At 42.1% G+C, this 521,280-nt stretch overlaps 1 protein-coding gene and 1 long non-coding RNA gene across 5 annotated transcripts; one reads left to right on the forward strand and one right to left on the reverse strand.

Annotated features, from left to right (window-relative positions):
• Nucleotides 1–398: 398 nt before the first annotated feature.
• Nucleotides 399–287,139, reverse strand: LOC124621814. The gene is made up of 4 exons (XR_006980572.1): nt 287,080–287,139; nt 256,132–256,182; nt 41,648–41,733; nt 399–528 (listed from the first exon to the last, which is right to left on the reverse strand). It is a non-coding gene; the product is annotated as an uncharacterized LOC124621814 (long non-coding RNA).
• Nucleotides 287,140–366,529: 79,390 nt separating this feature from the next.
• LOC124622046 (ADP-ribosylation factor GTPase-activating protein 2) lies at nt 366,530–450,674 on the forward strand. Of its 4 annotated transcripts, XM_047147605.1 has the most exons (13): nt 366,530–366,729; nt 366,943–367,134; nt 379,166–379,297; nt 381,183–381,254; nt 396,260–396,316; nt 416,325–416,450; nt 421,029–421,181; nt 421,266–421,421; nt 421,592–421,722; nt 432,901–433,041; nt 437,096–437,375; nt 437,688–437,909; nt 450,365–450,674. In XM_047147605.1, exons 1-13 carry the CDS (start codon nt 366,655–366,657, stop codon nt 450,380–450,382), a joined length of 1,755 nt encoding a protein of 584 aa, XP_047003561.1. In that variant the 5' UTR covers nt 366,530–366,654; the 3' UTR covers nt 450,383–450,674. The 4 variants fall into 4 exon arrangements, with proteins under 4 accessions (XP_047003561.1, XP_047003562.1, XP_047003563.1 ...); XM_047147606.1 differs by lacking the exon at nt 396,260–396,316 and having other exon boundaries at nt 366,531–366,729; XM_047147607.1 differs by lacking the exon at nt 381,183–381,254 and having other exon boundaries at nt 366,531–366,729.
• Nucleotides 450,675–521,280: the final 70,606 nt, after the last annotated feature.

The following is a 521,280-nucleotide window of genomic DNA, read 5'->3' on the forward strand; positions in this document are numbered from 1 at the left end:
GGGCAGAATAGACTGGAGTGGAAATTCTCTGAGGCAGTGACTAATGATGTAAATAAAATTGTCGGGAACAGCTCAGTTGAAGAAGAGTAGAATATAATAAAATAATTAATGAAGGTAGTATAGAACATCTAGGTATAGCGAAAGTAGGGCCAAAGAAGACATGCTCGACTCAGAAAATACAATATTTGAAATAAGACGATACAAAAATCTCGTGAATGAGGTAGGAACGTAGCAGTACAAGTTGCTAAGGTAAATGAAATTTTGAACTGCTAACAGGTTACATTTGAGTGGATGAGACAAACATGCAGCTATGCTGAGAACGCTGCGCGCAGCATGGCGGCCGTGCTGTGCTGCCGTAACGTACCTGGATGCCGAGCCAGAGCTGGGACGGCTGTTCGCGGGAGTCGACGGCGGGACCGAGGCGCAGGGAGAGCAGGCAGTACTGCTGGCGCAGCCTGTCCACGCAGCCGTGGAAGTCGCCCAGCTGCGAGGGGCCGCCGTGCAGGAGCGCCCGACCCGAGAACCAGCCTGCCGACACCACGGTCCACACTCTTTATCTCCTGTGACACTCGACAGTTGTTACGTAATCTGCATTACAATAACGACTTGTTACTGTCACTAGCGAACAGTGTTGTAGTCTAAGAAAAGCTGTTTCTCCGAAAGGGAGGGTTGGAATAGTCGTGTGAAGTTGGTCCCGACTTTCAGAGTTCTTGACAGATATACTATAGTTATAGAGTTATCTGTTTGAAACTTGAACAGCTCATCAGAATCTCACGTGGAAAACAACAGTTGTGAGCGACGGGTGGGTGCTATTCTGTCATTCTGCGCAACAGATTAATCTGAGATGTACCCTTTACCCTGTGGCTTCTGCAAGATGCAATTTCCACCCCCACACTACTGTAGAAGTCAGACAGACGCTCCTAACGTTCTAAAGAGAAACGCCTGAAAAATAAATATCTTCTGGAGTCGTCCACTGTAAGGAAATGACACAAAAATTCACACAATTTCTTATGTAACTAGTGGGATACTTGAGTACTGGAGTGGTGCTAGTTAGTGAAAGAAAAACATGAAACTAACGAAAATTATTTTTTTTACAAAAATTCTGAGAAATCACAATGGCACTTTTATTTATGAACTGAACAAGTTATTTCCGGGTTCTTTTCGGAATGTGAAGTTACCTCTTAAGGATAGGATTCGCTAATGAAATTTCTATACAAAGTTTAAGATTGTCATTGACTTGGCAGAATGGCTGAGAGCTGCGCCCACTCAACTTGAATAATTATCTGTTAGAATGTTGCTAGGTACGGTCGAGGCTGTCGCATGTGAAATTCAGTGAAGTGTACTGTTGTGAAGGAAATATGAGGCTCGCAAGAGCTGTAGCGCACAATACCGTAAGGTGCGATGACTGCTGTCTGCGCCGCTCGCTGCTGACAAATAAGATAACTCTCGTTCTATCCGGATTGACCTTCGCCAATCAAACTCTCCCTATGCCTTGATGAAGTCAAGGACTCCTATTCGCCCCAAGTCTAACTACTGGCGTGGTACACCAGTCAGATAACCAGTCCACTGCAATGCCACTAAAAAATTCGCTCGCAGGCGTTTAACTATAACTCTGTCCATTCACACCGCACAATAAGTGTGGCGGCCAACACAGTGAAAAACGCTTAATCGTAAGGACTCAATATAGAGTTGCACTCTGATTCACTCTCGACAGAGGTGCTCTCCCAGTGAAGTACTGAGGAGAGACTTGTTCCTTGCTCTTTTGAGAACACATATGAGCGCACATGCTCTCGTTATGTGTTCACGCTCCAAGAGCGACAACGGAATGGCCCCTCTCCACACCAGACATGAAGGGTTATATCTTTCGGTCTCATCCATTACTCCTTCAGCTCAAGGCATCAGGAATATCGTCTGCCAATCAGCATTGCTCTTCTAAAACGGGAGAATGGCGTTTCGTTTAAGGCGACCAATCCGGAAATCTGTAGCATAGGCGTTTGGCGTTTGCTGTCTCCCAGTGAACACCTCTGAAACTGTGTGCTATCTTTGTAAAGAATGCGTAGGATGGGCGCTCCCACACAATGTAGCGGAATTTGATTTTAAGCTGAACATGGAGTCGTTCTCCCTTTCACTTGGGCAAACGCTGTCTTCTCTATGGGCGGTCGCCGGCCGACGTAGATAGGTTGACTCGTCCTCTGAAGGGACCGGCCTCCTGGCGTGCGGTTTGCCTCTCCTGAACTAAAAGCTTTTGTGACCGTTGTGTCTTGAATGTGTGTGTGTACGCCAGCCTCGAGTATTTCAATCGCAGTGCGCACTTGCGATTTACTTGTTATTTGCATACCGTTTACATGAATTCATACATCATTGACTTTATCTTATCGAGTTTGGGTTCGAATGAAGCGTCTTGATGTGTGGAACATGATTGTGAGGGCGGAATATGTAAGCAATGAATGTCAGGAGACCACGATGTCTTACACAGTACTCGAGAAAATTTTAAAGTGCGAAAAAAATTGTTTGGCAATTTGCAAAAAAAATACTATCACATTTCTGAATAGCTCCTCAAGAGTTCTACAAAAGAATCCTAATGACTTTTGTGTGCAGATAATAGTTTATGAGGCAGTTGCAATAATGAGGGACCCACTTTTACTACTGGTGAAGTTACCACCCCACTTTCGAGATTATACATTTTTCAGAATTGTTGATAGATGTGCTTTACTTCTAGAGTTCTCTCTACAAAAGTTGAACAGTTCTGCAGTATTTAACGAAAGAAATTATGATCACAATTCTGAATAGCTCCCCAAGACTTCTGTAGAAAACCCTAATGAAATTTTTTATGCAGATAATAGTTATGGTTCATAGAGCTATGACTGTACAATGGCACCAACGGAACGAGCGTAACCATACCGTTCAAACGAGCGTGTGTGGTATTGCTGCGTATACTTCTTACATCATTATTAGTTAACATGTTCTTTGTTGTCTGGTTGTTCTTATTTCCTTACGAATAAGCTTTAAAGACATGTCATCCAAATCTTCGCCTTTTCTTTTAATATATTTCCATAATATTCTGTTTTATAAATTTTCTGGAGCTGGTGTGTGGTAATTATCGTCTTCCACACGTAAAAGTAAGTTTTCGCTGCCTCCACTAGATAACCGTACCACAGCATGTCCAGAGGATTTCAGATTCTACAATGCTTCCCGTTGCAAATTAAATACGTGTTACCACAATAATTAAAAGTGCTGCAAAATCTACCTCTACCACAATTTCATTTCAGAAGGCTAGCCTAAAGTAGACAACGAAACACTTACTCAACTTGCTAACCAGTTGAGGGTCAGACTGTCTTACTACTTGAGGACCAAGACCAAGTTTTACGAGTTACAAGTTTAGCTGACCACTTTCACTAAAACTTTTGGGGTACTATCCAGAAATATAATCAGAACTGTTGTACGAATTTGTTTACTTATGTAGTAAAAGTAAGTTCCTCATTACTGCAATTATCTCATAAATTATTTTCTGTACAAAAATGTCATTATGATTTACTGTAGAACTCTTGGGAAGCTGTTCAGAAAGATGATCATAACTTTTTCGCAAATTGGCATTTATTTATTTATTTATTTATTTATTTTTTTTTTTTTTGCAGTACATCTACCAAGAACCAAACTGGGGGCAGTGAGTCGCTGTTTTCTGACGGATGAGTGTAAACTGCCCCTGCCAACTATAAATATCTATTATTTAAGTTTAGCATTATCCTTTGTTGTAGTAATAATTGCTTAATTGCATGTGGTTCAATGCCTTGGAGCAAGACTTTCAATTGGACATCTGTTCGGCTGCTTGAGTGTCCATAACATGCCCTAGCATTCCTAGTGGCGAAATGAGACCTACAGTTTAACAAGGAATCCGAAACACATGTCATTTGCTGGCTAATCTTCACATGGTTGAGAGGTAAAAGCTAAATTAAAGCCAGACTGAACTATTACATGGTCCGAAATGGATTAGATGAGACGACCCTTCGGTTTCCAAGCATCCACTTCACAATTAAATCGCCAGGCGTGACACTGACACAGTGTCTGAATGTGTCTTTTTTTTTACTTTATTGGTAATTTCACACCTGATACAAGTAGGTCAGCAGTGGCACATTAGGCAGCTCTTCAGCCACAGAGAAAACTAATGAGACAAAAGAAGACAATTGCAGAACAGACAGGGTGGATATACAAACGTAGACATACAAAAGTAAAACACCCGGAGCCGTTCGGCGCAGAGTCCACAATAAAAATGTTCAGACACGTGGACACGCACAGTGAGGACAGATGGCACACGTGAACGTTGGAGAACAAACGAGTAACACTGGAACACTTGAACACGAACACGGCGACACACACACATGATTTCCGGCGCGCGATAGTTCACTATTCGTGTGCGAGTCCGGGGACCTGCCAAAAAGGGAAAGAAGGGGGGGAGGAGGGAGAGGCGAGTGTGTAGATGCCAGTGGCAGTGGAGAAGGGAGGGGGAGGAGAGAAGGTAGGGGGTTGGGGAAGCCTGGAGGAGGAGGGAGAGAGGAAAGGAGGAGGGAGAGAAGGGAGAGAGGGTGACCTCAGGAGAGAAACACAGGGTACAGGAGAGGAGGATCAAAGTTGGTAGGAGGGGTAGATGGAGGGGATGAGGGCATCATCAGGGAGGGAGAGTTGGTGGAAGCCACCTTGGGCGAGGGTATGGAGAGTGGAGAGACGGAGAGCAGGTGGGATGTGGGAATGCAGGCGCAGCAGCGGACGGGGGTGGGAGAGGATGGGAGAGACAAGCGGGTGAGGGAGACCAAGTTTGCAGAAGATGTAGAGGATCCGTATCCATTCAATGAAAAGAAGGAGGTGCGGGAATGGAATAAGGTCATGGAGGATCCGCATGGTGGAGGAGAGACGGATGTGATAGGCGAGGCAGAGCGCATGGCGTTCTAGGATTTGAAGGGATTTGTAAAAGATAGGAGGGGCGGAGATCCAGGAGGGATGAGCGTAGCAGAGGATAGGTTGGATAAGGGATTTATAGGTGTGGCGGATGGTGGAGGGGTCCAGATGTCATGTGCGGCCAGAAAGGAGCTTGAGGAGACGGAGTCAGAAGCGTGCCTTGGCTTGGATTGTCCAGAGGTGGGGGGTCCAGGAGAGGCGACGGTCAAGGGTGACGCCAAGGTACTTAAGGGTGGGGGTGAGGTCGATAGGACGGCCATAAATGGTGAGATAGAAGTCGAGGAGGCGGAAGGAAGGGGTGGTTTTGCCTACAATGATCGCCTGAGTCTTGGTGAATGTATCAATATCAAAACAATTTAAAAAATCCTCTACACAGAGCTGAAACGGTGTCAGAGTGATGCAGATTAACTCTGCATCTACAACTATTCTCTGAAAACCACTGTGAAGTGCATGAAGGAGGACACTAGCTATTCTACCACTTATTAAGGCTTTTTTTCATTCTATTCGCGAAAGGAGTGCGGTAAGCCTACTGTTCATATATCTGAGAGGCCAAGCCATCGTCTGTAGGATTTTTCTTAAAGTTCAGAAAACTTCTCGATAGATGGCAGCACCAGACAGATATGGGACACAGATTTCCCAGCTGTTCCCAACGAAGGAAGTTAGATTTCTGTTTAGAAATGCCACACACTGATACAGCGTAAAAGGAGAGGTAGGCGTCAGTGACACTTACACGATTCTGTGTTTTCCAGGAACTACTGCTCTGAGCGTCCCTGGCAATGAGTTAAAACTTCATACAGTGGCACATCATCGCTTGCGACTGTGAACACTGTCTTGAACGCAATGTTTTTCGTAGTCAAACGATTAAGAGAAGCTGGTCTGCTGTGTTAGCTATTCTATCATTAGTGAAATATGTAACTCTTCTGGAAGATTTATGTTAGAAAATATAAATTAAACCTGCTTGCAGTGTCTTCAGCATTCAGATGCACAAATCGAAACGATAAAACAACAAGTATTTTTTATTACAAGTAAGAATACTAGTGGGTAGAATTAAAATACGACATCCATTTTTAACGTTTATGAAAGAGCCAATGACTGTATTGGAGTTACAACAATGACTAACATAAACGCAGGAAAGTAATTTGTTTTAAAAGACAAGGAGGTAACAAAAAGATAGTCTGTAAATATGTAACGAGACAATTGTTTTCCGACTACAGCCAGTTACATCTGCTCACTCCCACCTCCATCCTTTTGATAGGTAGGTAGTTCTTACACCCACAGCGATTGTCGCCTGACTGTAAGGTATGTGTGTGCCAAGTTTGGTTAAAACCGGTCCAATGGTTTAGGAAGAGATGTGGAACGAAGAATACATACACACATACACACTTTCATTAAATGGTTCAAATGACTTTAAGCACTATGGGACTTAACATCCGAGGTCATCAGTCCCCTAGAACTTAGAACTACTTAAACCTAACTAACCTAAGGACATCACACACATCCATGCCCGAGGCAGGATTCGAACCTGCGACCGTTGCACCAGCGCGGTTCCGGACTGAAGCGCCTAGAACCACTCGGCCGGGAGAGCGGTGTGCTGACCACATCCCCTCCATATCCGCATCCAGTGACGCCTGTGCGCTGAGGATGACACGGCGGCCGGTCGGTACCTTTGGGCCTTCATGGCCTGTTCGGGAGTAGTTTAGAGTTATATTATGTAAAGAGAGAGAAATACTTCAGGAGTCAGTTTGTTGATTTCTTCAAAGTATATCACAAACTCGTTGATCTGCAAGTCTTGGTTGTCACAAGGCTATTGTAAAGAATCTTCCAGGGATTGAATGGGTTTAAGAAATGCGCAAGAGAAGCATCTGTTAAGACCGAACTTATGACTACCTGAATACTTCCAACTGTGTGTTCACAACGTATGTGTGGTTAAAACCACAGAATTTAGTGACATTATTTTACATCTACATGGTTACTCTGCAATTCACACTTAAGTGCCTGGCAGAGGGTTCTTCGAACCATGTTCATACTACGTCTCTACCATTCCACTCTCGAATGACGCGTAGGAAAAGGGAACACCTATATCTTTCCGTTCGAGCTCTGATTTCTCTTATTTCATTATGATGATCATTTCTCCCTACGTAGGTGGGTGTCAACAAAATATTTTCGCATTCGGAAGAGAAAGTTGGTGATTGAAATTTCGTAAATAGATCTCGCCGCAAAGAAAACCCCCTTTGTTTCAATGACTGACACCCCAACTCGCGGTATCATATCAGTGACACTCTCACCCCTATTGCGCGATAACACGAAACGAGCTGCCCTTCTTTGCACTTTTTCGATGTCCTCCGTCAATCCTACCTGGTAAGGATCCCCCACCGCGCAGCTATATTCCAGCAGAGGACGGACAAGCGTAATGTAGGCTATCTCTTTAGTGGGTTTGTCGAATCTTCTAAGTGTTCTGCCACCAAAGCACAGTCTTTGTTTCGCCTCTCCACAATATTATCTATGTGGTCTTTCCTATTTAAGGTGCTCGTAATTGTGATTCCTAGGTATTTAGTCGAATTGACAGCCATTAGATTTGTGCGATTTATCGTATACCCAAAATTTATCGAATTTCTTTTAGTACCCATGTGGATGACCTTGCACTTTTCTTTGTTTAGTGCCAACTGCCACTTTTCGCACCATACAGAAATTCTCTAGATCATTTTGTAATTGGAATTGATCGTCTGATGATTTTACTAGACGGTAAATTACAGCGTCATCTGCAAACAATCTAAGGGGGCTGCTCAGATTATCATCTAGATCATTTATGTAAATCAGGAACAGCAGAGGGCCTATGACACTACCCTGCGGAACGCCAGATATCACCTTCTGTTCTACTCGATGATTTACAGTCTATCACTACGAAATGTGATCTCTCTGAGAGGAAATCACGAATCCAGTCACACAACTGAGACGATACTCCATATGCACGCAATTTGATTAATAGTCACTTGTGAGGAACAGTACCAAAAGCCTTCTGGAAATCTAGGAATATGGAATCCATCTGAGATCCCCTGTCGACAGCACTCATTACTTCATGGGAATAAAGAGTTAGCTGTGTTGCACAACAACGATATTTTCTAAATCCGTGTTGGTTATGTATGAATGAGTCATTTTCTTCAAGGTGATTCATAATGTTCGAGTACAGTATATGCTCCAAACTCCTACTGCAAATTGAGGTCAGTGATATGGGTTAGGAATTCAATGGGTTACTCCTATTTCCTTTCTTGAATATTGGTGTGACCTGTGCTACTTTCCAGTCTTTAAGTACAGACCTTTCGTCAAGTGAGCGGTTGTATATGATTGCTACGAAAGGCGCTATTGTGTCTGCATACTCTGAAAGGAACCCGATTGGTATACCATATGGACCGGTAGAGTTGCCTTTCTTAAGTGATTTGAGTTGTTTCGCAACACCTAAGATCTCTAATTTTATGTCACTCATGCTAACAGCTGTTCTGGTTTCGAATTCTGGAATATTTACTTCGTCTTCTTTCGTGAAGGAATTACGGAAAACTGTATTTAGTAACTCCAGCTTTAGTGACACCATCATCAGTAACATTTCCATCGCTATCGCACAGTGACGGTATTAACTGCTTTTTGCCACTGGTGTACTTAACACACGACCAGAATCTCTTTAAGTTTTCTACCATATTTTGAGATAATGTTTCATTGTGGAAACTGTTAAAAGCATCTCGCATTGACGTCCGCACTAAATTTTGAGCTTCCGTGAAACTTAGCCAGTCTTGGGGATTTTGCTTTCTTCTGAATTTGGCATGCTTTTTTCGTCTCTTCTGCAACAATGTTCTGACGTGTTTTGTGTACCATGGTGGATCAGTCCAGTCTCTTATTAACTTATGCGGCATGAATCTATCTATTGCTGTCGATACTGTATTTTCGAATTTGAGCCATATCTGGTCTACACTTACATAATTAGCTTGGAAGGAATGGAGATTGTCTCTTAGAAAGGCATCAAACGAATTTTTATCTGCTGTTTTAAGTAGATATATTTTGCGTTTATTTTTAGTAGTTTTGGTTGATATGGTTTTGAGCCTCGCTACAATGGCCTTGTGTTCACTAATCCCTGTATCCGTCATGAGTCATGACGCTCTCTATTAGATTATGATTATTTGTGGCTAAGAGGTCAAGTGTGTTTTCGCAACCATTTACAGTTCGTGTGGGCTCATGAACTAATTGCTCAAAGTAATTCTCAGAGAAAGCATTTAGTACAATTTCGAAAGACGTTTTTTGTCTACCACCGGCTTTGAACATGTATTTTCGCCAACAAATCGAGGGTAGATTGAGGTCTCCACCAATTATAACTGTATGAGTGAGGTACTTATTTGTAACGAGATTCAAATTTTCTTTGAAACGCTCAGCTATTATATCATCTGAGTCGGGGGATCGGTATGTGAAGCCAATTATTATTTTGATACGGCTGTTGAATATAACCTCTACTCATAGTAATTCGCAGGAAGTATCTATTTCCACTTCACTACAAAATAAACTACTACCGACCGACACAAACAAACCACCACCTACTTTATTTAATCTATCCTTTCTGAACACGGTTTGCGTCTCTGTAAAAATTTCGGTAGAATTTATCTCCGGCTTTAGCCAGCTTTCTGTTCCTAGAACGATTTCAGCTTCAGTGCTTTCTATCAGCGCTTGAAGCTCTGGTACTTTTCCAACACAGCTACGACAATTTACAACTAAAATACCGACTGTTGCTTGGTCGATTCTCGTTGTTTCTTTGCCCTGTATCATTTGAGACTGGAGCCCTTTTTGATCTTTCCCGAGACTGTCTAACCTAAAAAACCGCCCAGTCCACGCCACACAGCCCCTGCTACCTGTGTAGCCGTTTGAGGCGAGGGAAGTTATGTTGGGTATTTCGGTCTCAAACATTAGCAGTCTGATGCAAATGCAACAGTGTTACCGAGAAAGTGGGTAGAGGGTACGTATGTATGTAGGTCTGTGACTAATAATCTGGACAGTCCCAACATTTTCATGAAGTGGGTCGTTAAGAAACGCTTAAGGAACAATAGAGAGAGCAACCAATAGCACTGAAAGGAACTACATAAACGGTTCTAAATAGAGTTTAAGGAAATGTGACAGATCGATATAAGTTGTGTATAAAGCTTTATGTCTTAAATCTGTACGTCGAAAGCACTCTCTCAACTTTGAATTGTGATCTGCCGGCTTGCAGTACATACAGCTCTCACTCCGCTTGAAATCCAAACACTGAGCAACATTTCTTTCAGTTTCAGTGTTCAGCGTCAACCATTCTGTTCTTTGTATCGAACGAGGAATATTTCTTTTATTTTGCATTCGTTTGTAATTGGAAACCAAGTCCATGCTGCCACTCAGTTTGTTCACAGATTTCATAACTCGCATAGCTAACACACACACACACACACGTAATCAAGTACCACATGCAAACAAATACACACATATGTTTGATGTTCCATTTTATGCTACATAACATTGCTCTTTTTTCTGTTTGTCTGTCCTGTATTAACTACAATGTTGTAAAAAATAATTCATATGTTGCTCTGCAAGCTTTTACTTCTTTGAAATGGATAGGGTCCTCTAGGAAGTTGGTACTCGTAATTTACAGTTCAAAGTGTAGTGAGACTTTATCAACTTATTAATTTACTGTGACATTTTTTTCACATCCAGGCAAGACGTAATTTATATAGACTTGTTCACCGCAGGAACGACTTGGAGTAGCCGCAGCACCTATTACAAACAAGTGTTTCATGTGTTATCCGTGATTAAATTTCCATCACGAAAAAGCGTAGAAAATTTTCTGTATTGTTGAGCTGTCAGCTGCAGTTTTTCTCGTTGGTTCTCTGGATGTTCGTATGCATCGAGTTATCCTTTGTGTAAATTATGTGTTTGTTCCTATTACAACCACTTTTCTTTAACTTTCTGATTTTGATATAAAGTCAAGTGCCGGGATTTTATCATCATGCTCTTCCCTTCTCACCCTGTAGTTGGTCTGCCTTCTTATCATCTTGAATGCCGGTATGTGTCTTCTCTCATATGACTGAAAAAACTTGTTTTTAAATGCAGTTGTATATGTGTGTTCTTTAATGTTGACACTAACCATGTTTACACACCCACAGTACTTCGATGCAAGAATCGTTCAAATGATCTATGGTACACGTAAATAACTATCTGACAAACTCTCCAAAACCTCTAATTCAACTTTTTTTTTTTTTTTTTTTTTTTTTTTTTTTTTTTTTTTTTTTTTTTTTTTTTTTTAGAAGGAAAAGTCTACTAGTGGCCAACATTATGATGATAGTATCTTCCGACGCTACTTCTGCGTATGTCAATGCTTCTACGTATTTCAATGGCCCCGAAATAGCTACGAGCTCGCTGTATGAACCGACTTGTTTGTTTGTTGAAGCCACGTAAGCACTCCAGATTGTATGCTCAAAGTTTGAGCCGTCAATGTGTTATAATCTTACCAACAATCTCCCCATCCCACATTCTTCGAAGAATCGAATTCGCTTGAACAAAACAGTTTTCGCGCATCTCGGTGTTTATGACTTCTATCTCTTCAGCTGCATGTGGCTTAATTATATAATTCTGTTGGCACATTTAGTGGTATACATGGACAGTGTCTGCAAAATGTATTGCAAATACAATTAGTAGTAAAGAAGTGATAAATTGCTTAAATTGCTACGTCATGTCTGAAGTTGAAGTTTTACTGCATATACAGCAACAGATAAAGCTTCTTCTTCTTGAGGTAAAAGGTTTAAAATCACATGTAAAGCTTGTTGCAAGTCGCCAAGTGCCCTCATTCTCAAATACTGGTTTAATATAGCTACACAGCCCCTGCAAAAAATACACACTGATCAGGCTAAACATTACGACCACTGCTCACCGTTGGATGCCGCCTGGTAGCTATGCGGGTAAGTGACGCGGCAACGAAACTATGTAAGTGGAGCAGACACGGAACGGGGATGACCCTAGCGAAGATATGGGCTGCAGGTGGGGAAACCCATTGAGATAAGCGACTTCGACAAAGGACAGATTATTATTACGCACAGCCTGTAAACGAGTTTCTCGAAAACCGCGAAGCTGGTCGAAAGTAAGAGGTCATCCACATGAGTGCTAAAAGGAATCCGTTAAACTTCGGATACAAGATAAATGTCAAATATAAAAGCCGTAAATCCAACTAAATATCTAGGAATTACAATTACGAACAACTTAAATTGGAAGGAACACACAGAAAATGTTGTGGGGAAGGCTAACCAAAGGCTGCGTTTTATTGGCAGGACGCTTAGAAAATGTAACAGCTCTACTAAGGAGACTGCCTACACTACGCTTGCCATCCTCTTTTAGAATTCTGCTGCGCTGTGTGGGATCCTTACCAGATAGGACTGACGGAGTACATCGAAAAAGTTCAAAGAAGGGTAGCACGATTTGTATTACCGCTAAATATGGGAGAGAGTGTCACTGAAATGATACAGGATTTTGGCTGGACATCATTAAAAGAAAAGCGTTTTTTGTTGCGACGGAATCTTCTCACGAAAATCCAATTACCAACTTTCTCTTCCGAATGCGAAAAAAATTTTGTTGACACCGGCCTACATAGGGAGAAACGATCAGCACAATAAAATAAGGGAAATCAGAGCTCGTACGGAAAGATATAGGTGTTCGTTCTTTCCGCGCACTATACGAGAGTGGAATAATAGAGAATTGTGAAGGTGGTTCGATGAACCCTCTGCCAGGGACATAAATATGATTTGCAGAGTATCCATGTAGATGTATAAGGAGATGAATGCTCACGTGATACTTTGGAGAGCATCTACGCAAAGAGGTAGGACAATGGTTAGACATCCACTACTCTTCACAAAACGTGGGGTTCGGAGGCTTGCCTGCTCCGAAGTAGGGTAGATAGTGATCTATGGCATCTCTGCCGAAAGAGCACAATGCTGGTGTTTCGGAGCACACCGTTCATCGTACATTGTTGAACAGGGAGCTCCGCAGCAGACCAACCCAACGTCTTCACAAGTTGATCCAACAATATTGTCAGTTACGATCGCAGTGGGCGCAGGACAGTGGAAACGTGTCGGCTCTTCGGGTGAATCACATTTTTGCAGGACTAGGTCGATGGTCGTTTCCACAAACGCCGTTATCGAGATGAACGACGGCTCGAAAAGTGCAGCACGTCACGGATACAGGCTGGTGGGAGCAGTATTGTGCTATGGCAGACAGTCTCCTGCGCTTGCATGGGACTTGTGGTAGTAAATGAAGGCACATTGACAGCTGTGAACCGCCTGAATCCCTTTATGCTTGATGTCATCCCCGACGACGATGTCATCTTTCAGCAGTATAATTGTCCGTGTCTCGGAGGCAGAACCGTGCTACCGTGGTTTGAGGAGCATTACAGTGAATTCGCATTGATGTCTCGGCGACCAATTTTTCCTGATGTAAATCCTATGGAATTCTCTGGGTCGCTATCGGGCGCCATTACCGAGTAAGCAAATGAGCGGACCGTTATTTACTCGAATTACAGGTTCCGTGCGTAGACTTCTAATGCCACTTACCTCCACAAACCTACCAACAGACTGTCGGATTCCTGATACGCAAAATCATTGATTAATTTCATTCCAAGTTATTAAGCAGGTGGTCATAATGTTTTGGCTCATCAGTGTACAGTTTCTAACTTTAGTACTTGACTTATTGTGTTAAATATTTAACATAAGATCGTACCTGCTAATTTTTTTAGCAGATTATGTAGCATTTTAAATTTTTAAATTAGTTGGATAATTATATGAAGTGCGGAAAATTAAATTTTTGTTTTCCCTCTAAACCACTGGATTCCATATTTCTATTTCTGGAAAGCGTTAAACACGGTGCCCCATTGCAGGCTATTGAAGAAGGTATGAGCGTATGAAACAGGTTCAGAGATATGTGTGTGCTCGATGTCTTCTTAAGTACTAAAACGCTTACGTTGTTCTCGATGACGAGTGTTCATTAGAGACAAGGGTATCGTCAGTGGTGCCTCGGGGAAGTGGCTTACAGGGTGAGCACCAATCTGTGGTTGTTTGCTGATGATGCTGTGGTGTACGGTAAGCTGTCGAAGTCGTGTGACTGTAGTAGGATACAAGGTGACTCAGACAAAGTTTCCCGTTGGTGTGATGAGTGACAGCTAGCGCTAGTGTGGAAAACAAACCCGTAATATTCGGATATATCATTTGTAGTGTCGTTCTTGACACAGTCACGTCTAATATTTGGGTGTAGCGTTGCAAAGCGATATGAAATGGAACGAGCACGTGCAAACTATGGTAAGGAAGGCGAATGGTTGACTTCGGTTTATTGGGAGAGTTCTAAGAAAATGTAGTTCATCTGTAAGGAGACTGCACATAGGGAGCTAGGGCGACCTATTCTTGAATACTGTTCGAGTGTTAAAGATCCGTACCTGATCGGATTAGACGAAGACATCGAAGCAATTCAAAGTCGAGCTGCTGGTAGATTCGAACAACACACAAGTGCTTCGGGAACTCAAATGGGAATCCCTGAATGGAAGGTGGCATTCTTTTCGAGGAGTGCTACTGTGCTACTGAAAAAAATTAGAGAACCGGCATTGGAAGCTGGCAGCGATTTTACTGCCTCCAATATACACTCATGCTCATAAATTAAGGATAGTGCTGATACATGGTGAAACAACGCTCTGGTGGGCGGTTTGCGGGTTTAAATCATCGCCGGGGATGACCATGCGGTGCATTTGAACTGCGGTCGTCGCACGGTGGCGCTGGCAGCAGTCCACTTACGAAGAGATGTGTTGGTTCATGTCAGAGTACGGTGCAGTGAGTAAGTGCGCAGACATTTTCAGACGTCCTAACGGTGACTGCGGGTTGAAAATGGCCCAAAGAACACATATTGATTACGTTATGAGGGGTAGAATACTAGGGCGACTGGAGGCTACTCAAACACAGCAGACCGTAGCACGGGCCCTCCGTGTGCCACAAAGTGTGATCTCAAGATTATGGCAACGATTCCAGCAGACAGGATACGTGTCCACGAGCTACAGTACGGGACGTCCACAAGACGACCGATATCTCACCATCAGTGCCCGCAGAGTACTGCAGGTAGCCTTGCTCGAGACTTTACCGCAACCACTGGAACAGTTGTCTCCAGACACACTGTGTACAACGACTGAACAGACATGGTTTATTCGCCTGGAGACCTGCAAGGTGCATTCCACTGACCCCTGGTCACAGGAAAGCCCGTAAAGCCTCGTGTCAAGAACACAGTACATGGTCATTGGAACAGTGGTCCCAGGTTATGTTCACGGACGAGACCAAGTATGGTCTAAACAGTAATTCTCGCCGGGTTTTCATCTGGCGTGAACCAGGAACCAGATACCAACCCCTCAATGTCCTTGAAAGGGTCCAGGTCAGGTGTATTGGGACGTCATTTTGCACCAGTATGTCCGCCTTTTCAGAGGTGGGTCCCACCTTCCTCCTGATGGATGGTAACACACGGCCCCACCGAGCTGCTATCGTGGAGGAGTACCTTGAAACTGAAGATATCAGGCGATTGGAGTGGCCTGCCTGTTCTCCAGAGCACGTCTTGGATGCTCTCGGTCAACGTATCACTGCACGTCTTCAAACCCCTAGGACACTTCAGGAGCTCCGACAGGCACTGGTGCAAGAATGATAGGCTATACCCCAGAAGCTGCGCGACCACCTGATCCTGAGTATGCCAACCCGTTGTGCGGTCTGTGTACGTATGCATGGTGATTATATCCCATATTGATGTCAGGGTACACGCGCATGAAACAGTGTCGTTTTGTAGCACATGTGTTTCGGGGCGTTTTTCTCAACTTATCACCAATACCGTGGACTTACAGATCTGTGTCGTGTGTGTTCCCTATGTGCCTATGCTATTAGCGCCAGTTTTGTGTAGTGCCATGTTGTGTGCCATCACATTCTGCAATTATATTTAAGTTATGAGTGTGGTGTCACCGCCAGACACCACACTTGCTAGGTGGTAGCTTCAAATCGGCCGCGGTCCATTAGTACATGTCGGACCCGCGTGTCGCCACTGTCAGGGATCGCAGACCGAGCGCCACCACAAGGCAGGTCTCGAGAGACTGACTAGCACTCGCCCCAGTTGTACGGACGACTTTGCTAGCGACTACATGGACGAAGCATCGCTCCTTTGCCGAGCAGATAGTTAGAATAGCCTTCAGCTAAGTCCATGGCTACGACCTCGCAAGGCGCCATTAGTAACATTGCATGTATCTATGGAGTCTCACTTATATCGTCAATAGCGATGTACCAAGCATGGATTAAAGTTAAGTATTCCAGCAGCTACGTACTTTTCTTTATAGCATTCATTACGTATCCTATTACAGACCTATCTTTTGCCTGCGTGAACTAAACGCGTGCCTTTCGGCTACTTCCGTGGCGTGGCTGTCTTGCTACGCCACAACAATGAGCATGAGTGTAAATTGTGCGTAAGGACCACAAAGATAAGATACGAGAAATTACGGCTCATACGGAGGCATATAGACAGTTGTTTTTCCATCGCTCTGTTTGCTAGTGGAACAGGAAAGGAAATGACTAGTAGTGGTAAGGGGTACGGTCCGCCACGCGCTGTACTGTGGATTGCGAAGTGTCTGTGTAGATGAGGGTGTGGAAGTATATGTGGAGCAGGTAACCTGCATCTGAGACCAAATGACCGTTGTAAACATTTAGTAACGCAGATTGTGATGCAGCTGAGTGGAAGCGTAGGGCTTCTGTAGTCGGCAAAGGCTGCCGCTGTGGACGGAACGTCATTTATTTGAGGCTCACATACGTTATCAACAACCCAGCTCCATAGCACTGCATATTAACAGTAGTAATGCGGTATCGGCGAAGTGGTTAATTTCAGCACGAGGTGTTTCATAATTAATAGCGGAAACTGACCTGGACGAAAGTATACAGCAGAAGCAAACACGTTCCATTAACCGTGGGTCCGCTAACCTACCGATTCCGAGATAACTGCGTATATATGGTTCCGAGCTGCCACTGACTTAATAGCACGCCGACCGGGGTGGCCGAGCGGTTCTAGGCGCTACAGTCTGGAACCACGCGACCGCTAAGATCGCATGTTCGAATCCTGCCTCGGGCATGGATGTGCGTGATGTCCTTAGGTTAGTTAGGTTTAAGTAGTTCTACGTTCTAGGCGACTAATGACCTCAGATGTTAAGTCCCATAGTGCTCAGAGCCATTTTGAACTTAATAACAAAATATTGTCCTAATTGTATATATGTATTTGGCATGTGAACTTTCCGAGTACGGCCCGTCCCTTCCTCAAGCATCTATCCACTGAGTAAAATGTTTCCGCTATAAAGAGACGTCGGTTTTGAATTTTTCTTGATACAGTCGTCTGGCAACTTTCGCTCTTGCGCCTGTGAGCTCATAGATTACGTGCACGTTGGTGCATTCCCCGCTTGTGAAAACTGGCACGGAAGTAACACTCCGACACGTTCGTCAGCAGCGCGGCGCGAACAACTAGACCAGCTAGAGCGGCCGACGTAGAGCCTCTGTGAACAGGACATGCACGTCGCTTTCTTCCTTCAGCCATCGGCTGCTTCTTCTATTCACAGCTCAGACTTCAAGTGATACGTGACTCTCCACTCTCTCATTGTCAGCAACGTGTGCCTCACTAGTTCTTGTATTATTGGTCGTACTAGTCCATGAGATAAGACTTTGACCTTATCTAACGAGCACTGGCTGATATAAATTAGAGCTTTGCTGCGTCTTGTAATGATCTCGAGGCTCTTAGATATCTCATTTAATGATTTCCTTTCTTACTTATTTTCCGAAGTTATGAAAAAAATGACGATTCTTAACTTAACAAATGAAAAGCTCTGGTTTACTTTTGTTCTACAGTATTAATTTAGCGTTGACCGGTTTTCGGCTTATAAGGCACATGATTCTTGACTTTTGAGCGTAGCACCACGCTGCCCTCGAAATATTTTTTCTCATTTATAACCTACCCTGTACGTCTTATACAAGACGTATAAGAACGTGCGCCAGAAACATTACAGATCTATTCTTGACATCAAGACACTGCAAAAAGTTTATATGAAAATGGGCCCGAAGTGCTTTGTTAGTAATGTATGGAAGGTATTCCCTGTAGTGACTCGTGGTTGTGTAATTTACCTTAATGTGTATCTCGACTCATTTTCTGGTTTCCAGTCAGTCATGGCAGTTGTTTTATTTTGTCTGACTATCGTTTGTTCTGTTTTAGCGTAAATTCCATCGCTACACGTCACAACGATGTACAGTATTCAGTGTCTGAAGTGACGGATAGGCACTATATGCAGGGTGTGGTGGATGGAAATGCCGACACAGCGTATCAAACTTTATGCTGAATCTTACCCTGCAAGACAGTTACCTCACGCAAGACTCCACGAACGCTTCCGGGAGACAGATACCGTCGAGAAGAGGGTTTCAGTTGTGGGGAGGGCACCTGATGTGCAGACGCCTGAGCTTGAGGAACAGGTTCTTCGTGCTGTGGATGAAACTCCATCAACTAGTACAAGGAGAACTGCAAGAAGGGAAAGCGTTAATCCCATGACATCCTGGATCATTCTGCGTGAAAATCTTCTTTAGCTGTGTCACTTTCAGCGGATACAAAGGTTAAATGAGACACATTTCAACCAAGAATAACTTTCAGTAAGTATTAAGGCAGTGTGCTGTGTTTCTACAGTTCTTGGCATATGCGTTAATCGCCGATGAGACTAACTTTTCATGTCATAGGATCTTCAGTTGCCATTACAGTCACGTCTGGGCGTATGAAATCCCTCTTAAAGTGTGACATGACAGAGGTCAACAGAACTTGTTTCACCGTGTGAGATGAAATCATTCGTTCCCTTTACGTGGGTCCTTACTACTCTCCGCGTCTTACTGGACAAACGTATCTGCAGTTTGTGAAAAATGAGTTTCTTCAGCTACTTGATGATGGACCAGTAGACGTCATCAAAAAGATGCAGTTTATATACGATTTCTGGAACAAGTCGATTGGTCGAAGAGGGTCCGCTGCCCGATCGCCAGATTTGAATTTTTATTTATATTTATTTATTTATGTTTTGCTTATTCTGCAATTCTGCAGAAAATGACATACTAACATTGGTTGTAAATGTCATCATTTAAACTTATCTTTAGTATGAGCTGAAGTTTACATTTTCACTAATTTTCAAACTAGAATTGGAAAACTACAGAGTGTACAAAATTTTATGTCATTTTTCGACTACATTTGTTAAAGCTTACTACCTTTTACAATGTAAGGTATTGTAAGCATTCAACATCAAAAAGAGGCTATCTGCTATCACGCAAAAAGTTCTGGTATCACATGCTCTATTACATATAAAAGCAAGTCTTGAACTCCGTAGGATTACATTTACTCTAATGTTCCAGGTTTTGCAAATCTGAGGGAGATTCTTCACTTAAAACTTCCGGGCTCACAGGCCGTGGTCGGCATTATGAGGGAGATTATTCAGTAGGATTAAGGGGATTGAACGAATAATGAACATTCTGTTCTGTTCAACTGCTTACTGTATGGTACATTCACGAATTCTAATGATGCACATGATACAAATCAACAAAATGAAGGAAAGTAATGGCTTAAAATTGAATTCAATGGAACTTTTTCTGTTGGGACATTTATTTGCTTGATGTATTCATCTCTGTATCCAATTTCCATGTTCTGAAGGAGGGTATCCAAAATGGATTTGACCAAATACGAACACACCAGGAGTTTTCCACAACGTACGGCAAAGTATGGAAAATGTGTGTTTGGTAAATGTATTATTTTTGTGCCATGAATAATTAATCCTTTCATATCTCTACAAAGAAGGATTTTCGGACCCACGTTCATATGTACTTTTCCCAATGTTTTGATGCCAAGAATAAATCCCTAAAGTTTCTCAGACATGTTTTTATACACGTCGATGCATATTAATCGTCATTTCAAGGCTGCGTATTACAGGGTGTTCGGAGAAATTCTCGTTAGAAACTACGACTTATATAGGGGAGTGGTCACTTAATATTCTGAACACGAACCCATGTCCGGAAATGCACCGTTTCTGTTCTACGACGGTTTCAGTTCAGATGTTTCACTCATCCACTTCTGCTTCAGGAATTGAATTAGGCTTGACGCAGTACAGTTATCAGGTAGCAATTCTAAAGGAACACAATGGAACGTCCATTTACACTTCAGCTTATATGTTTGTATTAACACTTAAACATTAAGTCCTTACATTACTCCAAAACAAAAACGAACCCTCCATCCCACCTGGTGTCTCTTCAATTTCCAGTGCAGTGGGCAGAACTCATGCCAGCATACCTTCCTCTGTCTCTACAGGAGTCTCATACATTAAACTTTGCAAGGCAGACGTTGAGTGACGTCAGGTGACCGTCTAACGCAGTATACGTTATCCTGTCTATCCTATTGCATACCAGGACAGGCAGCTCTGAGACTTTTCTCTTTCCCTCAGAAGACTCGGACCTTTACACATGTGAAGTGTAACCGTCGTAGAATGGAAACGGTACGATCCGGACATGAGTTCCTGTTCAAAATATTATGTACTCACTCCCCTCTACAAGCCCTAGCAGTTTGTAACGGGAATTTCCGAACACACTGTATAATTGGTCATGGCCTGCTATTGTTTCCTGCAAAGGTATGCTACTGGATGCCAAGAGTCGTTCAGTAATTTCCTGCTAAGTTAAAATGTTCAGATGTGTGTGAATCCTAAGGGCCCAAACTGCTGAAGTCATCGGTCCCTAGACTTACACGCTACTTAAACTAACTTAACGCTAAAGACAGCACTCACAGCCATGCCCGAGGGAGGACTCGAACCTCCGGCGTGTGGGGCCGCACGATTAGTGTCATAGCGCCTCCAACCGCGCGGCCACTCCGCGCGGCCCTCGTAAGTTAATACTGTATGCCGCACCAGGACTCGAATAGGGAATCTTACAGTTCACGATCCATGTACTTATCGACGGTGCCATCTCTGTGGACTTCAAAGAGCGTTAGCACATAGTATACACATAGAGCAGAGCTTGCTAAATAAAACGCTTGTCATGTCAATTCCTTGCCCACGTATTTGCCGAAGAGCTACGTCGTCTATAGTGGTAACGTACATTTCGGAGGTAGCTGGAATAATATTTGCTTCTTTCCACACTCTCATTTCAGCTATGCGAAGCAGCCATACGTAGAAAGAGATCTTGAGATTTTGTGTAAGGTCCTCGACGATCGTTTTCTGTAATGAAAATGTGGTTTGTAGCTCATTAGGAAATCCCCATCACCATATCCTTCCTTTTACATTCACCAAATACTTACAAACATAAATAAGTGGCAAGAAAAGAACCCCCTTACCACCGAAGTTCGTTACTATCAAGACATGGCTTGCTTGCAACTACACAGCCTCGTCACAGGGATACTAGTGTTAGGCAAACTACGGCAAAAATGTTAGCAACATAGATTAGTAGCCCGCATCTCGTGGTCGTGCGGTAGCGTTCTCGCTTCCCACGCCCGGGTTCCCGGGTTCGATTCCCGGCGGGGTCAGGGATTTTCTCTGCCTCGTGATGGCTGGGTGTTGTGTGCTGTCCTTCGGTTAGTTAGGTTTAAGTAGTTCTAAGTTCTAGGGGACTGATGACCATAGATGTTAAGTCCCATAGTGCTCAGAGCCATTTGAACCATTTTTTGAACCATAGATTAGTAACAATTTACAATAATTTATCAACAGAAGTGATACACTTCTTAACTTAAGTATGAAGACTGGTTGGCACTACACACAGTCCACTGTCTCTGACCAGTCTTTGACTCTGCTCTAGACCTTAGTCCACTGGACGATGTTCAGTCTAGCTCCTCTCTGCGGCGACTGAAGACACGATCCTGATGCTGCGCTGAAGGACTGTTGATACTGAGTACTTGGTGGATACTGAGTTGATACTAACTGCGTGGAATCTTGCGTCTGTTTCTGTCCGGCTTTTGTCAAATTAAGGTATACTTGGGAACTACAGTTCATGCAGACAGACGTATATATTAATGTAAATATTTCTGAACACTTATATTATATTTCTGAATATAGTATTTCTGAATAATACAGATACAAAAAAGGCTTCAAATAAAAGTTCTAAGGTCTTTAACGTACGTTACAACGGTGTACCCATATTTGACGAAAAAGTCATCTCTTTCGAAATTCCCTCCCCCCCCCCCCCCTCCACCACCACATCGTTAACACCAAATTCAATCATATATGATGAAGTGATAATTCAAGTACGCATTTGGCAGAAATAAGACCGGGCGAGGTGGCGCAGCTGTTAGCATACTGGACTCGCATTCGGGAGGACGACGCTTCAAACCCGCGACCAGCCATCCAGATGGAGATTTTCCATGATTTCCCTAAATCGCTCCAGGCAAATGCTGCGACGATTCCTTTGAAAGGGCACGGGCGATTTCCTTCCCCACACTTGACAGAATCCGAGCTTGTGCTCCGTCTCTAATGACCTCGATGTCGACAGGACGTTAAACGCACTCTTCCTTCCTTCATAAATACGCTATAAATATCGTTACATCGCTATACGCTCGCCTGCGAATTAAATTTGTTTTATCGTAGAGTGTATTAAAATCAGTTTTTTTCAAGGGAGCGTTTCACCCCCTTTACGCCCTTATGGGCACCTATAAAAAAGAAGTGTCTTTTATTTTGCCCTACAATACAACATATTCAAAGCTGATCAAAATCCAAGTGTATCCTTTGGGTGGATTTGGTTGCAAGTACTTAATCACTAATGACCTACATAGACAGCGTACAAATAACACTCCAGAAATATCTGAAACGTACAGTTTGAAATCCACCACATCTCCGTTGTAGAGTGAGCATTTTATTCTAGCAGTTCTGTTCATAAAATGTTATACAGTCATTGCCCGTTTAGCTAAGACAAGAAGACGAGTAACTCTGCTCTCCTCCCCCTCCCCCCCCCCCCTAATCCGATTCCTTAAGGAACTGAACTTCTGTGTACAAAACGGCTTCAAAACTCCGATTACTTTTCAAATTACTCAATGTGTTAAGTATTCGATGGTAAGCATGTAACACCTTCATGGCAGAAGATGTCAAACCTTATTATGTTGCTTTTATTAGTTTCATTTTCGATTTATTCTACCCATAGACTACTGAAGAGATCGAAGCCAAAATTATGTATATATCGCTTGATGACCATAATCCGGGTACTTTGCGCTCGTTTTCAAGTACAGTTAGTTTTTCACGGATCTCAGTATTTCCGATGTCATGTCTCCTGAAATCTGTCGTACAGTGACGTAATTTTGCAGGTAAATTCAGTGGTATCTGTGGACAGTGTCTGCAAAATTATTGCCAATGGATTTAGCAGTAAAAAAGTAATAAATTAAAACCTCGTGTTTGATGCCGAAGTTTCACTGCAAGAACAGCGAAAATGTTTGAACTGGTAAACCTTTCTCCTTACATTATTTTGTTGGAGGTGTTAGTAAGGAAAAATTTCGTAAATGTTTGAAATTATGTCTAAACTTCGTTGGAAGTCGCTAAGTGCTCGCATCGTCAACGTAAATAGTCTGAGTAATTTGCACGCGTCAGTTATGCTACCTTAAGACATATACACAATTTGTGCTTTTATGCACGGCTTATTGTAACGTAAGATCATACCTCTTAATGCACAGATTGTCAGAATTATAAATTCTTAAATTTTGTCAATAATTGTAGGAACTATTGAAAATCAAATTTTTGTTACCTCTGGAAGACGGTGGGTAGGTAAATGCAACTGGAGTATGGTGTTTTTATCACTTTAGTAACGCAGAGTACTAAAATGGAACTTTCGGAAATAGTTAAAATTAAAATTTAATACAGTTTTGATCGCAAAAAATATTTTTTATTGGAGTGAGTGGCCGATTTCGACTCTTTCATAGAGTCATCTTCAGACTGCAGAGCAGTGGTTGGACACTGCCAGACGAGTTCCGTCGACCCTCGACGCTCGTGTAACTGCTCAACTCAACTTGACCAGTTGAAGATGACTCTAGCAGTGAAGATGACTCTATAAAAGAGTCGAAACTGGTCGCTCACTCCAACAAAAAATATTTTTTAATTTCAACAAATTTTAAGATGGCTGACTATGTTTTCAAAAATTTCAGAAATGGATTGTAGGCAGCAGAAACCTTTGATCGGTCTCAAAGCTATACATTGAGGTGATAAAAATAGTGAGGTAGCGGTATGCACATATATAGATGGCGGTGGTATTGCGTATGCTAGGTATAAAAGGCCAGGGCATTGCCGGGGCTGTCATTTGTCCTCGGGTGGTTCGTATGACGCGATTGTGTCCTCACGACGCGAATTAACAGACTTTGAACGCTATGCGCATTGGACATTCAATTTTGGAAATCGTCAGAGAATTCAATACTCCGAGATCCACAGTGTCAAGAGTGTGCTGAGAGTACCAAATTTCAGGCCTTACCTCTCGCCACGGACAACACAGCGGGCGACGGCCTACACTTAACGTCCGAGAGCAGTACCCTTTGCGTAGAGTTGTATACTAACAGACAAGCAACACTGCGCGAAATAAACGCAAAAAACAATGTGGGACTTGCGACGAATGTATCCGCTAGGGCAGAGTGGCGAAATTTGGCGTTATTAGGCTATGGCAGCAGACGACCGACGCGAGTGCCCTTGCTAACAGCACAACGTTGCCTGCAGCGCCTCTCCTGGGCTCGTGGCCAAGTTGGTTGAACTCCAGGCGACTGGAAAACCGTGGCCTGGTCAGATGAGTCCCGATCTCACTTGGTAAGAGCTGACGGTTGGTTTCAAGTGAGGCTCAGACCTCAGGAAGCCATGGACCCAGGGTGTCAACAAGGCCCTATGTAAGTTGGTAATGACTCCAGAAAGGTGTGGGTTGTGTTTACATGGAATAATTGACTGGGAACGGTTATGTTCGGGTACTGGGAGACCATCTGGACTTCATGTTCTCAAACAAAGACGGAATTTTTATGGATGACAGTTCACCACGTCACTGGGTCACAATTATTCGTGATTGGTTTGGAGAACATACTGGACAGTTCGAGCAAATGAGTTGGCGACCCAGATCGCCCTACATGAATCCCATCGAATATTTATGGGGCATAATTGGGAGGTCAGCTCGTGCACAAAACTCAGTACCGGCAACACTTTCGCAATTATGGACGGCTGTAGAGGCAGCATGGCTCAGTATTTCTGCAGGGGACTTCCAACGACTTGAGTGCATGCCATAACGATTTGCTGCACTAAGCCGGCCAAGAGGAGTTCCGACACGATATTAGGAGGTATCCCACGTCCTTTGAAACATCTGTGTTAGTCAGTGTAGACGCATCCATTACCAACGAGAAAATTTGTGCTTCGTATGTTTCTCAGAAGAGTGTCTTGTAGGCTGAGGGCAGCTTAGAAGTCAGTGAAATGCGCTATATCGACGACCTCATGTGGATATGAGGCAATCACCCTACCTGGTCTGTTACACAATGTTTCGAAATTGTCATAGAAATATTTGGGGTAGCTAATAGCTTTTAAACGAGTGATCAGATATGAGAAATACGGCACGAAGCACTGTTTCTCATTCGGTTGCATAACTGTTCTTTCACATCTTCAACCCAGAGACCACAATAAGTAGGCCATATTTCAGTAGTATAAGTTGGCCGGTATCGTTATTTTTATCGGAACTCTGCAGCTACCTGCACACGTTTTATTATACTACAATGCACTACTGACGAAAACTAGCAATTTTTCAAAAACCTTTTTTACAGCTTGAGCAAAATAATGTCATTATTTTGGTCTCAATAGCTACGTGTCTAACAATCATGCAGTAACCACACTCGAATACTTTTACTCTTCCGTCCATTTCCATTTATTTTAGGAAGTTAGCCGGCCGCGGTGGTCTCGCGGTTCTAGGCGCGCAGTCCAGAACCGCGCGACTGCTACGGTCGCAGGTTCGAATCCTGCCTCGGGCATGGATGTGTGTGATGTCCTTAGGTTAGTTAGGTTTAAGTAGTTGTAAGTTCTAGGGGACTGATGACCACAGCTGTTAAGTCCCATAGTGCTCAGAGCCATCTGAACCATTTTTTTTAGGAACTTACTTCTCTTTGTAATTACGGGGTTGTCTGTTCTCGGAAAATTTATTGTGTTTAAAAAAAATCACACGACGTATTTCAGGAACGTCTGCCATATCGAACACATTTTGAACAAGTTTCATTTCGAATGTGGTATCCCGAAAGTCTTAAATGGAGATTATCAATGAACTGTTATGTTTCATGATTTTTTAAAGTATTTTTACTTCGAAATTCTGACTTCTACTAACTTACATACTTTCATAAGAAGTGCCTAGCTGATATTATGATTAGGTTAAGGATTTTTCTAGGTACGAAAAAGATACGGGCAGTCATCAACCGCTACAGAATCAATATCGGGTATCTCCCAGGGAATTATAAAATAATCTGTGATATTTGTTGCCGGCACTAACGACTTGAAATATAGCATTTGTTGAAACCTCAGACTATTCATGGAAGCCACAGATCTCAAACCTTACTGATGTAATGTCAGTTTGGAATATTCCTTGCATACGTGTGCGGTATTATACCGAAACTGTAAAGAAACTTCTAAAGAAACAGAGACTACTGAACAGAAACTGTAAAACTAAGCTTAGGACTACAGACAATGTGATACTGAGTGAAATACGTTTGACTTTTAAAAGGGCAAAGCGTGAAGCCTTCAATGACTACCGTAGCAGAATGTTATCGATAGATCTGTTTCAAAGAAAATCTTGCGGTTTGTAAAGGTTGCTAATGGTACTAAAGTCCTCATGGACGAGATGCGAACTGAAATTCAGGGTAGCAAAGCAAAGCGAAAGAAGAAATGCTGAACTTTGTTCCCAGTGTTCCTTTGAAAAGGGAAACCTAGGAATAATATCCTGCCTCGAATCCCGTACCACTGCTGCAAGTGTGGGTGAGAAACAGTTGAACTTGTTAAATCTAAACAAAGCTCCATGGCCCGATGGAATACGTATCAGATTCAAAATCAAATTAGGGACTGAGTTAGCCTCTCTCTCAACCTCAGAGGGAAAAAATATATAAAAATAAATTAATTAAAAATGGTTGGAAGAAAGCACAAGCCACACCTGTCTGCAAGAAGGGCGGAAAAACTGATCCACACAACCCTCCGTGGCAACTAGCATGGATTCCGAGAATATCGATCATGTTAAATCTATTTCGTGTTTTTCACACATAACATTCTGAAAGTCATGCATCAAGGCAGTCTGGTAGACGCAGTATTTCTTTACTTCCAAAAAGAATTTGACTCAACACCACACATTCGCTTACTATCGAATGTAAGACACTATGGGGTATCAAGTGAAGTTAATAACCTTGCAGGGAAAATAATAAAAATGTCACACATTAGGATATGATGTAGTTATCCACAATGATAGAAACTGCAAAAATATAAAGTCGAATGTTGAAAGATTTCAAAGTGCACAAGTTGGTAATACGCTTTAAATGTTTAGAAATGTCAAATTGTACAGTTCAAAATCTGAAACATCTCAGCATTGTATGTCTAAAACATCAGTGAGTCACAGTTGAAACTGTTACACTTCGGCATTTATATGAAAATGCCGAAGTGTAACAATTTGTAGGGATATGAAGTAGACCAATCACATTGGCTCAGTCATAAGCTACGGCAGGTGGCAGACTTCGGTTCATCGGTAGACTATACAGGGTGTTACAAAAAGGTACGGCCAAACTTTCAGGAAACATTCCTCACACACAAATAAAGAAAAGATGTGGACATGTGTCCGGAAACGCGTAATTTCCATGTTAGAGCTCACTTTAGTTTCGTCAGTATCTACTGTACATCCTCGATTCACCGCCAGTTGGCCCAATTGAAAGAAGGTAATGTTGACTTCGGTGCTTGTGTTGACATGCGACTCATTGCTCTACAGTACTAGCATCAAGCACATCAGTACGTAGCATCAACAGGTTAGTGTTCATCACCATCCACCTACGCTCAATGGAGCACGTTATCATGATTTCATACGGGATACTCTACCTGTGCTGCTAGAACATGTGCCTTTACAAGAACGACACAACATGTGGTTCATGCACGATGCAGCTCCTGCACATTTCAGTCGAAGTGTTCGTACGCTTCTCAACAACAGATTCGGTGACCGATGGATTGGTAGAGGCGGACCAATTCCATGGCCTCCACGCTCTCCTGACCTCAACCCTCTTGATTTTCATTTATGGGGGCATTTGAAAGCTGTTGTCTACGCAACCCCGGTACCAAATGTAGAGACTCATCGTGCTCGTATTGTGGACGGTTGTGATACAATACGCCATTCTCCAGGGCTGCATCAGCGCATCAGGGATTCCATGCGACGGAGGGTGGATGCATGTATCCTCGCTAACGGAGGACATTTTGAACATTTCCTGTAACAAAGTGTTTGAAGCCACGCTGGTACGTTCTGTTGCTGTGTGTTTCCATTCCATGATTAATGTGATTTGAAAAGAAATAATAAATGGGCTCTAACATGGAAAGTAAGCGTTTTCGGACACATGTCCACATAACATATTTTCTTTCTTTGTGTGTGAGGAATGTTTCCTGAAAGTTTGGCCGTACCTTTTTGTAACACCCTGTATATCTTCTCTCTCTCTCTCTCTCTCTCTCTCTCTCTCTCTCTCTCTTTCTTTTATGAAAGTTATCGGTTTGTTACGTTTGGGATCATGGATGAAAATATAAATCGTGACGTCGCGCATATTTTGCACACTCGTAGTAGCGGTTAAATATGTGCTAACAATAATCAATGTTGCCACGTAGGAAAATATTTCTGAGTAAAGGTACTAGGCTGGGTTGTAACAGTTTACTTACACTACTGGCCATTAAAACTGCTACACCAAGGAAAAATGCAGATGATAAACGGGTATTCATTGGACAAATATATTATACTAGAACTGACATGTGATTACATTTTCATACAATTTGGGTGCATAGATGCTGAGAAATCAGTACCCAGAACAACCACCTCTGGCCGTAATAACGGCCTTGATACGCCTGGGCATTGAGTCAAACAGAGCTTGGATGGCGTGTACAGGTACAGAGGCCCAAGTAGCTTCAACACGATACCACAGTTCATCAAGAGTAGTGACTGGCATATTGCGACGAGCCAGTTGCTCGGCCACCATTGAGCAGGCGTTTCCAGTTGGTGAGAGATCTGGAGAATGTGCTGGTCAGGGCAGCAGTCGAACATTTCCTGTATCCAGAAAGGCCCGTACAGGACCTGCAACATGTGGTTGTGCATTATCCTGCTAAAATGTAGGGTTTAGCAGGGATCGAATGAATGGTAGAGCCACGGGTCGTAACACATCTGAAATGTAACGTCCACTGTTCAAAGTGCCGTCAATGCGAACAAGAGGTGACCGAGACGTGTAACCAATGGCACCCCATACCATAACGCCGGGTGATACGCCAGTATGTCGATGACGAATACACGCTTCCAATGTGCGTCCACCGCGATGTCGCCAAACACGGATACGACCATCGTGATGCTGTGAACAGAACCTGGATTCATCCGAAAAAATGACGTTTTGCCATTCGTGCACCCAGGTTCGTCGTTGAGTACACCATCGCAGGCGCTCCTGTCTGTGATGCAGCGTCAAGGGTAACCGCAGCCACGGTCTCCGAGCTGATAATCCATGCTGCTGCAAACGTCGTCGAACTGTTCGTGCTGATAGATGTTGTCTGGCAAACGTCCCCATCTGTTGACTCAGGGATCGAGAAGTGGCACACGATCCGTTACAGCCGTGCGGATAAGATGCCTGTCATCTCGACTGCTAGTGATACGAGGCCGGTTGGATCCAGCACGGCGTTCCGTATTACCCTCCTGAACCTAACGATTCCATATTCTGCTAACAGTCATTGGATCTCGACCAATGCGAGCAGCAATGTCGCGATACGATAAACCGTAATCGCGTTGGGCTACAATCCGACCTTTATCAAAGTCGGAAACGTGATGGTACGCATTTCTCCTCCTTACACGAGGCATCATAACAACGTTTCACCAGGCAACGGGGGTCAATTGCTGTTTGTGTGTGAGAAATCGGTTGGAAAGTTTCCTCACGTCAGCACGTTGTAGGCGTCGCCACCGGCGCCAACCTTGTGTGAATGCTCTGAAAAGCTAATTATTTGCATATCACAGCATCTTCTTCCTGTCGGTTAAATTTCGCGTCTGTAGCACGTCATCTTCGTGGTGTAGCAATTTTAATGGCCAGTAGTGTATGTTAAAATTCACTCGGCTAGCTCGAAAATATCCTTGGTTTGTTCAATACTGTAGTAGTTAATGCCCGATAAATAAATATTGTTGCAGAGAGAGACACGGTAAAATCACCCAGGTAGCTGCACTATTATTCTCAATGTTAGGTAAATTCTTTGTTACACACAGACACTTTATATTGTCAATCATGATTTGAATAATATTAACGGCAGTGAAAACAAGATTTTTATCTGTCAGTGATTTCCTCTTAAGAAAGCCTGTGCCTCAGATTCTTGTCTTTGTGTTTGTTGTGTATGTTTAGTGAAAACTTTTCTGCAAAAAAATATTTTCTTTTCCTGATAGCAAAATATTTAAAGTATTTTTTTTCTTGTTATCTTGCGGATGAAACCGGAAAATGACGTGATTAATTATATTTAACATAATGACTGCCAATGTGCCATTACGAGGAAAGAATGGCAGATGGCGAATGATATAACTTAAATTCTAGCGATAGTTAATTATTTCCACTTAATTATCACATGAGGGGAGGTATGAAATGAGATTAAAGGAGGTATTTTATAGTAATATTTTCAAAACTTACATAAAATTAGAATTGAGAAGCAACCTCGCAGAAATGAGTCTAATAGGTTCGAGAGCTTAACCGAAATGGAGCGTAATGACTACAAGTGATGTCCATTTCTCAACAACATGTGAAGACTGCGCGGTGGCCTCATGCTGATCAGCCGCTACACCGTGCGCACTAGCAATGCTAGTCAAAAGGTCAAATAACGCTTAACCGTGGACAATTCTTTAACTCACTCTTTTGATACAATAATATGCATTCATCAGCCAAACGTAATGACCATCTGTTTAACAGCACCTTGGTCAGAATTTGGAAAGGACTACATACTAATGGTACCGCACAGTCTGTTATTCTGAATGGATCTATGTTCTTTCGTGGTTGTCGGATAAATTTCTCATTTAACGTCGCCATGGGAGCAGCTGGCAGTGGGTGGTTTACACTTGCTGTAGTCCGCTGTGAAAATGCTTCTCTTCCTGGACTCGAATCCTTCGCCGATCGAGATGTCATCGCCTACGAGACTTGGCATTGTGGAATAGATTCTAAGAACTCAAGTAAACCTAGTTTTGTGTATAGTAATATGCCTTTTACTTTGTATACCCGATCCTGTAGAAAAGTGTCTAATGATGAAAAAATACATGTATGGATTAAAGGACTTGGTGTACTTGCAGAAGCCTGCCGAAGTGGCCGTGGGGTTCTAGGCGCTGCAATCTGGAACCGCGAGACCGCTACGGTCGCAGTTTCGAATCTTTCCTCGGGCATGGATGTGTGTGATGTCTTTAGGTTAGTTAGGTTTAAATAGTTCTATGTTCTAGGGGACTAATGACCTCAGAAGTTGAGTCCCATAGTGCTCAGAGCCATTTGAACCATTCTTTTGTACTTGCAGAAAATGTGACTCTAACTGGAGATGTTGCTAACTTTCTGGATATATGAGGTGTGACTGGAAAGTTTTAACACTGGTTGAGTGTGGGTCTGTTAGGGCTTGTTGCCGGATTCTGTTTACGTGAAAATTGACGTAAAAATGGAGCAACGAGTTTGTATGAAATTTTGTTTTAAAACCGGGAAACCAGCTTCTGAGGTTTACGAACTATTAAAAACATCTTTCGGAGATAATTGTATGAGCCAGTCAAATGTTTTTAACTGGTTTCACAGATTTAAAAATGGCCACGAATCATTTGAAGATGAACCACAGTCCGGCCGTCCTTCCACCTCAAAAACGAATGAAAATGTGAAAGTTCGCGACTTAGTGCGCTCTGATTGTAGACTTACAATTAGGGAGGTGGCTGATGAACTTAATTTAAGTTTCTATGCAGTTCAGTCAATTTTAACTGAAGATCTGAACATGTGCCGAGTGTCCGCAAAATTCATTCCAAAAGTGTTGTCAAGTGACCAGAGACAATACCGACTTGAAGTGTGCCAAGATCTCATTAATCGGACTAAAAATGACCCAGATTTGTTAAATAGGGTAATTACAGGTGACGAATTGTGGGTATATGGATATGATCCTGATCAAAAGTGCAGTCTTCGCAGTAGAAGACTCCAGGTTCACCACGAATGCAAAAAGCACAGCAAAATCGGTCGGAGGTAAAGACAATGTTGATGGATTTTTTCGATTCTACCGGTATTCTGCATCATGAATTTACCCCTGGAGCACAGAAAATTAACCAGGAATACTACAAATGTCTCCTTGAGCGCTTGTGCCAAAAGGTGTGGAACAAAATGCCTGCATTTTGTTAAGACAGGAGTTCGGTGCTACACTGTGACAATGCTCCGTATCGTGCCTCCTCCATCGTTGAATTTTTGACCAAATTCAAAGTTCCTGTGCTTCCACAAACGCCATATTCCCCTGATTTGGTCCCTGCAGACTTCTACCTGTTCCCTAAACTGAAATTTTCACTGAAAGGGCAGGCCAGTGTGGCCGAGCTGTTCTAGGCGCTTCAGTCTGGAACCGCGCGGCCGCTACGGTAGCAGGTTCGAATCCTGCCTCGGACATGGATGTGTGTGATGTCCTTAGGTTAGTTAGATTTAAGTAGTTCTAAGTTCTAGGGGACTGGTGACCTCAGATGTTAAGTCCCATAGTGCTCAGAGCCATTTGAACCATTTCACTGAAAGGGAAGCGATTTGATTCGATTGAAGACATCCAGGCAAATACAGAGAGCGTCTCTAACACACTTCAGGAAAAAAAATCCAGGAATGTTTCCAAAAGTGGACACACCGTTGGAGTCGGTGTGTTCAGTCAGAAGATGTCTACTTTGAAGGAGATGCATCACAGTAGCATGTAAGTACCACCATTGTACAATTACAAGCCCATTGTTAATATTTTCTAATCACACCTCGTATTTTGCACCAGGTGTCTAGCCACAGATCACGCAATTCTTGTAAATTACGGGTCAACGGTTTGTGGGCTCGGAGTTCACGCCCTATAATGTTCTACATGTACTCCATCGGGTTCAAATCAGGCGAGTATGGTGGCCAAGGCATCAAGACATCAATGTGGGTTCACTCTCATATCCCTCAAACCATTGGAGTGTGATTCTGGGCTTGTGACATGGGCTGCTATCCTGTTGGAAGATGCTATCAATGTTGGGGGAGACATCAAGCATGAAGCTTGCAAGTTATCCGTAATAACGTTTACTACCAAATTTTTATACGCAAGTGACGGCATCTGGATGGATTGCATCATGATCGAACCGAAATTTGCGGTCATCAAGTGCCATATAAAAACTGCTGTAGAAAATGTAGCCCGACCGTGAGTGCAACTGGCTCCCCTACAGACAAGGTGGCGAAACATTTATCTAAATTGTTGGAAGCTATAGTCGAGCACTGCAGACACTACATTAAAAATTCTCATGTGGACTCCATTCGGCATATGAGGATAGGTCCAAGTGAAATCATGTTCAGCCTTGGCGTAGTCTCCATATTTACGAATGTACCGATAAAAGAAACATTAAGACTACTGATTGCCTTTTCTGTCCTGAAATAATGAAATTATTCTGACACACCATGACGACCACGTGTTTTTCGCATGGTGGAAATTACTATCAAATGGCTAATGGACAACACGTAGGTTCGATACTCCCGCCGGCCACAGCTAATTTTTTCATGGTGAATTTCGAAGAACGAGCCTTGAGTAGTGCCCCTCTCCGTCCAGCCTGTTGTTTCAGATAAGTTGATACATTTTTAATATGGCCACATGGTAGTGAGGCCCTGCAGCAGTTCATTGACCTTATCAAGTGGTTCAAATGGCTCTGAGCACTATGGGACTTAACATCTATGGTCATCAGTCCCCTAGAACTTAGAACTACTTAAACCTAACTAACCTAAGGACAGCACACAACACCCAGCCATCACGAGGCAGAGAAAATCCCTGACCCCGCCGGGAATCGAACCCGGGAACCCGGGTGTGGGAAGCGAGAACGCTACCGCACGACCACGAGATGCGGGGCCCTTATCAATAGTACAACAAAAAAATTAGATTTGCGGCGGAGATTGAGAAGGACGGAAAGTTGCCTATTTTAGATGCGACGGTGGAAAGGAAATCAGGTGAATGGTTCGGCCGTTCTGTGTGCCGAGAACTGACGCATACAAACACGTATGTCAAGGGACGCAACTTTCACGATCGAGCTCAGAAGGGAGCTATGCTGAACACCCTAATTCACAGAGCCAGGACTATTTTGGACAGTGAGCACCTGGGGACCAAGATGAATCAAAATGTTCAAATGTCTGCGAATTTCTAAGGGACCAAACTGCTGACGTCATCGGTCCCTAAACTTACACACTACTTAAAATAACCTAAACTATCGTATGCTAAGAACAACACACACACCCATGCCCGACGGAGGACTCGAACCTTCGGCGGGAGAGGCCGCGCAATCCGTGACATGGCGCCTCAAACCGGGCAGTCACTCTGCGCGTTTCAAGATGAATCATCTTATGACAGCGTTCAGAAGGAACGGATATTCAGTTGCTGATATTAGTCCAACGCTCTCAAAACACCAAGATGTGAATCCGTTGAACAAACCCAGAAGGGCCAGTACATAACGAAGTTTCCCGTCTGCAGTGCAACAACTAGTGAGGAAAGTAGGATCCGAAACAAGCGAGGCATCAGACCAATGTTTATTCCACTATGGAAAATGAAGGAAATGTTCCGACCTGTTAGATGGCCTCGGCCCGAGAGTCCAAGGGAATTATAATATTTCTTGCAAGTGCAGCAGCAGTTACATCAGTCAGTCAGTCAGTCAGTCAGTCAGTCTGTACGGACTGTTGTTGATGATCTCTGTGTTGAATATCTGTACAGGAATTTTAAAAAATCAGTGGTTCTTTTTTGTCTTTCTTTACCGTTATTGCATCGTCCTTGCCCCGTATGGCTGGGAGGTTGGCTGCCAGCGCTACAATACTCTGCTTTTGAGCCGAGACTATTTTTAAAAATATGAAGAAGACCGAAAAAAAGATGAGGACCGTTTTTCTTTTTGAAACTAAAAAGATTGAAAATGGAAAGCTAAAAGAACAAAAGTATATACAATTTAAAAAAAGCTATTGCAACGTCGTGAGGTTGTTCTAGGAAAAAGCACTGAAGCACTGCACTCCCCTTAAGATTTGAAGGACCTGCACTGGGTGAAAAGAGTTATGGGAGAAGAGAATATGGTCGATAACGCTGAGGGGTGTGGCTAAAAATATAGGGATGCTTTAGGTAGATAAACTATGGAGATGATAGGTAGAAGTGGTGGACAGTGGGAATATAGATGGTGGGAATGGCATAATGTGAGGAGTAGTGTGGTATAGGGGTAGAGTAGTGGTTACAAGAGGAAAGAGATAGCGATAGATGGACAGGGACAAGGAAAGAGTAGCCCTTATGTGGAGTGGGATAGGTGAGGAAGAGTTAAAGTTGGCAGAACGAATAAATATCGAGGCATATCTCATTGTCTGGGAGAGGGAGTTGGTTGAAGTTGGTTTTGGGATAGGATATGAAATGTATATAGGTGTAGCGCCTGAGGGATGTGTTTGTAAAGGTGTGGTAGCACACCAGGGTTGTTGATCAGAGGGGAGGCTGTGGGATTATTGGAATCTAGTTTGCGGATAGTATAGGAGATGCAGAGGTGTTTGATGCAAGTGAGGATGGATGACCATTTGATCAAATGGTAGAGGGTGCATGTGGATGAAGGCGAAAGGATGCAGAAAGGGAGAAAGAGAGCATGGCGTTTGAGGATTTGGAGGGACTTATAGAACTTTAGTGAGGCGGAAATCCATGCAACATTTGTGTAGCAGAGGACAGGTCAGGTTATGGTTTTGTAGGTGTGGAGGATAAAGTGGGCATGTAATCCCCAAGTCAATTTTAGTTTATTCTGTTGTGCTTGAGCACAGCCTGTTATATAAACTCAAGATATGTTTGAACACAGGAGAATTCTGGCCCACGCTTCGAACTACTCAGACTCTGTAATTATAGAAGCACTAGAAATCATAATCTGCGATAAAAACTTCAATAGACATCGGTTATGCACTTAGCAATGCACAGAAGCGTGCACTTGATAAAGAAAGAACATAGAGAAAGATTTCTTGTATCTTACCGCCAGGTGCGAGAGATGGTGCTGGTAGGGACTCTGGACAGAGTCTGCAGACATGGTCTAAGAGCATATAGGACGCTACCTCTGTATGTGCCATTTCCGTGATATCACCATAATGCAATCCAGAGGATCAGATGCTGTCGCTTGGTTATAAAAGAGCGAGCCACGCCACTTTCAGGACAGTCAAACTTTGACCCTGGTGATGATAATGATAACAAAGGCAATAATCATCGAAAGCAAGTTTACCAGGACAGCCACAACATTATGTTTTATTTTTAGAAGAGCATCATCAGAAACTCTGGAATTTCATACAAGAAACTGTGACAACATGGAACCTTACATTGACATCAAAGTACATATTTCGTTTACGCTATGGTAACTCACATTTAAAATACAGTAGTTGGCTCATCACGTTGCTGGTACCAGAGATTAAGTTGACTGAACAATGTACATCAGTAGCTGAAACTTCTATAGGAATAATTATCCAAAGCTAATGTACAAGGATTGCCCATAAAGTAATGCACCACATTTTTTTCTTCAACAAATCTCTATTGAACATAATGAGCATTACACAAGCGAAAGAATGGGTTTTTATCTACACACCCTATGTTTCAATGTAATCTCCATCCCATTCTATGGCCTTCCTCCAACGCGAAACAAGCGTGCTTATGCCCTGTCGGTACCAATCCTAACATAACAGGTGGTACTGAAACATTTTTCCCAAGAGAAAAAGTTAGAGGCGCATTTAAGACAAACAATTCCCTTAAACACGCATTAAAACACAAAGAGAAAGTGTATAAGAGCAACTGCGGGTATTCAGGAGTGTATAAAATACTCACAGTTGTCAGAACATGTACTTTGGCCAAATTGGAAGAGTGTTTAAAATACACTTTAAAGAACATTGTAATTTAAATCCCAACCATACAGAAATGGGTTAGCATTTGAAAAAAAGTAACCATACTTTAGGTAAGATTCAAGATAGTAGCATGAAAATTATCCATACCTTAGGTAAAGGCCCTTTAGTAAACTTCTTGGAATAATTAGAAAATTTCGTGAAAAAGAAGAAAAACCTGTGGAAAAGATGAAAACCTGCAAAATTTATTAAATGAACAAAACGACTTTAACTTGGATGGATTCTTCCAGTTCTTCGAGTAGATGCTACAGATAAGAATTCTAGACACAATACCAACAAACTGTTGTCTTATCCTAACAGAAATACTTTTAAAAAACTGTTGCTACGAATGTATATTTTTGGCGACATATTTGTAAATATATTTTGACAGACATCGCAGCACAATGAAATTTCGTCCAGTGCAGAAATGACAGGTCTATACATACACCCATAAAAGAGTTGATTGAAATATAAATTTCTGTCTTCGGTAGCAGCATGAATTTCCTAACAAATGACAGTAGTTTGCTACGTACCAATGTTAGAGTAGTAGCTGATTCAAATGGTTCAAATGGCTCCGAGCACTATGGGACTTAACATCTGTGGTCATCAGTCCCCTAGAATTTAGAACTAGTTAAACCTAACTAACCTAAGGACATCACACACATCCATGCCCGAGGCAGGATTCGAACCTGCCACCGTAGCGGTCACGCGGTTCCGGACTGAGCGCCTAGAACCGCTAGACCACCGCGGCCGGCAGTAGTAGCTGAAATGCGTTGGTTATCCGAGAAGTAGATTCTAATCAATGAATGTATATATGAGGTGTGTGAGAAAGTAATGAGACTTATATTTTATCTACCCAAGTTATTAGTTTCTTCAAACAATGCAATTGTGGTCTTCAAAGCAGTTCTGTTCGGCAGCTATGCAACGGCGGAGTCATTGATCCCAGTATTGATAGCAGCGCTTAAGGACTTCAGCTGTTAGGGCCTGTAACACGTCAGTCACTTTCTTTTGAATGTGCTCCATAGTCCGAAAATGACGCCCTTTTAAAACACTTTTCAATTTAAAGGAAAGAAAAAAGTCACAAGGACTCAGATCAAGTAAAGTGGATGATTATGAAACAAGAGGATTGCCTTTTGAAGTATAAAATTCCGTGATGGAAGTGGTTGTGTGACACGGGGCGTTGTCATGATGTAGCAACCACTTGTCTGCAGTATCCGGCCTCACTCGATTCACCGTTTTCCTGAGCATTCGAGGGACATCTTTGTAAAACACTTGGTTGTTAGTTTGTGCTAGAGGAACAGTCTCACAAGAGCACCAGACGTTCGACGCTTTCGTCAGTTTTTGAAGTTGAAGGTCTCCCTGAGCGACGTTCATCTTAAATGTGTCCTTGGCCTTCCAAAAATGATTTGTGGCAGCAAAAAACGTGTAGTCTTGATAAGGAATGTTCCCCCATAGGTCTGCTTCAACTTTTCATACTCGTGAGGTCGCGAAGTTTAAACAAAATTTGATAGCATATCGTTGTCTAAATTCCGCTGTTCCATTTTCGTCACACACACACACACACACACAAGAGGACACAAATACACTGATGTCGCTCCACACACACACACACACACACACACATACACAAAAGGACACAAATACACTGATGTCGCTCTTAGAAATCACGTGATGGCTGTACGAAACTGAAACTCGGACTGAGCGTATAGGAAGAACACACCGGTCTACACAAGCAGAACAACACAACATTGCCAGATCGCTCGCAATGTTGTCAGTCTACTACTTTTCGCACACACCTGGTAACATGACCTTATCCGCATGCTTATCTCGCTCAATAAGAATACTGCAGAATGCATATTGCCATAGACATCGCAACAGACGTTGCGTCCTCTACTGTGCACATTGTACAGCCAGCTTAGTCTCTGGTGCCGGCAGTTTAATCAGCCAACTACTGTACTTTACACGTTTGGTTACCGTATTGTAAATGAAATACGTTCTGTAATGTCAGTGTAAGATTCCATATCGTCACGCTTTGTTGTATTATACTCCAGAGTTTCTGATGACGCTCTTGTAAAATCATAGAGCGAAACCGGTAAAAATAAAACATACTTTGGTTGTACTGATAAACTGAATTTCAACAGTCGCCGTTTCCTCTGCAGTCTCGATAAATTATCGAATACTGGGGATTTTATCCATTATAAACGCTGTAAGCTTACCGAGAACTTTTTATGCGTGAACAATGTAAATGTACCCTTTGTGTTCACTACCAGGCGGAACTGACGTCACGTCCGGAGCATTGAAACCTAACAGGAGCACGTGTGTCCGTGGCCACGCCTCTCTGCACAGCGACGTCGACAGCCACCCGTCCTAGCTACACTCGCCTGGTCCCTACGCAGACCAGATGCTGCGCCCACCCAGAACGAAAAAGCAATACTCAGATGCAGTATCTCATGTCACAAGTACATAGTAGTGGGCTAGGAAGGCGTCATCGGCACACTGGACGAGATGTAAAAGAGGAGGTGGCTTAGGCATATTAGCAGTATATGTAGGACGTACAGGAGTGGAAAGAGCGCAGATACATATTTCAAGTACAGGGTGTTTCAAAAATGACCGGTATATTTGAAATGGCAATAAAAACTAAACGAGCAGCGATAGAAATACACCGTTTGTTGCAATATGCTTGGGACAACAGTACATTTTCAGGCGGACAAACTTTCGAAATTACAGTAGTTACAATTTTCAACAACAGATGGCGCTGCAAGTGATGTGAAAGATATAGAAGACAACGCAGTCAGTGGGTGCGCCATTCTGTACGTCGTCTTTCTGCTGTAAGCGTGTGCTGTTCACAACGTGCAAGTGTGCTGTGGACAACATGGTTTATTCCTTAGAACAGAGAATTTTTCTGGTGTTGGAATTCCACCGCCTAGAACACAGTGTTGTTGCAACAAGACGAAGTTTTCAACGGAGGTTTAATGTAACCAAAGGACCGAAAAGCGATACAATAAAGGATCTGTTTGAAAAATTTCAACGGACTGGGAACGTGACGGATGAACGTGCTGGAAAGGTAGGGCGACCGCGTACGGCAACCACAGAGGGCAACGCGCAGCTAGTGCAGCAGGTGATCCAACAGCGGCCTCGGGTTTCCATTCGCCGTGTTGCAGCTGCGGTCCAAATGACGCCAACGTCCACGTATCGTCTCATGCGCCAGAGTTTACACCTCTATCCATACAAAATTCAAACGCGGCAACCCCTCAGCGCTGCTACCATTGCTGCACGAGAGACATTCGCTAACGATATAGTGCACAGGATTGATGACGGCGATATGCATGTGGGCAGCATTTGGTTTACTGACGAAGCTTATTTTTACCTGGACGGCTTCGTCAATAAACAGAACTGGCGCATATGGGGAACCGAAAAGCCCCATGTTGCAGTCCCATCGTCCCTGCATCCTCAAAAAGTACTGGCCTGGGCCGCCATTTCTTCCAAAGGAATCATTGGCCCATTTTTCAGATCCGAAACGATTACTGCATCTCGCTATCTGGACATTCTTCGTGAATTTGTGGCGGTACAAACTGCCTTAGACGACACTGCGAACACCTCGTGGTTTATGCAAGATGGTGCCCGGCCACATCGCACGGCCGACGTCTTTAATTTCCTGAATGAATATTTCGATGATCGTGTGATTGCTTTGGGCTATCCGAAACATACAGGAGGCGGCGTGGATTGGCCTCCCTATTCGCCAGACATGAACCCCTGTGACTTCTTTCTGTGGGGACACGTGAAAGACCAGGTGTACCGCCAGAATCCAGAAACAATTGAACAGCTGAAGCAGTACATCTCATCTGCATGTGAAGCCATTCCGCCAGACACGTTGTCAAAGGTTTCGGGTAATTTCATTCAGAGACTACGCCATATTATTGCTACGCATGGTGGATATGTGGAAAATATCGTACTATAGAGTTTCCCAGACCGCAGCGCCATCTGTTGTTGACAATTGTAACTACTGTAATTTCGAAAGTTTGTCTGCCTGAAAATGTACTGTTGTCCCAAGCATATTGCAACAAACGGTGTATTTCTATCGCTGCTCGTTCAGTCTGTATTGCCGTTTCAAATATACCGGTCATTTTTGAAACACCCTGTAGACACCACAGATATAAGAAATACATCACCGTTGGTGATAAAGTGAAGTGTGTTATGTACATTAAGATAAATAAGTTTTCCTCTACTGCATAACTTAACAAAAATGTTGGAACTACTGAACATCTGCTTGTCTGCATTGACTTCCAAGAGTAACGTATGGTTTTCCAGCGCTGAGTGCTCCACTTACATTCTGGGTGGGTCAGGTTCCAGCAGGGCCCAGCGTGCACCACAGCGCTCCAGGCGGCCGCCACCGCTACTACAGCCGCAAGCATTCTGCAACATACACAACAGAGAAGTAATGCCAAGTTTCAATCACTTCCTTTAATTTTACTAAGGTTACCTGCCAAATGTGTTGTGATCCTATGAAAACAAGCCCCCCCCCCCCCCCCACACACACACACATAACAATGCGATTTCCGTCTGCCTAACTACACCTATGCTAATAATAAATCTGTAAGCCTGTCATGATTATTTCAACACGCTTCTCCAAAACTACTAGATGAATATTCATGGCATTTTTGGAGGTAAATTGAACACAGACTAGGACGGTATAAATGCTTTTTATTGCATCAAAACCGGATCACGGGAAAAAGATATCGTAATTGAAAATTTTAACCATATTAATATCATATACGCGAAAGTAACTCTGTATGTTACGTTTTCACGATTAATCTACTGAACCGATTTCAATGAAGTTTGGTATGAAGATAGCTTGAATCCTGAGGAAGAACTTAGGCTACTTTAGGTTACGTACTGATTTGAGGAATAGTAGGCGAATTAGGAAAAATATTCAGTCTCTGAAAAATCTATTCACTCTATGACCTTTCATCTTTATCACATTTGTGAAAATACTTTTATTGATTGATGTGCCGTACATGATACGATTCAAAGTGATGAAAACATTGTTTGTAAACTCTTCAGTGTAGTTAACCCATACCTCCACACTATTTACTGCGTAACATACACATTGCATAATGTGAAACTACTTTAATACCACAATGCATACATGCGCACTCTTACCCATGCCCCTTTGCATACATTGCTCGACAGCAAAATTGTGCATGCCGATACATTGGGTGTTGGGACAGCTTGGGAGGGGGAGAGTGGGGAGCACATCACGAGCTGTGCTTCCTCAAACAGGCAGATACGTGACGGCAGCTGACGTCACCGCGCGTGTAGTAGCTTACTTACTCACCATCAGTCATCATAACAAAACTACTGATATGTGAGTGCAGCCTCAGTTAACAGATAGATCATATAATGAAACAGAAAGGAACTAATTGTTCTGTACCTATAAGACTGGGCCCCTGGTGATAGCTTCTATCTGTTTATCTCAGTCATGAAAAGTTTCTCCAGCGAAGAAACAAGTCACTTGTAGGTAGATGAGGCCAGCTGTGTAACTGGTCATCCTGTTTGATCTTCATTGTTAATATCTCTGTGTCACACACTGAACATTTGCGCACATTAACGATTCATGACCGTAAATTTCACGTATTTAACGGTGGCTGTCTATCGCTGTTACATATTGTACATTCAGAAAACCTTTCTCTAAATATATGTCACTTCACAAACCATAGCAAAAGTCTGAATTATTAGTTTCTCCATTATCAGAGGGTGCTGATTCTGCAACTGCATTTGCTAACAGAAACTTCATTAAATCCACAATTGGTATCATCCTTTACATCAGACCGTACTCAAACGGATCTGAAATTGCTACTGTTAAGGCATAATGGGATGGCTATATAAATAATTAACATTATAGGTGATAAAAAAAAATTAGGTATGCACACTACAAATAAAGGAGGTATATATAATTTAGATTGAACTGCAGAAAACCAACGTCGCATGATAAAGTAAGAGCGGATTTACAAAGTTAATTTCACAGATAAAAATAAACTACTTATAGGAGAAATAACTCAAAGAAACTACTGAGAGTTTCAATAGAATTACTCTGTAAAAAACAGTTACGAACTTGTGGAAGCGATTAGATATCCCTTACCCATGCTAACGCCAGGTTCGCTACGCTTCAGACAGCAAATATGTACACTTACTTCCGTATAACCGAAACGATAGCAGTAATTTTAAAAAAAATTGCTAATACACAAGACACTTCCCCTGGGACAAGTATTGAAATAATCGAATTACTGGAAATTATGCTAAAGAACAGCTACCTTTCTTTTCAAACCAAGGTCTATATTCAAAAAGTTGGATTAGCTATTGGATCTCCCTTGGCAGGTACACTGGCAGTTTTATTCATCAATCGTTTGAAAAATGAATTGTTCAAATCTCATCCTGTAATTAACGCTTATATAGCGTATTACAATCTTCATGTTAGTGATATTCTCGTCTTATTTGGTGGCTTACTACAAATTCGCAAAGGCATTTAGTAAAATGCATAATAATAGTACTTTTATGGTATTGCACCAGCTGGATTACAGTACTAATTTCTTAGACCTTTTCATTCCCATGGACCAACACAGACAATAGGAAGAAACCTAGGAAACAAATCCAGCTTCACGGCCCACCTTATGCAAGATAGTCACACGGTGCACAATATCAAAAACAACCTCGTAATTCTTCACACAATGAAGAATCAATGCTTTATGAACATATATGAAGAAGTACAAATTTACCGTCACCTAAAAAAATCCAAAGAAAAGATACTCACCGAGCTACGCACACCAAGGAACACCAGTTTGTTGGACATCTGCCGTCCCATGTTACTAACAAAGTCCTTTAAATGTACTCCGCAAGTTCACAGCTGTATCTAGGTATTTGTAAACACGCTTTTGTAAGCAGTCCATCATGCGTCCAAGCTACGCTAGTACCGTCTAAAGTTCCTGTATTTCAACTTTCGCAGGCTGGAAGACGCGACTTGACACTCGACTCGGATGCCTCGACTAACGCAACTGCTCCACACTTTCGTAAAACCCAAGAAAATTATTTGAACCTTTTATTGATAAAGCACACAATTTGTAATTTCGAACATGCCAGAAGCTAACTCTTCTTAAAACTAGGTATGCCAGTACTTTTTAATACAACGAGTTGTACAGCTCAGCAAGCCCATACGTTTTATGCATCGAATTGTACAGTAAACATTGGTTCACTTAATAAAACTGTTATTAGCAACTGGAGTGGCTTTTCATTAAATGTCTGAATGTTAAAACCAACCGTAGGTTGCCAAATATTTTTATACAGATGATCTTTAATATTGGCCAATCCCGGCCTATGGTCACTTTCAAATACTATCAATATCAAATATCAACGAGCTAATACAAGGTAAAAAGGTAAAACATTGTTTTTAACATCGCTACACTTTGCAAAATTACAACTGCTTATGCAGTACTCACAGTTGCACCGGTGAAATGTGTGTCGTTATATTCAAAACTATTTTGTGCTAAATGGGTATGGAGAATTTTTCCCACACATGCGTCGAAAATTTACATATATTTCCTTGAACAAAACGTACTGCATACTTGAACGCATTGTGTAGCGGTATGTGATGTTCCAGAAGATATGTGCAATTTTCGACGTGTGTTTGGGTACATGCAGCTGTCCCCAAGAAGCATTACATAGCAGTTTAATTATACGACACACATTTCACCACCTCAGCAGTAAATAATATAACAACAGTTACAATTTTGCAAAGTGTGACGACGTTAGAAAAAAGAGTTTTACCTTTTTTAAACTGTGTTTGCTCATTGCTATTTGGAGTCGTTTGGAAACGAGTACAGCCCGAATGTACTACTTTATGTAATAGATTTCACTGTACAAAAATTTCTTATAGCCTGCGGTGGACAAGCACTGTCCGCCCAAAAAGTTTCACGATTGATTTTATTCCTGGCGTGCAAGCGTCATCAGCACAGTGCCTGTGGTAGCAGTCTGAAATACCAAGTGTAGACAACAGACGGACATTCGACCAGTCAGTTGTGAGCCCGCAGTGTTTTTTAAATAATTGACTGCTGACGTAATATGTCATCATTGTTATGTCACAAGTCACAATGGGGCAACATCTCTAAATCAAGTGTTCAGGACATCGCTAGAATGTTCTAAAGAAGACAAAAGTATGTGAAAAGTTTGCCTCCGACCCTCCCCCCACCTTGACTTCCAAATAAAACAGCAAAGCGTGGAATCCTGCAACGACTTGAGTGAAATGAAAAGCTCCGACAGTTTGTTTCTGGAAAACGTCATCACTGGTGGCGCAACTTCGTATTATCAATACGAAACTACCACGAAGCGACAAAATGCAGAAATTCTCACGAATACTCAACGCCATTCAAGGTGTGGTGCGTGAGTTGAAGAACATACCAAAATAGGACGTTCTGACAGTTTACGTCGAGGCTGTGGAGCCATGCGCAAAGGAACGAATAATAAAATATAGCTGCTCATTTTATTCGTACCAAACGAAGCAAAAGTACTGAAGTAATGTTAGCCCGCCCAGCTAGCCGCGTGGTCTAGCGCGCTTCTCCCCGAGCGGGAAGGCGTGCCGGCCCCCAGGACGAATCCGCCCGGCGGATTAGTGTCGAGGTTCGGTGTGCCGGCCGACCTGTGGATGGTTTTTAAGGCGGTTTTACATCTGTCTCGGCAAATGCGGGCTGGTTCCCCTTATTCCGCCTCAGCTACACTCTGTCCTTGATTGCTGCGCATACACTGTCTCCACGTACGCGTATACCATAATTACTCTACCATGCAAACATTTGGGGTTACACTCATCTGGAATGAGACGTTGCCTGTTGGGTCCACTGAGGACCGAACCGCACAGTAACGCTGGATTCGGTGTGGGCCGGCAATAGGGTGGGTGGACCGCTGTAGCCTGTTGTGGGGTTGTGAACCACTGTGGGCCACGGCGGGACAAAGCCTCTCCGTCCTTTCTAGTCCCCGGTTCAATACCCAATACACACAAATTAAAGTAATGTTACTCGTCTATTTCATTATTGGACCAAATGGCATTGGACCACACCAATACTCAACGCCGTGTTTCGGAGTTACGTCGGGAATCTCTTAGTTTCCATGGAAAATTCTTAGTCGATTTCTGGGATCCTACCAAATCGTTTTAATAAGTAGGGGTCCTAGCGTAAAGCTGTACTAAATGGGACGAACATTTCAAATCACTGGCAGAGGAGAGGAAGCAAGTAGAAGACTTACATTTAGTGGTAGATTTATAGGAAAATGCAGTTTACCTGTAAAGGAAGGCTAGTCCAATTTGCTGATGCAGCCTGTTGCAGAATATTGTTGTAGTGTTTGGTATCCTTATCGAGTAGACACTAAGGACTTCTTCTTCTTTACCTCATCTTCCCTCGCCCTTTCCCGTGTCTCCCATAGGGTCGGCATTTTCATATAGGTTAAGGTACAAAGTTAGTGGTAGCTGATAGTCGGATGCCCTTATCGACTCCACCACGTCCCTGGGTCCCTGGCACGAAAACTGTGTAGAGTCCGCACAGAATACCATGGTTAGCAGATGCGCAGACGGCAGCGCATGCGTGGGGAGAACAGTAGTGGAGGCGGTTTTAGGCAGGCATTTTAGGGGAAATGCGGAGCACTGGGAAATGACGTTCTAAACTGAAGCCTGTTTAGTGGCGCCCCTCCACAACCACACTTGCATGGTGACAATTCAAAAAGATCTATCGCCTCTATTTTGGTAGCATCTAAAAAGAATTCCGCCAAAAATGCATATATTTGTTTTCGCCCAGCTTGTTAATCTTTTGTAACTTTCAGAGAAGCGTTATAAGTGGCGAGTTCTGAGTAAAATCTACACATTCTCTGGTTGCCATGTTAAAATTTGCTTCTTTTGCTAAAACGCAGCGGAGTTTACGCAGCCTCACCTCGCTAAAATGTTTTGTAGACGCAATTGCAAGAGAATTCTGAAGCAGTGGTTTATTAAGTGAGAAACTGAGGAAAAGAAAGGGCAGTAGCTTATGAAAAAGTACATCCTAGGCACAAGAAAAGTGTAATAGCTTCACGTATGTTGTTCCAAAATCCATAGCATTTCTCGTTTCACCAGCTATTGATGGTCCTTAAAAATTACATTCTTTCATCGAAGAAGTCTGTTGTTAGTAGAATAACACGGTAGATATTGATGTTTTGCACAACAACGACATGGAAAAATACTGTCCTCTTTGCATGCTATCATTTTCCAAAATCTCGTTTCTATATCGGAAACCGTTTATTAAATATGAAGAATATTGTGGATATTTCACTCTGGCTTTATCACTGGCGTGGCGCAGTCGCAAATGAGTCTGCTACGTCAGATCAATTTTCTCGACATTGGTGACAGATGGGCACCTCTACTCAAGGCGAAATAAAAATTCAAGATGTTTGCTAAATTTCATACTCAGCAACATATTATGTAATACCCATCAAATGCCGAATCATGGCAACCATTATTTTTCATAGAAAACTTATCCGAATTTCGTGCAATGTCTTACTTCCACGTAAATATCACAGTAACTATGACCATTAATGAAACAATGGGCACGATATCATGAACCTGACATATAAAGCTATATAAAATACAACAATGAATTTTTTTTACCGAATAATTTCTGCAAAACCGTTTGAGAAATTGTGCAGCGCGTGCGCCTCGATTCTGTAATTGCCGACCGGCTCCCCTTCCGAAGAACAAACGAACGAACACGCCCAGCGCTTTGTATGAGAACTGGTCACTGCTCATCGTCCACCGTACCGTGCGCGGACTCTCTGCCCCGCATGCCTCGCTCCAGGGTAAATCTCACATTCAAATGTGAGAACGTTTTCTCACTGTTTACGTAGCGTGTATCTGAGGCGGGACGAGGGTACCAGCCTGGTATTTAGTTGCTTTCGGAGTGAAAGGCATTAATGTATGGTTTTTTTTCTTTCATTAAATTAATGTCGGCCGGCCGAAGTGGCCGTGCGGTTAAAGGCGCTGCAGTCTGGAACCGCAAGACCGCTACGGTCGCAGGTTCGAATCCTGCCTCGGGCATGGATGTTTGTGATGTCCTTAGGTTAGTTAGGTTTAACTAGTTCTAAGTTCTAGGGGACTAATGACCTCAGTAGTTGAGTCCCATAGTGCTCAGAGCCATTTGAACCATTTTTGAAATTAATGTCGCAGTAAGGAGTAACAAATGTAAAACATTATTTCCTGCCCTTTTGTTTTCCTACGCAGCTAGGGGTGTGACATTTAGGGTTATTGACAAGTACCTCCGGGGAAGACGACTGCACAAAATCTACAATACACATTGAAAACAGACACACGTCAGTGGACAGAGCATTGCTCCAAGTTTTTAAACTCACGTTGCAGGCGGTCAGTATCGACACCGTTTGCGAAGTGGCAAACGTTAGTACGTGCGTAGAGTTCATTGACACTCATTGTCCAGGAAGATACAACAGCAGTCTCCTTTGCAAATCTGTTCATTACTGCAGGCGCACAATTATTCAATGCGACAATACTAAGCAGAGTGCAGCAGAGGGTTAACAATGAAAGTTGAAGGCAGCACAGTCAACAAGTACAAGCTGTAATTACAAGAACTACGCTTCCCCTTACCAGTGGGAAACTGATACTTAGTAGTAACAAGAAGCAAATTCTCACTGGTTCTATGATAATCTATTGTGACATAGATACGTCCCAATAGTAGTGAAAGAGTTAATCCGCGAGACGGTTTTTCTCTGATAATCTAATGTGGAACAGACACGTCCTCTCAGTAGTAAAAGAGTTAATCCGCGAGACGGATTTGATCCGGGGCAGGTTCACAACCCCGTATCCCAGAAGTGGCGCTTTAATATGCTTGGCTATCCGAGTGGATGAGTGGTCACACAGGACAGTACAGATGAAATTAGGAGACGCGCTAGGCCGATCAAGGCAGGTCATTAGGGCTCACATGAAACTGTAATACAGATTTTGAGTATCTTATATGGGAATCTCTGGAAGAAATGCGGCATTGTTGTCTGTTGAGTGCATTTGAAGAATCAGTATTCGAGGAAGACTGCACCACAACTGGACCGTCTCCATCGTGTATCTTACACAGGGGCCAAGAGAGTAAAATGAGAGATGTTAGTGAAAGTGCTGAGGCTTAGCGGCAGACATTTTCACATAAGTACTAGAACAAATGATGAAATGAAATGAAGTCCCATGCTTCTTTACAGAGCGTAGGGGAACGATGTGGGAGACCCGCACCGCTTTACTAGGCAAGGTCCTAGTGGAGGTGGTTTGCCACTGCCTTCCTCCGACCGTCCCGATGATGAAGATGAGGACGACACAACAACACCCAGTCATCTCGAGGCAGGAAAAATCCCTGACCCCGCCGGGAATCGAACCCGGCTACCCGTGCTCGGGAAGCGAGAACGCTACCGTGAGACCACGAGCAGCGGACGCTACAACAAATACATTAAGACAAGAAGTTACTAACATTGATACGAACTACCTTCCTCCACGTGCCATACTCCGGGTTATGGTCATCATAAGTACTGGTCCTCTAATGAGTATTTATGTAATTCACGAGTGTCATTGTCGTTTATGTGGTGTCACCGCCAGACACCACACTTGCTAGGTGGTAGCCTTTAAATCGGCCGCGGTCCGTTAGTATACGTCGGACCCGCGTGTCGCCACTGTCAGTGATTGCAGACCGAGCGCCGCCACACGGCAGGTCTAGAGAGACTTACTAGCACTCACCCCAGTTGTACAGCCGACGTTCATAGCAATGGTTCACTGACAAATACGCTCTCATTTGCCGAGACGATAGTTAGCATAGCCTTCAGCTACGTCTTTTACTACGACCTAGCAAGGCGCCATTACCAGTGTATATCGAAATGGAAATTATGTACAGTCAAGAGAGATGTACACCGATTGTGGATTAAAGATAAGTATTCTACCAGTACCTCCGAGTCGCTTGGCTGTCTTGCCACGCCACTACAGTTTATGAGTTCGTGAGTGGCTGAGGAGACCAACCCTGAACTATATTTTCTACTACAGTGAGGACAAGTCCAGCTCATGTCAAACGCGGATTGCTACCGATAGTCTGTCGTGAGTTTTTCTCGCTCTTTCCTACAGTTTAGCTTGTCTAATCTTTGCCTACGGCACTGTTTTCCGAAGTATTGTGAGCCAACACAAATAGTCCAGCCCCACGCTGGACGACTGGAGGGAGGTGGTTTCTCAGTTTCCGCTGCCGATTTGCCATTTTCTTAAAGATGTAACTTCAGAGCGTCTCTTTACCATTTCAGTAGTTATTGTTTTTGTTGTCCGTGACTGAGTGGGGCTGGTGGTTAAAGTGACCAGCGCATGATGATGCCCTCTATGCTGGTAGCATTATTTTCCTCACGGATACTGATACTGGTGTGCCGGTCTTGCCATTTTACTTTCAGATTTCTCCTGAGGCAGCGCTGATGACAGTTCTCGAGAGACTTGAGATGTGTGGGTAATATGAGCACCACATCGAAGTTGACGGTTGATGATGATGGCCTCCATGATAGTAACGTTTGTTTCCTCTAGGACTGTGATACTGTTATCTATGTACACTCATGCTCATAAATTAAGGATAATGCTGATACATGGTGAAAAAACTATCTGGTGGGCAGTTTGCGGGTTTCAATCACCTGCGGTCGTCGCACGGTGGTGCTGACAGCAGTCCACATACGCAGAGGTGTGTTGGTGCATGTCAGAGTAGGGTGCAGCGAATAAGTGTGCAGACGTTTTCAGACGTGCTAATGGTGACTGTGTGTTGAAAATGGCTCAAATATTCATGTTATGAGAGGTAGAATACTAGGGCGACTGTAGGCTGGTCAAACACAGCAGGTCGTAGCATAGGCCCTTCATGTGCCACAAAGTGTGATCTCAAGATTATGGCAACGATTCCAGCAGACAGGAAACGTGTCCAGGCGCTACAGTACGGGACATCCACAGTGTGCAACACCACAAGAAGACCGATATCTCACCATCAGTGCCCGCTGACGGCCACGGAGTACTGCAGGTAGCCTTGCTCGGGACCTTACCGCAGCCACTGGTACAGTAGTCTCCAGACACAGAGTCTACAGACGACTGAAAAAACACGGTTTATTCGCCCAGAGACCTGCGAGGTGCATTCCACTGACCCCTGGTCACAGGAGAGCCCGTAAAGCCTGGTATCAAGAACACAGTACACGGTCATTGGAACAGTGGTCCTAGGTTATGTTCACGGACGAGTCCACGTATAGTCTGAACAGTGATTCTCGCCGGGTTTTCATCTGGCATGAACCAGGAACCATATACCAACCCCTTAATGTCCTTGAAAGGGAGCTGTGTGGAGGTCGTGGTTGGATGGTGCGGGGTAGCATTATGATTGGTGCACGTACATCCCTGCATGTCTTTGACAGAGGAACTGTAACAGGTCTGGTGTATCGGGACGTCATTTTGCACCAGTATGTCCGCCTTTCAGGGAAGCAATGGGTCCCACCTTCCTCCTGATGGATATAATGTACGACCCCACCGAGGTGCCATCGTGGAGGAGTACCTTGAAACAGAAGATATCAGGTGAATGGAGTGGCCTGCCTGTTCTCCAGACCTTAACCCCTATCGAGCACCTCTGGGATGCTCTCGGTCGACGTATCGCTGCACGTCTTCGAACCGCTATGATACTTCAGGAGCTCCGACAGGCACTGGTGCAAGAATGGGAGGCTATACCCCAGCAGCTGCTCGACCACCTGATCCAGAGTATGCTAACCCATTGTGCGGCCTGTGTACGTGTGCTTGGTGATCATATCCCATATTGATATCGGGGTACATGCGCAGGAAACAGTGGCATTTTGTAGCACGTGTGTTTCGGGACGGTTTTTTCAACTTATAACCAATACCGTGGATTTACAGATCTGTGTCCTGTGTGTTCCCTATGTGCCTATGCTATTAGCGCCTGTTTTATGTAGTGTCACGTTGTGTGGCACCACATTCTGCAATTATCTTTGATTTATGAACATGAGTGTAGTTTCTGTTTAGTGAAAGCTGAAATAAAATTTGAGGTTTTCTGATACTGACATCTATGCTGATGCTTATGTATACCTCATTAAACATATTCAAAATTATTTAAAGGGCTTACTCTAATTTAGCCATTACAACATCATCATCTGTGTTCTCGAGTTCGATGACAGAGGTTGTGACTGTAGTGTCGGCAGACTTGCCAACACTACGTACACTAAAAGAAAGAGGCGGCCAAGATGCACGCGCTAACTCACGCAGGGTGGCGTGAGGTCTGAAACAGGATACGTAATGGATGCTATAAAGAAAAGTACGTAGCTGCCGGAATACTTAACTTTAATCCATCATTTGTATACAGCGTTCTTGATGATACAAGTGAGACTCTCTCTAGATAAATGCAATGTAATGCTAATGGCGCCTTGCTAGGTCGTAGCCATTGACTTAGCTGAACGCTATGCTAACTAGCTGCTCGGCTAATGAGCGATGCTTCGTCCGTGTAGTCGCTAGCAAAGTCGTCCGTACAACTGGGGCGAGTGCTAGTAAGTCTCTCGAGACCTGTCGTGTGGTGGCGCTCGGTCTGCGATCACTGACAGTGGCGACACGCGGGTCCGACATGTACTAATGGACCGCGGCCGATTTAAAGCTACCACCTAGCAAGTATGGTATCTGGCGGTGACACCACAGTGACTGTCTTGTTCATAGGTCTCATAGCTCTTAATCTACTATGGTTGAAAGTCCTGCTACCCATTCAGATCACTATTGCAACTCCCGATGTTAGTTTTCCTGTAGCAAGGTGTAGTCCATTCGGAATAGGGCATATGTCCATATGAAGTTATTTGCTTGAAATGATCGTTCCTGTCGTACCCCTGAGTATTCACCATTCCTCCTGGGACATCCAGTATAGATTCTAAAGAAAAAAAGACGCACCACGGAACAGTTATCCAAATGCGACGGAAATCCGTAGATGTGATTTGCATGCACAGACAGTCAAATGACTACAGTTTCAGAAAAATTGAATGATTTATTCGAGACAAAGAGCTTCACAAGTTGAGCAAGTCAGTAATTCGTTGGTCCACTTTCGGCCCTTATGAACGCTATTATTCGGGTTGGCACTGATATACAGAGTTGTTAGATGTCCTGAGCGATATCGTCCAAAATTCTGTGCAGTTTTCGAGGTAGATCGTCAAAATTCCGACATCGTTGGAGGGTCCTGTTTACAATGCTGCAAAATGTCCTCAATTGTGGGGATATCCGACGACCTTGTTAGTCAGTGTTGGTTTTGGCAAGCACGAAAACAAGCAGTAGGATCTCTAGCCGTGTGCGTGCGGGCATTATCTTGCTGAAATGTAATGGCTTGCCATGAGGGGCAATAAAAAGAGGCTTACCATTGTAAGACGTGTATATGTCCATTGTCTATTGTCAAACCACAATTTATGAAAGAAGTTTATATTCTATTAATAGTATTAAATAGGAATAATTAATATTTGTCATGTTGGAAATAATTGTGGTAGCAGGGAATGTCTGCACCAAAGTGTTGTTGGCAGGAGAGACCGCACATTGACATAATTTTAAAAAGTGCGGAAGAGACAGCGTATGGATTCATTTAAAGAAAAGAGCGGGAAAGACCGCGCATTGATACATTTTGAAATGGTAGCAGGGATTATCTGCACCACAAAGCGTTGTTGGCAGGAAGACCGCACTTTAGCGTTCGTAGGAAGTCAGTAGTAAGCGAGATGTGAAGCGAGTCGGTAGCAGGTCTGAAGCGAGAGGTTTAGAGGAGCAGTGTGCCTGCCACCCACTAGCTATGATTTACAAGAGATTATAAACGGATGTACAGAGACATCAGCTAGCTATTATCATAAGAGGAACTAATATTATTGAATTAATTTTTTGAGAAACTCAAGACTACTGAAGATATGTTTGCGCATTGCTAGTTGTAAGATTATTGTAAAAAGTAAGTCCTATTTGAACGTTTGTGAAATCATTTCATTCAGAATATAATTAATTTTTACCAGCAATATTGCATTACTGATTATAATCCATCCCAAAAACCATCAACGCAAAACTTTACAAAATTTTATTGTTGTCAAGAGAAACTTTAACTATGAATTACGTAACTTCAGTCTAGTTAGCCCACATCTCGTGGTCGTGCGGTAGCGTTCTCGCTTCCCACGCCCGGGTTCCCGGGTTCGATTCCCGGCGGGGTCAGGGATTTTCTCTGCCTCATGATGGCTGGGTGTTGTGTGATGTCCTTAGGTTAGTTAGGTTTAAGTAGTTCTAAGTTCTAGGGGACTGATGACCATAGATGTTAAGTCCCATAGTACTCAGAGCCATTTCATTTTCAGTCAAGTTAATTAAAGAATATCGTCAGCTTTGGTAATAAATACAGCCACTTATTATGACAGCCCACCAGCAGCTAATAGCGTATAGTAATAGAGAGTAAGTATATTCATGTCGCAGTTCGATGTAGCGGTCAGATGGTCCAGTAACAGTAAAAAAGGTAAGGAAAAGTTTTGGGTTATTGCAGGTAACGACTGAGGGCCACGACGACGACACATTCTATGTTCCGTCGAAATAATCAGAAAATCACTTTTAATAAGCAGCAATTAAATTTGTGTGCGAAGATTGAGAAAGAGAATAAATTTCAAAGGGAAGATTTCATTTGTTATTATTAAGCAAGAGATAGAAATCCTAAGGGAAGGTTTCATAGATTATTGTAAAAGGGAAGGTTGCGTAACAAAAGAGATATAGAGGAGACGGGAAGGTTCCAACAAAAGAGATATAGAGGAGAGGGGAAGGTTTCACCATATCGTCGACGAACCGCTACCCGCTGTAACGGTGCCGCAGATGACAACCAGAGGGGCCCCGTTATAAAAAAGAAATGGCACCTCGAACCATCACTTCTGGTTGTCGATCCGTGTGGCGGGCGACAGTCAATTTGTATCCCACCACTGTCCGGGGCGTCTCCAGATACGCTGTCGGGTTTCGATACAAAGCGACACTCATCACTGAAGACAATTATACTCCAGTCAGAGAGATTCCAGGTCGAAGACGTGTGTGGAGACGCCTCCGACAGTGGTGGATTGCCAACCTGATTGTCGCCCGCCATCCAGCCCGACACCAGGAGTTGATGGTCTGGTGTGCCATAGCAGGTCTCTTTGGCTGCCATCTGCGGCATCGGTACAGCACAGCGATGAGTCGACGACGTTCTACGCCCCGTTTTGTTGACCTTCAAGCCAAATCATCCTGGGCTTACATTTCAGCAAGACAATTCCTGCCGGCACACGGCGAAAGTTTCTACTACTTGGCTCCGTGCTTGCCAAACCCTGCCTTGGCCAGAAAGGTCGCTGGATCTCTCCACGAGTGAGAACATTTGGAGCATTATGGGTAGGGCTCTCTAACCAGCTTGAGATTATGACAATGTAGCGCACCGATGGGACAGAATGGGGCATGACATGCCTCAGGAGAACATCCAACATCTCTTTCAATCTCTACTGCTTGCATAATAGCCAGAGGTGAACCAACGCATTGTTGACTGGTTCAATTTGTGAAGCTTTTTCTCTTGAATAAAATATCCTACGTTTATGAAACTATAGTGATTTGTTCTTCTGTACATTTCCATCTATTCAATTGATTTCCTTCCCATTCGGATAACTGCTTCCTGGTGTACTGTTTTTTTAGAGCCTCTCAATCAACAAGGTCGAATGCCTTGTCGAGATCTATGAAGGCCATACAGAAGGGGGGATTTTATACCCTCGATTTCTGCAGCATTTGTCACAAGATAAATCTCTAGTGACCAGTAATCAATAGTTACAGTACTAAATTCGTACAGAGCACTTATCTCAGTCGTTTAGTTGTGTTTTTCTTAGGAGCGGAAACGAATATACGGGGGTTGGAGCTTCAGTAGTGGCAACTATTTATTTACAGCTCGTACAAAATAGGTACCTGTTTCAAAGTTTTACTGACCTTCAAAGTAGTCACCAGCATTGCGTATAACCCGTTGCCAGCGATATGGAAGTCGTAGGATACTCTTAGCAGTGCCAATTGTGTTGACAGTTCGAGCGGCGCGTTCTATTCCCCGATGAATTTTTGGCAGTTCTGAAGCGATTGCGGTGAAGTGTTTCCTTCAGTTTGGAAATCGAGTTGAACTTACGAGGGCTTAAGTCAGGGGAGTGCCAGTAGGTGGTATAGCACTTAGCAGCCCCATCAGCCAAACAAATCAGTAACAGCTTGCACTGTACGTGCTTGAGCATTGTCCTGTAAAATGATGGGCAGGTCCTGCAGAAAGTGTCATCACTTCTGTCTCTATGCTGTTCATTTTTTGAACACAACCTACGACCAGGGTTATACACAATGATGGTGACTACTTTGAAGGTCAGTAAAACTTTGAAACACGTATATATTTTGTACGAGGTGTATATAAATAGTTGCCACTATCAAAGTTCCAACACTCGTAAAACCAATTATTTTCCGTCTATGTTCAGAATTACTCTCTTTAATTTCCTTACTTTCACGCCTATTTGAATAGCATTAGGTTGCGCGTCATGTCTGTATCTACATTTGCATCGACATGCATACTCTGGAAACCACTGTGAAGTGCATGGCAGAAACCATTTCCTGTTGTATTTAACAGCTTCTTCCCGTTAGATTCACGTATGGAGCGCTAGCAGAATATTTAAATTCCTCTATGCTCGTTGCAGTTAGTCTAATATTGTCTCCGCGATCTCTACGGGAGCGACAGTAGCGGGTTTCGATGTATTTCCAGATTCTCCACTTTATACGGTTCTTGTAACTTTATAAATTGGATTTCGCGGGATAATTTGCACCTATCTTCCAGCGTGAGTCAAATGAACCTAAGACCACTGGTTCTACCCATCTCTTTTACATACTGTACGTCCAATTACTCCCATTAGTCCTACGTGCTATGGTTCCACATACTTGAGCAATATTTTAGAATAGGTTGCAAGAGTGTTTTGTAGCAATCCTCTTTGCATAGTGATAGCATTTTCCCAGAATTCTACCAATATCTAACTCTGTATTAGCTTCGAAGTTTCCATAGAGCTGTTAAGAATTTCATTAGGCGTTCGTAAGTTGCATAAAGTAATTTAAAGAAAAACAGTTGCATTAAATTTTAAAGCGCATGTAAATCAAGCCACTTGCTGTTACTTTGATTTAAGTTTAACATTATGAATAGAAATTAAGAAAACTGAACCACAATTGGTCCAGTAAGTACGCGGATAATTCATGAAACAGCCCACATCATTCTTTCAGAGGAATGACAAGAGCTAAAAATATAAGACAGCAACCACCCAATCAGCATTCAGCCTCTCCAAACACACTAATTTTCTTTTTTCTCAATTTGTGTGTATCTTGAAATGAAATAAATTTATTCTTGCGGTCTGTTACAGGGCACGGAAATTAGGCTCCCTCCAGAACTACAGTCTAATAATTTGTAACACTGTCACTGCAGACTTCGTACGTGAAACAATAATAACAATTTCTGTGCCTACACTATTTTCTTTGCATACATATTTGCATCTTACTTAGCATATTCGAGATTAAACGAAAACATTATAGATCAGGCCTAACTGTGACTGTTACGAATGTCAGTTGAAACGCACAAATGACTGTAAGACGGAACATATCTACATAATTTTTTTTTACTGATGACCTCGGACGTTAAGTCGCATAGTGCTCAGAGCCATTTGAACCATTTTGAACAGCCGAAAATATATTAGGATGCTCAATTCAGTTTTACGGAGAAGGAATGTGACGAACAGTACTAAAAGAATTGTATTCAAGTCGATATTAGAGAGTACAGTATTCTATGGAGCGGAGACCTAGACAGCTAATCAGAAACTTATTATTAAGCTGAAAGTTTCGTAGATGGACCTTTAGAGAAGATCAACTATAATTTCAAGAAGAGAAAAAGTTAGGAACGAAGAAGTATTCAGTCTACAATCAGTCTACAAAGGAGATTGCCTACTAATCACTCGTGTGTCCCATTCTAGAATATTGCTCAAGTGTGTGGGTTCGTACGAAACTGGACTAGATGGTGATATTGAACGTATACAGAGAAGAGCAGTACGAATAATCACAGGTTTGCTTGACTCTCAGGACAGTGCCACAAACATGTTGAAAGACCTGAACTGGCTGACTCATGAAGACGAAAACTATCCCGAGAAAGTCTACTACCAAAGTTTCAAAAACCGGCTTTAAATGAAGACTCTAAGAATATCCTACAACCCCCTGCATATCGCTCCACGGCGATCTAGAGGACGACATTAGGTTAATTACGGCACGCACAGAGGCCTTTAAACAATCATTCTTCCCGCGCTCCATACATAAATAGAACGTGAAAAACCATAATGTCTGGTACAATGGGACGTGCCCTCTCCTATACACTTCACAATGGTTGGCGAAGCATAGATGTAGATGTTGATATCAGTTTTATTATTCATGAATGCAAAAAAATGACACGAATTATTTACAGGAGAAAGGAAAAACTTGTAGAAGCCGCCCTCGGGGAAGACCAGTTTAGATTCCTGAGAAGTATAGGAACACGCGAGGCAATATTGACCCGACGACTTCTCTGAGAAGATAGGTTAGGGAAAGACAAACCTACGTTTAACGAATTTGCAAACTTAGAGAAATCTTTTCATAGTGATGACTGGTATACGTTCTTTGAAATTCTGAAGGTATCAGGGACAAATTACAGGAGTAAAAGGGTATTTACAATTTGTACAGAAACCAAACGACAGTTATAACAGTCAAGGGGCATGAAATGGAAGAAATACTTGAGAATGGAGTGAGACAGGGTAGTAAGCTATCCCCGACGTTATTCGGTCTGTGCATTGAGCATGCAGCAAAGAAAATCAAAGAAAAATTTGGAGGAGTTAAAGTCCAGGAAAAAAAAAATGCCGCGCGGGATTAGCCGAGTGGTCTAGGGCGCTGCAGTCATGGACTGTGCGGCTGGTCCCGGCGGAGGTTCGAGTCCTCCCTCGGGCATGGGTATGTGTGTTTGTCCTTAAAATCATTTAGGTTAAGTAGTGTGTAAGCGTAGGGACTGATGACCTTTGCAGTTAAGTCCCATAAGATTTCACACACATTTGAACATTTGAACAAAAAATAAAAACCTTGAAGTTTGCCGATGGCATTGCAATTCTGTCTGAGAAAGCAAAGTACTTGGAAGAGTACTGAATGAAATGAGCACTGTCTTGAAAGCAGAATACAAGAGGAACATAAAAAAAAACAAAAAAGCCTTGATGTCTCAGGACTTATCCTAAAATAACAAATAAAAGCTGCTGATGGTCAAATGTGGATTTTATACATTAATTATTTCAACCTGTATACCGACGATCTCAGAGTGGGGTCAAAATAGAAAATAAAAAAAGCGTTCCTGCTTCACAGTATTTTTCAAACTACGCTGTATCAATGTCTTCAGTTAGAAACACTCGTATTCAATAAAAGTAATTCTATTCATATTGATGACTGCGTAAGGAAGTGGTCGTTCAAATACGGGAACCACAGGCTACGAAGCAGCGATGACTCACTCTTGCTTCAACTCACACCCTAAAGTAAAGAAAGATCGAGTTCTTCTTCGTTAATGAATTTCGTACCTTATATATAGCAAGAAACGCAGTTACCGCAGTATCATTAGATAATGGCAATGATGAGTGCGCATAGCCTCGATCTGATCTGCGTTATGTAAATTTTATGTGGCAACACGAGTTAAACTGCATTTCCAACAGCCTTGACCCTCACACTACCAAGACAATAAAAACCATTATCACTGCACGCGCTTTTGAAGAGCTATCGATAAACTTCAGAAAATTTAAGCGTCCGTCAAGAAAGCACAGTTAGCGCAATGTCTTGACGAATCAAAACATTACCAGTAAAAACGATTCAACACAAGTCGTTAACGGTACTAGTTAAAGGCGCTCGTTAACTTGCCGAAGTCTGGCTTCGATACCTTGATGCATTTAGTTCCAAGGCTCAGAGAACCAAAGACTATTCGCCGTAGTATCTGTGGGATGGAATTGTTCGTGTGTTCATGACCTCGCTATTAGAGCCTGCAGTCTTCGAAATTTATCGTGAATATTTTCACCTTTCAAAATCAAAATACAATAAACACATCGCTGGCCATTAGCACGCTGACGTGTCGTACATTGCATGACACACAATACTTCTGCAACCACAGAAGCGCTTAGACGCTGTCTTATGCGACTGCAAATAGTTCAGTTTTTTCTGTGTAAGTGACAGTATACCTAGCCCATAGTGGATTAAATGTCATGTCGTTTTTGGCTAAGCATGGGATCCCTGTATTGGAACATCAACCTTACTCACAATATCTTGCTCCGCGTCGCATTTTTTCTTTTCTCCAAAGCGAAATCTGCAGTTAATGGAAAGAAATTTGAGAGAGCTGAAACCGCGAAAGAAAAAGCGACGGAGACCACGAACATTCTTTCAGAAAATAACTTCAAATATTGCTTTGAGCAGCGGAAATCTCCCACGGAACTGTGTAAGTATAACCGAGGGGAGTATTTTGAAGGAGATAATGAACGAAAGATTTCAAAAATGTTATGTGTGGAGTGGAGTGTTACAAAGCAGTGAATCATGGACAGTTAAAACAAAAAAAGATATTTAGCAAGTTTGAGAATGTGGGTATGAAGAAAAATGCTTCAAGTGAAGTTGGGGGGTTGGGGTTGTTTGGGGAAGGAGACCAGACAGCGAGGTCATCGGTCTCATCGGATTAGGCAAGGATGGGGAAGGAAGGCGGCCGTGCCCTTTCAAAGGAACCATTCCGGCATTTGCCTGGAGCGATTTAGGGAAATAACGGAAAACCTAAAACAGGATGGCCGGACGCGGGATTGAACCGTTGTCCTCCCAAATGCGAGTCCAGTGTCTAACCACTGCGCCACCTCGCTCGGTTCAGGTGAAGTTGTTCGAGACTTAAGAATGAAGAAGTAATGAAGATAATAGGAGAAGGAAGAAAACTATTGGAAGTGATCAGAAAGAGGAAAAAATATAGGGTTGGACATGCACTAACTAGGAATTACCTGCAACAAAGAATAGTAGAGAGTAAAGTGAAAGGTATGAAAGGAAGAGAAACAAAGAGAATTGGAATGATGGGTTGCATTAGTTGAGGATGAATATACAAAGAGCTGCAGGAAGATGATCAGAAAAGGACGCGATGGAGAACCTCTAGTGGAAACCTGTCATAGAGAAGATACACAAAAGAGGAAAATGCAACGGTTGTGAAGAAGTAATAATAAAGACCGACATAATTCTAATCCCGTTATTTTTTTTAGCCAGATCTCTTGTAATCGTTAACACGGTGCGCTACATACCGTGGGCCCTGTATCGCGGTGTTCGCCGTCTCGGGCAGTGCAGTAGCGCTCGGGTGTACGGCTGTGCGGGGAAGTCGGGAGGCGCAGCCAGCATGGCGCCGCGTCCAGATGAGCACTACTCGCAGGCTGCCGCCGCCACTGGTCCTAATGTCCCCAGATTACGCATATTCAAACAGCCGACGGCCTCCCGAGAAAAGCACCGCACTTTAGGGTCGCGCCGCGCAGCGTGCGTCACGCAAATACTCCGCTCGTCAGCGCCGGTCAAGCGTGTCCGCTCAGATATCGCTCGCGCCTGTGTCCGCGCTGACGTCGAGCGGCGTCGTGCGAATCCTGCGCTCGTCACCAGCTGTCAAGTCTGCGCTGAGATATCAGTCGCGGGGCCTGCTCCTCTCCGGACCTCGTTACACAGCTCAGTTACTCACTTTTATTTCTTCCGTGCTTCAGACTGTAAGACGATACTGGGCGACTTAGGGCTGTATTCGATGTATAAGCCGCGTGGGATTAGCCGAGCGGTCTAGGCGCTGCAGTCATGGACTGTGTGGCTGGTCCTGGCGGAGGTTCGCATCCTTCCTCGGGCATGGGTGTTTGTGTGTGTTCTTAGGATAATTTAGGTTAAGTAGTGTGTAAGCTTAGGGACTGATGACCTTAGCAGTTAAGTCCCATAAGATTTCACACACATTTGAACATTCGATGTATAAGGGGCATTCAAATGAAAATGAACCAAATAAGAAAGAAAAAAAAAGCCAAGTGCGAGTAGTACACGCGGACTGAGGGTTCCTCGCAAACTTGCTTCATATACACTGATTAGTCAAAACATCATGCCTTCCTGAATGAGATTTTCACTCTGCAGCGGAGTGTGCGCTGATATGAAACTTCCTGCCAGATTAAAACTGTGTGCCGGACCGAGACTCGAGCTCGGGACCTTTGCTTTTCCCGGGCAAGTGCTCTACCAACTGAGCTACCCAAGCACGACTCACGCCCCGTCCTCACAGCTTTACTTCCGTCAGTACCTCGCCTCCTACGTTCCAAACTTTACAGCAGCTCTCCTGCGAAACTTGCAGAACTAGCAGTCCTGAAAGAAAGGATATTGCGGAGACATGACTTAGCCACAGCCTGGGGGATGTTTCCAGAATGAGATTTTCACTCTGCAGTGGAGTGTGCGCTGATATGAAACTTCCTGGCAGATTAAATCTGTGTGCCGAACCGAGACTCGAACTCCGGACCTTTGCCTTTCGCGGGCAAGTGCTACTGTAAAGTTTGGAAGGTAGGAGACGAGGTACTGACAGTTGTAAAGCTGTGAGGACGGGGCGTGAGTCGTGCTTGGGTAGCTCAGTTGGTAGAGCACTTGCCCGCGAAAGGCAAAGGTCCCGAGTTCGAGTATCGGTCCGGCACACAGTTTTAATTTGCCAGGAAGTTTCATCGTGACCTCCTGCTTAATATCTTGTTTAACCGTCTTTGGAACGAAACACATCGCTGATTCTGCGTGTAAGATATCCGATAGTTTGTCGGTAGGTTTGTGGAGCTATGCGGCATTAGAAAATCTGTTTGTTGGTGATATAAGTAAAACCTTCTGAGTATATCCTCCTCATAGCTGCCCGATAGACAGGTTCCAAATCAGTCAAGTACAATCATCAACGACGCTAAACATGAAGATTAACTGGTACCCAAACACTGACGAAGTATTACTGCGTCATGACGGTATGAGGCGGACATTAAAATCAACAGTCGAATTTACGATAACTTGAGTTTTTTATCTGCGTGGCTACCCTTCGAATAAGTATTTATGACAGATAGTATTCTTCTCATTGCTGTATGATTTGCATCCATTGATCTTTAAAAGGAGACCATCGTCTTGTTCCTAATGCGTGATTATCAAAGGCATCTTGGAAAAGCAACTGCACCAATAGCAGTAGTGGACAAAAACCTCCCTTGTTTGTATTAAAAAGAATTGATGTTTACGTATTAATTTATGTACATTTGCCACATAATCATAATTATATTTGCAGGTTTCAGCCTACTCGTATGTAATCATCGCATATTAAAGTCATACACGGTCCAGTAACATTAATGTGACCCACCTATGTTCGACCTCACGCATAATAACCACTCACACACTCACAGACGGCAAGTGGAAGCAGTAGCAGTGGAAGGTATATAAAGCGTGTCGGGGGGGGGGGGGGGGGGGGGGAGTGGGAGGAAGGGGCGGAAAACGTGTAGTCGTTGTCCTAATACGAAAACGGAGTGATTTATCTGACGTCCAAAAGGGCACGCTGATTGCCTTTTAGGCCAAGGGTGGAAACATTTCCGAAACGGCTAAATTGGTAAACTGTTCACGAGGAGCCGTGATTAAAGTATACCGTATATGGCAAAATGGTGCTATCCAAAACCAGCACTGAGGCTACTGTGGTGTACCACGAGTTATCGATGACAGGGGTGAACCACGGCTGCCGAGATGTGGACGTGCATCTGTTGAGTAATTGCTCGCCCAGGTCTACCAACATTGTCTCCTGCCGTTCACCAAACGTTGCTGCCTATGGGCCTCGACTGCCACTGCAGGTACCTAGTTCCTGCACCCGGGCTGACCGCTGTTCGGCTGCTACGAAGTCTGGAATTCGCACGCAGTGCTGCAACCGAGCATCCACTGAATGGCGACAGGTGGCCTTTTCAGATGAATCACGTTTTATGTTCCATTTCAGAGATCGCCGTTGGTGTGCTCTCGCAGACAGGGAATCTTACGTCATCATTTGTGTGGGCCATCAGAGTAACGTAAAATTTTAAGAAAAAGTGATGGTGACTCCTTATTCACAATTAATAAAATGTCCCGGGCTATTATGGCATGGTCGAATGGATTCCACATGTAAGCACAAGGTTTCGTTCCCATCTGCGGAGAACATTATCAAGGGAGATCGTAGCTTCTTTGAGTGTTCGATCGATACCCTGGCTCACTACTGACTGCAGAAAAATTTCATTTACGTGTGGTTCCACGCAGTGACGTAACGTCACGTGGTTTGAACACCCGAGCGCAACTGGCCATTGTCGATTGCCGTCGTTCGCTGCCGCCATCACCCAAGACTGGTCCACATTTTTTCAGCACCGGAATGCAAATATCACGCAGTTTCACGAGCTCTTCCTTCTTACTGAAATTCCTGGGGTGTTTCAAAATCTCCAGGGCCTCTCTGTACAGCCTTTCGCGTATCCGTTTGTGGCTGTCAGTACTTGAGTCGTATCAAAATAAATGTGGTTGTGTCCTGGCTCTAGGGTATGTTTCTTTATCATCAAAAAGCTGGTAAAGGTTGGAATTTCATACTTTTCAAACGAACCAGCAAGAAAACTAAAAATACACAAAAAAAGTTTCAGAGCTAATTTTGATTTAAAAAATAAACACTTCCTCTTATCATGTGCGATAATATTTGTTAATTCATTGTTCCAGCTTTGAGGAAGTGCACTGTGGTAGAGTACTTACTTACTTAACTGATCAGAACTTCTCAGACACCTCTCAATTAGTTAGTCTGTTTCATGTTCCCTGGATCATTTGCGTGATATGTAGTAATGATATGGAACGAGTCATTGTAGATTCACATCAAATTATTTGAACATTTTAGTGCTTTTTCCAGTATGCCTTCAATATGGATACCTAAAAATTTTGAATTTTCCACCCTATTTATTATTTGCTTACCATGTATTACATGTATCATTCGTGTAGTACATCTATATGTGCACAACTGAATATGTTGTGTCTTTTTAAAATTGAGGGATAGAGCATTTGCAAAAAAACAGTCAACGACAATTTTAAGAACATTGTTTGCCGTTTCTTCTATTTCTGTATGTACGCTTAGATTGATTACAATACTAGTGTCATCCGCAAAAAGAACCAATTCTGCTTGTCATACATTAAACGGAAAAAAAGCTAAAATTAAACTCCTTCGGAACAAGCCATGCAGTCCCAACTTTACCGACCGACCGCCGTGTCATCCTCAGACCACAGGCGTCACTAAATGCGGATACAGAGGGGCATGTGGTCAGCACACTGTTCTCCCAGCCGTATGTCAGTTTACGAGACCGGAGCCGCTACTTCTCCATCTAGAAGCTCCTCAGTTTGCCTCAAAAGGGCTGAGTGCACCCCGACTACCAGTAGCGCTCGGTACACCGGATGGTCACCCATCCAAGTACTGTCCTAGCCAGACAGCCTTAACTTCGGTTATCTGACGGGAACTAGTGTTACCACTGCGGCAAGGCTATTGGCATATTAAACGGAAGATCGTTTAAATATATGAGGAGCAATGGTGGGTCTAAGACTGAGCCATGGGAACCCCATACGTGGTCTGTCCGAGTTAGAAGAAGCTCCCCTGATTACATTGGTTGAATTTCTAAGTACAACTTCCTGCATTCTTTTGGTTGGGCGTGGAATTATCCACTCGTTGGCTATACCATCTATTCTGTAAAACCTTAGTTTATCTAGAAGAATACTGTGATTCAGACTGTCAAATGCGTTAGATAGGCCACAGAAAATACCAACCAGTGGTACTTTGTTATTTAATGCTTGTGAAATTTGATGACTGAGCGTCTAAATGGCATTCACAGTAGAGCATCTCCTCTGCAATCAAAATCGTGATTTACTATTGCTCGAGTGAGACACTATTCTAGACTATATCACCTTCTCAAAAATTTTGGAATGTGATGTCAATAGTGAAACAAGTAGGTAGTTATTGATACCTCTCCTACCCCGTTTCTTTCAGAGGGTTTAACAACGACATATTTCAATCTCTCTGGAAAAATGCATCGAGTTAGTGATGCATTACATATTTCAGATAAGACAGGGCTTATTGTGTTGGAACAAATGTTTAGTACTCTGTTGGATGCACCATCAAATTCAAATGAGCTTCTGTTTTCGAGAACGTTTGGCTTTCTTCGAGGATTCTTCAAACGGAATGAATGAATGAAATAACGCAGTTCACCCATCAGGGTGCAACCCTTTCATACGTTTCGCACATTTACTTGCATACTACGCTCCTCTTACAAAGAGTGAGAGGAAGCTGCAGACAGGTTTACGGATTCCACCCGCTGGTCATATTACACACACTGGAATTTCTCCACCTGTTTGTGTACGCGAGCTGCAGTCTCTTCGTTGACTGATGGAGGTGACCTGACTGAGGAGCATCTTTTATCCTAACACCATCGTTCAAACAATATTATGATGTCGCGTGAGTACAAGCCTAGTGGCAGCCTTTCAATCTTAAGCCACTTCTATTGCTTGCGTGTTAGTTTTGCTGCTTTATTACTCAACGCAGTGTCTCATTTGGCCTCATAATGCTGTGTGGATCCCGCGCAAACCTATCCACCATAGAAAATCTGGAGTGCTCATCGGGATTCGGACCCAGCGCCTCCACATCGCTGGACAATAAAGCTAACCACCAGGCCACAGAGGAGTTCTGATACCTTCGAAGCCATCTGCATGGCGTAAACCCGCATGCACAGTCTGTTATATAGCTAGAGAAGGCCGAAATGCACGCTATAAGCTCACGCAGTATGGCGTGAGGTCTGAAACAGGATACGTAATGAATGCTATAAAGAAAAGTACGTAGCTTCTGGAATACTTAACTTTAATCCATCATTTGTATACATCGTTCTTGACGAGACATGCCTCTTACGATAACTATCAATTGCTATGGCGCCTTGGTAGGTCGTAGCCATTGATTTAGCTGAAGGCTATTCTAACTATCTTCTCTGCAAATAAGCGAGGCTTCGTCAGTGTTGCATCGCTAGCTAAGTCGTCCGTACAACTGGGGCGTGTGCTAGTAAGTCTCTCGAGACCTACCGTGTGGTGCCGCTCGGTCTGCGATTACTGACAGTGGCGACACGCAGGTCCGACGTATACTAGCGGACCGCGGCTGATTTAAAAGCTACCACCTAGCAAGTGTGGTGTCTGGCGGTGACACCACACAGTCCTCTTCAGATGCTGCCGACATTTCTTCGTGACGCGCTATCAGATCAGCCAACAACAAAGGCAACGCCGCGAAACTGCTAGCCATTTTGCTTTCGTTCACAGCCAATTCCGGAAATGTGCTTCCATTATGACGCTTATTTTTGTCCTTCACCCGAGTGCGACAAAGATATCTGTGCGCTCATGGACCAATTACGGTGCTTAGCTCTGCATCTTGTTACCATAACTAGTCTGTAATCCCCCCAGGCTTCGCAGAGTATCAATCAGTAAGATTCCACACGGGAGGAGCAGTATTTAAGACACGTGTCCGTACATGCACCCATTGACGACATTTGTGATATCCACAGTGACGTAATTACACGAAAAGAACTGTTTCATCAATACAGTACAATACTCTTGCATGATACAGGTTACTTCTTAGAATAAAGAAACAAACGACAACTAGTGATAGTCAACAACGGGTAGTTTCTGTATTGTCATAAAACCACTGCCCTGCCACGTCAATTTTCAACAAAATAGCATACCTCATATGAATCGAGGAAGGAGATTATACGTACTAAAACGAAAGGTGCAACCCTCCAGTACAACTCAGGAAAAAAGGTCTTGTCCGCATTTCAGTGACTGAATAAGTGATGTCTCAATCATAGTACTCCTTGTGAAGTATGTGATATACAGAAGGACGGAAAGGAAAATTAAGGATATGTTGGATGACGATCAGTTATTGCTTTTTGAAAGGAAAAGATACCACAGCGGCAGTTCTGACGTTGTGCTTGATAATGGAAGCAAGACTTAAGAAAAATCAAGATACAATCATTGGGTTTTCCAACCTAAAAAAAACGTTCTACAACACAAAGTGCAGTAAAATGTTCGAAACTCTCATGAAAATATGGGAAAGCTATTGGGAAGGACAGGACGGGTGATGTACAGCATGTATAATGACCGTTAGGGAAAAATAGGAATGGAAGACCAAGAACTAAGTACTCAGTTTAGAAAGAGTATGAGACAGGAATATAGTCTTATGGTTGGTTCAAATGGCTCTGAGCACTATGGGACTTAACTTCTGTGGTCATCAGTCCCCTAGAACTTAGAACTACTTAAACCTAACTAACCTAAGGACATCACACACATCCATGCCCGAGGCAGGATTCGAACCTGCGACCGTAGCAGTCCCGCGGTTCCGGACTGTATAGTCTTATGTTCAATATACACATAGAAAAGCAATGACGGAAGTTAAAGAAAAGTTTAGGAGTGGAATTAAAATTCAAGGTGGAAGAATATCAATGACAAGATTCGCTGAAGGCACTGCTGTTACCACTGAAAGTGAGAAGGAATTGCAGGACACTTCGGGTGAACTTGAGGATGGACCCCCTTACCTCTCGTTGTTCTCGAGTGACACCTGTCCTTTAAAATGTTTAAGCCATTTAAACTGTCGTATACGATTTAAACAATTATCGTCGTAAGGCTTTTTCAACGAGTAAGATGTCTCCGTAGCCGTTTTAGCGAGCAAAACATGAAATACAATCACTGCTCGTCGTTCCAAAGCGGTTTGTGTAACAACGACGTTGATACGCTACGGCCACACGTCCACCATACCTAACACTGTCTTCTGACAACCGATTGGTCGAGAGCAAGTCTTTTGTTCAGAGTTGTTAGTTCAAGCTGCCGACTCCGTTGACGTCTCCTAGAGGCCAGGAATAAAGTCAGGACGGATGGTGTATCTCATGGAGACTTCGCTCTGTTTGTTTTACTGAACACTCAGACCCATAACTTGTCGAATTTCACTCCTTCTTCGCGATTAAAGGTGTTTTTGTGCTTTGGGGTTTCTGCGTTTGGGTCTTGACAAAACTATAGTATCAGAAAAACGAATTTCATGGTTCTCTGGTTACAGAGTGTGATGTGCCACTACCGAATTATCCTTGTTGCCCAGACGAAAATTGTTCTTTAAGAAGGTTGGAAAGAGATTTTGTATGCTACCGCCGTGACAAGCAGGGGGCGTAGGTCCTTTCCAGAGCCCACTGGCAGTCGCTGCAAGAGAGGCGTTCCGCATCGCGGTATGGTCGAGCCTACCATTAAAGTTCCTAGAGCGTATGTTCATAGAAGAGTCAACCATTATTTTGTTTCCCGTATACGTATGTCTCGCGAAAAGAACATCAAGATAAAATCAGAGAGATTCGAGCCCATACGAGACTTACCGGCAATCATTCTTCACGCGAACCATTCGCTATTGTAACAGGAAAGGAAGATTGAGACACTAGTTCACAAAGTACCCTCCGCCACACACGGTAAGGCGATTTGTGGAGAACAGATGTAGACGTAGATGTTTCACCCCTTCCCTACTATTGTCTTCACACGTTCGTTACATTTCGTATCGGTCATAGAATTACCTCCTGTTATTTAAACGATGTTGCCAATCGCTTTGCCGCTGTGGCAATACCGGTTGCCTCCAGATCACCGAAGTTAAGCGCTGTCACGTTTGGCTAGAACTTGGATGGGTGATCGTCTGGGTCTGTCTAGAGGGGTGCACTCAGCCCTTGTGTGGCCAATTGAAGAGCTACTTGACTGGGAAGCAGTGCTCCGGTCACCGAAACCGTCAGCGGCTGGGAGAGCAGTGTGCTGACCACGTGCCCCTCCATATCTGCATCCAGTGACGCCTATCGGATGAGGATGACACGGCGCTCGGTCGGTACCGTTGAGCCTTCGGAGCCCTGTTTGAACTGAGAGAGAGAGAGAGAGAGAGAGTATTTAAATGCTGTTACTAGCTCTATAAGATTATCACTCTATAAGCCTATCATCAATTTTGTAATCCAACGCTATAGGGTCCGTCCTCTTTTTGTGGATATTATCTTCTGTATATTCACATTTAAAGAGAGCTGTCACTCAATGATCCAAGTGGAAATAACGTTCAGCTCTAAATCTTCCTGCAAGTCTTTGCAAAAAAATTAGCAAAGATATATTGTCTCTGACAACAGCATCACCAGTGGACAACCTTTTTGTGTGCTGCTGACGCCATCTGAGAAATCGTTTCCGTTTGCTGAGGACATCAGCCATCTTGTTGCAAGTTCATAGGGCGTCCAGCGATTTAACTTTCGTTTCTGTTGAAAAATCGCCTTCCAGTGTAATATTCTGGGTTGTTTCAGTCAAACATTATTCTAAATAGTCACATATCTGTGAAGGTACTCTGGACAGCTTTACATAGGGAATTAGTTTACTACGTGATTAAGGGGGGTAGGACGTCAAACTGGCCGACTTGGAGCAGGAGAGGCACCACAGGACACTTTAATTTCCACTGTCCATACTTTTAAAAATAAATTCATAAAACTTTGTCAGCATAGCCAGGAAGGGTTCAGGATTCACGCTCATAGCAGCGGAAGTTCAAAAATATAACAAAATATTTTTTTTTTTTACATGTGAAATGTCATCATTTTTTCGCTTACTATTGGCTGCATTCGTTGCTATAGGTACACTTTTCTTCATAAGTAAGGGAGATTCTTCGTTGAATTTTGCACAGCATACAAACCATACTTACAGGTGTATGAAACTCTAGAATTTTCCAAATCTATTAAAAACTGTGTTAAAAATTGAGATAATTAACCATAAAATTTGAGTTTTTTTTCCAAACATGAAGCTTATAATGTAACAGCTCATTCATTTTTCATTAATTAAATAGATTCTAGCGTTTCATACACCTGTAAGTATGGTTTGTATGCTGTGCAAAATTCATCGAAGAATCTCTCTTACTTGTGAAGAAAAGTGTACCTATAGCAACAAATGCAGCCAATAGTAAGTGAAAAAATGATGATATTTCACACGTAAAAAAATTATTTTGTTATGTTTTTGAACTTCCACTGCTATGAGTGTGAATCCTGAATCCTTCCTGGTCATGCTGACAACGTTTTATGAATTTATTTGTAAAAGTATAGACAGTGGAAATTAAAATGTAGTGTGGTGCCTCCCCTGCTCCAAGTCGGCCCGTTTGACATCCTACCCCCCTTAAGTGACCAACACATTGTGAAATATAAAGAGGGGTATCTACCTGTTCTACTACGCCTACTATTCGCAAGGTAATTCGCATTAGCTGTTTCAGGTGACGCCTCTGAACCTGTGCTGGTTCTCAATAGCACCTTCGCTTTCGCCACAAAGCGGGTAATGCTCAGTCTTTGAATACGCTTTATATCCTACAGCAGACAGACTTTAGTGACATTCGTCTGTAATTCTGTGCATCCGTTTTTTACGTTTCTTATAAACTGGAGGTGTCTCTGGTATCTTCCCGTCGAATCGGACTTTTGGCTGCGCAAAAGATTTTTGATAAACATGATTTTGGAAAGGAGCTAATTTCACATCGTATTCAATGTTTCCCCCTTGACTAGTTTCAATAGTTTTTTAATATCATCCTTTTGTGAGATGGTTAAACTGTGGTACGGTAGTAGCACCCTAATGAATGAATGAATTTTTAGTTTAGAATGAAACATGTCGGCTTTCTGCCTCTAGTCTTCGTTTTTATCAGCGGACCACCTGAGAGAGACAAGATGCAACCTCACGTAGTACGAGAATTTACCAGAATATACTGGAATATTTTCAAGCTCTGTCTGTGGAATTTGCAGTAGGCACGACACAAAACTATTTCTACAGAAGGACGACTTGTGATTAAGTTTTCTCTATCAATTTCACACACTATCTTTCTGAAGTTAAGGTCAGGTACCTTGATTATTATAACATCCTCTGAACTGTATCACTAAACCAACGTTGTCTTTGGCGTCTTTCGTCAATTGTCTTGGTGTGCATTTGCTTAGATCTAGACTAAGCTGTGACCACAGCTCTTCGACGTTCGTCAATTCTGAATTAATAGTTATTAATTAGTCTTTTAAGTGTGAATTCACTGGTTGTCATTCAGTTCTGTCAAACAAAAATATCCTCCTAGCATGCTTGATAACTATTTTTCTATTGATGACCGAAAGAATATGATGGTTTTTAAGTGCTTATATGGAAAACAGATAACACTGTACTAAACAAAAAGGACATCATCAAAATGATTAACGTCATTGATTTAATGGATGGAAATCAAACAAGTCTAAGACACGATGGATGCGCCACGTCCTTAGTCAATCATAATGAGAATCACAAGCATGCGAGAAGTATTGCTGCATAAGTTTTACGAGAGTTTTATCAGTAAACTCTTTCAGAAGGATAGTGATGTTTTCCAGTGATAAATCGTAGGCGCTCAGAAATATCGATCCCTCGAACTCATAAATGAATAGAGTGACACATACTCAGCTTTTTCATGGATTATGCCGCCATATGGAATTGCGCAGAATTCATCGTTCCTGTGTCACTGCATGTATCGAAATGTTCTTCTTCTTTACGAGACCGAAGACGTCTCTACGTGGACGCATTGTGCGTGTGTGTCCTTCGCCGAACCTAACATGAAAACGGAGGAAAATCCCATATGTGAGGGATGTCCCAAGCCAGGGATGTTGGCTGAGAGAAACCGGACAGTGCTTCATATGAACACAGCTGCTTTGGTGGAGGCGAAGTTGAGTATGCGAGAATGAAGCCATTCTAAAATAATATCAGCTCTTCAGCAATGACGCACGCGCGCCACCTCACAAGTGGCGTTCAAGTTTTACTCGCTTCACAAAACATGCTGCTTCCATACAATATTGTGCGATGTACTAATACACAATGTGTAATACTATACGCCTATAATGTGCTGCAAGCAACAATCCTCAACACACTCGGTGTTTGACGCAAGGTGTCGTGCATCGAGGAGGGCATTACTCTGCGTCTCAACATAGGTCGCGAAAAATATTGATTAGTTGTTCGTGCATACGTTTCTCGTTACGTTTACGAGCTAAAAATTAGAGAAATTCGGTGGCTTACAGAGGCGTACCGGCAATATTTTGTCCCGCAACTCACCTTCGAATCGACGAAGAAGTAAGGGGGAAATTATTTTGACACATCATATAGTTCTCACCTCACACCGTACATTGTGTTGCTAAGATCCTGTATGTCGTTGAGCGTGACTCTCCTAAATCCATATAAGGAGCGTTCAAAAAGAGACGAGCTGGAGGCATAATTACAGAAAACAGTACCAGTATGTTAGAAGTATTGACACTGGCTGTTGAGACACTTGTCCTACTGTGACACAAGGCGGTGAATGGCTGTTTCATAAAATTTCCGAGGCTGCGATGTTAGCCAGTTCGGCACGTACAGCTAGACTTCTTCGTCCAAGGTGAATCGTTTGCCCCTCAGAGCCTTTTTAAGGGGACCAAAGATGACCCCCTTCTAATTCACTTCCTGCAGCACGGGACAACAGTGAATGCCCAGCGTTACTCGCAAACCTTGACCACCCTTCGCCAAGCGATCAAATCAAAACGACCAGGCAATCTCACCCTTGGGGTCATTCAGTTCCACAATGCAAAGACTCATACGGCCAACACAGTAGCGGCACTCCTGCAGAAATTCAAGTGGGAGGTTCTTGGCCACCATCCACACAGTCCAGACCTCTCTCCCTGTGATTACGCCATTTTTGGTCCTCTTAAAGAAGGTCTGAGGGGCAAACGATTCACCTCGTACGACGACGTCCAGCTGTACATCCGGAACTGGTTAACATCGCAGTCCCGCTAATTTTACGAGACAGCCATTCACCGCCGTATGTCACAGTGGGACAATTGTCCCAACAGCCAGGGTCAATACTTGTAACAGACAGGTACTGGTTTCTGTAATTATGCCTCCAGCTCGTCTCTTTTTGAACGCCTCTTATGTATTCCATATCTCCGTGACAGTCGTGCGTTACCAACGAACGCGAGGAGCAATCTGGCGGAACGCCAAGACGTTGTCTCGATGGCTGTACTTTGCTTACTATTGTTCCACATTTCATGTGGCGCGGTATCATACACAGTCTGATCAAAAGTATCCAGACACCCGTCAGTGAACACTAATATGGGATGTGTGAACCCTTCGCCTTTGTGGCGGCCTGAAATATGCTGGCGACACGTCCAAAGAGGTCTCTGTATGTCTGCTGAGGAATCGCAGCCCGTTCTTCTACAGGAATGGAAACCAGAGAATTATGTGATATTGGACAATGGGGTTTGGAGCACTATCGATGTTCTAACTCATCCCAAAGGTGTTCCATGGCGTTCAAGTCAGCTCTCCGGGCAGATCGGTCCATTTAAGACATATTGTTGTCCAGAAACCATTGCCTCACAGATGCTGTTTTGTGACAGAATGTACTATCATGCTGATGCAATTTGTCAGCATCTCCATAATTTTTTTCTACCTTCCACAACACACGATACTGTAAAATGAGTTCATATCCTTCCGCATCTAGCGCTTTCTTAAGCGCAGTAAGAGGACCACTCCCTAATCAAGGCCGGCCGATGTGGCCGAGCGGTTCTAGGCGCTTCAGCATGGAACCGCGCGACCGTTACGATCGCAGGTTCGAACATCGATGTGTTGATGTCCTTAGGTTAGTTAGATTTAAGTAGTTCTAATTTCTATGGGACTGATGACCTCAGATGTTAAGTCCGATAGTGCTCAGAGCCATTTGAATCATTTGAACCCCAATCAAGAAAAACACGCCCATGTAACAGCACCATTTCCATACTTTACTACACATGAAGACACGTAACGTTCTTCAAGAATTCGGCCGAAATCAAACCCTTATTCTCAGGGGGTATGGCGTGATTCATCATTAGAAATCACTCGTTTCCAGTCATCCATTGTCCATTGGCGTCGCTCTTTACTCCACCTCAAGCGCCGTTTAGCACTGAGTACAGAAATTTTTGGCTTATGAGAAGCAGCTCGACCATTACACCGCATCCTTTTTAATTCCCTACCCACGGTCGTTGGTTCAGCTGGATTGCTGGTAGCACTTTGTAGATCTAAAGTGATTCCTTCCTCTGATTTACGCGGATTTTTACTCCAGAACGCTCGACGGTCCCCACCTGTCAGTACATGAGGTCTGTCTGGTTAAGTCGCACGGTCTAGGACTCCTCGCCACGACGGTACGCGCGGCTGCCCCCGTGGGAGGTTCGAGTCCTCGGGAATGGCTGTGTGTGTTGTCCTTAGCGTAAGTTAGTTTAAGTCAGATTAAGTAATGTGTAAGCCTAGGCACCGATGATCTAAGCAGTTTGGTCCCATAGGAACTTATCACCACGCAAGATGGCACGCCATCACATTGTTGTTGTTGTGGTCTTCTGTCCAGACACTGGTTGATGCAGCTCTCCATGCTACTCTATGCTGTGCGAGCTTCTTCAACTCCCAGTACCTATTGCAACCTACATCTTTCTAAATCTGTTTAGTGTATTCATCTCTTGGTCTCCCTCTACGATCTTTACCCAGCACGCTGCCCTCCAATACTAAATTGGTGATCCCTTGATATCTCAGAATATGCTCTACCAACCGATCCCTTCTTCTAGTCAAGTTGTGCCACAAATTTCTCTTCTCCCCAAATCTATTCAATACCTCCTCATTAGTTATGTGATCTACCCATCTAATCTTCAGCATTCTTCTGTAGCACCACATTTCGAAAGCTTCGATTCTCTTCTTGGCTAAACTATTTATCATCCACGTTTCACTTCCGTACATGGCTACACTCCATACAAATACTTTCAGAAAAGACTTCTGACACTTAAATCTATACTCGATGTTAACAAATTTCTCTTCTTCAGAAACGCTTACATTGCCATTGCCAGTCTACATCTTATATCCTCTCTACTTCGACCAGCAGCAGTTATTTTGCTCCCTAAATAGCAAACCTCCTTTACTACTTTAAGCGTCTCATTTCCTAATCTAATTCCCTCAGCATCACCCGATTTAATTCGACTACATTCCATTATCCTCGATTTGCTTTTGTTGATGTTCATCTTATATCCTCCTTTCAAGACACTGTCCACTCCGTTCAGCTGCTCTTCCAGGTCCTTTGCTGTCTCTGACAGAATTACAATGTCATCGGCGAACCTCGAAGTTTTTATTTCTTCGCCTTGGATTTTAATTCTCACTCCAAATGTTTCTTTTGTTTCCTTTACTGCTTGCTCAATATACAGATTGAATAACATGGGAATAGATTACAACCCTGTCTCACTCCCTTCCCAACCACTGCTTCCCTTTCATGCCCCTCGACTCTTATAACTGCCATCTGGTTTCTATACAAATTGTAAATAGCCTTTCGCTCCCTGTATTTTACCCCTGCCACCTTCAGAATTTGAAAGAGAGTATTCCAGTCCACATTGTCAAAAGCTTTCTACGAGTCTACAAATGCTAGAAACGTAGGTTTGCCTTTCCTTAATCTATTTTCTAAGATAAGTCGTAGGGTCAGTATTGCTTCACGTGTTGCAACATTTGTACGGAATCCCCGAGGTCGACTTCTCCCAGTTCTTCCATTCGTCTGTAAAGAATTCGTGTTAGTATTTTGCAGCCGTGGCTTATTAAACTAACAGTTCGGTAATTTTCACATCTGTCAACACCTGCTTTCTTTGGGATTATAACATTATCGTCGTGGAAGTGTCACATATCTCTGCCGACTTGGACTGGGGATGATGGAGCAATATCCTGGCTACAACTGTCACCTAATTTCACCCCAATGGATTTCTGTGTATGGGGCTTACATTAAAAAGAGTGTTTGTCCGTCCGCTTCCGGAGAACGTCAACGAGGTGCGACAACGGATAACACTAGCAATTGGCACCTTAGATCATAACTTGATTCATAGGATTTGGCAGGAAACTGATTACAGATGGGACATTTCTCGTGTTACAAAAGCTTGTAAATAAAAAAATTGAACATTTACTGCATTCAGTGCTGTATCAAACATTTTTGTAAGTCATTTACCTTTTCCACAATTAAAGGTTGCACTTGTATAACAAATTTATAAACACTCTGTGTTATATTGACACTCGTCTCCTTATCTATCCGTACGTTGGGAGCTCTCTATCAACTTTTACAACTTGAAACTTCGGAAAATGAAGTTTTCATCTGGGGCTAGCAATGGCACACAATTCAGTGTCATTACTTTGCACCAGGTTTAGAAGAATCGTTGCATAGCTTCTTACGGACCTTAGCTTTCATTGGGGCTAGCAGTGGCACACAATTCAATGTCATTACTTTGCACCAGGTTTAGAAGAACCGTTACATCGCTTCTTATGGACCTTGAGTTCACCTGAAATACATTCACTGCGTATTTATTCGATCGTAACTGTTCGATTATTCAGCGTCAAAACTTTCTCTTCCTCAAGTAGTTTTCGGATGCGCATTGTATCTGTGTAGTCACTTATTAATTGCTGCACTATTTGAGTTAGAAGTTCTACTATTGCCTTTACAAAGTTATTTGTTCTCCTGTAGGGATTGCTTATAGTTTGCTGAGGACGGTACGGCTTGATTCCAACTGCGACCCCGGGCAGTCCTCTGTGGTTATGCAGGATTTCGAATAGTGCGTCAGAATCCATTGAGATGTGACGCAGGATAGGTTTGTATCTGTTTCCCGTGTCCTGCCCCCACGAGGTACCTGTACAGCGTTTATGCGGTACTTCTCCGTCTGCGTGAATGAGGCGGTGCGTTTATTGCCATCCGACCTAATGACTCGTTCAGTGTGTTATTTCCCTGTGGTAGGGGAGGAAAATCTGTTAGGGTTACAGCCAGTACTACATACGACTTGGTTGTCAATGAAGTTGTGCAGTTCTGCTGACGTGTAAATACTTCGGTGTAGTATGTGTTTTTCAGCGGTTCTTTAATTGAAATGTTACTTCGAGCAGAAAGTTAATAGGTTTGTCTCCTTTCGATATATTTAGGGCACGCCCTGTTTATCGCATGGTGATCATCGTTACAGTTGGCGCAAGTGACCGTGTCTGACTCACCGTTTGAAGTTCTGGAATGTGCACCACATGTGTCGAAACTGAGTTTACTACGGCGTTGCCTTCCCACGAAACCGAAACGTAAACAGTTATAGCACATGCGCACAGACAGTGTGGAGGGGTCCACTGAATATCGCGACTGTAAATATCCACATACTAGGGTAGTGTCTCACCATCAAAATTGACAACACGTGTCTCATGTTTCATTACTTTTTTATTATTACTCTGTACGATCATGTTACTCATTCGCCTATCTCTAGTGCTAGCAATGAGGACTTTGTTTCTCACATTATCTCGTCTCTGCAAGGATCTACATCCAGTCCACCTATCACTCACTGTTTATAGAGTAGTTGATCTGGTACATGCGGTTGTAGCTGACGACTGACCAATGTCTGAGACTTCATTATTCTTGTTGCCACTTTGGCCGTTTCCACTTCCACCTTTAATCTGTTTCTTCCGGCTGGTGTAATATTCCAAATGTGCCCACTTACTGCCGGAATATGTTGGTGAAATAATTTCCAGTGGCGATAGGATGTATATTTCCTACGTTGATGTTTTCCCTTCGATGAGTAAAACGTAAGGACCTAAATCTGTTATTATGTACAGCCGGCTTTTTTTTATTTACTCAGTAGGATTCTACACCATCGCTGCGCGGGATTATCCGAGCAGTCTAAGGCGCTGCAGTCATGGACTGTGCGGCTGGTCCCTGCGGAGGTTCGAGTCTTCCCTCGGGCACGGGTGTGTGTGTTTGTCCTTAGGATACTTTAGGTTAAGTAGTGTGTAAGCTTAGGGACTGATGACCTTAACAGTTAAGTCCTATAAGATTTCACACACATTTGAACATTTTGATTCTACACCATCATTCTACGTTCCACGGCGCAGCCTACAAGTATGTCTACTTGAGTTATGTCTGACTGATTCACGTACGTCATGTCTTGCATTTCCTGACCTACTACATCGTCATTTAATGTCATTCGTTTATCAGCTAGACATTTTCCTGCAGGTCTATCGCACGTTCCGACCGCTAGCGTTCAAATGGTTCAAACGGCTCTGAACACTATGAGACTTAACTTCTGAGGTCATCAGTCCCCTAGAACTTAGAACTACTTAAACCTAACTAACCTAAGGACATCACTCATACCCATGCCCAAGGCAGGATTCGAACATGCGACCGTAGCGGTCGCGCGGTTCCAGACTGTAGCGCCTAGAACCGCTTGGTCATCCCGGCAGGCCCGCTACCGTAAAAGACGGTGAAACAATGAGAAGAACATAAACAAAACTTCCCCAAACTTTCTATGCTCTCGTGTCAGAAGGCAAATAGCAACATCATTCTAAAATTCATTTGTCTAGGAAATCACAAATTTCAGAGTTGATGACACAGTAGATGTTTTGTTTACTCCATGACAGAAATCTGATACGGTGTTAAATTTGCTTACTTCCAACTTTATCTGTAAGTACCAATCTAAATTGTGTTGTTTTAATTTAAGCATGCGGTAAGCATATTTGCAATTCCATTTTATTAACCAAGGGTTCAGTTATAAAGTATACTTTAATTTGACTTGTGTTTCTGTCAACTGAAAATGTAGTGCTGTGTTTTCGGAATTAGGGGGTTGAACAACAGAAATAGTAATCAAGACCAGGAATTGATGGAAATGCAGAATCGTTTGGCAGTGTTCTCAACCTAGAAAACTATGCAACGATTAAATTATATGTAAACATTAAGCAATCATTTAAATTGTATGCATGTAAAATGTGTATTTTCGGTAAAACTTCCGTCGACTTTCTTTTTTAAATGCCGTTTAAACAGATTTGTTTTTAACACATGAGGAGTCAATTTTAGTCAAAGAAATGTTCGAAAGCTCTTTGTTACTTCTGGAGTGCAACTTGTAGATACAAAGACATTTTTGCCGTTGATGTCAATGCTTTTATGTAGTAACAAACAACCCAAGGTCATCCGTTTACTACTACAACAAAGCAATTTTTGATATAATAACTTTTATTAGGAAAACAAAATAAAAAGTCACAATTCAGGCAACATTTTTAGCTTTTGAATCAAATAAAACTTTTTTGAAGCAGATAAATTTTGTTTCTTACTCTCCTGCCTCCAAAAAAGATTTTTACATGTCGCCATTCTTCTTCCAAAATATTAAGAATACTCCAAACCGCCAGGTCAAGCCTCCCCCCCCCCCCCCCCCCCCCGCCCCGTCCCCGTCCTACAAATTATCGTATGGGTGTCCTTGGTTCCTAATGTATGAAAATTTACTGCTACGGGTGATGTAAGGCACTTCAACATCTGCTGAAACGTTGCTCAAAACGGTAGCCACGAGCTTAAGCTTTGACGATCAGCCAACCAGGTGCTAAGTATCTGGTCCAGTCATTCTGACTGCTGTCATGCAAACTTCACGCACTGCATGCTGTGTCACGAACATAATGTGACAGCCACCAAGTTTTCTGACGTTAATACACCGGACCTATAATGCACTAATGTACCCAATCAAAAGTCATCTTGCCAATGATTGCATGTTTCAGGTTTCATAACAACCATGAAAGTGACTGAGATTCATTAAATTAGGTCTGCCATTGTATATGATGAAAAGTGTTAGCTGTTTAGATATGAACATTTTAATGCAGGTTATTAATTAATTTTGTAAAGGGTGATTATCAGCAATATGGCTCGAATATGAAATAGATCAATTTTGTGGAAATAAAAATAAATATGATGTACTGTAATTACATTACAGTAGCTGACATACCTATTTCCTATCTTTTATTTATTGAAAGTGCTGCAATGAAAACTATTACATTAACCACTTTGATTGCAGTTTGCTACAGTGAAGTACGTTACCTGTGAAAAATGTGAATTACTTCCCAAGTTGGATAATATACTGAATCTACTGTCACATAAATAGATAATCAACGTGGAGCTATCAAATTGTTCACTACAATCTGTTCCACTCCATGATAACCGCTCACCTAAACAGTAGTAATGTATGGTTTTGTGTGTGTGTGTGCGTGTGCGTGTATGTGTCTGTGTGTGTTTGTGTGTATGAGTGTGTGTGATAGCATTCTGCGATATTACGTATGTTGTGTATGGGCGTGTTTACAGTTGCTATTAGTTATCGACTGCACGCTACCTACAGTTCTGTTTATACACTGCTGCATTCAAACAAGAAAAAAATGCTTCATACATCTGCATTATGACCTATTCATCTATAGCCGAAATGAAAAGCGCTTTATGAAACAACATTCTATGTGGCAATAGTACAAACTTCAGCTTATGCACACGATTATTTTGTACGGGTGAAAGTGCATTACTGTACTAAGTATACGCTTTAGGAACAATTTTATGACCTTAATGTTCAGAAGGTGACAACCTAACAACAACTGCTCACCTCACCACCATCGTTTCTCTGCTTCCGTACACTTTATGGTAGACCAGATGACACACTTATCACTTTCCTATGACTCAGAACGTATCGATATTATTATTGAAACACTGTACCATTTTTGACACTATAAAAAACTTCATAAAAATGGAAATTTGGAAATAAATACTTAACAAAAGGACTATATTGGGCTACGTGATGTCCAACAGTGCTACTACTGAAACACTTGCCGGCCGGTGTTGCCGAGCGGTTCTAGGTGCTTCATCTGGAACCGCGCGACCGCTACGGTCGCAGGTTCGAATCCTGCCTCGGGCATGGATGTGTGTGATGTACTTAGGTTAGTTCGGTTTAAGTAGTTCTAAGTTCTAGGGGACTGATGACCTCAGATGTTAAGTCCCATAGTGCTCAGAGCCATTTTCAACTGAGACACTTAACTACTTGAAAAAAAGTTTGGGCTTGCAACTGAATAGGTATTTAGTTGACCCAATATTAGCTGGAATCTCAAATAACATGCCAAAGAAATATTGTCCAGAAAAATGAGTGGTGAATACGGTATCCTACCATAGTAATCCTGTGTTAAGTGAGCTAGACTGTCACTAATCCCAAATGAAACGAATAGCTACCAGATTGCGGGAGTACGTAATCTGGTTGTCGAGCTGTTTCGCTGAGTGGTTTATGCTGACAAACAATGTAAAGCGCATATAACCTCTGTCGGCAATATTGTGGCCAAAGTGGATTTAATATAATATTACGTCTAATGCATTCTTGAAACGTTAGAAATTACACAAATTTTTATGTCAGTGGTCTTCTATACACTGTCCTTTGAAAGTACTACACACTAATGTGTGCATAATCCTAAAAGTGTTGTTATTTTCAACTCAAAACTGATAAAGGTTAATTTTCTCCTCAAAAATAGGCAGTGCAGGTTACGACCATACGTTTTTGTAGAAAAAGCTTTAAATACGGTGTCTTATTTGAAGTGACGTCCTCTGAAAGTCTATTTAGCTGTATGCGTCTTATTGCTGACACTCGCAAATAATGTGATATGTATAACGTTCTGAAGAACGGCACTATGTTCGCGAAACCGTTAAAAAAATTAAATTTCTTTTATGTAACTTGTTGCTTATTATTTCGTTATCTATTTTGTGACCATCAACACGCTGTAAAGGTCACACATCACTTGCGTCGGCAACATGTAATGTCCACATTATGGGCTGTTGCGTCATGGTCGTCGGCTTTCACCACACGGATCTGGACCGTGTTTACGTTCGTTGCCTACCGCTACAGGTGTTGAACTCGCTCGTTACTTTCAGTCCATGAAGTGCAGGTATTAAATCAAGTGAAATACGTTGTAAACAATGAAGTTAATCCTCCTCCATTTTCAGTAACGGAGATCGGTCGACAAATTTCTACGAATCACTTCCCTCTACAGTATAAGCTTCAGTACCGTGAAGTAAAGTCGTATGGTACGAATGGCTGGGAAAACCCGAAGGATGGGTTCAACCACTAATTGGAAAAAATTTCCCGTTTCCTTCGTGCACATTGGTGCCCTTTCCTTCGCCATGTGTGAGAGTTGTGTATTTTGTGCCTGATTAGTGTAGGTGACGGCAATGGGTGTGTGCGTAGTGAAATGTTTTGTTTCGTTTGAGTAATGATGAGAGAAGAGGGAGGATTAACCCCGTCGCCAGCACATTACCTACTCCTCTCGAAGAGCACCAGTGGGGCGGCCGGTCTTAACGTTCCCATCCGATGGCCGGACCATCTACAGCAGTGTCAGATGCCCCCACTTCATGAGACACTGCAGAGAGGTTTGGAATTTAATCCAGGACAATGGCGCAAGGTCTGGTGACCAAGAACTACATGCCATCATCCGTCCTATACTTTGCCGTAAAGACAAAGGAAAAGCAGGCAACAGGTGTGGCGTACCCAGTTGCTCACCCAGGTATCGGCCACGCCCGACGTTGCTTAACTTCGGTGATCTCACGGCGACCTGCGTACTCAGAGAAGCACTGCCGTTGGCACTTCACTACTGTTTGTGGTAAGTCCTAAACCACAAACTTTAATTTGCCTTTATTGTTTCTGCAGTTGTTATGGCGTAACAACAATCTCAATGCAGATACACTTGACACAGTGTCATTGTAAGTCACCAGTAAACACTTGTTTTTCAGTTTCACAGCGTTCATTCCTCCTTATGGGTCACATCCGTCGTTGTTTACGGATGCAGAGTCTTCGGGATCATTTTCTTATTTGGAAGGGACTCCATCCAGCCCTGTGGAACGCATCCGAAACTGATTGATTCAATAAGCAGAGAAACTGGCGCGCAAGCCGACGCAGTGACGTCAGATTCATAAGCTCGCATTAAGTTGAGAGTCAAACTACTTTTATTGCTGAAAATTATGGGAAAAAATTATCAACCGGGACGATACTTTGGATACTTTACCGTGAGGACGAAAGTGATGCTGAAGGAGGAGGTGAATATGGGGAAATTGAAACAGACGAACATGAGTGCAGTGACGATAATCATGTTGAAGGGAATGTGATGGTTGCCGATGGAACGATATTTTGAGAAAAGAACCTTGAGCTACATCCTTCAAACCACCCCCCCCCCCCCCCCAAAAAAAAGAATACTAACAGAGGAGGAAGCTGTTGTGTTCGTCCCAGGAAGAACGACAGAAAGACAACTGTTAATTGTGAGAAATGTAACAGATTTATTTGCAACACACATAACGTGTCTTTATGCCAAGATCGTATGTAAATTATGATGTGAAAACTGACTTCACTATTCACTGGACTGTTAGCAATAGTTTCATAGCAATAAATCATGATTTTCCTCCATTGGAATAGCGATTTTAATCATTTAGATAATTGGGGATATACATTTCCCTACTATAATGTTCACGGGCAGTCCGTCCAGAAAGTTCCGAGGCTGATTTATTCTTGCTGAATACGCAATGTCAGCGCAGTAATTGCTGAAATGGTTAGGTTCAGCTACTTATACTATTAGTGTTATTGCAAATTTTGGTGGTAAACAGATCAGTAAATTAGCCTACTTTGCCTGTTTTCATTCACTGCTGTCATATGGCATCATATTTTGGAGTAATCCGTCATTAAGAGAGAAAGTATTCATTGCACAAAATGGTGTAAGCAGAATAATAGATGGAGCCCACCCAAGATCATCTTGTAGACATTTGTTCAAGGAACTCGGGATATTTACATTACCTTCGCAATACACATATTCACTTATGAAATTTGTCATGAATAACCCATCCCAGTTAAAAAAACAGCGAAGTGCATAGCTACAACACTAGAAGAAAGGATGATATTCACTAATCTGGATTAAACCTCATTTTGGCACAGAAAGGGGTGAATTATGCTGTCACAAAAATCTTTGATCATTTTCCAAATAGTGTTAAAAGTCTGACAGATAGCCAACCAACATTTAAAAGCAAATTAAAAGAATTTTTGAATGACAACTCCTTCTACTCAACAGATAAATTCTTAGATATGAAGTAATAACTGTAAAAAAATTAATTAATTAATTATTTTGTGCAAAGAAAATTTATGTTAAAGTGACACGTTCCACATAATCACGAAATGTCGTATTCATGATCTATGGAACAAGGATTAATGTATGTATGTACAGCTTGTACTAACAACTGTAAACAAGATGTTCATCCGACCAGCCAGTTGTGAGCAGACAGTGTGTACGTGCGGCCGAGGTGTGTCAGTGTTATTGTGTCACAAATCGCAGTGGAGCAACAAAATGAACATATCTATATCAAGTGTTCAAGACATTCTCCAGAATGTTTTGAAAAAGAGAAAAGTGTGCTCAAAGTGTGTCAAGCATACCTTGACTCCCAAATAAAAGCAGCCATGGGTGGACGCTTGCTGCGACTTGATTGAAATACAAAACGCGGACCATTCTTATCTGTAAAAAATCGTCACGGGTGACGAGATGACGACACTTAGTGTTATCATTGCGAACCTATTACAAAGCGACAAAGTGCAGAATTACCGCTCGCCAAGACTGAAGAAGGCGCAAATGTGACACGCGAGCATAAGAACGTCCAAGAGAATGAATTTTCTGACTGTTTCACATGGTTGTACGAATGTTCGGTGCGCTGTACTCTAGCGGAGGGAGACTATGTAGAACACCTGAAAATTATGATCACTATTTTAATTTTTCTCTATTATTTATTAATCCAGTCTCGAAACTTTCTGGACTGGTGGGATACGATAGCCATTTTTACGATTCGCATTCATGTTTTGCGTTCAAGTAGAGTGTGTCTTTGAGCAAGTTTCTGCCACGTTTCAACGCTTTTCTGTAACGTTTTCACGCATCAGATGATGTTTAACCCCTTCAAATACCCCAGTATGCTAATTTCCTCCCCACGAAAGACAGAATGCTACTTAGGTTTTCAGCTTCGTCAGTGTCACGGGCACCGCGCGATTTTCATCCGGCCTTAGACTAGCTTTTGTTTAATGTGATTTTGTTGAAACGTTTTCAGCTACATACTAACGGTATCTGGTTCACCCGAGAACGTTTATGGATGTTTGTTTCCCTTTGGTTTGTTGTAGTTTGAGGCATCATGCATTTGAAACGCCGTATAGCTGTTTTTCTTTGATAAGAAATGTGGAAGGGTGCCTGGGAATGAATTACTCAGAAGGAAGGACCCGAAGTTTTTATATCACACTTTCCCTGCCTACAACACAACTCATTCCGTTTATAAATATTTTAAGGAGGTGGTGTTGTACAGCTTTAATGGGTGTTAAGAACTGCTTTATGCAATAAGTAGCTGTGGCGGTATTTTTTATTAGAGACGATCGATTTCGGTCTAGGATCAGACCATCATCGGGTCCAAAAAGCACCTCAGCTATCCACTTGCGTAATCTGTTATTCCAGTTGTGTTGTAGACAGGGAAAGTGTGATATGTCTTTCCTTCTGAGTAATTCATTCCCAGACAGCATTCCACATTTCTTATCAAAGAAAAACAACTAATACGATATTTCAAACGCATGAATCCTCAAACCACCTTCGGGAACACAATGGCAAACTACTTTCCGTGGATGACTTGGCTATGATTAGCTTTGCAGAGAAAATCACATTATTTTATGTTTGTAAAAATAATAACCCGTATAACTGCCGAGTATAGGGAAACTGAAATCCTCATGCCAGGTCATGCCACTAGTGAATACGAACGCGATAGTCTGAAAGTGAATTTGTGATACTACCTGAAGAGGCACTTTTTTTATATATATAGAAACCCACAGTGCTCTTCCTAAGTATTGAATCTTTACTGGATGAGGCAGTTCCTAATAGGCGGATCGGCAGAGAGAATCCTACTTCATGGGTACCACCAGAACTTGACGAGACCTGAAAAGATAACTTTCTGGGGGCCGAAGAGGGTGGGTCGGTGGTTGTTAAATAACAAGTAACCTGCACTGGAGAAGCCGGTGTTACAGATCTGCGCTGTCGACGATAGGTCTGGTAATACTTGCAATGTGACATGAAATGGAATATTTCCTGAACGTGGTCCGTAACACAAATGGCGATCACATAGGCATCTACTGCAAACTCTTGCGAGTACCTCTCTCCTCCCATACAACACTCAACGCTCAGAGGTTCCATAAGTGACTGACGTGTAAGATGGAGAAAATTGAGCCTCGTAGAGTGATAAAGATCCTGCGTTTGAAGCGTAAACGTGTCCGTGAAATCAGTGATGAAATGTCTGGTGTTTATGGAAATAATAGCCAATCTTATAACGTTAGTGTGAGGCGGGAAAGAAATTTCCAAATGGTCATATGTCCCTGACAGACGAGCCAAGTTCAAAAGTCAGATGGAAAGGTCATGCTTTCAGTTTTTCGGCTCTGTCGTGGACTCATACTCACAGGTTACCTTGATTACCTTGCCTAGGGTCAAACTGTCACGGGCAGGCACTACAGGGGTCTTCTGGACAAATAACGCGAAGTTCTTATTAAGAAACGCTCTCCAGAGGCCTCTGTCTTCTCGTTGACGCTGCACCGGCTCATTCACCTCAAGTTGCAGCTGACAAAACGAGGGAATGAGGCTTTGAGATCTTGCAGCATCCGACTTATACTCCAGGCCTCTCACCAAGTGAATTTCCTTGCTCCCAGAAATGAATCATTATTTGCATGGTCGCCGAGTTTTGAACGTAGGTGACTTCATTAATGAGGTGAAGAGTGGTTTAAGGCAAAATCTGCAGATTTCTACGATCAAGGCATTTGGAATATTAAAAAAAGGTGGGAAAAAAGTATAAAGCTGACCAGCAACAACAAATCAACACATGCACTCTATCACAAATTTTTACAGATAATATTTAGAGCTTTACAATACCTCTTTGAATTGCTCACACTACGAAATGAATGACATCAGAAAAGTATCGTTATGAATTTAAACACAGGAGAACATTCTATACAAACAATTAAGAGCTGAAGACACACTAAAAAGACAAAACAGGTCTAGTTTAATATATAACAGAGGCAGGTGTTCAGCCTAGGTAAAGCACGACCTCGGTAAAAGTACAGAATTCTCAGCAAGTAAGCAGTGAAGATTTAGTATTGGTTCTTTGAAACCGTGGCGTGAATTTTGTAGGGATCTTGAATGCGCAACTGCAAAAAAAGTATTTTAGTTCCCTGACTAAATAGGCATTGTTTTGTAAGCAACGCAGCTAACTCTATGCAAAAATAAGTGAACAGATTTTTGGGATAATCGAAGCGTATTTATGTCAATATCTTGCAACCCGTAGAAAATACTTTCTGGAAACTACAAAATCACCGGAATATTGCAAGCCTGAAGTAAGTGAGTTAACGGAAGAATGCAGGTATTCACTTGCTGCACGACAAGACTTGGTCGTAAAAGAACTTAATGAGAAACCTGTGTATTGTGAAATAGATCTGGATTCTTGCCATAATCATGTTGTAGTCAATATTTAGAAACTCCGAAAATTTCATTCCTCATAGTGTATAACACGGACTACACGAGTAACCGTATAACAAGCCAGCGTTAATTTTCCACTGCGCTACTAAGTTCGGGAAGAAGATAATTTCCCTAGAAAATTAGAACAGTATGCCGTATAGACATTAGAACACTGACACTAGACCTTCACAGACGACTTTATTGGTTTGACGAAATGCAAGTGAAACACATGGTCTTAACACGAATGTCTGTGTCACGCGTTGCTTGACGTAAATGCACCAGTGCAAACGGCAAGAATCAGTGGGATTGTCGGTCAGTAGTAACTAATCCCTGCAGATAATGAACACGTATAACAAACGAAGTATAATGTTTCGTATCGCATCCAGTACATACAGCACGTAAGGACACTGCTGGACCGCAGGCCAATCGATACAACTTTTTGCACCATCAGAGGCTATCATCAAGTGCAATAGAACAGTACTTCGTGTAGAGAGGGAGCGCGCAACATTTTGGGCCTGAACGGTATGTTACATTATGAATGTGGCAGCATTGCGAAAATTAATTGTTTCTTAATGGATGCCAAGTAGCATGAAATGATATTCAAAATTTGTTGCATATGCACCCGTTACGCTGTATATGAATGGTAATTTCCATAATTCACAACGTAAATCGAAAACAAATACACTGAAGAACCAAGGAAACTGGGACACCTGCTTAATATCGTGTAGGGCTCCCGCGAGCACGCAGAAGTGCCGCAACACGACGTGCCATGGACTCAACTAATGTCTGAAATAGTGTTGGACGGCACTGACACCATGAATCCTGCAGGATTATCCGTAAATTCGTAAGACTACAAGGGGGTGGAGATCTCTTCTGAACAGCACGTTGCAAGGCATCCCAGATATGCTCAATAATGTTCATGTCTGGGGAGTTTGGTAGCCAGCGGAAGTGTTTAAACTCAGGAGAGTGTTACTGGAGCCACTCTGTAGCAATTCTGAACGTATGCGGCGTCGCATTGTCCTACTGGAATTGTCCAAGTCCGTCGGAATGCACAAGGGACATGAATGGAGGCAGGTGATCAGACAGGATGCTTACGTTCGTGTCACCTGTCAGGGTCGTATCTAGACGAATCACGGGTCCCATATCACTCCAACTGCATACACACCACGCCGTTACAGAGCCTCCACCAGCTTGAACAGTCCCCTATTGAAACTTCCTGGCATATTAAAACTGTGTGCCCGACCGAGACTCGAACTCGGGACCTTTGCCTTTCGCGGGCAAGTGCTCTACCAACTGAGCTACCGAAGCACGACTCACGCCCGGTACTCACAGCTTTACTTCAGCCAGTACCTCGTCCAGGGTCCGCGGATTACTCTGCGAGATCACATTACTTCCAAGGATTATGTCACCATTTTGGCTGATCAGGTCCAATAGGTTTTGTGGGCACAAACATGAATTGTCGCATCTCCCCTGGGCACCACGGTGAAATGAAATGAAGTGTGGCGAGGGCGTCCAGGCGGGTAGACTTGGTCGCCTAGTGCAAGTCTTTTCAGGACGACCGACTTGCTCGTCCTTGAGGATGAAAGTGGAGAAAATCTCCAACCCAGCCGGGAGTCGAACCCGGGCCCCCCAGCACGATAAGCAGGCGCGCTGTCCACTCAGCTACCGTTGCGGAGACCACAGTGACATGATATTAACATAGTTGAGCCTTTGTGGTCTAACTTGAAGAGAACGCTGCGTGATCGCAATCAATCTCCTTCATTATTACATGAACTTACCACTATTTTTAAGGTTCAAATGGTTCAAATAGCTCTAAGCACCATGGGACTTAACATCTGAGGTCATCAGTCCCCTAGACTATTTAAACCTAACTAACCTAAGGACATCACACACATCCATGACCGAGGAAGGATTCGAACTTGCGACCGTAGCAGCAGCGCGGTTCCGGACTGAAGCGCCTAGAACCGCTCTGCCACAGCGGCTGGCTATTTTTAAGGAAGGATGGTATAAGATTCCCTTGAAAACAATTCAGGACGTGTATTTATCCATTCTGGGACGACTGGAAGCTCTTTCGAATGCCAGCGGTTTTCCTACACCGTATTAGGCACAGTAAGGTGTCGTGTTAGTGGCGTTTCTATTTTTTTGCCCACTCCTGTAAATATTCATTTCAATACGATTCCTTATTATACTTAGATTATGCCTTGCCACGGATGTACCACGGTGGTTATAATTATTATTATTCTTCCTTTCCAAAGAAACGTGGTTGGTTGTAGCGATGAAAGTGTGTCGTGGAAGATCAGAACTGAATGCCGTATGGCAGACTTGCAGACTGGCGCCTTAGCCGGTTGCTCTTACATCGCCGCTCGATTGCTGGCGCTTTCGGATGATACTCAACAGGCTTGTAAATCTTTAACATGCTACTTCTCAAAAACTACAGTACAAGAGCAGCACTTCAAATAAATATGTACTACAATCGTGCGAAAGATAGCCAAAACGGTGTTTCGTGTCTGTGTATGTTTCTGTTGTTAGTTTCCATCTTTTTTTGTCAATTTGTATAGGTACCTAACATATCGGCGACATTTCAGAGAAAAAGAAAACTTGTATTCACTTTTGCGAAACTGTCTGGTTTTCACAAGGGCATACTGATACCGAAAGAATGGGGGAATCCGGTTCTCTGGAAAAAATGTGCACGAATCTAGTTCTACAAGCCGTTGCATAACCAGGTAGCATGTTGCGAATTTAACATCGGGTTTCGCGGTAATGACCAGGACGTCGGAATTACTTTGGAAACTAGTTTCGTTATCCTTCACTTGAGCCGAAACTATAATCGAAGCTGCTTATCTCCAAAAGCTTGTCTCGATTTCTCAGTGACTCGTGTGTATGTAGTTAAGCGAATGTAACTGTAAGAAACTCTAGTGATGATACAGTGGAAAATGCCTTCTGCCATCTACTTTGCAGTGATTTGCAGATTTGATAGATCGTCTTCGATATATTTTTACGTCTCAATATATGAAATGAAGCGAACATATTTTTGTTTTGTTTATGCTTTCTCTAAATGTACACTCCTGGAAATGGAAAAAAGAACACATTGACACCGGTGTGTCAGACCCACCATACTTGCTCCGGACACTGCGAGAGGGCTGTACAAGCAATGATCACACGCACGGCACAGCGGACACACCAGGAACCGCGGTGTTGGCCGTCGAATGGCGCTAGCTGCGCAGCATTTGTGCACCGCCGCCGTCAGTGTCAGCCAGTTTGCCGTGGCATACGGAGCTCCATCGCAGTCTTTAACACTGGTAGCATGCCGCGACAGCATGGACGTGAACCGTACGTGCAGTTGACGGACTTTGAGCGAGGGCGTATAGTGGGCATGCGGGAGGCCGGGTGGACATACCGCCGAATTGCTCAACACGTGGGGCGTGATGTCTCCACAGTACATCGATGTTGTCGCCAGTGGTCGGCGGAAGGTGCACGTGCCCGTCGACCTGGGACCGGACCGCAGCGACGCACGGATGCACGCCAAGACCGTAGGATCCTACGCAGTGCCGTAGGGGACCGCACCGCCACTTCCCAGCAAATTAGGGACACTGTTGCTCCTGGGGTATCGGCGAGGACCATTCGCAACCGTCTCCATGAAGCTGGGCTATGGTCCCGCACACCGTTAAGGCCGTCTTCCGCTCACGCCCCAACATCGTGCAGCCCGCCTCCAGTGGTGTCGCGACAGGCGTGAATGGAGGGACGAATGGAGACGTGTCGTCTTCAGCGATGAGAGTCGCTTCTGCCTTGGTGCCAATGATGGTCGTTTGCGTGTTTGGCGCCGTGCAGGTGAGCGCCACAATCAGGACTGCATACGACCGAGGCACACAGGGCCAACACCCGGCATCATGGTGTGGGGAGCGATCTCCTACGCTGGCCGTACACCACTGGTGATCGTCGAGGGGACACTGAATAGTGCACGGTACATCCAAACCGTCATCGAACCCATCGTTCTACCATTCCTAGACCGGCAAGGGAACTTGCTGTTCCAACAGGACAATGCACGTCCGCATGTATCCCGTGCCACCCAACGTGCTCTAGAAGGTGTAAGTCAACTACCCTGGCCAGCAAGATCTCCGGATCTGTCCCCCATTGAGCATGTTTGGGACTGGATGAAGCGTCGTCTCACGCGGTCTGCACGTCCAGCACGAACGCTGGTCCAACTGAGGCGCCAGGTGGAAATGGCATGGCAAGCCGTTCCACAGGACTACATCCAGCATCTCTACGATCGTCTCCATGGGAGAATAGCAGCCTGCATTGCTGCGAAAGGTGGATATACACTGTACTAGTGCCGCCATTGTGCATGCTCTGTTGCCTGTGTCTATGTGCCTGTGGTTCTGTCAGTGTGATCATGTGATGTATCTGACCCCAGGAATGTGTCAATAAAGTTTCCCCTTCCTGGGACAATGAATTCACGGTGTTCTTATTTCAGTTTCCAGGAGTGTATTTTCGCATTCGGAGGAGAAAGTTGGTGATTGGAATTTCGTGAGAAGATTCCGTAGAAACGAAAAACGCCTTTCTTTTAATGATTTCCAGCCCAAATCCTGTATCATTTCTATACACTCTCTCTCATATTTCGCGATAATACAAAACGTGCTGCCTTTCTTTGAACTTTTTCGATGTACTCAGTCAGCCCTACCTGGTTAGGAACCCCCACACCACGCAGCAGTATTCTAAAAGAGGACGGACAAGCGTAGTGTAGGCAGTCTCCTTAGTAGGTCTGTTACATCTTCTAAATGTTCTGACAATAAAACGCAGCCTTTGGTTAGCCTTCCCCACAACATTTTCTATGTGTTCTTTCCAATTTAAGTTGTTCGTAATTGTAATACCTAGGTATTTAGTTGAATTTACGCATTTAGGTTACACTGATTTATCGTGTAATCGAAGTTTAACGAGTTCCTTTTAGCACTCATGTAGATGATCTCACACTTTTCGTTATTTAGGGTCAACTGCCACTTTTCGCGCCATTCAGATATTTTTTCTAAATCGTTTTGCAATTTGTTTTGATCTTCTGATGACTTTATTAGTCGATAAACGACAGTGTCATCTGCAAACAACCGAAGACGGCTGCTCAGATTGCCTCCCAAATCGTTTATATAGATAAGGAAAGATTCTAAGGCAAAATTGGGCTCTAATTGATACGTTAGAGGTACGAATGAAGCCATTGTCTACCTACGTTATCTAAAGTAGGGTTACATAAATGTACCTTATTACTTCAGGGTGATTCGTAGTCGGCCGCTGTGGCCGAGCGGTTCTAGGCGCTTCAGTCTGGAACCGCGGTGCTGCTGCGATCGCAGGTTCGAATCCTGCCTCGGGCATGGGTGTGTGATGTCCTTAGGTTAGTTAGGTTTAAGTAGTGCTAATTCTAGGGGACTGATGACCTCAGATGTTAAGTTCCATAGTGCATAGAGCCATTTGAACCATTTGTTATCAGTAACGCGTCCTGACAATTTGTCTTTGCTACTTTGTTAGATACTGTACGAGGACTGCCTAGAGCCCTTTGAACCATTTTTGATGATTCGTAACTGAACTAGAAAATGATAATCAGAATGGCAGCACTTTACCATTCGCTCAGTAATCTAACAATACCAGTGACCAGCTTTTACATGACAATGAATTTCAAATTTATATATTTTAGAAGAGTTAATAGTTTCCAAATACAATGTGAACAACAGTACGAATGGAGGCGCATCAAAAGCTTATGTTTCCGATAATAAGCATACTGCTGTTAACATGAATCTTGTTCATTTTAATCATGTTCCGGTCCTTGGAAATGCTCTGCACTCAATAATTAAATGTGGCGCTTTTTGTTATAGAATGAGTACAACAGCGAAAATTGACGTGGATGAACGTACACGACAACAGTTTTTATAAACATGGGTCCGTAACCGACACATACTCACTCATACGATAGTAAGAGCTTGATTGATACAGAAGAAGACTTTACCAAGAACAATACCCCCAATTTTTACATAACCTTCAGAGGAAGTTTCAATACCCCCAATTTTTACATAACCTTCAGAGGAAGTTTAGCTGGCTACCAGCCTCTTAGCTAATGCTTCCAACGACCTGATGGATCCGTGGAGACTAATACAAAGATTATATGCAAAATTCTAGCCAAATATTTCAGTACACTCCTCAACTGTGAAGAGCCATCTGAACAACTCCAATTTGTAAAACCAGCACAAAATCGTGAATCGCTTTCACCTTCATATGAAGAAATAGTGAAAATAATCAAATCATAAAAAACAACAGAGCACCTGGCGAAGATGGGATTATTGCACAGTTGTGGAAATTGGACCACAAAAACGTAACTCCAGAAATTCACAGCAGAATACTAGAAATCTGGAAATCAGAGAAAATACAAAAAAGAGTGGAAGAGCGCCTTGTTACATTTGCACCACAAGAACGGAGACGAAACAGATCCGAACAATTACAGAGGAATCTCACTTCGTCCAGTAACTTATAAAATTTTCTCCAGTGCTTTGCTGACCGACTTGGGCCGCAACCGGACCCACAGATTGGCGAGTATCAGGCGGGATGCAGGAACGAGAGATCCTGTACTAAACAGTTCTGGAACCTCAAAACCATATTGCACTTCAGACGATGCCAGAACACTTCAGCCACATATGTGGACTTCGTAAAAGCTTACAACTCTGTTGACAGACAAACCCAATCTGTGGACACCAAATCAATTGGAAAACATCCGCTGAAAACATATTATGGAAAAATCTCACAGGTCACTCACTTCAGATTCTTAGGAGAAACAATCCAGCCTACAGCACAGAAAGAATATTCACACTGCAAAAGGTGTACAAACTGAAATGGAATCGCTGTAGCCAAAGAGAAATATCTCGTAATGCAAAACCACAGCACAACACAGCTGTTTTGACAGAAACCTTGAATGCGGCACAAACCACCGTTGTTAGACGAATGACAAAAATTCATGACACAGAGAAACAAGAACGAAAAATTGTTAGAAAAATCTATGGTGCTGTATTCCGAGACTGAGTCGGACGACTTACAAAAGGAACTCTGTGAACACACAGACATCATCACAGATAAATTTTTGAAAAGACGCCTACATTTCTAGAGGTACCTATGTAGGATGGATGAAAACAGGCTAAAAAAGAAAATTTCTAACACCGTTAATGCAAGGAAATTATAGACCAATTGTGCAAAAGAAACACAAGAAGAACTGCAACAATTGAACATTTCAGAAGAAGAAATTGAAGAGAGAGAACAATTCAGAAGTAAAATCAAAAACAAAAAAATTGAAAAAGAAACAGCATGGAGAAAAATGGACAGACGAAAGGAAGAAAATACACAGCGAGTTAATGAAGAGGTTTTGGGAAGACAAGAAAAAAAAGGAACTGAAGCTGAGATTGAAGCGAGCTCACACGCTCTCCTAAAGTGGAATAATCGAGAAAAGTTATTACTCATGCCCTATTTTTTTAAAAAATACGGTATTAGTTACATCAACATGTTACATGTTGAATTTACTCCGCACTCGTACCTTCAATGCAGTGCTCGTGTGAATTATACAGGGTGATCAGAAACAGTCTGAGAAACTTGTAACGGCTTTGCAGGGTGGACTGTGCTGAAAAACATCTGTTAAGAAAAAAAATCGATGGCTTGCACCGTTTTCAGTTTCATCAACATTGACGTTAGCCAACCAGGTCGTTGCGCACTCAAATCTCAGCACCTAAACCGCTAAAACACAGTAATGCGCAGACATTTGTGGGTCCGTGTGGTACCAGTTGTTGAATTGCTCATTACTAGTTAAAATATGCCTTTTTCGGATGTGGTAAATATCCCAACCTGTATTGCAGGGTCTTTAAAAGCTTTTTAAACCATTTCTTGTCACCCTATATATGCAGTCCATTTGTGGAAATCGAAAATAAATTGGAAGTTAGGTGACGACAACGTTTCGAGCCTCTGTGGATTTTAACCCTTTCGGTCATGGCGTCCTCATATAAGGACATACTAAATAAATGCTTAGTATATTAAGCTTCGTTAATTTTTACCATTTGTGACTGTTGTCTTTGTTGCTGTGCTCTACAGTCCGGAGACTGATTTAATGCAGTTCTCCACGCTACTCTATCCTACGCAAGCCTTTTCATCTCAGAATCACTACTACAACATCCACCCATTTGAACCTCTTTACTCTATTCATTTCTTGATCTCTCCCTCCCCCATACTCTCCCTGTTGTTATTGTTATGGTCTTCAGTCCAGAGACTGGTTTGATGCAGCTCTTCATGCTTCTCTATCCTGTCGAAGCTTCTTCATCGCCCAGTACCCACTGCAACCTACATCCTTCTCAATGTGCTTAGTGTATTCATCTCTTGGTCTCCCTCTAGATTTTTACCCTCCACGCCGCATTCCAATACTAAATTGGTGATCCCTTGATGCCGCAGATCATGTTCTACCAACCGATCCCTTCTTCTACTCAAGTTGAGCCACAAACTCCTCTTCTCCCAAATTCTACTCAATACCTCCTCATTAGTTATGTGATCTACCCATCCAATCTTCAGCATTCTTCTGTAGGACCACATTTCGAAAACTTCTATTCCCTTCTTGTCGAAATTATTTATCGTCCATGTTTCACTTCCATACATGGCTACACTCCATACAAATACTTTCAGAAACGACTTCCTGACACTTAAATCTATACTCAATGTTAACAAATTGCTCCTCTTCAGAAACGCTTACCTCGCCATTGCCAGTCTACATTTTATATCCTCTCTACTTCGACCATCACAAGTTATTTTGCTCCCCAAATAGCAAAACTCATTTACTACTTCAAGTGTCTCATTTCCTAATCTAATTCCATCAGCATCACCCGACTTAATTCGACTACATTCCATTATCCTCGTTTTGCTTTTGTTGATGTTCATCTTATATCCTCCTTTCAAGACACTGTCCATTCCGTTCAACTGCTCTTCCAAGTCCTTTGCTGTCTCTGACAGAATTACAATGTCATCGGCGATTCTCAAACTTTTTATTTATTCTCCATGTATTTTAATTCCTACTCCAAATTTTGTTTTGTTTCCTTTACTGCTTGCTCAATATACAGATTGAAAAACATCGGGGATAGGCTACAACCCTGTCTCACTCCCGTCCCAACCACTGCTTCCCTTTCATGCCCTTTTCGCTCCCTCTATTTTACCCGTGCCACCTTTAGAATTTGAAAGGGAGTCTTTATATTGTTACAACCAGAGAGTTTATATGAGAACAGTGTCGACATATCCTGCCAATCTGTGGTACCACGAAACAAAATTGAATGTGCACAATCACATGGACGTTTCCCAGTAATCTTTGTTCTTCCCATCATCCGGTTAATATATTCTGAGTTTAGGTAAAAAAAAAAAAATATTTGTGCCTAGGAGGGTGCATTCTTGAAGGTGAAAACTAAAGATGTCTTTCGGAACAAAAGGTAAGTGACATTTTTATAATTATATACATATCTCTAGATGAGGACATTGTGATTGAAAGGTTGTAATGGGATAGAAATTTAGGACATTATTTCGCTTTCTTTTTAGTCATCTTACGGTGATTTCACAATGCCCTGAGTCCAAGATAGACGAAGGCCGCTTACAGAGATCCTTACTTCATCTGAAATTGACTATCTATCCGATGATCCTTGCGATAATTTTGAACAAGAGGACAATGATGGAGGTAATATTAGACGTTTCATATCATACGGTATCTTGTAAGTTGAGTAGCCTAGAGGCAAAGCTCGCTAACTGCACGATAAGTGACATTGACATAATCACGAAACGCTCGCCCCATCCAAACGACAATGCATTGGGAGCGAGAATGTTATTCTTGCGTACGAATTGGTTACAGTGCTTCAAATGTTTCAAATGGCTCTGAGCACTATGGGACTTAACATCTGAGGTCATCAGTCCTCTTGAAATTATAACTACTTAAACCTAACTAGCCTAAGGAAATCACACGCATTCATGCCCGAGGCAGGATTCGAACCTGCGACTGTAGCAGTCGCGCGGTTCCGGACTGAAGCGCATAGAACCGCTCGGCCACCGCGGCCAGCTTGTTACAGTGCAGCCAACCTAAAGCTGAAGAAGGAAAATATCCATTCTAATCGTAACAGACTGAAAGATAGCTTTGAATGTCCAGATTGTTAAGTCTGATGTCTGTTCACGTGCATTGCATCCGGGCATGGCAGGGCGACAGCCACGCCTGTTGGGCATTTAGCGGGCTTTTCACCCGAAGACAACATGCAGTTTATACCCGGTTTTGAAACTTAGAACATATTTCATCATTTAAGCGCTGAAAAATAGACATAGAATGAATTTAGCGGCATTTTCATCTGGACTACTCAGATGTGCGTTTTTTACGACTTTTTCTTTTTGTAATAGCATTTTTATTATTGGTTCTGGAGATCCCCGTACCATCAAATTAGGTATCCTGAAAATAAGACCCTTCATTTTCATCACTTTACGGCAAGTGTGGTGAAAGTACTGACAAAAATAGATAACCCAGCTGTCAGGAAAAGGGGGCGTTACAATAGTGAGAATCCAATGCCATCTCCAAGTACTCCAAAACGAGCCAATGCGGAAGTTCGTCCAGAAGCTGATGTTCGTTTGAACAACTTTGGGCATCTTACAGTGGTCAGCGACAAAAAATCATTTGACAGGTGCAAGAAACCGGGTTGCAAAGGCAAAACCAAATTTGATTGTGTAAAATGTAATATTCACTTACGTTTGGAAAGAAAAAAAATTGTGTCTTTGATTATCATTCTTCACAAATGTAAAACCATAGTTTATTTATATAATCATTAAGTAAGCTTTGCGTAATTCATGTATTTTGGTGAAATAAAATAAAATAAAATACTTTGACTTTTCGACTTATATTGCACCCACTGGAACACAATGTCCTCATTTGGGGACGCGTTGTATCCTACCTTGGGGGGACACCTCGGAATATTTTATACATCTGAAAATCCTAATTTAATTCGAAGACTGGACAGCAAAGCCATGATTTTTTTTTTTTCGGGAAAAAAAATTCGTCACCGAAAGGGTTACGATGGCGTACTGCTGTAATCACTCAGTTTTGGGCGAGCGCCGGTCGCGTGTGGTTCTGACGCAGGAGTCGCGCTAAGTTGGCCTTTTTTTTCTTTATTTTGGCTTTGGGTTACAAGGGCCATACAGCCAACAACGGTTATAAACTGGCAAAGAAACATAATCGCAAAAAAGTAGAATAATACAAAATTACGAAATTAGCGTACAAGCACCCAGCAACATTATGAGAGACATGCATATGCCTTTAAACCAAAAGTCAGAACATCAAAAGACAAAAACCGTACATCATACAATAAGTTCAACAATAGCTGAAGAACAAAATTGCAAATAACATCATATAATAATACGAGAAATGTAGCATGCAGACAGAAATATTTAAAGTAAAGAAAAACCCAAAACGAAAAATACAATATAATCAACAGTACCAGCAGAACAGTGGCATAAAACGCGCAAGAGAGCAATAATGAAAATTTAATGTACAAATAGAGGCCTGTACGCAAATTAAAACACAAAATTACACACCTGATTACGGGCGGATACCACGTGAAAATGTGGAACTCGGCATCTCATAAACTAAATTTGGATGCGGGTGGCTTTGAAATACTCTGTGAGCAAGTTATATTTATCAAAACGGTGTAGTGAAACAGGAACACTGTTGAGCAGGTGGTAACCTCTCGCAACCATTTTCTCATACAAGACTGATTGTGCAGTCGTGTATTTGGAACATGCCAATATGATGTGGTTACGATCCGATACTGCCGTTGAATCCTTTTCGCAATATCCGGAATTGAGAATCTTCAACCGATATATACACATCAAAAAAAGTTTTGCATCACCGCGGTTCGCAGAACTCCTGAAGATAGACGTTGACTGTGGATATTGTAGCACAGACGCAGTTCCTTTGACTGTTCAGAGATGTCACTAAACCCGCCCAAAGATGTAAACAACCATGCATGAGCAGCGCCTATTAGACCGAGGGGGTCCGACAGCTGATCAGTTCCAGTCATTCCACCAGGAAGGAGGTACACGGCTCGTGTTGTCTGTAGTTCAACCATGCCTAGACGGTCAATACCGCGGTTCGATGGCGTCCGCATTGTTACTTTGTGCCAGGAAGGGCTCTCAACAAGGGAAGTGTCCAGGCTTCTCGGAGTGAACCAAAGCGATGTTGTTCAATCATGGAGGAGATATAGAGGGACAGGAATTGTCGATGACATGTCTCGCGCAGGCCGCCCAAGGGCCCCTATTGCAGTGGATGACCGCTACCTACGGATTATGGCTCGGATGAACCCTGACAGCAACGCCACCATGTTGAATAATGCTTTCAGTGTAGCCACAGGACGTCGTGTTACGACTCAAACTGTTCACAATAGGCTGCATGCTGTGCAACTTCACTTGGGACGTCCATGGCAAGGTCATCTTTGCAACCACGACACCATGCAGCGCGGTACAGATGGGTCCAACAACATGACGAATGGAGCACTCCCGATTGGCATCAAGTTCTCTTCACCGATGAGTGTCGCATATGCCTTCAACCAGACAATCGTTGGAGACGTGTTTGGAGGCAACGCCTTAGACACACTGTTCAGCGAGTGCAACAAGGTGGAGGTTCACTGTTGTTTTGGGGTGGCATTATGTGGGGCCGGCGTACGCCGCTGGTGATCATGGAAGGCGCCGTAACGGCTGTACGACACGTGAGTACTATTCTCCGACCGATAGTGCAACCATATTGACAGCATATTGGTGAGTCATTAGTCATCATGGACGACAATTCGCGCCCCCATCGTACACATCCTTTGAATGACGTCCTTCAGGATAACGATATCGCTCGACTAGAGTGGCCAGCATGATCTCCAGACATGAACCCTATCGAACATGCCTGGGATAGATTGAAAAGGGCTGTTTATGGACGATGTGATTCACCAACCACTCTGAAGAATCTACGCCGTTGAGGAGTGGGACAATCTGGACCAACAGTGCCTTGATGAACTTGTGGATGGTATGCCACGACGATTACAGGCATACATCAATGCAAAAGGACGTGCTACTGGGTATTTGAGGTACCGGTGTGTACAGCAATCTGGACCTCGGAAGGTCTCGCTGTATGGTGGTACAACATGCAGTCAGTGGTTTTCGTGAGCGATAAAAAGGGCGGAAATGATGTTTACGTTGATCTCTGTTCCAATTTTCTGTACAGGTTCCGGAACTCTCGGAACTGTGGTGATGCAAACTTTTTTTGATGTGTGTAGATGCGCGGGGTAACACCCGTCTCCCAGCCTCATGCGAGAGATAGAAGTCACAGGACGTCTACGAAGCTGCACCGAAGCGAACCATGGTCGAGAAGAATCTTCGGTTGCATGGCTGACAGGTGACCGCCCTCAGAGTCCTGAGAGACATTCTATTCATAGTTCCAAGCGTGATAAGCAGCCTTCCGTATATGTCGGCAATGTACCATTGTAAGCCAAGCGATCAATGAAGTAAGTTTGTATGAAACACAGTTTTTCTTTCCTTAGTGCTTTTACGCACCTTGATTATTAGAACACGTTTATTATACTGAATAATTATTGTTTTAGAAAGTATAAACGTGTGAAATAATCGTGTAATTCCATTAAAATTTAGAAAGATCATTGGTCACAGGCAAGTCGAATAATAGCGTCGCTGGAAGAGACTGAACGAGCAAGATGTTCCTGGCTAGAGTTATAGCGGTGAATGAGATATTCGGGAAGAACAGGAGCATCAGTCTGACGAGAGGACGAAGTCCCAGAGAAGGTATCTGAAAACAGTTCTGAATTTACATTTGATGAACCATTCCGGGTAAGATGGCGTGTTCATTTTTACACTGGCGTGGATGATACTGTCTGGCCGAAGATTTCTCCTTTGAGTATAGGAAACAGAGCGAGGTGACGCAGTGGTTAGCAAACTTGACTCGCATTCAGGGGGGACTACGGTTTAAATCTGCGTCCGGTCATCCAGGGTTGGGTTTTCCTTGATTTATCTAAATCGCTACAAGCAAATGCCGAGTTAGTTCCTTTGAAGGGACACGGTCGATTTCCTTCCCCAACTTTCAAAAAAGCAATCCGAACTTGTGCTCCGTCTCTAATAACCTAGTTGTCGACGGAACGTTAAAAATTAATCTTCCTTCCTTTCTTTAAATATAGGAAGTACTTGTAGCCCCACCATTGTATCTTTGCCTATTGGTCCTAAAGGAAAGGCACAGCAGAAAACTACTATTGAAGATTTCACATCCCTTTCTTGGACGATAATATCATTTATTCCATAACCAGTATACTAACATAAAAACAGGCCATATCAAGAATAGGTACTGTAGAGAGAGCGATGTTTAATACAGTGATGCAACTGAAATAAAGGGATTTATTGGGATTCTGTTGACGACTGTTGTTCCAAGAGCTGAAATGACATTGGGCGAACAGTATTTGACACTCAGAGGACGCTGTCGATGCAGGCACGATATTCCCAGCAAAGCCACAAAACACGTATCTGCATTCGTAGATGCTCACCATCCACACACTTTCAGCTTGGAAATACATGCAGATTAACAACCAGAAGTGTCATATCGTTTGAGTAATGAAAGAAATGACGTAATGAGTGTGGTACATCCTGTTCTCGGCAGAAACGTCATTTTAACCCTGGACAACTTTTCCTCTTCACTTCGTGTTTCAAACAGTTGACTGAAAACAGTACGACCGTGATTGCCTCGATACGGAAGGACAAAATAAAATATCCAGCTAATTTCGTAGGGCAAGAAGAAATCCAGTAAGTTATTCAATATTTGGCTGCCAACCCCCACGCTCGTTGGTCTCTGACGTCCGAAGCCTAACAGAGTGGTGAGTTTGATGTCGACAAAGCACAATGACACAGAAGTTGACGTCAATGCAGGAACTGAACAGAAATAGGAAATGATAACATTATAAGCGTACGAAGAACGGTGTGTATCCAGTTGCTAGGGTCTGCTCTTTATACGACGCGTCCAGAAATTCAAGAAGACGGCTTAGTGTATTTTCTGTTGGACCTTAGCGAACCAAAACTACAGTGCTGCTCGACGTCGAGATTTTGTTACTGACCTGTCTGTGACTTGGTTGAAACTTCTGGCTGACCGAAGATTAGAAAAAAAAGAAGATTCCCAAGACGCCTGTCTTTCAAAATGTAAGTCTTTCTTGGCATTCGTCTGTTGGAAAGTCGCCATCAACTTCAGGAACGCGCAAATATGGGTGGCTGCTATGACTGCGGAAGAACAGGAAATGGAAGTAGGCTAGAGTCTTATACCTTGGAAGACTTTCCAAATTTTCGCCCCAAGCCAGCCTTGTAATACAAGCTTATTTTTTAATTCCATTTTTAAATGTTGGATTTAACTTTCTGGAAATTAACGTTTTTCTAAAGGTAAAAGCATGGTCCAAAGTACAATATGACACTGTACATGGGAACAAATATGCTACTGAAATTTAAAAGCGATTCAGTAGAGAAAATATTGTCAATACTGTTTCATTATTACTCAACTACAGACTAATAATCTGTAAGTGTGATCAAATTAAACAGAAGTGTTATCAAAAATCAGTTACATACATTTTGATATTGATGCTATAGGAAACTAACAAAAATTTCCATTTTTGAGACATTAATGAAACTTACTTAATTTGCGGACATCTCATGTTCTGTAGTCTTCTTCTGTTTCAATATACAAGATGGTGCGCGATGGTTGAAGTATGGCTTAGTCATCCACACGTTAAGTAACTAGTGATTATAAAATTAGACGCTATACTGAAGTACCTACCAAAAAACACTGTGTGTTCCACGGTGCATTATCGTCTACGTACGACACTCTCACCTACTCCAATGACTGTAATAAATTTATTTGTCCTGATCATTCCAAAATGGTCTTTATGTCTCACTCTGAAAACCACGGTTGTATTAATATTTTTTAGAATATGTTTTTTTTAACTCAGTCAAAGCTAATAACGCCATTTTGGTTAAAATTTCGACATTCTATTAAAATTGTGTTGATCTTTCAAATATGAGAACGCGTAATTATTTTTTGTTGACTATTTTAATAAACACTGGATGTACCCAGTTATGTGCTATGTAGCTCTGTATGGTTAAGTGAAAAAGAAAGGAAATAGAAAGCTCACGTTTCTAATATGTACACGTATTGGAAATATGTCCTAATCTCCCCCTCCCCCCTTGTCACTGTAAATCTCCTTCTCCCCCACTCTTTCTCCATCTCCTCTGCTCATCTTGTCCTCCCCCTCCATCTGTCTATCTACTCCTTCTCCTGTCCCTCTGTCAGACCATCTCCTCCTCTCTGCTCCCTACGTCCATTTCCTCTCACCCCTCTGTCCATCTCTCCTTCCACCCCCCCTCCCCCCCCGCCCTCCCTCTCACCTTGAAACTTGTTTATTCTTATTGCAAATTCGGATTCTGTAGTACTATACTAATCATAAATCGATAGCCAAAAATAAAACTTCCTTGTGTTTTGTGAAAAACGTAAGTGATGAAGAAATAAATCAGCACGTTGTTGTGTATACACCAACGAGTTAATTCTCCGACCATTCTGCTCATTCCAGCTACTATCTCCCTGTGAATTCCTTTGATTTCTCACACGATTATTATTTTGGCGATAATTATCTGGATTCCCATTTTGATTATTACCACCTGATTTGCTCTGAGGTTTGGATTTCAAAGCCCTCTCTAATTTTCCTACAAATTCTAGAAATTCTTCCACGGAATAATATGGACTATGGACAAGATCCCACCGTAAATCTTCGGGTAATCGCCTTTATAACGCGGTGATTTCCGTTAAAACCCCCAACGGATATTTCACATGCATAAGTTTGCCAAGTTCGCATATGCAAAAATTCCTCATCGTTCCATTACCGTACCTGTAACTCGGCCCATTTAAAAATTCATTTTGGATCGGTGTTTGCTTTGCCTCGCTCCAAAATTTATTCAAAAACACTTTTCGAACTCTTCGTACGTTTCGCACGAACTACATTTAACATTTGCCCAAGACTGTAGGTCTCCCTCGAAATGCCGTTTAACGTACTTTATTTTTGCTTCGTCCGAGATGCCATGAACAAAAGCGTCGCTCGACGCAGCCAAGAAATGTACTGAGTGATATCTACCGTCATCTGTGTAATACGAGGGCTGTCCAGAAAGTAAGTTACGATTGATCCCGAAATGAAAATCACAGTGAAAATCAGAAATGTTTCAATTGTAACAGTTAGCTACATCTTTCCGCTACTTCTCTACGTAGTCGCCGTTCTGACTCAGACATTCGTCGTAGCGTTGTAGCAACTTTCCAATACCCTCATCATAGAAGGCAGCCGCCAGTGCTTTCCGCCAATTCTCTACGCTGGCCTAAAGCTCGTCGTCTGTGCCAAAATGTTGTCTTCATAGCCAGCTGTTCGTTTGAGCAGAGATGAAACTCAGTGGGAGACAATTACGGCCTGTATTGTGGGTAACCAAACATTTCCAATTGAAACGATGCAGGAACATCTTCATTGCCCCTGCAGAATGAGGTTGAGAATTGTCTTGAAGAAGAAACCGCACGACAGTTATGTATTGTTGGTTGCATAGCTCCAGGGGAAAATTCTCACCAGGCCCTCGTACTTGGCGGGAGACACTATTTTCTATAACATCTTTACGCGCTCACTAAGAGCTCAGGAATGAAAAGAGCGACATAATTCTACCTAGAGTCATACTAGAGACACTGCCCAACACATCTTTGCAAAGCTTTATCGGATTTTCATAGTCGTTTCCATTTCGCGACCGATCGTAACCTACTTTCTGGACAGCCCTCGTATTTCACACATCCGGTATTTGCCCAAGGAATATTTATGACCGCCGTGGCCTGTTGGGAGGCTAATGAATTTAAATCAGTTTTTATCTGTTGCATTTGTTTTTTAAATTCATTGTCACTAGTAGTACTGGACTCTGTTTTATCTTTAATTTTACCCTCTCTTTCTCCCCCACACCTACACGATTGGCAATGTCATTAATTGCTAATTTATATCGCTTTTATGAGCATCTTGCACTTTTATACATTCGCGTACCTTTCCCCCAAGTTCTCTCTGTATCTTATCCATTTTTTTCCCCAAGATCTTTTTCCACTGATTCGATTTTAGATTTTACTATAACAACTTCGTCTGCAATTTTGCCCATATCCACTCGGACACATTTTAATTTGTCATCAATTGCTTATTCAAGGTTACCCGTAATTTTTTCAACTTCCTCTTTCATAGTGGAAACTGTTTCAGTTCGCATTGTACCCATATCAGTCGGAATTGTAGTGATATTATTTGCCATTGTATTCATATTATTTCCCAATCCCTGGATCATTTGTATTAACTGATACATCATATGTATCCCACATTCGTTCCCCTTGCCTGAATTCCTACTAGTTATACTTTCGCGCTCTGATTTTGGACTAACCGGCTCAATTCCGTTTTCAGAATCACACATACTAGGTGACTGTTTTATATTCACAAGATCTATAAGTGGATTTTTAACTTCAGAGTCAAACACTATCTCACTATTTGTGCAGGCACTTATCTGATCTGAAATGTTTCCCTCTGCCACGGTGATGCCGTCGGTTGTAATGGAAGAAGATACTGAAGACTGCCCTGGCGTAGTCGAAGACGCTGATGGTACTGCTGTTGAACTGCGTCCGCCACCAGAGAAAATCGCCTGATGTAACTGTAGCTGCTGGCGATGACCACATGTTCCAACCGTCTTCAATACTGCTGTCCGTTAAACACACTAACCACTACTGTTCCCTGCACTCAACTTCTTTAGACTCTGAGCCCCCACGCAAATTCCCTTTAACGTGATAGATTAGGACCTCTATCGATAGCATGTGTTAGTTGTGAAAATTACTGCGTAATCTCACTATTTCCAGAATTCTACTTGCGGAAAAAACCGACCTCACACTGTGTTTTGTGAGGGGTTCACTCAACAGAAATCTTTGCTGGTTTGCTAAGGTTTTTTACACTTCACACAGTACGCTGAATAACAGAGAACAACCACTTTGCAGGACCCAAATCCTGGACGAGCCCCCAATTGCGGACTTTTTAATAAAAATGAGGTGATGGTTTGGTGACCCTCAACTGTGTACCCTCAGACTCAGAGTTGAAATATTCTTCATACTTCACTGTAGAAACCTCGGAAATCTCACAAATTAACAAGTTCGCACTCCGAAGTATTTCTATCTCTCGCGACCACACGCAAACCGCTCCAGTTTCCATTCACTTCGGTAGTCGCCTCCCTTAATAACGAGTGCTGTGATTGGCGATAGCGCTTCCATCATGTCTCCAAGCCAATGCACACTCACAAACATTTTGAAACACATTCGAAATACTGGATTTACATTTAAATAACTTGAAATTAAATAAATATTACTATGGATGGACCATAAACACGCTCTAACTCACGTTATTAAATACATTAACAAATTAAAGAAACATATATCAAAGGGATAGAACGGAAGGTAGGCCAGTAGCCTAATGTCTCTGTGCTTTCTAAAAAACAGTAAGTATTTAACCAATTTCTTCGTGAATAGTTTATATCGGATACAAACAAAGACATAGATCACTAAATATATTTATAAGCATGCTGCTACCATTTTTTCGTGTAACTGTGGAGTACTTATGGCCTGACGCGATCGATAGTAATTGGCCACTTTGACCTCCAATAACTCATGTACTATTCAAGTTAAATTCCTGTAATTTATACCATCTTAGTTCTACACTAATAGCTTTCTAAAGACACGTCGATCGACAAAATCTGATGGGCCGTTTACATTTTGTAAATTCGTTGCTGGGTGTTACTTGCATAATTTACTGTCAGATACTAAACTTTAAACTAATAAAAATATTGAAAATATGATTACACCATCAGAATCTTCATGCAAATAATAGGAATGTACATGTTTCTTTTTGAGGTATCGTGATTCATCTGGCTACTATTAATTTCTATACGAACTGTGAAATGTCTGCGATTAAGGTTTCACAAAGTCCGCCATCTTTGGCACTCCCGGCATGTCTCCTTCATCGACACAGCGTCACCATGGAATTACCAGCCACACAGCTGATGGACCACGTGGTTCGGCCGCTGTGCCGTCGCTCACGAGCCACGGCGCGCCGAGAGGCACCAGTGCAGCCACACCAACTCCGAACTTAGAATATTTCCAGGGCGCCGCAACTCGTCCGTTACCTCACATACTGCAGAAAAACTTGGCAGGTACGTAGCCACTGTACATCACTGCTTGCATCGGTGGTCTTGAGAATGTACAGTCGCAAGAAGACCGGGCTCCGTATGATCACTTGGTACTACCGAGAGGGAGGACCATCGTGTTCAGCATATTACTGCATTTGTAGCGGTAATTTGAGCAGCAGTTGGCACCATGGTGACACAACGAACTGTTGCACATCGATTACTTCAAGAACAGCTAGACACCTTATAACGTGCATTTTACTGACCCGAAACTGCTGTGACTTCATTGGTTTCAAGCAAGACCTCATTGGAACGCAGGCTGGAGGCCTTTTGTGTTTTCTGATAAAAGCTAGTTCTGCCTCGGTGCCAGTTGTAGTCATGTGATGGTCACAAGGAGGCCAGTTGAGGGCCTGCAACCTTCCTGTCTGCGCACTGGAAACCTTGGACCTACATCTGGGGGGGGGGGGGGGGGGGGCGGCTTTTGTATGACAGTAGGAGCACTCTTGTAGTTATCCAAAGACACTGACTGCGAATTTTTGCATCTTTCTGTTAGGTTGCCACTCATGAACAGCATTCCATATGATGTTTTCGAACAGGATAATGTCTGCCCACATACCACTGAACATTGTCGCACAAACTGACATTCGGAGCCTGTACAACTCAATGAATACTCGTTTGAGTGATTGCATTCAACGTTCTGGCGTTTACATTTGTTATTAATGCACCAGAATTTCACAATTGTAATGGCTTGTCTCATGCTTACATTAAATTGTGGTCTTGTAATGGTAATCACTTAAATACTCGTATGTTACATACATAAAAGTATTCCCGAAATTTCATTAGTCTACAATAACTCAAACCTGAATTTTTTTGTGGACAAAGAAAATTTTTCTTTAGGTGGTAATGGTCTTATGTGATTTTTTAGTGATTTTAGATGTAAGATTTATACAAACATATTTAATCGTTTTCAAAACATACTTCGCGCATTTTGCTTCATTTTATGGTCTAAAATAACTGATTACGAAATACTCTATCGTAATAAATAGTAAAATGATCATTCAATAATTATGACGCAAAATAACAATAACAACATTCAATTATTCAATGGAATGTAGCGAACCAATCACATCCGTCTATTCTGGTGGTCATGAGCCGCTGTGCGCTGTTACACTGACTTGCTGATGTTTTCAAATTGAAGCCCAACAGTTGGCAGCACTTGCCCATGATGAAAAGGATGCAAGTTCACAAATGTGTACCTCTGATTTCCATTGGGAAAAAATACTGTTGTTGCAGCTAAGAAACAATAAAAATTAATGTACATAGTTGTAGCCCGGGGGTCAGAATGGGTTAATTATCTTTATGGTGTTGCAAATGAAAGACGGGAACACCTTGTAGAATTTCACACACAATCTAGTTTAATTATACCCAATAATTGGTTCAAGAATGGTGAAAGAAGGTTACATGAAAGTGACCTAGAGACACCGAAAGGTTTCAAAATTGATTAGATAATGATAAAAAAGAGATTTGGAAACAGATTTTAAATTATAAGATATTTCCAGATGCAGATGTAGACTCGTACCAATGTATTTGGTAAGAACTGTAGATTAAAGCTGAAGAACTAGTAAAAAAGGAAGGATATTAAGCAGATGGGACCTGGATAGGTTGAAAGAATCAGAGGTTGTTAAGAGTTTCAGAGAAAGATTTAGGAAACGAATGAGAAGAACAGGGGAAAGCAACGCAGTAGAAGACGAATAGTTAGAGAGATGAAATAGTGAAGAAAGCAGAAGATCAAACAGGTAAAAAGGCAAAGCCTAGTATAAATCCTTGGATAACACAAAAGATATTGGATTTAATTGATGAAAGGAAAAGTATAAAAGTACAGCAAATAAATTAGGCGAAAGGGAACGCAAACATCTAAAAAATGACATTGACAGGAAATGGCTAAGTAGGAACTGCTAGAGGACAAATATAAGGATCTAGAAGCTTATATCTTAAGGGAAAAGGTAGATACCATCTACAGGATAATTAAAAAATGGTTCAAATGGCTCTGAGCACTATGGGACTCATCACCTGAGGTCGTCAGTCCCCTATACTTAGAACTACTTAAACATACCTAAACTAAGGACATCACACACACCCATGCCCAAGGCAGGATTCGAACCTGCGACCGTAGCAGCAGCGCGGTTCCGGACTGAAGCGCCTCGAACACTCGGTCACAGCGGCCGGCGGAAAATTAAAGATGCTTTTAGAGGAAAGAGAAGTAGCTGTACGAATGTCAACAGCTCAGATGGAAAACCAGTCCTACGCAGAGAATGGAAAGCAGAAAGGTGGAAGAAGTACATAGAGGGTCTATTCAAGGGAGATGTACTTGACGGCAATATTATGAAAATGGAAGTGGACGTAGATGAATAAGAGATGGGAGATGTGATGCTGTATGAAGAATTTGACAGAGCACTGAAAGACCTAAGTCGAAACAAAGCCCTGGGAGTAGACAACATTCCGTTAGAACAACTGATAGCCTTGTGAGAGCCAGCCATGACAAATCTCTTCCATCTGGTGAGCAAGATGTATGAGACAGTTGAAATACCCTCAGACTTCAAGAAGAAAATAATAATTCCAGTTCCAAAGAAAGCAGGTGCTGATAGGTGTGAATATTTCGAACTATCAGTTTAATAAGACATAGCTGCAAAATGCTGACACGAATTCTTTACAGAAGAAGAATGGAAAAACTGGTAGAAGGCGATCTCGTGCAAGATCAGTTTGAATTCCGAAGAAATGTTGGAACACGCAAAACAGTACTGACCCTATGACTTATCTTACAAGATAGGTTAAGGAAAGGCAAACCTACGTTTATAGCATTTGCAGACTTAGAAAAAGCTTTTGACAGTGTTGATTGTAATACTCTCTTCAAAATTCTGAAGGCAGCAGGGGTAAAATGCAGGGACCAAAAGGCTATTTACAAATTGTGCAGAAAGCAGACGGTAGCTATAAGAGTCGAGGAGCATGGAAGAAAAACAGTGGTTGAGAAACGAGTGAGACAGGGTTATAGTTTGCCCCGATGATAATATGTACATCGATCAAGCAGTAAAGTAAACCAAAGAAAAGTTAGAAGTAGAAATTGAAGTCCAGGGACAAGAAGTAAAAACTTCTAGGTTTGCCGATAACATAGTAATTCTGTCAGAGGCAGCAAAGGACTTGAATGAGCAGTTGAACTAATTGGAGAGTGTCTTAAAAGGAGGATATAAGATGAACACCAACAAATGCAAAACAAGGCTAATGGAATGTAGTCGCATTAAATTAAGTGATATTGAGGGAATTAGATTAGGAAAGTAGTAGATGAGTTTTACAATTTGGCCAGCAAAATAATTGATGATGGCTGGAGTAGAGAGAATATAAAACGTAGATTGGCAAAGGCAAGAAAAGGTTTTCTGAAGAAGAGAAATTTGTTAACATCGAATATAGACTGAAGGGTTAGCAAGTCTTTTCTGAAAATGTTTGTGTGGAGTGTAGCCATTTACAGAAGTGAAACATGGTCAACAAACAGTTTAGACAAGAAAAGAATAGAAAGTTTTGAAATATAATGCTACAGAAGAATCCTGAAGATTAGATGGTTAGCTCACGTAACTAATGAGAAGGTACTGCATAGAATCGGGGAGAAAATAAATTTGTGGTACAACCTGACTAGAAGAGGAATCAGTTAGTAGGATACATTCTGAGACCATGCTAGTTTAGTATTAGAGAGAAGTGGAGGAGGCGGGGTGGTTAAAAATCGTAGGGAGAGGTCAAGAGATGAATACAGAAAGCAGATACGGAAAGATGTAGGTTGCAATAGTTATCCGGAGTTGAAGAGGCTTGCGCAGGATAGAGTAGCATGGAGAGTTGCATCAAACCAGTCTTTAGAGTGAAGACCACAACAACAAGTAAAACTACTTGTTTTTATAATTATGTTTCCTACACGAAATATATTTTTAGTCGAATGCGTTAAGGAATAAAACGTCGAACCGCGATAAGAAATGAAGCCAAATCTGACCGTTTGCTCTGTCCCTGAGGTATTACTTTTCGTAACAGGAGTTAGGTAACGGACGATAATAATCACCTAAGAATCCTTCATCGAAACTGCTACTGTTTGCCACATTGTGGCGTAACAAGCTGTATTGGAAGTGATGGAATGCTGTGTAACTGGTTTTCTCGTAGCCCGGTGGCCTCATAAGCGTAGCTTGTCTCCCAAGGAAGTTTACTTGACACTGGCAGCCAGCAATTTAAAATCAGATCTCTGACTCATTGTGGAAGAGCGTCGTGTCCGCAGGCAGCCAAGTCCCCGGCAAACGCTGGCTATATTTACGAGGAGCGTTCAATAAGTAATGCTATATTTTTTTTTCTCGGCCAATTTTGATTAAAAAAGGCGGAATTCGTTTTGGACATCACAGAATATTCCCACTTCAGCCCCTATAGTTCCGACAGGTGGTGGCGCTATACGTAACCTTAAAAATGGCATCTGTAACGGAGGTGCCTCGCAAGTAGAGAGCTGTCATTGAGTTTCTTTTGGCGAAAAACCTGAGCATCGCAGATATTCATAGTCAGTTGCAGAATGCCTGCGGAGGCCTGGCAATGAACAAAAGCACGGTGAGCAGTTGGGCGAGGCTTCTGTCACCATCGCAACAAGTTCGTGCAAACCTTTCCGATCTCCCGCTTGGCGACCGGCCGCACAAGCTGTGACTCCTGCAATGTTGGAACGTGCAGACACTCTCATTCGAGATGATCGACGGATCACAATCAAACACCTCACTGCACTACTAGGTGCCTCTGTTGGCAGTCTAACAGCTTAGAGGGGATAACAAAACTTCATTGGACTGTTCTTCCTTATCGACCCCACAGCCCGGATCTCGTACATTCCGACTTGCATCCGTTTGGCGCAATGAAAAATGCACTCCGTGGGAAACAGTACGTGAATGATAGGGAGGTTATTGATGCAACAAAATGTTGGTTCCGACGTCGACCAGTAGAGTGGCCCTCCCAGCAAGATGCCGTGAGTCCGTCATATTTAACGGAGATTATGTTGAAAAATAGGATTTTGTGGCCAAAGGAATCGGAAACACTGTGATGTATTGGATTCCAGAATAAAACCACCCTGCTTCCAGTAAAAGTGTTGCATTACTTACTAAACGCCCCTCGTACTTATCCTGCTATATCGCACTTCCCTTCTGTTTATTTATATTAGAAACGATTCAGGAACTGTTACCAGAAGATATCACACCAGATTATAACGATAAGTTCGTACAAAATGGTGTAGATGTCAACTAGACGTTAAATTCCAATATTTCTCTTTCTCTCACGTAACAGAGATTAGTGAATGAGCACAACGAAACATGCCATTTGACACGGTGAATATCACATACTATTGGTCAATATGTCTAATAATGTCGTTACTACCCATAAGAAAACTTTGCCAAAGATCTTATAAGATTTCTATAAATCATTCTATCGTTGGTCATATGAAACGCAGTGCAAATACAGATTGCAATAGGCAGTTCAACCTTGATACATGTACAGTGGAAGTCCATAAAATCGATCCACGCATAGAAAAAGGCAAAACATGAAAATTGGTGAATCATTGTATTGTTTGTTGTAGGGTTTAGTCCGAAGACAAGTTTGATGAAGTTCACCACGCTAGTCTATCATGTGCAAGTCCCATCATTGCAAGGTATGTCCACTGGAACCTGCTAACTGCAGTATGGTGTCCAGATTCTTTGATGCTTCAGGTTGGCTTTCAACACAACTCTTCTTTTAGTCAATTTGTACTATAGATGTATTTTATGCCCAAATCGATTTAGTAATTCCTCATTAGTTATCTGATCTACGCATCTAATCGTCAGGATTCTTCTGTGGTACTACATTTCAAAAACTCCTATACTCTTCAATCTATATTGCTTATTGTCTTCATCTAGCTCCCAATGAGGGCACAGTCTATGCGAACACTTTGAGAAAGGAATTGCTAGCACTTAAATTAGGTCTTAAAATATTTCTCTTTTCCAGAAACGCTTTTCTTGTTGGTACCAGTCTGTATTTTATTATCTAACTGCTTCGGCCATCATCAGTTATTTTGCTGGCCAAAGAAGAAAGCTCATCTACTCCGTTCAACGCTTCATTTCCTAATGTAATTCCATCACCGCCTGATTTAATTCTAGTACATTGCAAGACACGAGTTTTACTTTTGTTGATCTTCATCTTAAGTTTCCTTTCAAGTCACAAGCTAGTTCATTCAACTGTACTTCTAAGACCTATGCGAGCCCCGACGTAAATGCAGTGTCATCTGGAAACATTATTTCTTCTTCGTTACAGATTTTCTTTCATGTTTTATTGCTTGCTCAATGTACAGACTGAATAAAAGTGGAAATAGGCTACAACAGTGTCTCATTCTATTCTCAATTCCTTGCCATTCATGTCCTTCGACTCATAACTGCGGTCTGGTTCAGTACGAGTTGCAGAAATCACTCACCCGCTGTATTTTATTCCAGATATTTCAGATTGTCACACTGTATTCTAGTTAACAATGTCAAAATGCTGTAATGATGTTTTTGCTTCTATTCGGGCTATCTTATAACAAGGGAGGCCACGACATTCGGATCACGGATTTACTTCAGAAATTGTACGCTTTAAATAGTCCGTTAACAGAACGTAACATGAAAGTAGTAAGGCGTAATAACTTAGGCGATTCGAGAAAATCGGAAGAGAAGCTTCACGCGTCACTAAAGTAAGGGTGATTTGCGACCCCGAGCATGAACTGGCGGCAGTCATGTGGTTAGCGTTCAAGCCCCGTAATCGGTAGATCGCTGTGTGTGTCCCATTTCATCTTATTTCGTACTTATTGCATTTGAAAGGTAATATGATAAAAAGATAGGTGTATTTGCATGAACTTCCAATGTTATTTCGCTGTTTACTAATTTTTATATTACAACAAATAATATGCGACTTTTATTTCTACAGGCAAGTTAAAAACTTTATCAAGCGCCTTCAAACTTGTTCGTATTTGATTGACAACGAACGAGAAATTGCTTCTCGTGATGATGCTGTTAAAATACATTCAATTGTACGTCGCCAGTTTTCGGTACTGGTATTTACGAAACTGTTGCGTTACTCATGGTTTGCATCCCAAAAGTCGGAAGAAAGAGAAATTTTCCAAAATGTCAACGAACCTTATTTTTTCCTAGAAACTCTGAAGATGCTTCGTGCATGCGGGAAAGCTGCATTCAATCGACATAGCAGATGTCGTTTTAATATGTGTTTTCCGTGTCTGTACGAAACATACCTGCAACTTGTTATGTCGAAATCGTATCCTATGATTAATCGTACATTAACCTCATATTCTGGCATATTGTAACTCATTGCATTATCGAATAATGTTAATTAATTTATGTGCGAATTCGTATCGGACCAAACTGACGAGCTCATCGGTCCCTAGTCTTACGAACTGCTTAAACTAACGTATGCTAAGAACAGCACACACACCCATGCCCGAGGGAGGACTCGAAACTCCAGCGGGAGGGGCCGCGCAGTCCCTGACATGGCGCCCCAAACCGTGCGGCCACGCCGCGCGGCGAAAAATGTTATTTACACCTTCATTTATCAATGTTTCACTTGGGTTCCTCAGCAGACACACTTCTCCTTGAGAAGTGTGTCTGCTGAAGAGTTCAGGTGCAAAGCAGTTCTCGGTAACTAACGCAATTGCAGGTATAAGGAACTTCAGGAATCACGACAAGCATCAATTTTCAGGAAAACTTTATGCGTTTGGTTGTTTGCTTGTCGGTAGTTGTAAATATAATATTTGTTGTGGTAGTAAAATTGGCAAACAAGCATATAACATGGGAATTTCAATAAAAGTTTGTGCGAACACACGTGTCTTTTCATCATATTACCCATAACATATATGAAATAATATGACTAATGTTGCAAAAATATAAGTAAAAAAACATGAGTGGGACTCGATCCAGCGATCCACCGGTTACGTGGTTTGAACGCTAACCGTTAATCGCCGATCGACTGCGCCGGGTCGCAAAGCACCGGTACATCAATGACGCGTAAAACTTCTCTTCTGTTTTCTCGAAATTCCTAAGTAGTACGCCTTACTACTTGCACATTACATTATCCTAATGGACTAATAAAAGTGTACAAAGTTTGAAGTAAATCCGTGATCCGGAGGGCGTGGGCTCCCCTTGTAAAATAAATCGTAAGATCAGTGTTGCTTCGCGTATTACTATAGTTCTCCAGAATCCAAATTCATCTTACCCACGTTTCCTCTATCCGTTTCCCCTTTCTTCCGCAAATAATTCGTGGCGGTATTCAGCAACCATGACGAGTTAAAGTTATGGTTCAGCAATATTCCCCAGAGCATAATAGAGCCGCCGCCAGCTTGTCTCCGTTCCGCATTACAGGTGTCAAGGAGCTGTTCCTCTGGAAGACGACAGATTCGCGCCATGCCATAGGCATGATGAAGAACTTATCGGGATTCATCAGATCATGCAACGCTCTGCCACTGCGCCAACGTCCAGTGCCGATGGTCACGTGCCAGTTTCAGTCGTAGTTGCCGATCTCACTGTGGTAACTTTGGCGCATGCATGTATTGGCGGCTGCAGAGGCCCATCGTTAGGAGCGTTTGGTGCACTGTGTGTTCAGACACACTTGTATCTGGTCGGCATTAAAGGCTGATGTTAGTTCCGCCACAGTTCGCCGCCTGTCCTGTCTTACCAGACTGCCCAGCTTACAATGTCCGACACCCGTAATGATGGGTGGCCGCACAAACCCACGGCGTCTGCACGTGGTTTCACCTTGGTTTCGCCACGTGTTGAAGACGTTCTGGCAGATCAATGTATGCCTTCTATGTGTTCCTCCCACCTCTCTGCCTTTCTGTCTTTGGTTGGTCTGGCTGTCCTACACAAACCAACACCGTGCTTTTCAATGATTAAATACATGTGTAATCACAACTACATACATTTTGTACATCGTTGATCTCCTTATTTCTTTTTTATTTTTGTTTAAGTATGAACGAAATTTAACGTATCCTATAAATTTGTTGTAATTTTTCATGAAACTATAATCGTATGCAATTATGTAAAGAATGCGCTTTGGTCTGGTAGGAAAAGTTTTGTTTATTGAGAATGTGATAAGTGAAAGGTGTTAGTCAGTCCGAGGACTCAGTAATGTAATGGCGGCCGTATCATTAAATCAGTGAAAAGAGTGATAATTTCGCGGAAAAAGAAGAAGTTTTTCTCAAGGCAGCGAATGACAATAATGAGCCAGAGGAAGCAGTTTCAATTCATAGAAACAAGCATAACGCAGAAGTTTTCAGAAAAATATCGTAGCGGCATTGCTGCAGTAAAACACGAAGTTTCAAGATGAAACGTGACTGACATTTAGGACGAAAAAGAGGATTCGCAAGAAGGGAAGGTTAGAAGGAAATAAGACGCAAGAAGCAATATTTCAACACCGTGCAATTTGGCACAGGATCAACGCAAGAACAGTCAGTCCTCATCACAAGGCGCGAGTATACGATAAACTGTTATTGTATTAGCAACGATTCTCTACATCTCCCTACACAGTATATTCAGTCTGTTTTGAGAGGATTAGTCAATAAGTATGTATTTTACGAGGTGGTAGTATAAACTAATGCGAATAAAGCATTCTTGTAAAAAAGTATCTAAATTTTATTGCAATATATAAGAAACTATCAGCCTCGATTGCGGTAATGAAACCAACCCTTACCTGTGTTTCAGTCCAAGTAACTGAGCCTTCTTCAGAAGATACACCTGAATCTATAATATGTCTAGCAGGGCATGGTCTAGAAATAAAACTAAAACAGCCTGAATAGGCGTAGTCACATTTTTAAAAATGCGGTACATTAGTACTAAGTCAACATCAAGACTTAACTTAAGCTCTGGCGTGCGCCTCGTCTCCATGGACGCCGAACGGTGGGTTCAAATGGTTCAAATGGCTCTGAGCACTATGGGACTCAACTGCTGTGGTCATTAGTCCCCTAGAACTTAGAACTAGTTAAACCTAACTAACCTAAGGACATCACACACATCCATGCCCGAGGCAGGATTCGAACCTGCGACCGTAGCGGTCTCGCGGTTCCAGACTGCAGCGCCAGAACCGCGCGGCCACTTCGGCCGGCCCGTACGGTGGGCCTCGGGAGCTCATGTGAAACTAAGTACGACTAGATAACGCCGCATTTTTAAAATGTGATTATGCCTATTCATGCTGTTTTAGTTTTATATCTAGACCATGCCCTCTCAGACATATTATAGATCCAGGTATATCTTCTGAAGAAGGCTCAATTACTTGGCCTGAAACCTAGGTAAATGTTGGTTTCATTACCGCAATCGAGGCTGATAGTTTCTAATATATTACATTATCACGATTGCTGACCGTGCTGCAATGTTGAAAACACAAAAATTTTTATTGCTTCCAGAAAGTCAGAGATAAGTTTTGATTTCGTGTATTGATACTCCAGTTGCTATTCGTTTACTTATCCATTGCCATGCTTGCATTGAAGCTCAACTAGTGAAGTTGTGCCTTTTACATTATTAAATTTCTCAACTGTGATTATACTGTCTAAGCGATCTGCACTTATTTACAAAACGTAAGAATAGCTGATATGGTATATATGTACGGTTTTTTTATTGGAAACGCTGCTGCTGCTTTTAGAAAATACGGTAGCCGATTTCCTAACCGCAGAGGACCAGATCAAGGAGTGTTTACTCGGGTTTTCACAAAACTGCGTGCCGCTGCTGCTGTGCCCAGCAGTCGTATTTCATCTGAAAGTGCAAATTAACGGAGTGTAGATGAAGTAGAAGACATTACTCATTAGTAGAACGTACTTCTTCAACAAGAACGTTGAGAATCTCTACACGAATCCGTATACACGGCGGCCTAGGGCTGGGAAAAACCGACCGGTTAAACCGATACCGGCATTTTAGTTGTGAATAAGCGTTAATTTTCCGTATTTGTTTGGTCTCGGTTATAACAGGTTTTTTTCGTTTTCTACCGATAATCAGATAAAAACCGGCGTATCAATTTGCCGTAGCAGCAGTGTTCTTTTTTTTTAAAATAAAACTTTTTTCAAGAAGCAACTAATGTTTATTCGTAAAGTTTCCATTGCTTGTTATAATGAGTTATTAAAGAAAATGGAAAGAGCGATCGGCGCTCTTTCAATAACAATGCTGACATTTGGAAACTGACAACAAGCACATGACATAAGAATTGGTACGGCTAAGCTGAGTCAATAATGTACCTGATAATGACACGATTATTAGAAGGATGCAACAAAATAGCTGCTTACAATAACTAATCTTTATTCACGACAGACCGTTTCAGCATTTATCCCCATTGTCAAGTACGTCTAGACTGGTGTGTCGTCCATATTACGTCGTTAGTTAACTATCTTATAACTATTTTTTTATAAGACAGTAAATGACGTAAGTATATTGAAAATAACGTTTTATTTTCAATATATTTACTCACTACTTGTTGACAATAAACGTCAGCTGTGATGGTTACACCTCGGAGAACCAATTTGTAGTACACCACACAGTCGATGTTCCACCAGATGCATAACATTTCTGAGGGGTCCACTTGTACGTGGAGCCCGATTTTGTAATATAATTCATGAAAAATGACCTGAAAAGATTGACATATATAGAAGAGATTGTATTTTTGACACCACTGAACCAAAGATGTTGCCCGAGTGGCAGAATCGATTGTTAAGTAGGGGCTCGCGGAGAGCAGTAGCAGTTGCCGTTGCACTCTGTTACAGGTAGGATGTAAGACTTGCTAGCTGTCAGAATTTAGTTGTTGGTCTATGGACGCAGCATAAGACAGTTTTTATAAAATGAAGTTATGAACTGATACTGTAACTCAAAGGTAATGCAACTGGAACAAATTTGTAAGGTAATGAAATTTTGTATGTTTAGTTTTAAGTATGCAGCATAGCAATATGACTTTTGCTAAATTTTATAGTGCTGACCCTTCAATTTAGGAACCAAGTGTTTTCCATCAGATTTAATGTATAGTTGGTTAGGTATACACGATTTGTAATATTTTGTGTGTTTTGTAATCCTGATCCAGAGAAGTTAAATTTTGGAATCTATTTTGTCAAACGATGTCAGACTTTTCGCCATGTTAATCCAAGTGTTTGTCATTACGACAGTAAGTGAGAGCTGTAGAACAGTTGAGAAGTTCACTGATTTTGAAGTTAATGTAAAACGTTTCATATCAGATTTTGTGAAGGAGAAACTTTGCTGTGAATACAATTTTCAAACTGAAGCCTTTGGCTTTAGGCTATCTCCTTATCAGTGCCTCATCCTCTTGCATGTCGTGTTTATTTGAACCCAATGAATATTTTTTTAAAGAAATCTCTTGTCAATCAGAGCCAGAAAAATATTAATGTGCCAAAATCTGAAAAATGTTAATGTTTATAACAGCTTCAATGCGGTCAGCATTGCAAGGCGCTGAGTCAGTATCCAGTATTTTCACTGAACACTTGCAAGGTTATTTATTTATCAACCAGTCTACTGATATTATTTCTAAGAAGCTATTTTACGGCCGGCATTGCACTTCACTGTGCCAAGATTGAATATTTTCTTTGCTTACTATGGAGAGAACAGAATACCAAGATTATATCCGTTGCGACTCTAGAGCTAAGGAAAATTTATTTCATTGTGTATTTGCATAGGGAATTTTATCAGTTTATTGCACAGAGCCATAGAACTAGATGCTACCGAGACTGGGTAAATTTCAGAGGGATTGATTTCATTTATGAAAATTGCGTATTGGTTTTGCGGATTAAGTCATTTGCTCAACATCACATCAAACAATAAATTTGCATGACACAAACATTATGCATTTCATATTCGTTGGGAAGCAAAAACACAACAAAATTTGTATGAAGAACGTTACACGTTATGTTTTTTGGATGCTCGCAAGTCTTTGTACAGGGAGTGGCTGCTTTGTTTGGGCTCCGCCATTCCTTTCCTTCCCTTATGTTAGCATAAAGACACCATTTCTCTTCACCAGTAACGTTACAGGATAGGAATGATCAGTGTTGTTCACGAGCAAATTTATGACGAGCAAGCAGAGATGCACACAAGGTCAAGAGCAGATTTTTATGATTTTGTCTTCAAGCATGCGGTTCCCACACACTCGATTTCTTAACCATACCCATTGCATGCATACGTCGCACAATAGTGGAATGGTCGCAGTTCATCACATTTGTCTGTTCTCGAGTACAGTGACGTGGGTCATTGTGGTTTAATTCGCTTAAACAATATTCATCAAATCCCAAAGGTCTTCCTCAACGTGGAGAGTCACTTACGTCAAAACGATCTAGCTTAAGAAGAGAAAACTATTTTTTTTTTTTGCCATGCTCTGTCCAATGGCACTATCCCCATACATGGCGCAAATATTTCTGGCTGCTTCCGCTGCTGTCACCCCCCTTTTGAACTCAGAGAGAAGAATAAGTCAGAAATGTTCCGATTTCTCCACCTGATTCTCCATTTTCTAGCGTCCACAGCTCCAGTCACTATCTCAAAATGACAAAATGACAGTATGTAAACTCAAACAGCAACAGTGAACTACAAATAAAATCGACAACTGATAAATATGATAAATAAGCCCATATCAATCGCAATATCAAAACGCATAACAAGAACACTACGAACTTATGCACCAACCTGCAAAGGGCATTCAAAAAGTTTTGCACAGTCGTCTCTAATTTTTTTATTTTTTGTAGGAGGAGAATGAAATTTTTGTGAATGTACTTGGAACATTTAGCTATAAGTTGGTATAATGGACCGTGAAGTAGATGTCAGGATGCGACAACGGTCGGTGATGGAGTTCCTCTTCAAGACCGGCGATGACTCTGCCACATCGATTCACAGGAAGTTGTTCCATGTTTATAGGGAGCACACAGTGGATCGCAGCAGTATCCAGTGGTAGTTGCAAAGGTTTAAAGAAGGTGATTTCTCTCTACTGGACCATCCACGATGCGGTGGACCATCGACGGCAGTGTGTAATGTGAGTAAGGAGACCATTGATCAAATCATCCAAAATGAAAGATGTGTGACGACACGACAGCTTGCTGAAATGACTCGTTTGTCATTGGGTAGTGTGGTATCACTGGTTCAGTGACTAGGGTACAGAAAAATCTGTGCACGTTGCGTGCCTAGATTATTGACAAGAGAAATGAAAACCATGTGGAAGAATGTGTGCGAGGGTCTCATGAAGCCTTTACCGAAGAGTGGAAACAGCGTTTTGGCGGCTTCATTACCCAAGATGAAACATGGTTGTTTTTGTGCGAACCTGAGAGCAAAACGCAATCCGTGGAGTGGCGTCATCCGGGTTCCCCTCGGAAAAAGAAACCAAGACTTTCACGAACAGCAGGCCGAAAGGTGATGGCCTCCTTCTTCTGCGATCAGTGTGGTGTCATTTTCATTGACTTTTTGGAACCAGGCTCCACAGTTACACGGGACTGTCACTGTTTGTCATTGGACAAGCTGCGACGTGCCATCAAGACCCACAGACCACAGCTTCAGCGTCAGCTCATCAGCCTACACCACAACAATGCCAAACCCCATACAGCCCTTATGACGCAGGAGAAAATCAGGAAAATGGGTTGGAAAATTGTTTCTCATCCTCCCTATAGTCCGGACTTGACTCAGTCTGATTTTTTTACCTCTTTGGTCGTCTGAAGGCCCACCTGAGCGGTGAAACATTTGATAGTGGGAAAGACCTTATTTCCTGCGTCAAGTGATGATGTAAAAGTCAATCCCCAGAATTTTACCAAAGTGCATTTATACCATGGAAAGAACGTTGGACCAGATGCATCACAGCTGATGGAGGCTACATTGAGTAAGCTCAATGTATAGCTAGATGTTCTAAGTATGTTCACAAACAATTTCATCCTCCTCCTGAAAAAAATAAAAAAATTAGAGACGACTGTGCAAAACTTTTTGAACGCCCTTTGTAATATTCTGTGAAAAACAACAGACCTGTAATACTCCCTTATCGTACGCCCGAAGTTACTTTTACATCCCAAGATTTCTCTCAATTGAGAATGACATGCTGTTTCCTGTTTCCTAGAAACTCTTGAATCCATTCACACTGACGGCATTGCGGAAATGTATCAAATGCCTTCCGGAAGCCAAGGAACATGGCATCTACCTTGGCGCTGCTATCCACCGCCATCTTGACCTCGTGGGCGAACAAAGCGAGTTGAGCTTCACACGATCGTTGTTTTCGGAATCCACGTTGATTCCTACACAGGAATTTTCCGTCTGCAGAAATGTCATAATACGCGAGCATAAAACATGTTCCAAAATTCAACAACACACTGACACGAGAGATACAGGTCTACAGTTTTTGTTCGTCTGTTCGATGGCCGTTTATGAAAACGGGAATCCCCAATACCTTTTACCAACAATTAAGAACGCTTCGCGCCTCCAGAGAGCTCGAAGAGGGGCAAGTTCTTTCGCGTATTGTACGTAGATCGTTTTTTGGCTTTGCTTTAGAAGGCGTGATCCATTGATGTTTAGGGGAACAGAATTTATTTGTATCACTTGGTAAATATGAATGAATTAACCAAAAACAGAAAATTCCCTGGCCGAAGTCTGTCATCAACCTCAGAATTTCCTTTGTTAGTCTATGTCACCTAAAATACTGGACAACAATTTTTGGGCAATAAAATTTTTATCGGAGTTAAGGAAAGGTTCTCACTATAAACGGACGAAAATTCGATGTTTTATTGCATTTTTGAAAGGTAAATACACAATGTAATCAAAAGTATCCGGACACCCCCAAAAACATACGTTTTTCATATTAGGTGCATTGTACTGCCACCTACTGCCAGGTACTCCACATCAGCGACCTCAGTAGTCGTTAAACATCGTGAGAGAGGAGAATGGGGCGCTCCGCGGAATTCACGGACTTCGAACGTTGTCAGGTGACTGGTGTCATTTGTGTCATACGTCTGTACGCGAGATTTTCGCACTCCTAAACATCCAGAGGTCCACTGTTTCCGATGTGACAGTGAAGTGGAAACGTGAAGGGACACGTACAGCACAAAACCGTGCAGGTCGATCTCGTCTGTTGACTGACAGAGACCGACAACGGTTGAAGAGGGTCGTAATCTGTAATAGGCAGACATCTATCCAGACCATCACAAAGGAATTTCAAACTGCATCAGGATCCACTGCAAGTACTATGACAGTTAGAAGGGGGGTTAGAAAACTTGGACTTCATGGTTGAGCGGCTTCTCATAAGCCACACATCACGGCAGTAAATGCTAAACGACGCCTCGCTTTGTGTAAGAGAGCGTAAACGTAGAACGAATGATCAGTGGCAAAACGTTGTGTGGAGTGACGAATCACGGTACACAATGTGGCGATCCGATGGCAGGGTGTGGGTATGGCGAATTCCTGGTGAACGTCATATGCCAGCGTGTGTGGCGCAAACAGTAATACTAGGCGGCGGTGATGTTATGTTGTGGTCGTGTTTTCCATGGAGGGGGCTTGCACCCCTTGTTTTACGTGGCACTATCACAGCACAGACCTACATTGATGTTTTAAGCACCTTCTTGCTTCCCACTGTTGAAGAAAAATTCGGGGATGGCGAATGCATCTTTCAACACGATCGAGCACTTGTTCATAATGTGCAGCCTGCGGTGGAGTGGTTACACGATAAAAACATCCCTGTAATGGACTGGCCTGCACAGAGTGCTAACCTGAATCCTATAGAACACCTTTGGGATGTTTCGGAACGTCGACTTCGTGCTAGGCCTCACCGACCGACTTCGATACCTCTCCTAAGTGCAGCACTCCGTGAAGAATGGGCCGCCGTTCCCCAAGAAACCTTCCACCACCTGATTGAACGTTTGCCTGTGAGAGTGGAAGCTGTCACCAAGGTTAATAGTGGGCCAACACCATACTATGTTCCAGCATTCCCGATGGAGGGCGCCAGGAACTTCTAAGTCATTTTCAGCCAAGTGTCCGGATACTTTTTATCACATAGTGTACGTCTGGAATGTTGGTAGGAAAAGGTTTTTTAATCCGTGCTTTACGAAAGTTTTCACAGCCCATTGTTCGAAGCAGTGTGACGGCCGCCGTGGGACGCTCTCAGCCGGAGACGCCGGACTCATGTGGAAACCTGTGCCGTGACACACGTTCACAAAATGATTTATGTTGCAGTATACATGCAAACATGTTTGCCAGAAAGCTGAGGAACGACGTATGCAGGCTGCCGAACTCAGAATATCCATCTCAGCCAGATCGGCTTTTCTCGCCAAGAAGAACGAGGTTACTGCTCTCCAGGAACAACTCGAGTTAGAGGCAGGCTTGATATACGGCCGTGGAACTGTAGACTAAACGTAAGTAGCAAAATATTTTTTGGAAAATTTTGGTCAACGCTGGTCAAAACACAATTCTTCATCCGCCATATTGGATGAACTATTTCGAACTTTGAAAATCTAACTCAGATTTGTGTTCAGCGTCATCAAAAATTTACAACAACTTGTAATTTTTATGCAAATTGAACTATAATACATATAAAAGTTTTCCCTAAACTTTAAACAGGTTTTCTCGAGAAATTATTTTTCAAAACTGCGTGCAGCATAAAATAAAAATGGTTCAACCTAGTAACTTTTTCCTTTGATCCCCGAAAAGTAAACAGTTCTCTTGGGAGCTTATGCCTATAATATACGAAAGTTCTTGATATCAACTATTTTTTGTAAAGCCACACAACCCAAAAATCGAACTGAAAGTTCGAGTTAGCACCATATCGTTAAATTTAGGTTATTCATTGCGGTTAGGTACAGCCTCCCATAAATTTAATGTAGTATCCACTGATGTTATCCATTTTTTATTTCAGGTAATTCCTGAGGGGCTACACTACAAGCAGTCTACGTACTTCAAATTCACAGACTCTTGATGAAACCATAATTACAGGTGTCATTTTGTTTTTTATGAAAATCTAAAATAAAGTTCAAAGAATGATCAATCACAATCCACAAACAGATCCTTTGTATGTCTTTTCATTGTCGAAAAAAAAAACAACAGCCTCAGGGTTTCGTAGCTTTTCGTTGTACTTTTAGCAGACAAGCGATGTCTCCTCATGCATTAGAGGATTCAGTGCGACCAGAACAGTGAAACCACTTAACTGAATCAAAACGTCAATTTCGTAAAAAGTAATAACTTTTTCTTCTTAAATGACGATATCACATAGCTCTCCAGTAAGAGTCAGTTCCTACAGCAAAAATCCCCGGAAACTCTGTTGCAGACTAAACAGCGTTAAAACGAAGTATCTGAAAGGTCTCAGAAGTTTCTCAAATCCAGAAGTTAATATGCAGCAGGCGGACGTCATCTGAAAACTGCCTAGAGACGGCGATACACGAGGGATATGTGTTAATACATAATTCCAGAAGCAAATCTTCATTCCGTGGCGACGGACACTTTTCATACAATTGATTTTACCTGTCCCATTAAGACCATGGGCTCGTTTCTTCTGAAATAGTAGTAAGGAAACCACTGACTGCATAGATAACCACCAGGTTCGTGTTCCAGTCAGTGGCACGACATTCACCAGAGCTACAACAGACAATGTCTGAAGCTCCCTCGCTTTCACAGTTTTATAACCAAAAATAACCAGAAACGTGAACACTCTTTGTAAATGTAAGTAGCTGATCATCAGGACAACTGACTGAATATTCTCGTTCATTAAGAAACACTGTGATAATGCGGGACACCCCATATTCGTCCACGTGACTCAGAGGGCCATAGACACGAGTTCCCAGGTAGATGCCGTGTTTCTTGACTTGCGCAAGGCGTTTGATACAGTTCCCCACAGTCGTTTAATGAACAAAGTAAGAACATATGGACTATCAGACCAATTGTGTAATTGGATTGAAGAGATCCTAGATAACAGAACGCAGCATTTCATTCTCAATGGAGAAAGGCTTCCGAAGTAAGAGCGATTTCAGGTGTGCCGCAGGGAAGTGACGTAGGACCGTTGCTATTCACAATATATATAAATGACCTTGTGGATAACATCGGAAGTTCACTGAGGCTTTTTGCGGATGACGCTGTAGTATATCGAGAGGTTGTAACAATGGAAAATTGTACTGAAATGCAGGAGGATCTGCAACGAATTGACGCATGGTGCAGGGAATGGCAATTGAATCTGAATGTAGACAAGTGTAATGTGCTGCGAATACGTAGAAAGAAAGATCCTTTATCATTTAGCTACAGTATATAGCAGGTCAGCAACTGGAAGCAGTTAATTCCATAAATTATCTGGGAGTATGCATTAGCAGTGATTTAAAATTGAATGATCATATAAAATTGATCGTCGGTAAAGCAGATGCCAGACTGAGATTCATTGGAAGAATCCTAAGGAAATGCAGTCCGATAACAAAGGAAGTAGGTTACGGTACATTTGTTCGCCCACTGCTTGAATACTGCTCATCGGTGTGGGATCCGTACCAGATAGGTTTGATAGAAGAGATAGAGAAGATCCAACGGAGAGCAGCGCGCTTCGTTACAGGATCATTTAGTAATCGCGAATGCGTTACGAAGATGATAGATAAACTCCAGTGGAAGACTCTGCAGGAGAGAGGCTCAGTAGCTCGGTACGGGCTTTTGTTGAAGTTTCGAGAATATACCTTCACCGAGGAGTCAATTGTCAATTAGTATATTGCTCCCTCCTATGTATATCTCGCAAAGAGATCATGAGGATAAAATCAGAGAGATTAGGGCCCACACATGAGGCATACCGACAATCTTTCTTTCCACGAACACTACGAGACTGGAGTAGAAGGGAGAACAGATAGAGGTACTCAAGGTACCCTCCGCCACACACCGACAGGTGGCTGGCGGAGTACTCACTTAACAGGGTGATCTGGAGTTTCATCCGACCAATTTTTATCTTAAGAAATGGTCGTCTTAAAGTTAAGTGAATAAATGGATCAAGTCACTGATATAATAGCTCAATAATTTTGGTTTCCGAAATGGAAGATGACACGTAGAGGGGTTGAAATACTAAACTGAGCGCTCCAAAATTGTTTTACTGCTAAAGATCGTAATACTTTTCCTCCATTTGGTCATCCTACGAACGCCGAAACGACGCGACTTGGCGACGCTTCAAACAGCCAGATGTCGACATATGCGAGAAAAGGCCAGAGCTCGGAGGCTCAGGTGTGGTGTAAGGTGGACTAATGATGTCACATTGTCACTAAGTTCTCAACAAGTACTCCCAACGTGTCACACGATGCGAAGGTCGTCACCCCTCTTGAGTCCAGTGCGACCACAATTCACAATTTTTGCTCTGGCGTTTGGTGTGTACGCTTTAGGGGCCATTCAAAACTATTCGACGAAATCCGAACGTGATCCGAAGCAGCAAATAGTACTTATGCTTCTCCTCTTTCGCGCTCTCCTGTAGTGTGATCACGGGGACGGTGGTGAGGGGTGACTTGGGCACATGCGTGAGAAAAAGGGCAAAAAATTCCTGAAGACCACCCAGATCGGCAACACCCTTGGTCCCAACTACCCACATTTGTTGAGCGCTTTAAAAATGTACATATACGCAGACAATCCGACATTGAGTCCTAGGCACCTGCAGACAGGCTAAGCTGCTGCTCTACTTCCTTCTAGCGGGCATGTGGCATTGGAGGGTGATGTCAGGGGTTTGCCTGCTTGGAGGCGCCTAGGACTCCATCACGGATTGTCTCTGTATGGGTACATATTTAAAGTGCTCAACAAATATAGCTGGGTAGCTCCGCTCCGAGGATGTTGCCAATCTGGGTGGTCTTTTAGGGATCCTTCGCCATTCACTCGCACACATGTCAGTGTCACAGTTCTCTGTGATCAGGCCACAGGGGGAAGAAAAGAGGACGCTGAAAAAGGGTAAGCTGCCTTTGCTGCTTAGGATTACGTTCAAATTTCGTCGAATTGTTTAGAATGGTCCGTAGTGATTTTCTAACATTCTGCGTGGTGTCTGTTTGTTCTATATCGTGTCTCCCTACCACTTTCGCGCAATGACGGTCTGAGCGTGTTTTTTAGGGAATTGACTAGTTTGAACCTGGGACCTGTTGCTGGTAAGGAGACGCCAGACCACACATGACATGTAGAATTCAGAAGAGTTCAGTGAGACTAGCCATTATATAACCAAATACTTAATGATTTCAGCGTCAGCTCCACTGCACTCCCTGTAAAAGAATCTTAATACTAACTAAATTTAGTGGAAGGGGGTCAAGGCTTTCCCATTTTTAGTTAGCTGGTAAAATAACGTCGAAAAAGCAGTTAAGTTTACCATTGGAAATTTTATTCTACTCACAAAACATTGTTTATAAATTGCACTATTGATAAAAGGAAATATTTTAATACAGGATGATAAAAACCAACTGCGTTCAACAAAAATATGAACGAATATTCCCTGAGTGGATTTCCAAGTTCCTCAATGGATCGAAGGATGACGTATGCAATATCACATCTATAATCTAGGTTTAAATTAAGTTTCACAAGAGAGAAAACTATCAAAATGGTCTACAGTGATCCTCAATTATCTTTAATTACTTATTTAACTTCACGTAAATTACAGTGGCTGATGTGGCTTCTCAGTAACTATATAACAGAAAAATCATCGCGTGTCAGATTTTTACTTCAAGTGGCAAATGTGAGCACCATGAGCTTTAATTGACGATCGACACTAGTTTACGCAAAAAGGGGGTGTAACAGATGAGACTTCTGCAGTTCTGAGAGAAGCTTTATGCGATGTTATGCGGCATCGCGTGCGATCATTACCTTGTCGGTGTTCGTCAGGGGGCGTCGGGCAGCACAGCTCCGCTCACCTCGCCGTCTCGGAAGCAACTCTTTCCTAACTTCTCCTTACTACAATTTACCGAAGTTGGTTTAAAAAAACTATCTGGCTGTGTTTTCATCTGACCAATCAGGGTCTCAATGTTAACCTTAAGCTCCGCCTACAAAAATTCTGTCTATCCAATGAGAAACGTTATACTTTTCGTGATGGGGCAATGTTTTTAAAGTTTGCAACGTAACAGAGACGCGAAAAAGTCTCACCCTTAAACTTGCGGGTGGTGTGGCCCTTTTTGTGTTATCGTAAGATCTATACTGTTCTTCTGGAGGGCTCTATCTTTTAACATGGGCTGGGGGGTGGTCCTGACGTAACAGAGACGCGAAAAAGTCTCACGCTAAAACTTGCGGCTGGGGTGTGGTCCTAGCGGTTAGCTGGCGACGTGGGTGTCCGTCCCTTATCGTAGGGCCTTCCAGCTTAACACGGTTCTGCTCTCGGCTTCTGTTCTCGTTTCTCCCCTCGGAACTGCGTCTGTCTCGCGGTGGGAAGGTATGACATGCATTTAGGCATTCTTGTGTTAGTCTGTGGTATTCCATTTGCTCACTCGTTACTCGTATTACTTTGGTTCATTTAATGTCACGATTTATTCGGAGCTATGTGACATACTACTGGATTTGCTTATCATGTCAGGGTTTTCATGGAAGGTGTTGGATTTGCCTGACACCTTACAATTTCATTCTGTACGTAAGAGCAAAAATTGCGGTCGCACTGCCGTCCAAAAATAAGCATTCACATTTAATGGGGATTGCTGGTCCACGACATCCTTATCGATGGTTGAATAGTCTGGGAGAGGGCTGGAGGAGCATCATTGTCAAAAGTTGTCAAGAACGTCGTTTTGTTGCTCGTCGCACCAAACTGTCGTTTTCGATCGTGAGATGTGTGGGAATCAATGCCCGAAGAAAAGGGGAGTGTTCATTCACGCTCTTTGTGCCGCCCCCTGAGGCCTTTTCGTATCGATTCTGAACGGCGGTGGCAGGCCACTCGTAATAAAAACCGCGTGATTTCAAAGCTAGGTATCGCGGTTCTGGCCTCCGTCGCAGTGGCACCAAAAGAAGGGGTAAAATGTGGGTGACGGAGGGGGGGAGGGAGGGGATTACAACCTTCCCATCGTGTGACACGTTCACGGTGGCGTTGTGAATATTTGTGGTGAAAGCTGGTGCCAGTGTGACATCATTAACCCCCCGTCCACCATACGTGAACTTCCGAGCTCTAACTTTCTTTCGCATCTGTTGACACCTTTCTGTCTGAAGTGACGCCGAGCCCAAGGGTGACATCGCAGGCCGCTTTTGCATGATTTCAGAGTAACGTTGTAGCCACCTTTGAGGCAAATTTCAAACTTCTACCTCCCAGTGGAAGACAATTAGGAGGTTTCGAAAAAATGATATTTTAATTATGTTGCGCAGTGTAACATAACTCAGTAGATGATAGAATATCAATTCTGTATAGATAATATGAAAGAATTTCATCCCTTTCTAGTGGCCGCTGATGAACAGAAGCGTTATTACAGATTCCTGCGTGTATTATAATCTCTGCCTCTCTACTTTTTTTTTGTTAAAACTGCCCATAAAACAATAAATGTCTGTAGTTTCAGTGGCTTATGCTTCTATATTCTTTCGACACATCAAATTCCAAACAACGCATAGTTTTACGTTTAAAGGACTTACATAGGTAATAGGACAGCCACATCTCCATATTTAAAAGCGTTACTTCCTTTTTAATAGTATTTTGCTCCAGCCTATATACAAACAATGTAAATTCCACAATAGTAAAGTCAGAGACATTATAACAATTGCAGAAACATACAGAAAATACTTCTTCTCATATATCCATACTAATATTATAAATACAAAAGTAACACTACCTGTTACACTTTCAAGACTAAACCGTTGAACCGATTTTGATAAAATATAGTATGGAGACAGCTTGAACGCTGAAGAAGAACATAGGAAACTTTAGACAGTGCGTAGTACAACATATTTATTGATTTGAAGAAAATAACGCGAAATTTGGAACAATAATTACTCTTTGCAGAAAGGTATTTACTCTTTGACCTTACAAGTTAACCATATCTGTGAAGATGCTTTTATTGCGTGATATATTCTACATAATACGATTCAACATAATGAATACAATGTTTATACACTACTCTATGTGTTTAACACACACTCAGATACTAAAATCAGTCACAAACCCGTCACATTTTAACCGCTGACCGTTGTGAGTTCCTTACAACTTCTTTGGTGCTTTTCATACTGCCCAAAAAGCTCGTGGTTAGCGTTGCTGTTCCCAAAACTGGGGTTCCCTCATTTTTCCGCCCAAGTCGATTTCTTTTCTGCTCGCGTCTGGATGCTGAATTGTCCTCATCATCATTTTATCATCATCGAAGTGCCGCCAAATAGAGAGACTTGCAGCAAGCTCCCAAACATTTCAACCAGGAGGCCCGGCCAATAAAGCCAGAAGCATATTTCATTTAACTGATGAACGAGTGCAGCCGTGGGTAACAGCTAGAATACAGTGCTTATGCAATTCTCAACGTGTTTAATCCATGCCAATGCAGACTTACGTACTAACATTACTAACATTATAAATGAGAAAGGAGCTCTATCTGTTACGTTTTTACGGCTACATCGCTGAACCAGTATTCATGAAATTTGGCGAGAGATAACTTGAATCCTGATGAAGAGGATAAGCTATTTTACAAAGTGTGTAGTGCAAGATACTTATTGATTTGAAGAATATTACTCAAATTAAGTGAAAATATTTGGTCTTTTAAAAAAGTTATTCACACTTTCACTTTTGAACTTTATCATATCTGTGAAAAATGCTTTTACTGGTTGCTATGTTCTACGTAATATGATTCAACGTAGTCAATTCAATACTTATTCAATTCTCAATGTGTGTAATCCATACTTCCATACTAATATCACTATTAAGAATTGTGAAAGTGACTCATTCTGTTACATTTTCACGAGTCTGCCTCTGAACCGATTCCGATGGTATTTGGTATGGAGATAACGTGAACCCTGAGGAAGATCGAGGGCTACTATATCTTGTGGGGTATTATTAACATTTTAAAATATGGTGTACACGAGTGGCCTGCAAACAACTCTGGCGCGATGGCCGGCAAATCTTAATGTCTATTGACTATTTTGTGACAGAGCAAATCCATTGTTATTGTGCGTGTGGTTTATGATATTGGGTTCCTACACCACCTGGCATAGTTGAAGATCCAACAATAAAATCGGACGGTAATCCGGAGAACCATATTTAAAATTATTGCTATAAAACTCGCAAACGTAAGTATGATTTAGCACATACTTCTAAGAGAGCTCAAGCTGCGAATATTACTCGAATCCAACAAACCTTAGAGTAATCTCATGTACGCCCGAACTTGTATCGTAACGTCAGGCGACTTACGAGCTGCAGAGACACTGGAGCAGACACAAGCCTGTCGCATTTTAGACGCTGCGTCACGCGTCCCTTACCGCTTCAAAGAGGCTTGAAAACTCACAAGGACAGCACCATTTAAAGGCTGTATGAAAACCGGGACGTACCTTTACATATGGAACATGGGAGGTTTTTGGTGAGTCAGCATTTGATTACGGCCTATTAACTGACCGCATTAACCATAAATTAGTCATACAGAGGCATGGATCAAAAATGTAGGCATCATAAAGCATTAAAATGAAAGCGAGAAACTGCTGCTATCTGTTGCTGCGGTGGCAAAATCTCACATCCAGTAGTAGTAGTAGTAGTAGTATCTTTATTCATCCGTAGATCTCTTTTTACAAAGATATGTCAAAGTATTTACAAATTTAGATCAATTTGGTTGGCTCTGAGCACTATGGGACTTAACATCTGAGGTCATCAGTCCCCTAGAACTTAGAACTACTTAAACCTAACTAATCTAAGGACATCACACACATCCATGCCCGAGGCAGGATTCGAACCTGTGACCGTAGCAGTCACGCGGTTCCGGACTGACGCGCCTAGAACCGCACGGCCACCGCGGCCGGCTCAATCAATTTAAAATAAGCTAATTCGTATACACATATATTTACAGACTTCTAGTTAGAGACAATCATTAGATTTACTCCTCACTGCACACATTATACACACATTGTTTCATAATACTTCACTCACTACACACAGGCACACACACACACACACACACACACACACACGCACACACTGGTGATCTCTGGGCCATTTTCTGTACTAGATTGAGCCAGAGAAACCGCTAAAAACCCTACTTCTGCACAAATGTGATGAATCGAGGCATGTTTCGAATACACCCAGAAAATACATAAGGCATGCTTTCAGATTGGAGATACAGCAAAGTGATAGAAACACATTCATTATGCACCTACATACTGGCACTGCATATATTTTTATACGCACGTCTCTACACCACTATACACACAGACATCTCGCGGAATTACTAGCTTCCTTACTCACCATCACCCGTCATAACAAAACTACTGATATGCGAGCGAAGCAGCGGGTAACAACTAGTTATCCGTAAATAGTACAAGAATGGTGATGACTGAGATAATACACCTGTCACGCTCCTTCACTCTGCGACGATTTTCACGGTGCAAAATAATGGGGATGTTAACCAAGACAACAATGATCATCAAGACTATATAGGATATCAACAGAAAGTAACATTTGTACCAGTTGATGCTATTCGAAGCGGTCTAAGGCGCTGCAGTCATGGACTGTGCGGCTGGTCCCGGCGGAGGTTCGAGTCATCCCTCGGGCATGGGTGTGTGTGTTTGTCCTTAAGATAATTTAGGTTAAGTAGTGTGTAAGCTTAGGGACTGATGACCTTAGCAGTTGAGTCCCATAGGATTTCACACACATTTGAACATTTTTGATGCTATTCGAAAATAAGATTAGAATGTATAAGGTACGATATTGACTACGGTTTATTGAAACCATCCACTGAATGTTTAATTTAATGAGGAAAATATGTTGGTTCATAAATTTTAAGACCGTGCCAGATTGTGCGAGTTGTGCGAGGTAAAAGGTATATAAATTGTATTAAATAATCTAAAAGAAGACATTTCAACGATTTTAACATTGCACCCTCTAAATATTACATGAGAACTTTTTCACTATTGATTTACAAGATTATCTCACAAGCGCCTGTTCCCATGGTTTTCTCGTACAGACTTTGCATAGTGGGCCTTGAAGTAAGCATTTGGGAATTCCAGACAAGGGAGCCACGCTCTTACTGAGTAGGAATAGGTAATGCTTTACAGACAGTAGACGTCCTTCGGCGGTTCTGCGTAACCTGTTGGCTTGGACCAGAAGCTCGTTCCTCGGGCGACTCAATTTTGTCCGAGTGGAGGAGGTCGGTTCGGAATGTTCCGAATCGGCCCCCTTTCAGTATTAACGAAGTAACTTTCCCGTATTTCCATGAATACTTCGTGCAATGCCGGAGATGTGTGGTGGAGAGGACAGCTATTATTGCATCAAATGCACGATCTTCATCAAGTAAATATCCCACAGCATTGTGTAACAGTCAAGATTAGTTTTAATAGAATCCAAGAGCACTATATCCGAGCTCCCTTTCCTAGCTACATCTCGTGGTACTGCGTCTGCTATTTTCGTGATATGGCAAATTAATTTTGTTTCAACTTACAAGCGTAAGTCATATCGTTGCCTGCCCCTCGCATTCATACCGTTTGCGGGCAAGAGTTATGTTTAATTACTTGTTAAGGGCTTAAAATCAAAACTGTGAAACACCAAGTGGACGGATTCATCAGAGACAAGTGTACCGCCGGGAGTGTCCAGAGAAGTGTGATAGGGTCACTCTTGTTCTATGTAACACTGATAAAACAAAAATAGCAACACCGAGAAGGAATTGTGGGACATAAACGAAAGTTGGTAGGCGTGTTTCTGCATCTGGAAGATTGCGTCTATTCAAATTTCGTGCCAGTCCTATAAAAGTGGCCCCAGTAGCGCCACTACGAGGATGTAAATCTGGTTTGCTTTATACATACGCTGTAACGATTGTGAGCGTTAGTTACCTTTGAAGTTGGTCGTGGTGAGTTAATGTTAGTCAAGAATGCGTTTGAGGCCACAAAGACGCCAGTAACAACACTTCACTCAACTTGAACGAGGTCGTTTGATAGGGCTATGAGGAGCTGGAGGTTCCTTTTTCGATACCTCAGAATGATTTGGCAGAAATGTAGCCACAGCAGTGATCACATTTGGTCGCAAGAAGACCGTGCTCCGGACGACCACTTGGCTTTACCGAGAGGGAAGACCATCGTGCTCGGTGTATGGCTCCGGCACATCGTACTGCATCTGCAGCAGCAATTTGAGCAGCAGTTGACACCACAGTGGCACAACGAACTGTTACAAATCGGTTACTTCAAGGACAGCTCCGAACCAGACGGCCTGTAGCGTGCATTTCACTGACCCCTGACCACCGGCATTTGGGACTTAAGTGGTGTCAAACGAGAATTCACTGGAGGGCAGGTGGAGGTCTGTTGTGTTTTCTGATGAAAGCTGGTGCGTCCTCAGTGCTAATGATGGTCTTGAGTTAGGAGGACGTGCGTTACGAAGAGACCAGTTGAAGACGTCTGCATACTAGACACACTGGACTATACCTGGAGTTATGGTCTGGGGTGCGATTTCGTATGACGGCAGGAGCACTCTCGTGGTTATCCCACGCACCCTGACTGCAGATTTGTACGCCAACCAGGTGATTCGAACTGTTGTGCTGCCATGCACGAAAATCACTCAAGGGGGTGTTTCGAACAGGATAACGCTTGCCCACATGCCGCTGTTGAAGAGTTGAACATTTCAAGTACCTGGACTAGACAGTTACGCCTCTAAATGATACCTCCTATGAAATTAACCAGAGATTAATACTAGCCAATAGAGCCTATTTTGCCCTAACAAGACTCCTATCCTTAAGGCTCCTGACTCGTACCACTAAATTAGCTACGTATAAATCACTTATACGACCAGTGCTTACATATGCCTCTGAAGCCTGGACATTAACAACTAAAGATATTGAAACACTGGATGCATTTGAAAGAAAGGTACTTAGACGAATTATCGGCCCAATCTGTGAAAGAGCAAGATGGAGGAGGAGATATAACCATGAGTTGTATACCATATAAAAAGACCAACCCATCAGAAGGATAGTGAAATCATCCAGACTGAGGTGGGCGGGACATGTCGCTCGCATGAACGATACAGAAGTACTCCACGAGTGGCCTACCGGCTGCCATCCGACCGCCGTGTCATCCTCATTGGAGGATGTGGATAGGAGGGGCGCGGGGTCAGCTCACCCCTCTCCCGGTCGTTATGATGGTTTCTTGACCGAAGCCACTAATATTCGGTCGAGTAGCTCCTCAATTGGCATCACGAGGCTGAGTGCACCCTGAAAAATGGCAACAGGGCATGGTGGCTGGATGGTCACCCATCCAAGTGCCGGCCACGCCCAACAGCGCTTAACTTCGGTGATCTCACGGGAACCGGTGTATAATACAGAAGTACCAAAGAGAATATTATAAGGAAAGTCAGGAGGGCAGAGAGGACGTGGTCGACAAAGAGCCAGATGGGAAGATGGAAGAATCGAAGATTTTTAGGAAGATGGGCTACAGAAACTGGACCGAGAGAAATCGAAGGAAATTGTAGAAGAGGCCGAGGCTCACCATGAGCTGTAGAGCCAAGAAAGAAGAAGAAGACATACCGCTGTTGTAACGCAACAAGCTCTACAGAGTGTCGACATGTTGCCTTGTCCTGCTCGATCACCAGATCTGTCTCCAATCTATCGTTTGTGGAACGTCATCGGACGACAACTTGAGCGTTACCCGACTCTGTATTGACCAACCAAGTGCAACTCCAGCCCACAAACTGACATCCGGCACCTATACAACTCAATGCAAGCACGTTTGTATGCTTACATTCAACATTCAGGCAGGTTACATCAGTTATTAATGTACCAGCATTTCACATTTGCAATGGGTTATCTCGCGCTTACATTAACCTGTGATGATACAACGTTAATCATTTAAAATGTTACTTAGACAAGTAGATTCCCAAAATTTTCATTACATTACATTAATTATCTTCTGGTGTTCAGATTTTTTTTCGGTCACTGTATTTCGCGTAAGAGCCATGATGACTAGATAAGAGAAATTAGGACTTTTACGGAGGTGTACCGATAGTCGTTTTTCCCTCGTTCCATGTGCGAATGGAACAGGACAGAGAATGACAAGCAGTGGTATAACGCGCCCGTCGCCATTCACCGCATGGTGATCTGAGGAGAACCTATGTAGCTCATGATGTAAGAGTGAAGTAATTCTGCTAAAGAAAAATAATACGTGACGGACGAAGCAAATGCAGAGTAGCACAGATATTCCTGGCCAATAGAAGTCTATTAATGTCAAACAGAGGCATTAATTTGAGGCAGAAATTTCTGAAAATCTTCTTTCGAACACAGTATTGTGTGGAAGTGAATCAAGTACTGCGAGAAAACTGGAAAAGAACAGAATCGAAGAATTTGAAATGTAGTGCTGTAGAAGGAAGTTAAAATTCTTTTGCACTGGCAATATGAGAAATGAGGAGGTTCTCCGCAGTATTAGCGAGGAGAGGAATATGTGGGAAAGATTGACAAGAAAAAGAGACAGGTTGTAAGGACGTGAGTTAAGAAAAAAAAAATGGCTCTGAGCACTATGAGACTTAACTTCGGAGGTCATCAGTCCCCTAGAACGTAGAACTACTTAAACCTAACTAACCTAAGGACATCACACACATCCATGCCCGAAGCAGGATTCGAACCTGCGACCGTAGCTGTCGCGCGGTTCCAGACTGTAGCGCCTAGAACCGCTCGGCCATCCTGGCCGGCCATGAGTTACGACCTAGGAAATAAATTCAGTGTTACTTCAAGGGTGTGTCGAGAGTAGGAACGGCAGGGTTGCAGCAAAATGACATTTGTGCAAGACGCGTCCATTAGCACAGGGCGTCGGCCAAGTAAGCACACGAATTTACGAAATTTTGGAATTTGAATTTAGTTGTAAAGATTTTTGTTCTTTTAAAATTTAGAGTGTTCATCACTCTAATGCTTTCCATCTGATATATCGTCAGTCAGGCAAAAGACTAAAAAGGGTGCTAAACATAGGTAATCCGAAGCATTACCGGAGTAGAAATGACTTAGGTTTGCACTGCAAATGAATGAGTAAAAAATGAATATAAGTAACTACATAATTAAACTTTCCTTGAGACATTTGAGTCTCATCTTTATCTACTTTAATGATAGAAGCTGAAGAAAATGAATTAAAATTTGTGCTATGTCCATGCTTGAACCCAGGTCTCCTTGCTTACTTTTTTTTCGTTGATCGTATTTTGTTCTGTATTGTTCGTTGATATTGGTCGTGGGGGACGTCCGATGACACTCGTTCAGGTTGTTCGTTGATCCGTTCACTCAGTTTTTTTATTACAGACGGTAGCTAAACCCTCCGACCGAACACGCTGAGCTACCGTAGGCAGGTGTGTTAACCATTACACCACCACAGCAGTAGAGCTATCGGACCTGCATGTACTACCCTAGTGCAATGCCCTCCCCCAACATAAACTTTAATTGATATCTTCGACTTATTTCCCCCTTATTAGATCGTCACTATAACCGAGGCTCTCCACAGTTGTCAGTGCCTAACTGACAGTGTGGGACGAACGACGAAAGTATCCGTTAGGACAGTGCGGCGAAATTTGGCATTAATGGGCTGTGGCAGCAGAGAGTGCCTTTGCTAACAGTACGGCAACGCCTTCTGCTCCCCTCCTGGGCTCGTGACCATACCCTTGGACCGTGGCCTTGTCAGATTTCAGTTGGAAAGAGCTGATGGTAGGATTCGAGTGTGGCGCGGACTCTTCGAAGCCATGGACCCAAATTGTCAACAAGGCATTGTGCAAGCTGGTTGTGTCTACATAATGTTGTGGATTGTGTTTAGATGGAGTGGACCGGGTCCTCTCGTTCAACTGAAACCGGTCGCTCACTGGAAACGGGTGTGTTCGGCTACCTTGAGACAATTTGCAGCTATTCATGGGTTTCATGTTCACAAACGATGATGCGGTGTTTGTGGATGACAGTGCATCATGCCACTGGACCACAATTGTTCGCGATCTGTTTGGAGAACATTCCAGCGAATGATTTTCCGTCGAGGTCGCCCGACACGAATCTCATATAACATTTATGGGACACAGCGTGGCTCAATACTTCTGCAGGGGATTTCCAACGTTTTGTCTAGTCCATGCCACGTCCAGATGCTGGTCTACGGGTGGCAAAAGGAGATCCGACAGTATTAGGATGTATCCCATGACTTTTGTTACCTGCTGCGGACAATCAGCTCAAACTAAAAGTGATTTAAATGCAGTTCATATTTCTATGACAAAAGCTGGCTTTCTTGTAGTGAAAGTCATTTTGTGATTTTGTGGTGTGTTCCGTAAATAATATTATGTACATATGTCTACGCAAGATAAGTACTGACAAATAGTTGTTGCCACGAAAGAAAGTTTTTATGACATCATTTGAAAAGTAATCAGTAAAGAACAGTTATTAAATTTTGGTTACGATTATGCAAACATTCGGATATTTAACATGAGTTTTGTAACACAGTAATGCGGTATGATGTGCAGCCAGTCGTCGCATATTGTTAGTTTCCATAATTGCAATTAACTTCACTGCGTTCCAAATTAGCGTCTATAGTGTTCATGTTTTTCACGTCCAAGCTCTCGCGAGTGTATTTTGCTCTGTTGCTGAATTACCATTCTTGCCCAGTAATTGCTTGATTTCAAAATCGTTACAGTTATTTACCAAATTTAACTTTCTCTCGTTTTGGAGCTGCGGTCAGCTTTATTCTGAAATCTAAATTCATTCAACAATTTTTGGTATACAAAATTACGGGCATCTTTATTTTATTACTTTTTTTTAATCGTTGGTGTAAACAACAAACACTGGTGCGGTAACTACCAATATCCTACCGGTAAGCATTGGTCTTCGGATTCGATGCCTTGTTTCCATCAATTACGGAACATTAGGTTCACGAACCATGGGCCATCAACCATGGACCATGGACCTTGCCGTTGGTGGGGAGGCTTGCGTGCCTCAGCGATACAGATTACCCGTACCGCAGGTGCAACCACAGCGGAGGAGTATCTGTTGAGAGGCCAGACAAACGTGTAGTTCCTGAAGAGGGGCAGCAGCTTTTTCAGTAGTTGCAGGGGCAACAGTCTGGATGATTGACTGATCTGGCCTTGTAACACTAACCAAAACGGTCTTGATGTGCTGGTACTGCGAACTGCTGAACGGTTAAATGAAGATGGCGTCCTCTTGGGTAAAATATCTCGGTGGTAAAATAGTCCCCCATTCGGATCTCCGGGCGGGGACTACTAAGAGGACGTCGTTGTCAGAAGAAAGAAAACTGGCGTTCTACGTATCGGAGAGTGGAATGTTCGATCCCTTAATAGGGCTGGTAGGTTAGAAAATGTAAAAAGGGAAATGGATAGGTTAAAGTTAGATATAGTGGGAATTAGTGAAGTTTGGTGGCAAGAGGAACAAGACTTTTGGTCAGGTGAATACAGGGCTATAAATACAAAATCAAATAGGGATAATGCAGGAGTACGTTTAATAATGAATAGGAAAATAGGAGTGCGGGTAAGCTACTACAAACAGCATAGTGAACGCATTATTGTGGCCAAAATAGACACGAAGCCCACGCCTACTACAGTAGTACAAGTTTATATGCCAACTAGCTCTGCAGATGATGAAGAAATTGATGAAATGTATGATGAGATAAAAGAAATTATTCAGGTAGTCAAGGGAGACGAAAATTTAATAGTCATGGGTGACTGGAATTCGACAGTAGGAAAAGGAAGAGAAGGAAATGTAGTAGGTGAATATGGATTGGGGCTAAGAAATGAAAGAGGATGCCGCCTGGTAGAATTTTCCACAGAGCATAACTTAATCATAGCCAACACTTGGTTCAAGAATCATGAAAGAAGGTTGTATACATGGAAGAACCCTGGAGATACTAGGTTTCAGATCGATTATATAATGGTAAGACAAAGATTTAGGAACCAGATTTTAAATTGTAAGACATTTCCAGGGGCAGATGTGGACTCTGACCACAATCTATTGGTTATGAACTGTAGATTAAAACTGAAGAAACTGCAAAAAGGTGGGAATTTAAGGAGATGGGACCTGGATAAACTGAAAGAACCAGAGGTTGTACAGAGTTTCAGGGAGAGCATAAGGGAACAACTGACAGGAGTGGGGGAAAGAATTACGGTAGAAGAAGAATGGGTAGCTTTGAGGGATGAAATAGTGAAGGCAGCAGAGGGCTACTAGAAATCCTTGGGTAACAGAAGAGATACTGAATTTAATTGATGAAAGGAGAAATTACAAAAATGCAGTAAATGAAGCAGGCAAAAAGGAACACAAACGTCTCAAAAATGAGATCGACAGGAAATGCAAAATGGCTAAGCAGGGATGGCTAGAGGACAAATGTGCTGATGTAGAGGCTTATCTCACGAGGGGTAAGATAGATACTGCCTACAAGAAAATTAAAGAGACCTTTGGAGAAAAGAGAACCACTTGCATGAATATCAAGAGCTCAGATGGAAACCCAGTTCTAAGCAAAGAAGGGAAAGCAGAAAGGTGGAAGGAGTATATAGAGGGTCTATACAGGGGCGATGTTCTTGAGGACAATATTATGGAAATGGAAGAGCATGTAGATGAAGATGAAATGGGAGATACGATACTGCGTGAAAAGTTTGACAGAGCCCGGGGAGTAGACAACATTCCATTAGAACTACTGACAGCCTTGGGAGAGCCAGCCCTGGTGAGAAAGATGTATGAGACAGGCGAAATACCCTCAGACTTCAAGAAGAATATAATAGTTCCAATCCCAAAGGAAGCAGGTGTTGACAGATGTGAAAATTACCGAACTATCAGTTTAATAAGTCACGGCTGCAAAATATTAACGCGAATTCTTTACAGACGAATGGAAAAACTGGTAGAAGCCGACCTCGGGGAAGATTAGTTTGGACACGTGAGGCAATACTGACCCTACGACTTATCTTAGAAGATAGATTAAGGAAAGGCAAACCCACGTTTCTAGCATTTGTAGACTTAGAGAAAGCTTTTGACAATGCTGACTGGATTACTCTCTTTCAAATTCTGAAGGTGGCAGGGGTAAAATACAGGGGACGAAAGGCTATGTACAATTTGTACAGAAACCAGATGGCAGTTATGAGTCGAGGGGCATGAAAAGCAGTGGTTGGGAAGGGAGTGAGACAGGGTTGTAGCCTCTCCCCGATGTTATTCAATCTGTATATTGAGCAAGCAGTGAAGGAAACAAAAGAAAAATTCGAGTAGGTATTAAAATCCATGAGGTTTGACATTGTAATTCTGTTAGAGACAGCAAAGGACTTGGGAGAGCAGTTGAACGGAATGGACAGTGTCTTGAAAGGAGGATATAAGATGAACATCAACAAAAGCAAAACGAGGATAATGGAAGCTAGTCGAATTAAGTCGGATGATGCTGAGGGAATTAGATTAGGAAGTGGGACACTTAAAGTAGTAAAGGAGTTTTGCTATTTGGGGAGCAAAATAACTGATGATGGTCGAAGTAGAGAGGATATAAAATGTAGACTGGCAATGGCAAGTAAAACGTTTCTGAAGAAGAGAAATTTGTTGACATCGAGTATAGATTTAAGTGTCAGGAAGTCGTTTCTGAAATTATTTGTATGGGGAGTAGCCATGTATGGAAGTGAAACATTGATGATAAATAGTTTGGACAAGAAGAGAATAGAAGCTTTCGAAATGTGGTGCTACAGAAGAATGTTGAAGATTAGATGAGTAGATCACATTACTAATGGCGAGGTATTGAATAGAATTGGGGAGAAGAGAAATTTGTGGCACAACTTGACTAGAAGAAGGGATCGGTTGATAGGACATGTTCTGAGGCATCAAGGGATCAGCAATTTAGTATTGGAGGGAAAAATCGTAGAGGGAGACCAAGAGATGAATCACTAAACAAATTCAGAAGGATGTAGGTTGCAGTAGGTACTAAGCTGTGCCTGATGTTTTACAGCTGAGAGCCACAATAAAGAAGTTAATTAAACAAATCTACTGTCGTCCTGATGTTTCATTTCAATTTCCATGGGTGAAAATCCATAGATCATCTAACACTGGTATCAAATCATTGACATCGCTTTCTTAAAGCAGCGTCTGAACCTACAGCCTAAGGTATGGTGAGTCCAAAATTTTTGATTATATTTTGGTCATGGAGAAAATGTTTGACTGTTGAATACTTTCTAAAGTAGATTTCATTGCGAGAAGACAACCAGTGCATTTGTCTAGTTTCAGAGGTAATGTAAGCCTCGATTGGTTAGTGCCTGTTAGATGTGGTCAGTGTAACCTTTAGGGTCGCTCAGCACCATGTACGAAATCAGTTCCAGTAAAATGCTATACGTATAATCGTTAGGGGTACACAGCTAGGTAATGACAAAAGTCGACATAGCTCTCGGTTACACATAAGAATTAAGTTAACATACTTTGTTTCCTTGTCCTGCGAGTATTATTTCTCAAAATGAGTCTCACCAAAGAACGAAGCTTCTACAGAACCAGAGAGGCAAGGTGTGTTAGACCCAGAAGCAGCACACTTATTGTTAGAAAAGGCAGCATAGTTAACAGCGGATAATACAGAACTGCGTGGATTCGTAGAATCGCGATTGGCACAATGGGGTGTAGATTTTTCAGTCGCAAGTTTAACTGCTCCTTTTTCTGTTAAGGCAACGATGTGCAGGCCTTTGTGTGAGATCTTGGAAATTTGGTTGATATGGAAGGTTGGTCTGATAAAGAATTATTGAGTGTTGCAAAACTGAGACTAACAGGGGAAGCTAAAGTTTATGTAGGGTATATAGAAGCTCTTAAGGGAGCCACAACATTTGATGAATTTAAAGACGGGTTAATTCAGAGATATATGAAACGAAATAGTGCCAGACAGTGTACTGAACAGTTAGGAGTAATAATTACGAGGGCAGTTCAATAAGTAATGCAACACATTTTTTTTCTCGACCAATTATGGTTGAAAAAAACCGGAAATTTCTTGTGGAATATTTTCAAACATTCCCGCTTCGTCTCGTATAGTTTCATTGACTTCCGGCAGGTGGCAGCGCTGTACAGAGCTGTTAAAATGGCGTCTGTAACGGATGTGCGTTGCAAACAACGGGCAGTGATCGAGTTTCTTTTGGCGGAAAACCAGGGCATCTCAGATATTCATAGGCGCTTGCAGAATGTCTACGGTGATCTGGCAGTGGACAAAAGCATGGTGAGTCGTTGAGCAAAGCGTGTGTCATCATCGCCGCAAGGTCAAGCAAGACTGTCTGATCTCCCGCGTGCGGGCCGGCCGTGCACAGCTGTGACTCCTGCAATGGCGGAGCGTGCGAACACACTCGTTCGAGATGATCGACGGATCACCAACAAACAACTCAGTGCTCAACTTGACATCTCTGTTGGTAGTGCTGTCACAATTGTTCACCAGTTGGGATATTCAAAGGTTTGTTCCCGCTGGGTCCCTCGTTGTCTAACCGAACACCATAAAGAGCAAAGGAGAACCATCTGTGCGGAATTGCTTGCTCGTCATGTGGCTGAGGGTGACAATTTATTGTCAAAGATTGTTACAGGCGATGAAACATGGGTTCATCACTTCGAACCTGAAACAAAACGGCAATCAATGGAGTGGCGCCACACCCACTCCCCTACCAAGAAAAAGTTTAAAGCCATACCCTCAGCTGGTAAAGTCATGGTTACAGTCTTCTGGGACGCTGAAGGGGTTATTCTGTTCGATGTCCTTCCCCATGGTCAAACGATCAACTCTGAAGTGCATTGTGCTACTCTTCAGAAATTGAAGAAACGACTTCAGCGTGTTCGTAGGCACAAAAATCTGAACGAACTTCTCCTTCTTCATGACAACGCAAGACCTCACACAAGTCTTCGCACCCGAGAGGAGCTCACAAAACTTCAGTGGACTGTTCTTCCTCATGCACCCTACAGCCCCGATCTCGCACCGTCGGATTTCCATATGTTTGGCCCAATGAAGGACGCAATCCATGGGAGGCACTACGCGGATGATGAAGAAGTGATTGATGCAGTACGACGTTGGCTCCGACATCGACCAGTGGAATGGTACCGTGCAGGCATACAGGCCCTCATTTCAAGGTGGCGTAAGGCCGTAGCATTGAATGGAGATTACGTTGAAAAATAGTGTTGTGTAGCTAAAAGATTGGGGAATAACCTGGTGTATTTCAATGCTGAATAAAACAACCCCTGTTTCAGAAAAAAAAGTGTTGCATTACTTATTGAGCTGCCCTCGTAAAATAATACGGAAACTGTGGAACAGTTTACGAATGGGATAAGAAAAATTAATGGATGTACCTATGAATTAAGACAGGATTCTGCAGTCAATGAAATTACTTTGCAAGAAGCTGTGCAGAGGGTGTTCGAACGCTTTTTTAAGAGGGCTGCATGTGGACATGTCACTACGTGTACGGTCCGGGCTCCGACGGATTTGTGCACAGCAGTGCAGTTAGGTATAGAGTGTGAGGAGATGGATCTGTCGACTGGAATGTAGGGTAAATGGGCAGCTAGTATAAAATGTTTCAGGTGTGGACGGACAGGGCATGAAAGGGGGTGTCGCCAGTATCAGGAAAATGTGAATAAAATAAGAAGAATTAATTGTTTTTGAAGTAGATCACCGGTGCAGAATAATGTGTTAAACGCTAATGGGAACCCCAGGTCCGCTTACGGTCATTCCCGGAAGATTGGATGCTAGGAAATCGTATGCAGAAGTGAATAGTGCGATACGAGGAATAGTAGGAAAAAAGGGTTGCGGGACATTATTGGACACAGGGGCGCATGTGTCGATCGCCGATAGTGATCTGGTGAAACGTAAGCAATGGGACTCAGCACGGGACAGATTGCGTGGACTGGGGGACAAAGATGTCAAACTATTAGGCTCAGTGGACACAGATTTTTGCCTGGATACTGTTCAATGAAAATGTGTTAAGATTGTGCCACACATGAGTGAGGGCTAAGACCCGATTCTAGGATTAGATTTCTTATGTCAGCTTTGTGTCATAATAGATCATCGGCAACAAAGGGTGGAACTTGACAGAAAAATGTTTCAGTTAGGTAAAGTCATTACCACTGTAGCAATATCGTGAGGGGCGTCTTTCGCAAAAGACTAACCAATTAAACCGTGAAGGACCACACTAAGACTTGATCAGCAAGACTGTGAACCTAAAGGTGCTGGGAAATTATTTTGGATCAGCGTCGACACCAGCTTTCTGCCACGAATTTTGTGTGTGTTGGAACTGTTGCAAGAGAATTAAGTATTAGACCAGGCCAGTTACTTAATTAATAGAGTTATGTAGACATATAAGAAATAAAAGGTGAAAAGAGGACACCTATATTTTAGATAATATTAGCGCAGAGGACGTACGAATAACAAATGAATTGCAAATCGCTAACGTGGGTATCCTGGAGGAAGAAGAATGGGACACGAGAGGCATCAGCCACAGGTAATCGCCGAACACCATTGAAACTGCATTACGAGAAAAAGTGAAGCACCTAGAGGGAAGCAATAGGGAACACTTAGAAAATAAATTTTTGGAATTTAAGTATTTGTTTTTTTTCCAAAAGGGCCATTACTAGCTACACATATGACACAGTACCGTATACTAACAGAAATGAACCATCAGTCTACGGCAGACCATAGAGAATATCTAGGTACTTACAACCTTTTTGGAAGAATTTATCGATCAACAGCTCAAAGCTGTAACAATTGAAGAAAGTAATAGTGCGTGGGGGGCCAGGAATAGCCTCTTTGCCAAAGAAATCAACGGATGGAATACGAAATTATAGGTTTTGTTGTGATTACAGCCATCTAAATATGAAAACCACAACGGACATCTACCATTTGCCAAACATCACAGAGCGCTTGGATCATTTAGGACAAAACAAATATTTTTCAACGATGAATCTGAAGAATGGTTATCACTAGATAGAGGTTGCACCACCGGATCAACACAAAACAGTGTTTTCAGTACAATGGTGACACCACAAATTCAGAAGAATACTGTTCGTATTAAAAAAATGCATCTGCAGCGTTTCAGAGATTTTGGACGAAGTACTCAGAGGTTTAAAACCATGGCAATGGTTTGTGTATCTCGATGACATAATCGTCTGTGGGAGTGACATAAAACAACATGAGCAGCGATTAAGTGAAGTATTCCTAAGGTTAAAAGCAGCAAAGTTGGCTCTGAGTATAGAAAATAGTGATTTTGTCTTGGAAGAGGCCGCATACCTAGGTAATATGACAAGTAAAGATGTGCTAAGACAGACCCAAGATTAATTAGAGCTGTACACGAATTTCCCGTACCGGAATCCGTAATTCTGTAGAAAGAAGTTATTCCACGACGGAGAAAGGGTTGTTAACCCTTGCTTATAGAATCACATACTTCAAATGTTATCTGTTCGGAAAAAATTTAGAGTAATAACAGGTCATGCAACATTAAAATAGTTTTTGGCGTTAAACTATCCTTTCAGTAGGGGGATACAGTGAGCAGTAAGACAAAGTGGATTTGATTTTGAAGTCACGCATAACATATAAGGGGTCATGGGGGTTGCAGATATACTAACAGGAAAGTAGCAAAAACGTACTGATAGAGGAACAGGTAGACAGACGTAAATCACTATGTGCGGAATTGCATACAGTGCGCACAGAGAGCGGATTTGTGTCAAACAAGAGTACCATTGCAGAGGCTACCTGTAACATTAGCAACTTTCGAATTTCTGGGGATTGGTGTTTTAGATTTATTCAGTAAAACATCTGCAGGGAATAGGTATGTACTTACAATCACAGATAATTTTTCAAGGTACGCAGAAATGGTCGCGATGTAAAGCTAATAGGCAGTAACAGTAGCACAAGCACTTGTGAATAACTGAATGCTCAGGTTTGGAGTGCCTGAAAGAATAGTAACAGACTAGAGAACGAACTTCATGTGAGATCTATTCAAGGAATTGTGTAAGTTATTAAATGTGAAGCAATTAAAGACCAGTCTTATCCGTCCACAAGCCAACGGAAGAACTCAAAGAGTGCGTAGGACAATCGGGAAGATTCTTTCATTCGTCGACTCGCATCACACCAACTGGAATGTCTATTTGAAGTACATCGTTTCCACCTGCAACTCAAAACGGCGTATGAATACAGGATTATCGCCATATGAAGAGGTACACGGTTGTAAAATGCATCACCTTTCGAAATATTGAAAACGAAGAAAGTGAAGACCGGAGAGTCTGTTAAGGAATTTGCCAGAGTGATTAGAGAAATTTTGAATAAAAATACAGAGGGCAAATACACGGGCGCTCGAGGAACAAGAAGAGGCAGTGGGCTGTATGGCAAGAATGCCACAGTATGAAGCTGAAGGGAAAGGCACAAAAACTTTTTGCAAAATATCAGGGGCTATACCAAATGGTAGAGACTACTTCGCTAGTAAATGTTAAGATTCAATTGCCAACGAGAACGACAATTGTGCATGTAGGTCTGTTGAAACCTTTTCAAGGGAGTCCGGAAGTTATTTCAGGGATAGGAGATGCGGACCGGAATGGGAGAGTGAGGAGAAAGGTATTGGAAGGTAAACAAGAGGCTGTGAATGAAACAGTAATGAAGAACCCGTACGGATTAAGGCTTGACTGGCTGTCAATTGTTTCGCTTCAATTTCGTGGAAATCTTATAACTTGTTTTACCCACTTTGAGTTTGTACTAAGTTCGGACTACAGATGGTTCTTTTTAATGGTGATAGAACTCAAAAATTAGCTTTGGCATCTTTCGGTGCCACAGCCCCTTACGCAATACTTATTTCAAACACTTCTGAGACGTACTTGTGACTGCAATACAGTTAAATCGTTTTGGGATCTAATAGTAAACATTCCAAAGATTTCAAATACCCATCAAATTTTTTTTGAAAAAATGGAAGTTTTAGGGAGGAATCTCCCTTGAAATGGAGAGTGGCTGTTTTTAAAGGGATAAAAAGTAGCTTGATGGTCGGGTTAGAAACACTCAAAGTGGGCAGACACGTCAACATCAAAATATCAGCGCAGGATGCCTAGTTTATATGCTTATTATATGCGATGGTGTCTTTATACGCTTCGTGTTCTATGAACGTGCTTCAGAATTTTGAATACAGCAAAAAATTCGGTTTACAACAACGTTACAACAGATTCCACGCAAAAGTTTATGGACACTTCGAATGTGAAGAGCGAGAAGCCGATGTGAAAACATTAAAAAGAACGAAAGAAAGAAAATACTTTTAAGCGATATGACTTAAGAAAATGTTCATCATATGGGAGCGGAGAAATAAACGTCTCAATAATTTTCCCAACATTTTCACTATGAAAATACATTTTTGTTTTCGAGAGAAGCACTCAACGAATGAATCTGCAGTTAGATCAACTTAGCATACTGCTTTCCAGCTTGCGAAGTGTTGCGCAATTTAACTGATTTTCGGGTTATGTTGACTGTGTGTAAACTCGGCTGCAGGCAGAACTTAACATCTACAGTGAGACGTTCGCGTGCTTATTTTCATAGTAAAATTAATCTCGTAGGCTTCTTTTTCCTCAATGTAGTAAATTTTCACGACTTTGACACAATGAAGAGAACAAAATTCATCGACAGAACCTCACTGGCAAGCTTCAGCTTAAGAAGTTATCTTCGAATTAGCTTTACTCGAAAAGTGGTACCAGACATTGATTCTTTAGTGAAAACCAAAATGAAATATTCATTGACATTCTGTGATTTTATGTTTAACGTTTAAATAAAATAGTAACGAAATCTAAGTCTGTCAATTTGAATTTCGTCCGCCGGCCGTTATGGCCGAGCGGTTCTAGGCGCTTAAGTCCGGAACCGCGCTGCTGCTACGGTCGCAGGTACGAATCCTGCCTCGGGCATGGATGTGTGTGATGTCTTTATGTTAGCTAGGTTTAAGTAGTTCTAAGTCTAGGGGACTGATGACCTCAGATGTTAAGTCTCGTAGTGTCCAGAAATATCTGGACCATTTATTGAATTTCGTCCTAAAATAGCAGTCATCAAAAGGCTGCAATAGTCGTCAGAAATATCGTTTCCTTACATAGCTGCCCCATGTGTCCCTTGAGACATCAAAATATTCAGAGAGATGTTGAATTTCATTGTCAGTTCTCACTATGTTGAATTTCATTGTTAGTTTTCATTAGTATAACTGTGTTAAATTTGCCACGAAACGCGTTAATGGATTACCCTGAAGCGATACGTGGTTGCTCAGTGCTGTGGTGTGAACGCGAACCAGTTCGCACGAGCAGCTGTGCTGATAATGATGATGTTTGGTTTGTGAGGCACACAACTGCACAGTCATCAGCGCCCGTACAAAGTCCCAATTTTTACACAGTCCAATTTTTTTTCGCAGTCCAGTCTAGCCACTGTCACGAATGATGATGATGACGGTGAAATGATGAAGACAACACAAACACCCAGTCCCCGGGCAGCATCATTGGATTATGTTTCCGGACACGTGCCCGACGCTTGTAGGGAATCACAGTAAGATGGGTTGACTTGTAGACGTGAAATAATGGGAAAAAAGAGCTATGGTGTTTGAACGTGCCCATGACAACACCGAGAAAGATGTTGAAGAACCAAAGTGTCTGCAAGGTATGGTGCACCTCTCGCAGCCATCCAACACAGTATAAGAACAGTGTCATAACAATTGTTTTAATAAATATAAATTTTACTATAGCACATTTTCATATTGGTCCAAAAACTATAAATGAATTTATCCTAGCTGCGTATAGATTCCTAACCCCAAACATATAGTTCTGAAAATTTGTTTGCAAATTTTTAATAGCTATGGCAGTAACAGCAAGATTTGTATCGAAAAACGCGGGGCGCATGCAATGGATAATACACTCATGTTCAGAAGAAACGTAATGCCTTGATGACTAGAGACAGGACGTTCATATTCGTAGGACAAGTATATTAGTATGTTCTGCAGAAATGATTATCATTTGAACCATGTCGACCCTCGGGTTCAAGGGCAACTTCGACATCGCGGCGTAACACCACCTACCGATGACATGTACCTGTGGCTCTCGTCGCTATAAACCGAAGTTAATGGACCAGTGTGACTTGAAGAGACGTATAGGATGCCTCGCAAATGTATGCGCGAACCGTACCGTCAAATCAGTGAGTATGAAAGTAGGTGCCTTTTTGGCATGAGAGAATGTGATGCATTCATCCGCGAAATTGTTGCTCGTTTGGGACGAAGTGTTGTGGCAGTGCAAAGAGTGTGTGCAGCATGAGCCACGGAAGGCTGTAGAACACGACCCATTACGCAGACCATCCCCCGAGAAGATCGACACCTCATCCGAGTGGCATTACAGGACAGATCTGCGTCCTCTTCAGCTCAGGCGCAACAGTGGAACAGCGTAACACATCGTACACTGTCAGGGCTGACAATCTGTCGCCATTTACTATGGAATGGGTTACGTGCACGTCATCCACTTTTCCGCCTACTTCTGACGACTGTGCAGAAACATACTAGACGGCGATGGTGTATGGAAAGACATCACTAGGGACAGGAATAGCATCACATTGTTTTCGGACGAATCCAAGTTCTGTTTGTTTGAAAATGATGGCCGCATTTTGGTTCGCCCGAAACAGGGGGAGCGGCGTCACAGTGAATTCTGCACAACACCCCAGACGCCAGTTTTCAGCAAGACAATGCACGACCACATGTTGCTGCTCAAACGCGTGCCTTCTTGGTGTCACAGGATGTCAGCCTTTTGCCCTGGCCCGCCAGTTCACCAGACTTGTCGCCAATCGAAAATATGTGGGACATTGTAAACGACAGGTGCAGCGTTATGACCCAGTGCCAACTTCGGAACCAGGAGCATGCAGCATGGACGCCTACAAACACAGGACGCCAATTGCGCCTTATACGCGTCCATGCCATCATGAATGGAATAAGTTATCAGGTCCCACCATGAGTTAGAAGGTGAATTGTTCATGCATCAATTATGTATTGCATACGTCTCATGTTTTAGGTTACAAATCTTACAATTATTTTCATAGCTATTAAAAATTCTCAATCACAAATTTTCAGGGATATCTTTATGCGCTTAGGAATCTGTAAGGAGCTAGGGGAAATTATTTTATATTTTCTAGTATAAAACAAATACGTCTTACATTAAAAATTTATTTTTATTTACATAATTACTTTCTGCTTTTTAGTCGTATATGTGCAAAATTTTTCAATCGATTTCAAACATCTTGATGAAATTGCAACAGAGACATGTGGGAAATTTCATGTTTATTTCAGTTTCTCTTCAACTGAGTCAATCAATGTATTGCTTCCTCCTAACTGTGTCTCGTGGAAAGACAGTGAATGTAAAAAATACAGTGATTCGAGATCATGTGGATGCTTAACAACAACTGTTCTTCCCATGAACCATTGGCAACTGGAACAGGGAAAGGCAGTTATATACAAAGTACCCTCCGCAACACACCAGACAAAAAAGCGAGTTGATATTGAATTGTCATCCGGTTCTGAACTATGTTGAAAGTTTCAAGTCTCTAGCTCATTGGGAAGTTAGTTTAAAATCAACTATAACATTTCTACCAAACAGGTAAACACACAGGCAAATGAGTCGCGTATACACCAAATTTGGTTCAAATTGCACCAGGCAACACTGAGTTACGCTTTTTTACATCACCACTTTTCACCCCCCCCCCCCCCACCCCCACCCACCCTACCCTCAGCTAGATGGATGTTACGGGGATCTTCCTGTCACAGTAATCTTTTTCCAAGTTGCAAGTGATACACGTTCGTAATTTGGTAGAAATTGATCAGGCGTTAGGTGCGCTTATAAATTGAATATGTTGTCGCAGACTCATTACTCTTGTAGAGGTAATGACGCAAACTGTCTGGCACAGTCATCATGCAAAAGCTCCAATAGGACAGGCGGCATTCAGGACTATACTTTTATGACACCCCGTTTTCACTTCCGCTCACTCCCCTACAGCAGGTAAGTAGTTCCTATCCCTACACCAACGCACTGTTATCCTGTTATGCGCTATGTTTACAATTTGAGGTCGCTAGATAATCGGTAAATTAGTTTAAAATCAGTTGCAAAATTTGTACTGGACAGACGGACAGACAACAAAGCTACCTAATAAAAACCATTGTGAAGGGAACTGTATGCAATGATGCCATAGGCACTCGGGGCCATGTATCTTGCGAAATGTAACTGCTCATAACTGCACGTCTTCGCTGGCCAATCAACAAAGAAGGCAGTGATCGGAGGCGAGTAGTGTGACCCCTCTTTTCAAACGGTTCAAATGGCTCTGAGAATTATGGGACTTAACTTCTGGGATCATCAGTCCCCTAGAACTTAGAGCTACTTAAACCTAACTAACCTAAGGACATCACACACATCCATGCCCGAGGCATGTCTCTTTCAAATGACATAAGGCGTCCAGTGCACCGACGATCCGAAGTGGCGTTTAACCATAGCCTGTAGACCTCGGTTTAACCTGCAGTATTTTGAGCATGTACCTTAGTCTGGAGACAGTTACGGCGTATTTTGGGGGCGTTTTTCGTGCATTGATTTAGTCGCCCCCATTCAGCTTTCTGTGGACGAGAACCGTGATGTCTCATTGCTCTAGACCGTCGCAGATTTCCTACAAGTTGCGTAAATCCTGACAGTTTGTGAGCCAATTAAGACACGATATTTCTCCTAAAAGGTCCTGGAGTAATTCAGCTACACTTTTGGCAGCGTAGACGTGAAATTCGTCGTGGAGAAGAATGAGATGGTAATCTTCAGGTGAAGTGCAGCAAAGTTTAAAACAATATTTACGCTACAGAAGCGTGCCGTAAGAATTTTGTGTAATGTTGATAGCTAAAAATTTTGCAGAAGCCTCTTCAGAGCCCTCGCAATTCCTGAACTACATACCAAAGTATTCATTCTTGAATGGCATTTTTGACTGATGAGAGTGGTTTAGGAAAAACTGAGAAATTCACCACCAATATGCTACAAGTAAGCCGGCCGCGGTGGTCTAGCGGTTCTAGGCGCGCAGTCCGGAACCGCGCGACTGCTACGGTCGCAGGTTCGAATCCTGCCTCGGGCATGGATGTGTGTGATGTCCTTAGGTTAGTTAGGTTTAAGTAGTTCTAAGTTCTAGGGGACTGATGACCTCAGAAGTTACGTCCCATAGTGCTCAGAGCCATTTGGACCATTTGAACCTTACAATAGAATGGTCTAATCCGACATGTCGAAACAGCCCTGAAATTTTTTATACGGGAAGAATACAGCTCAATAAATATAGTGTCAAAATTTTTGCTGCTAAGATGCACTGTAAGTATTGAAAATTAGAAAACTTGTAGCCCACAAAAGGGATAGAGAAGCTGGGGCATACTGCGCATGTGCAACATGGCAGGCACATAACTTGATTGACGGCTCATCGGTAAACAAATAACACCATGATCTTAAAAGCAAAGCTAATTTCGATAAGTCTTGACGATGGAGATAAAACGGAATTAATATTCATGTGTTTTCTTCTATGCTCGTAAGCCTGCTAATAACATCTCTCTGTACATTTTCCACAGTTTCACAGCAATGCGGAATTCAATTAACACCGTCACACTTGCAAACATGAAATATGAAGAACGTAATATGCAGTCGAATTATCTTCTTCTCCTGAATGCCTACGTATAGGCTCTTTGTTAGTTAATTTCTTCGACATTAACAAGAATGAAGCCGACCTTTCGTTAGAAGTTGTGGAAACATTAGAAGAAGTAGGTAACAACTCTAACAATTCCGTGAACTGTGCTTCGATGATTGTTGTTCCAATAAGAGCCCAGATCAGGAATGCCTTCCTGGCCCTAGCATTTTGTTTAAGGAGCGAGAAAAAGACTAAAATTAAGCAGTACTCAAAGACTGCACCGTTTCGTAAAATCTGAGAGGGAATTGTATAAACGGAAGAAAGACTGACACCAAGTAAGAGATATCACCAAAGTAAAAGAAAAACTATTTGAAAGATTTAGAATTACACGTGAGAGATTCTGCACCGGTAGCAATGGAGGTCTAGGAGACTGCGCCCTCCGCATTGTAAGTGAGAATAAAATTGTTAGTTTACAAGCTCCTTCGACCTCATTAAGCAGTTTCAAGAAATCATACAGAATAGGATGTCGCATAATTACGAAGTTCACTTCAGGTCAGCTTGTAGAGGAGATGTCTTTAATAGGCATTACTGTAGAGAAATTCGTAACGTACATGAAGACGATACTTACTTTTATCCCCGCATTTTCTAGGCATAAAGCCGATCAGTCGAATTTCGCGAAAGATTTTGATGCAAATCGCACTTAATCATTTCGGGGCGGAAAAAAAGTAAAGTCGGTCGTGCAACCGGTGAATGCTATGACACATTCTTATACAATAATGCACTTATGAGTGATTACTGTTTCTATAGCTTCATGTCCATCGTTAGCAACTTCCAGGGTAAATGAAGGGAAAGGTGTTGTGTCTAGGCAAGACAGCCTAGACACAGTGAGAGGAAGCCGAAAGGCACGCGTTAAGCTCACGCAGATAGTTAAGTCCCATAGTGCTCAGAGCCATTTGAACCATTTGCTACAAGTAAAAACAATTTCCGAGAAGACAATACATCTCTGTCTAGGGTTCAGAACATAATTTTTATGACAGTGTGTAACAAACTGCTAATAGACGCCAGGAAGAAAATTGGAAATCCCTAATACTCTAAAAAAATGTGAAAGAGTAATTATTAGCCTCTGCTACTGCAATTTGTCTCGATGTTTGGCTTAGATTTGTAATTTACGGATTGTAATATTCCGAGTAATCGTAGCTGGCTTGCGAAACGTGAGCTAGCAGCAGGTAAGGAGAGTGACTGGTGGGTTCACGCAGGCTTGGCTGAGGTGATTGGATAAGACGCAAAGCGACTATAATACGGCATTTTAAGGGAATCTATTTACAGACCTTACAAAAATGAAAAAATAAAACCAAATGCAGCATAAAAATTTTGTTGAAGAGACGAGAGCATTGCAATTTAAAGCATTGTCCTACTGAAGGAAAAAAAAAAAAAAAACACGTACCACGAAGGAATTATCCGAATGGGTCGTAAATCTTTAGATATGATGTACATGTACAACAAAGAAATGAATACAATTTCAAACAAACTGGATGATTTCTTCAGGAGAAAGAGCTACACAAAGTGAGCAACTCAATGACGCTTTGGTCCATCTCTAGCCTTATACAGGGTGGAGCAGAGGAAACGCATGTGTTTCACTATTCAATGACTGGGACAAGGTTTGATCAAAATAATAAAAACGAGAATTAAGTGATTTTAATTCAGTCTTGAAATATACACTACTGGCCATTAGAATTGCTACATCAGGAAGAAATGCAGATGATACACGGCTATTCATTGGACAAATATATTATACTAGAACTGACATGTGATTACATTTTCACGCAATTTGGGTGCATAGATCCTGAGAAATCAGTACCCAGAAAAACCACCTCTGGCCGTAATAACGGCCTTGATACATCTACATCTACATCTATACTCCGCGAGCCACCTTACGGTGTGTGGCGGAGGGTACTTATTGTACCACTATCTGATCCCCCCTTCCCTGTTCCATTCACGAATTGTGCGTGGGAAGAACGACTGCTTGTAAGTCTCCGTATTTGCTCTAATTTCTCGGATCTTTTCGTTGTGATCATTACGCGAGATATATGTGGGCGGTAGTAATATGTTGCCCATCTCTTCCCGGAATGTGCTCTCTCGTAATTTCGATAATAAACCTCTCCGTATTGCGTAACGCCTTTCTTGAAGTGTCCGCCACTGGAGCTTGTTCAGCATCTCCGTAACGCTCTCGCGCTGACTAAATGTCCCCATGACGAATCGCGCTGCTTTTCGCTGGATCATGTCTATCTCTTCTATTAATCCAACCTGGTAAGGGTCCCATACTGATGAGCAATACTCAAGAATCGGACGAACAAGCGTTTTGTAAGCTACTTCTTTCGTCGATGAGTCACATTTTCTTAGAATTCTTCCTATGAATACGCCTGGCCATTGAGTCAAACAGAGCTTGGATGGCTTGTACAGGTACAGCTGCCCATGCAGCTTCAACACGATTACACAGTTCATCAAGAGTAGTGACAGGCGCATTGTGACGAGCCAGTTGTTCGGCCACCATTGACCAGACGTTTTCAATTGGTGAGAGATCTGGAGAATGTGCTGGCCAGGGCAGCAGTCGAACATTTTCTGTATCCAGAAAGGCCCGTACAGGACCTACAACATACGGTCGTGCCTTATCCTGCTGAAATGTAGGGTTTCGCAGGGATCGAATGAAGGGTAGAACCACGGATCGTAACACATCTGAAATGTAACGTCCTCTGTTCAAAGTGCCGCCAATGCGAACAAGAGGTGACCGAGACGTGTAAACAATGGCACCCCATACCATCAGGCCGGGTGATACGCGATGACGAATACACGCTTCCAATGTGCCTTCACCGCGACGTTGCTAAACACGGATGCGACCATCATGATGCTGTAAACAGAATTTGGATTCATCCGAATAAATGACGTTTTGCCATTCGTGCACCCAGATTCGTCGTCGAGTACAACATCGCAGGCGCTCCTGTCTCTGATGCAGCGTCAAGGGTAACCGCAGCCATGGTCTCCGAGCTGATAGTCCATGCTGCTGCAAACGTCGTCGAACTGTTCGTGCAGATAGTTATTGTCTTGCAAACGTCCCCATCTGTTGACTCAGGGATCGAGACGTAGCTGCACGATCCGTTACAGCCACCCGGATAAGATGCCTGTCAACTCGACTGCTAGTGATACAAGGCCGTTGGGATCCAGCTGGCGTTTCGTATTACCCTCCTGAACCCACCGATTCCATGTTCTGCTAACAGTCATTGGATCTCGACCAACGCGAGCAGCAATGTCGCGATACTATAAACCGCAATCGCGATAGTCTACAATCCGACCTTTGTCAAAGTCGGAAATGTGATGGTACGCATTTCTCCTCCTTACACGAGGCATCACAACAACGTTTCACCAAGCAACGCCGGTCAACTGCTGTTTGTGTATGAGAAATCGGTTGGAAACTTTCCTCATGTCAGCGCGTTGTAGGTGTCGCCACCGGCGCCAACCTTGTGTGAATGCTCCGAAAAGCTAATCATTTGCATATCACAGCATCTTCTTCCTGTCGGTTAAATTTCGCGTCTGTAGCACGTCATCTTCGTGGCGTAGCAATTTTAATGGCCAGTAGTGTACATACTTTAATTAGGTTCGAAAAATAATGTCTTACGAATGACGTCTTAAGTTACGCATTGCTCTCTCCAACATTTCATTCAGCACAGCTTCAATTTCCTGACGAATGGAATTCTCCAGGTCATCGATTGTGCGAGGCTTGTTCATGTAGACTTTTTATTTTAAATATCCCCACAAAAAGAAGTCGCATATCGACAAATCGGGTGAGCGGGGGGGGGGGGGGGGGGGGGGAAAGGGGGGGGGAAGCAGTAAACATCGCCATATCTCGGAATAACATGTCCTGGGAACATTTGTCGAACCACTCCCATGGATGCTCTCACTGTGTGAGCTGTGGCACCGTCCTGCTGAAACCATATTTCTCTAGTGTTCACTTGACGTCTTTCAAGTTCTGGACGAAGAAAGTTGTTTAACATTTTAACGTAGCGCGCTGTCACAGTGACTGCAGTTCCTTCCTCTTAAAAAAAAATAGGGTCCAACAATCCCCATCTTTGAAATGCAGCACCACACTGTTACTTTAAAACTGTGGAGAGGTCTTTGGTGTAATTCATGTAGGTTCTCCGGCGCCCGTTGCCGACAATTTTGAACATTGACGTAACCGTTTGCATGAAAATGTGCTTCATCACTCATGAAGACTGTAGCATCTGCATCTTCCGTAAAAATTTCGTCCATTACGCGACAAAACTCTCTGCGCTGCACAAAATCCCCTTCACTAAGCTGCTGGAGGATCATTATCTTGTACGTGTGAAACTTAAGATGCAGTGAAGTGAACGACGTGACATACCCAGCGCTACAGCCTGTCGTCTAGCCGATCATTTCGGACTAGCAACAACTGCCGTTCTCACTCGGTCTACATTTTTCGGAGTACGAACTGAACGGGGAAGACCAGGTGGTTTCTTTTTCATCACAGATCAAGTACTTCTAAACGCTGCAACCCATCGGAATACAGTATTTCGATCATGGACTGCACCTTGACGTCCAGCTCTAAAATTTTGACGGAAAAGACGTTGCACTGTGACTACAGAATCATTGTTTCTAAAGTACTGCTCGACAACGAACACATGATGCTGTAAGCTCCACCGCTCCATAGCGACTGAAACTGCATTGTATGGGCAATCTGTCAACATTCATTCAAGGTCAATACCCCCTCTCGTCGCTGCATACTAGCAGTTCAAAAAACGTGTTTCCTCTGCTCCATCCTGTACAAGCAGTTATTGTGCTTCTCATTGATTGATAGAGTTGTTGGATGTCCTCCTGGGGGATATCGCGCCAAATTCTATCCAATTAGCGCGTTAGACCTTCAAAATCCCTAGTTGGTATGAGGGCTGTGACCATAATGCCCCGTGCACTCTCCATTTGGGAGAGAACTGACGACCTTTTTGGCAAAGGTAGGGTTTGGCAAGCACGGAGACAGGCGGCAGAAACTTCCGTCCCGTGCCGCCGGGCATTATCTTGCTGAAATGTAAATCCAGGCTTGCCATAAGGGTAACAAAAATGACGGTAGAATATCGTTCACGTGCCGCTGTGCTGTAAGGATGAGGTTGGTATCCGGAGCATCTCCCGACATGTTTTCGGCATTGAATATCATTGACTGGAGTAGAACTGTCTTCTGTGGTTAGTTCCGATTTGAAATGAGCCTCGATAACTATGGAAGACGTGGTTGGTAATGCCCTGGGCAGCAGTGGGATACCAAACTGATTGTCGCCCGCCCTACAGCCCGTCAACCAAGAGCCATCTTCTGGGGTGTCATTTCATTTCATAGCAGGAGCCCTTTCGATGTCATCCGCGGCGCCTTTACAGCTCCGTAGCACGGCGACCTTCTACGACCCCTTTTGTTGCCCTTCATGGCAAGCACTCCAGGGCAAGCTAATGCCCTCCTCCACACAGAGGGGGTTTCTACTGCTCGTGTTCGTGCTTTCCACAATCTATCTCGGTCAGTAAGGTCGCCAGATCTCGCCCTGTTAAGAACGTTTGGAGCATTGTGCGCGGGGCCCTCCAACCAGCTCGGAATTTTGACAGTATAATGCGCTAATTGGACAGAATTTGGCACAGTATACCTCAGAGGACATCCAACAACTAAATCAATCAATGCCAAGCCGAATAACTGCATGTATCAGGGCCAGAGGCGGATCAACTCGCTATTGACTTGTCCGGCTTGTGAAGCTTTTTCTCTTGAATCAATCATCCAAGTTTTTGTGAAATTGTAGTCATTTGTTTGCACATTGTGCCGTCTCCTGGGGTATTTCTCCCTGTGAATATACTACTTGAAGAAAAGACTTTTTCTGTAATGCGTAAAAAACATTGACCTTTTTTCATGTGAAGTGCATCAATTAAAAAGCACAAATACGATAAGCACGATTTATTACGTATGTGGAAAATAATTAAAAAAGACACTCTGTTAATTTTCATTCGTCTCATAAAAGAGAAGATATTGTACCTCTTCGAGTAGTACCGCTGACCCAGCAAGACGGACTCTTCTATGTTCCGTACTAAGAGGTCTGCAACAAGTGTAATAATAGTTAATTTATCAAAAGCGTTTACAGAATACTAAATGTTATGTGATACTATTGAAACCATCTTTTATTTATAGAAGAATTATGTCCTTTCCTGCATTTATTAAAAGTTTTATTAGTTAAGATCTTCCCCTACTGTCGTCCGCCACTACGGTCGGTACAACTATTTTTAGTAGTTACGGTTCTTCTAGGCCACATATTATTCAGACAACTTACTCAGTTTATGCATTTGTGAAAGTATTAAAGTATCTCAGTCATTATTTTCATATTCTGATGCAAATTTTGTCGTACTGGGCCACAAATATCGAGTACGGTACGTTATTTTTCACGTAGGCGCCATTACAGAGAAAGCTATAACTATATAATGCTTCATGCAACTAAAATTACAAACTAGTGTGCTGCTAATAAATATGTACAGATGCGAACCGTGAAGTTTCAACCTCTGATACCAAAAGAGATCATGTTCATACGTTGTTTTCGTTTTTTTTTTTTTACTTTATTGTTATTTTGACACCTGAACAATCAGGTAGGCTGGCAGCAGCACAATACGCCGCTCTTCAGCCGAAGAGAGTACAATGAGATAAACAGAGAAGAGACATCACGTACAAAATCGGCGGGAAAAAACAGTAGAGACATGAACATAAAAACACAAGAAGCCGTTCACACTCGATGACAATCCACACGACGAACGGTTGACACGATGCACAAACACTGAAGAAGACGACGGCACTGGTGAACGATGGAGGGTGACGGTGAAACACTGAACACGAAACATGACAGCACACACGATACACTGACGGCGATGATCTCCGGCGCGCGAATGTCCACTGAGCGTGTGCGAGTCCGGGGACCTGCCAATAGAGGAGGAGGAGGAGGAAGGGGAGTGGGAGAGCGAGATGGGAGAGCAGAGATGCCACGGGCAGGGGAGAAAGGGGGGGAGGGAGGAAGGGGGAAAGGAAGCCCGGGGGAAGAGGGGTGGAGGGAGGGGACAGGGGAAAAGGGAAGAGAAGGGAAGGGAAGAGAAGGGAGGGAGGGCGCCGAAAGGAAAGGACACCGGGAGAGGGGGGCGGGGTTGTTTTCGTTTTGGTGTGTAATAAAATATCTGTACAATAACGTAACTTCAGTAAAAGGAAGTAATTATAATCAATTATTTAGTACACCGTAGCGATGGGTGCAATAAATCTGTTTTAAAATTTTTACAGTACAAAAGATTGTAAGAAGTTCGGTGATAAAAATAATTAACCGTAATCTGTTTAAAAGACAATTTCATAAAACCCGTTAAAATTACACTACACACAGATCATTCATTCACATTTACACGCACACACATTCCCGGACTTTATGTACACCCTGTATGATATCTGTTACGGTACCACTGGGGGTACACCAATAATACCACGTCAACCATTTCCTAATTTGTAAATATGTGTCCAATGCCTCGGACGGATGGACAGGTAAATTAATATCACGATTATAGCAGTGACATCACTTACAGTGTTCAGTACGTCAGTGCCATGTACTTGTACGGACTTCCACACGGAATAGCCTTATTTGTTGTGAGCTGTTTCCATACACAGCGCCGATTGCGGCCCGTTCCTGTATACAACTGCAGAAGCGGTGTAACGGGACTGCGTACATCGGCCAGAACGGTTCTCACTGTACGAAGATATGTACAACACACACGAGGGACACCGTTATGTACTTATCAATAATTGTGGCAGGAATCCCTGTTATTACTTTCAGCCCTCGTGATAACACTAAAAGTAAGAATACGTCAATCACATCGCGATTACGTGCAGGTCAAGCTTGCATCACGGGAAGTACAATGTACGCGTTTCGTTCATTTCACGCGTCAATTCGCGTTCCAATTTCTCGGGATGTAATTGACGTGTTGCGATGCAACCAACGCCATTACTAAGATGATTTCTCATGTATCTGATTGCATATTGAATAATATGGGGTGACCATTAAAAAAAACATGAGTTTGTGTTGAAACAATATTTTCTCACTGTTTAGAATGTCCCGTAGTATTTGCTTTCGTGAGTCCCTGCCGTACATTCATACCGTGAAAGGCAAATCGACAAAAAGCTATCGTGAAGAATAATAAGGAGGATCTAGATAGTATTCGCGAAAACATCAAAGACTTGCCGGATGAAGCGAAAAAACTGACGGCAGGTCTGAAGGGAATGAAAGTATCTCATGAACTTCAGAAGGTCAAGTAAAAGGTCATTTCAAATATGGACGAAATGAGTACATAGATGTGAGAGGCTATCAAGGGAGAGGTAAAGAATGAGGTAGAAAATGCCACAACAGAGGTAGCTTTTGGCAAAGGTAGCTTTTGGCAAAAGTGAAACTTGCCAAGGCTTACGTGAGGAGTTAACTAGTATTAGAGAAATCATACAGTCTACCTTCCCCATGCGGCAAGGCAACCAATAAACGCTTGGATGAACTGATCTCTCATAGAGACGTTTTTAGAATGTTAAACTCTCATCTTCTCATAAATATAGAAGAGAAATTAGTCAATGTTCTTGATACTGACCTGGAGAATTTCCTGTTAATAGTCGATTCCTTGGACCTCACACAGGTGGACGCCAATAAATCGAACGACAATAACTAAACAGTAACAATCACCGTAATGATGATCAGCAGAAACGGCGGTTTCAGGAAAATAACACCGGAAACAATGGTCAGAACAATAACGGTAGGCTACATTATAATGGCGATGGTAATAACCACCGAGCTGCTCATAACAACAACGGAAACAACCAGAACGGTAGACACAACAACTATAATGGAAAAAGACGAAATAATAACGGTTTTGATAAAAACAACCGCAATAAAAATATGAGGACCGCAAATGAGTCATGGCAGAATCGCGGAACCGTGGTTAGATGCAAAATAACAGCGCCGCCACCATAGCAGCCACGAAACATGCGCATTAATCAGATATCGGCGATACCGATGCCAGACAGTAGTCAACAGCAACATTTACAGTCGCCGCAAACATGTGCTCACCGAATCAGACGCAATCACACAGCGCACGCATTGTGGGTGTGACGGAAGCTGAGCAAAGTTCATATTCGCAGGCGTCAAGCTGTGGGTGACGCCTGTAAGCCTTCGACCGTCGGTTGCGGCACGGAAGGAAGGTACAACACAACGACACTTTGTCATGTTGCGATTCAATGACGGAGATGAACTGAGGCAGAAGTTGTGTCAGGAAACCCATAATTGTACGAAAGACCAAGAGGAAGTGGTACAAGCCGCTGTCAACGGTTCCATCAACGGTGTCGCTGTGCATTAGTTGTAGACACGGGAGGGTCTATTTCAGTTATGGGTTGCAGCTTCTTCATACGCATCACTCAGGTCAAGCGTTTGCCTATATTCACTGTACAAAATTGTAAGGTTGTGGGGGCTATTAGTGCTGAAAGTTAATTGATTAAACAGCAGGCCAAGGCTGACGTCATTGTCCGAATACGAGGCATTTGTTGCACTTTTCTGTTAGTAAAATATTTGTCAGTTCCTGTGATCCTGGGATGGAACTTTATGTGCGAGAGGGACACAGAGATCGACCTCTCACGAGGGCTTATTGCTTATCACAGAGAGAAGATTGTACTGTATCTTGTAATGACAATTGACATGCACGTTAAGTACTGCCAGGGGTCAAGGTGAAATACGTGTGACCAAATCTTTTGTTTCACACAACAACCGACCAGAGGAAGGTAACTGTGATATAAATGTTGCCCATAACGAAGAAGCACGTAATGTGGACAATTTAGCGCAGGCTAAAGTAGCAGAATCGATTATTTAAGCCCCGAGCAACAGTGTGAGCTAGTAAGCTTGCTCCACAATTACAAAGAAGTATTCTCGGAAAAACCAGGGATGTTATGAGGCTACACGTACGACCTGCATGTGTACGAACATCAACTTACTGTCGTGCCGCGTATTCTGAGCCGTGGCCTCGGAAAGAGATAGTGATTAAAGAGTTACGAAAAATGATAGACTGGGGTGTGATCTAAACTTCTACCTCACCCTACTGCAGCCCGCTGTTAGCTGTAGCTAAGGCTGATGGTAGCATTCACTTGACGCTGGATGCACGCGACATCAATAAAATCATTGTGCCCGTCAGGACAAGATCTGAGAATCTGGAATAACAGATCCAGAAATTCTTCGGAACCAGGTACCTTATCTCGATCTACTTACGATTAACATTCTTGCAAATCGAGCTGTTCGAACGATCGAAGAAATACACTACGTTGTTCACTGGTAGAAGTTGCCAGTTTAGAGTTCTGGCTTTTGGTTTCACCGTAAGCGCAGGTCTGTTTATCGTCGCGCTTGATATAGTGTTCGGACCTGTTAGGTCATGTGACAGTTTATGTCGACGATCTGCTTATGGCGACTGCCTCTTGGGAGGAACACCTAGAACTCATTCCCAAAGTGTTGGCTAAGTTTGTGGACACAGGTGTCATCACCAAGTTAAAGAAATCTAAGTTTTGACGGCACGAAATAAAGTACCTCGGCCATACAATTTCGCCTCAAGGTATAGTACCTAAACAGGGAAAAATGGACGCAATAGAACAGTTCCCATACCCAAGAAATAGGACGCAACTCAAAGCTTTTATGGGACTTGCTTTCTTCTTTAGGCGTTCCATCCCCATCCAGTTACTCAATAGTGAAGGACTATTGAGTCTTCTAAAGAAAAATGTGCATCGGTGTTGGACGAATGCATGTAAAGATGACTTTGATAAAATCAGTCACTTCTAGATTCTGACTTCCTACAACACCCAGACTTTTGTTTTGCAACGGATGCTTCGTCTTACGGTTTAGGTGCTTGCCTTTTCCAGACCGACGAATCCTTGGGAAAGAGGCAATTGTTAATTATCGGATTTGGAAGCAGAGTACTGTCAAGATGTGAAAGGGCCTATACAGTAACAGAGTTGTAGGCACTGGCGATTGTGTGGGCCTTCAAAAAGTACCAATATTATGTATATGGAAAGCATGTGGACGTCTTTTGTGACCACCAAGCTTTGGTGCATCTGTATACCAACAGGCAATTTAGACGATTTTATCTGGTATACACACCACTCCTGGGGGCATTTCGGTATTAACAAATGTGCAAGCAAAATAGCCAGCTATTGTTATTATCCTAATTTAGAGAACGAGTCCAACAACTAATCAGAACCTGTGTCATTTGTCCGAAAACCAAGCCCAACAATGTACGCTCTAAAACTGAATTCATCCCATTCTACCCACGATACCCTTATAATTAACTGCCATTGATTTTATAGGCTCCCTATCAACAGCAAGAGGAGGGGTTCTAAGGTGGCCATGTCATTTTGATTTTGTATGTGCACGTCAGAGAGAGAGCAAGTTACGTTACTATTAAACAATCTTTGGTCTTATTGTGGCACAATCTTTGCCTCTGCGCAGTCTCATACAGTCTTAGTTGACGTGGGCGTGTTCGGTAGTGCTGTGTTGACTTGTGATCGTATCTGGTGGATAAAGGAAGGACAGCAAGGATGAGGATGATGTGTACAATGAAAAGTAAAAGGAATACCGTGTGTGACTATTTCGGGTTTGCCGAGAAGTGTGTTACGTGGTAGTGACAAATGCCAGTGTGTCAACTGGTGGACCGAATAAAATAGTAGAAGTAGACGAATCTCATATTGCTAGACGAAAGAACCTGAGAGGACGAACTTCTAAAAGTGAAGTAGATCATATCTGGGTATCTGGTGGGATAGAAAGAGAGTCCCGCACGTGTTTCGTTGTGAGAGTATTATTCCGAGACAAGGTGACTTTAGTGGGTCTCATAAAACACTTCATAGCGCCTGGAACAAAAGTCATGACAGACAAAATGGTTCAAATGACTCTGAGCACTATGGGACTCAACTTCTGAGGCCATTAGTCCCCTAGAGCTTAGAACTAGTTAAACCTAACTAACCTAAGGACAGCACACACATCCATGCCCGAGGGAGGATTCGAACCTGCGACCGTAGCGGTCTTGCGGTTCCAGACTGCAGCGCCTAGAACCGCACGGCCACTTCGGCCGGCCATGACAGACAGGTTTCAGTCGTACCAGACTCTGAAAGCTGAAGAGTTCGACCACGAATTCGTGAACCACTCTGTGGAGTTCGTGTCTTCGGATGACGCCAGTGTCCACACCCAGAATGAAGAACGGCTGTGGAAGTCTGTCAAGTCTACCATAAAAAGAGAAGGGCGTCCAGGACAGAGGGACGAACTGTACTTCTTCCAGTACCTGTACTTCCACAACTTGCGTTTGCAGGGGAAAGTCGACGCATGCGACACTCTACCGATATTCCTGCGCGACATTGGCAGAGTTTACCCTGGCTACGGGAAAAAAGGAATTGCCCCTGCACCTTATACATCACACCGGCGACGAGTAATGTAAGTCGTCTCCTTTGAATTGACAAGTACTTCTCTAAAGGTTTTCTTTTGTCGTTGCTGTAGTGACAACTTGAAACATACTCATAATGCGCGCCACGAGACTTCCGTAATCGATTTACTATCGCACGTTCGATATGTATCGTTTGGACCCGTCCAAATCCGATAGGCAATCATTCTTGGAAATTACCTAAATTTTAAATAACTTAGCTATTTTCGAAGAGAAGAAGTTTGAGGTAAGGCTATGTACACATGATGGCGTTGCATCGCGCGTCAGAGAAAGTGGCGTGTACACACGTACGGCGTTGACGCCGCATTAAACTCCAGTTTAGCCATGGAAGTTGAAGAGGCAGCATGTCCTTGGATTATGCACCGCAGGCTTAAAGAACAGAGACGAAGGCAAAGACAGTACTGGGTACATCCGATTTTACGTGACAAATTAACTCACGGATCTTTTGTAACTCTGCACCCAAATCTAAGAAAATATGGGCCAAAGTTTTTTAATTACTTAAGAAAGTCGATTGCGTCCTTTCACGAGTTATTGAACATAGTTCGTGATGACCTGTCACCTAGTGGGGACTACGTTAGGGATAGTATATCACCAGAAGAGAAACTCGTAATCACTTTGAGGTAGCCTAAGTTTATTTATAAACTGATATTACATGTACGGTATAAATTATTGTATATAAAATAACAAATTGGCAAGACATCAATTTAAAATTTTTATTCTTTCTTAAAGTAAAGAAAGTCCTCTTCAGCAAACAAATCAACCAATTGCTGCCACGCTGATCTTTTTAATACTCTGTTCTTGTAGTCCGCACTTCCCATATCACAGGACGACTTTTCACTTCTTCAATGAAGATCTCAGTGTCAAACGTACGTTCCTCCATGATGAGAGCACCAAAGCGCGCGCATGTGTACACCCAAACCCACTTTAGGAACTCGAGGCGCGCGGTGGACGCGCGATCCTGGAGGAACCTTCGAGACGCGCGTTACGACGCGGAGTCATTTCGAAGGGCGCGTTGCATGTGTACGCAGTCAACGGGTTATTGTTTTTCAACAGCGCGCGTTGTAACGCGCTGCCTATAAAGCGCGTTGCAACGCTATCATGTGTACAAGGCCTAAGACTGCAGTACTGCGCACCTTATTTATCGGAATGATTATTGTCAACTATTTAACTCGCTAAGAGCTGGGAGATAGACCACCCCACTTTCCTGAATCATGGAATTAGCATATTAATTGATTAAGCTGTTCGATTTATATAGAAATTCTCTGTTAACTTTGTACCCATTTCAAATCATTATTCACTTTGTTAAGCATAGTATTGTCCAAGCCAATGTTACGTGTGAAGATCACGCGAAGTTGTACTTTGTCTTCTGAATATATTACTTCGTTCTAAAATCGTCATCTTGGAATATCGTTTCATAGGAATAGTTATTCTCCCCGCGCCACTGTTTATCATTGCGCAATACCACATGCAGCAGTTCGAATAAGTATTTAGAAATAGAAATCTAGCTTAGGCGCTGCCAGCATGCTGTTTGCTGTTGTGCTTTCGAGAAATCTGCAACAATGTTGTCAAGACGCGAAGTAAGTGGAAATTTAGATTAGGGCCAGGTAACTGTTTTACTTCCATTGCGCATTTAATACAAAGTCAAGTAGCATTCAGATCAGTTATAGTTCAGTTCAAATTAGGTTTTGTTTAGTGAAAGGTTATTGTTAGCTTGATAACAGTTTGTGAAGACACAGTTTTGACTGCTACGGTCGCAGGTTCGAATCCTGCCTCGGGCTTGGATGTGTGTGGTGTCCTTAGGTTAGTTGGGTTTAAGTAGTTCTAAGTTCTAGGGGACTGATGACCACAGATGTTAAGTCCCATAGTGCTCAGAGCCATTTGAACCATTTTTGAAGACACAGTTTTTTGTAATCCCGTAAGATTTTATGCAGTGGGAGGTAAAGTGGGCAGAATTTCGTAAAGAAACAAAATATAGAGAGCAACTGACAGGGTAAAGTATCTTGTGGAAATGTACGGCATTTTCAGTAATCATATTAAATTATAGCCTGTCAAGTCCACAACTTCCACTTCTGTTCTGAACGGGAACATCTGTGATTGCTTTCTGCCCGTCCTTAAACCCGACTCATTAAGCCGGCCGGGGTGGCCAAGCGGTTCTAGGCGCTACAGTCTGGAACTGCGCGACCGCTACGGTCGCAGGTTCGAATCCTGCCTCGGGCGTAGATGTGTGTGATGTCCATAGGTTAGTTAGGTTTAACTAGTTCTAAGTTCTAGGGGACTGATGACCTCAGAAGTTAAGTCCCAAAGTGCTCAGAGCCATTTGAACCATCTGACTCATTAATTTCCGATAATGCATCCTACTTCACCAGCAAGAAATGTAAGACTTCCCTGCAGTTTCATGACATCAAACACAGGTTAATTTCACTTAATCCCGTTGAAAGAATCTTTAAGGATTTCAATCGTTTCATTAGAACCTTTGCCCCTTCTAAATAAACTAAGTAGACAGATTATGTCGGCTCTTTTTAAACCATGTATGCTCATATGCCGCACATTTCGACATGACTCTCACCTTCCGAACTGATGTTCGTAGACAATGTGGCAAATGATGGATAGATCACTTACATTTGATGCCGAGAGACCCTGTAACACAGGATACTAAGGTAGAGTAAGCTCTCAGTATCCTTGCGAAACAAGCCATTATCAGGAAAAGCAAGTAAGGCAAAAATATTTCTAAACCCTAATCCTACCAGATAAGAGATTTAGTCTTATTGAAATCGCACCCTAAAGCCTCACTTCTCAAGAGGAAGAATACAAAGTGGCACGTTCTGTAAACAGGGCCACATAAAATGGTTCAAATGGCTCTGAGCACTATGGGACTTAACTTCTGAGGTCATCAGTCCCCTAGAACTTAGAACTACTTAAACCTAACTAACCTAAGGACATCACACACATCCATGCCCGAGGCAGGATTCGAACCTGCGACCGTTGCGGTCGCGCGTTTCCAGACTGTAGCGCCTAGAACCGCTCCGCCACTCCGGCCGGCAGGGCCACATAAAACAGTAAACATGCCACATGAAGGATGTTGTGTCCTCGTAAATCCAGCGACGTTAAAGGTAAAAGGACTTGACTCTCGCCGGCCGCGGTGGTCTCGCGGTTCTAGGCGCTCAGTCCGGAACTGCGCGACTGCTACGGTCGCAGGTTCGAATCCTGCCTCGGGCATGGATGTGTGTGCTGTCCTTAGGTTAGTTAGGTTTAAGTAGTTCTAAGTTCTAGGGGACTAATGACCACAGATGTTAAGTCCCATAGTGCTCAGAGCCATTTTTGAACTTGACTCTCACGCTGACATTAAGCGATTTGTAGTTCAATAATCAACTTTTCACTGTGATCCATGGAAACAGTAGTTATTCTCTTGTTGCTAAGTAAGTTTTATATTTATTCTGTACATAGTAGGCGTAAGCTCAAGTGCAACTGAATACTCTTCAAGTGTGCAAAACTTTGCTCAGTTGCAAAGAACACTCTTGAAGTGTGCAAAATATTGTGTACTTGAAACATTCGAGCCCATCAGGCTTCTTAAAGAACCTTGATTACATGAATATTTTTGCTTGCGATAAAACCACAATCATTCACCACATGACTTTAACATCCAGTTTGTTTTTGTATGTAATTATGTCACTCTTTTATTTTTTGTGCATGTAAGTGATGATTTGAATGTGATATCAAACCCGTTAACTCATACTTGACGAAAATATACTGAAGTCGTACTATGGCTGTGAATATGTGTACCACGTAGACTAGGCGCATGTGCCGCAGACTTTCGGGTACCGATCGATGCTTACCGAGTTGTAGAGACACATTCCGAGACGATTATAGTCCGCTTTCTGCTTTGAGTCCTGTTTGGACTCGTTTAATGTTGTGTGTTTTTCACTTTTTACTCGCGTGTACGCTTCCTGTTAGGAAACAAATACCTGCTTATGGTCCGCAGCTCGTGGTCGTGCGGTAGCGTTCTCGCTTCCCGCGCTCGGGTTCCCAGGTTCGATTCCCGGCGGGGTCAGGGATTTTCTCTGCCTCGTGATGACTGGGTGTCTTGTGCTGTCCTTAGGTTAGTTAGGTTTAAGTAGTTCTAAGTTCTATGGGACTGATGACCATAGCTGTTAAATCCCATAGTGCTCAGAGCCATTTGAACCATTTGAACATGCTTATGGGTTCACTTTTTATCATGTCAAATGTAGAAGCCGATGGTATGAATCTGTACGAATGAAAACAATATTGTACGACATACTCGGCTGGCAGTCCAGCGCGATCAAGTGGTCTTACTTCCTACAGAGGACACTTTTCTGTGACGCAAAAAATGGTTCAAATGGCTCTGAGCACTATGGGACTAAACTTCTGAGGTCATCAGTCCCCTAGAACTTAGAACTACTTAAACTTAATTAACCTAAGGACGTCACACACATCCATGCCCGAGGCAGGATTCGAACCTGCGACCGTAGCGGTCGTGCGGTTCCAGACTGTAGCGCCTAGAACCGCTCGGCCACCCTGGCCGGCTCTGTGACGCAAATTAGAATTGTAATTGGCAGTAATGTAAGAATGCATCAACTGTAAATTTTGACAAGATGTATTCCAGTCGCAAACTAACTGTGACTAATGAAATCGTACAAAGCGTTAATGCGATGTTTACTGTCTTCGGCTTGAAAACAGCATGTTCTTTGAGAATTTTTTTCTCGAGATAAGTTATAGATATCAATGTCAAATATGGTCAAAATGTTTATTGATATTTCCTCTACAAACTTGAATTTTTTCGACCGGAAATGTCGGAGAGCAAAGGCGGAGGTGCCGTCGGAACGAAACAAAATTTAGATGTAGACTTCCACGCGCGGTATGTCACAGGTCAGCCGGCTCGTCTTAAATCAAAATTGAGTTGAACGTTAGCGGAGTATGTAAGATTCTTTACGAATTGTACCTCGCTTAAGTTATTTAGACCATAGGGAACAAAATGGCGGCCATTTGAAAAAAATAGGGTTTTTGTCATCGATTTTTCGACTTCGTCGGCCAAGTAAAAATATTTATAGTTCATGAATCGGAATAAAAGTGGTACAACTCCTAGACAGTTTAGTTATTTTCGTCGGAAACAACGAATCATGTCAATCGGTTCAGTAGATTTGAAGTTACCATACCGCGCCATAAAAAAACGTCATTTCGAGAAAAAAGCGTTTGAAGTTTTACTACATATAAACGCAATATTATGCAACGTACGTTCAATCTGCTATTCCGGGTCCATAAACTAGTCCTTCCTCTTCCTCACTGAGAGCGTTCTGCTCGATCTGGGCCGTCCTGCGCTGCTCCAGAGCCGCTCGTACGGCCGGTGACAAACGGTTTTCAGCCGCTTGAATCCGGTGGTCGCCCGAATGCTTGGCGAACTGCGTCGAATAGAGTCCCAGGGTGACGTCCATCGTTGTCATGGTCTTCAGAATTGCTGAATACCCTTCGATGAAGCTGCTCACTGCTAGGAAAGTCGCAATCTCCACAGTCTTCGCACCAGAAAGCAAATGCTTGGGGGCTAACTTCCAAACACAAGCGTTCAAACTTTCATTTGAATTTTGTGTGTTTCCTCCCAAGCACCGCCACAATAAATCGTCCTCCGAAAGAAAAAAACTGATTCGTGAAAAAGGCCGATTTCAGGCAGAGGCATTTTTTTGTTCAACTGCGAATAACCAACATTTTCGTTCCGTATTCAGAAAAACCGTTTTAGGGGTGGATTCTAAACACTTTTATGGATTCAAAAATGCAATTTTAAAAAATCGATTGTTTGAACCAAAAGATAGTAAACCTCCCCTTAAGAAGTGCAACAGCACGTGGACAGTACAGCGAACAGGTAGGCGCAAGCTCGGTAGAAGCGAATAGTGGCGTTCTGGGTCACCCACAAGGACGTTCCAGTGATGACGACGGCTACACGTCACAGAGGCTGTACTATAGTTCGATACACGAACTATAGCGGTTCGCGCTTTCGAGTCACGGACGAACATTTGATTGTTGACGATTTCAACCGATAGTTGCGGTACGCGCATGCGCGTGCTTTCCGCTGGAAGAAAGTGTATGTCCTGCAAATTATGACTCTGTCTTGCTTATGCGGAGCGTATCACTTGCCACCTCCATCAGTGACGACAACTCGCAACAAATGGAATAAAAATTCACCAAACAACTCATTACAGCCGGCCGTTGTGACCGAGCAGTTCTAGGCGCTTCAACCCGGAACCGCGCTGCTGCTACGATCGAAGGTTCAAATCGTGCCTCGGGCATGGATGTGCGTGGTGTCCTTAGGTTTGTTAGGTTTAAGTAGTTCTAACTCTACTGGACTGATGACCTCAGATGTTAAGTCCCATAGTTCTCAGAGCCATTTGAACCATTTTCGAACTCACTACAATCACGTTAAACGCTCACATTAGCTACAGTATTCAGAGCAGAGCGCTCAAAATACTGCTGAACGCTCATTGGCTGTCGGAGAATGCGCGACGTAGGTGCTCAGAACAAGCCTAAACTCGACCGCCATCTTTCGTGACTCCAATTATAAGCAGCGTCGACATGTTGCACGGTGCATAAGCACCACTAAGGCAGAACACAACGGCATCGCATTACAGTGGGTGCAGAACATGAGAGACGATGTACGAAGGATGCAATTCAAGTTAAATGTGAGCAGCTGGCGCAATTGTACTCGTGTACTGTTATCTGATTCTTTAGGCATAATGGAAGGGTTTAACAAGCCTGAGACTGTAATTGGGACAGGCTGGCGAGCGAACGTGCAAGTCCGGAGTCAACTGGGACAGTGGAACCTGAGAATCCGTGAGCTGTCGTATGGAATTTCTCAACACTGTTTGGGACAGATCTGAAACACGTAAAAAGTGGTATGGAAAGCTTTGACGTGAAAATTTGAGAACATGGAAAGTAAGGTGGGTGCTGATATAAATAATAGCAAGAGCATTTTAACTCGGTATAGGAACGTTCGTTTTACCGAAGAAAAGGATTTATTAGCGGAGATTAGTGGCAGGATTACTGGTGTAGAAACCAGATCTGAAGGAAAACTGGAAGCAATGAAAGAAAGTTCAGGAGGGCGGATTGAGCCGCATGAACCTGTGTGCAAACACTGTGATAAAAGCATAAGCTCAGCAGGGGAGCCATTGGCGACAGAGTGGCTGCTTGCGAAAGAAACATTCAACTGAGAACAGATAACGCGAAAGCAGATACGGGTAATAAATAAGAAAGAGAGAAATAAAACTTCGGAGATAAGAGATATCTAAGAGAAATCATAAGTAATGTGGTAGGAACTGGTCAGGGTAATGTGTTGCAGGTTTATTTAATGGGCCAAAGATCAAGAATAAAAAATTTTCTGAAGCTTGAAGACAATATGTGGTAGATTACATTTTCTGTGGGTAAAGATAATTTTGGTAACATGTATGACGTTGTTAAAATTAAATAATTTAGAGGGAATGGCGCTTATGTAGGCAAATCATAGCGCGCATGTAGTTTCGGATTTCGCCACATCCGAAGCCATGCTGTTATCAAAATACTGAGGCCAGACGAAACAACAGAGACTTCAAAACGAATTCTTGACTGGTACGCTACAACAGAGGAAAAGGTAGCACGCGGGAGTTCTGCGAGAGTGAACAAGATGGTGCGCCCGTAAAGGCCTCTGGACATAGCAACTGAAATTACAATTCTAAAGAGAATATTGCCGGGTAATTTGCAGTAGGAATTAGTACGTTTCCCCACCGAGTAGATAGAAATATTTTTAGATTCAATCCAAAAAATTGACAATGCTTTGCGCTACAGGTCAAGAGCGGTAGGGAACAGGCACAATCACAACAGTAATAGAAATTGGAGAGAAAATAGACAATAATATGGCAATAGGTTTCATGGGGGTATAATAATAATAATAATACGGCGAATTTTTAACCTAGGAAGAATGTGGATAGAAACTGGCAGTATAATGGGAGGCAGCACAGTGTCAACGTCCAAGGAAACCAGTCGGAGAACGGAGATTTACCTCGACGAGGTCCACGGAGAGACTGGTAATGTTAAGCCATGGAACAGAAACAGTGTGATAAAGTACAGAATTTGAAGCCAGTAATCGAAGTAAACATTGGGTACAAGACATATGAAACCTTAGTCAACATAGGACTGGCACAGTCATTTCTTTACACATTTAATGACATCAAATTGGTGGCGATTTCTGAACGTGATGCAAAAATTAAAACGGCCACTTGCGGTCACAGTAAGCCGCTAAAAAAGGAGATGAAAGAGGAGTTTAACGGTACAGACTTTACAACCAATTCTCTGGTTATTTGTGAGTTATCCGAAAAAATGGTTCTGGGCACGAATTTCCACAGCAGTTACTTGTGTAACATAGATTGTAAGAACCGTGTATTTGGAGCGACAAGGGAATGTATACGATTTTTTATATTGCCATTAAATGATCTTGTTTTTCTTGCTGCCGTTTATTGTCGTATGTGTCATTTTAGTGCATATATAAGTAATCTTTTCTCGTCTACAGTTATTCATTTTTCATGTTTTTGTATTGCATGTTTCTTTTGGAAGGGGATAAATATTTTTATTTATTTTTTGTCAGAATGTGTGAGGCGATGTTTTGTTTACCTTTTTGAAGATCTATTCGCCTGTGTATATTGAGGGTGGTTACCGAATGGAAAACAGTATTAACAGAATGTAACTTCTGATCGGATCGAATTACAAGTTTACGGGTATTCTGGGGAAAGTTTTGTGTGTGACAAGCGTTTGTTAGTCAGATCATTATTGTGGAAAAACTGTGTGGAAGCCAGGAATTGTGGAACGCTGAATATCGGCAAATAGAAGTGTTGCATTGCAGCTGGAGCCGAGAATGATTTGTGGGAACAGAGCACGGGAGGAAAGTGTTGTTTCTTTATATCTTGGCTTCAAATGGCTCTGAGTACTATGGGACTTAATTTCTGAGGTCATCAGTCCCCTAGAACGTAGAACTACTTAAACCTAACTAACCTAAGGACACCACATACATCCATGCCCGAGGAAGGATTCGAACCTGCGACCGTAGCGGTCGCGCGGTTCCAGACTGTAGCGCCTAGAACTTCTCGGCCACCCCAGCCGGCTTTATATCTTGAATTTGGGGAATAATTATAATTTTAGTTAAGGGATTTCTATATTTTTGGGTTTGTCTCTATAATGTCGGAAGAAAATTATAACCCCAAAAAATAATTAATGTAGAGTAATGAAATTTCGTGTATACATTTGCCTAGGTAACATATTTGTCATTAACATCGCAAGATCACTGGTTAATGTAAGCGCGGGACAAGCTTTTGAAAATGTGAAACGGTGGTACATTAATAACCGGTGTAGCCATCAGAATGTTGAATACAAGCATATAAACATACACGCATTGTATTGTACACATGCCAGATGTCCGTTTGTGGGATGCAGTTCTATGCCTGTTGCATTAGGTTGGTCAATACAGGGACAGATGACAGTTGATGCTGCCTGTCAATGACGCTAGAGTTGTTGTTCGATGATGTACCATATGTGCTCGATTAGAGACCTACTCCCCCCCCCCCCCTCCTTGGAAAAATGCGTTACTTAAAAGTGCGTTGGTATTTCTGAGAGTGTGCTAAAAGATATTTTCAAGTTCTGTACCCAAGAGGATGTAGATGAAGATGAAATGGGAGATATGATATTGCGTGAAGAGTTTGACAGAACACTGAAAGACCTAAGTCGAAACAAGGCCCCTGGAGTAGACAACATTCCATTAGAACTACTGACAACCTTGGGAGAGCCAGTCCTGACAAAACTCTATCATCTGGTGAGCAAGATGTATGAGACAGGCGAAATACCCTCAGACTTCAATAAGAATATAATAATCCCAATCCCAAAGAAAGCAGGTGTTGACAGATGTGAAAATTACCGAACTATCAGGTTAATAAGTCACAGCTTGAAAATACTAACGCGAATTCTTTACAGGCGAATGGAAAAAATGATAGAAGCCGACCTTGGGGAAGATCAGTTTGGATTCCGTAGAAATGTTGGAACACGTGAGGCAATACTGACCCTACGACTTATCTTAGAAGAAAGATTAAGGAAAGGCAAACCTATGTTTCTAGCATTTGTAGACTTAGAGAAAGCTTTTGACAGTGTTGACTGGAATACTCTCTTTCAAATTCTGAAGGTGGCAGGGGTAAAATACAGGGAGCGAAAGGCTATTTACAATTTGTACAGAAACCAGGTGGCAGTTATAAGAGTCGAGGGGCATGAAAGGGAAGCAGTGGTTGGGAAGGGAGTGAGACAGGGTTGTAGCCTCTCCCCAATGTTATTCAATATGTATATTGAGCAAGCAGTAAAGGAAACGAAAGAAAAATTCTGAGTAGGTATTAAAATCCATGGAGAAGAAATAAAAACTTTGAGGTTCGCCGATGACATTGTAATTCTGTCAGAGACAGCATAGGACTTGGAAGAGCAGTTGAACGGAATGGACAGTGTCTTGAAAGGAGGATATAAGATGAACATCAACAAAGGCAAAACGAGGATAATGGAATGTAGTCGAATTAAGTCGGGTGATGTTGAGGGTATTAGATTAGGAAATGAGACACTTAAAGTAGTTTTGCTATTTGGGGAGCAAAATAACTGATGATGGTCGAAGTAGAGAGGATATAAAATGTAGACTGGCAATGGCAAGGAAAGCGTTTCTGAAGAAGAGAAATTTGTTAACATCGAGTATAGATTTAAGTGTGAGGAAGTCATTTCTGAAAGTATTTGTATGGAGTGTAGCCATGTATGGAAGTGAAACATGGACGGTAAATAGTTTGGACAAGAAGAGAATAGAAGCTTTCGAAATGTGGTGCTACAGAAGAATGCTGAAGATTAGATGGGTAGATCACATAACTAATGAGGAGGTACTGAATAGGATTGGGGAGAAGAGGAGTTTGTGGCACAACTTGACCAGAAGAAGGGATCAGTTGGTAGGACATGTTCTGAGGCATCAAGGGATCACCAATTTAGTATTGGAGGGTAGCGTGGAGGGTAAAAATCGTAGGGGGAGACCAAGAGATGAATACACTAAGCAGATTCAGAAGGATGTAGGTTGCAGTAAGTACTGGGAGATGAAGAAGCTTGCACAGGATAGAATAGCATGGAGAGCTGCATCAAACCAGTCTCAGGACTGAAGACCACAACAACAACAACCTTTCCTGGGATCCTGACCATATCGGTTGAATCCTAGACGACGGGAAAACCGTGATCTGGTCAAATGCGTCCCGATTTCAGATGGTAAGAGCTGATGGTAGGGTTCGAGTGTGGCGTAGACTCCACGAAGCTATGGACCCAAGTTGTCAACAAGGCACTGTCCAAGCTTGTGGTGGCTCCATAATTATGTGGGCTGTGTTTGCATCAAATGGCTTGAGCCTCAGGTGCAGATGAAACGATCATTGACTGGAAACAGTTATTTTCAGAGACTTGGATACCATTTGCATCCGTTCAAGGACTTCCTGCTCCTAAAAAGTGATGGAATTTTGATTGATGGCAGTGCGCCATGTCACCGGCATACAAGGGCTCGCCATTGGTTTGGAGAACACTCTGGACAATTCGAGCGAATAATTGGGCCAGCCGGCCGCGGTGGTCTCGCGGTTCTAGGCGCGCAGTCCGGAACCGTGCGACTGCTACGGTCGCAGGTTCGAATCCTGCCTCGGGCATGGTTGTGTGTGATGTCCTTAGGTTAGTTAGGTTTAAGTAGTTCTAAGTTCTAGGGGACTAATGACCACAGCAGTTGAGTCCCATAGTGCTCAGAGCCATTTGAACCATTTTTTTAATTGGGCCACCCGGATCGTCCGACGTGAGACGTAATCCAGAGGTCAGTTTGTGCACAAAATGCTGCGGCGACAACACTTTCGCAATTATGGACTGCTTTAGAAGCAGCGTGGCTCGTTATTCCTGCAGGGGGCTTCAGACGACTTGTTGAGTCCATGCAACGTCGAGATGCTGCACTACACCGGGCAAAAGGAGATCCGTCACGATATTAGGAGGTATCCCATGACTTTTGTCACTTCAGTGTCAATGTGACATAAATCGCGTAAATAGAAGTAAAGATTGGATACCATATAAACGTAGGCTTCCGCGGCCATTGTCACATTCAATAAAATTTTCTGGGTTTGTGACCGCATTATCAGTACACAGGGTGTAAATTTTAAGTTGACAAACCAGAATAACTCGAAAAATACACTTCACACGAAAACATGTGTAGAATCCAAAGTTGATTATTTTCAAGGGGGACATCTGCTGGTGCTAAAGTTAGCCCGCCACCCCAGGCCCCTGGGGGTGGGGCGGGAGGCAGCTTTAAAATTTCAAATAGGAACCCCCCTTTTTTATTGCAGAATCAGATTCTACATAAAAACTACGGACATTTTGTCTTAAGCATTTGTTTTGTTTCTTGGTAGTTTGCGCTGTATTTCAAGAAAATCCATGTTCTCATTTTTGCGTGGAAAAAGGTTACGAATAAATAAAAAAAACTTATTTACTTCGTAAATTTTGATTTGCTGAAAGTAAAACTCTCCCTCTCTCCCCATAGGGCGGGACTTGAGAGAGAGGAATTAGAGTTTTACAAATGTTGAGCCTCATATTAATTTTTTCCGCAGATTCGAATAAGTTTTGTTTCTTTCGTGGGTCAATATTTGTAAAACTCTAATCCGTCTCTCTCAAACCCCACCCTTGGGAAGAGAGAGAGAGTTTTAGTGTTAGCGAATCAAAATTTACGAAGTAAATAAGTATTTTTCATTTACCCGTAACCATTCTGCACGCAAAAACGAGAACATGGATTTTCTTGAATTACAGCGCCAACTACCAAGAATCGAAACAAATGTTTAAGACAAAATGTACGTAGTTTTTTATGTAGAATCTGATTCTCCAAAAAAAAAAAGACATGGGGGTTCCCATTTGAAATTTTGAAGTTGCCTCCCGCCCCACGCCAAGGGGGCAGGGGTGGCGTGCTAATTTTAGCACCAGCAGATGTCCCCCTTGGAAATAGTCAACTTTGGATTCTACACATTTTTTCGTGTGAAGCTTATTTTTCGAGTTATTGTGGTTTGTCAACTTAAAATTTACACCCTGTATATAAAACTACCGACTTTTCAGTCCCTGTTACAAGCGACCTTCTTCAGTGTGTTTTTGTTTACTGTTGAATGAGTAAACTTTGTTTCTTATATACCTGCAGACGTGGTTGTTACCTAATTCTGATAGGCTGTTTAGGACGAAGAGGAGGGATGTCAGAAGTCTTTATTGGTGTTTTTTTTATTGAAACCGATAGCATGATACCTCACGAATTTCATTGTATCAACAAGTTGGCTCAGTATTGGAAAGCACTCTATTAAGATTCGATACGCGACTGCCGTTCACTCGCTGGAATCTTTCCGCGTATTTAAGAACCGGTCTAGATCTGTTTAAGGTGAAACGAGCACAATAATCTGTCCGTGAGTACCGGAATGAAATTCACTGAAGGAACGATAATAAACTTAACTCCACACATAAGAGATCGCTCAGGAAACCCTAGTTTGACTAATTCTTGAGTATTTCTCTCCGGTATGGGGCTCTTATCACTTTGTGTTAGCGGAATAAAGAGAAACATATTTACAAAAGAGCAGCACTATTAGTCAGCCTGATAATGTCACAGAAGTGTTCAACAAACTACAGTGAGAGAGATAACAAAAAGACACTACGTTTCGCCGTGAGCAGTACTCACTAAATTAAGAGATACAGCTTTCAAGATTGAGTCAAGAACCATACTACTTCAACATGCATCTCACGTAATGACACGACCAGGAGTACCATGCAGACAGGTACTCCTGGTCTTCATTCCTGGAGTACGAAGAGGGAAAATACGCAGAATACTTTTCGGCACACGCTGCATGGGACTTGTGCAGTGCTGGTGTACGCGATCCTGATCGAATGTTGTTGTTGTCTTCAGTACGAAGACAACTTTAATGCAACTCTGCACGCATATTTAACCTGTCCAATTCTCTTCATTCCTGCATAATTACTGCTAACAATATCTATTTAAAGCTGCATCTGTAGTCAAGCCTTGGACTCCCTCTTCAAGTTTTAGGCCCTCCCCCTTCCCTGACACCCACGCACACACACACAACACACACACACACACACGTACACACCCACTCTTTCCTCCATTACAAAACTGACGATTTCTTCATGACTCAGGATATTTCCTAACAGCCACCCCCTTCTTTAGTCATGTTGTACCATAAAGCTCTTTTCTCCCCAATTCCATTCAGTACCTCCTCATTGGTTATTCGATCTATCGATCTAATTTTCAACATTCTTCTGTAACATAGCATTCCAAAAGCTAATATTCTCTTCTTGTCTCAACTGTTTATTCTCCACATTTTATTTTATTTTATTTTATTCAGTTAACTTGATCTGACTAGAGCTATCAGTTCCTGCCTTACATCGAAACAGGGATTCATGTATACAGTATCTATTACATATTGTTATTAAGTAAAGGATCCTGTTACCAAATAAATAACAGTTTTACTATGAGAAATAGTATTAAAATGTTTTCTGTGTGTGAAACGGCAGTGTGAGTAAGTTATACTGACCATGAACTAACAAAGTTAATACAGAAATTACTTACACTTCTGCAACTGCAACTACTAATAGTGATAATAGTAATAATAATAATCGTCATGATAATAGTTGTGACGTTGTTAACTATAATGATAATGGCAGACATAAGAAGTATTTATAGGTCTACAAAATATATGTTTCCTGATAAAGCGATTTTAGTGAAAAGGAAATTTAAGAAGACTACTGTGACTAAGAATACTGGGATGTGAGGAAGATCAGGTTGCAAAGAGCGTAATACAAGGGTAACGAGTGCGTACAGGGAAAAAGATAATCTTATTGCTGCTTTAGTACACAGATGTAGATACGTCATTTAGGAGATATATCATTACCTGACTTCTAAAGCTGAAGATGTTATTTAGTTATCTAATTTAACGAGGAAGGTTATTCCAGAGTCGGGTTCCTGCTACTGAGAAGGACATCTAGAACGTGACTGAACGATGTTGTGGGACAGAAAGGATTTTGCTCTGATAGGAACGAGTAATCCTGCCATGCTCCTCAGACAAGAGCGTTAAGGTCGAGGAGATATATCTACAGCTACATCCATACTCCGCAAGCCACCTGACGGTGTGTGGCGGAGGGTACCTTGAGTACCTCTATCGGTTCTCCCTTCTATTCCAGTCTCGTATTGTTCGTGGAAAGAAGGATTGTCGGTATGCCTCTGTGTGGGCACTAATCTCTCTGATTTTATCCTCATGGTCTCTTCGGGAGATATACGTAGGAGGGAGCAATATACTGCTTGATTCCTCGGTGAATTTATGTTCTCGAAACTTCAACAAAAGCCCGTACCGAGCTACTGAGCGTCTCTCCTGCAGAGTCTTCCACTGAAGTTTATCTATCATCTCCGTAACTCTTTCGCGATTACTAAATGATCATGTAACGAAGCGCGCTGCTCTCCGTTGGATCTTCTCTATCTCTTCTATCAACCCTGTCTGCTACGGATCACACACTGCTGAGCAGTATTCAAGCAGTGGGCGAACAAGCGCACTGTAACCTACTTCCTTTGTTTTCGTATTGGATTTCCTTAGGATTCTTCCAATGAATCTCAGTCTGGTATCTGCTTTACCGACGATCAACTTTATATGATCATCCCATTTTAAATCACTCCTAATGCCTACTCACAGATAATTTATAGAATTAACTGCTTCCAGTTGCTGACCTGCTATATTGTAGCTAAATGATAAGGGATCTTTGTTTCTATGTATTCGCAGCACATTCCACTTGTCTACATTAAGATTGAATTGCCATTCCCTGCACCATGCGTCAAATCGCTGCAGATCCTTCTGTATCTCAGTACAATTTTCCATTGTTACAACCTCTCGATATACCACAGCAACATCCGCAAAATGCCTCAGTGAACTTCCGATGTCATCCACAAGGTCATTTATGTATATTGTGAATAGCAACGGTCCTACGACACTCCCCTGCGGCACACCTGAAATCACTCTTACTTCGGAAGACTTCTCTCCATTGAGAATGACATGCTGCGTTCTGTTATCTAGGAACTCTTCAATCCAATCACACAATTGGTCTGATAGTCTATAGGCTCTTACTTCGTTCATTAAACGACTGTGGGGAACTGTATCGAACGCCTTGCAAAAGTAAAGAAACACGGCATTTACCTGGGAACCCGTGTCTCTGGCCCTCTGAGTCTCGTGGACGAATAGCGCGAGTTGGGTTTCACACGATCGTCTTTTTCGAAACCCATGCTGATTCCTACAGAGTAGATTTCTAGTCTCCAGAAAAGTCATTATACTCGAACATAATACGTGTTCCAAAATTCCACAACTGTTCGACGTTAGAGATACAGGTCTATAGTTCTGCACATCTGTTAGACCGTTTTATGATCGCTGCTTCCCTGTTCTGCGTTAACTGTTTCAAATAGTTCGGGTCTGTTTGTCACCAGAAGGTCTAATATGTTATCGCCACGAGTCGGTTCTCTGTTTAACTGCTCAAGGTAGTTTTCACTTAAAGCACTTAAAAAAATTTCACTGGATTCTTTGTCCCTGCCACCCGTTATGAACGTTTGAGTCTCCCAGTCTATATCCGGCAAATTAAAATCTCCATCCAGAACTATAATATGGTGGGGAAATCTACTCGAAATATTTTTCAAATTATCCTTCTGGTGCTCAGCCCCAACAGCTGCTGGGCCAGGGGGCCTATAGAGACATCCAATTACCATGTCTGAGCCTGCTTTAACCGTGACCTTCACCCAAATTATTTCAAATTTCGGATTTCTGTCAATTTCCTTCGATATTATTGCACTTCTTATCGCTATAAACAAGCCTTCCCCTGCACTGTCCAGCCTGTCTCTGCGGTATACATATGAGGGACAATGTTCACTGATAAGACAGTAGAGAAGACAGAGGGTAGGGAAATCTCTGTATTTATCTGCACGCATCCAGGATAGCGGTGCATATGATGCTGAAGTGTGATCAAAGAGTCGAACATCTCAGATATAACGAAAACAAGCATTCACAACCAGTTGGAGGCGCTGTGAGCGTTTCTGAGAAAGGCTTTGCAGGACAACATCTCTGTAATCAATAAATGGAAGTACATATGTTTCTAGAAGTTTCTTTTATCGGGTCAAGAGGGAAGAGCATTTAGTATTTTTGTAAGGTATGGAGAGATGCTGACGCCTTCTTATACAGTACAGCCATGTCCTAAGTCCAATTTAGATTTTCATCTACTAATATTCATAGACTCTTTGTTAAAGGAGACAAGTTGATATTTGTCCCATTTGAGTTTAAAGATGGTGGGATTCCGAATATTTCGCGGTAAAGAGACTAGAACAACCAACCAGTACCGCTTGGATTTTGAATGGGCTGAGCTTTAATCCAATATCTTCCGCCCATTTTGACAGTGCACACAGATCGATATTGAGATTCTCGATAGATTTCTCAGGTTTATAGGTTTTGCACTAAGATACAACTGGAGGTCGTCAGCGTGCGTATGGTACTTACTGTAGGACAAAGCTGACATCATTTACGTACAATGAAACCGTGCGGGACGCCTGATACTACCTGCCTCCATTGCGACTTTATGGGTACACAAACCTTCTTCGTGAATCAGTCCATCCGCTAGTGGAAACCACATGAAAATCCCTACAGTAATTCATCCATTTCGCCTTCACATTCAGACAGATTAACGCGGTGAGCGACTTTTGTATATACTGGTCAAGTTTCGCTACACTCTGGAGTTGCGGCGACTGTTTACTGCTTTTTCCACCAGATACCGCCTAGCTGACCAGCTCGTAGCTCCCGTCATTGCCACGAGGTGTCACTCAATCTATCGAATATGTACCAAATAACAATACATATCTTACACATTCATCTTTACCATAAACAGTAAAGTATGAGGAGCGCGCAATAAATAATGCAACACATTCTTTTTACGAAAGCAGGTTGGTTTATTCAGGATTCCAATAGACCATGTTATTCTCCATTCTTTTGGCTACAAAACCATATTTTTCCACAAAATCTCCTTACAATGCGACGGCTTTGCGCCACCTTACTGGGAGGGCCGCATGGTACCACTCTAATAATCGACATCGAAGCCAACGTCTTGTTGCACCAATAACTTCCCCATCAATGTACTGCTTTCTGAAGAGTACGCCCTTCATTGGGCCAAACAGATGGAAGTCTGAAGATGCGAGATTGTGGCTGTAGGATGGATTAGGAATAACAGTGCAATGAAATTTTGTAGTTCCTCTCGGGTGTGCAGACTTGTGTGAGGTCTTGTGTTGTCACGGAAAATTTCGTCGGCATTTCTGTGTGGACGAACATGCTGAGGTTGTTTCAAAAAATGGTTCAAATGGCTCTAAGCACTATGGGACTTAACATCTGAGGTCATCAGTCCCCTAGACTTAGAACTACTTAAACCTAACTAACCTAAGGACATCACACACATCCATGCCAGAGGCAGGATCCGAACCTGCGACCGTAGCAGCAGCGAGCAGAGTGGTTCCGGACTGAAGCGCCTAGAACCGCTCGGCTACAGCGGCCGGCTTGAGGTTGCTTCTTCAGTTTCCTGAGGGTAACACAATACACTTTAAGAGCTAATCGTTTTACCACGAGGGAGGACATCAAACAGAGTAAGTCCCGCAGAATCCCAGAAGACCAAGTCTGCGGTTTTGAACTTTTTCTTCAGAGGAGTGTGTGTGTGGCACCACCACATCGATTGCCGTTTTGTTTTCGGTTCGAAGTGATGAACCCATGTTTCATCGCCTGTGCCGACGTTCAACAAAAGTTGCCACGATCAGCCTCGTACGTGCAAGCAAACTCCGCGCAGATAGCCCTTCGTTGCTGCGGCGAGGAACTCTTTGGGCACATACCCCAACTGGTGAACGAGTGCATCAGCACTACATAGTCTGTAACGTAGCTAGGCATTGCGAAATAACATTCATTGCAGTAAAGCATGCAGCCGTGTAGCCCAGTGGCCGCAGGATTGTGTCTTCACTATGACTCATAGCGCAGCTGACGCTTCTAGCTGTGAGAAGGTTCTCCAGTACCATCTAGTAGGAATGTAAGGTCATACCCCCTACGAATCTAAATAAACCATAGTAATTATCACCAGATTTTGCCCAAACTTGGTATACCATCGTTTGTTTTTAAGTAAAGGATCCTGTAAAATTTTCTGACTTTTATCTCTTATAGTTCCGGAGATTGAGAAAATTACTTAAACGTCCAAAAACCGACACTTATGTTTCAAAACTCAGTTAGGAACAATAGCAGCTTGTCTTTTATTATCATCTAAAGTCATGAACAGAGTTCTCAGTGTATAAAATCACTTAATTGGAATTGTCTTTTCAAAACTTTAATTACTCTACATTATGTAATAGAAAAAAAATCATTCAAAATTATTATTTGATTATTATTTTGTTGTGTGAATATATTGGAATGAATGAGAGAGTGTCTGTGAGACATACTTTAAAACTTAATATTGTTATGTGTAAAACCTGAAAAAATTGAATCGTGGGAAAATTGTGGAGCAACAACGAAGCTAATGACGTATGTCGATGTGTGCCTGCTTTTGTAAGAAAGCACTCAGAATAGAAGTTAGAAGTGGACTAAGTTTCTAAATTAATTTAAGATTATTTTGTATTTCGGTCTATTTTATTAAATAGTATAATAGAAATTGGCATTGGAATGACGTAAATGATTTTCTGATTAGTGATTGGCTCAGGCAAGTTTTGCCGTGAGAATGATCTAGAAGGATCATTCTGATTGTTCATTCAGACAATTAGTCAATCAGAATTAAGCTGTAACCACGCGTTGAAAGTTAGATAGGCATAGAGTGGGGTGGCATCGAGAGTCGCTCGCTAGCTGCCGTACGTGTAAGACCATGTTGGATGTCACTATGCAAATTGCATGTAAAATGAAGAACTATTGAGTTCATTGTGTTTAGAACTAGTAAAAGAGGTTTGAGTTACGAACATTTTGAGGAAAGTTTGAGGTTTCTGAGTTCATTTGTTGAAAAGTTAGTGATATTTCGGCCTTAGTGAAAGTTCTGAGTGTCGTATCCCATATTCTTTATGGGATACTTGAGCGAGCACTTCAGACACTGAAGACCACTGATTCGACGGAATGTACAACTCGCTATAGTAGTGGGTCAGTGACTGTCAGAGCGAACATTAATCGGGTCGGATTGGTCGATATTTTGGCTGCTTTTCCGTGTGAACTTTTGGTATATTGACTGTGAACTTGGAATGATAGAGCAGTTAAAATAGTAAATTCGGACTCAATAGCAAATTTACGTGCTTCCTTACGAATAAAAACCAGTTTACTAAAATTTCCGAAGGCTTGCTGCAGGTAAACTGCAATTTCCCACCACCTGAAATTTGTTAAAATGAACTTACAGGAACTGATTCGCAACTTGAGTTACACGGCCTCTGTGTGGTAGGTATTGGGTCGTGGTTTCATGAACGCTGCTTTACACGGGCTAGTGATTATCTACTACTGCAGAGTCAAGGGACGTCATAAGGAAGCCGTACTGAGGTAGGTGGACAATGAATGAGAGAGGGTGTACGATCGATTAACGACGACAGAAACCCGCCCCGCCGTAAGACGTCCAGTTGAGCAGCGAGGTGTTTGATAGCAAACCGTCGGTCACCTCGAATGAGAGCGTCCACACGTTCCAATATTACACGCTACGGTCGCAGGTTCGAATCCTGCCTCGGGCGGTTAGACGCGCTCCTGCCGTCGCAGCGGAAGGAGCTCTCAGCCGGTGATGGCCGGTGCAACGGTAGCTATTGGGGTTTAGGCCTCGCTGACCGCTCTGCTCTACAGAGAGTCTCCTTTCGAAGCGTCAGTAGCGCTCGGTGGATAGGCGGAAGGTTGAGCTTCGTTCGCTTTCGTCGAAAAGCCGCGTAGCTCGCGGAGAAGCTTAATTGTCACAAGGGTCACTGACTCGCAGCAACCCGTAACTTCGGTTACAAACTCCCTTAGCGAGACTATCTCGTTCTGTGTTAGGGTTGACCAGTGCCAGGGGCCCGTTCACGTCGGACCACCCCGCGTACTGTAGGCCACTTGTCTTCCTCCGCACCTCCTTTAGGTGCCGCGCCACTGCACCAACGGCGCACGATAGGCCGTAGGGCATACCCCCTCTTCCGTAGGACCTATTTGTTAGCTCTTTCTTTTCAGAAAAAGCAGAATTGTCGTGCCCATCCACACCTAATAAAGCTTCTGACAACTCCAAGATGGCAGATTCCACCGGTGTTTCCCTCGCCCTAACCCGCAGCAAGGCTGCAGCGAAAGAGGCGCGTGAGTCGGCTGTTTCCGTCGACGTCAACGTCCCGCTTGCCGCCGTTGAGGAGGTGTTGGCCGACAAGGATCGGCAGATCGCTGCGCAAGCGCAGGAACTGCTGAACCAGAGTCGATTAATAACCGACCTCTGCGGCCCAAGTGATTCCCCCACGCGGACAAGTACCCTCCACATCACACTACACTCACCTCAACTGGTGACTCACGTACTACCGTCCCACTGCGGCAGCTGACTCCAGCGGCGGAACCAGCGGCTGCAGATGCGGACACAGAACAACACTACACTGGGCCCTGGCAGGTGGAGGGCCCACGACGCAAACCCAAAAACAGTACGCAAACAAGCGAGCAACCACACTCGCTAGGTAGCCGAAAGGCGCTGCTGCCTACACCGAAACCCACACATCCGGTTAGGAACACTACCACAACAACAAACACGACCCGACCTGCGGTCAGCAACACTACAGAAACACCAACCGCAGCTACGCCCGCACAACAGAAGACTGGTTTTCCCCCAGTCGTAATACAAAACTACGGGGACCTTAGTGTCCTCAACACAACATTCGCGGAAAAGCACACACCTTGCACGCTCCACACGAAGTACTCTGGGGATAGGGCCTCACTGTACGTGTCAACTAACAACGAATACAAAGATCTCCTTATCTTCCTCAAAGAGAAGGGGATCAAACATTATACGTACAGAACTGCTGAAGAACGAACACAGCAGTACGTGGTAAAGGGAGTGGACCCCAATACCGCAAACACTACAGTACAAGCGGCGCTCAACTTCCTGGGATTCGACTGTAAAAGTGCTTCCAGGATGACGGGCTTCCTCTACCACCATGGTCTACCACACTATCTGGTCGAGATGGGCGACACGGCCGCCTCCCGCGGCCTTCTGCAGATAAAGAGCCTTCTGCGGATGGACGTAAGGGTAGAGATATACGAACCACCACAAGTCCCCCAACAATGTAACAACTGCCAGCGGTTCGGTCATTCGGCCCTCCGCTGCGGCCTGGCACCCCGTTGCCGCGGATGCGCTGGCAAACACGCATCCAACACCTGCACACACATCCACCAAAACATACGCCGTTGCGCCAACTGTGGCCAAGGCCATGCGGCCAACTACAGGGGCTGCGACGTGTACAAAGAGGCGCAGAGGCGCAAAAATAAAAAGTCGAAGCCACCCAACGCCATAACACGTCCAAGGCGTGCCGCAAACCATGTTAGGAACGGAGTATAGTTCGCCATGGCTACACGCCCTGGAGGAGCGGAGCAGGCCGCGGAACCTCTGCGCCCAGCACACGCGCTAATACAACCGCTGCGACAACACCACAACCGTCTCAGCCAACATGCAACACTACAACCACACCGGTACCAACACCAGTCCCCAAAAACAACACAACCCCACCCCCTGAAGCCACTGTCTGCGAATCTACACGCGACACACAGGAAGACACACCTACACAAGGACCCCCAGAACCAAGAACGCGGAGTGGCCGAGCGGTTAAAGGCGCTACAGTCTGGAACCGCACGACCGCTACGTTCGCAGGTTCGAATCCTGCCTCGGGCATGGACGTGTGTGATGTCCTTAGGTTAGTTAGGTTTAAGTAGTTCTAAGTTCTAGGGGACTGATGACCACAGCAGTTGAGTCCCATAGTGCTCAGAGCCATTTTTTTTAACCAAGAACGCAGAGAAGGCGTAGGCGACCACGAGGCAACAGGAGTGGGAACACACGTACACCACAACAAAGTACCCAACAACAGAACACTGAAACGCAGGCACACAGTCAGCAAGCCAGTGATACCAGCACACACGCTACTCCACCCCTCACCACAAATGAAACACAGGCACTTCAAAATGCTCCACACAACAACAACACAAGCGCCAGCCCACACATAACGCCAACACCCGCACCAGCGGCCGCCAACACTACAACCGAGCCGCAGGCCTACACAAACACAACACCAACATAACACTTGAGGGTTTATTGGCAAAATATTCCCCCATCACACGACCGCTCAGATCTTTAACAAGTTCGCGGCGGCCGTCACCACAGTCATCACACGGCTCATGACTGCTCAACCTGGACAGTACTGGGCCGCCTTACAAACAGCGCTCACCACACTGTTTGCATCCATACATGGATAACACGCCACACCCGGCCCCCATCGCAAACAACCAGACACTGACACAGATCCTGTTCTGGAATGCAGACGGGATCAACAACAAAAGGGCGGAATTTGCCGCGCTCACTGAGCGTAAGGGTATCCTTATCGCACTACTGAGCGAAACTAAGCTCAAACCACGCAACCAACTAAACTTCACCGGCTACTGCGTCTATCGTACCGACCGACCGGACGGCTCCGGTCACGGCGGAACAGCCATCATCATACACAAAGACACAGAACACACAAACATAGTGCTCCCTGAACTTGAAAAACTAGAGGCAACCGCCGTCAGGGTCATGTTCAACGGAGCCTACACTACACTGGCGTCAGTATACAACAGCCCTAAAAACATCAAAACATGCGACATCAGCACAATACTCAACATATAACCGCGCGTAATCGCCGCTGGAGATCTTAACGCAAAACACCCGGACTGGAACTCACGAATACGAAACTCCAACGGCAAGAAACTATACGAACACGCACTAGGACGAAACTACATCACACTAGCGCCGACCGAACCGACGCACATTCCCTACCGGAAGGGACACAAGCCAGACGTGTTAGACATGGCCCTCATCAAGGGCATAACAACGACACTCAACGTTGCCGTTGAAAACGATCTGCCATCAAACGACCAACCCGTTATACTGTACATTGAAGAAACACTGCAGCACGTGGAACAACGCAGGATGTTAGACTACAGGCGTGCGAATTGGACGCAGTTCAAGGAAACGCTTGACAGTCGCATCCCACCCACCCACGCGATTAACGAGACAGCTCAAATTAATGAGGCAGTTGATACCCTCACGAGAGCCGTCCAAGACGCAATAACCAACACCATACCGATCCGCACACCACAACAATACAGTGCTGCCCTGCCCCAGGAGATCCTGGGCCATATCTCAGTGAGGAACCGCCTCAGGAGACATTGGTAGCGTACCAGGAGCCAGCACTTCAAACAGCACATGAACAGGCTCCAGGGTATAATCCGGGACAAAATACAAACATTTAAGACACAACAGTGGGACCAGAAACTCGAAGGGCTGGACACCACGCGACCTGGCGTGTGGTAGCTGGCCCGACACTTAACCAGGGAGAAACTGTATACCCCCACGCTACAAGGGCCCGACGGACCAGCATATTCTGCGGAAGAAAAAGCAGAACTGATGGCCCTCACACTCGCAGCGTCATTCACACCGAACCTGGATCCCTCAGACCCAGCGTTCGCACTTGCTACCGACCAGGAGGTCATACGCATCTTGGCCCAACCAGCGCGCAACAACATCCGACCAGCTAGTGCAGCAGAAATCAAATGGGCCATCATGCATGCCACCGCTAGGAAGGCCCCTCGTCACGATGGCATTCAAAACCGTGTCCTCCAGGAGTTCACGGACAAAGCAGTAGACCACCTAACACACATCACGAATGCCATACTTAAACACCAGCACTTCCCTGCCTTTTGGAAGACGGCCAAGGTCCTGATGTTCAGCAAGCCGGGGAAAGACCACTCCCTCCCACAAAATTACCGACCCATCAGTCTGCTGAGCGCGCTCAGCAAGACAGTTGAGAAGGTAATATTAAAACTAGTCACCAGGCACTGTATCACAAACGACACCCTGAGTTCGGAGCAATTCGGTTTCAGGAATCACCACTCAACAACAAAACAACTCCTCCGCGTCGTTGAATATATAACACACTGATACAACACAAACATAGCAACTGGGGCGGTGTCCCTGGACATCGGGAAGGCTTTCGATCGTCTATGGCACAACGGCCTAATACGCAAACTTAGCGACGCAGGGTTCCCCGACGGGCTCGTACGTCTCATACACTCATATCTCACGGACAGGAGTTTCAACACTGACGTGCAGGGCAAACAATCGACACGACATGGTATACAGGCAGGAGTACCCCAAGGAAGCACCCTAGGCCCCTTACTGTTTAACCTCTACATTAACGACCTCCCAGCTACACACACCACGACGGTGGCAATCTACGCGGATAACACCGCCATCCTTGCACAAGATTGGAAGCCGTCTAACATTAACTCACGATTACAGACTGCACTCAGAACGGCGGAGCCTTGGCTGGAGAAATGGCGTGTTAGAGTAAACGTCGACAAGTGCGAAGCCGTTCTGTTCACTAGAAGACCGAAGCAACTGCGCAAACATCAGTACTGCAACCCAATAACACTACACTCACGCCCAATACGTTTCCGCGAGAAGGTCAAATACATCGGTGTCTGGCTGGACAGGAAACTACTCTGGGGGGACCATATTCAACACGTGACAACAAAACAAACGCGAGGCTCAAATAACTCTACCCTATGCTTAACAGGCGTAGCACACTGAATAGAAGGGTGCCTAGGTCCATGTACATGACACTTATTCGACCCCTGATGACGTACGCAGCCCCTGTCTGGAGATACGCTGCGCCCACTCGCCTGCGCCGTCTGCAGCTCATACAGAACAAATTACTCAAAATCATAAGCAACGCTCCGCGCTACACACGCATCGCGGACCTTCACCGGTGATACCGGCTAGATACCATCTTGCAGGTATTCCAAAAACTCTCCACACGACTGTACAATAACACGAGACACTAGCGCAACCCGTTTATCCTTTCTTTGGGTAACTACGACCACAACCATAAATGGAAGCATAACAGACCAAAGACACTATTGGCTAGGAACTAAACATCTATGGTCCATAGCAAGCGAACTCGACAGTACTGGCGAGCCCCTGCAACACAGCTACTACTGGTAATCCCAGATGCTCGACCAGCCGAAAAACAGGCAACCGCAGGGAAACCGTACTGTACACAGCACACAAACCAACCACACACATCCCCCTACACTGTCTGTGAGCCGATCTACGACCGATCGCCCACTAATACACAACGACTTTGAACTGTTGCAGGGACGCAGCAAGTGCAGCAAGCCCCGCAACGAGCTCCAGCAACGACAAAGATAACGATGCACGATACCTCGCACTAACATAACCACACCTTGCATGCACTGTCGCAGATAGCAAGCCGCTACTGCCCTTACTACCCGTCCTACTGTCGCAGAGGTTTTTTTTCCCTTGGCGCTTGCCTTGGCACTTTTTTTTCCTCTGCCCTTACAACCGCTACCCTTCGATCGCTTTCGTCCACTTTCTATCTCCTGATGGACTGTGTTAATGAGTAATCTTACCCAGACGCATGCATAACATCACAGCCTGCATCCTGTGACTCCTGATTCAAAAACTAACATGTTATACGGAGGTGACAGTAGAACTTTTGGTTTGGTCACCACGTTAGTGTGGGCGTGGAGGGGCCCTACCCTTGCCTGCCTCGGTCATGGATGTGTGTGATGTCCTTAGGTTAGTTTGGTTTCAGTAGTGCTAAGTTCTAGGGGATTGAAGGCCTCAGATGTTAAGTCCCATAGTGCTCAGAACCATTTGAACAATTTTCCAATATTACAGGACTCACACCTTTACGCGGACGTACCGCAAGCGAGAGATCGGAAAGATTTGCGGGACATTGTTGCCATGGTGACAGAGGCCTCGTCCAACGACTCACTGTGCTTTTGTTCGCTGCCAATTTTATCAGAGCATATGAATATCTGCGATGGTTTGGTTTTCTGCCAAAAGAAACACAATAACAGCTGTCTGCGTGAAACGCACCTCCGTCACGGACACCATTCTGAAGGCTACATATGGCACTGCGACCTTTTGGAACTTCATAAAAATATAGAACTTGAAGTGGGAATATACCACGATGTCCTACAACAAATTCCATATTTTCTCTACCGAAATTTGCCAAGAAATAATTTGTGGGCCTTTCATTTACAGTATGTTTAAATGTTAACAAAATCCCATCAACCCTACACCTGCCCACCCCTACATCCTCTGCCAACGAAATTTCAACCGTCTCACTGTCCCCAACCATGAACTCCGTTCCGACACATACCCGTCCTACCAACTATAAATACACCTCACCGATTCCACATCATCAGGGCTCTCTTTTCCTTCCCTCCCCATATTTCCCTGTCCCCTTCGCCGGCCGGGGTGGCCGAGCGGTTCTAGGCGCTACAGTCTGGAACCGCGTGACCGCTACGGTCGCAGGTACGAATTCTGCCCCGGGCATGGATGTGTGTGATGTCCTTAGGTTAGTTAGGTTTAAGTAGTTCTAAGTTCTAGAGGACTGATGACCTCAGCAGTTAAGTTCCATAGTGCTCAGAGCCATTTGAACCTGTCCTCTTTTCTCGCTTCCCCCTTTTTCCTCTTCGAGTTGTGGCCTTACCGATACCCCACCAACTCCTCCCTTCTTGTCACTAAACATCCACTCCTGCTTCATCGATACTACTCATCAGTCCTCCCACCCTCCTCAGTGCCCAATCTTCTTCCCTTAAACAACAAATCACCTCTCTCAGGGCAGGTCCTTCCAGTTTTAGTGACAATGAAGTGCTTCTTTTAAGATCATTGTTTTACATCGTGTTTTAAATATTTTAAGTGTATTCTTATTGCTTTTCGTTTTACCTTTTTATTATTACTCTTTAAATTAAAAACAAAGAAAGCCTTGTTTCGTATGTACAAAAGCGCCCATTGATTTCACCTTCAAATTTTTTTTTTAATTCACTTGTAAGTATCTCACTTTTATGTTTGTGTTTTTTTATCATGTCAAATACTTTCACCTGGCTGAAGAGTGGGTTGATGTAGGGGAAGGTGGGGTAACGTGGCCACTCTAAGGGCAATCGAATTTTCACCAAATTATGGTTATCGATAGAAGCTTACTGCCTACACTTTTTGAATATACGATATTTGTAAGCGAAAACGAAGATAATATGTAGAAGCTACATATGTTTTTTGAAGGCTTACAAATTGGCTACTTTTTCCTCCCTTGGGGGTAATGTGGTCAGTTCCATTGCAATAGGATCCCATGTTTGTTGTTCTGATTTTCGGACATACGTTCTGGCCATCTTGATGTCCTAGTATGTAAAACAATACCAAGTGCCTTGGCCAGATCGTTTTCAATCGTATTTTTGTATTAGGCCACATGTAATAGAACGGAGATTGTTCAACATAATATAAATTAATCCAGGAGATAGGATAGGCGATAGCTTTTTATATGAAAGGGGTTGGAAGTAGATTTGACCTGAAGTATTATGCGTGATATATGGAAGTAACTAACCCTTACCAGGGTAAAAAATTTGGACACTTATCCCGATGCGTAATGTGGCCACTTCCCCGATCGGACACCATGCCGGCATTGGTGGCTCACAGATCAAACTACCAAACAGTAACAAACAAAAAGGAACTACATTTGTAGGCCAAAAGGCTTTGTTGAACCATTGATGTGGCAAAACAGTATTATTCTAAGTATAAGTGAGATAACAAGACTAATAGAACTTACTTACATCAGACGAGTGAAAATCACAGAAGCTTTTACTAAAATATAACGGAACAAACTTCCTGTGTCAAACTGACAGACAACAGTGATGGTGCACATTAGAACTAATCTGACCAGTTCTCGGCAGGCAGCAGCACTATTCAGTGCAAAAAATATGAATTGGCCACTTTTAATGTCCTGGCCACTTTACCCCTCAATCCCCCACCACTGATAGCCCATCCCCTCGCCCATATGGGAAAATGGGGTATGAAATAACAATAAAGAAAGAAAACAGAAGAATGAAACGTTAACAATTTTTTGAGAGTTTCGTTCCTAATTTAACAAGGGAATGATCCAGTCCGATATGTCGAAACCAACCCTCGAATTTTGTACACAGGAACAATACAACGGATGGCTATGTCAAAATTTTAGTTGCTAAGACGCACTACAAGTACTTCACAAAATGTTGAAAATACTCATTTTTGTCTCGTGAAGAACCGCTAATAAAAGCAGTCCGTATAGCCCTTCCTTCCTAGAGTGCAATTCGGCGAAGAACCGAAGCAGCTTTGACAAGAGAGCGCAGCGTACCACGAATCTTCGGTGCACACCTGCGAATTTTGAACACCTAAACCACGCCAAAAAGTCACGCATCACAAATTTCTGGAATGACTGGCAGGCTATACCGATAGCTAAACTGTTTCAGGTGTAATGCTTACGAAGATGACTGGCAGAGGAAATAAAAATTTATATTGTGTTTGATGCTACGTTACAGAAGATTTCCATCAGTCGAGACTTGAAATACACTCCTGGAAATGGAAAAAAGAACACATTGACACCGGTGTGTCAGACCCACCATACTTGCTCCGGACACTGCGAGAGGGCTGTACAAGCAATGATCACATGCACGGCACAGCGGACACACCAGGAACCGCGGTGTTGGCCGTCGAATGGCGCTAGCTGCGCAGCATTTGTGCACCGCCGCCGTCAGTGTCAGCCAGTTTGCCGTGGCATACGGAGCTCCATCGCAGTCTTTAACACTGGTAGCATGCCGCGACAGCGTGGACGTGAACCGTATGTGCAGTTGACGGACTTTGAGCGAGGGCGTATAGTGGGCATGCGGGAGGCCGGGTGGACGTACCGCCGAATTGCTCAACACGTGGGGCGTGAGGTCTCCACAGTACATCGATGTTGTCGCCAGTGGTCGGCGGAAGGTACACGTGCCCGTCGACCTGGGACCGGACCGCAGCGACGCACGGATGCACGCCAAGACCGTAGGATCCTACGCAGTGCCGTAGGGGACCGCACCGCCACTTCCCAGCAAATTAGGGACACTGTTGCTCCTGGGGTATCGGCGAGAACCATTCGCAACCGTCTCCATGAAGCTGGGTTACGGTCCCGCACACCGTTAGGCCGTCTTCCGCTCACGCCCCAACATCGTGCAGCCCGCCTCCAGTGGTGTCGCGACAGGCGTGAATGGAGGGACGAATGGAGACGTGTCGTCTTCAGCGATGAGAGTCGCTTCTGCCTTGGTGCCAATGATGGTCGTATGCGTGTTTGGCGCCGTGCAGGTGTGCGCCACAATCAGGACTGCATACGACCGAGGCACACAGGGCCAACACCCGGCATCATGGTGTGGGGAGCGATCTCCTACACTGGCCGTACACCACTGGTGATCGTCGAGGGGAGACTGAATAGTGCACGGTACATCCAAACCGTCATCGAACCCATCGTTCTACCATTCCTAGACCGGCAAGGGAACTTGCTGTTCCAACAGAACAATGCACGTCCGCATGTATCCCGTGCCACCCAACGTGCTCTAGAAGGTGTAAGTCAACTACCCTGGCCAGCAAGATCTCCGGATCTGTCCCCCATTGAGCATGTTTGGGACTGGATGAAGCGTCGTCTCATGCGGTCTGCACGTCCAGCACGAATGCTGGTCCAACTGAGGCGCCAGGTGGAAATGGCATGGCAAGCCGTTCCACAGGACTACATCCAGCATCTCTACGATCGTCTCCATGGGAGAATAGCAGCCTGCATTGGTGCGAAAGGTGGATATACACTGTACTAGTGCCGACATTGTGCATGCTCTGTTGCCTGTGTCTATGGTCCTGTGGTTCTGTCAGTGTGATCATGTGGTGTATCTGACCCCAGGAATGTGTCATTAAAGTTTCCCCTTCCTGGGACAATGAATTCACGGTGTTCTTATTTCAATTTCCAGGAGTGTATTTCTTAGACATATGTCATTTTATAGCAATTCCTGAAGCACAGCTCTGATGATAATTTTTGAATAATTCCCAATGGTCGTTACAGAAATGCAGAGTGTCTATTGAATAATGAAAACAAAAGTTTTCCTTGCACAAGTCACATCTGATAAAAGAAAAATCAATGTATTCAGGCACTTCGCAGTAATTACTCGTTTTATTTGGGCAGACTGGGGATAGATGCCGTTGTTCTTCATATTGCGCTGCGTACAAGGGACAGTTGATCACATGTGCAAATCACCAAAGGCTAAGAATACTATTCCGATGAAAAACCTGAAATGTCAAAGAGATATCGGATATTATATTGCCCAACAGTTTTCCATTGCTGAAAAAAATATTTATCGAAACGTTCAGTCACATTAGTTGTTCCAGTTGGAATCTGAATTATATCAACAGACTTTTCGTAGTCCTTCCGACCTACCAGGTTAGCCGAGAGCACTAATGCGCTGCTTCCTGGGACTCGGTTCGGCGCGCCGGCCCCGTATCGAATCCGCCCGGCGCGTTAACGACGAGGGCCGGTGTGTCGGCCAGGCTGGATGTGGTTTTTAGGCGGTTTTCCACCTGCTAGGTGAATACCGGGCTGGTTCCCATGTCCCGCCATACACGACTCTTAGACATTTGCAGCACATTCGCACTATTTCATGATTTACACTAGACAGCTGGAGTACACTCACTCCCTCCCAGTGGGTATGGGGTGGCGCCGGGATAGGCATCCGGCCACCCGTTAAAAATTAACCATGCCAAATCCGAACTTAACCCTGCCGACCGTGCGCACGATGCGGGACAAAGGCAGTAGCTACAGACAGACTTTTCGTAGTCCTTCTCAGAAACAGAGTCAAAATGTTCAACAAAATAAATGAATTATTTTCTGCAGCTGGTAGGAAGATGATCGAATTAAATGTTTTAAATTATTGTTACCCGTTTTCCCGCATTTGGAACTGAACACTCCTTTTGTGGTGTCACCGCCAGACACCCAACTTGCTAGGTGGTAGCCTTTAAATCGGCCGCGGTCCATTAGTATACGCCGGACCCGCGTGTCGCCACTGTCAGTAATTGCAGACCGAGCGCCACCACACGGCAGGTCTAGAGAGACGTACTGGCACTCGCCCCAGTTGTACAGCCGACGTAGCTAGCTACAGTTCACTGACCAATACGCTCTCATTTGCCGAGACGATAGTTAGCATAGCCTTCAGTTAAGTCATTGCCTACGACCTAGCAAGGCGCCGTATTCAATTCATATTGAGATTGTATTAATGTATCATCAAGAGCGATGTTCTACAAATGTGGATTAAAGTTAAGTATTCCAGAAGCTACGTACTTTTCTTTATAGCATTCATTACGTATCCTGTTCCAGACCTCACGCCAATCTGCGTGAGCTTAACGCGTGCCTTTCGGCTTCCTCTCACTGTGTCTAGGCTGTCTTGCCTAGACACAACACCTTTCCCTTCATTTACCCTGGAAGTTGCTAACGATGGACATGAAGCTATAGAAACAGTAATCACTCATAAGTGCATTATTGTATAAGAATGTGTCATAGCATTCACCGGTTGCACGACCGACTTTACTTTTTTTCCGCCCCGAAATGATTAAGTGCGATTTGCATCAAAATCTTTCGCGAAATTCGACTGATCGGCTTTATGCCTAGAAAATGCGGGGATAAAAGTAAGTATCGTCTTCATGTACGTTACGAATTTCTCTACAGTAATGCCTATTAAAGACATCTCCTCTACAAGCTGACCTGAAGTGAACTTCGTAATTATGCGACATCCTATTCTGTATGATTTCTTGAAACTGCTTAATGAGGTCGAAGGAGCTTGTAAACTAACAATTTTATTCTCACTTACAATGCGGAGGGCGCAGTCTCCTAGACCTCCATTGCTACCGGTGCAGAATCTCTCACGTGTAATTCTAAATCTTTCAAATAGTTTTTTCTTTTACTTTGGTGATATCTCTTACTTGGTGTCAGTCTTTCTTCCGTTTATACAATTCCCTCTCAGATTTTACGAAACGGTGCAGTCTTTGAGTACTGCTTAATTGTAGTCTTTTTCTCGCTCCTTAAACAAAATGCTAGGGCCAGGAAGGCATTCCTGATCTGGGCTCTTATTGGAACAACAATCATTCAAGCACAGTTCACGGAATTGTTAGAGTTGTTACCTACTTCTTCTAATGTTTCCACAACTTCTAACGAAAGGTCGGCTTCATTCTTGTTAATGTCGAAGAAATTAACTAACAAAGAGCCTATACGTAGGCATTCAGGAGAAGAAGATAATTCGACTGCATATTACGTTCTTCATATTTCATGTTTGCAAGTGTGACGGTGTTAATTGAATTCCGCATTGCTGTGAAACTGTGGAAAATGTACAGAGAGATGTTATTAGCAGGCTTACGAGCATATAAGAAAACACATGAATATTAATTCCGTTTTATCTACATCGTCAAGACTTATCGAAATTAGCTTTGCTTTTAAGATCATGGTGTTACTTGTTTACCGATGAGCCGTCAATCAAGTTATGTGCCTGCCATGTTGCACATGCGCAGTATGCCCCAGCTTCTCTATCCCTCTTGTGGGCTACAAATTTTCTAATTTTCAATACTTACAGTGCACCTTAGCAGCAAAAATTTTGACACTATATTTATTGAGCTGTATTCTTCCCGTATAAAAAATTTCAGGGCTGTTTCGACATGTCGGATTAGACCATTCTATTGTAAGGTTCAAATGGTCCAAATGGCTCTGAGCACTATGGGACGTAACTTCTGAGGTCATCAGTCCCCTAGAACTTAGAACTACTTAAACCTAACTAACCTAAGGACATCACACACATCCATGCCCGAGGCAGGATTCGAACCTGCGACCGTAGCGGTCGCGCGGTTCCAGACTGTAGCGCCTAGAACCGCTCGGCCACCTCGGCCGGCTATTCTATTGTAAGAAATGAAATTATAAACGATGTATTGATAAGATCGCTTTATACCGGCTTTTGAAACCGTCGAAGTCAAAGCGTCCCAAAAAAGAACGCAGATTGCCAAACAGAGGAATGAGTTACATCTGACGAGCACACAGGTGATCGAAGTGGAAGGAACTAGAACGTTCTCAGCTGTCATTTGTCATCCACTGGCAGCAATTAGCCTTGCAATTCCCGGAAAGCGTTAGCCAACTGACGTGGCTCAGCACTGCAAGAGTCGTGCATGCCTTCACGTAATACTGGCGTTTGTGGTCTGTGCGCGTACGCAGGTGTCGCCTTAGCTGGAGTAGCTGTGTGTTTCCAGAGGCTGGAGCAAGTTGCTTACATTCCAGGGAGGCAACTTTTTCGTGCCATTGCGGATAGAGGCGGAAGCTTTGTGTGCCGTTTGCAGTGTCCTAAGCTCTTTTCCGCTATACCGGAGCTGACATTCCGTCCCTGCTTACCCTTGCTTTCATCTTTTCCAGTCGTTCAAGGATAGGAAAGACTGTTCTACATTTATATGTCGTAGCTAGGATAGGAAAGACGGCATTGCGTGCAAATTCTCGTGGCTATTTAGTCACACGATTAACATCAGAAACAGTTTGTCTCCAAGGATAACTCTTTAAATTATCGTTTTAGTCTTGTCTTGGCTCTTCTTTATTACCTATAAGTGTCTTCCGGTAGCTGATTATGGGTTGACAGGCCTCGTTGATTCAGTAAGCAGCCATTCTTTTCTGCATGACCTCTGGAGTGTCCACATTATGACGTCCCGAAGACTCGGAGTAGCATGTAGGGGTCCACTATTGCGTCTATTTGGGAGAGCATCACCAAGCAAGAGAAACCTCACGAAACCTCGGTCAGAACAGGGGGAATGGAGCTACAGTATATCCACTTTCTTGAGAAATATGTTACAGATAAAAAGTTGATGGCCCTGCGGATGCCAGAATGAGATTCATTGGAAGAATCCTAAGGAAATGCAATCCGAAAACAAAGGGAGTAGGTTACAGTACACTTGTTCGCCCACTGCTTGAATATTGCTCACCAGTGTGGGATCCGTACCAGATAGGATTGATAGAGAAGATCCAACGGAAAGCAGCGCGCTTCGTTACAGGATCATTTGGTAATCGCGAAAGGGTTACGGAGATGATAGATAAACTCCAGTGGAAGACTCTGCAGGAGAGACGCTCAGTAGCTCGGTACGGGCTTTTGTTGAAGTTTCGAGAACATACCTTCACCGAGGAGTCAAGCAGTATATTGCTCCCTCCTACGTATATCTCCCGAAGAGACCATGAGGATAAAATCAGAGAGATTAGTGCCCACACAGAGGCATACCGACAATCTTTCTTTCCACGAACAATACGAGACTGGAACAGAAGGAAGAACCGATATAGGTACTCAAAGTACCCTCCGCCACACACCGTCAGGTGGCTTGCGGAGTATGGATGTAGATGTAGATGTAGAAGGTCTTCGGAGGGCTGATTGAGATTCAGTCCGTTATGAAGTCCCAATCTTTTCAAATGGGTCGTATGGCTCTGAGCATTATGGGACTTAACAACTGAGGTCATCAGTCCCCTCCCAGTCTTTTCAGCTAGTTGTCAGACAGTAATGAGGCAGAGGGTTTCCCAGTTGGGAATACGTAGGAGTGTATTGCTACACTACTGGCCATTAAAATTGCTACACCAAGAAGAAATGCAGATGATAAACGGGAATTCATTGGAAAAATATATTATACTAGAACTGAGATGTGATTACATTTTCACGCAATTAGCGTGCATAGATCCTGAGAAATAAGCACCCAGAACAACCACCTCTGGCCGTAATAACGGCCTTGATACGCGTGGGCAATGAGTCACAGAGCTTGGATGGCTTGTACAGGTACAGCTGTCCATGCAGGTACAACACGATGCCAAAGTTTATCAAGAGTAGTGACTGGCGCATTGTAACGAGCCAGTTGCTCGGCCACCATTGACCAGACGTTTTCAATTGGTGAGAGATCTGGAGAATGTGCTGGCCAGGGCAGCAGTCCAACATTTTCTGTATCCAGAAAGGCCCGTACAGGACTTGCAACATGCAGACATGCATTATCCTGCTGAAATGTAGGGTTTCGCAGGGATTGAATGAAGGGTAGAGCCACGGGTCGTAACACATCAGAAATGTAACTGTTCAAAGTGCCGTCAATGCGAGCAAGAGGTGACCTAGACGTGTAACCAATGGCACCCCATACCATCACGCCGGGTGATACGCCAGTATGGCGATGTCGAATACACGCTTCCAATGTGCGTTCACCACGATGTCGACAAACACGGATGCGACCATCATGCTGCTGTAAACAGAACCTGGATTCATCCCTAAAACGACGTTTTGCCATTCGTGCACCCAGGTTCGTCGTTGAGTACACCATCGCAGGCGCTCCTGTCTGTGACGCAGCGTCAAGGGTAACCACAGCCATGGTCTCCGAGCTGATAGTCCATGCTGCTGCAAACGTCGTCGGACTGTTCGTGCAGATGGTTGTTGTCTTACAAACGTCCCCATCTGTTGACTCAGGAATCGAGACGTGGCTGCACGATCCGTTACGGCCATGCGGATAAGATGCCTGTCATGTCGACTTCTAGTGATACGAGGCCGTTGGGATCCAGCACGTCGTTCCGTATTACCCTCTTGAACCAATCGATTCCATATTCTGCTAACAGTCATTGGATCTCGACATGCGCGAGCAGCAATGTCGCGATACGATAAACGCTATCACGATAGTCTACAGTCCGACCTTTATCATAGTCGGAAACGTGATGGTATGCAATTCTCCTCCTTACACGAGGCATCGCAACAACGTTTCACAAGGCAACGCCGGTCAACTGCTGTTTGCGTATGAGAAATCGGTTGGAAACTTTCCTCATGTCAGCACGTTGTACGTGTCGCCATCGGCGCCAACCTTGTGTGAATGCTCTGAAAAGCTAATCATTTGCATATCACAGCATCTTCTTCCTGTCGATTAATTTTGCGTCTGTAGCACGTCATCTTCATGGTATATCAATTTTAATGGCCAGTAGTGTAGTTGCAGCATCTCCTTACGACCAAGAGAACCTCCCGAATATCCCGTTCAGAAACGAAGACTTCAAAAAGTAAGTTACACATCATTGTGAAAGGTCCAGAGACTTTGATTGAATCCTGCGCTAACTTTAAAGTGACACGAATGCGTGACACTACTTTTAGCAGTCACCACGTAGTCCGAAAACAACAATGGAACGTTCTATCAGCCGTTGGATTCCTCGACGACAGCCGTCCGCTACTTGGTCACGCAACCATTCGAGAAACGTTATGTGAACGTCCTAGTCGTCGCAAAGTATACTACCGTTGCGGATTAATTCCGCGAATGCCTGTACACTGCCGTCTGTTGTTGTCAGTGGCCTTCCTTCCCGATCAGCATCACCCACATCTGAGCGGCCGTGATCAAATTCTAACGTCCTGCTGATTCAAACTGTGTGCCCGAGGGAGACTCGATCTCGGGACCTTTGTCTTTCGCTGGCAAGTGCTCTACCGACTGAGCTATATAAGCATGACTCGTCCTCACAGATCTCCTACCCTCCAGAAATCACAGAAATTCTTCTGCAAGAAAGGAAAACTGCGTGGGGTAGCCGTGCGGTCTAGGGCGCCTTCCATGGTTCGCGTGGCTACCCCCGTCGGAGGTACGAGTCCTCCCTCGGGCATGGGTGTGTGTGTTGCCCTTAGCCTAAGTTAATTTAAGTTAGATTAAGTAGTGTGGAAGCCTAGGGACCGATGGCCTTAGTAGTTTGGTCCCACAGGAACTTACCACAAATTTTAAAAAGAAAGGATATTGCGGAGACATGGCTTAGACACAGCTCGGGGGGGGGGGGGGGGGGGGGGGGGGGTTCCAGAATGAAATTTTCACTCTGCAGCGGAGTGTGCGTTAACACGAAACTTTCTGTCGGGCTAGAACTGTGTGCTGGATCGAGACTCGGATCCGGAACTTTTCCCTTTGCGGAGAAGTGATCTACCGACTGAGCTACCCAAGCTCGACTCACGAGCCGCCCTCACCGGTTTACTCCACGAGTACCTCATCTCCTTGGATTGTAGGAGTCTTCCTTGGATAATTCAGTTGGTAGAGAACTTTCTGCGAAACGCATAAAGTCCCGAGTTCGAGTCTCGGTCCAGCTAACAGTTTGAGCCTACCGGGAAGTTTCATATCAGCGCACACTCGCTTCAGAGTAAGAATTTTATTCCTTGATCAAATCACTATGGCTGGACTCGATACTGCATTTGGTTCATATAACGTCAGAATTTCACGGTGAGTCTGTTTGCAATTTGGACATTTGGTCCACAAGAATTTGGAGTACTTTTCCAGTTGCCGCGCCATTTAACTCCCACATTGTGGTGCATCTGTTACCCGTACAGTACAGGAAACGCAGAAAAGTACACTCTTCTGACAACGTGTCACTCTCTTTGTGCAGTTGTATTACCGTGGGACGATATGTGTAACTTGTATGTATTGTACTGTGTAGTAACCGGGGGTCCTAGAAACGACGGAGATGCTCCATCCCCGCCGCAGCCGCAGTGGTCCACAACCCTACGACGACTACCGCAGTCCACTTCACCCCTCCGCCGCCCCACACTGAACCACTCTTTCAGGGTTATTGTGCGGTTCGGCCCCCAGTGGACCCTCCCTCCCTTCCCCCCCCCCCCCCCACACACCCCACCCCATCCCTCTTGGGACGTATCTCACCAGACGAGTGTAGCCCCTATGTTTGCGCGGTAGAGTAATGGTGGTGTACGCGTACGTGGAGAACTTGTTTGCGCAGCAATCGCCGACATAGTGTAACTGAGGTGGAATAAGGGGAACCAGTCCGCATTCGCCGAGGCAGATGGAAAACCGCCTAAACGCCATCCACAGACTGGCCGGCTCACCGGACCTCGACACAAGTCCGCCGGGCGGATTCGTGTCCGGGACCAGGCGCTCCCTGACAACCCGGAAAGCCGTGCGTTAGACCGCACGGCTAACCGGGTGGGCTATGTGTAACTTACTTCTTGCAGCCCTCTCGTAACTTATTTCTGAGAAAACAGACCGCATGTGCCGGCAGGTGCAGAGGGCAAACTTTACTACCATATCAAGAACACGAAAAACGGAATGTTGGACCGATGGACTGTTGAATGCTCGAATTGATTTTTATCTTCGAGATAATTTCTTTCGAACTGGAATTTGTAAATCCAACGAAGTCTGTGGTCGTAGAAGGGAGAGAATCCAAAATGGAATCGTTCTAGGGAATGATGCTTTTGGAAATCATGAAAATTCATCGCACTGGAGGCATTTCCTTTCCAAACATCAAACATTGCTGAATTTTGTGAAAACATATCAAAAGTATGATTCTATTTAATATCTGTCATGCTGTATGACACTAAACGCAAACGATTCATTCTAAAAACTATCATCAAAACCTTTTAGGTGACCTATTAGCAAGTATGTCTTAAAAGTTGTTTGAGAAGTATATTAGTAGCAACCACTGTGGTGTCTAGGAAGCCTGCATTCTCGGTTCACTAGACAAACATTCAAAGAAATCGTATTAATGAGTTTTATTCAAATGGCTCTAAGCTCTATGGGACATAATATCTGAGGTCATCAGTCCCCTAGACTTAGAACTACTTAAACCTAACTAACTTAAGGACATTACACACATCCATGCGCGAGGCAGGATTCGAACCTGTGACCATAGCAGCCACGTGGTTCCGGACTGAAGAGCCTAGAACCGCTAGGCCACCGCGGCCGGCCTGAGTTTTATTACAGAATGAGCAATTACAACACTTAACTTCTGCAATTACACAGATGTGTCGCAAGCAAAGGGCGACATACAAAATAATCTTCTTCAGTATAAACAATCCTAAGTCTATGCTACATAGAGAATACAAGCGAAGTGACTAGAGTTGACTATACTATACAAGTGCCTGATCTTGAAGCTGCTATTCAACTGGGTCGTCACCAGTCGGTCGCGCCGCTTATGTCCTCTTCACATAATGGCCTCTGCTGTCGCGTTGTCGTCCTGGAGATGGGTCTGTCAGTGTGCGATTGGCTGACGTCTTCTCACAGCCACCTCTTCTCTATCGTTCCCGACCAACGTGCCGGCGTTTGACTTTACGCCGTAAAAACCACCAAAAACGTCGAAATACCGTAAGGTTCGAGTGGTTCAGAAACTGCGCTCGCGTTCGGAAGCTCAGTGCTTTAGATCCCCACCCGGCAGTCTGGATTTGGGTTTTCCGTGGTTTCCCTCCCTCACTTCAGGAATATGGCGAGATGGTTTAGGGTAGAAGGACACATTCGATTTCCCCTTTTCATCCCTCTAAGACTTATCTTCCCTTAGGGCAGAACTATCAAGGGTAAACTATGTGGCAACTACTTGAAGAAGTCAGTGAGCTGTTGTAGGGATCCCATGTAACGGTACTGAATAGCGTGTAACGCTTCGTCACCTAATCCCAAACGGTGAAGCCACCGCTATATACGAGTACAATGTAGACATGAGTACTAACTAAACGCAGCTGGATGTTATTCTTGGGAATTTGCTCAACGTTTAGTTGACAGACTGCTTCCTAGTAGCCGGCCTTGGTGGCCGAGCGGTTCTAGGTGCTTCAGTCCGGAACCGCGCGACTCCTACTGTCGCAGGTTCGAATCCTGCTTCGGGCATGGATGTGTGTGATATCCTTAGGTTAGTTAGGCTTAAGTAGTTCTAAGTTATAGGGGACTGATGATCTCCGATGGTTAAGTCCCATAGTGCTCAGAGCCATTTGAACCATTTTTGAGCTTCCTAGTATGAATTGGTTGAAGTCGGTAAACGTCGAAAGCCTTCAGCCGGGAGTCATTTGTTCCCGGCTCCTGGCAACATTAGGTACGGTAGTTGAGGTATTGTCGTCCGCTTTGGTACTGTTTTGCGCTACACTGTTCTGAGTGCTATTTATTTTGCAATACATTATCAAAATGAGTGATAAGGCAGTTCCTGGCATTTCTCGGAAGTTGGCTACAACGCCCACAGGTAGGCTTTCTGTTAAAACAAAATAAGGACTACGTAGCGGTGCCTGGAAAATTATATTTCGTGAGATTTAATGCTGTGTAACGAAAAGGGAACGAAAAGAATTACTCAACCCCATCTACAAATCTTCCGTGAGAGCTGATGCATACACAGGACAAATCATGCATAGCACTGTTGGGTTCAAACAGTTTCCAAGAATCATCTTAGTAAATCACCGAAAGCGGCTGAGAACAACAGATGGGTTTCCATTTCAAATACTACTTTACAAAAACATTTATAGTGAATTTTACTTCCATGCGTGACCCTCTGAACTCTGTCATCTTGAAGTTAACACATTCTATTGTAGGGTACCTATTTTTACCAGTGGCTCATCATCGATTATATGCGTTACGCTCGAGTTGTTACTTCAACTGTCTGAAAAACAGATCATATGACATTTACTGTCACACTTCCTGGAAGATGTGCCGTTGATAATTTATGAGCTTTAACTCGACAGGGCATCATGCCATTTATGCGCATTGTCAGGTAAGTACTTCAAGTAGAGATTGGCACTGTTCAATTTGCAAATTCGCGTTTCTTTTGGGTTCGTGTGCAGAGGCTGGTTCACGAGGCTCATCTGAAGTCTTTTATGTCGGTAAAAATCACGGTGCTGAAGTTCAGTTATTGTATGATGTCTTGCGACAAACTTATGAATTAATTATCAGTCTGATACTGACTCTGGTCTATAACACTAATCTGAATATATTGCTGTTGTTGTTGTTGTTATTCCACCATATTGTAACATACGAATTTTCCACTTCTACGATATTATCAATAATTATGTACATGTGTTAAATAATATGTGTGGTATGGACATTGTTTGGCGAGTTCATAATCAAGAACGACAGAGGCTGCAATATTTGGAGAAAATATTTCAATTACAACTTTAAAAAAAGTTAATAACAGTTGCCGTCAGCTCGGCAAACGCGTATGAGCATTGGAATCTGCATGATACTTCACCGACCACACAGACAATAAAAGAAAAATTTACATAGTTGTCTCATGCATGAAAAAGAGAAAGAAAGTAATTTCATTAAAGAAATATTTCAGTTCAGTGCCACACAGAGTTATTTTATAGTTATCTAACCATGACAGGCTTATTGTAAGTCGTGAAAGTAGTCTTGATATTATTGTACACCTTGTACTTACAAAGTTTACGTTTTTCTGTTTCACACTTTTGAATTATAATGTGGAGGAAGGAAGTGTAAAATAATAAGAGGATGATTTCCACAGTCAAAAACGTCTTTGATGGATCTACAACCAAGTCGAGTAATACATTTTTTGCTTGTCTCTGTGAGCTATCTTACTTTAACCAATTCCAGTTTCAAAACTGCAAAAAATTCAGATTTTAGTTGTAGGTAATTTCATTGTTATTGAAGTACTAGGATGTTTTCTGATTTTTAGGTAGAAACATTACGTCTCACGAAAATGTCACGGGGATTTCTGCTAGATTTTTTTAGTGAAGTAGATAAAGATATTAATTCTTTAAGTAAGAAGTATGTATACTTGTATTAGGATTAGTTAATTACTGTTTGATTAGTTGAGTAGTGATTTTGGGAATTTTTATTATTGTGAAGTACCAAAACATATGAACATGAAAGTACATGAGAAGAGTTATATTCAGAAAAATACTGACAGAATTGAGCCAGATACTACAAGCACTCAACAAAAGGACCTATTAATGGAATTATTCTGAAGCATAGAATATTATCCGTAACAATGTCCACTGCGCTTAATCAGACTGGCGCTATGCTAACGAAACAGACAATATCCGAAAACCAAGCTTCACTGGCGAAAGTAGGTACCTGTTACTATACAAGAGCTAACTGATGAAGTAGGAGAGATTAAACAGCGTCAGTATTTATTGCCTGAAGCCGTTCACTAGGTATGAGAATCAATCGTCAATATATTCATTGAGCAAAAGAACAAAATCAACATTCCGAGTTGCAAAGACAACAATCTGCAGCCGATTGTGGGAACTGGACGTCTGTAAAGAATGTACAAATTGCAAAGGAAACTGATACCAAAGTTCTGGCTACAATTAACCGCATACCTAACTAACGTGATGATTCAGCTAACCCAGTAAGAAATAAGTTGCATGGAATTAAATAACAAATAGGAAGAGATTTCCAGCAATTGTGCGATACCGTTAGCGAGGGAACAGACTTGATCAAAAAAGAATTATCTGAGGTTAAGTGGGTTGGGCATCACACAATCAAAGGTGGACAAACCTAAAATGGTGCAAGAGTGTGAACCAGTGTCTAGTCGGAAGCAGCATGAGCAATATGAGCCAAGCCCTCAATTGTTGCAACAACCTCAATATGGCAGTGTGTGGTGGGGGCTGCATGAGCTATACGTCAGTGCTTATGGAACATGATTAAGCACCTGCAGTTCCAAACAGGGAGTCTCACCAAGCAAAAAAAAAAGTATTCACGTATTCTTCTGTGTCTTAAGATGTATGGGAATGGTATCCAGAAAATGGGTGTCATCAGCAGATACATACACAGTGATGCTGCACTCTGTACCAGTGTGGCAGCAGAGTACTGTTATACAGGTTATGAATTTGAAAGAATGTTCCTGGCCAAATATTGGACAAATGGGATACAAGAAAGACTCAACAAGGGGGTATTCAATCCGGAAACATTCAACTTTGGTAGGGAAGCCTCAGACCTTAATTTGAGAAATATATTAAAAAGACATGATACTGGAATGAGCAGACATCACATGATATTTTGCGAATCCTTAAGGCAAAATTGCCTGTTGATATTAAAGAGAAGTTGATCCATGTATCTGACAAAAACATAGAGGAATTTATCTTGGTCGTCAGTTCCAAACGTCTAAAACATGAGGATGCTAAGTCTAGATAGGTCAAGCAATAAATCAACTGGCTATTGCTAGCACTAGCAATAATCGCAGGCATAAAACAGCATGAGGGTATCATGTGTGCTGACACGAACATCAGCAGAATCCTCAGGGTGAGCAACACAACAAAATGTATCATAACATAATAAAAATCATCTGGATGACAACGCTCTGAATTCTTGGCTATGTTACTTAAGTACATAGATGTGTTTGAGGAGAAGCCTGGAGCAATCTGTGGCTACAATCTAAAAGCAAATGAAGCAAGAATGCAGATGCTATCTCGGTTATATGCTGATAAACAAAACAACGACTGGCACAACAGCCTGCAAGAAAGGTAGGATAATCAGGACTGGCGGAATCAACCACTAGTGATTACTGAAGTCATTGACGATAATAATCGACCATAACAATAGACAGGAAAATTCCACATGACCGCGTCCAGAACAGATATGTTGGTCATGGTATGGGGAAGGGGCTGTGACAGAAGGATAAAGCTTCTTTGGTACAATGACAGTGCAGACATTAGGAAGGAGCTATGCCACAATATCAGAGCAGTAACGATTATTCGACAGTTTGATAGTCCGCAGTCAGCGTGCAGATAGCAAATTCACATTGACAGTAACATTGGACACTTACAAAAAAGAGGGGCAGTTGTTATATCTTTACTGGTGAGTAATTGTAGAAGCCTGGGAACTGTTCACACCAGATCCATAAATGTGCAGGCCCACCTTGACGTAATTCTAGGTAACGTAGCAATGGAATGTACTTTTATATTCCTATGGGTGCATCGTCTTGTAGCAGACTGCATTATCGGAGCTGAATTCCTGAGGGAAAACGGCGTAAGCTCGATTTTTCTTTCTGAAAGTGCTACCTTATGGTAGACGGTGTCAGATTTCGATTACTAAAAACTAATGCTACCCAGGGGCAATATTGCCAGGGCTTCATGGTAAAGAAGATTAGTAGTGGCGCACACGAAATAGACAACAGCCTGAAGCTACTGCCATTCCTTCCACAGGGGAAAGCAAACAATCGGAAGTTGCACAGTCAAGTTCCTTAACTGGATGACAACGCTTGGATATGTTGCTTAGGTACACAGATGTGTTTGAGGAGAAGCCTGAAGCAATCTGTGGCTTCAGTCTAAAAGTCATGCTGTACAAAACATCCTGCAACAGTTCCTGTTCCATTCTGCTGTAAACCGACAGATCAGGAAAATGGTGGAATGGAGCTTCATAGAACCATCAGACAGTCAATACTGTAGTCTGCTTCTTGCAGTGGCAAAACCTGGTTAAAATTATAGATTACCTTCTGATGCAAGAGCTATAAATTAGATTATTGTGCCTGTCTGAATGAGACCAGAAAAGACAGACGTGTTAATCCAGACATTCCATTGAGTTAAAAGTATTGACCTATGTCATTCATATTGGAGGATTCCCCTGGCGATAGAACCGCATAAATACGCAGTATTTATACACCCTGAGAGGAACTAACAAGTTAAAATATTGCCTTTTGATCTTAATGTGAGTTCCAGTGTATTCGTAGCACCACTTGACTTCATCCTGGCACCTGAGGTCCTAGACTAGGTAGCATTGTTTCTGGATTATTTCTTAACAGTACCATAAACATGGTCAGTTCATATCAGCCTGACAGATCAGGTGGCATGTTTGTCTATGATTTGCTAATGGCAACACAAACTTGGTCAGACCATATCGACATGATAGAAAACGATGTTAAGCGAATTCTTGCAGATTGGAGTAGCTGCCAACCTGCAAAAATCAAAATTCGGACATGAGCAAATTAAGTTCCTGGGTCACGTAATTACTTCCTATGTTATACTGCCTAACAGTGCAAAACTAAGTTCAACAGCCAATTTTCCCACTCCTTGTGTGAGAAAGTCTTTTGACCAAAGGTTCGTTCCAGACCACTTGTTAAATTCAAAACCACTTTCAAATTTGTTATGATAAAAAGAACAGTGGCACTAGTCACAGTTGACTCCACTATGCTATACCAGTCCGAGATACCAGCTGCGCTCTGTTGCTGACTGATACATCCTGTATGGGCTTGGGGGGGGGGGGGGGGGGTTGTCTCTTCTAAATCAGGAATACTGATGCAGTTCCTACCTTCTCAATTATCACTTTCGTGAGCTGTATCCTATGTGATTGTGAAAGGGTATATTTAGCTACTCAGTCTGGGGCACTTGTAGTCATGTGGGCATTCAAAACGTACCGCTATTACCTTGCTGGAACCCATAAAAAGTGTACGGTTATCACCAGCCACCAAGCGTTCTACAAAGTGGCAAACTATTACATGCACGACTTGCCACACGGCCTCTAGCACTCCAGAAGGGTAGCTTTGACATTATTCATCTCAAGGCAAAGACAATATACTGGTTAATGCCTTACCTCACCTCCCTGAAGGGTTGCATGAAAACCTGGGCACGAATGAACAATCTTCAGATTTTAGGGTGTTACTAATAAAAAAATGAGGTCCATAGAAAACATTATGTAGGATTATGTAGAAATCTGTCAAGTTTGCAAAGTGTAGTTCCTAGGTGGACTCATGGTAAACAAAACTTGCAGAAAACCCTAAATCAAAGCCTTACTGAGCGGTATACTACAATTGATTAAGTTTTATTCTATCGCTGTACCCCAGAATTTAATCAGTGATGCGCTTGCATCCCTAGAGTTTATGAAAATAAATTAATTTGGTATATCCATTATGCATGGGGACATTTGGTATCATAAAATGTGCCAAGAAATCCGCCCTTATTGCCATATTTTGAATAAGTGTGGGAAAGGACCAAAGTTACTGAGAACTTTGCACTATCTACCAAAAGACAAAAGCATCAAACAGATGCTGTAAAGACGAATTGCAAGCCCTCTGCCTGTAAAACCATTGTAAGCAGCATCAGTGGACATCTCTGGCCTTTCTTATGAGCATGTTCAGGTGCCAAGTACTTGTAGTTCTCTATGATTTGTACGCCAGATATACACACATCAAAAAACGTTCTGCATCACCCCGGTTCCCAGAACTCCTGAAGATAGACGTTGACTGTGGATATTGCATCACAGACACAGTCCCTTTGACTGTTCAGAGATGTCACTAAACCCGCCCAAAGATGTAAACAACCACGTATGAGCAGCGCCTATTAGACGGAGGGGGTCCGACAGCCGATCAGTTCCAGTCATTCCAGCAGGAAGGAGGTACACGGGTCGTGTTGTCTATGGTTCAACCATGTCTATACGGTCAATCCTAAGGATTATGGCTCGGAAGAACCCTGACAGCAATGCCACCATGTTGAATAATGCTTTTCGTGTAGCCACAGGGTGTCGTGTTACGACTCAGACTGTGCTCAATAGGTTGTATGATCCGCAACTTCACTCCCGACGTCCAAGGCGAGATCCATCTTTGCAACCACGACACCATGCAGCACGGTAAAGATGGGCCCAACAACATGCCGAATGGACTGCTCAGGACTGGCATCACTTTCTCTCGTCGGAGACGTGTTTGGAGGAAACCCGATCAGGTTGAACGGCTTACACACACAGTCCAGCGAGTGCAGCAAGGTGGAGGTTTCCTGCTGTTTTGTGATGGCATTACGTGGGGCCGACATACGCCGCTAGTGGTCATGCAAGGCGCCGTAACGGCCATACGATATGTGCATGCCATCCTCCGAGACCGATAGTGCAACCATATCGGCAGCATATTGGCGAGGCATTCGTGTTCATGGATGGCAATTCGCGCCCCCATCGTGCACGTCTTGTGAATGACTTCCTTCAGGATAACGACATCGCTCGACTAGAGTGGCCAGAAAGTTCTCCAGACATGAACCCTATGGAACATGTCTGAGATAGATTGAAAAGGACTGTTTATGGACGACGTGACCCACCAACCACTGAGGGATGTGCGCCGAATCGCCGTTGAGGAGTGAGACAATCTGGACAACAGTGCCTTGATGAACTTGTGGATAGTATGCAACGACGAATACGGGCATGCAGCAATGCAAGAGAAAGTGCGACTGGGTATTAGAGGTATCGGTGTGTACAGCAATTTGGACCACCACCTCTGAAGGTCTCGCTGTATGGAGGTACAATATGTAATGCGTGGTTTTCATGAGCAATAAAAATGGTGGTATGATGTTTATGTTGATCTCTGTTTCAATTTTCTGTACACGTGCCGGAACTATCGGAATCGAAGTGATGCAAAATTTTTTTGATGTGTGCATAAGTGCTACAAGTTCACCTATAATCAAGAAGATAGTGACAAAGTGGACGACTGTATCCATAAAGCAGAAAAGCCATTTATTTTGCTCTCTGACAACTTCACTCATTTCACTGGCTACAAGTGGTGAGATTTTTTGCCACATCGACAGATTAAGCAGATACTCACATCAAAGAACCACCCTGAAGCAAAGCCCATTGCATGGAAATTCAGGGAGTTACATAGATTCATGAGCAGATGCTGCCATATCAAGCAGACATCCTGGATCACTTATGTGAAAGCACTTGAAGAGATTATAAATGACCTTTAGTGCATGTCCACTAACTGTACTCCAGTCAGGTCAATGGTAGGGAAAAAAGATAAAAACGTGTTCTGAGAAGACGTTATCCACAATACAAATGTTTGCTTTTGGTGACAGAGTTCTGAGTAACAACTATCCTAAATCATGTCTGTTATGTAAAAAAAAAAAAAAATCGGAAATGGCAACTACTGTGTGTAGGTCCATTTGTGACCACAAGGATCCCAGACGCAAGCACTTACTTAGTTTGTTATCCTGGGACTCTGTCCTCACCATGAGTATATGCAGTAATAGTTGTAGTTGACATATAAAGAGACTTACACTGTTGTGCATGTATATTAATGAAAACTACCCTCCAAAGTAAGAATAGCATCTATATAGGCATTGATTGAATACTGTGATGGACTATGATTATGATGTAAAATATGTGTGTGATCTTTAATTGATAAATGTAGTATTTAATCTGTAAATGTATTAATAGTATATATGTGTTAATGAAATAATTTCTTCAAAGTTAAGGGTCCCAAACACATACCTTCGAGGACGTAGCGCAGAATATTATTTATGTTTCTGTGTATATATTAGTAGTTTATATTTTTCTGTATGTAATCAGAAAGATTAGAAGGCAAATCTTACTTATTCAGCACAATGACATAAATCAAGAGTTGTAAATATTTAGTTTAGAAACTGTTAATGCTATAAAGATAATGGGGTAGGATTATGTTATAAACAATAATTAATTTTCTGCGTTTTGTAGATGTTAATAAGACAATAATTAACTTAAATTTATATGAACTACCTTGCAGATGAACTGCTTTGTGTTATTTCTGTATATGCAAGGTCAAGATACTAACAGTGTGCATTAACTGAAATATTAAGTTAGAATTTTTATAAAAACAATTCTCACAAATATTACCTAAAACTAATGTAGAATTTGTCTGGATTTCTAGGCTGGCCTGATTATGTTGTATTAGGTACATTCATTTTCCTAAGAGTTATGAGTTCCTTTTGGTGACTTTCTTTTGTGATTTTTAGTTTGATGTACTATAACTGTCAGATACTAAATGTGGTGCAAGTACAATTGTGGAGATTAGTAATAATATGGTGTTTTCTGTCAATGCCTAAATCACTTGAAAAAGTAATGTGCATTTGTATAGGTACGAGGCATGGATGTGGCTATAGTTTCGTAAGCAGAGGTCTTTTGTCTATTATTTGAGAGTAAACTATTATTGAATGTTATACTGGTTATATTTACTATCACACATTCATACATATGGACTGAATTCATGTGTGATATGGGAGCAGTCTGAACTGTTGTATGCTGAGGACTTGATCTAGATTGTATGGACCTATATGTTCAGAAGAAACAGTAATGGTATGAATCAGTTGTGGATTAGCTGAATGAAAAAGTTAGCCTAGTTTCACAGGCTTAATTATTTCTAATGTAGTTGTATAAATGTTACAGTAATCCTGTCATCAGTTTTTCTAGATGGTACTTTTTGACAACTGTCTCCTGTAACTTTCCTGAAGGGCACTGCTGGTCCCAAAAGACCACACACCTCACAGATTGCAAGAAAACTCCACCGACAATGTATGCCTATGTCATTCTGATGTTACACCAACAATGAAGTAAAGAATGAAGATTGTAAAACAAAACATTACCAAAAATAAAATCTATTGTCCCTTGTTAACATTATAAATAGCAAATTCGCCTCCTCCATTTGCCTCAACTGAAGAAAATTATTCAAGCGTGTTTAATGTTCATATCGAAAATTACATTTTTGTACACATAAATCTTACCATCACATGAACTATACATATACCAATCTGTAAAACACATGATTAAAAAAGCCGTTCCAAACGGACAATTCTCAAATGTACTTTCACTTCGAACCGTGTAAAGTCAATAGCTCAAGGATAAAAGCTCCACATAAGGTTTTCCCTGGAAACAAATTCGTAATTATACACTTAATGAATCAATGTAGTGAATGAAAAATAATGAATTTTGTGGTATGAACTTATTTCAAAAACGATAACTTAACATTATTTACATCAACAAAAAATATTAATTTTAATACAAACTGAAAATTAAGAAATATACGCAGAGCATGCAGCTGTTTTATGTATCTGCATCGAGAATTTGAACCATATTTCTATGGAAAAGTAATGCCGAAACCTGCTAATCCGTGTCCTCTCCCATTAAAAGGAAAAGACTATCTTACGTAAATCAGTTTCACAAAATTAAATAAAGATATTGGCCTTCAGTCAAACAATCTTTTGGAAGTTGAACAGAAACTGCCATATTAAATAATTATAGATGTCGGCCCCCACTGAGGGCTTTGTACTATCTAGAAAATATTAGTCACTGCATATTGGTAAAAGTCAGAGACAGCAAGTGCGTGTGTATTATCGCTGCCAAAATCCAATTATTTCTCGGCTTCTTGTAAAGAAATACATTAATTAATTATCACTCTGATACTTACGCTGTTCTAAATTCGGATCTAATAACCTGAGGAAAAAGGATTTATTGTTGTCCCACCATATTGTAATATACAGAGTGAACGAAATAAATATACCGAACACCGTGGTGAGAATTGTGCAAAAAATATTGTTCTTGCGGATATAATTTGCCCCTTTTACAGTATTATGAATAATTATGTTTTGTGTATTACATTGTCAAATAATGCATCTGGAATGTTCTTGGTTTGGCGAGTTGACAGTCAAGTGCGATAGTGCCTGCAATATTTGGAGAAAATATTTCAGTTATACATCTACAAAAAAATTGATAACAGTCGCTAACTATCATCTCGGCAAACTTGTACAAGCTTTGGAAGGCATGGCAGTGGAAGACGTACCCCAAAGTTGAGTATGTGGGATACTGGTTCTTAATTTCTGAGCCATGCATGAGGTCATATCAGTGCCTTTGCCAAACACAAAGACAGTAAAAGAATAATATTACAAATTTGTCACATATGTAAAAAAAATTAAAACATTTCATTAAAGGAATATTTCAGTTGACATACACGTATAGTTAGAACCCAGTCGCTATGTTGTCTCTGTCTCTGACTTCCTGGCTTGTTGGAACCGCGCGTGATGCATCGTTCTACAACCTGTCGCAATTATGGCGAATGACATTTTGAAAAAGGACAGTGTCTTTACGTACATAATGCAATGATAGAAACAGAAAGTGTTAGGCCACCAACACCTCAACCGAACGGTACCAAACTAATATTCCAGTATTTCCAGTGCAGTTATTGGCATCTTTCGGTCTTTGAGACAGATCGAAACATTGGCATGAGGGACACCGGAGCAACATGACAATCACGTAGACAGTTTTCTGTAATGCCATGACTGCAGAACGAGTGATGAAGAGAACGACTTACAAGAATAGTGTGGCAAGAAATACAGGCACATGTCTTTCTAGAAGGACTACACCACGAGAAGATCGTAGGACTATTCGCCTACCTCTGACGAAAATGTGGATAGAAACAGCTGAAATCTGGGCTGACGTTACAAGCAGAATGTTACCAAGAACTGTCGTGAACAGACTGCATGAAGTTAGGTTGAGATCTCGCGTTATTATGCGCCGTTTACAGCTGACACCATACCAGAAACAACAAAGACTTGCATTGTTTAGATCCAGAGGCAACACGGATTTTGATTGGCATTCTGTGGTGTTCAGCGATGAGTTCCTTTTGTGCTTCGAACGGCTATTTCGACACCAATGTGTCTGTAAGTCTGTAAAAACCCTGGTGGATGGTCACAGGAGCTCCGCCTCCTAAGAGCCGTCTTTCATCCTTTTAAAAATAAAAATGTGCCAAGAAAAGTGACTCTTGGACTAACGATGTTGGAAGCTATTGGATTTGGCAACTGTACTGATTCAGTAAATTTTGAAGGGAGCCTGAATGCTCATCAGTACATGGTAAGAACGGTAAACCCGTTTGTCATATCCTTCAAGACCACGGTAATAGATGGCACTTTCCAACAGGATAATGCAGGGTCCCATACTGCAGGTCACACCTCAAATCCTCTGAGGTATGTACAGATCCTTAAATAGGCTTCTCGGTCCCCTAATCTTTTACCCATGCAGCAGGTCTGGGAAGCGATAAGAAGATGTTTACTTTCATACCAACATGCAGCCAATAATCTTCACAGAATGTGTTTCAGGCTTAGAAATAAATTCCTCAAGATGACATTCGGAACTTGTTCGCTTCCATGTCACAACGAATATTAGACTACAAGAAATTTATTTGCATTTGTATATGATCAGACTCCAGCTGCGCGGTGTGTAGGTGACAATGAAAATTTCTGTCAGATCAGGATTCGAACCCGGACTTCCCGTTTTACGCGACCGGAAGCCTTAGCCGACCCATGCATCAGATAACGCCTCCAGGACTGACCCAGACTTTCATATTTCTCAGTTTCTTTATGTCCTGTACTCGCACAATTGCTGTGACTCCCGCATGGGGAGAGATATGATTAATGTTTCGGACTCCTCGTCGCGTGAAATACCATATTGCAGTATCTGTGTTTTTATAATGTACTCTGCAATGTCCTTTACTCGTGCATTATTTAGAGGGAATCACAGCAATAATATGAGTGCAAGACGCAGACTCAAAGTAATTATAGAAGTTCGGGTCAGTCCAGGAGGCGTGTTAGGGTGGCCGAGGGGGACTGCTCGCGAAAAATGGGAAATTCGGGTTCAAGTTCTGGTCTGACACAGATTTTCATTATCACCAGTGCATTGTGCAGCTATAATCTGATCATATTCGCAACTGCGAATACATTTCTTGTATTTCATACAGCTGTCGATGGCAGCAGTGGGTGTTCCTTCAGAGACATGCATTCATGTCTGAAGGACATTTCAGAACGTATCGAAAACACAGGCACTGCAGCATAGCAAAGAATACAAGAGTGTTTCCGTACCCTTGGGGTTATTGATTTTCACTATGGATGTCACTTCCGAATGGAATGAAAGTATAATCACTTAATAGCGAATCTGTGATGAAACAATTCCATAGAGTTCGATAAATGTCGGACTAGAGTTCGTAGTGTAACACTTTCCATTTTTTTCAATATATATAGGTATCCACAAGAAATAATTCAGTACGAAACCACCCAGGGTTGCTTATATGAAAATACTAGCAAAAAATTCGACATGTCCTACAGTTTGTAGATAGAGTCCATGTCAGTCCCACACATGTAGTTTTTGTTGTTGTTATTGTATTTTTCAGTCCGAAGACTTGTTTCTGTACGCTAGTCTAACCTGGGCAAGCCTCTTCATCTCCGAATAATTGCTGTAACCTACATCAACTTGCTTACTGTACTCATCCCTTGATGTCTCCTACAATCAGTCCCGCTTCCACAGACCTCCACACTTCCCCCAGTACCATATTCACAATTCAGAATGTGTCCTATAGAAGAATTACTCATTTCAGTGAAGTTCTGACACAAATTTCTTTCCTCCCACATTTGCTCACTACCTCTTCGTCAGTTACGCGATCTATCCATCAAATCTTCACGGTGATTCAGCCGCCCCTACCTATGGGTTTCATGCAACCTGCAACACCTTCAAAAACCACATGCGAAATTTTCATATTCTCTCGCTCGCTATGCGCGAACTGTTAGCCCTATAAAAAATAGACAGGACCTTTTTGTAGGAAATTTAATATAATTAAATTTTGTATGGGGGAAACGTTTTCACTGGAGGGCACAATTTTCAAGTTATTCAAGAAAAACGCGTTTGAAGGTCACTTTTGCACGTTTTTGTTGAATAAATTGAGACTCACGGCCTCTAGCGAAAACGTATCTCAGTATAAAGTTTAACTACTTTAAATTTTCTTCAAAAGGGCTTTTCATTTTTTCTGTAGCCGTAATAGTTTGTGCATAGCGAACGAGAGAACATGAGAATTTCGCACATGGTTTTTGAAGGCATTGCATAAAACACATACAATACTGGCCATTAAAAATGCTACACCAAGAAGAAATGCAGATCATAAACGGGTATTCATTGGAAAAATATATTATACTAGAACTGACATGTGATTTCATTTTCACGCAGTTTGGGTGCATAGATCCTGAGAAATCAGTACCGAGAACAACCACCTCTGGCCATAATAACAGCCTTGATACGCCTGGGAATTGAGTAAAAAGAGCTTGGACGGCGCGTACAGGTACAGCTGCCCATGCAGCTTCAACACGATACCACAGTTCATCAAGAGTAGTGACTGGCGTATTTGACGAGCCAGTTGCTCGGCCACCATTGACCAGACGTTTTCAATTGGTGAGAGACCTGGAGAATGTGCTGGCCAGGGCAGCAGTCGAAAATTCTCTGTATCCAGAAAGGCCCGTACAGGAACTGCAACATGCGGTCGGGTATTATCCTGCTGAAATGTAGGGTTTTCCAGGGATCGAATGAAGGGTAGAGCCACGGGTCGTAACACATCTGAAATGTAACGTCCACTGTTCAACGTGCGGTCAATACGAACAAGAGGTGACCGAGACGTGTAACTAATGGCACCCCATACCACCGCGCCGGGTGATACGCCAGTATGGCGATGACGAATACACGCTTCCAATGTGCGTTCACCACGATGTCGCCAAACACGGATGCGACCATCATGCTGCTGTAATCAGAACCTGGATTCATCCGAAAAAATGACGTTTTGCCATTCGTGCACCCAGGTTCGTCGTTGAGTACACCATCGCAGGCGCTCCTGTCTGTGATGCAGCGTCAAGGGCAAACGCAGCCGTGGTCTCCGAGCTGATAGTCCAACCTGCTGCAAACGTCGTCGGACTGTTCGTGCAGATGGTTGTTGTCTTGCAAACGCCCCCATCTGTTGACTCAGAAATCGAGACTTGGCTGCACGATCCTTTACAGCCATGGGGATAAGATGCCTGTCATCTCGACTGCTAGTGATACGAGGCCGTTGGGATCCAGCAAGGTGTTTAGTATTACCCTCCTGAACCCACTGATTCCATATTCTGCTAACAGTCATTGGATCTCGACCAACGCGAGCAGCAATGTCGCGATACGATAAGCCGCAATCGCGATAGGCTACAATCCGACCTTTATCAAAGTCGGAAACGTGATGGTACGCATTTCTCCTCCTTACACGAGGCATCACAACAACGTTTCACCAGGCAACGCCGGTCAACTGCTGTTTGTGTATGAGAAATCAGTTGGAAACTCTCCTCATGTCAGTACGTTGTAGGTGTCGCCACCGGCGCCAGCCTTGTGTTAATGCTCTGAAAAACTAATTATTTGCACATCACAGCATCTTCTTCCTGTCAGTTAAATTTCGCGTCTGTAGCAAAATGCAGCTGAGTCACCCTTCATAGCACCACGCTGCTTATCGTCCGTGTTTCACTTCCATACAAGGCTACACTCCAAACATTGTAACAACGTAAGCTCTCATAGTACATTTGTGGTAAACTGGAAGTTACTTTTATTTCTAATGAACTTTGCCATGTACAATATGCAACGCATGCTATCCGATAGATACATCATACCTGTAGCAAGGCTGTAGTTTCCTGATCTTCAGAAGCCGATGAAACAAAACTAAAGAGAAGTGAAACCACGCAAGTAGTGCAGTGTTGACATTGCTCTCTTCCCAAGCGCAGCTGGCTTCCCAAACAGGGCAGCCGCGGTGCAATACAGGCTAACGAGCCTCGTACGTCATACGTGCAGGTGCAGAACGGCAGCAGCCGCAACGTGTGTCACCGAGAGCTAGTAATTATCCCAGCAGGCTTACGAATTCATTTTTTCCTTCCCTTTTAGTCATCAGACTTCTGACTGGTCTGATGCGGCTCGCAACGAATTCCTCTCCTGTGCCAACTTTTACGTCTCCGAGTAGCACTTGCAACCTACATCTTCAATTACACAGGCCAACGATCTTTATGGATTTTTATGAGCTGAATCCAAATCTAGCAGTTTTTTTGTATCAACCATAGTTTTCGAGCAATATGCTTATATAATACAAAAATCCTATGCTATACGGTAAAGGGGGAAATTAATGAAACGCTTTGTTACAACATAAGCATGGTTCGCATTTACAGTAAGCTACTTAAAACAATGATATGTGTTAATAGAGGTTTCACTTGTCAGCTGGAATAGGTTTGTATTTTCTTATTCTTTTTTCTTTGAACCTTCTTGTGCTTTTTCTACGGTGAGTCGCTTGCTGAACTTTTCGGTGAAGTGACCAACACTAGTCCCCCATCATGTTGGTGTTCCAGCGGCATTGGTAGCGTTTTTCATCAGTTTAATGTCCTGGTGAAAACGCTCTCCTTGCTCCTCACCAACATTTCCCATGTTATCCGGGAAGTAATTAAGGTGACTGTTCAAAAAGTGAACTTTCAGGCTCATTAAACATCCTAAAGTTTTAAACTTCTTTAACATTGTAGCTATAACAGAAACATATACAGGGTCTTTTTCATGTCCTAAGAACTTTGTAACGACTTGCTTGAATGATACCCATGCTTATTTCTCATTTAAGGTCATTGTGGATTCAAAGTTAACACCAAACATCAATTTTCTAATATCAGGTCCGACAAAGACGTTTTCTTTTAGTTTAGTTTCTGAAAGGTGTGGGAACTTTTGGCAGAGATACTTAAAACATGGTCCATCTTTAGGCAAAGCCTTTACAAACTGTTTCATTAGGCCTAACTTTACATGTAGAGGTGTTAGGAGTATGTTTTTTGGAGCTACAAGGTTTTTGCGGAGAATGTTCTTCTCACCAGGTTTTAAAGACTCCCTCACAGGCCAGTTCTTTCTGCACCAGTGTTGATCCCTAGCCCTTCTGTCCCATTCACACAAGAAAGATGGAAATTTGGTAAAGCCACCTTGCTGACCAAGGAGCATGCATGTTACTTTTAGATCGCCACACATCATCCAACCATTAGCAGAATAGCCTATTTTATTTAGCACTATTTCTAGGTTTTATAGCTTTCTTTCATATGTACAGAATGTCCAACAGGTATAGATGCATACATGTTACCATTGTGTAATAAAACAGCCTTTAAACTAGTTTTAGATGAATCAATAAACAGCCTCCAGTGTTCCTTTTTGTATTCAATAACAAACTCATTCATCAGACAGGGAATGTCTCAGCAGTACACTAAATCACCTTCTTGTTGAAAAATCTAGGAAAATTGCTGCTCTCTCTTTCTATAAATGTATATGCTGGTTCCAACTGCCAATGAGGTATTTTCTTTTAATTTAGAGCCAAGCAATTCAGCTTTTTCTTTCGTTAAGCCCAGACCCCTAACCAAATCGTTTAGCTCGGTCTCAGTAAACAATTTGGACTCTAGACTCTCTGTATTACAATAAAATTCATCATCACCTGGTTCAAGTAAATCAGATTGTACACCAGAAAATATTTCTGTTGGAATAGAATTTAAATCATCTGGTTGTTCAGGAACCGGAAACTCTACATCATGCCCTATTGGTTGGATGGCGGACAGGTTAGGGTAGCTTATTACCTTCCTGTTTTTCGAATTATGACCAGTAATATCAACACTGCGAAAGTAGCAATGATTGGAGTGATTTCTTGGCTCCCTCCATACCATAGGAACAGTAAATCTAAAGACTTTTTCCTTCTTTTTGGACCATTTTATCAGATATTCAGTACACACATAACATACCTTACGCGGCGCACAAGATTTATCTTGATCAAGTTTAGATCCAAAGTATGATAGATAAACCTTTTTCACAAAGTCTGTAATGTTTCTTTGCTCTTTTTAATCACAAATTCACCACAGATATTACAAAAACTGTCAGCAGAGTTTTTACAACCACAATTAGACATTGTACTGAGCACATGTACAGGAAACAGGAAAGTGAGGTTAGGTTGACAGTAAATAAAACACCATCTGCTAACACAAAAATAGTATAGGCCTTTTTTGTCAGAAAATGTTTTTCAGCAGTGCTACCAACGTCATCTTCATTCATAACACCTGCTTTTTAAATTATATTAACTATATAAAAGCTGTTAAATTCTTTAAAAATGGATTATTTTAATAAATTTAACTGTAAAATGTGAAGAAATGATGGGTGATACAGTTTCTTAATTATCATATTTGGTTTTCCCACCCTAAAAAACATAGGAATAGGGTACTCTCAACAAAAAGTTTTTCCGTCGTTGGCCTGTGTTATTTGCTGGGCGTATTCCAATCACTGTTCCTCTCTACAGTTTTTACACTCTACTGTTCCCTCTAGTATCATGGAAGTTATTCCCTCGTGTCTTAACAGGTGTCCTATCATCCTGTCCCTTCTTCTTATCAGTGTTTTATATAGGTTCCGGTCTTCACTGAATCTGTGGAGAACCTCCTCATTTTTTTTCCTTATCAGGCCACCTATTTTCAACATTCCACTGTAGCACCACATCTCAAATTCTTCGATTCTTTTCTGTTCTGATTTTCCCACAGTCTATTTTCACTACAATACAACATTAAGCTCGAAAAGTACAGTCTCGGAGATTTCTTCCTCAAAGTAAGACCTCTGTTCGTTACTAGCAGACTTCTCTTGGACAGGCTGGCTCTGAGCACTATGGACTTAACATCTATGGTCATCAGTCCCCTAGAACTTAGAACTACTTAAACCTAACTAACCTAAGGACATCACAGAACACCCAGTCATCACGAGGCAGAGAAAATCCCTGACCCCGCCGGGAATCGAACCCGGGAACCCGGGTCTCTTGGACAGGAATGTCATTTTAGGCAGTGCTAATCTGCTGTTTTTGTCCTCTTCGCTTCGTCAGTCAGGGGTTATTTTGCTGCCTAGGTAGTGAAATTCCTTAACTTCATCTACTTCATGGCCTTCAATTCTGTTAAGTTTATCGCTGTTCTCATTTCTACTACGACTCAATACTTTCGCCGTTCTTCGATTTATTCTCAGACCATATTCTTTTCTCATTAGACTGTTCATTCCATTCAGCAGATCCTGTAATTCTTCTTCACTTTCACCGAGGATGGCAATGTCATGAGCGAATCCCGCTCTTGAATTTTCTTTTATTTGCGTCATTACTTCTTCGATGTAAAGACTGAGCAGTAGGACCGAAAGACTACATCCTTGTCTTACACACGTTGTAATCCGAGCACTTAGTTATCAGTCTTCCAGTCTTATTGTTCCTTGATTCTTGTACGTATTGTGTATTACCCATCTTTCCCTACAGCTTACCCCTATTTTTCTCAGAATTCCGACCATCTTGCACAATTTTACATTGTCGAACACTTTTCCAGGTCGACAAATCCTATGAGAGTGTCTTGATTTTTCTTCAGTCTTGCTTCCATTATCAGCCACAACGTTAGAACTGCCTCTCTTGTGCCTTTATCTTTCGTAAAGCAAAACTGATCGTCATCTAACAGATCCTCACTTTTCTTTTCCATTCTCCTGTATGCTCTTCTTTTCAGCAACTTGGATGAATGAGCAGTTAGTCTGATTATGTGATAATTCCGGCACTTCTCGGCTCTTGACATGTATGGAATTGTGTGGCTAACGTTTTCCCGAAAGTCTGATGGTGTATCGCCAGTCTCATTTATTCTACACACAAATGTGGATAATCTTTTTTGTTTCCAATTCCCCCAGTGATTTTTAGGAATTCCGAAGGAGGTTATCTACAGCTTCTGCTTTGTTTGATCTTAAGTATAGAATTCGTTATCTAACACGAAAGTTAGATATTGTCATTTCCTGTTCGCCTTCACGCAATATTTGCGTTTGCGGTATATACAAGTATGCTCAAATGGTTCAAATGGCTCTGAGCACTATGCGACTTAACTTCTGAGGTTATCAGTCGCCTAGAACTTAGAACTAATTAAAACTAACTAATCTATGGACATCACACACATCCATGCCCGAGGCAGGATTCGAACCTGCGACCGTAGCGGTCGCGCGGTTCCAGACTGAAGGGCCTAGAACCGCTCGGCTACAACGGCCGGCCGGTCGTTGAGAAGACACTGTCAGTAGACAGTCCTGAGACTGATTTAATGCAGCTCTCCATGCTACTCTATCCTGTGCAAGCTTCTTCATCTCCCAGTACCTACTGCAACCTACATCCTTCTGAATCTGTTTACTGTATTCATCTCTTGGTCTCCCTCTACGATTTTTACCCTCCGCGCTGCCCTCCAATACTAAATTGGTGATCCCTTGATGCCTCAGAGTATGCACTACCAACCGATCCCTTCTTCTAGTCAAGTTGTGCCACAAATTTCTCTTCTCCCCAATTCTATTCAATACCTCCTCATTAGTTATGTGATCTATCCATCTAATCTTCAGCATTCTTCTGTAGCACCACATTTCGAAAGCTTCTATTCTCTTCTTGTCCAAACTATTTATCGTCCATGTGTCACTTCCATACATGGCTACACTCTATACTAATACTTTGGAAACGACTTCCTGACACTTAAATCTATACTCGATGTTAACAAATTTCTCTTCTTCAGAAACGCTTTGCTTGCCATTGCCAGCCTACATTTTATATCCTCTCTACTTCGACCATCATCAGTTATTTTGCTCCCCAAATAGCAAAACTCATTTACTACTTTAAGCGTCTCATTTCCTAATCTAATTCCCTCAGCATCATCCGATTTAATGCGACTACATTCCATTATCCTCGTTTTGCTTTTGTTGATGTTCATTTTATATCCTCCTTTCAAGACACTGTCCATTCCGTTCAACTGCTCTTCTGTCTCTGACAGAATTACGATGTCATCGGCGAACCTCAAAGTTTTTATTTCTTCTCCATGAATTTTAATACCTACTCCGCATTTTTCTTTTGTTTCCTTCACTGCTTGCTCAATACACAGATTGAATGACATCGGGGATAGGCTACAACGCTCTCTCACTCCCTTCCCAACCACTGGTTCCCTTTCATGCCCCTCGACTCTTATAACTGCCATCTGGTTTCTGTACAAATTGTAAATAGCCTTTCGCTCCATGTATTTTATCCCTGACACCTTTAGAATTTGAAAGAGAGTATTCCAGTCAACATTGTCAAAAGCTTTCTGTAAGTCTACAAGTGCTAGAAACGTAGGTTTGCCTTTCCTTAATCTAGTAATTAATTTGACTAGACTTTGCATAAACTCTAAGAACTATTATTGACTGGGATTTTCTCCCATAAGCACATTGTCAGTTAAGAGAGTTTCCTGCAGACGCGGCTTACCTAATTGATAAAACTTTATCTGTGGTGATTCCGTAAGGCTTGAGATCGTGTTTACAGAGCATGTACAATGTAGGGCGACTCCCATGCGGGTATATAAGCAATGATATGTAGGCATTCGTGCCTTTCTGACAAGCGTGCGGTGAATGTCGAAGCTTGAACTATGGGGACGTTATTACCGAATGCGTTCAAACAGTACCAACAGGCTGTTATTCTTTTCTTGGCTGTCGAAGGAACAACACCGGTAAACATCCATCAGAGAATGAAGAATGCGTATGGGTCAGCATCCTGTGGAATGGTTCGCCAAGTTCTGTGCTGGTAGTGATTCTACACAAGGCGCCGGTCAATATGGGAAGCCAGCCTCCTCCCTTACGGACAAGTGAGAGACAATCGAGCATCTGCCCTATACCCTGATCTCCCCCCAGAAGATTATCACCCCTTCGATCTCCCCATGACGTTATCACGCCTTCGGTCTCTTAAAAATGCCTGGATGGGTCGACGATTCCTGGCGGACGAGGACGTGTACCAGGCAGTTAAGGAGTTCTTCGTGCAGCAGGGCACGGTGTTTTGCAAAACACGTATCTTCAACCTGGTGCGTCGGTGGAATGATTGCCTCAATGCTCGCAGCGATTTCGCCTGATGGGCATACCGATTTGAGACAGAAAGTCCTTCGAGCAGAAATTTTTTATCGCTCCTTACAAAACACTTTTATATTTGGATTCCTGTAGAATTAAAAACAGTTTACATTACGAATACAATATTTTGAAGACAACTGGTTCCTCCTTCCGATAGTACGTTAGTACACTTAAGGCGCAAGAAACAGATAATAATTTTTATATGACAGGTGCTGCGGAAGACGGCCATCAAAAACACTTGTCTAAAGTCTATTCTTCAAATTTCAATCTCTATTTAGAAATTGTTTACATTGATAATGAACGCTAAACCTTTAGTCGAGGCTTAATTTTATCCATCATGAATGATGCTGTTAATTTTGCAGCTGTGTAATACAGATTTCAAAGGAAAAATCATTTCACCGGTAACAGAGTTCGTGGAACACTATTTTCTAAGCTTCGCGGAAACAACGGAATTGTGCAGTGATTTCGTTCCCTTAATTCTTTCGCTTAGAGCTATTGTTATCTTTAGCACGCTACTGCAGAAGGTTTCACGCTATCATTTAAGTGAAAATGCGGACATTTCGCGCATTTAATTACACATTCGAGCTGACCTCCGGTATTTCCCTCTTGTGCGAGTGACAGCGTGTGTGTCAGGCAAATTTGATTTGAAAATCTAGGCCCAACCTTTTACATACATTTTATCGTTGTTCCCCAATTATCTTTCATTTGTTTATCTAACTTGTGGGCGGTTTCTGATAGATTGTGTATGTTCTCACGTTAGGTGCCGCGAAAAACATATTTCGTGTTACATCCTCTGCTGTAGTCTATATTTTGCACATTTTTTTTTCAGAGCTATCCTTTTCAGAAAACCGTTCCTCCTAATATCTGTGTATGTCTACTTGTATTCCACCATGATCCATAGACTTTGCTGAGGTTGGGAGGCGTGCGTGCCTCATCTCTACATATACGGTAGTCGTATGGTAGGAGCAACCACAACGGCGTGGTATCTGTGGAGAGACCAGACTAACCTGAAGAGGGGCAGCAGCCTTAGAGGCAACATCTGGGTGAGTTATCTGATCAACATGGCTTTGCCGTTTTACTGTAACGTTAAATAACGACATCCTCTTAGGAAATGTACTTAGGAGATAAGGTAGTCCCCCATTCGGATCTCCAGGAGGGGAATACTCAGGAGGATGACGCTACTAGGAAAACTAAACTGACATTCTACAGGTCGGAACGTGAAATGTTACATCCCTTAATCGGGTAGGTAGAACAGAGAATTTAAAAAGGGGAACGAAAGTTAGAAGTTAGTAATCCAATACGAGACATGTGAGGTGAATGGTAAGCTGCTGAACACATTAAATTTAAAAACAAAATTTAACAACCTTTATTGAAACCTTTATCAAAGTACACTTGACCCAAAACAATACAGCATTAATCAAGATGGAAAATTTAAAACAATTACTATACAGAAATTATTGCAACCCATTAGGCAGAAGATTAATTACAACGTTAAGGTACGCGTTCAAGTACGCAATTTTTCTCCAACACTCACGGTCATACTCCTCTAGACTGATTGACCTTAAACAAGTCCTAAGTACAACACCATGACAATTAATCATGTTCAGATAGAAGCTAGTACAAAGAACAAGTCGGCATAACGCAGATACACCGCTGATCCCACGGCCCGCAACAGATGTATCACAGTAATAAAATAGAAATAATTTAAGTAATTCAGTTAAGAGGTGGTCAAGTTTAGACCAGTCTCACAAGTAATGGTTAACTGTTATGACGACCAGCGGCACATTTCAGAACCGTAAAAAAACCTTCCAGGACAAATGAAAATCTTCAATTTACTTCCACAATGCAAACTTAAACAGGCCAGGGCTTTAAAGGTGAAGAAAATCGCTTAAACTAATCTGTGCAATTGACGGTGCAATATAATAGTCACTTACAATAATGGCCTAACGGCCTTTTATATAATGTGATAAACAATCAGTCAATAAGCTATATATATTTATAGTGCTGAAGGGAAACAGAACGGAATTCCGATTTTTAGAGGATCAAAAAACTGGTTACCTCAAGTAGTGAGATGTCACAGGCAATTTTAGCCATGTAACCCCTTTTTCACCATAATGGCCAACGGCCAGTTAATATTGTCTCTCTTTTGTTTCAGACGTTGTGGAAAATGTGCCTCGGTTCAGGCAAATACTGGAGCTTAAAGCAAACACATTTAACAATATTAATAATGTGTGCTTGCATATGAAAACAAAGCTCCTGAGGATCACACGTTTAGTCATGTAAATCAGCTAGCGATTTACCTTAAAACCTACCTAAGAATTACCCTAAACATACAAGATTAAATGATATTAAATGGTACAAAATCATTCCCCATTTGAGATAGCGTTAGCCACAATAGATAAATAATCACAAGCGTACAATCAGTGTGATCTCTCATTTAAGATATGCACAGCAAATGCTAAAGTCTGTGGTCTAAGTATAAATTTTGCCAATCGAGGTTATGATAGTTTAGAAACTTAATGCTGTGGCTGGCAGCAGCGTATGACGTGAATTACACACAAAAAGGAAGCAGCACTAAAACATTGGGAACTGACTGTCCCACGCGGTATTATCGTGTGTGTGTGTGTGTGTGTGTGTTTATACATTCGGCTGAGGAGTGTCGATGACGGCAACCCGAACTGGGTACTCCGCGGTCTGTTGTGGCTTTCAAATCTGAATTAAGGTCCGTTTGATGGGACGCACCACGGATTAGTTCACGATTCCAATTCCTGATGAACGACGGGCCTGTGTATTTAGTCAGCCGAATAATTCAGAATTATGCTTGCCAGGTGTTATTGTTGTGTACATTAAATACAGAAGGTGCTTTGCTCTTATTGGCATTTCAAGATTCATTAAACTGTTTTACTGTTATTAAATGCTCCTAATTGTAGCGAACGGTTGTATATATACACTCCTGGAAATTGAAATAAGAACACCATGAATTCATTGTCCCAGGAAGGGGAAACTTTATTGACACATTCCTGGGGTCAGATACATCACATGATCACACTGACAGAACCACAGGCACATAGACACAGGCAACAGAGCATGCACAATGTCGGCACTAGTACAGTGTATATCCACCTTTCGCAGCAATGCAGGCTGCTATTCTCCCATGGAGACGATCGTAGAGATGCTGGATGTAGTCCTGTGGAACGGCTTGCCATGCCATTTCCACCTGGCGCCTCAGTTGGACCAGCGTTCGTGCTGGACGTGCAGACCGCGTGAGACGACGCTTCATCCAGTCCCAAACATGCTCAATGGGGGACAGATCCGGAGATCTTGCTGGCCAGGGTAGTTGACTTACACCTTCTAGAGCACGTTGGGTGGCACGGGATACATGCGGACGTGCATTGTCCTGTTGGAACAGCAAGTTCCCTTGCCGGTCTAGGAATGGTAGAACGATGGGTTCGATGACGGTTTGGATGTACCGTGCACTACTCAGTGTCCCCTCGACGATCACCAGTGGTGTACGGCCAGTGTAGGAGATCGCTCCCCACACCATGATGCCGGGTGTTGGCCCTGTGTGCCTTGGTCGTATGCAGTCCTGATTGTGGCGCTCACCTGCACGGCGCCAAACACGCATACGACCATCATTGGCACCAAGGCAGAAGCGACTCTCATCGCTGAAGACGACACGTCTCCATTCGTCCCTCCATTCACGCCTGTCGCGACACCACTGGAGGCGGGCTGCACGATGTTGGGGCGTGAGCGGAAGACGGCCTAACGGTGTGCGGGACCGTAGCCCAGCTTCATGGAGACGGTTGCGAATGGTCCTCGCCGATACCCCAGGAGCAACAGTGTCCCTAATTTGCTGGGAAGTGGCGGTGCGGTCCCCTACGGCACTGCGTAGGATCCTACGGTCTTGGCGTGCATCCGTGCGTCGCTGCGGTCCGGTCCCAGGTCGACGGGCACGTGCACCTTCCGCCGACCACTGGCGACAACATCGATGTACTGTGGAGACCTCACGTCCCACGTGTTGAGCAATTCGGCGGTACGTCCACCCGGCCTCCCGCATGCCCACTATACGTCCTCGCTCAAAGTCCGTCAACTGCACATACAGTTCACGTCCACGCTGTCGCGGCATGCTACCAGTGTTAAAGACTGCGATGGAGCTCCGTATGCCACGGCAAACTGGCTGACACTGACGGCGGCGGTGCACAAATGCTGCGCAGCTAGCGCCATTCGACGGCCAACACCGCGGTTCCTGGTGTGTCCGCTGTGCCGTGCGTGTGATCATTGCTTGTACAGCCCTCTCGCAGTGTCCGGAGCAAGTATGGTGGGTCTGACACACCGGTGTCAATATGTTCTTTTTTCCATTTCCAGGAGTGTATATATATATATATATATATACTGGAACAGTCAATTCCCTATAGTTACGGTGGTCCATTGATCGTGACCGGGCCAAATATCTCACGAAATAAGCATCAAAGTAAAGAAGTTCAAAGAACGAAACTCGTCTAACATCGAGGGGGAAAACAGATGGCGCTATAGTTGGCCCGCTAGATGGCGCTGCCATAGGTCAAACGGATATCAACTGCGTTTTTTTAAAATAGGAACCCCCATTTTTTATTACATATCTTCGATAGATGGCGCTGTAATAGTCACAAACGTATAAGTACGTGGTACCACGTAACATTCCGCCAGTGCGGACGGTATTTGCTTCATTATACATTACCCGTGTTAAAATGGACCGTTTACCAATTGCGGAAAAGGTCGATACCGTGTTGATGTATGCCTATTGTGATCAAAATGCCCAATGGGCGTGTGCTATGTATTCTGCTCGGTATCCTGGACGACATCATCCAAGTGTCCGGACCGTTCGCCGGATAGTCACGTTATTTAAGGAAACAGGAAGTGTTCAGCCACATGCGAAACGTCAACCACGACCTGCAACAAATGATGATGCCCACGTAGGTGTTTCAGCTGCTGTCGCGGCTAAAGCGCACATCAGTAGCAGACAAATTGCGCGAGGAGCGGGAATCTCGAAAATGTCGGTGTTGAGAATGCTACATCAACATCGATTGCACCCGTACCATATTTCTATGCACCAGGAACTGCATGGCGACAACTTTGAACGTCGTGTACAGTTCTCCCACTGGGCACAAGAGAAATTACGTGACGATGACAGATTTTTTGCACGCGTTCTATTTAGCGACGAAGCGTCATTCACCAACAGCGGTAACGTAAACCGGCATAATATGCACTATTGGGCAACGGAAAATCCACGATGGCTGCGACAAGTGGAACATCAGCGACCTTAAAGTATGGTGCGGCATTATGGGAGGCAGGATAATTGGCCCCCATTTTATCGATGGCAGTCGAAATGGTGCAATGTATGCTGATTTCCTACATAATGTTCTACCGATGTTACTACAAGATGTTTCACTGCATGACAGAATGGCGATGTACTTCCAACATGATGGATGTCCGGCACATAGCTCGCGTGTGGTTGAAGCGGTATTGAATAGCATATTTCATGACAGGTGGATTGGTCGTCGAAGCACCATACCATGGCCCGCACGTTCACGGGATCTGACGTCCCCGGATTTCTTTCTGTGGGGAAAGTTAAAGGATATTTGCTATCGTGATCCACCGACAACGCCTGACGACATACGGCATCGCATTGTCAATGCATGTGCGAACATTACGGAAGGCGAACTACTCGCTGTTGAGAGGAATGTAGTTACACGTATTGCCAAATGCACTGAGGTTAACGGACATCATTTTGAGCATTTAATGTATTAATGTGGCATTTACAGATAATCACGCTGTAACAGCGTGCGTTCTCAGAAATGATAAGGTCACAAAGGTACATGTATCACATTGGAACAACCGAAATAAAATGTTCAAACGTACCTACGTTCTGTATTTTAATTTAAAAAAACCTACCTGTTACCAACTGTTCGTCTAAAATAGTGAGCCATATGTATTTGACTATTACAGAGCCATCTATCACAAAGCGAAAAAAGTGGTCCAACTAAAACATTCATATTTCTTTACGTACTACACGAATATGTAATAAAAATGGGTGTTCCTATTTTAAAAAAACGCAGTTGATATCCGTTTGACCTATGGCAGCGCCATCTGGCGGGCCAACCATAGCGCCATCTGATTTCCCCCTTCAAGCTACACAAGTTTCGTTCTCTGTAGTTTTTTCGTTTGACGCTTATTTCGTGAGATATTTGGCCCGGTCAAGATCAGTGGACCACCCTGTATATATAAATTTCCAAACCACACACACACACACACACACACACACACACACACACACACACACAATAATTGGCCCACGTAGCCAAACTTAAAATCTTTTCTTTTTCCGCCAACTGTTCTGACCTCTCGCGGCCGGTCGGCGGTCACAGATATTCCATACTGCCGCTACATCGATATTCCGGCACATACTATCAAATGATTTTTTTTTTTAAATAAACGAAGTTTAGCGCAGTGAGCAGGTGAATTCTAAACGTCGTTCTGTTACATTTTTTTGGTGCTGGATCTCCCACTTCGAAAGCCAGTTGTTCTTCTCGTAGTTGACAATCTGTTTCTCCCTGTACTCTTTTTAGAATAACGAGGAAAAAGACTAAGCCAGGCAGAGAGAGAGTCGCGTTACGTCTCCAATTTGTACATTCCATTAAATTTCCTTTCTTTTGTAGTTTAACAATGGTGCTACGTCTCCTGTCTTCCAGAACTTGCGTTTTTTGCAACAGATATTGCACAGTTTAGGAAGGTGATATCAAATGAAATTTGTAAACGTATTGTGAATTTCGTGTTCAGATAGATGCAGCAAGACATCTTGTATGGGGAGACGTCGACAGGTGGAGATATAACCTCACAAGTAGTCCAGGGTAGTGTGTTGGGTCTCTTGTTGTTCACTTGTGTATTAGTGACCTGGTAGACAATATTAGTAGCGCAGGTGATGTAATTATTTATAATGAAGAGCTTGATAAGACCTCGAAGTGGACCGAGCGAGTTAGCGCAGTGGCTAGCACACTGGACTCGTATTCGGGAGGACGACGGTTCAATCCCGCATCCGGCCATCCTGATTTAGGTTTTCCGTGATTTCACTAAATCCCTCAAGGCAAATGCCGGGATGGTTCCTTTGAAAGGGGACGGCCGACTTCCTTCCCCGTCCTTCCCTAATCCGATCAGACTGATGACCTCGCTGTCTGGTCTTCTCCCCGAAACAACCCAACCTCAAAGTAGTGCAAAGACTGACAAAGCACTTCGAATGTTCAGAAATGTAAAATTATGCACTTCTCACAGTACAAAACGTAGTTTCCTATGACCCCAGTATCAATGACGCACATTAAACTATTCAGCTCAAACAGACAGCTGGGTGTAACAGGTTGTGGGGATGTTATATGAAATGATTATATAGACTTCATCTGTAGAAAACTGGAAAAATGCAGTCAGTCTACAAATGAGATTGCTTACAACACACTAGTGCACCCCTTCTGGGATACTGCTAAAGTATATGAGACCCACACAAAGCAGGATTAACATAGGACATTGCACGTGTACAAAGGAGAGCAACACAAGTGGTCACAGATTTGTTTGACGCACGGGAGACCATCATGGAGATGCTGAAGAACCAGAATTGGCAAACGCTTGAATAGACAATGGTGTGCAAAACTTAAGGGGAAAGTAACTTCACGTTTTATGTCACTGCCAAGTAAGATAGCTCGGTGAAATTTGGACTATATACAGGGTGTTACAAAAAGGTACGGCCAAACTTTCAGGAAACATTCCTCACACACAAATGAAGAAAAAATGTTATGTGGACATGTGTCCGGAAACGCTTAATTTCCATGTTAGAGCTCATTTTAGTTTCGTCAGTATGTACTGTACTTCCTCGATTCATCGCGAGTTGGCCCAATTGAAGGAAGGTAATGTTGACTTCGGTGCTTGTGTTGACATGCGACTCATTGCTCTACAGTACTAGCATCAAGCACATCAGTACGTAGCATCAATAGGTTAGTGTTCATCACGAACGTGGTTTTGCAGTCAGTGCAATGTTTACAAATGCGGAGTTGGCAGATGCCCATTTGATGTATGGATTAGCACGGGGCAATAGCCGTGGCGCGGTACGTTTGTATCGAGACAGATTTCCAGAACGAAGGTGTCCCGACAGGAGGACGTTCGAAGCAATTGATGATCGGCGTCTTAGGGAGCACGGAACATTCCAGCCTATGACTCGCGACTGGGGAAAACCTAGAACGAAGAGGACACCTGCAATGGACGAGGCAGTTCTTCGTGCAGTTGACGATAACCCTAATGTCTGCGTCAGAGAAGTTGCTGCTGTACAAGGTAATGTTGACCACGTCACTGTATGGAGAGTGCTACGGGAGAACCAGTTGTTTCCGTACCATTTACAGCGTGTGCAGGCACTATGAGCAGCTAATTGGCCTCCACGGGTAGACTTCTGCGAATGGTTCATCCACAATGTGTCAATCCTCATTTAAGTGCAAATGTTCTCTTTACGGATGAGGCTTCATTCCAACGTGATCAAACTGTAAATTTTCACAATCAACATGTGTGGGCTGACGAGAATCCGCACGCAATTGTGCAATCACGTCATCAACACAGATTTTCTGTGAACGTTTGGGCAGGCATTGTTGGTGATGTCTTGATTGGGCCCCATGTTCTTCCACCTACGCTCAATGGAGCACGTTATCATGATTTCATACGGGATACTCTACCTGTGCTGCTAGAACATGTGCCTTTACAAGTACGACACAACATGTGGTTCATGAACAATGGAGCTCCTGCACATTTCAGTAGAAGTGTTCGTACGCTTCTCAACAACAAATTCGGTGACCGATGGATTGATGGAGGTGGACCAATTCCATGGCCTCCACGCTCTCCTGACCTCAACCCTCTTGACTTTCATTTATGGGGGCATTTGAAAGCTCTTGTCTACGCAACCCCGGTACCAAATGGAGAGACTCTTCGTGCTCGTATTGTGGACGGCTGTGATACAATACGCCATTGTCCAGGGCTGCATCAGCGCATCAGGGACTCCATGCGACGGAGGGTGGATGCATGTATCGTCGCTAACGAAGGGCATTTTGAACATTTCCTGTAACAAAGTGAAGTCACGCTGGTACGTTCTGTTGCTGTGTGTTTCCATTCCATCATTAATGTGATTTGAAGAGAAGTAATAACATGAGCTCTAACATGGAAAGTAAGCGTTTCCGGACACATGTCCACATAACATATTTTCTTTCTTTGTGTGTGAGGAAAGTTTCCTGAAAGTTTGACCGTACGTTTTTGTAACACCCTGTATACAAAGAACTGATACAGTGTGGTAAAGAAGGTAATTGAAAAAGAAGGTGCAATGAGAAGAACAGAAATGACACTTTTATTCAAAGACAATAATTACACCGAAGTCATTTCGATTCATGATGGGTCCGTGGACATTACAAACGGCCGGACATGGTTCTCAACAGGGTTTGTGACCACCACGGACGGCAACCTACGCTATGTAAAGCGTTCCCATGATGGCCACAAGGTCGGTAAGGGGTTCTTTGGTAGGACGTTCCTCTCCTTCACGTTGGCGACTGCCGGAAGGTCGCTGATGCATGTGGGCGGGCAGCAATACGCCTCCGCAATGTACGGAACACCCTACCACAAGAATACCTTACCAATCTTTCGGACAGATTGGAAGCACCTTGCAGAGCATACAGTACCGTCCGTAGTGATCACATACCGTATACCGAATCATGTCCCGCCCTTTTATTAATGTCCAGGGGACCAACATAAATCGCGCTGAGTTCGGTGTAATTATCTTTGAATAAAAGCGTCACCTCTGTTCGTCTCACTGCGAATTTCTTTCACTTGCCGTCTGTACTACACTATGGGGGTTCTTTCTATCTATGATCCAAGTTTAATCGTGTTATGCTATTTGGCAGTTACGGATCAAGCAAAAGTTACTTCAACCTTTAAGCTTTTCACACCAGTGTAGAACCCACGAAATCCACTTACAAAGTTTGAACAAGCTTTAAGCGAGCAATCTAGGAACATACTACGTTTTGTTGCGGTAGCGCCTACAAAGACTAGATTAGGCTAATTACTGTGAATACAGAGGTATTTAAGGAATCACTCTTCCCACACTTCACACGCGGATGGAAAAGAAAGAAAGCATGGGAATTATTACAAAGGGAAATAACCACTGCCATGCACTTTACAGTGGGTTGCTGGGTGTTAACTTCGATGTACACCAGTAGCTTTTTAACGACACGTCTTGTATTCACGGTGTTCTTCTTGATGAATGGAGCACTATTGCGCTTGCTAAGGCGAGGAGACCCTAGAGATTTCCCAAACACAAGCTGGAGAAATAACAGTGTTTTACAAGAGCGTGCTACAGAATTCTGTGCTCGCCGTCACATTGTAATTCTTATGCCACAAAGGTAGATGCGGCCTGTTCTCGGTCACGTCCAGCGTGCACGTGATGGACAAACATATTCAGAGGTCCAAGGTCGGTAGTTTAGAACGCCAGCATTTCAACAACGCAAACAATTTACTGCTTCGTTGTCTACCCTCAAACCTTTGACATTATTAACTCTGCGCACGTCGTACGCAGCTCGGAAGGACGGAAGGTTACAATTAAATGTCAACCACGAGGTCAACAGAGGCGGGACACTGGCGTGGAGAAATAGGTCAACAGAGGCGGGACACTGGCGTGGAGAAATGAAATGGGACAAAGATATCGCTCTTGGCCTTATCAACAGAGACATTGACTTGAGTGATTTGGGGAAATCACAGGTAGCCCTATTACGAGCCCTGCTCCTGAAATGGTGCGTCACATCGTGCGAAAACCTAGCTTGCCTACACACTGGGAGAAAAAGTATTTCGAAGCGCTCTTATTTCATGCACTTGCTAGGAATGTTACCGACATGAATTTTTGAGCTTGAACAGTAGCACGAGGCGCCAGCTTTATGATAGAATGCGACAAAAAAATGGTTCAGATGGCTCTGAGCACTATGGGACTCATCAGAGGTCATCAGTCCCCTAGAACTTAGAACTACTTAAACCTAACTAACCTAAGGACATCACACACATCCATGCCCGAGGCAGGATTCGAACGTGCGACCGTAGCGGTCGCGCGGTTCCGGACTGTAGCGCCTAGAACCACTCGGTCACCCCGGCCGGCTCGAATGCGACCACTGGATTAAAAAACCATGCATCTAAGGTACCGTAAAACCTGGATGTGATCTTTAAGCGAATTTTGCCTCTTTCGTAAACAAAAGTTAAAATTAAAGATGACAGCGTTGTTGGGAAATGCTAATTGGTAGGGGAGAGTGCTGAACCCTGAAACGCCTTTAGAACTTTCGCCTCTAGCCAGCTTTTTAAGAGATTTTTTTTTCATTTTTCTTACTAATGTTAAATGACAGCACTATCATTTAATGTGCTGTAACGTTGTTCCGAAATTACAAAAAGTAATCCGGAAATGTATGATTTTTTTCAAATGTCAAAAAGTGTTCCAAGCTACAACATGGTCATGCAACTAGGAACAAATAACCTACTGCAATTCAAAAGTGTTGCAATCTTGCTAATATTGTATTCACTAGTCTATCCGCTTCGTTATTACTCTACGGTATCCAATCAATCGCAAGTGAAATCAAATTACGTACAAATATTTTCAAAACCAGCTACAAGCTAAATACGAGGGACGTTTAATAAGTACTGCAACACATCTTTTTTCTCAGTCAGGCTCAGTTGAAAAACACGGAATTTGCTGTGGAACACGGTTGGCAATTCCCGCTAGAGCCCCTTTCGTAAAGTTCTGATTGGTGTCGACCCTATACTTAGCCTTCAAAATGGCGTCCGTAACGGAAATGCGTTCCAAGCAGAGAAATGTCTTTGAGTTTCTTTCCGCGGGAAACCAGAGCATCGCAGATATTCATAGGCGTTTGCAGAATGTCTACAGAGACGTGGCAGTGAACAAAAGCACGGTGAGTTATCGGGCGAGGCGTCTGTTATCACAGCAACGAAGTCGCACAAATATGTCCTCCTCCCACGTGCCAGCAGGCTGCACATAGCTGTGAGAATGGGAAGAGGGTGGGGAGGGGGAGAGAAAGGGACAATTAGAGAGAGGAAAGAGGGGGGAGAAGGGAGCAGGGAGGAGGGAGCAGGGAGGAGGGAGGATATTGGACACTCTCATTCGAGGTAAACGAATAGTGACAGACTCCTCGCTGTTCCGCTAGATATCTCTGCTGGTAGTGCTGACACACTCGTCCACCAGATGAGGTACTCAGAGGCGTGTGCCTGCGGGATTCCTCGCTGCCTAACAGGAGACCATAAACAGCAACGAAGCAAAATCTGTGCGAAATTCCTTGCGCATTGCGAGCCTGATCTCGATAATTTTTTGTCCAACATCATCACAAATGATGAAACATGACGTGGGTTCATCACTTCGAACGGGAAACCACGGAGTGTCAACACACCACTTCTTCTCCAAAGAAAAAGTTTAAACCTGCATCCTCCTCCAGTAAAATCATAGCGACAGTCTCCTGAGAGGGTTATTCTGTTGGATGACCTTCCTCATTTGGCAAGGATCAACTCTGCAGTGCGAAGAAATGACTTCAGCATGTTCGTCGCTACAAAAATGCAAACGAACGTCTCTTTCATGACTAAGCAGGGTCTCACACAAGCCTACGCACACGAGAGAAGCTGACAAAACTTCATTGAAATGTCCTTCCTCATCCACCTACAGCCTGGACCTCGCACCTTCCGACTTCTATCTGTTCCCCCTGTGAGTTAACGAGCATTTCGCTCTCATATGAGTATATGGCCGAAAGAGTCAGCCTTCAGGAATTGTGAAACGAACCCTGTCGTCTAGGACCGGATGGCACAAAATGCTCAGATTCACTACGAGGTGCGGAAACTCACAGGCCTCTATTGTCTATTGAGGCCTAAGCGCTATAGTGTGCGAGTGAGACAGAAGAGAACCTACATCATAGGGAAAGCCAGTAGAAGGCTTTTGTGGCCAAGAAGACGCAGCGATGTTAAATATGGCGGACCCAAGATCGGCCATTAACGGAAACATTTATGAAAACTATTTAATTCTGTAGTAGTGCAGGGAATGAAGCCACAGTAACTTTAATCTGCCATCCTCTATAAATTTTCATGGTGATCCCAATAAAACTTGAATATTGATCATATCTATAATAGTTTAGGCTGTATTGCTAAAGTGGAATGAACAAGCTTTGTAACAAAGATCTGAATGCTAAAATCTCAACACTTTGGCCGATCTTAACGATCGAATTTTCATATAGAAGCGGATCATTAAAATGACAAACGTTGTAAATATCAACTCTGTAACTTTATTTCTTTAAAAGATATAGTAAATTTAAACTATCAGTATTTTCAGTTAAGCATCAGATCATCTTTTCCTCCACACAAAACACGTTGACCGATGACATTATGACACTTTACTAAATCATTAGGTAATAGAATATTTGCTGTAAAGTTTAGTTTAGTGCATAATAGTTAATTGTGTTCTTTATTTATTTATCAGAAAGCACATTGGTGCAAGGCTACTGGCCGTCACATTCAAAGCTAAGAAGGAAATTGTATTGGTTTTATGTCAAAGAATTTAACTTCTATTATGTAAAGGATATTATTGTTGCTTTATTTAGAACATGAAAGTGATTATTTAGATATGTTGAAATGTAAAGTAATGTAGGATAAGCTGTAAGCAATCAGATGGATGGGTTCAGGTTAGGGAACTGCGCTAGTCAGTTGAGCGAAGATGATCGGCGTGCGGGAAACGCGGTCGGAGATGCGCAGAGGGCAGTTCTGGTCTAGACACCAAAAGTACAGCTTGGATTGAGACGCGAAAGCGGATAGTAGGTCTTTAGGCAGCCAGGAAGTGAATCGACTTTGAAAATTTCGCGTTGTGTGGTATCGCGGGACTTAGTCTCTGAGTGGTGAGCAGCCGCGCGCCTGGTGTGAACTCAAATTTTTCGCATAGTTAACGAGGTGGAGCAGAGAATTTGTATTTCGCGATGAGATTGTGAATGATCGAACTGTTTCAAATGGATATGCGCTCGAGTGTAACAGTAACTCTAAATACGTCCATTTTCGTAATTAGTTTGCTTTGTGAGTAAACATTATTGGAACCAAATCGCAAATGTGTGATCTACATCATTTATGGGTCGTTAATTTAGTTCCCAATATTACTATTACTGTTTTTATATGTCATATTAACTTTATATAATTTCGCATACTTGCCATCAGCCAGACAATTTAACCAAAGAGTCACAAGTGTCTAATTTAGGGTGTGTAATGCGACACGTGCGATTCAGCCCCTACATGAGTTTGAGCCAAGACATTTCGACGAAGAGGAACCGCCTGTGAGCCCGAACACCTTTGCGATGTTAGCTCGCACCCCAATGACAGATGCACTCCGCGAGGGAAACGGTACAAGGATGATAGGGAGTTTACTGTTGTAGCAAGACGTGGCTCAGACGTCGACCCGTAGAGTGGTATAATGCGGGCATTCACGAGCTCCCAGTAATGTCGTAAGACTGTCGCATTCAACGGAGATTATGTTGAAAAATAAGGTTTTGTAGCCAAAGGAGTAGAGAAAAACAGGGCGTATTGGAAACCCGAATAAAATCGACCTGCTTTCAGGAGAAATAATGTATTGCGTTACTTACTGGACGCCCCTCGCTCATTTTGAAATAGAAGCTATTGAAAAATAAAACAAATTTCCGTGCTCAAAAAAAAAGTTAAAATTGTGGAGACATAAATGAAACTCAGTTCGTTTGGAAATACCGCAAATGGTTAAGTAGTGTGTAAGCTTAGGGACTGATGACCTTAGCAGTTAAGTCACATAAGATTTCACACACATTTAATAACAAATGTTTCAAATGGCTCTGAGCACTGTGGGACTTAATATCTGAGGTAATCAGTCCCCTAGATTTAGAACTACTTAAACCTAACTAACCTAAGGACATCACACACATGCATGCCCGAGACAGAATTCGAACCTGCGACCGTAGAGGCCGCGCGGTTCCGGACTGAAGCGCCTAGAACCGCTCTGCCACAGTGGCCGATGTTAATAACATGTAGAATTTTACTCACCATGCAATTCTATATCTGAAGAAGTAACAATATATTCCAAAGAGCTTTACTGTATTATGCAGCGCTTAAAGGTGTAGAACTAAATATATTTACAAGTGCGGCACAAAACACAACCTCACGTCTCACAACAACAAAACCAGCAGAAAATGAGGGAACTGCTTACGGCTGTCTCTAACGTGCATACCTTCAAGTGATCTTAAAATCGGCCACTACCACTGAGACACTGACCAAGAAACATCAAGTATTCCTAATGTCCTTCAGGTACAACGCTCTTGCCTACTGTTATCAGCACTATCAGTAGCATCTATCTTCTGTACTACACAGCTTGCTTAGTGTCTTGTTGACAACTTGGGTCCATGGCATCGTGGGATCTGCGCCACACTCTAACCCTACCATTGACTCTTACCGACTGAAATCGGGACTCATCTGACAAGGCCACTGTTTTCCAGTCGTCCTGAGTCCAACTGACATGGTCACGAACCCAGGAGAGACGCTGCAGGCGATGTCGTGCTGTTAGCAAAGGCACTCGCGTCGATCGTCTCCCGCCGTAGCCCACTAACGCCACATTTCGTCGCTCTGTGCTAACGAATTCGTTTGTCGTACTTCCCACTTTGCTTCCTGCGGTTATTTCGAGCAGTGTTGCTGGTCTGTTACCACTGACAACTCTACGCAAACGCCGCTGCTCTCGGCCGTTAAGTGAAGGCTGTCGACCACTGAGTTGTCCGCGGTGAGAGCTAATGCTTGAAACGTGGTACTCTTAGTGCTCACATGACACTGTGAATCTCAGAAAATTGAATTCTCTAACGATTTCCGAAATGGAATGTCCCATGCATCCAACTCCAACTCCCATTCCGCGTTCAGACTCGGTTAATTCCCATCGTGCGGCCATAATCATGGCGGAAACCTTTCCACACGAACCACCTGAGTACCAATGACACTCGGCCAATGCGCTGCCCTTTCATACCTTGCGTGCGCGATATTTCCGCCATCTGTATAGGTACATATCATGTGTCACCTCACTGTAAGTAGACTTTCGTGAGATATTTGCCGTCTGTTTTCAAATGTCTTCCAATTCAGGTTTTTCAGCATTTCCGTGACTCTTCCCGTGAATCAAATAAACCTGCGAACATTCGCGCCACCCTTCTTTGCATACATTCTAAATCCACTGTTAGTACTACTAAACAGGCTCCCATACAAATGAATCATATTCTAACAGGAGTCGCTCAGTCGATTTACAAGCAGTCTCCTTTGCAGAATGGTTGTATTTTCGCAGTATCTTGCCACTAAATCGAATCTGCCACTTTTCTTCTCTAAAATGTCACCTGTGTGGCCATTCCATTTTACATCCCTACACACAGTTATACCCAGGTATTTGTAGAACTGACTACCTCCAATTACGACTCATTTATTATATAGTCATGGAATACAAATTTTCTTCCTTTTTGTGAAGTGCGTAAGATTATATTTCTGAAAATTTTAAACAATTTGCCAATCTTTGCACCTTTTCGATATCATATCAAGATGGGACTGAGTTCAACTTTTGTAGTCCTGTCTTCCTCAGTTGCGTGTAATATTACGGTATGTTGATAATTTTTACTTATGGACCGTCTGACAGCAACTGAATAAAACACAATTTTAGTGCCATACGCGTTTCGCCTTTATTTTCTGCAAGGCATCATCAGTGGCAGGATGCGTGGACAATTTCTTACATATTACGCTCCTGTTGCATTTTTGGTGTTGTTCTTCTTCTTATGAACGCCAATTTGCAGTTTTTTCCACATTCCACAGCACTATGCGCTGAACGCTTGTTTTAATGCAATGTTTTGGTTTCTGTTGCCGACTGTCAAAATGGCACTAAAATTGTGTTTTATTCAGTTGCTGTCAGACGGTCCATAAGTAAAAATTATCAATATACCGTAATGCGACTGAGTGTTTGAGAAATTTTTCCAATACTTCATCATAGAGTGTGGCCAGAAACAGTGAAAAGCTTGTAAGGGTGTTTTCAGGGTAGGATGTGCAGAGAAATAATTGTTAAGAAAAAATTCGATATGTTTTCACCGTTTCCGAGTTAATTAGCATTCAGGTTAGCCGACCAGGCCGTTGCGTGGGCAAATTCAAGCGATTCGTCAGAGACGGAGTTGCCAAACGTGTTTTCGCTCGTTTTCCTAAAACCGAAAAAGAGAGCAACACAAAAGTTGGGCATGGGACGGTAGTAAGTATCGAGCTCGAGCCAGAGGCTGAGGAGTCTCCTGCGCTCTCATCTACGCTGCGATAACAACCGACACTAACTGCATCTGGCGGGCTGCTTGAATTTGCGTGAACAGCGGTCCGAGTTGCTATCTGCAATGCTAATTAACTCGGAAACAGGGAAATGTATCGATTATTTCTTAATAATTATTTCTCAGGTCAATATGCCCTGCAACATCCTTAGAGTGTTTCTGACCACCCTGTAGACAGCTGCATCATTAGAAAATAACCTCATATCACCTTTGTTTATTGTCTGCTAGGTCAAAAATATTCGTAATACATCAAGAAGGATCCCAAAAACTTCCTAGGGGTGCGCGTGAGGTTATTTCTACTAATGTTCCTAACAAGAACTCCTCAACCAGTGACAAATTGCGTTTGATCCCCCATGTAAGCGTTGGTGTCATACCGAGACAAATGCTTTTCGTTTTTCAATGAATAGTGCAGCCATCTGATTGCCTTTTCGGTATGCCATGAGATAAAAGCACGTCGCTCAGATTGGACGGCAATTTTGTTGATCACTTGCGATACCCTTCTTGTAGACGAGTCCAGCCCATGCTTTCACCCAATCTTGTTCAAGGGTATTATGGTACAAAGGGGTGCTTTCGCAGCTGTAAATTATGTACAGAATATGACAGCGATTCCATGGATCTTGTTGAATTTTCACTGAAGTAATTAGATGTATTTAAAGAGGAGGTCTAGATCAGTAATAACTGGACCTATTCAGTGGGGAACGTAGCTAGACAAAGTGACAAAATTGGAACATTATGTGTTGTAAATACTGACTGTTCTTTCAGACATACATTCAAGTATTACAAGTCTAGTGTGGGACATAAGACGATGATAACAATGGTCTCCATTCCTCATTGTCTCTTTCTGTCCATTGTGGGAATCCAAGTATCGTTGCGAGCATTAGGCTATGAATGGGTGGCCTACAGTCAAAAGGTTGTGGACAGTGTGATACGTTCGAGTTTGGGTCGATCCAAGGAGAGTGCATGGATAGCCCAAGTGGTAAGCGGGCAAGAGCAGTATCCTTTTGTTTGTTTATAAGTTATAAAAATCTACAGTTTTATTCCAGTCTTAATGAAATTTTGCACACTTTACTTTCAAGACAAGAGTAAGATCACTGTCTACATAAGAGTACCTTTTGATAAATGCTGCTGCAAAGCATCTCAAAAGGTACTTGACTGATTTACTTCTAAGTTCTTGGCCGATTTACTTCAAATTTCTACATTCAGATAAAACAATGACGGACATTAATTCGATTTAAAGCGATTTCAGTTTCCCATGCAGCTTGCATTCGCTATGAGTATCAATCAGGCACAGGGCCGATGACTTTGTGTGGTAGGTATTAAATATCCCAGGCAATGCTGGGCATTGCAGCCAGTATTCTATATGTATGGCATATGGACACCTAGGGAAAGGTAATGGAAAGTTATGCTGCGTTCATATTCCTTGTAGGTGTGGAGAACACGATGATCTGGCACATTTACATGATTAAAAAGATATGAAACACGCAATAACACAGTAAATAAAGTATGTACTGCTGTGTAGCTTTTATTGATGATAGCTTAAGTCCTACACTATCATTTAACACCTTATTTGTCAAATCAGGCATTCAACTGTTACTAATTTTAACTATTTTTGTAAGATTATATATCTAAATGGCTCTGAGCACTATGGGACTCAACTGCTGTGGTCATAAGTCCCCTAGAACTTAGAACTACTTAAACCTAACTAGCCTAAGGACATCATACACATCCATGCCCGAGGCAGGATTCGAACCTGCGACCGGAGTGGTCGTGCAGTTCCAGACTGTAGCGCCTTTAACCGCTCGGCCACTCCGGCCGGCGATTATATATCTGTGACGTAACTTCTGTAATTTTATGACATAATTGATGTCAAAGTCTCAAAACATGTATCTCAGTGCTTTGATTACTCTTACATGAATGGTTATGCTATACGTCGAAACTGTGCATTGTTGTTTGATTTCAAAGTGCTTCTAAGTAGCCTGAGTCTGCCATATTGCAAGTGCCGCCATCTTTAGAGCCAAATCTTTCATTTACGTTCTATCCAAATGGCCAGCCGCTCGCTCCTCCTCCCCCCCCCCTCCCCCAACTCCAGAGGCCTGTGAAGACCACCAATTACCTGTCGCTGGCCGCCCACTCGCTGGCGATCGCGTAACTACAGAAACTGACCCAATCACCTGCCCTTGCCTCGGCCCCTCAGCCAAATCAAAATTTTCAGCCTCAAAATTCCAACAATTTTAGGTGGCTGGATAACCTGCCTGCATATGTGTACAAGTACCAACATCAGGGTATAGCTCTGATGTTGGTACTTGTACATGATACCCTGCAGCATGTATGAAACACCTTGTCTCCTCTGATATTCAGAAGATGAATTTAGTCGAAACGTGTCAACAAAGTTGAGTTGGTGAACATCAAGTGATTAAATTTTTCTCCAGCGACCATAACAGCAGTATATAAAAAAAGAAGCTCAAAATCTGGGGATCTTGATGGCCATGAGCATACCCCAACATCACACAGACAGTTCACAGAGACATATACCATGTATGATCGACGATTGTCCTGTTGAGAAAGGGTTCAACGATTCTGTCGCAGAAGAGATAATGCATCAGGATGCACATTCCCACAGTGTACCATTTTTCCATCAGAGATCCCTCAATCTCTACCACATGATCTGAAATCATACCCGGTGGCTCTCAACATCATGATGCTGCTGTGCTGGTCAAAAAATTGTAAGAATGGTTCCTCCCCCAGGTCACCGCCATACTCGCCATTGATGGTCATCCGGAATAGTGCAGAGCCGCGATCCCTTTCATTAGCAATGATGCTCCTAAATAGTGGCACCACTCGAAACTCAGCTGTTTGTTTTGTTGTCTTTACGAAAGCCTATTCATGAGATGGCAATTTCCCAGCCCAGCTACTGCTAGTCTCTGACAAATAGCCTGGGATGACACAGAATGTTGCTAGGAGTCCACTACTCGTTCTTGTATGGCAAGTGCGGATATATATAGGAGATATTGTATGCTTGGTGCACGATACGACGATCTTCCCTCGTGGTGAACAGATGGAGTCGATCGAAACATTGACGATGAGTATGCCTGCCCTTACGTTCCCATGCAGTGCAACATCGGGGCTCTGTCCCATTTGAATGCCGCACAATTGTGGATATTGCAAAATTTGACCAGCCAGACAATGAAGCTCTATCAAACTCCCCAAGTGCTGATATCACGGACTCATTAGAGTACGCGCTCTCTCCATGCCCAACACAATCATCACAACGTCTGACGCTGTTAATGCCCACTTACAGACCCTACCAGGCCTGATAACAACACTAAGCACAAAGAATACTAACGCACTCTGGTGGACCGTCCAGCAGTCACTGAGGATTGCAACTATGACCATTCACAATCTCGTCTATTGTGTGTATGTGTACAAAGTTACAACGAAATCTGATGATATCTTTGTATGCATTACTTTTTTTTGTCAAGCAGTGTAGATGTGGGTGATATACAATGGTAGTCCTGTGTATCAGTTCTAGTGTCTGTTTCAGATGTGTGTAACCTTGAACCATGACACACAATGTCGAGTGCGGCAGAGTCGGTGTTACCAGCTGCCGTCTGGCCGTTGTTGTTATATATAACACCTGTCAGTATGGGGTGAACAGATGCCGAAGTGGTACCAGCAGACTGTTAGGTCTGTAAAGGTAAAGAGGTAGTGAGTAGGGGATTGTAGCAGAAAGTGTCTCATGTCGTTCTGAAAATGATGAAGAATGGCAATATCTAGAATGTGAATGATTTTTCACTTCCAATATCAGGTCTGCTCAAGAAAATTATGTACAGTATTAGGAAGGTTTTTTGATGAAAAGGGCTAATTAATGCTACAAAACCCATGCGAGATATTTATACATTTCGGTTCCTCTTTTTTTAAAAAAAAAAAATTAGAATCTGTCAAACAAAAACTGGTCTACTGGCCACTTGAGTCTCAATGTATAGCACTTAACAAGTACTATCGAATGGTGTAAAGATATCTGCGATACAGTAACTTAAAAAAGGGTCAGATGTGGCACACTGTTAACAAACTTCGATCATTAAATTATTAATAACTAAAAATAGAATAAATATCTAAAATTAGACTTCGATAGAGACGCTGGCTATGAACTTAGCAATACATGGATGCACGACATGGTAAAGAAAGAGCACAGAGGAAGACTTCCTGAAGTTCACCGTCCAATGCGAGTGATGGCGCCGCAAGCGACGCAGGATACAGAGTGCAAACATCATCTATAGGCGCAGAGGGCACCACCTCATTACGCGCCATTTCTGTGACGTCATCATGACATAATCCAGCCAATCAGATGCCGTCCTCTAGGCAATAACGCACTCAAAATGTTAAATATATATTGATGATAATAGGGCTTCACGTTCATAAATTTATGTGTTTGACACATTTACTAACCCCAAAGGTTTCATGACTGTACTTGATTACAATCAAACTGTGTGATGTAGGTAAGGCATGAACACAGCTTCAAAATGTTTATGAGAAATCCCTTCACAATATCACACTGTAAACATGTCTACTGTTAATTATAAATATCTTTCTTTTGTGGAATAAAAATCACACGAAATGAGAGCCTGTAACTAAGAGTTAGTATGGTAAGAATTATGAAGTTGACATCGATTCGATCATATCATTGTGCTCATTATAGCGTATTTAAATGTAATGTACCTTGCACAGTTTGCCTTTCCTAAAAGAACTGCTAATTGATGCTGCCAGAGGGCTCAGTATCAAGATGTATGGTGAGGGCAGCGTGTATATAAGGGATGCGTGGGGGCAGACAATACCCACCAGTGTCGCAAGTGTAACAAAGATGTACCTGTACCAGTCCGAGAGCAATAAAGCAGCATGAGTCAGCTGTACACCACCTGAATTCTCATGGTAAATCATAAAGATCTGTATTGAGTACATTTATGGGCGAAAGTTAGAGGAATGATTCAATTTGACACAGGTTACAGTTTGTGCACTTAGAGTTTGCAGCAGCATGGGCTATCATGTATAGTACTTGAATTATTTTTAGATGCCCCCTCTGATCATATAACATGTTTCTTGCAGTGGGTCTGAACTTACAGTGCGCATAAGGTGAAGTTTCGCTATGCATTTACCAGCGTTAACCCCAATTTCAAATTTCCCAGGTTCAACATTAAATTGGAATTTGTCAAATCAAGTTTCAGAATCGTGCTGCTGAACTTCCACACTAACAAATTTATAGTTATTAATCGTTATGGCCACAGTTAAACACGCAAGTCTTTGTGAACACATTTTGGTGAAGTAAGTCACACTGAAAAGTAATTCATCCCATGTTGCTGAAAGTCAGTTCATCCACGATTCTATACACACTTAAGTGCAATTAGAGCTTAGGCAGCTGTATATAACAAATTTAAGAGCTTATTGTGGTAAGACCAAGTCCAGGGAATTGTGTATTAAATTCGTTAGAAGAAATAACTTTGTTTTACCAATGTAAATTAAATTCACATCACACCTCACTATCAGCCTGAGCGTAACTCATATCAGCAAGAAAAATTAATTCATGCCTCTGTAACTCCATTGAAATGTGTGATTATTGTTGGTCAAAAAATGGTTCAAATGGCTCTTAGAACTACTTAAACCTAACTAACCTAAGGACATCACACACATCCATGCCCGATGCAGGATTCGAACCTGCGACTGTAGCGGTCACGCGGTTCCAGACTGAAGCGCCTAGAACCGCACGGCCACACCGGCCGGCTGATTATTGTTAGTCAAACAACACAGAAAAGTTTCTTTTATGATGACCTTCAAATAAATTTATGCTTCTTTTTTGGATTCGGTAAGGTGCCATGGAATTGTGTTCTTGATAATGGAGCTGTAGTTTCAAAATATTGATTCTTCAAAAGTGAGTAATATTATTTGGCAAAGAAAATAATCAAATATTTTTCACTCACAATTTCTCCCTAGTACTTTTGGTCTTTACTAGTGTTTCTGACTTTGAAAATTTTAAATATGTGAATAATTCATACATATGTAAATAATTTATATGTAAGCTTTGATTCAGATTATATGTTTCACAGTGGAGTTCTACATGCAAATTAAAGGCGTTAGCAACCCATCCACCGACGTAACAAATTACTGTTATACTTATTAACAGATCATTCTACAAATTGGGAAGCTATATGCATTATAAATCTCTTTTTGCACTATACCCATTGGGAACAGGCCTCTGTTTGTATATCAAATACGAAACTTTATCTTTAGATGAAAATCAGTGTATTCAGGTAACTGTAAGCACCTTGTATTTGAGAAATGGCAATTAAATTGTGTAACTCGAAAAGAAAAAAAAAATTCACAGCAGAACTTTCCTGTCAGTTATGTATGATGTTCATCCACAGTCTTTGAACTGAGATAAAGCAGATATAATTAACTGTAGTTAATTCCTAATATGTCTTTTACAAATGGTTTGTGACAGAAAAGTTTCCCTAGTAATGTACACCTTAACTTATTCCATACAAGAATAAGTCTTCCTTTGTGATGTATGAATAAGAGCATCGATTGACTTCGTTGTGAAAGGTAGGTGTTTACACTATTTGATAATTATTTGCATTTCAGATGAATTACCAGAAGAAATATAGGCCCTCAGCAGTCAACCACTGATCTCTATGATTAAATTTATTTTGACACTTTGCTAATATCTGAGACTACCTCACAACACACTCTCGTTTTTAAGTATGCAAAGATCAAAAGGAAAAATGCATGGTGTAACTGATATATATTTTCTTATATGCATAAGAAACCACATTTTAAGCCATTACCGTGATACATGACTGTTCACTTGTATTAGTAGTTGATCTGCTTAGTGATCACAAACGTTATAATTTAAGGATTGTTTAGAATGTCAAATATCTATAGAAGCAAATAGCATTGAATTACTTACCCAAACCAATTTCTAGAAGAATAAACAATAGAGCTGATCTCTGAATCTCAGCTGAAAAAAGACATCAAACAGTTATCATACACACACTAAATACATGGAATAAAAAATGCTACAAATACAAAAAATTTTTTTGAATATACAAAGAAATTCTAAAACAAAAATACAGTAAATTTCTGTAGCAGATAATATAATCAGCGGGATTATCATACCTATATCCGTCAATAAATCTAGGCTGAAAACTTTATGGTAAGTACAGAAGGTAAACACTACATTACAGTGATTATATAAGGGGCGTTCAAAAAGAAATGAACCGGAGGCAGAATTATAGAAACCAGTGCCTGTATGTTAGAAGTATTGCCCCTGACTGTTGAGACACTTGTCCCACTGTGACACAAGGTGGTGAGTGGCTGTCTCATAAAATTCCCACAGCTGCGATGTTAACCAGTTTGGCACGTGCAGCTGGACGTCGTCGTCCGAGGTGAATCGTTTGCCTCTATTCTGACCTTCTTCTTTGACCAAGATGGCCCCCTTCTGATTCACTTCCTGCAGCGCGGGACAACAGTGAATACCCAATGTTACTCGCAAATCTTGACAACCCTTTGCCAAGCGATCAAATCAAAGCGACCAGGCAATCTCACCCATTGGGGTCATTCTGCTCCACAATGCGAAACCTCATACGGCCAACACAGTCGCACCACTCCTGCAGAAATTCAAATGGCATGTTCTCGGTCACCCTCCGTACAGTCCGGACCTCTCTCCCTGTGATTACGCCATTTTTGGTCCTCTTTAAGAAGCTCTGAGGGGCAAACGATTCACCTCGGACGACGACGTCCAGCTATACATCCGGAATTGGTCAACATCGCAGTCCCGTGAATTTTATGAGACAGCCATTCACCGCCTTATGTCACAGTGGGACAATTGTCCCAACAGCCAGAGTCAATACTTGTAACATACAGGTACTGGTTTCTGTAATTATGCCTCGGGCTCGTTTCTTTTTGAACGCCCCTTATATTAGAAAGAGATTTGTATGGTTGTGCATATTTAACAATATGTTGTTAGATTAAAGGCATTATAAATAATAGTTAACAGAAAAAATAATAGACTGCATACAACTTAAGGCGTGTACTATAAATGGGAAATGCTTTTCATCTTAACTGTAGCGTACATCGACACTCTTTTGATGCAGGAGTTTTTACTTCATCAGAAAGTCTTCAACATGTACGTGGAAAGTTAACTTGTTAACACAGAAAATACACCTCACGTCAACATTTACTTATATATGTACAGTCAAAATGTGTAAATAATGTATAATATTTGAATACGTTTTACTGTACTTGCGTGATGTATTAAATATGTAATTTAACAAATAAATTAACGAAAATTAAAATATGACTAGTACAAATATTTGTCATAATGTAGTGAACATATCATATACAATTCGAAACTAAAAATTTTAATTTTTCGATGTCTTTGCAGAATTAAAAAATGATTAATAAAAGGGATATTACATTTGTGCGGAAAGAAAACATTAATAACTTATAAATATCAGATTTTAAATGGAACAACAATATAAGGAAAATCTGTGAGGAAACAAACAAAACGTTTTTAAGGATTTATACAGTAAAATTAAGGATAACATGGTCAAAAAATTGTGCCGTAATCTCTGTAAAATGTTTATGATAGGACTGGTCTTGAGGTGTTATGTTACTGATTCTGTTTTCTTTGATCTAAGGTGAAAGGAAACATAATAGCGTATATGCCTGGGTGCAAGCAGCAATTGTCCTTCAGAGTGTTCTGGGAAGCAGCGTGTATCGTGTTGCTCCTAGCTTCGTCGCTGCAAACATGTTCTTCGAGTTTTCAAAGTAGGTTGTCCTGAGGTAATACTCCGTACTGGAGCGTACGACAGCAGGGTCATTAGCGATGACATAAGAAGCGACTTTCCGGTAGCGTGTGCAGTTAACATTTTCTGCAAGTCTATGTTCTCTACAGGCGTCGCCGAGGGAAGGAAACAGCTGTTCAAATCTCTGTTTAGTCATGAGGATACAGCCGACTTCCTTTTCTACCTTTGCCCAATCGGAGCACATAAACCGCCTCTAATGACCTCTTTTTGTAGCATGATAGCCATTGTGAATCCCACCTGACAAGGAGGCATCGCGTTTAACCAATTAAACGGTACCTGTCAAGCTGTCTTCTCTCGAAGACAATGCTGCCTATGAAGTACCTGCCGGTGTGTTCAAATGGTTCAAATGGCTCTGAGCACTATGGGACTTAACATCTATGGTCATCAGTCCCCTAGAACTTAGAACTACTTAAACCTAACTAACCTAAGGACATCACACAACACCCAGTCATCACGAGGCAGAGAAAATCCCTGACCCCGCCGGGAATCGAACCCGGGAACCCGGGCGCGGGAAGCGAGAACGCTACCGCACGACCACGAGCTGCGGACTGCCGGTGTGAGGCGGAGGGTGATCCACCGCGTTTCCTTTTCGAATTCCGAATGGCAACGTGTCGGTGAGCCTTTCTATGTGCTCAAATTTCTCTAATTCTCCCATACTGATCGTTTTGTAAGACGTACTTGGAAGGAAGTAATGTATTGCTTGTCTCTTGTTGGAACGTACGCTCTCGGAAATTTAACAGTAAACCATGGTGATTCACAACTATCTCGTGTGGCGTCTGAAACTGGAGTTTGATTAGCATCACCGTGACGCTCTCACCCTTAATAAAAAAACACGACACGAAACGTGCCGCTTTTCTTTGGATCGTTTTCATCTCTTCTATCAGTCCTACCTAATAAGAGATGCAATCGGGCGAGAGACACTCAAGGATCTATCGAACCATGGTTTTGTAAGATATGTCCTTCGTGGGTGAATTACTTTTCCTTGTGGTTCTTTCTATTCATATCAGCTTGGCATCTGCTTCTCCTACAGCTACAAGGGGCATTCGTACTGATTTATACTTTATTTATTCTCATGATTCATGGTGCGCCATTTAACTCATCATTACAGTTGCAAGCATGCAGTACTTTGGTCTAACCACAGGTGGCAGCACGATCACTAGAAGTGTAACCCCAGCTGCTGTCATTGCGTGAACAGACAACATGGAGCGTGATCAAGGATGGCGCAAGAGGGTACAAAGACAGCGGACATTCATAAGCGATTGGTGACATTGAGTGGAGGATGTACACCGCCCCGAAAAGTGCTCTTGCAACACAACAACGCTCGTCCCCACACCAGTCGGGAAAGCACGGCTGCCATCGCTGAAATAGGGTTCCAGGTACTGCTAGACCTCCCGTATTCTGCTGACTTGGCCCTTCTGACTTCTGTACGTCTCTCCCAAACCACTTTTCTGGAGTCCGCCGCACCCACTAGGGGACAGTTGCTAGCAGTTCCCGGACGTCTGTGGAATGTCCGCACAGAGGTTTCTTCATAGCCTCGAGTAGCCGGTAATCAGAAGGGGCCAAGTCAGGAGAATACGGTGGATGCGTCAGTACGTGGAACTCCGTTTCTGCGATGGCGGCCGTAGTTTACCGATTCGAGTGTGTCGAGCGTCGTCGTGTTGTAAGAGCACTCCACTCACTGTCACCAAAGCAGATGTGATTATCCGCAGTATTTTTATCATATTCTTACACGTCGGCCAGAGCTATTTTTTATCTTTACACACCATCTTCTCTGCACATGTAACGACAGCCTTTGGGGAATTGGGCTGTACTGTACAGGAATTACACTTCTAATGATTTTCCTGTAACCTATAGTTAGACCAAAGTACTACATTACTTGCAACTATAATGCTGGGTCAAAAATGGCGCACCATGAATGATGGGTGATGCTGAGGGAATCAGATTAGGAAATGAGACAAAGTAGTAGAGGAGTTTTGCTACTTAGGGAGCAAAATAACTGATCATAGTCGAAGTAGAGAGGATACAAAATGCAGAGTGGCAATGGTAAGGAAAGCGTTTCTGAAGAAGAGAAATTTGTTAACATCGAGTGTAGATTTAAGTGTCAGGAAGTCGTTTCTGAAAGTATTAGTATGGAGTTTAGCCATTTATGGAAGTGAAACATGGACAATAAATAGTTTGGACAAGAAGAGAATAGAAGCTTTCGAAGTAGGGTGCTACAGAAGAATGCTGAAGATTAGATGGGTAGATCACATAACTAATGAGGTGGTATTGAATAGAACTGGCGAGAAGAGGAGTTTGTGGCACAACTTGACAAGAAGAAGGGACCGGTTGGTAGGACATGTTCTAAGGCATAAGGGGATCACAAATTTAGCATTGGAGGGCAGCGTGGAGGATAAAAATCGTAGAGGGAGACCAAGAGATGAATACACGAAGCAGATTCAGAAGAATGTAGGTTGCAGTAAGTACTGAGAGATGAAGAGGCTTGCACAGGATAGAGTAGCATGGAGAGTTGCATCAAATCAGTCTCAGGACTGAAGACCACAACAACAACAATGAATGACGGGAAAGAAAATGAAATGTACATCAATATGAAACGCCGCTCGTAGTATTACGTGATCATTGGACTTTACGCCGTTCCGAACGGTAACTCCCAGATATTTTGAGGTTACCATTGTTGCCGGTGATTTATCCCCAACTATGGAATCAACCACTAACGGCTTTTTCGGCACACTCATGCTCATTATGTCATCTTTAATTTTGTTGAAGCTCCACTGCCACTCCCTGCACCACCAGTCGATTTTCTGTAGGTCTTCCTGTATTTCGTTACAACTGTCTAGCGTGCGACTTTCCGACATAAAACAGCATCATCAGCAAAACACACTACGGAGTTTCGCACTGTATCCATCAAAGTATCGGCTCTACAACATTCCTTTGGGACACTTGCAAAATTTCTTTCATATCCTACGATTTCACTATATTAACAACGACGCGTTGCGTTCTGTCTGCTTGGAAGCCTTGAATCTGGTCGCAAATTTGTTCCGGTCGTCTGTTTAGGGGAGCCGGATCGATCCATCTCCTCCATGTTAATTTTACCAACGAGAAGGATCATTTTTTCTAAAACCATTAAACATATTGCTCTGAAATTTTGACTACATGTTCAATGAATATTTCTCTACAAAGTTATAATGCCATGTTAAGAAATATTTGTTGGTTTTTGTTTTACAATTTTTTTAAATAGATGCTTATTTTCTTCTCTAAAATTTTGCAATTTTTATTTATATAACTCTTGAATTACACAATACTTTTTTACAATTTGTTATAAAAATTATGGAAAAGAAGTAAACAATATTGTGTGTAAATTTCATTGATATACTGTTAGCAGTTTTTGAGAAAATATTCCTCAAAGATGAAAATTTTAAAGTTACGGGAAATGGTTTCCAAAGTTTTTTAATACATTCCTGCCCCGTATGATTGATTACCAGCATCCTCTTCTTTTTCGAGTGTTAGTTTCCTTTTCACTGGTCTCTTCTTCCCTTTTGCTGCATGTTGTAGGCTTTTGTCTCTTCTTCCTGCACCTCTTATTCTTTCTTCATCAATTAGGCCCATTGTGGAAATGGTGTTGTGTCGCATTTGATAATGTTTCCTTCATTGTATGTTACCATTGCATCATACACTCCAAAATGCAATGTTTTTATTTGTACAAACACTCTTTTGGGAATCCTAATCCAAATTAAATTATTTACACTTTCATTTGGATTTTGTGTTTTCCCATGTAAACACTTTTCCAATAAACTTGGCTGTGATAAATCTCTGAATATGGGCTTAATTACATAAATTACAGCATTTGGCAAACTGTTTTTATGGGCATATTCCTTTCCTGGTTGGTACTTAGACCATGAGTCATCACCTGTGGGGCACAGTGCATGTTGTGGGTGCTCATTTGTTGATGCAGTGTGAAAAATAATTGCCCATACTGCTCTCCTCATATGTTCAATGCTTCTTGTATTTTCCTAATTGCACACCCACAATACCTCTGCAATATTTCAATTGCTTCATCTGTCAATCTTCCTCTTCCTCCAAGTGTCTTACCATCACTAAGCTTCTGGGATCCTAATGTCTGCTTTAGTTTGCACAAGCGAGCCCCCATGCGCTTCTGCACATGTCCAATGCACTCCTGTTTTTTAATGTGAATTTCGTTGCCATGAGGTTTGAGTTTCTCTACAGGTTTATATACCTTAGAATCACCATTTCCTAGATAGTTAGTGTATCATAGATTATGCCACTCCTGTTATCTGGAAAAAACTGCTTTCACTCCCTCTACTTCCATCGCTCCACTCGTGCCGTGAAAATTTGCTTCACAACTTTCACTATGTTCGTCCTTGGTATTGCCCTTACATCTACAATGTTTTGACAGAATAACAACATCAATTACTTTGCAACTATCTCCACTGGTAGCTGTCACAACTTCATTTAGAGATTTATGACCTCTACGTTGCTATGATCCATCTAAAGCAACAGTTAAATCTCTACAATTCCGATCATCTGTCACGACTTCTTCAACGGCTTTCTTCATTGTTGCTTGAGCAATATCTTCAGCAGAAGATCCCACCAATTCATTATAAAATCCAAACTTGGCTGGTGGTTTTGGCAAAGTTCATAATTCCACATAACATTGTCCCTGCAGCACTGCCCTTGCCAATGCAACGCAAGACATACACTAGCCTAACATTTATATCATACACCTTCTTTCCACTATTACTACTACGAGGAATACTGTTAGAATTAGAAAACGAAACTTCTGCAACGTATTTGTTACACTTCAATAACTTTTAACTTCCAAACCAATGTGTGAAGTTATTTTCAATTCCAGTCCCCTTTCTTTGCAAACTTGGCATAATACGTTATGTTTCAAAATATTAGAGAGGAAGTAAATGTTAAGTCATTCACATCATTACTGTCACTTTCATAGTTTTCAAATTTTTCTTTGCTGTCACAAAGTTTCGTGCTGGAAGAAGTTCTATCACATTCATTTGGAGTAGTCGATGAAGCAGTCTGAGCAGCATCTCACTTCGAAACAACAAAAGATTTCTTCTTCCACTCATTGTGCCTTTTCTTAAGCACTCGATTTCTGAAACGGGGCATATTGATATCCACAAATCAAATACGTAAAACAGGTACGAGCAAAATACGTCAAATACGCAAAATTGAACAGCTAAACAACACAAAGCAAACTCCACAAGTCAACACACACAGTACAGCGTTTATGTTTACCGATAGGAACAATCACTTGTCACAGATATAAAGCCATACAAAATTGGAAAACAAAACAGTGTCTAATTCCGCAAAGATACCCTGCTTGCAGCCAGCGAGCGGCGCCGTCAGAGGTGACACACCAAGTCGCTACAACCGTTTACGCGGCACGTCAACTTTGCAGCGATAAAAAACACACTTAGAATTCACTTAGAGGGGTGAAACTTGATCTGTTTTATTCAGAAAACTCCAAATAATTTTATAATGAGAAAAACGAAAAACCGTTAATTTTGTCATTTTCATCGTTCCGGCTCCCCTTAAGGTAGGCTACAGTACGGGACTCTTTCGAACGCCTCCCGGAGGTCAAGGGACATGGCAGCGATATTTACTGCGCCCGATCCTTCAGATGATTATCGGAACGATCCGCTCAATAGAGTACATGTAATTGCTGTCTTCTTTCTTTACTGGATGCATAGCGCCTCTGACTGGCAAACGGTGTGGCCCTTGCCCTCCAGCCGCACTGTGTCGATTTAGCATTTTCGTCGCGCCCGATAATACACGCGGCGACAACGAACCGTGTACAATGACGCCTGTCCTGCATCAGTACCTACGGCCATCACCCGGCTGGCACCGGTCCACTGCAATTCCTGACAACCGCGTCCACTGCAGCCAGTTTTGGCTCACGACCGGTGGACCGGTTTGCTCTGCAACCGGATCACGTGCAGGATTCACGTGCAAGAATCGAGCAAAAATACCGGTTGCACGAAAACAGGCTTCCCATTCGACGTAATCGGCGAGTCGGTAGCCTTGAATGGCAGTTTCCGAAAGTCAGCCACTTGTCGTTATGTCACCTGAAGAACGCTGCTGGAAAACATGTCATTCCGATAGACCACGCTCTCTTTGTAAGCGTTGTTAATATTACTTACACATTTTACGGTTTTTTTTAGCTCCTGTGGTTCCGTACCTTTCTTGCTCGTCTGACTAACCCAATGGCAACACCCTTTCCTTTGATGTCGTCGTTGTTGGTTTTCTTGCTTAAGCAGAGACTGTGGAGTTACAGATGTAATAGCCCAGCGTATGAGAATTAATTTGTATCAACCCAGCGTTTAATAAGAGGAATAAGTGTATACGTATTTTTTCCCTAAAACAATACAGAAGAGAGTCGTACACACACATTAGTCTAGTTCTTATAAATATGCACTGAGACTGCAGAGATGTTCAAATTATCTATACTACAGCCGTGCTCCATATTAAACTTATTCTCAGTGCACACTGTTGTGCAAAACTTACGGACGAAAGCAACTTCCGCATGGTGTGCCACTGCCAGTAACATAGCTGGATGAATCTAGGACCGTACGTACGGTTAAAGGCGCTGCAGTCTGGAACCGCAAGACCGCTACGGTCGCAGGTTCGAATCCTGCCTCGGGCATGGATGTTTGTAATGTCCTTAGGTTAGTTAGGTTTAACTAGTTCTAAGTTCTAGGGGACTAATGACCTCAGCAGTTGAGTCCCATAGTGCTCAGAGCCATTTTTTTAGGACCATACGTAGGAAGAACTGCCGTAGTACAGTACAGTACAGTACAGAGGGTAACTCAAAGGAATGAGTAATGAAACAAACATAAATGAATGTACGTTGATTCTTACAAAGAAGAAGACAGCAACCAGCCACAATTAATAATGCTATTTATTTAAGTAAATAGCGCTGTAACCGGTTTCGAACTAACAAGTTCATTATCAGACGGCTGTTCACAAGATTCACAAGATGCAGTTTAAATAATCGTTAGTTTTCAATTTTTATTCTCCCACTGTAGCGAAATAATCTTGGTGTGTTGGTGCCACCGAAAAGTCCGCGAAATTTCGTTGCAAAGTTGCAGTATTGTATGTTTGAAATATTGCAAAGTATATGCAGCACTTATGTGATTTGCATATACAGGGTGGTCCATTGATCGTGACCAGCCCAAATATCTCAGCCGGCCGAAGTGGCCGTGCGGTTAAAGGCGCTGCAGTCTGGAACCGCAAGACCGCTACGGTCGCAGGTTCGAATCCTGCCTCGGGCATGGATGTTTGTGATGTTCTTAGGTTAGTTAGGTTTAACTAGTTCTAAGTTCTAGGGGACTAATGACCTCGGCAGTTGAGTCCCATAGTGCTCAGAGCCATTTGAACCATTTGAACCAAATATCTCACGAAATAAGCGTCAAACGAAAAAACTAAAAAGAACGAAACTTGTCTAGCTTGAAGGGGGAAACCAGATGGCGCTACGGTTGGCCCGCTAGATGGCGCTACCATAGGTCAAACGGATATTAACTACGATTTTTTAAAAGTAGGAGCCCCCATTTTTTATTACATATTCGTGTAGTACGTAATTAAATATGAATGTTTTAGTTGGACCACTTTTTTCGCTTTGTGATAGATGGCTCTGTAATAGTCAAATACATATGGCTCACTATTTTAGACGAACAGTTGGTAACGGTAGGTTTTTTAAATTAAAATACAGAACGTAGGTACGTTTGAACATTTCATTTCGGTTGTTCCAATGCGATACATGTACTTTTGTGAACTTATCATTTCTGAGAACGCATGCTGTTACAGCGTGATTACCTGTAAATACCACATTAATGCAATAAATGCTCAAAATGATGTCCGTCCACCTCAATGCATTTGGCAAAACGTGTAACGACATTCCTCTCAACAGCGGGTAGTTCGCCTTCCGTAATGTTCGCACATGCATTGACAATGCGCTGACGCATGTTGTCAGGCGTTGTCGGTGGATCACTACAGGAAATATCCTTCAACTTTCCCCACAGAAAGAAATCCGGGGACTTCAGATCCCGTGAACGTGAGGGCCATGGTATGGTGCTTCGACGACCAATCCACCTGTCATGAAATATGCTATTCAAGACCGCTTCAACCGCACGCGAGCTATGTGCCGGACATCCATCATGTTGGAAGTACATCGCCATTCTGTCATGCAGTGAAACATCTTGTAGTAACATCGGTAGAACATTACATAGGAAATCAGCATACATTGCACCATTTAGATTTCCATCGATAAAATGGGGGCCAATTATCCTTTCTCTCATAATGCCGCACCATACATTAACCCGCCAAGGTCGCTGATGTTCCACTTGTCGCAGCCATTGTGGATTTTCCGTTACCCAATAGTGCATATTATGTCGGTTTACGTTACCACTGTTGTTGAATGACGCCTCGTCGCTAAATAGAACGCGTGCAAAAAATCTGTCATCGTCCCGTAATTTCTCTTGCGCCCAGTGGCAGAACTGTACACGACGGTCAAAGTTGTCGCTATGCAATTCCTGGTGCATAGAAATATGGTACGGGTCCAATCGATGTTGATGTAGCATTCTCAACACCGACATTTTTGAGATTACAGATTCTCGTGCAGTTTGTCTGCTACTGATGTGCGGATTAGCCGCGACAGCAGCTAAAACACCTACTTGGGCATCATCATTTGTTGCAGGTCGTGGTTGACGTTTCACATGTGGCTGAACACTTCCTGTTTCCTTGAATAACGTAATTATCCGGCGAACGGTTCGGACACTTGAATGATGTCGTCCAGGATACCGAGCAGCATACATAGCAGACGCCCGTTGGGCATTTTGATCAGAACAGCCATACATCAACACGATATCGACCTTTTCCGCAGTTGGTAAACGGTCCATTTTAACACGGGTAATGTATCACGAAGCAAATACCGTCAGCACTTGCGGAATGTTACGTGATACCACGTACTTATACGTTTGTGACTATTACAGCGCCATCTATCACAAAGCGAAAAAAGTGGTCCAATTAAAACATTCATATTTCTTTACGTACTACACGAATACGTAATAAAAATGGGGGCTCCTTTTAAAAAAAGACGCAGTTGATATCCGTTAGAACTATGTCAGAGCCATCTGGCGGGCCAACCTTAGCACCATCTGGTTTCCCCCTTCAAGCTAGACGAGTTTCGTTCTTTGTAGTTTTTTCGTTTGATGCTTATTTCTTGAGATATTTGGCCCGATCACTATCAATGGACCACCCTATATACATATAGCGCTGCATATACTTTGCAGTATTTCAAAATTACAATCCTGCAACTTCGCAACAAAATTTCGCTGAATTTTCGATGGCACCAACACACCAAAAATATTTCGCTACATTGGGAGAATAAAAATCGAAAACCGACGATTATGTAAACTGCATCTTGTGGACAGCCGTCTGATGATGAACTTGTCAGTTCGAAACCGGTTACGGCGATATTTACTTAAATAAATAGAATTATTAATCCTGGCTGGTTGCTGTCTTCTTCTTTGTAAGAATCAACCTACATTAATTGTACACAGCCACGGTCTCACCATGTCAGTATCAGACAAAATAACATTAAACACAAATGATGATAATTACACTGGACTCACCGCAGTTGGTGGTGATCCTCTGCACATCACAGAAGGTGGGGAATGATTCTCAATAGGTTGTGTGATCACCATGCGGCATTGCATGCTGTGCGACATGGCCCCGTGCCGGCCACAAGGTTCGGTTTTGTTGTAGGGAGTTCCATTCATCCACCAGCGCACTTGATAACTGCTGGATGCTCCTAGGCGCATGCAGACCGGGTGCAATATGTCTCACCAACGCATTCGACACGTGCTCCTTGCGATTTAAGTCGGGGGAGCGGGTAGGCCAGACCATTCGCCGAATATCCTCTCGTTCCAAGACTCCTCAACCTGCGCTGTTCGATGCGGTCTCGCGTTGTCTTCGATAAAAACGAAGTTAAGGCAGAATGCATCCCTGAAAAAATGCTAATGGGGAAGTGGTGCAGTGTCACAATAGCAGTGAGCGGTGAGTGAACCGTGTTCAGAGATCTGTAATTCAGTATGCCTGTGTAAATAGCTTTCCACACTATAACACATGGGCCACCAAAAAGATCATATCCGACAGCGTTTCTGAACATATTATGTGTTTCCACCTCTCGAAATATGAGGGTACGTTCAGCATAGTCGAAAACGATCTTTTCGGTGGTCTAGATGTTATGGTTTGGGGAAGCATAATGTTGCATAGACATATTGACCTCCACATCTTTGAACACGCTATGCTCACTGGTCAACGTTATTGCGACACTGTACACCTTTCCACGTACGGCTGCATTCGGCCCTGACATCATTTATATGGATGACAATGCGTTGCAGTCCTTGGTGTTCTGTTCAAGTTCCATCGAGCTATGTCACATGGCAGTATCATCATCCGAAAGTTAGTTTCGCCCTTACGTTTAGCACACTAGTGTATAATTTCAGGTGTGTGGTTGAGTAAATTACTCAGTAGTGAAGGTTCGTATCTAACTACTGACGTGTGTGGGCCAGTTCATGTACTCTCTAAGGATAACATACTTGTTCCCGTATAAAAGCTTTATTCAAATTATGTATATTTCAGGTTCTACAAGTGCCTCTCCATGTTAGGTTGACAAATTTTTACACTTACAGCGTTAAGTTTGCTTTACGTCCTTATAATGAAGCTGGAGTTAATATATCCAAGAGATATGCTCACAATATATTTCGTTACAAATGGGGTTTTCGAAAACAATAATCTTTAAAGAAGGACTGACCTTATACTAACTAACTCAAGACATTCCTCATTTCCGACGTCATGAATGTCTACCAAGAGGGATGCTAAGAAGTTTTGGATCGAAAGTGCTAAATATATAAATGGATTCACCCCATCAGACGTCGGTGTTTTCAATATGAGTTTCCTTAAAAAAAGAAAAAAGAAAAGCCTCTACTATATTAAAAACAGCGACTGCGACAATACAAGAAGACTAAATAAAGATTTACTATCGAAGAATAAAAAATTTCTGTAAATGTATAAGCAAAACTAGTTTTTTTTTTTTTTTCAGACGAAACTAACATATGAAAAATTGACAACGATGACTTAACTGCTGTTTTATTTCCTTTCATATAATCACCAATCCCTACGTCTGCTTTTAAATCTGTGTTGCATATTTTCAGACGAAACTAACATATGAAAAATTGACAACGATGACTTAACTGCTGTTTTATTTCCTTTCATATAATCACCAATCCCTACGTCTGCTTTTAAATCTGTGTTGCATAAGTCAGCTTACTACGTGTGACGAAGGATAATTCTTGTACCACTGTCGCTTCACTCATTTACTCTTTCAGTCGCGAAGCGTGTGGGAGAATAGGGATTGTTGGTAGGCCCTCGCGTTACTTCCAGTCTCTTTGCCGCGCGGTCTTAGCGCCTTGCCACGGTTGGCGCGGCTCCCCCCGTCGGAGGTTCGAGTCCTCCCTCGGGCATGGGTGTATGTGTGTTGTCCTTAGCGTAAGCTAGTTTAAGTTAGATTAAGTAGTGCGTAAGCCTAGGGACCGATGACCTCAGCAGTTTGGTCCCATAGGAACTTACCACAAATTTCCAACTTTTTCCAGTCTCTCTATTTTGCTTTCTTGGTCTTCCCGCGAGATGTATGTATGAAGAAGCAATATCGTGGTTGACTCTTCCAGGAAGTACTCTCTCTGAATGTTAAAAGGAAGCCACACTGTGGTGCACAGTAGCTCTCTTGCAGCATCTGCCACTGAAGATGGACGAGCATTTTCGAGACGCTTTCGCGATTCCTAAATGAACCTGTTGCGAAATCTGCGGATACTATTTGTATCTTCTCCATTTCTTCTATCAATCCTACCTGATGAGGGGTCCAGCTTGAACAGCAGTACTCAGGTATCGGCCGAACGAGTGGTTTTGTAAATTACCTCTTTCATGTGTTGAGCACACTTCTTGCAGATTTTTCCACTCATCTTCGGTCTGGAATTTGCCTTTCCTATGACTCGTTTTATGTCGTCATTCCGCTTAAAATTCACTCTCCTATCTTTAATCGATGTGTTTCTATTAAATTTCTAGGATCACGGGTAAGGAGCGGATTCTGGTGGAGAAATACGGTGAATAGGGCTCTTGGACGCAACACAGCACCACTACTGTTTGTATATATAACACTCGATAAACGTGTCTCGATGTGTTTTGAATATTTCGTCCCTAAGGGACGGCATTATGAAGGCTGCGACTGTTCACCAAAACAAATGAAACTATTTCTGCACCAGTCACTTGTTTATTTTGCCACTATGCGTTTCATCTTCAGATGGGGAATTGTTTATTTACATGGCTGATGTTGGTGAAGAGTATAGACGGCATTTCACAATTAGTGGACCAATGGCAGTGTAGGTTCTTTTATGTCTTTTGTTTATGATAAAAAATCGTTGATTTTAGAAAAAGCACATTAGAGGTTAAAAAACATGAATTTCTGACAGTGAATTGAATTTACAGGGACGGTAGAGCTGTAAAAGGTCTGCATGCTGTTACCCGATGTATGTCCTCTTTACTGCACATTGTATTTATACTGTTGTTTCAAAGAAGTTGTACATGTTACAGATTTGTTTGTTTACATTAGATACATATATACAAAATTAAATGGTTTCAACAAAAATATGTTCTTCTTTTTTAAATAAATGCATGGGCTGCATCAGAATGCTGACGTGTGCACAACTCAGTTATTATACTAATGTATGTACATTTTTTTATTTTTAATGTAAATGTGGTGCAGCACTGGATACAAAAATGATGATTGAATAGAGATGTACATTAATATGTTTTCCTTTTGTTTTAAAAAAATGTCAATGGGCTGCTCTTGAGTAGAGACATGTGCACACTTCAGTTATTAAATTAATTCCTTATATATAAAATATTACAACAGATTATACATATATATTGAGGGTTGAACTTATTGAGGGACGAATGGGAGTGATTACATTAATTACTGTGCATTAAAACTGCAAATTATGAGAATGCTTTTAGTACTTTGTCAAAGCTTTTAAAAATGGTGTTTGAGCCTGTTTCACTATTGTCATCGAGTAGATGTTCCCTAAGGTTTTTTCTGTTTATACAGATTTCTGTTTCTTCATATAGCAAGTAGTATTTCAAGGTTGCTTTCTACATCGTCAAATGGATGCCCTGTATTTTTATATGGGAGACTGTTGCAGGTATGTGTGGTGTATTGTATCGGAAGGCGTTGATGTATTCTTTGAATCTCGTGAGGAATTTACGGCCTGTTAACCCATATACTTACTACATATACTTTTATATGTGCCAGAGGATGAAAATTTATCTTGACTGCAACAGTGTGCAGACCTTTTAAAACTCTACGCCGCCGTAAGTACAATTCACTGTCAGAAAATCATGTCTTTTAATCTCTAAAGTGCCTTTTCTAAGTCAACAATTTTTGTCATTAGGAAAAGACGCAAAATAATCTACACTGCCCTTGGTCTGCGACTGTCAAAGGACATCGGTACCCTTCACCAACACCAGGCAAGTAAGTAAGCAGTTCTCCACCTGAAGACGATGATGTGAACCATCGAAACGCGTAGTGGCAAAATAAACAAGTGACTGACGCAGAAACTGTTTCATCTGTATGTTTTTGTGTGATTAATGTTGCCTCCTTAACCGTTAGTTTTGATTTTTGCTAGATCTAAAAATCGTCTCTCCCTCTGAGACACGTCGGACGTGTATTACGTTGTTCAATTATGTTAGTAGGGACTTCAGTAAATAAGTTACACATAACGTTCCACGTTAAGAACATTGTGCTATAGCAGCGCATTATCGGTAGGTAGTACATGCTGTAGGCTTCCCGCAGCAGACACAGTTCTGCTGCGATATGAATAACAGGTGTTAAACGTACTCCAAAACTGGAGTACGTGGGACATTACCATTCTTGTGGGCAAAAGTCTAAATTGTATATAGATGCACTGCAAAATTCTGGCGGTATATGGATCAAAAGCATGCATTGCATTCAGCCGCAATGAAATGATGCCAAGAATTTGACCGAGGTCGGATATGCTTACGGCTGTCTCTAATGCGCATACCTTCATGTGATCTTAAAATCGGCCACTATCACTGAGACACTGAACCAGGAAACACCAAGTATTGCTACTGTCTTTCAGGTACAAAGCTCTTGCCTACTGTTATCAGCACTATTAGTAGCATATATCTTCTGCACTACACAGCTTTCCCAGTGTCTTGTTGACAACTTGGATCCATGGCATCGTGGGGTCTGCGCCACACTCTAATACTACCATTGACTCTTACCGACTGAAATCGGGGCTCATCTGACAAGGTCACTGTTTTCCAGTCGTCCTGAGTCCAACTGACATGATCACGAACCCAGGAGAGATGCTGCAGGCGATGTCGTGCTGCTAGCAAAGGCACTCGCGTCGATCGTCTCCCGCCGTAGCCCACTAACGCCACATTTCGTCGCTCTGTGCTAACGAATTCGTTTCTCATACTTCCCACTTTGCTTCCTGCGGTTATTTCGAGCAGTGTTTCTGGTCTGTTACCACTGACAACTCTACGCAAACGCCGCTGCTCTCGGTCGTTAAGTGAAGGCTGTCGACCACTGAGTTGTCCGTGGTGAGAGCTAATGCTTGAAATTTGGTACTCTTAGTGCACTCATGACACTGTGGATCTCAGAAAATTGAATTCTCTAACGATTTCCGAAATGGAATGTCCCATGCATCCAACTCCAACTACCATTCCGCGTTCAGACTCTCTTAATTCCCGTCGTGCGGCCATAATCATGGTGGAAACCTTTTCACACGAGTCAGCTGAGTACCAGTGGCAATTTCGCCTATGCACTGCTCTTTTATACCTAGTGTGCGCGATCCTACCGCATCTCTATACTTGTATATCTCTCCCAATCCACGTTACCTCAGTGTATCTTCTCACTGAACAACTGTTTATTGTGTGTTAGTGATTAGTGTATGTTTCCAATAATACACTCTCCAATCTCATTGATCCCGTGTCCCCTCAGTCGTATTCACAATGTCTCTGGGTCAACATCAGAACACGTAGGATCGTCTACTACGGGGAAACTGTAATCCCTGAAAGAAGTTCTCCCGTAGCCCTATTGGGTAAATTTGGAGAACTGTTATCCGACGAATATTGTGTGAATATTCTTCCGTCACCAGCGTATCGATCGATTTGAGACGATGAGAATAAGGTAAGACAGACATGAAAGTAGAGAGGACTACAGTCATTCATTTTTCACTCGCTTAATATGCGAATTGAATATGACAGATAACGGCTAAAGTTGGTACGAAGCGCCACGCACTGCACAGTGACTTGTGACGTGTACAGTGCGAATCCCCTGAAGTTCCACACCTTTTGTTGCTCAAACTTTTCAAGATATCGAAACGAGTTTTCCGGCATATGATAAAGGGCACTGGGGTAGATGATACTGTTGCGCATGTAATTCACCTAACACTCGTATCAACCTAGATTCTGAGATAAGTATGCATTTTTGTAAAAGAAATGACATACGTTTTACCGGCTATCGAAAACTCTTGGCAAGGCAAATACGTGATATAACCCTTGTTCAGGCTCGCGTTGAAACTTTTCTCGCAAAAATATCCAAGAAATAGGCTGAAGTTCGAAGTAAACGCAGCCTGTCCGCCTCGGTATCTGCGCTGCTAGCATGATGGATTGCTAAGCAAAGGGGCCAGGGTTCGATTTCCGATCGGGTCGGAGATTATCTGCGCTTGGTGACAGGGTGTTGTACTGACCTTACGATCGTATCACCGTAACTGACATCCCACAACTGAAGATAGCTGAAGAAGCACGGCTCGAAAGCGAATAAATAGGTAAAAAATAATAACAAATACATAAACGTAGCCGGGAGAGGCTGGTGCTAACCTCCATTGTTGTTTAGCCTGTCAACTATTTAAGGATGGAGATAAAGTAGCAAATGATCCATATCACATAGTAAACTAAACGAATGAGCATATTTCAAGTAATGCAGACAAATTCTAAAAAAAAATCCCAAAAACCAATGTATTACATCTAAATAAGCATGCACTAAGTACAAATATTTTATTACCAGTCACAGAGCATGAAGTCAATACAGCTGTACCAAACCTAAACAATAAAACGTCAGTATGCTTACATGAAGTACCGATGTGTGTTCTGAGAAAATGCACACAGAGCATGCAAGCGCCTTTAACGAACATAATAAATGAATCATTCACATCAGCCAAATTTCCAGACTACTTAAAACGGAAGCAGATTTACCTCTGCTAAATAATGGTAATGCAGTAACGTAGAAAACTACCAGCCCATTTCCTTGTTGTCACCATTCTAAAAAATAATAGAATCAATTATGAAATACAGATTAATTAATTACTTGAATGAATACCACCTTCTAAGCGAGTCACAATTTGGTTTCCGAAATAGTAGAAGCACAGAATCAGCTATAGTAGAATCCGCAAAAGTGGTAATTGATGCTCTTGACAAAAATGAGTGTGTTACAGGTATATATTTAGATCTTTCCAAGCTTTTGATGATGTTGACCGCAAGGTTCTACTAAATAAGCTACAAGCGTTGGAAATAGGAGACATAGCTGATAACTTGATCCTAGCAAATTGGGTACAAAGAGTATAGATAACACATACATCAAATAAGTCTAAACTTTTAGCAAAACACTTTCCAGAAACAAAATATATTAATATAAAAGTTCCTGAGTATAGTATATTAGGGCCAGTAATGTTCCTAATATACATCAACGAGATTCTCAATACTGTTAGTCATGGAGAAAAAATTCTCTTTACTGACTGATGAAACAAGAGAACTTCTTGCACAGAAAGCGAATGAAATCCTCAAGGAAATTTGAAATTGGGCAATATGCAATAAAGTGACATCAAACATAAAAAAGCCATAACATTCGACCAGAGATGACGGAATGAAAATGACACTGTTGTATGTATATGGTGCCTTTACAGAATGCCTAACAAACACAAATTTGAGGGAATGAATATTGAGTCTCAGTTGAAGTGATGTGAACACACAAAGATACTTGCAAACAAAATGTGATCAGCAAGTTATGCCCTTAGAGCACTTTCATCGATGTGTAACAGCATTTGTCTTTCAGTTACTTGCTATTTACAAGTACAATCAATTCTGAGCTATGGATTTCTTTTCTGGGGAACAAATGCACACAGTGTGAACACACTTTTCAAACTACAGAAAATGATCATATGAATAATAACCAAAAATATTAGTAGAGCTCACTGTAAAGATCGGTTCAAAACACTGGGAATTTTAACATTGACAATTCCTGCACAAAGATCTCTGTCCGGGACTGTGGAACAAGAGCTAGGCTGAGCGCACATTTACCAAGAAAGGACAAGAACTCAAGCGGAAGATTACTTGCAGGAGGACATGCCACGAAGATACCCAACCATCGGGCGACCATAAAACTTGCAAGTAATCACACCTGATTGATGATTTTCGATGCTATGACAATTTATTTTATTATAGTTAATTCGCACTGGGCGGCGTTCTCGTATCTACTAGTGCCATTAAACTTTGTACCAATTTTTCGCGTGGCTACTTGTCGTAAGTATTATGTTTGCCCACTGTATGCTGGTGGGTAGACAGATTGGTGGCTTGTCCTCATCAACATAAACTCCAGCTTGACGATGGCGTAACACCCGAAATTGGCCAATAGTGGAAAATTAACAATAACCCGAAGGTAATTTACAGGTGAGGAATTTCGTTTGATCTTAGTAACACAGGTATTTCTTCCTACTGCAAGTTGCGCTACTGTACAATTACACAATTGGTGACATATTGCTGGAAACAGTAGCTACCGTAACGTCCTCAAGTGGGAAGACCAAATACAGCTAATTTTAGAAAAAAAAGATGCCAGACAGATTCATTGGAAGAACCTTAAGGAAATTTAATTCATCCGCAAAACTAGTGGCTTACAAAACACTTGTTCGACTAATTCTTCAGTACTGCTCATCAGTTTGGGATCCTTGCCATGTTGTACTAATGGAAGAGATAGCACCATATTTAACAATCATATACAACCGTTCGCTCGACGAAACGTCCGTACTCAAAGACTGAAAATATGCACAGATCACACCAATATTCAGAAAAGGTAGTAGGAGTAATCCACTAAATTACAGGCCCATATCATTAACGTCGATAGCCAGCAGGATTTTGGAACATGTATTGCGTTCGAACATTATGAATTACCTCGAAGAAAACGGTCTATTGACGCACAGTCAACACGGATTTTGAATACATTGTTCTTGTGAAACACAACTAGCTCTTTACTCGCACGAAGTTTTGAGTGCTATCGACAAGGGATTTCAAACTGATTCCGTTTTTCTGGATTCCCAGAAGGCTTTTGACACTGTACCACACAAATGGCTTGTAGTGAAATTGCGTACCTATGGAATACCGTCTCAGTTATGTGATTTGATTCGTGATTTCCTGTCAGAGAGGTCACAGTTCGAAGTAACTGACGGAAAATCATCGAGTAAAACAAAAGTGATTTCTAGCGTTCGCCAAGTTAGTGTTATCTTCCTTATCTATGTAAACTATTTGGGAGACAATCTGAGGAGCCGTTAGGTTGTTTGCAGATGACGCTATCGCTTATCGACTAGTAAAGCCATCAGAAAATCAAACAAATTGGAAAACGATTTAGAAAATGGTGCGAAAAATGGAAATTGACCCTAAATAATGAAACGTGTGAGGTCATCCACACGAGTGCTGAAAGGAATCCGTTAAACTTCGGTTACACCTAAATGTCAAATCTAATGGCCGTAAATTCAACTAAATACCTAGGAATTACAATTACGAACAACTTAAATTGGAAGGAACATATAGAAAATGTTGTGGGGAAGCCTAACCAAAGACTGCGTTTTATTGGCAGGACACTTAAGAAATGAAAGAGAGACTGCCTACACTAAGCTTGTCCGTCCTCTTTTAGAATGCTGCTGCGAGGTGTACATCGGACGGAGTACATCGAAAAAGTTCAAAGAAGGGCAGCACGTTTTGTATTATCGCGAAATGGTGGAGATAGTATCACTGAAATGATACATGATTTGGGATGGACATCATTAAAACAAAGGCGTTTTTCTTTGCGTCAGAATCCTCTCATGACATTCCAATCACCAGATTTCTCCTCTGAATGCATTAATATTTGGCTGACGCCGCCCTACATAGGGAGAAACGATCATCGTGATAAAATAAGGGACATTAGAGTCCGTACGGAAAGATATAGGTGTTATTTCTTTCAGTGCGCTGTACGACATTGGAATAATAGATAATTGTGAAGGTGGTTCGATGAACCCTCTGCCAGGCACTTAAATGTAATTTGCAGAGTATCCATGTAGATGTAGACGTAGATGTAGAAGGTCCAAGGAAGAGCGACGGGTTTCGTCAGGAGATCGTTTAGTAAGCGCGACAGCGTTACGGAGATGTTTAACAAACTCCAGTGGCAACGTTACAAGAGAGACGTTGTGCATCACGGAGAGCTTTACTGTCGAAATTCCGAGAGAGTACGTTCCGCGAGGAGTTGGATAACTTATTACTTCATCCCGCATACAGCACGGGAAATTCGAGACGTTAGAGCTAATATAGACATTTCCCGAAAATCATTCTTCCCACGCACCATTCGCTGATGGAACAGGGAAGGGGTGATAGGATAATGGTAGCAAAAGTACCCTCCGACAGACACTGTCAGGTGGTTGCTTAGTATAGATGTAGATGCAGATGAAGATACAGGGGGAGATGCCTAACTTTTTCTCCTCAAATTACTTTTGACGCGTTAAAGGCATCTGTAATCTTCTCTCACCTAGACAACCGTTTCAGACATTTGTGATCTGTTTACATCTAGCCGAACCGTGACTAGAGGTTCGTGAAACAAACAGCAATGGGATGTCGCAACTTCAGTGATAAAAACCGATACAGGCATCAGCTTAGGTTTTTTTTAACGGGAGCATGTTATTTTTTACTATCAGAATAGCAGATTTCGACGAGACAAATTAATAGTACAACTGATCTGCAGGAGCAGTAGAAGACATATAAAATAGGAATTTTATGCCGCACATGCGACCTCTGAATGGCGGTCCATCCACAAGTTTAAGCCGATTTCATAGGAAACTTGCGCCACCGAGCCAATAGCAATGTGATATTTGCGCTACTCTCGACGGAAACATTACAAAACCCCCATGTCAGCTGCACTGTATTTTGATTGAGTGATATTTTGTTAGATGTACAAAATAACTGTAGTACTTAACTTCTCTCATAGAGATCTGGTATTCTGGCAGCAAAGATAGAGTAGTTCCATTTTTAAAAAGTTGATGCCTGCTTCTCAGTCCTAAATGAAATTTCGAGAACCCGTCTAGGTGAGAACAGATTACAAAATAGTAAACAACGATTCTATAAAGAATCGACCTCCCATATACAGAACAGCTTCAAACTCCTGACTGCTTTGGAAATGAGCTAGTGTGTTAAATATTTGACGTTAAGCACGTAACTGAGATAAAGTTTAGAAAACGTTTGAAATTATGTTCAAAGTTCGGTGGAAGTCGTTAAGTGATCTTACTATGAAATAGTGGAAGAATGTAATCTGGATAATTTGCGCTTCGTTTTAAGCAAAAGCTAATTTTCCATGCATCTCAATGTTTATGACATCATACTTCCTGAACTATGTGTCATAGAACGATATAACTATGCAGGTGCATGCATTGGAATATGTGGATACGCCCGGAAAATGTGTTATATATACACTACTGGATATTAAAATGGCTACACCAAGAAGAAATGCAGATGATAAACGGGTATTCATTGGACAAATATATTATACTAGAACTGACATGTGATTACATTTTCACGCAATTTGGCTGCATAGATCCTGAGAAATCAGTGCCCAGAACAACCACCTCTGGCCGTAATAACGGCCTTGATGCGCCTGGGCATTGAGTCAAACAGAGCTTGGATGGCGTGTACAGGTACAGCTGCCCATGCAGCTTCAACACGATGCCACAGTTCATCAAGAGTAGTGACTGGCGTATTGTGACGAGCCAGTTGCTCGGCCACCATTGACCAGACGTTTTCAGCTGGTCAGAGATCTGGATAATGTGCTGGCCAGAGCGGCAGTCGAACATTTTCTGTATCCACAAAGGCCCGTACAGGACCTACAACATGCGGTCGTGCATTATCCTGCTGAAATGTAGGGTTTCGCAGGGATCGAATGAACGGTAGAGCCACGGGTCGTAACACATCTGAAATGTAACGTACACTGTTCAAAGTGCCGTCAATGCGAACAAGAGGGGACCGAGACGTGTAACCAATGGCACCCCATACCATCACGCCCGGTGATACGCCAGTATGGCAATGACGAATGCACGCTTCCAAGGTGCGTTCACCACGATGTCGCCAAACACGGATACGACCATCATGATGCTGTAAAGAGAACCTGGATTCATACGAAAAAAATGACGCTATGCCATTCGTGCTCCCAGGTTCGTCGTTGAGTACACCATCGCAGGCGCTCCTGTCTGTGATGCAGCGTCAAGGGTAACCGCAGCCATGGTCTCCGAGCTGATAGTCCATGCTGCTGCAAACGTCGTCGAATTGTTCGTACAGATGGTTGTTGTCTTGCCAACGTCCCCATCTGCTGACTCAGGGGTCGAGACGTGGCTGCACGATCCGTTACAGCCATGCGGATAAGGTGTCTGTCATCTCGACTGCTAGTGATACGAGGCCTTTGGGGTCCAGCACGGCGTTCCGTATTACCCTCCTGAACCCACCGATTCCATATTCTGCTAACAGTCATTGGATCTCGATCAACGCGAGCAGCAATGTCGCGATACGATAAGCCGCAATCGCGATAGGCTACAATCCGACCTTTATGAAAGTCGGAAACGTGATAGTACGCATTTCTCCTCCTTACACGGGGCATCACAACAACTTTTCACCAGGCAACGCCAGTCAACTGCTGTTTGTGTATGAGAAATCGGTTGGAAACTTTCCTTATGTCAGCACGTTGTAGGTATCGCCACCGGCGCCAACCTTATGTGAATGCTCTGAAAAGCTAATCATTAGCATATCACAGCATCGTCTTCCTGTTTGTTAAATTTCGCGTCTGTACCACGTCATCTTCGTGGTGTAGCAATTTTATGCCCAGTAGTGTAGAATCAGTAGTAAAGATGTAATAAATTGAAACGTCACACATGATGGTGAAATTTTACTGCACGAGCTGCAAAAATGTAGTAAATGATAAACTTTTTTCCTTTCCTCGTATTGTGGAGGGCGTGGCGAGACTAAGTTTCGGAAAGGTTTGAAATTGTGTGTAAAGTATATTGGAAGTCGCTAAGCGCACTCTTTCTCAAATACTGGATGAATACAGTCTGGGTAATTTCCGCATCGTGAACTTCGATGACACAAATCATATACACTGTTTCTAACTGTACTACTCTTCCTATACTATTAAACATTTAACATAAGGTTGTACTTTTCAACCTGTAGGTTATGACTGCATTTTAATATTTTAATTTGGTCAATAATTATATGAAATATTGAAATCAAATTTCATAACGTTTGGAAGCCGTTAGGTAGGAAATTTGCTACTATGACTGGCGATCGTGTTCCCAGTTACCCATACAGTAATATAAATTTGGACTTTCCATTGCTGTGGAAGGTGGGAACGCAGCCGTGTGATGATTTGCAGTTACAAAAAAAAGTAGTTTTCAATTTCTTTGTTGCACAATCGACTTCGCGACTACCAACGACATCTTCAGATGCACCTTGTAATATACGTACATGTAATCGATGTTAGGTATTATTTTTTCAGGATCTCACCTAACTGTCATCATCGTTCAGCAATAGGTGCAACACTCGCATCCACAACACCACACAGGTGGGGTTTTCTGTGTGGTGCTGTGGACTTTAGTCTTGCACCTATTGCTGATCGGTGTTGAAGCTAGCTGTCATCCCGAAAACATAAACCTAAAGTCGATTACATGTACGTATATTATAACTTGCATCTGAAGATGATAGTACCGAAACCGATTATACAGTTAAACTATCTTTGCAGGCAGAAGCTAGTTTATACAGGGTGTTACAAAAAGGTACGGCCAAACTTTCAGCAAACATTCCTCACACACAAATACAGAAAAGATGTTATGTGGACATGTGTCCGGAAACACTTAATTTCCATGTTAGAACTCATTTTAGTTTCGTCAGTATGTACTGTACTTCCTCGATTCATCGCCAGTTGGCCCAATTGAAGGAAGGTAATGTTGACTTCGGTGCTTGTGTTGACATGCGACTCATTGCTCTACAGTACTAGCATCAAGCACGTCAGTACGTAGCATCAACAGGTTAGTGTTCATCACGAACGAGGTTTTGCAGTCAGTGCAATGTTTACAAATGCGGAGTTGGCAGATGCCCATTTGATGTATGGATTAGCACGGGTCAATAGCCGTGGCGCGGTACGTTTGTATCGAGACAGAGATTTCCAGAACGAAGGTGTCCCGACAGGAAGACGTACGAAGCAATTGATCGGCGACTTAGGGAGCACGGAACATTCCAGCCTATGACTCGCGACTGGAGAACACCTAGAACGACGAGGACACCTGCAATGGACGAGGCAATTCTTCGTGCAGTTGACGATAACCCTAATGTCTGCGTCAGAGAAGTTGCTGCTGTACAAGGTAACGTTGACCACGTCAATGTGTGGAGAGTGCTACGGGAGAACCAGTTGTTTCCGTACCATGTACAGCGTGTGCAGGCACTATCAGCAGCTGATTGGCCTCCACGGGTACACTTCTGCGAATGGTTCATCCAACAATGTGTCAATCCTCATTTCAGTGCAAATGTTCTCTTTACGGATGAGGCTTCATTCCAACGTGATCAAATTGTAAATTTTCACAATCAACATGTGTGGGCTGACGAGAATGCGCACGCAATTGTGCAATCACGTCATCAACACAGATTTTCTGTGAACGTTTGGGCAGGCATTGTTGGTTATGCCTTGATTGGGCCCCATGTTCTTCCACCTACGCTCAATGGAGCACTTTATCATGATTTCATACGGGATACTCTACCTGTGCTGCTAGAACATGTGCCTTTACAAGTACGACACAACATGTGATTCATGCACGATGGAGCTCCTGCACATTTCAGTCGAAGTGTTCGTACGCTTCTCAACAACAGATTCGGTGACCGATGGATTGGTAGAGGCGGACCAATTCCATGGCCTGCACGCTCTCCTGACCTCAACCCTCTTGACTTTCATTTATGGGGGCATTTGAAAGCTCTTGTCTACGCAACCCCGGTACCAAATGTAGAGACTCTTCGTGCTCGTATTCTCCAGGGCTGCATCAGCGCATCAGGGATTCCATGCGACGGAGGGTGGGTGCATGTATCCTCGCTAACGGAGGACATTTTGAACATTTCCTGCAACAAAGTGTTTGAAGTCACGCTGGTACGTTCTGTTGCTGTGTGTTTCCATTCCATGATTAATGTGATTTGAAGAGAAGTAATAAAATGAGCTCTAACATGGAAAGTAAGCGTTTCCGGACATTTGTCCACATAACATATTTTCTTTCTTTGTGTGTGAGGAATGTTTCCTGAAAGTTTGGCCGTACCTTTTTGTAACACCCTGTATACAACTGCAGATTACAAACATATCTTTGACAAGTCAAAAGCAATGTGAGACTCGCCCCTTGTAACTATAAAGCCTGGCGCTTCGTAGTGGTCTTGGCTTTCAGTTTTGGCACATTTCTCGCATAGTTCTGCGGAATGTTTCAGCGCTAACAATGAAAAACTGTAAATATCTGTGCCCTTCTTTTCAATAGCTTTGGAATGCTGTCAAAAAATATATCGTTCCATAAAAAAAAAAATACTTGCTTCACTGGAGCTAACAGGAGGAACCTTCCACAGGCCGCTCTCTGATTCAGACGAAATTTCACAAGGTGAAAGAAGGGTTAAAAAAGTAAAGGGACACCTATTTTATTCCGAGTGCCAACAATCAATAGTTTCCGATTAAATGACAGCCAAGGTTTCAGCGCCAAGTTATCAGTCTGTAGTTGGGGTGTAAGACTGAGTGACCCTGTAGCGTAGTGTTCAACAGTATGGTTTCGAAATTTTGCTCCCCGTGTTCAAATCCAATTTTACGTCTTTTTCTTTATTTTTTGTTATTGTTCCGAAAGTAGGTAATATCAGTGTTTTTTTGTGACCTCGTGAAATGTAATGGAAATATCGACAAAAGAAATAAGTATTTTATCATCAGAAAACTTATAACATCCAGTAAGATTAACAGTAAATAAAAATGAGAAACATGTAAATTCTGATATTTCCATTTTTATTTTCATTTTTACTTGATACTTAAAGAGAAATTGTGCATTCCCAATGGTGAAATCTACCGCAAAAAAATTGAAGCATAAAAATATGGAGCACCACACAACTTGCGAAGGTACATATGCCACGATCACATTATATTTAGTGTGAATATCATAAAACATCCTCGTTAACGTTGCAGACTACGTCGCGGTCTGGTGACAATTTCGCGTCAAACCACCATGCGCAACGAAACATTTTCTCGAAATTTGGAGCCTGCAGCTGATGATGGATCAAAGCGAGTATTTTAACGGTACCGATTTTACTTGTGATTGCCATTTGCTGTGCGGTGAGAATAGGACACTTCTGTAATCAGCGAATGTAATTTTTCCAATTTCGCCGGCCGGAGTGGCCGAGCGGTTCTAGGCGCTACAGTCTGGAACCGCGTGACGGCTACGGTCGCAGGTTCGAATCCTGCCTCGGGCATGGATGTGTGTGATGTCCTTAGGTTAATTAGGTTTCAGTAGTTCTAAGTTCTAGGGGGCTGATGACCTCAGAAGTTGAGTCCCATAGTGCTCAGAGCCATTTGAACCATTTTTCAAATTTCGATAAAAATATAGGTTGCAGGTTTGACAGAACGGCGTACACTTTAGCGGAATTATTCTTAATGAACATTTCAGCATTCTGATTTCACCGACCAACAACCCGTCGTATGAGGAAATTAAAATACTAGAATACATATGATTTTCATTTTCAGCTACTGTTAATAATATAAAGCTATACAAAATTTGTGATGATGAAATCTATTTTTAATGAGATTTGACTGCCTGCACTACGCTTGTCCGATCTCTTTCGGAGTACTGCTGCGCAATGGGAGATCCTTACACAGATAGGATTAACGGAGTACATCGACAAAGTTCAAACAAGGCTGCATGTTTTGTACTATCGAAAAATAGGGCAGAGACTTTCGCGGTCATGATTAAGGATTTGGAGTGGAAATCTTTAAAACAAACGTCACCCTACATAGGGGGAACGACGGTTATAATAAGATAAGGGGAATCAGAGCTCGCAATGAAAGATATACGTGTTCGTTTCTTCCCACGAGCTGTTCGAGAGTGGAATAATGGAGAATTAGCGTGAAGGTGGTTCGATGAGCCCTCTGCCAGACACTTAAATGTGATTTGCAGAGTAGCCACGTAGATGTAGATGAAATACTTAATTCTTTTGTCAATAATCCCGTGGTATTTCACAATGTCACCACAAATACTGACGTCACATACAAAAGAGAAAGAAAAAACAGCAACGTAAGGTCTGATCTGAACACGAAGCGAAAAATTCGAAACAGACCTTTTTAACCATGTAAATAAACACTCACTCACGTCTACTATCCGCGAGGAGACTCATAAACCCGTGTCGGAATTTTAATCGTCATTTTCTCGGAAACTATTGGGTGTTGGCTCCTAAGCCAAAATTTGTGTCTAATTTCACCTTTCTTTCAGATTACGAAGTTTCGTTCGTGTCAGAGAGAGACTTAAGCCCGTTTTACACGAGCGACTTCGTGGTCAAAATCGACCACTCGAAGTGCGTGCACCTACCGTGTCTGCGTGTAAATCAGCAGCCAACCACTACGTGAGTGTGTCTACGACGTCAGTGGTCTATAGACAGCGCCCTGAGTGGAGTTCTAAATTTGAGAGTACGCTGCACACTGTCGCATGCTAGAGGAAAGGGGACCCTGGAGGCGTCTGCTAACATCGGAAATTAATAACCCATTCTGGTCGAGCTCACCCCTGTTATACAACTTCATTTTGTGCTTCCGTGTCTTCTTAATCGTTATTATGTCATTTTCTTTTTTTTTTTTTTTTCTTGGTTACTGAAAAGTTACCTAAGGTCCTGGTATTTTGTCCTACTAGTGTTCTACAAGAGACACGATATATCTGAAAGCAAAAAAAAAAATTGTTTTTACAGAGAGATAACCTATACTGTACAAAAATATGATTGTGTTTTAATGAAAATTGTTTCAACACTGAAAAATTCAGATTTATCGAATCCATAAAAATAATTTTGATTGTTATTTGGCACTTAGCAAGGAAACAAGAGACAAAGGATAAGGAAAAAAACACTATTTACTGCGTTCTACATATTGCGTGATGTGTTTGCAAATGCATATTTCTCGAGAAAATACGTGCATATATTCTGAAATATTTTAATGACGCTTTTCCCATTCTTTCAGTTCTCAGGAGCGTAGAGAATTTACTGCACGACCGTTGACAAGAACGCCTGCTTTGGTCATTGCTTGTTCCTACATTTTGTTACTATATTTCGATTTTCCATAGAAAGGATATCTCCCCATAACCTCACTTTCACCATTCAGATGCCAAATTGCATAGCAGACAGCTTTCACAACACCGGAAATTTTGGCGCTCGCGCTTAAACGAAAATGACCACTCAAAATAGATAAGATAGCACGGTAATAGCACGCCAGGGCGCTACAGTAGACCCACTTGTCTCGAGTAGCCAATTGAGAGAAGAAAGTCGATCGTGTAAAACGGGTTTTACAGAGCGTCCCACCTGTAAACGGAACAACCATGCAACAAAATTACGTATCACTCTTCTATCATATGCCGAAAACAACATATCTATATCTTGAACGATTGACGAAATAAAGGTAGTGTTGTAGGCCCTTTGCTGTTTCTTATCTACATAAACGATTTGGGAGACAATCTGAGCAGCCGTCTTCGGTTGTTTGCAGATGACGCTGTCGTTTATCGACTAATAAAATCATCAGAAGATCAAAACAAACTGCAAAACGATTTAGAAAAGACATCTGAATGGTACGAAAAGTGGCAGTTGACCCTAAGTAACGAAAAGTGTGAGGTCATCCACATGAGTGCTAAAAAGAACGCGTTAAACTTCGGTTACACGATAAATCAGTCTAATCTAAAAGCCGTAAATTCAACTAAATACCTAGGAATTACAATTACGAACAATTTAAATTAGAAGTAACACATAGAAAATGTTGTGGGGAAGGCTGACGAGAGACTGCGTTTTGTTGGCAGGACACTTAGAAAATGTAATATACTTACTAAGGACACTGCCTACACTACGCTTGTCTGTCCTCTTTTAGAATACTGCTGCGCGGTGTGGGATCCTTACCAGATAGGACTGACTGAGTACATCGAAAAAGTTCAAAGAAAGGCAGCACGTTTTGTATCATCGCGAAATATGGGAGAGAGTGTCACAGAAATGATACAGGATTTGGGATGGACATCATTAAAAGAAAGGCGTTTTTCGTTGCGACGGAATCTTCTCACGAAATTCCAATCACCAAATTTCTTCTCCAAATGCGAAAATATTTTGTTGACACCGACTTACATAGGGAGGAACGATCACAAAGATAAAATAAGGGAAAACAGAGCTCGTACGGAAAGATACAGGTGTTCATTCTTCGCACGCGCTATACGAGATTGGAATAATAGAAAATTGTGAAGGTGGTTCGATGAACCCTCTGCCAGGCATTTAAATGTGATTTGCAGAGTATCCATGTAGATGTAGCTGTAGATGAGATTATTTTGGTCCGCAGAGCGCCAGCCTCTGGCGCGCCCGGCCGAGCTTACCTGGTCTGCTCTCCCTGGTCTGGGACTGGAGTGGCCGCTGCGCTATTGTCGAGGCTACGGTGGCGGACGGTCGGCTAATGTCTGTCCGTCCGTCCGTCTGCAGCTGCAGCTGGAGGCCACCACCGCCTCCACCCTGGAGAGGGGCGCAGCGCAGCTCGAGGTCTGGTTCCGCCAGTTCCGCAGGCTGCGGCCGCGGCGACAACAACCAGCCTCTCAGGGTTGACCTCGAGACTTACTCGCCGGAGAGAAAAATGTGGCGCTCCTCCCGCGGTCCTTTCTGGCCGACGCACGCGGAATGTTGACGTTTTTCCGAGTCTCGCCACCGCATCGCAAGTGTGCGCCGCGGAAGGAGAGAGTGTTTCCTAATGCACAGCGGATTTCGTCACAGGGGCAGCACCTGAAACAAACCGTATATGAAGTTTGCCTTTCGCAGGGCTAACTGCTCAATATGAACGGGTATGCGGGGACTTTGAAATGTAGACTGAGGTGACAAAAACCATGAGATACCTCCCAATACTTGTCGGAACTCCTTCTCTCCGACGTAGTGCGAAGGCTCGACGTGGCATGGGCTCAACAAGTTGTTCGAAATCCCATGCAGAAATAATGAGCCATGCTGCCTGTGTAGTCGTCCATACTTGCGGAAGTGCTACTGGTGCGGGGTTTTGTGTGTCCCATAAATGTTAGATGGGTGTAAGAGGTCCGTGACTAAGGAATTTATTGCTAGGGCACTCGAGCAGTAGTAATTTCGATGGATTGCTCACGCACTGTCTGCGATATGTAAGCTATAAGAGCATCTCAGACCAGAGAGCAGTGTGGGCTGCAGTAAGAGCAGTGTCAGTAGTAGGAGTAAGTAGTAGCTAGCAGTCGGGTGTATGGAGTTGGCTGGGCCGGTCGTGGGGAGCGATGGCGGTGCCTGAGCGATGTAATACAGGGTGTCCGAAAAGTCTTTCCCTGATCACATAAATTGATAACTCAGGCTAGAAGTAAGATACAAATATGAAACTGGTGTCTAATTGTTTACAAACTATCAAAGTTTTTTTTTCACACATCAGTAAACTTCCACTGCCATTGTTGCCCAATGACAGTACACGTCGATATGACTTTGCGGTCAAAATGCTATCACGTATTGAGAATGATGATGGTTATCTCAGACGAATTGCCTTTTCCAACGAAGCGACCTTTTTTGTCAGTGGAGTAGTGAATCGCCATAATGTGCGCATTTGGAGTTCACAAACCCCTGGGGAGGTCATAGAGTGCACCAGAGGCAGTCCAAAGGTGAATGTTTGGTGCGCGCTATTGCACGATCAAATTATCGGGCCATTCTTCTTCGCTGAGGCTACCATCACATCTGCAGTGTATCTGGACATGTTGCAACTGTATGCTGTTCCTCAGCTGCTTCAGTATCATCCCGATGTCTTGTTTCAGCAAGACGGTGCACCGCCTCATTGGGGTTTGGACGCCTGTGCCTATCTCGATATGACCTTTCCCAGGCGGTGGATTGGTTGTGATGGGCCAACGGTTTGGCCTCCACGCTCTGCTGACATAACCCCGTTAGACTTCTTTTTGTGGGGTTATGTCAAGGACGAGGTCTACCGAACACGTGTACCAGTTCTTGAAACACTGTGGCAACGGATAACCACAGTCGTTGAATCGATGCCTCCAGTGATGTTGGCTAATGCGTGGACGGAAATTGAATATCGCCTAGATGTGCTACGTGCTACCAGGGGTGCTGATGTGGAAGTTTACTGATGTGTGAAAAAAAACTTTGATAGTTTGTAAACAATTAGACACCAGTTTCGTATTTGTATCTTACTTCTAGCCTGAGTTATCAATTTGCGTAATCAGGGAAAGACTATTCGGACACCCCGTATAAGGTAAAAGCAACTGCGCGCATATATAGTTTTTTACAACTAAATTTGTGCTATTGTTATATCAAGTCCCGTGTAAATTTTTCAAAAAAAATCTTTTAATAATAATCTTTTTTATAAAATTAACTTTTTGACAATCATTCATCTGAATTTAAAGAATTTACTGATTTCTGCAATCCATGGTCATCCCGATTGCCGTAAAGAAAAATCAGTTGTTTCTTTCTATACATGACAAATCTAGCGGCCAGCATTACACTGGGCTGTGCCAGAAAAAATTCTTATAGGAGCAGATATATACGCGTTATCTGGCGACTTCATTGAGGTAAAAATTTTCAATTTATTCAGTATGATCTTTCAGGGCCATGACGCAGCACTGCTACTGCTGACGTCCAAATTTACCAGTTTAGATTCACAGTCAGTTAATTATTGAAAGGCTACATATGAGTCACATTTTTTATTGGGAGGTTAGTCACGTTATTATTGCGAGGTTACGGAATAATAAACTGTTGGGAGGTTACACTGAATGTGAATGTTATATATAATTATTTTTACTGTTGGGAGGTTACATTGGATTCATGTCGAACGATCTGAGTGGCCAGATCATTCGATCGAATTGTTCAGAATGTTCTTCAAACCTATTGCAAGCAATGATGGGCCGGTGACATGACACCGTTGTTTGGGAACATGATATCAATGAATGGCTGCAAATGGTCTCAAAGTAGCGGAACGTAACCAAATTCCAGTCAATAATCGGTTCAGTTGGACCAGAGGACCCAATCCATTCCATGTAAACACAGTCCACCATCAACTTGCACTGTGTGTCGTTGACAGTTTGGTTCTGTGTCTTCGTGGGGCCTGCGCCACGCTAGAAACCTACCATCAGCTCTTGCCAGCTGAAATCGGGACTCATCTGACCAGTGTAATGGTTCTTTATTTACGTGACCATTACGGCACTCCAACCCCAGTTCTCGATACCAGTAATATCGTGTTACTTTTCTGCGAAGTAACAGACATATTTTTGTGACAATATTTACATTTGGTTTTATTAATGTATAGGTACTCCGATGTATCGATATATTACAGTGATATGGTTCTCGTGTGTATTCATTGCTGTGAGACTGTCATAATCTTTGACTTACTTGTAATCGTTTTGGTGTGAATGCGCACAGAGCAGTCTTTCTTTCACTTTGCAGATGTTATGTTGTTATTTCGCTTTGTAAAAGAACAGTCAAGTCTTTTGTTTGGTTGAAGTGGAAATTAAATATGTAAAGATTGATACAAAACTGTTTTCTTGATGATGTGACAATTAAGAAGAAGTATATGTGAATTTACAAGAAATTTATTAAAAATGTGGATCGTGAACACCAAGTCAAAAATTATTTCTACCATGCCATTGTTCCGATCTGGGATTGTTTGATCATTAAGAATTTCCTGAAAAACGCATTTGTTAGGTCTTCAAATATTGCTAAACTACAGATCCGGACCTTCTAGCAGCCAAAGTGGAATCACCCTAGAATCAACAAGATGAGCCATAACGACTTCGACGAAATCTACGTGGGAATCCATTCAAGATATGTGCCAAAATTAATGACATTTTTACAGTGACTTCATTATTTCCATTATGACGATACCATCCACAGTCAATAGTTTTGTTGTTGCCCGATAAAGCGAACATATGCTGCGTGAGCAACATTATTAATCTGATTTCTAATCTACTTTGCAAGTGGTGGCATTGTTAGACACGATTTTCACTCGTCTGGGGTCTAACCGATATGACCACGAATCCTAGAGAGACGCTATAGACGATGTCCTGCTGTTAGCAAAGGTATTCGCATCGGTCGTCTGCTGCCATAGCCCATTAACACCAAATTTCGCCGCACTCTCCTAACGGATACGTTCATCGCCGGCCGTTGTGGCCGAGCGCTTCTAGGCGCTTCAGTCTGGAACCGCCCGACCGCTACGGTCCCAGGTTCGAATCCTGCCTCGGGTATGGATGTGTGTGATGTCCTTAGGTTAGTTAGGTTTAAGTAGTTCTAAGTTCTAGGGGACTGATGACCTCAGATGTAAGTCCCATAGTGCTCATACCCATTTGAACCATTTTTTTTATACGTTCATCGTACGTCCTACATTGATTTCTGTGGTTATTTCACGCAGTGTTGCGTATCTGTTAGCACTAACAACTCTACGCAAACGTCGCTGTTCTCGGTCATTAAGTGAGGGCCGTCGGACACTGTGCTGGACGCGGTGAGATCTAATACGTGAAATTCGCTATGCTCGGCACACTCTTTACACTGTGGATCTCTGAATATTAAATTCCCTAACGATTTCCGAAATGGTATGACCCATGCGTCTAGCTCCAACTATCATTCCGCGTTCGAAGTCTGCCACATCCTGCCGTGTGGCCAATGATCACATCGAGAACCTTTGCACATGAATCACCTGAGTGCAAATGACAACTCTGCCAATCCACTGCCCTTTTATACCTTGTGAACGCGAACATACCTCCATCTGTATATGTCCATAAGAACCAATGACGTCTTAGTTTACTTATATATATTAATGTCTTTATTTTCGAGTCATAGATAATAAATGGGTTATCCTCCGTGGCGATGCGTCAACATTGTAAATTGAAATAAATGAATGTGTTTATAAAAGACAGGGCAAGACATTGTGTAAGGTTTTTATCGCTTGTATTAATTTAAATCGTTTCTTCGTTCCAATCCACTCGGCGCTTATTTTCATTCTTAGTGAGTCTGAGATATTTTGGAAAGAATTATTTTTCATTCTCGACAGTTTTTACTTTTTGATTTTCGTTTGTAGGTATGGATTTATCTTTCTTAACTGCAGTACGGGACACAAATTTCGCCTTCGCTAGCATTAGTACCACTACGATATTTTACAGTCGATACTACTATTATTAGAGAGGATATAAAATGTAGAGTGGCAATGGCAAGGAAAGCGTTTCTGAAGAAGAGAAATTTGTTAACATCGAGTATAGATTTAAGTGTCAGGAAGTCGTTTCTGAAAGTATTTGTAAGGAGTGTAGCCATGTATGGAAGTGAAACATGGACGATAATAGTTTGGACAAGAAGAGAATAGAAGCTTTTGAAATGTGGTGCTACAGAAGAATGCTGAAGATTAGATGGGTAGATCACATAACTAATGAGGAAGTACTGAATAGGGCTAGGGAGACGAGAAGTTTGTGGCTCAAATTGACTAGAAGAAGGGATCGGTTGGTAGGACATGTTCTGAGGCATCAAGGGATCACCAATTTGGTATTGGAGGGCAACGTGGAGGGTAAAAATCGTAGCGGGAGACCAAGAGATGAATACACCAAACAGATACAGAAGGATGTAGGTTGCAGTAGGTACTGGGAGATGAAGAAGCTGGCACAGGGTAGAGTAGCATGGAGAGCTGCATCAAACCAGTCTCAGGACTGAAGACCACAACAACAACAACTACTACTTTTATCGCAAGCGTAACGACAGCCACACTAAAACTTTGTATCCCATACTTCTGTTGACCTGTATAGGTCAACTGAAGAATAGGATACCAGTGCTAGCAAAAACCAAAAAAGCGACGTACATAACATCGGCATCCTCTACCTCACTTGAACTACGAAGATAGTATCATGTACATCAGTTGACCTATATAGGTCAACTGAAGTACGGGATACAAATGTTACGTATGTCGCTATTTTTTGCCTTCGCTATCACTAGAATTCTATTCTTCTGTCGGCTTATATAGCTCAACTAAAGAACAGGATACTTACCTTCGCAGTTCAACTGAGGTACAGGACGCCAATGTTAAGTGTGTTGGTTTTTTCGTCTTCGCTGTCAGTAGTATCTTATTCTTCAGTTGACCTACATAGGTCAACTGAAGTATTGTATACAAATTTTACTGTTGTCGGTTTTTTCGCCGTCTCTAGTACTACTATGGTACTTTTCAGTCAACACTATTACTATCGCAGGCGGAAAAAAAGATAGTATCCCATACTTCAGTTGGCCTACGTAGGCCAACTGAAGTATTGGATACCAATTTTATGTATGTTGCTTTTTTTCGCCTTTGTGTAGCTCAACTGAAGTACAGGATGGCCAATGTTACGCAAATTGATTTTTTTTTTTTCGCTGGCATTACTATTCTATTTTTTCAGTTGATCTATACAGGTCAACTGAAGTACGGGATACAAATTTTACGTATGTAGGTCTTTTCGCCTTCGCTAGTACTAGTATCAAGTGAAGAATGGGATAGTAGTAGTAGCAGAGGCTAAAAAAGCTACAAGTGTAAAATTTCTATCCCGTAATTCAGTTGACCTACATAGGTCAGCAGAAGAATAGAATATTAGTGCTAGCGAGGGCGAAATAGTCGACATACGTTGAATTTGTATCCCGTACTGCAGTTGTTGTTGTTGTTGTTGTTGTTGTGGTCTTCAGTCCTGAGACTGGTTTGATGCAGCTCTCCATGCTACTCTATCCTGTGCAAGCTTCTTCATCTCCCAGTACCTACTGCAACCTACATCCTTCTGAATCTGCTTAGTGTATTCATCTCTTGGTCTCCCTCTACGATTTTTACCCTCCACGCTGCCCTCCAATGCTAAATTTGTGATCCCTTGATGCCTCAAAGCATGTCCTACCAACCGATCCCTTCTTCTAGTCAAGTTGTGCCACAAACTTCTCTTCTCCCCAATCCTATTCAATACCTCCTCATTAGTTACGTGATCTACCCACCTTATCTTCAGCATTCTTCTGTAGCACCACATTTCGAAAGCTTCTATTCTCTTCTTGTCCAAACTTAACTACTGATAACGACGTCCTCTTGAGTAGTCCCCGCCCGGAGATCCGAATGGGGGACTATTTTACCTCCACAATATTTTACGCAAGAGGACGCCATCATCATTTAATCATACAGTAAAGCTGCATGTCCTCGGGAAAAACTGCAGTTAACCTATACATATCAACTCAAGTTCGGGATCCAACTGATATATGTCTACTGAGGTAGTTCATGGTAACGTTACTTCTGTCCATTGTTTTTTTTTCATTTTTTGCACTAGTATCCCAGTTTTCAGTTGAGCTATGTAGGTCAACTGAAGAATAGAATATTAGGACTCAAAGAAGCGATATACCCAACATTAGATTCAAAATATAGATTGTCGTGATATGTGTCTACCACGTGTTTTCTCTGTTGCATTTCTTTGTTTCTCAACATTCGTCTCTGTGGTTAAATCTGTGCAATACAGCACCTCTGGTAACTTCTGACGTCAATGGTTAAAGCGACGGGTTGCGTAGCAACCTTGACGGGCTGCATCCTATTCTTCAGTAATCCCATTTGTTACCGCTCGTAGCAAAACGCCGCCTGAGATTAGATGCCGATCTTTTTATTGTCTTGCGCTTATTACGTGCAAGAAATACGTCTCAGCTTAATGACGCTGTCGGGATTCGATTCCATCAGATATAGGCCCCACTAAATAATATTGACAGATGGTGGTTGATAACAACTAGCTCAGGTATTTGTTAGTAACTTAGCTACACCTTTTACCGAGCATACTACGTACCCATGTTCATGTTATGCACAACAGCGATGCTTTATTGAGCTCATATTCCTGCCATCTAAATGATCTGTTGCTCTCTCTGGAGATGGTCGTGTTTCTTCGCTAAAGCAGTTCAATTATTCATTCACCATTCAATTAAACTGATTACTACACTTGAGAACCTTACTCTGAAGCAAAATTATAATTAAATTACTTCTAGAGACTAACCTAGCGTCCAGTGCTTCGATCGCATTGAATGTATCGCCTGCAATTTTTTTCTTGTTTCCCTTAATCGAATTTTTATGTTCACAAATTACAGCCTGTAAACTTTGCACGCTAATTAAGGCCATAGAAATCATGGTGTTCTCCGAATCTATTTCTTGCCAAAAAGCAATTCTTATAGCTAGAGTAGGAGATCTTTGTTAATCCTGCATTTTGAGTTCTTGTGGGGATATTTCCACAGGAACTTTCATCCTCTAACACATATTTATTTAGAAGTCAAATACAGATTTTCACAGTTTTAGCTTTAAAAATGTTTTAATATAACGAAGTATTTTGATAAAAATCTTCATCCCTTATTTCTCCCCGTTAGTGCTTGAATTTCCAAAAACACTTGTAATCATCCCACTATATTGTTTCCGTATGAGATGTAGCATAACTTTACCTCCCACTCTATAAACCAAAACTATGTTCCCAAAAACTGATATCCAACTTAAACTCATATGCTAACCTTTGACTAAACAGAATCTAATTTGTACTGAACAGTAACTGACCTGAAAGCTGAAGTGAAACAGTTATCTGGCCCTATTTTAAATAATATTTTTAAAAAATATTTAAGGTTTTCATTTGACTCACCCTCGTAGTTAGCTTATAATCAGTGTGAACAAGTCCGTTTTACGGTGTTTTTTAAATAAAGATACCACAATGGCATCCCGTGTAAAAATTATTTGCACAAAAAACTTTTCCCACTTTATTACGTAAAACATAGACAGTAGTATTGCACTTTTAGAATCCGACGGAGCTGATACGGCTCTGCAAGGGGACGTAAAACTGCGAGAGTACCTCCACATAAGAGGTAGAAAGGATTACTACATGACTGCTTACTAAGTCAGTTCAGTGACGGACTGGCTTAATTATCGCAAAACTCGGGTGGGAAAGCGTGGCCAGATATACTGTACTCCACTTATACCACCATCTACGAATTCACATTCACTGAGACATTTCTGGAGGCTTAGTACAAGTGGGGGGGGGGGGGTTCTTGCATCCAACAGCGTTGCAGTACACAGTTTAATGTTGCATTTCTGGTTAACTGTAGCGTTGTTGGTCACTTTTAAGTCATACATTTCTGTAGGCAATGCTAAGCGACTCCTGATGTGACACAAAGAGAGACGCGACTGGGCAGTGAATGACTGAAAGCGAGACATGCGAAGTGGTGAATCACGCTGCAACCTGTGTCAAGCCGATAAGGTTCGGATTTGGCGAATGCCTGGAGAACCTTATCTGCCATCATGGGTTGCGCCAACAGTGAGGTGGGGGGCGGGGGGGGGGGGGAGGTTGTGTTGCAGTGTGTGGCTAGTTTTCGTAGTTAGGATGTGGTCCCCACATTGAGCTCAAGAAAAAGCTAAAAAGGGGGAGGATATAAACACATTCTACAGCATTGTGTACTGCGTACAGTAGATGAACAGTTCGGAGACGATCATTGTATCAGCATGCCGATGCACCCTCTTACAAAGCAGCTTCTGTGGGGGCAATGGTTTGCGGACAATAAAATTCCTGAAATGGATTAGCTTGTCCAGAGCCCCGACCTGAACTCAACGGAACGCCTTTGGGATGAGTTAGAATGACGACACTGCTCCAGACCCCAGAGTCCAACGGCACTACCTTCTCTGGTTTGTGTTCTTTGGAAGTATGGGCTATCATTACTCCACAGACACTCAGACACCTCACTGAAAGTGTCCCGAGCAGAGTTCAAGGCGTCATAAGGGCGAATGTTGGACACACCTGTGATATTCCTGGTTGTGGCCGCCAGTATTTTATCTTACTAGAATCTTGATGCAGCTTGATATACGTGAAGTAGCATAGGGTACAAAAGTGAAGTGAGTTACAAGCAGCAGACAGTGCAGTATGTACTATTCCCGTGGGAGAGTCCGCCAATTGTACTGAACTTGCTTCTGATTGGTCGGCACATTCGGGTGTTAGGCGCCAAAACGCCTAACTTCTGTTATTAATTATTTATGTACTTTTGATTGTATTTAACCCAGTTTTCAGTATGACAATCTCTCATGGCAACCCGACGAGTTTATCATTTTTGTTTATTAAATTTCACCAGTTATGAGAAACATAAGAATAATGATATTGCAACCGAAGTGCTTCGGACACCTTCAGGTCGCTTTGGCGCTCCTGGGAGACGAAATACGTACAAGGGGAGGACACAACATTTGGAACGCGGATTTACTGCAAACTTCGTACACTCGTAGTACTCCATGAGGGCAGCAAAATGTGTAAGCAGTAGCGCGTAGGGGAGAGCGGGGGAAATACACGCATCCAAGGAAAAATCGATGTGAACCATTCGTTACGTCATTAAAACCTATGAAAATAAGTACATACCACACAATGGACATTTCTCCACATATTCCAATCGTCTGTAAATAGTTATAAACAATACCTTAATTTTGAACATTAAAATTAAAAAACAGTGCAAATGCGTGGTATTCCCCACCCCTGAGGGTAATGGCACGCAAAGTACTGGGTAATAACACGCAAAACAAACAAACCATAAAAATGTACAATACTTGCTATTTTTATTTTCTTATTAGTTACTACAAATAGTAAACAGTATATTTAAGAACGATATAATGTAATTCTACAAACATCTCTTATAATTTTCGTTTTTTACATTTTTATTGATTTGAAAAGAGTTCATTTTCTCATACAGCAAAGATCGCACTTGTAACCTTTTGGAGTGTTCCAGCCACTGCATTCTTCATGACTCAATCTGCTACAAGAAATACATCGATACTATAGTTCAACATCATTCCCAAACTCTCCACATACTAAACAGACATCTTCTGAAATCGCCAATGGATCAATATCGTCCATTACATCGTTATCACAAATGTTCTGCAAGTCCAGATTTAGGTCATCCTCGCTGCTACTTTCACTTTCTTGGTGGTGTTTCTTCTTATATAATGTCTGTTTCTTCTTCGAGACTTTTTTAAGTTGCAGATTTCTGCTCTTATCTGCTTTATCCTTAATATTTCTTTTCTCGTTTCCTTCAGCTTCCTTTTTCATGGCTTCTTTTTGTTTCTTTATTGATAACTCTGTTTGCAGTTTATTCTTCTCTGGATTTGCTGTAAGGATCACTGACTTCCCCTTAGGCTTTCCCTTGGCTTGTTTCGTCTTAGGAAGAAGTTGTTTTTGTTCAGGAACAGGAGATATGTCAAATACACTAACGTGCTTAACGCATGCCCTCTTAGTTGATGTTGTGACCTCTTCTAGGCCTACTAGAAGTGGAACATCTTCTGCTGGAGGTCCATGAATCTGTTCTTGACTCCTTTTTGGGATATGTGGCTCGTTTGTAGACGCAACCACTTCATTTCCATTTGTTCCATTCGGAACCTCTTCATCTTCAAGGACAACATCTCTGAAGATCACATTGTTGTAAGTCGTCATGCTGAAATTTGTTTGGATTGAAAGAGCAAATCCCACCTGCCTTAAACCCTGACTCCCCTTTGTCCATGATAGCGACCTTAATATATGCCTTATTAAAAAGTTCTCCTAACTCATTTGGTGTAATTTTTTGATACACATGTGACTTCATATACATGTCACATTCACGATTGAAGGCTGATTTCAAAGAAGAAAAGAATGTAACATCTATTGGTTGAAGCTTGTGAGAAGTGTGTGGAGGTATGGTTACCATGACAATAGAATGTTTTTTTTACAAAATTCAAAAATTTCAAGTGAAATGTGGCTGCTGTGATTATCTAAAATCAGCAACACAGGGTCATCAATAGTTGATTTTACATTGTTCTGAAAATGTTGGATCCATTTGAAAAATAATGACTCATTGGACCAGCCACTGACAGAACAACCATACTCCAAGATTTGACATCCCCTTCCTGGGGAAGATAAACATAGGGGACGTAGGTACCAGCAACACTGAAACAACATAACACAGTCAGTTTTTCCCCCTTTCACAAGACGTGGCCCCACCTATTTGTTTAACGCCTTTAGGAGCCAAAATTCTCTCGGACTTTTGTACAGTATTTATGCCCCTTTCATCGACGTTGAACACTCGCCCCTTTTTAAATTTATATTTTTCAAAGACATGTTCTAAGTTATTAAAATATGCATCAACCTCTTCTTCATTAAATGCCTGTATTCTATTACTGCTAATTGCTTCAGGTTTTCTCATGCTAATACTTGGGTTTCTTTTTAAAAATAGAGCTAGCCAATCCTTTCCAGCTAACCTACATGACTTATCAAAATGTTTGCAATGCTGTTAGCCTCTGCATATTCAAATGCAATCTTTCGGAGCTGGATGCATGTAATGCCATAGAACAGCTTGGACATTGTAATAACATGATCCCTAATCTCATTTTCCTGTTCTGTCGAAAATGTTGGGTGTCTTTCAAGTTTTGGACCCTCGGTATTTTTAACGTTTATTTTCGTTCGCAGAGTAGCTTCATGAATCCCGAAAGCTCTTGATACTTCTCTTATTTTTCTTCCAGAATTGATGGCATCAAGAGCCTTACAAAGTTCTTCTTGCGCCCATTTTGCTTTCTGGGTTTTTCTTTTATAATATCTGCCCATCTGAAATTTAAAAAAAACCTCGTTATTATCGAAAATATAACCTGCAAGGGGGAATACCATGCACAACAACAGCTGCGTGGCATTACCCCACTGTAAGTTCGATGACTAACCTAAGCATAACTCGGCACCTAATTCAAATAGCGGGACAAATCTACAATTAAATTAAAGGTTTCATCTAGGGTTAGTAGTTCATGTGTAAGAATTACATTAAAGCAACTTATAGTAGCACTTGCCTTGCAAAATACAGCTGACCAAAATTAAATGAGACACGCCGAAAATAAACAATACTTCACTGCTCCAACAATGCCACTGTAAAATGGCTGGCGTAAGCTGCATACTATTTGTTACTCCTGCCGGCAGGGTGTAGCAGCAACTGGGAACAGCTTGCGCCATTCAAACTGCGTAAATCAGCCTGCGTGGGATTACCCACATGCGTGTAATTCCCCCACCTTCCCCTACTTCTCAAGCGTTATTGACAAAATCGCAGGAGAATTTCGGTCAGCCGGCACAGTAGCTCAGCGTGTTCGGTTAGAGGGTATGTAGAACAAAAATGAGATTTAAAAGAAAATGGTTAGCGCTCAAGCTCCGTAATCGCTGGATCGAGTCCCCTTCGTCAGTTTTTTTTTTTTTTATTTTCAATACAGTCATTTTCTTTACAGTTTGTATTACAATTGATATAATGAGAAAAATTCGTGTAATCGGATGAAGTTTTATTAAATTTACAATGTTATTTGGCAATCTACAAATTTTTGCTATCGCAAATAATATAATATTCATAACTATCGACTAGTAAAGGACCAAACGCATAAAGTGATACCGAAAATGTATGCTTCTCCGTGTCTTCAAAATTGTTCGTGTTTAATCGAAAGAGAACGAGAAATTCCTTCTCGTGAAGATGCTGTTAAAATACACTCGATACTGCATGACCAATCATCTGCGGCGATATTTAAGGAAATACTGCGTTATGCACGATTTTCTTCCAAATTATTGGCTGAAAGATGGGTTTTTGAAATGTTGACGAGGTTTGTTTTTCCACGGAAAAGCTCAAAAGATCAGACATATGCGGAAACATAGTATTTATTCAATACAGCTAGTGCCGTTTAACTGTATGTTTTCCATGTTTTTACGAAAAATAGCATCCTGCAACTTATAATGTCGAAAGCGACGAGTAATTGTACATCTTTCGAAAGCCGTCTGTGCCGGTCAAAACTTGGAGGTAACAAGTCGTTTCGGGCTCCTTCCAGGTATAAGGGATTTCTCAAATCACGGAAAGCATACATTTTCACTTTCACTTTATGCGTTTGGTCGTAAATTTAATAAACGTTCATCCGATTACATCTATTTTTCCATTATATAAATTGTAATATAAATAGCAAAGGAAATGAATCTGTTGAAAAATAAAAAATAACTCACGAACGGGTCTCGATCAAACGAACTGCAACTGCTGTGTTTGGATGCAGGCTGAGTTGGCATCCCTTCGCTCCCAGCTTCAGGCAGTGTTGGCTTCGGTCACACAGCTTGAGGCTGTTGCCAATGGGCATCACTGTGGGGTTCCGGATGGGGGTTTGTCGGGGACGGCCAGCTCGTCCCACGCATCCCCCGATCAGACTATGACTGTGGTTGCCTGGGATACTGCCCGCATTGAGGCTGATCCCTCACCTGTGGTAGAGTGGGAGGTCGTCTCAAGGTGTGGCAGGGGGCGAAAGACATTCCGGAGGGCTGAACGGAAGGCCTCTCCAGTTTGTCTGACGAACCGGTTTCAGGCTCTGTCTCAGGCTGATACTGATCTTCGGCCTGACATGCCTGCTTGTCCTGTTCCAGAGGTTGCCCCTCAGTCTGCAAGATCCGGGCGGTTGCAGAGGGTGGGCTTACTGGTAGTTGGGAGCTCCAACGTCAGGCGCGTAATGGGGCCCCTTCGGGATATGGCAGCAAGAGAGGGGAAGAAAACCAATGTGCACTCCGTGTGCATACCGGGGGAAGTCATTCCAGATGTGGAAAGGGTCCTTCTGGATGCCATGAAGGGTACAGGGTGTACCCATCTGCAGGTGGACGCTCATGTCGGCACCAATGATGTGTGTCGCTATGGATCCGAGGAAATCCTCTCTGGCTTCCGGCGGCTATCTGATTTGGTGAAGACTGCCAGTCTCGCTAGCGGGATGAAAGCAGAGCTCACCATCTACAGCATCGTTGACAGGACTGACAGCGAACCTTTGGTACAGAGCCGAGTGGAGGGTCTGAATCAGAGGCCGAGACGGTTCTGCGACCGTGTGGGCTGCAGATTCCTCGACTTGCGCCATAGGGTGGTGGGGTTTCGGGTTCCACTGGATAGGTCAGGAGTCCACTACACGCAACAAGCGGCTACACGGGTAGCAGGGGTTGTGTGGCGTGGGCTGGGCGGTTTTTTAGGTTAGATGGCCTTGGGCAAGTACAGAAAGGGCAACAGCCTCAACGGGCGCGGGGCAAAGTCAGGACATGCGGGGACCAAGCAGCAATCGGTATTGTAATTGTAAACTGTCGAAGCTGCGTTGGTAAAGTACCGGAACTTCAAGCGCTGATAGAAATGACCGAAGCTGAAATCGTTATAGGTACAGAAAGCTGGCTGAAGCCAGAGATAAATTCTGCCGAAATTTTTACAGAGGTACAGACGGTGTTTAGAAAGGATAGATTGCATGCAACCGGTGGTGGAGTGTTCGTCGCTGTTAGTAGTAGCTTATCCTGTAGTGAAGTAGAAGTGGATAGTTCCTGTGAATTATTATGGGTGGAGGGTACACTCAACAACCGAGCTAGGTTAATAATTGGCTCCTTTTACCGACCTCCCGACTCAGCAGCATTAGTGGCAGAACAACTGAGAGAAAATTTGGAATACATTTCACATAAATTTTCTCAGCATGTTATAGTCTTAGGTGGAGATTTCAATTTACCAGATATAGACTGGGACACTCAGATGTTTAGGACGGGTGGTAGGGACAGAGCATCGAGTGACATTATACTGAGTGCACTATCCGAAAATTACCTCGAGCAATTAAACAGAGAACCGACTCGTGGAGATAACATCTTGGACCTACTGATAACAAACAGACCCGAACTTCTCGACTCTGTATGTACAGAACAGGGAATCAGTGATCATAAGGCCGTTGCAGCATCCCTGAATATGGAAGTTAGTAGGAATATAAAAAAAGGGAGGAAGGTTTATCTGTTTAGCAAGAGTAATAGAAGGCAGATTTCAGACTACCTAACAGATCAAAACGAAAATTTCTGTTCCAACACTGACAATGTTGAGTGTTTATGGAAAAAGTTCAAGGCAATCGTAAAGTGCGTTTTAGACAGGTACGTGCCGAGTAAAACTGTGAGGGACGGGAAAAACCCACCGTGGTACAACAACAAAGTTAGGAAACTACTGCGAAAGCAAAGAGAGCTCCACTCCAAGTTTAAACGCAGCCAAAACCTCTCAGACAGACAGAAGCTGAACGATGTCAAAGTTAGCGTAAGGAGGGCTATGCGTGAAGCGTTCAGTGAATTCGAAAGTAAAATTCTATGTACCGACTTGACAGAAAATCCTAGGAAGTTCTGGTCTTACGTTAAATCAGTAAGTGGCTCGAAACAGCATATCCAGACACTCCGGGATGATGATGGCATTGAAACAGAGGATGACACGCGTAAAGCTGAAATACTAAACACCTTTTTCCAAAGCTATTTCACAGAGGAAGACCGCACTGCAGTTCCTTCTCTAAATCCTTGCACAAACGAAAAAATGGCTGACATCGGAGTAAGTGTCCTAGGAATAGAAAAGCAACTGGAATCACTCAACAGAGGAAAGTCCACTGGACCTGACGGGATACCAATTCGATTCTACACAGAGTACCCGAAACAACTTGCCCCCCTTCTATCAGCCGTGTACCGCAAGTCTCTAGAGGAACGGAAGGTTCCAAATGATTGGAAAAGTGCACAGGTAGCCCCAGTCTTCAAGAAGGGTCGTCGAGCAGATGCGCAAAACTATAGACCTATATCTCTGACGTCGATCTGTTGTAGAATTTTAGAACATGTTTTTTGCTCGAGTATCATGTGAAAGGTGGCTACACTGTGCCACTGCGCCAGAGAGTGCGCCAAAGAGTACTATTAAGCCGCCTCCACAGTGCGTGTTAAGAGCTCATGGCAGTCAGTGCTAGTTATGTGATCGTAGCAGTCAGTGGTTGTTAAGAGATCGGAGAGGAGAGTGTGTGTTGAGAGCTCGCAGAGGACAGTGCTTGTTGTGACTTCGGAGAGGACAGTGGTTGTTGAGAGTTCATAGCAGTCAGTGCTTGTTATGAGATCGGACTGGACAGTGCTAGTAGAGAGCTCGTGGAGGTCAGTGCTTGTGAAGAGATCGTAGAGGACAGTTTTGTCGAGAGCTCGTGGTTGTTGTGAAGTTGGAGCAAGATGTTGTAGTAAAGAGTATAGTTCCATGTCTTATGCAGTTATTTGATGGGAGAGATAGCAGATGTTATTGTAATGAGTGCATTTCGTCAATATATATGAAGGTAAAATTTATAATGTTCCTTTATTAGTTGTGTATCTGAAATAATGTGTCACTACAGGTTCAGTCAACAAAGCATCTGGCTCGTGTTCTTGTATTAGAGTGAATTTTGGTTTTCTTGCGTAACTATAGTTTTTCTAAATTTCTTTTGTCACGTCGGTATAATTGGTATTTAAGAATTCTTGTCTTGTTTGAGAAGAACCGTGCCAGATGTGGACGTTGAGTCACACTCCCACATACAGAACAGTTACTTTTGTGCTTATTGGTTTTGTTGGTTTTTTTTTTAGTTGCTGGGGACTTAATTAATTAACTGTGTTTACTGAAATTTTCTTACATTGTTTTTTGCAGTCAGATAGCGTAACAATTCTAGTCAGGGCCAACCGATTACGAGACTTACCTAAGCGGACAGACAGCTACTAAAATCATTTTCAATTATATATATTAAATAAGCCCCCATGCACGTGGCGACCGCTGCTTCGGATCGTCCCTTGGAATTTTTCTGATTGTGAAAATTGTAGACTGTAGTATTGTTGTAGTAATTTTGAGTTTAGTGATTGTAGTCTGTATTGAGTGTGTAGATTGGTAATTGGCATTCTTCTAATGGTATTTTTTAAAATTTAATTTTTATTGCCTTGTATACGCGTTTGACAATTTTGTGCAATTATTTCAATTGTTCGTTAATCGTGTTTGAGGGAGACATCTAGTGTGAATAGTATTGTTGGAGATAAAGAGTCACCGTGTGTAATTTTCGTACAGTGACGAATTTTTTTGTATGTTTTGCAAATGATTACGCGATCGATGAAAAAGGGAAAAATGATGAATAGTGAGAATAACGAAATTGTTGACATGGCGAACTCGCCAACACAGGACAACAGTATGGTGGATAATGGAGTTGAAAACAATGTAATAAGTCGGGAAAATAGTCCGGAACCATTTCAAAATTTTTCTCAATCAGAAAATTCACAGAATCCGAGATTAACGATAGAAGATTCTGAAATAGTATCGAACACAGATAGCTTTACAGCCATGCAGAAGGAAGCTGGTTTTGCGGGAAATGTTAGGGGCGAAAAGAATTCTGAACAATTTAATATGGAGCAGTTGATGAGTGCTATATTAAATTTGGGAGCACGTATGGAAACACAGATGGGAACTTTGCGATCTGAAATTAAAACTGATATGGGAACAATGGAAACACGGATGGGAACAATGGAAACACGGTTTGGATCTGAATTAAAAACAGAGATTGGAACAATTAAAACAGAGATGGGAACTTTGGAAACACGGTTAGATTCAAGAATAGGGACATGTTTCAAAAATATGAAAGATGAATTAAAGAAAGAAATCAGGGAAGAAGTACAACCGATTCTGAATTCTCACAATAATAGATTAATTGCAGTAGAAATCAGACAAAGGGAACAGGATAGAGAACAGGAAGAAAGAGATCGCGTGATAGTACAAAAATTTTCAGAGTTAAACTTACAACGTGCAAAGGATAAGGAAGAAATATTTGAAAGGATCGAGGAATCCGTACCAAATGACAGAATAAATAATCTAACACGACAATATGAACAGTTAACTACCAAATGTGTCAATACTGAAACGCGAGTCGCGACACTTACGGAAGATGTAAACAAACAGAAAGAAAAAATAGGCGACTTATCGGAATGAGTTGAGGAAATTTCAGATAAATTGACAAATCTTAGTTTACATGGGGACAGAGATTCGGATGATACAGCTCCATTACCATTTGCAGAAACCGAAGAATACCAGAACATAAATAAGCATGTTGAAAATCAGGGAAAATTTAATGAACGCGTGAAAAGGGAATTTGAGGCATTACGAAAGCAAGTCAAGCTGATCGAAGGGGAAATTGTAGGAAAAGATAGCAGAAGAAATTTAGAATCACAGGTAGCAGAGGGGTTTGAAGAAAATAATTTGTTTCATTTACGGGATGCAACAAGAGAGCGCCAGGCGCGCGAACTTTACAATAATCGACATTCGGACTGGGACAGACGCCGTAGGTCTTTGTCGCCACGAGGCGAAAACTTTGATTATAAACACTTTTTGACTGTCCGGAAATTTAAGATCTTCCGCAATTCTAAGAATGACATACATCCATGTGCATGGCTAGATCAATTTATGTACGCACTTCCACCAAATTGGCCACTAAGTCACAAACTGGAATTCATGTGTGGATATTTAGAAAACGAACCGGCGACGCGGATGCGTGCACTCATTAGAGATTGCAATAATTTAAATGATTTTTATCATGCATTTCTATCGGCATATTGGTCCGAAAACACACAAGACAGAGTCAAACATAGTCTGATTATGCAGCGTAATTTTAAACAGTCTGAGTTCCGCACGCCGGCAGAGTACTTTGAAGACATGATTCGAAAGAATCAGTTCCTGTCCAACCCTTATAGCCCGACTGAATTAATTCGCATTTGTTTAACTAAGCTGCCACAATCCATAAGACAAATTGCTTTGGCCGGAAGATGTAAAGACGACATTGAGACTTTTAAGACTTTGTTGCAAGAACTTGAGTATGACAACGACGACGGGACCTCTTGTAACCTTTTCAGTAACAGTAATTACAATAGATTTTCAGAGAAAATTGATAGTGGTCGGAACGGACGTTATAGCGGTAATTTTGAGAATGACAGACGTAACAGACAGGACAATAGATACCAGCCCTATGACAATAATAGACGTTCTAACAGAAATTACACAGACAACTATAACAACGGTAATTCGTATCGGAATGATCAATCATACGGAAACAGTAATCGGTATCATCAGGACAGAAATCATTCATACAGTAATAGAAATTCTTACTACAGAAATAGTCAGGGTAGTAGATACAACAATAATTTCGGAAATGACAGTCGAAATTACACAAGAAGTAGTTATGCTGACAGACAGGAAAACAGAAATTTTAATAACAGACACAACCCAGAATTTGCATCTAACAGACAGGAGGGACCTAATTGGCATCCTCCACGTGACAGAACTTCTGAGAGACAAGTGCAAATCGTTGAAATCGATCCGCGAAATAACGCGAATAATCAAAGACGTGACGCAAACAATCGACAATGACTTGTAGCTTCGGCTTCTGGCACAAATATAGACGGTTCAGAAAGTAATGACACTACGACTTTACACTACGTACGCCTGGAAGACATGAGAGACATTTTGTTAGATGAAAAGGAAAATAATGTAGACGCATTTTTACATCCTGTTATTGAAGTATGTGTGGGTAAGAATAAGTTCACTGCAGTTTTAGATTCTGGGAGCCCATTGAATGTCATTAGTGAATCAGTTTTTCGTATATGTGAAAGAACTATTGCCTGTCCTGTGTTACCTATTTCTAAAACTACAATTCGAGGTGCTATTTCTGGAAAAAGTGTGGAGGTCAAACAACAGACCAATTTAAATTTCATTTGTCAAGGATACGAATTTTCTGCTAATTTTATTATTGTCCCATTACTCAATACACAAATTATATTAGGTATGGAGTTTCTTAACGCACATAAGGCAATTTTGAACTTTAAAGAAGGAAGTGTAAATTTGACTGTTGCTGGAATGCCGAAATGTTTAAAATTTTTCGAGTGTTTAACAAGATCTGAGTCAGATACAAAATGTTTAAGGTTTCTTACTTCTGATGTTTTCGTTGAGCATTATGACGACAATGTGTTTATTCATGATAATGACAACAGATACAGAGACGCGATGGATGATATAATTAATAGCGAAGAACTAATTAACGAAAAGGTTAAGAAAGCTGAAGTGCCAGATGACGTTGCAAGAGAAGAGCTGCACCACATTTTGACTTCACATGCTACAGTGTTTAGTCATCACACAGGAACTATACAAGGCTTACAATATTTATTTAAAGTGAAAGAACACACACCATTTCGCGGGAAAACGTACGCTATTCCTTTGGCTTACAGAGACAAGGTTAAGAATGAACTTCAGTACATGTTAGATCAGGGCATTATTGAGCCTGCAGTCAGTCCTTATACTAGCCCATTACACGTTGTTCTTAAAAAGGATGGATCAATTCGTCTGGTTCTGGATTCCAGACAAATAAATAACATCATCATTCCTGAAACTGACCGCCCACAAAATTTAGATGAACTTCTTCAACATTTCCATGGAATTAAAGTTTTATCCACGATTGATATGCGCGCAAGTTTTTGGCAAATAGAACTCCACCCTGACTGTAGAAAATATACTGCTTTTTTAGCTTTTGGTAACTGTTACCAATTTCGGAAATTACCGTTTGGACTTACTGTATCTTCAGCAGCATTCATTCGTAGCTTAAATGAAATTTTACCTGTTTATCTTCGTGACAATATTTCTTCTTATGTTGACGACATTCTTATTGCTAAACGTTCTTGGAGTGAGCACAACAAAATTTTGGACTCATTATTACGTATCTTTGCAAAAGTTGGCATGACAGTGAACTTGGAAAAATCTGAATTTGGTCGTTCTCAGGTGAAATTTCTCGGCCACATTATTTCTACAGAAGGTATTCTCCCTGATCCAGAGAAATTAGATGCTATTCGTAATTATGCTGTTCCTACTACAAAACGTGATGTTCGTAGTTTCCTTGGTGTCTGTAATTTTCTTCGACGCTTTGTTAAATTGGACGATTTGGCCACACCTCGTTTATGTGAACTATCCGGAAAGAAATCTAATTGGTGTTGGGATGAGGAAGCTCAGTCAGAATTTGAACAGCTTCGTGATGCTTTAGTTGCTGCTCCACTTCTTTCACATCCGGATTTATCTAAAGAATTTTGTTTGGCGACGGACTCATCATACAAGGGCCTAGGGGCACACTTATTTCAAGAGATAGAAGAAAACGGCCTTGTAGTACAGAAGACTATTGCATTTGGAAGTCGTGTTCTCTCTAAATCAGAAAAGAATTATTCGATTACGGAACTTGAAGCTTTGGCTGTTGTTTGGGCTTTTACAAAATTTCGCACATTTTTGTTTGGCAGACATACTAAGGTTTACACCGATCATCGAGCTCTGGAATTTCTTATGTCAACAAAATTAACTCATGGCAGATTGTCACGATGGGCGTTGTACCTACAGGAATTTGACTTTAGTATTGTTTACATACAGGGTTCTTCAAATATTGTTGCCGATGCTTTATCACGTGCACCTATGGGTTTGAAACAAAGTGCTGAAGAGGACTGCAAGGAAAACAATTTTTGTTTGATGTATATTCAAGGTGTTGCGTTTGAGAACTTTATTTCGTCTTCGCTCCAGGACATCGCTAAGGAGCAAAATAAGGATCCAATCTGGAAGGACATTAAGGAGAAGTGGAGGAGAAAGGAAAGCGTGGCGATTAGACAGCATTATTTAGTCCGCAATGACATTCTTTTTAAACGAAGATCGGTCGACAACTCCGTTTGGTTAGTTTGTATTCCTGATGAGTGGGTCAATAAATTGATTTGGTATACGCATCTCAGTTATGCACACTTTGGTCCCCGAAAATGCTTTCACAAATTACGAGAAAATTGTTACTTCAGTAATATGGAAAAACGTATTCGATCTGTTCTTGCCAAATGTAAATTATGTCAAATGGCTAAGCCTCCAACGATTTCTCACAGAGCACCGTTGTTTCCCATCATTCCAGCGAAATTAAAGGAGATGGCTGCAGTCGATTTGTTCGGTCCAGTGGTTCGTTCTACTAATGGTTTTGCGTACATTTTCGTAGCAGTGGAATTGACATCAAAATATGTGTGTTTTACACCTTTACGCAAAGCAACAGCTCGTTCAGTATCTAACGCTTTTATCAAACATTTTCTTAAAGAAGTCGGTCACGTTGATAATTTTATATCAGATAATGGATCACAGTTTCGTTCTAAAATTTGGCTTCGTACTTTACAGCGTCGTAAAATTAAACCAATTTTCATTTCACTTTTTCACCCTCAATCTAACGCTTCAGAGAGATGGATGAAGGAAATCAATAAATTGTGTCGTCTCTATTGTCATCAGAATCACAGAACGTGGGATCAGTATCTTCATATTTTTCAAAACATTCTGAATGCTCTCCCTAATGACTCAACTTCTTTAGCGCCTCTATTGATATTAAAAAATAAAGTACCAACAAATCGCATTTCTGAAATCGTTCCTTTTCCGCCTTCACGGAAACTGCGGCATTCTGAGGTTGTCAACCTGGCTCTGCGAAATATTGCATCTGCGGCTGCTAGAAGAGAGAAATCAGCTAGACGTCCTGGTCGTTCAAAAATCTTGTCAGTTGGTCAAAAGGTATTAATTAAGTCCCACCGTTTGTCTCATAAAGGAAAAGGCTTGTGTCGCAAATTTTTTCTGCTTTATAACGGTCCATATAGAATTCGCAAAATTATACATGATAACACTGTTGAAGTAGAAACTCTTAAATCTCGACGCTCTAAAGGAATACATCATATATCAAACGTTAAAATTTTGGTGGAATGACATACTTGTGAGAAACTAACAGCTACATGTAAACACGCGGAGAGTACAAGGATACCGCGCTGTGTTTTGGCGGCGGCACATACTCAAAGCAACAGTGAAGTCTGCGCGCCGCACAAGGCAGTCGTTGACCGCAAACAATTGCTTCCTACGTCACGCGCCTACAGCTGATCGAGCGCTCAGTGCGAATGCACTGACAGCCGTAAACAAACACACAGTCTAATTTCTCCGACTAAATTCAGTATAAAGCTATAGTGACTTGATGAATTCTGTTATTAACATTTAGTATTTTTCAGGATACGGTTCTATAAAATATTTAACACCTTCAGGTAAATTCTGTGTGTCTCCGACGTTAAGAGGACTTGCTATCGAGAAATTTTCAGGAAGAATGTAATTTCGATGAAGAAACTAATAAACTAAAAAGGGTAACTATTAATTGAGTTCATTTTTCAGGTAACATATTTCCACTTAGGTACGTACTTTAGACGTAATTTGCTGCTCGCGATTACGTGATTCATACTTTGTGCTAATTTTATGTTCTATGAATTTACGTGTGAAGCGACGCGCTTGCGCACAATTACTGATTTTGACAATTATTGATTAATGAACAGGGTTGTGACTTGTATATGATTATGCATCGCTTGGCTGCACTGCTATTTCACTGATGTCATATTTTTTTATTATGTGCCTGCTGTGCTTATTTATTTAAATTATAATTGTCACCTGATTAATTGTGCTGACTGTGATTAGGTATGTAAGTTATACTTTGTGATTTATCTGCTTGCGCCTTCATGTTTACTTATTAAGATGACATATGAACATTTATTTGCTTATGCTGATATGATGCTAATGACATGTTTGCTGCTTTTTGTATGGATTGCATATTTACACATTTCTGTTTTGTTGCCATAACTGCTCTTTAATTTGGTGTATAGAAATGCTGATATACTGTGTATAAACATAGAGTTTAGGTCACACTATTGGATTAATTATAGATTGTTCGCTTGGCAGAGCCTCGTTGTAGGAATTGTGCTGCATCCACTTGTTGACATTCTGTTCTTTACTGGTATATTTACTCGCTATTGCAAGTTTTGCTTACGCTCAGTGTCTTACATTTTTAAGATAAAAAAATTAACTGCTATCATTCGACGAACGACATTAGTACAAGAAAGTCATAGAAGTCACATGAGCTGAGGTTTTATGGAAGCTGTATAGATTTATGCTAATAGGAAGGAAGCTAACGACATGACATACCAATACTAGGTTTAGACCATTGACAATTATTACACTGCATTTTTCGTGAGCAATTGAAATAGGAAGTGACACTTGACACAAAAAATACTCCACATGTTTGCTTCTGCTATGATTCTTGAAGTGGTGTACACACTGTGAAATATTATGATCATTCACACTCCGTAATCGTACTTAATTACTGAGAGTTATTCGAACTAAGTCTGTTAGTTTCAGGTATGCATTTCTTTTATTTAATGATGGACAAGGAACCAAGATGTATCTTATAATTTATAATGAGTAGAAAATTTGGGTCAGATGGATTACACAGAGGTTGTGTGTTGGCAATGTGTCTTCGGATTGTATGGGATGCTGAATTGAAGTTGCATTAGGATTTTATCTGTACTTGTTCGAGGAGACTGACGAGAGGAAAGAGTTGTTATGGAAGTGAAATGATATTGGTGCTGAGGTTTATATTTATCGATGTATTATTATAGGTATTGAGAGTATATGAAGTTGTTTGTGGACAAGAGGTAAGGTGATATTGGTGCTGAGGTTTACATTTATCGACGTATTATTGAGGTATTATTGAGATTATGTGATGCTGATAATTATTGGAGTTTTGGTGGATAAGAGGTAAAGTAAGTGAGGAGCATATTTTTTTGTTGGTCTTATGGAACAAGGAGGATGAAGAGAGCAGACTAGAACACTAAAATAGAAGGAAGATAGTCTATACACACACTTTGTTAAATAACTAAGCAGTATATACTTTTTTTTTGGAGAGAGGAAGTAATTGCATATCTTGGCTCACTGACAGTTGTTCAACAACAGTACATTTTGATCTGGCTTGGCAAACATTGGTCTTGACATGATGACTATGACGTTGACTAACTATTATTGACTGTTATACATTGCTGCCAGTACTACTTGATACACATGATGAACATCAGATTTTAACAGAATTACATTTACACAGTTAACACTATTCAATTACACAGTAGTACTTAATGTGAATGAAAGATGAGTGAGTGTGTTCTGTGTGTTTTCCTTTCCTAATCCTAACCACCTATCTCCTAAATATTATTTTATTTGTTGGTAGTGGCTTGCACTGACACCCATAAATATTATAGGTTTTCTGATATTTGAGTATTTGTAATAGTTAATATGAAAATTATCTGATATCATTTGTGTGTTTGTTATGATTTGTATGTTACTGTAAAAGCATTTGTATGTGCATTCAAACTATTGTTCATGCCTGAACTGTCTGATTAGTGAAGATAAATATTCTGAACTGTTACCTGCACTTTTCAACATGATGTGTGACATTAGGACATGTTTAATTTCTGCTCATAAACTCTGATGAACAGTGTGATCAGTGTTAGTGAATTTTGTGGAACTGCTTCTGCTGAGAAATGTGACTTTTTGGTGTCTGCACCTGCTCAACATTGCTGGGTGCAACTGATGGACTACTCCTACTGAAATGATGTTACTTTTTGCTGTCTGCACCTGCACTCAACATTGCTGGGTGCAACTGATGAACTGTTTTTACTGAAATGAAGTCACTAGTTGCTGTGTGCACCTGATCAACATTGCTGATGCCACTAAGGGACTGCTTCTACTGAAATGGTATCACTTGTTGGTGTCTGCACCTGCACTCAACATTGCTGGGTGCAACTGATGGACTACTTCTACTGAAATGGTGTCACTTGTTGCTGTCTGCACCTGCTCAACATTGCTGGGTGCAACTGATGGACTACTCATACTGAAATGGTGTCACTTGTTGCTGTCTGCACCTGCTCAACATTGCTGGGTGCAACTGATGGACTACTCCTACTGAAATGGTGTCACTTGTTGGTGTCTGCACCTGCACTCAACATTGCTGGGTGCAACTGATGAACTGTTTCTACTGAAATGAAGTCACTTGTTGGTGTCTGCACCTACTCAACATTGCTGGGTGCAACTGATGAACTGTTTTTACTGAAATGAAGTCACTTGTTGCTGTCTGCACCTACTCAACATTGCTGGGTGCCTCTGATGGACTGCTTCTACTGAAATGATGTCACTTGTTGGTGTCTGCACCTGCTCTCAACTTTACTGGGTGCCACTGATGAACTGCTTCTACTGAATTAATGTGACTTGTTGCTGTGTGTACCTCTTGAACTTTACTGGGGCCACTGATGGTCTGCTTCTACTGAATTAATGTGACTTGTTGCCGGGTGTACCTGCTAAACTTTATTGGGTGCAACTGATGGACTGCTTCTACGGAAAACATGTAACCTGTTGGTGTCTTTTTTTGTATAAACTAATCATTGAAAACATTTTATGTGAACATTTGTATAAACTGATTTTTTTTTGTATATTGTGTAAACTATTATGTAAAGCCAAATGCATGAAAAGAAGTTGTATTGCTTACTGTATTTCATATATTAGGTTAGTAAAAGGTCAGTGCAAAGCCAAAATTTTTAACTAATTATGTGATATTTAGGTATTAATATTATCTTTATTTTTGTCTGTATTTTTGTGGACGAATTTGGTGGTATTTTCACCACCAATGCTGGCAAAAATACCATCAAATTCTGGCCTGTGGAGGAGGGGCATATGAAAGGTGGCTACACTGTGCCACTGCGCCAGAGAGTGCGCCAAAGAGTACTATTAAGCCGCCTCCACAGTGCGTGTTAAGAGCTCATGGCAGTCAGTGCTAGTTATGTGATCGTAGCAGTCAGTGGTTGTTAAGAGATCGGAGAGGAGAGTGTGTGTTGAGAGCTCGCAGAGGACAGTGCTTGTTGTGACTTCGGAGAGGACAGTGGTTGTTGAGAGTTCATAGCAGTCAGTGCTTGTTATGAGATCGGACTGGACAGTGCTAGTAGAGAGCTCGTGGAGGTCAGTGCTTGTGAAGAGATCGTAGAGGACAGTTTTGTCGAGAGCTCGTGGTTGTTGTGAAGTTGGAGCAAGATGTTGTAGTAAAGAGTATAGTTCCATGTCTTATGCAGTTATTTGATGGGAGAGATAGCAGATGTTATTGTAATGAGTGCATTTCGTCAATATATATGAAGGTAAAATTTATAATGTTCCTTTATTAGTTGTGTATCTGAAATAATGTGTCACTACAGGTTCAGTCAACAAAGCATCTGGCTCGTGTTCTTGTATTAGAGTGAATTTTGGTTTTCTTGCGTAACTATAGTTTTTCTAAATTTCTTTTGTCACGTCGGTATAATTGGTATTTAAGAATTCTTGTCTTGTTTGAGAAGAACCGTGCCAGATGTGGACGTTGAGTCACACTCCCACATACAGAACAGTTACTTTTGTGCTTATTGGTTTTGTTGGTTTTTTTTTTAGTTGCTGGGGACTTAATTAATTAACTGTGTTTACTGAAATTTTCTTACATTGTTTTTTGCAGTCAGATAGCGTAACAATTCTAGTCAGGGCCAACCGATTACGAGACTTACGTAATCGGACATACTAAAATTAAAAGTACAATCAAATTTATTTAATTAAGCCCCCATGCACATGTCGTTTTTGGAAACCCAGAATCTACCATGTAGGAATCAACATGGATTCCGGAAACAGCGATCGTGTGAGACCCAACTCGCTTTATTTGTTCATGAGACCCAGAAAATATTAGATACAGGCTCCCAGGTAGATGCTATTTTTCTTGACTTCCGGATGGCGTTCGATACAGTTCCGCACTGTCACCTGATAAACAAAGTAAGAACCTACGGAATATCAGACCAGCTGTGTGACTGGATTGAAGAGTTTTTAGCAAACAGAACACAGCATGTTGTTATCAATGGAGAGACGTCTACAGACGTTAAAGTAACCTCTGGCGTGCCACAGGTGAGTGTTATGGGACCATTGCTTTTCACAATATATATAAATGACCTAGTAGATAGTGTCGGAAGTCCCATGCGGCTTTTCGCGGATGATGCTGTAGTATACAGAGAAGTTGCAGCATTAGAAAATTGTAGCGAAATGCAGGAAGATCAGCAGCGGATAGGCACTTGGTGCAGGGAGTGGCAACTGACCCTTAACATAGACAAATGTAATGTATTGCGAATACATAGAAAGAAGGATCCTTTTTGTATTATTATATGATAGCGGAACAAACACTGGTAGCAGTTACTTCTGTAAAATATCTGGGAGTATGCATGCGGAACGATTTGAAGTGGAATGATCATATAAAATTAATTGTTGGTAAGGCGGGTACCAGGTTGAGATTCATTGGGAGAGTCCTTAGAAAATGTAGTCCATCAACAAAGGAGGTGGCTTACAAAACACTCGTTCGACCTATACTTGAGTATTGCTCATCAGTGTGGGATCCGTACCAGATCGGGTTGACGGAGGAGATAGAGAAGATCCAAAGAAGAGCGGCGCGTTTCGTCACAGGGTTATTTGGTAACCGTGATAGCGTTACGGAGATGTTTAACAAACTCAAGTGGCAGACTCTGCAAGAGAGGCGCTCTGCATCGCGGTGTAGCTTGCTGTCCAGGTTTCGAGAGGGTGCGTTTCTGGATGAGGTATCGAATATATTGCATACCCCTACTTATACCTCCCGAGGAGATCACGAATGTAAAATTAGAGAGATTAGAGCGCGCACGGAGGCTTTCAGACAGTCGTTCTTCCCGCGAACCATACGCGACTGGAACAGGAAAGGGAGGTAATGACAGTGGCACGTAAAGTGCCCTCCGCCACACACCGTTGGGTGGCTTGCGGAGTATAAATGTAGGTGTAGATGTAGATGTAGAATACGGGGCTTGAACGCTAACAACGTTTTTTTTTAATTGTTCTCATTTTGTTCAATTTTGTTCGTTGCATTTGTCCGGTACGGATGTCCCATGACTCCCGTTCAAGTTCAGTGTTGAGCCGTTGAATCATATTTTTTATTACAGAGGGCATTTAACCCTCTTACCGAACACGCTCTTTTTTTTTCTTTCTTTTTTTTAATTCCTATTTTGTTCTTTATTGTTCGTCGACTTTCTTCGTGGTGGACGTCCGATGACACTTTTTCAGGTTGTTCGTTGATCTGTTAACTCAGTTTTTTTTTTTCTATTACAGAGGGTAGCTAAACCCTCTGACCGAACACGCTGAGCTACCGTGCCGGCTCCACTCGGCTGCTGCCGCTTCAAGCTGAAAGTGGCCAAGCACAGGAGAATATATATATATATATATATATATATATATATATATATATATATATATATTTGACGACCGAAATTATCTTGCTATTTTCTCAATAACGTTTGAGAAGTACGTGCCACTGCTTACACATTTTGGTGTCCTAATGAAGTACTACGATTGTACGAAATTTGCAGTAGATCCGCGTTCCCCAAACGTCGTGGTCTCCCCTTGTTAGTCTGCTCTAGTCAGACTGTTTCGGGCGTTCTGTAGATCCTGTCACGCAACTCTGTTTCGGGTGTTCTTCTGAGCCGGACGTGTATCTCTGTTTCGGATGGACATGTCGTACTCTACATCGGAAGTTGTCAGAAAAGTTACCGTTGTTGTTGTTGTTGTGGTCTTCAGTCCTGAGACTGGTTTGATGCAGCTCTCCATGCTACTCTATCCTGTGCTAGCTTCTTCATCTCCCAGTACCTACTGCAACCTACATCCTTCTGCATCTGCTTAGTGTATTCATCTCTTGGTCTCCCTCTACGATTTTTACCCTCCACGCTGCCCTCCAATGCTAAATTTGTGATACCCTGATGCCTCAGAACATGTCCTACCAACCGGTCCCTTCTTCTTGTCAAGTTGTGCCACAAACTCCTGCCCAATTCCATTCAATACCTCCTCATTAGTTATGTGATCTACCCATCTAATCTTCAGCATTCATCTGCAGCATCACATTTCGAAAGCTTCTATTCTCTTCTTGTCCAGACTACTTATCGTCCATGTTTCACTTCCATACATGGCTACACTCCATACAAATACTTTCAGAAACGACTTCCTGGTACTTAAATCTATACTCGATGTCAACAAATTTCTCTTCTGCAGAAACGCTTTCCTTGCCATTGTCAGTCTACATTTTATATCCTCCCTTCTTCGGCCATCATCAGTTATTTTGCTCCCCAAATAGCATAACTCCTTTACTTCTTTAAGTGTCTCATTTCCTAATCTAGTTCCTCCGGCATCACCCGACTTAATTCGATTACATTCCATTATCCTCGTTTTGCTTTTGTCGATGTTCATCTTATATCCTCCTTTCAAGACACTGTCCATTCCGTTCACCTGCTCTTCCAAGTCCTTTGCTGTCTCTAACAGAATTACAATGTCAAACCTCATGGATTTTAATACCTACTCTGAATTTTTCTTTTGTTTCCGTTACTGCTTGCTCAATATACAGATTGAATAACATCGGGGAGAGGCTACAACCCTGTCCCACTCCCTTCCCAACCACTGCTTCCCTTTCATGTCCCTCGACTCTTACAACTGCCATTTGGTTTCTGTACGAATTGTAAATAGCCTTTCGCTCCCTGTATCTTACTCCTACCACCTTTAGAATTTGAAAGAGAATATTCCAGTCAACATTGTCAAAAGCTTTCTCTAAGTCCACAAATGCTAGAAATGTAGGTTTGCCTTTCCTTAATCTTTCTTCTAAGATAAGTCGTAAGGTCAATATTGCCTCACGTGTTCCAACATTTCTACGGAATCCAAACTGATCTTCCCAGAGGGCGGATTCTACCAGTTTTTCCATTCGTCTGTAAAGAATTCGCGTTAGTATTTTGCAGCTGTGACTTATTAAACTGATAGTTCGGTAATTTTCACATCTGTCAACACCTGCTTTCTTTGGGATTGGAATTACTATATTCTTCTTGAAGTCTGAGGGTATTTCGCCTGTCTCATACATCTTGCTCACCAGTTGGTAGAGTTTTGTCAGGACTGGCTCTCCCAAGGCCGTCAGTAGTTCTAATGGAATGTTGTCTACTCCCGGGGCCTTGTTTCGACTCAGGTCTTTCAGTGCTCTGTCAAACTCTATACGCAGTATCGTATCTCCCATTTCATCTTCATCTACCTCCTCTTCCATTTCCATAATATTGTCCTCAAGTACATCGCCCTTGTATAGACCCTCTATATATTCCTTTCACCTTTCTGCTTTCTCTTCTTTGCTTAGAACTGGGTCTCTGTCTGAGCTCTTGATATTCATACAAGTGGCTCTCTTTTCTCCAAAGGTTTCTTTAATTTTCCTGTAGGCAGTATCTATCTTGCCCCTAGTGAGATAAGCCTCTACATCCTTACACCTGTCCGCTAGCCATCCCTGCTTAGCCATTTTGCACTTCCTGTCGATCTCATTTTTGAGACGTTTGTATTCCGTTTTGCCTGCTTCTTTTACTGCATTTTTATATTTTCTCCTTTCATCAATTAAATTCAATATTTCTTCTGTTACCCAAGGATTTCTACCGGCCCTCGTCCTTTTATCTACTTGATTCTCTGTTGCCTTCACTACTTCATCCCTCAGAGCTACCCATTCTTCTTCTACTGTATTTCTTTCCTCCATTCCTGTCAATCGTTCCCTTATGCTCTCCCTGAAACTCTGTACAACCTCTGGTTTAGTCAGTTTATCCAGATCCCATCTCCTTAAATTCCCACCTTTTTGCAGTTTCTTCAGTTTTAATCTACAGTTCATAACCAATAGATTGCGGTCAGAGTCCACATCTGCCCCTGGAAATGTCTTACAATTTAAAACCTGGTTCCTAAATCTCTGTCTTACCATTATATAATCTATCTGATATCTTCTAGTATCTCCAGGATTCTTTCATGTGTACAACCTTCTATCATGATTCTTGAACCATGTGTTAGCTATGATTAAGTTATGCTCTGTGCAAAATTCTACCAGACGGCTTCCTCTTTCATTTCTTTCTCCCAATCCATATTCACCTACTATGTTTCCTTCTCTCCCTTTTCCTACTCTCGAATTCCAGTCACCCATGATTATTTAATTTTCATCGCCCATCACTACCTGAATAATTTCTTTTATCTCATAATACATTTCATCAATTTCTTCATCATCTGCAGAGCTAGTTGGCATATAGACTTGTACTACTGTAGTAGGTGTGGGCTTCGTATCTATCTTGGCCACAATAATGCGTTCACTATGCTGTTTGTAGTAGCTTACCCGCACTCCTATTTTTTATTAATTATTAAACCTACTCCTGCATTACCCCTATTTGATTTTGTATTTATAGCCCTGTATTCACCTGACCAAAAGTCTTGTTCTTCCTGCCACCGAACTTCACTAATTCCCACTATATCTAACATTAACCTATCCATTTCCCTTTTTAAATTTTCTAACCTACCTGCCCGATTAAGGGATCTGACATTCCACGCTCCGATCCGTAGAACGCCAGGTTTCTTTCTCCTGGTAACGACGTCCTCTTCAGTAGTCCCCGCCCGGAGATCCGAATGGGGGACTATTTTATCTCCGGAATATTTTACCCAAGAGGACCATAATCATTTAACCATACAGTAAAGCTGCATGTCCTCGGGAAAAATTACGGCCGTAGTTTCCCCTTGCTTTCAGCCGTTCGCAGTACCAGCACAGTAAGGCCGTTTTGGTTAGTGTTACAAGGCTAGATCAGTCAGTCATCCAGACTGTTGCCCCTGCAACTACTGAAAAGCCTGCTGCCCCTCTTCAGGAACCACTTGTTTGTCTGGCCTCTCAACAGATACCCCACCGTTGTGGTTGCACCTGCGGTATGGCTATCTGTATCGCTGAGGCACGCAAGCCTCCCCACCAACTACAAGGTCCATGGTTCATGGGGGGGAAAGTTACCGTACTATTAAGAAACCTACGTCGAGTGTTGTGGGAGACAGTGTAAAAAGTGTTATTTTAAAATATAAACACACAGGATACATTAACGACAGGTGCTGCCTACCATCATTGTCAGTACTACAGACTGTAAATACAGAGACTAACCTGGGCGAGTGGCATCCCACAAAAAAAGCACAAACACAGGATCAAATTCGAGATGACAGCATAGCAGCCTCCGCCGAAGAAGATACCACGACCGACGAGCTATCTTCTGTGCTGGGAACACAACTTTACAAGACGACAGGTTGGTGGAAAGAACTGTTAGGGACTCTTATTCAATCTCTACATATCTCTCCAATTTCCAGATCTGACTTCCAACACGACAACGTATAATTTATACATCCTACGTTAACGTCGACCAATAGGTGTCCGCACACTTTTGATCAAATAGCATATGTTATTTTTAAATTTGAAATGCTGATTTTTGCATGGATATGAATGTACATTTTTTCTTACTTTAAAAAATACAGTTCGTAACGATGTTAATAAATCGTGTTGAATAACTTAATGAGCTTAATTCCTTCATTTTTAATCTCGTTAGTCCGTTAAAACATAAACAATATAGCACGATTTTAGACAGTTAAATAATAAACCTGAAATGCTGCCTTATAGGATGTAATTCGAAAATTTCTCTGAAATTATATTTTTGTTTGTTACCACAAAAGTTCCGCTGGTAGCTCCCGCACAACACTTAAGCCAATGAGTCTGCAGCAGATCCTAAATCTAGACCTCAGTTTTACGGGTTCGTGATTATCCCGATTATCAACCGCGCGCGAATATCTTTGTAGTCTAGTCCGTGTGTGTGTGGACATACGGCGCTGGACTACCAGCCCGCATCCCGTAAGGTCTCTGCCCCGTTCGTTTCATTATTATCCAAGTTGTGCATTTCATTATTGTTTGAATTAAGACAGTTGTCAATCGCCACGCCGCTGCACTGTGTCGCGTCTGTGCTTCAGAATGCCAAAGCGTTCAAAGATAAAATAAACATTATTGGTTCGTTACAAAAAGGAGAAACTGGTAGTAAGATAAGCGTGGTGTAGGTACTTCTATGATAAGAGAAATTTTGGAAGAAGCTTTCTATTGTTGGTTTTACAAAAACAATCAATCAACCGATAACTCCTTCTTTGCTGTGTGAAAAGGCATTACAATTTAATAAAAAAATAGGTGGCAAGTACGGATGATTGTACATATGCAGTCTCGTCATGGAATTCGCGAATTGGAAATACAGGTGAAAAAAAATGTCAGCTGGTGTAGATGCAGCACATTGTTTCAAGGATTGTTTCAAGGATGAGTCGTGAGTGTTAATTTCACTAAATGCAGGTGAGGCAGAACTTGTTCTTTACTCAGTTACGATTCACCTCATGATTCATTGTAGTAATGAACATGCTATTAAATTAGGGCAGCTAAAGCGTAATTTCTTTCGATGGCAAAAATTGTCAGTAGCCTGGACGTCCGTGAAATCTGCCAGTCGAAACTATGGTGCGGGGGCTCATAAGAAGTTTACAGACGGTGGCTTATATGCCGTCCTCGACGTAGATATGTTACATGATTCCTATTCCTCCACGTTTTCTATTTCGTTTCGATTGTCTTTCGCGTGGAACGCAAAATAATTAAGCCTTACAGTCAAGCGGGCTAGTTCATGCCAGCGATGCGAACAATAAGGCTGCAGCATTAAACGTTTCTTCATTGTTATACTCGAGTGTTGCGTTCAAAGCGCAATGTCTGACGCGCACCTCCACAAGTACTACGCTACCCCGCCATTGTGATATTTACGCTTCTATGTTCTTTCAAGTATAAAAGTGCGTATGTCAGTCTGTGTGCGTGTGGTTATTTATGTGTACATAAAAATGCCGAAGGATAAGCAACCGTTGTGTTTCAAACTGCAACAATATATTGAAGTTTTTCCAAACCAGTCTTTGAGTACAGATGGTAAAGTACTGTTTTGCATTGCATGTGAAAAATCCGTGTGGATTGAGCAACGGTTTCTACTACCACATCACATATCTATCACAAAACTAGGTAAATATTACAAGGAAGAATTAATCCAAACAACAATTTTTTTCTGATGTAATAGCCAGTGGCTTCCGAAGTTCTATATCCTTGAAATATTTGTGTTATGCCATGATTTCTGTAGATGTACCTTAATGGGAACTAAATAACCCAGTATTTAAAAGCTTCCCAGAGAAGTATTCAGGCAGACGTATTCCAGACGAATCTACGCTTTGATAAAACCATGTCAGAAGCATTTATGAGGACTGTTTGGTGCCGATTCGAGACGTAGTTCAGGATGGTCCTACATGAGTCGCAATCGACGACACTGCGGACACCCAAGGACGGTGCGTTGGAAATGTGGTAATTGGACGACTATTTGAAGGTAAATCGAGAAAGTCCTTTCTGTTGGCGTGTGAAGAATTTCCTAAAGTGACCACAAAAATCAGCGAAGTTCTTTAATGATGTTATGTGTGTTTTATGGTCTAATGACGTAAAACACGAACAAGTTTTCTTGTTAGTTGCCGGTGTGCTCCTTATATGGTTAAAGCTGCAGAAATCCTGAATGTTTTATATCCTAAAACGATCCCAGTAACGTGCTTGTCACACGGAATAAATGAATTAACTGGCTGCATAAGGATAAATTACAAAAAATGTCGATAGTTTAATATCAAACGCAAAAAAAATATTTTTGAAATCTCCCAGTAGGATCTAGAAATTTAAAGATATCCATCCCGATATTATTTGACCACCAGATCCAGTAACGACACGTTGGGGTACTGGCTAGAAGCAGTAGAATGCTACGTTGACCATTTCAGTAACAATAAAAGAATTATTTTTCAATTTGAAAACGAGTCTGCTTGTATTTTGAATGCAAAAGAACTTTTTGAAAATGATGCTCTACAGAGTGATTCAGTGTACATCAAAAGCAATTATTGTTTTTTATCGCGTCAGATTAAGGCACTAGCAAATGTAATGTCTCTTGCAGCGGTCTCTCCGCGATTTTCAGAAATTTCTTATAAATTATGTAACTCAGTACATATCTCGAAATATCTCTTCTCATCTTACCGATTCCTAAACTTTAATATACGATGATTATCAATACAAAGTAGTTTCAAGCCCTATTATTCCTTGGAGCGTGCATTTACTCCATGGAATAGCTTCTGTGCTATCTATGTTTTCTCTTATGAAAAGAATGATTGAGAACTTGCGGATTAGCCAGGAAAGAACGAAGATGTATATGTACGTATTGTTGAGCTAGTCGCCATCTTGATGAGATTCTGTATGAGAAGGAATTTAATACATGAACTAAACTAAAGTAAGTTTGTCCGCGTATTATTTAACTGATTACTGTTTACAGTGTCTGCTTACTACGCTGTGTTGCACGGGATCAGTGGCGAACGTCTGATTTACACTGGACGAACCTGCCGTTTTGTATGCTCAAGATATCCAGCTTATTACTTTCAATAAACAGGCTAGCACGGTCTTACCAGCAGATCTCCGGTCTTCCCATGTGATCACCGAAAGTTAATAATTATTACAAATGTTTTCAGGAGATCGACTGACAATTTTCGTCGCACCGAGACTTCGAAAATGCTTCACTGCCTTATGGAATTTAAGTTAAGCTCAATTTAATCAGGATAGAACAGTATTGACTGTGTGAATGTTATAAGCCTGCTTTGTGAATGAAAATTCCCTTAATATACGCATGTTTTTTACTCTCCTGATCAGTGAAGCTAAATCAGGCCGTTGTGAGAGAGGTTTTTAAATTTTAGATCCCACAAAAAATATTAAACAAACATCATTGAGATACAATGTAAACATTATCGAAGGCATAAAAATGAAAAGCGGAAGGACCCGTTGCTAAGTTGTTACAGCAAAAACTGGACTATTTACTTGAGGAAAATAAAGGTTTTAATCTGTTGACAAAAATTAACAAAATGCTGTGAGGAAGAATAGATGACAAACTTGACGTCCCATACTCACTTCCAGAATTCTGCAAATTTAAATTTGCTCCAGCCACATCCTGCGACATTAAAAGTTTATTCAGTCAGTACAAAGCGTTGTTCCGTTCAAACAGAAGAAGTTGTAATATTGAAATTTAAAAAAAAACATGTAATTGTATATTGCAACAATACAAATAATGCCAGTGAGACTGAAGAATAATAAAATTGTTTGTTTTACATACAATAAAGTGTTGTTTATTTGAAAAAAGTAGTTTTTTTGTCTCCATATTTTTTCCATATTTTATATTTTAAGCCCATATAATATATACATATTTTATCATTTTTAATACATATTTGTCGGAACTCTACTGATTATGTTCGTGTTTTCTTTCCGCTGTGAAGCATGAGCTAGTTTTGATGACTTAGCTTTGGCTAGAAAATGTTGTATATTATCTTCAGTAATTCTGTGAATGTCTGAGACTGCGCGTGAGTGTTTATGCGTCTATGTTACGCCCCTGACCCGCCCGAATACGTGCTGAATGATTACGATGAATACAATTTGTATTTTAAATGAAAGTTTGAACGCGTGTGTTTGGAAGTTAGCCCCCATGCATTTGCATTCTGGTGCGAAGACTGTGGAGATTGCGACTTTCCTGGCAGTGAGCAGCTTCAGCGAAGGGTATTCAGCAATTCTGAAGACCATGACAACGATGGACAACACCCTAGGACTCTATTCGACGCAGTTCGACAAGCATTCGGACGACCACGAACTAGAAGATTGAACGTACGTTGCGTAATATTGCATTTATATGTGGTCAAAACTTCAAACGCGTTTTTCTAGAAATAACTTTTTTTATCGAGCGGTATGGTAACTTCAGATCTACTGAACTGACCGATTGGCATGATTCTTTGTTTCCGACGAAGCTAACTAAATTTTCTAGGAGTTGTACCACTTTTATTCCGATCCATCAACTATAAATATTTTTACTTGGCCGACGAAGTCGAAAAATCGATTAAAAAACCCTATTTTTTCAAATGGTCGCCATTTTGTTTCCTATGGTCCAAATAACTTAAGCGAGGTACAACTCCTAAAGAATCTTATCTACTTCGCTAACGTCAACTCAATTTTGATTTCAGACGAGCTGGCTGACCTGTGACATACCGCGCGTGGAGGTCTACACCGAAATTTTGTTTCGTTCCGACGGCACTTCCGCCTTTGCTCTTCGACATTTCCGGTCGAAAAAATTCCAGTTTGTAGAGGAAATATCGATAAACATTTTGATCAAATTTGACATTGATATCTGGAACACATCCCGAGAATAAAATTCTCGAAAGAACATGCTTTTTCGTGCAAAAGATAGTAAGCCTCCCCTTAATAAACACAACAAATACACATAACATAGATTTTAGGTGTGGTGTGCGTACTGTAAGACCTTCGGTACACACACCATCAGATTATTTGACTTGTCGCTCTAACGAAGTAGGCGAGTGTCAGCAATATGTCTCGTGGTCTTATCGTGGCGTGTTTATCTTCTGCCATTAGGTCAGACTATAGAAATGCCACTTGCACGCTTAGAGTAGCAGATTGACGGCGACCAAAATTGACAATCTGAAGTTCCTTTGGGCTTGGTACGTCAATCTTATTCTCACATATCTCTGATACTTGACAAAGTGTCTATACATTTATCTTCATGGCTATGTACAGGAATATGGTAATCTTATTAGGTGCAGACTGAAACTTGACTATAGACTGGTACAGACTAATGCAGACTGGTACAGACTGGTGCAGACTAGTGCAGACAAATGCAGACTGACTAATCGGAGTTCTGTACACTCCTTTTAATTCCTCGCGCGTTCATGTATCACTGCGCGAGTGTGATCCGTGAGGAGAAAAGGTTCTACGTTAGCAGCAATCTCATTGACTGAGTTACATATTAATACGCGGATCGGCGGTAGCAGAATTTGGTCCGGCTCTAAGGCAGCGCCATCTCGTAGTGCGGAGACGGACGAGCGCTGCGCCTGCGCTGTTGTGCTTAGCGGGGCGCGCTCTAGTGGGAAAGTTGTGTACGTGCTGACTACGCGGAACTATGTACACAACATTAGGCATCAATAATATAGTCTCCTTCGCTATTTACAACAGTCTGCCAACGCTGACATAACTTGTCAATTCCGCGACTGCAGAAATCACGTAGTTTTGAGCCAAAGAACTCGTTGAGCCTTGTTCGGAGCACAATTTCTTCCGGAAAGGAAGTTCTTTTGACGGCTGTTCGATAGCAAGCAGAAAAGGTGACAATCTGATGGCGCAAGATCAGCTGAATACGGTGGGTGCAGAATGCCCTCCTAGCTTAACGCCTGTATTGTGTTTTTGTCAGCCTAGTAGAATGCGGGCGGCTATATCGTGGAGTAGCATCACTTCACGTAGTTTTCTGGGTCATTGTTCTCCGATTGCGTCTGCAAGGCGTCCCAGTTGTTGGTAATAAAAGTGGGCAGTGATGGTTACACCTCACGGAAGCAATCGTAGTACACCACACCGTCGCTGTTCCACCAGATGCATAACATTTTCTCTTGTGAATGGGTGCAGGCTTTTGTACGGAGAGTTGCTGCTTTGCTTGGGCTCAACCATTCCTTTTTTTCCCTTATGTTAGCATAAAGACACCGTTTCTCATCACCAGCAACGGTACAGGGTAGGAATGGTAGGTGGTGTTCAAGAGCCAACAGATGACGAGCAAGCAGAGGTGCACATACAAGGAACGTTCCATAAGTAATGCGACCAAATTCATAATAAATCATTTATTGAATATAGTCGTACAAATAATCAAAAATTTTCAAAATAGCACCCTCTTGCGTCGATATACTTCTGGAGGCGGTGATTCCATGCCTGGAAGGCATCCTGGAAAGCCTTTTCCGGAATGTCCTTTAGAGCTGATGTAACATGCGCCTGAATGCTTTCAATCGTGTCCCAATGTTTTCCTTTCATGACTCCTTTTAATTGGGGAAACAAAAAAAGTCAGCGGGAGCCAGGTCAGGACTGTAGGGTGGCTGGGGAACCAATGGGGTCTTGGTTCTGGCCAGGAAATCGATGACAATGAAGGCGCTGTGACTCGGCGCGTTGTCGTGGTGAACTGTCCACGTGTCCTTGATGTCGCACCGGCAGCCCGAGACTCTCCCTTTGTCTTTTGAGCACCTCCAAGTAAAAAGCTGAGTTCACTGTAGTGCAGGTAGGTACGAATTCGTGGTGGACAATGGCTCTGACGTCAAAGAAGACAATGAGGATGGTTTTGATCCTTGACTTGCTCGTGTGTGCCTTTTTGGGGCGGGGCGACGATGGGGTGTGCCACTCCGAACTCTGCCTTTTTGTCCCAGGGTCGTACTCAAAAATCACCAGTGATAACTGAGTTTAAAAAATGAGGATCATTTTCACAGATTTCCAACATTTATCGACACCGAAGCACTCGCATGTGCTTGTGTTCGTCGGTCAACACTTTCGGGACTTTTGCGTTAGCTGAAGAGCCAACACCATGTTACGAGTGGAGGCCGAAATGCACGCGTTTTAACTCACGCAGGCGGACGTGAGGAGGGAACAACTATACTGACGTTAGGTCTGGAACATGACAAGGAATGAGAATTCAGAAAGCGGATGTAATTAGTTTGATACTTAACTTTAATCCATTAATGATGAACGTCGCTCTTGACGGTACACGATTCACAATATTATCTGTTCAGAATACATTCTTGAAGTAATTATAGTAACTGAATATGGCGCCTTGCTAGGTCGTAGCAAATGACGTAGCTGAAGGCTATACTAAACTGTCGTCTCTGCAAATGAGAGCGTATGTAGACAGTGAACCATCGCTAGCAAAGTCGGCTGTACAACTGGGGCGAGTGCTAGGGAGTCTCTCTAGACCTGCCGTTTGGCGGCGCTCGGTCTGCAATCACTGATAGTGGCGACACGCGGGTCCGACGTATACTAACGGACCGCGGCCGATTTAAAGGCTACCACCTAGGAAGAGTGGTGTCTGGCGGTGACACCACAGGGACGAGTTTGGCACACACCTTTTTCATGTCCAAATCTTCGGTCACAATGTGGAAAACGGTTGTTTTTGACATGTTTTAAGTTTGTGCTATCAATTGAAGGCTCAGCCGTCTATCAGAGTTCAAACAATCGCGAACACGCATTTTCGTCTACTCGTGCGGTTGATGGCCGTCCACTGCGAGGTTCGTCGGTGATCTCCTTTCGGCCCTCCATGAATGACTTGTGCCATCGGAAAACTTGTGATTTGGACAAGCAATCATTCCCTAAGGCATGCTGAAGTAATGGAAACGTTTCGGTGGCGGACTTCCCAAGTTGAGCGCAAAATTTGATAGTGTAGCGTTGCTCTACAGAATGATCCGTCGTGCCGTGTTACATAAACTCAAAACGGTATTGAGGGAAACGCACGTCCTGACTCTCCGGCAGCTCGCAGCCGAAGAGCGTTTTGAAGTTAACACCCCCCCCCCCCCCCTCCACTTAGGCCAGCCGGTTACAACACGCTGTGATGCACCGTTACGTCAGAAAAAAACTGGTGTCATTACTTATACAACGCAATCTGTATGTCCACCTGCTGATTATTGTGATTTTGGATTAGAGCGTGTGGCACCCATACACCCGATTTTTAAACCTTCCCGATTTCAAGGAAACGTCGCACGATGGCGGAATGATCACACTCCATCACGTTTGCCACTTCTCGAGTACACTGACGTGGATCCTTGTGGATCAATACGTTTAAACCCGAAGGGCTTCCTGAACATGGAGAGTCATTAACGTCAAAAGATTCTCCTTGAAACGAGAAAACCATTTTCTGGCCGAGCTCCGTCCAGTGGCATTATCCCCGCATACGTTGCAAATATTTCTGACTGCCTCTGCTGCCACCCCTCTACTGAACCCAAACAGAAGAAAATGGCCTGAACGTTCCGAATTCTCCACTTGGCACTCACTATCTCCACTCACTATCTCCAAACGACAAAATGACGATATGTAAACTCAAATAATAACAGTGAACTACAAATAAAAAATGGCAATCGATAAATAAACCCATACCAACCAGGATACCAACATGCAAAACAAAAACGCTACGAACATCTGCACCAACCTCATACATAAACAATTAAGCAGTTAAGATGAGCATCACAATAATATAGTTTGCTGAAAGTGCTGTTTCGTACAGGAAAGTATTGTAGTGGGACGATCGTACAGAATTCCAAAAGACTAGGACAAAATTCCCACTTAGTATAAGGAATGGTAGCTTTCGTTAGATATGGATAAAAGTAAGGTAATACCTATAATAAAGAGAAAGAAGCGTATGGGATCCGATTACGAGATTAGTGGTGAACATCTTGAGTGCGCCACGTCGTGTAAGTATTAAGGGCTAATACTAAGAAGAGTTATGAAATGGGATGATCGCGTGATATCAGTATTATGAAAAGCGAACTGTAGACTGATATTAGCTTGAAGAGTTCTGGGAAAGTACACTGCATCTATAAAGGAAGTAGCATTCAAAACGCTAGTGCCACCAGTTCTAGATTACAATTCCAGGAATGACAACAGAAATCGAACGAATTCAGGGGCTTACTGCTAAGATCTTAAGAGATTGGTACCGCCTATATGAAAGCATTACAGAAGTGCTCGAGTAACCTAAATGGAAATCCTTCGCAGAAGGCCGAAATAATTTTCGCGGAATCCTGTCAGGCCAATGAAGAGAACCTGTGTTGGAAGATGAGTGTGCGATCGTTTTGCTCCCACCACCAAGTATCTCGCCAAAGGATCATGAGAAAAAGATAAGAGAGATTAGGAGAAGTGCAGAGGCATATAGATATCATTTGTCCCTCTCTAAATTACGAATGTAAAAGGAACCAAAACCGGTAATACCGGTAGGATGCATCCTGCGACACGCTCTGTTCACTAGCTGGCCGAGTATTTATATAGATGTAGACGTATTCCTCCATTTTCTCGTCCAGTAACAAGATCTATAAATCATGCGAAGTATCTTCGAAAGCATATGACTGGCACAACAAATTTTGGGTTGATAAAACCCGGTAATATTCGAAGAGATTTCGCGATTGCGACCAGTCGTCGTAAACTTCGTTCCACAGTATTTCAACTGTACACCTGCCAATCATATTCAGTTGAGCCATCGAAGACTGACGAAGACGTTTTTTTTCTGCAGCCTACAGTAGAGTTTAAAAACATAGTGAGTAGAGAATAAACAATAAAAACGGTGACTGGTTAAAACTGAAACAGAGCGAAAAGATGTGGTAGTTAAAATATAAAACAAAGGGTTGGTGATGCTAATTAAAACACATAGTAATTAGGCAGGCACAATTAAAAAAACATGGCTACAGTCTTGCTTCTGTTCGCAAGAGTTAAAAAAACACACCTAGTGACAGGATGGTGTCTGTTCACAACGTGTAAAAAAACGGGACACACAACACTGACACATCATTTAAACACTGCACTATAAATGAGGCACGAAGGCAGATGTGTGTGTGGGGGGGGGGGGGAGGGGGGGGGTAGAGGGGGACCCGGACTGGATGGGGGGAAAGGGGGAGACGAAGACATTTTTTCCTTTGTTGTATTTCGATTCCCCCACCCAAAAGAGAGGTGGGGTGGCAGCAGCGTAATACGCCGCTCTGCAGCCTACAGATAAAGTTAAAAAACATGATGAGGAGATATAACAGTAAAAAGAGGTGATAAAAAAACTGTTACATGTTGAAAAAGTCTGAAGAAAACATAAAAACAAAGAGGTCAGTCATGCTGATTAAAAACACTTAGGAAATAGACAGGCACGATGAAAAAACACGGCATCAGTCTGGTTTCTGTTCTAACACTTTAAAAAGTGGACGCGCAACACTGAACACTCAAGGAAAGCACTGCACTATAGAGTACGAAGGCATATGGGTATGAGGATGAGGGGGGGGGGGGGCGGACCCGGACAGATTGGGTGGGGGGAGAAGGGAGGAGCCGATAAAGGGAGAGGGCACAGGAAAGGATGAAGACATTTTTTTTCCCTTTATTGTGTTTCAATGCCCCATCTGGGGCAGGCTGGCAGCAGCATATGCGGTGCTCTTCAGCCGAAAGACAGTAATTATACAAAGAAGACATTTAAAATAACAGAATGAAGAAAATATGGTGTACATAGATGTAAAAAATGGGGAATGGTATGGAAACGAACAGAAAAAAAGGGGGTGACTGTAAACTGGAGGTAAAAACAGTAAAAAAAGTAGTGCACACAAAAAACGACACACTGGGACCATTAAAGAACACAAAGCGGAGTATAAAAGTATCAACAGATGGCATAGCACATAACAATCACTGATAGTAACACTATGTAGAAGACCAGCACACAATTAAAATCACAGCTCTTGATGCACAGGAGAACAGCACCAAACACAACACTGATATAGCACACTGGCTACAACGAGCATACTGAGAGAATCTGCCAAGGGCATAGAGACAAGGGAGGAGGGAAGAAGGGTAGGGAGGGGTGGAGAGGGGGGAGAAGGGAAGAAGGTAGGGGGGAAGGAGAGGGGGGGAGACGGGTGGGAGGGCACTCCAAAGAGGCCCAGGAAGGAAAGCACGTGAGAGGGAAGCAGTCGAGGAGAGTGTGCAGGGAGTAAGGAGGGAAGGAGGAAAATACGCTCTCGGAGAAGTAGGGGAGAGGAAACAGGGGGCCTGGGGGACGGGGGGGGGGGGGGGGGAACAAGGCCAGGTTACAGTTGGAAGGAAGGGTAGATATCATGGTGAAGTTCAACATCTGGGAGGGGGAGGAGCTAGAAATTGCCCTGATGAAGGAGATGGAGGGTGGAGGTGGAGAGAGGGAGGTATACAGTGATAGAGGTGTGGCAATGGGCAGGGGGTGGAGACAAAGGAGGAAACCAGGGTTGGGGGGGAATTGAGGCTGCGGACAGTGCAAAGGAGGCGGAGTTGTGAGAGGTAAAGAAGGAGGTGGGGGAAAGGGATGAGGTCATACAGGAGTCATGTGGGGGAAGGAAGGCAGATACAGAAGGCAAGGTGCAGCACATGGTGATCGAGGATTTGGAGGGCCTTGTAAAAGCGGGGAGGCGGGGGGAGAGTGGACGGAGATCCAGGCAATGCTGGAGGATAGGATGGATGAGGAATTTGTAGGAGTGGAGGATGGTGGAAGGATGCAATCCCCTTGTCTGGCCAGACAGGAGTTTCAGGAGGCAGAGGTGGGAAAGGGCTTTCTGCTGGATGGTCAGGAAGTGAGGGGTCCAGGTGAGGTGACGGTCGAAGGTGAGGCCAAGGTATCTCAGGGTGGGGGTGGGCCGGATGGGACGACTATAAATGGTGAGGCAGAAATCGTGGAGGTGGAAGGAGCGGGTGGTGCGGCCTATGACGACTGCCTGGGTTTTGGAGGCGTTAAGACAAAGGAACCACTGGTTACACCAACGAAGACGTTCTCCTCGCCATCTTATAGAGAACGCTGATAGTATTGCTACGCATGTGTCAGAGTCACGGTGACAGAATGACCAAACCGCCTGGCGGCAGCACTCTCGCTGGTGGAACTGCAAGGGTCAGCCTTCTTCGGTGTCGCCACTCACCGCAGTTATCAGAGTATTCTGCCGTCTTCGTCTGGAGCAGATCTCGGAGATAACGGGATTCCACGCATTATGCACCTGGGAGCCGCTGTTGCGGTTCATTATATTTTCCGCGATGCGTATTTCAACGGATTCTTTTATAACGGTGTCCCAAAAAGATGTTGCTGTGGCTAAAACTAATGGTTCAAATGGCTTTGAGCACTATGGGACTTAACTTCTCAGGTCATCAGTCCCCTAGAACTTACAACTACTTAAACCTAACTAACCTAAGGACATCACACACATCCATGTCCGTGGCAGGATTCGAACCTGCGACCGTAGCGATTGCGCGGTTCCAGGCTGTAGGGGTTAGAACCGCTCTGCCACCCCAGCCGCCCTAAAACTAATGTTTTGTCATACTTCATTGAATGTCCGTTGGAGATACAATGTTCTGCAACTGCAGACTTGATGGGTTGCAGAAGGTGAGTGCAACGTTTATGTTCTGTGCAAAGTTCTTTCACTGTGCATGTTGTTTGTTCTGTATAGGTCATACCACACATGCAAGGTATTCTGTAAGTTCCTGTCTTCCGCAATATCAAATTATCCTTCGCTGATCCCAGCAGGTCCGAAATCTTAGATGGTGGTCGGAAAATCACTTTCACCTGAAAACTATTAAGGATTCTTGCTATTTTGAAGGAAATATTTCCAACGAAGGGAAGAAAAGTTAGGGACTTTGCTGGCATGTTCTCCTATTTTTCAACTTCCTGGTTCTTGGTTTTAGCTGAGAATGTCCTGTTAATTTTTCAGATTTCAAAAAGTCCAATAAGCTATTTTGGACAGAGAGCGTTCAACAAAAGAAGCAAACATTTCTGAAGAGGCGAGTTTTTAATCACAACCAGGGTGTCTACGACCCGAGACAACCGGAAGATCCGGGAAAAACCCGGGAATTTTTTCATCTGGGAGAAAACCTGGAAAAACCCGGGAATCTTTTTGTGTTACGGGAATTTTTCATTGTTTTAGTTTTCAGTTAAATATTTGTGATTTTGACTGGTAAGAACCAATATTCTAACAAAAAAATTTACTGTATCCCGCTTCTGCAGAATAATACTGCAGCAACAAAACATGAACGAGAGAAAAAAAACTAAAGTAAAACTTAAGTCGCAAAGAAAATGCGATATATACAACAACAAAACACAGTGCTCATACAAGCGTCTGCCAGCAGCAAAGTGTGTCAAAGGCTCCAATGAGCGTGAAGTGACAGTTTTTTACATTAGATTCGTTTTAATGCAAGATCTTTTAATGTTTCACACGTACGAACATGCGGGCTTCCTGCGTCATCGTAGCTGCGCAAGTGCAGTGTCGCCTGTTATCTGGCGCTCTCTGGCTACTGCTGAAACGTACCTTTCTAATAGGTCACGGAAAAATATTGCGAATATTGCTTTGAAAAGCGTTACTTTCAAAGTAAATTTCCTTTTATGTAAGATAAACTATGTGAGAGAGTGTACGACGAATTTCTTAAACCACAGAGCGTTTGACTCTCATTTAAAAATCAACTCTTTGGGGACGACCATATGAAGAAGTTCGAGCCCAGAAGATCAGATATTTACGTCGTTATTAAAAAATTTTACTGGCACATTTATGTGATGTATGATGCGTAAAAAAGATCAACAATATATGTGGAAGCTTAGCTTCTCTTGCAGCTTATTAATCTTAGAGACCAATATTATATGTGATAGCTTTTCTGTTCTTGTAGCAACAATTGTACATTAATTTAAGCTATTAATGTTTCTTATTTCTGTGTTCGCGCTACTTAAGAGTGGTCTTGCTACTGGCTGACTACATCACGTGTCAAATGCTGTCATCAGCTGGCGAGATCAGGTAACATGAGCTGTGACTGGCTTACAAAAGCGCGTCACAATCTCGATTTTAATACTTCGGAAAGTAACATGCGGTGTTTGGTGGAATTCGAATTTATACCTTCGTAACACGGAAATATGCAGTGTATATGTTGCTGCACATCAAAGATCTTTCCAAAACGTGTTTTTTCCCCTGAGTTTCATCTTCTGAAGTGCCGGGAAATTCTACGCCTGTGTATAAAACCATAAGCCATAAAAGGATTGATAAGTGCCGAGAAAAAGTATACTGTCACTTAACGCAGAAACAGTGTATTTTCACCTGGGAGAAAGTGTATTTTCAATCGGGAAATCCGGGAAAAATCCGGGAATTATTTTTCCTTGTCCATGTAGACACCCTGCACTTTAAATAATGATCATGCCAAATATCAGGGGCTGAATTACGAATATATGGCTACTTTTCGTACTAGAAATACAGGGGTTGGACAAAAATGTGGAAACACCATAAATGCTAGCCAAGCCTGCAGGTTGCGCCGTTATTTGACCACTAACGGCACCTGTGCAGTGTCCTCAATGTGATAACCAAGACAAATAAAGTGTTTGGTGTTTCAAAAAGCACCGTAACGAAGATTTACTCCGCGTACAGGAAAAGCGGAAAAACACCATCCACTAAATCACAACGTGGACGAAAGTGTGTGTTCAGTGATCGTGACGGACGTTATTGAAGAGGACTGTGACGAAAAATAAGAGGACGACAGCTGCAAAAGTCGCTGCAGAACTGGATGTGATTACTAAAACGACATGAAGGTAGCTCCATAAATTGGGAATTGCAGGGCAAGCTGGAATTCCAAAACCACTCATAGTGCTGCTAATGCCCGTAACAGGAAAATGTGGTGCCGAAGCCATAAAACCTCGACTATGGAACAATTGAAGAAAGCCATTTGGTTGGATGAGTCTTGTTTCAGCTGTTTCCAACTACTACCAGAGTTTAGGTCCCAAGATTGAAACATGCCAGGGGTTGGGTAATAATGTTTGGTGGCCATATCGTCGTATTCCATGGGTCACATTAATGCCAGGGATTATATGACCATTTCGGCTGATCAAGTCCATCTCAATGTACAATATTTGTTCTACAATGGTGAAACTGTGTTCCAAGACGATAGGACCTTTGTCCTCACAGCTCGCATCGTTCCGGTCTGGGTTTGCAAGCACAAGGATGACTTGTCGCAAGTCCCCTGACCACCATTCACAAGCTCTCAATATTATTTAGCCTTTGTGGTCTACTTTGGGATGGTGCGCTATCCACCTCCATCATTATTACTGGACTTGCAGTATTTTGCAGGAGGAATGGTGTAAGATTCCGTTGCAAACCATATACGACCCGTATTTACAAAGTGAGAGGAATGCCAATGCTTTCCTACACCATGTTAGGCACAGTGATGTTGTAACCTCCCCACAAAAAATCGTATATATATAATAATATGATTATGATTCTAACTTTAGTGTAACCTCAGAACAAAATTGGTTCCCATTTATAACCTCCCTAAAGAAATTCATTCACATTTAACCTCCACACAAAATTTGTTTCCCATTTAATGTAAGCTCGAAACAGAAAAATTCCTAAACCTCATAATAAAAAATAAACTCAGTAACCTGGTAAATTTTGGATGACAGCAGTGCTGCGTCACGACCCTGTAAGATCATTCAGAATAAAAAAAGCAAAAATTCTTACCTCAATAAAGTCGCCAACTATCTGCTCTTACAATAACTTTTTCCAGCACAGCTCTGTGCAATGCTGGCCGATAGATTGGTCATTTATGAAAGGAAGCAACTGATTTTTCTTTTGCAACAATCGGAATGATCATGGATTGGAGAAATTAGTAAATTCTTTAAATTGAAATGAATGCTTGTTAGAAATTACTTTATATGACAAAGATTATTATTAGGACATTTTTAAAACATTTACATCGGAGTTCAGGTAACATTACTAGATATGCGTGGGGCTGCTTTTTACCTTATACAATAATACTCAGGCTCCAGCATCGCTGCACCGCGACCGGCCCAGCCAACACGATACACTATACCAGACACAGACTAGCAACAACTTACTGCTACAGCTACACAGTTCCTACTGAGTCAACACTGCTCTCAGGTCAGCGATTCTCTTATACCTTGCATATCGCAGGCAGCGCATGAGCAATACATCGAAATTACATCTGCTTGGACCTCTTACATAAAATTACATCTGTATTACATCTGCTCGGACCTCTTACATAACCCTCCACTGGCGGGGGGGGGGGGGGGGGGTCAAAAATTTGGCAGCGATGGTGAGTCAATTGGACTTGCCATGAGCAACAAATTTTTCTTAATTAACTAAGTTTACAGTCACAGAGTATATACATATATATAAGTGCAGAACATGAAATGAAACAGAGTGCACATGCACTGAGTACAGAACATATCAGGAAATGAAAAAATGTATACACAATGAGTACAAAACATATTAGTAAGTGACATAAAGTGCACACGCACTGTATATATTTTTTTTAGCATTTTACAAGAACCAGGAAAGGAAAGGGAAGGATTGCATCATGGTTGTAGCACAGTAGGTTGCACGTAGCTGCACTGAAAGTCCATATCTTTCTACAGAAGCACAACACCAAGTGAGACAATCTGAAGTTCTCTTCCCTGAAGTATTAATCAGTGTAGCCAAGACACTGGAATGTCGTATTAATATTCAATGTTATCATTTGATAGTACATTAGGTACACCAAACAGTGGGACCTTAATAACATCTCCATCGTTCAAGGTGGTGGACAGCATGATGTGTCAACACTACACTCTTTCACCAACGTAGAATTAGTGCAAAAACCAAATATGGTGCTCCATGATCATAGGGATGGACAGGACAAACGGATATTGCAGTAATTTCTGGTAATTAGCTGAGAAGGTGAAGGACATTAAGTCTTATGCTAGTCATCATTGAGAATTACACTAGTCTACCAAGCGATTTGAGTAATTGGTGGCACTCATTGCCTAGTTACTAACATTTCTGTACTATGTATGAAGTATTACAGAATATTATTCATAAGTCATCCGATTACAGTGAACATTGGCACTCATTGGCCAGTTACAAACCATTTTTATGCATTATTCAAAAGTGATCAGTCAAAACAAGAGTTAATTAATGGCATACCAGTTACATAATTCATCTAGTTATAGTAATCATTGGCACTCATTGGCCAATTACAAACCATCACAAGTCATCATTCAAAACAGGAGCTAATGAGTGTAGCATCAAGCTACTGGTATTCATATATAATAGCATGTAAGTGACATAATACAAATTTAAAATATAAGAAACAGTGGCATTCATTGGCCAGTTACTAAACATAAGCAAGAATTGAATATTACAAAACATTTTTCATCATTCAAGTGACATATGACATATTTAAAATAATTATTAGCACTCATTGGCCAGTTACAAAGTATTCTTATATTTTTATAAAACATTATTCAGTATTATTCAGAAGTCACCGTTCAAAATGAGAGTTAATTATTGGCACAGCATTTATAGAGTATAACAAAAATATTATTTACAGAAATTATTGGCATAGCATTTATGCATTACTACAAAATATCATTCGCTATTACTCAGAACTCATCATTCAAGTGACATAGGACACATTATAACTGTTACTCAAGGTCTGTGGTTAGAAAACATTACTCAGAACTCATCATTCAAGTGACATAGGACATATTGAAAACTGTAACTATTACTCAAGGTCCATGATTAGAAAACATCATTCAGTATTACTCAGATCTCTCTTAAACTGGTAGCATTATTTGGGACTGGTAATACTTTTTTTTTTGTCCTAGCAATGCATTGCGTTGGGATCGATAATTAGCTGCTGGGGCATAACAATATTTGCTTTTGACTTATTGCTGCAAATGAGGATAGGTAACGTAATTCGTCATGAGTCAGCTGTAGCAATGTTATGAAACAAGTAGAGTATATGTGATCACATTCACGAATGACACACACAAATGGGTAAAAAAAATGCAAGTACTAGAACAGGTTTAATGACTAACTGCTTATAGCACATTAATTTCATGAATAGCTTCTCCTGGAAAAAATACAAACTGGATTATTAAGCTGAAAGAAGAAATGCATATTATGCTGAAAACTACTAAACTTCGAATTAACAGGTAATGAAATGTGTACTCAATATGTATGTACTCTAACTGTCCTTTCCAAAACATTCAGTCATTATACCATGCAACATAAGACATACTGTCAAAACGAACTGCAACAAATACTTAAACAACTACATAGCATTTCTTAACTAACAGTAAATATATAAACTTCATCATTATTCTCATCTGCAAAGAAAAACTTCATTATTCATATTACCATAACTTAATTACTATCATCACCTGCAAAGAAAAACTTCATTATTCATATTAGCATATTCTTCATATAACTATTCATCATCATTCATTATCATCTGCAAAAAAGATACTTCATTATTCATTACTCATATTACCATTTACTTCATACAACTATTCATAGTATAGAGTTTCTTATTTCTAGCATATTTCATCACTAATACTAAGATGTGTAGTTCTGTCTGACAGTCTGCATCAATCGCCTCGTATTCTGAAAGAAAAATAATTAGTTAAGACTGCTATCATACGATGTGTATAGTATATTCTTGTTGATGCTTGTTAATTCAGATCCGTTTACTCTTCATGACGAGGTATTGCATCTTCTTTCGTTCATCCCAAAGGTAAAATTCCCATTTCATAGTAATCCACTGTGGTTTGTTTAATTTATTTCTTTTACACATTATTGCTTTCTGAAAATGATGAATAAGGATTAATATCTTGCATTTCAATCATATACCCATCAAATAAAAACTGGTTTCTAGTGATATAATTAAGCATACAGCATAGCATGACAGAAAACGTAGTATGTCAAAAACATAGACAGTGTTCAGGTGCAAAAATGTACACAGAGTATCATAATGTAGTAGCAAAAAAAAATGTAAAATAGTCATGATGTTGAGATATCATAAGGCAAAATGTCAAAGTCAACTGGTGTTTGTTATATCTTAAAGATTTTGTAGTGCATACAAACAAAACAGGAAAACAATCATACATACATGAAAAATGGAAAATGTGCACGGTATGATAAAACGACAAGAAATGACTTTCTTTGGGTTCAGCTTGTATGTTGTGTAGTTGATAGAGGCGAGAGTTGAAGACTTTAATGGAGAAAGAATTTGATAAAATTAATATGTCACTAGATAGAATTGCATAATTGGTCATAAAATATGTAAGTTTATCTGGAAAAATGTGCATGGTCTTATGTGTAACGACAAGAAAAGCGACCTGCTAACCTTACCTTGCCGGGCACTTGTCAAGAAAAAATATGATCATCATCAGTAAGTAGTCACATAAATATATTTGCATCATTGGTCATATAAAAATCAGGAAATGGCATTACAGTGTGATAAATCATAAAGTATGTTCATTCAGTAAAAGGTTTAATATTGGAGACATGGTGATTGCCTTTGCTTTTTCTGGTTCTCAAAGTTTCGACGTGTACTACATTGGGGCGAGGAATGCTACGAATTCGATATGGACCTGCGTATAGAAACTCAAATTTACTACATCTATTCTTTCCTCTATTGGATAGATAGTGTGTATGTACTAATATCTTCTGTCCAATGTGAAAGTCACGGCGTGTACAAACCTGTTTTTGCTGTCTTCTCCGGCGCTCTGCGGCACGTTTGATGTTGTTCAGCGCAATGTCTATTTCATGGCGTCGTAGTCGACGAGATGTAGGAAAGGGTACTAATTCTTTAATTTTGTTAGGTGGTTCAACATTTTGCAGTATAACAGTCAGAGATAGCATAGTAGATTCATTTGGTATGGGATTAATTACATCCTGGAATGAGAGTATGTGTGTGTGCCAATCAATATGTTTTTATGGCAGTATATTCTACATAGTTTACCAATTTCTTTCATTAGTCGTTCACAAGGGTTCGAAGAAGCATGGTACCTGGATATAAAGATCGGAAATGTTTCTAGCTCGTAACATACATGTCCATATAGCAGATCGAAACTGTGATCCATTGTCGGAAATTACTTTCAATACATGCCCTACATAGAATAAAAAATGTTTTACAAATGCATTCGAAACAAATTTAGCAGTAGCTTTGCGTAACAGAGTGAAGGTAACAAATTTCGAAGTGAGTTCAACTGCGACAAAGATGTAGCAAAAACCTCTATTAGTTCTGGGAATCGGACCAAAAATGTCTACAACGGCCATGTGTCTCAATTTAACAGGTACAATGGGATGTAATGGAGGAATATGTGAAGTCGTACCTGACTTAGCTTTCTGGCGGATTTTACATGACGCTAAAACTCGTCGAATTCGTTTCTCCATATTGGCAAAATAATAGTTCTGTCTAAGTATAAGAAAACATTTTCTGGCTCCGTAATGTGCGTAACTTAAATGAGTGTACCAAATTAATTTGTTAACAAGCTCGTCAGGAATGCATAATAACCAATTGTTGCTGTCATGGCGAGAGCGGCGAAACAGAATGTTATTGCGTACAGTGTAATGGTTTCTGATGGTAACATTATTCCTATCTTGCCAAAGGTGTTTAATTTCTTTCCATACGTTGTCTTTACTCTGCTCTTGTGCTATGTCTCGTAATGACGACGAAATGAAATTTTCAAATGCAACTTGTTGAATATACATGACGCTGAAATTTGCTTGGCAGAAGTTGGTTGCGATGTCTTGCTGAGTGTTGCTGAGAGAACGGGATAGTGCGTCTGCTACAATATTTTGCGTACCGGGAACGTGAACAATTGTAAAATTAAATTCCTGTAAATAGAGTTTCCATCTGCTTAACCTGTCGTGGGTAAATTTTGCGGAAAGTAAAAACTGTATAGCTCTATGATCTGTGTAAACGGTCGTATGTCTTCCATAAAGAAAATGCCGAAATCTCGTAAATGCCCATACAACACATAATGTTTCAAGTTCTGTGACAGAATAATTGCGTTCAGCAGGTGACAGAATGCGACTCGCAAAGGCGATGTTTTTAATTACTGTAGTACCATCTTCTTCAATTTCCTGAAAAATGTGTACGCCTAAAGCCGTGTTAGAACTGTCGGTGGCAATGGAAAAATTTCTAGTAAGATCTGGATGTGATAAAAGTGGTGCATTCAACAAAGCTTCTTTCAGATTCACAAATTCAGAATATGCTTGGCTATCCCAGGACCAAATAGTGTTTTTACCCGTCAATTGACATAATCTGGGGGTGTCTAAAGCAGAGTAATGAATAAATTTACGAAAAAAGTTAATTAAACCCAAAAAGCATCGTAGCTGTTTCTTCGTCGTAGGAACAGTAATGTCACGTATAGCTTGAAGTTTTTCCGGGTCAGGCGCAATGCCTTCTGCTGAAATTACATGTCCGAGAAATTTTATAGAAGTTTTGCCAAAGTGTGATTTGCTAAGATTAACTGTGAGTCCTTGTGCACGAAAAGTTTGTAACAGTTGTTCAAGAATCAAATTGTGTTCAGGCCAGTTAGCTTCTGCAATAAGAATGTCGTCTACATACGTTGTGATTCTGTCTTTTAATTCTGTCGGAAGTATAGTATTCAATCCGCGAATAAATGTTGCTGAAGAAATAGTTAAACCGAACGGTAATTTACAAAATTGATAACAGTCACCAAAACAGAGAAAAGCCGTGTACTTTTTGCAGTCCGGATGGAGCTGAATTTGCCAAAATCCCGAATTCAAATCTAATGTGGAATAAAAAGCAATACCATGAAATTTCTGTAGAAGTTCTTCTAGTGTCTGTGAGCGATCTGTTTCATTAATAATAATGTCATTGATGTGACGCGAATCAAGTACGAGGCGAAGTGAACCATCCTTTTTCTTAACAATATGGAGTGGGTTTATGTACGGACTAACTGCCGGTTCAATAATTCCTTGGTCAAGCATAGCTTGCAATTCTTTCTTAACTTGTTCACTGTGAATATACGGAATGGGATAATGTTTGGCTTTAAATGTGTCGTGCTGTTTAACTTGAAATTCATACATAAAACCGGACATAGTACCAGGGACGTTGTCAAAAACTGGAGCTTGCGTAGTTGCGTGCGTTCGTCGTCTGTATTTGCACTGCTCTGTTTAGCTTTATCAGAAATCATTTGTATAACGTCATAGTCGGCTTCGACTGGAGTATTATAGTTGTGTACGTACGTATCTGTGAACAATGTGGAATGACAGTCTATGTTACATGATGCGGAAATGACCTCTGTCCGATTAATTGTTTGTTCTTCTGCAGATAAAGAGTGCTGAAATTCTAGTGTCAGTTGTACATTTTCATCCTTTAACATTAAATAGGAATTTTGAAAGTCAATAATTGCGTCGTGTTGTACTAGAAAATTCGTACCTAAAATAACGTCTGTTGTCAATAAGGGCACAATCCAAAAATTTGAATGGATCGTATGACCTGCAATACAAAATGATAAGTGTGTCTGTAATTTTACATCTACTCCTTTACCAGATACTGCTCCTTTTACTTTAGTTTTGCCTAGTGGTAACGTAGGATAGGTATTCTTTTTGTTACATTCGTTGAAAGTTTCCTCATTTATAACTGACATAGGTGATCCAGAATCTATTACTGCTGAAAATTTGGATGATCCAATCTTTACTTCAATGACAGGGTGTGAAATGGTTTTTTGAATAACTGGTTTTTCATGCAAAAGTGTGTCTCGGATGTCGTCAAAAGTAATAACATTTTCGTGAACAAAATTCTCTGTGTCAAAAGTATTGCTTGCGTTGCTGGAAGATGCAACCTGTAATGTATCTAGTCAAATTCTATCTGACGTGCTATTATTTGCGGGAGGATGCTGTGGCATTTCAACTATTTGTACTGTTCTGTTATTTCTTCCTGACGTATTACGTTCGGGATGATATCTACTGTCTGGTTCATTCATGATAATCTGTTGTTGCGGATGATTTTGTTGCTGGTAAGACCGACTGTTATTAAACGTACGCTGAAAATTGCGCTCATTACTTTTACGTCTGTCATGATAGTCATTACTATACTGTGCGTTGCGATAGGAATTGAAATGATGTGTTTTCTGTACGTAGTTATTTCCTTGTTGCTGTGCGTTACTATTTGGTGTAGCCGACGCTATACGTGTAGGCGGCGAAACATTAAAGCTTGGTTGATCTTGCAGACTGCATTGTTGGTTAGGTATGCTAACCGGCTGGTTTTGTTGCTGTTGTTGGGAAAAACCTCTATTGTTACCAAAATGTGGCTACTGTTGCTGACAATTTTGACGATACTGATAATTAAAATTTTGTCTGTTATTAAAGTTCTGTTGGTTGTCATTCCTGAAGCGTCTATTACCTTTGCTATTGAAATAGCGTGGCTGATCGTAATTACTATATGTTTGTTGGCCTTGGTTATGATGTGAAAAATTTTTGTTTATGAAAGAATAGTGTGATTGCTGAACTTCCAAAAGCTGTAACAGATCTCTGAATGCCGAAATATTTTCTTTCTGATGACCTGTTAAAAGTGATACTCTTAATGATCGTGGTAATTTAGAAATACGTAATTGGATAAGTGCAGATTCACTGTATGGCTCACTTAAGTACTGGTTTTGTTGGACCATGTGTTCAAAAAATTGCGTGACAGTGGAAAAATTTGAGTTCTCATAATTCGGTAAGCTAATTAAGTGATCCTTGATTCCGCGCTGTGTCGTCTTCGACCAATATGCTGACAGAAAAGCATTCTGAAATTATTCTACCGAATAGCATTGTATCGTGATCGGTCTCATACGAATTGCCGGTTCGCCTTCCAAAAAACTACAAATAAATTCAAGTTTGTGTGTTACGGGCCAAGTCGGTGGAAAAGCAAAGCTAAATTGTTGTATCCAATCCAAGGGGTGAATCTGTGATCTGTCATTTTTAAATACTTTAAATTTTCTCACGGATAGAAAGTGCTTGTAATCAAAATTATCGTCTCTGTATGTCTGAACAGGTTCAGGATTGTATGATAATCTGTTTGTCTGTGACTGTTCGGAATCTAACTCACGTACTCTCTGTAAATTACCTAAATTATACTGGCTGTGTGAGTCTGACAAACGTTCGCAAAGTGGCGTATGCTGTGATGTGTTAAAGGCGGAAACATTTTTCATCTCTGTCACTTCTTGCTGTATTATTGGACGAACCTATCTCACTGATGGTCTGCTGTATATTTTGGAATTCGGGAGTTTGATTAAACGAAACTGGTCAAGTATCGCCTGATTTGGTGTCATTATAACTTTCGATAACGTCAATACGACTGGCCAATTCATCATATTTTTCAGTCAGTGCTTTTACCTGATCATCGTTTTTAGTATCACAAGCATTAATTTTTTTTTTTTTATTTCACGTGTGGTTTTGTTCAATTTATTAACGTCTGCTTTGATGGCATCCGGATCCTGTAATAGTTCCAACTTTTCAAGTCTGTTGGTCATTGTCTGAAAGTCTAATGTGTGTGTGTCTGTTTTTGTTTTAAGATCGGAGATTTCATCATGCAATTCGGTGTTCAGCTGTTTGATAGTATTAATTTCGTCTGATACTGTAGCAATATTGTTGTCTACGTATGTTTTTGCTTTCGTAAACAATTTACGCTTATCTTCCTGTCTCTGTGCAGTAATTGTTTTCATGACTTGTTGCTTTACTTTATTCTGTTCCTGTATAAATTTACGGTAACGCGTTTCATAGTTTTGTAGGTGGTGATTAAAACGTTCCTCAATTTGGCTGTTCTGTTGGTCAAATTTCGCGTCTACTTTCGCATCCAGTGTGCGTGAAAGTTCTGCTGACATTAATTTAAACTCGTCGCATAACTGTGTTGCATTCTCAGAACATTGTTTAGCGACTCCACTAATTTCGTCTCTAAGTAATTAAGTTGTAGCTGCATGTGTATTATTTAATTCTTGTGCCACAGATCTAATTTCTTCACTACTGCTCCTAGCACAAGCCTTAATTTCCTCGCGTAATTGTTCTTTAGTATCATGACATTGCACGGCAACGGCTGTAATCTGTTCACTAAGTTGTTTGAAATTGTTGTCTTGTTTATCATTCGACTGTTTGGAATTGCTGTCTAGTTTTTCATTTAGTTGTTTGACATTTTCATTATTTTAATTAATTTGTTGTTTGAGATTTTCATTAAGTTGTAGCATTAATGCTATAACTCAATCCATGCCAAAATTAGCTACTGTATTCTTTGTGCTGTGTGATGGTGTATCTGCTTTTGTCGCGTTTTGTGTAACCATTTGGTCATTCTCTGATTCTTGAACTTGTTCGCCAATTGGATGTGCATTATTAGTCACTGCCTCGGAATCAAATATATCTGACGTATTTTGACTACTTTGTTCATCTTCGTGAAAAAAATTTATTTGTTCACAATTCAAATTTTCCAAACCGGGTGTGTCAAACTGGGCAACGTTCATTGTACCGGAACGTGCCGCGTCATCAATTGTTACATTTACTGCGGACATAATTGAATATGTTTGTTCATCATTAGGATCAAAATCATTACTAGTGATCGGCAGGCACTGATTATCTGTAATTAGGGGATCACCATTATCACACTGAGTGTCGCAAGTATTATCGGTCAAATTATTCGAGTCGACAGTTTCACTCATTGCACATCGCGATGTACTGTTAACAGTTTTTCGCGGCATTTTTCACAAATCAAAATTAATCACAAAATGAAACAAAGACAAAGCGAAATGGAACAAACAATTACAACAAAGAGCAATAAATCGCCGATGATCTGTGAAAGAAAGAGTGACAAATTAGTAAATGCTTTGCGCCAGATGCAAACTACATTTAAGTAAATAAGAGCAGATATATGACCACTTCTCAGAGATTCACAAAGAAATACGATCCTGGCTGGTTGTCGCCAAGTGTAACCTCCCCACAAAAAATCGTATATATATAATAATATGATTATGATTCTAATTTTAGTGTCACCTCAGGACAAACTTGGTTCCCATTTATAACCTCCCTACAGAAATTCATTCACATTTAACCTCCACACAAAATTTGTTTCCCATTTAATGTAAGCTCGAAACAGAAAAATTCCTAAACCTCATAATAAAAAATAAATTCAGTAACCTGGTAAATTTCGGATGACAGCAGTGCTGCGTCATGACCCTGTAAGATCATTCAGAATAAAACAGCAAAAATTCTTACCTCAATAAAGTAGCCAACTATCTGCTCTTACAATAACTTTTTCCGACACAGCTCTGTGCAATGCTGGCCGATAGATTGGTCATTTATGAAAGGAAGCAACTGATTTTTCTTTTGCAACAATCGGAATGATCATGGATTGGAGAAATTAGTAAATTCTTTAAATTGAAATGAATGCTTGTTAGAAATTACTTTATATGACAAAGATTATTATTAGGACATTTTTAAAACATTTACATCGGAGTTCAGGTAACATTACTAGATATGCGCGGGGCTGCTTTTTACCTTATACAATAATACTCAGGCTCCGGCATCGCTGCACCGCGACCGGCCCAGCCAACACGATACACTATACCAGACCAGAGCAGACTCCAGACCAGACACAGACTAGCAACAACTTACTGCTATAGCTACACAGTTCCTACTGAGTCAACACTGCTCTCTGGTCAGCGATTCTCTTATACCTTGCATATCGCAGGCAGCGCATGAGCAATACATCGAAATTACATCTGCTCGGACCTCTTACATAAAATTACATCTGTATTACATCTGCTCGGACCTCTTACAATGTGTTATGTTTTTGGTGTTTCCGTATTTCGTCCACCCGCTGTACCGTTTTTAGTCCTTAAATATAACAGATATAAACATACCGATGAAATAGTTTGTCACACTAATGCCGTGTGATGTCAGCCCTAGCCTTGATAATGGCCTCAGTTCGGCGAAGAAGAGAGACTGCAAGTATCTTCATGTAAGCCATACCCAGCTGGATCACTCATTGACGATTAGATCACGAAGTGTTCTCACGTTGATAGCTGTGTTTCACCACTGTTCCAAACATTCGCATGCAACTTTTGTGGGATTAAAATCGGATGATTAACTGGAACATCCATAGTGTGATAGGGAGCCTGAGTGTTTGTTAACTCAGGATCATAGGAGTACAGGCTACCGAGCAGGGCTGTTGCCATCTTGGAAGACGGGAGAGTCCACAGGATACTCATCATGAAGGTGTAGAAGAAAGGGCAGCACTCAGTCTCCGAGAACACAGTTACCAACATCCTGGTTCATATTCAGGGCAATCTGAATGAGTCGACCCTGGTTCTCGTACGACAAACAGCCTCAAAACATTACAGAAATACCTCTGGCCTGATGTACACCCTCTACACACTGCGGGCACAACACCTCATTGGGTTGTCTGTACACTCGACGCCTTGCATCATTAAAAAAAAGGAGAAATATCGACTCGTCGAGCGACACTACACTCCTCTCAGCTGATGTCCAGTTACTGTGTTGTTGACCCACTGAAGACGTGCAGTTTTATTGGCTGCTGTGCGATCAATGCCCTTCTGCGAGGTACCAGACTCCAAATCAATATTGCATGTGTTTCCATATTTCGTCCACCCGCTGTACCACTTTCAGTCCTTAAAAATAACATATATAAACATACCGATTAAGGGAAGGTTTACTATCTTTGGCCCGAAAAAAGCATGTTCTTTGAGAATTTTTTTCTCGGGATGTGTTCTAGATATCAATGTCAAATTTGGTCAAAATGTTTATTGATATTTTCTCTACAAACTGGAATTTTTTCGACCAGAAATGTCGAAGAGCAAAGGCAAAAGTGCCGTCGGAACGAAACAAAATTTCGATGTAGACTTCCACGTGCGGTATGTCACAGGTCAGCCGGCTCGTCTGAAATCGAAATTGAGTTGACGTTACCGAAGTATATAAGATTCTTTAGGAGCTGTACCTCGCTTAAATTATTTGGACCATATGAAACAAAATGACGGCCATTTGAAAAAAAATAGGGTTTTTTCATCGATTTTTCGACTCCGTCGGCCGAGTAAAAATATTTATAGTTGATGGATCGAAATAAAAGAGGTCCAACTCCTAGGCAATTTAGTTAGCCTCGTCGGAAACAAAGAATCATACCAATCGATTCAGTAGCTTTGAAGTTACCATATCGCGCCATAAAAAAAAGTCATTTCGAGAAAAATTCGTTTAAAGTTTTGACTACATATAAATGCAATATTATGCAACTTACGTTCAATCTGCTATTCCGGGTCCATAAACTAGTCCTTCGTTCTGCTCGATCTGGGCCATACTGAGCTGCTCCAGAGCCGCTCGTACGGCCGGTGACAAGCGGTCTTCGGCCGCTTGAATCCGGTGGTCGTCAGAATGCTTGGCGAACTGCGTCAAACAAAGTCCCAGGGTGACGTCCATCGTTGTCATGGTCTTCAGAACTGCTGAATACCTTTCGTTGAAGCTGCTCACTGCCAGGAAAGTCGCAATCTCCACAGTATTCACACCAGAATGCAAATGCTTGGGGCTAACTTCCAAACACACGCGTTCAAACTTTCATTTGAATTTTGTGCGTTTCCTCCGAAGCACCGGAGCAATAACTCGTCCTCCTAAAGAAAAAAAACTGGTGCGTGAAAAAGGCCGATTTCAGGCAGGTGCCTTTTTTTGTTCAACCGCGAATAACAAATATTTCTGTTCCGTATTCGGAAAAACCGTTTCAGGGGTGGATTCTAAACACTTTTATGGATCCAAAAATTCAATTTAAAAAAATCGATTTCTTTAACCAAAAGATAGTAAACCTCCCCTTAAATAGTTTGTCGCCTCTCAGGAGACATCACACTAATATTGTTCAAAATGTTCTCTCGGCAACTGATTGGGACGGACTTGCTTTCACTGACAGCAGCAATTCCTGACTGTTTTGAAGCCGATAGTCATTCATAGACGTGACACTTGTCTCCGCTCCGTGTCGGTTAGGATCTTTTTACGACTATCACTGTTCTTGCGCTAGTCTACAACGCTACGAGCGGTACACCATTCCTTGTTGAGACAGTGGGTAATCTGCGTTGATAAACCAACAAATCGGGGGACGTCATTCACTGTATGGTCAAGGAGATGCCGGAACACTAAGAACACTATATCTCCTCTCCGCCATTATGTCACGTCGACCCGTTTTACCACTCTGATTTCTTAAAGGCGACTGGCCTTACTCACCATTTCACTGCTATGAGTTTTGTATAAGAGACAGTCGAATGAAAACCGAACACGCGCCACAAATGGACCATCGAAGGGTTCCATTCAAAAGTAACTACCAGACGAGTTAAGACATTTATCCCACGGGGTGGTGAGACGATCACTTCCTGTTTCACAGACCGCGGTTGGACACTGACGGATCCATAACTCCAACCTTCAGTTTACATAATACGTTTCACAGCTGCGGATTCTGCATGGCCGCGCGGGATTAGCCGAGCGGTCTAGGCGCTGCAGTCATAGACTGTGCGGCTGGTCCCGGCGGAGGTTCGAGTCCTCCCTCGGGCATGGGTGTGTGTGTTTGTCCGTAGGATAATTTAGTTTAAGTAGTGTGTAAGCTTAGGGACTGATGACCTTAGCAGTTAAGTCCCATAAGATTTCACACACATTTGAACATTTGATTCCGCATGATGTCTGATCTTTCAGACATGTCTGAAAGAACAGACACCAAGCACTCACATAACTGATTCACCTCGATGAGCAATGAATCCATATGCTCGATCTCTATGGGAATCTAAATTAGCGAGATGGTGGAAATGGACGGGAACTGTGGATAGTTGATGCCAGGTTGGAGTGTCGGTCAGCTGGAGAGAGTGCCGATATAGTTGATGCATCTACGATAAACACTGTGTCAGGGTGACGCAGCGGTTAACGTAACTGTCTAGTAAGCAGGAGGTCCCGGATTCGAGTCCTGGTCCGGCATACATTTTCAATTGTAGCCTCCAATTCAACATAAAATCTCCATGCAGCTGATAGTAGTTCCTCCCCTTTCCTTTCCAATCTTTCCCCTCCATCTTCAATTTAAATAGGACATTGAGGTGTACAGAGTGGTCCATTGATAGTGACCGGGCCAAATATCTCACGAAATAAGCATCAAACGAAAAAACTACAAAGAACGGACCTCAGCTAGCTTGAAGGAGGAAACCAGATGGCGCTGTGGTTGGCTCGCTAGATGGCGCTGCCATAGATCAAACGGATATCAACTGCGTTTTTTTTAAATAGGAACTCCCATTTTTATTACATATTCGTGTAGTACGTTAAGAAATTTGAATGTTTTAGTTGAACCACTTTTTTCGCTTTGTGACAGATGGCGCTGTAATAGTCACAAACGTATAAGTACGTGGTATCACGTAACATTCCGCCAGTGCGGACGGTATTTGCTTCGTGATACATTACCCGTGTTAGAATGGACCGTTTACAAATTGCGGAAAAGGTCGATATTGTGTTGATGTATGGCTATTGTGATCAAATTCCCCAACGGGCGTGTGCTATGTATGTTGCTCGGTATCCCGGGCGACATCATCCAAGTGTCCGGACCGTTCGCCGGATAGTTACGTTATTTAAGGAAACACGAAGCGTTCAGCCACATGTGAAACGTCAACCACGACCTGCAACAAATGATGATGCCCAAGTAGATGTGTCAGACGCTGTCGCGGCTAATCCGCACATCAGTAGCAGACAAATTGCGCAAGAATCGGGAATCTCTAAAACGTCGTTGTTGAGAATGCTACATCAACATCGATTGCACCCGTACCATATTTCTATGCACCAGGAATTGCATGGCGACGACTTTGAACGTCGTGTACAGTTCTGCCACGGGGCACAAGAGAAATCACGGGACGATGACAGATTTTTTGCACGCGTTCTATTTAGCGTCGAAGCGCCATTCAACAACAGTGGTAACGTAAACTGGCATAATATGCACTATTGGGCAACGGAAAATCCATGATGGCTGCGACAAGTGGAACATCAGCGACCTTGGCGGGTTAATGTATGGAGCGGCATTATGGGAGAAAGGATAATTGGCCCCCATTTTATCGATGGCAATCTAAATGGTGCAATGTATGCTGATTTCCGACGTTATGTTCTACCGATGTTACTACAAGATGTTTCACTGCATGACAGAATGGTGATGTACTTCCAACATGATGGATGTCCAGCACATAGCTCGCGTGCGGTTGAAGCGGTCTTGAATAGCATATTTCATGACAGGTGGATTGGTCGTCCAAGCATCGTACCATGGCCCGCACGTTCACCGGATCTGACGTCCCCGGATTTCTTTCTGTGGGGAAAATTGAAGGATATTTGCTATCGTGATCCACCGACAATACCTGAAAACATGCGTCAGCGCATTGTCAATGCATGTGCGAACATTACAGAAGGCGAACTACTCGCTGTTGAGAGGAATGTCGTTATACGTATTGGCAAATGCATTGAGGTTGACGGACATCATTTTGAGCATTTATTGCATTAATGTGGAATTTACAGGTAATCACGCTGTAACAGCGTGCGTTCTCAGAAATGATAAGTTCACAAAGGTACATGTATCATTGTATCACATTGGAACAACCGACAGAAAATGTTCAAACGTACCTACGTTCTGTATTTTAATTTAAAAAACCTACCGTTACCAACTGTTCGTCTAAAATTGTGAGCCATATGTTTGTGACTATTACAGCGCCATCTATCACAAAGCGAAAAAAGTGGTCCAACTAAAACAATCATATTTCTTTACGTACTACACGAAAGTGTAATAATAATGGGGGTTCCTATTTAAAAAAACGCAGTTGAGAACCGTTTGACCTATAACAGCGCCATCTAGCGGGCCAACCATAGCACCATCTGGTTTCCCTCTTCAAGATAGACAAGTTTCGTTCTTTGTAGTTTTTTCGTTTGACGCTTATTTCGTGAGATTTTTGGCCCGGTCACGATCGATGGACCACCCTGTATATGTTTCACCGCCAGAATTCAAACTGCCTGCCTCCGGAATCTAGGGCCACCGCACATGTGCGCATTAGCGACCTCAGCTACGAATGCATGTGCACGTACTACTCCACCATACTGAAACGAAATTTAATCTGTTGTCGAACAAGATGTGCAGAGTTCGGCACGTTATTAGGACAAATACAAGTAAAGAATCCCACATTTGCCTAACCATTTTGCATAATGTCTGCAGTGCTGATTCTAGTATTTTGTACATTTTTCTTGCATTTATTTGGTAGTATAGCCAATCCTGAAGAAACAACTTACGCAGATGCAGCCGGGCCACGTCTTCGACAATCACCGATATTTCTGCAGGGCCACACCCTGTTATTTTCAAGATACAAATTCTACGTCAGAGCACTGTGCAATGACATTTAAACTCTCTGTATGTGGGGCCATACCAATCAAGAACCATAATATGGCATACAGTATGTGGAGGTGAAGCCCTGAAATTTTTAGTTTTTCTAATATTGTGGAAGGTGTAGATAAAATCCCCACGATTTCAAACTGAAGTCATAGGTTGGGTTGTTACCTATAACCCATACAGTTTATAGCTCTGCATTGTGGGAATTGGCCCCATTTGAGATAAACATGAATTAAAATAGAGAGTGCATCACAAAAACGCTTAAAATAGCCCTCTGTAACATTGTCTTATTATTGCCAAGTTACCCAAAACAATATTGAACAGAAATGTCCCTTAAAACTGGACATAATGCTTAAAAAAACTTCTACAAAAACAATACTTTCCACGAAAGGATGGTAACCTGAAAGAGTTCATTTGCTGAGGCTAAGCTGTCTAGATGCTAAGTAAATAGTATACCGGGTAATAAAAAAATCAGTATAAATTTGAAAACTTAATAAACCACCGAATAATGTAGATAGAGAGGTAAAAATTGACACACATGTTTGCAATGACATGGGGTTTTATTAGAACAAAAAAAAATCAAAGTTCACAAAATGTCAGACAGATGGCGCTGGACAGCAAAACGTCAGTGAGAGTGAGAGAGAATTAGATGCGCCAGCAGTCGCAGCATTTTGATGTTACCTGAAAAAGCGCTTTTAGTGAAGCTGTATTGTCAGAATGGGGAATGTGCTAGTTCACCGTTACGATCCTATCGCCATAGGACGGGGATGCGAACGGGTAAAGGTCCGTTGACAAATGCAGCTGTGGCGAGAATGATTTCGAAGTTCGAAGCCACGGGTTGTTTAGACAATAGACCCCGTAGTGGCCGACCGAGCACAAGGCGTAATGCTGCTGAGACAGTTCAGGAAGAAATGGAGACTAGCGGGTTCGTCTATGCACGGGGAAGTCAGCGCTCGTGCAGTCGCACGTCGCACCGGCATTCCATACACTACTGTTTGGTTGGCACTGAGGCGTACCCTCCGATGCTATCCGTACAAAATTCATCGGCATCATGAACTGTTACCTGGCGATTTAGTGAGGCGGAGGGCATTTGCGGTGTGGGCGTTTCAAAACATGGCGGAAGATGACGATTGGTTGAGTAACGTGTTGTGGACCGACGAAGCTCATTTCACGCTCCGAGGGTCTGTCAACGCCCACAACTGCAGAATTTGGGCTACCGAAAATCCTAGAACTGTCGTGGAAACTCCATTGCACTACGAGAAAGTCACGGTATGGGTTGGATTTACCACATCTACTGTTATCGGGCCTTTTTTCTTCGAGGAAATGCGTGATTCTGGTTTTGTAACTGCTACCGTGACAGGTGAGAGGTACGCCGATATGTTACAGAATCGCATCATCCCCAGCCTGACTGATAAACACCTGCTGGAACGTACGATGTTTATGCAGGATGGTGCTCCACCCCATGTTGCTAGACGCGTGAAAGATCTCTTGCGCGCGTCGTTTGGTGATTATCGTGTGCTCAGCCGCCACTTTCGTCATGTTTGACCTCCCAGGTCCCCAGGCCTCAGTCCGTGCGATTATTGGCTTTGGGGTTACCTGAAGTCGCAAGTGTATCGTGATCGACCGACATCTCTAGGGATGCTGAAAAACAACATCCGACGACAATGCCTCACCATAACTCCGGACATGCTTTACAGTGCTGTTCACAACGTTATTCCTCGACTACAGCTATTGTTGAGGAACGATGGTGGACATAATGAGCATTTCCTGTAAAGAACATCATCTTTGCTTTGTCTTACTTTGTTATGCTGATTATTGCTATTCTGATCAGATGAAGCGCCATCTGTCGGACATGTGTGTCAATTTGTACCTCTCTATCTACATTATTGCGTGATTTATTCAGTTCTCCAATTTATACTGACTTTTTGATCACCTGTTACTTGGTTAGGTCCTCTGATTCTTCCACGAAATCCCATGCTCTTCTTCTTCAGATGTACCTTCGCCAAAAAGTAAGTCCATATCCATATCCGAGCTCCTGTCATGATGTTAAAAATCCAAATCTGACTATGAAGGATAATCAGATGGCTGCCTGATCTGTTTTATTCCTTTTTTGGCATTGATTTAATTATGTCTAGCTTACGTCGTTCAGTTTCTTTCTTTGGCACGTCTTTCCTTCTCAGGAGCAAGCGTTTGTTTTCCCATGTTTTTTTCTTCCATTTGTTCTTTATTGAGTTCCAGAAATGCTTTGTCAAAAGGCTTCCCCTAAATTTTATTTTAGACAGCGATATCACTTTTATCTTCAGGGGGGATAGTCTCTGCAGTGCGTGTTGAGTGCCATCTTCTGGCAGTGTGAGTTGAATGCCATCTTTTGCGTGAGTTATCATTGATGCATTATCGTCAAATTGTTGGAGCTGCGGGGATTTACCCTGACACACCTACGGAGATTTGCCCCATTTCATTTTCCGACAAATGCGCCATTGTTGATTTTGAAGATCAACTAGAACAATTATTTCCACGAAAAAGTGAAGCATAAATGCAGACGGTTAAAGGCGCTGCAGTCTGGAACCGCAAGACCGCTGCGGTCGCAGGTTCGAATCCTGCCTCGGGCATGGATGTTTGTGATGTCCTTAGGTTAGTTGGGTTTAACTAGTTCTAAGTTCTAGGGGACTAATGACCTCAGCAGTTGAGTCCCATAGTGCTCAGAGCCATTTGAACCATAAATGCAGAAGTGTCAACGAGTAGTGCTTTTATTTTTCATTTCCGTCCCTACATTATACAATGCTCATCAGAAAAGTTACATGTAAGTAGTAAGAAATAGACATACCTCATTTTCTCACCACTGCAGCGACCTGCCGCGACAAAATTTCACGGAACAAAAAGTTACCTAAGACAGACCTGCCACCAGGTGGTCAACTCCTAAATCGATGGTAGGCAACACAAAAACTCGATGCGGATTTTCACGCCACGTGGGGTTTTATCCCAGTCTACCCTGTGCAGAAAGGCAGCACACACACTGTAATCAACAAGCGCCACCATACAACGTAAGATGACTAATGTCAAAAGTACTGATACCAAATATTAGTTACCAAAGGGTGATCAGTTAGCGCTAATTCTGTCTCTCTTTTGCTTGACCAGGGAAAGAGCAGGATTCCAAGCAGAATTTAAGTAAAAATCTCCATCTCTGTTTATAATGCCACTTGCCAATTTAGTCTCGACGGCTTCCTTAATTATAGTATCCCAATAGCTGGAAGCGCACGTCTGGTTCTCTGTGTTGTTATACACTCCAATAAAATAAAAAAAATTGCAGCCGCGCGGGATTAGCCGAACGGTCTAGGCGCTGGAGTCATGGACTGTGCGGCTGGTCCCGGTGGAGGTTCGAGTCCTCCCTCTGGCATGGGTGTGCGTGTTTGTCCTTAGGATAATTTAGGTTAAGTAGTATGTAAGCTTAGGGACTGATGACCTTAGCTGTTAAGTCCCATAAGATTTCACACACACACACACACACACACACACACAAAATGCACCACGAAGCAATTGGGTGGAAGTCGGTATATGTGATGTACATGTACACACAAACAAATTATTACAACTTCAGAAAAAATTCGATGATTTATTCAAGAGAAAGAGATTCACAAATTGAGCAAGCCAATAACGCATTAGTCCACCTCTGGCCCTTATGCAAGCTGTTATTCGGCTTGGCATTGACTGATAGAATTGTTGCAGGTCCTCCTGAGGGATATCGTGCCAAATTCTGTCCAATTGGCGCGGTAGGTTGTCAAAATCTCGAGCTTATTGGAGGGCCCTGCCAATAATGTTCCAAACGTGTTCAGTTGGGGACAGATCGAGCGACCTTGTTAGCCATCTTGCTGAAATGTAAGCCCAGTATGGTTTGGCATAAAGTGCAACAAAACAGGACATCGAATATTGCAAACCGCGGTACTACAAAAGCGCTGCCCACCACAGAATTAGTTTGGTTTCTTTTGGGTATCCCCTCGTACAAGAACAGCACGTGAGATGCTGGACAAGTTCCTCAAGACTCACTTCCCTCAGTGCACTCTGGTAGATAACACAGACCAAGATTCAGTCTCTGGAAGGTACTGGTTTACAGATAATCAAAGATAGTATTGGAAATCTGCCAAAGAATGTATAAAATTTCTAGGCAAAACCGTTCTCAAAGTAGCTTAAGACTATGTTACAGAATACATTATAACTTTCAGTTACAGTAATGGTATAGCGCAAATCTTTCCAGACTGTATTTCGGAAATTCATTTTGAATTCTTTAGTTCCTTTCCATTCACGACGCTACTACCCAGTTGTATTTATTTATGTCAAGCATTCTGATACTGAATGTCAGCAGTTGACCATTGCGGACTGAAAGTCCAATAAAACGAAACCCTTTCCGAACAGGCCGTGAAGGCCCAACGGTCCGACCGACCGCCATGTCATTCTCAGCCCATAGGCGTCACTGGATGCAGATGTGGCAGGGGCATGTGGTCAGCACACAGCTCTCCCGAACGTTGTCAGTTTTCGTGAGCGGAGCCACTACTTCCCAATCAAGCGGCTCCTCAAATGGCCCCACAAGGGCTGAGTGAACCCCGTCTGCAACAGCGATCGGCAGACCGGACGGTCACAATCCAAGCCTGACAGCGCTTAACTTCGGTGATCTGACGGAAACCGGTGTTACAACCGCGGCAAGGCCGTTGGTCTGAAAGGCAAATAACTATGTGAGTTGTACTACGGTACGACATTATATCTCTGTAAAAATATTGTCAGATGGAGCCTGTACATAGTGACTAGTGTTACTAACTTTCCACAAAAATCTACTTCTGCAGCACAAGCTTCAAAATGCTGATCGTTGCAAAAGAACTCCTGGACTGCTGTTCGCACAAGGTACGCAGGAGAATTTCTATGAAGTTCGGAAGTTGGGAGAAGAGGTGGCCTACTGGCAGAAATGAAGCTGTGGAGGCAGGTCTTGAGTCGTTCTTGGATACCTCAGAGTCAGGAAGTTTCATCTTCATATTTTTCTGTAACACTCCTGAAAAAAAAGTAAGAAACTACTTACAAATCGTCTGGCTTCAGCTGCCAGAGACTATGGTCATGTGTGTGTGATTTGCGTTTGCGTGAATGTGTGTATGCGTTTGTTGTGTATTTTCGAGAAAGGCCTTATTGGCCGAGAGCTAAGTTTCCGACAGTCTTTTTGTTGTGCCTATTTGCGACTCAGAATCTCGGCTATACGGTGCATAACAACCATCCTTTTAAAAATATTGTTACAAACTAGTTACACTGCAACATCCGATTTTTCTTTGTACAAGATATGTAGGGATCACTAGAATTTTCAAACAATAATGTTCATTGTACTGAAGTCGGTGATTTCTTTGTGTGGAGAGTAGGTTTAACCAAGAGTGAGATAGCATACTGCACAGGTTGCCAACATCAAGTGGAAATTGCCTCATGACTTCAGCATCGTGCTACTTTTTTATATTTTGCATTAAGATCGAAAATTTAATATTAGACGTGTTGTTTTTACATACGTATTTATTAGTAACTGAAACTACTTGATTTGGTTGTTATGATTTGAAATTTTATTTGGTCCTGTTGATTACATGTTGTATAAGTGGTATACTAATAACACAGGACAAGTCACAAAAAAATACAGTATTACATGAACATTTTATATATCACATACGTACTATTTGACTTATTTTCTAAGAACCCACTGGTTTCTCAAAACATTAAAGCCAGCAGTTTACTGCCATAAGCTTAAGTAAATGGTTGAAACAGTAAAAATAAATGAAAGAACATATTTCTACCCTCTAATGACATACATAAAGAAATACATTTACATTTGTGAATAAATATTGATTTACATGTGACGGAATGGGACGTCAAAACATATGTTATCACACAACCTGAACACATAAAAAGCTGCAACTGTATGTCAATAGGAACGTAAACTGATGAAGCAGTTTTTATTAATTAACTTTTTTAACTCTTTTGAAGGAGAAAAAAATAGTTGTTTTGACGTTATTTGATACCTACAAATAAGGAAGCGTAATGGAAAACGTAAACATGCTCAATGTATTGCCATGTAAATTTTGTTTTATACGATTTTATGTATATATTTCTGCTATAAAATAAATGTCGATGTTTGGATGACACTTTTCTTGTTTCTGTATTTCCATCTTTGTGATCGATGTTCCGTGGGGCTTTTGTTGTTCCGCTTCTCAGCAGTTTGCCACACAGAATTTATCAAGAATAAGCGTGATGAGGTTTACTTTGGCTATTAGTAAACTTTTTCATTTCCTTAATTCTGATTCTACGTTGCGCTAGTTATATCGCTTATGTTATCTTGTAACTTCGCCTTCACTTCAGTACGGCGCTACGCGAAATGACGTCGTGTTGCGAAAAGACGTTGTGTTCACGTACTGTCAGGTGTGAAAATAGCACCCTTTCATTCTTTTCCGTTAACCTCTTGTGCATCAGCCTAAATAAGTGGTACAGATACGAAGCCAAGTACATCGCAGGATAAGAAGTAAGTAAGTGTAGTACGTGGAGGTAGTGTATGTTGGTGACAAAAATATCCTTTTCAGCGGAATGCTCATAGATATTCCTGTTCTAATCCCCGTGGTTAGCGCAGTGTGAGCGTTACTGCTCTCTTCGTTGTCCTAATTATTATAATAGAGCAACGCAAATATAACATGTGCTTGTAACTTCTCTTCTGTTACACAAGAGACCCATCTAAAGAAAATGTAGTTACAGCTTGCAACAATTGTGTCGTGTAGAAAAGCAGATGAATTTACCCTAGAGTGCATGCTTTTATACACCATTTTGTCACATAAGGTTATTCATGTCAATTATTAGGTTGTAAAACAGGCGTGTTGTTTTCTGAAATTCATCAGTGATGGTTATTTTTTATTTTTATTTTTTTTTTATCCAGCGTGACCAGCTCGTACTTAATGTTCCGCTTTTCTCTGAGCCGGAAGGTATCGCGCTCATTGGTTCGGAAAAAAAAAAACACGTTCGGATGACACCAGTAGGCAAGAGAAAAGCGGTTGGCCCTCCGCAGGTCGATAGAGGCACAACATAGTGACAAAGAAACAAATAAAGAATAACATTTTCTCTGCGAAATGGCGTAATAAGCACAGTAGCCCCGCAAAGTAATACATCGCACAGATCGACAGCAGTAAGTGCATAGGAGCTTAATTAAAATGCAATAATTTTAGTAGCTGTGTGTCCGGTTACGAAGTCTCGTAACCAGTTGGCCCTGACTAGTATCAGTACGCAATGTGACTGCATAAAATAACAATAAAGAATGAAAGGAAATTTTCGTTAACACGATTGATTAATTAAGTCCCCTGCAACTATAAAAGCTACGAAACAACAAAGCACAAGTGTAACTGTTCTGTGTGTGGAAGTGTGATTCAACGTACATGTATCTGGCACGGTTCTTCCTCAATACGACAAGATATTTTAAACACCATTTACAATGAACTAATTGAAAAACCAGAAATACTATAATTGCACTTAGAAACCAGAATTACAAGTCTAATACATGAACACGAGTCAGATGCTTTGTTGACTGAACCTGTGACCAAGAGGCATTGTCATTAAGGAAATGTGAAATAATTTATTTTTTTTACCTCCATATATATTGACGAAAAATACACTGTGATCATTGCAACATCTTCCATCTATACATTACACCAACCGAACAGCATCTACTCTCTCGCCCAACAGAACAACAACTGCACACGACATCCTCTGAACTAGTACTGCTCTCGACATCCTCTCAACAAGCACTGCCCACAGCAACCTCTGAACTACTACTGCACCAGTGGAGGCGGCGGAATAATAATCTTTGGCGCAATCTCTGGCGCTGTGACTCAGTGTAGCCACCTTTCATAAGATACGATCAAAATTCTGTCATTCTGTTCAGCGGAGAAATAGGGCGAGGGGGGTCGGGATCAAGAATAAGAAACTAAACTATCAGTCTCGTCGACTACATTTCCTCATAACGAATACAACACAGACATAAAGAAATAAGCAAAGAACACATGCTTTTTTTATTTGTTTGACGTCTATTAACTTAATAATGTAAACTTAAGGAAAACTGTCACGTTCGGGGCTGGTGTGCTACTGACGAAAAAGAAAGATATATCTGTTGTCATCACTCTGCAATTGGATTTGAATGTTTTTTTACTAACATCTCGAAGTTTCGAGTGCTATTACTGGTCATCAAGCGCATTGCTCCAGTCAGATAACGTTAGTAAGTCTACCGCTAATCTTTGATTTTGTTAATAATAATGGCGTGTGACGAGGGTCTTCCGTCGGGTAGACCGCTCGCCTGGTGCAAGTCTTTCGATTTGACGCCACTTCGGCGGCTTGGGCGTCGATGGGGATGAAATGATGATGATTAGGACAACACAACACCCAGTCCCTGAGCGGAGAAAATCTCCGACCCAGCCGGGAATGGACCCCGGGCCCTTAGGATTGACAGTCTGTCACGCTGACCACTCAGCTACCGGGTGCGGACTTTGATTTTGTTAATTTCATTGTTTAGAAAACACTTTTACACATGTGTACTGAAGAGCCAAAGAAAGTGGTACACCTGCCTAATATCGTGTAGGGCCCCCGCGAGCACGCAAAAGTGCCGCAAAAGGACGTGGCATGGACTCGACTTCTGCTGAAATAGTGCTGGAGGGCATTGACACCATGAATCCTGCAGGGCTGTTCGTAAGTCCGTAAGAGTACGAGGGAGTGGCGATCTCTTCTGAACAGCACGTTGCAAGGCATCCCAGATATGCTCAATAGTGTTCGTGTCTGGGGAGTTTGGTGGCCAGCGGAAGTCTTTAAACTCAGAAAAGTGTTCCTGGAGCCACTCTGTAGCAACTGTAGATGTTGGGGTGTCGCATTGCCCTGCTGGAATTGCCCAAGTCCGTCCAAATGCACAATGGACGTGAGTGAATGCAGGTGACCAGACAGGATGCTTACGTACGTGTCACCTGTCAGAGTCGTATCGAGACGTATCAGGGGTCCTGTATCACCCCAACTGCACACACCCCACACCATTACAGAGTCTCCACCAGCTTGAACAGTCCCCTCCTGACATTCATGAGGTTGTCTCCTTACCCGTGGAAGTCCATCCGCTCGATACAATTTGAAACGAGACTCGTCCGACCAGGCAACATGTTTCCAGTCATCAACAGTCCAATATCGGTGTTGACGGGTCCAGGCGAGGAGTAAAGCTTTGTGTCGTACAGTCATCAAGGGCACACGAGTTGGCCTTCGGCTCCGGAAGCCCATATCGATTATGTTTCGTTGAATGGTTCGCACGCTGACACTTGTTGATGGCTCAGCATTGAAATCTACAGCAATTCGCGGAAAGGTTGCATTTCTGTCACGCTGAACGATTCTATTCAGTGGTCGTTGATCCCGTTCTAGCAGGATCTTTTTCTGGCCCCAGCGATGTCGGAGATTTGTAGTTTTACCGGATTCCTGATATTCGGGTTACATTCGTGAAATGGTCGTACAGGAAAATCCCCACTTCATCGCTACCTCGGAGATGCTGTGTCCCATCGCACGTGCGCTGACTATAACACCAAGTTCAAACTCACCCTTGATAACCTGCCATTGCAGCAGCAGTAAACGATCTAACAACTGCGCAGACACTTATTGTCTTGTAGAGGCGTTGCCGACTGCAGTGCCGTTTCTGCCAGTTTACATTATCTCTGATTTGAATATGTCGGCCTATACCAGTTTCTTTGGTGCTTCGTTGCATGTGGTCCCGAATATACCTCAGACTCCATCAGCTACTCGAAACATCTGCAGGATTTGTGCTCATGGTAGTTCCTGTGAACTGTATCTATATTTTCTCCTGTGTGAAACTTCTCCCTGAGCACAGGACTACACTGAAAGTCAGTGAGCTCCATCCGAAATTCAGGAGGCGCACTTTCAACGTTTACTGCAAAAGGAGTTGCAAAAATATTAAAATCAGTTTCAGGTCGATTTGAGTCATTAAACCTACTATCATAGTTTAACAGAGCCTCTAGCACAGCCCCAAATTCATCAAAATGTTCTCTTAATGTCTCCTTTTCAAGACTTATGTCTCATTTTCAAGACTTATTTCATTTATAACTAGTGAAACATTCAAAAAGTGCACAAATGGCCCTTCTGAAAGTTACTTTATCAACCGTAGCAATTTGCTTTTAAAACTCAAAGCAGCACGACACAGTGACAAAGAAACAGATTGAGAATAATGTTTGCTCTGAGTAACGCCGTAATAAGCACATAGTTGGTTTCTATCCTGCGGAGTTGTATCTCAAGGTTTTTAAGAGTTTCGTAAGGTGATATCAGTGGTACCACTCATTTTATTAAAATGGTTTTTTGGTTGCATTTGTCTCTTTCATACAGTTAGAGTAGCTACTATAGGATCATTACAGTATTTGCATTTTGCCTTATAGTAATAATTAGGGTCATTTGCCATCTATGAACGAAATGCTTGATCCGCCTCTCGTGCAGTGTGATTTTGTTCAAGCCTGTGCTGAGGTTTCTCACTTTTTGGCAAATCATCTCTTTTCATCTTCTTTTTCTTTGGCGTAGAAACCTCACACATATCATTGATTATCATTGCGCCCACTTAACAAATTACGCAAATTAACGCAAAATGTTAATGTTATATGCTGTTTGACAAACGTGCTGAGTACCGAACTAGAGCACGAAGAACTGAGAATGATTGTTAAACAGAACACAGCTCAGCTGCCGGTATAGCCTCATGTAATGACAAATCATACACCACAGGAAGGACCTAGCCGAAATCCGTCGTTAGTTAAATACTGAAGCATTAAGCCGAACTGTAATACACACACGCGAGCGCGCGCGCGCGCGCGCTCATACAGAGCTATTATGAACTCACTGCACAGCAACGTCCCTGCGAAGCGCGTGAATCGGAAGACGTTCTTACACTCAACTAAATAATCCTCAACGTGAGAGTAGTTCATTGTTGTGCAAGTACTTTGTAATCCCTTGATAGTAACTTAGTAATGTATGCATAGTTGATTTGTTACGCATTGGTTTCTCCCTCAGAAAGTAAAAATCCCAGAATTATCATATTTTCACTCAGGATCATACATCATAGTGGGCCTGGAGTTATGGTATGCGTATTATCTTTATGGTACAGCTAACAACCCTAATGTTAACTGCCGATGACCCAAACCTTACGAGCTCAGTTTATTAACGGTTTTTACAACAATGCCCATGACATCACTTATTTTAGCACATTTTTGCCAGCAAATTAATGTAGAACGCTGTGTACCACTGATATTTCCGGGTGGATGCCAACTGCTCTCAACATCTTTCTTACCAAAGGAACGACACCAGACTTTTTGCTATTCATTGGTGGAACTCCGTCTATTGCAACCAATGGAAGTTTTTCCCAACAAAGATCATATTTGTCAATTAAGTTGTCTTAGCAAGACAATGTGTTGTCGGCCGTAGCTGTATCGAGCACTGGCGCTAAGTCAAGAAGTTCCTCCATGACCTGGAACTCAGCCTCAACATTTCTCTCAAATTCAGCAATCTGAGCAACATCTGCTACATCTATGATTTCATCCGAAGCCAAAGAGAGAGAGACAGAGAAAACTAACTTTGGTCTTAACTTTCAGTTGAATTTCCATGTCGTTTGCCATTTCTTTGATGCGTCTGGAAAGTGTTCTCCGTGAACGAGAAAATATTTCAAAAACAGAGTCCCTGGACACAAGATTGTTCCGACAGCAGCAAAACAGTTTTGCCTATTTTAAGAGCTATGTGATAGTTCGTTCTCATTTCACTATCAATATGAAAGATATGGTTTTCTTCCTGTAAAGACGTTACGAGGAAGAGGTAAAAACAAGAGCAAAACCACATAATGCTTTATAAATAATAATAATAATATTTACAAGGAATGATCTACATCTATATGAACTTATTTCTGTCTCTCTCCTCCGTTTTAATTCAAGAAGTTAGGCCTTCTTTTCCTCTCTATCCGAAACGATCAAGAATTTCTCGTGAAGGAGTTGAAAATGCCTCTTCACGTTGTACTTCTTCCATGCCGAAAGAATAGCATTACAAAAGAGACTTTAAGTAAAAAAGTAACCTTCTTCCCACTGAGTTTCGGAGCGTAGGGATTCGACCTATTTTTGTTTTGAGGATCTTTATTGCTCTTCAACCATTTTCCTATCGCTAAATTTGTCCTGCCACGAACGCAAAAGAGGCTTGTGACATCCACAACACTAACGACACGAAGTAAACGGGATCGTCTTGCAGCGCGTGCGGTAACAATGGAGCGACGTTAACAGAGAGATGGAGTGGGAACTGCTTGTCGATAGCGCCCAGGGGCCAGCAATGCGAGCGCACACGAGCGCCCGCATTTGCTCTCCCCTGGTGTGACGTGTGTTCTGTGGTGCTATATTTCAAGAGTAATTAAAATTCGGTAGTGCGTCTAGCATTCGGCTGAAATCGAAAAAGCGGTCACGTGACATCCCTCTGTTCACCTGAAATCGGTCACGTGACGTTCCTCGCCTTCTGTGTGGCGCGATACTTGCGTTGACCGACAAATTTACGAAAGCTTTATTGAGGATTCGATCGCAGCTGAATATTTGTGATATGCGCGACAGTAAATATGATTGTTGATCCTCTCATTCGCAGTAATGTAAGCTGTGCTGTTAGGTTCCTATCCAAACAGATCCTCGAAAATCCTGACATATTTCGAATAAACAGCGAAGTACTAGTGATAAGCGAGACAGTAAATGAGATTGCTACTCGCTTCATTCGCAGGCTGTGCTCTTACGTTGCTGTCTAATCACACCTTCGCAAATCCCAACGTACTCGGTAAAAAAAAGGTCAAATACGTGTGACGAGAAAGAATGAAATGTCACTGCTGGTTACTCCACTCGCACCAATTTCAAATTTTCGATTCTTGATCGACACGAAATGGAATAAACTCACTACCGAGAGAAGAGCACGCTCAACACCGAATATCGCAGAACACACTCCTTATTACACGAAGCTGCTACCTTCTGCTCTACAACAACAGGACCACAGCGACTGTACATAGTCTGAAATTATAACACTATGTTAAAATCTCCTTAGGACCTTCATAGCTGTATAACATTGTATATCAAATCGTATCTAGAGTGACGTGTTTGTGACAAATTTTCATTGTGCCGTTTAAAACGGGATGCTTTCACAAATCGCAAGTTATAATACGGAAACAACCCAAATACAACGGACCCAACGTGGCATCTCAAAAGTAGTGAGATGGGACGTCACGTGATCGCTTTCCGATTTCAGCCGTCAGCACAATGTCAGACGAACTCCCGAAATTTAGACACTCCTATGTTTCTGTTGGAGCGCATGCCATCTATACGGTACGCGCCTGAACTAAGTGACAAGTGCATTGTGGGTATGCTGACGTCTGACATTAAATGTATCTGTTACGTACGTACAGCTCACTTCACTTTTTACACTGTGTAAAGGAACTGGAATTTTCTAAAATTCGGTAACACACGGTACAATGTCAGATCAGTGCCCAAGTAAAAATGACATCCAGCTGGTTTTTAAAAGATTACGCTCAATACCAACAAACAAGGTGCAGTATGTGAAGTAACAAAAAGTGCTCTGTATTTTTTATTCGCATCTGTTTCTGTTCGAGCGTTTGCTTTGAATTTAATTCAATTATTTATTATATTAGAAGTCTTACTTAAACTCCTCCCGATTGTTGGTGCTATATGTTAAGTCACCAAGTTAGACCTAAAGCACTATTTACCAAAGTTAACATTGTTGATTTTGTTTTCTTGCACAGTCTTGCTTCGATTGTGATGCGAAGAATCCAACGTGGGCAAGTGTTACATACGGCGTCTTCATATGCATTGATTGTTCAGCAGTTCATAGAAGCCTTGGCGTTCATTTGACATTTGTTCGATCGACACAGTTGGATACGAATTGGACATGGCTTCAGTTACGACAGATGCAGTTAGGAGGAAATGCAAATGCTGTATGTATTCAAGATCCTAAAGCTCATAGCCGATAGTATCTCTTAGTTTGTTAGACATCTCAATCACAAAATGTATCGTACGTCCCTCTTCTTTGTAGTGAGAGCCACTAATATACCTTTCAAATGTGATTAACGAAAATTTAGAGACGCTTGCTGGAGTGTCAGACCATGTGTGAAAGTTGTTGGGCTATGTAGGCATGAGACAAATTAGACACTGTGATTTCTAACTTTCCAATGCTTATTGCTACTTCAGTTATGGCCTTTATATATGCTACTTCGAAAGTTTCTAGGTACCAAAGAACTTACTACGTCCAGAAAATACATTATTTTAAGCTCGTATACTGTTGTAAGGCATTATTTTGTGTGCATGTAGAATGTAATTTGCTTTCATTTGGAGGAGTGTAGAATAAAATGTATTAAGAAACAAGCATATATGCCAGTGTTATTAAATTGTTGGGCACTGTTACTACATACATCCCCTAAAGAGTGTACAGCAATGACATTTCTTCATCTACATCCATACTCTGCAACCACTATGAAGCACATGGTAGAGGATACTCATATGGAGTGTAAGAAGAGAGATTGATCAAGTGCCTCTGTGCATGCTCTAGTAAGTCTAATCTTACCATCACGGGTAAGATCACTATGAGAGACGTGTAGGGGTTTATACTCATGTTAAACTATTGTTATATTAGCCAAAAATTTATTTTTCACTAATAGGCCCTGGTGTAGATTGCTGTAGAAGTACAGCTGGAAGTCTGACTTCTGAATGAAGTCCACTGGGTTGGCAGTGAACTAAAATGAAATAGTTGCCTTTGCACTTAAAATTACGTATCAGTCTATGATGTTTGGAGGTCAGGAGAATGGTAATAATTTCTAAATCTATTGTCAAATATCATTGCCATACCTAAAACTGTGTGATATATTTACACTTAGTTCGTACAACATTCACTCCTTAATATATTTGTTACTTGTATTTGAATGAATTTGCCATAGATTTAAAATTTACATGGTATAGCAGTTTTCAGGAAAGAAGTATCAAACTGATCATTGTCCGGAGTGGAGTTCTGTGTTGGTAAAAGTCTCAGAATAATTTAAAATATACCTGTTTCTCTAAAGATCAGTTACACTTGTTCGCTTCAGTTAATAATTCAATATACATGTGTGAAAGATATACTACTGTGCAGCACTTGTGTGAATGTTATTGACAGGTATTAAAATTAAGAATGAACAAGAGCAAGGGGAAACACATTAGAATAAATCTCCAGTCTTTAATCCAAGGTGTTACTCTTCAATGGACCCAGCTTCTGTTTAATTTTATCTTCTATTGTTTAATGGGAAAGCAAGACAACAAAAAAATGCAAAATATGCTTAAGCAAGAGTTAAATTTTCCAGCTGTACTGCCTGCTTTATAAATCTCTTCACAGTGTTAATCCTGTAATTTTTCTGTAAAATCCATGATTGAGCTGTTGTTATGATCTGAACGTAATTGGTCAGCATATTTCATTGTTAATATGTGACCATCACTGTCTATTGCTTTTGCATCTAAATCACAAGGTTGATCGGCCTAAAAAGAAACTGACCTTTACTGTTACAAACCCTACAACGCTGGATATCAGTTACTCTAGTTGCCCTCAGTTAGCATTGTCTAACAATAATCCTCCAGTTAAGTGTGTATAACTTTGTGCAAAGTGTCTCTATAATCGTATCACTTTATGGAGGTCCCTGACATTGCAGTGGGCTGGGCACAGCAGTTCTTCATGTGCACTGCAACCAGTCACGTTACACGATTTTGTAAATGTCTCTAAGGCAACACCTCAGTGTTGCCAGAGCTCCATAGATGGCTATTGTTCTCACTTGCAACCATTTGCAATGTTGCCAGCTGTCAGGGATCAAATTATGCCGCTACGGTTATGGTGCTCGAGGTATTTTCTACCATCATTGCTGTTAGCTTGTATGTTTTTCGATTCAGTGTTGTGGTACAGCAGTAAGAGAACTGTTTAGCACATTAATTGTATTGGTCTTGTTGCTATTCTGGTCTTCAGTCAGAAGACTGTAACTCTCCTTGATAGTCCATTCTGTACAAGCCTCTTCTTCTCTGCTTGTCTAAGACAACCTACATCTGTATGTGACCTACTTACTATATTCAAGCCTCAGTCTTACTCTGAAATTTTTACTGCCCACATTACCATTCATTACCAAACTGACAATTTCTTTATTGCTTCAGGATGTGTCGTACGAACAAATCCCATCTTTTAGTCAAGTAGTGCCATAAATTTCTTTTCTCTCAATTCGATTCAGGCACCTCTTCATTAATTATTTGATCTACCCGTCTAACTTTGGACATTCATTGCTAGTCGCACATTTCAAAAGCTTCTATTCTCTTACTACCCAAACTTCTTGTCAGTCATGTTTCACTTCCGTATAAGGCTACACTCCTGACAAATACCTTCAGAAAAGACTTCAGGGAGTCCATTAAGTCCACAAAGAAGGGGTGCCATTATGCCCAATTGTCAGCAACATTAGGGCACCTACATATTTGCTGGCCATATACCTGGCAGAACTACTTAGCCATTACGTGGGTAAATGCCCTCATCACGTTCGGAAATCTATGGATTTCGTAAAACGTCTCGAGAACTTCAAGCTGAAAGACTTGGATATCCTGGTGAGTTTTGACATTGTCTCATTATTCACCAGGGTGCCTCTTTGAGAGTCAGTTGAGCTCATTGCACAGGAATTTGACGAGAAGACGACCGACCTTTTCAGGCACATTCTGACCTCCACGTATTTTCTGTTTAATGGAGAATACTGTGAGCAAACAGGAGTCGCAGTGGGGAGCCCACTTTCGTCTGTGGTCGCGAATTTCTATATGGAGTATTTCGAGGAGGAAGCTTTGGCGTCATCCAAATAGAAACTTGCTTGTTTTCTACGTTATGTTGATGACACATTCGTGATATGGCCCCATGGAAGGGACAAGCTCCTAGACTTCCTTACACACCTTAACTCCATACATCCAAACATCAAATTCACTATGGAGACCGAAGCAGAAGGAAGTTTACCATTCCTGGACGTCATGGTCAAAAGAAGAGCGGATGGCACTTTGGGCCATGGGGTATACAGGAATAAAACGCACGCTGACCTGCATTTGCATGCAAATAGCTGCCACCACACTTTGCAGAGGAATGGGGTACTAAAAACACTGGTGCACAGGGCGATCACCATCTCGGACACAGAGAGTCTGCCCCATGAGCAGGAACACCTCAAAACTGTATTTCGAAAAAACAGGTTCTCGGAATGGCAGATCAGACGCGCTCTCCGCCCCACCTCTACAGTACAGCGTGTGGAGATGGACGAAGTCACGTAGGAAGAGATAGCCACCGCCTATATACCGTGTTCTGGCGCACTATTGGGGAAAATAGGACGAATATTGAGGAAGCACCGAGTAGGATCTGTCTTTTGCCCGCCCAATAAAACACGAACATTATTGGGAAGTGTCAAAGACGATCTCGGTTTGCGGAAGGCTGGCATATACCAGATTCCCTGTGAGTGTGGGAAGACTTACATTGGACAGACAGTGCGCACCATCGAAGATTGTTGCTGAGAACATCAGAGGCACACTCGACTTTTGTACCCCAACAAGTTGGCAGTCACAGAGCACTGTTTGTCCGAAAATCACGAAATGGGCTACCAAAATACCAGGGTCTGGGCACAGACATCTAAATCCTGGGACAGCGTCATTAGAGAGGCTATCGAAATTCGTACCAGGGACGGACTCATCAACAGAGATTGTGGCTGTAACCTCAGCAAGGCATGGGGACCAGCACTGAGTCTAATTAAAAAGAGGCTCAGCAAAGAAAACGAACGGGCGGCTAGGCAGTTACACCAAAGCCACCACAGACGCCGACGCCAGACTCTCAGCGACCGCCGACATGCGGGCGCAGACTGCGGAGAGATGGGGGAAGGGGATTTAGGACGGCCACCTGCCCTCAGGAGCTCAGTTCGTCAGCGCGCCTGATGATGGCGACATGTCTGATCGCTGAATTATTGTGCCTGTTGGACACTATGGACCGGCAGTACACCTGTGGACTGTTCGAGCAAGAAATACACCGGGAGAAGTTTAAGAATCACCTCCAAGTATTGTTTACTTCTTGAGTATGAATTACATATATATTTTAACAGCATTTGTAAACAGATTCATTATAATAATCTTTCTCATCACCTTGGCCAGTTCATTGTAAGATTTTATTCCTTGATTGAAAATGATGTTTTGAGATTTTTGTTTTTATTTCCTTGGTAAATGAAAGTTCATATTGACTCTTGTTCCATAATTATGTGTAGAAATACACTGCTTAAAAGAATTCGAGGAATGTGACTTTGGGTACCTGCCATACTCTACTGAGCATCAATTGAGTACTTGGTATGTTACTAAATTAAACCTTTATCTCTCTCAAATTGAGTCCACAACAAAACATCATTACATCCTTGATTGTTTGCGTAAAAAGAACTGACATGTCTAACAGGTGTCGAAAACAGAGTGGAAACAGCCATTCATCCCATCATCCTGGGAGCTTTCCACTGGACTTTGAGCTCCAGTAATGCATATGCTCTTGGTGAGCGTTTATCACTGTCCTGACACTTATGTGGCTTGCCCCTTATAAGTCTGCAGAGGTCACCCTGTGGTATCCGTTCCCATTCTTCAGAGAGCCCATGAGGTTCTTGGAGAATCTCTGGTTGAACAGGACAACCACAAACACGTATGTCAAGCATGTCCCACATATACAGGATGGGGTTTATGTCAGGACTCACTCCTCAATGTCCAGGCTTCACGAGACATCCCTGCTGACGCTAACCTCATGGGCCCTGGCATTAGAAGGAATTCTGGGCCACTGTCGTATGCAGCAGCCGCCACATGGTCCAGCAGGATCTGTTTGATGTACTGTCTAGTGGTAAGGCGACCATGGACAATGACAGGGTGTTTATGGCTGTCAACACTGCAGCCTCCTCACATCATCACAGTGGCGCAGTGGTTAGCACACTGGACTCGCATTCGGGAGGACGACGGTTCAATCCCGTCTCCAGCCATCCTGATTTAGGTTTTCTGTGATTTCCCTAAATCGCTTCAGGCAAATGCCGGGATGGTTCCTTTGAAAGGGCACGGCCGATTTCCTTCCCAATCCTTCCCTAACCCGAGCATGAGCTCCGTCTCTAATGACCTCGTTGTCGACGGGACGTTAAACACTAACCACCACCACCATCACATCATCACAGAACTGTGGAAATCTGTCAATTACTTACAACATTCGGCAGGCACTGACCTCCATGGGTCTCTGCAACATGGGCATGCCCATCATCTTGCATCAGAGTATATCTGGACACTTTTGCCAGTGATTAAGTTGCTGGTTGACGTGGAATGGCAGAACTGAAGGTGAGCTGCAAGGTCTTATTATTTCAGGAGGTGTATTCAAGGAGGAAGTCCAGGTCATGATCCTTTCTTGTAACATTGCATTCCAATTGGAACAGCGGCTGCAGTGCCCCTTCTGAGTTAGTCTTGCAGTGCTCTGAATTATCCGTACGACAATACAATGCAGAGATGCCTAGATATCGGTCTTCACGTGGGGTTATAATGTGTCTGTGATCTTGCCCAACTCACCTTGTGTACTGACTTGGCTCCCTATAGCGTGTTCACCACCTACAGATGACACATGGAGAGGCATTGACATCTGCACTAACACGTCTGAAGGCCTAACCTTTAGGGTCAAACGGACTGCCCTTGTAACTTGTATTACGTTAAGATGATGCATTGCATGTGCTTTATTGAATACAACGTCCACAAATGACAACTGCCATCAATGTACTGTACTTCACTAGAAAACACTGGGACACTGATATTCACTTCTTTCTGAGGGTCATCTGACTGTAATTGTTGCTTACTTTGAAAGCAAAGATCTCAACCAATGCATTAAGGTCAAGTTATCACATGTGTTCCCCTAATTCTTGTGAACAGTGTATTAGTGAAATACTTAGTAATGTTTTCTATTATAAGCACAACAGATTGGTATAGATGAACTCACTTGTGGTAAGGATACTCCGTTTTTTTTAAAAAAAAATATTTCTGTACAAGTAGCCCTACTACTGTTTCTAGTTATTATTTGTACTGCCTGTGGTGTCACTGCCAGACACCACACTTGCTAGGTGGTAGTTTAAATCGGCCGCGGTCCATTTAGTACATGTCGGACCCGCGTGTCGCCACTGTGTGATCGCAGACCGAGCGCCACCACAAGGCAGGTCTCGAGATACGGACTAGCACTCGCCCCAGTTGTACGACGACTTTGCTAGTGACTACACTGACGAAGCCTTTCTCTCATTTGCCGAGAGACAGTTAGAATAGCCTTCAGCTAAGTCAATGGCTACGACCTAGCAAGGCGCCATTAACCATTTTAAGATAGAGTCTCACTTGTATCATCAAGGAATGCTGTACACAAATAATGGATTAAAAGTTAAGTATTATAGCAGCTACGTACTTTTCTTGTTACCATTTATTACGTATCCTGTTTCAGACCTTTCTCTAGCCTAAGTGAGATTACGCGTGCCTTTCGGCTACTTCAGTGTGGCGTAGCTGTCTTGTTACGCCACAACACTGCCATTTTCTGCAGTTGGAAAATTTTCTCCATGTTTTGTGCCCTTAAGAAACCCACAGCCAAAAGCTGTGTAGATGTAGGAATAGTATCTCACCACAAGACATTGGCTGTTATGAACTGATAGTAACACTAAGAGCATAACATTCTGATGATGACATCTTCGTATGTTCATTCATTGTTAATTGACATTGTTTGCTCCCTAAAAACTCTGTGTTTGTTTCGTAATCTATAGAGTTATCATCTGTGCTCAGTGGGACTGAGTTGTTTTCCCTCTTTCGCTGAACTGTTGTAAACATCCTTTATGATTTCATTTGCTTTCTCTAATAGGAGTTCTTTTGTTTTATCAGTGACTATGACATTGCTGTAATGAGCAAAGAGAACTTTTCCTCCTTGTCTTTCTGACTGTCAGAGACGCCGTTAATATATACTAAGAACAGAATTTGATGTAATATACTGCCCTGAGGCAACACCTATGGTGATGTGTTTGTCCAACAAGTGTTTTCCTAAAAATTTATCATCAGCAGACATTGAATTACCTTTACCTTTTGCACCCTGTTTTCCAGGTTATACTGGAATCGCTTATCTACTATTCGTGTTACACCTAGTGCTTATAGCTTGTTTAGTAGTATTTTATGTTCAACAAACGTCAAAAACCTTTACACAGCTAAGAATATGCCTGCAATACTGTCGTCCATGTCAAGAGCTTAAGGAACCGCTTTTGTGAACCCTGCAGTAGCTGATATTGTACTTCTGCCTCTTTAGAAACCAAAGTGCACTGTTCAAAAAGAATCTGACCTTATATTTTATTGTTGAAACCAACGATAGTGTCAGGGCATGCACACTCTATGTCTCTGTGTTTATAGACGTGTCTAGGCTGCATGCCTGATATCTTTTTATGTGGAACGCATCGGCCAGCTGTTGACAAGTGAACACACGCACATGGTATTCATCATATTTTGTGTTATGGGCAAAATGACAGTAAAAGTGGAACAGCGTTATTGCATCACATTTTGTTTTAAACTTGGCACTTCTCAAGTTGAAACAATGTGCAAGGTTTGACAAGGGTTTGGGGATGAAGCAAAGCGTACCACAGAAATAAGAGTGGTACAACTGCTTCAAAGATGACCACTCATCATCAAAGAATGAATCATGTTCAGGTAGGCCCTCAATGCCACAAATGTGGTTGTTCTTGATCACATAAGGCCATCTTGTGATGCAGGATAGACAAATAATGATCAGAAAACTTGGCAGATGAGGTTAAAATTAGTACTGTATCCATTCATTCCACTTTAATTGAACGTTTGGACCTCAGGAGGATCTCAGCAAAATTTGTGCCAAAGTTGCTAACAACTGAGCAGAAACGACTCGATTCAGATATCGATCAGGACATGCTGAATACTGTGAACATTAGTACTACGTTTCATATCACAGTGATCACTGGTGTGATTCATAGGTTACAGCTACAACCCAGAAATATAGTTCCCGCATCCCTGAGACCCAAAAAAGTGAGGCAGGTCTGCAGCAATGTGAAGGTGATGCTGGTCGTCATTTTTTTACTCTAGCGGCTTGATCCATCACGAGTATGCCCAGAAGGAACTAATGTCAGTAAAGGCCCCCACACACGCTACTGCATGCTTGACAATCACGCTTGTGCAAGCGTGCTTGCGAGCACAGACGACGATGCGCTTGCTGTTGTAGACTTTTTGCTTGTTTTACAGAAAAAACAAAAGAGGAAACACGATATGTGGAGTAAAGAGTGGCTTAAAAAACGAAAATCGTATTCTCATACAAATTTACGGAGTGAATTGAAGATATATCCTCGTGATTGGCATAATTACCTCAGGATGAATGAGGAAACGTATTTTAATCTTTTTCCCTCATGACGTCTTATGGCTTAACAACAGAGGATTCTAATATGCTATCATTGCAAAGGTCTACTGCAGGAAACATTCCAATTGATGCTAAACATGTGAGAGAGGAATTTATGAACTACTTTGTGAATGAAGGACAAGTTCCTTGGCAACATAATTTTGTGCATTAGCAGTAAAACAATGTGTATTGCAGTATAGTATAAGCAAATAAAAGCATAGGCATATATCTTAATTGTAACAATGCTACTGTAATTAAATACCACTACCAATCTATCTCACTTACCTGTATTCCTTGTAAATTGCTCGAAGAGCATCTTGGTGTCTCATGTTCATTTAAAAAGCTGAAAAGATCAAAGTACCACAGAACAGGTCTGTCAACTTCGTCTGCTGCAGCCATTGATTTGTAAGTCTGTCACATTTCCTTTTTCCTTGTCTATAGTTTGTTCGTAATGTATTAATTTTCTTAATAACAGTATCTTTAGTTGCTGGTGGTTCTATTTCTTTGTACTTGGTGAGAAGCAGCTCATATGCCGCGTCTTTTCATTTTATCGTGATATTCTTTACTTTTAATATTCCATAAACATGGGTGTCTTTCGTAGCACCTAATAAATTCCTCCAACACCTCCCGGTCTGACATCAGAACGAAGAAGGAAACGACACAAAATCTAAATAAACGAGACCTCTCCATAGTCTGTGTTCGAATGACAGATGTGTGCTTGTTCAAGCCTCCCTACTCCAGGCACACGGGAGCAAGCTTGGACATGCTTGGAGGCTTGTACAAGCAAGCATAATCGAAATTTGGTCAAGCATCAAGCTGCTTGTGCAAGCCTGATGCCTGCACTAATTTACCCTACACACGGTCAAGCAAGCTTGCACAAGCACGCTTGTGCAAGCGTGATTGTCAAGCATGCAGTAGCGTGTGTGGGGGCCTTAAGGTGTACTACCGAAAGGTTCTTCATCGCCTTCGTCAAGCAGTGAGATGCAGATGGTTGGACTAGGAGGCAGCTGGCAGACAGCACTTTTTCCACGATAACACTCCCACTCATCATTCTCAATTAATTCAGAGTTTTTTGGCCAGCCCCTCTGTTCCGCTGAACTGGCACTGAGTGACTTCTGGCTTTTCCCGGAACGGAAAAGGACTCTGAAAGGGCAATATTTCAGAACGCGGTGCAAAATTTGACAGAGCAACTGTACACCATACCAAAAAAGGCTTTCCAGCGATGCTTCCAGTAGTGGGAGCAGTGTTGGCAAAGGCGTGTAGAAGCTGAAGGGCACTGTTTTGAAGGTGACTAATGTCAAACAGTCTGTCATGATAGCTGAGTGGTCAGCGCGGCAGTCTGTCACGCCAAGGGGCCCGGGTTCGATTCCCGGCTGGGTCGGAGATTTTCTCTGCTCAGGGACAGGGTGTTGTGTTGTCCTCATTATCATTTCATTATCATCTGTGAAATGCAATGGGAAACCACCACTGGAATCACTTCCCTAGATGCTCATGCGGTGGAGCTCTCTGACAGGCTTCCCCCATAAGGCAGAACACAAACTGAGTGAGTGTCAAACAGCTGTATCTGAATAAAGATTGATTTTATAAATAAAAGTCAGATACTTTTTGAACAGCCCTTGTATTTATACATGTTACTCATTAGTCTTATCTTTTGTAATTTTTTAGATCCTTTCTGAGAACATTGGCAATAGTAAAACAGGCCTGTAGTTTTCTTTGTTTTCTGCGTAGTAACAGCATTACTAGTGTATGCTGTTAGGTACCCTTGAAAAGTAAGTGAACTGAAGACTCATTTACTATGTTTGTTTGTGGCACTTATATTGTGTGTGTGCACATCTTCAGGACAGAGACTGGAACCTCATAATTTCCTGCTGGCTTCTTATTTCCTTCATGACTTCAGGTTTTGTTGTAAGAAACACCATTTTGCTGTGTAATTCATTGTGGGGGCTACATATGTTTTAGAAAGATTTTGTTGCAATTTCTCCACATTATCAAAGTAGTAGTAATTCACAACATTTACCAATCCCTGGGAATTTTCTATTATTCTACCACCATCTTTGACTTGTACGTTAATCAACTTGTGCCTATCTTCCCCAGTTTCATGTTTTATCACATACTACTTTGCTTTTAATTTTTTTCTGCATTGTGTATTATTTTATCATCATGTGGTGTCCCCCACCACCACCACCACCACCACCACCACCACCACTACTTACTTTTCTACTGTGAGTCCCACAGTTATCACTGACTGTCAAATAAAATATCAGTAGCAAAGAAAAAAAATCTAAACTAAAAGAATGTTCTTAATTGAATTATGTTTGTTCCACTTTGAAAGACTTTGTAACGTCAGATGTTCGCACATAAACAAAATGTAGTACCGAAGCCTCACCTAACAGAAATCAAAACAGTAAGAGATATTTTCTAATGCAACAAAGAGATGTCAAATCTTCAGATGCGTAACGAGAAAAAGGTATACAGCAAAATATATATGTAAAATACATGCGGATGTTAACAGTTTGGTGCAAAGCATAAGTAGTTCGGTATGTAAACAAGTCATACTTAGATTATAACTATCAAAAATTCAGTGAACAAGTAAACTTCCTTTATAATAACCACCAAATATACTAAAAAGTATTATTCCAAAAGTGAAACAGGTAAGAAAAGAACAAGCATATAATTGAAACTTATGTTTTGACCTGCACTAAAATCACATTTCTCTCTTAGCAGCAAACTTGCTGTTTTGATCAATGTACTTTGGAACTCACTAATTCAAAAGAGAGTGAGTGAGAGAGAGAGAGAGAGAGAGAACTTGTATGCGCATGCATGCTCATTCTTAAATTACCTCTAGCTCCAGAGGCGCTTGACATTTTTAATCTGGTTTGTGTGCCTGTCGACTATTAAGTGTCTCAGCTGTGTGCAGATAGGTTACTTTTGCTTCTTGCTGTGCTTGTGTTCCACCCAGGACTTTCCAGTATCATATTAATGCATACAAAGAGATAATTAAGTAATATGCTTATCAAACATAGGGGAGTGAAAAAACATTTTTGTACCTTCAGCACTAGCCACTATGGAGGGCACTTCCTGTCTACTTACTTCAAACTTCAGATAATAAATTCATAATTTACATCATCATTACTTCCATCTTTTGGAGGCATAATTTGGCAGTGTAGTATATAACAGATCGAGATGTTCACTAGGTCTTAGTAAACGCCAGTATGTTAACTTCCTATCTTCTTCATCCTCTGTTTTGTCTCATTCTTCTTCCTTATTATTTTTTTATATCCAGTATCATTGAAACTATTGATAGATCTTTCTAGCCTATCTTTTCTCCCAGTTGTCGCTCCAGTCTCTTTCTTCCCCCCATTCTTGTCTTAATGTGATGTGTAACAAGCACTGCACAATCTGGAGCCCCAGATGTTCCTGTTTAGTCATTTAGTAAATAGACATTCATCCTCTTTCTTAACTACTTTGTGTATACTGAATCAGGTTCCCATTCAGCTGTGATATTTAAAAAATTGTTTTTTCAGATGACATTTTTTCGCCAGCATAATTGTACTTCAACAGATGCACAACAGAAATACAATTCACGTGCTGCCCAACTGTACAGAGAGAAGTTGCACCACTTAGCTATTCAGGCCATGCGACTTCATGGAACAAAGGTAACACAGTTTCAGGCCATCATTAATCATTTCAAATTGTGCTTCACATATAGTGCTGTTACATTAATAATAACTTTTATTAACTGTGCTAAAAATTATTCCAGGTATTACCCAGTACATAACCCTTAATCACCTTCTCTCATTAGCAATATGAGAAAATGTCTCAAAGAGCTTGTAATATATCTCGAATTTTTCTAATGTGTGAAGTTTTTAATAGGTTATTCATTCCAAACTGATGTGGATAAGTACATTATGCAGTTATTCAAGATATACTTCATTCTGTCTAAGGAAAAGTATGTTTCTGGTCAGCAGTAAGGATAGTTTCCCTGGAGATTTCATTTCTCTCAAGGGGTTTGACAGTCTGAGGATCTTTCATTGTGTCAGTCATGTCTACAGAAATCAGCAGATAGCATTAAAAGATTGATTGCACTTTGCTTCTTCTTAGTTTTCCCCTCATAGTGCTGCTGCTATCTTATTCGGGTTTTTCTTCTAGTGAAAAAAAGTATCTGCATAAGATAAAGAAATGCTATAGAGGAATTGAGTCCACTTTAAAAACACTCACTCAGAATGTTGTTGTTTTCAATTGATCCTGTAAACTGAAAGCTTCTTCATAAGATAAAGTTAGCAACAGTTCTATTTTTAATTGTTCAAAACGCCTTTTCTTTTATACTGTGCAAGACTAAAATATGATATGGCAGTGCCTGTGGTGTTACGAATAACAATGCAGTGTTCCTTTGGGCATGCACACATGTCTGAAGGAACAGGCACTACAGTGACTTCAGCTGTTATGAAATACATGAAATGTGTTCGCTGTTGCAAATACAAACAACCATCTGGGGAGACAACAGTGAAAATTTGTGCCGGATCGGGACTTTAACCCTAATTTCCCTCTTTACGTGAGTGGTTGCCTTAACTACGGTGGCTGTCCATGCACGACTCGTGGCTGGACCCAAACTTCCATGCTGGACCCAAACTTCCATAATCAACGTTTGTGCATAACAACTTGTACTCGTATACACATCAGGTAATCCTGTACAGGGGAGGACATTGTAATTGAAAGTTGCTGCCTAGTATGAATGCATATGGAGGGTTGTATCTGACCGTGAGTCATGCACAGATTGCCACAATGGTTGAGGTGACCACTTGTGTAAAGCAGGGAAACTGGGTTCAAGTCTCAGTTGGCACAAATTTTCATTGTCATCACTCCCTTATATAGCTAATGAGTGTTCATATTCGCAAATGCAAATACATTTAATATAACACTTTAATAATGAGCATACAAGCTCCAGTCCCTGTCTTTATTTCGGTATTTGAAGTATTAAAGTGCATGCCTATACAAAATAATTACGTATTCGCTCAATAGTATGATAATAACTGGTTGGTGTGGAACGTCTTTTATTCTAAGGCAGTTTAATCTTAATAGTGTTCTAAGTCAGTGTTTCACTTGTGAGGCATTTGAAGTATATTTAAAATATATGGATTGCGCATGGAATGTAATATACTCTTCATATTGTAAATTCTTGAGGAACCAGTAGATATAGAAGTTGCACTTGACTGAGCAGCTTAACATTTTCTGAAAATTTCAGGATGAGTAAAAACACAACTCACTGCAAATATAGACAGACATGGCAGGTATTAACACATGTTCATGGGAGGTAGCTTCTAGTTCTGGAAAGCAAAATACTAAGTGAACATAAATATTGTGCACTCACCAGAGAAAGTAGGATTGTGATTTCAAATACACTGTTAACAATTAGTGCTAATCTTCCTGTAAAATTTGTGTTCATATCAGTGTGAAAACAATGAACTCAAAAAGGATGTGAAAAAATGATTTTGTTAGCTCTCTGATCAACATTTATTGAATCTGTAATTCTCAATGCATTAGGATGATGAAAAATGGCGTCTCTGTGTTCCACAAAAACCTTTGTCTCCAACAGGAAAATCTACTGAAGCTACAGTAAGCAGAACAAATAATTGGTTTTATTCACTCACTCACTAACTGAATAGTGTGTGAACCTAAAAGCAGAATTGTTTGTGCATTATAAACAATTAACTCTTTCTGTGTGTATTCAGTAGCTGAGAATGAGAAATTTTCTTGTCACCATTATCTCATTATTCACTCTTCTCCCTATCCTGTTGCTTTTCTAGCTATGACTCAATATACCTGCCCCTCCCCAGCCCCTTTCCCCTTCTTGCATGTTCCCCTCAGTAGACTTAAGACTCTTCTGTTAGTGTGTGCATGGCCCCAAGCTATTGAGGCACCACCTTCCTTTCTTGTGCTACAGTCTCTTATCTCCAACTGTCCTTTCTCTTAAGTGCTTTCTCATGATAGCAGCCTTTGACATTGACCTGACTATCACCTAGGTTCTGGTTTCCTTTGCTTTACATTACCTATCGGCTTAATTTTTGCCCCCTTCTGGGCTTGACCTTCATTCTGAAAATTTTTCAGTAGTTTGGACCAACAGGGGAAGGACACCATCACCGTACTTAGCATGTACTGCACAAAATGTTACAATTTATCTGAGCACACTAGCTGCATAGACTCAAATACACACTTAAAAGCCAATGCGGTAGTCAAAACGAGCTGGTTGGGTTGTGACGTGCCTTTTGAGTAGAGGCCACTGACAACACAGGGATCACATAACTGATGCCTGAGCTGCTAGCTCCCCATACGTTCTGAGGAGTAGCTAACGCATCTTCTTAGGGCTTCAGAACTCTGGCAACAGCCCTCAAGCCAGATGCCTTAGCTTCGGCTAGATGGTGCCCGTGGATAGAGCCCTCAATGGGAGTGGATTATATCGGGGGATGTTTTGCATATGAAACATATCGTATTTAACCAGAAGAATGGTACAGCTGTTCAGACATGTGAATGACTGGGGACATACCATGACCATTGCGCCACATAACACTGAATATGGTCCAAGAAGTTATCTTCCACAGTGACCCTACTCTCTGGACTGATGAGAAGCTATGGGTGAATGTCGAACAGCTATGCGTACAGTTTGTCCAGCACATACAGAAAGGTCCCAAGGATAATCAGATACAGGTGCTTTCATTTTAGCCTTTGAAGGAAATGTCCTCCCAGGAAAAGTTAGTCATTTTTATGTCAGTTGTATGGAACACCATCCTCCACTTTTACTAGTGTGTCCAGGCAATAAGCAAGAAAAGAAGCTACAAGAATGTAACTCTATTGACTGCCAATCATAAACTGAGATGGGGGGGGGGGGGGGGAATAAATAAAAAAATTTAATGCCTACATCCTATTGACATAATTACCTATTACGTGAAAGTCATAACCATCAACCCCCACCCTCTTCCACAGTTTTTTCCATACCAGATCTCCCACCATCTCTTGTGGCTCTCACGGCTCCATCTTTGGAAACACTTCCACAGCCAGCTAGGGAAGCAGCTTCTTCCTTCTGCGTCTACAGGTGCAGGGTGCATATGCCCCAGAACAACTGGGAAATCCAGGAAAAACCTGAGAATTTTTTCATCTGGGAGAAAGCGGAGGAAAAACCTAGGGAATTTTTAGAATTTGGGGTATTTTTCATTGTTTTAATTTTCAGTTAAGTTTTTGTAATTTTGATGGTAAGAACTGATACTCTTGTGCAAAGAATTTTAGTTTAGCCCACTGCTGCAGAATATTCTGCAGCGATAAAACATAAACGAGAGAAAAACACCAAAATAAAACTTTAAGTTGCAAAGGAAACATACCATTTTCAACAACAAAACACAATGCGCACACAAGCATCTGCTGACAGCAAAGTTTGTCAAAGGCCTTAGGACAAAGCTATTCGATATTTCATATCAACAAACTACTTTCAAGTGAGCATGACATTGCAACTGTTTACGTTAGGTTTGTTAGAGTAGTTGCCAGCAGACTCATCGACATGCACAGAGCTGAAGTTACATATGAGCGGCACATTCTCCGGCTTCTGGTTACTTAAAGCAAGCAGCCAGATGCTACCCAGAAAAATTTTTCTGTCACATCCAAGCTGTCAGATTCGCACATGTTCAGAGCAGTCCAAAGTGTAGTGGGGGATGATATACAGACACTGTATCGTGGCAGTTTTAGGTGAGGACCAATTTGAACTGTAATTGCGTAAGATAACCAGTAGAGGTCAAAAACTCCGAACTACCATTGCCAGCTGCAGCAAACAACTGCACTGTAGGCACTACCAAATGCTTTGTGTACTCCAGTCTGCTTAGTGTCATGGATTTCTTGCTTGCTTGCTTATTTATTTTTTTTTAGGGGGGAGGGGAGGGGGGGGGGGGAGAGAGAGAGAGAGAGAGAGAGAGAGAGAGAGAGAGAGAGAGAGAGAGACACTAATCCTGGTGCATAAAGGGATTGAATGCAATTCTCGCCACAACAACAGGAATGAACTGTCGCTATGACTGTTATGTCAGTTCGGCTTTCATGGAAGCACAGAACGCAGACATAGGATGGCAGCCCTCTGAGAAGGAGGTGGGGCTTATTCCCCCGCACTGCTGCTCTCCCCTCAGACAGTTGAAAGTTCTCACCTGTTTACAGTCATGACCCACTGCCATGATACACTATCCACATAATAGTCTTCAAGTGACCCATGTTTACATTTTGCGATTTTGCTGTTTTCTCTTTGTTTAAAGCTCTTATGTCAAATAAAAACAAAAACGTATATCTGTGTCTGTGAGCTATCAAGTGAATTATAATGCATTCACATAGTAACATATGACTAAAATATGTTATTAGTTCCAGTTTTCTGATTTTATTTTATTTTGACATTATTGGCAATCAAGCATTAATCGTCTTGCAGAACAATGTTGTTATTTTTGTCAGTTTGCTAAAAAAATTTGGCTTTCATTAATCTGCTCCACAATGACATTCTACTTGTTTAAAGTGAAATGCTTCACTCCACATTACTGGCTAGTTTCAACTGTTTGATGAATTTCAAGTGCACATTTTCAGCTTCTGGCACATATGACATAATGCCATAATAAAGAACGAAACATGAGATCATACAGTACTGGTATTCCAAGAAAATTGACATTCCGAAAACCTCACTGAAAAGCTTAACCAGGTTGGGGCTTACTTCAGTGTGAATCGGGACATACAAATATGCGTTTTAATCCTAATCACACAGTTTAGTATGGTTTCTGAATTTCTGATGCTGTTTGTGTATTCTGATTTCCTCTTCCTTTTATGACATAATGTAAGAACTATTAATGCTGTATACATACATAAATGTTAAAATGGAAACTCCAGATAGGAATATCAGCAACACAGAAAAAGATAAATTACTACTTACCATAAAGAAAACATGTTAAGTTGCAGATAGACTCAATTAAAAGACACTTACATAAAGCTTAAGGTCACAGCCTTCATCAGCAAAAGAGAAACACACATCATTCACACAAGCACACCACATGCACACATAACTGTCAACTTCAGCATCTCAGGCCAGAATGGAATAAATCTTCACTTGAAGATGACGAGGCAGGGAAATTTAGTCAATAGTATTGAATAAAATATTTTGTTTCAAAAATATTGACAGCTTTAGCAAAATTTTACAAATGTGCATTCTGTGAAACACAATGTTTTTCGATCACAAGACATGTTTCAACACTTGTTTGGTACCTCCTCTAAATGTGATGTTATTTCTTAATTTGTGTTGTTTACATATTAAATTTACAGAATGCCACTCTTTGCTAAATTATAGACTGGCAGCACACTGTGTTTTATCATTGTAACTCCAGACAACACCTTCTATTTACTGCTGGAATAGAATATAAACTGTCAGTTATTCTTTTTCTTGGCTCTGCAGATAACCTTGTTAATTTTTTGTATGATTTGCAAAAGTCATGGAAAACTTATTGTCCTCAGTCCTGGGTATACACGTAACTATTTTTTATTTTTTTATTTTTGCAAGAAATATGTATGCATTCTTACTAACGATTTACAGTGCTGTGTGGTTGTAAACCTGATTGGAAATGCTACATAACAGTATAGCAGAGTACGAATAAAAAAAAATCTATGTTAAAGTCACCACATAGCAAAATATTAGGATGCTGTGAGTTGTATAATCCAGTTTTTAAATGAATATTATGCCTAGGACTGCTTTCTTATTTTGCTTTCCTTGTCTGGATAGGATATGAAAAAGCATTTGCCACAAGTACAGTATCTCCATATGTCCCATCAAAACAACATGCTGCAGTGCTGCACATGGTCACTTGATGCTCCACTAACCAAACTAATACCAAACAGCAGTGTGACGAAGGGTGTATGAGCAGAGCAAACACCAATCATGGGCTACCTACATCATCGTAGCTGTACATGCGCCATAACAACTGCTTTCTGGTGCTATCTGGCAACTGTTCAAATGAACCTACTTCTAACATCTTGCAGGAAAATATTTTGAATGGTGGTTTGAGAAGTGTTCCTTTCAAAGTAAATTTCCTTATACGTGAAATTAATTATGTTACATTTGAGAATGTGCAATAGATATCTTACATCAAAGAGCTTATGATTCTCATTCCAAACTTAAATGAGCCTGCACACTTCCAATATTTATTGACAATACTAGTTTGTCAAACCTTCAATATATTGAAGTGAAGTCACACGATCAATAACATTGACAAAAATTGTCAGTTGACAGTGGGATTTTACAAAGTCAAGGTGTCGAACATTCAAAAGAAAGCATGTGCTGCAATTTTATGACCTGTAGATTGCAAGCAACAGAAAACAACAAATAAGGGGAAATGGGTGTGAGATTGGTTGAAAATAGAAGCAAGTGTGGTCACTTGTTAATTTACTGACTAAAATCGAAATCACAGATGTGAATAATTTCATATGTTATTTTCCGATGAGTTCTGGATTGTACGGCAAGTTATTAGTATCAATACAAGATAAAATAGAAAAGTAAAGTACGTTAATGAGAGAGGCAGTTGCATTCAACAAGGGATTAGGAGTATCTTTGAGACATCTAGTGACAGAGTTTAGTTCATCGGCAGGCACAATTAATAACATACTATGGAAACTTGTTAAGCTGTTATATCTGCTTAGCAGGGCACCTTTCTTCCCCACCCCCCATCCCCACACCCACCCACCCACCCACCCACCCACCCACCCACCCACCCACCCACCCACCACTACCCCTTTGTGATAATTGGTGAAATTGACAGGCATTTCGCAGACTGAGTAGTCATTGCAGAGATATGATGTATTTTTCAAAACTTCTATGTAACACAACAATCTGTACTATATTTTCAAATTAATGAAGTAAACAATGTCATCATAGAGAATCTTCAGTCAACCATTTTAAAGTGGCATGTACAGTGATTACCCTTGCACAGAACTGTTGAAATTCTTTTGTGTTAAAATAGTCCTTAAAATAGAATCCGAGGTATAAAATACATAACAGCAAATGGAAAAAGAAACAGTGCACACTAACACTGCATGGCTGGTTCATGAAGCTTGGTCAACATCTGAATGAATGGAGAATAGCATCAAATCGTCAATATTTGATCTCACACGTTCAGTATATCTTGACAATACTGAGAATATTTTGAAGTCCATCAATACAGCTCATCAATGTTTCTAGGATTGACAATACGTAATATGTGCCCTCAGACAGACTGTATATTGACAGTTTGACATTATTATTGATTATGTGAGGGACCCGTTAACACTTAGAAAAATTTTGGGTCCAGGAAAGCCAGCCATTTACTTCATTATTTAAATTTTTACTGGTACATTTGTGTCTAATATATATTAAAAGATAATAAACACAAAACAAAGACCAAAATTATATGTGAAAACTTAGCTTTTCTTGTAGTTATACTGTATATGTTAATTTAAACCATTAATTTATCCTGTTTGTGTGGCCATGCTACCTAACAGTGATGTTGCTATTGGCTGACTACATCATGTGTTCTGTGCTCTGAATCTCCACTTACATTGATTTGGAAGATTACTTGACGTGAGCTATGATTGACAAAAGTGCACCGCAATCTCAATTTCAGTGCTTCAGAAACTTAACATACTATATTTAGTGCAATTTGTATTTAGATTTTAATAATAGGAAAATATGCATTGTACATCTTGCTGTGCATCAAAGATATTTCCAAAAAGTATTGTTTAACACAGAAAAAGTGTATTTTCACCCAATAAAGTTTCATTTTTAACTGGGAAATTCTGAGAATTGTTTTTCTTATCCACATATACACCATGTGATTGACAGTACTTCCTCTCAGAACCCATCTCCCTGGAAACCTATGTATCAGAGGCTTGATACCAGACAGTAACTGAAGGGTTCTGTGCGTCCCGGGGCTGCTTGCTCTTCATCCGTCCACATTCCTACAACATACAGACCTTCGCACGAATCTCGGCCAGCAAAAGTTGTGAAAAACAGGGATGAGCAACCCCGAGGTGTGCCACTTCCCTCCGTGCAGTAGGATTCTGAATGAACATTCATTGATGTGGTTCCACTCCCATCAGTGACAGGCATTATCCTGGTACTTGACTGAGCCCCTGGCCCTTTCACACATAACTTGGACACCTATAACATGTTCATTCATTAGAACTATATCAGATATTATTGTCACCTGCCAGAATTATACCACCTTACTTCCCACTCTTATGAAATTTGCGTTGCTCTACAACAAACACGCTTTACTTGGACCATTCCCAATTGCTCCAGTGTTATTAAGCATTTTTCTGAATCGTGCTGGCCCTGGGTATCTGGATGCGTCTGTGCGTTAGTCTGCACAGGTGTCATCAGTGAATGAATGGATACCTCTTCATACCACATCGGAAGCAATATAGGTGCGAGTTTAAACAACCCCAGTGTTCACCATTTGTAACATCTATTTACTTCCAGGAGGGCCACTTTCTTATGTAGAATTGACCAATTTAATCCCACAAATGTTGCCTCTCCCCTCCTTTTTCTTCAGTTTGAGGACTTCAATGTGGACCACGCTTAGGGAGTACCACTTCATCTGGTAGGGGCATTTTGTTTGAACAGGTTTTTACTTACTATAATCTGTCTCTCCTCGATGATGGGACTCGTACCCACTTCAGAGATGCCAGTGGCACCTTCTCATCTGTTAACATTAATAATCTCATCCCCTAATCTTGTGGCTTTACTGCTTTCGTCACTATATGGCTGTTTTTGTGACAGTGACCACTTTCCACTGATCCTTTCAGTTCCTTGCCACTGCCTGATGGACCAGTTACCTCACTGAGTGCTTTGAAGAGCCAAGTGACAGTTGTATGCCTCTGCTGTTACCGTGGTAGTCTCTCTGTCAGATTGCATTAAAAAGGTTGTGCAAGACTTTTCCATCATGATCACCCTTGTGCTGGAACTGTTATTCCCCTTTCTACAGGTCCCTTCTATCACCGTCTGGTGCCCTGGTGGACAGAGGACATTGCTGTAGCAGTTCAGGATTGCCAAAGAGCCCTGCAACATTTTAAGTGACGTCCTTCACACACCAGTCTTGTCACTTTTGAATGACTTCGTGCTGAGGCTCACTATTTCATAAATGCAGTTAGAAGGAATGCAGGAGTGCTGCATCTCTTCCCTGGTAATGGATGTCTCTTCATCCCAGGTGGGGGCCGAGCTTCAAAATCTTCTGAGCTGCCAAAGATCAACAACTGTAGAGGACCTCTTCTTACATGGTGTTATTTATACAGACATATCACCTAGCTGAACAGCCTGTGACCCACTTTACAATGGCATTGGCATTGGCATCCTCTTCTTATGCACATAAGCGAGAAATTGAAGATATCCCACTATCCTTCAACCCTCACTGTGCTGAGTTATATAATGAATTTTTCACTGAGTGGAAACTGCTACAGGCTTTTTCCCCATCCCACAAAATGGCCTCAGGACCTGATTTCATTCAGTCAGATGATACATCTGAATGTTATGTTCAAATGTGTGTAGACTCCTAAGGGACCAAACTGCTGAGGTCATCGGCCCCTAGACTAACACTTTACTTTAACTTATGCTAAGAATGACACACACACCGATGCCCAAGGGAGGACTCGAACCTCCGGCGGGAATCTGAATGTTACCCAAATGCTCCAGCTCCTCAGGGTCTACAACTGTATTTGGCTGGACGGTCTCTCCTTTGCAACAGTGAAGCAGTATCATCACCATTCCTATTCTTAAGCCAGTCAAAAATGCAACATCCATCAACAGTTACCAGCTGATTAGCCTCATCAACATATGCTGCAAACTGCTTGAAAGGATAGTTGCCCATCAATTATGCTGAATCCTTGAGTTTTGGGTCCTTTTGTCCCCCTATCAGTGTGGCTACTAGGAGGGACATTCAACAACTAACCATCTGGTTGGATTGGAAACAGCAATCCAATAGAGTTTTTCTAAATGTCGTCACCTTGTTGCACTTTCTCTCTCTCTCTCTCTCTCTCTTTTAATCTACATAAGGCGTACAGCACTGCCTGGCACCATCAGATTTAACTTGTCATCTATGTTGGGCTTTCAAAACTCCCTACCATTTTTTATTTGTCAGTTTTTATCCCACCAGTTGTTCCAGGTTAGCGTTTATACTACACTGAACTCTCCACGGTCCTTCATTGCCATCAATGAGCTACTGACATCTGATGGGCCACTGGTCACCCTGCACTGTATCTAGATGACTTTTCCATTTGGTACAGATCTCACTCTGTAGCTCTGGCTGAACGCCAACTCCCAGGAGTCATCTGACAGGCCTCACTTGGTGCCTTTACAGTGGTTTCCAGTTCACTGCCGCATTAACGCGGGTGATGCATTTTCTGTTAACCATACGACAAGGTCCATCATGATCCTGAATTCTACTTGGGTACATGGCACATGGACGTTGTTGTGCAGTCCTGGTTTTTGGGATTCTTCTTTGATAGAAGGCGGTCTTGGCTGTGCCGTATTTGTCAACTAAAGGCAAGCTGCATGTGGAAGCTTGACACTCCCTGCTTTCTCATCTGTATCTCTTGAGGTGCCAATGTCGCTCTTCTTCTCCATATCTACCGGGCTCTGGTCCAGTATTGCTTGGACTGTGGTTGATGGGCTTAAAGCTTGGCAACACCTTCAGTTTTTGAATTACTAGAACCTGTCCATCATGGGGTTCAAGGGGCCACTGATGCCTTTTGAACTAGTCCCATAGACAGTCACCTTGCCAAAGTGGGATCTTCCCTCTTCAATTGCAATGGTGCCAACTCTTGGTCTCATGTGCAATTGCCATTTGACTATTTCCTGCTCATCCAACATATCCTATTGTATTCTATTTGCATGTGTAGTGCATAAATCCCCTGACAGCTGCCAATGGGTGATATTACCAGTTAGCATGTGCCTTTCAGCTTTCTGCTAGAACCCCCACCCCCCTCCTCAGAATATATTCCCGTTTTCCCATGTCTCCCCCTCCTCTGCCCCATTGATTGGTGCCCAGGCCATGAATTAGGACCAATCTGTGTCAAGATCCTGAAGCAGGGGCGGTCGAGAACTCAGCTCGTGAGCTATTCCCTGCCGTGAGTGACGTAAGCGCTCAGCACAGCTGCACGGTTCTCCCATCGCCGCAGTAGCACTCCATCTGAGCATGGGGAGAGGTAAACTGCGAACACACTGCATATGACTTGGTTTTATATTTCATATTTCACATAGATCACAGACAAAATGTATTTTCAGTATTTAATTAGTTTTGGCACAGTGAAGAAATAATTTTTATCAAGTACAAATTGTTGGCATGCAGACAGATGTGGACAATTTCACAGATTTTTGCACTCAAGTTGCCATGTAATCATGACTTCTTTAGTTTCATAATCAAAAAATGTCTTTCACACGTTCATGTTAATCGAAATACTGTAGCAACTTTGCGGCCTAATTATGCAGACAAGGAAACTGTACCTGAGGAAAACAATGTAGACCTCATTTATATTTTTAACATAAAAGTATTTGTCTTCAAAATGGGCCTTACATAGTAGGCCAATCAGTTACATCTGCCCAAACGTAGGGGCACTTTCAACTGAAATGGGAAACAGTCTCGAAAACAGATATAAGATTGGCAGTGTCCTCAAAACCTTTGGAAAACTATCCTTGTAGTTCTTTCAAGGCCCCAACGAATTCTTGAAATCTTGCACATTATTGTAATGTTATTTCACAACAGATTTGCAGCACACTTTGATTATGCGACTGTATAATAGGTATTGAGAATTTTCATCCCTCTCCTCTGTCATTCTCATTATTTTTTAAAGCTTGTGATGATAGATCACTAGACTGCCTCTTTTTGTGCAAACATCCACGGGACCTGTGAATGTTCCAGCATGCTAGAAATAAGTAAATTGAGGAAAGTATTGCCACATCGACTATGCCGCACTGTACCAGGTACATCAGAGAAGAACCAAGTAAAGACAAGACAGGCCAAGCATCAGCCCGCATACCTGTTATGCTTGCAGTTTGGCACATGGTGGCCAGTTCTATGCCGAAGGCTGTTGTCTCCATGACATTTTAGTGTCAGTTCCTTTTAGTTCAAATGGTTCAAATGGCTCTGAGCACTATGGGACTCAACTGCTGAGGTCATTAGTCCCCTAGAACTTAGAACTAGTTAAACCTAACTAACCTAAGGACATCACAAACATCCATGCCCGAGGCAGGATTCGAACCTGCGACCGTAGCGGTCTTGCGGTTCCAGACTGCAGCGCCTTTAACCGCACGGCCACTTCGGCCGGCTCCTTTTAGTTCTTCAGGAGTTTCAGGGTGCTACCATCTTTTACACTGATGGCTCTTAAACTATGGATAACACAGGATTTGCTTTTACATCTGCTGGTTGGGAACACAATTTGTTGCTAGAAGTATGTACTGTTTTTACAGCAGAGCTGATAGCCATTAACTGAGCCCTCCATTTTATTAAATGGGCCTTCCTTGACTGCATGTCCATTCAAAAAGTTCCAGAACTTTGTCCACAAAATTTTTCTACACTTACCTTTTACTTATTGCACATTGTCTTCTCTGAAGTATGCTCCTCCACAATTGATACACTGCTCCCAATGCTGTTTCCACTTCCAGAAGCAGTCTTGGTACGCCTCTCGCTGGATCGTGCGAAGTGTTGTCTGCAAATTTTCTTTTATCTCATCTATTGTTACAAATCTTCATCCTTTCAATGGGGCTTTCAACTTTGGAAATAAAGAAAAGTGGATAGTACAGTGGATGAACAGCACAGTGATTTAGTCTTGTGTGCAATGGTCACGCACCAGCAGGAATGAATGTGCTGGTGCATTATTTTGATGCAAGAGCTATGAATTATCTCGCCACATTTCAGGCCATTTTCTTCTCACATTTTCTCGCAGACATCGCAACATGTTCCCGCAGTACCATCGATTAACAGTTTGTCCCTGTAGCATGAATTCATGATGAACTAATCCTTCAAAGTCAAAGAAAACTATAAGCTTGGCTTTGACATTTGACCTGACCTAATGAGCTTTTTTTGGTCTTGGAGATCGTTTCCTGACCCATTCTGAAGATTGAACCTTGGTCTCAACATCATAACCACAGATCCACATCTCATCACCGGTTGTGAGTCTCTTAAGGAACATCTCGTTCTCATTTGCACGATCCAAAAGCTCTTGACAGATTGCAAGGCAAAGGTCTTTCCGGTCTTGACTCATAAGCCGTGGGATGAACTTGGTGGCAACACAATGCATTTCAAGATGCTGTGTTAGGATTTCATGACACAAGCCAGCTGAAATGTTACATTCTTCTGCAATCTATCAGACAGTCATTCTTTGATTGGCACACACAATTTTATTGTCGTTCCTGATATGAGTATCATTGGTAGATGTCGAAGGGAGTCCTGAATGAACATCATCTTTAACATATGTCCGGCCATTTTTAAACCGTGTGAACCGTTCATAACACAGAGTACAGCTTAAGCACTCATCACTGTAGGCTTCCTGCAGAATTTGGTGTGTGTCTGTAAAGGTTTTCTTGAGTTCCACACAAAATTTAATACAGATGCGTTGCTCCTCTGGCTCTGCCATATCGAAATTCGCAAACTTTGCCACACAACGTTGTAATCAATGCAGCACTGAACAATACCTAACAGACATCCAACGATGAAACTTCTGGCAGTTACACATTAAACACAGACGTGTACAGGGATGCCAACCGCATTTTGCGCCAACACACTATTGGCCCGAAATTATGAATGTTCCGGAATACAGACCTCTTATAGTGACTCAGTGAGCAGTCTTCAGACCATTGACCTATGTCACTGTCATCACCCCCTGATCTCTGCTATTCACAACCTTCTCACCGAACTTAGTCATATTGTCTGCTTGGTTGTCTTCCTCTGGGGCTCAAGTCATATGGGTGTCCCAGCAAATGAACTGGCTGACCATTTGACTAGAGAAGTGATTATTCATCCTCCACTCACTTTTATGAACCCAATTGCAGATTTGCGGGTGCCAGTAAGAGCTATGCCCACTCAGAGATGGAAAGTGTCAGAGTAATGTCCCCTGTATTAAACTCTGCACTGTCAAGGAGACTAATGTTGCATGGCCCCCTCATCCATTCCTCCTGGAAAGAATTCACCATCAAATGTCATCTCTACATTCGTTGTACCACACTGACCCAAAGTTTCATTTTACTCCTAGCCCCACATTTTGATTGTGGACATAACGCAGTTAACTGCTCGTATCCTGGTGGAATGCCCCCTGTTCAGACGTCTTTGCTTCTCATTTTGGTGGACGGACAGACAGATGGTTGTACTGGCTCTCCATTTTCTCTATGACTGTGGTTTTAATTTTCAGATATAATGTTTTAAACTACGTAAGGGGATGGGCTGGGTGGCTGGTTGGGATTGGGGTGTCTCCTGCCACATAACAGGACGAGGACCACCTTGACCATGCCTTCTTTGCCTATTGCCTCTGTCATCCTACCTTTTCTGTGTTTTAATTGTTTGTAGGTGTGGTTTGCTTCTTTTCCTGTCACACCGTTTTCCATTTCAGGAGTAGCACTCCAGTGAATAGTGGCTCCAATCCATATACTTTTACGTCTCCAGAAATCTTTTTTTTAGTTCTGGCATCAGTGTTGCCTTTGATGCCTCACTTTTACCACTTGTACATCCTTTCCTCATGTGATCAATTCTTGTTGAAAGTCACTATCTCCAGATAAATTACCCATAGTGCTAAGAGCCAAGCCAGATGAATTAACTCTTGATTGAGGGACTGATGAGGTTGCTGTTTAGTGTTACGCTCTAACCGACCTCCCAGTCTTTTTGCATGTTGTATAATTCTGCTGCATCAGATTACCTTTTTTGTTTCAATAATTACTAATATCGTTGCAATTTAGTTCAAAGCATGGGGTAAGTGCAGATCTTAACATTGATTATACTTTACTTACCAATGTCATTATTGACAAGGTGTTCACTAACATCACTGTACTTCACATGAAAGATATTGTTGTGAACATATACTGTGGCACCATAACCAAATAAAATTGGTATTTTCAGGTTGTGAAGAACCAAATTGTTTTGTGTTGCAGTTTCTAAATACATGTTTTTGGTGATGGTGAAAACCTTCTTAAAAGAACATATGCTGTTTTTGTGATAAAACGTTAAATTTTCTTAACTAGAACATTACATTCTTGATGCTCACTATACTTTTGTTTTAATGGGTGACTTGTATAAGATGAAGAGCTGACAGTGTCTGTGTTTGTTTTCTTCATTTGTAAACACAGGTAAAATTGTACTGATTTTTCAATGACATCATAATGTTTTACATCAAACCCAATGATTTTTAAATATCTCCAAGTAAAGCATGCCCTTTTATAGCTGAAAATAGTCATTATATGTCTTGTGTCAATTCATCAGTGAGGTTTATCTGTAAACCATTGCCTCAAGACATGCATTAGTATAGGATGTGGTTGGAATTTGTGGAGAACCACTGTGGTCCTTCAGTTGTGCCACATGTCAATCCCACTTGTGTGAGTGCCCTTATCTTCTCCCACACAATGGAGTGCCAAATCCAGATCTATATCTACTTACTAAATAAAACTATATTGTCCTGTTGGGCTTTGTTGAAGAAATATGTTGAATTGAAAACAGACTTGTAAGAAAAATGGTTTCATGTAAGGAATACATTGTGGCTTTGAACTGAGGCATTGAGAAAAGTGCTTCTTGCTTAGTTCATGTGTCTGTTAGCACAAAAGGACCATTTACCATATCTCTAAGAAACTGTAATGTTTTGAATATAATAGAGGGAAACATTCCACGTGGGAAAATTATATCTAAAAACACAGATGATGCGACTTACCGAACGAAAGTGCTGGCAGGTCGATAGACACACAAACATACACATGAAATTCAAGCTTTCGCAACAAACTGTTGCCTCATCAGGAAAGAGGGAAGGAGAGGGAAAGACGAAAGGATGTGGGTTTTAAGGGAGAGGGTAAGGAGTCATTCCAATCCCGGGAGTGGAAAGGCTTACCTTAGGGGGGAAAGAAGGGGTATATACACGCACACACACACACACACACTTGTAATTTCATGAAACCATTCCTTTTTGAGAGGGATTGGACTCTTTTTAAGTCCCACATTTCAGTGTAAAATAGTTTTCAGCATTTTATAGAATTTGCAGTATCATTGTGTTGTTAGTAATAGTACTGCATTTGAAGACATTTATAACTGCTTCACACTAATTTAAATCCCTCGCATACCTGTTAGCTCATGATATTGAATTAATCCCATTAGGGATAAACAGACTCATAACTTAGTGAAGCTTACCATACTAAAATTGACTAGTTGTTGTTTAGTTAATATTGAAAGGTCTTATAGATAATGAACGAAGACTAGTTTATTTTACTAATTACCTTTTTAAGAATTTCCCATTATTTAGCTAAATTCGTGATATTTTTTGTGTTACTATTCTTAAGTTAATTTCTTGCTTCAGTATAATATTGTACTCATGAGAGAATATTTGTTTCAATCTTGTCGTGGCAGCTAGACATTGGTTCTACGCAAGAGGCCGCAGGAGTTTTATCTCCCAGCAGCCAAGCGGTGAGCCGCTTTAAAATTTTTTCCTTGTTTATAATTTTTAAGTGTGTAAAAAGTTTAATTTGATTTCATTGGTATGTGCACACACTTACTCCAACCTCTCACTCTGTTCAGCTCCATCTCATAGCATTTTATGTCCTATGTCTCTTTCCATCAGCTTGTTGTTTTCATTTCATATTCATTCTGCCTTTGTTTCTTCCAAGTACTGCAGACTTACTGAAGAGTACTTTATCAATCATTTTATGTCCCATTGAGAAAAATATTTAAAACTACAGTTATTTAGGACATAGTGTGTTAGCAGGGTATCTTCCTGCACAATATTCACCTGTTTAATTTTTTTTAACATTGTTGCTGTTATTATTATTATTATTATTATTATTATTATTTATGTGCACCATCTAAGATGCCTCAACAAAGAGGCAATTTCTTCTATGACAGGCACAGATTTAGGCCTGCAAGAATTGAGAAACATTTAAGAAAATGTGATTACTCTTATCACAAATCGCTACACTTCTGCTTATGTACCGTTACTGTCTGGTGCATTGCTGAAGTGAGTAAAAAATGCAGGTTTTTAGCAATATTTTGTTTTTAAACTTATTTTGAGAGCAGCTAGCTATTATGAAAGGAGTCACAAGATTAATTCACTTGTACTCGTATCTATTGTCTCTTCCGGGAATTGCTCAGTTATGATCATTGTGGCAAGTATTTCAAGACAAATTGCTAGTATGGTGTTTTTTAAGTAGTTATTGTTGTTAAAAGTTCTAAAATGTGGATAAAGCATTAAGTAAATTTCATTTGCACAAAGGTTCATTGTGCTCATTCTCTGTCTCCTTCAAATGTCAAAATGATTTCCATGTACAGAAGTGATCATTGCAATCATCCAGACCACCACAAAAATTAAACACATAGGTAAAAAAAGCAATAAATGCACTTGGTAAACTTTTTCTGGGTTGCTTTTTCTAATTGTGAATCTGTGATAACAAAAAGACCTAGGATTGGCGCAATTTTCTGTCAGGTCACTGCCAAATTAAAAAGAAATCTGTCTATGCAGTAGCACCATAGTGGTCACTCTAGATTGCTAGTATCATTTGACTGGGCTGTTTACACTAGAAATGAGTGATGCACCATGGGCACTACTTAAGTCCAAGGAAAGAAGGTGTATTATCCACAGTGACAAAAGACATTTTGTACAAAGTATTTATTTATTTATTTATTTACATACATATTCCATTTATTGATTTTTATGTGCATGACTCTAGGATTTGGAATGAATCAAGATACAAATTTTATAGAAAAATGTAACCTAAAGAAACCTTGTGGCAGATTAAAACTGTGTGCTGGACTGAACCTCGAACTCGGGACCTTTCCCTTTCGCAGGTAATTGCTCTACCAACTGAGCTACCCAAGCACGACTCAAGCCCCGTCCTCACAGCTTTACTTCTGTCAGTACCTCGTCTCCTACCTTCCAAACTTAACAGAAGCTCTCCTGCGAACCTTGCAGAACTAGCACTCTTGAAAGAAAGGTATTGTGGAGACATGGCTTAGGAAAGGCAAGGGTCCCGCGTTCGGGTCTCGGTCCGGCACACAGTTTTAATCTGCCAGGAAGTTTCATATCAGCCCACACTCCGCTGCAGAGTGAAAATCTCATTCTACAAAGAAACCATGTTTTAAACATGGAAGGTTTACAGGGGCAGTGCAGTTAAATTAAGAAAGTAGTTGAAGAGAATAACAATGTGAAATTTGAACAATATACAGATGAAAAAAGTGTAAAAATGTCAACAGTTAAAGATTATTTAAGAATTCAAACTCGTAAAACAGAAGTATTCAAAAGGGATGCATAAAAGTCTTTGCTGTCTGAGTGTTTATATATAGTGTGTTGCATTGTGTTGTGTAAGCCTGTAAAGTTGTTTAGCACTAACACAAAGAATTTTATACTGTTGTGTAGTACGTCATTCTGTACCACTAAATTCTTTGTATAACAATGGAATTTGTGGTTTATTCATCTCATGATGTACATTTGCAATGTGTTTGGTTTGCATACACGTCAAAAATTTATGATACATTCACAGTGATTTGTTACACTAATAAAAAATAATACAACACCAAAAAGAAATTTTTTGGGGGATATTTAATCTGTCATATTCAGCTCAAATTTCCAGTTCGTCCTACATGAAATCATCCACAGAGTAATATTTCAGTGTCAGTGCCTCATATATTTTTCTTTTAAGTGGACTTTAATTCATCTGCATTAACTTCTTTACTATTAATTTATTATAAATTTTCATTCTCATGAATTGAAGTCTCGGTGTGTACAGTTTGAGGTGGTGTTTGGGAAGCATAAAGTTTTGTTTGTTTCTTGTATCATGCGAGTGAACAGAAGAGTTTAAAAGATAATTCAGCTCTGGTATTCTTAATAACATTCAAAGCAGCTTGTGTATGCTACTTTTAGTGGGTCCTTATCAGTGGCAGTTGATAATATTTGCATTGCAAATGCAAAGCTATTCAGTTTATTTGCTAGGTACTCAGTGTGTGCATACTACCTCAAGTTCTTACTTACATTTAACCCTAAGCATCTGACTGAGTCAACTTCTTCTACATCTTGTTTGTTGTGAATAATCTTAGTCTGCTCACACTTTTGAGTATTTGATTTTGAATTGCGCCATGTGAGTCTTATATATATTTAGACTCAATCCATTTAGCTGAAACCAAGTTTCTAAGATACTGAGGGTACTGATCAAGGAGTCGGGATGATTTTTTTTTTATTATTATTTTCTCTCTCTCTCTCTCTCTCTCTCTCTCTCTCTCTCTCTCTCTCTCTGAATCTTGATCAACTCAGACGTATCATCTACAAGCAGAACTGTGGAGGAAGTGTTCCTACAATACGTTGATAATGAAGCATCTGATTACTTTCGAAGTGCACAAGTTTGTCAACTGTTAAACTCGTGTAGGAATAAACGAACTGATGGCCTTTAAAACTGCCAGTAAGGATAGAAATAGTGAAAGTTACTTATTTTACTTCATAGGAATAAGAATAGTGCATATTACATTTGTAAGTCATTTGATGGTACACAGAACGCAAAAAGTTTTTTACAGAGTTGCCACATCTAGCAGCAGTACCAGTATCTGACTAGGCAGTGAGTCAAACTGAACTTGGTTGACTGATAGGGGGCACGTCATACCTTCCTGTTTCAAGTCTATACCTGAGTCCACTTGAGGTGACCATGGCAATCTCTCCATAAGCCATGACCAGATGTGCACATTGGCTGAGAGGCTTGGCGATCATTACGGGAACAGCTGAACACCAGTTGTATCAAGATAGGTCTGGACAGCACAGGCAACATTCAATCTTGCATTAGTTTTTGAAAGATATTATCACAGAGGATTTTAAGATAGAGTTGCTTTCCAAATTATTGGTTATACAAACCATAAGTGATGGTGTTGGGCACTCAGTGGCATCTCATACAATCACACCAGGTGCCAAGGCCATGTAATGACGATGAGTGCTATCTGGCAACATTCTTTTATATATATAAAAATAGAGGGAAACATTCCACGTAGGAGATAAATATCTATAAAACAAAGATGATTTGACTTACCAAATGAAAGTGCTGGCAGGTCGACAGACACACGAACAACCACAAACATACACACAAAATTCAAGCTTTCGCAACAAACTGTTGCCTCATCAGGAAAGAGGGAAGGAGAGGGAAAGACGAAAGGAAGTGGGTTTTAAGGGAGAGGGTAAGGAGTCATTCCAATCCCGGGAGCGGAAAGACTTACCTTAGGGGGAAAAAAGGACGGGTATACGCGCGCGCGCGCGCGCACGCGCACACACACACAGACACACACACACACACACACACACACACACACCCATCCACACATATACAGACACTGCTTGTGTCTGGATATATGTGTGTGTGTGTGTGTGTGTGTGTGTGTGTGTGTGTGTGTGTGTGTGGGCGCGCGCGCGCGAGTGTATACTCGTCCTTTTTTCCCCCTAAGGTAAGTTTTTCCGCTCCCGGGATTGGAATGACTCCTTACCCTCTCCCTTAAAACCCACTTCCTTTCATCTTTCCCTCTCCTTCCCTCTTTCCTGATGAGGCAACAGTTTGTTGCGAAAGCTTGAATTTTGTGTGTATGTTTGTGGTTGTTCGTGTGTCTGTCGACCTGCCAGCACTTTCATTTGGTAAGTCAAATCATCTTTGTTTTTATATATATATATATATATATATATATATATATATATATATATATATATATATATATATATATAAAGAAAGATGATGAAACTTACCAAACAAAAGCGCTGGCAGGTCGATAGACACACAAAGATACACACAAAATTCTAGCTTTCGCAACCAATGGTTGCCTCGTCAGGAAAGAGGGAAGGAGAAGGAAAGACAAAAGGATATGGGTTTTAAGGGAGAGGGTAAGGAGTCATTCCAATCCCGGGAGCGGAAAGACTTACCTTAGGGGGAAAAAAGGACAGGTATACACTCGCACACACACACATATCCATCCACACATACACAGACACAAGCAGACATTTGTAAAGGCAAAGAGTTTCGATGTCAGAAAGTCCGTGTCGTCTGCATAGAGGCTCAGGGTTACGTGCGGTAAAGTAGGTAAAACGTTGATGTAAAAATTGAAGACTATGGGTGATATGACTGATCCTTGGGGGATTCCGGCTTCGGGCATACTACAGGCGTTCAACGCCTGTAGTATGCCCGAAGCCGGAATCCCCCAAGGATCAGTCATATCACCCATAGTCTTCAATTTTTACATCAACGTTTTACCTACTTTACCGCACGTAACCCTGAGCCTCTATGCAGACGACACGGACTTTCTGACATTGAAACTCTTTGCCTTTACAAATGTCTGCTTGTGTCTGTGTATGTGTGGATGGATATGTGTGTGTGTGCGAGTGTATACCTGTCCTTTTTTCCCCCTAAGGTAAGTCTTTCCGCTCCCGGGATTGGAATGACTCCTTACCCTCTCCCTTAAAACCCATATCCTTTTGTCTTTCCTTCTCCTTCCCTCTTTCCTGACGAGGCAACCACTGGTTGCGAAAGCTAGAATTTTGTGTGTATGTTTGTGTTTGTTTGTGTGTCTATCGACCTGCCAGCGCTTTTGTTTGGTAAGTTTCATCATCTTTCTTTTTAGATATATTTTTCCCACGTGGAATGTTTCCCTCTATTATATATATATATAAAAGTGGCCTGGAGAACATAGTTCCAGGGTACAAGAAAACATATCAGAGGAAAGGAAATACAGTACTAACCTGATTATAGCAGATGCTGAAAGTGACCAGGGCCTGGTCAGCAAGTTGCTGAAGGCAGATTGAAGTTGGACTGCTGTAATTGCTGCAGTCTCATCTGAACTGTTGTGCTGCAGGTCTTGAAGATGAGGGTTGTTACGATACACCTTAGACTTGATGGCTCCCCAAAGTAATTGCCCATGGACAGATTAAGTGATCTGGGTGCCGCCCTAAGACCATGACCAGACTGACCTCTGCTAACAACTCTGTAGGTGTGAAGATTTTGTATATGTGCACGAAGGTTCGGCCAGCTGTTTGAACAGTTGCTCCATCCTATTGGGTGCAACTGTGTAGGTCTCTCTCTCCCCGCCATTAATGCTGCCACAAATCATGCGGACACTGCACACCAAATTCCAATTTCTGATCATCCAGTGGTATTTCTTGGTAGGTACGCTGATTCTTCTCTGCCCGGAACCTGTGAATGATTTAACCACTCTGATGAAACCAGGCTTCATCAGACATAAGAAAAAGATCTGTGTCTCGGCCATTCATAGTTATCTCAGTGAACCACTGAAAACTCGGGATGCTGAGGAGCATCTATTAGTTTTAATGCATGAACAGCAGACACTTCGTAGGGATGCATGTGCAAGTCCCTGTGGAGTATTCGTCCGCAAGATTGATGTGATATGCTGGTTTCTCGTGACAGGCGTCTGGTTGATTTGGGAGGACTTTGAAGCATTCTCTGGTGAACTGAAGACACATTTTCTTGTGTGCAGACTCGTTTTGGAAAGTTTTTTGGCTTGTTCATAGTAGATCCTGTCGTGACACCATTTTTGGACTAAGCTTTTGCTTCCGTGAGGATTTACAGCCTCTCAAGTGTTTAACAAAAAAAAATACATTTTTCATTGTAGGCTGTATTTAGGTTTTATGTATGTGACATAAAAGAATGTTAGGAGAACGATATGTAGTACATGCCATTGCAAGAGCATGATATGTAGTACACGACATTGCAGATGTGCTTGATAATGCACCCCCTGCGGGTTCGGGGGTAAGAATAGGCCCGCGGTATTCCTGCCTGTCGTAAGAGGCGACTAAAAGGAGTCTCAAACGTTTTGGCCTTAATGTGCTGGTCCCCTATGGGGTTTGACCTCCATATCTCAAAATTTTTCCGAAGAGCGAGCTGATTGGGGAAGGGCGCCTTACTTAGTGCATTGTGTCCATCTTGCGTTGAGAACTTTCGCCAGCTTATTCGTCATTGCGTTGCAGTCCTGCCCGCTCTACATCTCTTGGGCATGGATCGCTCCTGCGTGCACTTTCTGCCAATCAATGTGCAGGGCCATTTTCTGCACTGACGGCGACCATGGACCACATGTCACCTAACATCCAGCACGGTAGCCAGTCCGTTGTGGTGGGGCCGCCATGTACCCTGTTGGTTCTAGCCCCCTGACAACACAGGGATCGCTCTACTGATGCCTGCTCCGTTAACTCCCCACTTATGCCAAGGAGTAGATACCCATCTCCCTGGGGCATCGGGACTCCTGGCAATGGCCATCCTGCCAGGTGGCCTTTGCTGTGGCTGGGTGGCGCCCTTGGTCGGAGTAGGTGGCATCAGGGTGGATGACACGCAATGAAGCGTGGCACATCTTCTCTTGCTGGTGGCCAGCCACCAGCAGTCTCTAAGCGTTCGAGGGCCCATTTTAAAGGTATCGTTTATGACCCCAAATCGTTCCCCTCCCTCGACACACCATGGGAGGAACGAAAGGCTATGAATGAGAGCGACAGGTATTCGACCCGGTATCTCGTCTGTACCAGAGCTGACGGGGAATCGTTTGTGTCTGTGAAGCCTCAGTTCTTTGTAGAACATTTAGAGGACAAGTTCGGGGAGGTGGAGGGCTTGTCCAAGATGCGGTCAGGGTCAGACGAGCTGCGCGCCAACTTAGAGCGACGAGGTGTACATTTCGTCCGGCGTGTTCATCGGGGTCCGAGGGACAATCAGGTAGCTACCGGTGCCTTCATCTTGGCCTTCGAAGGTGATACATTACCAGAGAAGGTCAAGGTGATGGTCTACCGATGTGACGTCAAACCCTATATTCCTCCCCCGATGCGGTGCTTTAAGTGCTGGAAGTTCGGTCACATGTCCTATCGCTGTACTTCTAGCCTCACATGTCGAGATTGTGGACGCCCATCTCATCCCGATACTCCATGTGCTCCGCCTCCCGTCTGTGTCAACTGTGGAGAGCCTCATTCCCCTTGCTCGCCGGACTGCAGTATCTTACAGAAAGAACGCAAGATCATGGAATATAAGACCCTGGACCAACTGACTTACACTGAGGCTAAGCGGAAATTTGAACGGCTACATCCCGTGCGCGTGATGTCATCTTATGCCTCCAGTGTCACTCCTGCTCCAGCTCCTTCAGCTGCAAGGTATACAGTCAGCTCTCAAGAGTCAGAGGACCTCACCTGCCCCCTTGACAATGGGGGCCCCTTCTCTCGCTGTTGCTCCCACACCATCTACCTCGGGAGCAGCACCCACTAAACCATCGGGGACACCAGTCCCCACTTCTAAGCCGGAGAAGCGTAAGTCTTCTTCGGCTTCTCTCGCTCGGAAGGGATCCCTTGGGTCACTCCCTTCCCAGGTTCCTACCAGCGGCACAGCAGACACCAACCAGTGGCTGAAGAAGCCACAGGTCGCTGGTCGACGGGCTTCGTGATCCTCTTCGGCCCCAGGGACTGACTCCAATAAGCCCTCTCACCAACGGCAACCAAAGGAACAGCGAGAGAAAACGACTTTGAAGACTCGTAAGTCCAAGACACCTGCGGTGGCACCTACTCCACCACTACCTAAAAGCTCTGCGTCTGAGGATGAGGTGGAGATCCTTGCGTCCGCTGAGGACCTTGATCTCGCCGATCCCTCAGACGCAATGGATAGCACTTGCACGGGTGCTCCATCAGAGGCGGCAGGTGACCCAGCGGCGTAATCTGCCTTCCCAGTCCCGTCACGCCTTTCTCCGCAATGGACAATACCATCCTCCAGTGGAACTGCAGCAGTTTCTTCCACCATCTAGCTGAGCTCCGCCAACTTATCAGCCTTCACCCTTTCTTCTGCATTGCTCTTCAGGAAACTTGGTTTCCAGCAATGCGTACCCCCGCCCTCCATGGCTATCGGGGTTATTATAAGAACCGGGCAGCATATGAAAGGTCTGGTGGCGTCTGCCTCTATCTCCTTCACACTCTGCACAGCGAGTCTGTCCCTCTCCAAACACCTTTAGAGGCTGTCGCTGTTCGGGTGTGGACGCCACAGGCTGTTACCGTCTGCAGTCTTTAACTTCCACCGGATGGTGATGTCTCGCAGCATGTCCTGGCTGCGCTGATAGCCCAATTGCCGCCACCTTTCTTGCTATTGGGCGACTTCAACGCCCATAACCCTCTGTGGGGTGGGTCAGTGGCAACAGGTCGAGGCGCCACCGTTTAGCATTTATTGTCGCAGCTCGATCTCTCGATTTTAAATGATGGTGCCTTCACACACTTCAGTGAGGCGCATGGCACATACTCCGCCATTGACCTTTCAATCTGTAGCCCTAGCCTCTTACCGTCTGTCCAATGGAGTGTGCATGACGACCTGTGTGGTAGTGACCACTTTCCGATCTTTCTGTCACTACCACAGCGTCACTCTTCTGGGCGCCCTAGCAGATGGGCTATGAATAAGGCTGACTGGGACTTGTTCTCCTCCACTGCCACTATTGAGCCTCTCTCTAAAGATGACATTGATGCGGTGGTTCAGTCGGTCACCACCGGCATCGTTACTGCCGCCGAGTCTGCCATTCCCCGTTCCTCTGGGTCCCCTTGGCGGCGGACTGTGCCTTGGTGGTCGCCTGAGATCGCTGCAGCGATTAAAGATCGCCGGCGGGCGCTACAGCGTCACAAGCGACATCCCTGCATTGAACACCGCATCACCTTCAAACGGGTGCGTGCGCGGGCCTGCCGCCTTATCCGCCAAAGCAAGCAGGAGTGCTGGGAGCTGTATGTGTCCACCATTGGCCTCCATGTCTCTCCATCGCAGGTCTGGGCCAAGATCCGACGCCTCTATGGCTATCGGACCCCTGTCAGTGTCCCTGCGCTCTCACTGAATGGAGCAGTTTGTACAGATTCCGGCGAAATTGCCAACAGCTTGGCAGAGCATTTTGCTCTTAGTTCCGCTTCTTCCAATTACCCACTGGCCTTCCGCTCCATTAAAGAGCGGCTGGAACGTCGGAGCCTTTCGTTTCACACCCACCACCCAGAATCTTACAATGCTCCATTCAGTGAGTGGGAATTTCGCAGTGCCCTAGCCGCTTGCCCTGATACCGCTCCTGGGCCAGATGGCATCGACTGTCAGATGCTGAAACACCATTCAGTGGACTGCCAGCGGCGCCTCCTCGATCTTTACAACCGTCTTTGGGTTGAGGGGGAGTTTCCGTCGCAATGGCGGGACGGCATTGTCATCCCCGTTTTGAAACCTGGAAAGAACCCTCTGGAGGTGGACAGCTACCGTCCCATTAGCCTCACCGACGTTCTTTGCAAGTTGCTTGAACGGATGGTGAGCCGGCGCTTGAATTGGGTACTGGAGTCTCGGGGCCTTCTGGCTCCGTCTCAGGGTGGGTTCCGTAAAGGCCGCTCCGCCACCGACAATCTGGTGAGCCTGGAGTGGGCCATCCGTACGGCCTTTGCCCGCCGTCAGCACCTGGTCGCTGTCTTTTTTGACATGCAGAAGGCGTACGATACGACATGGCGTCATCACATCCTTTCTACGCTTCATGGATGGGGTCTTCGGGGTCCTCTACCGATTTTTATCCGCAATTTTCTGTCGTGCAAGGCGCGGCCTCGTATAGTTCCTCCAACGTCCAAGAGAACGGTGTGCCACAGGGTTCTGTTTTAAGTGTCTGCCTGTTTTTAATAGCCATTAACGAGCTCGCTGCGGCAGTGGGAAATTCTGTCTCCACTTCCCTGTATTCTGACGACTTCTGCCTTTACTACAGCTCTACTGGCATTGCAGCTGTTGAACGTCGGCTACAGGGCACTATCCGCAAGGCGCACTCTTGGGCTGTAGCGCGTGGTTTTCAGTTTTCGGCTGCCAAGACCCGCGTTATGCATTTCTGCCGGCGCCGAACAGTCCATCCTGATCCGCGGCTTTATCTTGCCGACGAACTCCTTGCTGTAGTGGAGACCCACAGGTTTTTGGGGATGGTTTTCGATGCCCGGCTGACTTAGCTGCCTCAGATTCGGCAGCTTAAACAGGCGTGTTGGCGGCATCTAAATGCTTCGAGATGCTTGAGCCACACCCGCTGGGGCGCCGACCGATCTACCCTGATACGGCTCTACCAGGCGTTAATTCAGTCTCGTCTGGATTATGGGAGCCTGGCTTATGGCTCAGCATCCCCATCTGCGCTGCAGGTACTGGACCCGATCCTACACAGTGGCATATGGCTTGCCACTGGTGCTTTCCGCACCAGCCCTGTGGACAGCATACTAGTGGAGGCAGGTGTCCCTCCCCTGCGGTTACGGCGCCAAAGTTTGCTGGCCGCTTATGCTGCGCATGTTTTAAGCTTGCCTAAGCATCCAAACTATCGTCTCCTGTTCCCGCAATCGGTCGTCCATCTGCCAGAACGTCGGCCCCGGTCTGGTTGTACGATCGCGGTCCGCGTCAAAGAGCTTCTCTCCGGGCTTCGGGTTTTCACTGTTCCACCTCCTTTCCGGGCCACGTTGCGTACACCCCCATGGTGTGTTCCTCGCCCTTACCTTCGGCTCGACTTGGTACAGGGCCCAAAGGACTCAGTCCCTCCAGAGGCCTTCCGCCGCCACTTTTATTCCATCCTGGTCATGTATCAGGGCTCTGGCATTGTTTATACTGACGGTTCGATGGTTGCTGGCCGTGTCGGGTATGCGCTCACTCTAGGGGACCATTCCGAACAACGTTCCTTGCAGGATGGCTGCAGCATTTACACTGCTGAGCTGGTCGCCATCTTTCGTGCCCTAGAGTATATCCGCTCCTGCTCAGGTGAGTCCTTCGTTATCTGTAGCGATTCCCTGAGCGGTTTACGAGCTCTCGACCAGTGTTTCCCTCGTTCTCGTCTGGTGATGGCTATCCAAGAGTCCCTGCATACTCTTGCCCGTTGCGGCCGTTCTGTGGTCTTTGTGTGGACCCCCGGTCATGTCGGTATCCCGGGCAATGAACATGTTGACCGCCTGGCGAAAGAGGCCACGAGTAAACCATCTCCGGATGTTGGCCTCCCAGAGACTGATTTGCGGGCAGTCCTCCGCCGAAAAGTTTTTGCGCTTTGGGATGCTGAATGGCGCGATCGGATCACGCCTAATAAACTCCGTGCCATTAAGGAGACGACGAATGTGTGGCGGTCATCCATGCGAGCCAGCCGCAGGGACTCAGTCGTCCTTTGTCGGCTCCGCATTGGCCACTCCCGGCTGACACACGGTTATTTACTGCACCGGGAGGACCCTCCTCTATGTCGCTGCGGGGCGGCTTTGACAGTGGCGCACATTTTGTTGGCCTGGCCCCTTTTAGCTGTGGTCCGGCAGACATTTGCGCTGCCTGATTCGCTCCCTGCCCTTTTATCTGATGACCCTGTTATGGCTGGCTTAGTTTTACGTTTTATTCGGGCAGGGGGTTTTTATCGTTTACTCTGAGTGTTTGTTCTGTTCTTTTGTGTTGATTCTGGCCATTGGCCTACGATTTTACGTTGAGTTTTTAATGTGTTCTCGGTGCTTGGCTTTTCCTTTTTATCTCTATGGTCGGCCAACCACCGTCACACACTGTGTGATTTTAATTTGTTTTGTCTGATCTCTGTAGGAGTATTTCTTGTCCTGTGTTGTCTGACGTCTTTCCTGCTGTTCTTTTTTATTCTCTTTGGGTGGTTTTAATTTTTTTGGAAAAAGGGACTGATGACCGTCGCAGTCTGGTCCCTTTAATCCCCCAAACCAAACCAAAACCTTGATAATGCCTCATGGCCAAAATTAGCTTAATAGCATGATTTTAATAAAGCTCAGTACGGCCTACAATGGGCAAAGTGTCACATGTCACTCTTTGCTGGCACTTTGACACCATTAAATTGCTCATCAAAAACAGACCACACTGTTTCCATGATTTTTTTGTCACACAACTTACAGCAATGAACACCTGATGCTCCAGGGTGGGTACCGTTGCCCCTTTTGCACTGCTGCAGTGCCAATGACACTGACACTGCCCACACTACACTCTGAACCAGTGTGGATCACGTGGCGGACGTACATGTGATGTGCATGTCACAGGGTGTGGTTATATGCATACATTCACCCCAATTGTATCTGCTTGTGTGGGCCACCCGTATTTGCCCCATCCTGTATGATACTGTGTGCAGAACTGGGATTCGTCTGTGTTATTTCAAGGGAAGCAGCAATGACGATTGCTATGCAGATGGACCTTGTTGCACCATGTGTCATCGCACTGTCTGCGTGTAGACTTGTCTTGCTGGAAACATGCCCATTTCATGGCACAAGATATGTGATGTTGCTGTATGCTCTTGCACAGCTAAGCAAACAATGCTCCTGTTGCCTGTGTCTCTATATGTGGGGCAGCTAAGATTGTGTGTGGCATTGATTGTGGCCTTCCTGAATCCAACTGTTCTATATTCACATGTGAGTTGGAAACTCCCAACCAATTCAAGCACCAGTATTGCGGAACAGTAAGCTGCCATCTCGATACATCACATTTCCGGTGCTGCCGGAAATGTGATGATTCTCTTTGTTACACAAGGCATAACACAATCATATCACAACCAAACAAAATTAATGTGCGAACTATGATGAGAAACCCACTTTATTTTTTTCTTATGTACAGAATATTGGTGGCAGTATTCTTACTAACTTTTATGGTTGCACTGAAATACTAATCATTAGCATATCTAGGTATGTAGTAGTACACTTGTACAGTTCATGTCTGATTGATGTTTGTTGCGTGCTGTCTTCATGCTGCTAGTTTTAATCGCTGTCAGTATACATTTGGAAGTAGTGATATGTATACTAACTTCCTTAAAAGGCTGTAAAAGAAGGTTCTTTGTGGAAGGGGGGGGGGGCGGGCATGTGCACATATTTTGGACACCTTTGTTAGTGCAGTGGTTGCATTGTAAGAGATGAGGGGTCCCTGATGCATGCAAATCATTTCACTCTTAGAGGCACATTTTATGTTGCATAAACTTCATGTAATCTGCTTACCTCACTGTCCTGTATTAGCATTCAAGGAAAAAACTACACATCATACAAGTAAAGAAGTTACTACATAGATTCTATTTTTATTGTTGCTGTACAAAATGCAGTATTGAGGTTCTACATGTAATCTTACTGTACAGAATGCAATGTTGCCTCTCTAAAATCTTCAAAAGTTTCGGTGCTACATATTCTTTATTTCTGGTTATTTCTTGTTCAGTGTATGTCTGTTTATTTTTCAGAACTGTTCTTTAAGTGCAGTATTTGTAATTTTACTCCTTCTTCATGTAAAAATATTTTACAGAAGTATTGTTGGAAACACCTATTTTGACAACTTTCAGTATAAATAATGAATATGATACAAACATAATCTGTTCACCAGCATTGTGATACCACTGGTAACTGTGATGAGTTTTGCTATTTTTTTCATGAAAACAGATGAAATTATTCAATCCTCTCTCTGTTACAACCTACTTCTCCTCCTTTTTTTATGAAGTAAGATACAGTCTGCAAGTGCAAGTGCTGTAAATAACAGAATGAGAGTTCCGAAAATACCGGAGGAATGGCGGGGAAATAGGAATACTATATAAAACAGGTGGCACAAAAAAAGGAAAGATTTTTTTCCAGTGAAGATGATGATGATAGGTGTGTTCATTTAGAACAAGGGATTCAGGTTGCAGCTGGCCCATAAACAGAGTAAATGAGAATCAGAGATATGTGTGAGATAAAGAACATTCCTGAATTTATCATTAATAAGTGAATTCATTGTTCATTGGGGGAAAAGACCCACTGGTGACAAGGCCGATAGTAGTTATGATTCAGTTTGAACATTGTGACAGTTATCATTATTTTTTTGTGTAAATTTTAATAGTTCATTAACTATGTAAGTAAGGTCCTTGTGATCCAGATTTTAGGTGGATGTTTCAGCTGCCAGTAATATGAACATACAACCTTGTCGTGGCGGGTCAAAATAACTGGACAGTGTGAGAAGGCGATTGTGGATGCAGAGAAAAATGTTTATCTCCTCCAGTTTGTGTCAAACGACTGGGAGCTTATCTGATGTGAAGTAATAAGTGAGACTTCTGCTAATGGAAGAAAGAAAATTCTTAAAAGTGAAAATTATGACAGATGTATCTTATGTAAAAATAGCACAAAGTGTGAAAAAGAAATCTTTTAAGATTGGGGGTTAGCATTATTACTTTTGATTGCTTAAAAGAAAGAATCACTTGAACAGATCATGAAGGCCCAACAGTACTGACCAGGGGCATGCGGTGAGCACACTGCTCTCCTGGCCATATGTCAGCTTACAAGACCTTTAATTGCTTTATTTTCCTGTAATATCTCTTTTGTGGATCAATTTATCATCACAAATATTGTAGTAAAAGGAAAATGTTATTGTATTTTGTCATTTTATTACTGGTTGTTGCATGTCTTGTGAATAAACCATCGTAAATGAAACTCTGTTGGTTGAAATTAATAAATTTACAGTAGTTTATGGAACTGGCCATATTAAAGTAAACAACAATCAATACTGATAAACTTGAAGGGCCCGATGATTGGATAAAGTGGAAATGGGACATATCTATTGTGCTTTGTTCATGTGAACTCTGTGATTATTAATGATATCCACAAACTTGTGGTGTTGCCACAGGAACTGACAACTGAACGAAAAGCAACATATGCAAAATGGTGAAAGAATGTTGCAATAGCAATAAATCTGATAGCAGCTGCGCTAAGTAAACTAGTTGCTGAACTTGTATTGACGTGCAGTAATGGTAGAAATAGGGGACAACTACATGCGCCATTTGAATGTAGCAGCTCATCCCATTTAAACACGTTAATGGAGACCTTTTCTTTTAGGGTGATGTGCAATGAAACCAAAATATATATTAGCTCTCATGTAGCTAAGCTACAAAAGTCATTTGTAAATCTAAATGAGGAATTAACAAACCATAAAGGGAGTACGTTGTCTGATAGAATGTTAAATAGGTGAATCTTATCTACAGCAGGAAAGGAATATGGTAGTTATAAATGTCTCTGTGACACAATAACTTCAGAAAACCAGGATTTTAATTTACTCACTAAAACTGTGAACTATTGAATTGCATGAACAAAGTACAACAGAATCAGGTGCATCTTTAATTTCTAATGCATCAAAAGGGAACAAAGTAAGTCATAAGAAAATAGCAAAAGAGTGAGCATAGCAAAAATTTGTGTGTGGTAAATGGAAACAACTAGGCCATTGGGACTACAGAATGTCTATGAAACACTCGTGACAGCACTAACACGTGGGAAGAGGAGAAGGTGAGCAGAAACACTGCGTTTATTTAATGCACATGGTGTGTGTACAGGAAACTACATTAACGCAAATAAATGGTATGTGACAGTGGTGCAACAAAGCATATCACTGTGAATAAAAAGTACTTTGTTTCATACAGTGAATTTGATCATGATGATGATTTCCTTGGGAAAATAATGTGCTTTATGTATGTGTTTGGTCAAGGAAAAGTTTATAGCAAAATTAGAAAAAAACAGTGACTGGTACAGTGCTAGAACGGAAAATGTTTTCTCTCTGCCTGATGCATGTGCTCATAATGTTATCAGTCAGAGCATCTACATGCAGTGAATGCAGTATAATGTTTTACTGTAAAACCTTTCAGATTTGGGAAAAAGCCAACAAGGACATTGTGATGGCAGGCTATTTGGAAACAACTGAGTGTGTATTGAATATGCACGTTATCGGATCAGAAAAGAGCAATCGGTTGGATCTTGTGACACCTTGTGAAACACTGCAAGCACATAAAATATCCTTCAAATAATGAATGCAGTTACTGGTGACTTAATCCATGCAAATGTTAGTGGACCAAATAGCACAGAATCATTCAAAGATGCTCAATGGAAAGCGTTTCTGAAGAAGAGAAATTTGTTAACATCGAGTATAGATTTAAGTGTCAGGAAGTCGTTTCTGAAAGTATTTGTATGGAGTGTAGCCATGTATGGAAGTGAAACACGGACGATAAATAGTTTAGACAAGAAGAGAATAGAAGCTTTCGAAATGTGGTGCTACAGAAGAATGCTGAAGATTAGAGGGGTAGATCACATAACTAATGAGGAGGTGTTGAATAGGATTGGGGAGAAGAGGAGTTTGTGGCACAACTTGACGAGAAGAAGGGACCGGTTGGTAGGACATGTTCTGAGACATCGAGGGATCACAAATTTAGTGTTGGGGGGGCAGTGTGGAGGATAAAAATCATAGAGGGAGGCCAAGAGATGAATACACTAAACAGATTCAGAAGGATGTAGGTTGCAGTAGGTACTGGGAGATGAAGAAGCTTGCACAGGATAGAGTAGCATGGAGAGCTGCATCAAACCAGTCTCAGGACTGAAGACCACAACAACAACAACAACAACAACAGTCAGAATTTTCTTTCTGAAACATAAAAATTAAGCATACAATTGCTTAAATAATTTCTAAATGAAACCCAAACTAATGGTCATACCATTAAACAATGGAGACAGAGAACTTAATAACAAGTATGCCAAGGAATTGCTCAGAGATAAGGGAACAGAATTACTGATTCCCCCACACACTACACCTGAACAAAATGATTTGGCCAAATATGGAAACAAAACACTGACTGAGGCTGCAAGTGTGATGCAGGGTGCAAGTGAACTACTGAAAGGATTGGGGGGTTATAATGCAGCAGTCTCTATCTTAAATCATGCTGCGAGGTCTTCAGTTGTAGACACAGCCCCTTATGAGCTTTGGTAAAATCAGCAGTAGGAAAACTTGAGCACCTCAGAATTTTTGGCACAGATTACTATGTTCACATAAAAAAATATTTCCATTCCAAGTTTGTTGACAAGGCTGTCTGTGGATAATTTGTTGGGCATGTCAGTGACAAAAATTATTAGATAACTTGTGTATATCAACGACAAAGACGGTTTAGAGTCTGGATTCCTTCAAAAATGAGGGTAGGATTGAGTCATGATGTAAAATTTAAGCCAGGAGCAGTTGGTACTCGCCATAGTGATAATGTTGAATGTGATATTTCTTGGCATGAATTCGTAAACCTGAAACAGCCAGGTGTGCTACCTGTAGTAAAAGGAGGTAAATGTCATAGGCAGTCAGCTTACTGAGGAAACCAAAAAAGTGTCAGGTGACTGTAACAGCCAACAGACTTCCTAAAAGCAAAATTTGTAAATCTGAAGATGATAAACTGAAAAACATAAAACACAAAAGAAGTTAGCCTGGGTGGAAAGTCGTAAATTCTTGATATAAACAGAAGCTGGTGCTGATGAACAGAAAGATCTAAACTGTTTCTCTGAAGCATTGCAGTCAAATGAGACAGAAAAATGGCAAGGTATTAATGAAGATAGCAGTTGCTTGAGAGAAACAGTCTGTGGGTGTTAGTTGAACGTCCTAAAAATGCCAAAATATTGCAGAATCACTGAGTTCTACTTAAAAAAATTGAAAGTGTTGGAAGTCATGAAGAAAGCAGGCTTTCAATACATTGAGCAGGTCCTTGTGTGTTTTATCACAAAAATTATGAAAATATACTTTATATAATGATGATGTCGTAATTGTTGGCAGTGACTATGAAGAAACTGCTGCTTTCCTGAATACTTTACAATGTGAATCTGATATAACAATCAGTACCCTTAACAGCTTCCTTAGCATAAAAATAAACCAAAATGAAGATTGAGCAATTATGATAAGTCAAGAAAAAATACACAAAACAAATACTGAAAAGGTTTACAATGTCTTAATCTAGTATGATCTCAACTCCAAATGTATTATTTGTTAGAGAAGATTTGATTGATTTTTTTTCCCTTTTGGGGGAAGAAAATAAAAAAATGTAAATTGTTATTCCATGGTATTTTGAAATATCCTTGATATTTTATGGAAAATCTTTATAATTTGTTTTGTTATTGAATAGTTCATATCATGTGAATAAAATGTTCTTAAATGAAACTGTGTTAGTTGAACGTACTAATTTTGCAACAACAACAACAACACCACACACACACACACACACACACACACACACACACACACACACTCACACACACGAAGTTACTTGTATCAAACCCATCCTGTGCTAATGAATGTAAATACAGAAGTGGAGTTCTTATGAATCCCAGTGAGTACCGCCAACTGGAGGGAATAAGTTCCTGTTGAGATGTTACCAAGCCCACCGTATGATCTCAGCAGGCATGCTAATAAATAAAATGGGCATATAAAATTAGTTACGGTATATTTGTCAAAATAAGTGAAAAGATTATGCAAAAAGCCCCAAAAACATTTACAAAGTAATATGGAATACATTGCCAAAACTTACAGAGTCAGTTGCTGTTTAAAAGTACAATTAGTATCTTATTGAAATGAAGACAGTTGTATAGGTTCATGAGTCCTAAAATCTGTAGAGTTGAGTCATTTCTTGTATGGGTTTGGGGAATGTCATTCGCTGTATCAACTTTGCTCTGCTTAAAACCTTGGAATATTTCCTGTGTGAACATTAAAGAAATAAATTGTACTTGATGTGCTCTACCACTGAGTTTCATGTTAAAGAATCAGGTGCTAAACCTGTAACTAAGTTCATGATTGTTAAGAGGTGTTACAGCTGTGACTCCTCCTGGGTATATGAGGCCACCTTGAGCTTTGCTTTACTTCATCCGAAATTCCTTTGATGATTCACTCATGTCACACTGGAATAATAAAGTGTGTGAAATTCATTCATCAGAGTATGTTGTGAGTGTACAGTGCTTTGCTGTTCCTTTTTTATGGCTTGATCATGTTGATATTGGATTTCAAATACCCTGCACACTGACATCCAGCTGATTTTGCTGTGCTGAAGTTGCTGACCTTTCAAATTTCAGCAGAAATTTCTTATTCCATATCGTATTCATAATTTCTACATTTACTTTCAAGTTTATAGTTCGAGGGTGGTTCCCTATTTGGAAAACTGCCATTCAAATGACCTTTTGAAATGTAAATAAGTTCCATAAACATGCCTTATATATTCTTACTTTCCTATATTGTTATTTTGTAAGTATTAACTCATTCTTCTCAGGTGCTGGCATTTCATTTTATGTTGTTGTTGTAACTGTTCATGTCTCAGTTGCCACTGAAATTGAATGAATATTTGCACCCTTCTGAAACCACAATCGGAGATGCCATTGCATTTTATTGCTGAATGACTTTAAATGATTTTTTTAAGACTGTGTGCTATAGCCATCCCATCAAGTATCTTGCCTGAAACATCTGGCAATTTTTGCATGTTTATGGCTGCATGTAGAAACTAATCTTATATGCTAGTTCTTGTAATGTAGCCTGTGTGTCACCTTACATATAACAGTAATGTTGCACAAGTAGGAGATCAGTGCTTGTTAATAAATGATGTTCTGTGAACAATTTGCTGAGAACTAAACCAATAAAAATATAAAGTTCCTTGCAGTTTTATTGTACTTACATTAGCTATAAAACAGTATTTGCATCTAATTACCCCCATTTTTTAGTTGCATATAGATGCTACATCGGAATCATCATGTGGAGATGAAAAGAGAGAGGAAGATTTCTTTGCAGAACATACCAATATGGAGTCTGTTCAATATGGTGATCTAGAAGAGGAGCAGCCACGTGAAGTGAGTTGAAGTTACCAAATACTCATCAGTTGTGTTAATATGTATGTGTTCCTCTGAGACTGAGTTCCTGTAAGTTGTATAAGCTCTTGTAAATTTCATGTGATTAACAGACTGCGCCAGGACAAAGAGTTTTAACAGTATAAAATCCAAGAAAGAAAGGAACAAAGAGGAAAAAATGACTAGGCCGGGAAGAAACTTGTACTTACGAAGTGGCAGCAGACTAATTGCAAACTAATAAAAAGCTTTACAACCAAAACAATAAATTTTGAGCTTCCTATTACACTTTCTAAGTAACTAACCTGACCTGGGTACCTTTTCTACTTATGTATTACGCATATCCCATTAATCCTTTTTGCCTGTATTAAGGAATATGGCATTTCTGACAGCGTTTGTGTGTAGTAAGTCCTTTGGTGCTACCTGTTAAGTAGAGCTGTTTCCACGATCTTCATTTAGTTGTAATTTCATCATTTAAATGTTGCAAATTTTGTTATTGTAAAAGTGTCTTCAGCAATATCCAGATGTGCTGTTCCATGTGTTGTGACTTTTTCATATTACATCCAGTATGTAATATGGATGTGAAACAATATAACAGCACTTTGTTATCTAAGCTGTAACGACAATGATTACTTTAAAGGTTATTTTTAGGGTAACGATGTAGGAGGTGAACTAATTCCTGCCATTCGATTTCGCTGCTGATAATTCAGGTCTTTGATCAATGCTACTAGTGCTCAAGCTTGTAAAATATTTTTTTTAAATAATTTTATAAATCTTTAGCTGCACCTTTCTGTTAATGAGTGTGGACTTAGATTTAAGGTTAGCAGGGTGTTTAAGAATAAGCTTTATCAGGCTATGAAAAAGTAACTGATTGTGAAATAAAAATAAGCAATGAAGGTAATCTGTTTCAAAGTACACATCATTGCACCTCTGTAATATTAAAACCTGCTGCTGGGTAAGATCCAATACCAAGTTTCTCTACCCTGCCCATTCTAATACGTGTGGATCCCTCTTGGCCTGCTGTCCATGAGGCACTCGAGACATTGCTGCTGATGCCTGTCCTATTTTTCAATGGCAGTTGTCATGAGGTTACCCAATGTGTGAGGAGGGTTCCTGTGATGTCACACTGTTAAGTTTCAACTGATTGCAAGCATGCTCGGTGGGGTTCATGGTCAGCAGACACCACAGGCCATTCCATTAAGTTGATGCTTGCCCCCTGGAGGAATGGATTCATGGAGGATCCTGAGCCAATACTGCACAGACCTCAAATTATACTGGAAAGTGATGAGCTATTTGATATACACACCTGATACTGGTCCAAAAACTAGCTGCCCATCTCCATGCATAACCTGAAACTGCATGCATGAGCTACACATTGGTACCTGGTTATCCTCATACTATTCTGTGGCAGTCATCAATCGTCAGCAAATTCTGTCTTAGGGCACCATGTCGCTGGAGAGGGAGGAGTGGGGGGGGGGGGGATCATGTAGAAGTGGTAGCATACTGTCTGAGTCAACACAGCCATCTCAAATGCTTCCAAAAAAAAAAGGCAGAGCGGTGTTCTGTTACTTTTCCCATGGGCTACTTAAAGGACATAATGAGGCATAATTTACAGGTATATGTCGGCAGCTGGTGGTATTACATAGATAACCATTACTAGATCTTTAATGTTTTGTGTGTCACAATAGTGATTGAAAGTCAGAATGCCATCACTGTTGTGTATGCCAAATTACTGTGCACATGGTTTAACCCTTAACTGCTCTAGTGGGGCCCCGGAGAACCCCAGATGATAGAATACAATACATAGTACGTGAACAGAACAACAGATGGCACCTGTGTTCTTGGTAATCTTCAATGAAGTGCTGCCTTTTAACTCAGAGTGTTGAATGCCGTGTTTCCAGTATTAATGTGTGAGACAAAGAAAAAGAGGTCTCAGAATACCCCACCAGAGTATTAACGTAAGTTGTTTTTGACTATCTCAATTAGTGTTTTACCCGACTGAAATCTTAGAGTACTTCAAAAACAGCACACTTTCCATGATGATGTTAATTGTTAAGGTTATGTGAGTATGAATGCATTATTTTTCAGAATGGCATCATCGAGGTCATTAACAGATGACAAGTTGGAAAGAATAGTGAATGATCCTACGTTTTTGCAATCTGATGAGGATACCACAGCAGATGAGGATGAATTTATACTAAGTGATAATGATTCCACCTCTGAAGCTACATCAGAAAGTAGTTGTGAAGAATCAGATGAAGAGGCATGTATTAGACCTTCCGCTGACAAATATTTTTTCAGAAAAAAGCATTGCTACAAGTGGTCAAAAGAAGCTCCTCCTACAACTCGTACCCGTGCTCACAATATAGTTATTCATCTTCCAGGTGGTAAACGTGAAGCAAACACGATTGATTCAACTGACATATTATCTGCTTGGGAACTGTTCATTAATGAAGATTTATTGCAACTAATACTCACCAATACAAATGTCTAGATACATGACATGTCAAACAAATACAGAGCTCCTAAGCCAGCGTTCATAAAGCCGCTAGATATAATAGAACTGAGAGCATTTCTGGGTCTGCTTTACTTATCTGGAGTAATGAAATCCAATCACAAAAATGTTGTTGGGCTTTTTGCTAATGATGGAACTGGTCGTGACGTGTTTCGAGCCACTATGAGAGTTCAGAGATTTTTATTCATTTTGTCTTGTTTGCGATTTGATTGTGCTGCTACAAGAGATGCTAGGAAGGCTGATGACAGACTTGCAGCTATTAGAGATGTGTGGGAACTCTTTATAGACAAATGTCAAAAGTATTATACTCCAGGAGCGTACGTGACAATCAATGAAATGTTAGTACCCTTTCGTGGTAGGTGCAAATTTCGCATGTATATGCCCAAGAAGCCAGCCAAATACGGCCTCAAAGTTATGTGCCTTTGTGACTCATGAACATTTTATTTATGCAATGCATTTGTTTACACAGGAAAAGGGACAAATAAAAGTACATTATCAATCCCAACACAGGATGTTTTGAAATTAATAACACAAATTGAGGGAAGCAATAGACATGTGACAGTAGACAATTGGTTCATGTCACTTGAACTCTGTGATCAGCTAGAAGCCAAAAAGTTGACTGTCTTAGGCACTCTAAAGCAAAATAAACCGCAGATCCCAGAAGAATTCAAACCAAACAGGAAGCGCGCAGTAGAATCTGCATTATTTGAGCATAATGAAGGAAAGACAATTTGTTCTTACGTTCCTCGGAAAGGTAGAGCTGTTGTGTTGCTTTCATCTATGCATCACGATCAGAAAATTAGTACTCAACAGAAAAAACCTGAAATGATCATTGATTACAATGCCACAAAAGGAGGAGTGGACACACTGGACCAAATGTGCGCCAACTATTCGTTATCACGGCGAACATGCAGATGGCCAATGTCTGTATTTTATGCCATTCTAAACATAGTAGGAGTCAATGCTCCTGTCTTGCTTCAATGCACCAAACAACTTGACGAAACAAATTATTTAAAAAGAAGAGAATTGCTACAAATGCTTGGAATGGATTTAGTAAAGCCCCATATACAACGTCGAGATGTCCGACCCCTTTCTCGTGAACTGCGAGACGTTGTTGTTAAACTTGGTGGTACTCCTCTTACCTCAACATCTTCAGAGCCAGAACCCATGAGGAAAGCAAGATGCTACATGTGTGCAAGAAATGTGGACAAGAAAACTAAAATGGTGTGTGAAAAATGCTCAAAACATGTTTGCCCCCAACCACAGATTTTCAGTGTGCCAAAATTGTTTGTAATCATATCTCAAATACGTAAAAATGTTTATAATATTCAGTGATAAAAGTGCAATTCAAAATAAAATTTCCTTAAATTACAGTTTCGTTTTTCTTATTGGGGTACTCCGAGACCCCACTAGAGTATTAGTGTATGAGCATTTCACTAGAGTAGTTAAGGGTTAAGCTTTAAAAGACTCATTGAAGTATGTTAACACACTGACAGTATACACAAGCTACAATGCCCCATTCATGATTTGCACCCCTTTGAGAATGCAGATTTACTTTTCTCACTGTTATACAGATACTGCTCACGACGACTTCCTGCAGTCAAAGAAATATTGAGAAAGAGATTTCTGACAACAATATTTGTGAGGATGGTACAAAGTTTTTTCAGTAGTATATCTACCAGTCTCTTTTTCTCACGAACACTACTGCAAACTAGCTGACTTGAACTGCAGGGTTGTGATCAGTCATCCCTCTTGAGACTGTCACCATCATTTCACTGTGTTTTGTGGTGTTGGACTTCATGTGTTATCATTAACACTTCATTCCATGGTTAAGTCATCATAGTATATCTGTTTTTATCATTAGCTAAGCTGCTACATACCAAATAGAATCTTAAGATTTTAATATACAGATCACTCTTTAAGAGTGTTTGCAAAACAATGGATGATACTTGACAGACAGTTTCAAAACAGGTTAAGTCAATAAGTGGTGTCATTTTCTATTCATAAATTTAGTTTTTCGAGCCTGTGACTGTCTTTGACATTTTGCTGTTATTTCTGTTGGTCATTAGACTGCTAGAAGAAATGGCAGTGCCTCTGGAGCTGCAAATGTTAATCGTGGTGAACCAAACGTCAATGCCATTCTCGCACCTGAGGGCAATGAGAAACTCCAAGAAAGGAAATCAACCATTGGCACACGTAAGCCTCAGGCTAAACGAAGCACTGTAAGTCAGAGGATAAATTAAGTCACAGAAATTAGTATTTATGGTCAAAATACATTTTCCTAATAGCTCTTATGTTTGGTGTAGCTTGGTGGAAAGAAAGGTGGTCTGGGAGCACAGAAAGTAAACGCAAATTTTGCTGAAATTGAAAAGGAAGCAACAATGGCAGATCAGCTAAAATTGCAAGCAGCCGAAGAAGCAAAACTAAATGCTGAGAAAGCTGCAGAAGAGGAGGAGAAGCGGGTATATAAACATTCCTTTTTGTGATTCATGTTCTTTGTCCTGCAAAGCTAATTACTTACATTATACTGAGTTCCATTTCTGTATCAGAATTGTGTTTCATGAGAATAAATTACGGAACTTGATATAAAAAGTCAATACATTTATTATTTGGTAATCTTCTGTTTCTGTAGATGTTGTCAATGCGGTTGGCGTACAAGGATCTGAGTCTACAACAGAAGAAACAGGAGGAAAAGTTGAAACAAGTTGACCCAAAGAAGGCAGAACAGGTTGAACGTCTTGGAATGGGCTTCACTTCACGAATGTAATTTACAGAAATATTCTATTATTTTTAGAATTTAATATTGCCTTTCTTATGTTCTCTGACTCAGCAATGATTTTGTATTTTGTAATGTAATATGAAGTAAGGAAGATCAGAGTTCAGTGTCCTATCAGCAGTTAGGTCAGTAGAGATGGAACACAAGCTCGGTTTAAAAAAGGATGGGAAAGGAAATGAGCCATGCCTTTTCAATGGACTCGTCCCTGCATTTGCATGGATTGATTTAGGAAAATCACAGAAAACGTAAATCTGGATGGCTGGGAAGGGATTTGAACAGTTGCTCTCCCAATTGCAAGTCATGTGTGCTAATCACTGTCTCGCCTCCCTTGGTGTAATGTGATATGAAATTCAATATCTAGATACTGGCATTTCCTGAAATAAGATTCTGTATCAAACAATGAAAAGTCCAGGATGGAATAGCAACAGTATGGAAAGGATAGATTGAAACTCGCCACATGGAGGTAGCAGTGTTATGAAAAACACTCTGCAACTCAGTGCATCTCCTATATCATAAGATTCTGTATCAAATACTTCTGACATCTGTCTGGATATCATGAGTTGTTAATGGTATTTACTTTTACCAGAAATGGTGAAGCAATTTTTAGATTTTACAACAAATGGTTCTAGATACACTGGCAACTATTTGATATCCATTACATGTTCTACCTGTCTTCAAACTATACTGAATTGATACATCTCTCTGTGTGGCAGGTGCAGAATTATAGGTTGGCTTGTGAAGATTTTTTTTGGGGGGGGGGGGGGGGGGGGCTGCACCCATACCCGCATCGTCCCTATTCCTTGCTCCTGCTTGGTATACCCATGCATTGCTGTATGTCAAATTGTAACTTTTTCAGACATACAGATAGCTTGTTTTTGAAAATGTATTTTGTCCTTCAAAACCTCTATTTTACTCTTCTATTTATATCATTTGCTAACCATTTAGTCAGTCTTGTAATGGCTCTAAATACAAAACCTGTCTCTGGTTTTATGACTTCATTGTTAACTTGTACCATTTTGTATTTAGTGATTACACGTTAAGTGTATCTATTTTCAGACTTGCTCTATTAAGTTCACTGTGTACCCTCTACAGAAAACATTGTATTTGCTGCAGACTGGAGATGTACATGTAAAAAATTAGAAAGAGCATAGAGATTATTACCTATATCTGCATCTGTATAACCACTCTGCAATTTGTACTTGGGGGAGGATTCATCAAACCACTTTCAGACTATTTCTCGATTGTTCCACTCTCTAATAGCGTGTAGGAAAACCAAACACCTAAATCTTCTGTGTGAGGCCTGATTTCTTTCATTTATTATGAGTCATTTCTCCGTTTGTAGTAGTAGTCAACAAAATATCTTTGCATTCGGAGGAGGAAAGTTGGCAGTTGAAACTTCATGAAAAGATCTCATTGTAATGAAAAACCCTTTGTTTTAATGATTGCCACAACAATTTTGATATCATATACTTGACACCCATTCCCCTATTTCATGATATTAATCTTATCGGGTAAGGATCCTGTGCTGCACTGCAATACTTCAGGAGGAGATGGACAAGTGCAGCATAGGCAGTCACATTAGTAGATTTGTTGCATTTTGTGAGTGTTCTGCAAATTAAACACAGGCTTTGGTTTGGCTTCCCCACAATATTTTCTTTTTGATGGTTCCAGTTTGTTTGTGAGTGTAATCCCTCGGTATTTAGCTGAATCAACAACCTTTAAATTAGTGTGCTGTATCGTGTAACCAAAATTTAATGGATTCTTTTAAGTTCTTTTTTGGAGGACCTCACACGTTTTTATTGTGTGGAATTAATTGCCTCGTTTTGTGCCATACAGGTAACTTGGCTAAATCATTTAGTACTAATTTCTTTTGATCTTCTGATGATTTTACTAGATAGTAAATGATACATGCGAGCAGTTTCAAAGGTCTGCTCAGATTGTCTCCCAAAGGGTGTGAGATTAGAATCAACTGAAGACTTACAACACTTCATTGTGGAATACTTGATATGACTTCTGTCATAAATTACAATTAACTGTGACCTTTCTAACAGGAAATACAGAATACAGATGTACAACTAAAACAATGCTCCATAGGCATTGAATTATAATTATCACTTCACCACTTGTTTGTATGCAAAATAATGAAAAAGTAGTGAAATGAGGAAAAACATAGGAATTAATAGAAACCAATAAACAATATTTTTAACCAGATAAAAGTATAAATTTATTTCTGTTGTTGGGGTAGGGGGGTTGCAGGTGCACACACTTCTCGCTTCATTCAAGAAAATGAATGCTGGAGCATCTATTTTTGGCAAAATTCATGCCTATTTGTGTCAAAATTCACATCTATTGTCTTGTTTGTAAATGATTAGGCGCACAAATTTAAAATGTTGTCACGCTACATGAGTGAAAACAAACAAAACCTTACTTCTGTGAGACTAATGGTTGAAAAAGCGGCTGATTGGGAACTTTTAGAGTGCAATGTTTGCTTTTGCAAAAACTTCAACAGCTTTTTCTTTTTATTTCCGAAATGGCCTTTATTTTCTTTGTTTAACTGTATTTAAGCTTTCAGAATATGATTGTTCTGTGAAATAGCAACACGTGTAATTTATGCTGTTTCTGGACATTACTTGTTTTTTCCCACCCTTTTCCATGATTACAAAATCTGTAGAACATTAATTTCGACCTTTTGTAGGTGTTTATAGCACTGTGACCCATGCTTGCTAATGCTACAGATAGAACTGACAAGACGCTTAGCATAGGAGTAGTGTTAGCATAGGAGTGGAACCGAAAGTACTGGTAAATCTATTATAATGTTAGGGAAACAATTTTGACGCAGTCAAGAAACGTGACGGATTTTGTTTTCTAATTTCTGTAGTGCAGAGTGCGGGCACTGTACAGCGATTAGTGTTAACAAACTATAATTTTGACTGTCGTAGGTGTGAGGATAGGTGCGGGGAAACAAGCCCTGTGTTTCTTTGTGGGGCAACAGCCTAAACCCGTGTTCTGCAAAAGCGGAACTGACACATTTCCACAGGGATTTCCAATCTTATCTGGGGTTGTAAGGATCATAATCGAAATCCATGACGGACCAGGATTATTTGCTTCACTCATGTCAGTATAAGAAAACAACAAGCAAAGCACAACACGAAGCATTTGGGAACAGCTACCGTACAATTGCTTATTGAGGTTGGTATTGTATTGTTAACAACATAGTTCAAGCCCAACCTCTAGTGCTATTTGATGCAGGCACAGTTCGAAACATCCACCACCTAATTTTCCATATTAAAAGTGTCTGTATTATTCCAACTTTTGAACTTTAGCTATGAAACAAACATATGTGTTTCTTTGTTATAAAATAATGCGTTGCATGGCTGAGTACTACGTTGCATTACCTGGCTTGTTTCTTCATTCAACCACAATTGACATGGCACTAGAGCGTTGTGCGTGTTGGTACAGTGTTGCATTCGTGCACTTTTTATTGTGCAAATAGGTTGTAATGCACATTATCTTTCCAAACAGGGCTTTGCCAGATGATGTACGCTTTGCCAGATGATGTACAATACCAGCAGTTGCAAACAGGTTATATTTTCGATATTTATGTGCAGAAAATAAAGCTATTTCAAACCATCTCTGATATAGTTCATCTGGATACAATTCGCTATGAAGAAGCTTCTATTAAATAATTTCACATTTTGAGGCAAAATTTGCACCTATTTTGCATTTATTGCAAAATGCGAATTTTACCAGCCCCCAATAATGAAAAAGGTGTAAATGTTCTGAGACTGACTGTTCATTGTTCTGAATTACACACCTCAGTAAACAGCTCAGATGTGTGCTCTCCTCAAGCCAGTTATAGTGCCAGCTACTTGTACAGTGGCTGTGACAGTGAAATGATTGAAATGCAGAACAATTAATAGGAAGTACCAGTTCTGAAGCACCCTACTTCCTTTAATATCATATTGGTCTTGTCCGGGTGGTGAAGTCTTCCAGGATAACATTGTTCTAGCATCCACACTGTGAGACTTGCACAGCCTTGTGATGACAGTTATGTTGTAGGTGCATTCCTGGGAGAAGACACCTCAAAGGTTCTGCAGTATGTCAGTATAATGTTGTATCTATATCGTCATAGGTCAGGTTGTTTTCCAACTGGAACTATGCCCATTCCATTAGGTCAGGTTTGTGCTGTATGCTTTTAAGAAATTGACGGATATCTGTTAATATCTTGCCCACCAAACTTGAGATATACTAATCAGATATCAGTAGAAATGATTTCACAGTAGTTTTTAGGTGAGTAGTCACAATTTTGTGACTTATAACTGTAATTGCTGTGATGAAACATCAGTCAGTCATTTTGTACTTTCTATTGCTGTCCAGTGGCATGTAATGAACTTTCCATTAAGGTAAGCAGTTACAAAAGAATAAAATGTCATTTTTTAAACATGAAATTGCTTTTCTGGCAAATTTGTTGATTACCTGAACTCAGACCTCAGTTGCCACACGTGATTCCTTTCACTTGATAATAAAGTTTAATTTTGTAAACCATTTTTTAGTTTGTAAAGTACATACAGGGTGGGCAAGAAGTCTGCATACCCCCTAGTACTGAATGCTGATTGATTTGATTTGTTTTAGCACAAGTACTTACATACATACTAAGTGTTGAGTATATTGGTATGTTCCTGATCATGCTGTAAATACATTTCTACGTGGCGCCATGTTGTTCTTGACATATCTTTGAGCATATGTGGTGTTATAGTGTGAAATGGATCGCCAGCAGCATTGTGCAGGTCTTCATTTGTAGCATAACCTAATGACTCCCGATAATAAGTTGTTACTGGGTGACATCAGGATGTCTTAGTGGCCGTTTCAAGGGAGCTGGTGTTGCAGATGAACCACTAACCTACCTACTGTCCTGAAAAGTGATCATTTAGGAACCCTCTCATTACAAGAGCGTAGTAAGTGTTGCTACAACCAAATGTGTTCTCTGAGGCCCCTTTCCTCAAGCTAAGGCATTAACCATGTTTGTAACATGTATAAATAATTTGCGCCATTCATAGTCCTTTCAAAAAAGTACGGCCCAAGCAGTTGTTGCGATGTGATTGCTGCCAATATCATTATATGAGGTGGATTCCTTTTCTAACTTGACTGTGTAATGAGGATTTTCTTTGGCCCAAACGACAATATGTCTAGCATGTGAGCTGCAATAAATGGCACATTCATCTGAAAACATAACCTTGGCACGGTTCACTGCATTCAGAAATTGAGGTAAGAAAGCACAGTGTGCTAAAACATGCTCCTTTCAGTCTGTATCCAATAACTCATTTACAAACCTCGGTCGGAAAGGTCTGACCTTAAGGTCTTTTTTCGTGTGATCTCACATTATTGTCCTGGTATACTGAGTACCGAAGCACATTTACATGTCACCGTCGTAGGAGATTATTCAGTCAAATCAGAGACTGTGGCACATGTTTCTCTCTCATGTTCTTCCTTCCAAATATTACCTGTCTTTAACACTGCAAAAAGGAAAAGCACATCTTTCCCAATCCAGAAGTGTTGCCTTTTGTGGTGGAGCTTTATTAAACAATTCCTGAAATGCTCTAATACTCATATCTCATTGTCTCCCCGGTCTGTTGTCACTTATGCATCCACATACTTGTCACTAGTGCACTCCTCAGTAGTGAAACTATGATTGGTAACATCTGCCATGGCTACAAATTACAACTTGACAAGGACTGCAAAAAACATATAAATGCCATTTTCAATCATTGATTCCAATAATTGTTAAGAAATAACATAGCTACCAACCTGCATGACAACATTTGATACTAAACAGGGATACAGAGACTTCTCGTGCTCACTGTACATTGTTTTTTATTCTTGTTTTGGCTGGAAAGCTGCTCCAAACATAGGAACTGGGTACAGGAATAGTCAAAAAAGTTCAAAGAGTTTTACAATTTCATTGTATGTAGTCAGCAGTGTTGGTTCGAGTCATAAGCTTAGCAGTTAAGCTTTACCAGGTAGCCATTGCTATGCGTCAGGCGGTCTGTCCGTATTTATACGGGTACCCTTCCTTTTTCACGTGCTTCGTCAGGTTTAAATCGATTGCTTATTTTTCTTTGATCTGATAAGTGCTGTTCTCTTTGTTATAGGTGTTTACGTCACTATAAGCTGAAATTGCATTACTGTACTGTGTCATGCATTGTTTGTCGCATTCTGATAATGAGTGTTTATGGCCTGTTGCCGCTCGCGGCATGGCTTGCTTTTGTGCACGCTACCGCCACTTACAATAAAAAAATGAGAGGAATTGTCTCATTAGTGAAACATTGGCAAGAGACTGCTATTTGTTGTTACTTACACTGCTGCTTTCTTTGATAATGATCAACAAGAACCAAATAATAGACTGCGTATGATAGATGATGTTCCGAGTGAGAGTTTAGCTAAAATTGTTCTCTGTGTGAAAATCTTTGCAGATGCCTCTTTTGTACATTACATTCTGCACAGAAATTAGAGTCATCTTAGATTTAAAAATCTAGTCAATTGCCGTGCTTCATTTCTGACTGTATCACTATTAGGCATAAGAATAATACGAATATAAACGTGACATGATATGTATATTCTTCCGCGTTTGCTGTTGTCTCACTCTAGTTTTGTAGTTTATTAGGCAGACAGGATTTAAATGAGATAGCAGCAAACATGAAAGAATACATGGCAAAATGTTTATATTCGTACTATTCTTATGGTGAAGAGAATACTGCATGTGATTCACAATTCATAAAAATTCCTATTAACAACCATCTCTTCTCACAGGTACGAAAAAATTCAGAACGAAGAGTTGGCCATATTGACAAACATACCAAACAGTCCTGCCAGTCGAATTTTCGTAGTACATTGAAATGCTGGTACATTCGAAGATGAACAGTACGGAATTTGTATTTACTTCGTTGGATAATGTGTGAAAATGCAGTGGGCAAAACTCGGGACGGAGAAAAAAAACTCGTCTTCCACCCTTTTTTTTTTCCGGCGCAGAGTTTTTGGCGCCAGTATTTATCTTTGTGCCTGCAAGGCATACCTGTGTAGCGCTACATATATTCGCGGCTGAAGTTAGTCCTGGGGGCACCTACCAACATTTTTCAAAACTTCCGCTTACTTTGCACTCGATTCTAGGCCGCAGGAGGTTTTTTGGATTACAAAAACCGGAAAAAAAGTGCGGCTTAGATTCGAGTAAATACGGTATTCAGCTTTTGCGTGTTAGCGTGTCCTGACAGCGTGTTGTTGCTATTGTAGAGATGTGTATTGAAGCAATGTAAGCAAGATGAGAGTTAAAACATATTTCTCCAAAATAAAGCCAACGCTGGAAAATCTCCCACCTAACAACATAATCAGCTATCACAAAACTAACATGTCAGATGATTTGGGCAAGCAGCAGATAATTACAAAACAAAGGAGGAAGAACGCTGAAAAAGTTATGGATTCATCGAAATCTAGTGTTTCGATAATGATGGCAGCAAGTGCTGACAGTAAACTGTTACCTCCATATATCCTTCATAAATCTGAGCATTTGTGGAACACGTGGCAAGAAGGTGGCCCATGGAGAACCCACTTAATTAGGAATGATAGTGGATGGTTTGATTTACCGATATTTAAAGGCTGGCTTTTTACAACCACTTTGCCCTGTTATTTGAAGGAACAAAATAGGCCATCAATGATGATTGAGGACAATTTGTCCAGTCATGTCTGTATGCATTATCGAAGACGGTGAGTGGAACAATAATTCATTCATCCTCCTTCCCTCTAATAGCACCCACCTTCTCCAGCCATTCGATGTAAGCTTCTTCAAACCAGTGAAAGCAGCGTGGTGAGCCATATCAACTGAATGGAAGTAGTACAGTCATGGGACTATTTCCGAGGATGCTTATCCATATCTTCTGAAGCAGCCACAGACTAAGATTTCAACAAACTCTACAGAAAACAAAGAGTGGACTTTGTGCCTCAGGCCTAATACCATTTGATCCAGATCATGTCTTACGGAAATTGCCTGATAATGAGGAGAGCCAGCAAAGTAACAAAGAAACATGGACTTCCAGTTTTGAGGAAGTGTTCAAAGTAGTTCGTTATCCTCCAGATAAGCCTGGTAGTCATGCTGCCGCAAACTAAATGTTCCTTCGGAGAAATCAGTTATAAGCCATTACTTCCAGGAAAACAAAAACATTGCGGAAACAAGTGATAGTTCAAATTTTTGTTTGTGGGACACCCACAGCTGTTCAGCAACATGTTCATGGTAAACAAATCCACCACAGTTGTAAAGTACTCTATTGACTGAAGTCCTGCATGACCAAAGTCGCTATGCACCAACATGGTTTTGGGGTCTTCGCCCCATCATCAGGTGCATCGGAAATTGGGCAGTATTAGGATGTCATGTCCATGCTCTATCAACTAATAGACAAACATCTACTGTTGCTGCATCTTCAAATAACATTCCAAATTATGGTTGTGAAGAACTCCAACTTTCAGTTGCGGCCTGGGAAACTTGTCCCAAAACTGCCTCCAGGAATGTACAGTCACATGCTGATACAGCACGCCTGTGTGATCCATGCGATCATGCGATTAAGACAAGCAGATATGCGGCTATGAACACCCCAACATTTCTGTAACAAACAATACAATGAAACATAACCTGTGCAAGTATCAGTGAAAATAACTTCAAAACTGTCCAAAATCATCCTGTTTGATGGTATTCAAAGTGTCAGTACAAACAGTTTCACAAGCTTCTTTTTGTTCGATTGCGGCAATTTTTGGCATCAGTTTCCCACAGACTTTTCTCATTATAATTGGTTCTGTAAAATTTGCCTTATGCATTCTTTGTCAATTACTATAGTCCTGTCCATAAAAGATGGTGGTTCGCACTTGTCGAGGCATGGATGGGGATTGCATTGTTGACAATTTCAAACAACAGTCGCAGTACAAGTGTGCTTACTGCTTGAAGAAAGTGTATATCCTGCAAGTTACGCCTCTCACTTGCTTCTGCAAAATTTATCACTTACCACCACCGTCACCGATTAAAACTCGCAACAAATGGAATAGAAATTCATTAAACAACTCGCCACAGTCACATTTAATGTTTGCATTGGCTACTGCATTCCCAGCAAGGTGCCCAGGGAACTACTGAACGCTCATTGGCTGTCGGAGGATGCGTGATGTAGGTGCACAGAACAAGCCTAACTCGACCACCATCGTTTGTGGCTTCAACGGTACTGTTTCAGCAATCGATCAAAACTCAACTGATGGTCAACTTTTTCATCCATTTTTTTGCGTTGAAGGGTGTTCTGGGGATGAGTCATCTACAGTGTCTTCATGGCCATCTTAGAAACACTTGAGCCACTCAGAAACGTGTACGTGATTCATCGGTCTTTGCCGTACACTTCTTTTAGTAGAAGATAAATTTCAGAAGCTTTTTTTCCACATTTCGTGCTTAGTGACATTTTACTGCTCTATTATTACATTATCATTTTTCCAGCAAAACAAAATAACAGTTCTTACACAAACAAAACTGATTTGTCCGCAGACACCAGAGATGCTGTGTTAGACTGAGAAGGCTTCATGCTTCACAGCTATTGGTCATTCGTCTTTGGTGGATGTGTACTTACTCTGTGACAGCGCCAATTCCATTACTCTGTAGCCATGGCTCATAGGTCTCTCCAGTTGTATTACATTCTGCTTCTATTGGAAACTGCAGGTAGCAGAGTTGTGCCTCAAGGTGAACATTCACACTTGCACTGCCATGCTTGGATTTTCATGATTTTGTTGCTCACCGGTTTGATATGCACTGAACATGCTGTCTTACCTTCCCACAACACCAACATTCCTGTGCAATGATTATTGTAAACCCTCACACAATTAGCTCTCGACCAACAAGGACTTTGTCAAAATTAGACAACACACAGATGGCTCCAGCTGCCAGAGATTGTGGTCATGTGTGTGTGAGTTGCGTTTGCAGAGTGTGTGCATGTATGTATGTTGTCTAATGTTGACAAAGGCCTTTGTTGGCCAAAAGCTAATTGTGTGACAGTCTTTCTGTTCCGCCTTTCTGCAATTCAGCCTCTCCATTGTATGGTGAGTAGCAACTATCCTTTTCATTATATTGTTACATCCCATCCTGCATTTTCCATTGTTTGATTATTATAAACTGATCTACATCCATATCTATACTCTGGACATAAGTGCATGGCAGACGGTATGCTATTTATAGCTTAGAGATAATATAAACCTATGTACCATGTGTGTAAGTACTCGTTTACCTTAACCCTGTGTTTTCTGTAGCACTAGAGGAGGAATTATAACTTTTAATCCTGCTAATCTCACACAAAGGCCAGCAGTTGCCCAATAGTGGGACTTGCGGGATAAGAGTTGGCAGGTAGACATGCTTCATGGATCTCTAGCCACCAGTTCTACTGCCCATTCAGAGAACATCCCTTCTAATGTGAATTGCAACTTATCGCGAATGTGAACTTATGAATTTAGCTGATAATTAATGAAAACTTGGCGGTGTTGATCTGAAAATATCATATAATATCACTATTGTCAACCGGTGTAAGGAATGAGCTTTGTCTCCATTAGTTTCACTTTTGTTCCCAGTTTGTGCTGGGTAGGAAGAGCTTACCTTGCATCCATTGAATACACACCAATGGTGCTGTCAGTACAGAAATCCTTTTATAATTTGAGTGTCTGTAGAATATTGAATACCTCCTTTTCCCAGAGGAAAAAATGTACGTTGGTCTAATGACAGACAGGCACACTCAGTCCTTTGCTTAATTCAGTTGGCCTCACAGTTGTTCATTTGTTACTAATAATAAACAGACAAAAACTGTGTACTATTCCAAAATTTGTATTTACTCACCTCATAGAAGTATCCACTTGGCACAGTTTATTGGTGCTGTTTTTCTATACAGTATGGTAACAGTTATTTCATCTCATGGAAAGTCAGAATCTTTTTGACTGTTACTCATACAAAGAAGTGCTGCAAAAAAATTATCTATTATTTTTGCTGTTTGTGTGTGTTTAATGTATTATTAATTTTATTATAATAATATCATCCTACACAATAACATGTAGTTTTGTTATCCAGTTTTGCTGTTTCTTTTTTTAATGTGCTTAATTTTACTTCATAGGGGGATAAGCCATTCTGCTGTCAGTGACATGAAGACAATTGAACAAGAAAATCCGAACATTAACTCTAGCACCACAAGCAACAAGTCTGTATTTGACAAGGAAAGTGATGGTTTTTTTGACGATTTTGTTGTATATGGCATGTAAGTTAAATTATAATATTTTAAAATACTGTAGAGCTGTTAAGTTGTAGTTTCAGTATTTATTAAATAAGATTAACTCCTTTGTTTTATCAAGTTCAGTGATATATAAATAACTCAGATTAGTTGCGTCTAGCTTTAGAGTAAAACTTTGATGCACTGGGCCCTTTCCGTTTGTTGTATAAGTGTCATGTGGCTTATTCTTCAATCTGTGAAGATTATACTGAAAGAAAGAGGAATAATACTATTTAACATTAATGTTTATAAATATAATCTACAAAGACCAATTGCCTGCTGCTTATTTAGCATCATAATACACTGGCTTTTGGTCAGTGAAATGAAAAAATAAATATTTCAAAGATAAGAATCTCATTCCTTCCAGATATAAAGTGTATTAAGTAGTAACCAAGAAACAAAATAAAATTAGTTGAACTGTAAGTTTATCTCTACCTTCCCCACTCTACCTACTTTCCTCCCTCCCCCTTACACACCCCACCTCAGTCAAACACACCACCCACATCTCACTCCTCTCCCTTCTATCACACTGCTACCCCCTGCCGATCCCGTCCACCTTCCCTCTCAAACTCCCCACTCCTTTCTCGCACCTCTCCCCCCCACTCTTGATCCCCACCTGACCCCTCAGTCTTGATCCCCTTCCCCCACTCTCGATCCCCTCCCCACCCCTCTCTGGCACCCCACCCCTCTCTGGCACCCCACCCCTCTCTGGCACCCCTCCCATCCCTTCTCTCACTCCCCTACCCCCCTCTCACTACCCTCCCCTCCCCAGACTGCCTGACCATCCCCCTTGCTTACCTCACCTCCTACCACTCCCCTCCCACCACACACGTCCGCTACCACCCCACCCCTCCACTCCCCACCCCTCCACTCACTCACCTTCTCGCCCTCCTCCCACTCCTCCCCCTCTTGCCACTCTCTTTCACCCCTACACCTCCCCCTCTCACCCCCTATACCTTCCGTCTACCCCTCCCCTCTCTACCCCTCCCCTCCCCTCCCCTCTCTACCCCTCCCCTCCCCTCTCTACCCCTCCCCTCCCCTCTCTACCCCTCCCCTCTCTACCCCTCCCCTCCCCTCTCTATCCTCCCCTCCCCTCTCTATCCTCCCCTCCCCTCTCTATCCTCCCCTCCCCTCTCTATCCTCCCCTCCCCTCCCTACCCCTCCCCTCTCTACCCCTACCCACCCCTCTCTACCTCTCCCCTTCCCCCTCTACCCCTACTTCCTCTCCTGACCCTTCCCTCTCTCCTACTGTGCCCATCCCCTCTTGCTATCCTCCACCTTTCACTCCCCTCTGCCTCTCGCTCCCCTCCCCTCTCATTACCCCCTCTTCTGCTCGGGCCCATTTTGCTCTGCCCCTGGGTACCTCTCCACCGGTCGGCCTGCTCTCTGCCTTAGAGGAAGCCGCCTTCTATCGTCATTCACTCAAAATTCCCACATAGAATATCTATGTTTATTCCACCATGAAAGGAACAAATGTCTCATTGTTTTAGAAGCCAGAATTTGATGGAGTAATCTTTAAGAGAAAGGAATGACTTTCTGCTGTTTAAATTGAATACATACATCAGACTGTAAATCAAAGCTTGCTGTCTGCTGACACTCTTGATGCAATGAGTATTACTGCAGTTTGTTGAAATAGTACTCCTGTACAGAATAGAAGGGTTGTGTGATTTCATTCCTTTTTAAGTTTGGTTGTTAGTCAAATCTTTTCTTTGTACTCTCTTCTGATTTTTCTCACTTCAGAAGATATTTGAAGCAATTAAATTTGAATCTGTGCCCAGTATGTATATAAAAATATGAAATCTGAAAAAATCTAATAAGTTTCCCCTGCGTCCGTACAATGAATGTGTAATTTTCTTAAAAGAAAGTGGAGCAGGCCTATGAATCTCATAACATTGGTATGTGTCCTAAGAAAAAAAAAAAGACAAAGTGTTTACTTAAACTTCCATTGTTGATTTTTAAGGCTCTCAAACACTTAAGTCAGCTGTATTTCAAACTAGTAAAACACACATTCATTGTGTTGGGCTAAATATGATCCCAAATCTATTGAAACCGAATTTGCATCCTCCACCATCACTACCTGCAGCAGCCATTTGACATCCACCATTGGGTAAAGGCCTCCTTAAGTTTTCCATGAATTATGTTCTTAAGCTGTATGCATTGATGTTGCCCCTGCACATCTTCAGATTCCATCTTCCCAGCTCCTGTAAGGGTGTCCTCTGTCATCGTTTCTTTATCCTGCAGCTGAACAAGGAACCTTACATTCTCCAGGGTACGTGCTGCCCATCTTGATTTCGTTTTCATTACAGTTAATTCTCTTCTAGGAATTGTCAACATTTATCTCTCTATTGCTGACTGAGGTGTTCTCAGATTTTGCATTAAGAGTCTGTCTGTCTCTTCCATAAGTCAAAATTGTTAATGCATTGTCTCTCTTCTCTTGAAATACATTAAAAATTCGGTTTTTAAAACCCTATTTAATCTATCAAAAGCATGCTGGGTCAGTTTTTGCTGTTATATTTTTGTATTTCTTTTTCTGTACACCCAGTCAACTTCAGCAGCCATAAATACAAAAATCAACAGCTTTTATGACTTTTCTGAACCTTATTGTACTCTTGTTGTAATTGATTTTTGATCCCCCCTCCTCCTTCTTCCCCTCCGTCCCTCCCTTCATAGTGGAAGACAAACAGTACAATGTCATCAGCACAAACAAATGTGATTCATGTATGTTCCATAGACACATACTTCTTCTTTTTCTTCTTTTTCTTCTTCTTCATCTCCTCCTCTTTCTTCTTTTCCCAATTTAGAGATCTAAAAAGCTTCCTCTAAGGCAACTGACAATTATTTTGGTGGCATAAAAGTACAACCCCTCTATCAATTGTGAATATCCTCCTGTGTTCATGAAGTCTAATGGAAGCCATAGCATTGATCCATTATTCTACAATATATTAACATGGTTGACTGAAGACTTTGTTTCTCAAGTTAGTCAAAATAATCCTTAAACTTTCTGAATCTGAGACAATGTGGTAATTCATACTCGTTGCACTGTTACATAATTTTATTGACAGGTTGCGTGATGCATTGAGATATATTCACTTAAAGAGGACATTGGGTAGCATAGAAAATCAAATGTTTGTTCTATGCGATTGATGATAATATCTTCTACATTAAAGATACGAGGCTATCAAGTCTGTAGTTCCTTGTGTGTCATCTACCTTGTTTGTTGTGTAAAATATTTACAGTGTTCCAGTTTCAGAGAGTTGTCTACCTCTGCAGACATTCTGTAAACAATTTTGCATGTCTTTTTTGCACTACTTTGCCTCTAGATTTATTTCTGTTGAAACCATCCTCCACAGCTTAGGTTGTTAACATCTGTTGCACAGCGTTACTGTATTGCAGATGCTGTTCTTTAAACACAAATGTGACAATAAACTTGACATGCACTTCATCAGCCACCTGCACTGGACAGATATGCTCAAGACATACCACTTGCTCTTTCATAAAAGATGCCATTGCGAACAAGGTAGGGAATCTCTTTCCAGTTAGGTGGCTGAATAACCAATCACAAGTCTCCCATCCAACAATTCCACATGACTTTACCTTTTTAAAATGGTCTTCCTACCTTTAGTGGCTTTGTACTTCTCAACTTACTTAATTCCAGATTGTCATTATTAATTACTTGTGTTTCTGATTCATCTCTTGAACTGTAGAAACACTTAAAGAACTTGCACAATTTTCTGTGTTCCTAGATATTGCACTCTCCATCCTGTAACCGACTGATAAAATATGTCTACCTAGCAAAATTATCTATTTTATTTTCGTCTTACGCTCATAAACTTTCCAGTGTTTTTTCACAGATCCTCTTAAAGACAATTCCGACTAGTTTTAAAAATTCATTGTGTGTTTGTATACTTCTTTTATTTGATTGAAATTTTATCCTTCTCTTTTGCAGCTGTACCATTTCAGATTTTGTATTCTTTTGCTTTCTGTCATAAACTTTTTAAAATACCTTTTGATCAAGTGTGATAAATATTTTTTCTGACCCTAGGTATAAGCCATCTAGCTCAAGTGAGAGCAGAAGTTTGGAGTCTATGTTCCTTGATGGGAGCTCAAGCCGTGACAGATACAGCAACTCAAGTAGATCTTGGCAGCCAGAAAGTAGGCAGCCGTCTTCGTCATTTTCAGTAGTCAGTACAGATGAGAAACCTGCTCACAGAAAGGATCCCATCCCAGCACCAGCCTCTACAGGAGATGAAGCTCAGAAGAAATTTGGAAGTGCGAAAGCTATTTCATCAGACCAATTTTTTGGAGACAGTCATGACAATAACGTAAGTTAATAACCATGTGATCAATACCATTGTATATCTATCAGTGACTTGAACAAACCCCCCCCCCCCCCCTCTCTCTCTCTCTCTCTCTCTCTCTCTCTCTCTCTCTCTCTCTATCTCTCTCTCTTATCTCTCTGTCTCCAACTATTACGAGAATTCACATAAACAGGGTATAAAAATAGTGAAAAGTATAGAGCAATATTTTACATGTACCTTTATGATTTTGCTTTAATTTAAATTTTATATGTGTAGGAGAGTTCCTCATAAAATATTCTATTAATCTTACATTTTTTTAAAATTGTTTTATTTCAGTGGGAGCGTAAGGTAAATCTATCACGCTTTGAAGGTTCTTCTAGCATTTCATCTGCAGACTTCTTCGGTAATGGTAATGCAGCAAGCAATCGCCCTTCAAGTTTCGCAGCACAATTGCAAACACCAGATCTAGAAGATGTCAAAGAGAGTGTGAGACAAGGAGTAACAAAGGTTGCTGGGAAGTTGAGCTCAATTGCAAATGGAGTTATGTCATCTATCCAGGTACAGTTGATACTGACATGCTGTAAAATGATACTTCCTGTTTATTTGAAGCAGGCTGTATGTTGAGAGGGACAGGAGGAGGAGGAGGGGAGAAGCATTTGGCGTACCGCTGTAGAAGTACGAACTTTCTAATGATAGAGATGTGGTGAATAATGTTTCATCATGACCAGTTCTTCTATTATGAATTTTTAAAGTAATTCTAATTATGAAATAGGCCACGAGAATCAGTGTAGACCTACAATAGAATCCCATAATCTGCACCAATGTAGCAGTGAAAATGGGATAAAACTGTTTAAGTTTGCTACTTCCAAGAACGTGCATAACAAATCACCTATGTTGCGCACAATGATCTACATAAACAGACATGTACTAGAAGCAATGTCACTACTGAGACTCAGATATCGTGTAATAAATTAAGATAAAAGTCTTAGCTACATGCACATCAGAAGTCACAATGTAGCAGATTATTTACTTATAAATGTTTGTCTTGTCCACACATGTTATACGACTTACATTATCGGTTTTATCATACTGCCACTGTCAGATCATTAAAAGTATTCAGATATTAATATTGTCATCAAATAATCTGCACATATATAGAGGGTCTATACAAGGGTGATGTACTTGAGGACAATATTATGGAAATGGAAGAGGATGTAGATGAAGATGAATTGGGAAATATGATACTGCATGAAGAGGTTGACAGAGCACTGAAAGACCTGAGTCGAAACAAGGCCCCGGGAGTAGACAACATTCCATTGGAACTACTGACGGCCTTGGGAGAGCCAGTCCTGACAAAACTCTACCATCTGGTGAGCAAGATGTATGAGACAGGCGAAATACCCTCAGACTTCAAGAAGAATAGAATAATTCAAATCCCAAAGAAAGCAGGAGTTGACAGATGTGAAAATTACCGAACTATCAGTTTAATAAGTCGCAGCTGCAAAATACTAATGCGAATTCTTTACAGACGAATGGTAAAACCAGTAGAAGCCGACCTCGGGGAAGATCAGTTTGGATTCCGTAGAAATGTTGGAACACGTGAGGCAATACTGACCCTACGACTTATCTTAGAAGCTAGATTAAGGAAAGGCAAACCTACGTTTCTAGCATTTGTAGACTTAGAGAAAGCTTTTGACAATGTTGACTGGAATACTCTCTTTCAAATTCTGAAGGTGGCAGGGGTAAAATACAGGAAGTGAAAAGCTATTTACAATTTGTACAGAAACCAGATGGCAGTTATAAGAGTCGAGGGGCATGAAAGGGAAGCAGTGGTTGGGAAGGGAGTGAGACAGGGTTGTAGCCTCTCCTCGATGTTATTCAATCTCTATATTGAGGAAGTAGTGAAGGAAACAAAAGAAAAATTCGGAGTAGGTATTAAAATCCATGAAGGAGAAATAAAAACTTTGAGGTTCGCCGATGACATTGTAATTCTGTCAGGGACAGCAAAGGACCTGGAGGAGCAGCTGAACAGAGTAGACACTCTCTTGAATGGAGGATATAAGATGAACATCAACAAAAGCAAAACGAGGATAATGGAATGTAGTCAAATTAAGTCGGGTGACACTGAAGGAATTAGATTAGAAAATGAGACACTTAAAGTAGTAAAGGAGTTTTGCTATTTGGGGAGCACAATAACTGATGATGGTCGAAGTAGAGAGGATATAAAATGTAGACTGGCAATGGCAAGGAAAGCATTTCTGAAGAAGAGAAATTTGTTAACATCGAGTATAGATTTAAGTGTCAGGAAGTCGTTTCTGAAAGTATTTGTATGGAGTGTAGCCATGTATGGAAGTGAAACATGGACGATAAATAGTTTGGACAAGAAGAGAATAGAAGCTTTCGAAATGTGGTGATACAGAAGAATGCTTAAGATTAGATGGGTAGATCACGTAACTAATAAGGAAGTACTGAATAGAATTGGGGAGAAGAGAAGTTTGTGGTACAACTTGACTAGAAGAAGGGATCGGTTGGTAGGACATGTTCTGAGGCATCAAGGGATCACCAATTTAGTATTGGAAGGCAGTGTGGAGGGTAAAAATCGTAGAGGGAGACCAAGAGATGAATACACTAAGCAGATTCAGATGGATGTAGGTTGCAGTAGGTACTGGGAGATGAAGAAGCTTGCACGGGATGGAGTAGCATGGATGGCTGCATCAAACCAGTCTCAGGACTGAAGACCACAACAACAACAACAACAACAACATGAGTACAGCACCTTTTATGTACCCATGTGTACACATTATCTGATGATCAAACAATGGGAAATCCAGGATGGAATGTAACAATACCAGAGAAGGAAAGTTGCTACTCACCATATAGCAGAGATGCTGAGTCGCGATAAGCACAACATACCTCTCGTGCCTTTGATGGCAGGGCTACCTGTGAAACCAGTCATGTGATTTACAAACTAAGCAGCAACCACTGTGCTGCATTCTAAGTAGGCATGACAACCAACAAGCTGTCTGTCTGTATGAATGGCCACCGACAAACTGTGGCCAAAAACAAGTGGACCATCCTGTTGCTGAACACGCTGCCAAACATCATACCCCTCATCTCAGTGACTGCTTCACAGTCTGTGCCATATGGGTCCTTCCTACCAACATCAGCTTTTCTGAATTGCACCGGTGGGAACTTTCCCTGCAATACATCTTACGTTCCCGTAACCCTCCTGGCCTCACTCAACCTTCATTAGTCACTGTCCTCACCCATCCAGCCCCCCTCCTTGTTCCCATTCCAGCACTACACAGCCGTCATTTCACCACCACATCGAGTCTTTTAATTTCTTTTTATTTCTCTCCTTTCTGCTACTTACCCCTTACCCTCCCCCCTCTGCACCTTCTCTCCTGCCCTCCATCTAAACTGCAACACTTCACTGTCCGCCACTCCCACCATACTATCCCTCCCCCTCTCCGCCCCAGCCTCCTCCTTACCCCTACCCAGTTGCCACTCCCATCATGCACTGGTGCTGCTGCTCTCTGTGTAGTTTCAGCTCTCTGAGACTGCAGACGTGTATGCAACTTGCGTTTGAGTGTGTGTGTGTGTGTGTGTGTGTGTGTGTGTGTGTGTGTGTGTGTGTACTGCTGACAAAGGCCTTTATGGCCGAAAGCTATAATTGTGTGGATCTTTTTGTTGTGCCTATCACGAGTCAGCATCTCCACTATGTGATTATCTGATGATTTTATTTGTATCTATATCCTTTGAATGATCTGATGATACAATAAGCTGAACCCAGTAATGTGAGTTGTATAACATATGTAATCAAGATGGACATTTATTAATAAAATGTCAAACACTTTTTTTTTTCCCCCCCCATGTCGTCAGTGGAGCAGACTGTTATTCATATCATTTTCTAGTCAAAGCCAAATTCAGAATTTCACTCTCAAGATGAGACTGACAAAATTAAATAGTATTTCCAAACTTAATACAATGAACTTGTGAAAGACTCAACATTCTCAACCAATACATTAGAGTTTGAACCTACAAATCTGAAGTAGAATAGCACTCACTCATTCCATTGGGTTCTTTGGGATGATTCTGCACCAGTCTCTCTATCTGCCTCAAGTTCTTCCTGTCTTGTGCTGCTTCCTCCCCTTCAGTGATACCCAGCACTGTGCAGTTGTGAAGTCACCTCGTTGTGCCATCTGCTCCTTGGACTTCCTAGGGTCTTCATTCTTCCATTTTCTTGTCACATATCTGACAGACTATTCTGCCATAGTCCATTCTGACAACCTGGCCTACCCTTTGGTCGGCTAACTTAACTAGTTATTTGTTGGATCTTCAAACTCGTGTGTGTGTTGCTTGGTCAGATACTAGCCCAGAGATTTTCCTGTACACTTTATATTCGAAGACTGAAATTTGGTACTCTTCTGTTTTGGTCATGCTCCATGCTTCAGCATCATATTGCAATACTGGCCTTATGATTGTTTTTTAGAGTTCTGCTTGGTTTTCCTGGTCAAGAGTTTGGAGGCTAGAAGTTTCTGTAGGGTAAAGTAAACTTTATTTGCATTCCATAGTCTGGTATTCAACTTGTCTTCAATTGCAGTCATATATATTTACACTAAGTAGAATATAAACTGAAAAATCGAGATGGTTATCGAGCCTTGGACAACTTTAAAAGAATGTATCACACAAGCAAGTAATTCAGTTTTGGACATATTAGACCAACTAGAAAGAGAGATAATAATTAAACACATCCACTAAAGACTTTTCACAGCTATCATATTTCCCCAAAACAGCAACAGTTATTGTTAAGATCCATGCTGTGTTTGGTTGGCACTGTTTTAAGACTACTTCAGAGAGGTTACTATAAGCATGTCCAGCACCACCAAAGTTTTCACCAATGGGAGTAGTCCTTTTGCATGAATCCATAAACACATAAGTTGATCTATTGAAGAATTCATGTCAGTCTTGGTATGATAATGAGAAAATCAGAACAGCTTAGCACAAGATGATCGGCAAAAAGTATAATTTTCATTCAAATAAAAGTGTGAGGTAGGTGCTTGAGCAGTTTCACACGTAATTGGCTTTTCTATGGAAAAGTCTAAGTGCTTGGTGGAACATTTATTCAACTGGGTATCCCATGAAATGCATGGTGCACAGCAGTGTAAGTTTTACTCATGCTTGCCACAAATATTCAGCTGCTGCAATTTAAACTGTGCTCTTAGGATCCTGCCTAACCACATCCTCAGAAAAAACGGCAAATAATTTTTGATGATCAATATTACAGGGTGGCGCACGAAATGTGTTACTATTTTGTGTTTGAATATAAACTTTATTGACAATACAATCTGAAAGGAACATATACTACAATGAAGAGCCATCCATGGAGATTTGTTCTAACTCAGCACATGCTCAATATGTTCACCATTTCGTTTCCTAACTTCCTTCAAACAAACACTGAAGTTGGTGATTACCCTATGGCACATGTCTTCCGTAATTTCACTGCAAGGTTGAAGAATAAGTCTTCTGAGCTCCATTAAATCACGTGGACATTTCGGGAAAATTTTTTCCTTTAGGTACCCCCAAAGAAAAAGCGGTACCCCCAAAGGAAAATTCACATTGATTGAGGTCTGGACTATTGGGGGGGGGGGGGGGGGGGCAATTTTGTCTGTCATTCAAGCGACCTGGAAACCTGAGTGAAATGATCCGCATGTTGAAATGCTCGTGTAAAAACTCCAACACAGTGTTTGCTGTATGTGGCCTTGCTCCATCTTGCATGAACCACTGCGTGTTGAAGGGCAACGCAGTAGCAAGAAGCTGTGGAATGAAGCTATTGTGAAGCATGCTCAAATAACTCTCGCTGTTCACAGTTTCTTCAAAGAAAAAGGGTCCAATAAGTCCGTGACTGGAAATTGCTGCCCACACTGTAATCCTCGGAGCATAATGTTGTCGTTCCTGAAGCACTTGTGGGTTTCCAGTGGCCCAAGGCGTACATTTTGTTTGTTAACCACACCGTCTAAATGAAAACGCACCTCGTCTGAAAACCAAACATTGTTAAGGGTTTCTTCCCTATCCTCCGCCCTCTGAGCAAACAGTAGTCTCTGCTGCTTGTGTTCTTCAGTGAGCTTCTGTGCACAGGTCATCTTGTATGGGTACATATGGAGGTCACTTTTAAGAATGCGCTGAATGGAACGTCTGGATATTCCCAGTTGCACTGCTGCCTTTCTACACGATTTCCCACAACTTCTCTGTACAGCAACTCGTACCGCTTCAATATTCTCCGGCGAACAAACAGGCTTAGGCCAAGGTCGCTTCGCTTCCAATACAGCCTTCCTGAACAAACTTGCTTTTCAAGTGAAACCAGGCTTTAGTTATTTTGTCAGTAGAAGCTTGTATTCATTCGTTCATTCAACTAACTGAGCATAGTAGTTCTTAAGGGGTATGTGAAGAAGAAGGGAACACTGAGTTAACTAGTTATGTTTTTGTATGAAACAAATCTCTAGTAAAGCAATGGTACACAATACAAACCAAGGTGCACATACCCTAAGATATACATGAAAACAAGCAATAAGCACCTTCATTTCATCATATACTGGAAAACTGGTGCTTTTTTTCACCATTTAAAACTGATAAATAGGTTGCTGTGCATTAAATTGTTCTAGGTGCAATTTACATGTAACTAATAACGCTTCATTGGGAGTAAAATGTCGAGGAAGCATAGTAGTTTGTAAGGGGTGTGTGAAGAAGAAAGAAACACTGGCACATTTTTTGCAATGTTTTGCATTACATTTTACTGAGAAAAAGTGATGTTCATTGGTTAAAATTAAAAGTTGAAATTGCACCTGTGTCACGCATTTTTCACGTCACCATTCTGTGGCTGCCAGATCCAGTGTCACAGCTGGTGCAGCGGCCAATCACCACTAGCACAGCTCCCAGCAACGGTGCGCTCGCACTGGCTACCACACCACCTCCTCGTGCCAGCTTTGACCCTGGTCCTGGCATCTGCAGGAGGAGGCTAAGGCAGCAGTGCCACATGCTCATTTCAATGACCCCACAGAAAAAGGTGAAAAAGTATTTATCTGAAAATCACTCAAACACAGAGACTGAGTGAAAACTTTCATATATCTGAAGTAACCAACAGGGACTTATGTCAGTCAATTCTCTCGCTTTGAATTAAACCAGGTGAATGAGTGAAAACATTCATATTAAGGTTGCATCTGACAGAGACTTGTTTCAATCAGTTGTCACACACTGAATGAAACCACTTATACTGAGCGAGTGAGTGAAAACTAACTGACATGGCTGCAGACTGGTTTCATTCGACTGAAAAAAAAGACGGGGATGAAAAAACAATTGACTAGCCTATCAGTTGTTGAAAACAGTTGGTTGTCCCATCACTATTTGAGAGTGGAACGGCTCATTTTTAACTTCCAGAAATGCAGTACACAGCGTAGCTCTTTCATACTTCTTGAAATGGAGTTTGCGCCGTGAGGCACTACTAAGGTATCACGCACTCCAGACTTCAGTATCCAACTCTTTAACTAGTGCTTGTGCTACAGTAGTGGCCTGTTGGTCTGGAATTGCTATCATCACCAGAAACAGTGAAAAGTGGTAGATTATCGTAAGCATGTTCCTAATCCCTGCAGGTGTTTTGTTGAAAGGTCCACCTGTCTAAAGCCTTAGCATTTGAAAACCTTTGATGCCTTTGGTAGCGTCTGCAAAGTGATTTTCTGATGTGAAATATCTGCTCTTTTTGTCGTGGCACACTGTCTCTGACATACTACTCCACATTGCTCTTCTTATTTCTCCAACGAAACTGGTCTAAAATACTTCTGTTTGTTGCATGCCGGCCAGCATGACTTGACAACGCACTGTAATGAGCTTTTTGTAACAATTCCTTTTGGACATGTGGTCTGCATTTTGTGATCCCCGCACGACAATTCCTCATATATGATAAAGTGTGGCTGTGACTTAAAAAACCTGACAGTCTTTATCCTCTGTCTGTGCTTGTTGTCATTCCTACAAACTCTTGCCCACTGTACACAGCAGAGCTACTTTGCAACTCAGTGTGTCGGCATTTTTTACTTGGCTTATGGATGACCTCATAATCGAACTCTGTGGCCTTGAGAACCTAACATGTTGGGTATTTCTCACAGACAAAGCAACTATTTCGAGGACACATGATCAGCCACAATCAAACTTTCTACCATACAAGTAACACCATAATGTAACACTGTATAAGACTGCTAACATTTCCTTTCCAATTGTCTTGTAGCTACATTCCACTTTATTTAATTGCCACGAAGCATACGCTGCTGGACATTCAGGTGCGCTAACCACGTGACCCAAAATACAAACAACTGCTTCATTACAACCATTGCATGTGAGGATGGATTTTTCAGAATTGGGGTAAACCAATTCCAGATCCAAAATCAGTGCCTCCTGTAATTTCTCAGATGCTAGCAGACACTCGTGTGTCCACTGAAACCTTGCACCCTTTTTGAGTAACCTGTTCAAAGTTTCAGCTATTTTCGCAAAATCCTTCAATGAATTGACAGTAGCAGTTATGCAAACCAGTGAACAGCAACATTTGTTTTGTTCCTTGTGGTGATGGAAAATTTTGATTTGCTTCCATAAGAACGATCAGTCTGCAGACCATGTTTACTAATTACTCGTCCCAGAATGTTAACGCAGGTTCGGGCGAAATGGCACTTTTCCACACGCACTGTCAGAACTGCTGACTATAACCTACTAAACACATCCATCATTCATGTCACATGTTTTATTATTATGTCATCTATATAAACTATAGTGTTCCTAGGCTTTAACCCTCTTAAAACTTCATCCAATAACTGATGAAAAGTAGCAAATGCATTTTTGAAACTGAGTAGCATCCAATTATACTGGTAATATCTGCATGGTGCTGTAAATGCTGTCTTTGGTATATCCTCAGGTGCTTCTTCTAACTGATGGTAACCACTGTTATAGAGATCCATTGTGGTAACATGACACTGACCCAAATTATCCAAGGTCTCCATAATATTAGGGATTGGATTAGCATCTCCAACAGTTTTGCATTCAGAAACTCATAATCACAGCAGAACCTAAACCCTGTATATCTTCATTCCATTTAATGATTTTTTTAAGCACAATAACTATATTCGTGTTCCATGGGCTGTCACTGGGTTCTTTGATCCAATCTTGCAGTTGCTTTTCAGTTAACTCCTCCATTAATGGCTGTAAATGTCTCACCATATGATATAGTTTCCTATAAATATTTGTACTATGCCCTGTAGGTATAAGGTGCTGAGTTACCAGAGTCGCTGGTGACCACAGAACAAGTCGCTAAACTTCAACATTTCTTCTTCCACAGCTGTGTCCCACCTTCTTGTGTGCCACTACAGAGTCGATGGTTTGCACATGGCTGATATCCAGATTCAACCTACCAAAGTCTTCTTCCTCTAATATTTCCATAATGGTTATCACTGTACTCTTTTACAGGCTAACTTCACCTCTGCAAAAGGTATCTTTGCTAACTAGAACTATATATTCTCCATTTACTTGCAAGTGTTACACAAAAATGTGAACCATCCAGCTCAGCCCGTCTTGTCAGCTTTTCCTAGCTCACACTACACCAAGCACAGGTTGCTAGCCCTTTTAAATTTGCACTGTGAGAGTTTCTCGATAGCATGCAAGTGGTCCGTGTTACAAAATGTTACTTTCGTTGTAGTCATACTGCGTTGGTAGCATTAGCTATTCCATGCTCCTCAGCCGTGTACAGTCTTGCAAATGCCATCCAACAGGAGTGTTTGGACGTAATGTCAACAGTACTGCTCAGTGGCTTACTTGATCAGCACATCGCCGAGCTTGCCTCCCTTACCTAGCTGAGGCTGGAATAAACCTTTAAAAATTTACGATTCTCTCACACACAGGTTGTTTAAATAGTCTCTCTGTTTAGTCTCTTGCACTATATTGTCAAAATAATTAATGTGATTTGGTACAGACAGTACGAAAATTTCGGGATATTGCTGCAAGATAACGTGTCTTTGAGGCACTAAATAGTAATAATTAATAGTATGACACTATAGACTGTTGACAGCATGAGATATCAGGTACAGTGAAATTTTGATCATTTCCTTGATATGGAGTGGTACCCCAGCCATATATTTTTTTTTTAAATGTTTTAAAGGTTGCCACCTTGGCTGTTGTGGACAAGTATTCCCTTTATTGCATCTTGCATGAGGTGTAGTTGCAATTTTGTAATGTAATTTTAGAGTGTATTGACACCTACTACACTTGGAGATGGCGTGTAAGGCCAGAATTGGAAATTCGTGCAAGACTTAATAAAGTGAAAACTGATTGTCAACAGTAGCCATGTTGCAAATTTTTAAAATGTTGTTCAACAGTGGGATGTGTTGGTAGGCATCTGCAACATGTAAACATTTCTCCTCTGCCAATTTTAGTAGTATCTCTGCTAGTTTGGTATTGGTTAAATGTCTGTTTCTGATGGTGCATTTACTGTTGCCTTGAAATTACTGTATATATGTAACATGCCATTCCTGTGCTTGGTAAATTGCAAGTGTCCGTGAACTAGAAACTACTGCTTGCAAAATACTTTGTTTGTGGAGTTAGTTCAGTTATTATTTTACATGATCTTTCAGAGTAAATGAAATTGATTGTGATTTAAAAAAACATTATTAGCTGTGTAATAATAAGTTGTGTGTGCCATAAAACCCGAGGATTTGCTGACAATTGTAATGGCTGATACAGTATAGTTTCTTAAATCAGATTCACCAAATCTGTATGTTGTGAACATCTGCTTTATACATTACTATGATAAGCATTAGTTTTGTGACTTATTTGTTGAATGTGCAAGCCAAGAATGTCCGTAGGTATCTGATTGTCCACATAACCCCAGACTAAATGCATAAATTTATTAGCACTATGGATGACCCCATGTCCAGCTCGGGAGATTAATTAAATTTCATTTATCTAATTGGGTACAAATTGACTTTGTGATCCAATATTATGACCCGATGACCTTTGTGCCATTCCTGTAGGGCTGTTTACTCCTCCGCGTGCTGTGCTTACCATTGCTTCTACACGCAATCAGATTTCATATTGCATGTTGATACTTTATGTGCACTCACTCACTTTTTGCATGAATTTGGAAATATTGAAGGCAGGCAGTATTAATAGTTTCTGCTATCCATGCCAAGATGATTTCTTGAGCTGCGCTGGTTATCGTTGCGAGAGCCATGCTGTGCCTGCGTGGCTACAGTTCATGCTTTGGTGATTCTGCAGACTTGTGTAGATTATGAATCCCTGTGAGTTTTTGTCTACAGTATCCTCTGTTATGGAAAACTCCCTATGTTCTACTTTTCAGATAGTTTCTGTTGCATATTGATCTCCGCCTCTTGAGATTTTGAAGTTGGGCAGTTTCAGTGCTACTTGGCAGACTTGTCTGATAAGCATCACATTATGACACCACGTGATTGGTTAAGGCTGTGCGTCCTAGTTACATCTGAGTGCTTCAGTGATTGTTGGCAACACTACGACTATGCTGAAGAGGATACCAGAAAGTCTATACACCACAGCCGCAGTCATCACCAATGTGAGCAGTCAGTCTTGAAAGAATGCAAACATGTACTGGTAGATGTAACAAAGAATTCCAGTTGATAGTGGCACAGCAGAAAGAAAATTACTGTAGCTCAACACTAGACAAAGTAGTGGCACAGCAGAAAGAAAATTGCTGTAGCTCAACAGTAGACAAAGAACTCTGATGAGCATTTGTGCATTCACTTAAATGCTGGTATGATGGCTAAAATTCAGCAAAGAGGGCAGATGGCTATAATACTATGTGACATGAATTTGTTGTTTGCTGAAAGTATGGCTACTGTGCATAGCAGTGGACACTTGCAATGAGGGCTTTTGATTTCATTGTGGTCAAGTGAAGGAGATTCTTGTGTGAACCAAAATGTTTTCCACCGACGGGAATGCCAAATCTCTCTTGTTTATAACAGGAGAGCTTCAAATTATTAATTTCTGAAATAGCAATGTGTAAGGCAGATATGGCAGTTGCCTGGTTTGTAATTTTAACCCTTTGATTTTGAAACTAAAAGATCTTTAGGAAAAGGGGAAAATATAAGAAATCAGAGAAAAGAAAATGGTAAGATGAACAAGTGCTGGAGGGAGGAATGCCAAATTCTGGATAAGAGAGAGAGAAATTTCAGGAATACATTAGAGCAGCGAAACTTTCGAAGACTGTTTCAGCAGTAGGTGAACAATCATCAGGTGCCCTCTTTCTATCCTTATTCTAACTTTGTAGTCAATAGCGTCAGGTTAAATTCATTAGATTTGTTACTCATTATGCAAATAGGGCTTCTTACAGTTTGTCATAAAGCATAATATAATTTATATCAAGGGAAACAATCAATTATTGATAAAATTATTTAATTGGATAGATAAAAAATGTACTCACCAAGCGGCGACAGCACACATACATTAGACTGTTGTGATTGGCAAGCTTTCAGAATCAGTGGCTCATTCTTTAGGCAGAAGGGTTGAAAAGGAAGGAAGAAGGGTGAAGGAATGGGACTGAAGAGGCCTTGGAAGGGGTAGATTTTGGGAAAGTCAACCAGAATTGTGGGTCAGGGGAGACTGATTCAGTCTTTCCTTCTCATCCCAAATGGTAAGTCTCCTCTTACCTGCGGTTCTGGGTCACTTTCCCTAAATCTAACCCTTTTCCAAGACCTCTCCAGTCCTTTCCCTTCACCCTTCTTCCTTCCCTTTCAAACCATCCGCCTGAAGGAGCCACTGACTCCGAAAGCTTGTCAATCACAACAGCCTTTTTTGTGTGTGCGCTTTGCCACCGCTTGGGGAGTAGATTTTTTTATCTAACCAATTAAATAATAATATAATTTATGTTATGCCCCGCACTACTACTTATTGAGTAGTTTTTTTGTGTTTACCTGAAGGATTGGAGCTAATATAACAATACCTTTTCTTTTCAGGATCGATACGGGTATTGATGGATTGTACCATTTTAAACAAGCACCATGAAAGAGGCATGGCAAACTTTAGTCTATGCCCCTGGAAGAGTTCATACAAAGTGTGCCTTGATATTTTTACAGCCGAATTTATTTGAATAAATTTGTGTCATTCCATTTTGTTTTCAGATCATATTTGAAAGATAAAAACTGGTGAATGTGCAAAGATATTTTATTCTTTTTCTTCTTTTTTTTTTAATTTTGTTTACAATTAAAATGTCAAATATTGTACAGATTCAGTATGTAAATATTAAAATAAAGTAGATACTGTAGACATTGTTCTTATGTACTTGCATTCATTAACTACCAGTTACTCAGTTTGATATGTAAAGCTTATCAAATTGTCCCCCAACCCCCCCCCCCCCCCCCTCTCTCTCTCTCTCTCTCTCTCTCTCTTTCTCTCTCTCTCTCCATGCCTTTGTTCCATCATTGTATTATTTAGTTGCAGCCCATTCAGGTGTTTCAAGGTAAATTTAATGTATTTTTTTACGTGATTGTTCATTTTTTTTTCTTGTTCTCTTCTTCTTTTTCTCTTCCCAAGACCTCTTCATTCTTTAGCTGTTTTCCTATTTCATTATCTGTGTTCATATTTTCCTGGTTTTCTTCCTTTCTTTTACTTCAGATTACATGTTCATAATTTTGTGTCTTTCATTTATCAGGTCTTCTTCTGTTGCTTGAAAACAATTTTTTTTTTAATTTATCTGTTTATTATACCACAAATCCTTTTTGTGAGTGTTCTTGTTCATTCTTTGTATGTATCCATAGAATGTTAGCCAGTATTTATGATCGTGTCTGTTAGTCTGTGCGTTCATATAATTCTTTTTTTCTTCGTACATCCATAGCTGAAATGGAGGACAGTGGGACGTCAGCTGGTATAAATTTTAATTAAAAATTAAGGAATTCCTCCAGCTGTATTTAAGGTGTCGATTTTATTTTGGCAACTAGTTTCAACGTTGTAACAATGTCATCTTCAGACCCATACATTCATTGATGCCACCTTCCACTCGGAGCACATCCATATCTCACCACTGACTTCTAATATCTGCCGCATGCAGTTGACGTCAACAACTGTATGGGCCTGAAGTTGACGTTGTTAAAACATTGAAACTAGTTGCCAAAATAAAATCGACACCTTAAATACAGCTGGAGGAATTTCTTCATTTTTAATATAAATATAATTCTTTGGTTGGTCTCGTCATCCATTTACCATCTCTGTGTGCTGCTTCAAAAATTTTTCCAAGGTTTTTACATTACAGAGAAACCCTGCATTTACACTTTTCAAGGGATTTAAAAAAAAATGGTGTTAAACACAGGAAAATGTAAAATGTAAGAAATAACATTTTAAGCTGTAAAAGTTACATGTAGGATACCACCTTGTACTTTATGTATGATATATGTACATAACAGGCATCAAAAGACTTCTCAGGGACTTGTTTATTATCTAATAAAAACAGCTGATTTAACTGGAACTGATAACTGCCTGGGAAGTAGGGACATTTGACTCAATTTCATATGTCATAATCAATGTATTTGAAAGCCTGCAGCTATCATTCATTATTTAAATAATGAAATACTGCACTAATTACATATTTTTTCATGCTTAGCATGATGCATTTTGAGAATTTTTTTCTCACTGTCAAGTGCAAATATGTAAACAAGTATTTTGTGTGGTGTTGAATATGTGTTATTCTGTGTCTCTTGCACTGTAGTCGTCTTTTTGAGGTTATTGGGTACTGTGCCTCATCAGTTATGTAGAAAACCACACACACATGCAAACTATCACTCACATTGTTTGTGTAACATCACAAAAAATACATACATAAATATTGCACTTGACAATGAGAATAAATTCTCAAAACACGTTTTGCTCAGCATGAATAAAATGTGTAACCGGTGCTGTGTTTAAACTAAAAACAGTTGAGCAATGCAAAGTGAATGATGGTGTCAACTAGCGCTCCAAGTGGCCATACACCAAAACACACTAAATATGGTTCGACAAAGGTGTCACGATGATCACAACAATCACTAAACTGCGTTTGCGTGGTAGAGACAGTTTGGAAATGCTTGTGATTGGTCATGATATCTTCATTCGAACGAACGTAGTTACTCCCATGAGCTACGGTGCCAAGTAGAGCCTGGCAGCGGTGGGAGATACGACACAAATTGTTCCAACTTTTACACGTTTACTGGTTCAAATCCATTGAGTTGAATGCCCTGGTGTCAAGAAACGTAACCATTAATATTTGTAAACACCGCTGGGTGGCCAACATTATGCCAGTATCATTTTTTCGTAATGCGTAAATTGCGGGACAATTATAAATATGTTGACACAAAATCAGATGCCATTTAAGGTTGTGGGCATAGGAAATTTGATGAAACTGATTAAAAAAAATGTCTTAAATGGCGGTAAAACATTAATTCAAGGAACGAGGTGTGAGGAAGTATTTCTGTGTGCTCTAGTACTTTTGTGAAAATGTACAAATTCAATTCCTGCTGAGCAGTTGAGAAATTGATGAGATCCTTGAAAAATGATGTTTCAAGAGGTTTTCACGTTTACAGTAAAAATTATTACTTTCTTCTACTGGGCTAAAATTTAGCGTGGCCAACTATGAAGTTGTATTTCAGACTACTGAGTAGTGATGAAATGTATAGTACTGGTCAAGCATACTAAAGTGTTGAATAAATTGTGGATTTTCAATTGTTTATTGCCTGGTTAAAGTTGTGGTTCTTTGGACAGCAGGTTAAAGGTTCTGTGCTTACATTTACTACTTGTGAATAAATGGACTAGTATGAACTGTAATTCAGTTGTCACTTTATGTCAGAAACTGTGTTTTAGGGAGATTTGGTAGCATGTGTGTTACCAAAGTGATAATGCAGGTTAGACATTTTAGCCAAGAACTTTTTTCGAGTAATAGCTTAATAGCTTCAGTCAGATCTGATACAGCGAACCTTTTTATATACATATTTTCCACGTGGGAAAAATATATCTAAAAACACAGATGATGTGACTTACCGAACGAAAGTGCTGGCAGGTCGATAGACACACAAACATACACATGAAATTCCAGCTTTCGCAACAAACTGTTGCCTCATCAGGAAAGAGGGAAGGAGAGGGAAAGATGAAAGGATGTGGGTTTTAAGGGAGAGGGTAAGGAGTCATTCCAATCCCGGGAGAGGAAAGACTTACCTTAGGGGGAAAAAAGGGGTATACACTCTCGCGCGCGCACACACACACACACACACACACACACACACACACACACACACACACACACACACATACACAGGCAGACATTTGTAAAGGCCTGTAATGTTTGTAATTTCATGAAACCATTCTTTCCGCCGTCCACCTAACCTTCATAACCTCTTAGTTCATCCCTATGAAATCCCCAAACCACCTTCCTTACCCTCTGGCTCCTACCCTTGTAACCACCCCCGGTGTAAAACCTGTCCAATGCACCCTCCCACCACCACCTACTCCAGTCCTGTAACCCGGAAGGTGTACACGATCAAAGGCAGAGCCACATGTGAAAGCACCCACGTGATTTACCAACTGACCTGCCTACACTGTGAAGCTTTCTGTGTGGGAATGACCAGCAACAAACTGTCCATTCGCATGAATGGACACGGGCAGACAGTGTTTGTTGGTAATGAGGATCACCCTGTGGCTAAACATGCCTTGGTGCACGGCCAGCACATCTTGGCACAGTGTTACACCGTCCGGGTTATCTGGATACTTCCCATTAACACCAACCTGTCAGAACTCCGGAGATGGGAACTTGCCCTTCAGTATATCCTCTCCTCTCGTTATCCGCCAGGCCTCAACCTCCGCTAATTTCAAGTTGCCGCCGCTCATACCTCACCTGTCTTTCACCAACATCTTTGCCTCTGTACTTCCGCCTCGACTGACATCTCTGCCCAAACTCTTTGCCTTTACAAATGTCTACTTGTGTCTGTGTATGTGCGGATGGATATATGTGTGTGTGTGTGTGTGTGTGTGTGTGTGTGTGTGCGTGTGCGCGAGTGTATACCTGTCCTTTTTTCCCCCTAAGGTAAGTCTTTCCACTCCCGGGATTGAAATGACTCCTTACCCTCTCCCTTAAAACCCACATCCTTTCGTCTTTCCCTCTCCTTCCCTCTTTCCTGACGAAGCAACCATTGGTTGCGAAAGCTAGAATTTTGTGTGTTTGTTTGTGTTTCTATCGATCTGCCAGCGCTTTCGTATGGTAAGTCACATCATCTTAGTTTTTAAATATATTATTCCCGCGTGGAATGTTTCCCTCTATTATATTCATATCATTAATTTGAACCCAACAATCACGTTTGTTATTGTCACTGTTGCATTTCGAAATCTTTTCTGTCGTCTTATTTTCTCTTTCTGTTTTTGCCAGTAGGTTCACTTTGTATTCACCTTCTCCTTTTTACCGTAATCTACTATACAATTTTATCCCGCCTATATATATATATTCAGTAATATGTAACCAACTTCCAAACCATAACCAAAAAAAAAAATTTTTTTTTTCCGCTTTCAACACTACCGCCGCTATAAAATCCACCGTTTCTAGTTCACAAACAGTTCCTTTCAACTATTAAACAACCATTTTGGCTAGTTCTAATAACTTTCGCTTTATTTCCATTTCCGTTTTTTTTTTTACACATCATTGATCATTTTTAGCTGCTTCCCACAGGTTTTAACGTCATTATTTCTTCGTCAGACAATTGTTAGCCTCATTCTCATAATCTGCCACCACAAAACCACTCCTTTTAATACATTTACACGTAGTTTTTTCGAAATTTTCCCAAATTTCTCCACCCTTTAACGTGTTTTGGCGGCAACACAACCACCTAACCTTTATGCACATCGTTGTCTACCAACCCAAGTTCACCACAGGATCAACACAGCCCAGCTTTAACCAACACTTTTTCGCCTTTTTTCACACCAGATCTCCAGTTGCTTTCTAGTTCACCTTTATCTCGCCCCATTTTTCATTTTCATTTCAGCCTCATGTTACACTTTCCAACTTCTAATACCATGTCACCCTCACAACACCCCCACAACGACCCCATTAAGTTTTATTTACAATTCCTCCGCAAACATGCCTTCGCCCTAGCCAGATTACGCTCCCATATTTTATTTTCTCAGACTTGTCTGACATTTGGCATTACCCCCAAAGGCCTCACACTTAAAAGTTCCCATCTCTGGCTGCAACCCTTCTTTCCATCAGTCCCTATACCAGTTCCAAACTGAACAATCCATTGCCCCACCCACCTAATCCTTCACCTACACATCAACTTAGCCAATGAACACACCCGTCAACTCCTATCCTTAATAAAAGTCCTTAATCTTTCCTCTCCCACATCCACACCGGCTGTTCAGAGCATCCTCCTACAGGCCAACCGCAAATTAGAACAGCATGCCACCCTCCACCTCAAAAAACTATCCAATCTCCTGGTTTCCCACCTCCGGAAAGGCAACTCACTCACCCTTCACAACCTTTCCAGCAAACCTCAACCTCCTCTCATTGCACACAAACCCAGTCTCTCCCATCTACTCAATCTCCCACTTCCAGCTCCACTCCCTCCAAAACCTCAAAATTCCAATCAACACAATCTGGAACCACAACACCCTAATTCAGTAGTCAACCTTTCCTCCAAACCTCTCTCCCAATCCGAAACCTCTGTCCTATCCAAAGGCCTCACCTTCAGCCCCACTCCCAGATTCAACCAGTACTCTCTGCTGGAAATATCACTTTGCCATGAAGAAAAATGATCCTAATCCTACTCCTAATGATCCAACTCCCCAAGACACTATCCAAATTGAACCCTGCCTGGAACAGTTCCATCCTCCGTCACAGCGGGACCCACCTCCTCTTCCTCAAAATCACCCTCTCCACACCTTCCAGAAATTTCTGACTTCCAGCCTTGCTTCTCAATCCTTCTTAAAAAACCTTAATCCTACTCCCAACATCACCACTGCTGAAGCCCAAGCTATCCATGATCTGAAGGCTGACCGATCCATCGTCATTCTTCCGGCAGACAAGGGTTCCACGACCGTGGTACTTGATCGTCGGGAGCATGTGGCTGAGGGACTGCATCAGCTTTCAGACAACACCACATACAAAGTTTGCCAAGGTAATCCCATTCCTGATGTCCAGGCGGAGCTTCAAGGAATCCTCAGAACCTTAGGCCCCCTACAAAACCTTTCACCTGACTCCATCAACCTCCTGACCCCACCGACACCCCGCACCCCTACCTTCTACCTTCTTCCTAAAATTCACAAACCCAATCATCCCGGCCGCCCCATTGTAGCTGGTTACCAAGTTACCAAGCCCCCACAGAACGTATCTCTGCCTACGTAGATCAACACCTTCAACCCATTACATGCAGTCTCCCATCCTTCATCAAAGACACCAACCACTTTCTCGAACGCCTGGAATCCTTACCCAATCTATTAGCCCCAGAAATCATCCTTTTAACCATTGTTGCCACTTCCTTATACACAAATATTCCGCATGTCCAGGGCCTCGCTGCGATGGAGCACTTCCTTTCACGCCGATCACCTGCCGCCCTACCTAAAACCTCTTTCCTCATTACCTTAGCCAGCTTCATCCTGACCCACAACTTCTTCACTTTTGAAGGCCAGACATATCAACAATTAAAGGGAACAGCCATGGGTACCAGGATGGCCCCCTCGTACACCAACCTATTCATGGGTCGCTTAGAGGAAGCCTTCATGGTTACCCAGGCCTGCCAGCCCAACGTTTGGTACAGATTTATTGATGATATCTTCATGATCTGGACTCACAGTGAAGAAGAACTCCAGAATTTCCTCTCCAACCTCAACTCCTTTGGTTCCATCAGATTCACCTGGTCCTACTCCAAATTCCATGCCACTTTCCTTGACGTTGACCTCCATCTGTCCAATGGCCAGCTTCACACGTCCGTCCACATCAAACCCACCAACAAGCAACAGTACCTCCATTATGACAGCTGCCACCCATTCCACATCAAACGGTCCCTTCCCTACAGCCTAGGTCTTCGTGGCAAACGAATCTGCTCCAGTCCGGAATCCCTAAACCATTACACCAACAACCTGAAAACAGCTTTCACATCCCGCAACTACCCTCCCAACCTGGTACAGAAGCAGATAACCAGAGCCACTTCCTCGTCCCCTCAAACCCAGAACCTCCCACAGAAGAACCACAAAAGTGCCCCACTTGTGACAGGATACTTTCCGGGACTGGATCAGACTCTGAATGTGGCTCTCCAGCAGGGATACGACTTCCTCAAATCCTGCCCTGAAATGAGATCCATCCTTCATGAAATCCTTCCCACTCCACCAAGAGTGTCTTTCCGCCGACCACCTAACCTTCATAACCTCTTAGTTCATCCCTATGAAATCCCCAGACCACCATCCTTACCCTCTGCCTCATACCCTTGTAACTGCCCCCGGTGTAAAACCTGTCCAATGCACCCTCCCACCACCACCTACTCCAGTCCTGTAACCCGGAAGGTGTACACGATCAACGGCAGAGCCACGTGTGAAAGCACCCACGTGATTTACCAACTGACCTGCCTACACTGTGAAGCTTTCTATGTGGGAATGACCAGCAACAAACTGTCCATTCGCATGAATGGACACAGGCAGACAGTGTTTGTTGGTAATGAGGATCACCCTGTGGCTAAACATGCCTTGGCGCGCGGCCAGCACATCTTGGCACAGTGTTACACCGTCCGGGTTATCTGGATACTTCCCATTAACACCAACCTGTCAGAACTCCGGAGATGGGAACTTGCCCTTCAGTATATCCTCTCCTCTCGTTATCCGCCAGGCCTCAACCTCCGCTAATTTCAAGTTGCCGCCGCTCATACCTCACCTGTCTTTCAACAACATCTTTGCCTCTGTACTTCCGCCTCGACTGACATCTCTGCCCAAACTCTTTGTCTTTACAAATGTCTGCTTGTGTCTGTGTATGTGCAGATGGACATGTGCGTGCGTGCGTGCGTGCGTGCGTGCGCGCGCGCGCGAGTGTGTACCTGTCCTTTTTTCCCCCTAAGGTAAGTCTTTCCGCTCCCGGGATTGAAATGACTCCTTACCCTCTCCCTTAAAACCCACATCCTTTCGTCTTTCCCTCTCCTTCCCTCTTTCCTGACGAAGCGACCATTGGTTGCGAAAGCTAGAATTTTGTGTGTATGTATGTGTTTGTGTTTATATCGACCTGCCAGCGCTTTCGTATGGTAAGTTACATCATCTTTGTTTTTAAATATATTTTTCCTGCGTGGAATGTTTCCCTCAGATATATATATATATATATATATTCAGTTACAAGAAAGCAAAGTTTACAAACCTTGCTGACACCTGTAGTGCAGCCTGTCTTTTAAACAGCTTTTCTGGGTTGAACCACATTATATGTCACTCCAGGCAAGCAGCTGTTGTGAGAAGCTCACTGAGGTGAGCGAGTAAGCTCAAGAAAGTGAATGAGACCATGCTGCAGCACCACCACTTTGCTGCCTCATGGACTAACAAAATCTCAGCTTTTAGTAATTACAGCATTTTGTGCTTGGACTGTTATTAAATTTATTTATGATCATGATCTCAGCTGGTGTGCCACTCTGAAGTAACTGCTGTATAAATGAGAACTGCTAAAAGAGCAATTCAATTCGAGGAATACTTAATGCTCTCAAAATTCGTAAGGCAAATTACTTTTAAAGTTACATGTGTTGTGCACATAACTGTGAAGCATGTCAATTCATATTCATTCCTCTTAGGAAGAGATCATTCTCATGAAAAATGTATGTCTGGAACTACAGGTATGATCATTGGTTAGTAGCACCCAACACATTCATAGAGCTTTTGTTACAACAATAAGTAAGGGTGCCATACAACATGAATTCAAGAGAAATTATTATGTAGTGTCCGCCCCAGTAGCTGAGTGGTCAGCGTGACGGATTGCCGTCCTCTGGGCCCGGGTTCGATTCCCGGCTGGGTCGGAGATTTTCTCCGCTCAGGGACTGGGTGTTGTGTTGTGTTCATCATCATTTCATCCCCATCCGGCGTGCAGGTCGCCCAATGTGGCGCCGAATGTAATAAGACCTGCGATATGGCGGCCGGACCTGCCCCGCGAGGGGCCTCCCGGCCAATGACGCCAAACGCTCATCATCATCATTATGTAGTAGGTAATGTGCGTACAATACATTGAGTGACTTCATGTCAAACACCTCATTTGACATAATGTTCTTATTTTTAGCGAGGTTTTGTGTCTTTTTGTAGATGATGAGGAATCCTTGTTCCATTGTGCTACGAAATATGTAAATATGAGGACAGTCTCCAGTGTTAATGTGTTTCACAGACAGGTAGGAAATGGTATAAATTATTAAGAATAATTTAGCTGTTACAGATTTTGAGAACAGAATGTGTTTCTATAATTGGACTGGTCCTTTTGCAATTTAGTTGTCACAGATGCTACTTGAGAATGGCACAGTAGTCAAAATGACAAATATAAATTAATAAATATGTCGGTTGGAACTTAAATTGTGGCAACACTGCTGTGGAGACACTATGCAATGAAATCTACTATTGTTGCTAATAGCACATGTTGATATACCAACCTTACCTCCGAGCAAATTGACTTGCCCATCCCCCGTCACCGGCGTGCGCACAATCTAGGGAAACACAGTCACTTGTGAGCGAGCGGTCTAACCTAAAGGTGTCACTATGCTTTTGAAACGGAACAACGGAGTTGGATCAAGATTGAATGTGACAGAGGTCGTACAGCAAGACAGTGTCAGCAAGGTCTTCAAGAGGCGTGCGGGGAATCGGCATTGCCGTACAGAACAGCGGCACGTTGGGCAAAAGCCTTCAAAGAAGGTTGGCAAATTGTGGCAGACGCACATCGGGCAGGACATCCTAGGGTCTCTGAAGAAGCAGTGCATGCTGTTGCATTAGTGGACAGTGGTTGATGCCATACGATTTGTGAGCTCGCCCACGAAACCTGATTAGGGCATATGACCGTGCTTCGCATCCTGAAGGAACACTTGCGCATGCGAAAAATATCTGCACGAATTGACGGAAATGCAGAAATGGATGCGCGACGACACTACTCAGATGCAGAGTGCAAAGGAGAGGCCTTCTTACGCCATATCGTAGTACTGGATGAGACACATACGAGCCTAAACTGAAACGGCAATCCAATGAATGGCGTCATTATGAGTTGCTGTGAAAGTCGAAAGTGCGTTAGAGCCCCAGTATGGTGAAAGTTGTGGTGATTCTCATGTACGACTGTGATGGTGTTATCCTAACGCATTACATTCCTCCATGGTAGACTGTCAATGCACAGTATTACTGTTTGTTTTTGGAGCACCATCTGCGACCAGCTTTTCGAAAGAAGCGGTGACACTTTCTGTGCAACCTACACAACGTTTTGCATGACAATGCGCGGGCGCATACAGTGCAAGCTGTGGCTGTTCTGTTCGGTCGATGGGACTGGGAAGTACTGTACCATACTCCATACTCCCCGGACTTAAGTCCTTGTGACTTTGATTTGATTCTGATGGTGAAGGGACCACTCCATGGCATTTGCTTCAGAACTGTTCCAGAGATTCAAGAGGCAGTAGACCGCTCCATTTGCACCATCAACAGATCAGACTCTGCTAAAGGTATACTACGCCTTTCATATCGCTTGCAACGGGTTCTACACAACGCTGGTGACTACTTTGAAGGACAGTAACAGGTACTAACATGTAACTTTTTTGTATCGGTTGTGAATAAATAGTTGCCACTATTTAAGTTCCAACACTCATACATTTAATTAGTTTCAAAGGAGTGTTTGCTCTTATTTTCTCCATATTCAACCATTCTGCAATATGGAACAATGTAAAAGTAGACGAGGTGGACATCATTATGTGTTTTCAGTAGTAGGTAGCACGGGTTCCCTGCTCCTTGTTTCAATGAGGAATGGAGGTATTAGTGGAGCATAAATCACCAGGCTCTTCAAAACCTAGACCCATAATAGTGAAGTTTGTGTCATACGGCAAAAGATCTGAAATCGTCAGAGCAATAAAAAACTCATAAAGTCATGTCTGAATCTCACTTGTGAAAGACTAAAGATTTGAACAGTATGATCTTGAGATTTTGGCTACAAAATATGTGGCCAAACTACAGCAGAATAATGGTGAAACTGAAAATGGGAATAGATCAGTCCGCAATGCAGATGAACTCAAGTGCCTATGCTTTAGGAAGTACAAAGACAACTGTTGCTGGTTCTAGTTTGTGAGGTTATTTTTGTAATTCTTTCCTTAAAATAGTTTTGTGTTGTTGTCATTTGTTCGTTTAGGTCTACTTCTAGTGCTAATTATAAAATTTATGTTCAATTCTAACACTTTCAATAACAATGTAGTACGTTATTTCATTATTATTTCAATATTCTCACAGGGCACTGACTCAGTCAATTAATTTACCATCTTACTTCCGTTTTTATTTAGTAATTTATCATCATATCCCTCATTGACGAGGGGCAAACACTAACTGATTCACAACAGAGCACCACCGTGCCTATTTTTAAGAAGAAGGAAAATCCCACTGAGTGCACCAATTAGCATCCAATTCAACTTCTCTTCCATGCCATGAAAATCTTTGAGCGTGTTCTGGATCGAAGTATCCATGAGATCACACAGATTTCCAGAAACCAAGCTGGATTTGTGAAGAACTGCGGCACAAGTGATGCGATTCATGCTGCAAGAGCGTTCCTAGATCTTGAAAAGGCCTTTGATCGGGTGCCACACAGTCTCATCTGGCTTGCACTTCGACAGCATGGTGTCCCAGAGCAGCTTATTGACTGGGTGCAGGTACTTTATGCACGCCTAAGAAGTTATGTCCATACAACCTCAGGACTATCCAAGGACTTCCCCATCACAGTCGGCGTAATCAAGGTTCTGCATTATCACCACTTCTGTTCATTCTCGTAATGGACACCATGACAGCTGACCTGCACTTGCCATTACCATGGATCCTACTTTATGCTGACGATGTGGTGTTGGCAGCAGAAAACAAGCTTGATCTTCAGAGCCAAACTCAAAAATGGGGTGACCAGTTGGCAAAACACAGTTTGCACCTTCATTTGAAGAAAACCAAGTACCTGATATCAGACAGACATGAAATTGGAATCATCATGATTAATGGTGAAGATCTGACTCGTGAGTAAGTTTAAGTACCTTGGTTCCACAATCACTGTTGATGGCTGACTCACTGAAAAGGTCAACACCAGAACTCAGGCACCCTGGATGAAGTGGCGAACAACAACCAGAGTCACTTGCAACCGCAGGATGAAATATAATTTAGAATTAAAAATCTATCACACTGTCATCCGACCAGACACCTTTTATTGTTGTGAGTGCTGACCGACTACAGTTGAGACAGAATGCTGCCTAAGTGTAATGGAAATGAAGAAGCTAAGGTGGACAGTGGGCGTCACTAAGTTAGATGATGTTTCCAATGACAGCATTAGGAAACAGTTTGGTGTTGCACCGATCCAAGACAAGGTGTGAGAGAGTCGTCTTCGATTGTTTGGGCATGTTTTATGGGCCAGTGATGACTGTCTTGCCAAAGTGGGTTACACACTTGAAGTTGTCAGCAGAAGATATAAATAACAATCTAAGCAACTTTGGGCTGATATGATTCATAAAGACCTTAAATTTGTGAACATCCACCCAGATGCAGCCCGTCATAGAGCGAAATGGAGATAACAGACCCATGTAGCGGACCTCCACAGGCATGCGGGACAAACTCTGAAGGAAAAGAAGAGGAGAATTTATCATTATATACTGTTGTTACTCATCATTACAACCTTTAATAATACACTGTGTTTTTATTCCATCTATCTTGCTTTCAATATTGTTGTGCACAGATTACTCTAGCTGTGTTTAGTGAGTTCCTTCTCTGGTCTCCAGTCGTCTGTTCAACGACCAGCTGGCTTTGGCCACAACTCCTACTCCTTCCGTGAAGACACCTGCTACTTTTCACTTCTGGGAACCCTGCTCCTCTACCTGCCCAGAGCACTGCTTCAGTTTACTTTGTTCCTCCACACTCACAGGTCCAAAGTTAACGTTCAGCAGCAGCATCCTTGCGAGCCTTGTGCCCGAACAAATGTATTGCACATGCAAATGTCCAATCTCTGTTAGCTCCAACTGGTGAGGGGATGGAGTAGGGGTGTACATATGCTCTGCTTTATCACCTACTGTGCTACACACTTCAGACAATAATAAAGATAAATAAGTGGAATATATATTTGTAGAGATTACATCCCTTAAGCAGAAAGTGCTGGATATGTTTCCCCTGGAGGTCTCCTGAAGTAGGCAGGTTCGCCTGCTTCGAAACTGCTGTTTCAAGTCTCGAGTTAACATACAAGCATACAGGGTGGTCCATCTGAAGTTTCGGATGAGATTATCTCAAAAACTATATATCGGGTAAAAATAGTGGGTAAGACAAGTTAGTAAACTCAAAGGGGGATATCAAATGATACTACACATGACCCTCAGCCCCCGCCCCCTTCGGTGGGGCAGGGGTCAACTTTTAAATCTTAAATGGAAACACCCATTTTTGTTATTGAAGATTAGGATTCTTCATAAAAAAGTCATCAAGTTTTCTCTGAAACACTTTTTAAACCATTGACAGATGGTGCTGAAAATGAGAAAAAAGTAAAATTGGGGAAGAACATTGATTTATTTAGAATTATCTGAGAAAGACGCATCAAATCGGTAAAACATGTGCACCAATTCTTTTGTTAAACCAAGTTAAGCTATTTTTATACAAAATGTACTGTACCCTATTTTTAGCGTTGCCCAGGAATGACGACATGGACATAGTAGAATGATGTTCCCATGGAGTGCTTCATTAGTGTGAGTCCCCTTGTCTCTCACAAGTTGGGGTGCTTCATTTGTGTGAGTCCCCTTGCACCCACAATTTGGGGTGCTTAATTAATGAAATTAGCCTCAAAGAACTTGTTCAAAATCATCCCCATTTGCTACAATGCATGAAGTCAATTGTCTGCGAAATTTGTCCACAGCATTGAGCAGCACATGCTGTGGTATGGGTGCACACACTCTTCGAATGCATGGCTCCATATTGTTTCGGGTTGTGGGCTGTCTTTCATAAACAATATTTTTTAAATAACCTCACAAGAAAAAGTCAGATGTCAGGTCTGGTGAATGTGGAGGCCACTGAATTAGTCCGCTGCGACCAGGGTATCGCGAATTTAAAAGGTTCTGCACATTTTTAGCATAATGGGGAGCTGCTCCTGCCTGTTGGAACCACATTCGTTGCCTAGTTTCTATATCAACATCTTCCATTAGCTCCAACAAATCATCGCAGAGAAGTTGTAAATAAGATTCCCCAGTAACATTTCGGTCAAAAAAGTATGGTCCTATCAAGTAACTGTTTAAAATTCCACACCAGACCATTAACGTCAGTTTGTGTTGATTGTCAACAGGTTTGTGCCATTGTGGATTGATGGGACCAATAATGACAATCGTGACGATTTAATTCACCATTGTTTTTGAATGTGGCTTCATTGGTGAACATAACGTATCTAAAAAAACCATTGGCAGAAATGCACGCGTATTTGCATATCTTTTGGCGCTAATGCCTGTGTCAGTGTGATATGATACGCATGATATTAATGTGCCTTCAAAATCCTCAGAACAGTTGATTTCGGCATTCCAGTTTGTCTCTGAATCGCACGACTGCTTGTTTCGGGATCCAGTTGAACACAGGCGAGAAAGGTAAGAGTACGAGCATCATTTTCATTGTATTCGCGATGATGAAATGGACAGTGCATGTATCCATTTTGAGCTCTTTTAGTGCAGTTTCAAATAATGTTTTCGCTTGGATGTCACCTGTTTGGGAAACAATCCGCATACAATTGCGCAACTGCAGCGTTATTGTTATTGCATTCACCTAAAATTAACATCATATCAACAGTCTCTGTTGGGGGATAGTGAGCCATGTTTCACTAAAGAATAATTTACTTTCGTCTGTTTATGTTTACGGTTCACAATCTGAAAGTGAAGTGATGTCTGATCGCATTGCACAGACGTTTATACTAATCCATAGTACGCAGTTTGGCCACAGTTGGGTGAGTAATGCAATTGTGAAGAGTTCCCTAACGAGATTTTAACACCATCCGCCTCCCTCCATCAAAAACTGTGGCAGGCAGGATACATTTTGTAAAACAATAGCTTAATTTGGTGTAATGAAAGAATTGGTGCACATTTTGAATCAATTTTATGCGTCCTTCTTGGATCATTCTAAATAAATCTGAGTTCTTCCCCAATTTTAATGTTTCTCAATTTCAGTGCCATCTGTCAATGGTTACAAAAAATGTTTCAGACAAAACTTGATTACTTTTTTATGTAGAATCCGAATCTGCAATAAAAAATGGGGTTTCCATTTAAGATTTAAAAGTTGCCACCCACCCCACCCAAAGGGGCGGGAGCTGAGGGTAACGTGTAGTATTTCTTACCCGATGTATAGTTTTCGAGATAATCTCATCCGAAAATACAGATGGACCATCCTGTATAATCATCACTGGTTGCAGTAATAATCCCTCCAGTGTGAAATTTAAGCTGATGCTTTCTTCTTCAAATGTGTCCCTACTTCAGTGTGCTCCTACACATCATACAAACAGTACTCACACTGTCAAAGATATAGCTGCAATTAAATCCCCAAACTGAGTAATTCGTACTTCTCAAATATCTGCATCTGGCATGCCCATTTTCAAGACAAATTTGTAAGAATGTCCCAAAAAATGGTTCAAATGGCTCTAAGCACTATGGGACTTAACATCTGAGGTCATCAGTCGCCTAGACTACTTAAACCAAACTAACCTAAGGACATCACACACATCCATACCCCAGGCGGGATTCGAACCTGAGTCCGTAGCAGCAGTGCGGTTCCAGACTGAAGCGCCTAGAACTGCTCGGCCACAGCACCCAGAAGAATGTCCCAGAAAGAAACTGCAACTGACTACATAATGGGACTTCAAACTCACTAATTTAACTGAACTACTACAGAAGCACAAGAAGTAGCTTGGGGGACATCATCTATTCCTTTCTTGTACACAAAAAACTGTATGAGTTTTCTAACAGAATTGCTCAACTGTAAGAAAAATATACCCCGTTAAAGACTGGAAAAGTAAGAAAGAAACCTGCACTTTGGCTAATTAAGGAACTGAGACAGCTAATGAATCTGAAATGTTGCACATCTGATATACAAACAGTGTCCCACATTTGAAAATCATATTACTTATAAGCAGAAGTAGAACAGAATCAGCCAAGCTGTGAGAAATGCAAAACTCAGGCATGCTCATGCAGTCACCAACAACAGAAATAGATCACCTTCCTGTAGAGAAACCTGCATGGTTGTGGTATAGGGAAAGTAAAAGCTGCAGCTGATCCCATTGCTCCAGCCAGTAAACCAAACTGGTACTTCACATGACCTATGACAACAATTGAGCCACAAATGAAATAGACACTCATTGATTACTTCACGGGGTAAACAACAGTAGCCACAAAAAAATTCTGTCTTAAAGCATGTTACTTCCAACATCGTCAAAAAAAGCCATCATGTGTATCAGATCAGCATCCATTGGAGACAATGGTGTCACAGTCCAAATGAAGAAGCTTCTTACTGACTCATTGCTACCCACATCCGTCCCCAGTAGCTGAGTGGTCAGTGTGGTCTCCGCTCAGGGACTGGGTGTTGTCCTAATCATCATCATCATCATTTCATCCCCATCGACACACAAATCACCGAAGTGGCGTCAAATTGAAAGACTTGCACCCGGCGAACGGTCTACTCGATGGGAGGCCCTAATCACATGACATTTACATTTACTGCTGCCCAGTATAACAGATATCTTCAACTACTCCTTAACCACAAGTGTTTTTCCTGAGACCTGGAAACAGGGACTTGTTAAGCCATTACTTATCAAGGACACTGCCACAGCACCCTCTGATTATCATGCTATTTCCATTTTTCCTGCACTGTACAAGGCCTTAGAATAAATAGTCTACAATCAACTAATAAACTATGCAGAAACTACAAGGTATCTACTAGATGAATGCCAATCAGGCTTCCATAAACATCACAGCACAACATCCGCTTTATTAAAGGTAACAGGTGACCTGGTGCTTGACATGGATGCTCAAGAAGCAACTACCATCTGCTGCTTAGACTTCATCAAAGCCTTTGAACTGTTGACTATGACATTTTACTAGTCAAACTTAGCAGCCTGGTGTCTCATCAGCAGTGCATCTTGTCCAGCACCTTAAAGCCACGATGGAGGCAGGTAGTATCAGGTATCCCCCATATTTTGGTAGTAAGTCCTATACTCTCATCATTTTATGTAAATGGTGTATCGTCAATTTTGCCCTAGTGAAAATTCCGTGTGTTCACTGAAGACCTCCAGTTGCATCTCAGTGCAAAACCAATAAACCTGGAGACAACTATCAAGAATCTCAATACCAATCTGTGTCCACTATCAAAATGGGTGCGGCATATAGGGTTAAGGCTCAACTACTCCAAAACCCAAGCGATACTGGTTGATCATTCTAGGCTCATTAGCCTGAAATGTCAGGATTCCTACCATCTTTAACCCTAAATAAGACAAATAACGTCTATCCTTCAGCAAAGAATCTAGGAGTAATAATAGTTGAAAATCTGAACTGGACTGAGCATGTAACTGCAATGTGCAAGAAGACATCAGCGTCTCTCTGTGCCCTACAAAAATATAGAAAGCTCTTCCCTCTTGACCTGAAAAACAAACTTGCACAAACACTTATACTTCCAATTATTGATTATAGTGATGTTATCCTACACAGCATTTCTCAGGAAAGCTCATGGTGCCAGGAACTGGTTGTGAATGCTTGTATTGTATCTGTGAAGTTTAACTCTGTGATCACATTTCACCATCATATGCACAGCTGTTCTCTCTAACAGAGATGCACAAGGATTTCCATAACTTCTGTCTTCTCTAGTGTCTTACCAATGAACACTGTCCCTCATATTTCTCCTTGACCTTAGCACTCGTCTGAACAATACTGCAAAAATACCCATTCCCATCAGACCAAAATCCTTTCTGTCCCACTCCATCATTCAGCCATTTCTTGAAGTCCATCTCGGTAACAGGGACCAGACTGGAATAACCTCCTGTATTATGGTAGAGAACAGAATAACATATCCAGCAGAAGACACACAAAAATAACCATTGTCCCTGTATGCACTCTTCCAACCTGATCTTCCTCATTTCCCAGTATTCTTAGCTGATGCAGTCTCCATAATAATCGGAACAGGTTAAACACACAAATAAATAATCCTCTTTAATGCTCCCTTATTCCTACAAGTAACTTTAGTTATTTTGTTATTATGTAAAGCAATTTACTCTATGCTCCAATAACATCAGATGCTGTAGCTCTAGATCACATCCAGTAGACTTGTGATTGTTATAGGTCAACTGAGTGGTCACCAAAAATTAGCCCTGAACGGATACCTATAAGGCCTAACATAATGATGGATCAGCACAACACCACAATGATCAGGTGTACTAGTGCCTCCAAACACTTCCATAGATGCTTATAAGTTATGAGTTAAAGCGGAGTGCATGACCAAAATTTGAACCTAGACCCATGTGTTTCACAGGAAATACATGATTATAATTAGCCAGCCGAGCACACCACCTGGACTGACTCAAAGTTTCAATTTATAATTGGCCTTTGTCACAAAGAGAGGCCAGAAACTGCAACCCATTTGAACATAAATTCTGTGAAGTTTTTTTGTGTCACTGCCCTACAGTTTCCAGGGTGGAAAAAAAACCAACAACAATATTAGGTCAGATTGATAACGCAGGTTCTGTTTTGATCTTAAGTAATAGAACCCAGTATGTTGTCCTCAATGGTGGGTGTTCATTGGAGGTGAGGGTATCATCTGGAGTGTCCCAGGGAAGTGTGGTAGGTCCGCTGTTGTTTTCTATCTACATAAATGATCTTTTGGATAGGGTGGATAGCAATGTGCCGCTGTTTGCTGATGCTGTGGTGTACGGGGAGGTGTTGTCATTGAGTGACTATAGGATGATACAAGGTTACTTGGACAGGATTTGTGATTGGTGTTAAGAATGGCAGCTAACTCTAAATATAGATAAATGTAAATTAATGCAGATGAATAGGAAAAAGAATCCCGTAATGTTTGAATACTCCATTAGTAATGTAGCGCTTGACACAGTCATGTCGATTAAATATTTGAGCGTAACATTGCAGAGCGATATGAAGTGGGACAAGCATGTAATGGCAGTTGTGGGGAAGGCGGATAGTCATCTTTGGTTCATTGGTAGAATTTTGGGAAGATGTGGTTTATCTCTAAAGGAGACCGCTTATAAAACACTAATACGATCTATTCTCGAGTACTGCTTGAGCATTTGGGATCCCTATCAGGTCGGATTGAGGGAGGACATAGAAGCAATTCAGAGGTGGGCTGCTAGATTTGTTACTGATAGGTTTGATTATCACGCGAGTGTTACGGAAATGCTTCAGGAACTCGGGTAGGAGTCTCTGGAGGAAAGGAAGCGTTCTTTCGTAAATCGCTACTGAGGAAATTTAGAGAACCAGCATTTGAGGCTGACTGCAGTACAGTTTTACTGTCGCCAACTTATATTTCACGGAAAGACCACAAAGATAAGATAAGAGAGATTAGGGCTCATACAGATGCATATAGGCAGTCATTTTTCCCTCGTTGTGTTTGGGAGTGGAATAGGGAGAGAAGATGCTAGTTGTGGTACGAGGTATCCTCTGTCACGCACTGTATGGTGGATTGCAGAGTATGTATGTAGATGTAGATGTGAGGGTACAGAATTTTTGCTTAGTTAAATTCGGGAATTTTCCTTTAGTCAGAGGTGTGAAGTTGTATATACCCTCGTCGTCATATATCAATGAGTAATCATGTTGTTTATTATTGTTATGCTAAATTCAGTGCATTTTAAACAATACACACTTGCCTCGTATTTTTGCATATGATTTTATGTGTTGGTAATTTTACCAGCAGACACCTTAGATCACAGAAAGTATGGTACAGAGCTTCCAACTCCGCAAACATCCACAGTGACAATATATTGTACTGTATATGGATACACAATCCATATAAAAACAGTATACAAAGGAAAAAGTAAAGTAATATACTGAAGTGGAATATACTCGAAGAACATCTTAGCTTTGCCACCCAGAACCCTATTGGTCGGCGACCCTGGTGTGAAATACAAGTCCATAACAAAAGGAGTTTAAATCAAGAACTAAACTTAGAAGATAGAAGGAACCATTAAGAATGTTGCTGCTAGGATTTAATATGTTTTTGTATCAAAAAGTTACTATAAGTGGTTAAAATGCCATCTGCTTTTGACAAAACACTCCTTGGCCATTAACGATTGGTATGACTGCCAGTGGGCTGCTGGTTCACCCTTACATATACAAGAGATCAGAAATGAGCTCCACATATTCATTTTAAATTCACCAGCGGGTCCTAGGTCGTCATATCCAAACTTGCGATCTCTGTGAGCCGGGAGACTCAACTTGCAAGTGTCTGCTACTGCCCATTTATAACAGTAAACTCGTCACTTGAGTCTTGTCTGCTGTAAGTGAACTCATCAAGTGAAGTGAACTCATCAAGTGTAGAATGGAGAGCAAGTACACAAGTTCGCAAGTATAGCTAAGAACTCGTGGCATTGCTCCTATGTTCGCAATCATTGGGCATGATGATTATTTTATACCAATAAATGACTGGCTAAGCATTAACATAGTGTGTTTTGAGTGAAAATTTTTCGAAAACTCTTGTTAATTTTTTTTAATATTTATTCTCTATTTAGAGAACATATAAAAATTATATTGAGAGATGCACATTTTTGACATAATACCAAGTCCTGATGGTAGCACTAGATTATGAAGTGTATACTGTAAATGGTGATTAATTATTAGAATTAATTTATAGCAGTCTTCGAAAAAGTTACAGGAATGAATACAAACTCGTTACTAGCCCACAAACACAAGTTGCTATGTGTAAAATAGTACACAAATAGCATGCTTTTGGTCATAGGGACATAACAGGACATTGCTCTGTACCCTGTTTTCATTTGATGGAGTGCACACTTCCTCATGGCAGAGGTGGAATAAACAAAAATACAAAAATTTTGTTAGCATTTGACGAACTTTGTAGGTGATTTGTCGGAAGGTTGAACTACAGCATTGAACTTTCTCCGTAAATCACCCTTCCTGTAATGGACCAACTGAATACATTACATCACTTAGTTTTAGCCTTGTCTCCTTCATAGCCTGATGAAAAACAGCTCTGTTAGAGGCTACTTGATCCCTATAACCATTGATTTCACCCTGTCAGTGCTACATTAAAGTACCAAAATCATGCATTCAACTTCTATAGTAAGTCATGACTTGCTTTGCGCTCCTGCATGCGCCAGTAAGAGAGAATGAGGCAACAAGTGGAAAGCAAGTGCTGTGCCATCACTCTCAACCTCTTTTATTTTCACAGAACTACAGCAGGAATGAAGCACCCAATACAGCATTGATGTAACAGTGGCACCTTGATTTCTGTGTAGGCGACCCTCATCATTATGCTCATACTCACTCCATTTCTGATCTCTAATACACACTAGTGCTAGCTGTGATGTTACAGGTGCTCATGGTATCACCATATATAGGCATACGTTGATGCTGCACTTGATGCACCCGCTTCAGCCTCATGATTTCTGGATCCAATGCCATGCTGAGCTGCAGGTGACCATCTCTATTAAGGGTGATTTTTTAATTCAACAGCTTCTTAAATGACACAGCCCAGGAAGCCATTAGTGTGAGCCTTGACAGAGGTTTGATTACATTTGATCTGTTGCCCATTTTCTGGAGCTTGCTCAAGTAAAGTGGATTTTACAAAGATAGTGCAGATGATAAGATTTCTTGTGCTCCTTCTTGCAGTATTCTGCAGTGCTTACTGTCCAAATGAGACCCCAGGTGTTCTGAGAAGACCTGAAGATCAATTTGATTTTGTTTGTTTTCAATAGATGGCTGATCTTAACCCAGTGTAGTGCCATAGGAAGGCAAAAAAACAAGTTTGTGCTTCTTATTGTGGCCTTACTGTGATTCTTGCCTGAGATCAATTCATTTATTTGTTGAACATTGTAGCCATTGTCCCTGTAGATGTTGCATAGGTGGCACTGCTCATGGGGGCAGGTTATCAGCGTCTAATATCGTTCTTTCACAATGTACTAATGTTCGTAACACAGTGTGTTTATGTGGCACGTGACAATGTCTGATGGTGGAGGAGTACAGATCAGTGTGCATAGGTTTTCTGTAGACGCTGTGACTAAGGCATCCATTTTATTTTCAGTGGATGCAGACACTGTGGAAGGGCAATCCATTGCATTTTTCCACTTCCATGGCGAAATGGATGTTACAGTTAATACCATTGAGATGTTCCAAGAATGTGACTAGTTCTTCATGTCCATGGGGGTCTTGAACTGAGCCACTTCTGCTAGGCCTTCAGAAACAAAGGGTACAATGTTCACCAGATGAATGACATGAACTCGAGCGAGACTCACAATAAGACCACTGCAAGGAGTGAGGAAAGGAACTTGCTGTTTTGCCATTCTGTGGCTCAGTGTCAGGCAAAATTAGCTGCCTGGTGGATAGACACAAAATCAAATTGATGATCAGGCCTCCGCCAAAAAGCCAGCATTTACAGAGATCAGTTAAAGATGCGGTATATCTCGGAACACCTGGGGTCTACGAGATGCCTTGTGATTGTGGTCAGTCTTACTTTGGACAAACAGCGTGCACTGCAAAATAGTGCAGCAAGGAGCATGAGGGGTTTTACAGCCTATGCTAATCCGAAAAATCTGCTTTAGCTGAACATTCTCTAGAAAATAGTCACCAGATCGAATGTGGCAAAACTGCTGTCATGTCTCCCACAGACGGTTCTATGACTGCGTATTTAAAGAAGCACCCTTAATAGAGATGGTGGGCTGTAACTCAACGTGGCACGTGACGTAGCGATCACAAAGTTGAAGCAGGTGTGTCAAACCCCAAGTCAACATATTCCCATGTATGTTGATACTATTAGCACCAGTGACCTCACAGCTGGCAACTACTGTACATAACATGTATCACCAGCCCCCCCCCCCCCCCCCCCCCCCGCCGCCCATTTTTTTTTAAAGTCATCAGTCTTCTGACTGATTTGATGTGGCCCACCACAAATTCCTCTCCTGTCATGTGCCAACCTTTCCATCTCAGAGTAGCGCTTGCAATCTTTGTCTTCCTCTACAGCTTTTACGCTCTACAGCTCCCCCTAGTACCACTGAAGTTATTCCCTGTTGTCCTAAGTCTTAACACATATCCTGTCATCCTGTGCTTTCTTGTCAGTGTTTTCAATATATTCCTTTCCACCGATTCTGCAGAGAACCTCATCACTCCTTACCTTCCCAGTTCTCCTAATTTTCAACATTCTTCTGTAGCACTGCATCTAAAATGATTAGATTCTCTTCTGTTCCAATTTTCCCACAGTCTATGTTTCACTGTTACACAATGCTGTGCTCCAACTGTATATTCTCAGAAATTTAAATCCTAAGTTTGATACTAACAGATTTCTCATGGTGAAGAATGCCTGTTTTGACAGTGCTAGCGTGCTGTTTACGTCCTCCTTGCTTCATCTGTAATGGGTTATTTTGCTGCCTAGCTAGCACAATTCTTTAACTTTGTCCACTTCATGAACCCCAATTCTGATGTTAAGTTTCTCGCTGTTCTCATTTCTGGGACTCCTCAATTACTCTGAATCCATATTCTTTAGTCGTTAGATTGTTCATTCCATTCAGCAGACCCTTTGATTCCTCTTAACTTTCACTGAGAGTTGTAATATAATCAGTGAATATTATCATCATATTGTTTCATCTTAAATTTTAATTCCACTCCTGAACCATTCTTTTATTTCTGTCACTGCTTCTTTGGTGTACAGATTGCACAGTAGAGGTGAAAGACTACATCCTTGTCTCACAATCTTTTTAATCTTAGTAAGAGTGCAAGACTGAGAATGATGTGGTGTTCCCTTTTGGTTCTTGTAAATGTTGTATATTAACTGTGTTTCCCTATAGCATACCTCTGTTTCCTCAGAGTTCCAAATATCTTGCACCGTTTCACATTGTTGAACGCTTTTTCTGGGTCGACAAATCCTATGAACGTGTTTTGATTTTTCTTCATTCTTCCTTCCATTATCAACCTTGATTTCAGAAATGCCTTCTGTTGCCTAGAGCCAAACTCATCATAATCATCACCATCATCATCTAACATGTCCTCAATTTTCTTTTCCATTCTTCTGTACATTCTTGTCAGCAACTTGGATGCATAAGCTGTTAAGCTGATAGTGCAATAATTCTTGCACTTATAGTCGTTTTTGTGCCATCCCCCCCCCCCCCCCCCAATGATTTTATAAATTCCAATGCAGTGTTATCTACCCCTTCTGTATTATTTGATCTTAAGTCTTCCACAGCTCTTTTAAATACCGGATGCCCTATCAATTCTAAATTGAGTCCTGTTTCTTCTTCTAGCACGTTGTCGGACAAGACGTCCCCCTCATAGAGGCCTACACTGTACACTTTCCACCTGTCTGCTCTCTCCTCTGCATTTAATGGTGGCTTTTGCACTGTGGTTTTAATGTTACCGCCCTTGCTTTTAGTTTTACAGAAGGTTGTTTTTACTTTTCTATATGCTGAATTAGTCCTTCTGACAGTCTTTCTTTTTCGATTTCTTCACATTATTCATGCAGCCATTCCCTGCACTTCCTATTTATTTCATTCCTAAGTGCTGTATTTCTGTATTCCTCAATTTTGTACTTCCTTCTTTTTCATCAGTCAACTGAAGTATTTCTTGTTACCCATGATTTCTTCACAGTTACCTTCCTTGTACTTATGTTTTTCTTTCCAATTTCTGTGATTGCCCTTTTTAGAATACCTATTCCTCTTCAACTGAACTGCCTATTATCGCATTGTCTATAGTCTTGGAGACCTTCAAGCATATTTATTTATTCATTCCTTACGAAATTGTGATCTAGTTCTGCTCTTGGTTATGCCTTACAATCCAATATCTGATTTCAGAATTCTGCCCGACTATGATGAAGTCCAACTGGAATCTTCCCATATGTCAAAACTTTTTCCAAGTATATCTCCTACTCTTGTGCTTCAATAACTCTTCCTTCCACTCCATCCCCTACAACTGCACTCCAATTCCTGATGACTATCAAATTTTCATCTCCCTTTTTCATTTTGAATTACACATTTTATTTCCTCATGTACTTTCTTTATTTCTTCACCTTCTGCTTGCATCAGCATGCATACCTGAAGTATTGTTGTCGGTGGTGGTTGGCTGTCAATTCTGACAAGAACAACTCTATCACTGAACTGTTCACAGTAACTCATTCTGTGCCTTTCATTACTATTCATAATGAATGCTACTCCCATTATACCAGTTTCTGCTGCTGTTGATATTACCCTATTATCACCTGACCAGAAATCCTTATATTCTTTGTGTTTCACTTTACTGACCACCACTATATCTAGATTGAGCCTTAGCATTTTCGTTTTCAAATTTTCTATCTTTCCCACCATGTTGAAACTCCTGACATTCCGCGTCTCGACTCATAGAACCATATCCTTTCATTAAGCAATGGAAAATGCAGGATGGTATGTAACAATATTATGAGAATGAAAGTTGCTACTCACCATATAGCGGAGATGCTGAGTCACAGATAGGCACAACAAAAAGATTTTCACACTTAAAGCTTTCGGCCAATGGCCTTTGTGACACACACACACACACACACACACACACACACACAGAGTCACACACGACTGCAGACTCAGGCAACTGAAGCCACACTGTGAGCAGCAGCACCAGTGCATGATGGGAGTGTGCAACTGGGTGAGGGAAAGGAGGAGGCTGGGGCGGGTAGGGGGAGGGATAGTATGTGGGGTTGGCGGGCAGTGAAGTGCTCCAGGCTGGGTGGCAGGTAGGAGAGACGGGGGGAGGGAAGTAGTCGAAAAGGAGAGAAATAAATAAAAAAAAGACTGGGTGTGGTGTTGGAATGACAGCTGTGTGGTGCTGGAATTGGAGCAGGGAGGGGCTGGATGGCTGAGGATAGCGACTAACAAAGGTTGAGGCCAGGAGGATTATGGGAATGTAGGATGTATTGCAGGGAAAGTTCCCACTTGCGCAATTCAGAAAAGCTGGTGGTGGGAAGGATCCATATGGCGCAGGCTGTGAAGCAGTAATCGAAATGGATATCATGTTTGGCAGTGTGTTCAGCAACAGTTTGTCGGTGGCCATTCATGCAGAGAGACAGCTTGTCGGTTGTCATGCCTACATAGAATGCAGCACAGTCGTTGCAGCTTAGCTTGTATACCACATGACTGGTTTCACAGGTAGCCCTGCCTTTGATGGGATAGATGATGATAGTGACCGGACTGGAGTAGGTGGTGGTGGGAGGATGTATGGGACAGGTCTTGCATCTAGGTCTATAACAGAGGTATGAGACATCAGATAAGGGACTGGGAGCAGGGGTTGTGTAAGGATGGACAAATGTATTGTGTAGGTTCGATGGATGGTGGAATACCACTGTGAGAGGGGTAGGAAGGATAGTGGGCATTTCTCATTTCAGGGTACGATGAGAGGTAATCGAAACCCTGACAGAGAATGTAATTCAGTTGCTCCAGTCCTGGGTGGTACTGAGTTACGAGGGGAATGTTCTCCAGTTGTCAGATGGTGGGACTTTGGGAGGTGGTGGGAGACTGGAAACATAAGGCATGGGAGATATGTTTTTGTACAAGGTTGGAAGGATAATTACGGTCAGTGAAGGCTTTCTGGTAACTGTGAGTGAGGATATAATTGGTCATCACGAATAGGAAGGAGATTTTTGGTTTGGAATCTGTCAGGCATTGGGAAACATAGTGTTGAATAGCAGTAAGGCCATAGCATTAGAAATGTTAGAGTATTAAAGGTGGCATCAGTAGTGATGAGCAGGGCACCGTGTGGTAAAGGGACAGGAACTGTGAAGAGTCGGTGGAGGAAATGGTTGGTATCTTTTATATAGGAGGGTCGATTCTGGGTAATAGGTTGAAGGTGTTGGTCTATAAGAGCAGAGTTTCTCTCAGTGGGGGCACAGTAACCGGCCACAATGGGGTGTCCTGGGTGGGTAGGTTTATGGACTTCAGGAAGGATGTAGAAGGTAGGAGTGCAGGGAGTGGTAAGGGTGAGTAGGGAGATTGACTCTGGGGAGAGGTTCTGGGATGGGCCTAAGAATTTGAGTAGTGACTGGAGATCCTGCTGGATTACTGGAATGGGGTCGCTGTGGCAAGATTTGTAGGTGGAAGCACAGGCTGTGAAGCAGTCATTGAAATGAAGAATGATCTTTCATTTCAGTTACTTCTTGACAGCCTGTGCCATATGGATCCTTCCCTCCAACACCAGCTTTTCTGAATTGCACAGATGGGAACAGCCCCCCCCCCCCCCCCCCCCTTAAATATATCCTATGTTCTCATAACCCTCCTGCCCTCAATCTTTGTTAGTCATTTTTTTCACCCATCGAGCCCCTTCCCTGTTCCCATCCACAACTATACAGCCCTCATTCCACCATCGCACCCAGTCTTTTTACTTCTTTCATTTTCCCCTACTCCCCTCCCCACCTCTCCTCTGCTCTCCATCTAACCTCCTGACTGCACATAGCTGCCCAACCCTTTCTCCACTTTGTCCCTGTGTGCTCCCCAGCAGCACTGCATTGTCCACCACCCTACCCTATTATCCCTCCCCCTCCCTGCCCCAGCCTCCTCCTTACTCCCACCCAGTTGCCACTCCCATCAGTGGTACACTGGTGCTGCTGCTCGCAGTTGAGTTTAGTTGCCTGTGACTGCAGTCACGTGTGTGATTTGCCTTAGCGCGTGCATGCGTGTGTGTATCCTATCTGCGACAGCATCTTCGCTATATGGTGAGTGGCTACTTTTCTTTTCATAATATTGATAATTTACTACATTTTGTTGTTATGTGCCTTCTCATTTGGCAAGTATGGAGTAAGATGGGGATGTACTGTGAAAAAGTGATTTACAAAAAGAAGAATTAAACATTATTTTCATCTGGAGTGTGATACTACTATAAGATGTACCGAAGATAATTTCATTGTAATTTGATTTACCAAATTTGAAGATTATTTTATTGCATGTGGAAGACAAGGTCATTACATTAGTGAGCAATTTAGTACTGAGAGCAAGGTTGGTTGGTTGGTTGGTTTGGGGAAGGAGACCAGACAGCGTGGTCATCAGTCTCATCGGATTAGGGAAGGATGGGGAAGGTAGTCGGCCATGCCCTTTCAGAGGAACCATCCCGGCATTTGCCTGGAGTGATTTAGGGAAATCACGGAAAACCTAAATCAGGATGGCCGGACACGGGGTTGAACCGTCGTCCTCCCGAATGAGAGCAAGGTTAGGCAGCTGTGGTAAATAATAGAAACTTAAGGCTTTGCAATAACTTCAAGTTGTTATGTTACTGAATATTGGATTTTACTTCTCATCTCAGGTGAATTAAGAGTTTACTTAACATTTACATCGAGGAACTGTGAATATGTGGTGTGATTTACACACATATATATAATACCTGGTGGTTATAATTAAACTGACAGTATTCTGAGTGCTTCAGTGTGGACTGTACACATTCGCAGGATGTTGAAACATCCTACCGGTAAGTATGTTAATTAATTGGTCTGCTCACAGAGTATGCTGAAAACATACAAGCCGCACTTTCTGACGTAAGCAGTCGGAATATGTTTGCAGGAGAAGGGATGAACAATCAAACACATGATAGTGGTGGTCATGGCACACATAATAGGATATGGTCACAAGCTACATGTGTTCTACAGGGTCTCCCAACTTGGAAACATGCTACACCCATAGCACTACATGGTTGGCAGTTGCTTGCAGCATATCCAGTGTGATCATAGCGATATATTGTCCTACACTATCCTTCAGATCAGAAAGAGCCTTTATACATGCCTGATAGATGTGGTCTTTCATATGTTCCCACAAGCAGAAGTCAAGGATTTATGTCCTGGGAGGCCACACATCTTTAAATTGCCTAGAGATGATGTAGTTGTTACCAAAGTTTCTAAGTGACATGTGGTGTCGCCTCATTCTCTATTAAAATAGTGGTGTGGATGTAGTTGCGTTCATGCTAGGTTGGAATCAAGCATTAAATAATGAGGTACTTTAATGTGCAGATGTCTCTACATATCTAACAGGCCCAGAAGATGTCATGTGTTTCAAGAAAAACGGACCGAGAATGAGGGAGCTTGTGAAACCACAGCACATAGTCACATAAGCTGACTGCAGTGGTTGTTCCTGCACAATATGTGGCTGAATAGAACCCCATATGTGACATTTCTGTACATTCTTGACACCGTTCAGAGTAAAATGTACCTTGTCTGTCTAAAGAACATTCTCTGGCCACATGTCCTCTATTTCCACAAGTGCCAAAAAATGAAGAGCAAAGTCATGGCATTACAGCCTCCCTTGGGGCATCATTTGTTGCACATTCTGATCTAACCACCTGATATTTACACCGCAGAAGAATCAACAATAATTGAAAGCAATAAATGTTTATTTATGACACTGGAAAGTTACTAAGTGCTGTTTACTTCAAGTAAAAACAGTTTTAAAATACTTATTATTATCTGGAAAGAAGAAATGTAAATGACTTTTTCTTGACAATATTAGTCAACAAGCTGTTGTCAGAAAAAATCAAGAAGAAGACAAATACGCCACTGCACATTATAAAATGACTTTTGGCAGCATATATCAAACATAAAGAAGAATTCAAAAGTAGTGAAGCAATTCTAAATCGTTCTCAAGATGAACGTAATCAAACATTGCACATGAAAAGCAACTTTTAAAAATTCACAAGCATTACAAATTCTTCAAACATAATCAGAATCTGTGACATTAATTCAAAAAGTCTAGAGTGTGCTGTACCCAGGCTCTCCTTCATTAATGTCAATTGGCAGTCTGCATTCTGCTGCTAGTAATTTCTATAAGACACACCCAGGTGGCACAGTAAGTAATTATCATGCAGCAACCACACTACAAGCAACAAGACGACAAGCAGTTGGCAAACAGCATTGGCATTTAGAGGTGAGACAACAATGCAGACATGCAGCAATGGTCTGTGAGACATTGGCACTTCACATACGACATCCCAAGAGGGTCAACTTTTTTAAAATCTGGTGGGGGTCTGTTCCTTTAATGTACAATATCCTGTGAGGTGATTTCTCAATTGCACCAGATGTTATCAGTTGATTGAGTGAAGTGGTTACGTGGATACCCAGTTACAAAGTCAATCTGTAGAACACTAGTCAATTAAGAAAGAAAATAATGGAGGGAATTTAGTTCTTTACCGAAAGACACATTCAAAAGAAAACTAATTGATTATTTCTTAGTTTACCACACCAATTATAACTTTTCACATTAATATTCATCAGGAGATTTCCATAATTGTTTTCATAGATTGAAATATTACTTCAGAATAATTATGATTGATTTCACAGCAATCAACAGATATAAAAGCAGAAATCGACAAAAACACTTTCAGCTGCATAAAAGAAACTGGATTTAAGTTCTCACTTAAATGCAAGGATGGACATACTATAAAGAGAGTTGAATTAGGATTTAAACATGTAAAAGACTTAGAAGAGCATCTATAATTTGTAGATGAATGGATGGAATGCAAAATAGAATATTTGCATACAATTAAATACGTTCAGGCCAATTTGGTGAAGAGGATAGAAAGTTTAGAAAAGAAACTGTTAAATACAAATGGTAATTTACAAAGAGCCACAACTAAAACTTTGTAATGCTTTCAGTAATCAGAAATAGAAGTATATCTAGGAAAATTAGAATCAGCTATGGGAGATTAAATTAATGAGTTTACTAATTGAAAGAAGTGATTTGCTGAGGACAAGTTACTGTCTTCACTTACTACTGTGCAAGCTGACGTAAGATCCACATTAAATGCTAATAGGAATAAAAGCTATACTACACTCGATTCACCAACTTCAAAAATATCTAAAACCTGACTGTGCAAGATGAGAGGTATGAAAGAAATCAGAACTACTACATATAAATGAAACATAAGTTACGATACAATGCTTGGAATGATTTCTTTGCTGTATGTAAGTAAGCAGTTGAACTATAAAATTTGAACTTCTACTCTATCAAGGGATGTATGCTCAGTATTGTTTCTTAAGGCATTTAAGAGTATGTTACAAGAGGTCTGGAGTGACTGAAAGAAAATGGTTTCCCATAAGTCACTTTAATGGGGCACAACAGGGTGTGCCACTGTGGCTGTAATGGACACAGTGAAATGTAAACTCTGTAATAATTATACTCAGTGGAATAATACTAATCCTTTATTTATCAGTTTATCATTTTAACTGCATCTTATATTAAAAAATATCTGTGTGCAGGCACGGTAGTTTCTTTTGTGTGCACAAAATAAATAATTCTTTTTATTAGAACAAACACTTCAATTGGAAGACTTACAGTGGGTTCACGGCAGTCTTTAAATTCAAGCACAGGACTGAAAGTGCACAGAAGAAATTACTTTCAGAATTATTCAAGCAAAATATTTAGAGGATCCTGTTGGAGAAGACCATTTACTAAGTGCTTATTAGTAGTTAACCATGGAGGGTAACGGGTAATCGTCTTGGTAGACTGGGTACGGTGGTGGAATGAGGGCTGTGTGGTGCTGGAATGGGAACAGGGAATGGGCTGGGTAGGTGAGGACAGTGACTAACGAAGGTTGAGGCCACGAGGGTTACGGGAATGTAGGATGTATTGCAGGGAAAGTTTTCACCTACACAATTCAGGGGGGAAGGATCCGCATGGTGCAGGCTGTGAAGCAGTCATTGAAATGAAGGAGGTCACGTTTGTCAGTGTGCTCAGCTACAGGGAGGTTCACTTGTTTCTTGGCCACAGTTTGTCAGTGGCCATTCATGTGGACAGACAGCTTGTTGATTGTCATGCCCACAAAGAATGCAGCACAGTGGCTGCAGCTTAGCTTCTAGATCACTAGATCACATGACTGGTTTCACAGGTAGCCCGCCTTTGATGGGATTGGTGATGTTTGTGACTGAACTGGATTAGGTGGTGGTGGGAGGATGTATGGGACAAAGAAATAAGCAGGGTATGAACAGACTCTCGTCTTGAAAGTAATATTAGGCTGAAACTTACAACTAGGCTGATCAAGTTAAAGCAGAATATATATGATCTTGACTGCTTATGTAAGGAAACAAATCTACATATATTAAGGAAAAGTATAGTCAAGCCAAAAAGAACTTTTAAGACAGACCTTTTACACTTGGGGAAACAGATAAACAATGATGCAATAGAGCACTCAGCCAACATAGGTAAGGCATCCTGGAGACTAATCAGTAAACATTGTAAAGCCACCAGCAAGGGACAGAGTGAACCAGTTAGCATTAGACTCAAGAGCCATCTAGTGAAAGATCCAAATGATGTATGTAATTTAGTCAACAAGCATTTTATCTCTCTTTTTGACCAACCATCCCCTATTATAGATCTACAGGCTGGCACACCAAATGATGTCATGGACGGTATAGAGCTCGAATTTATGGAGGTGAATCATCAGGAAATATTTAACACAATACGAAAGCTAAAGAACAAGCATTCATCTGGATGGGATGGTATCTCAAGTGTGGTGTTAAAAAAATGAGCCAATGAAATAACTTAACCCCTTACCTGCCTTATCAACTGTAGTATTAATGAAAACATATACCCAAATGCCTTAAAAATGAGTGTAATTCAGCCAATCCATAAGAAAGGAAGTAAAGAAGAAGTTTCAAATTATAGATCGTTATCACTAATCCCTACCTTCAGTAAAATATTCGAAACAGTCATCCTACCACAACACACAACATTTTTCTCAAGACACAAAATGCTTACTGAAACTCAGAATGGGTTTAAGAAAGGCCCCAGTGGCGCAATTGGTTAGCGCACGGTACTTATAAGGCAGTAGTTTAAGAAAGACCTAAGCACAGACATTGCTGTTACCAGTATTTTTCACGAAGTATATAGCAGTATAGAATGAGGTATGCACACAGCTGGAATATCCCTTGACCTGAGCAAAGATTTTGACTCAGTAAACCATGGGCTTCTGTTAAAAAAACTGTGGGCATACAATATCAGTGATGCATCAATGAAACTTCTATCCACCTATCTGGTGAATCAGAAACAGTGTACGAAACTTACACCTCAAATTGACAATAAGATCTTAACCTTTAAATCCACAAGTGAAATAGTGACACAGGCAGTCCCTCAAGGCTCAGTTCTTGGACTTATCCTCTTTTTAGCATATAGTAATGACACTGTACACCCCATTAACTCGCACATTGTAAATTATGCTGATTACACCTCAATTTTATTTCATGGTGAAGACTGTGAGGAACAAATTTTCAACAAGTAATGGGATACTAGAATTAAAGTTCATATTTTCATGCACAAGGATTAAACGTCAATGTAAATAAATCCCAGATGCTAATATTTACAACTGGCAGCTCACACCACTCATGCATAAATGAGGTATGTGGCAGAGGAAGCAAACGAGTGTAAATTTCTAGGGGTCCATCTGGTCTCAAACCTCTGATTAATTAGCCACATTAACGCTGTATGTAAAAAAAGTCAGCAATGGGCTGTATCTTCATAGCCAACTGTCCAAAATGGTGCCCACCCACAGGCTTAAAACTGTATATTATGGGACAATCTATTCCCATCTTAGCTACTGTGCAGAAATATGTGGGGGTTGCTGCAGACATTCGCCTTAACAGAGTACTATTGCCACAAAAAAAAAAAGAGGGTTAAGGATTATATATGGACTAGGCTATAAAGACCCTTGCTGTGGTGTTTTCAGACAACACAAGTACTTCACCAGATACTCTTTGTATTTTTATAAATTAATTACTTTTTTGGTCTCTCAGAAAACTGAAGTAATTAAATATAGTGATATACTTGGCCGCAACATCAGGTCCAAAGAGAACTACTACCGACAAAGAAAATAATTAAAAATGACAGACCAGAGGCCATATACTAATGGACTGATATGGTATAATAAACTGCCAGAGTCCATGAAAAAAACAGAATGCCTTGGCTGTATTAATATGTGTAAGATGTAATGTATTTTCACAAGCATCAATTTACTGTTTAATTACAACCTGTAAGACTAAAATCTAAATGTATTTTATGTTTGTAACTGTACTTGACATTTGCAAAAGCCATCATATTGAGGACTCCACGGAAAAAAAATAAATCTAAATAAATGAAAAGGTCTTGCATCTAAGTCTATTACAGGGGAATGAGCAATGAGGTAATGTGTTGGGAGCAGGGATTGCGTAAGGATGGACAAGTATATTCTGTAGTTTCAATGGACAGCAGAATACCACTGTGGAAGGGGTGGGAAGGATAGTGGGCAGGACATTCCTCATTTCAGGGCATGACGAGAGGTTGTTGAAACCCTGGCAGAGAATGTAATTCAGTTGCTCCAGTCCTGGGTGGTACTGAGTTATGAGGAGAATGCTCCTCTGTGGCCTGACAGTGAGACTTTGGGAGGTGGTGGGAGACTGGAAAGATAAGGCATGGGAGATATGTTTGTGTACAAGGTTGGGAGGATAATTATGGTCTGCAAAGGCTTCAATAAGAGACTCGGTATACTTCAAAAGGAACTGCTCATCACTGTAGATGCGATGACCACCAGTGGCTAGGCTGTATGGCAGCGATATCTTGGTATGGAATGGGTGGCAGCTGTCAAAGTGGATGTATTGCTGCTAGTTAGTAGATTTGATATGGACGGAGGTACTGATGTAGCCACCTTCAAGGTGGAGGCCAGCATCTAGGAAGATGGCTCGTTGGGTTGAGTAGGACCAAGTGAAGCAAATGGGTCAGAAGTTGAGGATCGGGAATAATGTGGATATGGTGTTCTCAGCCTCGATCCAGATCACAAAGATATCATCAGTGAATTTGAACCAGGTGATGGCAATAGGATTCTGGGTGTTTAGGAAGAATTCCTCTAGATGGCCCATGAATGGGTTGGCATAGGATGGCGCCATGTGGGTACCCATAGCCATACTTCGGATTTGTTTGTAGGTAATGCCTTCAAAGGAGAAGTAATTGTGGGTGAGGATATAGTTGGTCATGGCAACTAAGAAGGAGGTTGTTGGTATGGACTACATTGGACATTGGGAGAGGTAGTGTTCAATAGCAATAAGGCTGTGTGCATTAGGGATGTTAGTGTAAATGGAGGTGGCATCAATAGTGACGAGCAGGGCATGGTGTGATAAAGGGACAAGAGCTGTGGAGAGTCGATGGAGGAAATGGTTGGTATCTTTTATATAGGAGGGTAGATTCCGGGTAATAGATTAAAGGTGTTGGTCTATGACAGCAGAGATTCTCTCAGTGGGTCACAGTAACCAGCCATAATGGGGCGTCCTGGGTGGTTGGGTTTATGGACTTAAGGAAGCATGTAGAAGGTAGGCATGCAGGGAGTGGTAGAGGTAACCAGAGAGATGGACTCTGGGGAGATGTTCTGGGATGGGCCTAAGGATTTGAGGAGTGACTGGAGATCCTGCTGGATTCTGGAACATGGTCACTGGCAAGGTTTGTGGGTGGAAGTATCTGACAGCTGGTGGTGTCTTTCTGCCAGGTAATCCGTGTGGTCCAAAACAACAGTGGTGGATCATTTGCCTGTAGGTAGGTTTATAAGGTTGGGATCAATTTTTAGATGGTGGATTGCAGTTCTTTCTGTCGATGTAAGGTTAGTTTGCATGTTGAGGGATTTGGGGAATGATAGTGAGGCAAGGTTCGAGGTTAAGAAATTCTGAAAAGTTAATGGGTGGGGATTTGGGGCAGTGGGGGTGGACCACAGTTGGATGGAGGAGTGAACTGAGTTAGACAGAGTCAGACTGGTAGTGTTGGTGGCAAAAAAGTGTTTCCCCTTTGGGAGTGGGGCAAAAGGTGGGGCCTTTGGAAAGGACTGATGTTTCTGTGGGGCTAAGGCTTCTTGAGGATAGGTTCATGACTGCGTTATGGGTCTGTTTAGGTTCTCGATTCTCTGTGGTGGTGGGAAGGAGTTTTGGAGGGTGGGGTAACTGTAATAGGTCTGTGAGACAGGGTTTGTCAGCTGTGATGGGATGTGGGGAGGTTTGGAATTTGTTATAGATGTAGTGGACAGTGGTACTCCAAGGCAGGAGTAGAAAGTTAGCAGGGTGGGGAGCTTCTTGAGGTGGCATTGTGTATGTTGTTCTAGTTTCTGGAGGGCAAGAGTTTCAATGTGTGTCATGGTTTGAGGAATTTGGGATTGCATATAAGGAGAATTTTGCAGATGGAGAGTAAGTAGTGCAAGGAGGTTTGGGCTTGGTTGATATGTTTTAGCAGTACTATCTTGGTGAGTGCTAAGGACTGGTGGAATCTGAACAGGTAGAGGTCATTGTGGAAGGAGGGGTGGCAGACAGAGATGGGTAATCTGATGGTAAGGAAACTTTTCAGTATTGATGCAGATGGAAGGAGCAAGAATCTGTGGTGGTGGAAAAAAATGCAAAAAATTACATAAATAACGTAGAATTATGTCCAAAAAATTTCGCAAAACTACACCGAAATACATGTGAAAAATCTTGAGAAGGATGAAGTGGATGCAGAAGGGGGAAACAAGATGAAATCTTACGGAGTCTACGATAGCGAAAGGCGAAAACTCACTAAAATTGGTGTGAAGTTACCAAGAGATCAAAGAAAAAGAGAAACTTACCTTTTCATAATATTGCTACATTCCATCCAGGATTTTCCATTGTTTAATTTTTGCCTGATGGCTTTCCTTTGATCCTAGCCCAGTGCTGGTATCCTTTGTCACTATTTTCTAATGCATCACTATATCAATGTGTATCCTTCTTCTATCTTGTGTTTCTCTTGTTGCCTTACAAATTGCACTGCATGCTCTACTTATGACCACAATTTACCAACCATCTTGGCCATGCACAACTGTTGGCTACTAGACCACACTAATTGTTGGTGCAGCATATTATGTCCCACATTACTCCCGCCAATATCATCAATGCGATGCCTTCAAATTGATCACTCTCCTTGTCACTCTCCCATATTTTCGCACGTTATTCCTTGCACCGTTCCAGTGCCACATGATCTTGTATCTCATCCTGTGAACCCCCTCCACAACCCGCACTCAATCACCATTATATCCCAGTTAGTACCCCAAGTCCGCATCATCCAGTCACATCTGCCGTCCCCTGTCTTCACATTTATCCAGACTCAGAGCTGCTGAAAAAAATTGCAGAAATACACCCAAATCCATGTGAAAAATCATGGATTCTATCCTAGTTAGTACTCCTAATTCCACGTCATCCAGTCACATTTGCCATCCCCCATCTTCACATTTATCCAGACTCAGAGCTGCTAACTATTACTGTGAGTAGCGGCTCTGAGTCTGGATAAATGTGAAGACGGGGGATGGCAGATGTGACTGGATGATGTGGAATTAGGGGTACTAACTGGGATAGAATCCGTGATTTTTCACATGTATTTGGGTGTATTTTTGCGAATTTTTTAGACATAATTCTAAATTATTCAAGTAATTTTTTGCATTTTTCCACCATGCTGAATCCTTGCTCCTTCCACCTGTGTCAGTACATTAAAGTTTCCTTATCCTTAGCCAGAACCCAGTCCCACATACTGTTCCTGTGTCATTGCTTGACTCATCGAATCCCCCCAAAGGGCCTCACCTTCAAATTATCCATTTCCGATTGCCATGCCTCCTTCCACAATGACCTACACCTATTCAGATTGTGCCAATCCTTAGCCCTCACTGACATAGGCCTGCAAAACCATATCAACCAAGCCCAAACCTCCTGGCAGTACCTTCTCTCCATGTGCAAAATTCTCCCGCTATGCAATCCCAAACTCCTGGAACCCAAAACACACATTGAAACTCTTGCCCTCCAGGAACTAGAGCAACATACACAACACCACCTCAAAAAGCTCTCCACCCTGCACACTTCCTACTCCCACCTTGGAGTACCACTGTCCACCGTCTCTACAACAACCTCCAAACCTGCCCCACATCCCCTCATAACTGACAAACCCTGTCTCACAAACATATTACACTTGCCCTGCCCTCCAAAACTACCTTCCACCACCACACAGAATCGAGAACCTAAACAGACCCATAACACAGTCATGAATCTTAACTCCAGAAGCCTTAGCCTCACAAAAATTCAGTCCTTTCCAAAGGCCTCACCTTTTGCTCCACTCCAAAATTCAGTCTTGCACGACTTGTTAAAGACCTTCTCTCCTTCTCCCGGTCTCTACAGTGGAAATACTTTATTGCCACCAACCCTACCAATCACACTCAACCAAAGACCAATGTTGAACTCTGCCTAACTCAGTTCACTCCTCCATCCACCCTAGATACAACCCACTGCCCCCAAATCACCCCCTGTTAACTTTTCAGAATTTCTGAACCTCGAACCTTGCCTCACCATCATTCCCCAAATCCTTCAACATATAAATTAACCTTATATCCACAGAAAGAACTGTAGTCCACCTTGTAAAAACTGATACCAACCTTTTAATCCTACCTGCGGACAAAGACTCTACCACTGTTGTTTTGGACCACAAGGATTACCTGGCAGAAAGATACCACCAGCTGTCAGATACTTCCACCTTCAAACTTTGCCACAGTGACCACGTTCTAGAATCCAGCAGGATCTCCAGTCACTCCCTAAATCCTTAGGCCCATCTCAGAACGTCTCCCCAGAGTCAATCTATCTGGTTACCTCTACCACTCCCTGCATGCCTACCTTCTACATGCTTCCTAAAGTCTATACACACAACCACCCAGAATGTCCCATTGTGGTTGGTTACTGTGCCCCACTGAGAGAATCTCTGCTGTAATAGACAAACACCTTCAACCTATTACCCAGAATCTACCCTTCTACATAAAAGATACCAACCACTTCCTCCACCAACTCTCCACAGTTCCTGTCCCTTTAATACATGGTGCCCTGCTCGTCACTATTGATGCCATGACCCTTTACGCTAACGCCCCTAATGCTCATGGCCTTATCACTATTGAGCACCACCTTTCCCAACAGCCAACAGATTCCAAACCAACAACCCCCTTCCTAGTCGCTATGATCAACTATATCCTCGCCCACAATTACTTCTCCTTTGAAGGCATTACCTACAAACAAATCCAGAGTATGGCTATGGGCACCCATATGGCACCATCCTACGCCAACATATTCATAGCCCATGTAGAGGAATGCTTCCTAAACACTCAGAATCCTAAACCCCTCACCTGGTTCAGATTCATTGATGACATCTCTGTGATCTGGATCGAGGGTGAGGACACCCTATTCACATTCCTCCAGAACCTCTACAATCTCTCCCCAATTGGCTTCACCTTGTCCTACTCAACCCAACGTTGACCTCCACCTTGAAGGTGGCTACATCAGTACCTCCATCCATATCAAACCTACTAACCAGTAGTAATACCTCCACTTTGACAGCTGCAACCCATTCCATACCAAGAAGTCCCTTCCATACAGCCTAGTCACCTGTGGTCATCGCATCTACAGTGATGAGCAGTCCCTCTCGAAATATACCGAGGGTCTCACTGAAGCCTTCACAGACCATAATTATCCTCCCAACCTTGTACAAAAACATATCTTCCATGCCTTATCTTTCCAGTCTCCCACCACCTCCCAAAGTCCCACTGTCAGGCTACGGAGGAGCATTCCCCTCATAACTCAGTAACACCCAGAACTGGAGCAACTGAATTACATTCTCCGCCAGGGTTTCAACAGCCTCTCATCGTGCCCTGAAATGAGAAATGTCCTGCCCACTATCCTTCCCACTCCTCCCACAGTGGTATTCTGCTGTCCACTGAACCTGCAGAATATACTCATCCATTCCTATGCAACCCCTGCTCCCAACATGTTACCTCATTGCTCATTCCCCTGTAATAGACTTAGATGCATGACCTGGCCCATACATACTCCCACCACCACCTACTCCAGTCCAGTCACAATCGCATCTACAGTGATGAGCAGTCCCTCTCGAAATATACCGAGGGTCTCACTGAAGCCTTCACAGACCATAATTATCCTCCCAACCTTGTACAAAAACATATCTTCCATGCCTTATCTTTCCAGTCTCCCACCACCTCCCAAAGTCCCACTGTCAGGCTACGGAGGAGCATTCCCCTCATAACTCAGTAACACCCAGAACTGGAGCAACTGAATTACATTCTCCGCCAGGGTTTCAACAGCCTCTCATCGTGCCCTGAAATGAGAAATGTCCTGCCCACTATCCTTCCCACTCCTCCCACAGTGGTATTCTGCTGTCCACTGAACCTGCAGAATATACTCATCCATTCCTATGCAACCCCTGCTCCCAACACGTTACCTCATTGCTCATTCCCCTGTAATAGACTTAGATGCATGACCTGGCCCATACATACTCCCACCACCACCTACTCCAGTCCAGTCACAATCGTCACCTATCCCATCAAAGGCAGGGCTACCTGTGAAAAAGCCATGTGATCTACAAGCTAAGCTGCAGCCACTGTGCTGCATTCTTTGTGGGCATGACAATCAACAAGCTGTTTATCCCCATGAATGGCCACCGACAAACTGTGGCCAAGAAACAAGTGAACCACCCTGTAGCTGAGCACGCCGCGCAACATGATGTCCTTCATTTCAGTGACTGCTCCACAGCCTGTGCCATATGGATCCTTCCCACCAACAGAAGCTTTCCTGAATTGCACAGGTGGGAACTTTCCCTGCAATACATCCTACATTCCCGAAACCCTCCTGGCCCAACCTTTGTTAGTCACTGTTCTCACCCATCCAGCCCATCCCTTGTCCCCACTCCACCATCACACCCAGTCTTTTTACTTCTCTCTTTTTTCCGCTATCCCCCCCTCACCCTCACCTCTCTCCTGCCCTCCGTCTAATCTGCAGCACTTCACTGTCCGCCAAGCCGCCCTACTATCCCCCACCCCCCCACCCCGCCCCAGCCTCCTCCTTACTCCCACCCAGTCGCCACTCCCATCATGCACTGGTGCTGCTCCTTGCAGTGTGGTTTCACTGTCTGAGACTGCAGTCATGTGGTGTGTGTGTGTGTGTGTGTGTGTGTGTGTGTGTGTGTGTGTGTGTTTTCCATCCTGGATTTTCCATAGTTTGATAAATCTATGATGATAAAGTTAAACCAACATTATTCAAATATAAGTAACATATTATTACAGGAAAAGTAAGTAATAACTAACATATGTGATAAATTATTAGCTGATTTGGATGATTGTGTAAATGTGATGGAAGAACAGTAGATGACAATATTAAACATTTTGTTACTATTAGTTCAGATCAAAATGCTCCAGTAAACAAAGATCAGATGTTCAAAACAGAACTATTGCAATCATGAGATGATTTAGATTAAGTTAAATTAGGACTGTAGAATATTTTACAGTATTTGAAAATGAAGTGGAACCACAATTGGAGAAAGCAGAAGCCAGTGTGGAGTCATCTCATAGTGCAGTGGCTTCACATAAGAGATATTGTATAGATTATAAATCACATTCTTCTGCCAGTTCTGATAAGTTGATAGTCTGTACTACTCACAAATTGTTACCTTCAGGTCTTACTGAGAATATACCAACTCTTGTTACTATTGAGAATACACCATAATATTACTATCTGTAGTTATTACTGACAATTTATTTTCTACTAAATGGTCCAGTCACATTAATGCGATCGTTGCCAATGTTTGATGTCAACATGCAGTAACAACTCACAGGTGGCAGCAGTAACTGCGGAGGGTGCATAAAGCATGTCAGAGGGATGCAGGAAAGAGTGCACTCATTGCCATAAAGCAGAAACAGAACAATTTATGTCACACCCAAAAGGACATGATCACCATCTTTCAGGCCATTGGTGAACGTATTTCTGAAATGTCTAAATTTGTAAACAGTTTGCGTGTCAACAGTGGTTAAACCATACTGTGCATGGCAAAATGGCACATCCAAAATCGGTGGTTCATGCATCCATGCTGACTACTGTTCATTGGTGATGAAGGCTGGAATTTTCATGCCATTATGACAACTTGATGTCTACTGAGTGGCAAAAGGTTGCCTTTTCAGATGAATCACGTTTTAGGCTGCATTGGGCAGATGGCCTTTGATGTGTATGGCTCTGCAATGATTGTCTGAAGGCTCTAGGCTGGAGGAAGGAGCTTTAAAGCCAGGGAAATGTTTTCGTGGAATTCCCTAGGTGATCTCACCATTCTGGAAGGCACAATGGATCAACACAAGTATGCATTTGTCCTTGCAGACCATGTCCAGCCCTACGTGTCATTTACTTTCTCCTTGGCATTATGGCATCTACGAGAAGGACAATGCAATTTGTCATATGGCTCGCAGTGTGTGTATGGTTCAAAGAGCACTAGGCTGAGTTGACTATACTCCCCTGGCCACCAATCTCCCCAGATTTCAACCCAATTGAGAACCTGTTGGACTACCTTGATTGGGTTGCACACCATGAAATCTAGCATGGTTGGCCACAGCACTGGAGTTGGCGTGGCTCAACATCACTGTCAGTACCTTCCAGATCAATGTGAGTGGACCGTGCGTTACTAATGACTTATTGTCTACCATCACTGCTGGAAGATTGATGGGTTCTTATGTTAACACAAAATTGCTATGGAAAATTTATTACCTGATACTATTAACAGAATCTTATGTTACTGGTACTGTTGTACTAGTTGAGATTGGTAAATCATTAAATAATGATATAAATAATTGTTTTATTACACAGTATGCAGGTATTAATACTTACGTCAGCTTTGATTATGTTACACACAAATTAAGCAAGCAAATACTAACCAAGAGATAGAGGGGCTCATATAAAGGTGTGAAACAAATACTAACAAAGAGATAGTTTTCTTAGTATTTGTTTCGCATCTTTATATGAGCCCCTCTATCTCTTTGTTAGTATTTGTTTCACACCTTTATATGGGATTTTCCATTAATCATTTAAATTAAGCAAACAGTTATACAATGACGATGATGGTGATGATGATGATGATGAAATCTTTCCAGTGCCATACGTGTCCCTAACCTAGCCCAGTTATCCACTCGGGTAAAGACGAGCTGCAGGTTAATGTGGAATCCAAACTATAGTCATTCCTGGTGACTCCTCACATCATTGAGAGATGAAGGCTACGTTAAAACGCAGATTGAAAAATCCATGGTTTCACTGCAATTTGATCCTGTGGCCTGTCAGTTACCAGTAGACCATCAGGTCCAATACTTTATGTTTTAGACACAAGAAGTGTTTGCTCCAAATGAGAAAACATTATTACTTCATGCATATATTTAATACTGTGAAGAAAAATGAGAACATTTAGTACATGTGAGAAAGTAAAAGTATGTATTGAAGGTACATATAATATATTACATTTAATGATACCAAAAGTTATCTTGGATTTTGCGGCTGTGGACTAGGTTCCTCCACTGCCACTTGGCTGAGGAGAATGGCAAACATTCCCACTCTCATGCATTTATGTAATATAAATACATAGTGGTGCAAATTATTAAAGGATATGATACACCAACATTGACAACAGATATTAATGAATATGAAATAGGAGTAGTGATAATATGTATTGTGGAATGTGACAGTCATAAAAAATGGTTTAGCAATCGTGTGTTAACAATTTCAGTATTTGGGGTATGAAGTATCTACAGAACCTTCAAACTGGTTGGTCAAATGGGGCAATAAACATTTGGCAATCCAACAACTTAAGAAAAATTTTCAGAGAAACTTTAATAGAAAACCATATTTATATTTCTTTAACTGTGGAAGACTGTTATAGAACAAGAAGAGCTTATTACTTAACACAGTTAGAAGGATATGAATACCAACCGGCAGGAAGAGAGAGAGAGAGAGAGAGAGAGAGAGAATTATGAATGTAAATGTCTTGCTGTCTGTAATAATATTATCTTGGAACCCTTCCATTTGGTCCGTGTTTCCATAGAAAAACAGTAATATCACAAATTGAGTCCACCTTGATGCAAAACACCTTGTTATTCGTTTATTTCTTTATTATCCCAAACTAGTTTTGGTGACAAATATCACCATCATCAGTGGGGTTTTTTAATCTAAAACATGCAGAAAATGGTATGGTTGTACAAACAAGTGTATACTGCTGACATACGAAGTTCACCTTTGAGTATTTATTTACTAACAGCCGCTCACATGGTTGCAGATGACATGATGTTTGCTAAGTAAAAAGATGGCAACAGAAAAAAAGAACACAGAAAATATGTCACAAACAGCGCCAATAATTGCTTAAAACATGCTGTAGCATTCAATATATAAGGTAGTAAGAAAATATCAATATAAAACTATATTTCTATATAAAAACAAAGATGAGGTGACTTACCGAACAAAAGCGCTGGCAGGTCGATAGATACACAAACAAACACAAACATACACACAAAATTCAAGCTTTCGCAACAAACTGTTGCCTCATCAGGAAAGAGGGAAGGAGAGGGGAAGACGAAAGGAAGTGGGTTTTAAGGGAGAGGGTAAGGAGTCATTCCAATCCCGGGAGCGGAAAGACTTACCTTAGGGGGAAAAAAGGACAGGTATACACTAGCACACACGCACATATCCATCCACACATGTAGACACAAGCAGACATATGAAATGTCTGCTTGTGTCATTTATGTTAATAACTATGCTTAAAAAATTTATCCAAACAAAATATTGTAGTAAAACAGAGATTCTGATACATGGAAATATTATCCCATTAATGTAAATGATTTGACAGACAGAACTGTTTCCCTTTTTAACCTATATAGCCATATGATTTGCATAAATTACCTGATATAACTTGTGCTAGTACTTTTAAGGTACAAAGCATAATGATATGAATGTTTCAAGTAGAAGGATAATTAATTCTTGAAAAATACAAATACGAATTATGTTTAAACACATGAAAAAAAAATAGTTCCTATATTATTGTATTAAATGTTTGTATCAGAATTGCTTAAGAAACAGTAACATGATTAATAATGTACGGAAAATTCTGCTAGAAAATTATGAATTATTTAGAAATAAAGGAGACAACTCACCAAAAGGCAGAAGCACCGCGTTTTTGATAGGCACACAAATGAAAGGTACAGAGCTTGGCTAACTTTCAGAATGTACCTCCTTTTCTAGCTATGGAGAGAAATGTGAGGCAGGGGGGTTGGGGGAAGTGGCTCGTGGGAGAACGGGGAGCCGTCTGTGGGCTAGCAAGTGGAGCACATAGGTGAGGCAGGTGGCAGACACGTATTCTCACTCACACACAGACTATCAGGTGGAGAGCCAGTGTGTTACCTTAGGTTTAGGCCACAAAGATTATGGGAACAAACAATGTGCTGTAAGGAAAGCTCCCACCTGCGCAGATCAGAAAAGAAGGTGGTGGTGGTGGTGGGGAGGATCCAGATTGCATGGGTTGTGAAGCATCCACTGAAATTTTGCAAGTTGTGCTCTGCTGTATGTTGTGGCACTGGTTGGTCCACTTTGTTTTTGGCAACACTTTGGCAATAGCCATTCATTCTAGTTGACAGCTGGTTGGTTGTCATTCCAATGTAAAATGCTGTGCACTGGTTGCAGCAGAGCTGGTATATAACATGGCTGCTTTCACAGGTGGCCCAGCCTTTGATGGGGTGGATAAACCTGTGGCAAGAATGGATTAGATGGTGCTGGGCACGTGGATTGGGCAGGGCTTTGCATCTGGGACTTCCACAGGGAGTATGATTCCTGTGGGAGAGGAGTGGGGTGGGAGTGGCATAGGGATGGATTAGGGTGTTGTGGAGGTTGGGTTGGCAGCAGAACACCACTTTGGGAGGGGTTGGAAGTATCTTGGGTAAGATGTCCCTCATTTCCAGGCATGATGATTGATAATCAAAGTCCTGATGAAGGATGTGGTTCATTCGTTCTAGTACAAAGAGGTACGGGGTTACAAGGGGGATTCTTTGTAGTTGTTTTTGGGATGGATGTGAGGATGAGATTTATGTGAGGATACGGCACTGAAAATCTGTTTGTGAATTAGATCTGACTGTCTGAAAAGGTCTTTGTGAGGCTTTCAGCAAAGTGGACAAGGGAGTTCTCATCACTGCAGATGCGTCTACCCTGAGTGGCCAGGCTGTATGAGGGGATTTTTTGGTGTGGAAGGGGTGGCAGCCATCAGAGTGCAGGTACTGTTGGTGATTGGTGGGTTTGATGTGGACTGAGGTGCAGATGGAGCCATTTGAGAGGAGGAGGTTGACACCTAGGAGGGTGGCATGATTGATGGAGGAAGACCAGGTGAAGTGGATGGGAGAGAAGGTGTTGAGGTTGTGGAGGAATGAGGATAGGATGTCCTGGCCTTGGGTCCAGGTTATAGTGATGTCGTCAATAAACTTGAACCAGACTGGGGGTTTGGAGTTTTGGGAAGCTAGGAATGTTTCCTCTACATGGCCCACGAAGAGGTTGGCATAGCAGGGTGCCATGCAGGTGCCCATGGCAGCACCATAAATTTGTTTATATACCTTCCCTTCAAAGGTGAATAGTTATGGATTAGGATCTAGTTTGTCAGTTGTATGAGGAATGAAGTGGTGGGTCTGGAATCTGCTGGGCCTTGTTCAATAATGGGAAGTCTGTGGGCATGAGGGATGTTGGTGATAGGGAGGTTGCATCAACAGTATGGTTAGGAATCCAGGACATAAGGGTTTGGGGATGCTGGAGAGCCATTGCAGGAAGTGGTTGGTATCTTTATTGTGGTAGGCTAGGTTTTTGACAATTGGTTGGAGATGTTGACCAACAAGGGCCTCTAGTCTGGTTCAAGTTTATTGATGACATATTTATAATCTGGTCCCAGGACCAGGACACCTTACCCTCATTCCTCCACAACCTCAACACTTTCCTAGCCATCCCCTTCACCTGGTCCTCTTCCACCTTTCATGCCACCTTCCTACATGTCAATCTCTTCCTCTCAGATGGCTCTCCTCACCTCAATCCACATCAAATCCACCAGTCACCAACAGTAAGTGCACTCTGACAGCTTCCACACACAAAAAAAAACCCTGGCCACTTGTGGTAGCCTCATCTGCAATATTGAGAACGACCTCATCCAATATGTTGTTGGCCTTAGGGGACAGTCAATATCCTCCAGACCTAATTCAAAAACAGATTTCCTGTGTCATATCCTCACACACGCAACTGACCCTCACATCCATCCCAAGAACCAACCATGAAGAGGCAAGCCCCTGTCACCCAATACACCCCAGACTGGAACGACTGTACCAAGTCTTTTGTCAGGGCTTTGATTATCTATCACTCATCATGCCCTCAAATGAGGGGCATCCTACCCAAGAAACTTCCAAAACCCCTCCCAAAATTGTGTTCTGGCAGCTACCCAACCTAAACGACACTCTAGTCTGTCCCTATGCCACTCCCACCCCCAATTACCTGACGCAGGTATCATACCCCAGTGGAAGACCCACATGCAAGACCTGTCCAATTTACCCACCCAGCACAACCTACTGCAATCCCGTCACAGGCTTATCCTACCCCACAGAGGCCAAACCGCCTGTGAAAGCAGCCGTGTGATATATCAGCTTTGCTGCAACCACTGCACAGCAGTTTACATGACAATCAACCAGCTGTCAACTAGAATGATGGCCACTGCCAAACTGTTGCCAAAAACATGATGGACCACCAAGTGGCACAACATGCAGCAGAGCACATTATGCAAAATTTCAGAGGGTGCTTCACAACCCATGCAATATGGATACTCCCCAGCACCACCAGCATTTCTGAGTTGGGCAGACAGGAGCTATCCTTACAGCACATCCTTCACTCCCATAAATTTGTGTCCCCACATCAGCTGGTTGCATGCTGTTATCTCATGCCCTAATCTATGAAATTACATGCCCAGTCGTCTCCCACCTGCCCCGTCTACCTGTACCCCTAGCTAGCCCACAACGGCTCCCCACTCAGACGTCTCCCCTCAATCCCCTCCCTGCCCCCACCCCACCCCTCTCCATCACCTCACCCCAGTACACTCACCTTGGGCCAGTAAAGAGCTGGCAGTCAAGTGAGCACAATGTAAGTGTTGTGGCTTGGCAAGACAGCCAAGTCACAATGAGAGGAAGCCGAAAGGCACGCGTTAAGCTCACGCAGATTGTCGTGAGGTCTGGAACAGTTAAATGAATTAATAGTAGCAAATAAAGTACGTAGTTGATGTAATACTTAAATTTAATCCACAATTGTAGAACATCTCTCTTGATGGTATATGTTATAACCACAATATAAAATAATATCAAATGCTATGGCTCCTTGCTAGGTCGTAGCAAATGACGTAGCTGAAGGCTATGCTAACTATCGTCTCGGCAAATGAGAGCGTAGTTGTCAGTGATCCATCTCTGGCAAAGTCGGCTGTACAACTGGGGCGAGTGCTAGTAGGTCTCTCTAGACCTGCCGTGTGGTGGCGCTCGGCCTGCAATCACTGAGAGTGGCGACACGCGGGTCCGACGTATACTAACGGACCGCGACCGATTTAAAGGCTATCACCTAACAAGTGTGGTGTCTGGCGATGACACCACATTCCTCCCCCACAAATCGGCGAACGGTTGTGTTATAAGGCTTCCGCCCGCTGTGGGGAGGACCCCATGTTGACGTATGAGACGAGGTGGGGAGCCTAACAACAGGCGAGGCTGTGCCACCCGCACCCGGCCATTCGGTCCGAGGGGAGCTAGGAAACCCCTGAAAACCTAGTCCAGGGTGCACGCCAACATGCGGTGTATGCGCCCGTAAAGAGACAGGAGGGGCCGAAGATTCAACATCCATCAGGGCGGGGCACCCGACGGGCGAAGACGACATCTGGTCCGGAGTGGGCAAGAGGTCCATGTCGGAGGACAGCTGGTCACGGGAAGCGAGCGGCGGCGCGTGACCCAGGGAGGCGCTTGGCGGCTGCAGCGAAGCATCCACTGCGGGCGGCGCTGGCGGGAGAACAGGCGGCGGCGGCGGCGGCGCGTCGCCATGGGGCAAAATGGAAGGCAGCGTCGGTAACACCTGGGGATGAGGCGAGTCAGTAGATGTGTCACCAGGGCGCTGACCGGATGGCACCGTTGCTGAAAGCAGACGGGGAGCGGCAGAACCCGTGCGACGACAGAGGCGCAGCTGATTGAGATGCCGACGCACCTCACCAGAGGCCCCCAAAACCAGATACATAGCGCGGCCGAGGCAGCGAAGAATGCCCCCTGCGAGCCAATGCCATGAACTGCGATAGTTGCGATAGTGTACAACGTCGCCTGGAACAAAAGCAGGTGTCTGCCGCTGCACAGGAATCTGATGCGGCGGATGCAGCAAAGACATCAAGGTTCGATGAGGACGACCGTGGAGCAACTCAGCCGGCGAGCGACCATCTCGGGGCTGAGAGCGATACGAGGACAAGAAGAGCAATAACACATCCTCCCGAGAATGCGACTCTTTCAACTTCAACATCTGTGACGTGAAAGTCCGGACCAATCTTTAGCGGCACCGTTTGACTGAGGCGAAAACGGTGTGGATGTCAGATGTTGAATACCATTGGCCTTGCAGAATGACTGAAATTCTGCGGACATGAATTGTGGGCCATTGTCGGAAACAATAGTCTGTGGAAGACCTTCTATGCAAAAGATAGCAGATAACGTGTGGATGGTGGCAGATGACGTCGTGGAAGACATCCGGACAACAAAAGGAAAATTACTGAATGAATCTACCACAACCAACCATCGAGCATTCCAGAATGGACCAGCAAAATCGATGTGTAGGCGTTGCCAAGGGGAAGCGGCTTTCGGCCATGCAAAGAATTTCCGCGGTGGTGCGGATTGTTGTTCGGCACACGCCAAGCAAGAAGAGCACAGATTCGTAATCGCAGCATCAATTCCGAACCAAGTACAGTGCTGACGAGCAAGTTGTTTCGTTCGCACTATACCTCAATGTCTTTGGTGGAGAAGCCGTAAGACAGAGGACTGTAACGAACATGGAACCACGACCCTGGACTGATCATTATCAGAACGCAACAGCAAAACACCACGTCGTACAAAAAGTCTCTCCTTGTGAGCAAAAAATCAGCGAACCAACGGATCCCTGATCCGTGACTTTGACAAGGGCCATTGAGGAGCAACAAAACGCAAAACTGTAGCAAGGACAGTGTTAGCAGCTGTGGCTGTAGCTACACGACGAAAAGCAATCGGAAACGATTCGACCACGTCATCGGTTTCCACATCAATGAACATGCAAGCAAGTTCGGAAGAATCGAATGCTCTATCCTCAGCAACAGGCAAACGGGACAACGCATCGGCGTTTCCGTGCTTAGCAGTGGACCGATACAAGATATCGTAGTGGTACTGCGAGAGGAAAATAGACCAGCGAATGAATTTCTGCGCTGTACGTGGAGGTACAGGCTTGTTCGGATGAAAAAGCGATGTCAAAGGTTTGTGGTCTGTGATGATGGTAAAGTGATGACCATACAAGAAATCGTGAAACTTAGTAACACCAAATACGAGAGCCAAGGCTTCTTTCTCAATCTGTGAATAATTTCTTTGTGCATACAAGAGCAATTTTGACGCAAAGGCAATAGGGCGATCATGCGATCCATCTTTGTGTGCAAGCACAGCACCGATCCCGAAATCCGATGCATCTACCATCAACAAAAGGGGTTTCTGAGGATTGAATGGCGTAAGGCAAGTAGTAGAAAGCAACGCCGATTTCAACTGGCGAAAGGCGTGTTTGCATTCCGTCGTCCAGACAAACGGAACACCTTTACGGCATAAGCGATGCAGCGGAGCTGAAATGGAAGAGGCATGTGGAACTTATTTATGATAATAGTTGATTTTTCCCAGCACACACTGTAGCTGCTTCAAATTCTGCGGCAAAGGCAAGTCTTGTATGGCACGGAGGTGCTCTAGACTGGGATGTATGCCTTGGGCATTGAGGACATGTCCCAGGTAGGGCAAGTCCCGAGCAAAAAACACACATTTGTCCTTCCGCAAGCGAAGACCATTTTGTCGCAAGACCTGAAATAATGTTCTGAGATTGGCTAAATGTTCTTCTTCCATCTTTCCAGAGATCACAATATCGTCCAGATAGTTTGCTGCAGTAGGGACCGACGCACAAACAGTTTGCAGATATTGCTGAAACAATGCAGGGGCGGATGCACACCCGAATGGCAGTCTTTTGAATCGGTACAAACCCAGATGCGTGTTAACCACCAAGACGCGCTGGGATTCGTCGTCCACTGGTATTTGCAAGTACGCATCTGCTAGGTCCAACTTCGAAAAATATTTACCCGGGCACAGTTTGTCAAAAAGATCTTCCGGGCGGGGTAAAGGAAAAGTTGCAATCACTAGTTGTGGATTCACTGTAGCTTTGAAGTCCACACAAAGTCTCAATTTTCCGTAAGGTTTTGGCAAAATTACTAAGGGTGATGCCCAGAGAGAAGCCTGCACATGTTCAATCACACCTTGTGATTCCAAATCGTGTAATGTTCTTGCGACCTCATCACACAATGCATGAGGAACATTGCGCGCTCGGAAAAATTTCGGTTGTGCATTGACTTTCAGTTCCAAATGTGCTTTATAGTTCTTAGCACAACCCAGGCCCGGTGCAAAAATGTCTGCAAATTCTTCACATAGACGAGAAACACTGGCTGAAGGCACAGTCTGGTTCACTGAGAGGACCTGATTTACTATAGACAAGTTAAACAACTGAAATAAATCTAAACCAAACAAGTTCACTGCAGAAGAAGAACGAAGGACGTAAAATGACACAAGTTTTGTTTGTCCCTTGTATGTTGCAAGAAGGCGGCACTGTCCTAACACAGGGATATTCTGACCGGAATAACTATTTAACTTAACATTTGCAGCACGCAACGGAGGTGTGCCCAGTTGTTTGTACGTGTCTTTATTGATCAATGAAACTGCAGCTCCGGTATCGAGCTGGAATGGGATCACGTTGCCATGAATGTCCAAGTCTACAAAAAGTTTATTGTCCTGCTGATGACAAGAGCGACTGTCTCGTGCAACGTGAACAGACACTGGTACAGAAGCACTTGCTACTTGACGCGACTTCCGGCGATGTCGACGCACACTCTTTGTGGGACGAACACAGTCACCGTTAGAGAGAGTGGCACTGGGTGGAGTGAAATTAACTACATGAATGTCCATGGGCGAAGGTTCACGAGCCTGAGTATTCTTGGTTCGATTCCGATTCCGGCGTGAAGCAAAGGGCCTGGAATGGTTGTGAGTGTCCGATCTGAGCTTTTTCTGGCAAACACTCTGAACATGTCCTTTTTTTATTACAGAAAAAGCAAATAGCTTGGCGTGACAGGCAATTCTCACGCGAATGTCTAGCAGCACACCACGGGCATGATTTTAGCACTGCATTTGCGTGCTTGCGTGGCACACGTAGCGAAGAGCTTGCCGGCAGCTGCGTTGACGGGCGCGAGGGGTGTTTACTGTTCCGTGCAGCTCGCCTGGCGGGCCGGTTAACGTGACACACGGCTGGCGAAGTTTCAAATGATTCCTGAGCAGTCAAGTGTGTCCAGCCTATCCAACATGTCCATCACTTGTTGAAGGGAGGGATTGACTAGTTTCAAAATTTGCTCCCGTATACGAACATCAGAAACGTTCTGTGCAATTGCATCACACACCATAGTATCTGAATAAGGGAGTCCACATTCACACTCAAAAGCACAATCCCTAGTAAGGCCTTGCAAGGTTGCAACCCACTCCCGATTAGTTTGACTGGCCGTACGTTTTGTACGAAAGAAAGTATACCTTTTTACAACCACATTGACTGATTCTTTGAAATATGCATCTAATGCCGACAAAATTTCGTCGTAGGACAGAGTTGCTACGTCGTGTCGGGGAAATAATTTCACCATCACACGGTACGTGTGCACCCCGACGGATGCTAACAAAAAAGGCTGCCGCTCGTTACCTTGAATTCTGTAGGCGGCGAGATGGAATCCAAATTGGCGTGACCACTCCGTCCAGCTTTCCAGTGCCGCATCAAAATGACGAAAAGGTGGTGCAACTGCATGTTGTGGCTGCGGTAGTGGTGGAGCGGCGGCTGCCGCATCGTTTTGCATTGCATGTTGACCCTGGACGAGCTGTCCAAGGGCATCCAATAAGGCCTGCGTCTGCTGATTCTGCAAGCGATAAAATTCGGACAGTACATCTGGAGATTGTGGCGAAGCCATGACACAAGTAAATTAGGGCAATACGAACGCTAAATCCTCTTTTGAGACTCGTCGCCAAAAATGTTGTGACTTGGCAAGACAGCCAAGTCACAATGAGAGGAAGCCGAAAGGCATGCGTTAAGCTCACGCAGATTGGCGTGAGGTCTGGAACAGTTAAAGGAATTAATAGTAGCAAATAAAGTACGTAGTTGATGTAATACTTAACTTTAATCCACAATTGTAGAACATCTCTCTTGACGGTACATGTTATAACCACAATATAAAATAATATCAAATGCTATGGTGCCTTGCTAGGTCGTAGCAAATGACGTAGCTGAAGGCTATGCTAACTATCGTCTTGGAAAATGAGAGCTTAATTGTCAGTGATCCATCTCTGGCAAAGTCGGCTGTACAACTGGGATGAGTGCTAGTAAGTCTCTCTAGACCTGCCGTGTGGTGGTGCTCGGTCTGCAATCACTGACAGTGGCGACACGCGGGTCCGACGTATACTAACGGACCGCGGCCGATTTAAAGGCTACCACCTAGCAAGTGTGGTGTCTGGCGGTGACACCACAGTAAGGATACAGGAGTGTGCACATAAGTGAATGTGTGTGTATTTGTGAACATGTTTTTCCTACAGCTATATAAAGGAAGTGCATTCCGAAAGCTAGCCAAGCACCGCACCTTTTGTTTGTATGCCTATTGATGATGCAGCACTTCTACTTTTCATTGAGTCATCTCCTTTATTCCCAAATAATTAGTAATATATCTATTCATTTAAATGGGGTGGTACGTGTGAGTGTACAGAATTTTTGCTTCGTTCAGTTCAGAGGTGCAAAATTTTCTATACGCTTGTTGTCATATATAAATGAGTAACTGTGTTGTTTATTACTGTTATTTTAAAGTTGATGCACTTGAAAAAATATGTATGTGTATCTCATATTTTTGCATATGATTTGAGATGTTAGTGCAAATATTTGTATGTGTTACATTCAATGCAATGAATGTATGTAGACGTACAATCCAGTGGTAACTAGTTTACAAGAGAAAAAATAAATAACCAATATACTGAAATGGAATCATTACAAAACTCAAAAATTAGGATATTTTATTTATATATGTTTGGTCAGCATCCCCATAATTTCTAGGAAATCAGAGAATTAAGTTTTCAACCCACTGCAGATAATTTGAGGACAATAGACCTGGTAAAGTGGGACAGTAGCTAAGTGGCATAAGGTCAGTGTTCTGAACACAGTCCACTTCTAGGCATGTGGATTCACACCACACTTTCTATAACTTGATTATTCAAAATAAAATGAATTTTACTCTGAACAAGGAAAAACTGTGATCAATGGACATTTCTGTGAATGTTGAACATGTTTGGTCCTTTGTGCAGACCATTTGTCTTCCGTGAATTTTCAGTACAAAATACACTGATGGGGAATTGGTCCCTCACTCAGCACAACAGGTTGATACCATGGGATTGCTAGGTGAGGAGAGTAAAACGGACGAATAAAGCATGGGAACAATGTAACAAAAATATGTCCAAATACAGAATAGTTCCTTTACTGGAATGTTAACAGGAACAATTTGTTAAAGACTGCATTTACAAAAGTAAGTTGCCACAAAACTGTCTATGAAAAAAAACTATCAATTGATTTGGTCCAGTAATCTGCACCACTTGTGAAGTTGTTACGAATACACGCAAGGGGATCCCACCACCATATATGGTGGAATCATTTTATGCAGTTTTTTAAGACTACATGAGAAACATCATTAATGTTCGTGAGGTATGGGAAATAGGGCTAATTTAACACTGATCAAAGAAATAGAACTTGAGGTACCTTAGGTGAAGCTGATATAACACAGTTGGGGATTTCAGCCAATAACAGATGGGCACACGGCACCACAGTAGTTTGCATATAGTTTACAAAAAGAGGTCGGATCTTGCTGCACTTACTATAATTTACCGGGCTCCATGAAGTGGATACTTTGTGCCCAAGGCATGAGATCTTGAGGCGGGTGCTGAAAAATATTGCCCCAAATCATGGTATAAATCTCACCTACTATTTCTCCATAGGCGCTGTGGGCACCTACAACACTGTTTATTTTATACACATGCAAAGACAACTCACCGCTGATGTCTTCATGGATTGTGTGCCTACCTGGTGGCACAGCGGTAAGTCGTCAAGTTCTGATAATGAAGTAACTTTAATGTAAACTTAACACCAAAGGAATATTAAATCAACGCGCTCATCATATGGACAGCTCGGTGGAGGTGCATTAAATATTGAGAGTTGGTGATGCTTCCTGTAGGAAAAAACCCCATATGCTGTGAAAAAGAGGTGTGTGGCGGAGAAAACTCTTGTCATCGGATGCGTACAGTCTGCGATGCAGCTTTCTGCTGGGTGACACGTCATCTGCTACGGTGCGAGATCATCTACTAGAGCAGACGGGTGGCAGGCATGAATGCATAGTACAGTGCCACACCAGGAAGGAAAGCAAATAAATTTCATACACAATGGGTATACATTATAGTAGGAAGAATACATTTTTTAATTTGTAAGTGATTAGGGGTATCACAGTGTGAAATTTAATGGCTCTAACTCCTCTTGGCATCAAGTTAAACTGAGCTTGGATGACAGATACAGGACATTATTCCATGCCGCTTCAACTCTATGACAGAGAACATCAATTGTAGTGGCAATTGTAGTGGCTGGTGCTTGGTGGTGAGCCACCCCCAATATGTAACATATATGTCACTGCATCATATGAAATATTTGTACTGACATAATGTAAAAGGCTATGGATATTTGTGGCTTTAGCTCAGTGATGTAGATATCAATGTGTTTTCAAAAATGTGAGACAGTTTTGCAATTTCATAGTGAATTTCTTAAAGTGGAACATAAACTGATCACTTTCTTTTCCTTGTTCATGATACAATTTATTTTATTTAAAATAATTATATATAAATTTTGTAACAGCTCTTATTCTCTTGGCAAAAATAGAAAAAGTGTTTTAAGAACTGCAGTTTGAACCCAGACACACAGAAGTCAACTTCACTCTGATTGCAGATCTTGTATCAACTGGCTGGTGCCTCATCAAGCTCTTTGTTTGTCAGGTACATCTGCATCAGACTGAAATTACTAATTCTGTGATTTCTTGTTTCTGAGTGTTTTAATGATTCCACTCAGTTAAAAAAAAAATTCTCATCACGACCTTTGCCCTGCTTCTTCTAGAAAGTGTAGAGACTCCATCCTATCACAAAAGTTCCTATCAAGGACTCCTCGACTAGTATGCTTAAGTTCATAGCAATCAGTGCACCACAGGGTCTGACTTCTTGTGAGTCACGAATCAATACACGGAAATTACCATCTATGTTAACAACTTTGACAAAGATGTGTGAAAGTGGGTGCTTGATAACCTAGACATTACAAAGGAGTGTGTCACATATTTTACATCATTATGGGAACAATAATTATGCAGACACAGTATCATTGTTGGTGCCAATATGATCTCGAGTTGCACCATTGCGTGATTTACATCTGCAAAATTCCATCACCTCTTTGGCAGACACTTGCTTTCTTGGCAGAGACAGCTTTAGATATTACCAATAGGTCTGAATATATGGGCCACAACAGATGGTGTGTGAACACCTTAAGGAATTTGTCCTGTCTTGGCTGGGTATGGCTATGGCCGAGCTGTAATTCCTCAACTGAGTAAAGTAAGATCATATATATTGTTGTGCCAGACAGAAATACACTCACTGGTACAAAAGTGGGTCTTTGATTTACTTTGAGAAGAGACTGACTGGATACAACAACACACAAAACACTAGTTCACTTTTATTACGACATAGATCAGAAGAATTATGTTAACTTTGTAAATCCATTTCCACACGAACATCATGAGTATTCACAGCTGTCTCTGAATATGAATGTATCACTGGATCCAGACAAAATACCTGTATAAGTTTCTCCATCAGAGCACATGCAAGAATGACTTTCACTTATAGTTGTGCCTAAGACTTTGAGTACACAGCAGGCCTACTAGAAGACGATACTGTCATCTTACTCGATGATTATGGACTGGGGCAGAGCGATCTTGTGGCCGGCCATAAGTAGACAAATGGATACAGTGATGCAGTGAAATTTTTGTGGATGCGGCTGTGCTGGAGTCATTCATTCAATGCAGCTTGCAGTGGCTATCGTTTCTTGTTGTTGCATTGAAAGGTATCAACCTTGCTTTGGCACACCACTCTTTGGGTGACACCACATACACTCTAAGGGGGGTCGGGGGAACCACACACAAATCTGAATAGGATGGAAGTCGGTAGATGTGATGTACATAAACAGACAAACATGATTAAAATTTCAGAAATATTGGATTAATTATTCAATAACATGTTGGTCCACCCCTGCCCCTTATGCAAATAGTTATTTGGTTTGGTGCTGATTGATAGAGTTGTTGTGTGTTCTCCTGAGGGATATTTTATCAAATTCTGTCCCATTGGTGTGTTAGATCATCAAAATCCTGAGCTGCCTATAATGCTCCAAACATTCTCAATTTGAGTGAGATTTGGCGATCTTCCTGGCCAAGGTAGTGTTTAGCAAGCAGAAAGACAAGCAATAGAAATTATCACCATGTGTCTTGCTGAAATGTAAGCCCAGCATGGCTTCCCATGGAGGGCAAGAAAACGGGGCATACAATATTGTTGATGTACCACTGTGCTGTAAGTGTGCCATGGATGACAACCAAAGAGGTCCTGCTGCGAAAAGAAATCGCAACCCAGGTCATCACTCCTGGATATTGGGCCATGTTTTGTTGCCATTCATGGCAAGCTATCCTGGGCTTACAATCCTGCAAGATAATGCCAACTTGCACATGACAAGAATTCATACTGCTAGTCTTCATGCTTGCCACGCCCTACCTTGGCCAGCAAGGTCACCAGATCTTGTACCAATTGAGAATATTTGGAGTATTAAGGGCAGGACCCTCCAACCAGCTCAGGATTTTAACATCCTAATGCACCATTTGAACAGAATTTGGCATGATATCCCTCAGGAGGAAATCTAACAAATCTGTCAATCAGTGCCAAGCAAAATAACTACTTGCATAAGGGGCATGGATGGACCAATGCATTATTGATTTTCTCAGTTTGGGAAGCTCTCTCTCTTCAACAGATGATCCAATTTTTCTGGAACTGTAATCATTTGTTTGTGTGTACATGAATGTCTCATCTACCGATTTCTGTCCCATTCGAATAATTCCTGTGTGGTGCCATTTTCTTTTCATTTTTAAAAATTCCAAGTGGTAAGGGAATGGACAAGCAACATTAGTACATAAGGGACAGATTATATGTGGCAAGATGAAGCAGATATCACATGAACAACTCTTCGAACCTGTTGATTGCTCCATCAGCCACACTACTTGAAGCTACGGCTGCCATGTATTTCTTGAAGAAAGGAAGGTGCAAGAGATCTGGATCACCCAGAGAAAATTTGTAATTGCTTAAAGTTGCCCTGTTTCACTTTAATATTCCCTTCCACAGAAAAAAAGACTGTAAGTTGGTGCATTCATAAATTAGTAGCACAATCCCAAATATGTGGTCTTGCCAGTTCATGCATGAGGTAACTGCTTTTGCTCCAGTAGCCACCAGGTCCCTCGTGGAAAATTCCATCAGCACCAAACACATGATCTCAATACCCCAACAAAAAATTTTGGAACCCCCTACTAGCAGTGCACAAAAGTATTCAACACCACTAATGTCAGCACAAAAACTGATGAACTATAACCTAAACAGAGAAAACAACTAGTCTGACCATGCTTCATTTGTGCTGTCCTGTTTGAAGTGACCACGCCTAAAGACAATGAGCAGCTACCACATTGAAATATTGTGCAGTTCCCCCACCACCATCTGACACAATGCAAAGAACAGTACAAGCATTTGATTTTGTTGTCAGACGAATCTGAGGAGGCTCATCTGCAGAAGCACGGTAGTGGAAGTCTGCCAAAGTTAACCAGCTAGTACCTCACCTAAGTCCCCAAAGGTTGTACACTTGTACCTTTGCAGCAAGAAAGTGAGAGACAAGCACCAATAAATGGCTCTCATACTCCAGTGGGAAGTCAATCCAGGATTCATGTGGAGGAGCTAAAGCTTTTGGTATAGGTGGGTCCAATGCGTTTATGTCTGCAGGGGAATCATCTGAAAACCAATTCCTGTACTCAAGAGCTATAGCCTCTATAGGCAGGATGACCTTAACAGAGATGACGTCAAAGATTGTGTGATGTTATTTGTCAACGGTGAATACAATTACTTTAGTTTGCCCTCAACACATTAGCTTGTAAGCAGTTGCAGCAATAGTGCTCATGACTGCTGCTTAGAAGAACCATGCACTCCCTAATGATATTCTATGCCAATGAGCGAAATCATCACTTGTCAAGGGCACACTGTAGGAATCCCCTAAATTGACTCGGCACAAACCACCTTTTTTAGAAGCAGTGGAATGCCAGTACTGAGACTGATGAAGAGGTATGTGTATTGTGCTACACTGTGCCCATGTTTGGTTGTACATGGTGAAAATCTGTGGCATCAAGTCACTAACATAACCAAAGCATTTTGGAAGTATATTTTCTCAACTAGACTTACCTCAGAAAATAGATAAGGGAAAGGCAAACCTACGTTTCTAGCATTTGTAGACTTAGAGAAAGCTTTTGACAATGTTGACTGGAATACTCTTTTTCAAATTCTGAAGGTGGCAGGGGTAAAGTACAGGGAGTGAAAGGCTATTTACAATTTGTACAGAAACCAGATGGCAGTTACAAGAGTTGAGGGCATGAAAGGGAAGCAGTAGTTGGGAAGAGAGTGAGACAGTGTTGTAGCCTATCCCCGATGTTATTCAATCTGTATATTGAGCAAGCAGTAAAGAAAACAAAAGAAAAATTCGGAGTAGGAATTAAAATCCACGGAGAAGAAATTAAAACTCTGAGGTTCACCAATGACATTGTAATTCTGTCAGAGACAGCAAAGGACCTGGAAGAGCAGCTGAACGGAATGGACAGTGTCTTGAATGTAGGATATAAGATGAACATCAACAAAAGCAAAACGAGGATAATGGAATGTAGTCAAATTAAGTCGGCTGATGCTGAGGGAATTAGATTAGGAAATGAGACACTTAAAGCAGTAAAGGAGTTTTGCTGTTTGGGGAGCAAAATAACTGATGATGGTTGAAGTAGAGAGGTTATAAAATGTAGACCGGCAATGGCAAGGAAAGCGTTTCTGAAGAAGAGAAATTTGTTAACATCGAGTATAGATTTAAGTGTCAGGAAATCGTTTCTGAAAGTATTTGTATGGAGTATAGCCATGTATGGAAGTGAAACATGGACGATAAATAGTTTGGACAAGAAGAGAATAGAAGCTTTCAAAATGTGGTGCTACAGAAGAATGCTGAAGATCAGATGGGTAGATCACATAACTAATGAGGAGGTACTGAATAGAATTGGGGAGAAGAGAAATTTGTGGCACAACTTGACTAGAAGAAGGGATCGCTTGGTAGGACATATTCCGAGGCATCAAGGGATCACCGATTTAGTATTGGAGGGCAGTACGAAGGATAAAAATTGTAGAGGGAGACCAAGAGATGAATACACTAAACAGATTCAGAAGGATGTAGGTTGCAGTAGGTACTGGGAGATGTAGAAGCTAGCACAGGATAGAGTAGCATGGAGAGCTGCATCAAACCAGTCTCTGGACTGAAGACCACAACAACAACAACAACAACAACAACAACAACGACGACAACAACAACATTTTCTCAAAATGACTGACAAAAAAGTGACATCAATATTAGAATAAATAGTTGAAATGAATAAAGACCCCATCGCCTAAAAGTGGACAACTACCATGGTACCTCATATGTGAAAAAATATTTTTGAATGAAGCTATCAAGTCTCTCAGGTTAAGTGATCACCCTGAAAAATTACTCTGTGACAAAGTGAGGAAGCCAATTTCATTTTTTCAAATGTAAAAATCAAAGTTTCAGAAATTCAATGCTATAGGCAAGCTATTCAGAAAACCCACTCTCATTGCAAAGGTTTCATTGCTTACCATAGTCTCATTATAAATAGTGATGTGTGGGAAATCACTTACTATTAGGAAAGCAATTGTATAACCAACAGCTGAAGAAAATGTCTGTGCAGCTCTGGTGTGACACACATGTGCCGTGACAAAATGAAGTTTTTGGGTTAATGACACAGTTTTGAGAAGAATTGAAGAGATGCCTTCATTGTGGGTGAAAAGCTCTTCAATCAGTTGATGCCCAAAGAATTTGCAATGCAAACTGATGAATCAACAGCTACAGATAATGAAGAATTCAACAATCAACAATATGATGTAATGGAAGAACCAACTGTTTACCAGATATTTGACAACCAACATTAAAGGCTGAAAGACTCTTCTACACAGAAGTGCACCCCATAGAGGTGGTGCTGAGTTACAGATAGGTGCAATGAAAAACGTCTGCTAAACATCTAAGCTATTGGACAAAAAGCCCTCCTTCAGAAACAGAAAACAAGCACACATCCACAACTGGCACACATATGGCCACTGTCTCTGGCTGCTGTGGCCTGAGACAATGGCCACATGTGTGAGGGTTGTGGTCGTGTGATGAGGGATTGTGTCAGGTGGGGTGTGGGGTGGGGTGGCTAGAAGGAGAGATAGACATGAGGTAGGAAGAGTGGTTTGGGGGGGAGGGGGGAAGGGGCAAAGTAACTAGTGGCTTGGAGGGAGGTAGCTGGTTTGCTGGCTAGGCATGCGGGAGGGAGGGGTGGCAGATGAATGGACTATGCACATGATACACTGTTGTCTGAGCCGGTGGGGTGCGGCACCCGATGAACACGATGTGGAGACATGAATTAGAAGTGGACGATAGGCCAGAGGAAGGGAGAAAGACTGATGGAGGATGTGGTGGACAGTAGGTTGCAAGGATATTAGCTATGTAGTTCAGCAAAGCTTGTGGTGGAGGGAAGGGTCAAGATGGTCCAGATTGCAAAGCAGCCATTGAAATCTTGCCTGTTGGGCCACTGTGTGGTCAACTTTCTTCTTGGCCACAGTTTGGCAGTGACCATTCATTCTTGTGGGCGCTAGCTGGTTGTCATAAACTACATAAAAAGCCGTGCAATGATTGCAGCAAAGTTGGCATACAAAATGGCTACACTGTTGGTATACAAATGGCTGCCTCTTATGGTGTATGATAAGCCTGCAAACAAGGCTGGAGCAGGAAGTGCTGGGTAAGTGGGCAGGGTAGGTCTTGCATCTGGGTCTTCCACAGGGATATGATCTTTGCCGCAAGAGGTTGGGAGTCGGAGTGACATGTATGGACTAGCATGTTGTGTTGGCTGGGTGGGTGATGGAACAGCATTTTAGGAGGGATAGGGATGACAAAGGGATGTCCCTCGTTTCAGGGGATGATGACAGATAAAACCATGAGGAAGATGGTCCAATTGTTCCAGTCCAGGTTGATTTGGGTGATGTGTCTCAGGAAAGAAGCTAGGAAGTTTTCTTTCTTTCTTTCTTTCTTGCGTGTGCCTGTCAATGACTCACTGCTTTCATTTTTTTGTGAACTGTCTCCTTTATTCCTTAAACATTTACTTTCTACTAGTACTATATTAGTGCAAAGCTCAGCTATACAGTATAGTTAGTGTGTAGTCATTAAGTATTAAGTAAGAATATGTTTATTACACATGTTCATCACAATATCAGTGGCAAGTCTTCATGTTTACAAGAGTTCAAAAGTAAACAGACAAGGGAAGCATCACAACAGACCTCGTGAGCAAAGCTGATGTTATCCAATTTGCAAAGCACCATACTGCAGTGTTCCTTATAAACACTTCTCATTGTTTGCTTACAAAACAGACATATATGCTTAGTGCAGGTCCAGTCAAGAAAATGTATCAATTGTATATCACATACTGCCAAGAGAACAGTGTTGTTCCTCTAAAGGTATATAAATACAAATTTGTTTTCAATAATTATTTCAGAGTAGGCTTCATACCTAGATGAAGTGACACACACAAACTATGTGGTGAAGCTGCAAATAACCTGAGCATTACTGATACCTATGATTTCAACCAAAGTTGTGTTTTATTTAAGGCAAATATAGACCTACAACATTGATGTGCAGGTTTGTAATACAAGTGATGCATTTATTTGTGTTTGGCTGGAGTGTATGGCAGAATTTAAAATGGATGAAATAGGTAACTTTTTGCTTAAAGTTATCCCCAAAATTGAAGGAAATATGAAACACATTGTTTACAGTAATTCTTTTGATGAACAAAATAAGAACCGTCCCATTACGTGTTTGAGGATCTACATGCTCGAAACAGATTGGTTTGAGTGCATAGAACATAGATTTTTTATGCCTGGCTATACCTATCTGCCTTATGATGCAGTTTGGCACTGGTGAAAAATTAAAGTGACATACGCAAAACACTTACACCCCGCAAGAATAGACAAATCTGATTCAAAATGCAAGGAGAAACAAACTATTTGCTGTAGTGGAAGTTCAAAAAGCAGATTTTGTTAGTTTAATTCCATTAACAAAAATAAAAGACAACAAAAACACTTCTGACATAAGTGTAGACATTCAAAACACATCCGTTCTAAGATTCCAGGGAGGGCATAAAGTCAGCATACGGTTTACATACAGTGATATATGCTACTATACTACCACAAGTCTGCAGAAGGGCAAAGGTAAAGCACAGAAAATAAATACCACTGTTCTAAAACCTAAGTATCCTAATGATGGACCCATCACCACTGCTAAATTGTGCAGTATAATGTTGATGCTGAGGTATGTGCCTTCTGTTCACCATGGCTTGTATCAAAATTTGAAATTGGACTATGGAAATGAATCAGACTATGGAAATGAAACAGAAAAATAATGATCTTATTTAATGAAAATGATGTTATTTAGTTTTTTTCTATTATATTTGAAAATGTTTATCATGTCTGTAATATTATCTCTATATCATTGCTCAAGAGAGAGCTTTTTTTGGCAATCATCCCACATCTGCAGGAAGATAATACAGTCCACAAAACATTTCCTGATTCTCATTGTTTGGATAGTTAAAGGCAATCTAATAAAATGCAAAATATCCCAAAAATACTATTTCTAGGTGTTCCCCCTTGTTCCAGTAAGCCCATCAATTATGTAATTCATTAAAAATTTCACAAATGACTGTTAAGTATTTATAGATATACTGGTCGAGAAGTTGTTGCTGAACATTAACATGAGCTGTTCCATTCGTAAATGAACATTCCAGAAGTAACTGCATTATGTGGACATTTGCTGCAGAAACTTCCTGGTAGATTGAAACTGTGTGCCGGACCGAGACTCGAACTCAGCACCTTTGCCTTTTGTGGGAAAGTGCTCTGCCAACTGAGCTACCCAAGCGTGACCCATCCTCACAGCTTTAATTCTGCCGGCACCTTGTCTCCTACCTGTGTAGGATGGGTTGTGAGTGCTTGGGTAGCTCAGTTGTTAGAGCACTTGCCCGCAAAAGACAAAGGCCCCAAGTTCGAGTCTCGCTCTGGCAGACAGCTTTAATCTTCCAGGAAGTTTCTGGCATGTGGTGCAGAGTTTAATACAAGATTCCACCTCACTGCTGCCCATGAAGTTATCCAAAATGTAATGAAAGTAGGGCGCCAACAGTACATTGTGAAGGACCACAAATATTTTCCCCAGTTGTACCAATCAGTTTCTGCTAGCATGTAACTAATGCATCTTGTGTCCAATGTGGACCTAACGAATTATCCTGGTTGCACTATGGGTGAAGGATGGTACAAGCTGTAGGGTGCTTCTGGATCTTTTTATTATGCACATATCTGACTTGTTGTAAATCATTGTTTCACAATATATATTAATAATTTTTGTTGGTTAAATGTCCTACATGTCATATTCATGATAGTAATTATGATATGGAACATGTCACCTGATGACCAATTGCACTCTTTTCTTAAACTACATACATATACTGACCATTTACAGGTTTGTGATTGATTACTTACTTCAGTTCAACAATTACTCTGTGGCAGCGAAGGAGTTGAGGAGAAACAACTTTTTCAACCAACTTTTTTTGGATTTGAAGAAACTGTCTCTCTCTCTCTCTCTCTCTCTCTCTCTCTCTCTCACACACACACACACACACACACACACACACACACACACACACACACAAATACACACGCACCCGCGCGCGTCCACACACACACACACACACACACACACACACACACACACACACAGAGTCATACCCTGGCACTAAGGCCCAATTGCAACTCTGAGGTGAGCTGCAATATTAGGGTACTGAAGGTGTGTGGGGGTAGAGAGGGGAGGCATATCGGGGTAGGGGTGGGGAAGATGCTAATGGTGCCTGCGGCACACAGAGTGATGAGGGGTGATGGGGAGTGATGAGGGGCGATGGGGAGTGGGAGATGGGCCGAGGAGTGCGAGAGGGGGCCGAAGAGTGCGAGAGGGGGCCGAGGAGCACGAGGGGGCCTGAGGGGGTGCCGAGGAGCGTGAGGGAGTGCTGAGGAGCGTGAGGGAGTGCCGAGGAGCGCGAGCGGGTGCCGAGCAGCGGGAGGGGGTGCCGAGCAGCGGGAGGGGGTGCCGAGCAGCGGGAGCGGGGGAGAGCAGTGGGAGGGGTGGGCGAGCAGCGGGAGGCGAGCAGCAGGAGGGGGGCCGAGCAGCGGGTGGGGGGCCGAGCAGCGGGAGGGGGTGAGGAGTGAGAGGGGGCAAGGAGACAGGGTAAAAGGGAGAGGAGAAAAACAGGGAAGGGGAAAGAACTATGCAAGTGGGTCAGAAGTATAGACAGTGTGTGTAGGGCTAGAGTTGGAATCAGGGAAGGCACAGGCAGGTGGAGGAGAGGGACTAACAAAGGATGGAACCAGGGGGGTTACAGGAATGAAGGATATATTGCAGGGAGATTTCCACTTGAGCAGTTCAGGAAAGCTGATGATGGTGGGAAGCACCCATATGGCGCAGGCTGTGAAGCAGTAATTGAAGTGTGGCATATTGTGTTGGGCAGCATGCTCTGCATCTGAGTGGTCCAGCTGTAACTTGGTCACAGTCTGTCAGTGGCCATTCATGCAGACAGACAGTTTGTTAGTGGTCATGCCCAAGTAGAATTGGCACAGTGATTGAAGCTAAGTTGGTAGATCATGTGGCTACTTTCTCAGAAGACCCTGTCTTTTAATGGTGTAGGAGATCTCTGTGACAGGGTTGGAAAAGGGGTTGGGGCGATGCATGGGACAGGTCTTGCATCTACTGTAGGTCTATTACAGGAGTGCACACAGATGCACACATCCTGTCACTACTATCTACTCAAGTCATCACTTCCATCTTCTACTCCTTCAAAAGTGCAGGGCTACGTTGAAAGCAGCCATGTGATTCACCAACTAAGCTGCAACCACTGGGCCACTTTCTACATTGCCATGGCCCCTAACAAGCTTTTTGTTCCCATGAATGCGAACCACCAAACTGGAGCCAAGAGAGAGATGGACCAACCAGACACCAAGCATCCCATCAAACATGATGTACGTAACTTCAACAATTGCTTTGCAATCTGTTCTTCCCACCAACACCAGCTTGCCTGAATTCCACAGGTGGGAACTTCCCTTGCAACATATCCTTCATTCCCCACAGACCTCAACCTTCGCTAGTCCCTGCCTGTACCCTTTCCTGCTTAATACTACTCCTATCCAGCCAGTGCACCTGCACTTCTTTCCCCTTTTCTACAACTCTCTTCTCCAGTTTGCCTCCCTAGTAAAGCCTTCCAATGCTGCACCTAGCAGCCACTATCCTATCCCCATCACATCCCTGCATTCTCCCACAGGCAACACTAGCATCTCCTTCCACCACTACCCTGCTGTCCCACCTCATCCCTGCCCCATGCCTCTTCTGTAAATCTACTGCCCACCCCAGCTAAAATTGTTGCTCGCCTTAGATACAGTCGCAGTTGGATTTTAGCACTCTTGAGATGACAGTGAACATGTGTGTGAGGTTATGCATGAGTGAATGTGTATTTTGGTTGTCTACAACTGATGAAGGACTTACTCTGATTGCCAACAATACCAGCAATCTTTTGTCAACTTGCGTTCTACCACTCAATGCTGTTGCATCCAGTGAGCAGTCTAGACACTTAATGACACAGAGAACTGAGGATGGTCTGTCCACTCAGCTACCATGGAGAAGGCTAGTACACTATTTCTGATTGTCGAAAATCCTCTGGAGGGAGGTACGCAGTTAGTATGAATGCAAGCAGAGCCAGAGCGAATACTGCAAGTCCTGGTCCCAAGCTAACCTGCACATATATCCCTCCCTAACAGATGTCTGAACTGAAATCTCTTTCAGATGCTGTCGCCTCTGCCTTTACTGTGCGGTAGGCCACATTGTCCCTTCCATGTTGGCACTTGCAGCTACAACCCTACAGGGCCTTACATATGACCATACGCCTTGTGGCTTCTCCATGTCAGCTTACATGATACCTTATGAGTGGAGCTATGACTTTTGCATATTTGCACGATAGTGCATATAAATGCATATTTAAGGGGTTATTGCATATATAAATAACTTTTGCATATTCATGCATATATTTCACTTTTGCAGCAATACAAGTATTTCACCACAATAGTTTAAGAAGAAGAGTAACACCTGAGCATATTTCTCTTTTATTGCTCTGTTTGTGTAGAATTACTTCTCTGTCACATTTACAAATCCATAAAAGGGCGCCAAAAAATGAGGTGAACATAGGAATCAGCAAAGAGCAGTTCCTGTACTATAAAAATATGTCTCTTGACAGCTTAACAAAAACTAAATAGCGATCAACAATCATACAGCAAACCTTTAAATTTCGGTCGGCCATCGCATTATAAAAGTCAGTAAGGTTTGTACTGTGTAACAAATGAAGCCCCCAGTGGCAACAATGACATTTCCAAGAATGAAAAAGTTCCATTGTCAGCTACCTATAAATCAGTAACTAGTATGCTGTTCTTCATATTTTCTGAAGTGTGCGCAGGAGATCATATTACCACAATGCCAAAGGAGAACAGTAAAGCTTATTTACTTCAACAGTGGACTGATGGAAATCCTACTCTAACAACAGATGGAAATGTAGTATTCTGCCAAGTGTGTAGAAGCACGTAAGTTCTATTTTTGCTTTCTCAAAGTTAAAAATCAATGTGATTTTCGAGTTAGTTTTTTACTTAATGAAAATAAACTCACTTTATTTCTATACCATTGTTATACGTGCACTGTGATAAAAAATTCCAGATTACACAACATTTACTAACAGCTGTTCATAGAAATGCTGCTAATAAAAATATCTCCAACATCCAGACAACCTTACCAGCAGCATTTTCTGCAATCAGAAGTGGAAATGATGCCAATGATACTTTTTCGGAAGATCTCTGCAAAGCTTTAGTTTCAGCCAACATCCCTTTCAATAAATTAAATAATGTAGAATTTCAAGGGTTCCTCGAAAAATATACCAAACGAAAAGTTCATGATGAATCAAGAATAAGAAAAAACTATCTCGGCAAAGTTTAAGAAGAGATAAGTTTAAACATTTACTTAATGAAATTAGTTTGCATGTCAGCTACCCCCATATCCTCCACCCTCCATTTAAGTTTCATTAAAACTTTTCAATTTTTTTAAGAATTTCAAATCTATTACACAAAAATATTTTAAAATCGAAACATAAAATTTCATATGGCCTGTAGTGTCAACGAGTTTACAACAAGAAACATTTTTAATATTTTTTGTTATACGTATCCACCCCACCCCCCCACCCCCCCCCCCCAAAAAAAAAAAAAAAAAAAAAAAAAAAAAAAAAAAAAAAGTGAGACCCCTATTACCATGGCTGTTCTTTACAAATTTTCAAAAAAATAATTCTTTTCAAGTAATACCTCATCTCATTGTCTCCAGAGTACTGGAAAAAACAAACCATTCTACTATTTCTAGGGTTGTTCATGATGCATTACGTGTTTTGTGGCCTGCTAAAGAAAACAATGAAAAACTCCTGGTGGTCGTTACAGATGCAACAGCATATATGATTAAGGCTGCTAAAGCTTTGCAGGTAAGTTATCCCAAGGCAGTTCACATAACTTGTTTAGCACATGCTCTTCACCGACTGGCTGAAGAAATTCAAGCTTATTTTCCAGAAGTAAATGCTTTAATTTCCTCTGTGAAAAAAGTGTTTGTGAAGGCGCCATCAAGAGAAAAATTATTTACTGAAGTGATGCCAGGTATTCGTTTACCCCCACAGCCAATCATCATGAAGTGGGGAACATGGATAGAAGCAGCTCTGTAATACAGTGAGCACTTAGAATACGTGAAAAGGGTGCTGGACGTGATGAACAGAAACAAAGCAGCAAGTATCCCAGCTGCAATTAGTGCTTGCAATGAGGAGAGTCTCAGAGTAAATTAGTGTTTATTAGGACCTATTTCAGTAAACTCCCAGCCACAATCACACGTTTGGAAGAAAAAGCAATGCCTCTATTTTCTGCCCTTGAGGTCTACGAAACAGCTGTCGTCCGAGACATACCAGGAGAAATAGGAAAGTGTCTTCACAGCAGAATTGAGAAAACTGAAGCAAGGAATCCAGGTTTAATGTTTCTTCAGGATGTGAATAAGGTGTTACAAGAAGAATCAGAAAAACAGCTTAATGGTTATTCTGTAAGTGACATAGCCTCTTTTCGGTACCGTCCTGTGACTGTGTGATGTAGAGAGATCTTTCTCTTTGTATAAAAACATTTTAAGTGACAGAAGGAAATTATTTCTTTCAGAAAACTGTGAAAAATATTTAATTGTTTATTGCAATAAAAGCAACTGATGCTAAAATAGACTAAGAGAAAGAGACAAACAGACAGTAATAAATATTAACTTTGTTAATTAATGTTTTAAGAATAATTGTATAATCTGATTATTTTAGGATTAAAAGATGTGAGAAAGTTGAAATAATTAAATTTATTTATTATGCGTATTTTAAAATTTTTAGAGCATATTTATCAGATTTTAATGCATAGATGCATGCATATATTCATACTTTTCAGTGCATATAAATCCGAGCACTACTTATGAGCCTATGTAACATTTCCGGTCAATGCCCTAACCAGTGCCTTTCCTGTGGAGGCTCCTTTGTACTCTGGGTGCTTTCTAGAAAACTTATTCGTTCTGGGTTCTGTTGCATTGCCTTTTTAAATATGTGATAATGTATCCTCTATGTGGTGAGTAGCAATCTAACCTTTTCGTACTATTGTTATTACAACTGCTTAAAAAGATATATATCGGATGTATATGTGTTGGTTTCATACATCAGGAGAAAATAGTAACAGACTGTATGTGTTTATTTGCTCATAAGGGCTTTATC

Source organism: Schistocerca americana, chromosome 7 (genome assembly GCF_021461395.2).
Source record: "Schistocerca americana isolate TAMUIC-IGC-003095 chromosome 7, iqSchAmer2.1, whole genome shotgun sequence".
NCBI classification, from domain to species: domain Eukaryota; kingdom Metazoa; phylum Arthropoda; class Insecta; order Orthoptera; family Acrididae; genus Schistocerca; species Schistocerca americana.

Coding starts and splice junctions, on each gene's coding strand:
- LOC124622046 (XM_047147605.1), top strand. CDS start 366,655: ATGTCAGATCAGTGCCCAAGTAAAAATGACATCCAGCTGGTTTTTAAA. Junction 396,317..416,324: donor TATCTCCCAGCAGCCAAGCG/GTGAGCCGCTTT, acceptor CCCATTTTTTAG/TTGCATATAGATGCTACATC. Junction 421,723..432,900: donor ATGGGCTTCACTTCACGAAT/GTAATTTACAGA, acceptor TTTACTTCATAG/GGGGATAAGCCATTCTGCTG.